This window comes from Lynx rufus, unplaced genomic scaffold (assembly GCF_022079265.1).
Source record: "Lynx rufus isolate CCGP_SWC_20201006 ecotype Redwood Valley unplaced genomic scaffold, mLynRuf1.p SCAF_14, whole genome shotgun sequence".
In the NCBI taxonomy this organism is placed as follows: domain Eukaryota; kingdom Metazoa; phylum Chordata; class Mammalia; order Carnivora; family Felidae; genus Lynx; species Lynx rufus.
Genome location: NW_025814828.1, coordinates 6298413 through 6875128, shown reverse-complemented (window position 1 = coordinate 6875128; position 576716 = coordinate 6298413). Strand labels below are relative to the sequence as shown.

At 49.1% G+C, this 576716-nt stretch overlaps 5 protein-coding genes and 1 non-coding gene across 9 annotated transcripts; 2 read left to right on the top strand and 4 right to left on the bottom strand.

Moving 5' to 3' along the window:
• The first annotated feature begins 10569 nt into the window (after positions 1–10569).
• On the top strand, positions 10570–11229 carry LOC124509612 (putative claudin-24). The gene has a single exon (XM_047076342.1). The coding sequence runs from the start codon at positions 10570–10572 to the stop codon at positions 11227–11229; it is 660 nt and encodes a 219-aa protein (XP_046932298.1).
• Positions 11230–31870: 20641 nt separating this feature from the next.
• On the bottom strand, positions 31871–32515 carry CLDN34 (claudin 34). Its single transcript, XM_047076341.1, has one exon. The coding sequence runs from the start codon at positions 32513–32515 to the stop codon at positions 31871–31873; it is 645 nt and encodes a 214-aa protein (XP_046932297.1).
• A 14769-nt stretch (positions 32516–47284) lies between these two features.
• SHROOM2 (shroom family member 2) lies at positions 47285–201479 on the bottom strand. 2 transcript variants are annotated; one of them, XM_047076353.1, is made up of 10 exons: positions 201315–201479; positions 127937–128088; positions 109049–109180; positions 101693–104150; positions 100086–100180; positions 63321–63899; positions 58294–58818; positions 57216–57387; positions 50567–50839; positions 47285–47551 (listed from the first exon to the last, which is right to left on the bottom strand). In XM_047076353.1, the coding sequence occupies exons 1-10, from the start codon at positions 201477–201479 to the stop codon at positions 47285–47287; spliced, it is 4818 nt and encodes a 1605-aa protein (XP_046932309.1). The 2 variants fall into 2 exon arrangements, with proteins under 2 accessions (XP_046932309.1, XP_046932310.1); XM_047076354.1 differs by lacking the exons at positions 100086–100180; positions 101693–104150; positions 109049–109180; positions 127937–128088; positions 201315–201479 and having other exon boundaries at positions 50567–50836; positions 63321–63412.
• A 29401-nt stretch (positions 201480–230880) lies between these two features.
• Positions 230881–278998, top strand: GPR143 (G protein-coupled receptor 143). Its single transcript, XM_047076340.1, has 9 exons — positions 230881–231187; positions 236084–236193; positions 237483–237577; positions 243980–244072; positions 247378–247487; positions 249956–250064; positions 251400–251517; positions 253418–253661; positions 278904–278998. Exons 1-9 carry the CDS (start codon positions 230920–230922, stop codon positions 278996–278998), a joined length of 1242 nt encoding a protein of 413 aa, XP_046932296.1. The 5' UTR covers positions 230881–230919.
• On the bottom strand, positions 251707–251891 carry LOC124509733 (U2 spliceosomal RNA). The gene has a single exon (XR_006961509.1). It is a non-coding gene; the product is annotated as a U2 spliceosomal RNA (small nuclear RNA).
• Positions 278999–282018: 3020 nt separating the features above from the next.
• TBL1X (transducin beta like 1 X-linked) lies at positions 282019–516548 on the bottom strand. 3 transcript variants are annotated; one of them, XM_047075875.1, is made up of 18 exons: positions 516450–516548; positions 430416–430489; positions 352680–352768; positions 351735–351840; positions 336934–337041; positions 310277–310422; positions 307253–307514; positions 305094–305226; positions 304577–304718; positions 303801–303864; positions 303589–303686; positions 299714–299774; positions 294997–295118; positions 292021–292095; positions 291512–291639; positions 289010–289175; positions 286415–286516; positions 282019–285474 (listed from the first exon to the last, which is right to left on the bottom strand). In XM_047075875.1, the coding sequence occupies exons 5-18, from the start codon at positions 336989–336991 to the stop codon at positions 285448–285450; spliced, it is 1584 nt and encodes a 527-aa protein (XP_046931831.1). In that variant the 5' UTR covers positions 336992–337041; positions 351735–351840; positions 352680–352768; positions 430416–430489; positions 516450–516548; the 3' UTR covers positions 282019–285447. The 3 variants fall into 3 exon arrangements, with proteins under 3 accessions (XP_046931831.1, XP_046931830.1, XP_046931832.1); XM_047075874.1 differs by lacking the exon at positions 351735–351840; XM_047075876.1 differs by lacking the exons at positions 351735–351840; positions 352680–352768; positions 430416–430489; positions 516450–516548 and adding an exon at positions 336437–336565 and having other exon boundaries at positions 336934–337003.
• Positions 516549–576716: the final 60168 nt, after the last annotated feature.

The window sequence follows — 576716 nt, the reverse complement described above, 5'->3', positions numbered from 1 at the left end:
GAAGATACAAAGAAATGGAAAAACATTCCATGCTCATGGATTGGAAGAATAAATATTGTTAAAATGTCAATACTACCCAAAGCTATCTACACATTCAATGCAATCCCCATCAAAATTGCACCGGCATTCTTCTCAAAGCTAGAACAAGCAATCCTAAAATTCATATGGAACCACAAAAGACCCTGAATAGCCAAAGTAATATTGAAGAAGAAAACCAAAACAGTGGCATCGCAATCCCAGACTTTAGCTTCTACTACAAAGCTGTAACATCAAGACAGCATGGTATTGGCACAAAACCAGACACATAGACCAATGGAATAGAATAGAAACCCCAGAACTAGACCCACAAAAGTATGGCCAACTAATCTTTGACAAAGCAGGAAAGAACATCCAATGGAAAAAAGACAGTCTCTTTAACAAATGGTGCTGGGAGAACTGGACAGCAACATGCAGAAGAATGAAACTAGACCACTTTCTCACACCATTCACAAAAATAAACTCAAAATGGATAAAGGACCTGAATGTGAGACAGGAAACCACCAAAACCCTAGAGGAGAAAGCAGGAAAAAACCCTCTCTGACCTCAGCCACAGCAATTTCTTACTTGACACATCCCCAAAGGCAAGGGAATTAAAAGAAAAATGAACTATTGGGACCTCATGAAGATAAAAAGCTTCTGCACAGCAAAGGAAACAACCAACAAAACTAAAAGGCAACCAACGGAATGGGAAAAGATATTTGCAAATGACATATCGGACAAAGGGCTAGTATCCAAAATCTATAAAGAGCTCACCAAACTCCACACCCGAAAAACAAATAATCCAGTGAAGAAATGGGCAGAAAACATGAATAGACACTTCTCTAAAGAAGACATCCGGATGGCCAACAGGCACGTGAAAAGATGCTCAACGACGCTCCTCATCAGGCAAATACAAATCAAAACCACACTCAGATATCACCTCCCGCTGGTCAGAGTGGCTAAAATGAACAAATCAGGAGACTACAGATGCTGGAGAGGATGTGGAGAAACGGGAACCCTCTTGCACTGTTGGTGGGAATGCAAACTGGTGCAGCTGCTCTGGAAAACAGTGTGGACGTTCCTCAAAAAATTAAAAATAGACCTACCCTATGACTTGCTAGGAATTTACCCAAGGGATACAGGAGTGCTGATGCATAGGGGCACTTGTACCCCAATGTTTCTAGCAGCACTCTCAACAATAGCCAAATTATGGAAAGAGCCTAAATGTCCATCAACTGATGAATGGATAAAGAAATTGTGGTTTATACACACAATGGAGTACTACGTGGCAATGAGAAAGAATGAAATATGGCCCTTTGTAGCAACGTGGATGGAACTGGAGAGTGTGATGCTAAGTGAAATAAGCCATACAGAGAAAGACAGATACCATATGGTTTCACTCTTAGGTGGATCCTGAGAAACTTAACAGAAACCAATGGGGGAGGGGAAGGAAAAAAAAAAAAGAGGTTAGAGTGGGAGAGAGCCAAAGCATAAGAGACTCTTAAAAACTGAGAACAAACTGAGGGTTGATGGGGGGTGGGAGGCAGGGGAGGGTGGGTGATGGGTACTGAGGAGGGCACCTTTTGGGATGAGCACTGGGTGTTGTATGGAAACCAATTTGACAATAAATTTCATATTAAAAAAAATAGAGTGGGGGTGTATAGAGCACGAGTAGAATGGCTGATTTCTTTCCCTGCTCTTTTAGGTCTCATTTTAGGTTCTCTGGCTCACTTAGATGGAGCAGAGGAAAAGTGGCCTCCTGGTGTTTGATTGGTGCCACGGATGGAGTCTGTCGCGACAGGATCCCTTCGTTCCTTCGCTGAGGCCTTGAAGGGAATCTCAGCCTGGTGTGGACTGGCCCCGGGGGACAGCTGCGACGTGTGGGGATATTTCGGGATGTCCCGACCGGAGGGTGCTACTGGCCTCTGGTTGGAAGAAGCCAGGGATGCTGTTAAACCCTGTGCCGGCGTGGGACAGCGCCCCGCGCTGCGCCCCCCTGCCCGAGAGTCATGTGGCCCCCAGTGTCACCAGCGCAGGGTCGAGCAACCCAGACTAAAGAAACGTTTCTTGGGAACCTACCTCGTGCCCGCATTAGGGGCTGGGAGTGCAGGACTGAGGGGGACGGGGTCAGGCCGTGTAGCCTCTGGAAGACAGTGTGGATTGGCAAGTGACTTCAGCCTGACAGAGGGCCACCAAGGGGAGAGACAGGCCGCCGCAGGGGCCCAGGACAGGGCCTGGAAAGGGCTCTGGGGAGGGTAGATGGGGGGAAAGGAGTAACCATTAGCCGGGGAAGGTCTCCAGGAGAGGAGAGAGAGCTGGTCGGCAGACGACGTGGGGGCGGGGACGTGGCTCCTGGGGCAGGGGGGCGGGGGGGGGGGGATGGCGGCAAAGCACATGACAGGTGGCGACAGGCCCCAAGGGAGAAGAGATTAAAGAGGCAGCAGCGGCAAGGCGTGGGGCTTGCTGGGAAATAGAGGACAAGCAAGTGTGGTGACTAAAGGGGACGCCCACGCACGTCCCTTGGGCAACACAGGCTGTCGGAGGCTATTGGCGCCACTCACGGCCGGACTTTGAAGATCTTGGCTGACAAATACACCTGAAGCCTTCTACTTCCCGGCCACTGTGGCCTCGCCGGAGTCTGGGTAGCCGGGAGCACACCATGCCCTTTAGGGGATGTGTCTCTAGACTCCAGACAAAAGCGTGGAGGAGAAATCTTGGAAAGTCGCGAGCCCCGGCTGTGAACGGGGTTCCGCTAGGACGCTGCGGGACCAGGAACGGGGAAGTTCACGGCTGCCAAGGGTATTCCCTGCAGGACTGTCGGTCGCTGAGCCAGGTGAATTTGGTAGGAATAAGTCAGGAAATGACTTAATTTTCCTCCTCCTACTACGTGGGTAGATGAACCTTGAAAGCACGATGTGAAGTGAAAGAGGCCAGATACACAAGGCCATAAATTATCTGATTTCGTTTGCATGAAATTTCCAGAGCAGGCGAGGGGGACAGAAAGGAGGCCGTGGCTGTCGGGGCCAGCGCAGGAAGGCGAGTGGCTGCTGGTTGGGGTGGGTTTTCTTTTTGTGGGGGTGGGAATGCTCTCCAACTGCCGTGATCGGTTGACTCTGTGAATACACTAAAAACCACTGACTTGCACACTTCAAATGGGTGCGTTGTACGGTATGTAGATAATAGCTCAATAAAACCTTTCTATTTATCTTCGAGATTCACACCAGGACACCATTAATTTCTGATAAACGCTCTTTGTAAACTAAGGAACAAAAGACGCTTCACTTGATGATATCTATCTTATTTTATTTTAAGTTTATTTATTTATTTTTTTTGAGAGAGTGAGCGAGAGCAGGGGAGGGGCAGAGAGAGAAAATTCCAAGCGGGCTCCGCACTGTCAGCGCAGAGCCGGGTACCAAGGCTCAAATTCATGAACCCCAAGATCAAGACCTGAGCCGAATCCAAGAGTTGGACGTTTAACCGACTGAGCCCCCCAGGCGCCCCTGATGATGCCTATTTTAAATGAACATTTAAATCTTTGGTGAAACATGGATGCAGGTTTACCCCCCTTGGGTGAGGTGGGGCTTTTCAGAATCGCCTGTGAGGCTTTTTCCAATGAGGCCTGTTCGGCCTCAGCCCCAGCAAACCACCCCCTCTGCTGTCCCTGCTGTGAATCGCTGCGTTAGACCAGTTCCCTGAAAACAAGGAACCAGACTCGAAAACTTGTCATTACCGCTGTTACGTAAGATTGTTCTGGAAGGTCTAGCCGGTCTGACATAAGTCAGGAGACAGAGAAATGAGGTATAATTATCCTAGAGGGGCACATAAGTCATTGTTCGGCTAACTTGATTCTATGCCTTCAAAAGCCCAAGAAAACGCCTGAAAAAGCTATCCCAACCCAGCGGAAACCCCAGTTAGCCGCTGGATACTAACACAAAAATCAACAGCCTGGCTGTGTACGTGCAGTAGCTGCTTGGAAATCAGAATTGAAATGAAGCCCTTTCACAGGAGCGCCTGGGTGGCTCAGTCTGTCGAGTGTCCGACTTCGGCTCAGGTCACGATCTCGCAGGTCGTGGGTCCAAGCCCCGCAGTGGACTGGCTACTTGTCAGCACGGAGCCTACTTTGGACCTTCTGCCCCCCCTCCCCCCGCTGCCTTTCTCAGCTTGTGCACTCTCTCAAAAATAAATAAATCTTAAAAAAAAAAAAGACTTTAAATAGTGAACACAATTAATCTGAATGATCGGGTCTTATTTAACAGCACTTCTTTCAATCTGCCTGATGGCTTTTGAAGAGACACAGTTAAGATTCTGTTCTCATTATTGGCACATCGCCCGCTCTCCCCACCCCTTAAAAACAACCAGTATAATAGAAGGACAGTGGCTCGGGGGGCACTTGGGTGGCTTGGCTTAGCGGTTAAGCGCCAGACTCTTGATTTCTTCTCAGATCGTGATCTCAGGGTCCGTGAGTTCGAGCCCCACGTGGAGCTCTGCACTGACAGTGCGGAGCCTGCTTGGGATTTTCTCTCTCCCTCTCTCTCTCTGCTCCTCCCCACCCCAAATAAATAAATAAACTTTTTTTTTTTTTTTTTTAAGAGCAGTTGCTTGGAAACTTGGGCCAAGACGGTCGCAGGTTATGAGTCAGTCTCACAATCTCTGCCACCTTGGAACTAGGAGGGACACAGTTTGAACTCCACAGCCAGGCTTGTCATTTGTACAGGTCTTCCGTGTGCCAGTGCCCAGTGGGGAGGGAAGGGTCCAGGAGGGTGGAAATGGCCTACAATTGAGGCCTGTGACGTGCTAGGCATTTCATAATCTTTACACATGAGGTAAATTATTGGCCAGCTGAATGTAGATCATAACAGCCCGTGATGCACATACATAGTATCAATCTCCATAAAATTTGTTGTTAATACTTCTGTGTGTCTCTGAATGTAAATATCAACCCTATCCAAAGCCCCTTGAGGGATAACGCAGCTGCTTGAGTCATCTGGCTCATGCTCGGCGAGCCAAGGAGACCGCCACCGTGGAAGGAAGGGGCCCCAACTCCAGCTTGCCGGACAAGGGCTCAGAGGGGAACAAAGCAGGAAGGCCTGGGAAGGCCCGGATGCTTGAGGCTTACACACCGAATGACCCCAGAGCCGTTTGACAAGAATAACTGCCAAGGCCTTTGCTTCCCGACCTGACCTTCGCCCATCTCTGAATCTGGATCTGCTCCAGGTTAATATCAGGACAGAAAGACCTGTGAGCTCTTGTCCCCAGGGCGGTGTCTGTGGGGCAGCGTTCCCGGCCAGAAACATCCCCATCCTGATGCAGGTACATGAAGAATCTCCGGAGGGCCTTGTAAACCCACGGCTGATATCATCCTCGATGGGGACAAACTGAGAGCTTTCCCCCTAAGGTCGGGAGTGAGACAAGGAGGTCCTCTCTCACCACTTTTATTCAACACAGTACTGGAAGTCCTAGCCACAACAGTCAGACAACAAAAAAGAAATAAAAGGCATCCGGACTGGTAATGAAGTAAAACTTTCACTATTTGCAGATGACATGATACTATATTTATAGAAAACCCTCAAGACTCCACCAAAAAACTACTTGAACTAATAAATGAATTCAGGGAGGTCACGGGATACATAATCAATGTACAGAAATCTTTTGCATTTCTATTCACCAATAGTGAAGCGGCAGAAAGAGAAATTAAGAAAATAATCCCATCTACAACTGCATCAAAGATAATAAAATACCTAGGAATAAACCTCACCAAAGAGGTGAAAGACCTGTGCTCTGCAAACTAGAAAACATTGATGAAAGAAATTGACGATGACACAAATGGAAAGATAGTCCATGTTCATGGATCGGAAGAACAAATGTTGTTAAAATGTCTACACTACCCAAAGCACTCAACACATGTAATGCAATCCCTATCAAAATACCAACAGCATTTTTCACAGAACTAGAACAAACAATCCTAAACTTTGCACGGAACCACACAAGACCCCAAATAGCGAAAGCCACCTTGAAAAAGAAAAACAAAACTGGAGGTATCACAATCCCAGACGTCAAGATATACTGCAAAGCTGTAGTCATCAACACAGCATGGTATGCGTACAAAAATAGACACATAGATCAATAGAACAGAATAAAGAGCCCAGAAATAAACCAACAATTATATCATCATTAGTCTTCAACAAAGGAGGCAATAATATCCAATGGGAAAGAGACAGTGTCTTCAATAAATGGCATCGGGAAAACTAGACAGCTATATGCCAAAGAGTGAAACTGGGCCAGTTTCTAACCATACACAAAAATAAACTCAAAATGGATTGAAGACCTAAATGTGAGACCTGTAACCATAAAAGTCCTGGAAGAGAGTACAGGCATTGGCCATAGCAACATTTTTCTAGATATGTCTCCTGAGGGAAGGGAAATAAAAGCAAAAATAAACTATTGGGACTTCATCAAAGTAAAACGCTTCTGCACAGTGATGGAAACAATCAACATAACTAAAAGGCAATGTTGAATGGGAGAAGAGATTTGCAAATGATATATCCAATAAAGGGTTAGTATCCAAAATATAGAGAGAACTGACACAACACAACACCCAAAAACCAAATAACCTGATCAAAAAATGGGCAGGAGACATGAACAGACACTTCTCCAAAGAAGCCATCCAGATGGCCAACAGACATATGAAAAGATGCTCAACATCACTCATCATCAGGGAAATGCAAATCAAAACCACAAGGAGATATCACCTCACACCTGTCAGAGTCACTAAAATCAACAACCCAAGAAACAGCAGGTGTTGGCGAGGATGTGGAGAAAGGGAAGCCCTCCTACACTGTTGGTGGGAATGCAAACTGGTGCAGCCACTGTGGAAAACAGTATGGACGTTCCTCAACATGTCACAAATAGAACTACCCTACAATGCAGGATTTATACTACTAGGTATTTACCCAAAAAATACCCAAAAAAAGTAGAATTCAAAGGGATACATGAACCCTTAAGTCTATTGCAGCATTATTTACAACAGCCAAATTGTGGAAGCAGCCCAAGTGCCCACTGATAGATGGATGGATAAAGAAGATGTGGCATATATACACAACGGAATATTATTCAGCCACAAAAAAGGACGAAATCTTGCCATTTGCAAAAACACGAATGGTGCTACAGAATATAGCACTAAGTGAAATAAGTCAGTCAGAGGAAGACATACCATATGATTTTACTCATATATGGAATTTAAGAAAACAGACAAGCAAATAAAAAGAAAATAGAGAGACAGAGAAGCCGAGAAAGAGACGCTTATCTATAGAGAACAAACTGATGGTCACCAGAGGGGAGGTGGGGGGGGATGGTGAAGGGGATAAAGACTACACTCATCATGATGAGCACTGAGCAACGTACAGAAGTGTTGAATCACTATAATCCAACACTGTATGTTAACGACACTGGAATTAAAATTAAAAAGAAACTTAATAAAAACAGACAAATGAAAAAAGATTCTAGAAATAAAAAAAGGGGACACCTGGGTGGCTCAGTCGTCTGAGCATCTGGCTCTTGATTTCAGCTCAGGTCATGATCTCAGTTTGTGGGATCAAGCCCCACGTCGGGTTCTGTTTTGGAGCCTGCTTGGGGTTTTCTCTCTCTGTCTGTCTCTCTGTCTCTCTCTCTCTGTTTCTCAAAATCAATAGATAAACATTAAAAAAAATAGAATCCCCTGGGGCAAGAGACATGGGCGCCCTGCTGGAGATGTGTAGTTATTTTACGATCTGCTCCAAGCAGTGCCCGTCCTGGGCGGGAGGCATTGTTGAGTCATCAGAGATGCAGGGACATCAGCTCGTGGATATTGTTGTCACAATATCCATCTTGGCTAGACCTGTGTTGACACAGTTTTCTCTTACATGAAGCTAATTGCTTCTCTTTAAGAGACAAACATGGGTGTGTTCGAAGGCCTTGCACCGGATCTCAAAAGTCAGGGCTTCCTTAGACTTGTCCCGTAAGAGTAAGAAAGCCTGTGTGAGACGTAGGGCTCCATAAAACCATTGACTAAAAATGTCTAAGTAGGAGATTTAAATCCGGGAATTCACCCTAACGTAATAGGCTCTGACCAGCACTGATTATGCTGACGCTAGATCCCTGTTTGGGATTCACCAGAATTAGTCTCTCCGTCCTTGGCATTGGAGTGAAGGCTCAGGGCCTCCTGGCAGATCACAGATACAGTCGTACCTCGTGTGTCCCTTTGGCTGTGGGTGTCCATTCTCTAGATGGTATCGGGGAGTTAGGAATGGGGACTGGGTGTGGGGTAATTACACCCTCCTCCTGGCGAGATGCCGCCTCCTCCCAGCAGGTCAAGACCTCTTCTTTCTTTTCTTCCTTCTACCTCTCGCAGAAAAATGTGTGTGTGTGTGTGTGTGTGTGTGTGTGTGTGTGTGTGTGTGTGATATTCCTTCACGTGCTCACTCTAGAAGCTGGAGAAACAGAAATCTGCTTGATTCTGGTTAATACTGAGTAATGGCCAAGCTGACTGTGTCTCTGTACTTTCTTAGACTTCTCATAGACCCATATCTCAAACTGGGACAGAGACAGAATTTTGGGGGTGGATTTATCTTCCACTTGCCAAACATTTACAACAGCACAAAGGAGGGTGGGGCACTCCAAGACAATATGATGTGTATGCAAGCCCCAAAGGGGGAGAATTTGGAAACCTGAGAGGTTGGGTTCGGCTTCCTGAAGAAGCCCCCCGGGGCAGGCTGAGGGATCCCAACATCATTTTGGACCTAGCAGAGAGACAATGGAAAATTCTCCTTTATCACTGATCATGATGACCCTGAGTGGGAACTGGAGTGACAGATAATAGTCTCCCTCTCTCTCTCTCTCTCTTTAGACGGACTTTAATTTTTAGAGCAGTTTCAGGGTCACAGAAAAACAATTTTTGATTTTTTAAAAAATGTTTTTATTTATTTTTGAGAAAGAGAGAGAAAGAGGGAGACACAGAATCTGAAGCAGCCTCCCGGCTCTGAGCTGTCAGCATAGAGCCCGATGCGGGGCTCAAACTCACAGACCGCGAGACCATGACCTGAGCCGAAGTCGGACGCTTAACCGAGCCAGCCAGGTACCCCAGGGTCACAGCAAAATTGAGGGGAAGGTATAGAGATTTCTCTCATACTCCCTGCTCTCATACATGCATAGCCTCCCTCGCTGTTGACATCTGCCACCAGAGCAGTACTATTTGTTATAGCTGATGAACCTACGTTGACACATTGTCATCACCCAGTCTGCACTTGACATTAAGGTCCCTTCTTGGTGGTGTACATTCTGTGGGTTTGGACAAATGTATAATGGTGAGTAGCCACCATTATAATATCATACAGAATAGTTTCACTGCCCTAAATATACCCTGTGCCCTACCTGTTCATCCCTCCCCCCACCCCCCGCCCCGACCCCATATCCTGGCAACCACTGATCTCTTTACTGTCTCCGTAGTTTTGCCAGAATTTTCCAGAATGTCATGTAGTTGGAATCGTATAGTCTGTAGCCTTTTCAGACTGGCTTCTTTTACTTAGTAATATGCATTTAAAGTTTCTCCCTTTGTTTTCATGGCTTGGTAGCTCATTTCTTTTTTTTTTTTTTTTTAATTTTTTTTTTCAACGTTTATTTATTTTTGGGACAGAGAGAGACAGAGCATGAACAGGGGAGGGGCAGAGAGAGAGGGAGACACAGAATTGGAAACAGGCTCCAGTCTCTGAGCCATCAGCCCAGAGCCTGACGCGGGGCTCGAACTCAGACCGCGAGATCGTGACCTGGCTGAAGTCGGACGCTTAACCGACTGCGCCACCCAGGCGCCCCTGGTAGCTCATTTCTTTTTGGCACTGAATAGTATCCCACGTCTGGATGGACCATTATGTGTCCATTTACCTTCTGGAGGCCATCGTGGTTGCTTCCGAGTTTTGGCAACTATGATAAAGCTGCTGTAGGTTTTCGCGTGGACATAAGTTTTCAGCTTCTTTGGGTAAATACCAAGGAGCGCGACTGCTGGACCATGAGAGTCTTTTTTAATTCGGGAAGATCCCCATCTCCTGTTTTAATGGAAGGTGTGGATAATTAGAGGCTTCCTGTGAGGATAGGTTTAGGAATGATGGAACCAGATACCAAACCCTGGAAGAGGTAATGCTAACAGAGAATTCAAAATAGTTCCAAATGATGAAAGATTCCTTGAAAAACCTTGATCAGTGATTCGAATGCTTAATAACTCCATTCCAAACTGTCTCCTTTTTGAAAATAAGACTGCTGAAATGAATACCTTTCACAACTGGGAAGAATTCTCCCAAGTGCGTATTACCTGACCCAGCCCGCCTGTCCTCCCCCTCGGCCTGGGTCGCCTGGGCTTTTCTGTCGGGCCTATTTTAATGGTAGGTGCCCGTCTGCATTCATGAAGGGTGAACAATAGCCGCCGCATTCTGATTGGTTAACCAAGGAGTGAGTCATGTTTGCAAAGCCGCCCTGCTCTTAGGTGGAGACGCAGTTTCCCCAGCGGACTCGGGCCTGGCCAGCGAGATGACGAGTGGGGTGCTCCGCCTGGTCAAGAACGCGGGGCTCTTGGGCTCCCTGGCTGGCCAGGTGTGCTCCCTGGTGACGCTCTGCATCCCTCAGTGGCTGACCCTCTCCTCGGGCTTACTGGAGAGTGAGAAGTACATGCTGGGCCTGTGGGAAACGTGTGTGACTCAAGACACGGGTGGCCGTGTGTGCCAGGCCTCTGCCAGCCTGCGGGACCTGGCCACCGAAATGCTGGTGGCCCGCATCCTCATGTGTGGCGCCTGCGTCGCTGGCTCGCTCGGGCTGGTGGCCGTCCTTTTGGGACTGACACGTGTGAGGTACGGGGGCCACCAGGGAAGCTCTTTGGAGAGAAGCACGAACGTTGCAGGGGGAGCTCTGTTCTTCCTCGCTGGACTCGCCACTTTGGTGCCCGTGTCCTACATCGCCCGGGTCACCGTGCAGAGGTTCTGGGGCCCCGAGTTCCCAACCGACGTGCCCCGGTGGGACTACGGCAATGCCATGTTCAGCGGCTGGATTGGCGGATTTTTCCTTTTGACCGGAGGCCTTCTTCTGATCGCGGCACAGCTTTGTGCCAACAGATTGGCTGAAAACCCCACCTCTTTTCCTTCAAAACTGGACTTCTCAAGAAAAGTGCCTTTTGCTAAAGTAGACTTTGTTTAAAAATGGACCACCGACCGGGGCGCCTGGGTGGCTCAGTCGGCCGGGCGTCCAGCTCCTGCTTTCAGCTCGGGTGACGATCTCGCGTTTCGTGAGTTCAAAGCCCGCATCAGGCTTTGCGCTGGCAGCGCGGAGCCTGCTTGGGGTTCGCTCTCCCTCTCCCTCTCCCTCTGCCCCTCCCCCACTCACTCTCTCCTTTAAAAAATGGACCGTTAACCTCAAGCTTTCTGAAGAATGTTTCCAACGCGGCACTGTTTTCCTTGTCTTTCAGAAATTGCACTACTATTTTTGTTTTTTTTATGAAAGTGTAGTTGACACTTTGTTTAATTAGAAGTATCAGAAATCATACTTCTTTCCCTCCTTCTCTCTTCCTCTTTGCTTTCCCACAGTGGATTGACTTCATTTTCATCTGTTGCTGCTCACGATTAAATACCAGCTGAAAAAGCCTCCTCGAATGGGTGAATTTATGCTCCATTTTCCCACTTCAAAGTCAAGTGTCACACCCTAGGAAAAGCGGGTGCCTGAAGTTCACATGCTATCGGAAAGGTGGGAGGTGAGAAGGCAACACTGGGAAAGGTGGGCAGCCTCACAACGTTAGGGAAAGGAAGGACAACACACAGTGGTGTCCTGTTTGTAGCAGTCCACACAAATTATAGCAAAGTAATCACTAAAGAGTTCGTTTTTAAATATATTAATAATTCAGGGGCACCTGGCGGCTCAGCCAGTGGAACGTGCAGCTCTTGATCACGAGGTTGTAAGTTCGCTTGGCTGTAAGTTCACGTTGGCTGTAGAGATGACTTAAATATAAAATCTTGAAAAAAATAAAATAAAATCTTAAAAAAAAACATTCTAGGGGCGCCTGGGTGGCTCAGTCAGTTGAGCGTCCAACTTCGGCTCAGGTCATGATCTCGCGGTTCACGAGTTCGAGCCCCACGTCGGGCTCTGTGCCGACAGCTCGGAGCCTGGAGCCTCTGCTTCGGATTCTGTGTCTCCCTCTCTCTCTGCTCCTTCCCCACTCGTGCTCTCTCTCTGTCTCTCAAAAATAAATCAAGGTTAAAAAAATTTTTTTTTTAATTCTAATAATTCAGCCAGGCGTTCAAAATGACTGACCTTTGGGATCCGGCTGGCAATGTTTCCCAGCGGGGGCTCTGGACTAACAGTGTCAACATTCAGTGGGGACTTGTTAGAAATGCAAATTCTTTTTTTTATAAAAAATTTTTTTTTTCAACGTTTATTTATTTTTGGGACAGAGAGAGACAGAGCATGAACGGGGGAGGGGCAGAGAGAGAGGGAGACACAGAATCGGAAACAGGCTCCAGGCTCTGAGCCATCAGCCCAGAGCCTGACGCGGGGCTCGATCTCACGGACCGCGAGATCGTGACCTGGCTGAAGTCGGACGCCCAACCGACTGCGCCACCCAGGCGCCCCAGAAATGCAAATTCTTAACTCCCAAACCAGACCTACTGAATCAGAAATGCTGAGTTGGGGGTCTAGGAAATTGTGTTTTGCACGCCTTCCAGTGAATTTTCTGATGCCCACTCACGACTGAGAAGCCCCGCTTTGCAGAGACCTGAGGCCTGGCGGGAAGCGGGAACACATCTGGTGTCTGAGGTTGCCTTCAACAAGGCTAGCAGCCAAGGGATCATCAAATGTGCAGTGAGAACTGTTGGAAACCATCTCTGCTACATCAGTCAGTTTTAGTCAGGAAAATTCTAGATATTTCCAACAGGAACGATCTAGTACAGAGAATTAGGTATTGGAAGATTAGACTGGCTGGTGGAGTGAAAGTCAGGGAAAATCACTCCCAGGTATTAGGAGACGTGGAGGCTTCTGAAATTCCAGGAAACAGCAGCTTATGTTCATAGCCACGAACATAGCCCGTGTCACCGGAGCAGGGGATCTATAGGAGGATGGACTGGAAGGTCGGGAAGAGTGGACAAGCAGAGAGGGATGACCATGGCTTAACAACAGATAGCCCCGCAGGCTGAAAGTGATGGATTCTTTGCCAGATTTCTGCCCCATCTCTCAAAACACTAGCACGGCTCACAGGAATGGCTGCCAGCAGCCATGGTAATTCATTCGTGTAGGAAACATCTATGGAGTGGCCCCCGTGTGCCACGTTTCTACCACATAGCTGGCCCCAGCTGAATCTCCTGGGAGTGGACTCTGACCCTTGCTGGACCAATCACATTCTTTCCCGAGAGACTGGCAGCTGGGGAGACAAGTCATATGTGCAACAGAGTGTGGCAAATGTCCGTGACCTCCTACTGCTCGGGATCATGGATCAGCACCGGTATATTCTTTTTCTTTTCGAGACTGATTCAATTTCTCCTTGGATCCTGCAAACTACCCCCGGGACTCTTCCGATAAGTCGTTTTGCATGCTTCCTTTTCGGTTTAGGCCAGGGCTTCTCAACTAGGCATCGTAGACATTTGGGGCGGGATAATTCTTCATGCTGGGGGGTTATCATGCACATTGTAGGTTGTTGAGCAGTATCACTCTACCTCCTAAGTTGTGCCAATGAAAAATATCTCCAGACATTGCCAGATGTCCCCTAAGGGGACAGAGTCATCCCAGTTGAGAATCACTGACTTAGACAAACTCAAGTAAATTTCTCTTATTGAATGAAATAAGAGTCTTTACATCCATCGTATGCCCCAACATCTCTGGAAGACACCATTCCCTTACTCAGGAGACTCTCAAAATTGGGTGAGCGATAACATCTACACCTGTAAAATGCCAGCAATAGTTAGATGGCTTCCGGTCTGAGGGAGACGGTCACACTAATTCCTGGCAAGATCCAAAGGGTCATGATGCTCAAGGTAGGACAAGGGCTGCTGCCCTAAAATGGGAAACCAATCCTGATATGGGGAGACTTACAGTGGCAGCTTCTGTCTATTGCCAGTAGGGTCTAGAATCAGTCTTGCAACCATGGACGTCCATGGTCTTTATCACACCTCCCTATGGTGTTGACAGGCCTTCATGCCAGGCTTCTTCCCTGGAGTTCCTTTTCTGGACTAGCTGCAGGCCTGGTTTGTAGGTGAAGAGTGACCTCATGGAACTATGTTGGCCCAACAGAAGCCACCCTTGGTGATCTCACCCATACTTTCTAGCCCTTGCTCTACCAGGGCTGGACTTTCTTCCTTCTCCCAGAGGTTCAGTCACTCAAGCCCAGAATGCCTGGCAGCCCAATCTGTCTGCAATGCCAATCTGAATCGCACTTAATGTGAGGGAAAGTAGAAAACGGATCAGCTAGATTGTTCCTAGAAAATTCATGTTGGCCATCCAAGATCGCCATCATCCTAGGAGTTCATAAACTGTATATCTACTATCACATCCTAGTATTTTTGCGGATTATTGAATTCAAGTTTATTAGTTACCAGGTTTTAGAAATTGTTTCTTTTCCTTTTGGAAAAATCAAGCAAATGCGCTCTGCCTTCAGTTGGCACTTAGATATATATTTTTTTTTAATTACAAAAAGAGGTTTTGGGTTTTTTTTATGGTTATTTGTTTTTGAGAGAGAGACAGAGCATGAGTGGGGGAGGGGCAGAGAGAGAAGGAGACACAGAATGTGAAGCCTCTCCAGGCTCTGAGCTGTCAGCCCTGATGCGGGACTAGAACTCATGAACAGTGAGATCATGACCTGAGCTAAAGCCGGACACTTAACCGACTGAGCCACCCAGGTGCCCCAAGAGGTATTTTGATCCATGCCTTGGGTCGTAACCCAGTTGGACCTATGGAATACGTCCCGTGAATTAGCAAGCTACTTATGTGTCAGCCAAGATGGGACTAAAAAGATGCTTAGGTAGTGTTGTTCATAACAGAAAACAAGTAAAAACCATCAAATACCTACCAATAGGGGACTGGGATATAAATGACAGTAACAATCAAAGCCGCAGTGGCGGCAGCAACAACTAGTATATGTTGAGTGTTTACACATGCCAAAAAATGTTGAAAAATCTACGTGGATTATTTATTTTAGTCTCACAACAATCATAGATGAGGAGAAAACAATTATTATCCCAGTTTTACAGATGGAGAAACTGAGGGACTGAGTTAAATAAGCAGCCAAGAGCAAACTGTTAGTGGCCGTTGAAGATGCCAAGCTTCACACTATTGGCTCTGTTACCCTTTCCACTTCCTGTACCTGCCGGCGGGAATCAGATCAGACCCTGGCCTGGGGTGGGTGGCAGGGCGATGCTGGTTGTCTGAGGATTTGGCAAGTCACAGAAAGACCTGTACAGTTGATACGATGATGGGTCTGATTGATACACGTCATTTATGATACGAAAATGTGATTTTCACTTTCTACCACAAACTATAAAAATGAGCCCTGAATGTTTTTTGTGGCTTCTGAAGTGGAACTTTACATGCCAGCAGCGAGCTCGGAATTTATTCACTTCCTGGGTGAATATCCCAGGAAGAAGTCCACGTTGCGCAGGTCAGGAGGAGTCTGGGAATATGAGCTCATCAAACTTGATGAAAAACTACAACAGACACTGCTGTGTCTTCGCCATAACCTACTTTTCTTTTCTCCCGGACACGTAGTGGGACTAAATTTCCCAGCCACATGCCTGGCACTAGTCGCTATTAAGTGAGCAGAAATACTGCATAGCGCTTCCAGGCCAACCTATGAAGTGCTCCATGAGCGATGCCCCATACTCCTGTCACTAGAAGCAGACAGGCCCACAGAACTTGCCATCTACCTATCGAGGACATCTGGCTACAAGAGGGAAGGATCCGGGGCCCCTGAGTCACAACTTGGAGGAAATAGGGCTATACTGAGTTCACTCACTGTTGTTTTATCTTTGTCAATGCTTCCCAAATGAACAAAAACTCTTGTGGGGTTTTGGCTGGAATTACAATACATGGATGAGAATGGCCAATTTACGACATCGGGTCATGACATTCATGAACATAGTCTACACCTCTGTTGAATAACTTGTTTTTCCTGACTTTAAATAAGATTCTTTTTTTCCCCCCCATGACAGTTTTGCACATCTTTAAATTTATTCCTTGGACCACTACTGGTTTTCTTACCATTGGAAATAGTATATATTTTTTAAAAAGTTGTCACTGGCATTTAGGAATGCCATTGGGTTTTATTTTTAAATATGTTTGTTGAGGAGCACCTGGGTGGCTCAGTGGGTTGAGCCTCTGACTTGGACTTAGGTCATGATCTCATGGTTTGTGAGTTGGTGACCCGCATTGGGCTCACTGCTGTCAGCGTGGAACTCGCTTGGGATCCTTTGTCCCCTACTCTCTGTCCCTCCTGGACTCTCACACGTGAATGCTCTCGGTCTCAAAAATAAATATTTTTTAAAAATTAAAAAAATTCTTTGTTTAGATATACTTTGTACACCATAAAATTCGTTCCTTTAAGGCACACAACTTGCAGAGTTTTAGTAAATTTATAGAATTGTAGGACCATAATCACAATTCAGGTTTAGAATATCCTTGTCTGCCTCAAATGTTTCCTAATGCCCACTTGTGGCCATTCCCCATTCCCACACCTAGCACCGGGGAACCACTGCTCTATGTCTGTGTCGAGTGCTCCTTTTCTAGAAAATTCCTATAAATGGAATCATGACTATGCAGTCTTTTCTTGGATTTTCTACATAAACATGTCGCCTCAGAAAAATTACGGCTTTGTTTTGTCCTTTCCAGTCCTTCTACTTTTTTTTCCATCCTCTATTTGTATAGTGGTTATCCTTAAAATTTTAACATATATACTCACTTAAAATCTAAAGTTGGTTGGGACACCTGGCTGGCTCGGTTGGTAGAGCGTGTGACTTTAGATCTCGGGGTCATGAGTTCAAATCCCATGTTGGACATAGAGATTACACAAACAAATAAATAAATTTTTTTAAATCTAAAGTTAATTAATGACTCAGAATAAATAGGACATTAAAAAGATTTAGCCCTAACTATTCCTCTCCTGTCTTAAAAATTTTTTTTAACTTTATTTAAGTAATCTCTACATCCAATGTGGGGTTCGAAATCACAACCCCGAGATCTAGACCTTCTTCTAACTGAGCCAGCCAGGCACCCTTTCCTCTCCTGTATTACATGCTATCTGTGAACTCCATAATATCAGCATTTAAAAATTATAATCAGGGGGCGCCTGGGTGGTTCAGTCGGTTAAGCATCCAATTCTTGATTTTGGTTCAGGTCATGATCTCGTGGTTTATGAGATCCAGCCCCATGATGGGCTGCTTTACACTGACAGTGTGGAGCCTTCTTGGGATTCTCTCTCCTCCTCTCTCCGCCCCTTCCCCGATGGCACACATGTGCGAGCGAGCTTGCTTTCTCTCTCTCTCAAAAAAAAAAAAAAAAAACCAGTAAATAAATAGGGGCGCCTAGGTGGCTCAGTTGGTTAAGCTTGCGACTTTGGCTCAGGTTAGGATCTCAAGGTCTGTGGTTTCGGGCCCCGTGTCGGGCTCGGTGCTGACAGCTCAGAGCCTGGAGCCTGCTTCGGATTCTGTGTCTCCCTCTCTCTCTGACCCTTCCTCCTTCATGCTCTGTCTCTCTGTCTCAAAAATAAATAAACATTAAAAAAACTTTTCAGATATGCCCACGTGCTTACCAATTCCTTTGTTTATCATTACTTCTGGATCCAAGTCTTTTATTCTGGGCCCAATTACTTTCTTCCCAAAGTGCCTCCTTTTGTGAAGTTCCTTTTCTGAAAATGTCTTCATTTTGTCCTTATTCTTGAGTGATAGTTAGTATGCATAGAATTACTGGTTGAGCATTACTTTCTTTCAGCACTTTGAGGATATCATTTTACTGTTTTTGCTCTTTCTTGAAGTCTGGTGTTTGTTGGTCTAATTATAGATCCTTTATCATTTAATTTCTGTTTTCTCTCTAGTCTCCTTTAAAAATTTCTCCTTATATCTGAAGTTTCTGCATTTTCACTATAATAGGTGTGAACCTATTTTTATTTGTCCTACTGAAGGACCCAATGTACTTCCTCAATTTGAGGACTCAGATCTTTCACTAGTTCTAGAAAAATTTCAACCTCATTTCAAATGTCGCCTTTTTCGGGGCGCCTGGGTGGCTCAGTCGGTTGAGTGTCCGACTTCAGCTCAGGTCGTGATCTCGTGGTTCATGAGTTTCAGTCCCACATCTGGCTCACTGCTCTCAGCACCAAAGCTGTCAGCACAGAGTCTGCTTCTGATCCTCTGTCCCTCTCTCTCTGCCCCTCCCTCGCTTGTGCTCTTGAGCTCTCTCCCCCAAAAATAAACATTAAAAAAATATATATCGCCTTTTCCGTAGTCTATTTGTATTCCAGTGAAATGCCCAGAGACATACATACATCAGGCCTTCTTCCTCTACTTTCCATGCCTCTTAAGCACTCTTTTTTTTTTTTAATGTTTATTTATTTTTGAGAGAGACAGAGAGACAGGGAACGAGCAGGGAAGGGGCAGAGAGAAAGCCACAGAATCCGAAGCAGGTTCCAGGCTTTGGGCTGTCAGCACAGAACCCGACGCGGGGCTCAAAACCATGGACCTCGAGATCATGACCTGAGCCGAAGTCGGATGCTTAGCTGACCGAGCCACCCAGGCGCCCCTTAAGTACTCTTTCATATTTCAACTTCCAGGCTGTGTTTCAGGCCATCTCTTCAGATTTATCCCCCAAGTTACCCATTTCTCTCATCAGCTGTATCTATCTGCCTACCTAACCCTACCATGGTGTTTCATATTTCAAAAATTACATTTCTTATTAATATTTTCAAATGTCCCCTTGGGGAGGGAAGCAAAATCACCCCAGGAGACCCTTGAGTTAAAGATAGTCAAAGACCAGGCAAATGGACGCTATGACATATTGAGCCAATACAGTTTTATTGGATAGTTTTCCTCAAAATCCTCTCAACACGCCATAGCGCTCATTAGCGAGGGTCGTTGGCTACCTGTAACCCAGAGGTTCTCGGTGGGGAGCACTTCTGCCCCCAGAAGACACCGGGAAATGTCTGGAGACATTTTTGGTCTCGACAGAAGGGGAGAGGAAGTACCCTTGGCACCTACTGGGTAGAGGCAACAGATGCGGATAAACATCCTACAAGGTACAGCATAGCCCCCCACCCCCAACAAACCCAGCCCCATATGTCAATAGTGCTGAGGTTGAGAAACCCTGTGCTAACTTAACCAGTTATAATGTCTTAAAGATCTCTAAGCTCTAAACGTGATTATTTTCCTGTGTGCATGTGTGAGCTTTTTTTTCCCAGAAATCTTGCATTAAATTTTTAAATTTTAAAAGTTTATTCACTTATTTTGAGAGAGAGACAGAGAGAGAGAGAGGCAGAGAAAGAGAGAGAGAGAGAGAGAATCCCAAGCAGACTCTGCCTTGCCAGCATGGAGCCCGATGTGGGGCTTGAACTCACAAACTAGGAAATCATGGCCTGAGCTGAAATCAGGAACCCGACGTTCAACTGACTGAGCCACCCAGATGCCCCAAGAAATCTTTTTTTTTTTTTAATGTTTATTTGGGGGGGGGCCGAGCGGGGGAGGGGCAGAGAGAGAGGGAGACAGAGGATCTGAAGCGGGCCCTGTGCTGACAGCAGAGAGCCCAATGTGGGGCTCAAATTCATGAACGGTGAAATCTCGACCTGAACCGAAGTCAGCCGTTGAACCAACTGTGTCAGCTTATTTATAAGCTTTGACTCGGCTTAGAGTGGGTTGTGTGCAGTGACACTTGCACCTGAGTGGTTGCAATAAACAACTATTTTTTCTTGCCTTTGTTTTTTTTGTTTTGTTTTGTTTTGTTTTGAATGTCTATTTATTTATTTATTTATTTATTTTAACGTTTTTTATTTTTATTTTTGGGACAGAGCGAGACAGAGCATGAACGGGGGAGGGTCAGAGAGAGGGAGACACAGTATCCGAAGCAGGCTCCAGGCTCCGAGCTGTCAGCACAGAGCCCAACGCGGGGCTCAAACTCACGGACCGTGAGATCATGACCTGAGCCGAAGTCGGACGCTTCACCGACGGAGCCACCCAGGCGCCCCTTGATTTTTGGTAGCGTACGCATGCAATGTGTTTGTCTACAGATTTCAGGAAGTGAAAAGCTTCAAAGGAAGGAAGACACACCCTGAAAAACCAAATACGTTTTATTTGATGTTAAATGAGTCGATGATGACAACAATATGATATGTAGGTAGGACATTTTTTCAAGAAAGCTATTGGCAGCCATTCCAAAGAATAGGTCCTTTGTCCAGACCTTTTGTTTTGGACATTTGCCCCCAGCCCTGGGTTTCACTTGACTCCACTGTTTTATGGAAAATGTTTCACAGGAGAACGTGGCGGCGCTTATTAGCTAGAAGGTGGCCGTTGTGAGTCCTAGTGCGAATGCGTAGGAGAAGCATTTCCTTATTAGCATTTCTTTTGCAGTGGGAAAGCTAAGTCATAAAAATCCACTGTGAAATTCCAGCTTGACGTATTTTACACGAAGCAGATATCTTCGAAGCAAGATCGAGATTGCTCACCGACTTATCTGGATCTTTTTCAATTGGAGTCCTCGGGAGTAGAGGCAGGGCTAATCAGAAAATGATACTCCTCAGGCTTCTGCCTCTGCCGATTAGCAGAAGGGCGTGAGGCAGGGCTTTTGCTCAGAGTGGGTAACATGAACACCTGCCCATGCAGAAGATTTTAAGGGCCTCCAAAATCCGTCTCCTGGCTATGAAGCCTGATATTCTCAACGCCGTATTCGCTGTTGCGCAATCTCCTGGGCAATGGGCTTTCTAATCGCGTGAAGGCAGCAGTCTTGGTTACATTAGCAAAACGAGTTTGGGGTTGACTGCCAGTTTGATGACCTCACTCTCCAGGAATAATACTTCCTTGCCAATGGAGGGCTGAGGGAATGGACCACGGGACCGGTGAGTTTGGGCAGCGTGCAGGAAACCAGTGGGATGGGAACATGCTTTTCCTGAAGACCAAATTTGAAAGACACCCTGTATCTTACTTTAACATTTTACCCGTGGGCCATGTGGAAGGACTCCAGTGTTCAGAGGATGAGGGAATGGCAAATATTAGAAGATCCACAGCAAGAGATGAACAGTAAAAGAGGTGTGGCCAGGCAGAGTTCGGGGCTCTGGAGAAAGTCCAACATTTGCTGCCTCTTGCCAAATATTCATCACACATAGTTTGTGTTTTGTAAAGCTCATTCCCTCTTCCAAATAGTTTATGAAGGTTAACACATTCGACCCTCATGACAGCCCAGTGATAGATGTACAATTATGACCCCCATTTTCTAGATGAGGGGACCGAGCACAGAGAGGTTAAGTAACTTACTCAAGGTCACGTAGATAGAAACGGCCGAGCCCTTGCTGTGGGCACAGTGCTTCCTGCCTCTCCTGATACCGGAGGGCATTTATTCACATCAAAAGAGAATCAAAAATTGACAACTTCTCTGTCAATTTTAACACTGGCCATCTGTGGTCTTCTCTACGTCCCACAAAAAATGAAAGTGGATAGGGGCGCCTGGGTGGCTCCGTCGGTTAAGTGTCCGACTTTGGCTCAGGTCACGATCTCACAGTTTGTCAGTTCGAGCCCCACGTCGTCGAGCTCTCGGCTGTCAGCGCAGAGCCCGCTTCAGATCCTCTGTCCCGCCCCCACCCCCACCCCGCCTCTGCCCCCCCCTTTTGTGCTCTCTTTCTCTCAACGTAAATAAATAAACATTTGAAAAGAAAAAGAGCAAAGATGTGTCCAGTTTATTGAAGGAATGACACCCTGTGGTTTGGCAACACTAACCCTGCCCTTCCTTCCTTCTTTCCTTTTTCTTTTTCTTTCTTTCTTTCTTTCTCTTTCTTTCTTTCTTTCCTTCTTTCTCTTTCTTTCCTTCTTTCTCTTTCTTTCCTTCTTTCTTTCTTTCCTTCTTTCTTTCTTTCCTTCTTTCTTTCTTTCCTTCTTTCTTTCCTTCTTTCTCTTTCTTTCCTTCTTTCTCTTTCTTTCCTTCTTTCTTTCTTTCCTTCTTTCTCTTTCTTTCCTTCTTTCTTTCTTTCCTTCTTTCTTTCCTTCTTTCTCTTTCTTTCTTTCAATTCCTTTTTAATGTTTATTTATTTTTTTTTTTTTTTATTTTTTTTTTAAAATTTTTTTTTCAACGTTTATTTATTTTTGGGACAGAGAGAGACAGAGCACGAATGGGGGAGGGGCAGAGAGAGAGGGAGACACAGAACCGGAAACAGGCTCCAGGCTCTGAGCCATCAGCCCAGAGCCCGACGCGGGGCTCAAACTCACGGACCGCGAGATCGTGACCCGGCTGAAGTCGGACGCTTAACCGACTGCGCCACCCAGGCGCCCCAATGTTTATTTATTTTTGAGAGAAAGAGAGTGTGTGAGCAGGGCAGAGAAAGAGAGAGAGGCACAGAATCTGAAGCAGGCTCCAGGCTCTGAGCTGTCAGCACCTCTATCTCTGCCATTTCTAAGTCACAACTCAGTCATTTGCTTCCCCACACGCGCACGCGGTCATGTCACTGTGGCATGGGAAGAGAGACATAATGGTGGGGATGCCATTACCCATGTTGCAAGCTACCATTCACATTCAAAGGGATAAATAGGGGCGCCTGGGTGGCTCAGTCGGTGAAGCGTCCGACTTCGGCTCAGGTCATGATCTCACGATCTGTGAGTTCGAGCCTCGCATGGGGCTCTGTGCTGACAGCTCGGAGCCTGGAGCCTGCTTTGGATTCTGTGTCTCCCTCTCTCTCTCTCTCTGCCCCTCCCCTGCTCATGCTCTGTCTCTCTCTGTCTCAAAAATAAATAAAACATTTAAAAAAATTTTTTTAAAAAGGGATAAATAAACTTAGTTAAAAAAGACAACAGTGTTGGCGCACTTGGGTGGCTCAGTCAGTTAAGCGTCCCACTTCGGCTGAGGTCATGATCTTGTGGTTCATGGTTTTGAGCCCCTCATCGGGCTCTGTGCTATCAGCACAGAGCCTGGAGCCTGCTTTGGATTCTGGGTCTCCTTCTCTCTCTGCCCCTCCCCCCACTCATGCTCTAGCTCTCTGTCTCTCAAAAATAAAGCATTAAAAAGTTATTTTTTAAAAAGCCTTTTTTTAAAGCCTTTCATAAAAAAAAAAAAGCCTTTAAAAAGGTCTCGTTAAGACCTTCTGAATTTCAGAGGGTTTTAGGTACAAAGAAAAGTGAAATGCCTTAGTTTGTTTACAGAGGAATATTTTTATCATGTTTTTGTGAGTCCTAGGTTTTTTTTAGTTTATTTATTTACTTAGAGAGAGAGAGAGTGCAAGTGGAGGAGAGACAGGAAGAGAGAGTGGGGGGGGGGCAGGGAGAGAGAATCCCAAGCAGGATCCACGCCACCAGCACAGAGCTGGACACAGGGCTCAATCCCAAGAACTTAACCATGAGACCGTGTGAATCATAGATATCTTAAGAGAAACTTCTTAATCTGGAAAAGCAAACATTAGAGTACCAATAGTATTTCTTTTATTTATTTCTTTTCTTTCTTTCTTTCTTTCTTTCTTTCTTTCTTTCTTTCTTTCTTTCTTTCTTTTTCTTTTTCTAATTTTACATCCAAATTAGTTAGCATCTAGTGCAACAATGATTTCAGGAGTAGATTCCTTAGTGCCCCTTCCCCATTCAGCCCCTCCCCCCTCCCGCACCCCCTCCTGTAACCCTCAGTTTGTTCTCCATATTTAGGAGTCTCTTCTGTTTTGTCCCCCTGCCTGTTTTTAGATTATTTTTGTTTCCCTTCCCTTACGCTCATCTGTTTTGTCTCTTAAAGTCGTCATGTGAGTGAAGTCATAGGATATTTGTCTTTCTCTGACTGACTCATTTCACTTAACATAATACCCTCCAGTTCCATCCACGTAGTTGCAAATGGCAAGATTTCATTCTTTTTGATTGCTGAGTAATACTCCATTGTATATATGTACCACATCTTCTTTATCCATTCATCCATCGATGGCCATTCGGGCTCTTTCCATACTTTGGCTATTGTCGATAGTGCTGCTAGAAACATGGGGGTGCCTGTGTCCCTTCGAAACAACACACCTGTATCCCGTGGATACATGGCTAGTAGTGCCATTGCTGGGTCGTAGGGTAGTTCTATTTTTAGTTTTTTGAGGAACCTCCATACTGCTTTCCAGAGTGGCTGCACCAGCTTGCATTCCCATGAGTACCAATAGTATTTCAAACAAGAGTCACAAAAACTATAATCTTCCTCAGTTCATTTAGTCCCACGTTCCTAATTCTTGTTTAGTTCAAATAAAACTTTTAGTTAGTTCTGGAAATTTTTACCTATTTCAGTAATCTTAAAGATGTGAAACACCTGTATTTGTCCTAAAAGTCCTTTTTATAAGTGTCCTTGAAGATGAAAGACGTTTTGTGAGAGAATAAGAACAATTAACTATAAATGGCAAAATCTCAGAAATGGACACTGTTAACAATCTGATATGAGAGTTCATCATGATGCAACTGACAAGGGAATTCATGATTTCTGTGACACCTAGCACTTTGATAACTAGAATATCAAGTGACGACCTTATCACCAAAACATATTAACACTTTAGGAATTATATATATATTTGAACTGTTATAGCATTTATCCAAGCAATACAACCTGAGGTTCACCATTATTTGTTTGAGTTTTTTTCAAGTAACGTAACATACGAAACAAACAAGCCTAATTGGTCAAAAAGACTTCATTTACAATTTAAATCTTGGGGAATCTGTTAAAACCTTAGAAAGTTATAAAGCACACGCCTAAATAGGATCACAGATCATTACAAAACTTAAAACTTAGTTATTTATTTAACCAAGGTGGCAATAAGAGATTCCAAGGCAAATATGTATGTAGGGTTATATAGTTGTTAGCAAAACTTAGCTCCTTTAACATTGAGAAGTTTTAACTAAGTAATCAAAGACTTGATAAAGACAAAACATAAGCTTGGTTTTCCCGGCAGACAAAAAAGATACTTGTTTACATTTTTGTATGAAGAGCAGATCAACAATCCAAGAAAACTTTGTCTTTTGAACAGAGAGAAAAGCAGATTTTCAGTCTCATACTAGTGTATTTGAAAAATCCATTTATTTTAGGGGCGCCTGGGTGGCTAAGTCAGCTCAGGTCATGATCTCATGGTTCGTGGGTCTGAGCCCCGTGTCGGGCTCTGTGCTGACAGCTGCGAGCCGGGAGCCTGCTTCGGATTGTTTGTCTCCCTCTCTCCCTGCCCCTCCCCTGCTCGATCTCTCAAAAATAAACAAACGTTAAAAAAAATTGAAATCCATTTATTTTAATCTTAGTCCATGCTGACCACACATAAAATTCCTTTCCAAAGATTTCCTTTCACAAACCTTCTACAACTTTCCTTCGCATTCAGATTTTGTCCCAAGCCATTTTTCTCCAAACAACCAGCGTCCTTTTGATGAAGGAGCTTGGGGCAGGCTGAGGGCATCTGAGGGATCTGTGTGACATTCCTCAGACACTCCCGGCCACCCAAGAGCAAAGGAAAGGAAAGGGGTTTAAGCGCTTGCCACGGTGATGTAGAACACTGAGGCGAACAGAAAACTAAATTCCCTTACCGCCTACAGCCCAGTGACAAGTCCTTGAAACCGGCAGAGTGACGTCCCTCTAGGAGCTCAGCTGCCTCCGCGATGACACTTTGCTGGGGGCAAAAGAGAACCTTGGCTTAACGTTGTTGTCCGTTGTCCCAACCTCGAGGATCCTGAAGTCTACTTCCTTTACGTGGACTGCCCCAGGATGCATGCTGGCAATCAGGCTCCAAGCTTGTGCCCCGTCCCCTCATATGCATCTGAAGGGTCTCAGGACCGAGCATTTATTAAACGGTAGTAAATGGTGTTTCCCTAGCAACAGCTAGCCCCTCAAGGTCCTGGAAACCTTGCTTCCAGAATTCCTTAGAGACTTACTCTATCCCTGAACCCCTCCCAACCTGAGGGTAGATAATGAGTTGCCCAGAAGGACCCCAATGCAGCTCTTTCCGCCCACGGGTCCTGTCCCCATGCTTTAATAAAATCGGCTTTTTGCACCAAAGACGTCTTCCAGAATTCTTTCTTGGCCTTCAGTTCCAGACGCCACAAGCCCCCCATGACCCCAAAACGTCATCAATTCTAGGACCAAATCACCTTCTTTTACCTTCAACAAAAATGTATCTCCATTCCTTGTATCTTCCTTACACCTCTCCTACTTTTCTACATACAGAGTCGCTTCCCTTCTTTCCATCTGTCTTCACTATGTTTAACAGAAGAATTTTAATGCTTAGAAACCTTAATCTCCAGGCAAAACTAACTAGTAACCAATCGTGAACTGTTACAGCAGAATTCAGCAGATGGCAAATTCATCAATCGATGAAGCACAAGGCATGTTTTCCAACAGACCCAAATATCCTTGGTTTCATGTGATGAGAAGTCAAAAGCTCAAACTTATGTTTAGCAGTCAATGCTTTAGCACTTTATCTCATTTCGAAAAGACCTAGATGTCTAATGAATCCAATTTCAATTTCTCATCCAAGCAAACATTTTAAAGTTTCAGGTTACCAAAGCCTTTGAAAGCTATCTTAACAATTACCCGCGAAAGCTTCGAGACCGAATTAACCATCACTTTAAGTCACCTTTTTGCTAGCAAATTGCAAGGGAGATGACATTAGCTTATCTGCCCTTTAGGAAACCTAGATAGAATAAAACGTTTTATATTTAATGCTGATAACTCTATTTTTTTTTAATTTTTTTAACGTTTATTTATTTTTGAGACAGAGAGAGACACAGCATGAACGGGGGAGGGGCAGAGAGAGAGGGAGACACAGAATCGGAAGCAGGCTCCAGGCTCTGAGCCATCAGCCCAGAGCCCGACACGGGGCTCGAACTCGCGGACCGCGAGATCGTGACCTGAGCCGAAGTCGGACGCTCAACCGACTGAGCCACCCAGGCGCCCCTGATAACTCTATTTTTAATTGGACCAACAAACTTCAATGAGTTTAAATACCGAATTATGTTTCACTTGCATCAGCTTAAAAGACAGTCGATTTGTTCCCCGTTGTCAGTGCTTACCTGAGACACTGGTGGGGAGATCCGAAGTGGGTGCTGACACGAGGGTGGGAGGAGGAGCCGATGGTGCCTCAGGCCCTCAGGACGGTAGGCAGGCCACACCCCAAGTGGTGCAGAAACAGGAGGAGGGGGCGGGAAGCGAAAGAGGTGTTGGCCCAGCAGGCGGGCTGGGGGCCGGTAAAAGTCCAGAGGACAGAGAAGGAGGTCTCCCGGTCTTAAACTCCATCAGCTCAGACAGGTGAGCTGGTGCAGGTTTTTCCCGCCAACAGGTGGAAATAGGCAGTCCTTGTCAAGCCAGAGAAGACAGGGAATTTCCCTGAAACAAAGGGGGTTTCCGCAGCTGCTTGGGAATATTCCTTAAAAGCCCTTTCCCGAAGGTAAACTAACCACAGTTGCCACCATTTATAGCCATTAACCCGAGAAATGAATGAAGGTCCTTCAGAAGGTCTTGAAACTCATTTTCCCCCCTTTTCTTCTCCTCTTCTCCCCCAGGGCAGACCCTGCCATGGTGATCCCTTGGCCTTTTGCATCTAAAGTCTTTAGGACCCATGGGCTTGCTCTCTGTTGAGCCTGGAGGCAGAAGGGGGTCACCACTAAATTTTCACCAAAGCCAATCTAGCCACTTTCCCCTGTGACCAACAGGTGGCAAATGTGCCACTGTGTTCGTGGTCACGGTATCTCTTCTGTGAGGGGGGTGGGTTGGGCAACCCTTCCTCATAAGCATGTCGTCTGCGAGCTTCCATTTTCCAAGTAACCCGTGGTTTTGATCCACTTAAATTACACAAATCCACTTTCAAAGCCCCTGTATGTAAAGTTGGCCTTAATTAGACCTATTACAGGGGGAGATTTCACTGGGGGGAATGTGATGTTTACCGAGGAACCACTTTACAAGCCATTCTTGTAGTTGCATGGAGAATACGTGGGACTCTGTCCAAGGCCAGCCCTGAAGGTCTGAATGGGACTCAGACGTGCCATCCAGCTCCTTTCAAAGACTTGGGAAGGGAGCCAGGAACTCTTTAACTAAATGCAAAAGGGTGTGATTTCCTCCCAGTTCCCAAAGCTTGAGAGCTAAGGGTGTTATGCAAATAATAGTCGGCGGAGAAAGGAGATTTCCTAAAGAATGCTATTAAAATTTTACAAAATCTCCATCAGAGAGGAGGAAGAATCTGTTGCCCACAAATCTGGCCACAAAGCCTAAAGGAAGTGTCTGTTTAACATTCTAGCGGAGCACCCAGCCCACTTGGGTCCACAGGCGATGATTTTGGAACACGTATTTAAATAGCTGATAGACTGGGATGCCCGGGTGGCTCAGTAGGTTAAGCGTCCGACTTTGGCTCAGGTCATGATCTCACGTGGCTCATGAGTTCGAGCCCCACATCGGGCTGGGACAGCTCAGAGCCTGGAGCCTGCTTCAGATTCTTCGTCCCTCTCTCGCTCTGCCCCTCCCCCACTCATGCTCGCTCTCTCTCTCTCTCTCTCTCTGAAGAATAAAGAAACATTAAAAAATTTAAGTAGCTGATAGACTTTTGTCACAGTGGGGAAATTTTTTCAAACACTATGCTCTCAAACAAATAAATGTTCTTTGAAAAGAAAGACATTCCAGGTTAGCCTTTTGATTTCTCTCTTGTGAACTCAGTATGACCCTCAGTCTGTCACTCTAGATTCAAGTGTGTCTGAGTTTTACCCATTAAGACCTTATCTTTTAGTCATTTATTTCGTTTGAGGCCATTTACGCATCTGAAGGGCTGTGAATAGCGTGAGCAATCACGCAGCACAAGTGGGAGGTGTGTGTCTTGTATACACCATATCCTCAAAGCTCTCAGTGAAATGTGTTGATGTCACCTCTCATGTGAAAGACACCCAGTGAATGTTGGGGAAAGAATTCATCAGTGAGTGAGCTCAAGGTGTTGTCTCTCTTCTAGGCTGGCCTCCAGGATGATTTCAGAATGTAATCAAATAGGGCATTAGGAGGACTTAGGAGTTACCCTGGGAGCTGACTGGACCACCTACGAAGTTGGGGAGAAAAAGGCATTCCACAGTCCACGAAGGGCATACCTAATTGCGTGGAGGTGCTGGGAGTAGTTATTTAAATTTGTATCAACAAGAGGCACCTGGGTGGCTCAGTTAGGCATCTGACTCTCGATTTCACATCAGGTCATGATCTCACGGTTCATGAGTTCGAGCCCTGTGTTGGGCTCTTTGCTGACAGTGTGGAGCCTGCTCGAAATCCTCTTTCTCTCTCTCTCAGAAATAAGTAGATAAACTTAAAAAAAAAACCAACAACCTAGATATATCTGGGCATCTGGGTGGCTCAGTTGGTTAAGCGTCCGACTTTGGCTCAGGTCATGATCTCGCGGTTCATGAGTTCAAGCCCTGCGTGGGGCTCTGCACTGAAGGTATGCAGCCTGCTTGGGATCCTCTCTCCCTCTCTCTGTCTCTGCCCCTCCCTGCTTGCATTCTCTCCGTCTCTCTCTCTCTCTCTCTCAAAATTAATAAACCACAAAAGCATGTATGAGACAATTAGGGGAATTTGAACATTGACTACACATTTGTTTCCATTAGGAAAGTATTAACTTTTTTTTGGTGTGATAATGACAGTGTGGTTATGTTATGAAAAAGGAGTCCTTATCTTTTAGAGATGTGTTTTGAAGTATTCATCAATAAAATGATACACTGCCAGGGATTTATTACAAAATGATCCAAGACTGGGGTTGGTGAGAGTCGGTGAGGATAGGGATGAAACACTATAGGGCACCTAATGAGAATTCTTGAAGCTGAGAAAATCGCTGGTCTACTTTTGAAGGCATTGGAAAATTTCCACAATAAAAACACGGAAACAGTCTCATGAGTTCAGACTCCAGAGTTGAGTTTATACTCTCATGAGAAAAAGACAAAAATGAAAACTAACAGTGAAAGCAATTTTAAAATGCCATCGGTCAACACCAAGGTAATTAAGGACTTCCTCCCCCTTATTCTAGCAATTTCACAATTAAAGGGAAAAAATGAAGCCTTTACCTTGCCTTTTGTGTCTGAGCTGAATTGTAGAGAACCCAAATAGCCACACTTGATGAGAGAAAGCCCTTCTTTACCAAAGCATTCTAGTTAATAAATCTGACAAAAATGTTCACATGAGAAAGTCACCACTCGTAATCCTTAGTGCAATCATCGATTCGCACAAGGACCATCAAAAGGTGGAAGCCGGACCATCAAAAGGTGGAAGCCGGATGAAATTTACGAGAGGGTTTGGGTTTTCCCCTTCTGGATCCACCCATCAACATTAGCATCACTAAAAAGGTAAATAACCATTTACCACCTGCTACAATGCACTCAGTCTAAGTAGGGCTTCGCCTTTGACATCCTCTTCCACAAACGGCTGACCTGGAATCTAATGAAGCCTTGAGATGTGACAGGTTTCATGGGAGGACAACAGACCCACTTTCTTAGGCAAATCAAAATTAAGAAAAGGAAAAAAAGGCAAGGGTGCCTGGCTGGTTCAGTCAGTGTAGCCTGTGACTCTGGATCTTGGGGTGTTGAGTTCGAGCCCCACGTTCCATGTACAGATTACTTGAAAATAAAATCTTACAAGAACAATAGGTGGAGTGGGCGCCGAAGGGGAAGTACTTTAGTTTGAGATTTAAGAGACAGAGTGCGCATCTTGTGTGGAAGAAATAAAATTGTAGAATTATTTTGGAGATATGTAACAATTCTGATTAAATATTTCATGATCACAAGGGATAACTGTTCAATTTTTTAAGGCACAGAATGATTATGCAAGGAGATGTCCATCTTTTAGGTAGTGTGTAGGGATGAAGGGACATGATATCTGGGGTTTGCTTTAAAATACTCTGGAGGGGGGGGCACCTGGGTGGCTCGGTCGGTTGGGCGTCCGACTTTGGCTCGGGTCATGATCTCACGGTTTGTGGGTTCGAGCCCCGCGTCGGACTCTGTGCTGACGGCTCGGAGCCTGGAGCCTGCTTCGGATTCTGTGTCTCCCTCTCTCTCTGACCCTCCCCGGTTCATCCTCTGTCTCTCTCTGTCTCAAAAATAAATAAACATTAAAAAAAAAAAAAGAAAGAAAGTAAAATACTCTGGAGGGGGGCCTGGGTGGTTCAGTCGGTTAGGCGTCCAACTCTTGATTTCGGCTCAGGTCACGATCTCCCGGTTGGTGGGTTCGAGCCCCGAGTCAGGCTCTGTGCTGACGGTGTGGAGACTGCTTGGGATTCTCTCTCTCTCCTCTCTCTCTGGCCCTCCCCTGTTCACATGCTCTCTCTCTCTCAAAATAAATTAATAAACAACAACAACAACAAAACCAACTTGAAAAAAAGGGACATGTGAGAATCACAGAAAATCTTATGTCCATACACTAGGTTTATAGTATAGATTATTCATTCGACAATAATTGAAATTCAGACTCAGTAAGACCAACCGACAGGTGGGGAAGATTTTTTTTAAGTGAAATTTTCTTTTAATGAACCCAAGACGTAGAAAATAGCAGATGGAAATAGTTGGCTACTTTCTGCCCACAACTACCCTTGGCATGGTCTAGAATCGTTGGAAATATTTGATAGGGCATCCTGCTAGAACTCGTCACAAATGCTTGGTAACCTTGAATTTGGAAAGCCAATGCAACCAAGAGTTTACATTTCTGAAGTTTGAGGCTGCACTTGGCGAGCCATGGGGCACCTGTAAAAGAGGAAAATTAATCCGCTGGACAGCATCATGATGGCACTCAGGCTTGCCACCAGAACGGCACTGCCCAGCTCCTGGGTATTGGGCTTGAAGGGGAGAGAGAGAAACGGTGGGAAGGCAATACCCTCTTCATTCATCACGGAGTGGTAATTCCAGATCACAGGGATCAAGACACAGAGGCCAGCAGCTATGTCCAGAATTCCTGAGACGAGTGGACCGAAGGTGGCATTCCTCTGAACACTTCCAACGCACACATTTTTAAGTGCAAAGATGGTGGAGACTCTCCCCATGAGACCTAGGATGCTGGCGACCAACAGGAGATTTTGACAAATACGAATATCCAAAGGGATGTCAGTATCCTCTTGGGTGTAATGGTAACACAATGTAGATTGGTTGGCGTTGGAGGCATGGTGGTAAATGCACACCTTCCACATTCCCACACAGACCACTCCGGAGTGAGAGAGAGAGGTGTTCCCTATGTGCCACACTCGCCACTCCACGAGGCCCATGGAAGTGATGGTGAGGATCCATCCTAGGGTGGCTAGGGCGAAGCCTGCCGATTGGCAGCTGTTGGCACTCTGCGGCAAGGCCATGGAAACTGCGTACTGGGCGTCTGCAAACAAATACAGAGCGTCATGAGGGTGGGGCTCCTGGGCTTGGAAGAGTGACCTCCCCACCCCCCACCGTGTGGTAAGCGGTGTTATATTTGAGACGGGAGCCCTGCTGGCGGGAGCCCAGACTGAGTGCACTTTGGGAAGGGCCGTTTGGCTTAAAATGGACAGACTTTCACACAGGCAGTTCCATTTCTAGGCATTTGCCTAAAGAAATCATTAAGACTGGGCACCGCTATTTAGCCGTATGCTATGCATAGTATTGAGAAATGGGAAACAAGTTCAGGTCTAACAATGGGGCTCAGTCAAATAATTCACGCTACATCCGTGAAATGGAGCCACGCGCCGTGAAACACATAACAGGGATCGAACAAGGTGTACTCTTTTGTGCTCGGCTCTGTTCATTTTGTAGAGTGTTTTCAAGTTTCATCCCCGTTGTAGCATGTGTGAGTAGTTTCTTTTGATTGCTGAGTCCTATTCAATTGGACAAATGTGTATTCTTCCATCGGTTTTGGAGATTCGGGTTGGCTCCAAGTTTGGGCTATTATGGGGCTGCTCTAAACATTTCTACGTAACACTTTGTACGGGCCTACTTTCCCGTTTCTCTCGTGCAGGTCCCTCGGAGTGGGACGAGTGGGGTGTACGATACGTGGATGTTGAACTTTTCAGAAAGCGCCCAACCGTTTCCCCAAGTGGCTATACCGTTTCCCCAAGTGGCTACACCATTCTGCCTTCCCACCAGCAAGGCATGAAGGCTCCAGTTCCTCCACCTCCTTTCTAACATTTCACAGGTTTAGTCTTCAAGATTACATCCGTTCTTGTTCCCGTTCAAACATAACCAAAAGGAAGATGTCGACCACGGATCGAGCCCAAACGGGAACTTACGAAAGAGTACATAGAACGTCACCGTGCATATAGACACACCTGCAAGTCTCTATATGCTAAGTCAGTAAGAGACATTTTTCACTGGGTTAGCGTTGTTAAGGCTATTTGTATTGTGAAGAATCACGTCTATACAGAAAAGCACACAAAATCGAAGTGTACAGCTCGGTGAATTGGCACGGGGCAAATAACCCCGTCGGCACCACCTGGTGGAGGACAGATAACGGAATCACTTCCTTACTTGTCTTTACAGGGCTTTCCTTCAGCATGGGCCCCCAAAAGTGTTGCTTCAATTCTGCCTGGTTTTCAAAACGGGGATCCTGCAGTAGGCGTTCCTCTGTGCCTGGCTTCTTTCCCTCAACACTGTGTTTGTGACCTTGGATTGTGACTTGTTAAATGAGGTCTGGCTGTTCAAGCTTTTTAGGTACTTCTGGCATGAGCATGATTTTTTTTTTCTTTTTAATAAAAACTATACAAAAGGCTTCATTAAGCTTGTAAAGCAATGGAGGATTAATTAATTCTGGTACATAAGTACTCTGTAATAACTCGTATTTGCACCTCACTGTCCTCCCTGGAAGGAACCCCACACACGCTCGGGGATATTAGAGTATCTTCTGTGGGACTGTCCAGAAACTTAGCTTTTGCCAGAACCCTCAGCCGTTGCAAACATCCCCAAGACCACAACAGCACCCGCAAGCAGAAGTTGACAGAGGGCTTACTGCTTGGAAGGTCTGTAGGTTCAGAGCCACACAGGGCCTCCAGAAAAGTCACCCCTGCCCACCCCAACCCCTCAGAGTCCAATTTGCAAATCAAATCGAAGACCTATACCTTATGTGTGCACTGGGTCTGAGACTAGAAGAAATTCCCTCATAATTCACATTCCTTTTCTATTCTATTGTATTTTTTGAGAGAGTAGGGTAGGGGCGGAGAGACAGAGGGAGAGAGACAGAGAATCCCAAGCAGGTTCCTCACTGTCAGCGCAGAATTCCACATGGGGCTCGAACCCATGAACTGTGAGATCACGACCTGAGCCGAAGTCGCACGCTTAACCGACTGAGCCACCCAGGCGCCTCAATAATTCACATTCCTAGACTACTGTGTCATTTCTAAATGCAAACTCTGATAGTATAAATGGAGGCCTAAAGCAAGATCAAATGTAAGCTAAAAATGCCATCGTATGTACTTAATGACAGTATTGAGTATCCAGTCATTTTTAGAAATGAAAGAATCTTGGGGCGCCAGGGTGGCTCAGTCGGTTAAGCATCTGACTCTTGAGTTCAGGTCCCGATCTCACGGCTCGTGAGTTCAAGCCCCGCGTCGGGCTCCGTGCTGACAGCTCGGAGCCTGGAGCCTGCTTCGGATTCTGTGTATCCCTCTCTCTCTGCCCCTTCCCCGCCTGCACACTGTCTCCCCCTCTCTCTGCCCCTTCCCCGCCTGCACTCTGTCTCCCCCTCTCTCAAAAATAAATATTAAAAAAATTAAAAAAAAAAAAAGAATTAAACTGTACCCAGCGCTGATGGCCTGTAGAATCAGAACTTCCTAACCGAAACCCTAGAGTCTCTGTAACTTCTGCCATGTGGTCGTGAGGAACACGACAACATTCTTTTTCTCGGGTCAATGTTATCAAGCTCCATGACCTAATGGGAAAGGTGGAGAAATTGACATGTTTGTCTTTGGCTCCAGAGGAGAGCCACTTCCAGCCATTTTTCTGGAGGTACCAGCCACAGGGACTTGATAGCCCTTCGCCATCAGGCAGCTGGCATCCTCTCTCCTAACGGGCCACGCCCGACCCACAATGTGATGAGACCCAGGGGACTCTGAAGGATGCGGTTGCGATACTCTGGATCTCATCCCATCAGAGCCCCTGGCTCGCTTACTCACCGTTTACAAACCTACACGTACACTTACCTGACATTCTAAAACCCTTCAAGAAAATTGTGGAAGAATGGGGCCATTGTGCCACGGGAGCTAAGGGAAAGTATAGCCATTTTGCCTACCGTTTGCTAAAAGGAAGGCCCACCCAAGAGAAACAGAAAAGCAATGCTGTCCTCGTTAGCAATCGCTCCCCTCTCCCCTCCCCCGGCCCCTGGTCCTCCATGTTTACAGATGCGCCTCTTCTGGATATCTCACATAAACAGAGTCCTACAATATGTGGCCTTTAGGTCTGGCTGCTTCCACTCAGCATAATGTGCTAGGGGTTCACCCACGGATGTATCAGGACTCCATTCCTTCTCACGGCCTGGTAGTATTCCACTGTATCGACATACCTGTTTGTTTAGCAGGTGATGGACAGTTGGGTTCTTCTCCCTTCTGGGCCACTACGAATGATGCTACTGTGAACATTAACGTGTGAGTCTCTGCGTGGATGTGTCTTCATTTGGCTTCGGCAGGAGGGGAATTGCTGGGTCACAAGGTAACTCTACGTCTAACACGTTGAGGGACCGCCAAATTGTTTTCTTAAGTGGCGGCACCATTTGATAATCCCACCAGCAATGTAGAAGGGCTCGAATTTCTCCACCTTCTCGTAACCCTTGTTACTGCGTGTCTGTTTGGGTTTTGATTATTGTGTACATGGAAGCACGATGTATGCTCAGTGTAAAGGAACCTTGGTGACAAGGGGCACTTTGAAAGCGAGCCTAATGGTAGTTTTCTGGCCTCGTGAAGTTTAAGACACGACTCTTCTTACCAGTCTCTGGCTCGTAACCTGAATGTGATTTCCATCCCTTGCATTTAACAGAGCTTCGTGAACTCTGAAATGCTTTCCCCAAGACGGGAAACCTTCTGGTGGAGTGTTCAAGCAGGTGCTAGCTTCCCGTGTGCAACGTACACCTTATACTTGCCTGAGTTCTGATATGTCTTTGGTTCAGATTAGAAAGTCTCCCTTTTTAAAATTTTTTATTTGAGAGAGAGAGGGCACAAGTCGGCAAGGGGCAGAGAGAGAGAGAGAGAGAGAGAGACAGAGAGACAGAGAGAGACAGAGAGAATCCCAGGAGGGGCAGAGAGAGAGAGAAAGAGAGAAAGAGATAGAGAGAGAGACAGAGAGAGAGAGACCTTATACTTGCCTGAGTTCTGATATGTCTTTGGTTCAGATTAGAAAGTCTCCCTTTTTAAAATTTTTTATTTGAGAGAGAGAGGGCACAAGTCGGCAAGGGGCAGAGAGAGAGAGAGAGAGAGACAGAGAGACAGAGAGACAGAGAGAGACAGAGAGAATCCCAGGAGGGGCAGAGAGAGAGAGAAAGAGAGAAAGAGATAGAGAGAGAGACAGAGAGAGAGAGACCTTATACTTGCCTGAGTTCTGATATGTCTTTGGTTCAGATTAGAAAGTCTCCCTTTTTTTTTAAAAATTTTTTTTTTTTACGTTTATTTATTTTTGAGACAGAGAGAGACAGAGCATGAGCGGGGGAGGGGCAGAGAGAGAGGGAGACACAGAATCGGAAGCAGGCTCCAGGCTCTGAGCCATCGGCCCAGAGCCTGACGCGGGGCTCGAACTCACAGACCGCGAGATCGTGACCTGGCTGAAGTCGGACGCTTAACCGACTGCGCCACCCAGGCGCCCCAGAAAGTCTCCCTTTTTAAAATTTTTTATTTGAGAGAGAGAGGGCACAAGTCGGCAAGGGGCAGAGAGAGAGAGAGAGAGAGACAGAGAGACAGAGAGACAGAGAGAGACAGAGAGAATCCCAGGAGGGGCAGAGAGAGAGAGAAAGAGAGAAAGAGACAGAGAGAGAGACAGAGAGAGAGAGACCTTATACTTGCCTGAGTTCTGATATGTCTTTGGTTCAGATTAGAAAGTCTCCCTTTTTAAAATTTTTTATTTGAGAGAGAGAGGGCACAAGTCGGCAAGGGGCAGAGAGAGAGAGAGAGAGAGACAGAGAGACAGAGAGAGACAGAGAGAATCCCAGGAGGGGCAGAGAGAGAGAGAAAGAGAGAAAGAGACAGAGAGAGAGACAGAGAGAGAGAGACCTTATACTTGCCTGAGTTCTGATATGTCTTTGGTTCAGATTAGAAAGTCTCCCTTTTTAAAATTTTTTAATTGAGAGAGAGAGGGCACAAGTCGGCAAGGGGCAGAGAGAGAGAGAGAGAGAGAGAGAATCCCAGGAGGGGCAGAGAGAGAGAGAAAGAGAGAGACAGAGACAGAGAGAGAGAGAGAGAGAGAGAGAGAGAGAGAGAGAAAGCAGGGCTTCTTACCTGAAGCAGGGCTTGTGCTTACCTGGTGTGGGACTCCAACTCATGAACCGTGGGATCATGACCTGAGCTGGAGTCAGATGCTTCACGACTGAGCCACCCAGCCACCCAGAAAGTCTTCATTTCCAAGGGTAGAACGGATGCCATATGGCTGCCTTTCCCCAGAGATAGGCAGGTTATTTATTTTCACCAGCCAAGGAGACTAAATTTGAGGGCTACCCATGTTGGCTAATTGGAGAATATAAACGAGAAAAGAGGAAGTAGATTGTGTGGACCCATGTAGAGAAGCGGCCTCAGGAGAGGTGGGCCTGTGGATGTGTGAGACAGACTTGAAACGGGGCGACAAAACGCCAATAAAATACATAATAACCTCAAAAACCCCCGTGAGGTTGTCTCACGATGCCATTACAACCGTGTCACAATACAGAGGCTGCAGAATGAAGAGAGCCCTGAAGAGTTCTAAGCGGGATTACGCGGCCCGAGGGAAAGGGTCTGCCCCTTCCGCCTTCCTTAGTCTTCACCCCTGAGTGACACTGATGTGGTGCCACTCGAATCCGTGTCAGAAGAGTCCAGGACCGGGCATCAAAATGGGAAAGCAACGAACAGTCAATTAATCACGGACAGTGAGCAAAACAAACACTCGTGTGGCCAAGGAGTCCAACACAGACTCGGAAAGTTAAACGTGGAATTACCCCGTGATCCAGCAATCCCCCCTCTTGCTCCCTACCCAACGAAGAGACCGCAGATACCTGCACCCCCACGTTCATGTAGTGCCCTTCACGCTAAACCCAAATGTCTGTCCATGGACACGTGGATAGAAAACACGTGGTCTTGACACACCATGGAACATTTATCAGCCTTCAAGAGGAGGGAAGTTCTGACACTTGTTCCAACATGGATGAACCGTGAAGACCTTAGGCTGAAACAAGCCAGTCCCCAAGAGACAAATACTGTGACTCTACTTATATGCAGTCCCTAGAGTGGGCACCTTCACAGAGACAGAGAGTAGGACAGCGGTTGCCAGGGGCTGGGGAAGAAAGGAATGGGGCAGTTAGCGTTTAACAGGGACAAGGCTTCAGTTTGGGAAGCCGGAAACGTCCTGGAGATGGGACAGTGGTGTTGACCTAACATTTTAAACGTCCATTGGACTGTACACTTAACGCATGGTAAGATGATCAAGGTTATGTCCTATTTCACCACAGTAAGACACACACAACAAGGAAGGCCGAACCTCCACTGTCCAGTGACGCAGTCTCCGACGCAACGGAAGTCTGGGGAGGACGACGGCTAGCTACTGGGTCAGACGCGCAGAGCACAGGCTGTTCCTCTATCCAGCACAGCGTCCTCGCTTGTCCATGGCCGGCCCCCCGGCAGGGCAGACAGGAGCACTCAGCCACCGAGCGGGCAGACAGGAGCACTCAGCCACCGAGCGGGCAGACAGGAGCACTCAGCCACCGAGCGTGACTGGAGCTCAGTCTGAAGGCCCTCTCCTCTCCTCAGCCTTAAACTGTGAGCACATTCTGTCACCCATTGTCTGCGCCTTCCAAGTTCTCGGTTGCTAGGTCCCGGACTCCACGGCAACATCCGTCTTGTAACTGATCACCGCACCTCTTTGGTTTCTTTTCTGAAACATGTATTCTCTTTGCATATCGTTTTTTGGTTTTGTTTTGTTTTAGTTTTAGGGTTTTTTTGGGGGGGGGGGAGGGCGGGTAATGTTTACTAATGGACCATCAAAGTCCACTTTTAAGATGTATCTGATTCAGACCTGTCTCCTACTCATTTGCTCTCTTGTCCCCCAGAAATGGTATCTAACCCACACCATCAGGAAGTAATGACAATTTTTTTTTTTTTTTTTAAGCTATGGCAACACCAGGGCACCTGGGTGTCTCTGTTGGTTGAGTGTCTGACTTCAGCTCAGGACATGATCTCGCCATTCACGAGTTCAAGCCCTGCATCGGGCTCTGTGCCGACAGCTCAGAGCCTGGAGCCTGCTTCTGACTCTGTGTCTCCCTCTCTCTCTGCCCCTTCCCTGCTTGTGCTCTGTCTCTCTCTCAAAAAAGCATTAAAACAAAACTTTCCATGAAAGAAAAGCTATGGCAACATATATGTGTAGGTGTTAGCAGAAGTGGTACCCACAAGGGCGAGATTCAGTTGTGAAAGACCATGGACATTTGACATATTAGGAAAGATACCCTTAATTCATGGGAAAGGACCTCCTCCTAGTTGAGGCTTGGATTACAGGCTTGTTGACACACAGTCCATGTGGGTAAAATAGCATGGAGTATGTACAATAATTCCTCATTTGTGAGAAATTGACCGAAGATTGGGAATAGCTTCAAATGGGGCTTCTGTAGACAGGAGGCTACCAAAAAAATCACATAACGTCAGCTAGCCAGCACTCAGGGTACTAGATTTTATATAGAAGCCAAAATTCCACCAGAATCGCTTAGTGTTTCTGTAAGGAATTTATCCCAAGGAAACAAGGAGAGATATGTAGAGACGTAAGTGAAACACACACCCAATGACCTTTATAACCAAGGTTACAACTGGGAACAAATAGGAAAAATCCCATTCTGAGAATATGGTTAATGAACTACTGAGTGCCTTTATAGTGGGCTATCACACTGCAATTAAACGCGATGTTAACAAATAACTAGAGGAAAATTCCCAACATTGTTAAGTAAAAAGATTATTTTATTGTTAACAATTTTTTTGATGTTTTTATTTACTTTTGAGAGACAGAAAGCACGGGGTGGGGAGGGGCAGAGAGGCAGGGAGACAGCAGCCGAAGCGGGCTGTGCACTGACAGCGGAGAGCCCGATGCGGGGCCTGAACCCAGGAGCTGTGAGATCAAGACCTGAGCCAAAGTGGGACGCTTAACCGACTGAGCCACTTGAGGTCACCCAATGTGGGACTTGAACTCTTGAGCTGTGAGATCATGACCTGAGCTGAAGTGAGCCACCCAGGCACCCTAAATAAAGACTTCAACAACATGATTAGTAGAATCCTGTTTCTCAGGAGAAAAAAAGAAAGACAGGAGAGAGAGAAGAAGGGAAGACCTGTGAATATATTACATCTCATGGCAACAGGTCTCTGACAGCGGTAACATCTTCACCTGCACTGGATGGAAAAGAACCGTTGTGGGCGTGGAATGGGGTAGAGCGTGCTATGGGCCTAGTAGACTTCCATGTCTCCTGGGAAAGTCCTAGAGCTGTTACCAGGGGTGGCTGGCATGCCAGAGAGATGTCAATAGGGAAGGTGGGGCCATAGGGATGGCAGGAATGGATGTGGGGACAGTAGGCGTGTGCCCGGAGACCTACAATCGAATGCCGGCCGGTGGGGAGAAACGTCCTACTGGTGGGGAGAAAACGCCAAATATGCACCTGGCACAGAATATTAAACATATATTGTTAGCTACGGATGTGCACACGTACGTGCGTATGTGGGTTTTTTGTGGTTGTTGTGTATTTTCCATCTTACCCAAAGCTTATGTGGATAATCTACACAAAATTGAATTTGAAGACCACGGTCTTATATGGAGACAGACAGACTTAGGTTTTCCCCCCACGTCTGGGGACAGGAGCCCCCTAGACCAAACACTCACAGTGCTCCATTACCACCAGTGGTCGCCATCCTTGTCACTGGGTCTCTCAAGATATGCTGACATTTTGACTGATTAAAAATATTAAATCGGGGGCACTTGGGTGGCTTGGTCAGTTCAGCATCTGACTCTAGATTTGGGCTCAGGTTACGGTCCCACGGTTCCCGAATTTGAGCCCCACGTCGGGCTCTGCTCTGCGCAGACAGTGCGGAGCCTGCCTGGGATTCTGTCCCTCTCCCTCTCTCTCTGCCTGTCCCCTGCTTGCTCTCTCTCAAAAATAAAATCAATCAATCAAAATATTAACTTTTTATTTTATTTTTTTTTTTTTTAAATTTTTTTTTTTTCAACGTTTATTTATTTTTGGGACAGAGAGAGACAGAGCATGAACGGGGGAGGGGCAGAGAGAGAGGGAGACACAGAATCGGAAACAGGCTCCAGGCTCTGAGCCATCAGCCCAGAGCCTGACGCGGGGCTCGAACTCACGGACCGCGAGATCGTGACCTGGCTGAAGTCGGACGCTTAACCGACTGCGCCACCCAGGCGCCCCAAAATATTAACTTTTTAAACACAGGGTGGAAGCAATCCAAGTTCAAGTACATTTGGAAACCCTGAGTGAATCTGAAAAGGAGTCTTTATTGCAGGCTTCCTTGGAAACTTCACTAGGCTCCGAGAATCTCTTCGAGAGGAATACATAACAGGGACACCCAGGCTCATGGATAGCTTTCCTCTTGGCTTTTCTCTGGAGACTATCCTGAGTGCCTTTCAGTACTTAGATCCCAGGGGCTGTTCCTGTTTGGAACCTTCAAAAGTTGGCACACCCCATCGGCTCCCACCCTGCTGACCCTGCGCTCTATGTCCTCTCTGGTCTCAGGCTTGACAGTAATAAAATCAAGGCACTCGCTTCCTGTGACCCATGCAACATCCCTCTATCTCCGGACACCGACGCAGAAGAGGCTGAAGGCAGAACCTGGGAGGGTAAAGGTAGAGGCAGCAAGATCGAGACGGTAACGCGACGAACTCAGTCCTTGTTTCCCTCTGTGCTCCATGGCCCGACCTCAAGTGCCTGGCACACAGGTGTTCCATACACGGCACCCAGGAGGAGGGAAAAAAAAGGAAATCTCTCGCTGCTCGGTGATCCATACTGTGTAACCGGTTTTATTTCTTCGCCCATTCAATACCTGTGTATAAATTAAGCGCCTACTCGTACCAGGCACCCAGCAGAGAAGCACAGACACACACAAAACCCTGCCTTGTGCTCTGAGGGCTGAGGGTTTAGTGAGCTACGACTGACAGCCCTGAATACACCTCCACGTGGTCCTCGCCGGGACGGATCATGCCATCCAGTAGGCCTCGTCTTTGAACCTGATCACCTGGTTTATCTAGCACAGCCCTGTGCTTTCGTGAAATTTGCCAAAGACATCGTCATCACGTTCTGTTAGGTCTACCGTGTCATTCCTCTCCGCCTGCCTGTGTCAGGAGGTGCCGGAATGACCACAAGCCTCGGGGGACCTGGAGGAGAACGAGGAGAGGGTGCACTATCCAGCTTGGGTTGACGGGGATGTTTATGTGGGTCACCGGGACCCAAGATGTAGCACACACGAACGAGAAACACACCGTGCATTGCTTTTCTTCTCTTAACGGGAAGGGCACAGCCCAGGCTCTCAGAATGTCTGTGCTTGTAGGTACAGACCTGCAGCAGTCCCAGCAGACAGGTCTGAAAATGGAGCGAGTGTCTGGTGTCCCCATACCCAGGCTGTCTCAGGGTACCCAACGCAGCTCATCCCGCACAAGTCTGATGGGCCCGCACCGAAGACCAAGCTGTCACCAATGTGGTTCACCAGCCCGAGCACATAAGCTCTCAGGGACGCAACCCTGCACGCTGTCATCAGTGGGTCATGGAACATGGCACACAGATCGCAGAACTGCCCAGCCTAGCACCACAGCAGCACTCTCGGACTGCATTGGAACTGCCCGCAGTTAGTAATCTCTTGACCACTCCAGAACTCAAATGAGACACGCTGAAGTCACCTGGCAGAAGCCAGAAATAAAAACAAAATGCGTGAGGGGCGCCTGGGTGGCACAGTCGGTTAAGCGTCCGACTTCAGCCAGGTCACGATCTCGCGGTCCGTGAGTTCGAGCCCCGCGTCGGGCTCTGGGCTGATGGCTCAGAGCCTGGAGCCTGTTTCGGATTCTGTGTCTCGCTCTCTCTCTGCCCCTCCCCCGTTCATGCTCTGTCTCTCTCTGTCCCAAAAATAAATAAACGTTGAAAAAAAAAATTAAAAAAAAAAAACCAAAATGTGTGGTATTCATCCACTGAAAAAAAAATCTGACTTGTGAGTTTTTCATTCTCAGTAAATATCCACTCTAATTTTGAATAATTTTTACTTATGAAATTTGTTTCTTTAATGTTTATTTTTGCGATAGAGCAGGGGATAGGCAGAGCGGGGAGGGGGGGTAGACAGAGGGTCTGAAGCAGGCTCTGAGATGTCAGCGCGGTGCCCCACGCGGGCCTCAAACTCATGAACTGCAAGATGGTGACCTGAGCCAAAGTCGGACGCTTAACCGACCGAGCCACCCAGGCGCCCGTTGAATAATTTTTATTAAAGAGACTCTCCCCGCTCCCATCCAGCCTTGACGCCTCGCAAACCTGCTCCAGACCAGAACCCTTTCTCATCCTCCCATGCAACAGAAATCCCCGTCTCCTGTGCGGCTCTGGCAGATCGTCCAGGGAAGGCCTGTCCCTCCAAGACCAGAGGGAATGACGCACACGCAAGAGTAGACGCCTCCGCAGCACTTTTTTCCAGGCCTAGTGTGGCCTCTAAGCACATGAACAACATGTGCTTGCTTGAGCTCCCCAGGCCTTCTCCAGTGACACAGGACGAAACTCGGAGAGCCCGAGTACCTTGGTCACGGCCATACGACTAGGGAGCGGCAGAGGTGGCCTCGCCCTGGGGATGTGGCTTCTGGGTCCAGGACGCTTGAGTGCTACCCCATCATAGCAGACGCCGGTGTGGGAGATGCAGCTCATCAGTGGCCCGAATTCTTCACACCTGGTGTCCACACTCTGCCACGTGACGACACGGCTCCTCCCACCGAAGAGGTGGGGCACATCCCGCCACCTCTCTGAGTTCAGCTGTGGGGCTTGCTTTGGCAATGGAAGGTTAGCGGTGTGATATAATCCGGTATGTGGAAAAACACCTTTGTGCCCGGGTCGGTTCTCTCGTGCATCCGCCACTGACTTCCCCAGGCCAGGCTGCCGGTTCCAGGAGAAACACGAGAGACACACGGAGCAGAGTACCATGATCGCCGCATGCGTGAGCTAAAGAGATACCGTACTGCACACTGAGATCTCACAGTTGCTTGTTACACAGCATAACTACGGCCACGGCTAACTGATACAACCTGTGTCCCCTGACTTTTGCCTGCCTGCAAACTGATCAGCTTTAGCTAGGCTGCCTTAAAGTTACACACATATAGAGAATCCATCCCACAATTTATCAGTGGCTTAAGAATTTGACCTATGGTGAGGACAGTTTGATTAAAAAAAAAAGAAAAAAGAAAAAAGATAGAACAAGTCAAAGACATGCTCCATTCACTCAAAGACACATTTATTCTGTTAAAAGTCAAGCAGGACGATACGATGAGAGCTAAGTGGTAAGGGTCGAGCATGAAGTACGACTGCAGGATAAAAGCCACAGGCCATACCCCTGACTGAAATCTCGCCATACAGAGCATTCCACAGCTGTGCTACGACAGAGGGGGAGGAATCAGCCGCCACCTAAGAATGCCAAGGGCACAACATTAGCACCAGATTGTTGTTGTATGCAATAACATAGCTATGTACAAAGATATGTACATCGACTCACTGGAATCTTTGGGTCCCTGCTGACTAGACGCTGAAGAGGCAAACAGGGGAAGGTACAGGACAGTGACCCCATGTGCTTCGCGGCAAGGGGGACAGAGCACTGTATATTGCTGTGTGTAAGAGAAGGTCCTCAAAAGACCTAAAAGGCTGGATAGAGACACACACCTCCTGTTACTCACATTTTACATATATATCATCAGAATGATTTACAATACTGTATTCGAGGGGAAAGGATCACAGATAAACGCTTTGTCTAAATTAAAAGCAAAACACGCTGAAATTACTGTGTTTGTCCCCCTGAGGGAGAATGACAGAGGTCCGTGGACAGCCAACTTCACCTTCTCTGAAGTGACCAGTTTTCACAGGAAGGGACTACAGCAGGAGGAAAGGAGGACACGTCATTGGCAGGATGGGGATTTTTTTTCAAGTCAGAAATCGCTTAATTCAATAGGACTGGAAACTTCTGAAAAGGCATAGAGCTTTCTGGCACGAGTGGATTGCCAAAAAGAGGGTTTATTGCGTGCGTTACCGAAGCTTGCCACTTTGGGACCCCCGTGGGGTGCAGAGGCGTCAGTGCTGTGGCTCAGGGGTCCAGCTCCCCACCTCTGGCTCATCAAGTACAGACAGCGGTCTGTTAAGACATTTGTGTGCACGTGTGTTCTGGGAAGGCAACCGTCGCCGCGGACAAAGGGACGTGTCCCCACCTGTCGGAAAACTTTCATGGGAATAGGGGAAACGAGGATCCAAATGATCCCTCGATCAACCAAATGTCCGATCATCACTTCAACATGACGTCGTCCAAGGGGCTGTCCTGCCATTTACCACGCGTTTAATCGGATGAGCATCTGTGAAGAAGCTCTACATCGGCGTAGATTAAACGGAAGTTACAACCAAGCCGATGGCGGTTGAATGTCTTTCCACGTGCTTATTTTATTGCCCGTGCACACGGCCTCTGTGCTGAAGCACCGAGTTATGTTTCTTGCCCATGTACTAACCAGCTGTTTGTTCTCTTGCTTCTGAAAGTTCTTCACACGTTCTAGATCCTTTGTCATAGACATGATCAGCACATCTTTCCTCCCAGTCTGTGACTTGTCCACTGGAAACTGACAGCATGACAGTGTCTTCTTAGTGAGCAGACTCTCTTGAGAAACTTGCGGTTTCAGCTAATAAACAGGGGACAGAATCTATAAACTGGGGCAGAAAAAGATCGGGTTTGGGAGTTGTAATACTCCATGGGGCCTCTGAAAGCGCAGAGAGGAAAGGTTCTTACAAGTAAATGGAAAGTAACCCTTACGGCACGGCAATAGATTTAAAGAGGCAAAAACAGAAACATAGCCAATTGTCACTAACAACCATACGCACACAAAGGAAGTGTTACAGGCAGAAGGTAATTTCAGAAATATGCTGTTGGTCTCATGAAACAAGTATCTAGCGAGCACATCACTCCTACTGGACACACTACTGACCGAGGACTTTCACTTTGCAGGAAAAGATCACGTGAACCGTGACGTCAGGACTGAAGCTCCTTGTGCTGTGCGCGTGTTTTAAAGCATGCACACGATTCTTTCTGTGGCGATTTCAGGATGCATGAAGCCAACACATAAGGTGTTCATTTCACAGTGGGTTTTTAACCACTGGGAAACCATTCCCCTTTCCAAAAGGTTAGTAACTTGTCATCATATCATCATGGGTTTGCTGGGAGACAATGAATGAAGGACGAGGAAGGGTCCACACCATCGGACGAATGGGGTACGACGGGGCAGTCCACGCTTCCCAGGGTAAGGAATCTCAGGGTAAGGCGGGAGCCAGGGGTTCCCCGCTCATGCGCCTTCAAGACTCACTCAGGCTGCTTCCCGGGTGGTTGGTTCAGGATGTGAAGACGGGAGGAAGGGCACACCTACCAGTGAGAAGGACCACTTGCATGCACTACACAGTCTATACTGCGGGAACCCGCCACCCTCCGGAGGCTGGGCCACGTGTGGTAACCGACAAAGCAAAATGGCTAATGGTGAGATGTTCTGCTCAGCGTTCAATGGGGAAGCTAAAACACATTAAATAGATCATCGCAAACACACACGGAAGTTATTGCTTCTCTAAAGCAGCCATCCCGCTAGGGGACGACTCGGGCTGCAGGACATAAATACCGGCTGGGGTCTCCGCGTGCATCCTCCGGAACCGAGCTCAGAGGGGCACTTTCCGGCCTCCGCCAGGGAGGGCCCTCCTATTTGCCTCTTTCGGGCTGCAGGCTGTCGAACAGACACTTGAGCTGCTCCTCGCCCAGGTGTATCTTGTCTTCCAGCTCGCGCTGCTCGATGATGAGGGCGGACTTCATCTTCACGAAGTGCTCGCAGTCGGCCAGGCTCTCCTCGCTGAGGTAGCTGGCCAGGATGTCGAACACGATCCGCTCCCGGCGGTCCAGGTTCTCCTTCAGTTCCTTGGCGTCCTCGTGCTGCTGGATGAGGACCCGCTGCTTCTCGAGCAGCGATTGCTGGGGAGAGAGAGAGACAAGCCCGTTGAGGACGAGGGCGAGAGCAGGGGCTCCGGGCGGCCGCCGCAAGATGCCGGCCACGCTGCGGGCTGCCTCGGGGGACACCCTGACGCCAGGTTAGGGACCAGGGGTCTGACGGCCTCTGCACGGAGATACTCGGGCGCGGCTGGCCCCAGCCCTTCCTCGAGAGCTCCCAGGCTCGTCCCGCCTCCCATTTCTTCCCACTGGCCTGGAACGGCTCAGAGGAACAGCCTTGATGAGAGCAGCTGTCCCCGGACAGATAAGGACAGAATTGAGAGGCTCCAAAGGTGTAAAGGACTTAGGGATCCCACGCGCGTCAGAGGACTGCCTGTGACAACACCGCGGCAAAGGCAGCAAAAGGCGCGGATTCCGGAGAACTCGCGGAGCGGGGTGTGTACACCCTTCCGCAGGAGAAGAGCCCCTGGGCGAGCTTGCAGGGCACGCGTGAGGGAGCAAGGACAGGCAGGACAGACGCAGGGAGACGGGGGAGACTCCCCGGCTCCCCGCACGGGGCCCGCTCTGGGGGACACGGACGACCCCGTTCCCAAAATGTGGCACTCACAGACGCACCGTCTCTCCGCAAAATACACACCTAACGGTCCCTGCCTTCTCTAAGTTTAACAAAAACTAAGAAAGGAAGAGATGAGTGCATTCCGTCTCCCACCGTCGGCTGGGGGAGGCCGGGGCTTCATTTCCTCCGTGTGATTTTTACTTGGACAGCAGGACAGCCGCTCTCATTCCGCCACTTTGCGACGTGGCCACGCACAGTTACCAACAGCCACCGTGAGAGTCCAGCATGCGGCGGCTCTCTGTAAAACGCCCGCACACAGAGAGAGCGCGATGAACGTGAGCGGCCACCGTCACTAAGCAGAAAGTGTCTTGGTGGGCCGGTCACTAAGCAGAAAGTGTCTTGGTGGGCGGGTCACTAAGCAGAAAGTGTCTTGGTGGGCGGGTCACTAAGCAGAAAGTGTCTTGGTGGGCGGGTCACTAAGCAGAAAGTGTCTTGGTGGGCGGGTCACTAAGCAGAAAGTGTCTTGGTGGGCGTCAGGTCCCCTGCCCACTCCCGTGCAACACCGCCCTCTTCAGGTCACGCGCACAGGGAATTCTCACGCAAAGAGGAGGCAAAGCAAATCCGTTAAACCCAAAGGGAAACAGGTGCTAACAGACCCTAGAAGTGCGCTTTGGATTATTAACATCAGTCAGGCTGGGGCGCCTGCACGGCTTTGTCAGGTAAGTGTCCGACTCTTGCATTTTGGCTCAGCTCACGATCTTGTGGGTTGTGAGTCCCAGCCCCGCATCAGGGGAGAGAGCCTTGGGATTCTCTCTCTCCCTCTCTCTCTGCCCCTCCCACGCTGGTGTGTGCAGGAACTCTCTCTCAAAATAAATTCATAAAAACTTAAAACCAGTCAGGCTGACTAGGGAGAGGAGGCTGCAGAGGCTGGGAGAGGACCTGATGGGGACATTTTCTGTCTGGAAAGATGGAGGGAGCCTCAGAAAACGTTCTGCCGTGTCTTTTAACTAGTTACTATGGTGTCTCTGAAAACCTTAGCGTCTCCAGACTTCCACTGCCTGACGCACATTTTCCTCCAACGCCAACCCTGCTGGAGATGGGGCCTCCTCACTGCCCCTGGCTGGGGGAACGCAACACTCCATTCACAGGGAGCCCCCGGGACGTGCTGAGGGCTCCAGAGCCTGGTGCTCAGGAGGACCACGTGCGTGGTCCTTAGCGTTGGCATTCCTTCATCATCCCCAAATGCTAAATAAAGTATCTGTCCGTTCCACCCACACGGAGGGAAAGATAGATTATAGAGGAGCTGAGTTGCAAAGACCACACTAGTTGTTCACTTAAATCAATACTCGAGAACATTCCAATTATGTATAAACGAATCTCTTTCTTGTTCAAGTTTTTTTTTAAGAATATTTTTATTTTTGAGAGAGACAGAGCACACTTGAGTGGGGTAGAAGCAGAGAGAGAGACTCCCAAGCAGGCTCTGTGCTGACAGCAGAGAGCTCAATACGGGGCTCCAACGCTCGAACCACAGATCATGACCTGAGCCAGTCGGACACTCAACAGGCGGAGACACCCAGGCACCCCTCGTGTTATCTTCCTCTCCTCAGATACACGTGGCAAAGACGAGGAAATCAGAAAGTGGAATCTGAACATCATCCAAAGGTCCCGGCTATTTTGTCAATGCTTATCCAGTACGTTCAAACGGCAGTCATCAATGACTAAGCTAAGCACAGAATGACAACATCTGCGAGCCGCGCTCAAGAACATTTAGGTCGCCTGAAAGCGCTCTCACCTAGAGTAAGGGAGAGGGCTAACTCTTCTGCTCCCCTTTCAGAGAAGAGCCTTATTAATAATAAAAATGATCATTTGAGGGCCTACACAGAGAAGCAAACTCCATGTTCTACTGATATTTGACCCAGGAAGTGAAGCCAACAAGGCGGCTATTACTTCCTGCATTCTGCAAACCCCCTAAGAGACACGTTCCAGGCTGCACACCTCAAGAGAGGGAGAAGAGGCAGACAAGTCCTCGGCTGCTTCCAGACTGCCGTGTGCACTCCTGTTAAAAGCAGCAAAACATCACATTCCATTCTCAGTGAGACCCACTTACACGCATGGTCAAGAAAGGCGAAAGAGACTATTTCCTAGGAAGAGACGCTGATCAGTAATGATCCGTGGGAACAGGTGAGAAGATGTGAAAAGGAGCCCACAGTTCTTCCTGAACATCACAGCAGCTCTGCAGTCCCATGACCACGCCTGTCAGGCCCTGCCCACCACACCCCCCAGCACCTGTCTCCCTCAGTTACCAGCAAAGTGAGGGAGAGCCCTGGACACCCGAAGGCGTCCTGCGCTGGGAGGTGCACAGGCCGCCGCAGGGACCGCGTGAGGCTTCAGGGCACCAACTCATGACGCCCCACGCGGAACCTTCCCGCAACCACCTCCCGCCCCGCCCCCCGCCGAGTCCAGGTCAGGCACGTTGTATCTACCCGATCACCAGGAGAAGTAGTGTCATCCAAATTATTGAGGGCGTTTTCTACCCGCGCCAGACGGCCCGACAGCGACAGCAGAAGGTTCACCACTTTGTCCAGGTCCCCAATGAACATGCGGAACTTGTCAAACTCATTGGGTTTGCACACGTCTTTGGCGATGGCGTCCACCTCGTCCCCCAGTGCGCTGTTGGCACGGATGTCCTCCAGCAGGCTCTCCCGGGCTTCCCGAAGCACTTGCAGCTTGCGACTGATGCTCTCGATGAGCTCCTGCTGTAGGGCACAGGGGGGCATGCAAACACTCGTTAGGGTGACCCGACCTGGCACCTGCAGTGGCTGCCCGGGCCCTGTGGTCTCATGTAAGTGACCCGCGTGGGGAAGAGTTGATTTCGCATCAACTTTCTAAGAGAGGCTTTCTAAGACCCGGGGAGGGAGAACAACTCCTGGTGAAGTCCCTGGCGTGACATTTAGACACGAAACTAACCTATTCTCCTCCCGTTAGTGTCCTATCACACAGCCATAGGTAGGACGTGGCCCCTCGAGATAAACCTCATTTCACCTTCACCTTGGCCGGGATTCTCGGGGCCCACGTGAGATTCTGTGCTTCATAGTCTGCAATCTTCCAGTGCAAGAACTGACACGTACACAAGTTATGGAGTCTCACGCCTGCTACTGAATGGCGTGATTTAAACGTATGCTCCACACACAACTAGCAACTTAAAGTTAAAACAAATAAAGGGATGTCAGTAAAATTAAAAGTCTTTTGAGAGTAACCTGACTTGAATGTGACCGAAATGCACATATATTACTACCTTTTTAAAAATATGGCAAGAAAGGGGCGTCTGGGTGGCTCAGTCGGTTAAGAGTCCGACTTTGGCCCAGGTAATGATCACGGTTTGTGGGTTCGAGCCCCGAGTCGGGCTCTGCTGACAGTTGAGAGCCTGGAGCCTGCTCTGGATTCTGTGCCCGCCTCTCTCTCTCTCTCTGTCCCTCTCCCACTCATGCTTTGTCCCTCTCTCTCTCAAAAACAAAAGCATTAAAAAAATATTTTAGATAAAAATAAAATAAACTGAATATGGCAAGATATATGTCTCAAAAGTTATCATTTTATGCGTTTTTAAGCGTAGCACTCTGTGGCATTAAGTACATTCACGTCGTGGGCAACCGTGACCACCGCCCATCTCCAGAACTTTCTCATGTTACCCAACTGACACTCTGACCATTAAACATGAGTTCCCCACCCCCCTTTTCCACAGGCCCTTTAAGTGATTATCTTTTAAAGGGGCAAAAATAAAAAACCAAACATATAAACTGGCCTTCCTGCTGAAGTGGCAGGATTTGAGTGGCAAAGATGGTCTGCCTCCTCTGGTAGATCCGGGGAAACGCACAGGGGTGGCTCTAAAGGAACGCAACAGGTGAGCCCAGGCTGCCAAAGCCACTGTCTTCTGAGCACGGATGTCTGCGTGCCGTCAGGCCCACCCACGGCAGAAGCGCCAGCGCGTTCACCCCCACGTGCTGAACCACACACAGCCCACGTGAACCCCCGCACGCCACAGCGCCGAGGTGCACAAACCCAAATGAAGACTGCAGAATGTGAACGCTCACGTCCAGTTAGGATGTCAGCTCAGCCTGCTGCAACAAGGGACACCACGTATAGAAAGTGGACCTATGAAGTCCCCCCACACCGTCACCGCGTGTCCTGGGCCCTTTACAGACTCCGACCCCACAGGGAGCCGGCAGAGCCGAGCGGAGAGAAGTCACCCGCCCGGAGGGAGCGACGTCTCATTAAGCTCTCCAGGACCGTGATCTTGGCTGCACAGGGGAAAGGGAGCCCGCACCTGCAGGACTGACACGAAAGCTGAACGCGAGCCTGCGTGACAATCACCAGCCTGGCGGCTTGCGGGAGGTACCCTTACTTGGCAGGTATCAGCAGTCCTGCGTGCAGGCTGAGAAGGCGCCCCGGCTTAACAGACAACAGTGGGGTAAAACCCGCCTGTCATGGGGGCGCCGGGGTGGCTCAGTCGGTTAAGTGGCCGACATCAGCTCTGGTCGTGATCTCACGGTTTGTGGGCTCGAGACGACAGCTCAGAGCCTGCAGCCTGCTTCAGACTCTGTGTCTCCCTCTCTCTTTGCCCCTTCCCTGCTCGTGCTCTGCCTCACTCTCTCTCTAAAGAATAAGGAAACGTTAACAAAAATTCAAAAACAAAAAACGCCTGTCCCGATGACAGTTTAGGTGGGCAAAGTCACATGGCGGCACGAAAGACACGCTGAACCACGAGCAAGGCAGCGTATGCTTTGCAGGAGCCGATGACGTGTCCGCTTTGTCTGCGGAGGAGACACTGACGACAATCCCCATCTGGCGTGGACGCGCGCGCACAAGTACGTATAACGATAAGTCCACGGCCTGGAAAGGCATGGGCACTGCCTGCTCGTGGTTCAACCTGCCTAGGGCTTATCGCAATGTCTGGGTATCCTGCAGATTAAGATGGCAAGCAGTTTCAGAGGAGAGCCGTCCTCGTCCTCATTGCAGATTAATCGGCATGGGTTTTCTCCTAAAACACCCAACATGGAATTTATAAACTGCTTTGGGCTTTTTCGGGTCAGGTTCTAGTTAGTCTTCCCTCACTATTTATTTATTTTACCTAGTTTGAGAGAGAGAGAGGGAGAGCAGAGGAGGGGCAGATACAGAGAGAGACACAGATTCCGAAGCAGGCTCCAGGCTCCATGCTGTCAGCATAGAGCCCGATGCGGGGCTTGAACCCACGAACTGTGAGATCACGACCTGAGCTGCATGCAGTCAGACGCTCAACCGACTGAGCCACCCAGGCGCCGCTTCCCTCACTAATGTAAAGCTGTATGCGTCTACAGTTCTCTGATATTTTCTCTCAGAATGTGGGCTGATGCTTGTGTCTCGGTGCGTCTGGTTACCTACCTATCTGGGGAGACGGTTTAAGTCAACTTCGACTCCCATGGCTAAGATGGCCTTTTTCAGATACTCATAACTTGAGGGAAGAGCACAAAATGGATTGTAGGGATGGAGAACCTTCCAAATTCTCACCTGCAGGCAACCCGTAACCCGAGTGAACACCTCAAGCAATTCAGAGGATTGTGGATGTGTGAGGACCCCTAGCCAGGGCTTCTGGTAATTTTCCTGTTTCATTCTTCTTTAGCAATGATCGTGATAAAGATTTCACACCAATGCATGATATGCGCCTTCAAAACCTGCAATAACAGCTGAGCGAACTTGAAGCTGGACGTTCTGGAAGGAGCCCAAATTCCTCTGATTCCTTTATATGTCTTGCGTAAAGTTTTATTAGAAATACCCTCCCCTTCTTCCATAAAGGGCCAGACGCTGACTTTCAGGGATCTCGGAACAAGGCCTGGCCCAGGAAGCATGCGGATCACTGGTTATCAGCACCAGCCGGGGTGCAGCAGGCCTCACCCGCCACGTCAGATGAGCCTCGCGCGAGCCCATCCGCTTGTGTTCTGCAGCACATGGCATTCAAGAGGGTCTGGGGGGAGAGCAAGTGGTGGCAGAGGCCAGCCACCACCCCGCCCCCCCCCCCCCGCCCACCCTGGGTCTCACAGCAGGTGCACTTCTGCCCCTTACCTCTGTTTCCGGTGCCCCCCGCACACCTACTTTTGTCCCCCTCTGTGGGGGGAATGAGGTCTTTTCTCTCTGGGCCTCATGCCCATGTCTAAGTTCCAGGGAAGAACCACAACCCTCAGATTCCAGATGTTGACCATGGAGTGTCTGCTTCTGCTGAAGAATCCCATATCTCAGTTGGGCCTCTTTCTGGGCAGAGTGTGCCTAAGCCGCCTCAGGTGTAAAAATGGATTTCGCCTTCCTGGGGTAACGCTTCCAACCAGCCACCACAATTCCCTCTCTGCATCCCTGTGTCCTCAGCCTTCTCCTAAAACACAGGGTCACCCGATTTGGCACTCGGGCTCTGTGAGCATGCAGTGATGCTGGGACCATGACAGCCAAGGTCCCTCTGGGCACGTGGGTCCACATGCGATTCGGGGTCAAGCCGCTCTACCGTTATGGCCCATCAGGTACATCCACACGGCACGGACCTCCTTCTCCCCACCGTGAACACTTTGTACAACCACACGACACAGCGTATTTGTGGGTTGTGGGAAGAAGGCTGAAAAGACAGGGTGCCAGTTGCCTTTGTCAAATCAAGTCGAAAAGCAGGATTACTGAGTCACTAACACCATAGAGAACTGTGATTTATAGCATTTGCCGTTTACTGTGAAATTACTCAACATTTGCATCTGGAATAAGATATGTCAGTTGGGTTAAGAATTTAATCATGCGAGGGAGCCTGGGTGGTTCAGTCGGTTGAGAGTCTGGCTTCAGCTCAGGTCATGATCTCATAGTTCGTGAGTTCGAGCCCCGCATCAGGCTCTCTGCTGACAGCTCAGAGCCTGTTTCGGATCCTCTGGCCCCCTCTCTTGCTGCTCCTCCGGCCCCCAAAATAAATAAACATTAAAAAAACCCAAGAATATAATCATGCGGAGTAGGTTGGGGGGGCGGGGAGTAGGCTGTCAGGAGCCAAGTTCACAGGGATTCATCTCAATCCCAAAGCAGTCATCTAAGGTGAGGCAGTTGCCCAGCAACTGGAGCCTCCCAAAAGCAGAAAGAGAAAAGAGCCACCCAGATGAAGGCTGGGCAGTACCAGGGCGTGCCCCACCCCAAACTCATCACAGCACGAGAAACAAGGCCATGTCGTAAAAAGAGTCTGACTTCGTTCGGCTCAGGTCATGATCTTGCGGTTCGCGGGTTCGAGCCCCACATCAGGCTCTGTGCTGACAGCTCAGAACCTGGAGGCTGCTTCACATTCTGCATGTCCCTCTCTCTCTCCCCCTCCCCGGCTCACGTTTGGTATGTCTGTCTGTCTCTCTCTCTCAAAAATAAACATTAAAAAAGAAGAAAGAAAAAAGAAAGAAATTGGATATGTGATTGGAAGCCAGATACAAGCCCAGGACTAAAATTCTTATCTTTTATTCCCTTTAATTCCCTTGAACAAAAAAGCAAATATTCCCCAAACTGAAAATAAATTTCTCTCATGCATGGGTCACAGTATTTCTTCTATTATATCTGAAATCAGCCAGTGGTGTTTTTTTTTTTTTATTTATTTATTTATTTATTTATTTATTTATTTATTTATTTATTTATTTTTTCAACGTTTATTTATTTTTGGGACAGAGAGAGACAGAGCATGAACGGGGGAGGGGCAGAGAGAGAGGGAGACACAGAATCGGAAACAGGCTCCAGGCTCTGAGCCGTCAGCCCAGAGCCCGACGCGGGGCTCGAACTCACGGACCGCGAGATCGTGACCTGGCTGAAGTCGGACGCTTAACCGACTGTGCCACCCAGGTGCCCCAGCCAGTGGTGTTTTTAAACCACCAACTATACACGCATAATCTTTTGGGAAGATTTTTGTTAAAGAAAAAAAAAAGTGTTTTTTTATGAAAGCAGTTTTCCAAAGTACTAAGCATATGGCAAATGCTCACAAAAGGCTGCTTCCCTCCTTTTCTTTCCCTGGTAGTATCTGACGGGCTCAAGGCCCTGGAATAAAGAGTACGTGCTAGCCTCCGAAACGGACTTTCTTTGGCAATCCCGTCATCCGTTTAATGCTAAGGCCTTCCTAAAAATCCAGGTGATCACCTAGATGCCACAGGTCTGGCGTGCTGACAGATCATGGAGATTTAAAGCTAATAGAGCAGTAATGACATTGACACTGACAGCAGTAATGCTGTCCCTACCATGACCTCATGGCCACTCACTATGTAGTCCCTGACCTCATTTCTGACTTTATCTCCAGTCCTACCCTCCTGGTCCACATAGCTCCAGCTAAAGCCACTGCTGCTTCTCCAATGTGTCACGAGCCTACCACCTCAGGACCTTCGCAGCGGCTGGTCCCCTTCCCCCAGTGCACCCAGATATCCACACGGCTCACCCTTCACACCACTCTAGGTCGCTGTTCAATCATCCCCTCGCCGGAGCCCTCTCTAGAATCACCTTCCTTTGTTTCACTCAATTCTTTCACTCTGTTTTAACTCTCTCACCATCCAATGTACCACATGAAACGCTGGCAAACTCTTTCCATAAAGGGGTAGACAGTAAAGATCCTCGACGTTCCAGGTGGCGTGGTCAGCTGCAACTACTCAACCCTGCTTCTGTGGAAGGAAAGCCACCAGAGAGCGTCTCTAAGTGAATAAATGTGCCTGTGTGTCAATACAACTTTGCTCACAAAACCAGGTTTGGCCCACAGGCTGCAGTGTGCCGACCCCCTACTGTGTATTTGTTTTCATGTGGGCTGAACAGAGGCTCCCCTCTGGAAAGGAAGGGCTCCGTTCTGTTTGGTCTCCTGCTGTATCCCTAAGCGCCTGGGAGTTCTAGGAGCCAAGGAATGCCGCTGCTTGGTGGACAAAGCACTTTACAAGCACTATGTGGGGACTATGATCTCCTGGCTGCAGGTATTAGAACCTGATATTCAAAGAGAACAGGTAACTTGCTGAAGGTCACAGAATGAAGTCCGCAGCATTTGAACCAGGCTGGAAGGGACAGATTACTTGGACGGAGACGTGCGGCCCCTCCTCTGCCAACGAGCACGATTTCACTGACAACGGCCTTTCCTACCTTCTTCACCGACAGGTCGTGGTCCGCGTCGCTCCCCGAATCCTCCTCGGGCTCCTGCTGCTCCTGCAGATCCTTCATCTTGATCAGCAGCTCGGCCTTGGGGACCGAAGTGCTGTAGTACGTGGAACTGGTGGCCAGGGACATGGCCGCCGGCACGCTCGGCTCCTCTCTCCTGCGTAAAAAGGTCAGAACCGCAACTGGCTGGGACCCTACGCGCACGTGCCCCCTTCCAGCTCACGGCCTCGGTCCCGACGAGCCACTGGGGCCGCTAACCAAAAGACAACAGCCGGGGGATGGGACCGCCAAAGGGGGGCGGAGGGGCAGCCCTTGTCTGCAGCCATGTCTGCTCCCTCTTGCTTTGATCCGACTCACCCCCTCTGCCCCTCTCTCGGGCATCTCACGGGCACTCCCACCTACCGCCAGTTAACGACGTGTATGGACACAACGGACATAAACAGGACAGATGTGAGCACACGCCTGTGCAGGCGGCCCACGGAATGAGACAGGACGCAAAGCACGTTCCCCCAAACCGTGGAAATGCATCCGTTCACTCCGTTCCGCAAGCGGGAACAGAAAGCCTCCGTAATAACTATGACGTTCAGGAGCCTTCGTGACTGACATCTGGGGCTGTGGGGGTGGACATCCTGTCCACCGCAGGGTGTTGGGCAGCCTCCCTGTCTCCACCCACAGGATGCCGGGAGCACCTCGCGGGGGCGACAACTAAAAACGTACCCGGACGTTGCCAAGTGTCCCCTGGAGGGAGACGACGGCCCAGCTGAGAAGCGCTGTCTTCTGAGAGGCGCCTGCGGGCATCGCAGGAGCTGCGCTATCCTCACATCTTTGCCAGGCCTCAGAGTCGTCATCCCCAGCCACGGGCCTTAGCGCTTCTTTTGGGAGGGTCCCCGGATGGCCAAAACGTGCTAAGCACTGGGCAGTACTTTCGGAAACCTGCCCCCCAGAAGCAATCATGAAAACAGACACACGGAGAAGCCACCTGCCCCCTGGAGCGAACCAGATGCTAAGAGGGAGAAGCACACCAAGTGGCCACACCACGCACCTGAAGGCGGTGCTTACTCACTTCTCGTCCGCGGTCCCAGGAGAGGGGACTTTGGGGAGCAGCTTCCTCCGCTGCTGGGCTTCTTCCAGCAGGTGCTCGTCTTTGGGGAAGATCCCCTCCATCAGGTCCATGGTGGTTCTGATCTTCACGCTGGGGTCCAGGATGTCGGCCAGAGACTTCTCCTTGCCCACGATCTCCCGGGCCAGCTCTTCTGACTTCAGGTCTTCGGCTGTCCTCTCCTTGGTCTTCATGTAGCTGAACCCGGACGGAGAGGCCCTGCTGTCCTTGGCAGTGGGCGCAGGGGCTTCGGGGGGCTGGGGCTGGGGCTCGGCGCCCTGGCGGCTGTACACGCAGAAGCGGGAGTAGAACTGCTCCGAGGTGCTGAGGGTCTTGATGTGGTCTTTCTCCAGCCCGCTGGGCAGCGTGGGCAGCTCGGTGGCGCGGGCCAGGCCCTGGCGGCTCTCCTTCTCAGGCCGGCTCTCCGAGTGCACAATCTTGATGGGCACCATCTTCACAGTGGTATTGTTGTCAATCACCCGCTCGATTCTGGAAAGAGAAGAGCCGTGTGCTGAAAACGCAAAGTGAGCCCTGCCGTCGACGCCTACCCAGGAGAGAAACCCGCTGGTCCCTCACCTGCTCTTCCGGCTGGGGAACCCAGGCTCAAAGACCTTTGGCCACTGAGCTGGAAGGAGCCTCCGTGATCACAGACCCAGGACGGGGAATGGAGATCGAGGAGGCCTGCGTTCCTGACCCTGAGCGTCTGGACACCTTTTCCACTTTCAAAATCACCCACACCCCTAGGGGAGCCGGGGGTGTATCCCTGGGCTTGCTGACTGAGAGGAGGGTGGTTTAACACGCGTTTTCATGCGGATAGTAGTGCAAACATTAACAGGCCCTGCTCGGTGACATTTTCCTTTGTCGGGGAACCTGCAACAGGCTTCCTTTCACAGTTATCATTAAAGCCTTCCCTCACTGCCTCTCAAAGCAGGGCCAGTACATACCCACGGGTGCCTGCGTGGTTCTGGGGCCGCCGGGAGACTTCTAGAAAGATTGCCTATGTTTTTTTTCTTTTAATGTTTATTTTTGAAAAAGAAAGTGCAAGTGGGGTAGGGGCAGATGGGGGAGCAGAGGATCATTTGAAGTTTAAGCAAAAAATCCCCAGACAACTGTTAAAGATTTTTTTTTTTAATTTTTTTTTCCAATGTTTATTTATTTTTGGGACAGAGAGAGACAGAGCATGAACAGGGGAGGGGCAGAGAGAGAGGGAGACACAGAATCAGAAACAGGCTCCAGGCTCTGAGCCGTCAGTCCAGAGCCCGACGCGGGGCTCGAACTCACGGACCGCGAGATCGTGACCTGGCTGAAGTCGGACGCTTAATTGACTGCGCCACCCAGGCGCCCCAGTTAAAGATTTAAAAATAAGCTACCTAGGGGCACCTGGGTGGCTCAGTCGGCTGAGCGTCCGACTTCGGCTCAGGTTATGATCTCACGGCTCGTGGGTTCGAGCCCCGTGTCGGGCTCTGTGCTGACAGCTTGGAACCTAGAGTCTGCTTCCGATTCTGTGTCTCCCCCTCTCTCTGTCCCTTTCCCACTCACACTTTTCTTTCTCTCAAAAATGAACAAATGTTGGAAAAACAAATAAGTAAAAAAGTCAGCTACCTAGTGTTAGCACACGAGTTGAAGCATTTGTTTTGGTAGGAATGCCCATTCTGAAATCCCTCAGAGGCTAGGAATGCTTCCTCTCCACTCTCCGCACTCCTGCTGGGGGCTCAGGGCCTGGCACACAGGGACGGCTCAACAGCGCATGAAGGTGGGAGCCTGCCCTGCACCCCGGCTGGCACCCCAGCAGGCAGGAGCACATGCACACTCATGGTCAAGGGGTAGCTGGAAGGAGGGAGAGGCCGGACATGGAGGGAGATGAGGTGAGCAGCTCTGCTCAAGAGATCCAAGTCAGCAGAGAGCAGGGCAATTTCTTTTACATTTTTATTTATTTCTAAAATTATTTTTGTTAACGTTTATTTATCGTTGAGAGAGACAGACAGAGCATACGTGGGGGAGGGGCAGAGACAGAGGGAGACACAGAATCGGAAGCAGGCTCCACGTTCTGAGCTGTCAGCACAGAGCCCGACGTGGGGCTCGAACTCAGGGACCGTGAGATCATGACCCGAGCTGAAGTTGGACGCTTAACTGACTGCCCCACCGAGGCACCCCTTTCTTTTAAATTTTTAAACGTTTATTCATTTTTGAGAGTGGGGGAGGGCAGAGAGAAGGGGATAGAGGATCGATCCAAGCAGGCTCCACGCCATCATGCAGAGCCCGACGTGGGGCTCGAACTCACGCACTGTGAGACGCTTAGTTGGATGCTTAACTGACTGAACCACTCAGGCGCCCCGAGAACAGTATCTCTGAGCTGAGCCCAAATGACCGGCAGCTCAGGAAGCCCTGACACAGGGGGACCCTGACCCTTCCCCTGCTGACCCATCGGTAGCTGACCGTGGATACAGAGCAGGGCCAGGACCCCTCCCCGGCTTCTTGTTCAGCCTGCAGGTCACTGGGATCGCAGGCTCTCATGCCAGGATTGACCGATGGGGCACACCGTGGGGACGGTGACTAATTCCGTGCACTGTGAGCGACTTTCTGGGTAGCAGCTCTTGGAGGTGGCACGGCCACCATGTGCCTCACTGAGCTTCCTGAGAACAAAGTGTCCACATGTGGGTCTGGGTATAGACACTGACCCGGATTCGGGCCCTCTGCGAGCACTCATACAGCAGGGGACGTGGTGCACAGGCAACCTTTTCCGACCCAAAAGACACGATGGGTGGGAACACTAAAAAATGTGGGTACCCATCACCCCCCAGTATCTTCAATAGGCACTGTCCCTGTTTACTGAAATCCCTCTCAAGCTCCTGGAAAAGACAGAATGAGAAAATCAACACTGGCTTCAGGCAAGAAAAAAATGAAACCCACTCCCTACGTCCTGAGCTGACGCAGGTCACGAGCACTGTGGGAACACATGGCTGTTTCTCTGAGGAGCCCGCGGAGCTCAGACCAGCTCCCGAGAAGCGAGCGACCTGAGGGGCCTAGGCCAGCTCGCCTGGAACAGTGTCGTACACTTGGCCCGCCACACAGACCACGTTATTGCTTCTTCTTCCCTTCAGAACGGACAACGCTGCCTCCCACTGACAGGTTATCTCAGTGGTGCCCACAGTCTGCATGACACAGAGCAGACGTGGCCCCCAGATGAAGCTGTGGTTACGAGGCCACACTTGCAGAGATACAGGATGCTATCAGTGGTGTCCTCTCTGCCGAGTTATTTTCAAGGTGGAAAGAAAAGAACAGGGGCGCCTGGGTGGCTCAGTTGGTTAAACACCTGACTCTTTAAAAAAAATTTTTTTTAATGTTTATTTATTTTTGAGAGAGAGAGAGAGAGAGAGAGAGAGAGAGAGAGAGAGAGAGATACAGTGTGAGTGGGGGAGGGGCAGAGAGAGAGAGAGGGAGACACAGAATGTGAAACAGACTCCGGGCTCTGAGCTGTCAGCACAGAGCCCGACGCGGGGCTCGAACCCACGAACCGTGAGATCATGACCTGAGCCGAAGTCGGACGCTCAACCGACTGAGCCCCCCAGGCGCCCCTTAACATCTGACTCTTGATTTCGGCTCAGGACATGATCTCTTGGGTCCGGAGTCTGAGCCCTGCGCTGGGCTCTGTGCTGAGAGCGTGGAGCCTGCTTTGGGATTGTCTCTCACTCTCTCTCTGCCCCTCCCGTGCTCATGCTCTTTCTCAAAATAAATCAATGAACTTAAAAAAAAGAGAACGGCTTGAGACTCTACAACAAAAAGGTCCAACAGAACTTTCTGGGATGATGGAAATAAATGGTGCACACGTGGTGCAGCTGACGCACAGAATTTATTTTGTTTTTCATTAACTTCCATTCCTACGGCCACATGTGACTGTGGCTACCGTATTCGACAGCACGGGACATCGGGGCCAGAGCATTCCCTGCTGCGGGGCTCACCTGTGCACCGCAGGATGCGAGGCGTCCCGGCCTCTGCCCGCTGGATGCCAGCAGCAACACTCGCTCTTCAGCTGTGACCCCCCCAAACCTCTCCAGACACAGCCAAATGCCCCCCTGGGGGCAAAGCCACCCTCCCCCAGATGGACAACCACGGCCCTAGCGAGCAAGATGAAAATTCTGCACTTCTGCCCTTTCCCAGTTTTTCAAAGGCACTCTGAGAGGACGGCAAAAGGAAACATTCAGCGTTCGGGACCGGTCGGTCCCGGCCTGACCATATTCATCAACATCTCCACGGGCACGGCAGACAAGTCCACGTCAGAAATTCTAACAGTAGCGCCATGGAGTTGAACAGGTTTTTCCTCTGCCTTCATAACATGTGTATACCAGCTTTGCTTTTCACACATGACACAGAAAGAAAATGTGTTGGGGCACCTGGGTGGCTCAGTCGGTGAAGCGTCCAACTCTTGACTTTGGCTCAGGTCTGATCTCACGGTTTGACCGTGTGAGGCCCTGCGTGAGCCCCACATGAGCCCCGCATGGGGCTCTGCGGTGACAGCGTGGAGCCCGCTTGCGATTCCATCTCCCCCTGTCTCTGTCTCTGCCCCTCCTCTGCTCACACTCTCTCTCAAAAATAGAAACATAAACCTACAAAATGTGTGGAAATACTGGACATTATGAAAAACACCGAAGTCTCCTGAAGGCGTCAGGCTTACTGCACACGGGACTCTCCAACCACACAAGTGCTCAGGGAAAGCACAGCCCTCATGGGCAGATGCCCGGAGGGAAGGCACACACCACCGCTGGGCCTGGACCACGGGGACAGAGGACAGTCCGCACCTGCGGCACATCCCCTTTGCTCCTGGAGAACAGGGCACCCCCGCCCCGACCCCAAGTTAAAAATCCACCTGACCCCTGGAGCTGTGGGTTGTCCCCCATGGGGTCCAGACACCGCCCCCACACCGCCCAGGAACGACGCCCGGGAAACCTCCCGCGGGAGCCCAGGGAAGGGCAGGCGCGGGGCCAGGGCCGTACCTGGTGGAACTCTCGTCCTGGACCAGCAGGGGAGGTCTGTCCGTGAGCTTCTGCGGGGCGAACTGGGGCGAAGGGGAGCGAGAAGTCTCCATGGCGGCCGGGCGCGGGGCCCGCAGCGAGGAAGGGAGCAGGGCTTGGCTCTCAGGCCCGGCCGGGTGCCCGTCTACATGCCGCCCCGCGCGCTCGCCGTCTTCGGGCCTTTGGCCGAGGGCCGGGCGGGGGGCGCACGCGTCCAGGGCCTCGGGGGACGGCGGGGGCCCGCTGGGGGTGCCGCCGGCCAGGCCCCCCAACTGCCCGGGCTCACGCTTGGGCGGCGGCGGCGGCGGCGGCCTCCGCGGGGCTGGCTGCTTGGGGACGGGCGCGGCGCTCAAGGGCCTGGGCTCCTGCCCGCGGGTGTGCGGGGCCGAGGGCGCGCCCTCCGAGGATCTGTAGTCTCGAGGGAGGGTCCCCGCTCGGCCGCGGGCCTCCGGGGGCACCTCCGGAGCCCCCCAGGCGGGAGACGGCTGACCGAGCTGGGCCGGCGTCCGGGAGTCCTGCTGTCCTGCCGCACCGCTTGCCGGCCGTCGGACATCTGCTTGTCTACAGGGAGAAAGTGTACAAGTGAGCGCACGATGCCAAGCCGCATCTCTCCAAACGGGACTAGATCCAGATCTCGATGACCTTCTTAACTCATTTTCGGGAATGACAGCCAGATACGTTTTCCCACACCGTCCCCGCCGCTCGTGACGCGAGGTATCCAGTCCAAGCACACACAGGAGGCTGCATGTTGCTACCTCACGTAACAGGACGGGAAATCTTAAAATGACACGCACACACTTAAGGTACAGACGTGTACTTGCACACACACGTTGCATTGTGGGGCAAGAAAATTCACACTTTAGTTATTTATAAAGGTTCAGACCTCTTAAAAAATTTTTTCAATGTTTATTTACTTTTGAGAGAGAGAGAGAGAGAGAGAGAGACAGAGAGAGAGAGAGAGACAGAGAGTGTGTTGGGGAGGGGCAGAGAGAGAGAGAGAGAGAGACAGAATCCAAAGCAGGCTCCAGGCTCCGAGCTGTCAGCACAGAGCCTGACGTGGGGCTTCAACTCGGGAACCACGAGATCACGACCTGAGCCCAAGTCAGATGCTTAACGGACTGAGCTACCCGGGAGTCCCCTTTACACATTTTTAAAAACAACACTAGTGAAAAATCTCATACGGCTATATTTAGAAATATTTATTTCTTGATGTAACAGTATTTTTATGTGGCTTATTTAGGAAAGTTGCCATTTACAAAAAGGCATAGAGCTTTCTAACATGAGCCTCAAATCAATTTATGAATAAAGCCTTTAAAATCAGTAGTATATTATTTTTTTCCTACAGTTTTAAAAAGTTTTATTTATTTTGAGAGAGACAGAGGCAGCGTGAGTAGGGAAGGGGTAGAGAGAGAGGGAGACAGAGAGAGTCCCCAGCGGGCTCCATGCTGCCTGCGTGGAGTGCGATGTGGGGCTTGAACTCACAAAGCCGTGAGATCATGACCCGACCCAAAAGGAAGCGTTGGACGCTTAACCGATGGAGCCACCCATGCACCCCAATCAGTCGTATATTATTAAAAAGGAGAAAAACATGGGGCACCTGGGTGGCTCAGTTGGTTGACCGTCCCACCCTCGATCCCTCGATTTTGGCTCAGGTCGTGATCTCAGGGTCAAAGGATCGAGCCCCACGTTGGGCTCTGTGCTGAGTGTGGAGTCTGCTTAAGAGTCTCTCTCTCTCGCTCTCTCTCTCTCTCTCTCTCGCTCTTGCTCTCTCTCCCTCTGCCCCCTCCCCCACTCATGCTCTCTCTCTCTCTCTCTCAAATAAAATTTAAAACAAGAGACAAAAACAAAGACTTTGGGCGCTGCAGTGGCTCACTCATCATTCCATACTGCTACCCGTTCCCAGCTCTACCTCCACATTCGATGCGCATACGCGTGTGCTCAGTACGCACAGACGCACACGCAGGAAGGTCTCCGCAAAACCCGGACGGAGGCACACGCTCCAAGGACGTTTCTCTGCGCTGCAAGCAGCGCTCACTCACGGGCTAAGCACTATCAACTCTGTGACAGAGCAGCCTGCCATGCCTTTGCCAGCACAGTTCCTTCCAACCTGACACAGTAATAAAAGGAGCCTCTGAAGGACCGTCCCATTCAGGGAAGAGCAATTTGGCATTGAGGAGATCACCTCAGAGGTGTTAAAGCAAACTCTAACGAGGGCAGCACGGGGGGAACCAGAAGACAGAGCACCGGTGCCCGTAAGTGACGTCCCCTTCTAACAAGCTAGGTAAGGCTTTCCCCCTCATTGCAGCACCCCCTTGGGGCCCAGGAGTGAGCCTGCCTCCTGGGATGTGATGCCCGGCCCGGGTATTATGGATGCCCCAACCCCAGCCAGGCTGCTGCACGACCAAGTCCAGTGCCCGGTGCGTGTCCCTCTGACCGTGTCCCTCGGGGAAAGGGCCCCTCCAGCTTCAGCGGATGCTCTGGAGTAGAACCCTGACCATGCCCAAGTCCCTCCCCTTCCCGTCGTCAGCCAGCTGGGGGCAGCTCCCCACCTTGTGCTGCCGTGAGCACAGCCACAAACGGCTGGACTCGGCCGCACCTAGAAGCTGGAAGCCGTCCACATCTGGGAGAGGTCGGAAGAGCTCAAGTCCCACAGGGGCCCTGGGAGAGGGCAGGTGTGGTCTCTGCTTTCAAGACGCTGAAGACACGGCCTCGGCTTCGAAGATGCACGGTGACAAAACAGCCAAGCAGAAGAGTTTAAAATATTAACCCAGCTTCAGAAAGTTAGATATTTAAGAAAAAAATACATACTAGGTACACGCTAAGAGAAACTAGAAATTTTCAAAATAACTTTTTAATAAAAAAAATTTTTTTAGATGTTTATTTTTGAGAGACAGAGAGTGAGCAGGGGACGGGCAGAGAGGGAGGGAGACACAGAATCCGAAGCAGGTTCCAGGCTCTGAGGTCAGCACAGACCCCGACGCGGGGCTCCAACTCACAAACCATGAGATCATGATTTCAGCTGAAATCAGACGCTTAACTGACTGAGCCACCAAGGCACCTCGGAGCCCTTCCTTTTTAAATGTTGAAAAATTTTTCAAGGATAGGGGCTCCTGGGTGGCTCAGTTGGTTGAGTGTCCAACTTCAGCTCATGTCATGATCTCATGGCTCATGAGTTTGAGCCGCGCATCGGGCTCTATGCTGACAGCTCAGAACCTGGAGCCTGTGTCTCCCTCTGTCTCTCTGCCCCTAACCCACTCGCATTCTCTGTCTCTCTCAAAAATAAACATTTAAAAAAATTTTTTTAAATTTTCAAGGATAAAGTCAATGGTGATAGAAAGATCCACAGAGTAAGAAAATAAGAAGTCTTAAGGATTTGCCAGCAAAGGCACCTAAGCATTTAGCTTCGAGGAATGCCTGGAACAGTGAGTCAAGCCATACAAAGGAACCTTTAAAAAGCAGCTGCATTCCAGACTCCCAGCAATTGATATGCAGCTCAGGTCACTCACTGTCATGCAGAACATGCTAATGACACGTTATCAAGGAGAAGGTTGCTCCAGGAGGAGGCTCCCAGGACACCTGCAACCTCTGGGCAGGCGGGAGCCCAGCGCCTGGGTCTGAGACAGGGCAGCAAAGCAAAACAAACCTCATCTGGATTTTCTCTCTGCCCCTCCCCTGCTGGTGTGCGCTCTCTCTCTCCTAAAATAAATAAATAGACTTTAAAATAAAAGCTGACGGGTGCCGGGGTAGCTTAGTCAAGTCAGCATCTGACTCTTGATTTCAGCTGAGTTCATGATCTCATGGTCGTGGGTTTGAGACCCAAGTCCGGCCCAGCACTGATAGCATGCAGTCTGCTTGGGATTCTCTCTCCCCCCAGCGCCTGGCTGTTTTCTCCTCTGCCTGCTGCCATGAAAGGTCCGAGGCAGGGCAGCGAAGCAAAACAAACCTCATCTGAAGAGGAACCCCCCCCGCCCCGCCCCAAGGCCACATAAATGCTGCTCAGGACCCCAGACACCCTGTGATAGGGGCAGAAATGACCAGAAGTCCAAAAGGAGAAAGACTATATACAGACACATACATACACACACACCAAATTCCCAGGGAATCCCATCAACACTGGTATTATTCAAACCTTGATTGATTTGATTCAAATTGTTGATTTGGGGATGCGGCTGGTCAGCCCCATGTCTAACTGTGCTTTCTAGATCCGAGAAGTGACAGTTTTATTTCCAGGTTCTTTCTGCTCGTGATGAGCCCTGTTGTGGCTCTGGGTTCCTCTCTCTGGGCCACAGGTTTCTGCTCCGTCTCACACAGGCCCTCTACTCCTGGTCACCCGTAGCCCAGGACTGGTCTCACTCTCCAATGCTTGCGTGGTTCACGGTCTCCACTCACCTCACTGGGCTATAAGCGCCTCCACGGAGGGCAGGAGACCAGGCTATCTTCTTGAAGCCTCACAAGCAAATATTGCATGCACCATGGCACACGGTCATCCAAACGTCAACGTACAAATGCATCTGCTGCTTTCAGTCACTGTGCACAATGGTAAGGAGCAAGGCTGTGTTGCTTTCCTTCCTCCCTTCCTCCCTCCCCTTTCTTTTATGTTTATTTTTTATTCTTGAGGGAGGGAGGGAGGGAGGGAGGGAGGGAGAGAGGGAGAGAGAGACAGAGAGAGGGAGAGAACAAGTGGGGGAGGGGCAGAAAGAGAGAGGGACAGAGAATCCAAAGCAGGCTCCAGGCTCTGAACTGTCAGCACAGAGCCGGATGTGGGGCTCGAACTCACAAACTGTGAGATCATGACATGAGCCGAAGTCGGACGCTTAACCGACTGAGCCACCCAGGTACCCCATTTCTTTTTTTTTTTAAGTTTACTTATTTACTTTGAGAGAGAGAGAGAGAGAAAGAGAGAGAGAAAGAGAAAAGAGAAAGAGAGAGAGAGAGAAAGAGAGCAAGCTGGGGAGGGACAGAGAGGGACAGAGAATCCCAAGGAGGCTTCACACTGTCAGCTCGGTGCCTGAGGCAGGGCTCGAACTCACAAACTGTGAGATCATGACCTGAGCCCAAATCAAGAGTCGGATGCTTCACGGACTGAGTCACCCAGGCGCCCTGCGAGGCTGCATTTTCTGAGACGCAGCCAGTCAGGTTCTCAGAGAAATAACTTTGCAGGTGAACATTCCCATCATAACTGAACATTTTTAGACTGCTCTGGAATCACTAATTAATTCAGCACTGCTTTGCAAGTTGGGTTAACCATCGTCTCCATCAAGGAAAAGAGAAACATTTCTAGCTCTCGGATGACTTACGTAACGCGTACCACAGGGTCCTCCTTTCCTAAGTGCTCAGAGGGACAATGAGAGGAGAGGGACACACGGTCACTTCTGACTCGGACACTCATTTCTTGCTCACGGCTCTTCCTCCTGATGCACTTCAGTGTGTGAGGCCATGTGGTGAGGCTCTGGCCCACATTTCATTTGGGGTTTCACTGGGCAGACGCTTCCCATCACAGCACCATTTACCAGCTGTGTGACATCGGCGAGAGACAGTGTGTCACCAAGCCTCATTTCCTCACCATGGGATACCGCGCGGGGGCGCCACGCGAGGCAGAGGCGGCAGAGCCCCCCGCGCGGCGGGATCCACGTGGCGGCCCCCACCAGCCACACGCTGCGGGGCCCCCAACGGGAGAGTGCCCCGTGTGGCGGAGCAGACCCGAACGCAGATCCGCGGCAGCACCGCGTACCCCCCGCCCACGCCACGCCGCGCCACGCCGCGCCACAGCGCGGCACAGCCAGGCAGGGCCGCCCAGGCCTCCACCGGGGGAAGGGCATCCCCGTGGCAGCTGCTCCGGGGCGCTTACGGGTACCGCCACAATCCCGTGGGATGGAACTGCCCAAGTGAACGACGGGGAGAGACAGAGCAACCTTCCAGTGGAAGACAGCACTCGGGTGTTTCCTCCTTTCATTTCAATATTGCGAAAAATGCTAACTCCTACCGTTCAAAGGAGCCAGCCCGCCGCTGACGTCAGCCAGGGTGGCTGGCGTACTGGAGACGGTTCAAGAGCAGTACTTGCGAGTGTATGTGGCAAAGCCAGGTCTGCACGGGACAAGATGACTCCACAGGCCAACCGGGTAGGACTCAGAAGTGCTGCCTTCCAGGCAGAGACAGGCTTCCCAGAAGCGGTGGAGGTCAACATACAGTTTTAGGCGGCACACATCCATTGCCGGTGGGTATGGAGGACGGCGATTTTGCGAAGGCTGGAACCGTTTATTAGAAATCACAGCTTCTCTCCCTGTATCTGCACGGAACACCACCAGGCAGGCTGTCTCGAGAACAACACTGCCACCGGACATTCAGACGAGCCAGGTGGCTGGAGAGACACGGGACGCTCACGCCACAAGTACAAGTCTCCGGAACGAGTCCCTGGTGTCTCCGCTGATCTTTGTGTGCCCCAGGGAACTCCCAGCACACACACATGGCCGCAGTGAAGCACACGCAGGAAGGTCTTCTGTGTACACAGCACCCCCTCAGAGCCAAACAAGGTGGGAAAAGGTGACGATGATGGGCAAGGCATGGAAGCGAAAGAGGCAATCAACCGATTCACTGATGAACGGACGGAAACGACTAGAAACGTCTCCAACAGCATGAACACCCAGGGATAATGGCACCACCCACTCTTTCCTTGGAAATGCCAGACGACCACAGGATTTCCCAGATGGTGAGCCCCTGGAGGCTAAAGGCTGTCTGGCTGTCGTATCCCAGTTTCCGAGTATGCAAACAACATCTACCAAATGCATGGACAGGTACACTAGTGATGAGGGAGAGAGCGGTTTCCATGAGTCCTGTCCCAGTTCCGTGTCTCGCAGAATCACCTTCTGGGAGGGGAGGGGCGCTGAAATCGTTTTCAATCCAGTCATCTCTTTACTGCAACGTCTCCACTAAAGTTATTCCCTCTGCGTCAGACCCAAAGAGGCTCTCTCTTCTGTGATTCTAATGCCACACGGGGAAAGCAATCACTTTAGAAAATCAGATGAATGTTACTTCTTCATTATCTTAACAGATGGATAAAAAGACTTGCTCCCTTTGGGTTTTGTTTTTTGCTTGCAGGAATTTGGGTGGTAAATAGGAATGAAGCTGAATTGAGAGGGACTGGTAAGTCGTTTGTAGTTAAGTGGAGGAGAACAGATTAATAGAGAGATTCCACACACACACAGGATCCAAATCAGAACGTACAAGCACAGATTTCTTGAAGGACTAGTGTCCAATCACAGAAAATACTTAGATTTAGAAACTGTAATCTGTGACCCCCCCTCAAGCATCCAACTCTGTGTTCAGAACACGTGTTTTGAATCTATTCCAGGCCTCTTTCATTTCTGTGGCTAGAGACACTTGTTCCTGGTTCCAAGATGTGACACTTGGAAATTTTTGTTTGTTTTAATGTGTTTATTTCATTTATTTTAGAGAGAGAGAGAGCGCGAGAGGGCGCATGAGCGGGGGGAGCACAGAGAGGGGGACAGAGGATCTGAAGCAGGCTCTATGCTGACAGCAGACAGCCCGACATGGGGCTCGAACTCACGAACCGTGAGATCATGATCTGATGATCTGAGTCAAAGTCAAACAAACACTTAACCTACTCAGCCACCGAGGCACCCCTGAAAATTGATGAATTGTTTTGTTTTGATTGAACCAAAATCCCCAAATCAGGCAAATTCTCTCTGCCAATGAAAGCTCCAGACCAGTGAGAAACAGGCACAAATGGGCTAAAGATGACATTTTCACGTGCTCGGTTAGCCAAGTTTTCTTCAGGCATTCCGTTATCAGCTTTCCTAAAAATACGTTCTGCGCAAAGTTCAAAGTGGGCAAGCCCGATCCGAACTGGAAGGTTTTAGAACTAGCCGAACTGATCAAATCAAGATTTCAGGGGGAAGTGGGGTTGGCCAATGACACTGCTCCGCTGCTGGCTACAGACTGCACTCAGTGTGGTCTGCAGGCTTTAAGTAGGTGACCCGGCAGGGCACGATTAGTCTTCTGAAACCGCAGGACACAAGAGTGTGTGCCACAAGTCACCCCACAGTCCCAGCGCACCCTGCCGTCTCTTCTGATGGGCGTTTGGATCCCCTGGTCCAGCTGCACCTGCGGCCAGCCAGGACCCCACTCTCAGCATGGGTCAGCCCACGTCCGACCAGGAAATACCTGAAGCAGGACACACGGTACAAACCACAAGAGATACAGTAAAAAGTTCTCTCTGCCTTCTGAGACCCTGGCAGCTCCTTCCGCAACTCATGGGAAGCTATTACCAGTTTGAAGCCTATCAAAGAAAACAGGGGAAACGTAATCAATATCAGAGGCTTTCGACCCTCCCAGGCATGAGGTTACCCTGTCCATATTTCTTTCCAAGATGTGTAAAAAAGCAGCTTCCTGAACCCACCTCTCCAATTCTCAAGAACATTCTGAAGGAACGTAGGGGATGATGCTACAGACATACAAATCTAAGCTCTCCTCGAACTTACTCCACGAGAAGCCAGCTCCGGGCAGAGGTAGGGGCTGATGAGGACACGTACGCCTGCGAATCTGTTATCTTAGCAAAAGCCTTCCTGGGAATCTGGATGTCAAGGCAGTGCTGAGAATCTCTGCTTTATGGGACCCTCCCCTCCCAGATTCCTTCTCTCCCCTTGTTCTAACCACTTGATCTGAGTATTACAAACTACGCCTGAAGCTTTGATCCTTGGCTTGGCATGTCCCTTCGAAACCAGACGATCATCCTCTGAAGACACAGTGAGATTAAGTACCCCTTGGTACCAGCCTTGGAGGGATAAAGCCTTGATGTTTCATTCTCCACCAAGAAAGGCTTCTCAAACCCTGGGCCCAGGGGATTTGGGCCTTGGCCTGTAGTTTGTCAAACCCTGCTCTAAAAGACAAGGCAGATAGTAATTTCTAAACAATTTTAACTCCTTTTGATAAGTACTATGAAGCGAATGCCAAGGGAGAAAAGAGGAGAGACTTTAGAGAGAGGAGGGACTGCTGAGTTCCTCTAAAGCTATGATTTTATACCTGCAATGCCTCCTTTTTAGCTATTAGTGGGAGCAATGGTCTCTTGTGAACATCCTTGGGTGAACCATGGTGAATGTTGCAACCTGTCGCTGCGAATCATTAGAAGCAGTCAGAAGGAAAAATCAGGTTAGTATCGTATTACGGCAGACACTTCATTTACCTCAATAATAGTTTTGGGAACATCTAGGCTGCGTAAGTTTTTATTAGGTATGATCTGTTCTTGATAAAAACTTAAAAGCTGCAAACATTAGGGCACAGGGAACAAGTGATACATGAATTTGGGTTTACCGTACATCTTGTGCCCTACATGTACATGCTTTTCTCCTGAGCCACTTAAGTTTTTAAAAACACGTGTTTGTATTCCTAGAAATCTAGCTATGGATCTGGGAGGTCTTGACATTATAGAACATCTCTGCCTCTATTCCTCCCCATCCCCCCACCACAATTTTATCTTTTATTTTTATTTTGGGAGAGAGAGAGACAGAGAACACACACATGCATGCAAGAGGGGGAGGGGCAAAGGGAGGGAGAGAGAGAGAGAAAGAGAAGGAAGGAGGGAGGTAGGGAGGGAGAGAGACAGAGAGAAAGAGAGAGAGAGAGAGAGAGAGAGAGAGAGAGAGAGAGAGAGAGAATCTTAAGCAGGCTCCAAGTTCAGTGCAGAGTCCGACTCAGAGCTCGATCCCATGACCACACCACAATCTTATCAAGGTATTGTTTACACACCATAAAATTCAAGCGATGGGAGGTTTGGGTAAATGTATAGAGTTGTGTATTCACCACCACAATCAAGTCAAAATACAACTGCACTGCCCCAGAAAGTTCCCTCTTGCTCTAAGGCACTTACTGCAGCCCTGACTGAAAACCCTGTAAGGTAGTGTGTTTGTCTGCAAGGACAGCCAACTTTAGGCAGACGTAGAAGATTAAAATTCCTTAAAACTACAAGTCAGGGGCGCCTGGGTAGCTCAGTCAGTTAAATATCTGACTCCTGATTTCAGCTCAGGTCATGATCTCATGGTTCATGGGTTCAAGCCCTGCATCAGGCTCTGTGCTGACGGCGTGGAGCCTGCTTGGGATTCCTTCTCTTCCGCTCTCTGTCTGTCCCTCCCCCATTTATGCTCTCTCTCTCTCTCTCTCTTTCTCTCTCAAAATAAATAAACATTTGGGAAAAAAAACACCTACAAATCAAACCCTACTGAAATGATTGGGAAATGCCCATTTCAACAAATTTGAGAGGGAATCTATTCACGACTTGCACAAACTAATGTTCTGAAAGCAAAGCCATGTTGCAGTGACCTTTCCAGACTGTGAGCAAAGTATTCCATGGGAAGGATCAGCCACCCTAGGCATTTCCACTCTTCTTCTGTCCTCCCCTTATTCCATTTTACAAACATGCATATGCTTTAGCCACCATTAGCATGGAAAGTAGATATGCCTGACCCTGTCCCCCAGAAACTTCCGGCTCCTCCTGCCACCAACACCAGATCAAGGCCAGACTGCATGCTTGATCTTGCAGACTCCCTCTCATCCCTCCCAAGCCACCTGCCACTCCTCAGGGATGCATGTTCCTGCAACATACATTTTGGCCAGAGGCCCTCCCCTGCCATTTATGCCTCGTGGTTTCCATATCTCCGCTTTGATCCACACTCTTCAGAATACGCCCCATGGACACCATTCCCATTTTCTTTAAGATCCAACCTTTTCCATGAAACGTTTCCAGGACCCGTTTTTGTTTTTGTTTTGTTTTGAGAGAGAGAGACAGACAGAACGTAAGCAAGGGAGGGGCAGAGAGGGAGACACAGAATCTGAAGCAGGCTCCAGGCTCTGAGCAGTCAGCATAGAGCCCGATGCGGGGCTCAAACTCACGAACTGCAAGATCATGACCTGAGCTGAAGTCACATGCCCAACTGAGGAGCCATCCAGGTGCCCCCATTTCCAGGACCTGTTGACAAACAAGCCTTTCTTCTGATGAACCCCCATAAGGATTTAATCTTTACCTGTTTGTCCCCAAACTATACTCAACTTATCTGTGTTATTTTCGGTGAATATCACTTCTCCTGGATACGGTGATAACACCCACTTCGTCCGTAGGCCTAACGCAGTGCCCTGGCACAAGGCAGGCTTCAGCAAAGACTCAGTGAGGTAACAGGAAGAAAGGAGGGAGGGAGTAAGGGAGGAGAGGAAGCCAAGGCCGGCAGGCTGATTTTCTTGGGCCTTCTGACTACCTGACATCACAGTATTTATTTCTGTAACCCTCCAAAATTCATATGTTAAATTCTAACTCCCTCTCACCCAGGGGGTAGTGTTAGGGGGTGGGACGTGGGGGAGGTTATTAGGGCATAAAGATGGAGCCCTCAGCAGTGGGACAGTGCCCTTGTAAAAGAGACACGAGGGGCACCTGGGTGGTTCAGTTGGCTGACTGTCTGACTTCGGCTCAGGTCATGATCTCAAGGTTCATGAGTTTGAGTCTTGCATCGGGCTCGCTGATGTCAGTACGGAGCCTGCTTCTGATCCTCTGTCCCCCCCCCCCTTCTCTCTCTAAAAAGAAAAAAAAAGAGAGAGACACAGGAAAGCGCTTGTGGCCCCTCTCTCTGCCCTCCACCACGTAAGGACACGGCAAGAACAGAGCTGTCTGCAAACCAGGAAACGGGTCTCACCAGGAACCAAGTCAGCTGCACTTCAATCTTGGATTTCCAGCCTCTGGAACTGGTGAAAAGTAAATGTCTGTTGTTCAAGCACCTAGTCTACGGTAATCTGTTATGTTATTATCTTCCCTGACAAAGAGAAGATCCTTCAAGGGAGATTCTCTCTGTACCTGATTCCATTTTGCAGGCTTCCTGGCACCTCACCACGTAAATACAGATCAGTAACCAGAAACATACCGATGTCACCCAAAGACCTGTCCACAGAGCCCGTGGTTCTGATCGAATACTAATTAAAACATAGGGGCAAATACACACACACACACACACACACACACACACACACACACACACGTGCACCCAGTATGCTGGAGCAGTGAGGTCCTGACCTGCTCTTAAATGAGAGGCAGACGGCGTCAGCTCTACTGCGCAGCCGTGTCCTGACTCAGTCCTTGCAATTTCACATCACGTTGCATGAATGCTATAGAAACCAATGCCACTCACAGAAGCAGTTAGGTCTCCTTGCCCATTAAACACAATCTGAAGCCACTCAATTTTTCAACAAAGCGATGACCATAATAAAAATATTAACTGGGGACTGAGTAGCCCTTTACTCTTTCCAGTGTGTTTGTATCTATAGTTAAATGGCTTCTATGTATTTTACTTGGACGCACTTACACCCTGAGCAATCAAATGCTTTTGGGGCGGTGGGCCACAGCAAAACACACAACAGGAACATTACAATGAACACAAAAACATCCTGATGAGGGAGAACGAAAAGGAGAAAGGCACAGGCATGGAAAAGTGCTCAAGTGAGCAGACCCTGGCAGGTATGGAAGTCTGACAGCTGTGCCTCAGACGGGCTCTGGTCAACCAGAGCAGGTGGCCGGAGGTGCTGGGGTACCGGGTAGGCGGGCACTTCTCGATTCTTCAGCACACACAGCCCTAACCCTAACGTCCGTTGGCAGAGGGCAAGCATAACTGAGAAAATCCAGTACTTCTGCCTGGCCTGTGAGGACACTGCAGCCCCAGAGCCTAAGTGACTTACTGATAACCTGAGCTAGGGTGTAGATATTCATCTGTGACTCTTTCTCTCTGTCTACAACATCACGTGAGACACTCCTCTGAAACCCCTATGTTCTTCTCTTCCTGACCAGTTTTATCTTCTTTGCAAAAACTCTGTAGAATGTTTCAGGTGGCAGTCTACAGCTCATAGGACGGTCACAGGCCCAGAGCCCCAGAGGGTTATGCTTGTGACGTCACTAATGCAAAGGCCAGTACACAACTGCCAGGGGCCAGGAGCCAGCAGGATAGAAATGGACTGTGCAAAACCGCCAGGCAGGGGCAATGGCATGATTATTAAATACTTATACACAGAAAAGGACAAAACTAAGCATAACCAACCCTAAATGTTTGAAAAGCACACAACGCACTTCAGGGATCTATCTGCAACCTAAATAACAATGATCATGAAGAGAGAGGTCCCACCCCCAACAGGAAAGTGAACACAAGATATGAACAGTAATGAACCAAAGAAAAAATACAAATGGCTAGACAAGGCACAAACTCAACTTCGCTAGTTACTGGGCAAATCCAAGTTAAAAATGAAATTGCTCTTTTCCTGTCGAATCACAGAACTTTTAAAATGTCTGATGTGGGTGCCTGGGTGGCTTAGTCAGTTAAGCATTCGACTTCAGCTCAGGTCATGAACTCACGGTTCGTGGGTTCAAGGCCCGTGTCGGGCTCTGTGCTGACAGCTCAGACCTTGGAGCCTGCTTCAGATTTTGTGTCTCCCCCTTTCTCTCTGCCCCTCCCCTGCTCACACTCTGTCTCTCTTTCTCTCAAAAATAAACATTACAATTTTTTTTTTAATTTATAGTTGGGGCACTGGGTGGCTTAGTTGGTTGAGTGTCCAACTTCAGCTCAGCTCATGATCTCAGGGTTCGTGAGTTCGAGCCCCACATTGGGCTCGTTGCTGTCAGTGCAGAGCCTGCTTCAGATCCTCTGTCCTCCTCTCTCCCTGCCCCTCCTCTGTTCTCTCTCAAAAAATAAATAAGCATAAAAATAAATAAATGAATGAACAAATAAATGTCTGATGTGGCCAGAGTTTTGAGAAAGCAGGACTTCCCTAGGCTACTAGGTGGTAGGGCACAAACAGCACGCACTTTATGGAAGGCAATTTGCGCGTATTTCCCAAAAGCCTACCTAGCAATTCCGTATCTAGAATTTGATCCTAGGGAAATCAGCATGCCAGAACATGAGTATTTCACAAGATGTTTGCTGCAGCCTCACCTATATAACTGTGAAAGTGTGGAAATAATCCTAAAAGTCTACAGGACCTCTACTGGACATTTGTATCTTACAATGCCACGCATCATACACAGAACTTCCTTATATATTTTTAAAGTTTTTCTTAAAAAATTTTTTTTTAATGTTTATTCATTTTTGAGAGACAGAGATAGACAGCGCAAGTGGGGTGGGGCAGAGAGAGATGGAGACACAGAATCTGAAGCAGGCTCCAGGCTCTGAGCTGTTAGCACAAGGCCCGACGCAGGGCTCGAACTCAGAGAGTGTGAGATCATGACCTGAGCTGAAGTCAGACGCTCAACCGACTGAGCCACCCAGGTGCCCCTAAAATTTTTCTTTTTTAAATGTTTATCTATTTTAGAGAGAGAGAGAGAGAGAGAGAGCGCACACACGCAGGGACACACGAGTTGGGGAGGGGCACAGAGGATCTGAAGAGGGCTCTGTGCTGACCAAAGAACTTCCTTATATTTTTACTTTTTTGTTTTAATGTTTATTTATATTTGAGAGAGACAGAGAGAGAACGCGAACAGGGGAGGGGCACAGAGAGAGGGAGAGAGAGAATCACAGGCAGGCTCTGTACCATCAGTGCAGAGCTTGATGTGGGGATCAAATCCATGAACCGTGAGATCGTGACCTGAACCGAAACCCAGAGTTGAACACTTAACTGACTGAGCCACCCAGGCACCTCTAGTCTCCCCATAATTTAAGAGAAAATCATTTGCGTCAGCTGTCTCTTACCACAATTGCATGTGACCCCAAATTCTCAAAATTCTATACACTGGATTGTCTAATTATTGTCACTCAGCTGAACCATATTTGGAAATGGGTTATTTACCCAACAGGCTTTAGATATATTAATTGTACATAAAAGCTTACCTTATATACTTTATTACTCTATAAAATGTCTAATATGTGAGTGTGCCTATGTTGTACACATATATACATATACGTGCATGCGCGTGGATATAAATGTTAAAACACCTTCCTAGAGTTTCTAATTATTCCATCTTTAATGGCCTCTGAGTACGTTTAAGGGCCCACTGGCTAGACTTTGCAAGAGTCATTAAATCACAAATGTTATGCAAGTTATACCCCAAAGCACTTCATCTGTTAGCAGCTGACTTTATGAGGCATCAGCACAGGACACCGGACAGGTTTGACTGTCAAGGGCACTGCTATTCCATCAACAAAGCCTGCAGGCAGGAACACCATTGGCAGACAGGAGCTCGTTTTATTTTAAATGGATCTCAAAGACATTAATGTGTGTGTGTGTGTGTGTGTGTGTGACTTATATTTATAGGTCTTCTTTTCCATGAATGTTGATGGCACTAAGACAATACAACCTGGGGGCTGGGTGTGTGACCTCAAGAGGGATTGCAGTGCCTGGCTTCTGTCCCTGCGAATGAAAAACTAGTATGGTCTCAAGGGACCTCAGAAATCAGTGATTCCAAACGCTTTATCCTTCCTTCCTTCTTCTTTTTTTTAAAGTAAGTATTTTAAAGCTTTCTCAGTCTTTTTTTTTTCAATGTTTACATATTTGAGAGACAGAGTACAAGCGGGGGAGGGGCAGAGAGAGAGGGAGCCACAGAATCTGAAGCAGGCTCAAGGCCCCGAGCTGTCGGCACAGAGCCTGATGTGGGACTCAAACCCACGAACCGTGAGATCATGACCTGAGCCGAAGTCGGTCGCTTAACTGACTGAGCTACTCACGCGCCCCTTATTATAGTTAACTTAAAAAAAAAATCTCCTAAGTCCACATGAAATTTAACTTGATAGATGGCACAAAATAAGAATATACTTTTTTCCTAATCTATTTTTTTCAACAGCATATGTGACATGATTTTTTCTTTTTTCTTTTTAATTTTTTTTAAGGTTTTATTTATTTTTGAGACAGGGAGAGACAGAGCATGAACAGGGGAGGGTCAGAGAGAGGGCGACACAGAATCCGAAACAGGCTCCAGGCTCTGAGCTGTCAGCACAGAGCCCGACGCGGGGCTCGAACTCATGGACTGCGAGATCATGACCTGAGCCGAAGTCTCAGCTCTTAACCGACTGAGCCACCCAGGCGCCCCGTGACGTGATCTTTTCTCTTCTGTTGTTTTTCATGCGTTATTAAATCTTCAATTAAAAAATAAGCTCCTTTTTGGGCTACTGATTCTCCTCTTGTATTCATTAACTTTTGTCTGTTCTTGAACCACTGCTGCACTACTTGAATTCTTGTTGCTTTATAATACATTTAAGTTCCTGTGAGGACTAGTCTTCTCCCTTATTACACTTTAAAAAATAATTTTTTGTTAAAGACTTTATTTATTTTTAATGTTTATTTATTTTTGAGAGAGACAGAGTGTGAGGAAGGGGAGGGGCAGAAAGAGAGGGAGACACAGAATCCGAAGCAGCTCCAGGCCCTGAGCTGTCAGCACAGAGCCCGACGCGGGGCTCGAACTCACGAACTGCGATCACGACCTGAGCCGAAGTCAGATGCTTAACTGACCGAGCCACCCAGGCGCCCCAAACTCCTTATCTTATGGACAAAGAAATGGAGGGTCAGAAAGGCAGCCTGCAAGTTATACCCGCGCAGCTCAGGATACACGTCCCCAGTCTCTCAGCCTGGTTAGGGATTCTTTGTACCACACGCCCCCTCGGGAGTCCACACTGAATTCCTTCCCACTGCACTATCAGCACCCTGGATCTGAGATACGAAAGGTCAGAAGAGACTAGCTTTGGCAACGAGCACCGCCATCTCCTCTCCTACTTCCCTGTAGGATCTTTCAACGTCAGAGGTGGCATGAATCCGCAGGAACCCAACAGATGAAAAACCAGCCACACTGCACGCAAGGGCTGTGTGAATCCAGCACTTAAGCCCCAGTTTGCTTACTGTAAAGTGAACATGGTATGCAATGTGCTCAGGCCCAAGATATGTGTGTGTGTGTGTGTGTGTGTGTGTGTGTGTGTGTGTGTATGAAAATGCTTGTGAACTTTAAGAATTAACACAAGAGATTCTGCAAATGTTTTTTTAAAGGCAAAAAACTAAGTAACTGTAGGATCTCATCAGACCTCCAGCTCTGTCTAGAAGCTGCCCAGAAAGGACCTAATTATCTAAGGAAAAGCCAGCTGGAAATCCCAAGTGTCCACTAACCAGGGAAAGACGGGTTGATCCAGTGGACACAAAATAGCAGCCCTGGTTTCTACCACCTTGACCTTCTTAAATTTTAATGCACATAAGAGGCAAAGAATTAAAGGCCGTGAAAGTAAAGCAAACGCATTCTAAAAACCGCATATCAGCTTCCCAACACACCTCTGAAATTCAAAGGTGGATTTGGGGGAAGCGGCCAGTCCATGTTAAACAGGGGGCAGTTAGCACATGCTTCCCAGGGCCATGTCACTCCAGCTGGGCAAGAGATGCCTCGTACAACCTGTATGGTTAACACCAACGCGTATGGTCGTTTCTAATACTTTCTAAAAAAGCGCTTCTGTGTGTGTTCTGTTCGTGCATCTATGAGGATACCCTGCAAATTTTTTAAGGGGTGTGTGTCAGCTTGAGTGTGTATGTAGGTGAGAGAGAAAGAGAGACCATGTTTCTTCCACCATGCATGACAAAAAGCAAATGTGGAGATGTACCTCTTACTACTGTCCGTGGAATACTTTTCTACAACATAATAATGAAAAATATTTATAGAATACCCCTCAAAGATTCTGCTTCGCAAGGGAAATATGCCAGCCCTTCATCTGACCTGCACCCAATTTTCAGATATTTTACGTGACATGTTTCATTCATTCATTCCGTAAGACTTCAGTGTGTAAGGCGGCAGGCCATTTTATAGGTTTCTGAAAACCTTTCTTCAAACTCCTTTTCCTTTTTACTTCTCAATAGCATGGCCACTACGTATGCATTTTAAAAGAACGCCTGCCCATGGGAGTCAGTAAATGCAGACTCAACCAGTGTATGCATGCGTGAGCATACGCACACACACGTATATGCAGCAATTTCTCTGAAAATGGCATCCTCCCTCCAGACACAAAAGCATCTGCTGATAGCAAAGGCATTTCACAAATCTTTCTTTTACAATATAGAAGGTGAAGACTCAGAGCACATGTACAGTAAAAGCTGTGAAGAAACGGCATGCCTCTAAGCTGTCACAATCACGGTGGGGAGCAAAACCTAAGACCTGCACAATACTCAGAACCACACTGATTCCATTTTCTACATTTAGGCGTTTTTCACTGCAATTAGCAGTCTACGTGTGAATCTAGCCACAGAGCATTGTTCCATGACTAAACGTGCACACCTGATTTTGCTGCCCGCCCCCCCCCCCCCCATTTCCATGTGGCCGACTCACCATTTCCTTTCACTATCCGCAGTCAGTGCCTCGGTCATGAAAATGCTAATTTCCTACTGGCACAGAAAAAGCAAAGGCGAGACGCTGTTCACACCATGCCGGCCTTCCGCCGATCTCACGCAGAGCGATGCTCCCACATCCCAGGCCACCAGTCCCACTGGCACCGTGGCTCGCAGCCCAGAATGCGGTACGGAAAGCCACCGCCTTCTCATTTCAGAGCACGTTTAGCCAACTGCCAAACCGAAAGCTGCGAAGTCTGCGTGGATCCAGAAGCACAGAAGCGGCACAGGCGCGTGTCTGCACACGTACGTGCGTGCGTGCGTGCGTGCAGAGCTGGAATCTGCACCCCAACCTGCATCATTTTTCATTTCCAGGCAGCACAATAAACAAGGAAAACATTTACAGACCTCCCCGGATCTCACCCACTGTGCCGCCTGAGCTGACAACCTGCTCGTAAAGACAGGAGAACAAAAGAGACACTCGTAACTAGGCTTGGACGCAGCGGAGGCACGAGGCGACGGGTCCCATCCCGGGCGAGCTGCCTGAGGACAAATCCGGGAGTCTCTTACCGGCTCCCCGCTGGCTGCCTGCGCGTGGTGGAGCAGCGGGAACACGGCGGGGTGCTCCCTCCAGGGACGGGGCAGCCGCACCCTGCCGCAGCCCCTGGGTCTAGCTGCCTCCGGCACAGAGGAGCCTCAAAGCCATGCTCACAGCAGCTGGCCTGTCTGTGCCTGCTGCCTCGTGATGGACAAGTTCACGCAGGCTCTGTCAACTCTAACCTCCCTGACTCAAGGCTCCCTGGTATTTCATGTTACTTCATCAACAACTCCTGACCTCAGGGGGAACATTCCCAAGGCTTCTGTGCTTAGAACCCCCACCCCCAAAGACTCGCCCTTTCAAAGCTACCAAAAGGCTCGGGTGTCTTCTCCTTACCGTTTAAAAGGAGCAAACACAGGAAAGCCTAGTGACTGTATTTTATGCAGCTTTGTCTATTTAACTATGCTAATCACATAGCATGTGCGCTACACTGTTCGACCCTAAAACCGTAATAAAATCAGACAGAACAATGAAAGAAAAAACCCCACTGAAAAGCCTATTTTATATCTATCTGCTTTCTCTTTGTACTCTTGCGTTTATTACACACTCATTAGGAACATAATCTACCAAACAACTGATAAAGTATTTCCGGAAGTTTTCCTGTGTGCAAAGCCTTCAGTGAAGAAGACAAAGAAGTCACAGGCTGACCGCGACTTGGCTGACAGTGACTTACCAGTTCATCAGTTCACAATGATCCATATTTAAAGTCCCTGCCCTCCACCTCCCTTCCTAAAGCAGCCCAAGACCTCAGTGCTGCCCCAGTACAGGAAGCACGCTCCCACCCACCACTGGCCCTAACAGCGCCCTCCCATCTGGACAGTCCCAGCCCTCCCGAGTCTTGTGCTTACCTGACTTCAAGATGGGTTTTCTCTTTCAACCTGCTTCTATCAGCCTCTTCTAAATTCATGGCAGTTAGTTCTGAGTCTTGCTCATTTAACCGAGGCACACATACTACTCTGCAGTACCTTCCATGTTACTGCTATATTCGTAAGAGTGACTTTTTCCTTTTATCCACACCTACTTATCTTCAGCACTGTGCTGATGCATTAATGTTATATCCAGGAAGCATTTAAATAAGTCTCCGAGGAAGGCTGCTGTAGGCCAGGGACCTGAAGTCATTAACTGGGGTGGCCTGATGCAATGAGAATGAGAATTTAAACCTGTGTCTTCAACCCCAAAGCTTACCTTCTTTCTAGACTTCTCATGTCCACTGATTATTTACCAAGTACATGGTCCTGTTTCTAAGACAAGGCAAAACTGGCCCCAGGCCACACCCTTAACACTCAGCGCACAGGGCACACCCACCCACGTAATACACATCCAGTAAGATGGTGGCTGATTAGATATTTCACCCCACTCACTGTTCAAAAGGTACGTTCCTAATATTTACAAACTGAGTAACTCAAAATGCATTATACGAATACCATTTTGGGGGCGGCTGGGTGGCTCAGTCAGATAAGTGGCGGACTTCGGCTCAGGTCATGATCTCATGGTTTGTGACCTTGAGCCCAGCGTCGGGCTCTGTGCTGACAGCTCTGAGCCTGGAGCCTGCTTCAGATGCTGTGTCTCCCTCTCTCTCTGCTCCTCCCCCACTCAGGCTCTCTCTTTCTCTCTCTCTCAAAAATAAACATTCAGGGGCGCCTGGGTGGCGCAGTCGGTTAAGCGTCCGACTTCAACCAGGTCACGATCTCGCGGTCCGTGAGTTCGAGCCCCGCATCAGGCTCTGGGCTGATGGCGCAGAGCCTGGAGCCTGTTTCCGATTCTGTGTCTCCCTCTCTCTCTGCCCCTCCCCCGTTCATGCTCTCTCTCTCTCTCTCTCTGTCCCAAAAATAAATAAACGTTGAAAAAAAAAAATAAACATTCAAACAAAAAGAAGAGCATTTTAGGGGGCGCTTGACTGGCTCAGTCAGGGGAACACTGTGACTCTTGACCTCAGGATTGTGAGTTTGAGCTCCATGTTGGGGTAGAGATCACTTAAAAATAAAATCTTTTGTTTCAATGTTTTATTTATTTTTGAGAGAGCGTGCATGAGCAGGGGAGGGGCAGAGAGAGAGGGGGACAGAGGATCCGCAGCAGGCTCTGTGCTGATAGCAGTGAGTCCCATGCGGGGCTCGAACTCAGGAACTGTGAGATCATGACCTGAGCCAAAGTCGGACACTCAACCGACTGAGCCACCTAGGCACCCCTCAAAAATAAAATCTTAAAAAAACAAGAATAAAAATTTACACAAACACTTCATTTTAGAATGGTTTCAGGGGTACCTGGGTGGCTCAGTCGGTTAAGCAGCCGACTTTGGCTCAGGTCATGATTTCACAGTTTGTGGGTTTGGGCCCCACATCGGGCTCTGTGCTGACAACTGGGAGCCTGGAGCCTGGTTCAGATTCTGTGTCTCCTGTCTCTACCTCTTCCTGGCTCACACTCTGTTTCTCTTTCTCAAAAATAAGCACACATTAAAAAAAATTTAGAATGGTTTTAGACTTACAGAAAAAATATGACAATAAAAGAGTTCCAATACACCCAACACCCAGTGTCCCCTACAATTAACAAGTTACATTAATGTGCTACATTTGTTATAATTGATGAGTCAGTCTGAGGACATTAATATTAACTGCAGCCCACACTCGATTTAGATTTTTTTTTAGTTGTGGTTGCTGTTTTTAAATGTTTATTTACTTTCGAGAGAGAGAGGGAGAGTTCGTGCGTGAGCAGGGGAGAGAGAAGGGCAGAGAAAGAGAGACAGAAAGAACGAGGGAGGGACAAAGGGAGAGGGAGAGAGGGGGGGGGGAGAGAGAGAGAGAGAGAGAGAGAGAGAGAGAGAGAGAGAGAATGAATCCCAAGCAGGCTCCACACTGTCAGCAGAGCCCGATGTGGGGCTCAAACCCAAGAACCGTGAGATCATGACCTGAGTGGAAGTTGGACTCTTAACCGACTGAGCCACCCAGGCGCCCCCAAATTTTTTTTTACTTAATGTCCTTTTTCTGTTCCAGGACCCTACCCAGAGTACCACATTACATTTAGCTGTGTCTCCCCAGTTTCTCCTAAGGAGAATTCTCAGAATTCTCAGAATTTCTTCGTTCTTGATGCCCTTAACAATTTTGAGGAATATCGCTCAGGCATTTTATAGAACATCTCCCAACAAGGATCCATCTGATGGTTTTGTCACGATTACGCTGCAGTTATAGGATCTGGGGTAAGATCATGAAGGTAAAGTGCCATTCTCATTACATGACACCGAGGGTCATGCTGTCAACACAATTTATCTCTGTGTATCACCTGGCAGGGGCTAGAATATATCCTTCTCTCCCTCCACCTTTCCATCCTGTACTCTCTACACAGCGCATATTTAAGGAGCCGGGAGTTGTGAGCCACCTCGAGGGCAGACAAACTACACAGATTATCTGGAACTTTTCTGCACAGACTTGCCTTTTCTCCCCGCCATTTATTCCATCATTTGTGTATATCAGTATGGACGCAAGAATATTTATTTTATACACTAGGTTATAATCCAACATTATTTTCTTGTTTTAACTATTCCAGCTCTGGTCATAGGAAGCCCTTTAAGACGGCTCCTGTGTCCTTTTGACATGTGCCTACTGTCATTGGGCTTATTTAGTTCAGTGCTTTCTTACTTTTTTGCCACTATAAGACATTCCAGGCTCATTTTGCATATTCCCTGGCCCAGCCCTAAACCCAGCCATTCTCCCAAGGAGCACCGGTTGCTTTGATTCCAGAAGGGTACTGGAGATCAAGATCTGGACGCTAGTTGTGCTTGCGGAATTTTTAAAGAACGCCCTCAATGAATTATTTCCAAAGAGAAAGCACTTTTATAATACTAAGGTTTATAATTTGGGTTTTCATATATCCAAGTCAACTATGTTTACTAGAGCAAGGCATAATTATTACGGTGTCTGGGACACACACTGGGACACTCATTGCTTGTGCTATGTTAACGGTAGCAAGACTTTACGTTATCGATATTGTTGAAATGTCGATACTATCCAAAGCAATCTACACATTCAATGCAATCCCTATCAAAATACCACCAGCATTTTTCACAGAGCTAGAACAAAGAATTCTAAAATTTGTATGCAGCCAGAAAAGATCCTGAATAGCCAAAATAATGATGAAAAAGAAACCCAAAGCTGGAGGCATCACAATTCCAGACTTTAAGCTGTATTACAAAGCTGTAATCATCAAGACAGTATGGTACTGGCACAAAAACAGACACAGAGATCACAGCAACAGAATAGAGAATCCAGAAATGGACCCACAAACGTGTGGCCAACTAATCTTTGACAAAGCAGGGAAGAATATCCAATGGAATAAAGACAGTCTCTTCAGCAAGTGGTGCTGGGAACACTGGACAGTGACATGCAGAAGAATGAACCTGGACCACTTTCTTACAGCATACACAAAAATAAACTCAAAATGGATGAAAGACCTAAATGTAAGACAAGAAACCACCAAAATCCTAGAGACAAAAACAGGCAGCAACTTCTTTAACCTCGGCTGCAGCAACTTTTTACTAGACATGGCTCCAGAAGCAAGGAGAAAAAAAGCAAAAATGAACTACTGGGACTTCATCAAGATAAAAAGCTTCTGCACAGCGAAGGAAACAATCAGCAAAACTAAAAGGCAACCAAAGGAATGGGAGAAGATATTTACAAATAATATATCAGATAAAGGGTTAGCATCCACAATCTAGAAAGAACTTACCAAACTCAACACCCAAAAAACAAATAATCCAGTGAAGAAATGGGCAGAAGACATGAATAGACACTTTTCCAAAGAAGACATCCAGATGGCAAAGAGACATGTGAAAAGATGTTCAACATCATTCATCATCAGGAAAATACAAATCCAAACCACACTGAGATACCACTTCACACCCATCAGAATGACTAAAATTAATAACTCAAGAAACAACAGAAGTTGGCAAGGATGCAGAGAAAGGGGAACCCTTTTGCACTGCTGGTGGGAATGCAAACTGGTGCAGTCACTCTGGAAAACAGGAGGTTCCTCAAAAAATTAAAAACAGATCTACCCTAGGACCCTGTAATTGCACTACTAGGTATTTATCCAAAGGATACAGGAGTGCTGATTCATAGGGGCAACATGTACCCCAATGTGTATAGCAACACTTTCAACAATAGTCAAATTATGGAAAAAGTCCAAACGTCCATCAACTGATGAATGGATGAAGAAGATGTGGTTTATATATATACACACAATGGAGTATTACTCAACGATCAAGAAGAATGAAACCTTGCCATTTGCAACAACGTGGATGGAACTAGAGGGTCTTATTCTATGTGAATTAAGTCAGAGAAAGACAAATATATGATTTCACTCATATGTGAAATTTAAGAAACACTGCAGATGAACATAGGGGAAGAGAAGGAAAAATAAGGTAAAAACAGGGAGGGATGCAAACCATATGAGACTCTTAAATACAGAGAACAAACTGAGAGTTGCTGGAGGGGAGGTGGGTGGGGGGACGGGCTAGATGGGTGATGGGCATTAAGGAGGGCACTTTTGGGATGAGCACTGGGTGTCGTATGTAAGAGATGAATCACTGGGTTCTACTCCTGAAACCATTACTACGCTACATGTTAACTAACTTAAACTTAAATAAAAAAGGGGCGCCTGGATGGCTCAGTCGGTTAAGCATCCAACACTGGCTTAGGTCATGATCTCACGGTTCGTGAGTTCGAGCCCCATGTGGGGCTCTGTGCTGACAGCTCAGAGTCTGGAGCCTGCTTCCGATTCTGTGTCTCCCTCTGTCTCTGCCTCTTCCCTGCTCACGCTCTCTCTCTCAAAAATAAACAAACATTAAAAAAAATTTTTTTTAATTACAAAAAAAGACTTTATATTATAAATACTTGTAATAAATTACATACAAGTCCTGGTCTTTAACTGACACAGAACATTTGCGCTTTTGAAGAATTCCACAAATAAAAAGGGAACAGAACAAGATAAGCACCTTAGCACTTACACTCCAGAAGAACTCTTCTCCCTCGCCTCTTGGGAAGTTTTGGTGAAGCCTTGAGCCCTTCCCGAGTTGGTCATTAGGGTCCGAGGACCCTACCCCACACCATCACTGCGAGTCAGAGCATCACAAAGGAGCCCGTGGTTCGAGCATCCCGCGCCGTCCTCTACCCCTACGCTGTGAAGGAGCCCCAGCACCCCTACTCGGTGGACCGTTCAAGCTCCAGAAGTTCGACCACCTCCCAGGAGACAAGTACGATGAAGATGACAAGAGAAATGGATCTCATGTGGCAAGAGAATCATCAAAGAAGGCTCTCTGGAATGTGTAAAGAGAGCTCCATTCATGACCTGCATTCCCAATCCTGAAAAGTACACTCCCCGACAGCCATCCCTCGGCCAAACCCCAGGGCCGGCGAACCTTTCCGCCACGTTTTTCTGGAGCACAGCCACACACTCCTGTATGTACCTGCCATCGCTGCCTCCACGCTGCAAGGCCTGAGCCATCACCACGTGAATAGTCGGATCCCCGAAGTCAAGAAAAGTCACTGTCTGACCCTTTACAAACTTTGTCGACCTCAGAGCTACAGCTGCATTTCTCAGACTTGAGTCATGTCCAGATTCATTTCATTTTTTAATTATTTTCAAGATTCTATTTTTGGGGTGCCAGGGTGGCTCAGTCAGTTAAGCATCCAACTTTGGCTCAGGTCATGATCTCACAGTTAGGGGGTTTGAGCTCCGGGTCAGGCTCTGTACTGACAGCTCAAAGCCCAGAGCCTGCTTCAGAGTCTGTGTGTCCCTCTCTCTCTGTTCCCTCACCTCTGCCCTGTTTGTGCTCTGTCTCTCTCTTAATAAATAAATAAGCATTAAAAATTTTTTTAAAAATAAATAAGATTTTAATTAATCTCTACACCACCGTGCGGCTCGAACTCACAAGCCTGAGATCAAGAGTCACATGCTCCACTGACTGAGCCAGCCAGCTTCCCCCAGACTTATTTTATTTTATTTCATTTTTTTTGAACCCTCTTACTACTTTTTCATTGAGGCCTTTGTTCAGAGTTGCTCCCCACTGACAACTGAGAGCTGCAGGATGATACTAAGGCAGGCACTTCCCCAGGAGATGTGGGACTCCTCTGAAGGGTCATTTATTTATTTTTATATATATTTTTCAATATATGAAATTTATTGTCAAATTGGTTTCCATCCAACACCCAGTGCTCATCCCAAAAGGTGCCCTCCTCAATACCCATCACCCACCCTCCCATCAACCCTCAGTTTGTTCTCAGTTTTTAACAGTCTCTTATGCTTTGGCTCTCTCCCACTCTAACCTCTTTTTTTTTTTTTCCCCTTCCCCTCCCCCATGGGTTTCTGTTACCCCCAGACTTATTTTAAATTAGCTTATTTTTTTTTCTAAATTTTTTTTTTCAACGTTTATTTATTTTTGGGACAGAGAGAGACAGAGCATGAACGGGGGAGGGGCAGAGAGAGAGGGAGACACAGAATTGGAAACAGGCTCCAGGCTCTGAGCCATCAGCCCAGAGCCCGACGCGGGGCTTGAACTCGCGGACCGCGAGATCGTGACCTGGCTGAAGTCGGACGCTTAACCGACTGCGCCACCCAGGCGCCCCTAAATTAGCTTATTTTTTGTGGAATCCCAGCGTTCACAGATTTTTAAAAATTGAGATAAAGTCCACATATCATACAATTCACCCCATGGAAGTATACAACTCAGTATTTTTTAGTATGTTCACAGAATTGTACAACTATCTATGCTATCTAATTCCAGAACATCCTCGCCACCCCCAGAAGAAACTCCATACCTACCACAGCAGCCATTCTCGTTGCCCCCCGACCCCAAATTCCTGGCAACACGAATGTACTTTGCGTCTCTATAGATTCTGCCAACATATGCGATCTCACATACGGCTTTATTTTTTACTGTACTGTGAAATATGTCTAAATATAAAACATTTCACTTTCTTTGTTTTCATAGCTCCTAGGCTATAAAACACAAAACAAATTTGCACGTTTTATGAGAGCAAGACCACAAAGCAAATGTTGAATCCGATGGTGGGGGGAGTTTTCTGGGAACAAACTGTTTCTCCCGTGGCCCCACCTGATACCTCAGCACTACTTTCCAGTTCAGCTACCGGTTTTCTGGATGTCACAGAAGGCCTCATTTCGCCCGTCGCTTTTCTTTTGACTGACAGGACAAAGAGCTCTGGGGGCCAGGCACCTTGATGTCTTTGGCCGATCTAGAAGGATAGCTTAATGGATGAATGTGGACAGGTTCTTTCCTCCCAGCCAGGGGGCAGTTATGTGAGTGCCACTGACAATGAGACACTCCCTCACGTACAAGGTGTGGTTACGCACATCACCCGGAATATTCTTTTATGAATTGAAGGATTAGTATGGAAACAATGACAGAAAAGTAAACGCACACGGAGAACATGCTTATTCCCAAGAACATGCTCCAAATGCTGTTTGAGAAAACCTGAAGTAGATCTATTTTTTTCAATAACTTTTTTGGTTTGTTTTTCAATGTTTATTTATTTTTGAGAGAGAGAGAGAGAGAGAGAGAGCGCGCGCGCACAAGCAGGGGGCAGGGGGGAGGGAGGCAGAGAGAGAGGGAGACACAGAATCCAAAGCAGGCTCCAGGCTGTGAGCTGTCAGCACAGAGCCCGATGCGGGGCTGGAACCCACGAACCGCGAGATCATGACCTGAGCCGAAGTCGGACGCTCAACCGACTGAGCCACCCAGGCGCCCCTGAAGGAGATCTATTTTTCAGGCAACCATTCTGTTACTACCCGTGCTTGTCTTCCTCCCTCGCCTTCCTTTCCTCTGAATTCTGGTGGGGGTGGCAAGGATTTCTGTATTGGGAGTGGGAGGAAAAAGGGCTACTGGGGTGGGGCTGGGGGCACAGACATAAAACACACCCCCGGCTCTGTGTGCTCTTCCGTGAAGTCCTGGGCGATGTATAGTTTTAACACATGCTTAGAAATATTGGGACGCAATCTCAATCGCTTAAGAGAAATAGGTGACTTTTCTTTAATTTCAGGTGTGTGGACCTTCAGCAAATGCAGGGGTTAAGCCGATTGGAGACTGGGTGCGAGAACCTGACAACCGAGCCTGTGGCAAGTGAGTGCCGAGAGCCGAGTCCCCATCTCACCCGCATCTGACGACAACTGTGTATTGTAAGACGTACTCTTGCCCCACATGGTGGATCACGTCAAGTTATCTCATAAGTTAAAGAAAGTAAGCCTATGTCAGGAGTGACTGCTTAGTGGGTAGGTGGTTTTCTTTTGGGGTGACAAAATGTTCTGGGATTAGATAGTGGTGATGGTTGCACAACATCAATGTAGTAAATGTCACTGAATGGCACACATTCAAATGGGAAATTTTATGTTGTCTGGATCTTACCACAAATAAATCTTTACAACCTCATTGAAGGGCAGGAGGGCAAGTAATTTGGAGTAACCTCAGAGACAAAGAACGGCCACTGAGGCCCTCTGGATAGAGACCTACAAGCCTGTGAGTCCTAAGGGGAGGAGGTGGAACTGAGAACCAGACAGCGGGCCAGTCCTCACAGTCATCCTGTGGGGAGCTCAGCGTTGGTGGGCCTGGCATTCCCCAACGGTTTTCTGCACACACAATGATTTCAAAGTTCTAATATAAAAATGCCAACAAAGGAAAAGGAGCAAAGGAGAAACCTGCCACTAGGTTGCCTTATCCTGGCCCCAAACAACGTGCCTGTATTTGGCACGTCTACTGTCCAAAGTTTCTAAAAATGAATGGCGCTGAGTGGATGGTGGTCTTGAGGTAGGCAGGTATAGAAGGAACGCATCAACTCAGCCAGGACCCTACTGGGTCATCAGGGAGGACTCTGCTGGCCCTACACCTCGCTCCTCTCTGTGGCAAGGGTGGGGCAGAGTAAAAGAGAGAGAGAGAGAGAGAGAGAGAGAGAGAACCCTAAGCAGGCTCCACATTTAGCACAGGGGTTGATCCCATGTCCCTGGGATCGTGACTTGAGCCAAGATCAAGAGCGGGACGCTCAACCCCCACTGAGCTACCCAGGAGTCCCAGGGATGTGCATATATTTCTAACCTGAGTTAATCACTCAGGTTTGATTAAGACATTTGGCTTCACCCACTAATGGCAGGAAAGCCAACTTAATATGGATCAAATAGAGTGCCACACTAGGTCCCATTAGAAGAAATAGGAACTGGGGCGCCTGGGTGGCTCAGTCGGTTGGGCAACGGACTTTGGCTCAGGTCATAACCTCACAGTTTGTGGGTTCGAGCCCTGCATCCAGCTCTGTGCTGATAGCTCAGAGCCTGGAGCCTACTTCGGATTCTGCGTCTACCTCTCTCTCTGCCCCCCTCCAACTGTGCTCTCTCTCTCTCTAAAATAAATAAATATTAAAAATAAATAAATAAATAAAAATAAGAAATAGGAACTTGGTTCTTGAGTCAAGATGGAAGGCACCTTAACTAGGCAACCAACCAGAAGACTCTACAAAAGTTAATAGGCAGCAAAGATGATCTCCAAAGGAGGAAGAGCAGACTTTGCCAATGCCTTTGTCAAAATGAACAGCGTTAACGTAAGGAGTATTTAAATGTGTACGGCTGAGTGGGTACTTTCCCAGACCATCTCAGCCCTCAGACACAGCCTAGAGAATAGAAGCAGGCTGGGAGAACTGAAAGGAGATGGGTCTTGGTATGCTTAGATGGATTTCCGGACAAAGAAAAAAAAACACTGATGAATACCTTTATGTGCAAATTCAACCAAGGTCAAGCGACAAGGGTCTGAGCTCTGAAGAGAGCGGCCAACTGGCCGGGAGAGACAAGAGGATAAAAGAGCAGGGGGTTTCTGCATCTGGGCGGCTGTGGAGGTCTCTCCATCAGGGAAGGGCACGCGGCGGCCTCCGGGCTGGTTGTAGGATTCACCAGCCAGTTCTGGCGGCCACCAGGGGGCGCGCGCCCAGCACGCAGGCTCAGCTAGAGGCGGGGGGGGGGGGGGGGGGGAGGGGGAGTCTCCCCCCCCCCCCCCGAAGAGCACCGGAAGTCATGTGACTCCCAGTTCCGGCTCCTCTCCCTGCCCGGAACTCAGAACTGCGGGCCGTCCGCTTCCCCTCCCCTCTCCTCCCCTAGGCCTCCGCCCCCGCCCCGTAGGCACGCCTCTTCTGTCCTGGCTCTGGGTCTCCCGTCTTTCCTCTCCGGCCCCAAATCCTATAACCCGCACACGCCACCCCACCATGTCCCTTTCAAATAATGTGAAGTCACCAGACGAAGCCAGCATGGAAGAAAGTCTGCAATCGCTCGCTTGTCCTCACTCTGCGTTCCCTAAAAAGCCATGTGGCTACAAATGCAGGGAGGAACTGGAGTTACAGCCCACCAGCACCCCCCCCCCGGGGGGGGGGGGGGGCTCAGGGTTTTTTCTGCCACGCCCTTTCTCCTCTCCAGGACAGAAGGCCGAGGCCAAGTGTGTAAGCACTGCAGGCACGAAGCCCACCGCCCAGGAAGGAAGCTATGCCCAGTGCCAGCTCTGCCAGATGCTGGCTCCACCCTGGAAAACGTCCAAGCTGGAGTGTCCCCTTGTTATCCCAGCGCGGGCTGCATAATTACCCAGCAGAGCAGTCCAAAATGGAAAGCTTCAATTGCCCCTTAGCTAATTGAGGGCCAGGAAAAGCAAAGGTCTTCCCTAAAGCAACAAATGAGGAATAGACTCTGGCTGGCTAATCTCTCTTACTTTGAAATCTATTTGTAAGAAGCTTGTTTAGTAAATGAAAAGTCAGGGGCGCCTGCATGGCTCAGTAAGTTAAGCTGACTCTTGATCTCAGCTCAGCTCATGAGCTCATGGTTCTGAGTTCCAGCCCCATGTTGGGCTCTGTGCTGACTGCACACAGCCTGCCTGGAATTACGTCTCTCCCTCTCTCTGCCCCTCCCCTGCTCGCTCACGTGTGCTCTTTTCTCTCTCTCAAAATAAGTAAACTTAAAAAGAAATATACATGAAAAATCAGTCTTTGCACTAACCAACCTCTGTAAGCCAAGTCACCTCTCAGGGAAAGTGTACAGGAAGGTGCCCCTCAGGTGGGTTTAGCTTGTTTGTGAATTTTATATTCAAGCACATTTTCCCTAAAGAGCTCAACTGCGTACAGATTCAATTTTACAGTTGCTGGGATTCAGAATACCTTCTCCTCCTCCTCCTTCCTCATCTGCCCCAACAAGATACAGGTCTGCAGGTCAGTGCCAGCCCATTGGCACTCGCTCCTAAAGGCGGGGGTGGAAATGGCTGGAAGGCAGCTACGTAGACAGAACCTGCCAGCACCCACAGCCGTGGTGTTCCACCCCTAGATCCCCTTTCATCACCTTTGGTCTCCAGAGCCTCCCAGAACAGAGTACTCATTGAACACTCAAATCGGAGAACAATAATCACCTACAGCATAGCTTAGCTTTCTTACAAGCTTTAAAATATGATACTGGAGGGGCGCCGGGTGGCTCAGTCAGTTAAGCATCTGACTTTGGCTCAGGTCATGATCTCAAGATCCGTGGGTTCAAGCCCCGCCTTGGGTTCTGTGCTGACAGCTCAGAGCCCAGAGCCTGCTTCGGTTTCTGTGTCTCCCTCTCTCCCCCTCCCCTGCCTGTACTCTCTCTGTCTGTCTCAAAAATAAATAAATATTTAAAAAACACGATACTGGAAAACAAGTCCACACTACCAAATTTATTTTGAGACATTTATGTCTTGATTCTCAATGTTATGCCAGGACAGAAAGACAAGTCCGTTTCACTTACGATTGTATAAACTAAAATCTTAAATGACATTTAGCATACAGAATGTACCAACACGGAATCCTTATCCACCATAATCAAGGACCGAACCAAGGGCTGTTAGGCTGGTACCTATCCATTCATCTGCCAATCCATCCTATTTATCCACCTACCTATGCATTTATCTACCCACCACCCACCCATGTCTCCGCTCATCCACCTGACAACTGGTCCGGCCATCTGTCAGTCACTGTGCTCCACAGGTCCCCTCCCCAAGCTGAGTATGAACACCCAGCTGCCATTTGCTAAGCAGATGTCCTGAGGCAGGCTTGTGGTATTCCAGGAACAGTCTCATAGTAAGCATCAAGGCCCTGCGGGAGAAACGAGCTTGGCTTGTTCAAGGGATAGGAAGGTGGCAATGAGTCCTGAGCCTGGATGGGAGAGGAGTGACGAAGGGTGCCCCCCCAAAAAGGACGGGCATAAGGGCCTTCCAGGTCACAGTCAGGAGTTTCCATTTTATTCCAAGTGCAACTAGAAGCCATTGAATGGTTTGGGCCTTGGGACAGTTGTAATCTATCTTCCAAAACCAGTGAGGAGGCAGCTGCTGTGGTCCAGGCTGGAGATGACGAAAGCTTGCACGAAGACGGGAACGTGATCCCAGAGAGCACTGTGTTGCCTGAGGAAGGTGGGCCTTGGCTTGGGCAGCAAAGTGACCAGGGGAGCTGTGGCTCAGATCCGAGCCCCGGCAAGGAGGGTACCGAGGGGCAAAAACAGGATTCTGACCTCCACCCCGTTCAAAGGCACTACTAGCCATCCAGGCAAGGAGACCAGCAGGCAGCAAGGGGGTGACTCCATGAGAACTGGGAAAGGTGGGGTGCAAACACACCCACCAAGTGAGCATCAGTTAGCACCTCAGCGGGGAATGCCTCTGTGCTGCCGTTCACTTGGAAGGGCAACTCTTCAAAGTGGGATCAGTGAACCAGAAGGTGCCTGCAGTGGTTACGGGCCACCAAAAAGCCCTCCAGAGAGGTTCTGCCAAATTCCTCTCTCTTCACCAGCCACACTCAAGGATGGCAGCCTCCCTCTTCCTTTTATTTTAAATGCTCCCGTAACGGGGCGCCCGAGTGGCTCAGTCCGTCGAACACCGGACTTTTGATTTCAGCCCTGGTCATGATCTCATGGATCGTGAGTTTGAGCTCCACATCAGGCTCAGCACTGATGGCTCGGAGCCTGCTTGGGATTCTCTCTCTCTTTTTCTGTCTCTGCCCCTCCCCTGGTCTTGCTCTCCCCCACTTCAAAAGAAAGAAAGAAAGAAATAAGCAAGTAAATAAATAAAAATTTAAAAAATTTTAAATGCTCCCCTATCAGGTGTGGCCTCAGCCGCTCAATGATGGGGTGACACTTCCTGAGAGGGCCGATGCAGCAGACAGCACTGGTTTAAGGTATAAGGCAGAAACGACATTCCTCCCAGTGTTACGGACTCACTGTATTCCCCTAAAATTTATATGCTTGCGTCCTCACCCCCAGGACCTCAGAATGTGACAATTTGGATGGAGGGTTATTGAAGAGGTCAGTAAGGTAAAATGAAGTCATCAGAGGGGACCCTGATCCAGCCTGGTGCCTTACAAGAGATCACGACACAGACACGCGGGACGGAGGGAAGACCACGTGAGGACGCGGGGAGGAGGTGGCTGTCTGCAAGTCATGAAAAAAGCCTTGGGGGAAATGAGGCTGACATCTCGAACTTGGACTTCTGGCCTCCAGAAGAGTGAGAAGACAAATTTTTTTTTTTTTTTTTTTGTGGATGCTACCCAGTCTCCGGTATTTTGTTACGATAGCCGGAATAAGCTACTGCATCCGACTTACGAGGGACCCCAAGTCAGCGGGGGAGCAGCTTTGCAGGAAGCAGACTTGTGCTGGCCAGAATGACGGGGCTTGGAGAGCTGGTACAAAGCCTCAGAGAACAGAAGCCAGGAGACTGAGGGTCGGGTGTGGGCAGGGGACGCTGCCCACCACAGGGAAAGCTGGTACTAAGTGCACGCGATTGGATTTGCTCTCATGGGAGTGGGCTGATTTCAGATCAAACCCCCCGTCTTCCCCAGGACTCATCCAGAAGTCACCCCATCCTCTTTCCTCCAAGATTCGGAAGCACCATGTAACTTTTCACCAAAATTATACTTTATGTGTCACCTCTTCAGTGGTTAAGTATGGGTGTCTGTCCTTCCCTCCTACACTGTGAGGTCCTTCGGGAGCAGAACCTTTGTCCTATTTATCTTTATATAGAACAGAACCTTGACCCTCACAAAAATGTTCTCTATGTGGTTTGCGTAAACAAGTAACTCTTATCTTGATGCCCTACTCTTGTCTCGACAGAATACAATGGAAACCATTCATTATCCTGCCCCATTATCAGATCAGTAATTTTTTTTTTAAGATTTTATTTCTAAGCAATCTCTACACCCAGTGTGGGGCTCAAACTCACAACCCCGAGATCAAAAGTACCATGCTGTACTGACTGAGCCAGCCAGGCACCCCAGTAATTCATATTTTTTATAGACACACTTATATTGTTTTAAATTCATGCAGGGCACCTGGTGGCTCAGTTGGTTGAGTGTCTGACTTCGGTTCAGGTCATGATGTCACAGTTTGTGAACCCGAGCCCCACGTTGGGCTCTGTGCTGACAGCTCAGAGCCTGGACCCTGCTTCGGATTCTGTGTCTCCCTCTCTCCCTCTGCCCTTTCCCCACTCGTGCTGTTTCTCTGTCTCTCAAAAATAAATAAAACATTTAAAAAATTTATGCAAGGGGCGCCTGGGTGGCGCAGTCGGTTAAGCGTCCGACTTCAGCCAGGTCACGATCTCGCGGTCCGTGAGTTCGAGCCCCGCGTCGGGCTCTGGGCTGATGGCTCAGAGCCTGGAGCCTGTTTCCGATTCTGTGTCTCCCTCTCTCTCTGCCCCTCCCCTGTTCATGCTCTGTCTCTCTCTGTCCCAAAAATAAATAAAAAACGTTGAAAAAAAAATTAAAAAAAATTTTATGCAAAACATTAGGTATCTTAAAGTCTTTGTATTATAGGATTTTATTTTTGGTGAGCAAAAGACAGTCCTTAACCTGAGTTTTCATTTCTTTTATTCCCAGATTTAATGTTTTAAGTACATTATTTCTTACTGATACTTCGAAAAACAAACATTCTCTGAAAAAAACTGGGAATGGCTTTTCAATGCTCCTATTCTAGAATTTCATTGAGTCCTGCCACTCTTTGAAAGTGCACACAATTCTGAAAATTGCTGGGTCTGTAGCTCAAAAGCAGAAAGCTTCTGGAACTAATTTCTTCAGGGTGGTTACACAGTCCGCTAGAAGACACAGCCATGATAAATGAAGCATATGGTCCCTCCCCCTGTTCCTCTTGACCCTTTCACTATCGATAGTGACATTTACCACACACACACACACACACACACTGTACATTAGAGCTATTCATTAGGACTCTGTTCACCGCAGGGGTGCTAACTCTAACCACCACACAAACCCTCTGCAGGATCAGTGAAATACATACATGGCAGGAGCACAGGGGTGAAACCAGAGCTCACACATGCAGGGTGCACCGAGCGCTCTCACAACTGCAACACAGCCTAGAAGTGGGCTTGGAAGAAAGAGTACAGCTGGTGCTGGGCACGTGACTTACCCAGAATGTATAGTAATAAAGCTGTGATTGTGTTTCTCAGAAACTGCTCGATTCCGTAGGTGTATTATTCAACGGCCATTCCTTCTTACCCAGGGATTCTTGGTTTTAGCCATGCAGATAATTACACAGACTTCCTACACAAAATACCACTCGTGTCCCCTCAGAGCCACGTAAAGATTGGATACTCTCCTGTGAGGCTAACAGCACTCGAGTTTAAAGCCAAATGAAATAAAACCCCAGTATAGAAGGCTCTCAAAAGCAAACATTTAAATTGGTTATTTCTGCAACAGAACCCTGAATTTTGAGGTTAAGTGTTTAAATTTGAATATCACACCAATCACCAGATATTCTCAAAGCAGTAGAAAGATCTGTATTCAGTGACCCAATTGTGTAGTTTTATTTCCACTGTTCTATCAACCCTCTTTTTTTTTTAAATGTTTTATTTTTGAGCGAGTGTGCATGGGGGAGGGGCAGAGAGAGAGGGGCAGAGGATCTGAAGCGAGCTCTGAGCTGACAGCAGCAAGCCTGATGTGGGGGTTGAACTCACGAACCGTGAGATCCTGACCTGAGCTAAAGGTGGACGCTCAACCGACTGAGCCACCCAGGTGCCCCTATCAGCCCTCTTAAAATAAGCTGATACCACAGGTCCTACAGTATTCTACGCTTCCGTCTCCCTCCCTCCTCGTGCATATCAAGGGCGAGATGACACTATTGATTCATTTACTTAATCAGTCTAAATTCTATCCTCACTACAGTTAAACAGCTACACTGGCCACATTTGAGAACTATGGCACACAACGTGCTAATAACACTGCTACCATCCACCAGTCTTTCAGATCCTCTTGAGGAGCCAACGGACTTGATTTCTATTTTCGAGCTCGAAATAAGCCCAATTTAGAAAGGCTGGCTCCATTCCTTTCTGACAATCTTCCCAGGCAACTCCAATTTGGAGACCACGCCCCGGCAGCCCAGCTGTGTACTAGATCATTAAAGCATCCTTTCAACGAGCATTCTGGATAAAGCATTTCATTCAAGCACATTACACTGGATTTCTCATTCTGTGAACATAAAGAACCGTACTGTACAGAAAACACAGCAGCCATTTTAAGAACCAAAAAAAAAAAAAAAAAAGAAGCCACGATGGCATCAGAAGACATCTTCGCCCTTGAGACGCTTCTGCTGGAGGCGGCGCAGGGCTACAGGCTCTGCTCAAACGGCACCACGTCTGCAGCGGGGACGCTGAGGTGCTGGAAACTGCATCCAGTTAGCAGCCATGCTGGGTTTGGCAGAAAAACCACCAGAGGCCCAATCACGTGAACCAAGCATTCACCCACTATCGAGAAGGCCACCTCCAAGATGTCCTCTTAGCAACCCCAAACCCAGAATTCACCCACCTCGGATTAGGGCGTCCCTCCTCGGCCCGGACGGCGGCAGAAAGTTGCCTGTGCTCACCAGCGTCCCCCACTTGCTGTGGTTCGATGGCAGCTTCCTGCCAAGAGCAGCACAGTGAAACTCCGAATCGTCAAGCTGCCTTCCTCAAGACATCTATTATTACGAACCCCCTCATTGTGGGTTTGCCCCGCAAGCCTGTGCCGCGGAGGCGAGGACGCAGCCTGCCGCCTTGTAATGACACTCAGCCACAGGGCTCACAAGCTCCGCTCTCCAAACTGTTGTTTTTTAGTGTTTATTTATTTTTGAGAGAGAGAGAGAGAGAGAGAGCGAGCTGGGGAGGGGCTGAGAGAGAGGGAGACAGGATCCGAAGTAGGCTCTGCACGGACAGCACACAGCCTGACACAGGGCTTGAACCCATGGACCGTGAGATGGTGACCTGAGCCGAAATCAAGAGACAGACGCTTGGGGCACCTGGGTGGCTCAGTCGGTTAAGCGTCTGACATTGCCCCAAGTCATGGTCTCACCGTCCTTGAGTTCGAGCCCCGTGTCAGACTGTGCTGACAGCTCGGAGCCTGGAGCCGGCTTCAGATTCTGTGTCTCTCTCTCTCTCCCCTCCCCTGCTTGCACTCTGTCTCTCAAAAATGAATAAACATGAAAAAAAAAATGCGCTCAACCGACTAAGGCAACTAGGCACCCCCTGAATATTGTGTATTGAACCTACTACTGGTTCTTTTTAAAAAAAATTTTTTTAATGTTTATTTATATTTTGAGAGAGAGAGAGAAAGAGATGACACTGGAATTTTTCTCTAAGTTTTCTAGAAAGCTTAAAGTCAACTTTCAGCATTAGGACTCTTACCTTATAGAAGCGCCTGGGTGGCTCAGTCAGTTAAAGCGTCTGACTCTTGGTTTCGGCTCGGGTCACGATCTCACAGTTTGTGAGTCTGTGCCCCGCACTGGGCTCTGTGCTGACAGCATGGAGTCTGCTTGGGATTCTCCCCCCGCCCCTCCCCTGCTCACTCAGTCGCTCTCTCTCTCAAAATAAACTTAAAAAAATTTTTAATAAAAAAAATAAAAAGAATTCTCACCTTATAAAAAGTGCAACAGTTTAATGCATTGCATGTTTAATTACATTTGTTCTGGAGGAATCTAACCATATTTGAAAAAAAATACTACAAGGAACAAATATTAAAAATTTTAAAGGCCTCAGCATTTGAAGAGTGGCTATCATGTATCATACACTGTCTTCACCCCTTTTCATTTCAGAGGAGAACTGACCATTTTCTAGGGTTCCCCCCAAATTCTTTACGTGGTGTTAAGGTTGGGGCAAGCTAATTATGAGGAAAGACAGCCGAAGCAAGTGACGATGGGGAGGCCGGGGACTCAAGACAGGCACACGGATACGGAGTTAAATTGTCATGGATGTACCTGTTTAGTCCCCAGGTACCTTTCACACAAGTTGACACGAGAAGAGCCAGTGCACACAAACGATGCCCAAACGGCGGGACACAAGCGACACTGACATTGGGCCATCGTATTTTCAGGGCATCCTATATGTGCCTTAAGACAGCAGCCCGGGGCAGCTCTTCCTTGGTTGGGGCACAAACCTTACCTGTTTGTAGGGGTCTGTGGATGGTGAGGAACGGGACCTTCCATGAACGTACTGTGGCCTCTCGTGTTGATCCAGACCTGCGTCCAAGATGTCATCCGCTGAGTGATACCGCCCAGAACTCCTGGCTTCTAGAGCGTTTCTCTGTTCCCTCCAAGAGGCTTGATACTCAGCAAAGGTTCCAAGTCTCTGAGGCGGTTCTGGTTTTCCCATGTTCGCCGTTTTTCCATGACTGCCGGGGTTCTCTCCAAGGGAGGTCGTGTGGGCCCTGTTCTGGAACCAAGGCTCTGCACCCTCGTACCCGTGGCCCGCTGTCCGCGGCCTCTCCAGCTTCTCCTTCGGGAATCCACAGAGCGCTTGCCTCTGCCCAGGTCTCTGGTGAATGGGTCTGCTGCTTTCCTCAAAAAACTTGCACCTGTCGGCGAATGTGCCCACGGTGTCCTCGGACGCACCCGGGTGCCGGTGGGGGCGATCGGGCCCTGCGAGCCCCACCTCGTTCATTTTCTCGGGTTCGGAGTACGATTTCAGCTTCTGTTGCACCGTGAACCGTTTCCGGCCCCCAATGCGGGGAACGTGCGGCAGGCCCCCTCCAGACGGGGACGGCTTGGGCAGGCCCCCCTCCCAGAAGTGGGGGGCGGCATCCAGGTGTGTGCTGTGCTCCTCAGTCCGCGGCTCTGCTGACCCCGCGGGACGATCGGCCAGGCTGGGCTCCAAGTCACGGCGCTTAAAGGACGTGGCCCTCAGGACCCGGGCTTGGGCCTCCTTCAGGTGGTCTTTATAGGTGCCCCGGAAGGAACCTTCTGGGGAGGCGCCGGGGACGCCTCCCGGCTCCGCCTGCCAGCCGCCGGCCTCCCGAGCCGCCTCGTCGGCCCCAGCCAGCGCCACCGTGCTTCTGCTCTTCTGCAGGTTGGCTCGGCGCATCTGGACCTCGTTCCTCAGGGTGGTGGCGAAGCGGTCGCTTCTCCGGGTGGCTCTGCCCACCTGGCCATCGAACGGGGGCGGCCTTTCGGCACCAGCTCCCGGGCCATCGTCGGGCGGGCGCGCCCCCTCCCGGGCCAGCGAGTGCAGCATAGGCGTCTTCCGAGGGGAGATCTTGCCGCTTTCTCCCGTGGCCCACAGGAAGCCGTCGGCGGCTTCCTTCCCCGCGGCTCCTGTCCCGTGGGCGGCTGTCTGTGGCTCCTCGCTTCCCACGGGGTGGCCCTTGGCTGCCTGGTCGCTCTCACGGGTGTCCGGGGCCTCCTCCTCATGCTGGATGTGACCCCAGGGCCCGTGGCCCATCGGGTGCTCAGTGGGGAGTTCGTGGGCTTCTGCGGCCCTGTCAGACTGCCAATATTCCTCGTGGGGCTGTCCCGCCTGGGCGCTTGCCTGCGGGCACTGTCTGCTGGTCACACAGTAGTAGCGGCTCTGCCCACCGCTGTCGCCCTTCTGCTCAGTGGCACCGGGCCACCTGAGCCGAGTGGGGCCGTCGTCCTGGACACGGTGGGCAGAAGGCTCCTGGCGGCCGCCAGGGACGGCCACACAGTGCTGCTCCCTCAGCGACGAGGCGGCCCTGGGGCCGTCGTGACAGAACGAACTCTCGTCACTGTACTGGCGCGGGTGCTGGCAGCCACAGGAGGCCTGCGGGAAACGCACGTCCGTGCTGGACAGGGAGGCCTGAAGCCGGCCGGGGGCCCCCGGGAGGCCGCCCGGCCTGTGGTCAGGGGTCGGCACCCCACCGTCCAGGGGGACGTGGGGCACAGGGCCCGAGCTCCCGACTCTCTTCCCATTGCCGGGCCGTGCCGGCCTCCACTGCTGACTGGCAGGGTCTGGTCTCCAGTCACTGCGGGGCTGGGCCCGGGGCGGGCCTGGAAAGTGCTGCACACTGGCGGTGTCTGAGAGCGGAGGGCCCTGGGCCTTCTCGTGGCTCTTGGTGGCAGCGAAGCTGTCACTGCGGAGAGGAGGAGGCGGTGGAGGAGGGGAGGAAGGTGCTTTTCTCTTATCGGGGACATACCAGACCGGTCCCAAATTTGATTTCCCAGGGGTGGCCAGCTTGGTCTCAGGACTGTCCTCTGGCCTGGGGCTTCTGCTGCCGTCACGGGGGACCCGGGGTGGGAAGTACCCGAGCCTGTCCTCCAGGCCCTGGGGGTCACTGGCAGCCTGGCCCTGCCGGCCGCCCGGCCTGGAGGCCTCCCCCAGGCCCACGTTGTAGAGGATGTTCTCCGCAGAGGACGCATCAGCCTTGGGCAAGGTGTGGTCGGGCGTGCTGGAGCTGGTGGAGAATGAGCCGTAAGCTGAGTCCCGCTTGCTCGGGCCGCCCAGGTGGTCGATGCTGCCATTGGACCTGGCGGCGGAGAGGCGTCCGGAGGGGTAGGGCTGGGAAGGGTGGTCCAGGCTGTCGACGCTCCCCAGGGAACTAAAGTGGTCAGAGGTACGCTGCAGATTCGTGTGCTCCCACGTGCCAGACAGGTCATGGGAGGAAGAACTAGGAGGAAAGAACCAGAGAGAAGAGTTTGCTTTTGAAGCGAGCAATAGTAAACGGGACAAATGAGGAGAGCAGGACCAAGAACACAGCTGGCCCCACACAGAAACGTCCAGATGCCGGGGCGCCTGGGTGGCTCAGTGGGTTAAGCGTTCAACTTCGGCTCGGGTCATGATCTCACGGCTCGTGAGTTTGAGCTGCGCGTCGGGCTCTGTGCTGACAGCTCAGAGCCTGGATGGAGCCTGCTTCGGATTCTATGTCTCCCTCTCTCTCTGTCCCTCCTCTGCTCGCATTCTGTCTGTCTGTCTGTCTCTCTCTCTCTCAAAAATAAATTAACATTAAAGACATTTTTTAAAAAAGATTATTCTGTGACCCGTGAAAATGACAGGAAATTCACATCGCAGCACTCACAGATATGCTGTGATTGGAACACAATTATGGCCATTTGTTTACACACTGTTTGTGAATGCTTCTGAGCTACAATGGCAGAGCTGGGTACCTGCAACTGACAGAGACCCATGAAGCCCAAAATATTTCCTACCTGCCCCCTCAAAGAACAAGACTGTGAACCCCGGGGTTTAGCGTATAAAAGGATTCTTGTTATGGATTACTAAAACCGAAGAAGCAATCAAATGACAGTAATTTTCCTTTTTCTTTTTAAAAATTTTTTAGGTTTATTTATTTATTTTGAGAGAGAGAGAGAGAGACAGAGCAGGGGAGGGGCAGAGAGAGAGGGAGAGAGGGAGAATCCCAAACAGGCTCTGAGCTGTCAGCGCAGAGCCCGATGTGGGGCTCGAACTCACGAACAGTGAGACCAGGACGAGTTGGATGCTTAACCGAGTGAGCCGCCCCAGTGCCCCAAATAACGATAATTTTCAAATTAAAAGGGGAAATCCAGAGATAACGTTACTTTTCCACACCCAAATATTAAAGTACCAAGAGCTCCTCTTAACTCTCAGTTAATGGAATATTTGATAAAGGACCCAAGCCACAGGCTTTCTTAGCAAAACAAACACTGTCGTGCTCAGGGGACTCATTAACTTGACAGAGTTCACTGGAGCTGTACCTGAATGCCAAAAATACTGGTTCTGAAGCAGAATGGGGCCTAAGACAGGGAAATACAAAATCAGGTTTGTTGCTACAAGCTGGGAGATATGTTTGTTAAGGAATCAGTTATTCTATGAGGTAGTGACAGTGTATATAGGAGGCTAATGGCTCTCGATGGTAAAACTACTTATCCAAGCATGTTAAAAATGCTTCCGTGGGGAGCCTGGGTGACTCAGTCAGTTGAGCATCCCACTCTTGATTTTGGCTCAGATTATGATCTTACAGTTTCTGGTTTCAAGCCCCAGGTGGGGCTCTGAGCTGGCAGTGTGGAGCCTGCTTGGGATTCTCTGTCTTCCTAGCTCTCTACCCATTGCCCTACTCTCTCTCTCTCTCTCTCTCTCTCTCTCTCTCTCTCTCTCTCTCAAAAATAAACATTTTAAAAAAGAAAAACTGGTTTCATTAAAGTTCAACAAAGCTGGAACATTCAGGCTTCAAGGTAAGAAACCAAAAAACAAGAAAAACTACCACAACCCTGGCGACTTTAGGTTTGGGGAGAACCAGGATGAAAGGGAAAACTGTGTGATTAGGGCAAGGACACAGGAGACCGAATTGGCTAAATCACTCTTAAAACAAACACAAGGGTTGGGATGAGCACTGGGTGTTGTATGGAAACCAATTTGACAATAAACTTCATATATTGAAAAAAAATAAATAAAAAAAAATAAAATTGCAACCCACTCTCCAAAAAAAACAAAAACAAAAACAAAAACAAAACACAAGGGGCCTGGGTGGCTCAGTGGGTTAAGCGTCCGACTCTTGATGTTGGCTCAGGTCATGGTCTCAGGGTTTGTGAGTTGGAGCCACAAGTCGGGCTCTGGGCTGACAGCACAGAGCCTCCCTGGGATTCTGTCTCTCCCTCTCTCTCTGCCCCTCCCCTGTTCTTGTGTGCTCACTCGCTCTCTCGCTCTCTCTCAAAAAAAACCAAACATTTAGAAAAGCACATCACTGACCATTTATAAAACAAACAAATGAACAAGAGAACCAACGAAAACACACAACAAGGGCTCCATCTACAAGCTCTGAGGATACGGCAGCTACCGGGGACAGTGACATTGTCCTGAAGGCAGGGGACCGTTGGCTTGTATACCCTTTCCTAAAAGGACAGAGCAGTGCCCTTCTCAGACAGAACTGGAGGCGGTTCTCCTGCACCCTCCCCTCAGTGCCCTGGAGGTGATTTCTCTGTAACATTTGAGGTCTGGGCAGCTATAAATAGTGCCCAGCACCGTTCCCACATGCATGTGGGCAGCAAACATGATTCTTTCATCAACAAACCACCAAATGGGCTTAATGGAAATCGTATTACTTTACGTCACTTTGATAATGAAAATAAAAGGCCCACTTTTCACTTAACTTTTACTACTCAGTTGAGAATCTGTGGTTTTTCAAAAATACCCTGGACTCCAAATACCATCATCTCCTGTCACTTTCAACAGGTCAATGCATTGAGATGTATTGCCTTCACAGGAGTACTTCAGAAGTTTGTAGCAGACCGGTGTTTACTAACGATCAAAAACTGATTTTGAGATGGTTACGTTAGCTCTACACACACAGGCACAAATGCCCTTCCATAACAGATACGCACACACACTCACATACACAAACACATACATTCAAGCACACACGCGCATGCATGCACTTACATACATGTGCACATGCCACACTTACAGATACACCTGTACATATACATACATATACATGCTCATACATGGGCTTGCACATACCCAAAGCCACCCTGCTTAAAAAATATTAAGTTTACTTATTTATTTTGGGGTGGGGGGAGAGAGGGTGAGAGGGAGACAGAGACAATCCCAAGCAGGCTCTGCACTGTCAGTGAGAAGCCCGAAGCTGGGCTTGAAGCATGAGATCGTGACCTGAGCCGAAGTTGGACGCTTAACCCACTGAGGCAGCCAGGCGCCTCCCCCCTCTCTAAAAAATTTTTTTAAGTTTATTTATTTATTTTGAGAGAGGGAGACAGAGCCATCATCCTTTTAATATGAGACTTGTGAGGACGCTGGCCACTCACCCAAGGTGGCCAGGAGAGGCCTCCTCCAGCCAACACCCCTGTGGTGTGGCCACACACCTGCCTGACACATTAGCCCTTCTGACCCTGCAATGTGGACTCCAGGTAGCCCAGAACTCCCCTTCCATCCACTGACCTACAACTCCCAGCATCTGGGTCTCCCGCTCAGTGGGAAAGCACCCCTGGGCCCCCGACGCTGGATGGCACCCTGGCATGTGGGTTGTGAAGCCCTGATTTCCTCTATAAGGAGAGCCCTGGGGGCTGGGGAGAGGGTGTTGATGCTTAAGAGAACGGCCTGGGAGCCTCGCTGCAATACACTTGCCGAACCCTTAGGCAGATCCTGTCTTCTTTTTCTTAAGTTTTTTTAACGTTTATTTATTTTTGAGAGACAGAGAAAGACAGAGTGTGAGGGGGGAGGGGCAGCGAGAGAGGGAGACACAGAATCCCAAGCAGGCTCCAGGCTCTGAGCTGTCAGCACAGAGCCTGACGAGGGGCTCAAACTCACGGACCGTGAGATTATGACCTGAGCCCAAGTCAGAGGCTCAACCAACTGAGCCACCCAGGCGCCCTGCTTCTGCCTTCTAATGTGTACGTAAAACTCTCAGAAGAAAGGTGCTTGCTGTAGGCACATGGGTGGATGGACAGCCCTCCCACTCAGCTCAGGACCACCGACCTGGCTGGCCCAAAGGGATTCAGCCCAAAAAGGTAAGTCCCCAAGCTCCTGATTTATTAAACAACATAAATGAGAAAGCACACTTGTTCATCCTTGCTCTTGGTGTTTTAGTTTTTGTTTTCTTTTTTTTTTAATGTTTATTATTATTTTTTGTTTGAGAGACACACACACACACACACACACACACACACACACACACAGAGAGACAGAGACACAAAGTGTGGGCAGGGGCAGGGGAAGAGAGAGAGGGAGACACAGAATCCAAAGCAGGTTCCAGGCTCTGAGCTGTCAGCATAGAGCCTGACATGGGGTTTGCGAACCACGAGATCATGACCTGAGCCGAAGTCAGAGGCTTAACCAACTGGGCCACCCAGGTGCCCCTAGTTTTTGTTTTCAAGGCTTGGACACCTACCTACCCAGTGAAGAATTTAGACATTTCTACTGGTAATGGTGTGTCAGCAGCTTTTCCTCATCAGAAAAAAAGCCTCTGACTGTTGATTTCGGCTCAGGTCATGATTGTACCGTTTGTGAATTAGAGACCTGCATGGGGCTCTGCGCTGACAGTGCAGAACCTGCTTGGGATTCTCTCTCTCTTCCTCTCTCTCTGCTCCTCCACCACTGGCACGGTGTCTCTCTCTCTCTCTCAAAATAAATAAATTAAAAAAAAAAGAGGGGTGCCTGGGTGGCTCAGTTGGTTAAGCATAGGACTTTGACTCAGGTCATGATCTCGCCGTTCATGAGTTCAAGCCCCAAATCGGGCTCTATAATGACTGCTCAGAGTCTGGAGCCTCCTTCAGATTCTGTGTCTCCCTCCCTCTCTCTGCCCCTCCTCTGCTCGCTCTTTGTCTCTCTGTCTCAAAGATAGATAAATATTAGAAGAGGAAAGGGAAGGGAAGGGAAGGGAAGGGAAGGGAAGGGAAGGGAAGGGAAGGGAAGGGAATCACACTGAAGTCAAGAAAGGTGCTGTTGGGCAAGGCAAGGCAAGGCAAGGCAAGAAAATCACGCTGAAGTCAAGAAAGGTGCTGTGGTGGCAGGGCTGGGAAGTCATGGATATTGGTGGAATGTCGAATACCGTCCATCCCAGTGGGAAACAGTGCCTACCTGGGGTGATGACGGCCATGCCAGGAAGGACAGGAGCTGGCAGAGGGGAACGGAGATGCTGATGTGTCGGGGTGGCTATCAGAGAACTTGGTGGCATGCCAGGAGTGAGGCCTCCAGCTCAGCTCATTCTTCCTGAAAAAAACAAAAAAACAACAACAACAAAAAAACGCAGACAACTCAGGAATTGCAAATAAAGGACAACCCTGTGCCAAGACAGGAGCGAGACACGGAAATATGTTACAGCTACTCCCGTGTGACTGATAGCATTGCTTCTGGGGCTTTCCACGGTATCTGGATATGAAAAATTGTTAACTTTTATTAATGCAGAACCCATCCTAAGGCAGAGTGAGAGTCATGAGTTCCAAAATGTGAACTAAGCCTTATTCTTCAATTTTTGCTCTAAACAGGTAAATAAATCTTGTCCTCGCCTCAGCCATCAGTAGGACCCCGGAAGGACTCTTCTGTCTTTCCTGTTTCAGCATAGCTATGCACACAGCCGTCAGCCTCCTTGAGGAGGGGAGATGCACTAGAGAGAAGTGCAGGGGGTCCCCAGCTCAGCCGGGTCACACACCGTTTAGACCACTTCCTTTTTTTTAAAGTTTATTTATTTATTTTGAGAGAGAAACAGAGAGCAGGGGAGGGGCAGAGAGAGAGAGAGAGAGAGAGAGAGAGAGAGAGAGAGAGAGAGAATCCTGAGCAGGTTCTGCACTGTGAGCACAAAGCCCATTGCGGGGCTCGAACTCCTGCACCGTGAGATCACGACCTGAGCCAAAATCAAGAGTCAGATGCTTAACCGATTGACCCCCAGGCATCCCTGGATGACTTCTATTTACTCACTTCACTAAGTAAACGCAGACATCTTGACATTAGCTGAGACTAGCAGGGGCGCATTCATTCCTCTGAGCCTCTCAGAGTGTCTGTGAAGTCAGCTAAGGGTCCCCATCGTGTGAATTCATGATGCCCTAGAACGAAGGCTCTAGTCCGTTCAGCCAGGACTTGTGAACACAGTATGCAGCGTCTTCCTGGGCTCCTGCGTCCCTGTCCGCACCCTCCCATCGGTGGCTTATTCTTTTCTTGGCTACACCGCCTGGGAACGATAAGGGAGGTTCAGTCGCAAATCCCTACAGCTGCCATGTAAATGTTCACAGAGCATCCAAGAGAACGGTGGTGTGTGAGGAGAGCCACGCATCTGCTTCTCCCAGTGTCCATTGTCTCCACGTCTCTAATTTGGGACAGAACTCGCTCACTGTGGCCAGTCTGCAGCTCAAGAGGCTCAAACTGAGCCTCTCTAGGTGCTTGACAGAGAGCAGACATTCTTCCAGGCAGGCGAAGACATTAAAGGGTATTAATGTTAAAAGCATATTAAAGAAACCAGGGGTGCTTGGGTGGCTTAGTCAGTTGAGCATCTGATTCTTGACTTCAGCTCAGGTCATGATCCCAGCGTCATGAGATTGAGCCCCACGATGGGCTCTGGGCTGGGTGTGGAGCCTGCTTGGGACTCTCTCTCCTCCTCTGCCCTTGCCCTGCTCGTGTGTTCTAACACACACACTCTCTCTCAAAACAGTAGTAAAGAGTATTAAAGAAATCTGAAAAGTATGTATAACTTAAACCTTCTGACAACTCACGGGGTGCCCAACTGGCCGAGTCACATAAGTGTCTGACTCTTGATTTCGGCGCAGGTCGTGACCTCACGGTTCCTGCGTTCCAGCCACGCTGACAGTGTGGAGCCTGCTTGGGATTCTCTCTCTCTCCCTCTCTCTCTCTGCGCCTCCCTCAAAAACAAATACATAAACGTTAAAATAAAAACGTTCTGACAACTCATACTTAAGGAGGAAAAGTAGATGGGTGGCAAAATGTGGAATGTGTTGACGTCAGGAGTTTCCCCATGAACAAGAGCAAAACAACAGACAACTTCATCACACCACAGAAGTAAGGGATTGCAATCCCAAAGTGTACCTCATCGAGTTTCTCCAAATCCTCGTGAGGAAGGTTCTGGCTACATGAGTCTCGTGTTCAGATGGCATTTTCTGTGCTATCGCATCAAGGATGTGTTTCACCTTCCTTTATACTTAATTAATGAAGGAAATAAACTAGACTGAGAGTGGAGGCAAAGGAAACAAATAAAAAAAGGAAGCCTGAAAAAGAAAATGCCTTATAATCTGTGGCAACATCTTCCAACCCAGCACGTGGCAAGACTGGGGTATGTGCTGGCTTACTTGGGGGGAGGGGGGGGCAGCAGGGCTCCAAAAGTACACGCACTCCCTCCTTTTTAAAAAGACAACACAGGGGCGCCTGGGTGGCTCAGTCGGTTAAGCGGCCGACTTCGGTTCAGGTCATGATCTCACAGTCTGTGAGTTCGAGCCCCGCGTCGGGCTCTGAGCTGACAGCTTGGAGCCTGGGAGCCTGCTTCGGATTCTGTGTCTCCCTCTCTCTCTGACCCTCCCCCGTTCATGCTCTGTCTCTCTCTGTCTCAAAAATAAACATTAAAAAAATAAAAATAAAAATAAAAAGACAATACAGGTATGCCTGGGTGGCTCGGTCTGTTAAGCATCTAACCTCAGGTCAGGTCATGGTCTCGCAGTTCACGAGTTCCAGCCTCGCATCGGGCTCTGTGCTGACAGCTTGGAGCCTGGGAGCCTGCTTCAGATTCTGTGTCTCCCTCTCTCCCTCTCTCTCTCTCTCTGCCCCTCCCCTGCTCATGTTCTGTCTCTCGCTCTCTCAAAAACAGCTCAACGTTAAAAAATAAAATAAAAAGATAACGCATATAGATGCATGTCTATTTCAAGAAGACATAGTTGACAACCACAGTGGAAATTAAGAGCTTTTAAAAAAACAAATCACCCAGTGAAAGGTTGTACCTATAAGCTACACATAAGGATATCCTGGCTATTGGGGATAGTGACGTTTTCCTAAAACATAATGGGCTTTTCATCAGGTCCTTTGAATTTCCTAGTGCATAATGCATGTATTTGGGAAGGTTCCAGCTACCTTCTGTTTCTCAGCCCCTCTGACTACCTAAAATGGCTGGATTCATGCCGATAAGAGAGGACGACGTTCTGGACCCAAAAGTGTTCATTCAATCACAATGCTGTGAGGATGCTGGTCCGGCAGGCTGTGGGGAAAGAGCTCTCTGGCGCCACCTGGTGGTCTCACACAGCCACTGTCCCTCTGGCTGCGTTCCAGTCAGACCCAGATGAACAGAAACAAGAACAGAGTTAAGGTCTTCATTTTCACAAGATCGTGGGCTTTCTTCTCGCACAAGATACACACTCAGGTGGCTTTAAGCCATTCAGCCGCCAGAAATGTGGGGGCCCTGAGGAGTGCACAGGCCACAGGATGTGCCAGGACAGGAGAGCACAAGTCCCCAGTTTGAGGGCCTGGCTGAAACCACTATGCCATACTTGGTTCTTAGTGGTATCCACCCTGGCCACCCGCAGAGCCACGGGCATTAGAAGTGAGTAAATGCGGGGTGCCGGGGTGGCTCAGGTGGTTAAGCATGCGACTCTTGTCTTCCGCTCAGGTCATGATCTCTCACGGCTCGTGAGTTCAAGCCCCACATTGGGCTCTGTGCTGACGGTGCAGAGCCTGCTTGGGATTTTCTCTCTCTCCCTCTCTCTCTGCCCCTCCCCTGCTCCCTCTGTCTCTCTCACACACAAAGTAAATAAATAAACTTAAAAAAATTTTTTTTTAAATAATAAAATATAGAGGTGCCTGGGTGGCTCACTCGGTTAAGCGTCTGACTTCAGTTCAAGTCATGATCTCAAGGTTCATGAGTTCAAGCACCGCATCCGGCTCTGTGCCGACAGCTCGGGGCCTGGAGCCTGCTTCAGATTCTGTGTCTCCCTCTCTCTCTGCCCCTCCCCTGCTCATGCTCTGTCTCTCTGTCTCAAAAATAAACATTAAATTTTTTTTAAAGTAATAATAAAATACAATGAAATCTCAACCAAAATTGTACCGACATTCTTCTCAAAGCTAGAACAAACAATCCTAAAATCTGTATGGAACCACAAAAGCCCCGAATAGCCAAAGTAATATTGAAAAAGAAAACCAAAGCAGGAAGCATCATAATCCCAGACTTTAGCCTCTATTACAAAGCTGTCATCATCAAGACGGTATGGTATTGGCACAAAAACAGACACATAGACCAATGGAATAGAATAGAGAACCCAGAATTGGACCCACAAATGTATGGCCAATTAATCTTTGACAAAGCAGGAAAGAGTATCCAATGGAAAAAAGACAGTCTCTTTAGCAAATGGTGCTGGGAGAACTGGACAGCAACATGCAGAAGGATGAAACTAGACCATTTCTTACACCATACCCAAAGTAAACTCAATATGGATGAAAGACCTAAATATGAGACAGGAAGCCATCAAAACCCTAGAGGAGGAAGCAGGCAACTACCTCTTTGACCTCAGCCCCAGCAATTTCTTGCTCAACACATCACCAAAGACAAGGAATTAAAAGCAAAAATGAACTATTGGGACCTCATCAAGATAAAAAGCTTCTGCACAGTGAAGGAAACAATCAACAAAACAAAAAGGCAACCAACAGAATGAGAGAAGATATCTGCAAAGGACATATCGGATAAAGGGCTAGTACCCAAAATCTATACAGAACTTATCAAACTCAGAACCTGAAAAACAAATAATCCACTGAAGAGATGGGTGGAAGACATGAACAGACACTTCTCCAAAGAAGACCTCCAGATGGCCAACTGACACATGAAAAGATGCTCAACGTCACTCACCATCAGGGAAATACAAATCAAAGCCACACTGATATACCACCTCACACTGGTCAGGGTGGCTAAAATGAACAAATCAGGAGATTATAGATGCTGGCGAGGATGTGGAGAAACGGGAACCCTCTTGCACTGTTGGTGGGAATGCAAACTGGTGCAGCCGCTCTGGAAAACAGTGTGGAGGCTCCCCAAAAAATTAAAAATAGAACTACTCTATGACCCATCAATAGCACCACTAGGAATTTATCCAAAGGATACAGGAGTGCTGATTCATAGGGGCACATGTACCCCCATGTTTATAGCAGCGCTATCAACAATAGCCAAATTATGGAAAGAGCCTAAATGTCCATCAACTGATGAATGGATAAAGAAGATGTGGTTTATATATACAATGGAATACTACTTGGCAATGAGAAAATGCAATCCAGCCATTTGCAGCAATGTGGAAGGAACTGGAGGGTATTATGCTGAGTGAAATAAATGAGTCAGAAAATGACAGATACCGTATGTTTTTGCTCATATGTGGATCTTGAGAAACTTAACAGAAGAGCATGGGGGAAGAGAAGGAAAAAAATAGTTACAGAGAGGGAGGGAGGCAAACCATAAGAGCCTCTTAAATGAAGAGAACAAACTGAGGGTTGATGGAGGGGGGGAGAGGGGAAAATGGGTGATGGGCATTGAGGAGGGCGCTTGTTGGGATGAGCACTGAGTGTTGTATGTAAGCGATGAACCATGGGAATCTACCCCAAAAACCAAGAGCACGCTTTACACACCGTATGTTACACAATTTGACAGTAAATTATATTACAAAGATTAAAAAAAAAAAAAGCATTCCCTCTGGAAAAAAAATAATAAATAAAAACAAAGAAGGGAGTAAATGCAAAATGGCATACAGCAAACCAGTCCCGAATCACTCCTTCCTGTGGGATGTCTGCTACGGTCGAGACAGCCCCAAGACAAATATCGAACGGGAATGAATAGGGACGCTACCGAAAGAATGCTCCCTCCTTGGCCGCAGTCAGATGTAAGCCAACTGGAGAGACCGGTAAGGAAGCCCATTATGGGAGGGAGAAACACAGAGGGTGATTTCTGGCCTCGCAAACAGCCATGAGGGGCGAATGGGGGCGCTAGAGCCACAAAGGCCTGTGCAGCCCAACCCAGAGATGCCGAAGGTCCTGCTTCTGAGCAGGTGCTGTGGGCAGGGATGTGACAGATGGACCAGCAACGCCCCACGTTGAGCCTGGGGCTGCGCAATCCCAGAGTCACTGGATAGGCAGTGGGGCTTCGTCCGTGCTCACACCAGTCCAGGGTCAGCCCAGTGTATATAGGAAAGGAACCCTGTTTGTTCAAACGGCTGTTGATGTTTGGAATCCTTAAAACACATGCTTATTGTAGAAAATATGGAATATTTAAAAATTAAAAGGCCAGAAAGACACCCAAGGAAAAGAAGCCACGATCTAAAGACAGCCCTCTGCACGACCTCCTCTCTGTCTCTAGACAATTTGGAGAAGCCTGCAGACTCCATGTCTCCATTTCACTCTGCGGCCCGCCTGGTTTTGGGAGTATTCTCTCATGCCACTGTCACTCTTCCCAAATGGCACCTCTAATCAGTGCTTACTATTCCTTTCATATAAATACAGAAAAGCCATAGTACTGGCTACGAACAATTTCTGCTCCTACAGATGAAATTATTCATCCTAATGAGGGTTGTTCCCCTGAAGCCTTTCCCACAAATTACATACCAAGATTAATAAAAATTTACTTCAATTTTTAGAAATAATTTTATAAGCGAGGTAGTCTTTGGGGGATTTTTGGAAGGACAGGGTTTACACCACAAATATGAAAAATGCTAGCATATCATTTAAAATTAAGAATGAATCCAGGGGCGCCTGCGTGGCTCAGTCGGTTAAGCGTCTGGCTTCGGCCCAGGTCATGATCTCATGGTTCGTAAGTTCGAGCCCTGCATCGGGCTCCATGATGACAGCTCAGAGCCTGGAGCCTGCTTTAGATTCTGTGTCCCCCTCTCTCTCTGCCCCCCTCCCCTGCTCGTGTGCACTCTCTCTCTTAAAAAAGGAATTATTAAAATTAATGCTTCAGTGAAATGTTTGTCATTCTCATAAAGAACAGAATCCCTTCCTTGCCTAAAAAAAAATTTCGTGAGTGCTGGGTTATTTTCATAGCCTTTTAGAATGAAGCCAACAGGCACCACCTCACAAAACAAACAGTCTGTGCTTGGTCACCACAAGCTGCGTCAGCCTGACTGTACTGGGCCCGCTGGCTGGGAGGCCGGGGAGGCCAGAGGGGGAGGCCAGGTGCCTTGGCTTTGGGTGTTCATTGTGCTGGGGGTTATGATGGGATCTGGGGCTTTTAGGCAACGCTGGGGTTGGGGAAGGCTCCTTGGCGGGTGGAAATCAATAGTGATCCGTTGGGGGCATCTTAGAGAAAAGAATCAGGGGGCCCGAGGGGGGAAGAGGCCTGGATTTCAGAGAAGGGGTGGTCTGGGCAGGACTGCAAAGGTGCCTCGGTGACCCGTGGGTGAGGAGAACACCCCTGTGTGAAGACTTTAGAATTCAAGGAAAGGAGGGGCTACAGGCCAGCAGGGGAGGTGGAAGGTGGTGGGGGGGGGAGCGTGCACTGGAGAGGGTGACTGCAAGCACCCTTTTTAGTCCTTCAAAAGGAAACACATAAAAACCAGCACTCTACAAACACAAAATGAACCTTGTTGTGACCCAGCCAAGCCTGTGGATGACTACGTCCTGACCAGCCTCTCCCTCGCTGGTCTGTCCACCTCCTGCCAGATGAGCCTCCTAGCCACGCTGCTCTAGACAGCTCTTGCTCTCACTCCGGAACCTTCAACTGCTCGCAGCTGCCACGGGAGCCCAAGCTCCCACATTCTCAGGCATCTAGCCAAGCTGTGGTCTGGAGGGTGCCCCTGGGCCAGCAGCGTGGGCATCAGCTGGAGACACATGTGGGCAGGCTGGTGGCCTTGCACTAGCCCTCCCGGCAGCTCAGAGGCAAGCTCAGGCCCAGCACCGTTCTGCCCCCAGCCACCTAGTCACCCGTCCCCCTGCAGTCCGTTTGCCTGCACCCCCTCTGCCCTTCCCTGGTATTGCCGATGTAGGACCAGATTTGCGGCTCAAACCTGGCTCAGCCTTCCAAGGGCAGGTCAGTGGCCCAGCCTCAGGTAAGACTCTGCAGCAGTCTGCTTCCCGGCCTCCTCACATCTGTTGGCTCACCACCTGTCACAGCTTTCCCAACCCAGGCCTGTGAGAGCACCCTCAGCAGGCAGCTCCTGGACGGCAGGACCTAATGGTATGCTTGCACGGAGCGCTTCTAACACGTTACACGAATGTATGAAGACACAGGGCCGAGCACTCGAGAAACGGCAAAGGGCTCCCTTCCCCTGCGGTGGTCAGACAACATACTGCTGCGGACGGTGATGTCATGCTGGACTGAATCCATATAGTCCTATGGGATGCGAGCCACAGAGTTCCTGCCTTTATACATGAGAAGAATTAAGATAAAAATTCCCAAACGGCCTAAAGAGCTGAGACTGATACAGGACATCAAAGCTGCATTTGGAACAAACGCCAGGCTGAGAGGCAGCATTCCCACAGGATGAAAGAGGCAGGGCGCCTCTCCACGGGCCCGGGGCACCCCTGGTCCTTCCCCTTCCCCCAGTAAGGGCGGGTGCATGTTTCTTCTTTCAGCCTTCGGCGCTCTTCCCGGGTGCTTCCGCAGAGAAGCCTGTGCACAAATGTCACATAACGGGGGCGTCTGGGTGGATCGGTCGGTAAAGCGCCTGACTCGTGATTTCGGGCACCGTGCTGACAGCACAGAGCTTGCTTGGGATTCTGTGTCTCCCCCTCTCACTGTCTCAAATAAACATTAAAAAGATACATATATTTTTTTAATGTCACATAATGAACGCAGGCAGAACTGGAGCAGACCAAAACGATTTGGTTTTTCTACTAACTTTTAAAATCTTCAGGTCAATAAATCTATTCATGTAAGAAAAAAGGGGAAAAAAGACCATCTCACCCACCTGTGTTCACAGTACAGCTTCTCGAGGGACTAATGCTCGAGCAAGTTCAACTGAGTGTTTCAGAAGGGCGCCAGCCCAACCTACTGGCTACATTTCAAGAGAATGGATTTTCTGGCAAAGAAACTCAGGATATTCAAATGTGCAACCATTAGTAAAACTAATTATAAATAGCTCTAAGCATTAGCAACAGTGCTGATGAGTCATATATGAAAGAAGTAAAAAAAAAAACCTTTCTCTGCATGTCTTAACATATCAGAAACCATCGATGTTTGCACGATAAACTTTATAAACATCACTTACACGCTTTGCAATGAAAAACAAAATCTTAACTTTGTTCCACTTTCTATTTGACTTAGAATATGAAATAACCTCACTTAATTGGAAATTCACCTGATTAAATTGCTCAAGCCATTCAATGAGCCTAAATTGGAATAGAAGCAACTTTTCCCAAAATAAAACAACTCTGATCAGCATGGTTTTCTTTTTTCTCCTGATTCCATTTAATAACCAAGAATGGAAAACAGCCCCAAGACAGGGTGTCTGTCCAGCGTAAGTCTCTGGGTTTCCTCTGTCTAATAAGAAAATGAGCATTTGCAAACGGCTGTAACCCCCAACATGCTCGAAATAGAAACTTTTCCCCTGAGACTCGAACAAATGATGGCAGACCCTTCGAAAGCACAGGTTTTTGCCGACACCCCCCACCAAGGCACACACCCTCCAGCAAAACACATATATGGTTTCTGGCCCAGGAAGAGCTCCTGGGAGGGAAGCGGGGAGGAACGAAGCCTGCCGACGCCCTAGCCCTGCCTGTAATCCTGCCGCATCGCCACGCATAGCTGCTTCCAAGAACATCGGTGCCAACCAATGTCAGGGCTGCGTGCAGACCCACCTGCTGCAGGACAGCTCCAAGGAGCCAGGAGCAGAGGGGCTCCCAGCACAACACAGGGGCAGTGTGGAGTTCACGCAGCTTAGTGGCATCCAGAAAACAAAGCAGGCTGCAAGAAATGTGCTCCTAGCGAGCACAGCTGTTGTCACTAGATTTGAAAGTCCCTTTCTTGAAATCTCTAACTCGGCCCGAAGTCTGGCTAACCCTTTCAGCCTCCAGCGAAGAACCTCTACCCTTGGGTGTTAATCTGCTCCTGAACGCAAGCTTAGGGGCTGTAATTAGAGACACAAAAGGATTTAGGGCCGCCGGCAAAGAGGCAGAAAATCACATGAACCAACCCTATCGATAATCCTGACCCGGCAAAACTACCTGCAACACCGGATGATGGTTTGAGAGTACCATAAACGATGAGGTGGGCAGGCATGCTTCGTTGTAACCAAAACTATCTGTTTCCATACAAAGTTGAAAGAAAAAAAAAGCCCGAGCAGTTGCAAGCTTTCCAAAGTAATGGATAGCGTGGTATTTAAAAGAAATTTTCCCGAGGATATTTGAAATTATATGTACATTTTAGAAGCTGAGGCTATGGTAATTTTGCCTCCAAAGAGAGAGAGGAGGACTGTGTCCCAGCACTCTTCATGCCATTTCAGTGCACATTCGATAGGATCAGAGCGCAGCAGCCTTAACCCCAGGTCTGAGCAAGACGCCCCCTTTCCCAACACGCTGTGCGCATCAGGCAGACCCTGAGCACATCTCCCACAACCGAGGCTGATCTACTCGGCTAGTAGGACCAGGAAAATGCCACAAGTGACCCAGTTTCTGGTGTTCACCTGTTCCGAGCCCGTCTTAGGCCATGGTGTACCCTCTGTGCCTGCCCAGGACAACAGCCGTGGCTGTCTGTGAAAACAGGGGCACAGGAGCCACTCCAGACCCGCCCGGCAGCCCTCCCAGGGCGGTGGCCTGGACACACAGGACAAAGGCGCAGATGACGACTGTCAGCGACACAGAAGAAAAGGTTACCGCATCCGCCCCGAACTTTCCCGTGAGTAGCACTTCCTTCCTCCGCCAAGCAAAGTCGGAACAACAGAGTAGCCCGGAGGGAAGATCTAGGCAGGAGCTTTCGGCTCAGCCTCTCTTCATGGCCCAACAGTTCACCTGACTCCCGGGCAGACACCCCCGCCCCCTCCCTGACCACCTGGGCATCGTGCAGGAGAACAGATGTGCACTTGGTGGGGATCACGGTTACAGGTCTCTGTTTCCAGCTGACCCCACATGGGGAGAAAGGAAGCGCTCTCTCTCTTGTGTCTGGGAAAGAAACTTCACAGGGAGAGATAAGAGCCACTCGCACCTCCTGACTCACCTTCCCTTCCCGGCTCCTAAGCGATGACAAGATAGCACTGCCCACGGCCCAGGAAACCAGACGCCACGGCTTTGTCCAAGCGGCCCCCCTCGATCCCATCCTGCCTGCTCGCTCCCCCGATCACCACACACAACGAAACAAAACAAGCCTACGGGTAAGATCTCAGATATACTAGCAGGAAGGAGTTAGCATGTGAACCGCTGTTTCTACTCATGAAACTCTGGGTACGTAGTTTGCGCGGAGGTACATTTCCCCAGAACCTCCGAGAACCACCATACCTGCACTGGCCACTCTCAGTCTTTGTCATAAATGTCAGCCCTTCTCTGGGCCTCTGAGGACGGGCTGGGAGTACAATCAAGTTAAATAAGAGTTGAGCAAGCTAATTCATCATTTGGCCATACTCTCGGGCAGGGCAACACAGGATATTGATGTGTTTGTGGTTCAGTCTATGAATAATTTACAGAGTGCCTTTTTTTTTTTTGAGAGAGAGAGAGACAGAGAGAGAAAGAGAGAAAGAGAAAGGGGGCACAAGTGAGTGAGGGGCAGAGAGAAACAGAAGCAGGGGCAGAGAGAAACAGGGCTCACCCGAAGCAGGGCTTGAGCTCACTCGATGTGGGGCTTGAACTCACAAACTGTGAGATCATGACCTAGCCTGAAGTCAGATGCTTAACCGACTGAACCACCCAGGCACCCCCAGAGTGCTTTTTTATAAACTGGTCGGGTTTTGTCTGTTTGTTTGTATTTTTAAGAGTACATGATCTACTTTGCAGCTGTACATAAAGTTCTAGAAAATGCTAACTGATCTGTGGGACAGAAGTCCGGTAAGTGGTTGCCTGGGGATGGAGAAAGAGGAGAATGGCAGGCTTTAAACAGAGATTTAAATTTAGGCAGAGAAGAATACACGTTACCAATTCCAGAGCAATTGTTTTAAAAGTACCCACTGGTGCCTCTGTAATAAGGACAATGTAAAACTCAGTTTGAAGTTTTAGTGGTCCTTCCTCTGAGCATCTTCAGGATTTTGTAGCAGTGAGTTGCCATGTGCTGGGTGACAGCAACAGACCCTAATACTAACTAATTAACCAGGTTACAGAATTTCATTCATGTTTCTGAACAAAGCACCATTTCAGACTTTTTAATTTTTTTTTTTTTTGAGAGAGAGAGAGAGAGAGAGAGAGAGAGAGCAAGCAGGGGAGAGGGGCAAAGAGACTAACAGAATCTCAACACAGAGCCAGATGTGGCTCCACCCCATGACCCTGGGATCATGACCTGAGTTGAAATCAAGAGTTGGATTCTTAACCGAGCCACCCAGGCACCCCTTAGACTTTTTTCTATTAGGCAAAAATAATATTGACATAGTGTATTAAAAATTAATACAAAGTTATTTAAAAATTTTTTGTAATACCTAAGTGTTATTAAAAGTATTTCAAATTGCACGATGGTATATGTCAAATATATATTTTTTAAAAGGATCAAAATAAAGTATGTTTTCATAAAACAGAAGTGAACGATCATTATCTTGTTCTACGTATTGCTTAAAACATTAATTCCCATCTAAACCCGAAAACTATCCTGTGCACCCCTCATTTAAAGAAAACTGGACACACAGAATGCAAAAGTGGAGTTCTACACAGTGGCTCCCATCAATCCTTTGGGGCAAAAGTCTCTTCCTTCTCCCCAAGGGTCTTTTAGATAACTCGTCACCTCCGTCAGCTAGCAGGCGCCCTGCATCTCCTCCCTGTCCCTCCACTGACCAGTTCTCTGTGGCATAGATGCTTTGCTTGGAACAGAATTTGGATCATTCTGATATCCTTAAAGATGTTCCTCTACTTTAAAAAAAAAAAAAGCTTCTAAATATAAGGGAAGACGCCCAACTTCACTCATAATGAAAAGTGCCCATTTAAATTGTTTTGAATTTTTAAAAATGTTTATTTTATTTTTGAGATAGAGTGTGCATAAGAGAGAGAAGGGGAGGGGCTGAGAGAGGGAGAGAGAATCCCAAGCAGGGTCCACGCTAACAGCGCAGATGCGAGGCTCAACCTCACAAACCGTGAGATCATGACCTGAGCCGAAATCAAGAGTCAGATGTTTAACTGACTGAGCCACCAGGTGCCCTGAAAAATGCTCATTTAACCAATGAAGCCATTTTTCACCCGTCACATTCGAAAAGAGTACAGAACTAAACTGAAAATAACCTCTGCTAGAGTGGACGTGAGCCTGAAAAGCGGCCCGAGAAATTTGGAGGTGGCTGTCGCAGTTCGTGCTCCCCAAACTTCTGATTCAAGAACCCCAGGTTGGAAATGGACTGCAACGACCTGTACGTACAGGTACAGAGACTCGGGTACAGAGACACCACATGCTGCAGTTACAGGCTTTCACCAGAAGCACCAGAAATATCTGTCTACAGAGGTTCTGTAGAACAGCGGAGGATCCAGACTGTGGAGCAGCGTGGGGTCGTTAAGAGAAATCGCGACTCAGACCTCAGCGCAGTCAACCCGGAACGATCTCCGCGGATACAGACGTTAAGTGCACAAGAACGTGTGTGATACAAAGAAGCCCAAGATCAGCAGTGAGTGCCAATGCTGCTCTCCGGAGACACACAACAGAGGTGCAAGGCCCCTGGTCCACCCAATGCCCTTCTGAGCCCGGGGAGTCGACTGCGCCCTGGTGTTACTTTAAGAACTGAATAAATGCAGAAATGCATGTTAGCCTTAGAGTATATCGTAGCCAGCACTCCAACACCCGCCTTCTTAGGGTCCTTCTTCTTGTCCCGATCACACAGCAATAAACAGACCTTCTCTGGGGCACTGCCTAGAACAGAACAGGGTGCACAGCTGACGGTTTCCTGGGGACCAACCCTCCTGCTGACTCCTACGAGCACAGGCACACTGAACCCCCAAAGCTTTTCCTCTTTAAAAATGCAATGAGCTGGGGTGCCTGGGGGGCTCAGCTGGTTAAAGTGTCCGACTCTTGGTTTCAGGCTTAGATCATGAGGTCATGGTTTCGCAAGTTCAAGCCCCGTGCTCGGCTCTGTGCTGTCAGCGCGGAGCCTGCTTGGGATTCTCTCTCTCCCTCTCTCTCTGCCCTACCCCACTCACACTGTCTCTCTCAAAATAAACTTAATTTAAAATTTTTTTAAATTAAGAAAAACATTTTAATATAAAAAATTAAAATAAAAATACAGTGAGCTTTTTTTAATGCTAGTTTTTATTGTTATAAACATAACTTGTGAGTATAATAATATAATTTATAAAGTACTATAAAAGTAATAAGTAATACGTTACTTAAATGTACATTGAAAAATGTTTAAGATGGTAAATTTTCTTTTTTTTTAATTGCTCACCATGATAAATATACTTTTATTTATTTATTTTATTTTTTATTTTTTTTAATTTTTATCCAAATTAGTTAGCATATAGTCAACAACGACTTCAGGAGTAGATTCCTTAGTGCCCCTTCCCCATTTAGCCCATCCCCCCTCCCACACCCCCTCCAGTTACCCTCAGTTTGTTCTCCATATTTAGGAGTCTCTTCTGTTTTGTCCCCCTGCCTGGTTTTGGATTATTTTTGTTTCCCTTCCTTACGTTCATCTGTTTTGTCTCTTAAAGTCCTCATGTGAGTGAAGTCATAGGATATTTGTCTTTCTGTGACTGACTCATTTCACTTAGCATAATACCCTCCAGTTCCATCCACGTAGTTGCAAATGGCAAGATTTCATTCTTTTTGATTGCTGAGTAATACTCCATTGTATATATGTACCACATCTTCTTTATCCATTCATCCATTCGATGGCCATTTGGGCTCTTTCCATACTTTGGCTATTGTCGATAGTGCTGCTATAAACATGGGGGTGCACGTGTGCCTTTGAAACAGCACACCTGTATCCCGTGGATAAATGCCTAGTAGTGCAATTGCTGGGTCGTAGGGTGATTCTATTTTTAGTTTTTTGAGGAACCTCCATACTGTTTTCCAGAGTGGCTGCACCAGCTTGCATTCCCAAGATGGTAAATTTTCTGTTATATGTATTGTACCACAGTATCTTTAAAAATTAAAACTAAGAACGGGGCATCTGGGTGGCTCTGTGGGTTAAATGTCTGACTCTTTCTAAAAAAAATTTTTTTTATGTTTATTTATTTTTGAGAGAGAGAGAGAGAGGGAGGGGGAGAGAGAGAGAGACAGAGCACAAGCGGGGGAGGAGCAGAGAGAGAGGGAAACAGAATCCAAAGCAGGCTCCAGGCTCTGAGCTGTCAGCACAGAGCCTGACACGGGGCTCAAACCCACAAGCCGTGAGATCATGACTTGAGCCAAAGTTGGACGCTTAACCGACTGAACCACCCAGGTGCCCCCTCTTTTTTTTTAATGTTTATTTTTAAGGGAGAGAGAGACAGAGTGACGGAGAGATACAGACAGAGACAGTATGAGTGGGGGAGGGGCAGAGAGGGAGGGAGACACAGAACCTGAGGCAGGCTCTAGGCTCCGGGCTGTCAGCACAGAACCTACGTGGGGCTCGAACTCACGAACCATGAGGTCATGACCTGAGCGAAGGCAGACGCTTCCGATCGAGCCACCCAGGCACCCCCTTAATCCTCTGACCTTTGATCTCAGTTCAGGTCTTGGGCTCACGCCCTATGCTGGGCTGCATGCTGGCGTGAAGCATACCTAACAAACCAACCGACCAACCTTGTGAGAATGGGACATACACAGTTCTCTTACGTGTTCCACTCACCTGGACTTCGTGGGGCGCCTTCCCATGTCAGGGAACGCTGACATCATTGGTAACAGCAGCACTTTACAGTTTGGGTGGTCTCTAATTCACTTCAGTAATTTCCCTTTGCTGAGTATCTAGGATCCCAGAAACGAAAATTGTGGGTCCGAGACCTGCCTTTTGAAACATGTCGCCAAACTACTCGCCGGAAAGTCTGTCTAACCTGTAGTCCAATCGGCATTGTATCAAATACATGCTGGTTCCCCACAATCTCACCGATGGGTCTCGCTAACTGTTAGATCTCTGCCAACAAGACAGCCAGAGCCTACCATCTCAGGGGGCGCCTCAGGGGGCGGGAGAGGGGGGCTGGCTCAGTTTGTCAGGCGTCTGACTCTTGGTTTTGGCTCAGGTCACGATCTCACAGTCCATGAATTCAAGCCCCGTGTCGGGCTCTGCGTTGGCACAGCAGAGCCTGCTTGGGATTCTCTCTCCCTCCCTCTCTCTGCCCCCCCCCCCCCCCCCCGCTTCCCAAAACAAGTAATAAATAGACATTAAAAAAAAAACTACTGTCTCATTTTCAAGTAAACCCGCAGATTCCTATGAGAGACGATAGGGGGCAACCTCAATCAGCTGGGGAGCTGGTAAGGACTCCCCGAGGCAGTTGATAACACCCAGCTCACCTCTGTGGAGCACGCTTCCCTTCGCATCATCATTACTGCACTAAGCGCCACTAAATCCTAGAACACGTATCCTGCCTTAGAAAGGTCGTTAACGTGACCACAAAGGAATAATTATACAATATGACGGAGTCTCCCCTATCTCATCCTCTCCAAAGGGCTCCCAAACTGCCCACCTAAGAGTTTATTTTTCTGATTTACAGAGAAGGTAGTCTGTACCACTTGGAAATGAAGTTGTTAATTCAGTGTGGCAATGAAATAGAGTTTTTTCTTCCTTGTTTCTGAGCCTCCTCCTTGGATATGGTTTCAGTCAAAAAAAAAAAAAGTGAGGGGCGCCTGGGTGGCTCAGTCGGTTGAGCGTCCGACTTCAGCTCAGGTCATGATCTCACGGTCTGTTGGTTCGAGCCCCGCGTCGGGCTCTGTGCTGACGGCTCGGGACCTGGAGCCTGCTTCGGATTCTGTGTCTCCCTCTCTCTCTCTGCCCCTTCCCCGCTCATGCTCTGTCTCTCTCTCTGTCAAAAATAAATAAACGTTAAAAAAAAATAAAAAATAAAAAGTGAATTCCTTTGGGAATAGGCTTTCAAGTCTACTTGTACTAAAAATGGAAGTAAATGCTTCAGTCCATTTATTTTTTTAACACACTTTTAAAAAATGTTTATTTACTTATTTCTGAGAGAGAGACAGAGAGAGAGCGAGCAAGGGAGAGAGAGAGAGAGAGAGAGAGAGACACACACAGAATCCGAAGCAAGCTCCAGGCTCCGAGCTGTCAGCACAGAGCCCGACGTGGGGCTCGAATCCACAAACCCATGAGATCATGACCTGAGCCGAAGTCGGACGCTTAACTGAGCCACTCAAGCTCCTGAGTCCATTTATTTTTTAAAATTTACACTTAAACTTGAAAGAATACACTAATTCCACTTAAAAAAAAAGAGGAGGGGCATGCAAACACTTTAGTGTGAATTAGCCAACTACAAAATGCAAGGTAGAGAATTACTTCTATTTGAAGACAAGAAATCACAAGTACGTTTATGGGGGTTCAGGGTCGCTCCTGTGCATAAAAACATCACGCCCCTCATTCCCCTTTTCTAACCACTTCAAGTCCTCCAAAGTTCTGCAATCTGATTTACAGGAACAGGCAGCGCGCTCCCCCCAGACCTCAGCACAGCGCTAGAAACTCCTGGTAGCTGACAAGTGTACAGGCAGCCCTGCACCATTTTCCTTTCAGGCGAAAACGCAGTAGCCTGCCACCTTGTGGAAACAAGAGGTAACAACACTTCATCTGAAGCGTCAGTGCAGCTTTCTAACAGAATAACCTACATATGGCTGAAGAAAAGAGAAAAGCATTCTAACAGGCACATGAAAAGATGCTCAACGTCACTCATCATCAGGGAAATACAAATCAAAACCGCAATGAGATACCACCTCACACCGGTCAGAGTGGCTAAAATTAACCACTCAGGAAACAACAGATGCTGGAGAGGATGTGGAGAATGGGGAACCCTTCTGCACCGTCGGTGGGAATGCAAACTGGTGCAGCCACTCTGGAGAACAGTATGGAGGTTCCTCAAAAAACTGAAAATAGAACTACCCTCTGACCCAGCAACTGCACTACTAGGTATTTATCCAAAGGATACAAAAATGCTGATTTGAAGGGGCATATGCACCCCAGTATTTACAGCAGTAATATCAACAATAGCCAAAGTATGGAAAGAGCCTAAATGTCCATCAACTGACAAATGGATAAAGAAGATGTGGTTTATGTATACAATCGAATATGTTCCATCGTGATGAAAAAGAATAAAATCTTGCCATTGGAGCCGTGTGGATGGAACTAGAATGTATGATGCTAAGCGAAATAACTCAGAGAAAGACAAATATTATGTGATTTCACTCATAAGTGGAATTTAAAAAACACAACAGACGAACCCAGGGAGAGGGAAGGCAAAATAAGATAAAAACAGAAAGGGAGGCAAACCGTAAGAGACTCTTAAATACAGAGAACAAACTGAGGGTTGACTGGGGTGGTGAAAATGGGTGATGGGCATTAAGAGGACACTTGTTGGGATGAGCACTGGGTGTCATATGTAAGCGATGAATCCCTGGGTTCTACTCCTGAAACCAAGACCACACTGTACGTTAACTAACTTGATTTTAAATCAAAAAAAGAAAAGAAAAAAGCATTCAAATTCACTTAATGTATCAAATAAACAATACATAGTACTAGAAGAAGGCATCTTTTAAGTTTTGGACGCTGGATTCACCTTTGGCCAAGGAGTAGAATTTTATGGTCATGCGCGCGCGCGGGCCCGCGCGCGCACACACACACGCACACACACACACACACACGCACACACACACACACCCCTTAAGTCCAAACCGGGATTTGCTTGCAGTGATACAGATCAGCAGACCTGGCTTCACCTTTTGCTATTTTACTCACTTCCGTTTGTGAAAATGGCACGAAGGGTGGGTCTTACCTTTTCACTACCAGCTTCAGGGTTTTATGAGAGCCCTTCACCAGGCAAATCGCCTCCTGTCTAAACCCTGAGAGACCAATGTCGTTGATGCCGACGATCTCGTCCCCGGCCAGTAACTTGTCCACTGCCGCAGCTTTACTTCCTTCTTCAATCTGCAACAAAGACGCACGTGCCATGAGCCTCCAAACAAGCAAAGCAAGTCCCCAGAAGTCAGCCAGGAGCAACGTGCCTGTGACGTGTGCCGCCCACAGCTCTATGACTGGCTCTGGGATCGGCCAGGACCCCATCTAGGCCCTGAGGCTGCGCGGATTCCTATTTGACGGATGAGGGACACATCTCTCACCCAGCGCTTGCCTCTGCGCGGACCTGGGCTACCTTCACCGAGGGAACAGGAAAGAGCGCATGCGCTCCGGAACACGCACGACCCAAAACGGTGGATCTAAAGATACAGGGCCCTTTTCTGGAAATCCTTTATCCAAACAATAATGATGGGTTATTTTTATTATGTACTATTTCTCATACATTAATCCCAGACCTAGATTCTTGTAACTGCTTTACTGAGAGAGAGTTCAAATACCACAAAACTCACTCACATAAATATACAAGTGAATGACTTTTTAGTATATTCACAGAACTGTGGAACCATCACGTCCTAAACCCAGAAGAAACCTGGTAGCCGTGAGCAGTCACCTCCTGATCCCCTCCAGCCCTGGCCACCACTAACCCACCTCCTGTCTCTATGCATTTGCCCTTGCTGGATAGCTCACAGAAAAAGGATCCTACAGGGGCGCCTGGGCGTTTCAGGTGGTTAAGCGTCTGACTCTTGATTTTGACTCAGGTCATGATCTCACGGTTTGTGGGATAGAGCCCTCCATTGGGGTCTGTGCTGACAATGTGGAGTCGGCTTGGAATTCTCTCTCTCCCTGTCTCTCTGCCCCTCCCCTGCACTCTCTCTCTCTCTCTCTCTCTCTCTCTCAAAATAAATGAACAATGGGGCGCCTGTGTGGTTCAGCCGGTTAAGCATCCAACTCTTGATTTTGGCTCAGGTCATGATCTCATGGTTCATGAGATCGAGCCCTGTGTCAGGCTCCACACAGGCAGCATGGAGCCTGCTTGGGCTTCTCTCTCCCTCTTTCTTTGTTCCTCCCCCACTTGTGCTCTCTCTCTTTCTTTCTCTCATAATAAATAAATTTTAAAAATTAAACATTTAAACAAATAAAAAGAATTCTGCAACATGTGGCATTTTTAAAAACGTTTATTTATTTTAAGAGAGAGAAAAAGAGAGTGCCCACTCAGGGGAGAGGCAGAGAGAGGAAGAAAGAATCCCAAGCTGGCTTTATGATGTCAGCACAGAGCTCCACTCAGGGCTCAAACTCATGAACCAAGAGATCATGACCTGAGACAAAATCAAGAGCCAGATACTTAACCAACTGAGCCACCCAGGCGCCCCTGAGAAATCTTGGTCTTTAAATACTAAACCTAGTTTTTTTCTATACAGTAATAATAATCTCAGCAGCAATTAACCCTGTCTGCTTTCTCTACTAGTGCTTGGCAAACTATGGCCCATGAGCGAAATCCAGCCAGATGCGCCCCCCCCCGCCTTTTTTGTAAATAAAATATTACTGCAATAGAACCACACCCACTTGCTTACATATGGCTACAGGACAGCAATGAGTCGCCTGGCCCACAAAGCCAAGAGTATTTACTACTTGGCTTGTTACAAAACAGTTTGCCAACCCCAGTTTTATACCAAAAAGCAATTATCTTTACAAACTGCTAGGAAAACCGGTGAACAAAGTTAACGTTTGTGAGACTATCTGTGTACGGTCTGAAAGGTCACTGCCTGACTGTTTGCCGTGGCCAACCTAACAGTTACTTACAAAGCCCTCACAAAGCAGTAGAGCAGTACATCTTTCCTCCGGGTTAAAAAACTGGGTACTAAGCAACTTACATGCCTCAGTTCTGCAAGTGAATGATAGTTGCCTCAAATCTCCGCTTAAATCTAAGGACGACGTTTGAACTCTCAGGTTAACCAAGCAATTATTCATTGTAAGTCAACACCATCAATGCAAGTAAACGGCCACTTCTTAACCGAATGGATGGCTTCGTATTTTTGTTAATAACTGGTTTCAAAAGTCTAGACAATTTTATCCCAACACAGTAACGGACACGTTGTAAATAAATTTCCACCTGCCCAAGATTACACGTTCAGCCAGGTACAGTCAAGGTGCAGGTGACATTCAGTGGAGAGCTTAGGTTTTTGACACGTCCTGTGCGAGAGGCCAAGGGGCTGTCCAGGTGGAGGGTCCGTGGGCAGCTGGCTGTGGGAGAAGAGCATCCAGGGAAAGGTGGCCCACCCATGGAGTGACCCCAAGCAGAAGATATTTAAAGATTTGAGGGGCAGGGTGCCTGGGTGGCTCAGTAGGTCAAGTGTCCAACTTCAGCTCAGGTCACGATCTTGTGGTTCATGGGTTCAAGCCCCGTGTCGGGCTCTGTACTGACTGCTCAGAGCCTGGAGCCTGCTTCCATTCTGTTTGTCTCTCTCTCTCTCTCTGCCCCTCCCTGGCTTGTGCATACACACTCACTCTCTCTCAGAAATAAATAAAACTTAAAAAAAAAACAAAACCAGGGGGCTGGGGAGACTGAAGGAGGCTGCCCGGACAGAAGACAGAGTCACGGGCAGATAACCACAGAGATGGAACCCTGGATCCCCAACAATTAGAGCGCTGGTGAAAGAGGGCACCAGGTAAACCACAGGAGATAAAGGAGAAAGGGTGAGCATCGCAGCAGAGCCTCCACCACCGAAGTTCACACTGACGAGGACGGCCGGCGACCCTGCCCGTGCGGGGAAAGCCCCCAGGGGAAGCTGACCAACGCTCCGGCTGGGGTCACTACCAGAGCCCGCAGCACTGTGGTGGCTGGGGTCAAGACCAGCACCTGTCCCCCAAAACGGGGACCCAGACGCTGCAGGCCCTCAAGGCGGCCTTCAAGGCGTGCCTGGGTCAGTTTCATCTCCTCTCTCTCTCTCCTCTTGGCGCTAAGTACACAATCTGGAGGGCAAAATCTAGAATACAGAACACATGCAGATGGTAACTTGGGTCTGTACCCAGCGAACTATTGCCTGAATTCCATTAGGTAAATGCTTTGGTGGCATGAGTGCAAAAAAAGCCATCTGCGTGCAGAGTTTGTACTTATTCTTTCAGTAAGCATCTACAGAGCAAGTACTATGCACAAAAACCGCTAGATACTGGACAGTGGGTCTTGCAAGATGTAGTTCCCGCCTCGAAGACATTTCTAGGCTTAGAGGCCAATGCTTCTCAACCTGTAATGTGCACACAAGTCTCCCGGGGTTTAAAATGCAGATCTGGGGGTGGCTGGGTGGCTCAGTCAGTTAAGCATCCAACTCCTGATTTCAGCTCATGTCGTGATCCCACAGTTTGTGAGTTTGAGCCCTGCATCAGGCTCTGCACTGGCAGTGTGGAGCCTGGTTGGGATTCTGTCTCTCTCCCTCTCTCCCCTCCCCCCCGTCTCTGCCCCTCTTCTGCTCATGCCCTCTCTCTCAAAACAGATAAATAAAACTTAAAAAAAATGTTTTTTAAATGCAGATCTGATTCAGCAGGTCCTGGGTGGGGCCTGAACTTCTGCGTCTCTAAGACCATCCTTAACAAGCTCCCAGGAGAGGAGACGGTGCTTTGAGTTGCAGTGTAGAGATACAGGGACAGATAAATGAAGTACCAGACGAGTGAGAAGTCGGCTTGCCCTCTATGGTGTGGATGGACCCTCCAGGAACATTTTCACAGAGCCCATGGCATTTGGTGCAGCCTTGAAGGATGCGCTTTTTGGAGACTCATCACAACACACAAGGGCCAGGCACCATGAGGAAGCCACAGAACATACAAGTTTTTTTAAGTTTATTTATTTATTTAAAGGAAGAGAGAGAAACCCAAGCCGGCTCTGCACTGACAGTGCAGAGCCCAACACGGGACTCAAACACGCGAACCATGAGATCATGACCTGAGCTGAAGCCAGGAGTCGTCACTTAATGGACTGAGCCACCCAGGCGCCCCTGAATCACACATTCTAAAGGGGTTAAAATGGTGAGTTTTGTGTCAGACACATTTAGCTTACTAAAAGTCACACATTCTTCTGTATCTACAAGAAAAGATCCTGACGCCATGATAAGAGTGAACATAAGCGTCCTCCCTACAGTGATTCCCTTTGAATTGCAGTGAAAGAGAACGTCTTTAGGCAAAAGCACCGTGACTAATGACCTGCAGGGTCTCAGGACAGTTGTGAAGGCAGCAGGCCCTGGAGGGGACACGTCACCGGTGTCTGGCTCAGCTACCACTTGGTGGGTTTCTCCGCGTCATCCCCACAAACCCTTCTATGGACAAGTTGTGCGAGACTCCCGTGAAGCCCCGTCATGTCCTCCGGCTTCGCCACGGAGAGGAACACCATGTTACTTCCTCTCATCCGTAAAGACTTCTCCAGTTTCCCCTCTATAAAGGAAGACTGCATTCCAAAGCCTCCTTCAGCCTCGCCCTAACGCACTCCACCTACACTTCCCAGAAAAAAAAATCGGTCTGGGTTTGGGAGATAAAGTAGCTGGGGCTTTACCCTCCCCCCTGCACCCCCGCCCTTGGCTTCCTCCCCAAGACAAAGTTTCTCTTTGATATTTATTGTGCTCTTGGGGGAAGAAGCTGGAAAAGAAAAAGCAGCTTTGAAAACCTGCATTCTATACCACCCCCCAAACATCTCACAGCAGGTGGGATTAATTAGGCTTCAACTTGGCGAAGAACAAACCTGAAGTCGGTGCTACCCGCACAGGATAAGGACTCTGCCTGCCCGCACGTGACAGTGTATCCAAACCCAACGCTGATGGGCATTCCGTCCCCAGGGCCACACGCTACAAAGGACCGTGCTTGGCACTGTTAACCAGTAGGGGCGACCACCTACGTGTACAGAGGGTGGGAGCCACCAGCAGGGCAGTTCCGGCCAAGGTCACCTGCTCCAACCCAGAAGAGTCCCCCGCACAACGGAAGGCGGGCAGAGACAAACCCTGCCGTGCCCACGATGCGGGCCCACGTGGCACGCACTTCACACGTACAGAACGGGAGTCCCGAGCGCCCGCGCCAGTCCACATATCCCACCCGAGTCACTAACTGGCATTCCGTACGGCAAACCCACGCTCACCGTCCCAATGAAGTGAGATGTCCCGTGACGTAAAGAAGGCCTTACTCTTCTTATAGGAATATGTTGTCTGGAAACAGCAGTGGGGAGAAACAGTTAACGCAAGCCTTCATTTTTTATCATTTATTTATTTTGAGAGCAAGCGGGCGAGCATCAACGGGGAAGGGTCACAGAGAGAGAGAGAGAGGCAGAGAATCCAAAGCAGGCTCTATGCTGGCAGGTCAGAGCCTGACACAGGGCTCGAACCCACAAACCGTGCAATCACGACCTGAGCCAAAGTCAGACACTGAACCGACTGAGTCACCTAAACGCCCGAGAGTCATTTTGGAACAAAGTTTTCATACTTCTTGGAACGGACGTTACAGATGATCGGGAATGAAGACCCACAGAGGCAAAAGAATCGGGTCTGGGAGTGGACCAGACATACGCTGAAAGGAATCGCGTCCAATGCAGGGGGCAGCACGAGGGGCAACGTTCACCTCCGTCTCGGGGGCGGAAATGCAGTTTCACAAATGGGAAGGGCCATGAACACAACTTGAAAGGAAGTGCATGTTTCGGGGAGGACATGCCAAAGTCGGGTCTTGACGTGAAGACAGGGGCACGGGCGGGAAGCCCAGGCGTGTCACAGGAATGTCAGCCTGGCAGGGTGTAAAGCTCTCACAAGAGGGCGTTTGAAGATAAGGGCAGAAGGGAGAAGATTAGGAACTTGACCTTGAATCAGAATCTGGGACAATATCCCGTAGGCAGTGAAGGCGCAGAGAAAGCAGGCATGGAAGTAGGGAAATGATAGTATTCACGCAAGTATTTGTGGAAGATGAACCTCGCAGGCACAACACGTGAAATGAATTTCTGCCTAAGAACAAGGTGGCGATGACGAAGATCCTCACCTCCATCTTGGCGCTGGACAGAAACGAGGGCTCAAAACGACACAGGGCAGAGAACAGGAACGTGGGCAAGGACTCTAGACGCTGTGAGGGAAGACCTCACGATGTCGTCACAGATGGACACAATGGGCCAAAGGAAAGAAGCCAGTGGTGCGGAGGTGTTGTGCTCGAGTGATCCAGAAAATCACGATGGCCAGAGATCAAAATGAAAGGAGGAAAACGACACGGAGTCTAATATCCTATTTCAAAGGCCATGAATCACACGTGCAACTTATCAGTTCTACCTCAAGAATGGTCCAGACAACAGGAACTGCATGACAAAGCAATGCCTGTTGTTAGACGGGGCAATCCCTGATGTCAGCCCCTGATGTCACCGCTTCAGGCTGCTTAATTTCAGTATTTTACTCATTCTCCCAGAACCAAAAAGCTTCGGAAAGGAAACCTGACTCATCCAGGGGAAGTATCAAGTAGTGAAACAACCTGAATGTGTATCTCTGGTAACAGACAAGCCCATTGAAAACTGGAAACTTCCACCTAAACGTGTTGGAGACTCGAACAAGCAATAATTGCCGGCCCCCTGTGACGAGAGAAGCCACACAAGCCAGGCAGCCCAGCTTCTAGAAGGCTCTTCGGCATCTCGGGACCGACCGGCACCCTCTCCACGGCCAAGATGCCCGAGAGAAAGGTCAACTCAGGTGCAGGGGCGGTGAGGGAGCCCCAGAGGAGACACGCAAGTTGTCAGCTAAAACCTGCACCAGCAAAAGTGGAAATGGAGCAAAACCTCTTCAAACAAACAAACAAAAAAAGGGCAAACAAATGGGAAAACAGGCTGAAGGGACTGACCAAGAAACTACAGATCTACCTGAGGAAACAGAGGAACGAAAGCTTCAGGAGAGCCCAGCCTCTGGAGAAGCAGAGGTGAAGGAAGCCCAGCCCAGCCTAAGATCACACGCCACGTCTTACTGGTGGGCCCTGTCTCCTTACAGAATCCAGAGGGGAGTTTCATCGCTATTTTGGAAATGTAAGCTTTTTACTAAGTCTGGGAATATTTTGAAGGAGAGAATCTCACCTCATCCGAGTTAAGTGTAACTTTTTTTTTTTTAAGAGGCAAAATCATTCGCTGGTTATGTATTTTTTAGTACAACCAGGAAAGAGCAAGATATGGAATCCCAGGAGGCTCTGGCTGTCTGGGTCAGCTTAACAGTCCACGGGTCAGGCGAGCAGTTTTTACAGCCGACAGTACAAAGCATGCTACGTGGCAATCTGGAGGCACGGTCGTGTATTTCGTGTGTCTCGAACACTGAAAGTTACCTCTCTCCCCACAATTCCTAAAGAAAACCATTCCCTGATCTCGGTGCGCTCAGTTCCTGAGCGTGCTAGCCCAGTTTCCCTAAACACGTTGGTCGTGTGCCGTGAAAAACCTGGAAGTTTGAACAAGTCGTGTTTAGGATGTTAAATTGTGAATTGTGAATGAGGTGGGGAGCACTGTGATTGAACAGATTATCGACACACAAGATACTGATACTTCTCTCTTCCTAAGGAAAATCTGCCTCCACATTTCAAGCTGTAAAGTCACCGGAATAACGGTTTACATAAGAGTGGCAGACTACATCTTTTTAGGTCTTTGGTATCTGTGTTAAAAACTGTACAAAATGAGGGGCATCTGGGTGGCTCAGTCGGTTAAGCGTCCGACTCTTGATTTCAGCTCAGGTTACGATCTCACTATTTGTGATTTCAAGCCCCATGTCCGGTTCTGTGCTGACACTGCGGAGCCTACTTGGGATGCTCTCTCTCTCTCTTTCTCAAAATAAATAAATAAACTTCAAAACAATCTAGACAAAATGAAATGTCTGTGTACGGATCACCAAACCACCAACGAAATCTCAATTGTGGAAAGAAAAAAAAACACCTCTTTTTTTCCCTCATGGTTGACAACCAAAATCAAAAAGCAAGAGAAAAGACAAAACGATGCCCCCCTAAAACTAACAAAAGAAACCACAACCCACCTCCTGGGCTTTGGTCTCCCGGTGAGCGAGTTGGTGTTTACGCTGAGGCATTTAAGAACGCGACGGCTCGCTCTGACTATTCTAACACGTTCCTTTCAGCCTCCCTAAAAGGAGAGCTGGTCACGTGAGACCCCATAAAAAGAAAGGCAAATGTGGCCTGCACAACGGGACCAAGGCAGGTTAACTAACCGCCAGACCAGACCCCGGCCGACGAGATATATAAAAGGAAGACACGCCTGGGTGACGAGCTCGTGCGCGGAGGGGGAATGTGGCCAACAAAAGCGTCACGGAAGAGGAGGACAAGATCTGGAGGCTGCACCGGACAGCCAGAGACGGAAACCGAAATGTGGAGGACGGCTCAAGCACAATCGGCAGAGGAGGGGCTCCGCATCAGGCGGTCGGGAGTACAGCGCAGAAGCCAGGCCAGCCGCGCCAGGAGCCAAAGGAGAAGCGCTCCTCCCGAGCCCGGGCCCGGCTGCCCGCCTGCGGCCGGATGAGGCCCGAGCGAGGGCCTCCTCTCTACGGGGCCAAGGTCCGGGACAGGAGGGCTCTGCAAAGTCCTCATCACCACATCGTCCCTGCGTCCCAGGAACAGAGGCCTACGCACGTAAGGGACGGCTTCCGGAAAGCCACATCCAAGGAGCATCTTCTAAACACCGTCAGGTGTCAGGGAGGGTTCAGGCCAGAAGGGGCACGAAGACTTCCGGCTCTCACGTTGCCGGTTAGCAACGTGCCGCCTCGGCTCTAGCTCTGCCCTCCGCGGCCTCCCCTGAAGATCCCGCAGAGGGGCCCTGTGCCCGCTTCTCCTTGCCGCAGGCACCAGTAAGGACCGTCAGCAGAGGGCACGGGAGGGACACCAGAAGGGGACTCCGTCACCCTTTCCACTTGCGGCCTGCCTTCCTCTATACCTGCTCCCCTGAGGCGGCAGTCACGTGGGCACGGCATCAGGTGGATGCGGCCATCACGTGGGTGCACCAGTCACGTGGGAGAGGCCGGCACGTGGGCATGGCACTCACGAGGTGCCACACTGACGTGGCCATGAAAAATCACGTGGGCACGTCGTCACGCGGACAAGGCGGAGACGTGGGCGTGGCGCCGTGATTCAGCGTGGCAGTCACGTGGACGTGGCACTCACTGGGGGCTTGGCGTCACGTGAACTAGGGTCACGTGGGCAAGGCAGTCAATGGGCGCGACCATCACACGGGAGTGGACGTCACGATGACAAGGCAGCTGATGGACACAGCAGTCACGTGGGTGTGGCAGTCAGGCGAGCACGGCAGTTAATGGGCAAGGCAGTAGCTTGGCGTGACAGCGAAGGGGTGTGGCAGTCGAGGGACACGTCAGTCACGTGGGCGTGGCAGTCACGTGAGCATGGTAGTTATGGGGGCGGCAGTCACGTGGGTGCGGCATCACGCGGACGTAGAAGCTAACAGGTGCGGCAGTCACGGGAGCATGGAAGTCATTGGAGGAGCAAAAGTCACGTGGGTGAGGCAGTTAATGGGCATGGCAGTCACGCGGGCATGGCAGTAATTTGGACTCAGCAGTTAATGGGTGTGCCAGTCACATCAGACCGACGTGACCGTTAATGAGCACAGCACTCACGTGGACAGGTCAGGCAGTCACATGAATGTGATAGTCACATGGGCTCATTAGTTCACGGGTGTGGCAGTCACAGGGACTCCACAGTTAATGGGCGCGGCAGTCAAGAGGTAAGGCAGTCATGTGGGCATGGCTTGACACATGTTAATGGACGTGGCAGTCACGTGGGCATAACAGTCATGTGGCCATTAGGCCGACCCGCCAGTCACGTGGGCATTGAGTCACGTGGGCACAGCAGTCACATGAGCACAGCAGTCACATGAGCACAGTAGCTATGGGCGTGCCAGTCACATGGGCAGGGCGTCAAAGGGACCTAACCCTTAATGGGCAAGGGAATCACATGGGCGAGGCCTTTAAGTCCACCCTCCAGTCACGTGAGTGTGACAGTCACGTGAGCATGACCGTTTGGGGGCATGGCTTTCATGTGGGTGTGGCCATTATGCCCACACGCAAGTCACATGGGCGTGGCAATCATGTGGATGGGGTCGTCACGTGCCCAGTTATGGGCGTGGCAGTCAGCGATGCGTCAGTCACGGGGTCACAGCAGTCACATGGGTGTGGCAGGTATGACCGCGCGCCAGTCATGTGGGCGTGGCAGTCACGTGAGCATGACAGCGATGGGCGTGGCAGTCACGCGAAGGCGTCAAAGGGCGCGGTGCTCACGTGAGCATGGCAGTCACGTGGCTCGCCAGTCACGTGGCATAGTAGTCACGCTGGCCACATTAATGGGCGCGGCAGTCCCCGCGCGTGGCAGTCACCTGGCGTGCCCAGCAACACGGTAGCTTCCGGGCACCTTCTGCGGATACGCTGGGGGGCGGGGGCGGCTTCTCGGCGAGTTTTAGCAGCGTCACCCCAGTGCCTTCCCCAGAGGCTTCTCCACCGGCACGCCAGCCGGCTCCGGCAGCACCCTTGCCCCGCTCCCTGCTGCTCTGCGACTCCTTGAGTTTCGCCCCTGCCGGGGGTACGCGGTCACACGCGCCCCCACAGAGGCCTGACTCCCGGCGGGAGGGGTGGGCTACCTCTAAGGTCTTCTTCCTTCGCTCACCCGCCTCAGCCCCGGGGGTGATGGCTGCGCCTCACAGCCGCGGTTCTGCATTTACAGTCCTCTTTACTTGTCAACTCGAGTAATTATCCGTTAAGAGGTAATAATTTTTTGGGGGGGGGCAAACCTTTCTGTAAAGAGCCGCACGGCGAGCAGTGTTTCAGTTTAGGCTTCGTGGGCCTCGCAGCCTACAGCCAGCGCTCGACTCTGTGCAACCGACAAGACAAAGAACGCTGTGTTGTATGTCGCCGGTCTGCCGAATCCTGCTTTATATGAAGCATTTCCTGTCCAAATTACTGAACGGTTTGTCTCCTCTCCGGACACTGACAGATATAAATTCCCCGTGGCAAGTGCAGTAACAGACACCCGCGGGGCCCAAGCAGCAAAATTATACTACGGGCCGGCTAGGGAGCAAGGAGATGATGAGCATCAGCGAAGGATTAAAAGAGGTGGGAGTGTGGGACTCTTGCTCTCAGGATTGTGAGTTCGAGCCCCACACTGGGTGTAGAGATTACTTAAAAAAATAAAACGTTTAGGGGCGCCTGGGTGGCTCAGTGGTTAAGCGTCTCACTCTTGATTTTGGCTCAGGTCATAATCTTGTGGTTTGTGAGTTTGAGACCCACATCGCGCTCCGCACTGACAGCGCAGAGCCTGCTTGGGATTCTCTCTTTCTCCCTCTGCCCTTCTCCGCTTTTCCTGCTCTCTCTCAAAAAAAAAAAAAAAAAAAAAAAAAAAAAAGCCTTGACTCCTCCATTTACTTAACTAGTCAACTTAAAGTCACTCATTTTTGTCTGTTTTGTCACCTAAAAAAATATTTTGTAAACTCTAAAGTATTACACAAGCATATTCACAAATTATTTCACTTACCATTTGTTGGTGTAACAAGTGGAACTACCTGGCTAGGCTTCAGTGACCTAATGATTCTATTCTTGATTTTTTTTTTAAGTGTTTATTTATTTATTTTGAGAGCGAGTGAGAGAAAACATGGGTGGGGGAGGAGCGGAGAGAGAGGGAGACAGAATCCCAAGCAGGCTCTGCACTGTTAGTGCAGAATCCAACGTGGGGCTTGAACCCACAAACCTTGAGATCATGACCTGAGCTGAAATCAAGAGTCCCAAGCTCAACTGACTGAGCCACCCAGGCACCCCCCATTCTTGATTTTAACACTAGGAAATAAGGCTGAAGTGGTAAGGGAGAATGCTTCATTTACAATGCTCCAAGCTATTTATTTAGGTACAATAGTTTCTAAGTCCTTTCCTGAGGCTGTTTGAAAAAGAAAAAAAAAAAAAAATCCCAAAGCTCAGTTATCCTAGATGCTATTGTTTAAACCTAACTTAAAGTTTCCTTTTTCCATTATTTAGCTATAATAGCATCACAGAAAACTTAAGTAGACAAAGCCACAGTATATAAATGATATTTTACAAAAATTTAGCCTAAGCGGATTATGTAGAAACCAGACCACAGTTCCCCCTTTTAAAAAAGCATGATTTACATGATAAATTCTCAAGATACAAATACTTGAAAATACTTGTGGCTTAAATACCACAGATTTGCAGTCAAGCAAAGGGAAAAAAAGGAACACGAATTTCCCCAGGTGGCCCTTTGAACGGATTCAATAAGTAAAAGGTGTTTCCAACTTAGGCGTCAGTAGTGGGTCCTCTTGGTTAAAATGGGAACTACATTTTCCAGAATCTCCGTCTCTGTATGGTTCTGCATTAGAATGAACCTGCCCAACTATGGGAGGCAGAAGCGATACAGCAGCACTATTCTCTACTGGTGACAAGGTCTCTACAAGGTCCCAGTCAGCAAGGGATGGCTGCAGAGGGGCCCAGGAGGCCCCAGGACGTCTTCACAGGCCACTGCTCCACACTGGGGCCGCGAGACCAGTGGCCCGCCAGGGGGATGCCTGGCCACACCGAGGGGCCTGCCTCCCTCAGTCTTCCCAAGCCGGGTGGACATGGGTTGTCAGAGGCCTTCCTGCTGCCCAACATGCCCCCTGAGGACATTCTCCCACAATTCCATGAGCTCTAGTTCCTTTAATATGTCTTCATCATCTGTGCGGCTCCCAACACCTACGTTCCCTGTCGCCCCCTAGCGCCCTCAGGCAGGAAAAGGAGGGTGTGCCCCAGGGTGCACAGTTGCTCGGTGACCTGCACAGGAGCACAGGGTGCCTGAAAGGAAAACGGGGTCACCTGCAGCTCTTCGACGGTGCTTAAACACATGCGCCACAATCTACTCTCTTAACTGTGTTTAAGGCGCGGAGCGCCTGGGTGGCTCAGCTGCTTAAGTGTTAGACTTCAGCTCAGGTCATGATCTCACGGTTGATGAGTCAAGCCCTGTGTCTGGGTGTCTGCTATCAGCATGGAGGGTGCTTCGAATCCTCTATCCTCTCTCTCTGCCCCTCCCCCACTGGTTCTCTCTCAATTAAAATTAAATTAAAAATTTAAAAAACCCTGTGTTTAAAGTGCACAGTTCAGTAGCGTTAAGTATAAACACATCGTGTATACCCCATCTCTAAAACTTCATCCTGTACAACTGACCCTATATCCGAACAATGCCCCAGTCCCCTTCTCGCCAGCCCCCAGCAATCACCATTCTTCTTTCTTTCCAGGAACCCGACTGCTCTAGACACCTTACATAAGTGGAATCATACGGTATTTGTCCTTTCGCCTGGTTATAGCTCTCAAGGTCCATCCATGCCACAGCACATCATGCATAGCAGCCTTCCCTTTTAAAGCTCAATAATATTCCCTGTACATATATGCCTTGTCTTTATTTTTTCTCAATGTTTATTTTTAAGAAAGAGAGAGACAGAGAGAGAGAGCGTGCACAAGCGGGGGAGGGGCGACGAGAGAGAGGGAGGGAAAGAGAATCCCAATCAAGCTCTGTGCAGTCAGCGGAGAGCCCAATGCGGGGCTCGAACTCACGAACCGTGAGACCATGACCTGAGCCAAAGTCGGTCGGTCGCTCAACCGACAGCCACCCAGGTGCCCCTTCTTTATTCTTTCACCTGTCAGTGGACACGTGGGCTGCTTCAATGCCTGCAAGTCCTGTAGGCTACATGGATGTGACCACGTGGGATCAATGTGACCACGTGGGAAACCACACTGCATAACCTATACCTCATCAGTGTGACTGTACATTACCCAACGGGCCCATACCACAATGTCCACACCAGCATCATCAATGACACCTAAGACCCCAGAACAACCCAGATGTCCAAAAAGTAAACTATGGGACGGCTCACGGTGGAATATCACGTCACACTTCTCTACCTCTGAGACTGGGGCTGGGTAATTCTTTGTTGTGGGGGGTCGTGCTGGGCGCAAAATGTTTACTAGCAGTATCCCTGCTCTCCACCTACTAGATGCCAGGACCATCCGTCACCCCAATTTGTAACAACTAAAAATGTCTCCAGATATTACCGAATGTCCCCTAGGGGACCCCCCAAAAAATCACCCTTAGTTCAGAGCCACTGTTCTAGAGAAAGGATTAAGTATCCGGGACAACCAGGCCAGCTCTCGTGAACATCCGCACAAAAAGCAAGACACCGCCTAAATCCCATTTTCACGCCTGCCCCGCAAACCCCATCCACCGTGGTGAGAAGCAGACAGCCTCACAGGGACAGGCTCTCTGGTCACTGGCAGCCGCGCACAAGGCCCATCGGGCCAGGTGGAGCCACCGTGTTTAATGAGGCCCATCATTACCATGCAAAGCAGGCCTTGTTGTTCTGGGCACCACGGGTCCTGTCCCAACATCACACACCCGCAACTAAGAAGCCTTTGTTCTTTGTCCCCACAGAAAATGGTCTTTCTTGTCTGCGGGCTTTGCTGGCCAGGTCCCCTCCATTCAGGCCACCGCCCCCATCATGGACATGCACGCACTGTACCTGGCTCGCTCCCGTTGGACGCCACACAAGCCTCCTCCTGCCTCCGCCGCGGGACTGGCGGCCCTCCTCCTGGCCTCTCCGACACCCGGGCCGCACCGCCAACCACTGCAATGAACCCCGTTGATGGTCCTCTGCCTCTGCTTCTAGCCCCGTGGCGGGACTAGCCCGTCTTTGAGAACAAAGCCCAGGTGGCATCTTTGCTAGTCCCTCCTATACCAATGTCTGCTGCAAGGCAGGAGGCAACACTGTGGAAGGGGCGAACAGAGGAAGGGAACCAGTGAAGATGGCCAGGTTTTTGTCTCAAGCCCTGCCTTCATCCTAAGGACCGTGGGACGAAAACCCCACTACAGTCCTTTTTTTTTTTTTTTTAACATTTATTCATTTTTGAGCCACAGAGACAGCATGAGCAGAGGAGGGGCAGAGAGAGGGAGACACAGAATCCAAAGCAGGCTCCAAGCTCCAAACTGTCGGCACAGAGCCCGACACGGGGCTCCAAATCATAGACGGCGAATCACAAGGACTCTGAAGTTGGGTGCTTAACCCAGGTGTCCCCAGTCCTGGTCTTTCAAGTCAGTCTTAGAAATCTCAAGACTGGTTGGGACAAAACCACCCCAAGCATATATGTATGTATGCATGCATGTATATTCTAATTTATTAATTTATTTAAAGTTTATTGAGAGAGCCAGAGAGAGCACAGAGGGAGGGGGCAGAGAGAGAGAGAGAGAAAGAAAGAGACAGAGAGAAAGAAAGAGACAGAGAGAGAGAGAGAAAGAGACAGAGAGAGAGAGAGAATCCCAAGCAGGCTATACAATGTCAGCACAGAGCCTGATGTGGGGCTCGAACCCATGAACTGTGAGATCATGACCTGAGCTAAAATTGAGTCGGACGAGCCATCCAGGCGCCCCTCTCTCAGAGCTTCTGGAAACAAATGGTGGGAACATTAAGTGCCGGTTAAACAGAGATGACTGGAATTACTTAGGTTTTCAGTTTTCAAAGTAGAAAAGCAATCTCCAAGAGCTGATAGGCAATCACGAAACAGGAAAAGGAACCGCTGGACATTAGAACAAAGTGTCCCTGGCTTTTCAGAACACACGGCTGTTTATTTTTAATGGACGTTCCCAGCCTACTGCCATTTCAAAGAAACAGCGCTTGTCCCTTCAGATAACGCCGCCCCTGTGCGACCCAAGAGACGCGCTGCTCAGAGGGAACGTGGCCAAAGTTACGTTCACCTTTCCTTTGGGTAAACTCAGAGCTCCCTTAAAGCCTTCGCTTTTTGTGCTGGGTAAAATATGGATGATCTCCTCCATCACAAGGGCTGTCTTTCTGCTTGAAAAACTCTTTTTTCAGTGATGTTGGCGGTGAATGAATGTTTGTGTCCTCCCCAAACTCACATGTTGAGCCCTGATGCCCGGTGGGACGCTCCCAGGCGGGATCGGGTCATGAGGGTGCAACCCTCGGGACTGGGCTTAGTGCTCTTCTACTAGACACCCCACAAGCTCCGTCACCCCTTCCCTCATGGGAGGACACCGTGGAAAGACAGCTGTCTATACAGAGGGAAGAGGGCTCTCTCCAGACACCCTATCTGCCACCACGTTGAACTTGGACTTCTGGCCTCCAGAACTGCGAGAAATAACTATTTGTTTATGAGCTGCCCAGTCTGTGGTATTGTTGTTACATTAGCCGGAAGAGACAAAGGCAGATGTCAAAGGTCCAGCCCACAGGGCCTCGCTGAGCCCTGCGGGAAGAACACGAAGCCCTGACTTGCACAGCAAGTGCTCATAAGGTCGAGAAGGGGCCACGTGTACAAAAGATGCCGCTCGTGGAAGTGAAATCAGCACTCAGTGGGAGCAGGCCTTTTTTTTTTTTTTCTTTTAATTCTCCTAAATCTGACCATCTGGATTTTTATCGATAATTTCCCTAGGACCTCAAAGGCTGGCAATCCTTGGCTTTTAAAAGGGAGGTGAGTGAGGGGCACCTGGGTGGCTCAGCCGGTTGAGCGTCCGACTTCGGTTCAGGTCATGATCACATGGTTCGTGAGTTCGAGCACCGCGTCGGGACCTGTGCTGACAGCTCAGAGCCTGGAGCCTGCTTTGGATTCTGTTTCCCTCTCTCTCTGTCCCTCCCCCACTCATGCTTTCGCTCTCAAAAAATAAAAAAATAAAACATCAAAACAAATTTTTAAATGAGGTGAGAAAAAAAATCATTATCAGAAGGTCACATACACGTAACCACACACGCACCTCTGGTCCTCCTCTGTCATATACGCCTCTTCTCCTGTGTCAGAAGCCACGGCAGCACGCGGGAACCCTACCCCCCAGGCGGTCTTCCTCATGTCCCTTCACCCAGCATTCTGCCACTATCCCTACCCGCATGTCCCCTCCTCCCCTGTCATGTGGGCTCCCTCAGCACTCTAGTCAAGCACTGAGTTCTCCAGGCCCGACTGTATCTTCCAGGGCGATACCCTCCCACCACTGGTGAGCATCAGTCTCTGGAGGCCAGAAGCCCTGCTCTCCCCACAGTAGGAATCGCCACGAGGGGACGGCCATGTTCGCCTGCAGGGAGGGTGGCTGTGCGGTGGTCCTGGCACAGGGGACGGAAGCAGGCGTCAGCTGGAGGCTGCATCAGGGTTTTTTTGTTGTTTATTTGAGAGAGAGAGAGAGAGGGACAGACCGAGAGGCGGGGAGGAGCAGAGAGAGAGGGAGAGAGAGGATCCCAAGTAGGCTGCATGCTGTCAGTGCAAAGCCTGATGTAGGGCTTGAGCTCACGAACCATGAACAGATCAGGACCCGAGCCGAAATCAGGAGTCAGGCGCTTGACCGACCGAGGCGCCCAGGCGCCCTGTGAGGCTGCACCAGAAGCAGACACATCTGGGGCCCCCGAGAAAGAGCACACGGGCCCGCAGATGCTATAGCTACCGTGCAGACAGCAGAGAGAGCCCCGAAGAGTCTCGGGGCCCAGGAGGTGGTCAGCCACGGGTGGGAGCCGGCCACGCACCAGAGCTGGGTGTTCGGGCAGCACACTCAACGGCCTAGGTCGCCCATGCTGCCGTGACGTGCCTGCGGCGAGGTCCTCAGAAAACCAGAACAATCCGGCCAGAAGACATGGGTGCCTTCAAATGAGTCAAGATTCTTTAAGTGTCCAGAGCAAGGTGGCTGGGTGGTTCAGTCAGTTAAGTTTCTGACTCTTGGTTTTGGCTCAAGTCACTATCTCATGGTTCAAGAGTTCGAGCCCCACGTTGGGCTCTGCACTGACAGTGTGGAGCCTGCTTGGGATTCTCTGTCTGTCCCTGCCCTGCAAGTATGTGATCCCTCTCAACATACTGAAATGAAATGAAATGAAATGAAATGAAATGAAATGAAATGAAATGAAATGAAATGAAATAAAATTAAATTAAATGAAATAAAATTAAATAAATAAATGTTTTAAAATGTTATTTATTTTGAGACACATAATTTATCATGTCTGAGAAACAGGCTAAGAAAACCTACATGTCTTGCTTACTGATGTTTGTATTGAAGGGGCACCTGGGTGCCTCAGTCAGGTAAGCATTCGACTTTGGCCGATAGCACGGAGCCTGCTCTGGATTCTGTCTCTCTCTCTCTGTGCAACTCCCACCCCCGCCCCAGCTTTGTTCTCTCGCTCTCAAAAATAAACATTAAACAAAATATTATATTAAAAAAAGAGTAAGACAAACTGCACATACCCTAAAGAAAAAAAAAATCCAGCAGCTATGAGGAGTCATCACATTTCTGTTTGTCTAATGCCTGTACTCTTTGATGGCAAAGACTAATGGTATAAACCACTGTAAAAAAAACCAAACAAACAAAAAACCAGAAAAACCAAAAAAAACAAAACAAAAAACCCATAAAAGAAAAAACTAAAAACCATGGATGGAAGCAGGGTTGATACGTACAAAATCTAATTGTTTAAATATAAATGAGACTACATGAAAGCAAGTTTTTATTACACTAAACACATTCCTCAGCTCATGAGTAATATTATTTATCCACAGTGAACTGAAGTTAGCATCAAACCAAAGTTAGCCAAACTATTATCTAATTTGGAACCCTTCTCAGTCATGAAAAAGAAAAACACTGGAGATTTAAGCTACTCCAGTCCTAATGAGATTGCATAGAAATCAGAAAACTCTTCGCTGACTTTTTCCAGTGGCCAACTTGTCCAGGCAAAACCTTCAACGCTTAATGTTGTTTGTTTCTCCCAAGTTCATTCATAGCTTTGGGAGCAAATATGGAAACATTCTAAAGTCTTAAGAAAAAAAAGAGACTCAAAATAAAAGAACTTAATTCTCCTGGCACAGTAGTGGCCACAGCTTCAGCCAAGACAGAGCAAATTCAGAGCTTTTTTTTTTTTTAAACCTCTTTGTTTATTTAATGTTTATGTTTGAGAGAGAGTGGGAAGGAGGGAGGGAGGGAGGAAGAGCATGAGCAGGGGGAAGGGCAGAGAGAGGGGGCATAGAGATTCCAAAGCAGGCTCCATGCTGTTGGTGCAAAGCCTGACATGGGGCTCGAACCCACGAACTGTGAGATCTGAACTGTGAGAACTGTGAGAACCTGAGCTGAAGTTGGACGCTCAACTGACTGAGCCAGCCACTCAAGGAGCCCTAAATTCAGACCTTTTGGTTGTGGTTTGGGGAGGGGGGCGTACAATCTTTTACTAGACGTTAGAATATGCTGGGGTGCCTGAGTGGCTCAATACATTAAGTGTCCAACTTGGCCTCAGGTCATGATCTCACAGTTCATGAGTTCGAGCCCGCATCGGACTCTGTGCTGACAGCTCAGAGCCTGGAGCCTGCTTTGGATTCTGTCTCTCCCTCTCTCTCTGCCTCTCCCCGACTCACGCTCTCTCAAAAACAAATAAAAACATTTAAATAAACATTAAAAAAAATATGCTTCATAGCCCACTTCCAGTTTTTCCCAAGTTAAAGATTGAATTACTCACCAGTTAACTAAAGACACTGAGTTAATTTTACACGCTTAGTTTACCATACGTAAAAGTGTGCAGAGGCAAGGCACAGAGGTAGGAGCCCCAACACACCTCCAGGTTGTGTACGTTGAGGATAGAGGGAGTCACCACCTCTTCCAGGGTCTCGGTGGCTTAACACAACATGGCAAAGCTCTCAGCAAAGTCATTTTTTAGGCTAGCTGCAGCCTGATGTCATTCTGTCTCTTGTGCTTTATCCAGTCCTTTTAGGGGAAAATTTGATGTAAAGTGTGTATTTGTCTGTTAGGACTGATGCGGGACTCCTTGGGATTTTACAATCACTGTTCAAAAGAGCAGGGAAGCAGCTATCTCCCATGACAGACTATAAAACAAATTCTACCCAAGGATCTGGAAAACAAAGTCAGCTTAGGAACAGTGACCGATTCCAAATACAGCTAAAATATTTTACACAACAGGCAGAGGTTCTTTTCACTGTATTTGACATGTAGGACATAAGACAGAAATGCCACTTTTTCTCTTTATAAAAGAGTGAACAGCCTGTGATTTGAAAAAAAAAAAATTTAAAACCTAAGTGACAAAAGTCAACAATGTTCTTGCTCTCATTTAAAGAGGGGTCCTTGGGGCGCCTGGGTGGCTCAGTGGGTTAAGCATCCAACTTCAGCATCCGACCTTCAGCTCAGGTCACGATCTCATGGATCATGAGCTCAAGTTCCCCGTCAGACCCTGTGCTGACAGTGTGGAGACTGCTTGGGGATTCTCTCTCTCCGCCTCTCTCCGCCCTCTCTCACTCTCAACTTTAAAAAACAAAAAATGGCCATCCCTCCTTGCTTAGAGTTCATTAAAAAAATTTTTTTTTAAATGTTTATTTTTCAGAGAGAGAGAGAGAGAGAGAGAGAGAGAGAGAGACAGAGTACAGGCTGGGGAGGGGCAGAAAAGGGAGACACAGAATCCGAAGCAGGCTCCAGGCTCTAAGCTATCAGCACAGAGCCCGACGTGGGGCTCGAACTCAGGAACCGTGAGTCCAAGTCGTACACTGACTGACTGAGCCACCACCCAGGTGCCCCTATATGTATTCTTTACAATAGAGTTCTTAGGAAGCCACTGTGGTCAAAACGTGTACTTGTTCAATATGAGGGTTCCCTAAGTAAAAACTAAAGATACACCTGAGACGCAAGCATCGCAGGAATTTCTTCCTAACCCCTATCATCAGAGGTTTTATTACAGTATACCCAGCCAGAAGTGTCAGCAACATACAAGAATTAAAAGCACAAACCAAACTAAAGAGCCTGGGGTAAGAGGGGAGGCTTTCCTTAAGGTGTATACCTTAAAAAAAAGGTATAAAAAAAAGGTATAAGAAAAGAAAAGAAGAGAAAAGAAAAAAGAAAAGAAAAGAAAGACAAAGACAAAGGCAAAGGCAAAGACAAAAAGACACCGGTTTCTTCCATTCCTTCATCTGGGTTACAAGTGGGGCATACTATGTGAAAGTTCATCAGTGCCTATGCTTACAATGTGAACAGTGTTCTATATGTAGATTATAACTCAAAACCAAGTTGTATCGTATTTTTAAGTTTATTTATTTATTTTGATGGGGGTAGGGGCAGAGAGAGAGGGAGAGATAGTACCACACAGGCTCCACACTGTCAGCGCAGTGCCCGACAAGGGCGTGGGGGAGGGGGAGAGGAGGGGGGGGGCTCAAACGCATAATCCAAGAGATCATGACCTGAGTGGAAATCACGGGCCAGATGCTTGACGGGCTAAGCCACCCAGGCGCCCCTCGCTCTCTTTTATGGGCTGAACTGTGTGCCCCAAAGACAGATGCCCAAGTCCTAGTTCCAGGAATTGGGGATGTGAGTTTATTTCGATTCAGGATCTTTGCAGATGGACTCGATTTAAGAGGAGATCATACTAGACGAGAGTGGGCTCTAATCCAATGGCTGACGTCCTTACGAGAGGGAAATTTGGACACAGACACCCAGGAGAGAAGACCACGCGAAGACAGAGGCTGCAACTGGAGGGATGCATCCGTAACCAAGGAAGGATTGTCCCCAGGAACCTTCAGGGCAGGACGGCCACTGACACCTTGACACCTGGCCTCCAGCTTCCAGAACTGAGAGACAATAAACCTGTTTAAGCAACCTGTTTGCATCTCTGCTGGGACAGCCCTGGGAAAGGATACATCTTCCTTTTACCAAAAGGAAAAGGGTATGACCAAGATGGGAGCAAAGACCTTCTGCCACAGCGACTTAAAGGTTCCAGAATGAGACCTGGGCTTTGCCAAGAAGCCACAGCAGCTCCTCTACTGGCCGTCTGCCGTTCGGAGTCCTGGCAGGGGAATGGGGACATCCTGACCTTCCACGGGATCATCGATCCCCGCCGCCCCCGGCCCCCCCCCCCACCAACCAAGGAAGGACTGAGGGGGCTCCTTTATGAACTGGTGGTACCAGGTTAGGGTTAGGGTTAAGGTGCCCAAGAAACACCCACATTTAAAAAAATTTTTTTAATGTTTATTTTTGAGAGAGAGACAGAGTACAAGCAAGTGAGGGGCAGGGGGGAGGGGTGACACAGGATCCAAAGCAGGCTCCAGGTTGTGAGCCATCAGCACAGAGCCTGACACTGGTCTCGAACCCATGAAACATGAGAGCATGACCTGAATGCAAAGTCAGATGCTTAACTGAGTAAACCATCCAGATGCCCTGACATCCACATATTTAAAGAAAAATGTTAATGTTTATTTATTTTGGAAGACAGAGAGCGCAAGCAGAGGAGAGGCAGAGAAGAGAGGGAGAGAGAGATCTGAAGCAGACTCTGTACTGTCAGCACAGAGCCTGAAGTGGGGCTCGAACTCACCAACTGTGAGATCATGACCTGAACTGAAATCAAGAGTCAGTCAGGTGCTTAACCAACTGAGCCACCCAGACACCCCAAGAAACAGCCATATTATAACAGGCTTTCCTTTCCTCTTAAAACAAGTAATCTGCAAAGCCCAAGAGGTACATTCTCAGAGCTTTGAAAATACTTTCTGGATTGTTTTAAATCGCATGCGGGGGGCGGGATAAGGCAGATAATAGGACTACATCATCCACTGTTGAAAACTCACAGGCTGGATGCCAGGGACTGAAGAAAGAACTTAAATTTCCAGCTTTCCCCAGAGATGCAAACACACACTCGGGTCAAACCACTGATCTTTTCTGGGCCTTTGTTTCCTTACCCATCAAAATCAGCAATTCAATCCCGACTGTACTTCAGATCTTTCAGCTTTACAATCTCAAAACTCCAATCCTACAGTCATTCTTACCCTGGGTCTAATTCAACAGTCTTGAAACCTGCAGTTCATGCTGATTTGTGCATTGGTAAGGCATGAAGTGTGTCCCAGGGGACACTGCGTGTAGCAGAAAGCAAGGCTTCAACAGACCCAGCTCAAACAAAGATTCAAGGTGTTGGCAATAAGAATTAAGCCCCAGATGTTATGAAAAGGTAGCAAGGATCGAGACAGATGCTGAGCAGGACAACTCTTACACGTGGCGTACCCCTGGGGCTGCAAAGGCAGAGAGGAGGGAGAAGGGTCCTTCTTCACCTGGGTGGCTCAGTCGGTTGAGTGGCCAACCCTTGGTTTCGGCTCAGGTCATGATCTCGCAGTTTTGTGAGTTGGAGCCCCGTGTGTGATTCTAACAGTGCAGATTCTCTCTCTCTCTCTGCCCCTGCCCTGCTCACTCAAGCTCTCTCTCAAAAAATCAACAACAACAACAAAAAGCAGAGCATGGAAAATAAGTCTAGTTAACTGAATACTGCAATGAATCATCTTTAGTGGAATGTGTTGCCGGGAGGTACTGCTGGGTTTCTGCCACACAGCCTTTTCTCGGGCACTAACCTCCCCAAGGTCTGAATGGCTCGACCACTGATGGTCACGTCCTGCACTCCAATAGATCCCTATCTTCACGAGAGACTGCCTTTAACGAGCAGGCTCTTTCTGCAGGGCCGTAACTCTTTACATGAGCAGAATGAAGCAGTGACAGGCTTCTTATCTAATAGAATGAACTCCTGTTAATTCAAAACTAGAAGCTGAAGGGATAAAACAGACTCTAGTCGCCTCGGCTCTAATCCTAGGCTACAGACAATAACAGTTTTACTACAGAAGATTTTCAACCTCTTAAGTTTTTTTTTCAAATGTTTATTTACTTTTGAGAGAGAGATACAGAGCATGAATGGGGGAGGGACAGAGAGAGAGGGAGACACAGAATCCGAAGCAGGCTCCAGGCTCTGAGCCGTCAGCACAGAGCCCAACGCGGGGCGCGAACTCACAAACCGTGAGATCATGACCTGAGCCAAAGTCGGACACTCAACTGACTGAGCCACCCAAGCACCCCTCGACTTTTATCTTTATAAAGGCAGAACAGAGGTAGCACAGAAAGCAGAAGCTGAAAGAATACAGTATTACCAAAGAGTGAGAGCCGCAGTATTCTGACAGAGTACATAGAAATTCTGTACCTTTCCACATCTCTATATGTGCATCTGAATGATGGCATCGTCTCCACACAGACCTTGTAGGAAAATGCTGGAAGAACGGGCAAGGAACTCAAACATCGGAGTGGCAAGAATTGCACTGTTGTTTAAGCTCCAGCCTGTCGGCTGACTCGTTAGCACGAGCCACGCTGATCTGACCACGTAATCCCCAGACTCTGGATCATTGAGGGCTCTGACGGGAAGGGTCTGGTTCTCAAAAGCAAAGTGAGATCTATTACAAGGATGTAGGGAATCATGGAAACCACAGCACTGGGAACTGCCCCAGAAGGTTCCAGAAAGTGAAGAGGAGGAAAGCAGGAAGTCAGGCTCAGGGCAGAAACCAGCTGGTCAAGATGCAATGAATGAATATGTATTACATATGAATGAATATGTATTATGTATATTAAGTAGCCGGGACTACTCAGCAATACAATGAACTCTCGATCCAGGAACATGGACAAATCTCTAGAGAATTATGCCCAGTGAAAACAGCCAATCCCATGTAGCTAGTATTCTTGAAATACAATTATAAAAACAGTGGCTAGGGCTTAACGTCAGGAAGGGGCTGGAGCGAAACCAGTGTGGGTCCTCATGGTGATGGGAAGGTGCTATATCTTGACTGTATCCACATCAGTATCTGGTTGGGACATCGTTATTAGAGCTTTACAAGATGCTACCACCAGGGACCCCTCTATCTTTTGACATTGGCAAATGAATCTACAGTGACTGCAAAATAAGTATTTAATTAAGAGGAAAAAGGAAAGACTGGCTGAGAGATCATGAGACTACTAGGGCTCTACCAGGGACAGGAAGCCAAGAGATTTGGTTGACCCTTAGAAGGGCATGGTGACAAGCAGGGGTTCCTCTCGACAAGACCTAAGAGTGGGGAGATTTTCGTAAGGAAATGGGGGTGCTTTGAGAAAGGGGTACGTGAGCCAGTAAAGCAAACAGCATCGACGTCTGCACACTTCTGAGGATATGGTGAGCTCTCTCTCTGTAGCCAAGGAGCAGGGGACTAACTGTATGACCTGAAGTTGCTTTTATTATTTGAGAGAGAGAGATAGAGAACGCACGCGACAGAGAATCCCAAGCAGGCTGCACACCGTCAGCACAGAGCCTTCCACAGGGCTTGAACTCATGAACTGTGAGATCATCACCTGAGGCCAAATCAAGAGTTGGACGTTTAACTGACTGAGCCACCCAGGCACTCCCAAAGCCTCTTTTAAAAATATTCCCAGGGCTCCTGGGTGGCTTAGTCGGTTCAGCACCCGACTTCAGCTCAGGTCATGATCTTGTGGTCCCTGAGTTCGAGCCCCACATCGGGTTCTGTGCTGACAGCTCAGAGCCTGGAGCCTGTTTCAGATTCTGTGTCTCCCTCTCTCTCTGCCCCTCCCCCACTCATGCTCCGTCTCTCTCTCTCTCTCTCTCTCTCTGTCAAAAATAAACATTAAAAAAAATTTTTTTTAAATATATTCCCATGGGGATGGAAACTGGTGCAGCCATTCTGGAAAACAGTATGGAGGTTCCTCAAAAAACTAAAAACAGAACTACCCTATGATGCAGCAGTTGCACTGCTAGGCATTTATCCACAGGATACAGGTGTGCTGTTTCGAAGGGACACATGAACCCCCATGTTTATAAGCAGCACTATCAACAACAGCCAAAGTAGAGAAAGAGCTCAAATGGCCATCGATGGATGAATGGATAAAGAAGATGCGGGGGCACCTGGGTGGCTCAGTTGGTTAAGCGTCCAGCTTCGGCTCAGGTCATGATCTCGAGGTCCGTGAGTTCAAGCCCCGCATCGGGCTCTGTGCTGACAGCTCAGAGCCTGGAGCCTGTTTCAGATTCTGTGTCTCCCTCTCTCTCTGACCCTCCCCCGTTCATGCTCTGTCTCTGTCTCAAAAATAAATAAATGTTAAAAGAATTAAAAAATAAATTTAAAGAAGACGTGGTCTATACATATACAATGGAGTATTACTCTGCAATCAAAAAGAATGAAATCTTGCCATTTGCAACTACGTGGATGGAACTGGAGGGTATTATGTTAAGTGAAATGAGTCAGTCAGAGAAAGACAAATATTACATGACTTCACTCACATGACGACTTTAAGAGACAAAACAGATGAGCGTAAGGGAAGGGAAACAAAAATAATATAAAAACAGGCAGGGGGACAGAAGAGACTCTTAAATATGGAGAACAAACTGAAGGTTACGGGAGGGGGTGTGGGAGGGGGGACGGGCTAAATGGGGAAGGGGCACTAAGGAATCTACTCCTGAAGTCATTGTTGCACCATATGCTAATTTGGATGAAAATTTTAAAAGATAAAAAATAAAATTAAAATAAATAAATAAAAATAAAATAAAAAATAAAAAAAATATATTCCCCAAATGACTCTACCCAAGTTCCATCGATACAGCCTGTCATTCATTGTCACAGACACTCAGGAGGCTGTTAGGCACTCAGCCATGGAAAAACTAACCGGAAGTTATGGGGATCAAAAGAATCCCAGAGCGTGATCTCTAGGACATCGCACCCATGCAGCCCCCTTTTGATCTTCTAGGCAAGCACACTATTAGGTTTTCATAGCATGGAAGGCACTCAGTTTTTATAATAAACAAGTACATTTTCCAATTTAATTGACAGCTAGACATTATATCAGTTAACACTTCACTGATATGAATTTCTTTAATTCAATGAAACACAAAGCCGTTGGAATTAGATGCATGTCCTTCTGAGCTTAATAAGAGGTCTTTTTAGTAAGAGATTTTTAACTACAGAATCGTTTGCTGATGAGCAGAGTACTCATTCCAGTACATAATTTAAAGGGCCGTTTTTAAATGAACACTCCTTTGAAACTGATAAAGCCTGTCCTGCCTTATTTTCGGTTCATTGCTAGGAAGGCTTATGAATATATGATGGTAAAACTGAAATAATGACATATTGCTGGAGTTGAGGACAATTATGAAATTGTCATTTAAATCCAAATCAGAACCAGGGCACCTGGGTGGCTCAGCCGGTCGAGTATCCAGCTTCAGCTCAGGTCGTGATCTCGGGGTTCGTGGGTTCGAGCCCCGCGTCGGGCTCTGTGCTGACGGCTTGGAACCTGGAGTCCGCTTCAGATTCTGTGTCTCCCTCTCTCTGCACCCCTCCCCCCACACTCACTCTCTGTCTCTCAAAAAATAAAACACTAAAAAAACAAAAAATTTAAATCCAAATCAGAACCAGCTCCTCCTGCTGGAAGTGTTCATGTGCTACACTCCCTACTACAGCACCTAGCTGATGGTAAGCACTCAGATACTCTCTGGACAAACAAGTGAGGGAAAATAATGTGAAACCTATAACAAGCCGTCCCTGGTCACGCCCCCTCACCTTACTCGAAAGCAAATGGGCAACACACGTGTGAAGCATTTGTTTTGAAAATCTTTTTAAATTCAAGAACCGTATGAAACATTTAAATAGGGTAGAAGAGAGAGACCGGATCCCCTCAAGCCACTGAAGGTTTGATAAAACAAGGAGACCGCAAGTCCATGAATTTTCATGTTGAATCACCTGTAGTCCTTCCTGAATAGGGGTCTGGGTTTTGTAAAGTTAGGAAGCTGCAGGGAATACTTACGAACTAAGTCCAGGGGCACCTGGGTGGCTCAGTCACTTAGGCGTCTCACTTCGGCTCAGGTCGTGATCTCATAGTTTGTGAGTTCGAGCCCCACGTGGGGCTCTGTGCTGACAGCCTGGATTCGGATTCTGCTTCGGAGCCTACTTCGGATTCTGTGTCTCCCTCTCTCTTTGCCCTGCTCATGCTCTGTCTCTCTCTCTCTCTCTCAAGAATAAACAAATAAACATTAAAAAAAATTAAAAAACCTAAGTCCAGCTGACGGCCAGTGTCTGACTTCATACTTGTCTACCATCTTCCAGCAGGAAAGTAGGAACATGCACAGTAACTTGAACCCAGAAAACAAAACTGCGTATCTTCCTGAAGTCATGACCTCTCCCTGGCACCAGTGACAGACATAAAGGGGACTGGGGTCCAGGAGGGGCGGCGGGGGGGAGTGACAAGAAAGTGATGGCTCTTAGCAAAACCCAAGTGTGGGAGACCAGAGAACGATGTGGACACTGGCGGGGACTTCAGTCTCTGCAGTGGACAGCCCCGCAGGTGCTGTGGCGTGGGGAGGGGGGGAATGAGCCAACAAGGGACGTGAGGTTACTCTGTGCTGGAGCGGGGGGTGGGCGGGGGGGGGGTGGGGGGACAGCCCAGCCCGGACCCAAGATGTCCATCCAATGAACACGTGAGGGCCTTGGGTGTATGCGACTCAAATGGCAGAATCGTTTGCTGATGAGCAGAGTGGCGTTCCCTTCAAGGGCTCCCAGCTGTGAGGGGAGGAAACCACAGACCCCAGGACCCCCACCGACCCAAAACGCTCACAGAACATACGGACCATCCGCTCCGCGTCCACCTGTTTTAAACACCAACACGCACGCTTTCATACAATGTACTGTATCCGTACCTCGTTAAACGGCATACAGCAGTCACCATTCCTTTCAACCTTGGGAAAAAGCACCCTGTCTTGTCTGTCGGCGTTCTCTCCCCTGTGTCCAAGTGCTAGCTGACAGGTTGGCCAAGTTCACTACAATGAGAGGTGTCAGGGTGATGGTCAGCCTTGCTCTGTCTTCCCATTAGCGCCTCCACTCCAGAGGAAGATACGTGGACGGGATGGGGTGAAGGAGAGGGGGACTCAGCCCCCCACTTCCGGCAGAAGGCTCTTAAATGAGGGGCCGATAAGGACACGCTCTAGGCAGCCTGTAAAACCGACAGTCACCCCAGAGGAACTGGCCCTGCAAGGCCTTGGCGGAGGGGAGACCTCCTCTACCCCACAAAACTCCAAGCGATGCCCAGGTCACGTAGGAAGGGCTGGGAGGCCACCAGTACCCCCCGCGGGAGAGCCAAAGATGTGATGCCACATCTGAGGCAGCCTCTGAAACCAAGGCCACGGGAAGCTGTGTCTCCCCGGAGCGAGTCACTGGGAGATTGGAAGAAAAGCAGAGCGTGTCGCAGAGGGGACGAGATCAACCAGAGGAAGCAGAGATGGTGAGCGCGTACCAGCCTCCACGGGGACCGCTCCTGCCAGCGGGCACCTCCAGCCTCTCCTCTGGCATGTTTGCTTAAGCACAGCGGGCACTCCCTGCTTCCTGGGCCCTCAGATGCCCGTGGCTTGCAGCACTGTCACACCAGCTGTCAAAAGCAGCTGCGCTGGGACTGTTTGGAGCTGCAGATGATTAGGGAGGCAGGGAGAGACGCCTTCACCATGCTCCCGTGCTCTGTATTTCACACACACACACACACACACACACACACACACACACACACACACACACTCTGTCTCTCTCTCTTTCTCTCTCTCTCTCTCTCACACACACACACACACACACACACACACACACACACACACCTAGCTTGTACTGCTGGGCAAATGTTCCAACCCCAGGGACATTCCCGTCTAAGTGGAAGCTCATTTGCTCTGGACTTTTAGGTGATCAAGGTACGTGAATGGAACAGAAGCTGTGTGTTCCAGGAATAACAACAAAACACCCTTCACTCAATGGCTCACTCATGCAGGACACTGGGTGGGCGCTTGGCATGCGTTGTGAAACCTTCCCACCATGTGGGACATGCACCTGACCACCCTCATCGTGGAGATAAACAGATTCATGGGGTTAAAAAGTTGGTCAAAGGGCAGTTTATTCAGCTCAGAGATATGAAGTAGCTCGTTCAAGGTCATATATCTAATTAGTGGTGAACCATTAAAACATATCGTATGGGCTCCCTCTATTTCCTCTCCCGATAACCCTGTAGCAGAAGATTTTATCTCCTAGAACTTCTCTGTCAATTTTACCTCCTAGGACGTCTCTCTCTAGACACCTGACTTAACTTCAGTAACATACCAACAGCCGCGAAGAACACACAAATTTGGGGTCTGCTGTGACCCGGCGATGGACCGCTGAATTCATAAATGTAGATTTGTACTCTACACAACAGCTTCTCCTTTCCATCCTCACATTTGCCCCAACACATATGGGGCATTAACCCCCTAATAACATAAGCTTCTCAAATCCATAAGAGATTCCTTCTTCCGCCCCTACCCTCCATTATGGGTAAGGAGAAATGCAGCTACAGATGCAAAGGTTAAAGAAAAACTATTTTAAAAGTTAATTCCAGGGGCACCTGGGTGGGTCAGTCAGTTAAGTGTCTGACTTCAGCTCAGGTCATGATCTCCCAGTCCATGAGTTTGAGCCCCGTGTCGGGCTCAGTGCTGCCAGCTCAGAGCCTGGAGCTTGCTTCGGATTCTGTGTCTCCCTCTCTGCCCCTCCCTCGCCTGTGCTGTCTGTCTCTCTCTCTCAAAAAAAAAAAAAAAAAAAAAAGTTAATTCCATTGGGACATGATTAAATCAAAGGGGAGACATCCTTAGAAGAATCAGCCACCGCTCAAGGACACCGGGGAATGCTGCGTCCAGAAGCTAACGCAGCATTTTTGCAGGACATCAGAACTCAGGCTGCAAAATCACTAGTGAGGGTAAGAACGGTGATCATAGGTCAGGACTGGCCAAGGCTTGCCACACAGACTTCTTAGGAACAGCACCCTTTATACAGCTGGATGCTGGTCGGTCACTCTCCTGAGCTACCTAATTATTCCACTAGCTACCCTCTTCCACCTTTGATCAGACTTCAGTTTCTCTGGAGGCCCCCAGAGCACTGCATCTCCTGTGTTCGTCTGTGAATATCTTAGTATGTTGATACTTTCCAGTCATCTCTGGATTCACACAGCTTTTAGGACCAAAAAATCAATCAACCAATCCTACCTCCTTTGGTGCACACTGTGTCCCAGAGCACTGTGGTCACTCACTGCAAAAGACTTGGTAAAATAGCATTTCTTTCAGAGACCAGGATGTGCCCTGCAAGTCCTTACAGTGAACATCACTCTCTCAGCGCTTTATCTTGTGCTTCAAAATGAACCCCAACCTGTGAAGGGCCTCATTCCTTGCCCTTGGATTTGAATGTTATCATCCTGGTACGCCAGGCTTACTCTACAAGGAGATTTGCCTGGATTCCCAAATACTGAGCTGAGGCCAAGACAAGCACGGAACAGTAAGTACAGTTAACTGCTTTAAGAAACCAAAAACACAGGGCACCCTGGGTGGTGGCTCAGTCAGTTAAGTGTCTGACTCTTGGCTTTGGCTCAGGTCTTGATCTCACGGTTCGTGGGTTTGAGCCGCAGGTCAGGCTCTGCACTGACAGTGCGGAGCCTGCTTGGGATCCTCTCTCTCCCTCTCTGCCCCTGCCCTGCTCATGCACGCGCTCTCTCTCTTGCTCTCTCTCTCTCAAATAAAGAAATAAACATTAAAAAAAAAAAAAGCAACCCAAAGACAAAACTCAACAGATCAAAAGCAATATTCTATCACTTGGATTACCCTTTTATAAGACGGAAGTTGATATGTCTTGGGGAGTCCAGATTCCATCTATAAAATTCCATGAAAGGAAATCAACCGCAGAAGCAGCTAGCATGCATCTGAGCACTCTACTGAAGTAGTTACAAAGTGTCTGCGAGAAAACAATAAATCTTCTGGAAGGCAGACCCCAGCCACAGAGCAGCCAGGGGTGGGCTCTGAGGCAACAGATGTCAAATCTGTGTTCAAGATGGCTCATCTCTGGGGAAGGATGAAAAGGGACCACAAGGATGTCAAAGCCACTGAGAATTTTCTAAAGTCCCCTTACACACACACACACACACACACACACACACACACACACACACACGGCCCTGTGGTTCAGCAAAGAAAATGGGCTACTATAGCTACAATCTCCTAAACAAAAGAGTGAAAAGGCTGGACACGAATATATTTATTTCGTTTACATAAAGGTCAAATAGAGGCTAATCTATGGTGTGAAAATTTAAGACACAGCATCTTCAGGGGAGAGGTTCAGTGGCACCTGTGGGGCCTAGAACATAGAAACAGGAAAGTTCGATCTCTTGATCTGGATAATGACTTACACAGCCGTGTTCACTCCAGGAAAATTCATCCAGCTGTTGTCATTTTTTACTTTTCTGAATGCAAGTTCTACTTCACTACCAAAAGATACATATTAACAAATAAAGAGCACCTACTATTTCATAATAATAAAATAAATAAAAGGAAAATAAATTTTAAAAAACAGCAGTAACACTGAGAGAACATATAGGAGCTGATCCCCAGAAGTTCTTTTCTAGATGGAATCAGCTCCTTCTTGGGGTGCAGACTGGCACCTCCATATGCCAATGTTAGGTCAGCGTACATCATTACCATCACAATGCTGGTGTCTGGGAGCTGCAGTCCAAGAACTGTATGCAATGACAGGACAGTTCGTTCCCTAGGTAAGACGCCTAGGGCCCCTGGGGTCAAGGTTATGTTGACTGATAAAAGGCATCTCAGCAAAAGCCTCAGGAAACCAGGATGCCAGCCAGCCCCCCACCCCCCGCCGTACATTTTGGCAGTTGTGGGACCGGAGACATGATGGCCAGGGGAGCTAGTGGGGGAACAGCACAGAAGAATATTCACAGAGCAGGCTACAGGGAAGTAGGAACAGGACAAAGCCAGACACCCACCACCACTGCACTGCCTTCCGGAAGGCTGGAGAAACGGACAGCTGAACACGGCAGGGCTCCCGGTTCAAACATGCACTTTCCAGCTTATGGTGAGGCATGGAGGTGAGGCATAAATTCACCTCTCGTTACTGGTTCCCTGACAGTAACCTGACAACACCAGTGAGCCCTGAAGAAACGGATGTTCGGATCACCCGTCGTTCATCCCGATGCAAGTCACTAAATGAAACGTGTTAGAGAATCCCTCTACAATTAAACCACAATAGAGCTTTAAGGGTACAGTAAGTCCAAGTTTTCTAATCTCCTGGACAAACACTGAAAACGAGAAAGTGAGGCTGGGAGAAGCCTAGAAGCTCACAGGTGAGCCCACCCTCTGCCAAGGGGTCTGCGAGGCCTACCCCTCTGTTCTGGGTTTGTGCCCAGCACAAGACAGGGCATCTATTCCCTGAAGCCCCCCTCCAGAGCTCCCTACCCACTTTACTGGCCAGAATGGAAACACATACCCACTACCAAAACAACAACAATAAACCACTGGAAAGACCAGTGGGCCCCCCCTAAACCAGTCAGGTCCATGCCCAAAGCTGGACACAGCCCAGGAAGGTGGGAACTAGGTGGGTACCTCGGGAGGGAACGGATGCCACAGGGGCAGCCAGTGTCCTCCGAGGAATCATGTATATGTGAAACAAAGCATCAGTATCAGGCACAAAGCAAAGGTCACAAAGCAAAGCTCCAGGGGCAGCTGGGTGGCTCAGTCAGTTGAGCATCCTACTTTTTTTTTTTTCTTAAGTTTATTTACTTATTTGGAGGGAGAAACGGGGGAGGGGCAGAGAGACGGGGACAGAAAGAATCGCAAGCAGGCTCCAAACTGTCAGCTCGGAGCCTGATGTGGGGCTCGAACTCACAAACTTCGAGATCATAACCTGAGCCGAAGTCAAGGGTCAGATGCTTAACTAACTGAGCCACCAGGTACCCCGAACATCCTACTCTTGAATCCGGCTCAGATCATGATCCCAGGTCATGGGCTCGAACCCTACATCAGGCTTCAAGCTGAGTGTGGAGCCTGCTTGGGATACACACTCTCTCTCACTCACTCTCTCTCTCTCTCTCTCTCCCTTTGCCCATCTCCTCCACTTGTGCACTCTCTCTCTCTAAAATAAAAATAAAATTAAATAAAATAAAAAATAAAATAAATATAAAATAAAATAAATATAAAATAAAATATAAAATAAAATAAAATAAAATAAAATAGGAAACATAAAAACAAAGCTCCAAGTGGAATCACAGGGAGAGCCTTTCTCTACTTGGACCAAATACTGAAAACTCTAGGAAGACGGTGGATTTGAGGGGGTGGGTGTTTCAGATGGGGTGAGGCACGGGACCCTTGAGAGGCAGGCAGTTCTGGGCACAGGGAACACGGGAACCGAAGTGGCAGGCAGTGGCAGGCGGGTCATAAAAGGGAACAACACAGAGGCTTTCTCAGTTGAGTCCACAGGCTCAGAGAGAGGAAAATACAGATATCCAGGCTACGGCAGGTGAATGACCTTGGCCTGTTTGCCCAGATTATTTTTAAAAGTCAGCAGTGCACGAGGGAGGAGCCACTACAGTATTTCGAGCAGGGAATGAGCACACACAGAGCTAGGCTCATAGATGTGCTGGAGGGGGAAGACCAGCATAGGAGACTACTTTAATAACCTGGAAGGGGAGCCAGCCGGGACAGGACTCGATGCATATAGGGACGTACCTGAGACGATGTCGCGAACTGGGATGGGAAGGGGATGGGTGAGTACAGAAGCAGAGGTTAGGTCACTGGGAGGGGGGATAAAAAATCGAGGCCAGCTCTGCATGGCCCAGGGACCGCAGGGAGAACAAGGCAGAACAAGTCACTGGAGGCAGCTGGATAAGGCACAGGGGCCACACGGAGTCCCTCGTCATCCCCCTTCCCTGAGGCTGGACGGCAGCTGCCAAGGATGATGTGTAACTCGCGGGGAAGGGCGTCTGCAGCAGACAGGGACTGGAGGGCAGAGAAAAGCAGAAACGAGGGTGAGGAGGGGCCAGGGAGGGCTGACGTGCAGACAAGGTTCAGCCCTGGGCTCTGAGCCCTTTCCATTCTGGAAGCTTCCACCCCCTCATCCTTCCCCACAACTAGAGACAATAAAAGCCTTTGTTTTCAAGAACGAACACACACACACACACACACACACACACACACACACACACACACACACACACACACCCATCTAGGAGGAGGGATGCTAGCTTGAGAGGACTCCCCTGCAGTTTCAAAGGCAGGATTGGGGTACATGCTCTGGAGAACAGTGAGCCAGTCTGATGGCTCAGGCTGGCCGCTGGTCAGGGTGATGGGCTGCTCTCGATCTCTCTGAGACGCTCTGTGGCAACATGGCACTTGGGAAGCAGGCCTGCAGAGGAGATGCCCGGGAAGACTTCCCAGAGAAAACATGACACTGTTACCTAGAGATGGGCCCATCTACACAAAAAAGCAACGACATGACCGCAAAAATAAACAACAGCCTCAAGAGAGAGTCATGGTTCTGTGTCCTTCCGCAACAGAGCAAGGGCTAGCCAACAGGTGCACTCAGCACCTGCCCCAGCGACCGTGTGGCCTGCCACACCACAAACCGAAAACGCCACAATCTGGCTCTTAACACAGATGGCTTGCCAATGCCTGCCGCTCTAGAGAAGGACAGTAATTTGTCAGCCCAACAGAATGAGATCTGCCTGGGGCACCTAGGTGGCTCAGTCGGTGAAGTGTCTGATTCTTGGTTTCGGCTCAGGCCATGATCTCATGGTTCGTGGGTTCGAGCCCCACATCAGGCTCGGTGCTGACAGCTCTGAGTCTGGACCCTGTTTCGGATTTTGTGTCTCCCATGCTCTCTGCCCCTCCACCGCTCACTCTCTGTCTCTCTCTCAAAAATAAATTTTAAAAAATTAAAAAAAAAAAAAAAACACAATACGATGTGCCCTGACAAAGGACAGCTTTACTGACGTGGGGAGAAGGTGCACACAACAACGTATCAATTCAAGCCATCCCAATGCTATTCTGAAACCTAACATATTTGTAGTGTACAGAACAGAACAGAATAAATAACGTATCTATAGGACATGCTGGGCAGGCTTCCTGTCCAAAACAATGACGTCTACAAACGTCCAAAGAGCACAGCAGCGGTGATCGCCAACCCCACCCCACCCCACCACATCAGTCAGCTCGGATCCTACAGATGGGGTGGCCTAAACAATAGAAATCCATCCGCTCTCCTTGGCTTGCAGACAGCTACTTTCCTCACGTGGCCTTCCTCTGTCTGCAAGAATCCTTGGTGTCTGTCTGTTCCTCCTCATGTCAGGACCCCCATCAGGTTAGATTAGAGCCTCATTTAATTTTGTCACCTCTCTAAATGCCCTATCACATTTTGAGGGGCTAGGAATTAGGGTTTCAATACATGAATTTAGAGGGGGGACAAAAATTCAGCCCAAAACTGCACCCCAGCTGGACAATTCCAATAAAAAAGTTGCTTTGCCAAAAGAGTTAAAATTTTTTTTTAAATGTTCATTCATTTTTGAGAGACAGAGACAGAGACAGAACGCAGGCAAGGGAGGGGCAAAGAGAGAGGGAGATACAGAATCCAAAGCAGGCTCCAGGCTCTGAGCGGTCAGCACCCAGCCCGACGCGGGGCTCGAACCCACAAGCAGTGTGATCATGACCCGAGCCAAAGTCAGACGCTCAACTGACTGAGCCACCCAGGCTCCCACAAAAAAGAGTTTCAGAAGGAAATTCCGTGCTTTTCCTCCCCTGGAGTTCAAAATTTCCAAAGCAGATGTGAAAAATCTTAACTTCTAAAATTAGGAAAATTGGAAAATCAAAGTAAAAAACATTATGGGTAATGAGAATGCTGCTTGACCTCTGTGATCTTCCTCCCCAAAAACCAGAACCTCAGTTTCACCGTGACAGAAATATCAGACAAATGCACTGCACTGCAATGCCCTGTAGAGCAGGGCACTCTACACAACAGCCAACCAGCCCGGCTCAAAACAAGGGAAGCCTGAGAAATGGTCACGGTCAAGAGGAGCCCAAGGCAGCAAGAGAACCGAGTATGTTGTGGCGTGTTGGATGAAATCCTGGAACGGAAAAGGCATCAGAGGAAAACTAAGGAAAGCTGAATAAAATACGAGTGGTCACATATCAATATTGGGTCACTGGAGAAAACTACCGCCATTCCCTCTACCAAGGGGAAAACTGGGCGCGTGGGGCACATGGGGGTGCTCTGTGCCACTTTCGCAACTTCTCTGTAGATCACAAACTCTTCCCCAAACACAGATTTTATTAAAAACAGCAACAATGTACTGTGTGTGGCCAGGACATGGGAAACCAGCCGCATGAGTGACCAGCACTCACTCCTGCCTGGGGACCCCAGGAGCCCCTGTGTTCCTGAGAAGTGGGGCCGGCAGGCTGCTGGTAGTAGTCAGGGCACGCTGGATTACGAGCCCCTACTAGGTGGGTGGATGGCACCTTGCATTTCTGACTGCGGCGGGACAGGGTCAGAAAAGATCACAGGAGCCCTGGGGACAGAGTCCAGCTTTGTTCCTCCCCACCCCCCACGCCCCAAGACAAGCCCACTCCACTCCCAGAAGAGGGAGCAGGGAAGGGAAAGGGGACAGAGGGAGGGACAGAGGACACCACCAAATTCCAGGCTCCTGCCCTCACTACCAGACATGGAATGTACGACAGCATTCCTGAGGCCGGGCAGTTTCATTTAACCAAACGACCGGACAGAAACCTGCTTCAGCTTCCTGTCTTCATAGGGTGGCGTCGGGGAGACCCCTCTGAAAACCCTGAACCACAGGCATTTGGGCCACCAAATTAGACACACACTTTACTTATTTGTTTAAAAAATGTTTTTTGATGTTTATCTTAGAGAGAGAGACAGAGACAGACAGAGCATGAGCAGGGCAGGAGCAGAGAGAGAAGGAGACACAGAATCCAAAGCAGGCTCCAGGCTCCACACTGACAGCACAGAACCCGACGCGGGGCTCGGGCTCACGAACCGTGAGATCGTGACCTGAGCTGAAGTCGAGCACTTAACCGACTGAACCACCCAGGCGACCCTAGGCACGCACTTTAGACTCAAGGAGGGGACCCTGTGATTCACTCTTACGAGCTCACCATGTCTGTGATTCAGGGCTGAAAGCCATCCAGCACTATGCACCACGCAGTGTGAATTCTCTCACAAGGACCCTAGGAAAGGAACCTGCCTACCGTAGTTCAAAGGAAAAATTAAGAATATTTCAGGGTGGCTCAGTCGGTTAAGTGTCTGACTTCAGCTCAAGATATGATCTCACAGCTCGTGAGTTTGAGCCCCACATCAGGAGAACTAGAGCCCTGCCTGGGGCTCTGTACTCCCAGTGCGGCGACTGTGTGGGATTCTCTCCCTCGCTCCCTCTCTCTCTCTAGCTCTCACTCACTCGTGCCCTCTCTCTCTCTCTGCGCTCTCTCTCAAAAATAAACAAATAAAAAATTTTTAAAAAGCAATATTTCAGTGAAATCCCTCCAAGTCTCACAAGGACCTTCAGAAATTTGTTTAAATAAAAAATGTATCGCAAAGTAGAACACCAGGTTAAAAGGGAAAGGGGTCCAAACTCCCTAAAACGTGACATGACTTTAACAAGAACTGAAAGCAAGAAATCCCAGGAAGTCATAAATAAGAGAAATTTCCAACACAGAATGCTCATTAAAGAAGTTGCTAGACAATTCGAGCACACGGACACACACCCCCCCCACACAGCATCAATCAGAATATTTGAACATAAGTATCCACTTCTGTGCCCCGTTAGAGAAAACCGGTAATTTTTGCACAGAACGCATTCTGAATAATTGCTGGAGGGGGTCCAGCGATGCCGGAAAGGAAGAGTCAGACAACACAGACTCAGCTGTTCCGGCCACCCAGGATAAGGTGCAGGGACTGTGGCCCAGGAGTCCTCAGGGTAAGGAACCACGCAGCCGGCATCCTGCCACCCCCTCCAGGATGTTCTCTCCTGTCCCCTCCTCTTCCTCTTCCTCGGGATTTCAGAAGGTCCAAATCGAAAACTCCACAGGGCTTTTTCACCATGCATCACGGAAGCCAGAGGGAAAAGGCATGAAACGTGTCAGAAGGCATATGCGACACCTAACAGCCTATTTTATGCATCATAAAAATCCTTGCGCACACACTGTTTTACCAGATGCGCTGCAACGGAGGATGTCATGAATTTTTAAAAAGGAAATAAATCTTTCCATCTCCAAATGACCCTAGGTGGAAAAGCCAAGTTCTGCAAAGCTGTATACAACATTCATTTGCTTTCTTAAAAATAAGCATTTAGGGGGCACCTGAGTGGCTGAGACGATGGAGCGGCCAACTCTCGATTTCAGCTCAGGCCACGATCTCACAGTTCGAGAGTCTGAACTCCACGTCAGGCTCCGCGCTGACAGCACAGAGCCTGCTTGGGATTCTCTCACTCATTTTCTCTCTGCCCCTCTCCCCACCAAATAAAATTTTTAAAATTAAAAAAAAATTTTTTTTTTTAATTTTTTTAACGTTTATTTATTTTTGAGACAGAGAGAGACAGAGCATGAACGGGGGAGGGTCAGAGAGAGAGGAAGACACAGAATCTGAAACAGGCTCCAGGCTCTGAGCTGTCAGCACAGAGCCCGATGCGGGGCTCCAACTCACGGATCACGAGATCATGACCCGAGCCGAAGTCGGACGCTTAACCGACTGAGCCACCCAGGCGCCCCTACAATTTAAAAAATTTTTTAGAAATTAGAAAAAAAAAAGTATTCAGTGCAACAGAGTTTTAAATTACACAAAAGCATAAAAAGTGTGTCTGTGGTGGGGGGAGAGGGCACTCACCTGTATTCCCTAACTAAAAAACATTTACCAATCTTGATATACTCAATTTTTCTTTCTCTGTTGCATATACGTATACAACTTCTTTTTCTTTTTAATGTTTATTTATTTATTTCAGAGGGAGACAGAGCGGGAGAGAGAGACAATCCGAAGCAGGCAACTGTTAAAATAGCAGGGACGGATTTTAATCCTGAGGTTAAATTAAAATTTTTGTAATCTAATCTATTCACAAGAATTTGGGATAGAAACCAAAGATACACAGGAGTACCATTCACAGTATCTTCTGTATAAAAGACCACCTCTAAGTGATATACATTCTTTTAATTTTTAAAAGGTTAGCACAGCAAGAGGGCTTAGAAATAAATGCACATGGACGGGAAGACGTACAAAGCTTTCGGAGAGTGGAGTTTTCTTTCCAAATTGGTATCATGCCCTGTAGTCATCTGTCACCTTCTCCTCCTGCTCCTGATAAAACCAGGGTCTCCAAGGACCTCAAATCTGGTAGAAAACAGGTCTTATCTCAAGTGGGCAAGTCAAGTCAAGGTTGAAGTGAGAGCTCCGTGGCAGATGACAAACATGCAGAAGTCAGAAAAGGCACAGAGCTGCCTGCCTCCATCAACAAGGAGAGGTATCTTCACAGACATTGTTCTCCTGTTGGCTCTCCTTACAGTTATGTCCTGAAATTTAATCTTTTTTAAAATTTATTTTGACAGAGACAGAGGCAGTGCAAGTAGGGGAAGGTCAGAGAGAGACACAGGGGAAGAGAGAATCCCAGCTAGGCTCCACATTGCCAATGCAGAACTCACGAACTGTGAGATCATGACGTGAGCCGAAGCCAAGAGCTGGACACTTAACCCACCGAGCCACCCAGGCACCCCTAGTTATGTTCTGAAAATTAGCCTCTGATGTTAAAAAAAAGAAACTCACGCATCTAATGTGCAATCTGCCAATGTGACACCGGTCAGCGCAACAGAGGGAACGGGCGAATTCAACAACACAGACGATCCCCAGAAGTGTCAATCTACATATACGTACGTGAAATGTATACGTATACGTGAAACAGATGTATACGTACGTGAAAACCTCCACTGGACCATCTGACTAAACTCTATTCTTTAAAGGCTTAAAAAAAAATTCCTCTCGAAAGACTTTGCAAGGCCTCATGGCTGGGTTCTAAGCAATTAAGAATCACATTAGGCCACCAAGAGTTTCAACTGTAGTTTCCAAAAACTCTGAAGTCGCTTGTTTTCTGGAGGGCTGGGGGTGTGGAGAAGCTCTTGAACTTCAGGACCAGCCAGATTAACAAGCAAGGTTTCCCTCCAGACTGGGTAAGGCTACGTGGGAGATAAGAGAAGGCCACCAATCACTCAAACATGCCCCATCGAAAGCACAGGTGACCAACGGAAAGCCTCCTCCCTCCCCGTGCCACCCTGTCGATACAGAAACCCGGCACCCGTGGGCACAGACGACACGCAGCACACACACAGGTCGGTGGGACCCAGTAGAGCAGTCAGGAAGTGACAAATAATATTCGATGTAAGCAGACACGGCTCAATGATGGCTATCAACACCAAGAGCCACCTGGTGAAATTTCAGTCAAGAAAGGGATGCCACTGTTTCAGTGGATCCCGCCCTGTTGCTTGGTTTCTGATGGCTTCCATAGAAGCCTAATCGTGAGCCCCTTAGCGGAGCATTGCTGTGGCCCCTGAGTGACAAGGGAGAAAAGCTGGCTGTGGACAAAGTGCCTGCCCTCTTTTTTTTTTTTTTTCAACGTTTATTTATTTTTGGGACAGAGAGAGACAGAGCATGAGCGGGGGAGGGGCAGAGAGAGAGGGAGACACAGAATCGGAAACAGGCTCCAGGCTCTGAGCCATCAGCCCAGAGCCCGACGCGGGGCTCGAACTCACGGACCGCAAGATCGTGACCCGGCCGAAGTCGGACGCTTAACCGACTGCGCCACCCAGGCGCCCCATGCCTGCCCTCTTTGATCAGTGTATGCAAATGTTTTCCAAAAGAAGCTGGGCCATCAAGAAGAGGTTAGCTCCAACTTCTCTTGAGGTGTTTTGGTGTTTTGTTTCCTTCTGTCTCATTTAGCTCTGGAGGGCTTAGGGTCACACTGCAAGTGTGAGAACAAACAAAGGCTCTACCATGATGCACAGCTTACTATCCTAGATGCTTTGGTGCAAACTACTCCACCTGCCTCAACAGTCAAGACTCGATCTGTGCTGTGGGGCGGGAGGCTCCCGTGGAGGCGGCAACAAGATCCACACCTGCCTCACGGGGGTCCGCAGGAGGCCAAGTGCAGCCAAATCCCGTACTGAAACCCTGCCCCTGCTCGACACCCCACCCCCCAAGGAGCACCTCCCCACCGTCCTTGGGACCGCTGAGCCCAGTGGAAGACACCTCCCGGGCCCTGCCACATCCGGGAAGGAGCTGGGGTCTCCGGGGGCTCAGGGCAGCAAGCGTCCGAGCGCCTCGTGCCAGCGCCACGCCACGGAGAAAGCAGAGCAACGGGGTGCAGGCCACTATCACGGACAGCTGAGGCTCGCCTCTGCCCAGACTGAGCCTCCCTTCCCAGGTTCCTTCCGCATCCCACCCTCTCAGGAGGGCAAGACGAGACATGTGCACACCGCACCACACATTTTCAGAGAAAGCTCCCTAGACAGTATGCCTCCCGAACCGCTCTCCGTTTAGCTGTCAGTGCGACAAAGCTGGGGATTTTTCTCCACATTACAAGAATTCAGAGTTACTTCCTGAGGTCAGAGAGAAACGCCACGAGACACATTGTTCAAATAGTTGGCTTATTAGATTTTCTAACAGTCCTACGATATATTAAGAGGAAACCCCCCATCCCTGCTCACGAGTGATGGAATGGATATCGCGAGGACTTAAGTGACCACAGAGCCCGGCCACCTCCCGAGAGCACCTGTAAGACGTGGAGGACCGCCCGCGTGGAGAGCTCAGCGTGTCCATCAGCTGGTGAACGGACAAATGTGATGTGATGCCCAGGGAAACAGCGCTCGGCGAGGAAAAGGGAAGAAATGCCGGTATGCGCTCCAGTGTGGATGAACCTGGAAAGGTCCCATCGAGCGAATGAAGCCAGACGCAGAGGCCAGAGGAGTGCAGGACTCCCGTCTGTGGGAAATGTCCAGAATAGGCCAACCTGTTCGAGACAGAAGATTCGAGGTTGCCTGGGGCTGAGGCGGGAACACGGAGGTACAAAGGCTGCAAAGGATCTTCTGGGGTGATGGAAATGGCCCCAAACACTGGGCAGCGGTGATGGGCGCACAGCTCTGAGGGGACTGGGTCCCTGACGTGCACACTTAATACGGGTGAATTTTATTCTATTTTCAATTATTTTTAAATGTTTATTTTTGAGAGAGAAAGAGAGAGTGTGACTGGGGGAGGGGCAGAGAGAAAGGGAGACAGAGAATCTGACACAGGTGCCAGGCTCTGAGCTGCCAGCACAGAGCCCGACGCGGGGCTTGAACCCACAAACCGCAAGATCACGAGCGGAGCGGAAGTCAGACGCTTCACCGACTGAGCCACCCAGGCGCCCCAATGTGGGTGAATTAGGAAATGCTATGCCTGCATAAAGGTGTCTAAGAAAGCAGGAGGCAGGGCGTGGGACCAGGGAGGAACAAAGGAACCGGCACACAGAGGGAGAACAGCGAGGGGTGGCAGGCACACGTGAGTATCAGATGTGTTTTTTGTTTTTTAACACTTACTCATTTTTGAGAGCAAGCATGAGCAGGGGAGGGACAGAGAGAGACGGGGACAGAGGATCCAGAGTGGGCCCTGCACTGAAGGCAGTGAACTCAACGCAGGGCTTGAACTCACGAACCATGAGATCACGACGTGAGCTGAAGTCAGACATTCAACCAACTGAGCCACCCAGGCGACGCGAGCATCCGATGTTCTTAGTCAGCTCTAGCCCTGCTCTGCTGGGCACCATCTGACTTTCAGGCAACACACAAGACCCTCCACATTCTGGAATAAGTGCTGTAAGGTAGGGTTTTCCAAATCCTTTTACAGACGAGGAAACAGGCAGGCAAGGGTTGGATTTTACCTGAACTCACCAGCCAAGAAATAGAGACATGGGGCAGAAGAAGCGGGACCCGAGAAGGAAGGAAAGGGGGAGGGGAGGAGAAGGGGACACAGGACTCCCAGAAACCACAGGCTACACACACACGTACACACACACACACACACACACGTGCACATATATACCAACCCGCCCCTTGTTCCTATGGGCTTCTGGTCCCTCTCCTCCATGCGACCAACCACAAAGCACAAGGTACAGGTCAAGCAAAAAAAAAGTGGCAGTTCAAGTCAAATTTCCTGACTCCCATCTCTAAAACAAAAATATTAGGTCACCCTATTTACAGTAAATATTGCTATTGTGTTTCTCCCCATCAGCAAGCCGTTTCCAGGGTAAGCAGGCTAAAATCTACTTTCCAGAGCAGAGACGACCTTGACTGGCCAACGAGGACACACGAGCAGCAAGCTTAATACAGCCGCCTGGTTCTTCATGCCGGCACCAGGCTGCGGGGCAGAAACCCACGGACGGGTTTGCTGTGTGTCTGCTCATGGGATGCAGGTGTCTGGGATTTGTGCTCACGCGCAGTGAGAAAACCCCAGCATACCGTCTCTGCCCCCTTCGGGACCCCTTTTCTTCCCAGAAGATGCCTATCCTAACCCCTCCCATGGTGGCTCCGGGAGGCAGTTCCAGGCAAACCTGGATATTTGCAGGGGCGGGGAAATCACAGGGAAGGCGAGATAGGAAGCGTCCCACCAGCACACAGAGTAGATGCTCCTTTGGGACATGTCCACACACAGGTTAGACCACAGTCCACCCTTGGTGTGGGCTTCCCCCTCCCTAGCTGTTGTCTTCCTCCCTCGCCACGTCCCTTCCCTCTCTCTGCTGTCCTTGGGCCACCTTCCCCAATCCAGAGCCTTGAAGCACAATTTACCACCACCGTGGACCTCCAGCCTGTGCCCTCCCCCCCAGCCCAACACCTCCCGAGCGGGCATTTCCAGCTAAGCCCCGAACACCTTCCACAAAGAAAACAGAAACAGATTTCACAGGCGGTGTGGTCTACCAGATGTACGAATGCAAAGCATTTAACCACAGCTAGGTCCACCCACCGCCCCCACGCCACGGCATGGTGTGTGGGTAGGAAGCAAAAGGAAGCTGCAGAATAGGTGGAGCTGGAGGGCAGGAGTGCCTGGCAGGTGCCTAGAAACCAGACAGGGCTGAATGCACAGAAGAGAAGGTTCCAGGGGACAGAACGTAAAGACAGAGAACAACAGCGGAAGATCACAGAGAGGGGGTGGAGGACAAGGTTCCGCACAACAGAGCTGACCGTTGTCCTCTAAGACAAGGGGCAATTTTGAAGTGCCTGGTGGCACAGTCGGTTAAACATCCGACTTTGGCTCAGGTGACGAAATCACGGTTCGTGAGTTCGAGCCCCTCGTCGGGCTCTCTCAGCGAGGCGCCTGCTTGGGGTTCTCTCTGTCTCCCCAACTCACACTCTACCTCACTTGCTCTCTCACAATAAATAAACAAATATTAAAAAATGAAACCCAGGGGCGCCTGGGTGGCGCAGTCGGTTAAGCGTCCGACTTCAGCCAGGTCACGATCTCGCGGTCCGTGAGTTCGAGCCCCGCGTCGGGCTCTGGGCTGATGGCTCAGAGCCTGGAGCCTGTTTCCGGTTCTGTGTCTCCCTCTCTCTCTGCCCCTCCCCCATTCGTGCTCTGTCTCTCTCTGTCCCAAAAATAAAATAAACGTTGAAAAAAAAAATTAAAAAAATGAAACCCAGATGGATTGATGACTGACAAACACGTTAGCAGGCATTGATGAACACCCACCGGAACTACTCTGGAGAACAGACACACGGCACCCCCAGGGCCCACACCTAGTGTCTAACTCGCAACGGCTCCTTGTCGGCCAGTGTTCATTGTCCTGAGGAAACCATCTCTCCACTACTGGCTTCCACATCGCTTTCCCTTTTCTTCTGCCCTACTCCCAACAACCGGGTCATACCACCCTACCCTGGGCTAGGGACCACAGTCCCTGGAGAAAGGGAGGGTTCCAGGCCACAGTTCTCCATGCAGCAGCACTGACACGTTGGGACAGATGGTTCTCGGTGGGGAGGGGGTGGCATCCTGTTTACTGTAGGGGGCTGAGCAGTGCCCCCGGTCTTCACCCGAGACGCCAACAGCCACCTTCCCCTCAAGCTAGCGCAACCAAAATGCCTCCAGCATTTGCATCCCGATGCGGGGCTCGAACTCACGAGCCACAAGATCATGACCTGAGCCAAAGTTGGATGCTTAACCAATTGAGCCACCCAGGTGCCCCAGAATCTGGTAGAGAATGAAGCCAGCAGGAATGACACGGTCATATGGACAGGCCTCCCGGCATGTGTACGAGCCCCACGTCTCCTATTATGGCAGACACACCTGGGACCCCCCAGGTGGGTGAGCCCACACGGTCCCTTTTTCCACAGAGGCTGCTGTCCATTCAATCAGAACAGCCCTGGCTCTCTCCAGTTCTCGGCTCCGATAACCACACACAGATGAGCACGAGGGGCTCTGCAATGCGAGGAACCCTTGGTATTCAAGGTCTCGGTAACCAAGCACTCACTTGGGAGGTTCCTAATGAGGTCCCGGGAGACGGGTGGGGGGGACATGACTAAAAAGAAACAGAGGTTCACAGCAAAGTCTGAAGCAAAAATCTGCAGATCAAATATCACTGAATATTTTGAACCATGTTCTCAGTCATCACCTAGGAGAGGGGAATTTCGGAAAGGTTGGGAAAACGGGGAATGGAACTGGCAGGCTTGCAGAGGAGAAGCCAACTCATGATCTTAAGGGGAGAGCCAGCGAGAAAGGATTTAGTTCCCCAGGGGCGACGGGAAGCGGCCGGCGGGAGCACCCACACTCCCCGGAGAGGCCGGTCTCTGCCCCAGCCGGGGAACTGGCTGCCCCTGCGACGGTCAGCTCAGCCCTCCTCTAAGGCTGCAGCTGTCAGACGTGCCCTGCCCTAGCACACGGAGGCTGAGCAGTGCCCGAAGGTTTCCTCTGCCAGAACAATACCAGAAAACATTTGTTATCAGGAGAAAGAAAACGGTCGGGTCTGGGTGATACTGACAACGCCCTCCTCTCTTCTCCTCTCCTCTGCAAATGCTCGGTCCGTGAAAGCCCTTGCATCTGGCCACCTGCTGCCCGGAAACCAGAACAAATAAGTCCTCACCCTCCCTCTGACCCCTTACGAGGTGGGCTTTTGCTAAGGCCTAGACACGAAACGGGAGACATCAAGTATTTGATGTCTTGACCTTGGCCAGGGGAACACCTGATAAATCAGCCAGCCAGGGTGAAGCTGGGGCTCGTAGCGGGTGCCTCCGCCCCACAGCGCTACACGCCCTTTAGTGTTGGACAGGCAGTGGGGCCGGTGATTCATGGCCCCGCCACACACTAATCCCCACGGTTTATGGCCTCACATCTGCTCCACAGGCGTGCTCCTGCTGGTTCTTCCAGCTCACTAAGGAGCTCCCCGTGCTGAATACACGGCTCCCTAACTGCAGAGCCTGCCTCCATCACCAGCTCTGATGGCTGGCACACGGAATCTCACACTCTGGTTAAAGGTGAACAGCAGAGTCCCAAAAGACTCCTCAAAGACATGTATGCTGGCACACTACTCCTTTTTTATTTTTTAGCAGAGACAGAGAGAGAGTACAAGTGAGCAAGGGCAGTGAGAGGGAGGGAGAGCGACAGAGAGAGGGAAGTGGGGCTGACCCGAAGCAGGGCTGAGGCTCACCCGATGTGGGGCTCGAACTCACAAGCCAGGAGATCATGACCTGAGCCGAGTCGGATGCTTAACGATGGAGCCACCCAGGCGCCCTGGCACGGCATTCCTCATCCCAGGATGTGAGGGTCTCTTTCCATCTTCCACCAACCCAATCACACTCACTTGACATAGTGTAAATAGTGTGTACGTTGCCTCTTGTACATCCAAACCCTCGGAAGCACCCTGACATGCTGCTGGAAAAACACCTGCTTATTTTCTGAAGACATCAACTACTGACCTTCAAGAACACTGGGCTGCAGTGTTCTCCCAGCTGAACGTGACACCAGAATCATGCTGCATTAGGTCTCAGGCTTTGGTTTTCTCATCACGAAAGCACTCGCCGTAACTAACCCACCCCGATCAGAATGTCGTCATACGCATATTCAGGTAACTGCTGGAGCAGATAGGTGCGTACTCTTTCCAACCTGAATCATACTTTCTATCTTAAGTGCTAACTTCAGAAAATGCCTTTATGATTCATCTGCAGCCAACAGCAAATTCTCAACCCTGAGACTCTGGGTCCTGGTTTCCATGTATGAAAAAAGTTTCTGGAACTAGGACTGGCTCCCAGTCTTCTAGTTCTAGAACCCTCCATGTGCTCTTGTTGTCCCCCTGAGGACTGAAGGGAAGCAAAGAGTGTGTGGCTACCTGCTGTCCGGACAAACGGTGGTTCGGTTAACCCGTCGCGGAGACAGGGCATCCCTGGGATTCCACAGCCAACGCGTGGCCCTGGCCATTGCCGCCATCAACCTGCAGCATCAGCCCTCGGCCCGACAAACCAAGGGCGCCTGCTGGAAGGACATGCTGAGGCGGGGATCTGACTAGTGTTGCCTGTAATACCATCAGCAGCATACACGTGTGCCCAAAACGTGCATAAAACCCTCTAGCCCACTATTCAAACCTCCCTGGTATGTCCCCAACTTTCACACGGGAAAACTGCTCAGAGACTTTCAGTGACTCTCCCAGGTCAGTGCACAAGGAGGGGTTAGCATCCGGTTTCCTAACTCCCACATGATTCTACAGGCTTGACACCTTGCTGAGGTTTTTTTGCTTGCCTGTTCAAATGGAAGTAAGTATTGCTTTGCCGTCTGTAAAGATGTGTCTGTGTTTAAGTATACACATACACAGGATTTTAAGAAAAACCCAAGCCACGAAGTCACTCATAAGGTGGAAAGCAACCCTCCACAAGGTCCAGATAAGCACTCTTTAAAAAGCTAAACATCGGTGTGAATCACTGACTGCTAATCATACACTTACATACCTTATATTTCATTTCATCTTGTCAACGCTGGAAGTACATGCATGAAAGTGAACTTGGATTCAGGGGCTTTCAAAGGAGCAGCCCCAAGTCCCAGAGCCCCACCTCCAGGGCCGTAGGGCACCGAGCCGAGCCCAGTTCACAGCTCTGCCATCCACCAACTTTGCAACTCTGGACGTCTATCCCCAAACATCTGTTCCAATAGCTATCACACGTAAAAAAGCATATAAAACTGGGTTCCCGGGGCACCCGGGTGGCTCAGTCAGGCAAGCGTCCTACCCTTGACTTCCCCCAAGGTCACGATCTCTGTTTAAGCCGCACATCGGGCTCTGCGCGGAGTGCGGAGTCTGCCTGGGGTTCTCCCCCTCTTTCTCTGTCTCTCTCTCAAAAATGAATAAATAAAAAAGAATAAAAAAATCAGCCTACAATCAGGATGCCATGGAGGAGCCTAAAAAACATCTCGCTGGGCCCCAAACACAGATTCTGACGCTGCCAGTCCAGGGTCTGGGACAGGGCTTGTTAGTCTGCATTCTGACAAGCTCCGGGAGCAGGCGGATGCCGCGAATTCAGGGAATCGGCACTTAGAGAATCCTTGCAACAAAGCATTTAGCCCAGCACCTGGCAGGTCGGCAACTGGGAGCCAGCACCCCATCAAATACAGCTCATCATCCCGATCTTTTTCTGCTTTGAAATCCCTCAGCCCCAGCCTCGGCACAGAGGCTGCCCTCTTACCCGTCTGGTGATCCCCGAGGCCACCAGAGCTCGGCCACAGCTGGACCCTGCTCCCCTGCCCTGGCCCAAAGGGAACCAAAGGGATTTCCTGAAGCTCGGAAAACACACCTGCTCAGGGCACCCAGGGAGCCCTCTGGCCAGGTGGACTACATTGTGTTCTTGAGCTCTGCAGAGAACTCTTGGTACCCGGCTGTGCACCTACCAGCATGAGTTAGGGCGAAAACGTAAGGCTGTGATGCTCTACCTTGACTGCACCTTTGAATCTCCTGCTAAGCTTTAAAATCATCGATACCTGGGTTCATGCCGTGATCCTGACTTAATTGATCTGAGGGTGTATATCCTACTGGGCATCAATAGCTCTCCAAGCTCCCCAGGTGATCCCAATGCACAGCCCAGATTTCAGTCCACTGTGTTCGAAGAGACTCGAAGTCATCCCCCTACCTCTCTCGGCCCCAAACCGGCAGTAAGTTTCCAGGGATCAGGTTTTACCGGAGTTTTAAGGCCCAACAGAAGCCCTAAGGCTCAGCATGCTTCCCGACCGTCCACCCTTCAGAAGCGTTTGAGCCTTGGGGGTGCCTGGGTGGCTCAGTCAGTTAGGCATCGGATTCTTGATTTCAGCAGAGGTCACGATCTCACAGTTTGTGGGACTGAGTCCCTCATCAGGCTCTGCGCTGACAGTATGGAGCCTGCTTGGGATTCTCTCTCCGCCTGCCCCTTCTCCACGTGTGCGTGTGTGCACTCTCTCTCAAAATAAATACATAAACTAAAAAGGAAAAAAAAAAAAAAAGGCAGTTGAGCCTTTAGGTAAGGCTCCCTGAATCCTGCTCATCCTGTGCAAGGTGAGAATGTATATAGTGATTTTTGTTGTTGTTGATGATACTGTTTTTACGTAATCAGTCAATAAGAGCTGAAGATAAAGTTATTCTTAGAAACAGATTTTGGAATATCACTTACATGTTACAATAAACTTATATTATTCAAAAGTCTATTTCGTCTGGGTCACCCAAGTTCAGCAGTGATGCATCAGGTTGGGTGACTCACGAAAGACATGGCTTTGCAACCCTAGACTTATATCCCCGAATATAAGTACAGAAAGATGCAACATGCAAAAAGAAAAAGAACGCACCCTTGAACTTGAGAACCCATTCGCTGAGTGCCCATTAGGTGTCAGGCGCTGGGCAGTGCGGTGGGGATGCTGACCCCAGGGGAACCGGGCTCCCGTTGTCAAGCCTGGGAGTTGCTAGTTGGGGAAGCTTGAGCTAAAGGGACCAGTGCGGCTGTAGGAGGCCAAGGGTCAAGGTGGAATCACCCGGGGAACTTAAAATACACCCAGGGGTTCTGATGGATGGAGCCCGAGCACCCCCTTTCCGGGGTCTCCGATGGGTGGCGGCACAAGGTGGAGCAGCAAAGACTGAGGGAGGCGGCTCCTGACGGTTTCTCACCGTAACACACACACTCCCTGCTGACGGTACCTGGAACCCAGCTGGAGCACTCAGCGACTAGAGGAAAAGAAACCTTGCAGAAGGTTTCCCAAGGGCTGTGCCCACTGTCCTTTCACCCAAGGTCCTAAAGAATGAGCTAGGCCAGGTAGAATTTTGATCAGTGTGGATACAAACACAGGAAGAGTACTGGAAGTTAACGAGCGGAACTTTCTCTAAAAAGACAGCTCGTTAATTTTCTTATCTCCAGTTGGCTTTATGGGAACAGAACGCTGGAAGATTCTCACCAGTTTGTGAGACCTAAAACGCTTTAACAGTTAAATTAAAATTTCATGCTGTCATGGGATTATCTGCACAAATACATTTTCTGGAAGTGAGGATTAATTATAGGATGAACATGGTCTCTACTAAGGACAAAGAGCCACAGGACAAATTAGCCCAGTGCACAAAGTGGACTTAAAATACATTCCGGGGCACCTGGGGGGCTCAGTTGGTTAAGCGTCCGACTTCGGCTCAGGTCATGATCTCACTGTTCATGAGTTCAAGCCCCTGGTTGGTGTCCCAGCTGACAGCTCAGAGCCTGGAGCCCGCTTTGGATTCTGTGTCTCCCTCTCTCTCTCTGCTCCTCCCTTCCTTGCGCGCTCTCTCTCAAAAATAAATAAACATTTAAAAATTTTAAAAAATACATTCCTCAGGATTCCTTTTGTTTTCTTTAACACAGAGCAAAGAGATTTTTTTTTTTAATTTGGAATTTTCTAGATAGAGTCCTTTAAAGTTATTCCACAACCAATGTATTTTGACATTTAGGACTTCTTTTTCCAAAGCTCCCAATGTGACAATAGTGAACTTTCCTGCCATTACTCCATCACATCTGAAAAAGACATACTACACTATAAGAAGCAAAACACTCCTGTCCTGAAAGCAATCCTGAGAATTCCGGAAGGTGGCGGCCCCGGTGAGTGGCTGCCCATGCCCTGCCCCACAGGACACTCCTGGGAACATTTGCCTTGGAATGTCTCTGCCCACACTTCCCAGGTTCTGAGCCGCTCTGCAAGCTCGCTCCCAATCAGGGAAATCAGCCTCACTGACCGACCTAGCCCAGTAAGACCCCGCACAGTTCAAAAGGGCAGAATTCTTGTGTGCTGGGATCACAGAAGCACAGCAGGGCTATTGACCCACTGGCTGGCATTCCAATACCCAGAATGTTCCTCCAGCTTTCCATCATTGTTCCCCTGCTCGTGCTCTGAATTCCCGCAGCTAGCTAGGAAAGGGCTCACGCAATCACTTTTGTCCAAATGCACGATTCCTGGGGGATGGGCCAATCAATGGAAGATTTCCGGCCTTATGTATCCCGACTTAGATGTTCCCTCTCTTACTAGAAATCAATGACCCTTCCATGTTTAAACAGCTGAACAACAACAAAAAAGATTGGAGGGAAGACCCAGAATGTAACTACCTCCTTTACCTAAAACCTAAATGTTGTTTCTACCTTGAAATCTGAAACATGATTTCAAAAGCGGTCATTACGTAATCAATAATGCGTGTGTGTGTGTGTGTGTGTGTGTGTATTTTTAAGCTGTGGAACCAGATCTTACTAGGAAACAGAGTCAAGGATCAGCAGTGGTGGTCCATATCCTTTCCAACTGGCTCATTACAAATTTCACTTCCCCCGTGTCCTACGGATGCTGCCGCTTTTTTTTGTTTTGTTTTTAAATTTTTATTTTTCAGAAAGAGAGAGACAGAGCACAGTGGGGGAGGGGTAGAGAGAGAGGGAGACCCAGAATCCAAAGCAGACTCCAGGCTCTGAGCTGTCAGCACAGAGCCCGATGCGGGGCTTGAACTCATGAACTGTGTGTGACATCATGACCTGAGCTAAAGTCAGGCGCTCAACCGACTGAGCCACCCAGGTGCCCTGGTCCTGTCTTTCTAAGAAAACTAATACCTGACGAAGCTGTCACAGCATTCTACACACATGAACTGAACCCATAACTACAAACATAAAATCTCATTACTTAATGACAATTCAAGTACAATCTTGATGATTAAGAGTTAACAACACATTTTTTAGAACAAGACACGGAGAAGATTCATTCACTCACACAACCTATTTTTACCCTAGAGTACAATTAATTTGGCAATAGTCACACAACCAGAATGGTTATTAATCTGTGCAAAATTAAATGACTCATCTGATGAGTTACAGTTTCACTGGGGATTAATACTATTTACTAATAGTACAGCTTGGGGCTGAATTACAAGGGCAGGTCTGGCTTTAAATGCTACTACTGAAATTGGGTCCCCAAAGTTCAGACAGCTCAGCCCAGAGCTGTTTGATATTCACTAGGTCTCCCAATGAGACTGAACTTTTTTAAAAAAGATTTTTTTTAATATTTATTTTTGAGAGAGACCGAGAGAGAGCAGGGGAAGGGCAGAGAGAGGGAGACACAGAATCTGAAGCAGGCTCCAGGCTCTGAGCTGTCAGCACAGAACCCGATGCGGGGCTGGAACCCACAAACCACGATATCACGACCTGAGAGGAAGTCAGACGCTTAACCGACTCAGCCACCGGGCACCCCTACAATTCTTATTCTTAAAAGGGAATTTTTCCAACCAGCTGCTCCTTTCCTCTATAAGCAGTTAGGACAGAGCATGGAAAACGCACTTAGGGGCAAAGCAAGGCAAATGTTTGTGGGGAAATGGAGAGGGACAGAAGCCCATGGGCAGATGCCTGAGCCAGTGTGTTGAGACAGCACCTGCTCATTGCCCCAGTCACACCTGGGCAAAGAGAAGGGCCAAGTCCACCCTGCACACACCTGTCCCGTCAGAGCTTTCTGGAGGCCCCGCACTTCCAGAAGCCAGGACTGTCATCGCCCCAGAGCCCCAGCCCCAAGCGGGTGGGGTGGGGAGAGGGGAGCATCACCTGTACCCACAGTTAGCACTCAGGTGCTACCACCAGCATCTATGCTCCCAGCACCAGTGTCGGGTGCCCTGCCCCCCACCGTGCCTTGGGGGTACCGCTCAGATTCCAGGATTTTCCCCTATCTCCACCACTGGCAGCCAGAGGCTTCTCAATTCCTCCCCACATCCCTGAACCCACCTGCCCTTCTGCTGCCAGAGTGACCCCTGCCACCACCAGCTGCTTTAATACCTTCTATGGCTCCCAGTGTCCTTGGAGAACAGCCTGGGCTCCCGCCTGCCTCGCCCCCTGTGGCCTCTCCCGCTTCCTCCGACCTACAGGAACAGAGGCTCCCCCTGCCCAGGGACCTCCCAGCTGTCAGGGGTGACTCTCCCTGAAGAACACTGACTCTCTCCCCAGGCTTCCTGCCTGTTGGCCTGACCCAGTACGCACAGAGGAATCCTGTGACAGGCATGATGCGGGGCCGGATGCAGGCCCCTAACGTGCTGCCCAGAGGGTGGGACTGGCCCAGAAGGCATCCTGGCAGTTAAGTCTTTGCAGCTCAAGAAAGAGCCCGAATGCCTCATCCCATTTCCTTTTATTCAAGGACAGCTTTACGGAGCTCTAACTCACATTCCATAAAGTCCACCTTTGTAAAGTATACAAATGAGTGGTTTTTAGTACACTCAGTGTTACAACTATGACCACTCCAGAATTCTAAGACATTTTTATCACTCCCCAAAAGAAATGCCGAGCCCATCCGCAGTCACCCCCCCCCCCACGCCCCCTCCTGACACCTGCCCCGTCTGCTGTCTGTATGCGTTTGCCTGGGCTGGACACTTATATCGAGGGAATCAATATGCTCTCAACTTTTTCACCGCAAACACTAAACACGCATCTGCAAATGTGGTGGGCTGTGTGTCAACTATGAACAGAAGGCCTGCATCTGAATTCCAGGAACGCTGGGCTTTAGGGTGCATGAGGTATCAGAAGTGAATCCACATTCTGGGCCCACGTTCTGTCCCCTGGCATCTCCCGCATCCCCTCTGCCTGTGCAGAGAAGTGCTATTTTAGACGTTCCGTCTCGCTTCAGGGCACAGCGGACCGCCTGGGCCCCGTGTTAAAACGCACATTTCTGGAGCAGCGTCAGCAGACTTGTAGTTGCTTCTCATGCCCACGGCAGTGGGCCACAGCTCTTCAAAACAGCAGTGCTCAGGCTTCAGCCAGCACCAGGGCGACCCGTGTGATTCCCGGCTGACCCCCCCAGTTTGGGGTTCAGGAGGTCCAGAGCGAGGGCCAAAACTGCATTTTTAACAGGTTTCCGGGTGACACTGATGCAGCCGGTCTGGGGGCCACACTTTGAAAACGATCCCTTGCTGGGGGCGGCAATCCCTCCACCACCGTGCCAGATCCCAGGCACCACCTGCTTTTGTAAATAAAGGTTTTATTGACACACAGCCCTTTCGTTTATGTATTGTCTATGGCTGTTTTCATGCTGTAACTGCAGAGACCAGCAGTTTGAGCCACAAAACCAAAAATATTTACTCTGGTCCTGTGTGTTTGCTGTCCTCTGGTTTATAGAAGAAGATCTAAATATAGAAATCTCATGAAGAGATCTATTGTCAAGTTGAGACAGTACTTTATATAGGTTTCAGAGAATGGGCCTCATATAATCTTATAAAATCCCGAGAATTCTTACACTTCAAAAATGAATCTCAAAAAAGATTTTTTAAAAAAAAAAAAAGTCACTCAGGGGCAGCTGGGTGGCTCAGTCGGTTAAGCATCCAACTTTGGCTCAGGTCATGATCTTGTTCGTGAGTCTGGGCCCTGCATCAGGCTCTGTGCTGACGCGTCAGAGCCCGGAGCCTGCTTCCGGTTCTGTGTCTCCTCTCTCTGCCCCTCCTCTGCTCACACTGTCTCTCAAAAATGAATAAACATTAAGAAAACAAAAAACAAAAACCAAAAAACCTCACACAGAAAACACAGCTATTCACTTTCGTGCTCCAAGGCCCAGGCGGGAGTCCTAGTCCTGACCACCTAATGGGCTGGACAGCAGGACCGTGGGGGTCTTGGGTTCTCACCTGTGAACACATACAGCCCTGGTCAAACCTCCTAGCAGCTTGTTACAAGTCAAGGGTCAAAAGAAAAATAAAATATTCTAAAGACAGAAAACTTTCCAAACCCTACAATGCTATATGAAGATAGTATCAATGTCCCCAACCCTGAAAAGGTTAAGTTTATTGAAGACATAGAGATTTTAAGTTATTTGAGAGAGACAGAGAGAGAGAGAGAGAAGGAGAGAGAAAGGCAGAGAGATGAGAGAGAGAATCCGAAACAGGCTCCGTGCAGAGCCCCCAATTTGGGGCTCGAACTCACAAACCACGAGACGATGACCCGAGCCGAAGTCCAGAGTCAGAAGCTTAACCGACTGAGCCACCCAGATGCTCCAAGACAAGGGGCTTTCATTTCTGTTTGAAGCCGGAAAGAGGAGAGAGCAGGGGAGAGGTGGGGACAGGAGCTCATCTCCCACAGGGGCGATGCCTCACTGGTCTGTTACTGCCCTTGGCCCCGGAGGGACGCCGGGGGTGTTTACGCCCCAGAATCACCCGGCACTGAGACACAGGGCATCCTCCAAGGATGGCAACAGAAGAACGGAGGTGGACAGGGCACCGTGGAGGAGGGACGATGTTCTCCCGCGGGGAAGGCGTGTCTGCATCTGCCAAGCACTTCGCACGCAGTCCCTGCTTCTGGCAGACCTCTACCCCCGTCCACCAAATGGGGGAAACAACAATGCCCACTTCACAGGGTCATTAGAGATTCTGCTCGCTCATGCTCAGAGAGCAAACAGCAGCCGACAGAAAGGCTTCGGAAAGTGTTAGCTGCCGTCCTCAGGACAAGAGAGGACGCAGGGGACCAAGGCACATTGTGTGTAGAACGTTCTGAGAGCCCAGGTGAGAGCGGGTTTGTCACAGCAGGGGTCCACATGCCATCTCATGCCACTGAGACAAAAGCCCATGAGCTTCCAAAACTGTTCATTTGAAGATTTAAAAAAAAAACAATTTTTTGTTTACTTATTAAAAAGGTTTTTTTTTAATTTTTTTTTAACATTTATTTATTACTGAGAGACAGAGACACAGAGCGTGAGCAGGGGAGGGGTAGAGAGAGAGGGGGAGACATAGAATCTGAAGCAGGCTCCAGGTTCCGACCTGTCGGCACAGAGCCTGACGCAGGGCTCGAACTCACAAACCGCGAGATCATGACCTGAGCCGAAGGCGGTCGCCTCACCAACCGAGCCATCCAGGCACCCCAAAAGGTTTTTTTTGATATTTACTTATTTGATGTTTATTTATGTTTGAAGGAGAGAGAGAGACAGAGCGTGAGCAGGGAATGGGCAGAGAGAGAGGGAGACACAGAATCCAAAGCAGGATCCAGTCTCTGAGCTGTCAGCACACAGCCCGACACGGGGTTCTGACCCCACAAACTGCGAGTTCATACCTGAGATGAAGTTGGACACTTAACCAACTAAGCCACCCAGGAGCCCCTTAATGTTTATTTTTTGAGACAAAGGGAAAGACAGAGTGGGAGCGGGAAAGGAGCAGAGACAGAGGGAGACACAGAATCCAAACAGGCTCCAGGTTCCGAGCTGTCACCACAGAGCCCAACATGGGCTCGACCCCATGAACCGTGAGATCATGGCCTGAACTGAGGTCAGATGCTTAACCAGTTGAGCCACCCAAGCACCCCTGGAGATTTTTAAAAATTTTAAGGTGAGGGCACCTGGGTGGCTCAGTCATTTAAGCGTGCAACTCCTGATTTCAGCTCAGGTCACGATCTCACAGTTTGTGGCTTTGAGCCCCAAGTTGGGCTCTGTGCTGGCAGTGCAGAGCCTGTTTGGTATTCTCTCTCTTCTTCTCTCTCTGCCCCTCCCCTGCACTCTTCCATTCATAAATGAATAAAATAAACTTAATTAACAAAAAAAAGCATTAAAAATTTTTTAAGATTTAAAAAAGTGTTACTTTTAATTTTGTTTGAGCAACCTCCAAGCCAGAAAGACCAACCCTATCCTTTGAATTTATCAGAGGTACGATGCCCCTGTGTTCTAGAAACACAAGTACCACTCCTGGGTGTGTGTGTGACCAGCCCGCAATGCAAGGAAAATGCCCCAGAGAACTGAAAACGGAGGTCTACACAAAGGCAGCTGTGTGAACACCCACAGCCGCGTTATTCACAAGAGCCAAAAAGTGAAAACAACCAGCTGTCCATTCACAGTTAAAGATAAACAAAATGTGTTCCATCCACACAGTGGAACAGCATTCAGCCCTAAAAAGGGAGGCAACGCGGACATGTGCGACAACGTGGATGGGCCTGGAAAACACGCTCAGCTCAGCGCAGGAGGCCAGACGCAAAAGGCTGCGTACTATATGACCCGCTCATACCAAGTATCCACAACAGGCAACTCCATAGCAACAGGCCGTAGATGAGTGGCTGTCAGGGGCTGGGGGCAGGGAGGGAGCAGCGAGTGACAGCTAATGGATGTGGCATTTCTCTTGGGGTGATAAAAATGTTCTGGAATTATAGACAGTGTTGCCTGTACAATTAAGTAAATGTACTAAAATACACTGAATTGTTCCATGTAAAAGGGTGAATCTGAGAGTATGGGAGTTACATCTCAGTTTTTAAACATTTTTTTTTTAATTTTTTTTTCAACGTTTTTATTTATTTTTGGGACAGAGAGAGACAGAGCATGAATTGGGGAGGGGCAGAGAGAGAGGGAGACACAGAATCGGAAACAGGCTCCAGGCTCTGAGCCATCAGCCCAGAGCCTGACGCGGGGCTCGAACTCACGGACCGCGAGATCGTGACCTGGCTGAAGTCGGACGCTTAACCGACTGCGCCACCCAGGCGCCCCTTAAACATTTTTAAAAACTCGAGGCGCCTGGGTGGCTCAGTCAGTTGGGCATCCTCCCTCTCAGAGTGTGTGTCTCTCTCTCTCTCAAAAATAAATACACACAAAAAATGTAAAAACTCCAGGGAAAAGAAACACAGGCTGGCCCCCCAGCCTCTACAACCCCCCCCAGTACACGCATCGGGCTTCCTCGGGCACCGCACAGTCCGCCTTTAATCTGAGAACACACGAGATACCAGATTTACTTGAAGGAAGTCTCAAAGACCAAGAGATAAGGCGCCCTCCGGGCAGCGAGGACTGGAAGGAAGTCAGCGTGAGGCCACCATGTGAAGCCACAGGACAACCCTTCCCGTGGCATCAGGCCTGGGCTTGTTGGGGTCAAGCACCCGGGTACATGCCCCGGTATGCCTGTGCCCACGCTGGCCACGAGCCAGGCCCCTGCCTCCTGGACACTTGAGGGCCACCCCCTCACCTCCTGGTGACAGGGAAGTCTGGTCACAAAGGGACTCAGACACAGTTACCACAGGGAAATGCCGCCCAGGAGGGCAGGGGAAGGAAACTCTGGGCAGGGCTTCCTTTAAACGTGGGGGCATGCCTTCTAGGACAGGGCAGCAGCCACCGTGTCACAAGCAACCCGCAAGCCAGGAAATAGTAAGTCAGTGTCAGCTCCGGGTTCTAATGCAACCGCTGTGATTTGCCTGCTTTTCCTGCTTTTGCTAGGCCACGGGGCACGTCCTTTCCAGTCTAGACCGGCACCCAGGCGGTTCTGTATTCCGGCTCTCCTTCCCCTGCCTACTCCAGGCTCGGGCTTCTGCTGTGTTGCCACGAGGCCTAGAAAGCATCATTCCTTCTTCTTCTTTTTAAATGCTTATTTACTGTGAGGGGGAGAAGGGGCAGAGAGAAAGAGAGGGAAAGAGAGACAATCCCAAGCAGGTTCCGCACTGTCAGCGAGGAGCCGACACGGGGCTCGATCTCACGAACCGGGAGATGATGACCTGAGCTGAAATCTAGAGTTGGACGCTCAGCCGACTTGAGCCGCCCAGGCGCCCCGAGGCCTAGAAAGCATCACTCCGTAGCGCCTTTCCAACACGCACGGTCTTGTTCTTTAGAAACGCTGAAGGTCCCTCCATTACAGTCGCCCCAGACTCGCGGCCTCCCCGCGGGCCCCGTGGCCCTGGCTCATGAAAGTGCCGCTGCGCGTGACTTTTGTGGTCCTGGAGGTACTATGACCTTCACCCCCAAGTCCCACACCAGAAACAAAGCAGCAGCAGGACGCTGGCACTGTGACAGGTGTCAATTCTTGACCAGTGCCCTTTTGACCACCTGTTAGGCAATGCACTGGGGCATCAGGGGCAAGGGATGGCCAGTTTCCAACCTCAGGGATGTCCCAGTCCATCGGGCTCAAGGATGCTGCAGGGTCCTCGATTAGACAGGCCCACGAAGGCCACTGTGGGCATACTGTGGCTGGTGGGGAGGAAGGGCCAGGGGCCGCTTTGCCTGGGAGGTGGAAAAGGAGCACAGCCTTCCATGCGGCCACGAGTGTCTCGGAGACAAAGCAGGACAAAAACCCTTGCAAAGCCTCAAACACCACAGGATGTTGGGGACCAGCAAACAGCTCTCCAAAGCAGCACTTGGCAATCTGGACCATGCCTCTGAGTCAGCTGTAGACCTTTGGGGTTTTCTGTTTGTTTGTTTTGTTAAGTTTGTTTATTCTTGAGACAGAGCACAAGCAGGGGAAGGGCAGGGAGAGAGAGGGAGACGGAGAATCCAAAGCAGGCTCCAGGCTCTGAGCTGTCAGCACAGAGCCTGACGTGGGGCTTGAACTCGTGAACACGTGATGACGGCCCCAAGTGCACACCTTGTTAAAATGCAAATTGTGGTTCAGCAGGTTTGGGGTGCAGCTTGAGGGTCTGCGTTTCTCACGAGCTTGTAGGACCATACTTTGCCTAACAAGGGCATAAAGCACAGCCGTCCAATAGAAACACAGTTAAGAGCCACACCTAGAACTTCCGATTTTGCAGGAACTGCATTTAAGAAAGCAAAAAAGTATATATGAAGTTAATTTTAGAATATATTTATCTCACCCAATGGAGCCAAAATATGATCATTTCAACAAGTATACAATATAAAGGAATTAGTAATGAGCTACTTTGTCTTTTTTTTTTTTTTCCACACTAAGTCTAAAATCCAGTGTTTTTAAACTTACAGTCCATCTCAATTTGGCCTAGCCACTTTTCAAGTGCTCAGCGGCCACATATGATGAGCGGCTACCACATGGGACAGTGCTGGACTAAAGGGTCAGGGCAGGAGGGAGGAAAGCAGCAGATGAGGCTGGGAAACGGACAGATGCTAAAAACCAAAAGAACCTTCTAGACCCAGCTGAGGTGTAATGCGAGGGGCTCCTGAGGCCTTTCCAGGAAGAGCCTGAGGAACCACTTAGCGTGCTGGCATATCCACTGCCGGAGTTCTAGAACAGTCTGACACACGGGCCACAGGCAGTGTGCAAGAGACCGTCCAGGCACATGACACTGGAGGCCGGGACACTGGGAGTGAAGAAGGAGCAGCAAACACAAGACATTTAGGCTCCAAAGGACTTGGTGATCGGCTGGCTGTGGAAGGAGGGCAAGCCACCACGAGTGACGCTGAGATCTGGGGATGAAGCGTCGACAGGACTGGAAATCCAGGAGAGACGGAGAAAGAAGGTAAAGGTAAAGGAAGCAGAGACATCTCCGCCTGGATCACAGGGGGTGTGCAGGGCCACTGCCCAAGTCGAAGTGCACCCGGAGGCGGAAGGGGCACGTGCACACGTGCCCTTTCAAGGAAGCACTTGATGGTACCTAGATGCCAGAGAGGAGAGACAAACAAAGGAGGAACCTTCCGGAGAAACCAACACTATAGTACATGGTGAGGGAAAGAGCCGGTCAAGGCTGTTTGTACGACGGTCACAAAGAAAGGAGGCAGTAAGTCTTCTTGTGAGTAGACGTCTTCTTCAGACGGCAAGTGCAGCCACGGCGAGTCTGAGAACCGAGCTCTGGAAAACCGGACGTCTCTAGGGCACAGGGAGGGCATCCTGAGTATGCACCTGTGTGGACAATGCACCTGTGTGGTATCAGGTGGTGATTATCGTCTCCTGCACACCAGTCACTGAGGATGCACGAGAGGGACGGAAACGGCCCCCCGACCCAACCCCAGCAGCAGCAGCTGTGAGCTCCTTGTGGCTAAATGGACACAAAACAAATACGATTCAAGCGGCAACAGGCCTATCTTTCCGAGTCCAGATGTTTCCTTCCCAAACTTTCACTCGAGGCCCAGGACGTGGAAACATGAAGAGAAATTAAAAGAAAAGCTGCACATACCCAAAAAGCACACAGTTGTGTGGGTTTTGTTTTTGTTTTTTTTTTTAATGCTTATTTATTTTTGAGAGACAGACAGACAGGGCATGAACAGGGCAGAGAGAGGGAGACACAAATCCAAAGCAGGCTCCAGGCTCTGAGCTGTCGGCACAGAGCCCGACGCGGGGCTCAAGCTCACAAACCGTGAGATCATGACCTGAGCTGAAGTCAGACGCTTAACCGACTGAGCCACCCAGGCGCCCCTGCAGAGTTGTTTTAAAGAATGATATATTTTTACCAATATAGCCAGTTTTCCAGAAGTTAGGGCTTTTGAAGATCTATGTCTGTCTAAAAAAAGCTGAAGAATAAAACTCAATATATTTCACAATAAAACATGTCAATTTTACTTACTTTTATAGCTTATTTTGAGAGAGACAGAGACAGCACTAGTGGGGGAGGGGAAGAGAGAGAGGGAGAGAGAGAGAATCCCAAGCAGGCTCTGCACTGTCAGCACGGAGCCCAGTGCAGGGTTTGAACCCACAAAGCCATTATATCATGACCTGAGCCAAAACCAAGATTGGGACGCTCAACCCAGGTGCCCCTAAAACATGTCATTTTAAAATTTCCAAGGGGCATACACAGAGCTAAGCTTCATCTGATTCCAAAGATTGTTGATGATACAATGTTAGGAGAGTTACCTTCAAGCAATGAATAATTCTAAAAATTTTTTTTAACGTTAACTTATTTTTGAGAAAGTGAGAGAGAGTCAGTGAGCGGGCAGGGGCAGAGAGAGAGGGAGACACAGAATCCAAAGCAGGAGGACCCGGGGCTCAAACTCACAAACCGGGAGTGCACGACCTGGGCCAAAGCCTCAGATGCTTACCTGATTGAGCCACTCGGGCGTCTCCAAGCAATGAATAATTAGACGTATGTGGTGTAAAGGGAAGAATTTCAGAGACAGGGAAAATGAATCAATATAGCTGTACCACCAGAAATAAGATGATTATGTTTTGGGCTACTGATCAATCATTTCCTTTATTTTCAATTTTTTCAAGATGGTTTTAATGTTGCTGCCCCAAGAAGAACAATCACTATGCTTAAAAACGTATAAGCATATGTACAATTAGCACAGATAAGGATCTCCGTTCTTACGAATGTACGAACATACGCACAATTAACATAAACAGATGCAGAATTTCATCAGCTTTGGCATCTGCAAGCCAGAGGCAAGGAAGCACCTTCACCTCGTTGGCAAGTCAGGGAGGGTTGGTTACCAGTGCGGTAACCCTGTCCTCCCTCGCCCGCACCCTCTCCGGGCTCCCCAGCACCTGACACAGAAGAGACCCTCCTCTCCTGTGGCTCACATCCCCACACCGACTCCACCGACTCCACCTTCCTCCGGAGACCACTCTGACTCTGCACTTATCTTTATCTCTGTTTGATGGCCTAACTCATCTAAATCCTGTTCCCCAGAGGGGAGAAATAGTCCGCCACACAGGATTATAATTAATTAATCTGATAACAGCAGCCCTGCTAATGAAGATTTAACGTGTTACCCTCCCAGGCAACATCTTCTGCACTTTAACGAAGGCAGTTAAGGAAAGGACCATTCGACTAGGAGGAAGGTCCAATCCCTGACATCATCCAGCACTTGGCCACCCACCCTCCCCTCCGGCCAGTCCCGCCTGGGTGCTAATTACCTGGACTGGGGACGCTCCCTGCCTCTGCCCTGTCCCTCCGCAGCTTCCAGACCATCATCTGCAGGGAGGGGAAGCAAACCAAGACAGGGTGAACATTAAATTATCATCTGGGAGAAAAGCTAAAGTGGAAGGAAGCCAAAACGATGGCACACAGGTCTCATTTTCTACAATAAGAGTTTGGGGAATGAGCTACATGTTAATTGGACACCCAGAGTGACTCCTTCTACAAGTAAATAATCATTCCCTCCTGCATGCGGGTAAACGAAGTGCTATATATCCTGTCTCTTAAAGCCGGGTATATCGGTTAAAGGGAAAAGTTTGATTTCTCCCTGGATTTCACTTGTTAGAAGGGTCTCTTATAGGGGCGCCTGGGTGGCTCTGTCGGTCAAGCGACCGACTCTTGATTTCGGCTCAGGTCACCATCTCACGATTCGTGACTTCGAGCCTCGAGTGGGGGGCTCTCTGCGGTCAGCGCAGAGCCTGCTTCGGATCCTGTCTTCCTCTCTCTCTGCCACTCCCCCGCTCTCTCAAAAAGAAACAAACATTTAAAAAGAAAAGAAAAGAAAAGAAAAGAAAAGGTTAAGAACAGAGTGCTAGATCCAGCCTGGAACACAGGCAATGCCACTTAACAGTCGGGAAGACCTTCCCAACAAACTGGAACCCCTGTGGCCACACGATGGAGAAGTGACCGCTTCCAGCTCGCTGAGCAAAGCAGGCATCCTCTGAACTGGTAGCCCTCACAGCACCTTTCAAATCTGCCGGACACCAGAAACTTATTTTCAGTAGAGGGGAGAATGACCGTGTGACAAGGACAGGATCAGCCCAAAACAACCAGCTGAAGCGATGGCCTTAAAGGAGTCTCCACGGAAGAAGCCTCGCATATCACTCAGCCGCACGCAGAGCTTTCAAATAACGCTTTGGTCACCTTTTGTGTGTGTGTGTGTGTGTGTGTGTGTTTACTTATTTTGTATTTATTTTGAGAGAGAGAGAGAGAGAGAGAGAGAGAGGCAGAGAGAGAATCCCAAGCAGGCTCCACACTGGCAGCGCAGAGCCCCGATGAGGGTTTAATCTCACAAACCGTGAGATCGTGACCTGAGTCAAAATCAGGAGTCGGACATCTAACTCACTGAGCCACCCAGGCGCCCCAGTCACTCAAATACCTGCAGATAGGAGGATCACGGAACATTTGCAGAGAGCATTTAACAGGGAAAAGAGAAGCCAACACAAACAAAAATGCAGCACAGCTCAGAAACTCAAGCAATGCAGAAAGAAATCTTAAAAAAAAAAAAAAAATCTGCCTAATAGCCTCAAAGATATGAAAGAAAAAACATGAAGCAAAATCAGTAGGGGATTAAAAAGAAAAATGAAAGGAACATTCAAGAGCAACACTAAAAACTTTCTGTAATCAGAAAAAAAGGAGAGCGCAATAGTAAAACTCAATGTAAGGACTGGAAGATAAGGTTGTGGAAACTTCCCAAGAAGAACAAAAACACAAAGATATGAAAGAAAGAGAAATGAGAGGCGCCTCGGTGGCTCAGTCGGTTAAGCATCCGACTCTCGGTTTCAGCTCAGGTCATGATCTCACGGTCTGTGGGTTCGAGCCCCGCGTTGGGCTCTGTGCTGGCAGTGCATAAGCCTGCTTTGGATTCTCTCTCTCCCTCAAAATAAATAAATAAACTTACAAAAAAAAAAAATTTTTCAGGCAGAGAAGGTCTTCAAAGACCTGTGTCTTTAAACATATTAAAAATGTGTGTGGCAGGGAGGCCTGGGTGGCTCAGTCGGTTAAGCGTCCGACTTCAGCTCAGGTTTGTGAGTTCGAGCCCCGTGTCGGCCTCTGTGCTGACAGCTCAGAGCCTGGAGCCTGCTTCAGAATCTGTGTCTCCCTCTCTCTCTGCCCCTCTCCCATTCACACACCGTCTGTCTGTCTGTCTCTCTCTCTCTCTCTCTCAAAAACACATAAACATTTTTAAAAAATTATTAAGATTATTTTTCTCACAATTGGGGATGATCTGGAGGATGAATCAATGGTAACTGTATAGGAAATCAAGCAAAGAAACAAAACTACCATTAACCTCACTGAGTATGAAAACTTGCATAGGAAAAGTAATCATAGTTTGTACATAGTGATAGCACTGGCCGTCAAAATATGCAAGCACTGACTCCTGTCAACTCGGGGCAAAAGTTAAAGGGGGTGATTTTGCCCCCCCAAGGGACATCTGGCAATGTCTGGGGACACATGTGGTTGTCACAGCCGGAGTGAGGATAATAATGGCATCTAGCGGGTAGAGGCCAGGGAAGCTACTCATCTTACAACGTATAGGACAGTCCCCCCAACCCCAGCAAAGAATTACGCCTGACCCTTGAACAACAAGGGGGTGAGGGGTGCTGACCACCCCCCACATGCAGTCGAAAGTAAGTGTATAACTTCTGACTCCCCCAAATCTTAACTACTAATAGCCTACTGTTGGCTGGAGGCCTGACATAAACTTTATATGTTGCACATACTTTGTATATTGTATGTTATTATATACTATATACTGTATCCTTACAACCAAAAAAAACGTGATTAAGAAAATCCTAAGGAAGGGCTCCGGGCTGGCTCAGTTGGTGGAGCATGCGACTCTTGACCTTGGGGTTGGTAGTTCAAGTCCCATGTTGGGTGTAGAGATTACTTGAAACTAAAATCTTTTTAAAAAATAAAGAAAATCAGAATAAAACATATTTACAGTACTGTATTGTAGTAAAAAAAAAAAATCCATGTGTAAGTGAATCTGCACAGTTCAAACCCACATTGTTCCAGGGCAACCTGTATGGGACCCTCCATGTCTACAGTGCGAAAGCTGAAAAACCCTCTTCTAACCAGAATGATGAAGTCATCAGATTGGGAGTGTGGCATGCATGGTGGGAAGAAATGGGTCTGGATGGGTGGTGCGAAGGAGGTGTGCAGAAAAAAGGCTAACTCCCAATTTTCGATATAGCTGGAAGTCAACAGGAACAAATACAAGTAGCAGCAACAGAGAATATAAGCAAATGTCAAAAGACATCAGCCAGAAAAGTTTCAGTTGTTGTCTGCAGGGAAGGGGAAAGGGCAGCAGGGAGAGCTCCGGGAACGATGACAGGCCCCAAAGAACTTTGATTATTTAAACTGTGCAAGAGCCACTTTGATGAAAATGAAAACAAAACTCAAAAAGATACACTAACGTTTCATCCCTTTCCTTCCATGAGTAAGTAAAAATGTTGCCTTTAAAGCACACAGAATCTGCAGGGCCTGGGATTTAATAATAATAATTAACAATGATAATAGAAAACCCAGGTAAAGAAAATGTTACTTCTCTGTTACAATACAGAACATCCTGCCTTTTCAGAGCCACTTTATTTGTCTGAACCTAAAATAAGGTGAGTCCAATTATTATTATTTTTTTTGATGATACCCTATTGTCCTTCTACCAAGATACATTACCCAAAGCGAAGCCTTAATATTCACACCAGCAAACAGAAGACGCTTGATGTACTACAAGACAATGCAAATATCTGATCTAACGAGGTAACGGGAAAACAATTCTTCCAGAACATATCAGTGTTAGACACTGGCAACGTTTTAAAAAGACCAAAGAGAGCAATGTAGAACCCTCAGCTCTTTCAAAAGTCCTTCCTGTGGATGAAAGTTTTTAGCCTGGAAGGGCGGCGGCTTGCAGAATTTCTCCTCCAAGGGTCCCCCCGCCCCTGACCACAGTGTTTGAAAGAAGTGAGACCTGAATAAAAAGTCTATTCGTCTTTTCAATCCTGAAATTATCTTGTCGAATGTTTACAGTGTTCCCAGTGTACAAGAAGAAAAGCTCCACAGAGGCCCTAAGAAATGCACAACTCCAGGTTTATTTGCATGCTGACACAAAACAACTTTGGCAAGACCGCAAGTCCAAAACGCTCTCCAAACAGAAAAGCCAGCCCTTCCCAAGCAGGGCGCCCAGCTTCTGTGGCCAGGGAACAGGAAGGGAAGTTAAGAAATCCCAGCTCCTGGGGACAAGGTGAAAACGACTACTTTTAGGAGTGTTTCATTACCATGCTCGGGCAAACTAGTTTTCTTTTTTTCAAAAGACCAATGTCTGGACACATTAAGAACGACTTACAACTGAACCGGGAAGCCCAAATCCAACATGGTGTGGAGGTGTGCACAACTCAAGTGCACAGCTTTTCACAGCACGGAAGCCTCCGGATTTCTAGACCTGAGGTCAGCACAATTCCCGTCTAAGGAAGAAGTCTGCACCGGCTGAAGCTGACAGCCAGCAGACCTTGGGACAGGCCATCGGACTCCCTGACTTCCTGCTCCCGCACCCAACACACCTCGGGAGGACTAAGGACGAGGAGCAGGTCAAGTGTGTGAGGCGGGGACCGGGCCAGGGTAATAGAGACACACGGGATATGCCAGCTGGCAAGCGGGTCTACCAGCTGAGAGCGGCTTTCAGCTCACGAAAGAAGACTCACTTCTTTTTTTTTCTTGTAACCACACCAATGACGCTTAAATACAAACGAGTCTTCGGAATCCCACTCCTCCTAACAACTCAGAGAAGGGTGGCTGGCCTTGGAAAGTGGCTGGGGTGGCACGATGGAGGAACAGCCAGCACGGCACCCCGGCCCTGCGTCCCCGGAGTCGGCGCAGCCCAGCCACGGGCCATTGAATGCTGTCCAGTGCCACGAAGCAGCCGCACACACTGATGCCGACGGGCCTTCACGCAGAAATCCAGAGCAAAATCCAGAAGAGCTGACGTTTGTCAGTCCCCGATCCCCTCCCATCATCAGCTCCCTCTTTCCTGAAACCTTTACTGATATCTGACAAAGAACTTGGCTGGGGTGGGGGGCAAACACAGACACGTGAGGCCGACGACTCGTCCTGACCAAGGCGGCCACCATCCAACCTTTCCCGTCACCAATGACGGTGACTCAGCCGGGTCCCCTAACATGGCACCTCTTTTCAAACCACTAAGGACGGGACATCAGGCGGTCGGCACCTCCCACACCCACCCACCACTGACGGCCGGTCTTTGCCGGGAGCCTCCTGCTATCAGGAGCTCTAACAGTTTACATAGGACTTCTGCCACCTGGCTGTGTGACCTCCATGCAAAATAAGTGCCCCGATTCCCTTCCATCCTACCCTCACTATGCAAACTACAAAGGACATCTAAGGACTCTGTCTCATATCCAGACAAACGTCTTAATGGCCTGAAGCCCCCCTCCCGCCCTGCTCTAGGGTGGCTGTGTCCCCCAAAGGCAACCTCAAAGTCGGCGGCTTCCCAAACGAGCCAGCCTTGGGACCACAGCAGGCCCCAATTCATGCCTTCTTTGGTGCTTCTGGCTAGGGTGAGGGCCTTCTTCAGGGAGGGACCGGAGCCTCAATCCTCCCCGCTTAGCAAACATTCCTGCCGCTGCAGGAGGCCTACTGACACCCAGCTCCTGCCGAGTGCTCCCTGACGAGTCCCCATCCGCCCATTTGAAATTCTAGGCCCTCTAGTGACTTTTTAGAAATCAGGCCCCTCCCCTACCCTCACTGATGTTTTACATTTGCTGAATCCATGGAGAAAGGAAACAGGGGACCACGTTACCTGGGTCCCCAGATAAGCCACATCAAAATGTGGCCTCGGAAATACTAACAAGTCAAAATCTTTGTGGTTTCTTAGGACACAGACATCGTTCCTGCTCCCTCTCGGCCAGGAGCATGTAAAAATAGCAGCACTGTAATTTTCTAGCCGTCGTGAAAAGTCAAGTTACAAGCAGGGGGAAAGGTCCTGCGTGGATACAAATGTGGCTCCCACCTTCCAGCGGAGGTCTGGTGGGACTTCACACATGCACTTCAAATTCCAAGAATGTCACTCCCGGGAAGTTAAGTATCCCTTTGACTTCAAACTAGACCCAAAGAAAAGACTGTCTTTACCCAGTAGCCCCAATGAAGAACGCCCAGAAACAGCACCCAGTTCCAGCTTCATTTCCTTTCTCCAGCTACAAAAGTGCAGATGAAGCAAGTATTTGTTTGACTTTTACTATGTAAATAAAGTCTATTATCAGGGCCAGCACTTGGGAAGAAAACAGCCCCTCACAAAACCACCCAAAAGGCCAGTGTCTTCACAGAGAAGAACGAAGCATGAGCTTTGAAAGCTAAAATCTTTTTTAAAACAAAGGCGACCACACTGTTAATCTAACGAGGGCAATTCTGCCCGCAGAGGACAGACATCTGACAGTGTCTGGAGACTTTTGTTGGCTGTCACACCTGAGGGGGGGTGTACCAGTGGCATCACGTCGAGTGGAGACCAGGGATGCTTCCGAACATCCTACCAAGTGCAGAACAGCCCCCACCACAGAGAAGGACACAGACCAGAGTATCGGTGGAAAGACCCTCATTTAATGGATGGGATGAAGTCATTTAATAATAGCGCTGCAAGTGTTTCCAGGACAGAACAGGTGGAACGGAGGAGAAATGGAGACATTTGGGGTCAAGAGCTGGCCCTTGGGGGCCTTCTCAGGACTTGCCAGTTTTGTTATCTCAGGGCACACCGTTTAACTTCCCTTTGCCTTAGCTGTTGCATCTATAAAATAGGTTGACAGGGGTGCCTGGGTCACTAATCAGTTAGTTAAGCATCCGCCTCGGTTTCACCTCAGGTCATGATCTCAGGATTCGTGAGATACAGCCCTGATGGGCTCTGCTGACAGGTCAGGATTCGCTCTCTGCTCCTCCCCTACTCATCCCTGCTCTCTCTCTCTCTCTCTCTCAAAATAAAATTTAAAAAGTAAAGTAAAATAGGCTGACAAAACTTGATCCGAAGATCACGGGCTGAACCAGCCCCGTTCTTAGCATTTCTTCCAGGGCTAAGACATGCACTCTGATGAGGCTTTCAAATCAGACCCCCATTATCATAAAAAGAGCACGTTACCTTACACCTGATCAAGCTACCCCCACGTCAGACTCTGTTACATAGAAAATGAGTCGTATGATATCCCTAGGATCTTATCTGTAAAATATTTGATTATGAGGGTTTTTTTTAATCCAAAAAAACCCCCACCCCTATTAGAACAATTATTATTTATTTGGGCCCCCAATAACAATTGTTATGATGAGCCCCCAAGATTTTTCAGTAGCTACTGAGAGGAAGATTCACAACTTGGATTCATCCAAATTCTATAAGCGGAACAATCTTCCGCAGTCTCTCTCACAACAGCCAATTCCCACTCTAAGTGGTTCTAAATGGACACACTTTCCTTCATCCTTTTCTAATCATGCAACAGTTCATTACCAGCTGTTGCAGGGTAAGCAAGCATCATTGATGACTTAATCCAACGGAAAGGACAGGCATGTGAAATACTGCCAATACCATGCAACACAACAGGTAGTTAAAAATATATAATACACGCATGTGTGAGCACATACCTCTACAAGTGTATCCAAGTGTACATGGGAACTTAGTACAGAAGTCCCAAACTCTCCCGAATCCTCTCCACCCTAAGAAACCACCAATTTACAGTCACACTGGAGCAGCTACACAAACTAAGCAGCAGTTTAAGGGGGAGACGGATGAGCATCTCAGATGAGAATCACAAACATTTTTAGCCCTGCAAAATCCGGAAACACAATCTGGAAAGGACGAGCACACAGTGCTAGTGGCCTAGTCACAAAAACTTTCAAAACGAAAAGGAACAACGCCTTAGCAAGTAGCGTGAAAGCTAACCGGCAGGCCAAATCACGAACAAACGGCCTCACATGCCCCAAAAAGGCCCTGGTGCGTATTTACGGAGTTTTACTGCCCACCTCTTTCGGTCTAGAATGGGGTCCTCTGGACAGGAGGCCAGGAAGAACACACCAGGGTTTTTAGGAAGGAGGGCGTGCTCAAGAATCCCCTTCTCCAGCTTCTGATAAAACAACTGAATTTCAGAGTTTTTAAGTTTATTTATTTATTTATTTATTTATTTTGAGAGAGAAAGAGAGCATGCAGGCGTAGGAGCGTGAGACAGAGCGAGAGAAGCCCAAGCAGGCTCTGCACAGCACAGAGCCCGATGATGCAGGGCTTGAACCCACGAACCCCTGAGGCGAAACCGAGTCTGACGCTTAATCGACTGAGCCATCCAGGCCTCCGGAATTTCAGTTTACAGTGACTTCCAAGTTTCTTATACTGTGTATGCTTAAAAGGCAAGATTCCACCTTAACTAACGTGTTACAATTTATTCCACCTACTTATAATGACAAGTCTAAGATACATTGAATTGTGTATATCTTTTTTTTTTTGAACACATGAGATGCTAAAGACCTAATTATCTTCTTAACCTTTACCATCAGAAATGCCCTGTAAAACCTTTATTAAAAAGGCACAACTTAACATTCTTTAATATGCATTTATGCAGGAAAGTGCCCTTGCGGGGCAAAGTGTGTACCATCTTTGCAAAGAACTGAATCCGTTAATGGGTTACACATTAGTCCAATTTATAGCAATGATAGCCTCTTTTCCCAGTTGAACATAAATTCAGCGCACATCTAAACAAGCCTCCTCTCAGACTCTCTGGTTCTGTAAATCTAAAAACAGGAGAAAATGTAGAACAGAAAAGTTTGGGGTCTCATTTGCTATATGCACAACAAAGCCACACCACTGCTCAAATTCATTACCGGTGGGGTGGGTTAGGAGTGACCTTATACCTTCCTGCTGCAGGGAAGCAGGAAAGCAGAAAAAGAAAAACAAAACAAAACAAAACAACCCAGCAACTCACCTTCAAACTCTGGTAATAGCCAAGAATTTTTACATTTTAAAGGGAACTCTGTCCCTAGGAATGGCCTGATCCAACCCTGCCCAGAGACACTGACACTTTTAACCAGAAGAAAACAGGATGATGGGTTTGTTGTTTGTGTGTCTTCACAGATCAATACAAGTCCAGCTGGTAAATTTCAAGTTCGATTTCTGTTCTGAGACAAGAGAATTCACAGCGCTAAAGCAGCCTCCTTCCCCCACCACACACACCCGCGAACCACATTCCTGATTAGACATATTAGAAACTTGTTATTGGAGCTCAAGTCCCGCTTTTAAAAAGGACGCTGAAAGTTTCGGTACGTTTCTGCAGGTATCCAGAACGCCGTGGATCTAGGGCTGGAAGCCGAAAGTCAGTAAATATTGATGGGCTGATGGGAATCGAGAAGCTGGGATGGCGACAGCTGCTAGTCTGGCTTTCCCAGCGATAAGGGGTACAGGTTCAAGGGGTGCAGAACCAAGGGCCTACAGTGGCAAACACAGATCGGGACAGTTCAGGCCACCCCCTGGCACGTGGAGTGGGCCCTCTCCAACCTCTGGGCAGCCCCACAGGTGCAGGCCGCCGCTGGAGAAGCCGGGAGTGACAGGGGGCCCAGCCAGGTCCCTTCTTGAAGGGGGAGGGGAGGGGACCCGGAACAGGAGCCATTTAAACTCTGCGCCGCGCTTAGAGTGAGCAGGGCTGGGAGCCGCCGCCGAGCGGCCGGGGTGGCGCCGGGACCACGCACCTATGCGTGTCCCGGTGCTCCGGTCCCCGCAGGTGACCCAGGCGGACCCGCGCCCCGGCGCTGGGGGCGCGATCCGCCCGCCCCTCCGGCGCCCCCACCCCCGGCGAGTCCGCCGCCCCAAGGCCACCTTTGGGTTGTCACCGTAAGGGTCCCGCAGCCGCCTCACCTTGGTGATGACCAGCGGTTCGCCGTGCTCGCGGCCGCCCTTCAGGGTGAAGCCCCATGGGGCGCCGCCGCTCAGCTGCACCTCCACCAAGCGCCCGCCGTCGGCCGCCCGCGCGTCGGCCTCGGCCAGGCGCTCGGGCCGCGCGCGGGGCTCGGCGCCCTCCATGGCGCGGGGCGCGGAGGCGGCGCGGCCGCTCAGCCCCCAGGGCCCGTCCGGCCCGCGCCCATGCAGTCGGGGGAGCCCCGGCCGGCCGAGGGCGAGGGAAGGTCCGTGCGCTCCTGCCGCCGCCGGCCAGTGGCGAACTTGCGCGGCAACTTGGGAGGAAAGTGCCGGCCGGGGCCAGGGAGGGAGCCGGGAGCGGGCGGCGCGGCGCACGGAGGAGGGCGGGCCGGGCAGGGGGCGGGGCCGGCGCGCTCCAGGGCTCGGGCCGCTCGGCGGGCAGGGGGCGGGGCGCGCGCGGGGCTCCCGGGAGCTGCCCGGAGGGTGGGAGGGACCGGAGGGGGCGCGCGCCCCGGGACCCGTGCGGCCGCTGAGGGACGGAGGGGCCAGGGGCGCTCGGGGCGGGGGCGCCCTGGACTGGTCCCAAGGGGGCGAGGGCCGGCGCGCACACGGTGCCGGTGTCGCCGGCCAGGGATGCGAGTGCGCGCTCGGGGCTCCCCCAGATTACCCAGAGGGTGGAAGGGGGGCGAGGGCCGGCGCGCGCACGGAACCTGTGCCGCCTGCGGTTGCGGGAGCGCGCCCCGACTCGCCCCCCTCCAAAGTTGCCCGGAGGGTGGGAGGGGGCGGAGCGCGCACTCCGGACCTCGCGCTGCTCCGTGGGGCCGAGGGGCGGCCGGGGACCGCGACGCGAACTCCGGTCCTTCCTCCCGCGCGAGCGCAGGGCGGCCCTTGGAGGCTCCGGGCGCGCCAGCCCTCCGCCCGGGAGGCCGAGCGGCGGCAGGTGAGGCGGCGGAAGCGCCCGCGCGGGGCGGGGCGGGCGGGCGGGCGGCGGTCCGAGTCCCCGGCGCCCTCCATCTTGGAGCGCGCGGCCGGCCCGCCGCCCCCGCCTTTGTTCGCGCCGACCGCGGGCTGCCGGCGGCCGCCCAGGTGAGGCCGGAAGCGCGGCGGGCGGCCCCCGGGCGGCCCCGCGCCGGTCCGCGAGCCACCAGCCTGCTCCCGCACGCGCGTGCTTTGTCCCCGGGCGCGGACTTGGGGCCCGCGGGTCCCGGGAGTCCTCCCTGAGAGCCTCCCCCCGCCGCGCAGCCTGGGCCAAACGCTGGCCTTAGGAGGGTCCTTTTAAAGTCCGGGCAGAAGAGAAGGGCGTCTGGACTCTTCCCGGGTGGAGCTGCCTACCCTCCCACAAGGTCCCTGCTGCAGCGCCCGGCCCACATAAGGAATGTTCTTGGCTCTTCCCAGCCCTTGTAGGTACGGTCCGGGAAGTCTTTGCATTCGGACCCTGTCCACACTCTCGTAGGGCAGTGCCACGAGGTCTTAATGTCCCACTTCTGCATTGCCTACAAAGGAGAGGTGGTCTGAAGTTACTGAAAGGGTGTGCCTCCTACCTCGATCCCTTTTCAATTTACGTAAAAGTCCGGTATGAAGAAATACCTGTGTTAGTACACGTTTGCATGCTTTGCAAAAAAAAAAAAAAAACAAAACACAATCTTTTTATTTTATTTGTAGTTACGTCACTGGACGCTGGTGCTCGCTTGTCTCTTCAAAGCAGCTCTATCCAGGTACTTGCAGCAGGTGGGGATGGAGTAGACCTCAAGGACAAGCTCGGAGACCACTGGACAGAAAGAGTGAGGGGTCTCTGTCACTGTGGAGCAGAGACCAGGAACCTCACCTGTGGTCTCAGTTTCTTCAGTGGTCAAGTGAGGGATTTCCGTTCTGTGACTGATGGTTTGGGGTATCATCCAGGCAACTGAAGTAAGAGTGCAAACTTCACTCCGCACTTCTGGCTCTGGGCACTGATCACTGCCCCATAAGTAACGTCCAGAATGTCTCCAGTTAGAGGAATGGGGAGTTTTTCTTTGTGAAGGGAGATGTAAGGAGTGTGTGCCTGTTAGAATCCGTCTCAAGCGTACCTTGACTGCGGTGGTCATGCAAACCTGCCCAAAATGATGACATTGCACACAACTAAATAGACACAGGAGTGCACCAACGCTGAGGAAATGTAACCAAGCTTGGCAGATTGTATCAATGTTAATGTTCTGACTGAGGTGCAGGTTGCAATCGATGTCCCTGTACTGTTTTTTACAACTAAATGTGAATCTGTAATTATATTCAGCTAAGACGTTTGATTTAAAAAGTGGCTGGATCGGGACACCAAAAGACAAAGGGCCATATAGACGCACGTAGAGTTTTTGGAAGTTCCCTAGTCTCAAAACGCACCGCCCTGCCCTGTGATATGTTAACTTAAATCTCAGTTAACTAGGGCTGAAATTCAGGCCACTAGATTCACTAAGCAGAGACCAAGATTTCATTGTCCCGTAAGTCACAGCCAAAGTCATCTTTAACGTTTTATGTTGATCATGTAATCAGATGACGTATCCACCGCTTGAACGGGTTATACTGTTCATTCTCAAACTTAGGTGGAGGTCGATGTTTATCCTTAGTAAATTTAATTTTACTGAGTTTTTTCTTAATCTTCACATTAGGCATTCCTCCCAGCTTAGCATTATTTGAATAGGTCTAAGACTGCTCTATCTATAGACATTAATAAATACAGCAGAAGGGACTGGATCAAGTCTGTGTGGCCTGCTTTGAGATAGATGCCCTCTTCCCAGACCCTCATAAATCCTTTCGTTGGCGGTCTTGGGTTTATATAGGTGGGCAAATCTACCATCACACCTAGACTTCTGTATCATGTCCGTTGTATCGTTATAAGACAGTATAATGTATCTTGGAAACCATCAGTGTCTTGTGACTGAAAGGCATTGCCCCAATTTATTAGCCTCGCACCCTTTTTGGAAGAGTTTGGTATGACACTGAACCAGTGTGGACTTATAATGGTAATGGTTTTCTTTTCTAAGAACTCATAACTCAGCCAGATTTTCTAAGGACAGAATATATTTGTTAGCATCTAGCTTTTCTGTTAGAAAGCTAGGGACAAATAGGCTTTATGAGCCTATGTTCTTCTGGACCTGTAGACATGACCCTGTGACCCATCAACATCTAAGCATTCAATAGCCCTGGGTATATGCCACTTTTTCAAACCTGAGGCTTCCTTTAATAGAGAAGAGACAGGTGAAACTTGAGGTTGTTCTTTTGGTGTCTGGCCGGCTCAGTCCATACAGCATGTGACTCTTAAATCTCGGGGTTGTGAGTTCCAGCCCCGTGTTGGGTGTGGAGATTACTGACAAATAAAAGTTCTTTTACTTTATTGACAGTGAATGAATCAATCAATGAATAGAAGACCAGTTGAGGGAGCCAACTTTCAGAGATTTCATCAATAGCTAATCCTTTTTATGAAATAGAGTTCAAATTATTTTAGGGTTTTTTGGTTCTAAAAAGACACGAGGATTTGTAATTATAAAATGTAGTGGAGGATAGAGTACCAAAACTTTACCTTTCAAAGTAGTAGGTTAGTACCGTCAAGTTTTGCAGAACACCTGTGGCAATTTTTAGAGGGCAGTATTAGCCATTTTCTACTTAACCCACTGTGTACCTGAGTTAGGGTCCCTATGAATTCAGATGGTGGAGAGTCAGTCCAGGTAAGAGAGCAGCCACAGGAAAAGAGTGACGCGGTGACTTTGCCCCTCACCACCATTTGTCATCTTCTCGATTTCTACCAGCTATTATTACAAACATTGGAATTTAACTTAGTTGTAGATCTTGGCCCAGAGACAAAAGCTGAATGCTGCATCTGCATAACTGCACCCCCACTTCTCCCCCTCTCACCTCAGAAGGATTTTACCCTGGGTCTTGTTAGTTGGAGCATCTACAGATCTCTAGAGGAGAGATTTCCTCTTCTGTGGGGGGGGTCTCTACCTGTGCCTGGCATCATTATCCCATTCATGTAATCCACATTGGGAGTTGGCTTCTAGCACCCAGCACCTTTGTTTGAGGAAGCAAGCAGCCACAGCAACTAAGACATAGTAGCCACGATCCACAGGGAACCTGCTTTGTACCAAGCACATTACATAGATGGACTCAAGTCCAAAGTTTCTGGGAGCATGTATCACCCCAATTTACAGAGGAAGAAACTTGAGCCCCAGAGGGGCTTAATAACTCTGCTTGAGGTTGCTGAGCCCCGTCCCAAGGGGGACTCACACACTCAGGCTCTTCTATGCACAGGGACCAGTGCTGGGTTGGGTATTGGACGGCAGTTTGCACTGAGCTAGGGAGCTGGCTCTTCTCTGTAAGACCTTTAGACACTGAGCCACCTTTTGAGGTTCCCTTGATCTCCAAACAAGAAAAAGGCTGAAGCATCCTATGTGCAAACTTTGCCTAATAAAACTGGGTATTAATTTATATTTGCTTGAGTTCCAATCCTGTTACCTTGGAGACGTGTTCTTTAATTTTGTTTATTTGTTCATTTTTGAGAGACAGAGACCGAGCGCTACTGGGGGAGGGGCAGAGAGAGAGGGAGACACAGAATCTGAAGCAGGCTCCAGGCTCCAAGCTATCAGCACCGAGCCCGACGCGGGGCTCAAACCCATGAACTGTGAGATCATGACCTGAGCCCAAGTCAGACACTTAATCCACTGAGCCACCCAGGCACCCTTGAGATACGTCCTTTCAAATGTTATGTGTAAATGGTTACATTTCTGGCTGGTGGTTAAATACACACACACACACACACACACACACACACACACTTTTATCAGTGAATGAATTAATGAATAAAAGGCAAATTGAACCAAATGTTAGAGATTTAATTAATAGCTAATCTTTAAGAAATATGTACAGTAAAACCTTGCATTGTAAATAACTTGTTCTACAAGTGTTCCACAAGACGAGCAACTGTTTCTAATAAGTTTTAACTTGACAAACAAGCAATGTCTTATGAGTAGTACATGACTCCAAATATCACACAATCACAACTGAATCAATGGTTCTCTCTCTCTCTCTCTCTCTCTCTCTCTTTCTTTCTCTCTGCAGGATTGAAGGTGATTGTCTCCCATGCTCAGATGCTCAGTCTCAGGCCACGGTGTTTGGCAGAAATCAGTGATTTTTCAGAACGTTGGAAGGTGCCCAAAACTGGCATTGGTGTATTCTTTGTCACTTCAAGCACCTAAGTCCTTTGCTTTTCCATACAAAAATGAGCTTAGGAATCCTTTACTTCTTTGTAGGTCAGGCTGTCTGCAGATAGAGACCCTTTCCTCTGCTGCCTTATTGCCAGTTACATTAAATACAGTACATGACAAGAGTTTATTAGTATTGTACTGTAACCAATGTCTGTTACTAATGGTGAAAGTCTCCCAGTAACCCTCCTCTCTCTTGTCTCCTTCACATGGCCATGAAGGTTTTCAAAAGTAATTTGTTTTTCTTTATATTTTGTATTTTCTTTATTATTTTGTATTATATTACAGTATTGTAATCATTTTTGTATGAATATTTTTGGGCTGTGGAACGAATCATCTGAGCTTCCATTATTGCTTATGGGAAAACTCACTTTGATATACAAGTGCTTTAGACTACAAGCATGTTTCCAAAACGAATTATGCTTGCAAACCAAGATTTTTATTATATATATAAAACAATGCTTTTCAAATTGGGAGTATTCAAAAAGAGCTACTATTTTTAAAGTGTTTTTTTTTTTATTTTTTAAGTTTATTTAAGAGCAAGCACAGGGGAAGGGCAAAGAGAGACGGAGAGAAAGAATCCCAAGCAGGCTCTGCACTGTCACAGTGTGGAGCTCCATGCCTGGCCCGAACTCCCCAATCGTGTCCTGAGCTGAAATCAAGAGTGGGTCACTGACCCAGCTGAGCCACCCAGGTGCCCCTAAAAGTGTTCATTTTTAAAATGCAGTTTTAGGGGCGCCTGGGTGGCTCCCGTCTGGTGAATGTCCATCTTTGGCTCAGGTCATGATGTCCCTGCTTGTGGGTTGGAGTCCCGCATCAGGCTCTGTGCTGACGGCTCAGAGTCTGGAGCCTGCGTCAGATTGTGTCTCCCTCTCTCTCTGCCCCTCCCCTGCTCGCACTCTGTCTCTCTCTGTCTCTCTTTCTGAAAATTAAACATAAAAATTTTTTTTAATTTTTTTTTTAAGTGTATTCATTTTTGAGGGAGAGACAGAGTGGGAGCAGGGGAGGGGCAGAGAGAAAGAGAGAGACAGAATCCGAAGCAGGCTCCAGGCTCTGAGCTGTCAGCACAGAGCCCGATGCGGGGCTTGAACTCACAAACCGTGAGAGCATGACCTGAGCTGAAGTCAGACGCTTAACCGACTGAGCCACCCAGGCGCCCCTTAAAAAAATTCTTTTTTAAATGCAGTTGTAGAAAGCCATTGGCTGTTTTTTACTTTTTATTTTTATTTTATTTTATTTTATTTTATTTATTTATTTATTTATTTTTTAATTTTTTTTTTAACGTTTATTTATTTTTTTTGAGACAGAGAGAGACAGAGCATGAGCGGGGGAGGGGCAGAGAGAGAGGGAGACACAGAATCGGAAGCAGGCTCCAGGCTCTGAGCCATCAGCCCAGAGCCCGACGCGGGGCTCAAACTCACCGACCATGAGGTCGTGACCTGAGCTGAAGTCGGATGCTTAACCGACTGAGCCACCCAGGCGCCCCTCACTTTTTATTTTTTTATAAAGTAGCCAACAAGAACTTCTTGAGCACTTTTAACTTGCCCAGTACTGGGGAGAGGTCACTAAGGAATGGAAAGGATGCAGAAAATAGGAAGCATTAACTCTGGCCAATGAAGAAAATACGATAGAAAAAAGAAATTAGTGCACCATTATGCGCAAAATGACTCTTAATTGCAGAAGTTCTAGCAGGAGAGAAACCAAAGTAGAGAAGAAAAACAAGGAATTAATACAACTCCTAGATGAAGAGTTGTATTCCTTTGCTCCTGTGAGCAGAGGAATGTTCTTTACAGGGAAGCTAAACGCGTTAGGACTGAATGCTGAAACGCTGTGGACGAGTGCAGAAGCTTCCCAGTCTTGCTCCTTTTGAATGTGTCCCGAGACTCCACTCCCCATCCCAGGGGTGTGCGTACAGGTAGGGTGAGTGAGGAAGTATAAATAGCTCTGGGCTTCTGGCCAAAATAACCGAGTCTGGTGGCTGGAGAACAGGTGAGGGTAGGCGGTAAGGAGTTTCCTTTGGGCAGGTTGAAATTTGAAATCCCTTTGGGATGCCGTGTATGTTTTCTAAGGCTATTGTAGTAAGTTACCATAAACTGCTTAAGACCATGTTTTTTTTCCTTCCTGGAAGCCAGAAATCTGAAATCTAGGTGTCAGCAGGGCCACACCCCCTCTGGAGGCTCTAGGAGAGAATCTGTTCCCTGGTCCCTTCAAGTGTCTGGTGGCTGCTGGCATTCTGGGCTGAATGACTGGATCAGGCCAACTTTTGCCTTTGTGGTCACCCAGCCTCCTCCTCTGCCTACGTCCTGTCTCCCTCTGTCGCTCTCTTAGAAGGTCACCATGATTGCCTTTAGGGCCCACCTGGAGAATGGAGGCTGCTGTCTGCCTCTCAGAATCCTTAATCTAATCTCGTGTGAAAAGACCTTTTTTCCAAATAAGGTAACAAATGTTTGAGGGATTTGAACCCATTATCTTTGGAGAGCAATAGTCATCTCAACTACAGATATCTGAGTGGAAATCACGGGGTGTTCTTGAGGTAGGGTCCCTTCCCTAAGCAATGTGGAAGAAACAAAACCTTCAAAATAAAGGAAGGCAACCTGGCTGTAGGTGGACATGAAATCCCTCACGGCCCCATAACAGGAGACCACCTAATGAGACCATATGTTTCTGTGTTACCATATATGGGAGGCAAAGAGGTAGAAAATGTATAAAAAACTATGCCACATGGCATTTGGTGCTCATTTCTTCGGGTACGAACCCAATTGAGCGGTGCTGGCAGGAATAAAGTTGCTTTCTGGAAAGAAAAGCCTCAGTGTCACAACTCTGTGCGAGAATCCTGCTACATTACATGGGGGCTCATGTCCGGGATTCAGAGACGGTGCATATCCACCTCCTTTGCCGCCAGGGTACAAACCTCTGAGTGCCAGGAGACGTGGCCTTGCCTGGCGCTAAAGGACTGCTTGATCTTTAGGAGATGAGCCCTCCCGGTGTGCCGGGGCGAGGACCCCATGTGCAGCTACAGAACCCGTGTGCACCAACGGAACCCGTGAGGCCCAGGAACCAGCTTAAGGAGAGCCGCCCATCAGACTGGTAAGAACTGGGTTCATTTTGGCAGACCTGCCCCTAAGAGGCAGAAGGGGAGCCTGGTCACCTCCCAGAGTTGCCCTAGTTCCACAGCGACGAGGAACCAAGCCACAACTCTAACGCGCTGAATGTAGGGTGGTGGGTGGGAGTCGATGTGTGAATGAGACGGACAACAGAAAGGTTCTGACCTGACCAAGGGTCAGCGTTGAGTCTTGATCCGCGATTCCTTGGTGACCTCATATGGCTTAAGGCGGCATCAGACTTCCTCGGGAGCGTGATCCATATCACGGATTGAAACTGAACCCGCCAATGCTAAGAGGCTCCTGAAATATCTCTGAGAGGAGAATGGCCGGAAATGGACAAAGCGAGTGTGTGTCCTCTCCAAACTGGTCCCCTGCCTTCCTCTTTTTTCCCCCTTGTATGCATGAAAGTCATCTGTTAGGGGGAGGAAATGGGTGGAAAGCAGGGTAAACCAACTCCCCTAGAGTGTATGTTGAGGAATTTCAAAGAGGGATATTCAGGAAATTATGGTGTGAAATTAACTCCTGGAAAGCTCTGGACATTCTGTGAAATTGATTGGCTGTCATTTGGGGCAGGCTGGCTCTCTGAGGGCTCACTTGATAAGGAACTAGTTGGCTGAGTGTTGAGGGTCATTGCGGGGGACCCAGGCCACCCAGACCAATTTCCTTACATTGACTGTTGGCAAGACCTGGTCCTGTCCCGGCCACCTTGGCTGAAACTCTGTATTGAAAAGAGCTTTAAAGTTAGGATGGCTCATGTCACAGCTTCCTCCAAATACCGGCCAGAAATTAAAAAGCCCATACTGTCGGGAGAACCTGAAGAAACCCCACCACCATATGTCCCACTGGACATCTCACTGCCACCTGTGCCTTCAGCCACTCTAGCTGCCGAAACCCCATCAGAGTCTGCCCTTAGTCTCGAGACCTCACCACCCCTAGCTCCACTGGCCTCCCCGAATGTGACTGACTCACCCAGACCACCAGTCTTAAAACCACATATGCCTCCTGGAAGGTGACTAGAGAATCAGACCAGCAGAGGCAGTCCCTCCCTGTAGCCACAGCAGGGAGCCCTGCTGATGCCACTGAGGGAAACCAGGAAGGCCAGATCCAAGGAGGCCAGCGTGTTTTTGTGTACCAACCCTTTACCACTACGGACCTCCTAAATTGGAAGCACCATACCCTCCTATACGGAGAAACCCCAGGCTATGATTGAGCTAATGCGGTCCATAATTCAAACCCACAAACCTACCTGGGTGACTACCACCAACTTCTGACCCTCTTCGATACGGAGGAGTGTCGCTGGATTACCCAGGCAGCCCTAAAATGGTTAGAGGAGAATGCCCCAGCCAGGACACTAGATCCCCAGGCCTGTGCTCGGGCTCACTTCCCTGAGGAGGACCCCAAATGGGACCCAAATGACTCAAGTATAGATGGAGGGTTTGCAAGGACTGAATGGTATCCAGAAGCCCTTGGAAAGCATGGGGAAAGGCCATACATGTGAGTAAAACATCAGAAGTGCTCCAGGGGGCCCGAGGAAAGCCTGAGACCGTTTATGAGAGACTGCGTGTGGCATTTCGTCTCTATACTCGCCTGATCCAGAAGTGCCCACTCACCAGCGGATGGTTCATGCGGCTTTCGTAGGTCGGGACCAGGGGGACATTTGGTGCGAGCTGCAAAAACTGGGAAGTTTCACCGGCGTGAATGCCAGTCAGTTGCTAGAAGTAGCAACCCAGGTGTTGGTGAACTGTCACCAGGCAGCACAGAGAAAGAACGCAGAAAGATGCGAAACAGGCAGGCTCGTTAGCTGCCGCCTCGGTGGAGTGGTCAGAATGCTCCCGGAAAGGTGCCCCGCAGGGAAAGGGTCAAAGCCAGAAAGGGGACCGGCGGGGGAAGGCCTCCTGCCAGACCAAAATTAGGGTGGAATCCGTGTACTTATTGCCGTCGGGAGGGCCACTGGAAAACTGAGTGTCCCCAGAGACCAGACCATTCTCACCAAAGCCCCCAAGCAGAAAGAAAGAGGCCATGTGGTCCAGGGCTGGTACCAACGGGCCCCAAGGCCTCATGGGGCCCCCCAAAGACGACTTTGTGGTGCTAGCCACCGAGGAGGACTAGGACAGACTGGGCTCTGTTTTGTTAGTCCCCCAGGAGTCCATGGTCTGAATGAATGGGGGGCGGGGGGCAACCCATTGACTTTATGGTGGATACTGGAGCAGAACACTCAGTAGTGACCCAACCTGTGGACCCCTCTCACAGAGACAAGCCACCATTGTGGGGGCCACAGGCAGTCGGACGCACTGTCCCTTCCTGCTGCCTCAACGATGCAGTTTAGTTGGCCATGAAGTCATCCATGAATTCCTGTACCTCCCCGACTGCCCTGTGGCTCTAATGGGCCGTGACCTGTTGGGAAGGCTGCAGTCCCAGATAACTTTCCACTGTCGGGGACAGGCTGCTCTGACCCTACGGAAACCGGAAGCAAAGATTGTGACTCTCACGACTCCTCAAGGGGAAGAGTGGCGTCTCTGCAGTCTCACAACCGGTGCCTGAGCTTCCCTCTAAGATCCCAGGAGTGTGGGCTGAAGGCAACCCACGAGGCCTGGCCTGAAACATACCACCTGTGGTTGTGGAACTGAAGTCGAGGCAGAGCTCACCCAACAGAGACCATACTTTATCCCTCGCGAGGCACGGATCGGGATCCAAAAACAGCTGGAGAGACTTTTAAAGTATGGGATCCTCCGGCCGTGCCAGTCACCTTGGAACACGCCCCTCTTGCCTGTCCAAAATCCAGGCACAGATGACTCCCGGCTGGTTCAGCACCTGCAGGCAGTCAACCAGGTAACCGTCACCATGCACCCAGTGGTCCCAAGCCCCTCTACACTTCCGGGGCTCATTCCTGCTGAAGCCACCTTCTTGTCCTGTTTGGACCTCAAGGATGCCTTTTTCTGCATCCACCTGGCCCCCCAGAGCCAGCTGGTCTTTGCCTTCCGATGGGAGGATCCTGAAAATGGTGACACGGGCCAATTAACTTCGACCAGGTTGCCTCAGGGTTTCAAAAACTCCCCAACCGTTTCCGGCACTGCATTTGCCTCTCACTTGGAAGCCTTCCCCGCAGACCAGCATGACTGTCCCGCTTCAGTACGCGGATGACGTGCTGGCTGGGAGGTCCCGGGAGGGCTGCATGGAAGGGACTCAGCAGCTCCTTCCCTCCTATGGAAAACCAGTTACAAGGTCTCAAGGCAAAAGGCCCAAGTCTGTCAGGAAAAGGTGAAATATCTTGGCTTCCACCTGTCCCGGGGGCAGTGCCAGCTCGGCCCAGAGAGGAAGCAGGCCATCTGCTCGATCCCGGCCCCGAACCCTGGTGCCAGGTCCGGGAGTTTCTCAGGCTGCACGTTTCTGAAGGATCGGGATAACTAACTTTTCAGTCCTGGCAAAACCCCTCTGTGAGGGGGGAAGAGAGGGAGCCCCTGATGTGGGAATCAGGACAGCAGAAGGCCTTCGAGGAAATAAAGCGAGCCCTTACTAATGCACCTGGTTTAGGGCTCCCAGACATGACCAAGCCTTTCCTTCTGTGTGTCTGTATTGGCTGGTATTGCAGGGGGAGTCCTAACTCAGTTGTTGGGGTCATGGCATCGCCCAGTGGCATATCTCTCCAAGCAACTTGACTCGCCCAAGGCTGGCCCCGCTCCCCTCCCCGGCCTACGGGCACCGGAAGCCATGGCCCTCCTGGTATCTGAAGGCTGACAAGTTAACTATGAGACAGGAATTGACAGTCTGAGTGCCACATTCAGTATTGACGTTAGTGCAGTAAAAGGGACAATACTGGCTAACCAACGCCGGGATGGTCATATATCAGGGAATGCTATGTGAGAAGCCACACGTTCACCCAGAAGTAGTGTGAACCCTGAACCCCACAACCCTACTGCCTGTCGGGCCGGGCCAGCCAGACCTTGACTGCATTGCAGTCATGGATGAGGTGTTCTCCACTTGAGGGAGACTTGAGGGATCAGCCCCTCAAAGACGCCGACACTGAATATTTCACTGATGATAGCAGTTTTGTAAAGAGGGGAGAGTGTCTTGCAAGTTATTCTGTGGTGACCCTGAATTCTGTCATTGAAGCAGAACCCCTGCCAAAGGGGACTTGGGTGCAAAAGGCAGAGCTAATTGCGCTAACCCGTGCCCTCCCACTGGCGGCAGGGATATGTGTTAATATATACACAGACTCTAAATATGCCTTCACCACCCTCCATGTCCATAGGGCCTTAGATAAAGAGAAGGGTCTAGTAAACTCAGGACGGAAGGACATAAAATATGGTTAGAAAATCCTTGAATTCTTAGATTCTATGTGGGCCCCTAAAAGTGTGGCAGTCATGCATTGCCAGGGACATTAATGGGGAGACACCACGGCTGCACGGGGAAACTGTAAGGCAGACCGAGAGGCGAAGCTAGCAGCTTCCAAAGGAGCAGTGGAATCAACGGCTTTAACCACTGCACTGTTGCTTAACCCGTTGGCGGAATGGGACCCTAATTACTCACACCATGAAAGTATGTGGTTTAAGACTGAAAATGGAAGTTACCTCCCAGGTGGATGGTGGAAATTTGAGACGGGCAAATAGCAATTCCTGAGACCCTGGTTCCAGCCTTTGTCAAGCGGTTCCATCAGGAAACTCACATTGGCCGGACGGCCCTTGAGACAATGTGGAGCCAATATTTCTACCTCCCTCGACTCCTCCATCATAGCCCGGGCGGTATATGAGCAATGTGAAACGTGTGCCCGGAATAATCCACGTCAGGGACCCAAGGCCACTCCCGAGGTGCAGAGTGTCGGGGGGAGCCCAAGTTGAAAATGTGATGGTGGACTTCACGGAGCTCCCCCGGGCTCGGAGCCGTAAATATCTGTTGGTCTTTGTGTGCACTTTCTCACGCTGGGGTGGAAGCCTTCCCTACTCGCACAGAAAAGGCACATGAAGTGGGAAGTAGCCCGACTTCTTCTAAAGGAAATTATCCCACGGTTTGAGGTCCCTTTCACTATGGGATCAGATAAGGGGCCAGCACCCGTGGCTGAGGAGGTGCAGCTGGTGGCAGGAGGGCTAAAGATCACGTGGAGGTCACACGCGGCATACTGACCCCAGAGCTCCGGGAAGGTGGAACAAACGAACCGAACCCTGAAGCTGCAATTAAGTAAACTGTGCCAGGAAACCCACGTGCACCGGGACCGGGTGTTGCCAGAAGTCTTGTTAAGAATCAGGGGGAGAGGGGCGCCTGGGTGGCGCAGTCGGTTAAGCGTCCGACTTCAGCCAGGTCACGATCTCACGGTCCGTGAGTTCGAGCCCCGCGTCAGGCTCTGTGCTGACGGCTCAGAGCCTGGAGCCTGTTTCCGATTCTGTGTCTCCCTCTCTCTCTGCCCCTCCCCCGTTCATGCTCTGTCTCTCTCTGTCCCAAAAATAAATAAACGTTGAAAAAAAAAATTAAAAAAAAAAAAAAAAAAGAATCAGGGGGAGCCCCAGTAAGCAAACGGGCTTTCCCCTTATGAAATCCTTTATGGGCGCCCTCCCCCAACTGTCAAGGGCGTAAGGGGGATTTCAGTGAGATAGGCAGTCTAACCCTGAGGCAGCAGATGCAGCAGACGTTTTGTGGAAAAACAGCCTATACAGTACTTCCTTCAGGCTGGTCAGGGTCATGTGCTGGGGACTATCCGTCCCATCTTTCTTCCTGCTCCCACTTGCCAGCGGGGAACATCTGGGAGTTCAAATGTACAGAGATAGGGAGACTCAAAGGAAGGGGTGTGCCCTGCAGATTGGCAAATGGAAAGATGATGAATGGCCTTCCGTGCATCTAATCCAATATTATGGCCCTGCCACCTGGGCAGAGGACGGGTCCTGGGGCTGCTGCACTCCGACGTACATGCTAAACCGCATAATCAGACTGCAAGCAGTTGTAGAATGTATAACCAATGAAACTGCCAGGGCTCTTAGCTCACTAGCCAAGCAGCAAACCAAAATGTGCAGTGCTATCAAAATTGCTTCGCCTTGGATCACCTGCTTGCTTCTGACGGAGAAGTTTGCGAAAAGTTTAACCTGAGCAACTGCTGCCCACAGATAGATGATGAGAGAAAAGTCATAGAGGAGATCACAAATCAAATGAAAAGGATTGCTCATGTCCCAGTCCAGACCTGGGATGGTTGGAACCCCGGGGAGGTATTGGATGGTTTTCAACTCTCGGGGGATTCCAAACTCTCATGGGAATTACCCTAATTTGGGGAAGGTGCTTAATCTTATCTTGCTTACCTGCCCTGGTTGCACGGTTTGTCTCCAGACTCATTGAGGCCATGGGTGAAAGAAAGACGGCCACCCATATAATGATGTTATGGAAATAGAAATCTCTAAATCAAAATTATGTTCTTTGACCCAAAATAGAGGGGTCTGAGCATCAAAGTGGGGAATGTGGTAGGGTCCCTTCCCTAAGGAATGTGGAAGAAAAAACTGCCAAGATAATGGAAGGCAACCTGGCCATATGCATGTGTGACATCCCTCACCACCCTATAACAGGAGACCACTCATCAGACCACATGTTTGCGTATTAACATACATAGGAGACAAAGAAGTGGAAAATGTACAAAAAACTATGCCACGTGGCATTCGGGGCTCAGTTCTTTGGGCTCAGCAACTGAGCAGTGCTGGCGGGAATAAAGTTGCTCTCTGGAAAGGAAAGCCTCGTTGTCGTGACTCTGTGCGAGAATCCTGCTACATTCTAAGACACAAGATGGGACTTTTCTCCTGGTTTGGAAGCATCATGGCTAACGCCCCACTGTTTGTGCTGATAGTTCCAAGTGCTCACAGGAGAGGCAGAATCCGCTGGTTATCTGCCTGCCCCCCGGGTGGTGGTTGGGGAAAGCTTGTCGCACCCTCAAGCCAAATGAGAGCTCCCTCAGAAAGACGTCTGGAAGTGTAGGCCACTGCTGATGAGCAACTTTTGTGGACATGAGCAGAAGGCGTCAGAGGGGAGGAGGGCTCAGCAGTGAGTGAGTGAGCTCTCCAAGTATGCCTGAGAATGCCACTACATAGCCAATTATCACGAAATTTACCAGCTTAAAACCGCAAACTCAGGCCTGACCCAGGACTACTACTGAGGCTAACAGAGCCAAGCAAGGATTCTGAATGCTAGTGACTTCCTGGCAAGAGACAAAACAGTTTTACCTGGGGAATGAGTAGTGGGGGATGTAAATTATCTTTTATCCTTGTAGTTTTTGAGATGTAATCAAGGTCTAGATCTGGTCATGCAAATGTGTAGGCGGCCAAGTCTAGAATTCTTTCTCCCTGGGGTCCCTGTATGATGTGGGGCATTATGCTTTAAGTAAAAGCCAGGGATTTCTGGGAGGGCAGAGACCAATAGGGTAACTCCGGTTACCTATTCAAAATTAGGGGGGCTTGATGAGAGGAGGAAAAGAGGGTAAAAAGGCAGCCACATGCATGGGCCATGTCTGCGTTCTCCAAGTGATCCTCAGCTGAGGTCAAAGGCATAGACCTTGTGGTCACAGATCAGAACTTAGTCAATGCAGGGCTTGGGGTACCCAAGAGGATGGGAGGGTTTTTTTGTTTTTGTTTTTTAATTTTTTTAAATTTATTTTCAGAAAGAGACAGAGGCACATGCAGCGGAGGGGGAGAGAGAGGGGAGACACAGAATCCAAAACAGGCTCCAGACTCTGAGCTGTCAGTACAGATCCTGACACGGGGCTTAAACCCATGAACTATGAGATCATGACCTGACCCAAACTCAGATGCTTAACCGACTGAGCCACCCAGGTGCTCCAAGGATAGGAGTTTTGACACCAGCCTGGCCACCTTACCTTGATTTACAACGTTGTATCTGGGGAAGATTTTTTTTTTTCCAATCTCAAACACGTTCTGCGACCCATCCTGCTTGTAATTTGCCAACTAACTCACAGTATAAAAACATGATACCTGAGTCCCCAATACCGTCTAGGTGGTTCTAGTGAGAGCCAACACAAGCGATTTCCAAGCTGCAAAAAATAATTCTGTACATGAGATTTCAGTGAGACATCCTTGAACATACTGCCCTTCCCAAATGTAGCATGAATCTTCTGTTCCTTCCCTATGATAGCATTCGTGTGACTGTGGAATACCTTTTTACTTTGTACTCCACATTTTGAGAGAAGAAAACCCAGAGATGCTTCTGTGAGGCTCTCCAGGAAGGCACGGGGAACTTGCATTTGTGACCAGCTCCTAAACCACACTCAGGCTGCCCTTCGGAGAGCACATCTGGAGAACCACAGAATCAAATGACATTGCCAGGAGAGTCTGCATACTGCTGGAGCTCAATAAATGTTATTCCATTCCCTCCCTCTCAGCCCCCAACACAACCACAACCACACACACACACACACACACACACACACACACACACACACAGAAAGGAGCCATCTGTACTTCCTTAGAGCCGAAATAATTCGGGTGCCGTGTGGGAAGGAGGGGCCCTGGAAAGCTGGAGGAACTGTTGATTCGGATGCGGGAAATTCCTTTGCTGGCCACTGGCCAAAATACTTGTTTCAATTGACTCTTTTCTTCTGAACTTCAAGGAATGTAGAAGTATTTGGCCAGTCGTAGAAATAACAGGAAGTAACCGAGGACGGCCGTCTGAAGGGTGGTAGAATTTTTACTACAATGGACCGATTTCTTCCAGGCAGGGATAGGAAGTCTCTAAAAAATTAATTGGTTGCGATCTTTCCTTACTTTTGCATAATTATACGTGTGGAAGGGCCACAGGAAATATTGTGTGAGATTAACTTCTTTAAAAATTAATTCTTCTGTTGGAGGGGTGCCTGGTGGCTCAGTCGGTGAACTGTCTGACTTTGGCTCAGGTCGTGATCTCGCAGTTCGTGGGTTCAAGCCCTGCGTCGGGGTCTGTGCTGACAGCGCAGAGCCTGGAGCCTGCTTTGGATTCTGTGTGTGTGTTTCTCTCTCTGCCCTTCCCCAGCTCATGCTTGCACTCATTCTCAAAAATAAATAAACATTAAAAGTTTTTTAAAAATAATAAATTCATCTGTTGGAACCATTTTGGATTTACAGAGGACTTGCAAAGATAACATAGGAAGGACTTGTATACCCTCACCTAGTACATTCCTCGTCATGAACTTCTAGTTGGATTTCCCCAGTCTGTACCCTAGTGTCTTTCTGTCCCCGGGACCCAACACTGCGTGTTGTCGTCTCTTTGGTCTCGCGTCCTTTGTTTTGATGACCTGGAGAATTTTCTTTTTTGAAGTTTATTTGAGAGACAGCATAAGTGCCAGGGAGAGCAGGGGAAGGACAGAGAGAGGGAGAGAGAATCTCAAGCAGGCTCTGCACTGTCAGTGGAGAGCCCGACATAGGGCTCGAACCCATGAACCGTAAGATCATGACCTGAGCTGAAACCAAGAGTCAGACGCTTAACTGACTGAGCCACCCAGGCACCCCATGAGGAGGACTGGTCAGGTGTTTTGTAGAATGTCCCCCAATTTAGGCTTGTCTGACGTTTTCTAAAGACTAGGTTATGGATTTGGGGGAAAACACACACATTGATGTTGTGGCCATCTCGGCACACCACATCAGGGAATACTTGACATCTCCATGGCTTGTCACTTGTGACTGTCACCTTAATAGGTGGATAAGGAGGTGGCCATCAGGTTTCTCACTGTAAAGTTATAGGGAAAGTTTCCCTTTCTGATTAGCTCGTTTAACAACTTAGGTTTTACAGTGCAAAGGTGTTCTGTGGGAAATCACATTGGTTCCATGGTCGCCACCAAGTTTGTAACTGGACAGGCTATCCTTAAGACCAAATTAAGATGCCTGAATCACACCATTGATTAAGTCAACTTAAGCACATTGAGAGAAACAGTAATTGAGAGAAACGAGTAGCTTGCAAAGGCAAAAATACATACTGTTTGGCCCCTTAAGAGTACATTTTGTGACACCCGTGACAGACTAAAGAAATGTCACAAGTTTAAGAAACTCAGGTTATACACATGGCTTACTCTGAAGGTTCAACCAAGGGCAGTGCACTGAGACCCGGAAAACTTGGCGGGAGTGGGAGAGGGGAAGAGCCATTGCATTTATATTATCAGACTCCCTCAGAGGAACGATTACCCACGTTTTCTTTTTTTAATTTTTTTTTCTTAACGTTTATTCATTTTTGAGAGACAGAGACACACTGTGAGTGGGGGAGGGGAAGAGAGAGGGAGGCACAGAATCCAAAGCAGGCTCCAGGCTCTGTTCTAACAGCTCAGAGCCTGACGTGGGGCTCGAACCCACAAACCGTGAGATCATGACCTGAGCTGAAGTTGGATGCTCAACCGACCGAGCCACCCAGGCACCCCCACATTTTCTATAGTGATGCCTTTCAATCCTGATATTGAGATGTATGCTCTAGCCCGTGTGTCAGACAAATGTTTCTGCAGTGTGTACAACCATGTTGACCTAAGGTTGTATTATCTCCCAACACGCTGTGTTTCTAACCGCAAGCCAAACCACTGGGGTTAATGTGGGTTTCCTATTCCCTGCTCAGGGCCACTTGAGTACCAGCGAAGCAGTCATTTCAAAATTAGCGAAAGTCTGAGCCTACTTTGTCCCCTTTGTTAGATATATGAGGTTTGACAGTCACGTGGGTGAAAACTGCAGGGTGTTTAATCCTCCCAGAAATCATAGTCCTCTCATCTCAGTATATTAGTGTGATGTGCTATAAAAGAAACATAAAATCTGAACGAAGTTTGAAATCTGTAACATGTATATATACAGGAGCGTCCTAACCCCCCACCTCCCCGTCCCCCCATATACTTCCTTGAAAGTGCAGTTATGGTCACGTGACTTCAGATTTGGCCACCTGCGACCCCCCTCCAACTTCTCAAAAGCGGGCTCCTTGTTGTTTCAAGGTGATATATTGTGAAGGTGCATTTCTATGGTCCGACCCGTTCGGCGACATCCATGGTGACAGGAAATGAATCTCTGGGTCCCCTCTGGAGGAAGTGTTTATGGTGTAATCTGCCTGGGTTTGATCCTCCCCTCCACCACCTCCGTGACCTTCACAAGTTGCCCCAGCTCTTCTGCTGCCTCATACATAGAAACTAGAGATAAAAAGGTGAGCCACGAGGGTGCGATGAGAGTTAAGCAAGATGTTGAGTACTTAACCGCTGCCCGCTCATGGAAGGTGGTCAGACAATATTATTAATGTTATTTTACTTTCTTCCTCTTCTCAGAACACAAATTCCACCCCTCTCCCTTCCACGGCACCGTCTGGTCTCACCTCTTCTCAGGCTGATGCTACTTTCCTTACAGACTCATTATCTGCCTGTTGCAGAACTGAAGTTGTACTCTCACACACAATTTCTCAGTCTGAATTGCTGTGGTTTTCTCAGGGGAAAGGCAAGTTTCTTTCAGAAGCCAAGACTCCTGTTTTGTCAAGCGAGGTCAATACCCAACCCAACAACCACCACAAATCAGGCTCTTTGAGCTCTGAGCCTAGGTTCAAAACCCATTCGTTGTGTGGAATTTTGCAGAGCTACTGAATTCCCCAGCGGGGCGGAGAAAGGGGGTCAGCATCAAGAGATAAGCCCCGGCAGCTCTTTTTACTCTCTTAAAGCCTTGAGCCAACCCTGAGCATTTCTGTCCGTCCCACAGGGTCAAACCAAGCAAGTTTAATTTGGGATGGAGAGGGTGGTTATCCTTCTATTCCCTTAACATATTCCTGGAGCTTGCACCTCCCTGCAGGAGGATGCCCTCAGGTGGCAGGAACTCACTCTGCCAATGCTCTTAGGGACCCCGGGATTTGAAGTGCCCTCCCGAGGGGCAGCCCTTCCTGGGTGACTGACAAGAGTTGGATGCTCCCGCGTTCTTGCACCATCAGACAACCCTGAGAGGTAGCTGTGGTGGACAGACATGAACATGGCCTCGCCAGGGCGCCTGGTGGCTCAGTCGGTTAAGCGTCCGGCTTCGGCTCAGGTCATGATCTCATGGTTTGTGAGTTCGAGCTCTGTGTCGGGCTCTCTGCTGTCAGCGCAGACCCTGCTACAGATTGTCTGTCCCCATTTCTCTCTGCCCGTCCCTCCTTCTCTCGCTCTCAAAAATAAACATTTAAAGAAAAAGATGGCCTCCCCGGTACACCCAACCAGCTGGTGTTCATACTCTGTGTGTTCCTTCCATTGGGTGTGAACAGGACCCGTGACTAACCTCTAACCGACAGAATCCAGCAAAGGTGATGGGATGTCAGTTCTGTGATTCTGTTACAAAAGCTTGTGACTTTGGTGAGTCATTCTTGGTGGCTTTGACGAGTCAAGGAGCCTTATTGGAAGCCTGCCTTGTGGAGAGAGCCATGTGCCAGGGAACTGAAGGTGACCTCTGGCCAACAGCCCATGAAGAAGGAAAACTTGTCATTAAACACGTAAGCAAATGCTTGGAAGCAAATATTGCCCCACTCAAGCCTTCAGGTGAGACCAGCCCGGTCAGCACCTGAACTGCAGCCATTGACAGACCCCAAAATGGAAGACCCAGCTGAGCAGGGCTTGGCCTCTTAAGCTATAGAAGCTGTGAGCAAATAAATGTGTGTTGCTGATTCCTAGTCTGGCATGTTAGGAACTTAGTGGTCATCACCTCATCCTAACACACAAAAAGCTGAACAAGCTGAAAGATCAACAACTCTTCTTAGATTTCTCAGAGAAGTAAGGTCACAGGGCGACCTGCTGCCCCCGAAATTGAAAAGATGGGCTGATGCAGAGAACCCACAACCCACCGGAGCCGAAACCCATTAGCAGAAACTTCCACAGGAGTCAGCGCCAGGATAGGAAAACCTGAACTGTAAGTGACACATGGCTGGAGGCTCAGTGTAGAAGAGTCTGTGAGTCAAAACTGTAGGGGCGGGGGGGGGGGGGGGGAGGGGGGGAGCGGTGTGCCTGGTGGCTCAGTTTGTTAATTGTCCAACTCTTGATTTTGGCTCAGGTCGTGATCTTGCAGTTCGTGAGTTCAAGCCCCACATTGGGCTACGTGCTGACCACGCAGAGCCTGCTTGGGATTCTCTCTCTCTTTTTCTCAAAATAAACAAATAAATAAAAGCTGCAGGGATCCCTATGCTTCCGTGAGTTTTACCTCTTGGAGCTCTACCAGGTTCTCACTGTGAAAACTGGAGAAAAATTGCTTGTGCTTTCTGCGGAGAGAAGGGGAGGAACGCAGCCATTTTTAAATATGCCAGAGCATTCTGTTCTGAACGAGCCCTGCCCTCAAGAGACATTTGACACCCAATTGATTGGGGTTACCAGAGCCTAACTACCACGGGGGGAATGAAATACTGAACTCCAACCTCCTCCAGACAACCTTTCTTTCCCACCTAAGGCTGGGGGGAGGGAGGGAACCCACGCCTGAGAGGCATTTGTGAAGTTCACAGCCAAGGGGTATGGCTCACCACTACGAGACAGACCTAATGATAAACTGTAGAATGCATCTCCTCCTGCCTCCCCCCCAACCCCCACAACTAACAGCCTATTTACCCCGATTCTTTGCACTGAGGACATCATGCCCAGCTCTAAACAAAACACTGTGAGGTACACTAAAAGACCATGAACAGGGGCACCTGGGTGGCTCAGTCGGTTAAGCGTCCGACTTCAGCTCAGGTCATGATCTCGCGGTCCGTGAGTTTGAGCCCCGCGTCGGGCTCTGTGGTGACAGCTCAGAGCCTGGAGCCTGTGTCAGATTCTGTGTCTCCCTCTCTCTCTGACCCTACCCCGTTCATGCTCTGTCTCTCTCTCTCTCAAAAATAAATAAACGTTAAAAAAAAAATTTTTTTTTTAAAGACCATGAACACAGTCTGAAAAGAAAAAGCAAGCCTGTGATCTGTGCTCAGGGAGGTTGGAATAAATGGGTGTTGCTTTAGGCTGCTAAGTTTGAGAAATTTGTTATGTAGCGTAGATTACCACAGTGGCCTGCACCCTCACTACAAGTCCTGTGGGATGGAACCCAAGCCACCATTCATGGGACTTTATTTGACTTGCAAATCTATGCTTGGTCTCCCTTTCATGATCACATGGTTCCAGCGCTTCCTGCCTTTCCCTGGAAACTCGTCCACATAAACCTTTCTGCACGCGACCTCACCTCACGGTCAGCACGGGAGGGTCTCAGCTGGTCACGCCGTGTCATGCTGCTGTCTGTGTGTGCGCGGCGTGATTTCAAACCTTTCTTTGCATCTCCTATCTTTAGTCACTAAGACTGCACATTTAACCTCAGGAACTGTCCCTCCTGGTTTCTACTAACCAGCTAGGCCTTCTTTCCTGTCACTTCTTTCTTTTTTTAAGATTTTATTTTTATTTATTTTTAAAATGTTTATTTTTGACAGAGAGACAGAGACAGAGTGTGACAGGGGAAGGGGCAGAGAGAGAGGGAGACACAGCATCCAAAGCAGGCTCCAGGCTCCGAGCTGTCAGCCTGGAGCCCTATGTGGGACTTGAACCCCCAAGCCACAAGATCATGACCTGAGCCGAGGTCTAGATGCTTAACCCACTGAGCCACCCAGGCACCCCTTTAAGATTTTATTTTTAAGTAATCTCTACACCCAGTGTGTGACTCAAACTTACAACCTGAGGTCATGAGTCATGTGCTCCACCAACTGAGCCAGCCAGGTGCCCCTCCAGTCATTTCTAACAGTGATCAACATGCCTGTTCCTTTTAGCTCCTCAGAAAGAGAAATGCTTCTTTGTCCTGCCTGTCACCTCTTTTCCCACCAAGAACTTTTAATGGTATCGATGTGTTTTTTTTTTTTTTTTACTTTAGTAGGAGATAAGACATTCAAGAACATGTGTACATTCAGGACATAGTTTCAAGTTGGAATGGATTTACCTTTTTTTTTTTATTTAAAAAAAAATTTTTTTTTTTAACATTTATTTATTTTTGAGACAGAGAGAGACAGAGAATGAACAGGGGAGGGGCAGAGAGAGAGGGAGACACAGAATCTGAAACAGGCTCCAGGCTCTGAGCCGTCAGCACAGAGCCCGACGCGGGGCTCGAACTCACGGACCGTGAGATCATGACCTGAGCTGAAGTCGGACGCTTAACCAACCAAGCCACCCAGGTGCCCCGGATTTACCTTTTTAAAAATATTTATTTTGAGAGAGAGAGTGAGAGACAGCATGTGTGCACAGGCCAGGGACAGAGAGAGAGGGAGAGAGGGAGAGGGAGAGAGAATCCCAATCAGGCTCCGTGTGTGGCTTGAACCTGTGAACCACGAGAACATGACCAGATGCTTTACTGACTGAGCCATCCAGGTCCCTGGACTTACTAACTTTTGATTGAATAAATCATTTCCATCATTCATGATTTTAAAAGCACATATAAAACTGTTTTGAAGTCCAATTTGGTTGCCAATCAAGTGTGTACAATGCTTCCACAATTCTATTAAGAGATAATTTTGTGTGTACATTTAATGTGTGTGTGTGTGTGTGTGTGTGTGCACTTTGAAAGCCATTCCAAAGGCAGCAGATTTATGTAAAAGAATTTGCCTTTAATTGTCCATGAGTGTGTGTTACTTGACCTCGAATACACAGCTGAGCATTGGGTCTCAAAATCATTACATTCCTTTTTGGGCATTAGAAATATTCATTAAAAACAAAAACTCTTGGGGTGCCTGGATGGCTCAGTTGGTTGAGCGACCGACGGGCTCAGGTCATGATCTCGCAGTTTGTGAGTTTGAGCCCCACATCAGGATCTGTGGTGACAGCTCAGAGCCTGGAGCCTGCTTCAGATTCTGGGTCTCCCCCTCTCTCTCTCCCTCCCCTGCTCACGCTCTGTGTCTCTCTGTCAATAATAAATAAATGTTAAAAAAAAAACCCTCTTTTTCTTTTCGAGCTGAAAGCTCCAAATGTCAGCATACAGAATAAGGAGATTGAACTGAAAAGCTGGCATTATAGAGAGATGTCTTCAGACATGTAAATGTAAGAATAATTGTTTCTTACCATGAAGGATTGTAGAGTTACTTCAGCTTGACTGCACATCCTGAAAAAGCACAAAAATGTGATTTTAGATGTAAAACACTGCCCTTGACATAACTGACCACTGAACTATTCTTAATAGTTCGTGCCTGCCCATTTATTTGTGGCTCCATTCCCTCAGTTACTAAACATTTTAACATAATAGCGTTAGCTACTCGCATCGTAATCATCTTTGAATGTATCTTTGTTTTCTTTTTCCTTGGCGTTTATTCCGTCGTTGATGTCAGTTGCAACTTTCTATACTATTACTTTTGGCACATTTACTGCATCGGACTGTTAACAGTGGTTTTTCTCTATGGAATGACTGTGTTCCAACAAATTTAGCTGTGAATTGAAAATCAAATCTCTGTGAAGCAAATCCTGTTTTGCTTTCCATTTGAGATTTATTTAACAGCTGGCTCGTTGGCTTTCAGGGAGAAAGCATTTTAAATGATGTATAAGGAGGTGGGGTCGTTTGGGATTAGATAGGTCCCTCTCAGGGCACTGAGCCACTCACCTACACCAAAAGAGCTTCTGTTAGGACTTTGTCATAGCCCAGGCCTCTTCTTTTTTCTAGACCAGGGTGAACAGTTTTCCAGTTTCTACCTGAGAACACCGTCAGGTCATTCTCCCTTCCTCAACACAAGTCACTTTTGTTTGTCCCCCCCCCCCCCCCCGCCCCGTCCTCCTCGGTCTTCTTCCTCTCCCATTTGCTCCCCTCTCCTCCCGGTTTCCTGACTTCCATCCCCGGTTAGCCCCAAACAGTTTTCTCCCCCTGGGGCTTTCAGAACCATCAGGAAGGATGTTGTTCATCACTGCTAACCTCATGCCATCCCTGCTTCGTCACTGGCATTCAGAATGAAGTAGGGCCTGGCTGTTCCTTTCCTTTTCAGGTTGAGATACAAGCTCCAGGACCTGGCTGCTCCAAGTGGGAGCCATTGACCAGCAGCATCCACATCTCTGGAAGCTTGCCAGAAATGCATGGCCTCACCCAGACATCCCGATAAGCGGAATGAGAATCTGCTTTTCAGTAGCATCTGCAACGCAATGCACGTGAAACTTGATTAATTTTATTCTCAGGTCTGATATTTAAATGTCTTTCTACTGAAGGACAATTTAATTTAAAAAAATTGTTTAATGTTGATTTTTTAGAGAGAGAGCGAGAGAGAGACAGAGCATGACCGGGGGAGGTCACAGAGAGAGAGGGAAACAAAGACTCCAAAGCAGGGTCCAGTCTCTGAGCTGTCAGCCCAGAACCTGACGCGGGGCTCGAACTCACAAACCTGGGGATCATGACCTGAGACGAAGTCGGACACGCAACCGACTGAACCACCCAGGCACCACAAGTACAATTTAATTTTAAACTCTACTCAGTCCCTATCTCTTCCCACCCTCTTCTACCGTGTGTCTATGACTAGTTGGTTTATTTGACTCTGACAGTGCCTTTGACCGTTACGTATTCTTCTTTATTAAGGCCTAGTAAACACACCCATATTTATTGGACACAGCCTGTCTCTTTATCTGCTCAGTTTGCACATGGTACTCAATACATTTCTGTTGAAATGAAAGGAATTGAAAGGCAGAGGTGCTGCTGGTCATCAGATGGGCCCCAAGCAGGGCAGGGGCTACAGCACCTGAAATCCTTTATGAGGAAGGCAGCTTCTTAACCTGGGTTCCTTAGAGAGCAGAGCCTGAGGCAAATGGTGTGCCGAAGTTTTGTGGGCAAACACCATGGAATCCCTGGGCACAAGGGAAGTAAAAGTAGGGAAGGAGGAAGAGCAAATTAAAGGTGGCACAATTATGAATAGACTACAGATTCCTAAGAAACACAGCTGGTTGCTCAGGACCCTATACAACCTCTCCTCAGAAACTTCATAGGGCGGGAGGAAGGAGGAGCAATTTCTCTGCCAGCAACTTCTTGTGTCCCATTCCTCACTGGCCTGTTTGCCTGCCCCACTAGCTGTTAGCCTCCCTATTATTTTGGACTTAGCCACCCGGCCTTCTGGGGGTACTGCTGGTTAAGCCAGAGTCTCTGTGGGTAGACCTATAGGAGCCAAAATGGCTAGGTTGCCACCAGTTTTGTAAATGAAGTTTTACTGGAACTTAGCCATGCCCACTAATGTACATACTGTCCTCATCAGTTGAAGAGTAAAACCCACCCGAAAGGCTCCTGCTGTAGATTCAATGAGACAATGAATGTAAAACACAGAGCATTGTGCCTGCCTACTGATGCACTCTGAAAACAGTAGGTTTTTGTGAGTCGCTCTGTCCTCACTTCTCCTGCTGCTACCAGTGTATTTCAGCAGACCATCCATCCGCCCTCCACTATCTCCTCCGCTGGATTCTGTGGCCTACCTGAGGTTCTCCCCGTGAACTCCGTCCTTTCCATTAAGACCTGTGGGTGTCAGGGGACTCACCGTGAGAAGAGTTGTCTGTGAGAGAAACCCCCTGAGCCGCTTCCAGAGGTTAGCGTAGCGGATCAAGCGGGATGGCGGGCAAGTCGTGAATGGCAGAGCAAAGGTAAAGCCAAGACAACCTTCTGTGGGCAGCCCAGGCTGAAAGTGCAAGGTGGAATCCAGATGGTAAGCTGGGAGGGAGGGAGAAAAGGAGGGAGCGTGGATGCAAAAATGAACTTCACATACGTAAAGGCCCTGATTGTTACCGCACAGATACATCGGTGTTCAGGCTCAGCTGACTGTGGCTTGGCGGGATCATCTTTGCAGGTCGCACATCTGCAGTACTTCCAGATGTTTCTGGAAGCGTAAGGCAAGCTGACAGCCCCCCCCCCCAGGTGGGATATGTGTGCACTCCTGGCTGCCCAAGAACAAAGGAAAGGGGAAAAACAAATGGTGAACTGATAGAGATCACTCTCCGTAGTAACGTGGGGAACAAAGGCAGACGGAAATGGCAGATAGAACTAAATTTCCTTAGAACCTGTAGCCCATTGACAAATACTTGAGGCCAGCAGAGTAAAACGTTTCTCCGGGAACTCCTTACTGTCTTAATGCTAATGCTTTGCTAGAGGGAAAAACAACCCTAGCTTGACAATAGCTAGGCCTCCAAAATCCTGTGAGTCTCCTTTAGCATATAAAAATCTCACTGGAAACTTCCCCTGGACTTTACCTCCCGCAGCCCCATAGTATATAACTAGTCTCTCAAGGCCCCGGGGCAGCTCTTCCTGCCCAAGGGTCCTGTCCCCGTGCTTTAACAAGATCACCATTTTGCACCAAAGGGCAGCTCTTCCTGCCCAAGGGTCCTGTCCCCGTGCTTTAACAAGATCACCATTTTGCACCAAAGACGTTTTCAAGAATTCTTTCCTGGCCGTCGGCTCTGGACCCCACGAGCCCCACTATCTCCCCTAAAAGCCCCATCATTCCCACATCTTGCACACAGTTTGTTACGTCAGTTGCATTTCTTATACTAATTTCAAGTTATTTCGGACCGTCAAAAAAACGTAGTCTCCTGTCCGTCCTTCTGCAAGTTTGCTCTGAGGCCCCCATCTGGCCTAGGAATCTTCATTTATAACAATTTTCTCCCCCGAGGTAACTTTACCACTGACCCTCCTGGGAGCCTCACCCGTGACTACTTGGTGCCCGAATCATCAGAGCCTGCAGGTTTGCACGTGGGAAGCAGAGAGGTGGGGTATGTGCAGTTCCGGCCCAAGGCAAAAACGGAAATGCACTGGTACTTTTGCATGGACGGGCCATGCAAACCCTCAAACCCTCAGCATCAGAGCAAGCATACAAAGGCTCTGTTGTCATTTGTATCTTTTAAAGCACACTCCCGCACGCTGTCCTCCAGAAGCAGCCTCTGCTTTCCAAGAGGAAACGAAGGAGGAGATCAATGGCCCAAGAGAGCAGGATTCATGCTTTCTAAAGGGCTGACAAATGGATGTTTGGGGAGTATTTCTCTGATGTTTTCTGCTGTTTTTACAAGCGAGTGTGCAATACCCGAGAGCAGTGCAGGTTTTGACAGCGTTGGTGGTTCCAGAATTCTATCAAAGCAGCTGCCCCTGCTAATAGACTGCCAGGTCAGATCCTTTTGAAGTGCTGGCGTTTGCAGCCCTTTGTTAAAGGCTCTGTTTCCCATCTGGCAACGCAGCCGCCTGTCTGCCTACCGTGGATTCCAACAGAGAAGTCCTAGGGCCTTCGGGGAAGAAGGCCTAGGAGCTGAGCCCAAACTTTGCCTTTAAAATAGCAAAGCTCCTGGTGGAAAGGCAGATGAGCAGCTGGGTGGGAGGGCATGTGTTTGCATTTAAGTGTTTAATAAGTGGGGGAGGGACGAATGGGCTGCATTCCCTTCGGGTGACCGGAAAAAAACCTTAGAGAGGGGCCCATTTGTCGAGGGGAGAGATAAAGGGTGGCCGCTTGGGGTTTGCCAATGGGCCTATTAATTTATTAGATGATAAATCTGGTAAGGGTTTTTTGGTTTGTTTTAAAGGTTTGGTTAGTAAAAGCCATAACCTGTAGGAGAGCTCTTTTATTGTCAGCCTTCTCGAGTTTGTTTTTAAACTTTACCCAGTATGTTGATGGTTATCATTAGTGCTGACACAATTTTGGAACTTTTAAGCACATAGAATAAAGCTTGATTTTCAATGTATAACGAAAAAAAAGTTATGAAATCTGAATGAACTTGGGTAATTAAAAAAAAAAAACCAAACAATTACTTTTGAAAGCTAATTTAGAATGCCCAAACCTATATTGAAGCTGAGTAAACACGGAACACTGAACTGTAAGGTGCAAAATACGCGTGTGTAAACATGTCTCGTTAGGCTAAGCGCTTCCGTCTTTAAGATTTGACTTGCAAGGAAACTCCTGCCGCTGGGATTGTGTCCGTTAACACCAATCGCATCAGTCACGTTGATGATGAACGTGTTCTGGCGCCTGTAACGCATCAAAATTAGGGACGTCAGGTCCCAAATAGGAAAGAGCTGGCAAATGAGGCAGGTTTGTCTGGTAAGGTCAGTTAAGACGAGGAGGCGGCTTGGGGGAAGGCTGGGTTGCAGGGAAGAAAGCCGACCTCCCTCCCGGGCCCCGGGCGCGCCTCCTTCCCCCACCTCCGGCTCGGGCCCCAGCCTCACCCTCGTGAGACCTCGTGGCGTCCGCCGAGGGCGCGCAGCCCCCACCCCGGTCGGCGCCTTCTCCGCCAGCGCGGGCGCCGGGGCGGGGGCGGGGGGAGGCGCGGCCCCGGGCACATGATCCCCCCCCCCCCTCGCTGCCGGCCGGGCACCTGACCCAGCGGCCCGGCGGGGTCCCGGCACACCCGAGCCGCGTCCCCGAGCACGGCCCATGGCCTCCCCACGCCTGGGGACCTTCTGCTGCCCCACGCGGGACGCCGCCACGCAGCTGGTGCTGGGCTTCCAGCCCCGGGCCTTCCACGCGCTGTGTCTGGGCGGCGGCGCGTGCCGCCTGGCGCTGGGCCTCCTGCAACTGCTGCCGGGGCGACGGCCCGCGGGCCCGGGGGCCACGTCCACGTCCCCGCCGGCCTCGGCGCGCGCCCCGGCCTCCGTCCGCATCCTGCGCGCCGCCGCCGCCTGCGACCTGCTCGGCTGCCTGGGTAAGGGGCGCGGACCTGCTCGACGCCCGGGGTGGGGGAGCCCGGCCCGCGGGTTGGGGCCTGCTCGGTGCCTGGGTGAGGCGCGCGGCCCGCGGGTTGGGACCTTCTGGGCTGCTTCAGTAAGGTGCGCCGCCCGCGGGTCCGGAGCTGCTCGGTGCCCGGGTGAGCGTGCGCGGCCCGCGAGGTTGGGCAGGGTGTGTCCTCGGAGCACATAGGCGGCTCCCTAGGGACCGGACAGGACGACCGAGGGACTCAGCGAAACAAGACAGGCAGTAAAAATTATGCCCAGGGGACATTTGTTTAAAGAGAAGAAACAGTTTACAGTGTTCGTTATTGCAAGCTTACTGGGGGAAACTTCAGACGGTTGCCATTAAACAAAAACCCCAGAAAATACAACGGTTCCCTAATAACTTCTGCGAGTGAGAGACTGACAATGTTCTGTGCATCCACAACCGTTTCCCGAACGGTTTGGCAGAATCGGGAAGAAAACTTGATGTGTCTACCTCTAACGCGTATAAGTACATAATTTTTTTCAGGTTTGGGTTTTCTACCACAGGCGGCCAAACCGCAGACCCCACACTAAATCCCACCTGTTGCCTCTTTTCTGTGGCCCGAAAGGTTTTTAACAATCAAAAGAAAAATACTTCGTGAAATGTTTTTGATAAATATTCCATGAAATTTAAATGTCCGTGTCCTTCAGTAGTTTTGTGGGAACACAGCCGTGCCCTGCCCTTGTGCATTGTCTAGTGCTATCTTTGCCCTGCAAGGACAGAGGTGGATGATGGCAGAGAAATTGTGGCCCGTAAAGCCTAAACTCTTTTCCAAAGCCATTTGTTTGCATTTTTACTTGGGGAAAATTTCTAACTTAAATCACACAGACTGTATAAGGAACCGCCTTCGGACCTATGCTCACACTTCATCTATACCCCGTCCTGGTATCACCCACCACTGGATTAATTCACAACGACGCGGGGTGGAACTAGAGTGTATTGTGCTGATTGAACTAAGGTGGAGACAGACAAGAACCACATGAACTCACTCATATGTGGAATGAAAGAAACACAAGAGATGAACGTAGGGGATGGGAAGGAAAAATAAAAATGGAGGCAAACTGTAAGAGACTCTTAAATACAGAAAAGCGAGGGTTGCTGGAGGGGAGGTGGGTGGGGGGATGGGCTAGACGGGTGATGGGCATTAAGGAGGGCGCTTGCTGGGATGAGCACTGGGTGTCGTATGTGAGAGGTGAATCACTGGGTTCTCCTGAAACCGATACTATGCTACGTGTTAGGTAACTTGAATTTAAGTAAGTAAATTAAAAATTAAATATACACACTACGCTAGTATTGTCGCCGGAGAATAATAATGAAAGTCAATTCTTTTTAAAAAAAAATTTTTTTAACGTTTATTTATTTTGGAGACAGAGAGAGACAGAGCATGAACGGGGGAGGGGCAGAGAGAGAGGGAGACGCAGAATCGGAAACAGGCTCCAGGCTCCGAGCCGTCAGCCCAGAGCCCGACGCGGGGCTCGAACTCACGGACCGTGAGATCGTGACCTGAGCGGAAGTCGGCCGCGTAACCGACTGCGCCACCCAGGCGCCCCGAAAGCCAGTTCTTTAACATCCCTGGTGTATGTCCAGTTGTCTCATAAATGCTATCTTATAGTTGGTTCGTTCGAATCAGGATCCAGATGCTGCCCACATTTGGCAACTGGCTGACAGGCGCTGACCGTTTTGGACATGTACTTTTGCATAATTTTACTCGTGAAGCTGAAGGCTGTCGATGGTATTGAAACATCCCTGAGGGGGTGGCAGCAGCTTTCACCCCGCCTTGAGCTGATATCAACGCAGGTGGCTGTCTCAGCGTGCCGTTCTCCAGTTCTGTGCCCTTGTGGTCAGAGACCCTCAAGGAACTTGACTTCCAGTACATACTGTATAACCTCCAGTCACTTTCTCAGACTCCAGGAGTCAGACAGGAAGCAGTACTTCCTTTCTCTTAGGGATAAAACCATCTTGGTGCAGGCAAAATAAATCAGACATTGGTTTTCTTCCTGATTCTGCTGAAACATTTTGGAAAAGCATCTTTTTTATTTTTATTTTTTAAGTTTATTTACTGGGGCACCTGCATGGCTCAGTCGATTAAATGCCTGACTCTTGATTTCAGCTCAGGTTATGATCTCACAGTTTGTGAATTCAAGCCGAGCCCCTCATTGGGGTCTGCACTGAAAACGTGGATCCTGCTTGGGATTCTCTCCCTTCTTCCCTCTGCCCCTCAAAACCATGCATGAGTGCACACTTGCATATTCTCCCTGTCTCTCTCTCTCTCTCTCTCTCTCTCAATAAATAAATAAATACTAAAAAAATAATTTCTATACCCCATATGGACTTGTACCCATGACCCTGAGATAGAGTCACACACTCTCCTGACTGAGCCAGCCTGGTGCCTCTGGAAAAGCATCTTAACAGCAATTTAGTTTCTATAACTTGGATATCTAAAAATAAAGATGCACCCAGATATCTTTTGAGGATCTGTGAAATAATATTTGCATATATGCTTGTTTTTGGAAGGGAGTTGCGTGATATTGACAAATGAGCAGAAGCAGAATTCAGGGCAAGGCTTGGTGACTGACACATCACTGAAAAATACTTATGATGCCTATCTCATAGGGCAGAGTTTTTTTTTTCCGGTTTTATTGAGATACAGTTGACATAGAGCACTGTAAGAGTTTAAGATAGCAGAATGACTTGACATACTCATATTGTGAAATGTTTATCACAATAAGTTGACATTCATCAGCTCATATCGCTACAAAAATACATTGGGCATTTATTGAGCTCGAAGGAATGCTATGTGCCGTAAATGGTAAGCATTCTATGGAAGAAAAGCATTATTTTTGTGAGCAGTGCTTGATAACGAGAAGGTATATCTTAAATGTCTCAGTGTGCATAGTTCCTCTTTAGTGATGTATTACATGGTGTTCGTGTAGTAGTGTGTTATGTAACACAAATTTCATATCGCATATAATGTACGTTTGGTAGGGTATCACTATATTTAGATTGTATACGATTTAAATACACAGATTGTATTTGGTGACGTATTCAGCATATAGTTGGTAGTATAGTATGCAACGTAAGTCTGGCAGTGTATTACGTAGAATAGATTTAGTATGTTACGTATTGTATACTTAGTCGTCTATTACATACTATATTAGTGTACATGAGCACATAGCACAAAACTTCGTACTGTTTACAATTACTTTTTAGCATTGTATTCCATAGTATATTATTATTTTTTAAGTTTATTTATTTTGAGCGAGAGATGGAACAGGGGAGGGCAGAGAGAGAGAGGGAGAGGGAAAGAATCCCAAACAGGGTCTGCACTGGGAGTGCAGAGCCTGACGCAGGGATCAAACCCATGACCTGTGAGATCATGACCTGAGCCGAAATCAAGAGTCGGACCCTTAACCAGCTAAGCCACCCAGGAACCCCTACGGAGTATGTTATTAGAGCATATCACGTTTCTTAACAAAAAACCTTAATATATACCTTAAAGCGTGTATACTATTTTGAGGAGAATTAGGTATTTGGGTTTAATAGCAAGGAAAACTTACAAATAATAAACGTCAAGAGCAAATTATTGAGGAGAGCTAATTTGTGAGAATCTTAATTGCATTATTTACTTATATAATTTTTTAAATGTTTATTTCTTTTGATGGAAAGACAGAATCCCAAGCGGGCTCCGTGCATCAGCACAGAGCCCGATGCAGGGCTCCGTCCCCCAAACCATGAGATCATGACCCAGGCCAGTACCAAGAGTCAGATGCTCAACCAGCTGTGTCACCCAGGCGCCCCTGTTTTTTATTTTTATTTTTTAAATGTTTATTTTTGAGAGAAGTGCTCGTGGAGGAGGAGCAGAGAGAGAGGGGGACAGAGGGTCTGCAGCAGGCTGGGCACTGACAGCAGAGAGCCCAATGCGGGGCTCAAACTCACAAACCTCAAGATCATGACCTGAGCTCAAGTCAGAGGCTTGACTGACTGAGCCACCCACGCCCTAAATACATTTTTTAAAGAATGAAAGAATGATCTTTTTACATTTCAGAATGGTGCTGTTTCGGTCATTTCTTTAAATGTCAGGAATGGTTCATACGTGGGTATTAAAAATATAGCCAAGAAATACCGGTTGTTGTTCACACAATTGCTTCTTCATACCAAGTAAGCAAACAACTACGTTAGGCATATGATTGTGGCTAATGGTGGTTCAAGTTGAAATCAAAATTCCTGGGATTGCTCTGTGACCGAAATAATTATTCCTAGATCTTATTCTCTGTCTCTGTACACACACCGATGTGTGTGTTTCTTTCCTCCCTCGTTTCTCTCTCCCTCTCTCTCTCTCTCTCTCTCTATTTTTCCATCCACCATCTACTTACTCTTAACAGAGCAGCAAGTTGGCTTTAGATCCGAATTAGGACCATTACAAAGGACAGTAGCTCACCCTTAGCCACAGTTTTCCTTTCCGCGGTTCTGGTTCCCCGCGGTCCGTTCTGGTCCGGAAGCGGTTGGTCATCTGCCCTGTCAGAAGGTCCGTATAGCCCAACACCACATCACGGTGCCTGCATGCTTCACCTTGCTACATCTCACGTCCTAACGAGAAGAAGAGTGAGTACAGTAAGGTGTTTAGAGACCACGTTCACATGACTTCCATTACAGCGTATTATCGTTGTTTACTAGTTGTTAGTCTCTAACTGTGCCTAATTTATAAAGCAGGCCGTATCGTAGGAATGTACGTAAAGGACAAAACGTGGTCCACCTAGGATTCGGTACAATGTGCAGTTTCGGCATCAAATGCGGGGCCTGGAATGCATCTCCCGTGGGATGACTGTGTCCTCTTACTCGGTTTTAGGGATCGTCTTCCGGTCTGCGGTGTGGTTGGGATTTCCCGATTTCGTCAAGGACATCTCAGACGTGAATGGGACGGACCTTTGGCCTGCTGCGTACTGCGTGGGGACTGCAGTAAGTCCACCTGCTTGTGTTGATAACCCTTTCTTCCCACTGTGCTCCTGTGACACTCTGTTCCTCCAAGTGTGGTCTCAGCCCACTGGAGTTTGTTCGAAATGCAAGTTCTCAAGAGCGCCTGGGTCATTTAAGCATCCAACTTGGGCTCAGGGCATGATCTCGCGGTTCGTGGGTTCGAGCCCTGCATAGGGCTCTGTGCTGACAGCTCGGAGCCTGGAGCCTGCTTTGGATTATGTCTTCCTCTCTCTGGCCCTCCCTCTCCTGCTCGTGCTTTGTCTCTCTCTCAAATAAATAAACATTAAAAAAAAAAAAAAGAAATGCAAATTCTCAGAACCTTGGTGTGGGGTCTGTTGTGATGTTACACCCCCTGCAGGGACTTCTGACTGACAGTTAAATTTGAGGACCACTGCGCTAGTATGGCTCCCCCCTGCCCCCCACCGTATGTGAGCCCACATATACAGTCCTTACCTAAGTGGAGCTGCACTTAAAACCAGCTGGCCAAAAAGGGAAAAGAAAGGACAATGAAAGTTGTTGATTTATGGGATATATATTGTGCTTAATGAAATACATATTTGTGCCTTCACTTTTTAAGTTTATTTATTGAGAGAGCGGGGGAGGAGCAGAGAGAGGCAGACAGAGAACCCAAGGAGGCTCCGCACTGTCAGCGCAGAGCCCAACACGGGACTTGAACTCCGGAACCATGAGGAATCAAGAGTCGGCCGCTTAACCCACTGAGCCACCAGGCGCCCCGGAATATATTATTTCAATCTGTGTATCTCTGTTGCTCTGTGCACCGAGCTGTAGCAGAATCGTCAGCCTGTCTCCTTGTGCCCGTCGGTGCTTCCCGGCTGCAGAGGGGAGCGCGGTGTCCGCCCGCGCCAGAGGCTGGTCAATGTCCCGCTGCCTCTAGCAGACCGGCCCCTTCCTTCCCCTCTGCTCAGAAGACCTTTCCTGCCCACACTCCTTCATTCTCGTTCAGAGGCACTGTCAGCCCTCACGCCGGGGAAGGCTGCGCATCTGAGGCCTTTACGTCCCGTGCCGACAAGTGTACCCGGCCAGCGGGCTTGCTAGTCCGGCGCCGCTGGGCGGACAGAGCACGGAGGCACACGCCGCCCTGGGCCACGCCCCAGCCTTGGTTTCCCAGACTGTCCACGTGTGTCCGGAGGGCTTTCATGTGCTGCTTCCTGACGTCAGAGGAAACCGGCATCTGCCCGCTCCTTTCACGGATGGGGACAGTCCGGGGCCTGTTTCCAGGAGCTTTGATGCCAGGCTCTTCCTGATTACAGATGTGGATCCAGCTGTTGTACGGTGCCTGCTTCTGGTGGCTGTTTTGCTACGCGGTCGACGCCTTTCTGGTGATCCGGAGATCAGCAGGACAGAGGTATGCACGAGGAACTAGAGCTTTCTGCCCAATTTCTGTTGTACGAAGAGGGGTCGGGGGTACCTTTGAGGGCTGCAGAGTAGTTTTCGGTATGGCGGACCCAATCAGAATGTCAGCCGGCCCCTTGAGGATTGTGTCTGGCAGCTATTTCTTAAGTTTCTTTAGAGAGCGCAAGAGCGAGCAGGGGAGGGGCACAGAGAGGGGGGAGAGAGCATCCCGAGCAGGCCCTGTGCTGTCGGTGCAGAGCCCCACACAGGGCTTGATCTCCCGAGCCGTGAGATCACGATCGGAGCCAAAATCAAGCTTAACCGACTGAGCCCCCCAGGCGCCCCTCCGGCAGCTGTTTTTATAAAAAGCTGAAGGCAGATTCCAAATGAGTTTAAACCATGACAGCAGGTAATCTATAAATTAAATATTTGCAACTGGACACATACTAACAGAATTGGCATGAATATAAACAGTTTTTGACTGTGTTTAGAGATTGGAGAAGATTCTGGGAAGTGTGTGTTCACACTTTACGCCAAATACGGAAGCCGAACATTGGAGCTCCCGGTGGCTACCCGGTGAGCGTCCACGGTGGGTCCCATCTGTATAGGGGTCACTCACCGTGGCACCGTTGGCAAGTTTCTTAACGTGTCTGACTTCTGTTTTCCCAGATGTAGGATAGTAGCAACCGCATCAGGTCACAGGAGAGTCCATCGATGCTCTGTGAATGGTTGAGGAAAGTGCCTGGCACATAGTAGGCTGTCGGGCGCTGTGCCTGTGACGGCAGCTGGGATGACCATGTGTGTTGGGGGAACAGAGCACCTGAGTGACAAGGGGAAGCTGGATGGCAGCATGGGACGAGTGCTCGGGTCTTCTGACGCTTCATCCAGGAAGCATGTGCCCCCCTACTTTTGTTTTTTTTTTTTTTGAACTTTATTGAAGTAATCTCTGCACCTAAGGTGAGGCTTGAACGCACAACCCTGAGATCAGGAACCACATGCTCTTCTGATTGAGCCAGCCAGGTGCCCCATGCTCTTTTTTTGTTTCGTTTTGTTTTAAACAGTTTTATAAAGTTCATCCATTTAAGTGTATAAAATCCAAAATCCATTGTTTTTTTAGTATATTCACAGAATCATGCAACCATCGTACCAACTAGTTTTAGGACATTTTAATCCTCACCTCCCCCCAATCTCTTTACCAGTGATTAATCCCCACCCCCCTTCCTGCCCCCACCAGGCCCCTGTCTCTAGGTTTGCCTGTTCTGGGTATTGCTTGTAAGCACATTCATTCCATATGTGACATTTTGTGTCTGGCTTCTTTGTGTTTTTTAATATATGTTTATTTTTGAGAGGGAGACAGAGAATCTGAAGCAGACTCCATGTTATCAGTGCAAAGCCTGACATGGGACTTGAACCCACAACCCGTGAGATCATGATGTGAGCCGAAGTCGGAAGCTCAACCGACTGAGCCACCCAGGGTGCCCCTTGTGTCTGGCTTCTTAAACTTAGCGAGACGTTGTCAAGCTTTACCCATGGCGCAGTGGTGTTAGCATTTTATTCCTGTTCCTTGCTGAATAGTATTCGGCTTAGCGGATGTGCTACATTTTATCCATTTATCGGTTGATGGACGTGTGGGTTGTTTGCATCATTTTGGCTATAAGGAATACTCCAACGACCGCTGGTATGCAGATGTTTGTGTGGACGTGCTATTTCATCATGTACTCAGGGGCTTTATACCCTGGGTCACATCGTAATTCTCTAACCTTGTTAAGAAACTGCTAAAATGCTTTCCAACCTGGCTGGTTGCACCATTTTATATTGTCGGCAGCAATGTATAATGGTTCCAGTTTCTCACATCCTTGCTAATACTTGTTCTTTTCCATGTATTACTTTGGTTTTAAAATTTAGCCATGTTAGTGTGTGTGTGAATGGTATCTTCCCTGGTGGCTGGTGATGTTGAGCATCTTGTCACATGTTTAGTTGCCATTTGTATGCTTTTTTTTGGAGAAATATCTGTTCAGTTCCTTCACCCATTTAATTGGTCTTTGTTATTGAGTTGTAAGAGTTCTTCATATAGATTATAGATACAAGTACCTTATTAGGTACAGGATTTACAAATATCTTCTGTTCATTGGGTTGTCTTTTACTTGATGGCATTTTTTTAAATTTTTAAAAAATGTTTGTTTATTTTTGAGAGAGAGTGAGAGAGACAGTGTGAGCAGGGGAGAGGCAGAGAAAGAGGGAGACACAGAATCCAAAACAGGCTGCAGGCTCTGAGCTGTCAGCACAGAGCCCTATGCGGGGCTCGAACCCACGAACCGTGAGATCATGACCTGAGCCGAAGTTGGGTACTCAACCGACCGAGCCGCCCAGGCGCCCCAAGATTACTGTAATTTCTGAGGTGCCCTTTTCCAAAAGGTATTTGAAACCTGTCCCCCCAAAATATCTAAAGAGTGATCTCTGTGATTGGTTGCACACAGTTGTTAACCGCAAAGAGAGTTACGAATTAACTAGATTAACCAGAAGGAGGAGGATCCTTTATCTGGAATATTTTGTATGAGTTTGTGCATCAAACTTGGGAACCAAAAAAGAGTTTTATGGTTTGAACACTTCAGTTTAGGTCTCATCCATTTTATTTTATTTTTTTAAGGTTTATTTATTTTGAGAGGGGGCGGGGCAGAGAATGCAAAGCAGGCTCCATGCTGTCAGCACAGGAGCCCAACATGGGGCTCCGACTCTCAAATTGTGCAATCGTGACCTGAGCTGAAATCAAGAGACACTTACCTGACTGAGCCACCCAGGTGCCCAGGTCTCTGATCCATTTTCAAGATTCGAGATTTAATCTCTACACCCAACATGGGGCTTAAACTCACAACCCCAAGGTCAACAGTTGCTTGCTGCACTGACTGAGCCAGCCAGGGGCCCCTGAATAAATTCACTTTAGAAGCCAAAATTAGTAAACAGAAATCACATTCAGGCTGTAGAACACACTGGGAAACTTAAGTAGATTCTTGCTCTAAAATTGTTGATATTCCTTATGTATCATCATCAGTAACTTTGGTATCTCTGGCCTGAAGTTTAGTGTTTATCTGTGTGCTTGTTCCTTCTACCTTTTTACCTTCAGTCCTAGGCTTTTATACATGTGTACAGAACCTAGATATTCTTGGTTTTGAAAATTCTCTAGGGAAGAGAGTTAAGGTCAAGGGCAGCCAACCAGGTATATCAATGAGGATTAGTTTTGGCTACATAGAACACATAAAATAACTTTAAAGTAAGTTTTCTTTCATGCCAAAGGAGGCCAGAGGTAGGCAATCCCGGGCCCTTATAACGGACCTCAGGGTCTTCTATCTTTTGCTGCATCGTCCTGTTGTGTGACTTTCATCTTCAAGGCGTCATGGCCCAATATAGCTCCTGGAGCTCCAGCCATCACATCTGCATTCCAGGCCACAGGAAAGAGGAAGGGGCAATGCATAAGGGGCCTGTTTTCTCCTGAGCTATTTCCCTTTAAGCAGCCTCCCTGGGGATTTTACACAACTATTCCATTTTTGGAATGGACAGAATTTAGTTTCATGGTCACAGCTGCAAGAGGAGGTTGGATTGGAAACATAGTCTGTTAGGCAAGCATGCTGCTATTTGGCATGCCATCAAGGTTATTTTACCAAGGAAAAAGGGGAAATGGCTTTGGGTAGGCAACTAGCAGCAATGAGAAGTGTTTGACCCGGAGGCCAGTGCAAATAAGTGTGTGTTCCTGTGTGACACCTTTCTCACTCAGTTTTGGAAGGATTGGAGTTAGGGCACAACAAGAGGTGTCACAGCCAGCCAGCTGTGGAGATAAGACGAGCCTTGGAGCACCTCCAGGAAGCTGGTTCTGTCGCAGGAGGAGGCATTGCTTCACCCCCACCCCCACCCACGGATGACTGCGGTCCGACAGGGCAGCCTGAGAGCTCTCTGGAGCGAGAAGACAGGCAGAGCCCTGAGAAACCAGGACAGGCCGTCAGGAAGCCCTCCTCATAGCCAGCAGTGTTTGCAACTCATTTTGGAGCACAGCGTGAGAACAGGCAGGATGCGGGTGGTGGGGGGGGTTCCACACTTCAGAGGATGCTGGCAGGGCCTAGCGTCCGAGGACCGGCCGGTCGTGCGGGAGGCAAACAGCCAAAGATGTGAAACATTCGGATGCAAGGACAGGGGCAAGCGCAGGGGCCCGGGACTAGGAAGACTGTTGAGAGTGAAGCGGCTCTGCCATCAAAGAGGAGCAGCGATCACAGCAGAGCAGTAAGACAGGCGCTCTGTAGGCACGGAGACCCAGCCCCTGCCTCGTCATGGCAGAAGCCCTGCTTCCTGGTGTGAGGGCTCCAAGGGGCCAGAGCTGCGCGTGTGGCTCCTCCGTTAAGAGCCAGCTTGCTTCCAGAGCCCAGGGTGCGGTCGATACCGCGGTTAAGACACTGCAGCCTCCCAGGAGGGTCCCGAGGAATTCCAGGGCAGGGGGCCAGGCTTTGCAGGTATGGCTGGATTAAAGTCTGTATTCCCTTCTAGGTCCTTCCAGTCCTTAGCTATTTTCTTTGGCACAGGAGAATCTTTTTTTTTTTTAATCCTCATCCTAAGAAATGTCATGAAGACAGATTTAGAGTTAAAATGTAACCTCCTGCGGCTCCAGCTGTGGGATGTACAGGTTTTAAACAACAGCAGAAGTTGCTTGAGATCGTGGGGAAAGCCCTAAATCGAAGTCCCGACTTGCTCTGTGAATAGGAGTGTGGGGGAAAGGGGGTCCGGGGAGGGCCCTCGCGTGGCTGCACATAAAAACGGTCTAGCGGTCAGATAAAGAGACGAGCGTGTTCAGCCACCGGCTGCTCTTGATTGTGGATGCGTTGCACTTGAGACTCATCACCTGGTGTGGGTTCGGGGTCACAGCGGTTATTAAAGTGGCTGCTGCCCGAGAAGCCGGGCCCAGTCTGGCTCCCTCCCTGCTTGGCCATCTGGGGCCAGAGCGCCGCTGAGTAGTCTGTGCCCGCCGCCCCCCCCCCAGGCCTGCACTCGCCTGGCCTGCTCCCTCCCACCTCTGCGGACAACACCCCTGGACAACACCCCTGGCTCCCTCGGCCCAAGGTTAGGTTCTGGAATGCGGAGCTCCTGCTCTATGCAACAACCCAGGCCTTTGCAGAAAGCTGCTCCTTTCATTTCTTTCTTTGATGCAGAGCCTCTGACTTCTGGACGGGACACACCCCATCAGCTCCCAAACCCAGAGAGGTAGGGGCAGGGCTGCTCCAGAACCGGTTCTAACGCTGCGAGAGGCACAGCATGCTGGGGTCCTTTCCTTGTGGCCTTCCGGAGAACTGGCTGCGAAAAGTTGCTTCTTCCTGCAGCTCATTGCTGTGTGCCGTCCCTTGTCTGCTTGTGGAAGGGCACCCTTGCACTCGGATCCCTGACCGTTCCCTTGCCTACACAGCTGGTTTTCAGAGTTAAAATCCCAGTGGGTTGGGGGTGGCACTGTTTGCCGGGAGCCTGGTACAGTCACGGGTGACGGTGAGCGCATTCGACGGAGCCGTGGGCCCCCGTCCCGTGGCACAGAAGAGGCCGGTTAAATGCTCTTTAACAGATGGCTGTGCACCCCTCTCCCAGACCCCATCTGCAGGGCTGACTGAGTCCCTGGGGGAAAGGGAGGGGCGTGTGGGAGGACAAAGACAGAGGGTAGAGATGGTCCAGGAATGTTAAGCATGCAGGGAATGGTGGGGTGTGGGGGTGGGAGGCGAGAAAGGAGAGCTCCCCGCTGTCCCGGAACATGGAACGAACCCACATTTCTTCAGAGACCTTGGTTTGCACTTAGCACTAAGACCCGTGAATTCTAGGTACAGATGCACCTTTGGGGATGTGTGGGGATAGGAACTCCTTGCTTATTGGGTGAGCTGGGTCCTTAGGAGGACTGATGAGGTGCCTTGTTCTTGTCAAGCTTGAAAGACTCCTGTTAAGTGAAAGAAGCCAGACACAGAGGGCCACGTGTTGTGTGCCACCATTTACACGGATTGTGCAGAGTGGGAGAAGCCAAAGACACACACAGGAGGCGGGTGGTTGCTGGGGCTGGGGGCGGGAGGAATGGGGACTGCCTGCGGGCACGTCCCTCTGGGGCCGTAGCTGTTTCAGAACTGGGGAGAGGAGGCCGTTGCATAATGTGAAGTTGCCCAAGGCGACAGAGCGGCTCTGCTTGAACGTGGTTACTTTTATGTTCCGTGCATTTCATCTCAATTACAAAAGGAAAACTCAGAGGTAGAATGGGGCAGGTCTTTACCAAGGGTTTGCTCAGTGTAACTTTTCCTGATGGCTGGCCCCCCCCCCCCCCCAGTTGGTCTGGTACTTTGTGTGGCTGGGCGTCTCCGTAGCTCGTCTCAGGCCAGGCCCCGCCCCCCTGGTTTTGCTTCTCTTCTAGCACCATCCTGCTTTACCACATCATGGCCTGGGGCCTGGCCGTCCTGCTGTGCGTGGAGGGAGTGGTCATGCTCTACTACCCGTCTGTGTCCAGGTAAGCGGGGACTCCCTGCTCCCTGACTCATTGTTCTCTGGCGACAAATACACAGGCCCTGACGCGGAGTGGGCACCTTGCAGGTCAGGCCATTGTTCACGGACCTGCCCAGACCCACGCTGGGGCGCTCGCTACGGTACTTGTACCCTGGAGTTCGTTTCCCCGCCTCAGCCCCTCACGTTTCTGTAGGTGCCTGTGGATGCAAGTATGTGCACCCAGCTTGAGGTGCGTCCTCGTGTCAGGGTGTGCACCCAGCGTTAGGTGTGTTCCTCTCCATATCGATGGGGCTTCCTCATGCACACCCTTTAGTTGTTACGCTTCAGGCCAGCTTCATCTGGATGAGCAGGGCAGTTTAACATCCTAAGGATGAATTCGAAATGGCTTGGAGAAACCCAAAGATTGCTCTTAGAAGAGCTGGATCTAAGCGTCAGCTTGCTTCACTTTGCCGCTTCTCTTCCAGCTGTATTCCCGCTATCCTGAACACACAGATCCGGGGAAACAGATAATCTGAAATTGTCTTAGGTGTTTCTTCTACGTCCTCAAGAATCTCCTCAGTGCAGTCAGTCCTCTGCAAGGGCTCACGGTCCCTCCCAGGATGTGTGCTCTAGCTTCCAATGGAAAACTGCAACAGGTGGGGACATGGTCTCTGTCTGGGATCTTAGGGCAGTGTAGACAAGGATCACAGCCCAGCCCGAGGACAAATCTGGTCCTCTGCTGGTTTTTATAAATAAAGTTTTATTGGAACACAGTCATGCCCTTTGTTTACGCACGGTCTATGGCTGCTTTCCCACTGCAGTGCCAGAGGAGTTTTGACAGAGAATGGGTGGCCCGTGGAGCATGAAATACTTACGGTAAAAGTTCCCTTACAGAAAACGTTTGCTGACTCGTGGTTGGACAATTTCTCCCCCTTTTTTGACTTCTTGTAGCTACTCGGATGTCTCCAAATTGGTGTTGCCTTCTCGGTGGCGGATACTCCCAAAGTCTGTGTAGACGCATCCATACAGCTGCTCTGAGGAACTTTACGAGGACAAGTACGGTGTCCGTGGCTGTTGTAGTGGGGTGCGCTTAATGGTTAATAGTGGAAAGGGAGCTTTCATCACTCCGCTTCACCCGTGGGCTCCTGGAGCCTCCTGGGAAGGTTGCACCTGAGCATGAGGGAGCCATCGCTGCGGGGCTCACTCCCAGGTGCCCCCTTGGTCCTTAGGAGGCTGCTCCCGGGCCTGTGCAAACTGCTGTCCCCACTCACTCAATCATCGCTTACTTTTGTCTTTTGGTCAGAGTCATGGCTTTTCTTTTTTTCTTTTTTTTTTCTTTAGCAGTTTATTTTTATTTATTTTTTTTTAAATTTTTTTTTTCAACGTTTATTTATTCTTGGGACAGAGAGAGACAGAGCATGAACGGGGGAGGGGCAGAGAGAGAGGGAGACACAGAATCGGAAACAGGCTCCAGGCTCCAAGCCATCAGCCCAGAGCCCGACGCGGGGCTCGAACTCACGGACCGCGAGATCGTGACCTGGCTGAAGTCGGACGCTTAACCGACTGCGCCACCCAGGCGCCCCTTATTTTATTTTTTGAGAGACAGAGCATGACCAGGGCAGAGAGAGGGAGACACAGAATCCAAAGCACGCTCCAGGCTCCGAGCTGCCAGCACAGAGCCTGACGCGGGGCTGGAACCCACAACAGTGAGATCATAACCTGAGCTGAAGTCAGATGCTCAACCGAGTGAGCCACCCAGGCGCCCCGAGTCATGGCTTTTCTGCTGCTTGATCCTCTTTGTCCCCTCAAGCCTTTCCAGACCACATCTGAACCTGCACAGCTGAAAACGAAAACTTCCATTAAAAGGAAGGTAGCCTTGTGAGATGGTGTTGTGTTCCTTCTCATGGCGAGAAAAGGTGGCCGTGCGTTTTTCCCACCCAAGTTGTTTTGCATTCAGTCATTTTCCCCTTCTGGGCTGGACCGCTCCAGGCCTGTGAGAACAAGAGTGCGTGTGTGCATTTTTATCGTTCTGCCTTCTGTGGCCACAGAGGCTGCTCCCTCATCTGCTTTTGCACCTCCTACCTGGGTTGGGCCTGAGCAGTCCTCTCTCCCCTTTGCCTTTGATTCTCTCTTCCTCGTTGCTCTCTGACGTTATGCGTTTCTTCGCTCCTGGCTCCCACGTGGGTAAGCCGTGCCTGTGTGGCACTCTGCTACCCCACCTGCTGACTGACAATTCCCATGATCCTTCAGTAGAAGTTCTGGTCCTTCCCCTGAAAAGCACCTCTGCTCTGATTGTTCTACACAACCATGGCAACACATTGCCCTTGGAATATGAGGGCTGGGTATTTTGAGGCGCTAAAGGGGAGAGACTGGATCTTATTCACAGGACGGGCCTTTTTTTTTTATTGACTTATCACTTACATATCACACCCAGTGCTCATCCTAACAAGTGCCCTCCTTAATGCCCATCACCCATTTTCCCCACCCCCATCAACCCTCCGTTTGTTCTCTGTATTTAAGAGTCTTATGGTTTGCCTCCCTCTCTGTTATCTTATTTTTCCTTCCGTTCTCAATGTTCATCTGTTGAGTTTCTCAGATTCCACATACGAGTGAAAACATGTGATATCTTTTTCTGACTTATTTTGCTTAGCATAATACACTCTAGTTCCACGCACTTTGTTGCAAAAGGCGAGATTTCATTCTTTTTCATTGCCGAGTAGTATTCCATTGTATGTATATCACATCTTCTTTACCCATTCAACAGTTGATGGACATTTGGGCTCTTTACATAATTTGGGTATTGTGGATAGCAGCACTATAAACATTGGGGTGCACGTGCCCCTTCGAATCAGCACTTATGTATCCTTTGGATAAATTCCTAGTAGTGCAATTTCTGGGTCGTAGGGTAGCTCGGTTTTTAATTTTTTGAGGAACCTCCATAGTGTTTTCCACAGTGGCTGCACCAGTTTGCATTCCCATTTGTGTCTTTTTCTCCTTGAAGAGACCCAGTGGGGGGACTCCCCTTTTCGAGTGTCCTTTCCTATCTTTCCTTTTGTTAGCAGTGACCTTTAAAATCTCTCCCCCGTGGAATGCCCTAGAGGGCCTCACATTTACAGGACAAATAGAAACATGATTGGTCTCTCCTGTTCTTCAGTGATTGATTGCTCCTTTGCAGACATAAGATGTGAGTCACATTTCCTTCTGGCAGAGTCAGAAGTAGATTTACGCATTTGCCTTTTCTCTCTCACCCTCTGATCTCACCTTCCAGGTAAGTGTGTATATTTTAGGCAAAGCCTTGTTTTCAAGAATGGCTTGGTCCTCCTCCCTCAGGTGTGAACGGGATCCGGAGCTCGCCATCCCGCACTATGTCACCACATACTTGCCGCTGCTGCTCGTCCTGGGGGCCAACCCCATCCTATTCTGGAAGACCGTGACCGCAGGTGAGCAGCAGGGAAGCTGTCTGGGTGCGTGACCAGGGCTATGGCCCCGTGCCTTGGGCTCAGATAATGGCATGCGTTGTGCTCCTCGAATCATCTAGGACGCTAGACCTCATTTGTCATCCTCTAGAGACATAAGTACAATACACTTGGAGAAAATGAGCAGGTTTAATAAGTGAAAGCGAGCAAGCCAATCTGGTCATGGGCTACACAAGTTCTTTGCCAATTTTTAATAGCTCAAGGCCAGGGCCAGTGGACTTTTCACTTCCGTCTAGGCTCATCCTGGGTCTGCCCTCGGGGTGCCTTGGAGGCCCCAGGAGTGCCCGTGGAAAACTGTGGAGGTCAGATAGGAGCGGAAGGAGAGGAGTGGGGAGCCGGGGGGAAGGGATGGGGTGTGGCCTGAAGAGTGAGCCTGGTTACTCCCGTGGGGCGCTTGGCCTTGTGTCTTTACTCAGTTGGGCAGGAAACAGGAAGTAGAGTGCAGGAAAGGAGTCGGGTGCAAATGGTAAGAACTGAGTAAGAAGGATGTTATGAGCCAGCAGGATGCCCTGGAAAGAACTCTGAGCTGAGGCTGGGGACTTGGCATTCTGGTTCCACCCCATCCTCACGGAGGCGTGACCTGGGGCAAACCTCCAACCTGCTCAAGCTGCATGGATCTCTCCTGTGCAGAATGAGAATGAACAAATGCACCTTGGGGCACCTGGGCGGCTCAGTCGGTGAAGCATCCGATTTCGGCTCAGCTCATGATCTCACGGTTCATGGGTTCGAGCCCCGTGTCGGGCTCTGTGCTGACAGCTCAGAGCCTGGAGCCTGCTTCCGATTCTGTGTCTCCCTCCCTCTCTGCCTCTGCCCTGCTCATGCTCTGTCTCTTTTTCTCTCAAAAATAAACATTTAAAAAAATTAAAAGAAAAAATAAATAAAAAGAAGTGCCCCTTAATGGAAAGGTCGATTGATTGTAGAACTTCAAAACATTTCAAGTGCTCTGCCACTAAGAGTAGGAAATCATGTGGCTCTTTGGATCAGTTTTTTTCCTCCACGTTGCGTTTAAAAACAGTGTATTGGGGCGTCTGGGTGGTTCAGTTGGTTGAGTATCTAACTCTTGATTTTGGTTCCAGTCATGATGCCAGGGTCATGGGATTGAGTGCTCTCTGCTGAGTGTGGAGCCTGCTTAAGATTCTCTCTCTTCTTCTGCCCCCTCCCCTGCGTGTGCACTCTCTCCCTCTCTCTAAAATAAAAAAATAAAATTAAAATAAAAACAGTATGTTAAGTACAGCAACTTTTTATACAGATTTGCATAAAAGTACTGAGTCAATTATATCAAACAAAAATCATGTCTAGGTAAAGGACTGATAAGAATGACAGTAAGATGCTAACAGTGCTTGTCTCAGGATAGACAATAGCTCGTTGATTTTCCTCTAACCTTTTTTAATGTTTTCCAACTTGTTGAGGCACCGCCTGGGTGGCTCAGTTGGTTACGCATCTGACTTCGGCTCAGGTCATGATCTCGCGGTTTGTGAGTTTGAGCCCCACGTCGGGCTCTGCCTGACAGCTGGGAGTCTGCTTCGGATCCTGTGTCTCCCTCTTTCTACCCCTCCCCTGCTCTCACTCTGACTCTCTCAAAAATAAATAAACATTAAAAAGTAAAGTATTTTCCAACTTGTCTATAATGAGAAATTTTTAATCTTTCAATGTTTCAAAACTGTGCATTATTTTTGTAATAGAAAATATAAACCTTTAAAAATATAGTTTTGTTTTTTAATGTTTGAGAGAGAGAAGGCAGGGGAAGGGCAGAGAGAGAGGGAGAAAGAGGATTTGAAGCTGACAGAGCCCCATAGGGGACTCGAACTCATGATCTGTGAGATCATGAACTGAGCCAAAGTTGGACGCTTAACCGACTGAAACACCCAGATGCCCCTAAATATATAGATTTTTTTTAACGTTTATTTTTGAGAGAGAGAGGCAAGAGAGAGAATTTGAAGCAGCCTCCATGCTGACAGCAGAGACCCTGACATGGTGCTCAAACTCACAAACTGTGAGATCGTGACCTGAGCCACCCAGGTACCCCTAAAAATACAGTTTTCGAATCGGTAAAATCCAAATAAAATTTGGAGCTTAATTAATAGTAACGGACCATTGCTAATTTCTCCCCAGTGACGAATGTGACCCTCGGTGTGTAAGATGTTAATGTTGAACGAGTCTGGGTATAGGTATGCAGAAAGTCTCTGTACTGTCTTTGCAACTCTTCTGGAAGTCTACAGTTCTTGGGAGGTTGAACGTTTTGAAGACCCCGTGTCCCTTTGAGTCTGCGAGGACCCCAGCTTGGAGTGTGGGGGAAGGAACGGCCGTATCTTGGGCTGTCTCCTGCTCTTCTGCCTTTGCTTTCGGGCTTACGTCCATGTTGACTCTCTTCCCTGTCGCTCAGGAGATGCAAATAATGACTGTGACATGCAGTTCCCCTCTGTTTTTCACAGTGGCCTCTTTACTAAAAGGAAGAAAAGGCATTTACACAGAGAACGAGAGACGGATGGGAGCCGTGATCAAGATCCGATTTTTCAAAATAATGCTGGTTCTAATTATTTGGTAACCTTTCTTCTATTTTTTATTTTTTAATTGCCGCTGGGAAGGGATACGTAAACAACTTGCCATTTTGCTTTTCTAAATGTGACCCGAAAGTTGCAAAGCAGAGAGTCTTTGGAAAGGAGATCTTTGAAACTGCACTAGGTGCCCTTTGAGGAAATACACGCGAGACAGGAAGGCAGGCCCACGATCTGTGAACTCCTGGAAAGATACTCACATCTCCTCAGATTATATATAAAGCCCTCAGAACAAACAACTCCTGAGTTTAGTTTCCAGTTACCGTGAACGTGCATCTGGTGTTTCGGCCCACTGCCAGGGCTAACTCTGAAATAAAACGCTGGACCACACTTTTAAAATGTACCTGTTTGTATCATTCTTGACCCCAGGATTCCTGGATCTGCGAAGATATAGGACAAGGGCAGATTTTTTGGCGGGATGATTCATGGTTCCATCAAGACATATAGAGAGAGCCATTTTTCTCTAAACCTCAGTTGGCCCCACAGTTGGCATTCTGCCCAGTTTCAGGTGCATGCTTTGAAAATAGATCTGTAACCCATGCAAAACAGATGGGAACCAGAAAACCTTTTGCTGGGGTAAATCAATACTTTGCAAAACAGGGCGTGCCTTCGTGGTGTTAATAATTGATGTGATAGGAGGAGGTTTGTTTGGACGTGGTCCTAGGCGAGATGGAAATGATCTCCCTCTCAAAATACACTCAGCTCCTCATTTTATTTTATTTTTAATTTTTTTTAACGTTTATTTATTTTTGAGACAGAGACAGAGCATGAATGGGGGAGGGTCAGAGAGAGGGAGACACAGAATCTGAAACAGGCTCCAGGCTCTGAGCTGTCAGCACAGAGCCCGACGCGGGGCTCGAACTCACGGACCGCGAGATCGTGACCTGAGCTGAAGCCGGTGCTCAACCGACTGAGCCACCCAGGCGCCCCAACAGCTCCTCATTTTAAATGTCGTTGGCCTACCGACAATAACATCAAATGGTTCACACGTGAAAGAGCAAGATTGGTGCAGCTCTCCCTCAAAACGTTACATTACTCTTCAAGTGAAAATTGAATTTTGAGTTATTAGCTATAACGTTAGAGCCTTACACCCGATGTGGTGTTGCATGTTACCCTTGGGAGAAGCCGCTGATCTCCGCTTTACAGAAAGAGTTAGGTCTCCTAAATTAAATCCTGGATGTGCTGGTTCCTCCATGTGCCCAAGTGGATTCCCCTCCAGGACTTGGTGGTCTCGGAGGACAGGTTTCCTGACCGCCGCCGGCATTTAAAGATGAGTTGGGTTACATGTTCTCTTTACCCAGGGTTCTTTTCTTTCTGACAGCTGGTTGCCAAACATCATCAACGAAAGCCTTTTATTCTATCTTGAAATGCAACCAGATATCAACGGGAGCTTTTTGAGACCTGTGAGAAATGCGGCCAAGACCACGTGGTTTATAATGGTAGGTCAACCTTGATTTAAAATTTTTTTCTTGAAAAGTAAAGTTCAGAGAGAAAAAAAAACCACTCCAAAGTATGATGTGTCGTTGGTTAAATATGTAACGGTATGTACCTGTATCTGGCTTTGATGTACCAGCTAGCTAGTCTCATTCATTGTTGGGGCCGTTATTAAATGGGGACAACTCTGGTAAATCAGTTTGGCCCAGTTTTTCACACCTTTCAAGCAGACCCAAAATATCAGAGAATTTCACTTGAAGAAATATTTGAAACTATGAAAAAGCCATAGGGATGAAGGTGTTCCTTGTAACATCCACGACTATTAAACTGATACGAACAGATACCACACTTGATCTTAGCCAAAAGGCCAAGAAGCGATCCCATCATCCGTGACTATAAAGTGTTATAGGCAACCCAAATGAAACAAATACAAGGAAATGGCTAAGTAAATTACAATTTTTCATCCTGGTGGAGTGTTATGTAGATGTTAAACGTGACAATTATGAAATCTCTAGTATTTTGAAAATATATTTAAAAAAATTCTTTAAATGTTTATTTTTGAGACAGGTAGAGATAGAGTGCTAGCAGGGGAGGGGCAGAGGGAGAGGGAGATACAGAATCTGAAGCAGGCTCCAGGCTCTGAGCTGTCTGCATAATCCGACTCAGGACTTGAACTCAACAAACTTCGAGATCATCACCTGAGCTGAGTTTGGACGCTCAACGGACTGAGCCACCTGGGTGCCCCTGAAATCTGTAGTTTTAAGTGAAAAACGCAGGACATAAAAATTACACTAGTTACAACTACATAATAACACGTGTGAAAAAAAATATCGTATACAAATACACAGAACGGTGAAGCAGCTGGGTGGCTCAGTCAGTTGAGCGTCCGACTTTGGCTCAGGTCATGGTCTCAATGGTTCATGGGTTCGAGTCCCACATCCGGCTGTCTGCTGTCAGCGTGGGGCCCGCTTCAGATCCTCTGTCCACCTCTCTCTCTGCCCCTCCCCCACTTGCTCTGTTTCTCTCAAAAATAAACATTAAAAAAATACATAAAATCGGGGCGCCTGGGTGGCTCAGTCGGTTGGGCGTCCGACTTCGGCTCAGGTCATGATCTCGCGGTCCGTGGGTTCGGGCTCTGCGTCAGACTCTGTGCTGACAGCTCAGAGCCTGGAGCCTGCTTCGGATACCTTGTCTCCCTCTCTCTCTGCTCCTCCCCTGTTCATGCTCTGTCTCTGTCTCAAACATAAGTAAAAACATTAAAAAAAATACACAAAATGGAAATAAGGTGGAAACACCATGAGTAGATTCCTCCCAGTGTTTTCGCTGTGTTGCATTTGTAATGAAAAAACAAAACTGTTAGCGGAGAGGTAGACGTTGTCTTGTACGGAATTGGTGTTTCTGCTGCTTCCGAGCTGGGGAGAATCTGACCCATGAGAACTTTATAATAAGACGAGCATTCACTGCCTCCACCTCTTTGCTTTGGTTTGGAGTTTCTCTTGGTTCCTTTGGTTCACTTCATGGGTCCTTAGCACACGGAAATAGAGGAACGTCCCCTAGACTCGTTTTTAGCCTCAGGTACCTTTGTTAAATCACATTCTGACTCAGAAGCACAAGATGGAGAGCATCTCTGTGTAGGAGAGCCTAGCTGCCTGGCAGGGGTGAAAATAGGATCGGTTCGATTGCCCTGTGTCGCATGCATCCCCTCCCCCCACCCCCTCCAGCTCTCCCCTCCCCGCCTCCTCGTGAAGGTACAGCACCTAAAGCCAATCTTGGTCTTGCCCTGAAGCAGCCAGCCGGGTCACTTCCAAGTGAGGCAGCCCAGTGAGCGAGCATCCGAGTGGAGTTAATGCTCAAATTCCCAGTACACAGACTGGCCGACTCGTGTCTTTTTGTCCTTCCTCCTAGGCGATACTGAACCCAGCCCAGGGATTTCTCTTGTCTTTGGCCTTCTACGGCTGGACAGGATGCAGCCTGGAGTTTCAGTCTCCCAGGAAGGAGATTCAGTGGGAATCCATGGCAACCTCTGCCGCGGAGCAGCCCTGCCTGTCCCCAGATGGCTCCAGCGCACCCGGTGAGAGCCTCACTCCCAGGAAGGTGCTGCGACTTGGCGGGCACGTGTCCGACGAGGCCCTGAGCCTGTTGTCTGAAGGTGAGCCTTGTCTGCCAATGCAGGTAAATTGCGGAGCCCCGGGGCCACCCGGAAGTCCTTTATCAAACCAGGAAGTGATGTGTTGTGGGAGAGGTGTCCGCGACACCTGTAATACCCTCGAGGGTGTGAGGGGAAAGTTACAATAGCAGCAATGATGCTCCTCTTGTATTCTGTTACCCACTTGTCTTTTTAATATTTTAATGGCACTTATTAAGCACTGCAGACCTGTGTAATTTTTTAAAATGTTTATTTTTGAGAGAGAGAGACAGAGCGTGAGCAGGGGAGGGGCAGAGAGAGAGAAAGGGAGACAAAGAATCGGAGGCAGGCTCCAGGCTCTGAGCTGTCAGCACAGAGCCTGACGTGGGGCTTGAACCCACAAACTGCGAGATCATGACCTGAGCCTGAGTCGGACGCTTAACTGACTGAGCCGCCCAGGCGCCCCAAGACTTATGTAATTATAAGCGGTTCCCCCCGCTTGGCTGGATGGCTTTATCAGTGTGAGATAGTCACTCCAGACCCATCACATACGCCTGCTGTGCTGTAAGGCCGTGAATGGTGTGACCGGACCTCTGTGGCTCCTGGTACGCTTCGGTGCGCCCAGCTCACGTGGGACGTTTCAGATGAAGGCCCAGTCTGCCAGCGCTGGCTCTTCCCATCTGTCCTTTTCACTGAAAGACTTGAGTGCTGGGGTCTGCAGACCTCTCTGTGGTCATCAGACTGCGTTCTGTGGAATCCTAGTGTGGACGTTTAGGCATCTAGGAAATGATTCACTTCCAGAATTGGCACGAAATCCTGTGGGGAGAACTGCGCATACTGAAATGCGTTGGTAACCAAATACTAACCCATCCAGGCCCACAGCCCATTAATCTGTCCTCCCGGGTTAGCTCAGAGAAACATTTGCCCGCCCTCTTGGTTTCAGTGAAAACTGGCCTCACGTGGGAAGAAGTGCTCCCTGAAACCATCACGTTTTCAGCTCCGTCGCTGTGTGGAACTGAATTTCCAGGTTACGGTGCTATTTATTTATCAGATCAAAAATAGAAAAAGTTAGATGTTCGAGTGTGATGGAGACTGTCTTGGAGATGTCAGTTTTTCGTCTCAGAGTTTTTTGTGTTGACTAAAGCGGCCTCATGGATCTAATTGATTATATCTGGGTTTTTTTTTTTTTTTTTTTACAATCCAGACTGTATCTTATGAAATAACTTCTTGCTAATAGACTACTCTCCTCCCTGTTGAGGTTCCTAATAAAGTTTTGTTTTAGCCAAAATGTTGGTGAGGAGAGGTTTGAAAATCCCCACTCTGACATCCCCAAAGTTGTAACTCGCCTGATGGTTTGTAATGTACAAGCCAATTGATCCTTTAGGTTTTTGGTAGCTATAATTTTATGGTTGCCCATGGGTTGTCTAAAAAGGAGCACGAGAGAGATGCCTGGGGTGGCTCAGTTGGTTGAGTGTCTGATTGTTGATTGCAACTCAGGTCATGATCCGGGGTCATAGGACCGAGCCCCATGAGTGTAGAGGCACTGAGCGTAGAGCCTACCTAAGATTTTCTCTCTGTCCCTCAGCCTCTCTCCCTGGATCATGCTCTCTCTCTCTTTAAAATAACAAATACATATTTTATTTCATTTTATGTTTTTTAAAGTTTATTTTGAGAGAGCGAGCGAGCGAGCGTGCACACAAGTGGGGGAGAGGCAGAGAATCCCAAGTAGGGTCCACACTGTCAGCACAGAGCCTGATGCGGGGCCCGAACCCACAAACTGAGATCGTGGCCTAAGCCAAAGTCGGATGCCCAACCGATTGAGCAACCCAGGTGCCCCCAAGACACACATATGTATTATAAAAATATAGCAAGAGAGAAGCTAAGAGAGAATGTTTAAGAATATTGGCTGAAGGGTGCCTGGGTGGCTCAGTCGGTTGAGCATGTGACTCTTGGTTTTGCTCAGGTCATGATCTCAAGGTTGTGACACAGAGCCTGACTTGGGAGTCGGGCTCCATGCTGAGTATGCTTTCAGTGTGTCCCCCACGCATGCGCATGTGTGCTCTCCCTCCCTCCAAAAAGAATAAAAAAGAAAAAGAAATTAAGGGCAACTGAGCATGCTCTGGGACGTGGGGACTGCTTTGCGTTCCGTCAGCGGGCACCGGGGCCGGCGGGGTGGGCCGCCGCCTCTGTTCAGCCCACGTCCCGTCTGTGTGTCTGTCTCCAGAGCAGCCTCCTCAGCACTGTTGGCATTTGGGGCTGGGGGATGCCTTGTTCCGAGGGCCGACTCGGACACCGTGGGATGTGGCACGTCTGTGCCCACTCCATGCCCGTCGCGCCCTCCTGATTGTGGCAACCGAGACCTCAACAACTACCCCTTGGGGGCACAGTGACCCCAGTTCAGAACCAACGTCTTAGAGTAATTAGGCTTTCAGAAAGCTTAGATCCGTACATTTGCTTTCCCCAATGTGTTGTCTGAGTGAACTGCGCGCGCGCACACACACACGCATATGCATGCACACGCGTGTGTGAAAGCAAAGGCAAACACACCAACCAGACGGCTTTGTACAGAAATAATGTTGACATTTGAGAGTGAAGAAAATACGCAGATACGCAGGAGGTTGTTTGGAAGTGACTTTAGAGGGTTTGTTTTGTTTTGTTTTGTTTTGCATTCCTGCAATTCAGATACATTGAAGGAAGGTTTGTTTTCAGGTGGCAAGCTTGGTTTATTTTCAGGGCCAAAAAACGTAGTGCTAAATTGATAGATGGCTTCCCGGAGACGGGTATCGTCTGGTTGTAATTACAAACCTCGAAGGAAAACGGTAGTTCTGGCTAAAGCTGCAAGATAGAGGCTGTGTGTTCATTGACTTTTATTTAGTGCGAATGATTCATCAAGGCTTAAAGAACCACCGGGGTGGGGGGGGGCGGCGGGAGAAGGGAGGGGAAATTGCTGTTAGCATAGTCCCACCTGGGGAATGACCCAGAAATTTTTATCTTGATACATTCAGTTTTGTTTGATTTCCGTCCTGGTGTTTTAAGTTTGTTTTTCTATTTTGAGGGAGAGATAGCGAGCAAAAGAGCAAAAGGAGAGGCAGAGAGAGAGAGGGAGAGAGAGAGAGAATCCCAAGCAGGCTCCACATGCTCAGTGCAGAGCCCGACGCAGGGGCTTGATCTCACAACCCGAGTCGAAATCAAGAGTCAGACGTTTAACTGACTGAGCCACGCAGGCACCCGCCCCCCCCCCCCCCGCCTGATGTTTTAAAGTGGTTGAGCCCATCTCTGGAAGTCAAGTCAAACATTAGAAATAATAATAAAAATAGTCCCAGTCTGCCCAAGCCCAGTCACCAGCAAGGAACAGGGCCAGTCAGTAATGTTGCTCTCGTTCTGTCAGCGAGCTGTCGAGCGGGCCTGCCCCTCTGAGGTCGGGAATATGCACACAGAGCTTTTAGAGGAAGCAGACAGATCCAGTAGAGAGGTGAGCAAATGGGGCATCGATTCCTTGCGGACACTCTTAAGGCTTCCTTCCTTCCTTCCCTTCCCCCCTCCCTAGCCAAAGCCCTCAGCGAGGCTGACGTCATGGGGTGACTCACAGCCAGGAAGGAAGAAGAGTTTGTCTTTGAAATTTGAACTCCGTTTGGGCGATCAGTTTATTTTTGGGAAAATAGTAGGATAAGGAAATGTCTTAAAAGTCTTTGCATTTGGGGGCACCTGGGTGGCTCCGTCGGTTGAGACGTCGACTCAGTTCGTGATCTTGCGGTTTGTGGGTTCCAGCCCCGCATCGGGCTCTCTGCTGTCAGCCTGTTGGCACACAGCCCTCTTTGGATCCTCTGTCCACCCCCCCCCCCGACCCCGCTTGTGCTCGTTCAAAAAAATAAACATTAAAAAGCACTTTGAATTTGGAGAGTTATACAAGCACCAAAGTTGCTGTTCCCTGGTGGGGTTGCCTCAAACTTGTAGCTGCAGAGAAGACTGGTCTCAGTCACATGTAGCTTTTGCCTCTGTCCTCTGCTTTTTGTTTTAAAATTGAGATAAAGGGGCGCCTGGGCAGATGTCAGTTAAACATCCAACTCTTGATTTCGGCTGAGGTCATGACCTCATGGTTCATGAGTTCAAGCCCCGAGTCGGGTTCAGCGCTGAGAGCACAGAACCTGCTTGGGATTCTCTCTCCCTCTCTCTCACTGCCCCTTTCCCGCTTATGTGTGTGCTTGCTCTGTGTCTCTCAAGATGTATAAACTTAAAAGAATTTGAGGTCTAATTCACATACCATGAATTCATCTTTTTAACATTAAACTTCAGTCGGTTTTAGTATAGTCACAAAGTTGTGCAACTATCTAATTCCAGAACATTTTCGTCACTCCAAGAAGAAACCCTGTACCCATTTTCAACCCCTTCCCATTCTCCGCCCCCCCCCCCCCCGCAACTGCTAATCTACTTTCTCTCTGTATGGATTTACCTCTTCTGGGCATTTCTTCTAAATGGACACCTGCTTGTCCTTTTCTCTGTGGCTTCTTTCACTTAGCATCATGTTTTCAGGGTTTACCCACATTGTAGCTGGAGTCTGAACTTCGTTGTTTTTATGGCTAAATAATAAATACTCCACTGTGTGGATGGAGAGGCACTTGCTTCTGGTAGTGGTGACCCATGACTGCCCACGTTGCCACCAAGCCCTGTCCTGGGAGCTTTGTGGGGTGCGGGGAACAGAGACTGCAATCCTGGCCCTCAAGGATCTCACAGTCTATGGTACACATTAGAAAAGCTGGGAATAGAATAAGCAATGGAAATGCCAGTTTGAGAAAAATTTGGAGGAAAAAGAAAGCCTATAAGGAATGCCTTTTGAGAAAAGCAAGGAATGCATCAGTGGTGTTTTTGTTTTGTTTTGTTTTGTTTTTGAGAGAAAGAATGACCAGGGGAGGGGCTGAGGGACAGAGAGAGAGAGAATCCCAAGCCGGCTCCACACTTGAAGCAGGGCTCAGTCTTATGAGATTGTGACCTGACCCAAAATCAGGAGTTGGATAGTCAACCAACGGAACCATCCAGGCGCCCCTGTCGTCGGTGTTTTTGATTATGGAAAGAACATACAAAAAGAGCGGCTATGAGTTCAGAACTATAGTGACATGTTGTTAATTAACGTCTGTTGAGTCAGGCTTTTCGAGGAATTTCTGAAGCACAGAGTTAAGTTTGTAAAGTTAACCACTGACATTTGCAAAAGTGTATGGTAGAGATGTAACGGAAGTGGCAGTGAGGGTTTTTGGTTCGTATCTGGTCACCCTTGGATCTTTTAACATTGCTCCTGAGATCCAGCCTCGTATTTTGAATGGTCATCCTGTGCAGGACTTTGCATAGGTTACAGTGAAAACAACAGCAGTGTCATTCAGAAATTAAATCGTTTAAAGGTCTTGCTGCCTAGGATGCTTCAGCACATTCATGAAGAGGTCTACATCAGACTGTTGGCTGTCCTTACCATTGACCCCTGGGGACAAGTTCAGGATCCCCTCTAACTCTTCCCTGGTCGGTGTGCCTCTGGGGCCGCTTGGCTGCCACCAGAGAAGTCATTTCACTTCTCCCTCAGTGGTAGAGGAACCTCAAAGGCCATTCACGTATTCTCTCTAGAGGCTTCTCCAACGTGCAGTATGTGGGCACAGGCTAACAGGTGGAAAGCTGGCCGGCAGGATCCCAGGGATGATGTCCTCCTCACCTGTTGTCCCCTCTCCTACCCACCCCACCCCTCACTAAACACGGCTGTGTTTGAGTAAGTTACATGTGCACATGATACCAGCTCTGTGCATAAAGTCCGGGAAAAGCCTTTGCAAGAACTGTTTTCGTATTGATAGAGCTTGAGCACTGGGACCTAAGCAGGTGTAGAGAAAACTCGGTACACATACAAGAACAGGAACGGTGACTCTTTTTTTCTTTTTTAATTTTTTAATTACATCCAAGTTAGCATATAGTGCAACAATGATATCAGGCCTTGATTCCTTAATGCTCCCCTTACCCATTTAGCCCATGCCCCCTCCCACAGCCCCTCTAGCAACCCCAACCCCTCTGTTCTCTGTATTTAAGATTCTCTTCTGTTTTGTCCCCCCTCCCTGTTTTTATTTTACTTTTGCTTCCCTTCCGTTATGCTCATCTGTTCTGTATCTTAAACTCCTCACATGAGTGAATTCATATGATATTTGTCTTTCTCTGACTAATTTTGTTTAGCATAAGACCCTCCAGTTCCATCCAGGTAGTTGCAAATGGCAAGATTTCATTCTTTTTGATTGCTGAGTAATACTCCATTGTGTGTGTGTGTGTGTGTGTGTGTGTGTGTGTATATGTATATGTATATATGTATATATATATATATATATACACACACATATATATGTATATAGACACATATATGTATATACATATACACACATACGTGCCACATCTTTTTATCCATTCCTCCATCGATGGACATTTGGGCTCTTTCCATACTTTGGTTGTTGTCAATAGTGCTGCTCTAAACATTGCGGTGCATGTGCCCCTTCAAATCCGCATTTTTGTATCCTTTGGATAAATACCTAGTAGTACAATTGCTGGGTCATAGGGTAGTTCTGTTTTTAGTTTTTTGAGGAACCTCCATACTGTTTTCAGAGTGGCTGTACCAGTTTGCATTCCCACCAACAGTGCAAAAGAGATCCTCTTTCTCCGCAGCCTTGCCAACGTCGGCTGTTGCCCGAGTTGTTCATTTTAGCCCTTCTGACAGGCGTGAGGTGGTATCTTACCGTGGTTTTGATTTCCCTGATGATGAGTGATGTTCAGCATTTTTTCATGTGTCGGCCATCTGGATGTCTTCTTTGGAAGAGTCTATGTAGGTCTTTTGCCCGTTTCTTCACAGGATTATTTGTTTTTTGGGTATTAAGTTTGAGAAGTTCTTTATAGATTTTGGATACTAACCCTTTATCTGCTATGTCGTTTGCAAATATCTTCTCCCATTCTGTCGGTTGCCTTGTAGTTTTGCTGATTGTTTCCTTAGCTGGAAAGAAGCTTTTTATCTTGATGAGGTCCCATAGTTCATCTTTGCTTTTGTTTCCCTTGCCTCCAGAGACGGGTTGAGTAAGAAGTTGCTGTGGCTGAGGTCAGTGAGGTTTTTGCCTGCTTTCTCCTCAAGGGTTTTGATGGCTTTCTGTCTTACCTTTAGGTCTTTCATCCATTTTGAGTTTACTTTTGTGTATGGGGTAAGAAAGTGGTCCAGGTTCATTTTTCTACATGTCGCTATCCAGTTTTCCCAGCACCGTTTGCTGAAGAGACTGTCTTTATTCCATTGGATATTCTTTCCTGCTTGGTCAGAGATGAGTTGGCCATACATTTGTGGGTCCTTTTCTGGGTTCTCTATTCTGTTCCACTGATCTGAGTGTCTGTTCTTGTGCCAGTACCACACTGTCTTGATGATTACAGCTTTGTAGTGTAGCCTGAAGTCTGGAATTGTGATGCCTCCTGCTTTGGGTTTCTTTTTCATCATTATTTTGGCTATTCAGGATCTTTTCTGGCTGCATACAAATTTTAGGATTGTTTGTTCTAGCTCTGTGAAGAATGCTGGTGGTATTTTGATAGGGATTGCATTGACTGTGTAGATTGCTTCAGGTAGTATCAACGAGCGTCTTTTCATGTGTTGGTTGGCCATCTGCACGTCTTCTTTGGAGAAATGTCTGTTTATGTCTCCTGCCTGTTTTTTAAAAATGTTTATTCTTGACAGAGTGATGAGACAGAGCATGAGCGGGGCAGGCACAGACAGAGAGGGGGACACAGAGTTCGAAGCAGGCTCTAGGCTCTGAGCTGTCAGCACAGAGCCTGACACGGGGCTCGAACCCACAAATTGTGAGATCATGACCTGAGCTGAAGTCAGACGCTCAACCAACTGGGCCACCCAGGCACCCATAGTCTGCCCATTTTTTTAACTGGGTTATTTGCGTTTTTGGTGTTGTTGTATAAGTTCTTTATATATTTTGGAAACTAACCCCTTACTGGATATGTCATTTGCAAATATCTTCTTTCATTCAGTACGTTGTCTTTCAGATGTGTTAATTATTTCCTTTGCAGTGCAGAAGAAGCCTTTTATTTTGATGAGGTCCCAATAGTTTATTTTTGCATTTGTTTCCCTTTCTTCTGGAGACCTATCTAGGAAAATGTTGCTATTGACTATGTCAGAGAAATTAATTCCTGTGCTCTCTTTGAGGATTTTTATGGTTTCAGGTCTCACATTTAGGTCTTTAATCCACTTTGAGTTTATTTTTGTGTATGCTGTAAAAAAGTGATCAAGTTTCATTCTTCTGCATGTAGCTGTCCAAATTTCCCAGCACCACTTGTTGAAGAGACTGTCTCTTGCTCATTGTATATTCTTGCCTCCTTTGCTGGAGATTAATTGACCATATAGTTATGGGTTTCTTTCTGGGCTCTCAATTCTGTTCTATTGCTCTATGTGTCTATTTTCATCAGTACCACACTGTTTTGATTGTTACAGCTTTGTAATATATCTTGGCATCTGGGATTGTGATACCTCCAGTTGTGTTCCTCTTTTTCAAGATTGCTTGACTATTTGGGGTCTTTTGTGGGTCCACACAAATTTTAGAATTAGTCTAGTTCTGTGAAAAAAGCTGTTGGTATTTTGATGGGGATTGCATTTAATCTATAGATTGTTTTGGGTAGAGTGGACGTCTTAATATTCTCCCAATCCATGAAAATGGAATATCTTTCCATTTGTTTATGTCACTTTAATTTCTTTCATCATTGTTTTATAGTTTTCACGATACAGGTCTTTTACCTCTTTGGTATTTTATTATTTTGGGTGCAATTGTAAATGGGATAATTTTCTTCTTAATTTTTTTAAGTGTTTATTTTTGAGAGAAGAGAGCACGAGTGGGGGAGGGGCAGAGAGAGAGAGAGACACACACAGAATCCGAAGCAGGCTCCAGGCTCCTAGCTGTCAGCACAGAGCCTGATGTGGGGCTTGAACCCATGAACTGCAAGATCATGACCTCAGGTGAAGTCGGATGCTCAACTGACTGAGTCACTCAGGAGCCCCAAATGGGATCATTTTCTTGATTTCTTTCTGCTGCTTCATTATTAGTGTATAGAAATGCAGTGGATTTCTGTATATTGATATTGTAGCCGCATTCATTGATCAGTTCAAGTAGTTTTATGGTGGAGTCTTTAGGGTTTTCTGTATATAGTATGTCATCTGCAAATCGTGGTAGTTTTACTTTTTCTTTGCCTTTCATTTCTTATCTGATTGCTATAGCTAAGATTTCCAGTACTATGTTGAATAAAATCGGTGAGAGTGGAAATCTTGTCTTGTTCTTGGTCTTAGGGAAAAGCTCTCAATTTGTCACCATGGAATATGATGTTAGCTATGGGTTTTTTTTATTATGTTGAGGTATATTCCCTCTAAACTTACTTTGTTGAGAGCTTTTATCATGAATGAATGTTATAGGGGCACCTGGGTGGCTCAGTCAGTTAACTGGCTGACTTGGACTCAGGTCATGAGCTCACAGTTCGGGAGTTCGAGCCCCACGTCAGGCTCTGTGCTGATAGCTCGGAGCCTGGAGCCTGCTTCGGATTCTGTGTCTCCCTCTCTCCCTGTTCCTCCCTGCTCACACTCTGTCTCTCTCTCAAAAATTAACATTAAAAAAAATGGATGTTGTACTTTGTCAGATGGTTTTTCTGTATATATTAAGGTGATCATATGTGTTGTGTGATGTATCACATTGATTTGCAGATCCTGGACAACTCTGGTGTCTGAGAATAAATCCCACTCGGAGTAAATGATTTTTCTAATATATTGTTGGATTCTGTTTGCCAGTACTTTTTGAGGATTTTTGAATCTATGTTAACCAGAGATACTGGTTTCTCATTCTCTTTTTTTGTAGTATCTTTATCTGGTTTTGGTACCAGGGTAATGCTGGCCTCAGAATGAATTTGGAAGCTATCCTTTCTCTTCTATGTTGTCTTTGAGAATAGGTATTAACTCTTCTTTAAAGGTTTCATAGAATTTACTTGTGAAGCTATCTCATGTTGGATTTTTGCTTATTGGGAGTTTTAATGATTTTTTTTAAAGCATTGCTTTTTAAAAATTTTATTTAAGATTTTTTTTTATTTACTTATTTTGAGAGAGAGCATGAGAGGGGTAGGGTCAGAGAGAGGGAGAGAGAATTCCAAGCAGATTCTGTGCTGTCAGTACAGAGCCCAATGTGGAGCTCGAACCAATGAAGCATGAGATCATGACCTGAGCCAAAATAAAGAGTTGGACACTTAACATACTAAGCCACCTGGGCGCCCATGGGAGGTAATGTTTCTAAGAATTTGTCCATTGCTTCTAGGTTGTCCAGTTTGTTGGCATGTAGTTTTTTATAATATTCTCTTCTGTTTTGTACTCAGTGTTGTTATTTCACCTCTTTCATTTCTGATTTTGTTTGAGTCCTTTTTTTTTCTTTTTTCTTTTTTTTTTTTTTTTTGAATGAGTCAGGCTAAAGGTTTATCAATTTGTTGATCTTTTCTAGGGATCATCCCCTGGTTTCATTGATGTATTCTTTTTTTTTTTTTTTTGTCGTTGTTTCTGCCCTAATCTTTATTATTTCCTTCCTTCTACTGACCTTGGGCTTTGCTTGTTCTTTTTTTTAGCTTCTCTAGCTATAAGGTTAATTTTTTTTTTGTTTTGTTTTGTTTTGTTTTGTTTTGTTTTGTTTTTTTGTCAGGGAGTTTTCTTCTTGAGGTAGGCATGTATTGCTATAAACTTGCCTCTTAGGATAACTTTTGCTGCATCCCAAAGATTTGGGACTGTGTTTTCATTTTCACATGTTTCCATGTGTTTGTGATTTCCTCTATGATTTCTTAGTTGACCCATTCGTTATTTACCAGATTATCCAACCTCCATGTATCTGTACTCTTTCCAGGTTTTTTCTTGTGGTTGATTTCTAGTTTCCTTGTGTTGTGGTTGCAAAAGATGCATGGTATGACCTCATTGTTTTTAAATTTGTCGAGACATGTTTTGTGGTCTGACGTGATCTCTTCTGGAGAATGTCCCATGTGCGCTTGAAAAGAGTATTCTGCTGTGTTAGGATGGAATGTTCTGAATGTATCTGTTAGATCATCTAATCCAGTGTGTCATTCAAAACCACTGTTTCTTTATTGATTCTGTTTGGGTTATTTGTGAGTCTTCGCTTTGTAAAAGTTGACTTTTTATCACAGTGTTTTGGCTGTTTAGCGCTCTGTTCTTATGAAGTTTTCTCCTCGTACCATCAACCTATCTTATCAATGTATACATCTTCTTTCCTTATGTTTCCCTTTTTAAACTCCTATTCTTATTTGGGGTTATGTCCACTAACCCAACTGATAAGGAGGAAGAAAGTACCAATTAAGGCTCAAATAATTGTTTCTCTAAAGATTGCCATTTACAAAACCTATCACATAAATTTTATAATTATATATATTCACATATATCTATTAATAAGTACATCATATGTTTTTCATTAAACTATTACAACCTGATAATTTATCATTTGTTCTATATTCTGAATTTACTATTACAATAAGCTCACTTATATTCTAATCAAGATGAGTCATGAGTAATGTCCGTTACTATTGTTACGGTAACATTGATTTTATCCTCCCTCCTATACTTAGATTTTAACCCCTCAGAAGATTCTTCTTGACTAAATATGTTGCTGTTAGCATTGAGTAACAAGATAGAAAATTCTTACAAGGAGAGACCACATGTTTGGAGCACTTTCTTCTTCGGATCAGTGGGTTGATTCTCACAAATGCTCTTCGGGGAGGAGGCCACCTCACCTCTCCTCTTTCCACTGAGACCCTGAAGCTCCTTCCACTTCCCACTGTGTTACTTTGAGATTGTTTGAAAGCACGTTGAACTAATGCATGTTCACTACCAGTATCGCGATGCATTCCATTCTCCGTCTTGCATTCATACCCAAAGCTTGACCCTTCCATATGATAAGTGCTCAGTGGTTGCTTGTAATGATGATGTTAAATTACAGATTTTTGATGCAAAATATGTAGGTCATGCAGGTCATGGCTAACTGAAGGCCTAACTGAAAAATAAGAGTCATTAGGTAAAAGATTGAAAGAATTCTTAATAATGTAAGTGTTGGGGTACTATGTCAATGACATCTCAGTAGAGCTGGGGAAAAAGAGTTGAGATCTTGAACATTTTGGGTGCTAAGAATGCGTAAGGAGTTAAGTTCTCTGTCCTTGAATAATAGCAACGTTTATTAAGCTTATCAGAAGCTAGGTGACATATGAGGGAAGTATAAGGAATGGACTTGCCAGGCAAGACCTGTCATGGTAGCTTCAAGGAAGGGTTAGTGGCATCTGGGTACAGGACTGTTCACTCGGCCCCGTCCAGGTGAGCTGACAAGAAGCCCTGCTGGCAAACCTCACTTAGGATTTGTTTACCTCTAACAGGGTGCTGACAATGGTAATTTTTCATAAGATCAAATAGATCGTATGCTGTGTTCAGTGGTGCTGACATTCAGTAACTCTAACTCTAGTGGTAAATAATCTTACGTACTCATAGTTTGAGGGGAAAATGGGGCAAATGTTGGTAAGGACTGGAATTCAGAAGCAAAACAGAGTGCAAATTTCTAGGCTGCATCTAAACTACCAAGGCAGTTCAGTCTGGGCTAAAGAGGTGTTGGCACATGTAGGGTAACAGCCCAGGCAGAGTGGTTCCCCCACAACCGACTCTGGGTATTCTACCCTGGGCCACGTGCTGCTTGCTGTAAGCGGCAGCCATGTCTTCTAAAGAGGCCATCTTAGGGTTGAGATCCGGCTTAGTCTTGGGCATCTCCTTCCTCCTTTTCTCCAACTGCTTTAATAAAGGTTTCTTCAGTAACAGGGAACCATGTGTAATGCAGAAAATATTGTTACGTGTGTGAGAAAAGGCCCAGATATGTAATTCAAAGCAGTAAACACAGGTCTCTCCATTTGTACTGTTGTGATGAATGGACTTATTTGTCCTGCTCTGAAGCATCTACAACTTTGAAGTTCGCTCTAAGGCCAATAGGCTCACCTTGAACCTCCATTAGTACATATCTGACGTGGTGTCAGGTGCTTACTAGGCACTTAATGTAAGTTAATTTGATCTTCAACAAACGGGTTTTGAGCATCTGCTGTATGGTCAACACCGTTTTGGTCAAGGAGGGTGAGTGTTCTTGAGAAGTATCATGTATGAAACTTAGAAGTAAGACAGTGCTATTATTTTATTATTATTTGTTTAGATTTTAAGTAATCTCTTCCCCCAACATGGGGCTTCAACTTAACACCCCGAGATCAAAAGTTGCATGATCTACTGACTGAGCCAGCCAGGTGCCCCCACAGTGCTATTTTTTGTTGTGAAAAATGTGAGGTGTTAAACGCAGAAAATGCAGCTATGTATGCTGGTTTGGGGCGCATGGGTGAGAGTTTCTGGAGATGTTCAGACGTGGTGTTGCACAGGAGACCTGAATGGGAGAGGAGAAAGGCCAGAGACACAGAGCAGAATGTTTACATGTGGTTTGGGGTGGCCTCAGCACGACATGGTGTCATGGGTTTTCCGGATCCGGAGAGGCAGCCTGGGAACAGATGATGAAGGACTTTTGTAGATTCTGCTAAAGAGCTTGCATTTTATCTGTGTCCCCAAAGGCCTACATAAGGCTTTTAAGTACAGACTGTAGGTTTGCTTAGAGGACTACCTGGTGTGGGAGAATTGATTGGATGATCATGTTTTGTGACTGTAGCAAGTTTCCATTGAGGGGATCTGTGTGTAATTTCTTACGACAGTGTCATGTAAAATATCTTCACAAGGAATTGAAATTTGCCTTGGGACTAAAAGTTAAAAATGGGACTTCTCACAAACCTAAACTTGGTTGGTTTCTGTCTTAGGAACCCCAGAAAATTTTTAAATGCGGTTATTCGTTCTTTCCATACGCATTAAGCCATCCATTACTTCTCCCACAACCCCTTGCTTCTCCCACAGTTCATTGCTTCTTGCCATCTTGGCCTTTCCCACAGTCCCTTGCTTCTCTGAGTCTACTGCTTCACCACCATTACCAACTTCTCCCACAATTCTTTGATTCTCCCCAAGTCCCTTGCTTCTCCGCCATTACTGACCCTTCCCGTAATCCGTTGCTTTTTCCACAGTTCATTGCCTAGCCGCCTTTAACGGACTTTACCAGAATCCTTTGCTTCTCTGCCATCTTGGCCATTCCCACAATCCATTGCTTCTGTGCCATCTTAACTTCTCCCACAGCCCATTGTTTCTCCCACCCGTTCATTGCTTCTCTGCCATCTTGGCCCTTCCCACAATCCATTGCTTCTCCCACAGTTCATTGCCTAGCTGCCGTTAACGGACTCTACCAGAACCCTTGGCTTCTCCCATGATCCTTTGCTTCTCCACCATCTTGGCTTCTCCCACAACCCATCGCTTCTCCCACAGTCCATTACTTCTCCGCCATCTTGGGCCTTCCCAGAATACATTGCTTGTCCCACAGTGCTTTGCTTAACTGCCGTTAAGACTTTACCAAATCCTTTGCTTCTCTGCTAGCTTGACTTCTCCCACGGTTCATTGCTTCTCTGCCATCTTGGCTACTCCCACAATCCATTGCTACTCCCACAGTCCATTGCTTCTTTGCCATGTTGGCTCTTCACAGAATACATTGCGTTTCCCAAAGTGCTTTGCTGAAACGCCGTTACCGGACGCTCCGACAATCCTTTGTTTCTCCACCATCTTGGCCCTTCCCACAATACATTGCTTTTCCCACAGTGCTTTGCTTCTCTGCCATCTTGACTTTTCCCACAACCCATTGCTTCTCCCACAGTCCATTGCTTCTCCGCCATCTAGACTTCTCCCACAATCCACTGCTTTTCCCACAGTTCGTTGCCTAACTGCCGTTAACGGACTCTACCAGAATCCTTTGCTTCTCTGCCACCTAGGCTTCTCCCACAGTCCATCGCTTCTCCGCCATCTTGGCCCTTCCCACAATACATTGCTTTTCCGCCATCTTGGCCCTTCCCACAATACATTGCCTTTCCCACAGTGCTTTGCTTCTCTGCCATCTTCTCCCACAACCCATTGCTTCTCCCACAGTTCATTGCTTTTCTGCCATGTTGACCCTTCCCAGAATACATTGTTTTTCCCACAGTGCTTTGCTGAACTGCCGTTAACACTCTCCCACAATCCTTTGCTTCTCTGCCATTGGCCCTTCCCACAATCCATTGCTTCTCCCACAGTTCATTACTTCTCCACCATCTTGGCCCTTCCCACAATACATTGCTTTTCCCACAGTGCTTTGCTTCTCCACCATCTTGACTTCTCCCACAACCCATTGCTTCTCCCACAGTTCATGGCTTTTCTGCCATGTTGGCCCTTCCCACAATACATTGTTTTTCCCACAGTGCTTTGCTGAACAGCTGTTAACACTCTCCCACAATCCTTTGCTTCTCCGCCATTGGCCCTTCCCACAATCCATTGCTTCTCCCACAGTTCATTGCTTCTCCGCCATCTTGACTTCTCCCACAATCCACTGCTTTTCCCACAGTTCATTGCCTAGCTGCCGTTAACGGACCAGAATCCTTTGCTTCTCCGCCGTCTTGGCTTCTCCCACAGTCCATTGCTTCTCCGCCATCTTGGCCCTTCCCACAATACATTGCTTTTCCCACAGTGCTTTGCTGAACCGCCATTGGCCGTTCCCACAATCCATTGCTTTTCCCACAAGGCTTTGCTGAACCGCCATTAACGGGGTGTCCCACAGTCCTTTGCTTCTTCACCATTGGCCTTCCCACAATCCATTGCTTTTCTGCCATCTTGGCCCTTCCCACAATACATTGCTTTTCCCACAGTGCTTTGCTGAACCGCCATTAACGGGTGTCCAACAGTCCTTTGCTTCTCCGCCATAGGCCCTTCCCACAATCCATTGCTTCTCCCACAGTTCATTGCTTCTCCGCCATCTTGACTTCTCCCACAATCCATTGCCTTCCCACAGTCCATTGCTTCTCCGCCATCTTAGCCCTTCCCACAATACATTGCTTTTCCCACAGTGCTTTGCTGAACCGCCGTTAACGGAGTGTCCCACAGTCCTTTGCTTCTCCGCCATTGGCCCTTCCCACAATCCATTGCTTCTCCCACAGTTCATTGCTTCTCCGCCATCTTGACTTCTCCCACAATCCATTGCTTTTCCCACAGTCCATTGCTTCTCCGCCATCTTGGCCCTTCCCACAATACATTGCTCTTCCCACAGTGCTTTGCTGAACCGCCATTAACGGGTGGCCCACAGTCCTTTGCTTCTTCACCATTGGCCTTCCCACAATCCATTGCTTTTCCGCCATCTTGGCCCTTCCCACAATACATTGCTCTTCCCACAGTGCTTTGCTGAACCGCCATTAACGGGTGGCCCACAGTCCTTTGCTTCTTCACCATTGGCCTTCCCACAATCCATTGCTTTTCCGCCATCTTGGCCCTTCCCACAATACATTGCTTTTCCCACAGTGCTTTGCTGAACTGCCGTTAACGGAGTGTCCCACAGTCCTTTGCTTCTCCGCCATCTTGGCCCTTCCCACAATACATTGCTCTTCCCACAGTGCTTTGCTGAACCGCCATTAACGGGTGGCCCACAGTCCTTTGCTTCTTCACCATTGGCCTTCCCACAATCCATTGCTTTTCCGCCATCTTGGCCCTTCCCACAATACATTGCTTTTCCCACTGTGCTTTGCTGAACAGCTGTTAACACTCTCCCACAATCCTTTGCTTCTCCGCCATTGGCCCTTCCCACAATCCATTGCTTTTCCCACAGTGCTTTGCTGAACTGCCGTTAACGGAGTGTCCCACAGTCCTTTGCTTCTTCACCATTGGCCTTCCCACAATCCATTGCTTTTCCCACAGTGTTTTGCTTCTCTGCCATCTTGACTTCTCCCACAACCCATTGCTTCTCCCACAGTTCATGGCTTTTCTGCCATGTTGGCCCTTCCCAGAATACATTGTTTTTCCCACAGTGCTTTGCTGAACAGCCGTTAACGGAGTGTCCCACAGTCCTTTGCTTCTCCGCCATTGGCCGTTCCCACAATCCATTGCTTTTCCGCCATCTTGGCCCTTCCCACAATACATTGCCTTTCCCACAGTGCTTTGCTGAATGCCGTTAACAGACTTTTCCACAGTCCTTTGCTTCTCCGCCATTGGCCGTTCCCACAATCCATTGCTTCTCCCATAGTTCATTGCTTCTCCACCATCTTGATTTCTCCCACAACCCATTGCTTCTCCCACAGTTCATTGCTTCTCCGCCATCTTGACTTCTCCCACAATCCACTGCTTTTCCCACAGTTCATTTCCTAGCTGCCGTTAACAGACTCTACCAGAATCCTTTGCTTCTCTGCTGTCTTGGCTTCTCCCACAGTCCATTACTTCTCCGCCATCTTGGCCCTTCCCACAATACATTGCTTTTCCCACAGTGCTTTGCTGAACCGCCATTAACGGAGTGTCCCACAGTCCTTTGCTTCTCCGCCATTGGCCGTTCCCACAATCCATTGCTTTTCCGCCATCTTGGCCCTTCCCACAATACATTGCCCTTCCCACAGTGCTTTGCTGAATGCCGTTAAGACTTTCCCACAGTCCTTTGCTTCTTCACCATTGGCCTTCCCACAATCCATTGCTTCTCCCATAGTTCATTGCTTCTCCACCATCTTGACATCTCCCACAATCCATTGCTTCTCCCACAGTCCATTGCTTCTCTGCCATCTTGGCCCTTCCCAGAATACATTGCTTTTCCCCACAGTGCTTTGCTGAGCCGCCATCAACAGACTCTCCCACAATCCTTTGCTTCGCTGCCATGTTGGCCCTTCCCAGAATACATTGCTGTTCCCACAGTGCTTTGCTGCACCGTTAACAGACCCTCCCACAGTCTTTTGCTTTTCCACCATCTTGGCCCCTTCCTCAATCCATTGCTTCTCCCACAGTTCATTGCTTCTCCGCCATCTTGGTTTCTCCCACAATCCTTTGCTTCTCTGTCATCTTGGCCCTTCCCACAATCCATTCCTTCTCCCACAGTTCATTGCTTCTCCGCCATCTTGGCCCTTCATACAATCCATTGCTTTTCCCACAGTTCATTGCCTAGCTGCTAACGGACTCTACCAGAATCCTTTGCTTCTCCAACATATTGGCTTCTCTCACAATCCTTTGTTTCTCCGCCATCTTGGTCTCTGCCACAACCCAGTATTCATTGCCTAGCCACCGTTAACAGACTGTACCAGAATCTTTTGCTTCTCTGCCATATTGGCCCCTCCTACAATCCTTTGCTTCTCCGCATCTTGGACCTTCCCAGAATACATTGCTTTTCCCACAGTGCCTTGCTTAACCACCGTTAACGAACTCTACACAATCCTTTCCCATCTTGGCTTCTCCCACAATCCATTGCTCCTCTCCCATTCTTGGCCTGTCTCATAATCCGTTGCTTCTCCCCCACTCTGTGCCCTGTTCCTTCTGACCTCTAGTCCTCACCTCCCTGAGAACCCATTGCTTTCCTTATAATCCAGTTATAATCCTTATAATTTCTGCAACGGTTCCCCACTTCTAGTACAGCCAGTTCCTTCTCCCACCATTCCCTAGCTCCCCTGCAATCCAGTCCTTTTCCCACAGCTCTCTATCCTCCCACAACTTTTCCCAGTTTCTTTTTTTCTCTAACAATTCCTGTGATCCTTGTCATTCCCACACAAATCACATTCTGCCCTTCTCGATTGGCTCAACAGTTCTCTATTCTTCATAGTTTCATTGGTAGCAAAGTTGTGTATTCCACATTTTTCCATTCTCTCGCACAATGCTTTATTTTCCTAATTCCTTTCCCTACGATATTTTGTCACACAATTTCGTGTTTCTCCTATAATTCCTTGTTCTCATAACTGTCTCCCCAAATTTCCTTCTCTCCCCCATGAGCCTATGTTTTTCTCACAATTCCCTGTCTCTCCCACAATACCCTTTTTTTCCCTCAAAATTCCTTCTTTTCTTTCACAATCCTGGTGTCTTTTTTGTTTGGCACAAATCTCCATTTTCCTTGGTGATTGTTTTATATCGTGTTGCCTTTTGTTTCCTTGTTAATTTATTTGATCTCACAATTGCTATAATCCGTTGTCCCTCCACATTCCTAATCTCTCCCACAAAACAGTTTTCCTAGAGTTTGTTTTACAGTCTCCCACAGTTGCCCTTTCTCTTCCATGAGAAGGGCTGTCATTCCCACAATACTTTATTGCTCTCACAAGTCCTTCTTTCCTTCCGTTGCCCACAATTTTCTCCCACAATTCGGAAATCTGTTGGCACTCAGAAGTCTGTATTTTTCTCAATACTTGTGATTTTGACCACTTTTCATCTTTCTTGCAATCCTGTTTTTCCCACATTCTGTTCCTCTTTTCTCACATTAACTGTGTCTCCCATAATTCTCCCCCATAATCTCATTTTCCCACTATTCCCATCTGTCTCATAATACTGTTTTTCCCACAGTTCCGTATTTTGTCCCCCAGTTCTTTGTCTCACATAAGCCCTCTTGTTCCTACAGTTCCCCTTTCTTCTAAAACTCTGCATTATTACTGCAATTCCATGTTCACCCGGAGTTCTCTGTCCCAGAATTCCCTTTTCCCGAAAACTCCCCTTTGATGCCCGTGATCCCTGGTCTTTCCCATGATGCCCTCTCCCAAGATTCTCTGCTTTAACCCCATATTCCAGCAATTCCTTTTCTTTTTTTGAGAGTATGTGGGGGTGGGGCAGAGGGAGAGGAAGAGAGAGAATCCCAAGCAGACTCCATGCTCAGCTTGGAGCCCAACATGGGGCTTGATCTCACAACCATGACATCACGACCTGAGCCAAAATTAAGAGTTGGGGTGCCTGGGTGCCTCAGTAGGTACATATGCAACTCTTGATTTGGGCTTGGGCCATGATCTCACCGTCTGGGGGCTCAAGCCCCACGTCAGGCTCTGCACTGACTGTGCGGAGCCTCCTTGGGATTCTCTCTGTCCCTTCCCCAGTTGCACGCCCACGGGAGCGCACGCGCTGTCGCTCTCTCAAAATAAGTAAAAGAAGTTTTCTTTTTTTATAGTCAGAGGCTTAACCAACTGAGCCACCCAGGCACCCACCCTCCCCCTCCCCCCCGCAATGCCATTTCTTAATGAAAATCGTTTCTTTCCAGTAATCCCTTGTCTTACGCACAGTGCCCTGTCTCCGCTTCTGTCCCACAGCTCTCTTCTCGCTCCATTTCTTGTCATTCTTGCACTGCTTGGCCTCCCACGGTTCTTCGTTGATTCGCGCGACTCCCCTTTTCTCACACGGGTCTTGCTCTCCCATAACCCTTTGTCTTTTCACACTTTATTGTTCTCACCCAGAGTTTGCTGTTTTGTTTTTGGTTGTTGATTTAATACTTCTATTATTTTTAAATTCCAATATAGTTACAGTGTCAGTTTAAGGTGTACAGCATAGCAATCCAGCAATTCTGTACCTCAGTGCTCATCACCAGAAGTGTCCTCTTAATCTCCTTCACCTGTCACCCCTCCCCCGACCCACCTCCCCTCTGGTTCCGTCAGTTCTCTATATTTAAGAGTCTGATGTTTTTGTTTTTTCTCCCCGTTTGTTTTGTTTTTTAAATTCTATGATGAGTGAAATCATATGGTATTTTTTCTGACTTTTTCCACTTAGCGTTATACCGTCTAGCTCCATCCATTTTGTTACAAATGGCAAGATTTCATTCTTTTAATGAAATTAAATATTTTACCTTATGTATATACCATCCCTTTATTCATCTGTTGATGGATACTTGAGTCGCTTCCCTAATTTAGTCATTGCAAATAATGCTGCAATAAACATCGAGTGCATCTTTGAAAATTCGTGGTGTTTAACTTTGTGTTTTTCGGTATGGAGTTTCCTTAAAAGTTAAAAAGAGAACTACCTTATGATCCATCAATCACACTACTAGGTATTTACTCAAAGAATACAAAAATACTAACTCAAAGGGGTATACACACCCTGATGTTTATTGCAGTATTGTCTACAATAGCCACGTTATGGGAACAGCCCAAGTGTCCACTGAAACTTTGCCATTTGCAACATCAAACACGGAGCTAGAGAAGTATTATGCTGAGCGAAAGAAATGAGTCAGAGAAAGACCAATTCCCAAAAAAGCAGGGGGTGGGGTGCCAACCAGGAAACAGGGTGTTAACCATAGAGCACAAACGGATGGTCACCAGAGGGGAGGTGATGGGTGGGTGGGTAAAATACGTGAGTGCACCTGTTGTGAGGAGGACGGAGTGTTGTATGGACGTGTTGAATCACGATATCGTACACCCGAAACTAGTATTATAGTTATGTTAACTAACTGGAATTTAAATAAAAACTTTAAAAAATATCAGTGGACAACCAAAAAAAAAAAAAAAAACAACAAAAACATACTGCCCGTCTACCTTGCAATTTATCATCCCCTAAGATTGTTCTTTCCCACTATTTCCTGTCTCTGCCATAATACATTTCTTCTACAGTTTCCCTCGTTCTTCCCAATACCCTTTCTCTCATAACCGTTTGTTGTTCCCACAGTTCCCCTTTCACTGCCCTGCTCTCGTCTTTCGCACGGTGCCCTATTTTTCTCACCATTCCCTTTTTCCCACAATGCCTGTCTTTTCCACAATTCCCCTTTCTCTATAATCCCTTTGTTCACATAATTGTTTTTTTAAGAGAGAGAGAGTGCGAATGGGGGGAGGGGCAGAGGGAGGAGAGAGAGAATCATAAGCAGGCTCCACACTCAGCAAGGAGCCTAATGCAGGAGTCGATCCCACGACCCTGGCTGGGATCGTGACCTGAACCAAAACCAAGAGTCAGACGTTCAACCGACTGAGCCACCCAGGCGCCCCTCTCGTAATTCTGTTTCTGTCCCACAATTCGACTTCCTTTCCCATAATTCCTTGTCTCACTCACATTCCCTGGCCTCCTGCAATTCCTTCTCTCCCGCGATTCTTTTCCATAATCCCTTTTGTCCTACAATGCCTTGTCTGTCCCACAGTTCTCTGTATTCTCCATAGCCTAGTTCTCTCCCAGTTCTCTTTCCCACAGTGTCCCCACTTTCTTCCACAGTTCTGGGTTCTTCCTGGTCTCTCTCAAGTCTGTTTTCTTCTACAGTGCTGTTTTCTTCCACATCCTGTCTCTTGTAAAATTTTGTTTCTGCTAAATACTCTGTTCTTCCCCATAATTCCTTCTCACAATTGCCTGTTTCCCACAATTCTGTTTCTCCCCCAATTCTCTCTCCCTTAATTTCTTATCGTCCCTGACAACTCCGTCTCTCCCCGGGTCCCACCTCTCCCCCATAGTTCCTCATTCTCTCCAGAATTCCCGTTCTTTCCCATAGTTCTGTTCCCTCCTGTATTCCCTTGTGTCATCCACAGTTCTCGCTCCCACAGTTCCTTGTCTTACCCTTGGTTCCCTGTTGTCACTTGCTCTTCTCCTGAATGTAACACCAGGTGGCCCTGTGGACGGCACTTGCTAGGGAAGTGTGGAAGAGAGTGTGCCCGGGGCTCTGACTCTTGTGCTCCCTGGATCCAATTCAACACTTCAAGGAGATCCAGGGCCTGGTGCCCTGTGTTCTCTATGGCTCATGGGTGCCCACTGATGGGGCTTTCTGATCGAGGGCTGCGGGCTTTCAGGGTATCCGGGAGCAACAGGTGAGGTGCCTTCCCGAGTCTCAGGTCTCCATGGGGCCCCGACGTTCCCAAGCACCTGTCTGGGGCTTGCAAGGGTCATTCGAGAGTCACTAGGAAGGGGGCTGGCCCTTGGGCGCCACGAGCTTGTGGGCATCTGCCTTTCCTGCAGGGACACTCGTCAGGTACTTGCCCTTTGCACCAATGGAATTCGTCCCAATCCCCCAACAGCCTCATTGGATTATCTTCTCAGAGACTTGCTCACTCGGCCAGCGTGTTCTCTCTGGAGACCTTCATGAGCAGAAGAGAGGATCCATGGAGGTCTAGGCCTGCTGGACCCACTCAAGTCCGCGCGGGCAGGGCTGGACTCGGGGGCCGTGGCTTCAGCAGCACTGGCATCTGAGAAAGTTGTCGTGGTACAAATGGATTTCCTCTGCGGGGCCTCTGGGGGAGGATGAAAGAACCCGGAACTCTGAAGAAGCCCCAGGACCCAGAGCAAGCCCCAAAGTGTGAGGTCACGGGGAAACGTCTAAAGCCCGGACCTTGATCACAAGCCACCGTGCGATATTCCCCTGCAGTCTCTGTAAGGACCGCAGAAGTCACACGGACGAGTTCCCATGAGCTCAGGGTGTCCTCATAAACAGCGGGTGACCTTGTGAAAAGGCGGTCTTTTTGAAGTGCCACCAGCTTCTCCGGCAGGAATGCGGTGCTGGAAGTGTCTCTTCCCAGCTGTGCCTGGTTTCCTGGAACCGCAGGCTCACTGCTGCAAGCAGCGGGTCTCCCACCATCCTTGCCGGCACCCCAGACTCTCCTCAGGGTCCGCCTGCGGCCTCCATGGCCGGCGTGGGTCCTCCCACTGCCCGCTAAATTCACCTCTCTTCATGGGGCTCATCGAACTTGGTCTGACTTACCCAGACCCGTGTTCTCCCAGATTTCCTGTTCGCCCGGCACCGGGAGGAGGGTCGGAGTGCGGTGGGGGGAGGGCACTGCAGCACCTTGCTGGGTTTTTCTCGGTCACGTTGGCATGTCCTCCCGTAACCCAGGCCTTCCGAGGCGTTTCCGCAGACAGCTCTCCTGTTGCCTTGTCTTTTCCAGAGAACGCTAATGTTCTTTTCTTCCTTACGCGTTCCCCACAGCTGTACACGTGTCTCTCTTTTTTTTTTTTTCAACGTTTATTTATTTTTGGGACAGAGAGAGACAGAGCATGAACAGGGGAGGGGCAGAGAGAGAGGGAGACACAGAATCGGAAACAGGCTCCAGGCTCTGAGCCATCAGCCCAGAGCCTGACGTGGGGCTCGAACTCACGGACCACGAGATCGTGACCTGGCTGAAGTCGGACGCTTAACCGACTGCGCCACCCAGGCGCCCCACGTGTCTCTTTTTTAAGTTGTGCTGGTTCCCGCCGTTCTTCTTACTCATCAGTCCCAATTCCGCGGGACACTGGTGCTGCACCCTGCTGATGGCACGGCACTTGCTGCCCTGTGCTTATCCATTCAGTACTTGTGTATTGAGCACATTCCATGTGCCAGGTGCTGTTTCAGGCACTACCACGGTGAGTACGACAGATCCCTCATCTAACGGGACTTTCCACTGTAGCAGCAGAGACAGAATGAAAAATACGATTATATCATCTTTCGGGTAGTGAAATACCATGGAGAAAAACAGAGCCATACGGGGCAGCGGAGTGATTTCAGGTCGGGTGTCCTGGATTTCTCCCTGAGGATGAGGTTCTCCCAGGGCCATTTGAATTAAGATCTGAGTGAAGTGTAGAAGGGAGCCATGAGAAAATCTGGAAAAGAGCTTTACAGGCAGAAGAGATTGTGCCAAGGCCCTGTGGCAGGACTGAGTTGGGAGCGTGAGAGAGGCCAGTGTGCCTGAGCGTTGGGAGGGAACAGAGAGGGACGTGAGTGGAGACTACACTGACCGGCAAGGCCCACTGGTGGAAGCAGTTTGGGATTTGGAGGTTTTTGTGAAGGTTACTCACTTGCCCCACGCGCAGTTGAGAAGGCCACCCTTCTTTCTGTCTTCATCTCAACTGCCCACATCCAACCTGGAACCTGGCATGTAGGAGGCACGCCTGGCTACTTGCAGAATGAAAAAAGAGTTCTGAGGTCTGTTGCAAAGGACGACCCCAGGTTCTGAAGGAAGGTGTGTTACCAGAACGATTGAACACATCTTCAAGATTCCTCTTCTGGGAGGAATAATTCTGCTGTCCTTCACCCACCTTTTCTTCCTGGAACCACGTGACAGCAAGCATGAAAAGACCACTTGGAGGTGTTTTCGTGTGACAGAGGCTGGCGGTCTCCTCCGTGTGGGCCCCGTGGGGCCCTGGTGACCTTTGCACCCCACCCCCCACCCCCGTGGCAGCTGTCCTGATGGTCACCCAAGCGCGCCGTGATCCCGTGCTCCCCGGTCCGACAGCACAGGGCCCCGAAGCCCCCGTGTCGGCCCACAGTTGGTTTCCGTTTGGTCTGTGGCATCCATGCGGTTCTGCTGAGACGCACACGTGGCTGCCCAGGGCAGACGCTTGGGAAAAGGGGCAGAAAATGGCCGCAAGGTCCTGCATCAGTTGCTGACAAGAGACCCTCTTCTCCTCCCCAGGTTCCGACGCCAGCACGGTTGAAATCCATGTCACAAGCGGGTCCCGCAACGAAAATGAGGTGGAATCTGTTCCCGAACCCCAGGGAGACCTCTGAGAGGGACGTGACAGGGGTCCGGTCCCCACATCCTCAGGTTCTGCGTTTCTCACTCTTTAGAACTGCATTCTCCCCACAAACCTTCCTGTCCTCACCGCGTTGTAACGGTTCCTTCCCGAGGAGTAGCCATGGTAAGAGACGTGATCCGTGAGCACGAGCTTGGGAACAGAGAGAGAATTCCTTCCAGACCAGACATAGCAGCTGCTCTCCCCTCTTCTGAGGTTGCCTATAATGTAAATGCCAGACCCAGGTCCTTAGAAAAGTGAATAAAGTTGTTGTAACTGAGCTCCAGGCCTGGCTCGCATGCTGTCTGAACAACATCTCTAGCAAATGCTCTTGAGCAAGGTCTTGATGACGTAGCCCCTGGTCCCCATGCTGTGCTGAGCAGTGACCTGGTCTAAGGACTCCTTGGCCCTGACTGACACCATTTCCCAGGTTAGAATCTTTGCATCAGTTGAAATATAGGTCTATCCAGGTGGATCTATAGGTATATATTTGAAATTTTTAAATGTATTTATGGGCAAAATATTGTCGCATGCATTGGAGTTACAGGCCACATGGGAAGATCCATAGAAAAAGCAAGGCGGTGTTTTCCCGGGACACCACAGACCGCCCGGCCACGGGACACCTCCCTTCTGGTCAAGGACGCCCTTTTGCTCTAGAAAAGCCGTCCAGGAAGCTTCTGGACTTGTACTGTTAAGAGAGTCGCCTGGCTGCAGCAGCATTCGGGGCACACCTGCACTGTGGCCACGGTGCCCTGGGCATGCGCATTCCTGAGGATGGGCCCAAGCTACGTCACTCCCGCCCTTGATCCAAAGTGTCAGGGGCGTGCGAAGGAAGCTTAGCTTTTCGGAGCGGTATGTGCCTTCTTTATCTGCCTCCGCGTGGACTCCTCAGTCCCCAGCAGCACCAGAAGCCCCTCTTCTGCTTGAGGAACCCCCTCAACAGCATGAGGCCAGCCCTCCCCCCCACCTCCACCTGTAGGCACGGGTACTAGCTTTCACACCTCCCTGGCCGAGCCAGTCTAGTTAGCAGCTAGCGCTCGAGGGAAAGGGCCGCAGAGAAGCAGGTCTGGAGAGGGGCCGAGGGGCCACTCCGGTGTCGTGTCCACACGTGGGCAGTGCCGGGGCTGTGTCTGTGCGCACCTCCCCTGCATGGGCCTGGTCCTCCAGGATCCCTCAGAGGGCCCGGTATCCTCGTTTGTTCTTTTTGCCTTACACCAGTGAGTCAGGTTCAGAGACTTGCAAGGAAGAGCCCTTTCTGATCTGATGATCCAATGACAGCTCCTCCGAGATGGGGTGGCCAAGTCCCCAGCTGGCGCAGCGGTTATGCCCGAGGGAGTTGGGTGGGGGGGGACTGAAAGCCAGAAGATGCATGAATATCCCCACGCCTACTTGCCGGGCAGCGAGTGGGCCCGTGCGGTGGAGAACTTGCAAATGAACATCACCGACGGGCACCGAGTCCATCTAGTGAAGAGGAGGGACAATGGAGCAAACCCGGGGATAAGCCAGAAAATGACGGGCCGCTCGGTTGTAAGCAGTCTCCGTCAGGCTGGTTGCTGCGGGGGCATCTGATTACCGTTTTGTAGATGGTGGGTGCAAAAGCAATGATCCAGTGGAGAGAAAGCAACACTGATGGGAGAGAAGTTTTCAAAAAGGTGAGGAGACCGGGCCCCAGCAGTCTGGGCTGGGACACGACAGACGGGTGGCCGGGAGCGTAGTTTGGGTGGAAAAGAGGAGGCTGTGCCCATCGGGTAGCTTTCATAGGACTTCGGTTTATCAGGCGGTCGGCTTATCACAGCAGGAAAACCCTCGTGAGGACTCCACTCACTCCCCGCTCCCAAAATGCCCTCGCGCTCCTTTCCCACCATGCAGTTTGAGGACGTACCCCACCCGGCTGCTTTCCTGTGGTTTCTCCCGGTGACGTGTGCTCAAGGAACACTGCTCCCAGTCAGAGCCCCTGTCCTCCGAGTGCGGACGCCGTGCATGGGTCCTCGCGCTCCCCCCGTGGTGCCCCACGCCCTGTCCACCCCCTTGCACGGCTTACCTTGTCATGGAGGAGACAAGATGTGGACGATGAAAGGTTCTCTGCTGAGTGACTGGAAGCTTGAGAGGCCCCAAATTATGTAAGTTTCCTTTATAGTAGGAAGAATCCCCCTGAGAGCTATAGGTGACCCAGCATTGTTGCTGAAGCCACCAAAGCCACACATCACATGTGCCTTTATCCTGGGGACTCCCATCTTTCCAGGACCTTCCTGCGGCTTGAGTGTGCTTCACCCCATTTCCCGAAACATGGGAACATGCTTGGTCAACTTGGCAGGTGTTAGAAAAGGCAGCAGGCTGAGCCCCCAGACAACACGGGGACCGCAGCCCTCCGCTTTGTTGTAGCGCAGGGTCGGGCTGGACTTGGAGGGAACGATACCATGACCTTGTCTGTGACTCCTACGGCAAAAGTACCCGTACAGCACTCCCTGCCTCTCCTTGTCAACTGCCCCCTCCCTAATCCTGGGACGGCAGTGCCCAGTCATTATGTAGCCCCCCCACCCCCCACCAACTGGTTAAAGGGACAGGAAGCACCTGCCAGATGTGCTACATTCGAGACACTGGTAGACGTCTGAAGGGTAGCCTGTGTCCTAAACTCACCCGTGTCCTAGGACTCGGGTTCTCCAAGTTAAAGCTAATCCTTGAACGCAAAGCCCCAGCAAAGCAAGCTGCTGATAGGAGAACACTCACTTGCTTTGAGTTTTGACCACAACCAGCCTGGAAGAAAGTAATGAAGAAACACACGAACACACGCTTCGTTTATACAACACGTTACGGTAACTGGGGGCCGCCGCTCCTCCCACATCGTGCTGTTCCGTTCCCTTGGCCCTACTTCAGCCCAGCAATCCTGCCAAGAGGCCCTCAAGTTACGGTCTTCCTGAGCAAATGCACAGTTTGCTCTTCATTCATCCATGTCCCCGCGGGCCCAACCAAGAGTTAACTGAGCGAGACCCAAGAAAGCACAGCCACCAAGTTCTCTAATATCAAAATAGAGCAATTTATTCAAGACACTGAGTATGATCTGTTGATTTTCTCTTGAAACAAATGAGCTACGACACACAAAGTGATTCTTCTTCTCAGAGAGCGTGAAGGTGAGTGGGGGTGGAGGACGACGAAACGAGGGGTGATGTGAACGGAACCGAATCTAGAAAATGCAGACAGAGGACTACATCTGGCTGTACGTCTGACACAGACAATAAAAACTGCAGAAGCCAGAATTCAAAACTTCAGTGAGTGGCGGAAGGAACATTTCTGCATTTGACAAGAAACAGGATAAAAGAAAGAAAAAACAAGATGGAACAGAAGGTTAAAAAATAGAGTAAAGTAACAAGGAATAAAGCAGACCCTTACATTTGACAAAGTGCACTTCACTGGGCTCCGTGATCTAGTTTTAGAAAGACAAGACGGAGGTCAAGTCCCGGGTGTCGTGTGGGGTCAGAGGGTTTAGACCCTGTGGTGCAGGACATGCTCTTGGTCACTTCAGACCCCAGGACACGCTCTTGGTCATTTCAAGCCCGAGCGAAGATTCCAGGAAGGATGACTGTGTTACTCTGCTTTCAGAATCAAGGTTCAATTTGGTCACTAAGACTTCAGCGTTTACCCACCATTGTTTAAGAGCCATAAACAATGGCAAACAGGAACTTCCCACGAGGGCCACCCCTCGGTGAAGGGGAACCTCCCGGCTCGCTGGAAGTCGCCGACGTGAGAGGCTCAGCGGACAGCTGTCGTGCCGAGGGTGGGGGTGGGCCGGAGGCCTGCCCTGCGTGCTCAGGCTCCGTCCCTCTTCAGGCCCGGGTGCTCCTCTCCTGCGGCGGGTGGGGGGGGGGGGGGGGAGGCAGGGTTGGGGACCATCTGCCTCTGTCACCCCAGCTCCATTCTGTGCCTTGCAGCCCGTGGCTCCCAGCTGATCATTCCCACGTGATTCAGACTTATGAATCACGAGGCTAAAGCCCACAGCTCCACAGGACCCCGGCCACTGACGTCCACGGGAAGCTTATCCAGTGAACCCGACAGGACATCCCACCATGACCGCCCGACGTCGACTGGCTTGTAAGACACGCGCCACATGCTGACCGTGGCCCAGCCCTCAACAACTTCTCTGCAGAGGTGACATTTTTACTTGGGGTAGGGGTCAAGACGGTGTTGGTCTGGATCCCCAGCAAACAGCGTCCCAAACCTAATGACTTCTTAGGGCAGGCGGTGGTCGTCTGCGACCTTCAAAAACGGGAATGTGACGCCACAGAACTCGGACCTTCCGGGCTAAACACTTAGGGAACGCAGCCTGAATCAAATACCCAGCTTGTACACAGAGCCCTTTTTGGTCTTCTACAGACGGGGCTTGCATAACTCGGGTATCCAGGCGGAGGGCAATGAACGATCTAGAAGGAAGAACACACCCTGGCTGTTGCCGCCGGTCCCCGCACATTCCACGTTCGGCGGGAGGCCGCTGTCCTGCCGGCTGGATTTTGGCTTCACGGACGGACGCCACCCTCCAAACGACACCCTGTCTCACTGCTGGGACGCGCACCCAGCCGGAGCCTGCCCCCGACCGGCACCCCTGCCCCCGGGCCTGACCAGCTTCCTCGCCCCTTCGTATGCCCGCTGGGAAACAGAGGAGAGAAGAGGCCCAATCTTTCGCTCCTTCCCCGATGCTAATGTAAAAAACAGGTCAGTGTCGGGTTAGGACGAGAGTACAAAGGGCACCTGATCCAATGAAAGGAAACTCCTCTAGGAACACAAAGCCATGTTTAATTTTTTAAAAACAGTAAAAAGATTCATTATTTAAAAAAAAAAATCTTTCTCCTGGTCTCTTGTGAGAGAAAGAAATGAAGACGGCAGAAATTATTAGTGATGTTCTACCTACGTAATTCACCTTCAGGACTGAGAGTCTCCCTTTCCCGTTCGTTTCTGTCACTATCACACCGGGTGAGATCTCGGAGGCTTTTAGGTGAGCCGTGCAAGGACCGGTCAACCGCTCTCGGTGAAGCGACCGTGGGTACTCAGAGCGCCGTGAACGAGAGGTCGCTAACAGGTGACAGGGAGCCCAGCTGTCAGTGTGGATGGCTTCTTCAATTCCATTTGGTTTGGGAAATACTTCCTGGGGTCAGAGGGCTCTGTTCTTGACTCCTCTCGTGCCGGCTACGAGGGTGAACACCCCCGAAACGATGCGACACTCTTCTTTGAACCAAAAAGCGCCGGGATTTGCGTCTCTCGCTGCAGAAGCATCCCCCCGCCGACCCCCAGGACCCACCCAGACTTTTCCACCCAGATTCCTAACCGCCTTTCACGATGCTGCAGGGAACGGAAAGGCCACCTCAGACCCTGCCTGTGTCCTCCTAAGATTTGCTTAAAATATGAATCACACAAAGCTCTCTGTGTCTGATGGCCATTTTAGGATTTTAAAATTGTTTTAACATAAAAATATTTTTTTTTTCCAAAAATACTCCGGGCTCTTTCTCTTATAAGTATTTTTTTTTTCTCCTGTAAAAAGTCCCCGTGCCCTGCCTTCTTACATAAAGCACTTATTATGCGCCGAAAGTGCCCTTGAGACCGAAGATCCGAAGCAACTATGAGAAAGGGACAGCGAGTGAGGGAGAGGGAGGAAGGGCGGAGGGGAGGACGAAGGGACGGGAAAGCCGACCGTCAGAGATTCCGGCATGGTGTCCACGAGGCTGCGTCTACGGAAGGTGTAGTCAAACCAACACCACACCGCACGAAGGAGAGGTGGAGGGGGCACACAGTGGGAAGGAAGCAACAAACCAAAACCAGTTTCCATCTCAGACCGAAGGCCCCCGGACGACAGGATTCCAGCCAATAGAAAAACCACCGGACAAAGAAGATTCTAGAAAATAGAAAGTGTTGGGATTACAAAGTTGCGCATTTCATCGGTACAAACTGGTCTTTGAACATCCTTTGTGAGAGCAAGTGCAGTGTCCAAATTGTTAGGGGGAAAAAACGAACCCACCACGTGGAGGAGAGTCCCCTCCCCCACTTTTGGTTTTATCACAGCATTTTTCTTTTTTCTTTTCCTTTTTTTTTTTTTTGGCACAGCTTTTTTTCTTTTTTCTCCTCTTCGTCTTTTCTCCTCTCAACTATCAGAGCCTGTTCTGGATGGAAAGCAAACCGTGCCCCGCCTAGCCGGTGGCTCCATGCTTCCCAGGCTGAATGTTCTGGGTGGAAACCATTCCTTCCCCCTTTGATATGACTGTGTATGTTTCTGGTTTAAACTTCTTGATGAAGATTACGAGAAAGTAGAGACTCCTGTGGCCAGGATGAACTGATTTCCAAGTACACGCTAATGCAAGTCAAGTTCGTACAGTTTTGGAGCGGAAAGAACGGTGTCTGAGCATTGCTGCTTCACACATTCACTGCTGGTCCGTTAGAACTCTCTTCTAGAATAGTTTCTGTTTACTTTCGGAGATCTAAAACACACACCTGGAAGGAAACAGAAGGTGCCTCTTATGTTCACAGATGACAGCAAGATGCCTTTTGAGCCCCTGGACCAACTCCGGCCCGCCACCCATGTTCTGTAAATAAAGTTTTATTGGCAGCTTTAATCAAAGGCTAGTGTGTGAGCATGTGACCCAGCAACGCCAAGCAAACAGCACTACGTGGAAGCTCCAGGTCGAGGGCAATGCCAGGAACCAGTGGGGGAGGGGCGGGCTACGTGATGGAGAGGACGACTCCAGCCCGAGCACGCAGACGATGGGAACGTTTGCAGCCCTCGCTGACAGTCACCGAGCCAGCCCCACTGCTGCCCCCTGCCTTGGGGCTCATGGCAAGCCCAAGTGCGGGAACGAACCAAGAGGCTAGACATCTCACGGGAGCAGAATAAGACCAGGAGGTCATGCCTTTATCACAAGAGGTCAGGGTCACAAACACGGAACTAAGCTAGGAGCAAGTTTCTCAGCCTCGGCACCGGTGACACCCAGAGCCAGATCCTTCCCCGCTCCGGGGGCCATTGTGCGCATTGTGGGAGGACTGGCGGCCTCCCTGCCCTCCACGCACCAGATGCCAGTAGCGCCCCTGTCAAAGTAGTGACAGCCCAGAGTGCCTCCTGACATTGTGACAGGGCAGGATCACCCCTGTGGCATCCTCACGGGGCAGAATGTCCCTAAGAAAATGCTGGCTAGAATGACAACCTGGAAGGGAGGAAGAGGTGGCCATTCACAGATGGTGCCAACCCAGGGGGTCAGCCCAGAAGTTTCCTTCACCAGAAGCACGTCTGTTCAGCGCCTGCGTGCAAAGCGGTCAGAGACCAGGGCCTGTCACACCCCCTGCAGTTGCACTCGGGTATCCGCTGCCCGACGTTTCGTCTTTGTGCCCCGCCCCGCCCCACCCCGCCCCTCCCCAGCAAACCACAGGTGCTGCTTACAGAGCCATCGGACGCGCTGGCACCCACTTTGTCCCCTCGGGCATTCCAGCACACCTCGAAGATGCCGCCAGTGCCTCGGTAGCTGTGGACAAGACTTCCACTCTGCAAAGCAAAGCAGTCATCACTTACGACGCAAAAGGACACTCAAAACACGGACACGGTAGCCGGGGCGCCTGGGCAGCTCTGTCAGTTAAGCGTCCGACTCCTGGTTTTGGCTCAAGTCATGATCTCGCGGTCGTGAGATGCGGCTCTGCGCTAGGCAGGGAGCCTGCTTGAGATGTTGTCTCTCTCTCTCTCTGTCTCACCCTTTGCCTCTCCCTAACTCACGCACCTGCCTCGATCTCACGCTCTCAAAGCAATTACACACGAAACAAAACATGGATGTGGTGCAATGGGCACTCCTGTGGACGTTATCCTGCAATGTCATCACAGATACATCATCTCAGGTATTTTTGACACCTAGAAATGAAAACGACTTGCAATAAGGTCTCCAGCGGCTGTAGACACAGGCCTCTCAGACTTCCTACGAGATGGGAACAGGGGAAGGAGCAAGCCAACAACGTCACGTACGTTTTTTTTTACATTCACACAGTACCCTCCCTGAGGATTAAAGTGAGCTTTCAAATGTCTCAAAGAGGGGCGCCAGGGTGGCTCTGTCTGTCCAGTGTCGGACTCTTGGCTTTGGCTCAGGTCATCATCTCATGGTTCATGGGTTTGAGCCCCGGGTCAGGTTCCGCATGGACGGTGCAGAGCCTGCTTGGGATTCTCTCTCTCCTTCTCTGTCTCACAAATAAACAAACGTTAACAAAATAATAACACAACAAATAAAACGTCTCAAAGAGGGGGCACCTGGCTGGCCTGGTTGAGCTTGCGACTCTTGATCGTGGATGGGGTTGTAAGTTCGAGCCCCACATTGGGTGGAGAGTTTACTTAAAGTCTTTAAAAACATAAATAGGGGGTGCCTGGATGGCTCATTGGTTAAGTATCTGACTTCGGCTCAGGTCATGATCTCACGGTAGTGAGTTCGAGCCCCGCGTCAGGCTCTGTGCCGACAGCTCGGAGCCTGGACCGTGCTTCCGATTCTGTGTCTCCCTCTCTGCCCCTCCCCCGCTCGCTCTCTATCTCTCAAAAATACATAAAAATGTTAAAAAAAAAAAGCAAATAAAATGTCTCTGAGTTTTGTGATTTCTAAAACGGGGGTGGCAGGGTTTGACGACTTTTTGACAGCAGGCAGCACTTAACGAATGAGGTCATGTTGCAGACCCGCCCATCACGATTTCTAGTGTTTCACCGAAAGCCTCTGTCACGTTGTTCCTGGCGTGGGGCTGGGGGGTTTCTGGGAGGCCTGTCTGGGGCCGCGCACCTCGCCTTGGTGTCGGGCTGCCTGCACGCAGGGCCCACCATCGCCTCTCCTTCTGCGAGAGAACTGGTTTACGTACGGCACTCCCCGGGGAGCCTGAGGTCTCCGCGGACGCCCGCACCCCCATGCCAGTGAACTTGGCTCACTACCCCCTTTCCCTGCCACAAGAGGCCATGGGCTGGAGAATGCAAATCCATCTGAAGGTCAACCCAGCCAAAGGGGATCAAGAAGGTGGGTCAGATTAAAAGCACAGAAGCGGGGCACGTAATCCACCCTGAGATCCAACAAAACGGGTCACGGGCTGTTTTCAACACCTCCTACCGTAACAGCATTTGTCTTCCGTCAGGAGAGCCGAGAGCTGACTGCCCGATACAATACTCTGTACTGGGGGTGCCTGGTGGCTCAGGTCAGTGTCTGACTCCCGATTATGGCTCAGGTCACGATCGCAGGGCTCGGGAGTTCGAGCCTCACCTCGGGCTCTGCGCTGACAACGCGAAGCCCGCTTCGGATTCTCGGTTTCCCTCTCTCTCCGCCTCTTTCAAAAATCACTTAAAAAATCTTCTGTACTATACCAGTTCCTGTCTTTCTACTCTCTATATTCAGAATGCTATTTACCCTCAGTTATGGCTATGGGTACTTACAGTGGCTACACTGAACCAAACATTCTCTTTTAGTTCTGATAACACGACGACCCATCATTGACCTATCCTTTGCTACCCGAACACCGTTTCAGTCAAAAACCATCAAATGGCATGAGCACAGCAAACACACTCCTTTGTGCCCCTTGGTTTGCTGCACGGAGAAGGTACTGGTGTTGGCGGGGAGCGCAGAAGGTCAGGGCCGGCCTGGCACCCCTGCCCGGTAAGCTCGGACGGAAGGACGCCTCCCCCCCTCGAACCCTTGTGACCGACAGCGGCATCTCTGGAAAGGGCTGGGCGACACTTTGCTGAGATGATCGCAGGTCATCTGCAGGTGGAAGGTTCCATGCCAGGGGCTTAGAGAAAGTCGAAGATGGGGAGATCCCTTGATGAGGGGGCGGGGGGGGAAGGCCCACAGCCCCGCAGTGCTGAGCCCGAGGTCCGCCTGGGCAAGGCAGGGTTTGCTTCCAGGCTCTGTGTGAGGCCGCTCGTTCCTAAGCACAGGCTTCCCAGTCGCCGCTCCTGGCCTGGGTCCCCACAAACGCTGTTTGGGCATTACTTCTGGAAAGGATTCGGTCGCGGCAATCGGGGGATTACCTGAGTATTCCAGATATGCACGCACTTATCGAAGGAGCCACTGGCCAAATATTTCCCGTCAGGGCTAAAAGCTACGCTGTAGACAGGCTCCTGATGCTTAGTTAGCGTGTGGACGCAGACGCCTCGCTCCACATCCCACAGTCGGACCGTAGAATCGAACGAAGCGCTAGAAAGACGGGAGAGAAAACATCATCAGAGAAACACGCTGGTTTCTTTCTACTTCCCTAAGACGTTCAACGGATCTCATGTGCTGTTTGTCCTTCCTGGCCCTGAGGTTTCGAGAGACAGTAACTGGGCATATGCCTTTTCTAAAATGTGACTTGGGCGTATTGAAAAAAAGCCCATAGTTAGAAAACGAATCTTTTCTTCCGGGGCTGTCATTAAGGAAACAAGGTGACATCCACATTCATTGCTTTCTGCATGTTCTACGGAGATGAATGATATATGCTCTTGTATAATATTTACTCGATTTCTAAAATGCTCCCTACAGTTTGGGGTGCCTGGGTGGCTCAGTCGGTTAAGCCCCCAACTTCGGCTCAGGTCGTGATCTTGAGTTCGTGAGTTCGAGCCCCACGTTAGGCTTTGTGCTGACAGCTCAGAGCCTGGGGCCTGCTTCGGATTCTGTGTCTCCCTCTCTCTGCCCCTCTCCCACTCACGCTCTCTCTCAAAAAATAAACATTATGGGGCGCCTGGGTGGCGTAGTCGGTTAAGCATCCGACTTCAGCCAGGTCACGATCTCGCGGTCCGTGAGTTTGAGCCCCACGTCGGGCTCTGGGCTGATGGCTCAGAGCCTGAAGCCTGTTTCCGATTCTGTGTCTCCCTCTCTCTCTGCCCCTCCCCCGTTCATGCTCTGTCTCTCTCTGTCCCAAAAATAAATAAACGTTGAAAAAAAAAATAAAAAAAAAAAATAAAAAAATAAAAAAAAAATAAACATTAAAAAAAAAAAGCTAAAAAATAAATACTCCTGCAATTTAAAACATCTATTGGGGCGCCTGGGTGGCTCATCAGTTGAGCGTCTGACTTCGGCTCAGGTCATGATCTCACAGTCTGTGAGTTCGAGCCCCGCGTCGGGCTCTGCGCTGACAGCTCGGAGCCTGGAGCCTGCTTCGGATTCTGTGTCTCCCTCTCTCTCTGCCCCTCCCCCATTCATGCTCTGTCTCGGTCTCAAAAATAAAAACATTTAAAAAAAACCAAAAACCAACATCTATTGTTAGCAACTAAGATGATACCAACAGTCTGGAAAAAGAGCAACCTGAGTGATTAAGACTCTTAATCCAACAGGAATTAAAATACAATCACATCCAAATATGCAACCACACTGTCTCGAGCCCGAATTGCACTTATTTTCAAGTTGAAAAGAACAGCACGTATCACAGAGCGGTTATCTGCTGTGCTCTCACCAGGGACTCAGGCACTGCTATGTTCCCTTTATACCCGTTCGCCGAAAGGATAATTTATGCTCGTGACACAAGAGTACCTTTCGGGCTATCAAAAACCGATTCTCAGTGTGTTCTCGTAGTAATTTAAGTGGATTTTAGGAGAATTGCTTGAAATAAGACAATTATGGTCTCCACGTTCTTCTGGTTTCAGTCTCTCAGCAGGTGTAGGAATGCCTTCCAGTACTTTCTAAGAGACAGCCTGTGGTCGAGTACTCACGGCAACAAGAGTCCTTGCTGCTCGGCGAGGCCGCCACCCCCCATCCCGCTCCGTTGCAAAGATGGAGCGTTCTTCCTGATCGACACCTGTCACCTGTCCCCGCATATCCGTTCTGTGCAAGTGCGAGAGCCAGCCCCTGGTTGTTCCTGGTAACGAAACATCCTGCCCAAGTCTCATCCCTTCCCGGTGAAGCAAACACACCCACGTGGCTTTGGACTGTGGCTCCCAGATCCCTAGGTCTCCTGGCTCAGTCTCAGAGTCTTTTTGGTTTGTTTTCTGAATGTTCTTTTTAAAACACAATACCCAGAGTAGAACATTACGTCCCGAAAGGGGTCCAACGAGCATCGCGACCAACCAGTTCCGCGGACAGCGGCCTAAAGTGATGTGGCTCCGGGGAGGCCACCTCTGCATCACTTATAACCACTCTGGCCAACTGTGGCCTGACTGGTCATTCCTCTCCACCCGATGCTGGTGTCACAACAGAAATGGTCGGGTCGGTTCCGGTGTCCCAACTGAATTCCGTTTCCTTTCTGTGTCTTCACAAAAACCTTCACCAAAGCAAGGGCTCAAAGCCCGGCCCCACGACCAGCCCCTCCCACCAACCTCATGGTTCAAATGACCCTCACCCTCCAGTTACGAGTCACCGGAGAGTCTCGAGGTGCATTCAAAGTGGGCTAGCCACCTCGTTTCCTTTGGAAGGGCGTGAGCAAACTCGCAACACCCCTCAGCAAAACTTCCTGTTCTGTTTGGATACAAAAAACTCTTACTGGCCATGTGGCGAGCTGAGACAGCGAGCAAGGCTGCTTTCATGAACCGTGCCTGGGCTGTGGGCCGTGTGCCCTTTACCTGGCTAGCATGATGTTGGAATTTGGGTTGCTGGTGGCTGGCCCGGTGGGACTCCACTTTATGGTGTAGATCTCTTTGCTGTGGGCCTGAAGGTCATGGACACACGTATCCTGCTTCATACTCCAGATCTAGAGAACACAGCGGGAACAATGTGAGCAGACGCCGTCTCTGCAGCCAGGAATGGTTCAACATGACCTATTCCGTGAACCTAAGTCACGTGTCTGGCTCCCGGGAAGCTCGCTGCCCGGTCGGCAGGTGGCCGGCCACGCAGTGCCCAGAACAGGGGCGGACAGAGGGCTAGGGCGCCACGGGGAAGGGAAGGACTCTCAGCAGGATCTGTGACGGACACACGGACACACGGGAGTTAAGTGGGTGACAGTGACATCTAGTTAGCGATGGGGACAAAGTGCAGAGGCAGGAAGAGTGTGAGGAACAGTGAGTGGAAGCTCCGCACAGAGTACGCGGGTTGTGGCTGGGAGGAGGCAGCACGTCCTTGCAGACAGCCGTACCTTTAATGTCATGTCATCAGAGCAGGACGCTAGCAGCATTCCAGAAGGATCCCATTTGATGGCGTTCACCTCGTTCTGAAAGAGCAAAGGGTTTCAGAAAGAACGGCTTGCGAGCAGATACCACAACCCGCCACCAGGTGGCAGCAGCGCTCTGTCGTCTCCACCAGGAGCCTATTTGCCTCTCGCCCGGATGGCAAAGACGGAGAAGCCGTGGCATTTCCTCTCATTTCCCTCTTTTCCTTACTCCGCCTTTCACATTTGCATAAAAGCACAACCATGTGCCACACGGAACCAGCCGCCTCATCTGCATTTGTCTAAGGAAAAACACAGTCTCAACTAGGAAGGGAGCCAAGTGAATTTACTCATGATTCAGGGCAGCACATAAAACCAGGAAGACCACGGTTGTTTACAAACTGACTCTGAAAATCGTTTTCCTAAGTCCTTTCACTACGGCTGCTTTCCATCTAGATCCGTACCAGAAACTTCTCTTCTGGGGGAGGGGGCGGGGGCGGGGGCGGGGGCGGGAGGGGTGGGAGGAGATTTAAGACAGGGCTTTAACGCAGGTTGAAGGCCACGTGACCTAAACGCACCAGCAGACGAACGCGGCCGTACAAGTGGTAACTGTTAGAGATACACCCACAGACAAAATCCTCGAGGAGGGCAAAGAGCTCAAAATCCAGAGCAAACAGCCCGGAGGCAAAATGCCGCAACACAGCACAGGTGCAAAGTTGTAGCAGGCGGCCGCAGTGTGCCGTGGGGGCAGAAAGGAGTGTGGCTGCAGACGGCCTTCTGGATGGGCCGGGAGGCGGGATGACCCTGAGGCCCAACCCCGAGGCGGAATCCTGGAGGATGCAGGCGGACGCAGCCCCGAGGGACACCTGACCCTGGGCTGGGGAGGGGGCGCTGGGCCTGGCGAGCTGGGGAGCAAGCCTTCCCAGCAGGATGACTAGAGCCCCATTTGCCCAGGAGAGTCCCACCCATGCCTGCCGTCCCGGCCTGACAACTGATTTCAAACTAACAATTAACTTTCCAATCAATCTCACACTCCTACGCGCTCTGGTTTGGGTGATAAATTTTATGGTCACGCTACTTGTAAAGGACACTGAGTTTTGAAGGGTGTGAGGCGGAGACGTGACAAGGCCACATCTGTGTTCCGCGCACTATCGAGATAGCCTGGACAAAAAGGGAGGAAGGAAGCTTGGGAGTCCCAGGGGCAGGCCACTGGCTGGGCGAAGGGAGGACAGAGGGGCCGGGCCGCAGACGGTGTTCGTGCGTGTGCACGTGTACTCGAGAAAGCGGGTCCGGATGCCAGCAGGACCTGGTGCCCAGTGACAGGTGCTGCTCCAGGGACAGACAGCAGCACAGGGCAGCTAGGCCGGCTTGATCTACCCTACGGGCAGATGGCTCAGGGCCCAGGAGCGTGGAGCCGGACCCACGGACTACCCCCAGCGAGGGCCATCTGTAAATCCTCTAGGGTATAGCAAACCCCTTCCCCGGAGTGGAGTTTTCTCTCCCTACCTCCGCAACCCAAGTCATAATCACCAGCAGGCAACCAGGGTTGGCTCAGAGTCTCGGGAAGAAACAGGCTCGACTACATTTGAAAACGTGTGATGGTGACAGAGCTCGAAGCGGGACAGCGGGAAGTCGCAAAAACTTCTATTAAAAGCTGGGGGGGGGGGGTCTGGGATTAGAGGAGAGACAGAAGAGATGAGCAAAATAAAGAGCAGGGTCAGTTGACTGACACAATGAGATGTTAACAGCACAGTCGATGCCTCTGCTTTTAGAAGCAAGGACCTGTAGGGACAGAGGCTGGCAAGGGTGAGGAACGTGGAAATGATCCAGTGCTGGGGACAACGGCATCTGTGACCCTGGCAGGTCTTCCAACAGGGCTGAAGTGAACGGGGTTGGGAGGCCATAGAGATTCATCTGGAAAGGCTACGAAAAGCCTCGTGTGCCCCACTAAGGAATCTGATCACACATCAGCTGGCAGTGGAGCTTCCTGGATCAAACGTTCCTTATTTTCCACCAACTTGAGGAAAATGTTGGCCATTACCGTCTCCAACATTTTTCCTGTTCCGTTCTCTTTTTATCTCTCTCTCTCCATGTCACAAATATGCTAGAGTACTTCATATTGTTCATAGGTCATTAAGCCTCTGTTGAAGTTTGTTCGAGGCGTCCGAGTTCGGCTCAGGTATGATCTCGTGGTCCGTGGGTTCGAGCCCCGTGTCAGACTCTGTGCTGACAGCTCAGAGCCTGGAGCCTGCTTCGGGTTCTGCCCCTCCCCCACTTGTGCTCTGTCTCTCAAAAATAAATAAATGTTAAAAAAAAAAAAGTTTGTTCGATCTTTTATCACTTCTTTAAATTGGCTTATTTCTACAATGTCACTTGAGGCTCACTAACCTTTCTGAAAACTCCCATCTCCTGGTTGAACCGCACCCCCCCCCCCCCGCCCCGCATTAAGATTTCCATTTCAGGGGCCAATGGGTGGCTCAGTTGGTTAAGTGTCCAACTTCAGCTCAGGTCATGATCTCTCTGTTCCTCCCCCACTCTCACTCTGTCTCTCTCTCAAAAATAAAGAATAAAAAAAAAATTTCCATTTCAGACGTTATACCAGTCAGTTCTCAGATTTCCACTGGTCTATTTTTTTTAGAATACAGTTTTCCTTCCCGTGCCGATATTTCCCATCTATTCTTTCATTACAAGCATCCTGTCCTTTATGTCTTTGCACATTTTTATAACTACTTTAAAGTCTTTCCTGCAGAATCTGATGTCTGACTCCTCTGACAGCCAGTCTTTTCTCCACTGCCTGCCCCCAACTGGGTTAAATCCAACCACCAGAGATGCTACAAGAGCCCAAGCAGCAAAGGGCTGCAGGAGAACGGACCGAGTATCTCTCTCCGTATCTTTCAATCCCAGGCACTGAGGAGACGCTCACCACCTCCCAGCACGTTCTCCGGAACCAGAGCCCGTACTTACCGTGTGTCCTTGGAAGGTTTTGACGGGGCGGTCGCAGCCGAGTCTGCAGACGTGAATACACATGTCTGTGCTACAGGAGGCAAAGGTAGTGTTGTTCTGCCAGTCTACGTCGAGAGCGGGGGCTGGACAGCAGGGGACAGCGGGAGGACATTGACATTTACCAGTTGGGCACAGAGCTCAGTTGATTTAAAACAATTAGAAGCAGAGTCTCAAGAAGCCTGATCTAGTAACACAGTAAAAAAAAAACCCTTCCCAGTGTGAACACAGCCTCTTTCCCTCATAGACCTTAAAGACACCCCCGCCTCCCCCCCCACCCCACCCCGCCCTGCACATCTGTGGAGCAGACACTCTGGAGAGACCCCCGTGATGGTTCACGTGCCCCGTGGCACGAGAGTCCAGCTCCCCTGACACAGTGAGAAAGCGGAGGGGAGAATCTGCACCTTGCTGCTTCCAGGGACATCACTGGTGCATGGGCTGACGTGTCGTATTTTAGAGAGGAAAAAGAGGAAAGGAGACGGAGAAGATTTCCTATCCTACGTTCAAGATAGCTCGATTTTTAAAAATGTCCCGCAACACATCAATGCACCCCCAACTGCAGGGTACTGATCCCTTTGGGGGACACAACTGGACGCTGGCTCAGGACTTGTGATGAACGCCCCTTCTGACTCCTGGGCATTTCCCAGGGGCTCCGAGAGCCCTGTGGAGGGTTTGGGGGATGGTGATGGCCTTCCCTACACCTCACAGCTCTCTCCCTGCACCAGACCTCTCCATCGCACTACTCGGCATCCCTGCTGTCTCCTGACGCCTCCTTCTTTCTAGGAGAAAGCGGGTTAGCTTCCTCCAAACCTCTGATCACAAAGTTTTCATCAACTGATCAATACCATAACCGTGTCTCGTGTTTCTTTTAAAGGCAAGTTAGCAGCGGGTCGGGAGAAGAATGCAGAGGACTCAGGCTAGGCTGACAACCGGACTGCCCCTTCTCTTCTTCAGTGTTTAAGTGAGACAGGCAGGCCTCTGCAGGGGTCCACGTTCCACAGTGGGTAGCCACACGAGGCAGCCCAGCAGCCTCTGCGTGCGGCTCCGTCCCGGAGTGGCTGTTGTGGCTGTGTACTTGGTCGAGAGCGAGCACGGGCTTCTTCAAAAGCCAAGACCGTCCCTTTTGGTCACATCCCCGGCAGTGTTTCAGGATAGCCCCGCGGTCCCTGGGGCGCATTTCCCACGTGTACAACACAGAACGAAGGAACCGATCCCACGTGGTCGGAGTGACGCTCCCGTGAGCCTGAGAGGCAAGACCCCAGCTGCTCTCGCCTACAACACCGCCCCAGCTACATCCCGAATTCCCGGGCCACCCTCTGCACTGTGCGGGCCACGTGGTTCATATACCTGGAAATAGGACGCTCAGGCGGGCACTTCAGGGACGCTGTCTACCACCTGCTCATAAAAATTAACATCCGCCAGCCCTTGCCGTCCAAAGAGGGGACCCTCTGTACTTAGGTGGCTGGCCCCACCGTGAGTCGGCCGCTGTCCAGGACCCTCAGAAGCCCCAGTGTGATCTCACCATTCAGTGCGGGTGAGCGACAGGTACCAAGGCCCAGACATTGTGGGTGTCTGCACGGCCTCCCTGCCCACGGAGGGGCCGGCGAGGTTCAACGATCAGCATTCGAGGCTCAGCCTGGCTTTCTCTGCTGTTTGTTTGTTTTTTTAAGTGTAATTTTGAAATATTACTGTGCCTCCAGGCTCCCCAGTGGTTGTGTTTTACAGCCCTACAGGATCAAGACCAGAAAGATGATGGTACGTGTGTGTCGGCCCAAGCCATTCATCACACAGGCGGCTCTGTGCGACTGCCCCCCGCGGTCAAGATACAGAGCCCTCCCTGCGGCATCCCAAAGCTCTGCCTCCACTGATCTGTTCTCCAATCTAAACTCTCATCCTCTCGGGGCACCTGGGGGGCTCGAGTCGGTTAAGCGCCCGACTTCCACTCATGTCATGATCACACGGTCTGTGAGATCCAGCCCCGCGTCGGGCTCTGTGCCGACAGCTCAGAGCCTGGAGCCTGCTTTGGATTCTGTGCGTCTCCTGCTCCCCACCCCCCCTTGTTCTCTGTCTCTGTCTCAAAAATAAATAAGCGTTAAAAACAAATAGAATTTCACCGTCTCAAGAATGTTCTATGTAATGGAATCATACAGCAGGTGACCTTTGCTGATCGCTTTTTTCCCCTCCACAGAACACCGTGGAGATCTAGAAGCTGTTACACGTTACCAACAGTTTCTAAATCATTTGTTCCTTCTAACTGCTGAGTGGTGTTCCCCAGTTAGGCTCTGAGCTGTCGCTTCTGGCTGATGCTGCTGGAGGGAGGCCCTACCACCAGGTGTTCATGGGGAAAACCTAGGAAGGCAGAGCAAGTTCTCAGATCCGCCCGTTAAGGAGTCTGTGAATGCTGAAGGAGGCAACTCCCTGTAAGCTCGCACTGGCTGCGTTTTGCCCTGGAAAAAACCACATTCCTTTCCTTCCATCTTTCCATCTTGGAAGTCTCTACACTCCGCTTGACTGTAATAAAGGGCAAATAACACCTAGAACTTCCAGAACCAGCAAGGGGCTACGGGTCTACCTCACGGGCAGCAAAATTATGGGTGAGAAGATCTCTCAATATGTAACGCGTGGTCTGTGGTCTTCTTGGGCCTGTGGGATGGGAAACCTTTCCGTAAAGTTGTAGACATGCTTTGGGGACTATTATATTCTGCTGAAAACCTTCGTAAACGAATTCTCCGAAGCGTGAGAGGAACTTTATGGATGTTTCTCTTGGCCATCTTTTCCTCTGAAAAGTAGAACCCAGAGCTTTGTGTGTCACAGACGTTCTCTCCCATCGCGTGGGTGAGCACACCGGGTGTTCTAAGGCTCTGAACCTGTTACTGGATCTTCTCCCACGACAGAGGTCAGGACACGTTGGGCATTTACGACAGACGACACCACGGAAAACTAGCCCGATACTCTCACTTGCCATTTACTCCACTATGTGGTCTGGAGCACAGGGTAGCACGCGTATGGGAACACGCACAGATCCACGGACACTAGGTTGCCAGGGTCTCGGGTAAGGAGAGGAACTTTTTTCTTTTTAAGTTTACTTATTTTGAGAGAGTGAGCGATGGAGCGCAGGGGAGATGCGGAGAGAGCGGGAGAGAGAGAATCCCAAGCAGGCTCCATGCTGTCAGCTCAGAGCCAGTATGGGGCTCGAACTCACGAACCCTGAGATCATGACCTGAGCTGAAGTCGACGCTCAGCTGACTGAGCCACGCGGGCGCCCCAAGGGGAGGGACTTCTTAATGGAGAAGGGATTTCCTTTTGGGGGCGGCGGTGGAAATATTCCGGAACTAGATAGTGGCAATGGCTGCCCACGACGTGCACGCGTAGTAGTTCGTCCTCACGGCAAATATCACCTTGTGTGCACCCCTCCCCCGCCCCACTCGATACAGGATGGAACAGAGAGCCGCCTGCATGTGCAGCTGGGCCTCCTTCCCGGTGAGAAATCACTTTCTGTAATCCGTTTGGCAATTTCCACATCATCGGTGGTGTTAGATGAAAGCAACATTAACAACAAAATTCACCGGCACCCCAAGCGGTGTATCCGCTGAGGGCCCCAAGCTCCGAGGGCGGCCACAGGAGAGACGTGCTACATCTCCAAAGCAGCAGCACATAAGCTGCGACATCCGGGCTCTCCCTCGCTCCTAGCTGCCCTGATCAGGAGGAATCACTGCTGAAGTACCCCCTGCAGTACTGCCCATCTGAACACAGTCCTAAGTCGCCTGGGTGGCTCGGTCGGTTAAGCCTCTGACTTCAGCTCAGGTCACGGTCTCGCAGTTCGCGGGTCCGAGCCCACGTCGGGCTCTGTGCCGACAGCTCGGAGCCTGGAGCCTGCTTCGGATTCTGTGTCTCCCTCTCTCTCTGCCCCTCCCTTGCTCACGCGTGTGCGCTCTCTCAAAAGTAAACATTTAAAAAAATAATGAAGATTAAAAATTATAAACCTCAGGCATCGAAGGGCACCTGGACGGCTCAGTTGGTTGAGCGTCTGACTCTTGATTTCGGCTCAGGTTATCATCCCAGGGTCATGGGATCAAGCCCTGTGTTGGGCTCTGTGCTGAGTGTGGAGCCTGCTTGGGATTCTCCCCCCACGCCCACTTCTCCCTCTCCCCTCTACAACCCCGTCCCTCTCCCCTGCTCATGCACTCTAAAATAAAAAAAAAAATAACAATAATAAATAAAGACCTCGGGTACTGAGACTTAATGAGTTTTCTTGACAGACGGCTGTTCGCACGTGTTATCACACTGGTTTTGGGGGGGGCATGTCAGACGCGCCGTGTGATTCTGCTGGGAGAGGACCCTTGGAAGAGTCTGGATTTCACTTCGTTCGCCTTCTGATTTTGCTTTGAATCTCTTCGCTGTAATACATCTGACCCTGAGGACATCTACCTGCTGAGTCCGGGGAGTTCTCCCAGGGAACTTTGGAGTCTGGGCGTGGTCTCAGGGAAGCCCAACACAGCGTCGCCCTGGGGACAGCAGGGCAAAGACGCCCACACCAGTTCTGCGGTCGGTGACATGCATTCCCCTGCTACCAGCTAGATTTCGTGGCCTCCTTCCTGCAGTCCTTCGTGATTACTTTAAGGGACATTAAGCTTCCGTGGATTGCCATTTCTGAATTCCAAAAAACAAAAAGCAAACTCACCGGAATGAAACGGAAACTGTTGTTTGGCTTCTCCTGTGTGGGCATCCCAAATAATTGTTGTCTGTGCTCCGCAAAACAAAAAGAAAAAGTTAGCAACTCTTCTTCACCAAAAGATTTCTCTAGAAAAACGTAACACACAACCAAAGACCGAGAACACCCCTTCCTTCTAAACTGGCACGGTCTGAAAGACACAGAATGTGAGTCACACAGGTCATTTTTAATTATCTGGGAACTACATTTAAAAAAAAATAGAAAAAGAAATGAGTAAAATTAATTTTAGCAATATATTTTATTTCACTCCAATGTGGCCAAAATATTATTGTTTCAACATGCAATCAACAGAGAAACATCAAGGAGATAATTTGGCATTCTGTCTTTCGTCTAGATTTTTGGGATCCAGCGTGTGTGTTTTAAGCTGAACGGTCTGGATAGCGACATTGTGTGAACTCGGCGGCCCCATGTGCTGGTGACAGACACAGCAGCCGGTCCTGAGACTCTGCCCCGATCGGGGGGCACGCTCCCTCACCCCCCGACAGGGAGACGGGTTGAAAAGTGTGCAATTAAGCACCTTTCTGGCACTTTTCCAAACAAAGAGCTACAGACGCTGCCAGTCCTGACACTTCCACGACCATCACCCCAAGAATCGGGGATCCTCGATACAGCCGAGTAGTCATGACCCTGGGATCAGGCCCCAGTTCACGGGTCGAGAAACAGGGAGACAAAATGATCTCCCTCCACCCCTTGGAAAGCAAAGTAAATCCTGGATTCTTAGGAACTTACTGATCTTGGGAAGATACGCAGGGAAGGAACCAGAGGCCGCTCAATGAACACCACCAAAATTAAGTCTTAATCAACTGGAACTTTCACCTTAACTGAAACCTTTCCACCTCCCTGTCCATGGCACTTAAGAAAGATTTTGCTTTGGGGCGCCCGCGTGGCTCAGTTGATTAAGCATCTGACTTCGGCTCAGGTCACGATCTCGTGGTCTGTGAGTTCAAGCCCCGTGTCAGACTCTGTGCTGACAGCTCAGAGCCTGGAGCCTGCTTCGGATTCTGTGTCTCCTTCTTTCTGCCCCTCCCCCACTCGCACTCTCTCTCAAAAACAGACATTAAAAAAAAGATTTAAAATAAAAACATAATAAAAAGAAATATTTTGTTTTAAGGGGCACTTGGGTGGCTGACTTGGTTAAGTGTCTGACTTTAGCTCAGGTTGTGACCTAGCGGTTCATGGGTTCGAGCCCCGCGTCGGGCTCTGTGCTGACAGCTCAGAGTCTGGAGCCTGCCTCAGATTCTGTGTCTCCTTCTCTCTCTGTCCCTCCCTCTCTCCTGCTCTGTTTCTCTCTCTCTCTCTCTCTCTCTCTCTCTCAAAAATAAACATTTCAAAATTTTTTTTAAAAAATGAAAGATTTTAAGAAGAACTGCTTATATTTTCTATCAGCTGCAGAAATTTCCAGAGGAAACAGAGCAGTAAGTATCTTTGAAACTCGGTTCTCTAAGTTCGGGGCCAGCTCTCGACCAATTAACTTTTCTTTTTAAGATTTTCTTTTTAAGTAGTCTCTACACCCAAGGTAGGGCTCGAACTCAAAACCTGGAGATCAGGAGTCATATCCTCCCCTGACTGAGTCAGCCAGGCACCCTTAGACCGATAAACGTTTTTTGTTTGTTGTTTGGTGGAATACAGCTCTTTTCCTAACGTAGCCACTCACAAACAAGCGAGTGTAGGACCCGAAGACTAACTGAATTCATAATGTGAATTTTCATTGGCCATACAGCTCATCACCTCCTACAGTCACAACTTCAAGTAAGGTCGAAAACCAGAAATGAATATAAAGGGGAGTCCCCGAGCAGGGATGCAAGTAAGGACGCAAAAAACTTGAAAAAAATTTTTTTAATGTTTATTTTTTGATAGATACAGAGTGCGAGCCGGGGAGGGGCAGAGAGAAAGGGAGACACAGAATCCAAAGCAGGCTCCAGGTTCCGAGCTGTCAGCACAGAGCCCGACGCGGGGCTTTAACTCATGCCCATGAACCGTGAGATCATGACCTGAGCCAAAGTCGACCTTAACCGACTAAGCCACCCGGGCGCCCCTGAAAAAACTTTTTAGAAGCGTGTGTAGGTTGAAGGGCAGAAGTTACTGGCAATTCAGGGCCCGTACCCTGTACCGGTGGGTCCCTAGGCAAGTCAGTGCGGGTCTCTGTGACACAGGGTGATGCCACAGTGCCCGCCTCCTACCCTGGGAGCACTGAATTGGCCAACACACGTAATAGTTAACGTGCTTGTCAAAGGTGAGCGGTCATTTGTGCAAGTCATTTTCACAATCCAATCAGCAGTACGGATGACCAGCCACGTCCCAAAGTTCCGTGTGTGTATGTGTGTGTGTGCACGTCTGTAATATGTGAATTAGAACACCTCGGAGAAAACGTGATGTAGTTCCAGGAGAATGTTTAGTGAGTCAACCATAGCACTCAGCTTGTTCAACATTAGCTACTGGGCTGCTGGGTCCGAATGAGGGGTCTACTGCCTTAGAGAGAGAGAGACTAACCCAGAGCGTCACATTCCAGTGTGGGGGTCAGCACACATTTTCCGTCAAGGGTCACATAGTAAATATTTTTGACCAACACCACGGCAGGGTTTGTAAGTCATGGCCATTATTTTATATTAATTCTAGAACCTGAATGAACATGAAGCAGTAACTTAACAAGGTTCTCAAATCATCCTGACGTCAGTATGAACGTGTAAAGAAAGCCTGGTAGAGGGGCGCCTGGGTGGCTCAGTCGGTTAAGCGTCTGACTTCAGCTCAAGTCATGATCTCATGGTTCATGGGGTGAGCCCCGCGTTGGGCTCTGTGCTGACAGCTCAGAGCCTGGAGCCTGCTTCGGATTCTGTGTCTCCCTCTCTCTCTGCCCCTCTCCTGCTTTCGGTCTCTCAAAAATAAAGAAATGTTAAAAAAAAAAAAAAAAAAAAAAGCAAGCAAGCAAGCCCGCCCTCTGGAAAGCAAACCAAAGTAGAGTATTCACACCCAGTTTACAGGTGTACAAACACAAAATGCCGTGAGGACATGCTTTTCTTCCCCTTCTGTTTCCATTTCTTGATAATATTTCCCCACAGCAAGGACTTCAAATTCCCGCCAAGTCTTAGGAATGACGTGACCATCCAATCCCTGTTTTTTGGGGGTCATGATTCCTGGCTGTTGGCGACTGAGGACACAAATCCAGAGGACGGGTTCAGACTCAGAGCCAGATGGCACCTACACCGCCTCATTCCTTGCCCACCCATGGCTTCTAGATGCACTTGGGTGCTGGCGGCCACCCGGCCTTGACCCCATCACATCCACCGGCAGCCCTGTCCAGGGGCTCCGTGGCCGTCAAGGGCGCGCCCGCTCGTGCGCGGCTCTCTCTACTCCCGTGCTCGGAGAGGCCCGCAGCCCTTCCACAGGAAGTAACGATGTATCGAGTCAGGGAAACAGAAGCCTGGCCTCTCGAGAGAAGATAGTCCGTGTTTCCAAAATGGCCCAGTGGTGAAGGGTTTCCGTCCAGTGCGTCCCACACCCCTTTGCTTGTTCAAGCGTTGCATAAATGCAATTTGGGGACTTCCTGTGTCACTGAATAATGCACCTCAAAAACATGGGGGGAGGTTTGGCACAAAGGTCTGTGGAACGGTAGACTATATTGAGAGCATACGTATTACAAATGAACAGTAAGATCAAACCCACAAAAACAAAACCGAATAAACCTCTTCTGCTATCTTAAGGAGAAGCAGAAATTCTCAGCATTAAAAAACCAAAAAACAAACAAATAAAACCCAGGATGTGATCCAGAGATTAAAAATAAATAAGCATCTGCAGACAAGAGACACCGACGTCAAGCTAATACTCACTTTGTCTACACCAGCACTCAAAATGTAATTCCCCTTTTTGTTCCATTTCAAGGCAAAGATGGGGCCTTTGTGTTGCCCTAAGGTGCTGGCCAGGTTGCCTGTTACGTAGGGAAATAACAAAGAGGTTGACTTCAAAGCCATGGTCGGCTCACTGGGTGATTCCACACTGGGGCACGCCTGCTCCCACCCCACACGAGGCAGGCCGGGCTCACCATCTTCCGTCCATATTCTCGCAAAACCATCATAGGAGCCTGTGGCCAACAGCGTCCCGTCGCTCTGCGGGCCAGAAAGAAACAGACAGCACCGCCAACAGCTCAGTGGGGGGCAGCGTCGAAAACAGCCAAGACGGCCTGTCAGCTGATCCCAGGGCGAGGCTACTCTCCCAGCAGGAGCTGGCTCCCAGGGAAGGGACAGATCGACCCCGTGCGCCTCCTGGAGCCCACACTGCTCCGAACCCACAACGTGAGGCACTGTGAGGACAAGCGCAGGAACGGGGGAAATACCGCCACCGCTCACCCCGGTGGCACGGTTACAACCACCGTATGAGACATGACGGTAGTGAGGCTTAAGGAAGCTTTGAAAACCGTGCCTGCACATACGGAAGCGAAAGTGTAAAGAAGTCACGAAGGACCGCGGGCTTCCCACGTCCAAATGCACGTGACGCCTGCTGTCGAGACAGCGAGGGGACACGTCCCCTTCCCCGGGTCGCGCCTCATATCCCGCCAGCGGAACGGGCCCCCCCCCAGGAAAACCACCGGGCTCATCTTGCTTAATGATGGGAAGACGAGCCTCTGAACCCCCAGCCAGGGGTCTGCCCGACACGGCCTTGTGAGAAGCTCTCAGGAAGAGACAGCACCCGTACCACCGGCCCCCGGGCTAGGGGTGCTCGCCAACAGGACCGCCCGCTCCCCTGTGTTTGCAGGGGCGCCCCCCGTGGCGCTGGAGGGTCTCCGGGGGCTTAAGCGTCTGGGTGGCGGCAGGGGCTTACGTTCCAGTCCAGGGAGGTCACGTCTTTATTACTGGGGACGTCATGGCCCCCTTCTCGTATACAGTGCCTCAACACGAGCTGCGTGGAGCCCCCGTTGCTGTTTTCGTTAAGGTTCCATATCCTTGCCGTTGAGTCTCCGGATCTGCAGAATGAACACGCACATGCACTCAGCGTCCGGGTCCAGTGGAAACAAAGCCCATCAGACTTCCGGGCGGCCTATGTCAGCTATCTCTGGCCCACGGCCTGTGTCTTCTTAATCACGCTCACTGGCCGTGTTTTCCTGCTCGCCATTTTTGCTGCTCTTAGTAATTTAACGTGTCTTTGCGCTGCTCTCCATCCCACTGAGAACACAGCGTGGAACCAGGACTCCCTCACAACCCGGGGAAGAGAGCGGCACAGAGAGCCCCAGGCCTTGCTCCGCACACAAAAGAGGGGAGCACTTACTCCATGAGGCACAGTTCCGGAAAGCATCTCGGACCCCACGGGCCCTGCAGCACCCACCACCTGGCATCCTTACCCTGAAGCTAGGAGATCGCTGACAGGGTTCCAGGCACAAATGAACACCTCGGACTCGTGGCCCCGAAGGACTGTGGCTTTGTTGGGTGGAATCTCAACGTCCCCGTCTATTTCCATTGGTTTCGAATGATTATCTGTCACAAGAAATAGGAAAAGACATGTGGCGACCAGTATAAAAGCAGCGCATTCTTGGGGGCACTTGAGTCTTAGAAACACCTTCTTTTCGTGTACTTAGTTCTATTACCTCTGACGACGGTAACTGAATCCTGCTTTTGTGTAATGTAGTAAATGTATTGCGTTTTCTTAGTTCAACACTCTCCAAATTTGATAGAGAAATACAAATTTATTTATTCTTCCTAATTAGGGCCAGGGTCTAACCACCACCACGACACTGGGGAACAATGACGACAGCCAGCTAGAGCTCTTTTCCAGATGGGGTGACACGTGTTATCTGTGAGCACCTTTTGGAGGGATCACCTTTTTTTTTTTTAAAGTTTATTTATTTTGAGGGAGAAAGCAAGCACAAGTTGGGGGTAAGGGGGCAGAGACAAAGGAAAGAGTGAGAACTCTAAGCAGGCTCTGCACTATCAGCACGTAGCCCAATGCAGGGCTTGAACCCATGAACCGTGAGCTCGTGACCTGGGACAAAGTTGGACGCTTAACCGACTGAGCCCTGCAGGCGCTCCTGAGTATCACGTCTTTGTCTGAGAAGCTCCTACCGGGAGACGCCACCATTGTTGCAGAATGCCCGCCACCCCGCACCCCTGCCTGCAAACACCCTTGTATTCGTGGGGGTCCAGTGCCGTGAGCATCCTGAAATCACCTTTGTGTCGGAGTTCTCGAGCTGAGCAGAACCGCCATGCTTTCTAAGCGGACAGGCCTGCCCTGGATGAACCACGGGATCCGGTTCTGAATGCCCAAGGAAGCCTGGTGACCGTGGACACTGGCCGTGCTAAATGCCACCTGGAAACCATCCCGGAGGGCGGCTGTTTTCCTCCCAAGCGGCAGGAGAGGAAAGATTCTTGAAGGTCAGTATAAGATACAACGTCAGACACCACGGTCTGGTTTCAACCTGCGCTGCAGCACGATGACACAAACTGCAGGTGGCAGCAGGCCTCAGGGAATAAAGGGAACGCGGAAGGCGGAGGACAACGTGGCAGGGAGGAGGTGGCCGCGAGCTGTCAGGGATGCTCCCCGGAACGAGCAAGTCAACCCAGAGGCACCCCTGGATCGAAGGCTCTGTGTGTGTGTGTGGCCAGCGTGCTTTAAGAAGCGTGCGTGTCTCCACGCAGCCATGCTCCATTACGTTTTCTTAAGATTTAAAAGGAATTCTGTGGCGCCCGGGGGGTTTCGATCAGTTAAGCATCTCACTTCGGCTCAGGTCGCGATCTCAAAGCTCCTGAGTTCAAGCCCCGCGTCAGGCTCTGTGCTGACAGCTCGGAGCCCGGAGCCTGCTTCGGATTCTGCGTCTCCCTCTCTCTCTGCCCCTCCCCCACTTGTGTCTGTCTCTCCCCCAAAAATAAATAAAATGTGAAAATCAATCAATAAATAAACATAAAAAAATGAAAATAAATAAAAGAAATCCGTGCAATTTACAAGTTGGGAAAATTTCTGTCTTGGCAGACGTACGGATTTCTTAAAGTTCACCAATTCCAAATTGCTTCCCTTGACGGAAGATTAAGAAACACACACACAAAAGCACACTTCGAACTTAGACCCTGAAGCAGTCTTTGAGTCCATAAGCCGCAGATCAGAGCGGAGTCAGGTTCTCTGGATAGGACCTCGGGCCGATCTGTGAGCTGAACTGTTCCAGTGGATCTCGGCCAAACCCGCTCAGCACGGGAGGCTGAATGACAGGACCCGTGGCCTCCACAAATGAAACCCTTTAATGTCGAACGGTAGTCACACGGTGCTTCTCGCTGCCGTACGAAAGGAGCTCTCACAGGAGCCCGGTGCCCCAAAATCAGGGCTATGTGCGTCCAGACCGTCGCATCCAAGGACCTCCCGAAAACGGTGTGAAGCCCTCGCGGGCAAACAGCACGCGGACAGCACAACGCCTGAGAACGTACGGCGGGCAGATCGCGAAGAGTCTAGCCGACTCACACAGACGGAGCAGAGAAACCGCCAGAAGCTCGCCCACCCCCAGAGCCCCGCACGTACTTATCGCGTGGGCTCCGTTCTCCTCCCCGTTCACCGTGGCCTCTCCGTTCTTTGGTGGATGTTGCTGAGCAACGGCTGTCGGGGCCGCTGTGGCCGTCGTGGCCGCCGCGGCTGCAGCCGCCGCGGCTGCGGCCGCCGCACTGGCCTGCTGCTGAGCGAGCTTCTCCCGGAAGGCCTGCTGCCGCGTCTGCACCACGTCAGGCATCACCGCGTCGATCAGGGACAGGGACTCTATGGGGCGGCCGTCGAACACCGTGCCATCCTGGGGAGAGAGCACGGGGATGGCCGTCGGTGCCCGGAGGGGAGCCAGCGGGGACTGGGAGTCCACAGCAACACCCGTGGGGTCCGCAGTGGGTTGGGGACAGGTGGGCATAGTGGGGTGTAGGGGACGGCTGGGGGGGGGGGGTTGGGCACAGTGGGGTGTGGGGGACGGCTGGGAGGGGCGGGTGGGCACAGTGGGGTGTGGGGGACGGCTGGGAGGGGCGGGTGGGCACAGTGGGGTGTGGGGGACGGCTGGGAGGGGCCGGTGGGCACAGTGGGGTGTGGGGGACGGCTGGGAGGGGCCGGTGGGCACAGTGGGGTGTGGGGGACGGCTGGGAGGGGCCGGTGGGCACAGTGGGGTGTGGGGGACGGCTGGGAGGGGCCGGTGGGCACAGTGGGTGTGGAGGACGGCCGGGAGGGGCGGGTGGGCACAGTGGGGTGTGGCGGGGTCAGCTGGGAGGGGCAGGGGGGCACAGTGGGATGTTGCAGGGGGGGCACGGCCTGGGGCACACATCAAGATTCTGGTGTCACGACCGACTCTGTATTGGGTAAATACCAGACTGAATTGGGGCATTAGTGCCATGTGAACCTTGCTATTTCACGACAAAAAGTGCTATGCTGGATGCAGGGGTTCCCAGCGGGGAGCGACTCTTCCCTCTGAGGGGACATCCGGCAATGTCCGAAGACACCGTGGGCTGTCCCCACTAGACAGAGGTAACTGGCATCTAGTGGGTGCAGGCCAGGGACACTGCTCAACGCGCTGGACCGTGTACAGGCTGCCCCAGCACAGTCACCTGCCCCCACGAGGCGGCAGTGCTGAGGCTGACAAGCTGTGTGCAGACTGCTACGGCTGGTGAGCAGATCCGTGACCAACTACCCTCTTACACGGAAGAGGCAGCTCTTCAGAAACCCAAGGCCAATTTAGAGATACTAGCACAGTTCAGGATTCGATTCCTTGTGCACCCGTCTGTCCGAATTAATACCGTACACACCTGCTGCCATTTGAAATGACGTTTTGGGTTCAGGGTGTGGACTAAATCTAGCCATGATATACGGACGACAGCACTGTTCAATTCCTACTCATTTGAATTTAATTCCTTTTCTTCCCACATCTTTTGATTCGCTGGCTTCTATTTGCAGTGAAAAAGTTTCCATGCACACTTTTAAAAACACAGAAGAATGTTCTTTCCTTACAAATCACTCCAGGAGCGCCTGGGTGGCTCAGTCGGTGAAGCGTCCAACTTCAGCTCAGGTCATGATCTCTTGGTTCGTGAGTTCACGCCCCAGGTCAGGCTCTGCGCTGACAGCTCAGAGCCTGGAGCTGCCTTAGACTGTGTGTCTCCCTCTGTCTCTGCTCCAAATATTAGTCATACAAAACTCAGTGCTTCTGGGTTGTGTCTGCTTAATGTGCAAACACGTTTCTGTACGTTCCGACCTTGAATTACCTCAGAAATTAGGAAGACCGGAAAGACGTGAGTTTCAGCTGGACATGAGCTAAACGAAACGTGACACCAGCTGAGTTCTGGTCACGATACTATATCCAAAAACAAGCAAACGATACAAAACCCTACAAAACGTGTGAACAAGTAGCTGGTCACCTCGTCAACCATGTTCACCCTTCGGTTCCCACCACGGCGTGCCCACTGTTGGCCAACTGGTCAGCATGCGTCCGTATCACCTGCCTTCTTCACATATTCACACCTCAAGGGGATGACTACTCGGCCAGAAGTATCACGTGCCCAGAGTAATGAAAACACCTCCTAGTTTAAACTCTAAACGCACGTGGTTCCCCTATTTAATGACCGCAAGCCTAAGTCACCAATGAGACGACCTCTACGTTCTCCTGTACACACGTTGGAGCCGGCACTGCTGAGGAAGAGAAGCAGCCGTGAACCGTGACGTCGTGACCTGAGCCATCCAGGCACCCCAATTCAGGTCTTCTGCCTCTGGGGTCATGCGCCCCTATCCCCACAGTTCACTGTTACGCAGGAAAAGAGACTAGATGGGACCTCGCGGGGCTGGTGGAAAACCGCCTCGGGCATCCAATCTAAGACGACAGAGGAGGGGGGCCTGGGTGGCTCAGTCCATGAAGCATCCGACTGTAGCTCACGTCATGATCTCATAGTCCATGAGTTCAAGCCCCACATCCGGCTCTCTGCTGTCAGTGCAGAGTCTGTTTCGGATCCTCTATCTCCCTTTCTCGCTCTCTGCCCCTCCCCCACTCGTGCGGTCTCTCCCTCCTTCTCAAAAAAAAATTAAAAAAAAAAATGAGGCAAGAGGAGATGACCACTGCCGGCAGAATGCACACAGGACAGGCAGAAATTTGGGTGTTTTCAAAGATGGGGTTTTTGCAAAATGGTGGGGGAACGGAAACGACAGAATACGGGATAGATTACTTCTGTACTTTTTTTAGATCTCTTTTTCATTCTGTTGTTTCAAGTTTGTTTGTTTCTTTTGAGAAAGAGTGAGCCCGAGCAGGGGAGGGGCAGAGAGAGAGAGAGAGAGGATCCCATGCAGGCTCTGCACTGTCAGCGCAGAGCCCGAAGCGGGGCTCGAACTCACAAACCACGAGATCACGACCTGAGATGAAACCAAGAGTCGGACGCGTCACCCACTGAGTCGCTCAGGTGCCCCTCAAAGAGCTTTACAAAAGCTAGAGAGAAAGCTGAATCCAACAGGCTTGTGAGGATGAAGTCAGTTCAAAGCGAGAGACGGGACGGAGGCGATCCCGGCAGGATCCCGGGAGACGGGGAGGGCACCCACCTCGTTGATGCTGATCTCGGCCTCCACATACTGAAGTCCCTTCTGCAGGATGGAGATGAGGGCAGCTGGCGGCACTAGCGTCCCATTGATGTTGGACTGGCTGATGTGGCTCTCAATACCGAACGTGAACGCCGAGTGGGAAAAACCTGCCGCGACAGAGAGGGAAGCCGGGGTTTCGCGAGGCCCGAAGGCGGCACCACCACCGAAGTCGAACGTGCCTCGTTAGCGGGGCACACGTGGCCGTGGGACGCCCAGCTTCGGGTCTGGGGAGAAGCGGAGGGACGGGAAGGGCGGAAGGGATACAGCAGGGTCAGACCTGCTTGCAGGGGACGGAGACACAGCTTGAGAGGTAGAGCCATTTCGGCGTTAAGAGCCAAACAGAGCCCAGCGTGCCCTGGCTAAACGTCGTGCCAGTGCACCTCTGGGCTTCCTCTCCGCCTTCCATCAGTCCCTCCGGAGCTCCCCGTCCCCGAGTGCCCCCCGACCCCGCTGCAGTGCACACAGGGCACCTGTCTTCAGCCGGGCTCCGAGCGCTCAAGGTGGCTGGGGGTAAAGGAACCACACGAGCAAACATCCGAAGAAAAGGAGGCTGTTCTGGACCCGCTGGGGTGGCTTGAGCTGTTTCACCTGATAACTGGTCGTTATTAGAGATGCCAGCTCCCCCCACCCTTCCCTCAACACTCGTCGGTCAGGGTGGTGGTTCCGGAACGCAGCAGACAACTCCGGTTCCAGGAGGGGCGGCAACAACGCAGGGCAGGGGGCAGGAGCACTCATGACCCACGTGGGTCCTAGGGCGATGGGGAACCCACAGTGGCCCTTCCTCAAGGACAGTAAGGGGGCATCTTACTGCCGGAGTCCGCGGCTGATGCAGCCCTTCTCCACGAGGGGGCAGCCCAGTCTGCTGGGGGTACCGCGTTCACCTTGCTCGGTGTGGGGAGGCCGGGGGTGCCGGGGAGCTGGGAATCCTTATGGGGTGGAGGCTGTGTGATTAACAGGGACCCCTATGCTCGGCTCCCAGGCTGGGGGTGCGGTGGGGCCAAAGGCACTTGTGACTCTGAACTCTCTCACCATTTATACCGTGGGAAGAGAAGGGAGCAGTTCTGGGGTGAAGCGTCTACCTGCCGGCCGCCCTGCCCACCGTTCACACACGGCAATGCTGGAGTGCCCCCGGCGTCTGCGTGTCCCATAAGGCTGGACCCTTCGGACCTGTCTCAGAGTTACCCCCTTGGTGTGGCTTCTCCTGGGCTGGGCCAGCCCCCCCGCCCCCTGCTTGTGGGGGTCCTGCAAACCCTGCTCTCAGGGGGGTGTCCCCAGGCAGCACGACCCATCCCCGCTGGCTCGTCCTACGTGCGGCCCTCCAGCACGGGACTCCTCGGGGTCCCTGCCGCCCTCCCTCCCTCCCTCCCTCCCGTGGCTAGAACGCCACCTTCACCTGCCACACCGACGGCAGTGGCAGTGAGCAGGCCCGGCCTCCGTCGGATTCCACACCCGAACAGCCGAGGCAATAACCACAGTGCTCGGCAGATGGGAATGTTCCTCCGTGAAAGGAGGCTTCCTGTGTGTGCGGCCCCCTCTCCTTTCTCTACTCTCCACTCCTCCTCCACCCAGGCCTGTCGGCTCCCCAGTGCCTGATTATAAAGAATATATAAAACGTGGACTTTATTTCACAGAGTCGTATGGTAGCCGCTGTTGGTTTTACAATCCGCTGCACAGAGGCTGTGAACTGCCTCGCACAACTGTAAGCACCTAACTGAGGCCGCGCGGGACGGCCCCTCCGAGGCCCTCCCCGCGGGCTGCCCCCCAGCCTGCACTTCTCCCTCCTCCTATGTGTCCCCCACCCCTGTGGCCATAACACAACCCCCACCCCTCCCCCTCCCCCCGCGGCCATAACACAACCCCCACCCCTCCCCCACCCCACCCCTGTGGCCATAACACAACCCCCACCTCCTCCCCCACCCCCGTGGCCATAACACAACCCCCACCCCTCCCCCTCCCCCGCGGCCATAACACAACCCCCACCCCTCCCCCTCCCCCGCGGCCATAACACAACCCCCACCCCTCCCCCACCCCACCCCTGTGGCCATAACACAACCCCCACTCCCTCCCCCTCCCCCGCGGCCATAACACAACCCCCACCCCTCCCCCTCCCCCGCAGCCATAACACAACCCCCACCCCTCCCCCACCCCACCCCTGTGGCCATAACACATCCCCCACCCCCTCCCCCACCCCTGTGGCCATAACACAACCCCCACCCTCTCCCCCACCCCTGTGGCCATAACACAACCCCCACCCCCTCCCCCACCCCTGTGGCCATAACACAACCCCACCCCCTCCAGTGTTAACCAGTGACTATATCCTGAGTCTCGGCCCTGCTCTCGGCCCTGCTAGAAATCTTATCTCCAAGCTTTCATCTGTCAGGTTGCCAGCGGTGTAGATGGAAAACCCCAGGTGAGTGGATAGAGCAGGGGCAAGTAGATTCCTGGCCTGACTCGCTCTTGCCTGGGGTCTTCACCATATACCCCGGGCCACAGTGATCTGTCCGTCTTACAAACTCCTGACTCTCCCTGCCTGCTGACCCCACCCACCCGGCTCCTGCCTTCTCCTCCTGCGGTCTCGACCAGCTAAGGGCACGGGACACTGGATTTCGAGGGCCATTTCTTATTCTCCTGGTTGGTATCTTTAAAGGGCCTTGTGCAAGGAATTGCACGAATAATAAAAATGATAGGCAGGCCTCGTGTGGTGCGTCCTCTCCACCAGGCACCGCTCCAACAACTCGCCACGACTTCCCTTAAAGCCTCTTGGTAACGCTCTGCCTCGCTTCCCCAGGTGCAACTTTCCCTTTTACAGGCCAGGTCTTGAGATCCCTCCAGGAACCCACAGGCCCCAGACACTTGGCTGGGGCTGAGATCCAAACCCGGGCAGTGGGAAACCACTCTTAGCTTCCTTGGTGACTCGACCTAAAAACATCTACTGATGCCATAATCAGAGCACAGTGCGGAGAGCAGACAAGGTTCCTAAGAAGAGGTCAGTCTCAATGACTAAGGGGCAACACTAGAAGAGAGGTCAAGCTTCTGGTGTATGTCTTAGTTCCTACAGTCGGCAGCTGTAACAAAATCCCACAGACTGAGGGGCTTACAAACAACAGACACTTATTCCTCACGCTTCTGGAGGCTGGGAAGTCCAAGATCAAGGTGCCAGACAGACCTGGTGTCTGGTGAGGGCTGCTTTCCGGTTCACAGACGGCCGTCTTTCCCGTGTCCTCACATGGCAGAAGGGGTGCGCTAGCTCTGGGTGGGGGTCTCCTTTAAAAGGACACGAATCCCATGCGTGAGGATTCCGTCCTCACAACCTAACCACCTCCCAAAGGCCCCACCCGCTAACACCATTGACAGCGGGGGTCAGGATTTCAACATAGGAATTCGGGAGGGGACGCAAAATGCAGAGTATTTCCTTCCTCTGTCCCTTCTTTCTTCATCTTCCAGACACCAGCCACAGAACTGCCACTTAAGGCACACAAAATCGCAGGTTCCAACCGCATTACTTCCTTTAACCAAACCTGGGCACTCTGTGCCCACTATCTCTACAGGACAGCTGCTCAGTTGTCGTGGTTATTGCCTTACACACGAGGAGAGTAAATATTGGAGAAATCAGGTAAGTGGCTCAAGGCTCACGCACACAATGCAGTAAATGTCACCTCCAGACTGTATGACTCCAGGATTCGCCGTTTCACCCGCCCCCCTCCGCCACCCCCCGTGACACCCACAAGCGCAGGAACCAGAATTCTCAGCTCCTCTGGGTGGATGCCACCTCTGTTCCCAGGCGGGACACGCTGGCGGTTCCCGGTGCCGTACGGGCAACGTGCGAAGGACGAGGTGCAAGCTCACGTCTAACTCAACGCCCGTCCTTGATGTCCTTCTGCATCCGGGGGCTTAAATGCTGCCACTGAGGTTTCGTTGCCCGAGTTTCTGATCTCTCTCCGTGATAATGCCTTGCAACATATATCGCACTTCTAGAAGGTGGCGAGGACGACGTTCAGTGAAGACGTGTTGCAAGACAGGGACGAAGCAGTGAAGATTAACCCAAGCGGCGGGAATCTAAGACTGCAAAGAGCGTGGGCGAGGAATCGTGACAATGAACTTCCCCTGCTGAAGCAAAGTGACTGAGCAGATAAAGGTATACGGGAGTGCCATGACCTTGAACACGTGTCATTGAAACTTGTGTCCCCTACTAGAGGGCACAGGAAATCATGACTGGAAACCAGAGATCTTCAGAAACACATGCGGTATTGTTCCACGTCACTGCTGACACGAGTCCCTCCTATTTGCTTAGATTTACATTAGCTGCCGGGACGCCTGGATGGCTCCCTCGGTAGAACACGCAACTCGTGATCTCAGGGTACTGAGTTCAAGCCCCACGTTGGGCATGGAGACTACTTAAAAATAAATAAATACGTAAGTAAATAAATAAATAAAATCACCTTAGCTTCATTTCTTTGGGCAAATCTCTGCATGACCTCTCAATGTTTTTGGTTTCTTTTTGGTTTGGGTTTTGTTTTGTTTTTTTCTTTAATCCATTTGTTTTTAAGACTTCCTTCTTGCAGGAGGGCCAGGTGGAGAAAATGTCAGCAACAGGAGGACCACTGGGTCTGCCCTCGATCCCCCAGGAGCGCCTGGGCCAGGTCACTTCATTTGGCTGGGCCTCTGTTTCCTGTTCTTCGGTATGGGGTTAGCAAGGACCTCAAGGAGCTGATGAGAGAAGCAGCTGTGACAGTGACACGGCCGACACACGGTTTTGAATCCAGAGAAGACCACGAACCCGCAGACGCGTTCTTTCTCCACCTCTCCTCATTTGTGCAGTGAGGACACTGGACGAAGCAGTCACTCGCACACTTTGCAGTCCTGATGCTCTTTCGTGGTGGAACAGAGAGATGTTCACAGACTACGCAAACAAGGCCTGCTTGAGCACCTGGTCTCAGGCCACGGCCGCCCAGGTGCTGTGAGAGGCGCCATCTTGGAAGACTGGCGTCTCCAGATTGGATGCCTCTCCCCCGGGGGGGGGGGGGGCCCACACTCTACGGTGCCAGCGCTGCTCTCTCCCCAACTGGGCTGCAAGGCTAATGAGCGCATTCACCTCCAGTCTGCCTGAGACGTAGGACTTCTGGGCTTTCTGCCTCTTCGGCTTTCCTGCAGCTTTTGATGTACGTCTTCTTCCACCCAAGGGGACGTGCATACCAACAAAGCAGTGGTATCAATGACAGAGACAGAAACACTCAGGACTGGCTCAATGGCAGGTGTGGAAGTTGTTACAAACAACTTCCGAAGAATAGGAAACAGAGGCCCAGCCACATGAAGGGGAATAGAGAGCTTGGTGGCACCTCGATGGAAGAGCTGCGTGAGGGCAAAGCATTAGTGCCCCCCTGCCTAACCCTCGGCCGGCCTGGAGTCGTTACTGAAGCCAGCAGGCCTGCTGCCTAGGAAGAGGCATCCCCACTACCTCTCTCGACAGCAGGACTTCTCAGCCGTGGCGTGACTGACATCGGAGCCACATCATTCCTTGTCATGGGGACCGCTGTCCTGTGCCCCGCAGGGTGTTGAGTAGCACCCCTGGGCTCCCCCCACCGGATGCCAGTGGCACCCCCCTCCCAGTCTTGACAGCCCACAGTGTCTCCAGGTACTGCCTGGTTGACCCTGCCATGCTTGAAAACCAGTGACCTGAGGAAGTAACCCTCAAGAGACACTATCTGTGGTCCACTCCCATTTCCGCTCGATTTCGAAACCCAACAGGTACAGAGCTGCCGGTGAAAATCAAGCCACCCTCTCTCTCTATGCGATGGGGTCACAGAATTCAGATAACACACAACGATGCGGACCAGCCACTGAGCTGAAAATATTTCCAAGGAGCAAAAAAGGGCGTGATCATGATAAACTGGGAAAGCTTTAAAATAAGCGCTACGTTTTAGATGAAGCACACGAGACCTTCAAGAGTAAAGTCCTTTCCATCTTCCTCGTGAGAGAGGGAAACAGCGTGAGCATGAATTGGTCTCGCCCAACTAGGCAATAAAACGAGATTTAAAACAAACCGAGAGCACGTTTTCTGTTTCTTGCCCTCCCCACACCGCTAAACCATACCTCTCTCACAAATGGCTTCCCACACCACTTGAGTTAGCTGTACAGTGAACCATTCTGCCTGCTTAACGTCGGCCTGACGCATCAGCAAAGCCTGCTGGATTATCACTCGCTGGCCCTTAAAAATCCTGATTTGGCAGGGAGACGCAGACACAAACACCAGGCAGATGTGGGGTTGGTTTTCCGTCTTTAGCTGAAACAGAGACCAAGGGCCCCAATCTGAGGCATCTTTGAAAGCAGAGTCTTTATTAAATACTTAACGAGCCTAGGGGTGCCTGGGTGGCGCAGTCGGTTGGGTGTCCGACTTCAGCCAGGTCACGATCTCGCGGTCCGTGAGTTCGAGCCCCGCGTCGGGCTCTGGGCTGATGGCTCGGAGCCTGGAGCCTGTTTCTGATTCTGTGTCTCCCTCTCTCTCTGCCCCTCCCCCGTTCATGCTCTGTCTCTCTCTGTCCCAAAAATAAATAAACGTTGAAAAAAAAAATTAAAAATAAATAAATAAATAAATAAATAAATACTTAACGAGCCTGGAACACAGACATCCACCCGAAGCCCACGCACGGCATGTTTATTTCGAACTGTCTCGATCGGGGGAAGGCCAAGCCTGGCCCACTGCTTGTATCTGCAGATAAAGTTTTATCGGAATAAGGCCACGCCCACGAGCTGATACACTGTGTGTCACTGCTTGCGTGTGCGCAACGACGGCAGAGCCAGCCGAGTATCTGCAACGGACAGGCTGGCCCACGAGGCTGAACATAGTTACAACCTGCAGCTTTATGGGAAAAGGAAGCCAACTTGATCCTGTGTGTGCATGTGCGCACGTGCACGTGCGGAAAAAGAAACGTCACGACCTCCTAGATGTTTTTCATTCCTTCCTGCTGTGGACTCAATGTCTGTCTCCCCTCAATCCCTACGTTGAAACCCACTCCGTGAGGCAATGGTGTTAGGAGGCGGGGCCTCTGGGTGGCGATTAGGTGATGAGGGTGAAGTCTTCATGAAAGGGATTAGTGCCCTTCTATCAAAGAGGCCCCCAGAGCTCCTGTGCCAGCTTCCCATCCGTGTGGGGTCCGTGTGGGATCCGGTCATCCCACGGAGACCATCCGCGAAGCAGGTGGCGGGCCCTCAGCAGACACACCTGCCGGTCCGCCGGTGTAGGACGTCCCGTCTACGAACTGTGAGAAAGCAGCCTCTGTGTAGAAGCCACTCGGTCCGCGGGATTCTGCGACCGCAGCCCAAAGGCACGGGGACCCGCTTCCACTGTGCCTGACTGCGTGGAGGTCGACAGCAGCAGACGGGGCCTCCTTCTCGCTGGGCAGTGGCAGACAAAACTGTCACCCTAACGGCACCCATTCGCCACGGGGACTCCGGCTTTCCTGCTCGAAGCAGCTAGAGCCCGCAGGCTGGGCAAGCCCCGTGCCTCAGCAGGCGCCTCGAAGCCCCTCAGACGGTGCTGCGGGGCCGGGGCCATGTCTCCGAGCTTCCCCTGGAAGGCACAGACAGGAAGCGGAGGGGGCGCCTGGGCCGGAAACACGTGGCTGCTCGGCTAGACGATGACCCTGCTTATTCCGGTCTCTTGGTCCAGAATACTGGTTTGTGGGTCTCGAGTGAGGGCGATCTGTCCCCCAGAGGAAGACCTTGGCAATGTCTGCAGATACGTTCGGTTGTCACAGGCGTGCGTGTGGGGCGGGGAGGGTGCTGCTGGCATCTGGCAGGTAGAGACTAGGGACGCTCAGCATCACACAAGGCACAGGACGGCTCCCATGACAGAGTGACGGGGGCCAAATTTCAACAGCCGGAGGTTGAGAAACCCTGCTCTCGAGTACCCCCTGTTCACCGCTCCTGACACCTGCTTATTAGTCACCACGGCTGTGGCCAGGCGTCCTTGCTGCCCAGAGGCCTATGTCGTCCCCTCAGGAGGAAACGACTGCGGTCTCTCCTGAGATGCCGCGGCCCCTGCACAAAGCACTCTCTGCGTTCGTGCATCTCCCAGCTACCAAGAAGACGCTTCCTGCCTCCAGGAAGCCCATCTGGATTCCCTCCATCACGCACAGAGCAGCCTCCTCGGGGACAGCCCCCGCGGCTCACGGCGGGTTTGTGTCAAGGAAGCTGAAGGAAAGCTAAAAGAAACCACTGGGGCGGATGTAGACGAAGGGTGGTAAGAAACTGAACAAAACGGAGTCCTTGCTATTTGCAGAGTGGAGCTTGACGGAGAAGGACAAGAATTAAGGGCGTAGGTACAACAGCAAAACAGAAGGAAAACGGGTTTTAAAGATGACGGTGCCATACGAGGGGCAGTTCAAACAGCCACCAAAGAGCACTGCTAGGCATACGCACACCTGAAGTGAAAAACTATGACGTTATTTGAGAACGAGAATAAAGGTAACGATATTCGGTGCTTATTACGTGGATTGGCCCTCTCCAAGAATTAGCTCAGAGAACTGGCAGCAGCCTATGAGTTCGTCATATTGACTCCGTGTAAGCGATGGGGGAAACTGAGTCACAGAGCAGGTAAGCGATTCCCCCAAGGGCACGCAGCCAGCAAGTGGCCATCTGACCGACTCCACGCTCTTCACTCACAACACCACACACTCCCGAAACCTCGAAATGATTCAGACAGACTTTAGAAAAGAGGAAGAAGGTCGTCTAGTTCAACGATACGATTTCTAGTACATCTTTTAGCCAAGTAAGTTGCAAACAAGTTCTATGTTGCAAAAAGTAGGCTGAATGCTTTCTGTATTACAAAAAGCAAACAAGGATGAATTGTATCTTTCAGACACACTCCCCTGATGAGAGCTGCCTTTGGAATAAGAGTGACGGCAAACAACCAAAATCAGACGCAGCGAGGGAGGAACGTGGTACTGTTTCTTTGTGCGTGTGAAGTCGGCACTCTTCAGCAGGTGCTACAAGGCCTGGGTCTGCCCTCCGCGGCTCTCTGGCTTCCTTTTCTGACAGCCAAACAGGTACAATCAAATGATCTCCAAGGTCTCTTTCAAACCTAAGATTCTGGGTAGAGGGGAAAAAGGGACCTCGCCGTCCCATCAAACCCACAGGGCTTTAATTTAAAGAGGTGACTGAGCGGCCACCCAGAGGGGTTCAGGCCATGGAAAGAATGGATCACTTACAAGTCCCGAAAGAAGGGGTCTCACCACACCACACGGGGCCACGTGCAGGGACCGGGAAGCCGCAGAAGACAGAGGACAGGACATTCCTGGGACTACACTTTCACCAGTATAACGGAGAGGCAGTAGCGAGGTGGGGATGTCCCCAGGGGACGGGAAAACAGGCAGTTGAGAGTCTGTGGTTGGGAGGTTTGTAAAACGACTCAAGTGTGCCTGCGAAGGCCGTCCTGTGAGGGACGGGTGAACGGCCTTGGCCGCTGGGAGGGCCCTGTGATTCGGGGGTGCCCGACGGCCACCGGCTAAAGCACGGATCCACTCTCCACGGCTCCGGGGCAGGGATTTTGCAAGACTCATTCTGAAAACAGAACCAGGGACCGCTCATTTATCATGGAGCACTTCCTTTCCTTTCTTCGAATATCGACATTCCTGTAACATCCCTATCCACGGGGGAATCAGTATTTCCTGGATCGTAAAAGTTTGTGCAACACGACGGCAGCTGTCTGGCAAGCGGCTGTCTTCCTCTCGGGGTGGGGACGGGGGTGACTTAAGGTGGTGGGGGCGGGGCGGGAGCGGACAAAAACAGATGGAAGGGAGGCCAAGGGTCGTGACACGCTAGCTGGGTCACATAAATCAGACACACAAACACACAGACACACACACGGAGCGAGAAGCTGTCAACACGAAAGGTGACAGAATAAGAAAACACGCACCCTCACATCTTTGGAAGCTAATTTGCGGCCGGTTCACTTCTCCTGTTTGGGAGTGATGGATTCGTCTCGCCAGACGGTTACATCTGCGGCCCAAGGAGCAATTCTCACCCAACGAAAACCCTACTTTTACCCGTGGTAAAAAGCACAAAACTATGTGCAGAATTCTTTTGGACTGTGTCTTAATCGCCGCATGTGCTCCTATCAGCTTTACCTTCAACCTCTTTATATATGCATGCGAATGTAACACCACATGTGTGTGTGTATATATGTGTCTATATAAAATCCTCAAGACCGAGCCCTCACCTTCTCTCCCAATTCTCTGACATTCTGCCACAGAAAACTTGAGTGCAGCGAGAACGTTTTTATGGGCTGCAGACCTGTTCTAGACAACCCGCACGACATGGAATTTGGTGTAAAATGGACCGTCTTGGATGGCGCCCAAAAGAAATACCAGAAGGACCTCGTTAAAATAGGGTTTCACTTATAACATCTGGCCCGGACCCCAAGGGTGGCGGCTGAGTCCAGCGCGGGCCTCTGACCAGTGCAGACCGTGAGGCCTGCCAAGATTTTAATATCCTCTCAACATGGGAAACATCCAGGAGGGGAAAGCATTAGTCAGGTTATAAACGAAGGTTGTTACTTCCTCCCAACAACTGGTTGGGGCAGAGGCGGCCCCGAGAGCGGCTCACAGAGCCGCCTGCGCTCAGCCTTCCGGAGTGTCGCGGGACCTCCAGGCGCAAACATACCGCCTGCTGGCAACCCCAGCCCCGAGTCTGAACCCTCATGGATTTGTTATTTGGAAATTGGGAAACAGACGAGCACAGAAGCCAAGCCAGAGATTTGTAATGGAGAGCGTCATTAAAAATTACAAAAAAAAAACGAAAAAACTTATGGGGGCACCTGGGTGGCTCAGTCGGTTGAGCGTCCGACTTCAGCTCAGGTCATGATCTCGCGGTCCACGAGTTCAAGCCCGGCATCGGGATCGATGCCGTCTCTCTCTGTCCCTCCCCACACGCTCCCTCTCTCTCAAAAATAAATAGACATTTTTAAAAATTTTTTTAATTTTTTAAAAAATTATGACGTGGGGAAAACACAGAGAAAGCAATCTGGAAGACAGAGGAAATAACTCACATAACTACACTTGAATAACTAAACCTGATACAACCAGTGTTCTCATGTAGGAGAATTTCTTCCAGCCCCCTTTGTCCCTGCAAATTAGTCTGTGTGTTAATTCTTACGATCGCAGAATTCCGTGTTGCTACTTCTTTACCTAACGCAATGTAAGCACGTCCCCTGGTCGCTAAGTGGACTTGACGGCCACCATTTGGACAGATTCTCCATGTTCCCTCGTCCTTTGCTCCCACAACCTCCAGATTTACTGTCAAAGACGAATCCATGGCTTCCCCACGGACAGGGCTCCAGCCTTCAGCCGCCTGGCGCTCAGCTGCTGAACCACCTTCCCAGTCCTTTCTGGTCCTTCCTCTCATTCTGCATCCTTTGTCGCCCCCGGCAAGGGGGTCCTCCTCCCCGAACCCTCAGGGCCTTCTTCAAGCCAGCCTCTTGACTGTGCTCAACGCGTCCTCCTTGGCTTGCTCGCAGAACTGTAGCTCAGGTCGCAGCTCCAATGCCACCTTCTCTCCGTGTGCTTTCCTGGGGTCCTGGGGTCCCTTCGCGTGCACCTCCGGTGTTAACATTTATCAGCCTCTGACAGGCGACCGTTAACCAAAACAAGCCTCTGTCCTCATCTGTGCGTCCACACTCGGACATAGGTAGGGCAGTACCGCTAACAAAGGACAGGCCCTCGGGAGGAGGAACCGAAAATCATGCCAACTGCTCTATTCCAGGACATCAAGGCCTCCCTGATGGCATCCAGACCTCTGATGTTATCCCAAATTCACTCGCATAGCACAGGGGTGAACACTTTCAAATCTAAGTTCTTTTTAAAATTTTTTTTTTTTAATTTTTTTCGTTTATTTATTTTTGGGACAGAGAGAGACAGAGCATGAACGGGGGAGGGGCAGAGAGAGAGGGAGACACAGAATCGGAAACAGGCTCCAGGCTCCGAGCCATCAGCCCAGAGCCTGACGCGGGGCTCGAACTCACGGACCGCGAGATCATGACCTGGCTGAAGTCGGACGCTTAACCGACTGCGCCACCCAGGCGCCCCTTTAAAATTTTTTTTAATGTTTATTTATTTTTCAGAGAGACAGAGCTTGAGCGGGGGAGGGGCAGAGAGAGAGGGAGACACAGAATCCGAAGCAGGCTCCGGGTTCTGAGCTGTCAGCACAGAGCCCGACGCGGGGCTCGAACCCATGAGATCATGACCTGAGCCAAAGCTGGACATTGAAGTGACTGAGCCACCTGGGTGCCCCGTAAAATCTAACTTATTTATTTTAACGTGTATCACGCAAATGCGACTATAGGCACATCTCAGGAACGGTTTCACCTTAAGGAAAATATTAATAAATGTTAATAAAGCGTGGCAAAAATGAGGCGCAGACAGCTGAGGCTGGGAAATATGCACGTCGATGTGGGAGGGCGCAAAGGTCTGCAGAGGGACAGAGACATACGGAACGTGCACCACACGCACGGGGGGCTGCAGGGGAGAGGCGGAAGGAGTGCCCGCGTTCTCTGCGGGGTCTTGTATAGAAGCCAGCACACGACATCCTGGCGGCCAGGTCTGGCCCCTCACCTGCTTCTGTACAGAAAGGTGCCCTGGACCACAGCTGCTGTCACGTGCGTATCTGCAATGTCTGCTTGGGTGCCAGAAAGACATGAGCAGCTGGGCCAGAGACTAAGCTCCAGAGAACGTTCTCTCCGCCCTGATCTAGGGGAGAGACCTGGATGAGAGGGCAGGGCCGAGAAGGGCCGAAGAAAGCGAGCCTGGATCCCACAACTTGTTTTCTGAGGCCGGCAAAGCCCGAGACCCAAACCTGACGAGGACCCTGGGCAAGGACCTTCACACCCCAGCCCCTCTCCCTCGGGTAACCGCGAATATACCAGACCCAGCATTAACACACCAGATTCGGCAATACGGAGAAAGGACGACATGTCCGGGCCAGGCGGGGCCCATGCCGGGAATGCAGGCTTTCACGTCAGCAAGCGAATCGGTGAATTCCCCACAGTAACAGAGTCAAGAAAAATCATTCAAGAGAGGAAGATTCAGGAGCCAGATGGCCCGCTCCGAGTGCTGCCTCTGTGACTTCCCAGTGAGGGGCCTGGGGCCAGGGGCTGCCTCCTTGGGGCACTGGTTTTCTCACCCGTACACAGAAACGAAGCTGCACCTGCTTGCTGGGGGTTAAAGGTTTTCTCAGTCAAGGGCTTAGAATCCCGCCTGACACAGTGACTGTGCCCAGGAACGTCGGCTCAGTTGCTACAATGGAGCCGTGACGACGGGGACAGGAGCACCGCCGGCAAGAAACGCGGAGTGGCCGGCTGGCAGACAAGCGGGTGACAGAACAGACAACGGAGGCAGGAGAGAAGATACGAGGGGAAGCTGGCAGACAATCCCTGGAGGGGAGGTCCGTGGTCAGGATGCGGCAATGGCGGTCGGCGGGATGGCATCAGGACGTGCCTGGCAGCGTGCAGCCGAAACGCCAGCGCGGAAGGCAAGAGAGGCTGGGGTGCCCCATGCAGAGCTTGGGGTGCACGCCAGGACTTGGGGAGAAAGCAGCGGGCTGACTTCAGACACAGATGCGGGAGGGAAGGGAAAGGACGTCACCTTGGGGTCAGTGGCATCTACGAAGCAAGACAGCAGCGGCGGCCCCGGTAAAGTGACATTCAGTAACTCGGGAGAGAAGGGACAGTGTCGCGGCCGACACTGCGTACGACCCGCTCGTCTGTGTGGAAGGAAGGACGGGAACGGCAGGAAGTTGGCGGCAAATAAAATACATGAAGGCTGGACACGTTTCAGGTCCCATCGGAGCTTCGGAGGGGGCAGGCGTTAAATGTAATGGTGTCTCAACTCTGAAGACAGGCACCTTGCTAAGTGGCTGTTACGTCTCCGCGAAAAAAGGGAACTTGAACCATCCCAGACTTCTTCACGAAGTCACAGCACACACCTCATGGGCACCTTCAAAAGAATCAAAGGGTGGTGGTTTTGGGTTTTTTTTTTTAATGTTTGTTTTATTTTTGAGAGAAAGAGACACAGAGCATGAGCAGGGGAGGGGCAGAGAGAGAGGGAGACACACAGTCTGAAGCAGGCTCCGGGCTCCGAGCTGTCAGCCCAGAGCCGGACATGGGGCTCGAACCCACGAACCGTGAGATCGTGACCTCAGCCGAAGTCGGACGCTTAACCGACTGAGCCACCCGGGCGCCCCAAGACAATTTACGTTGTTCTTTTTTTTTTTTTTTAATTTTTAATGTTTATTTATTTTTGAGAGAGACAGAGCGCGAGCAGGGGAGGGGCAGAGAGAGAGGGAGACACAGAACCCAAAGCAGGGCCCAGGCTCCGAGCTGTCAGCACAGAGCCCGACACAGGGCTCGAACCCACACGCCGCGAGATCATGACCTGAGCCCAAGTCGGACGCTTAACTGACTGAGCCACCCAGGCGTCCCCTAAAGGGCTTTTCTGATGTTAATACCAATGGAAATTGTTTGGCAATATTGAGCAAGATACACATTTAAACAAGTGTAACTTACTTAAAAAAATTTTTTTAATGTTTGTTTATTTTTGAGAGAGAAAGAGAGAGACAGAGAGACAGAGAGGAACAGGCAGAGAGAAGGGGAGACACAGAATCTGAAGTAGGCTCCAGGCTGTCAGCACAGAGCCCGACGCGGGACTCAAACCCACAAACCGCAAGATCATGACCTGAGCTGACATCAGGTTCTCAACTGACTGAGCCACCCAGGCGCCCCTAAACAGTTATAGCTTATAAACAATCAAGCAATTTTCATTCTTTTTAAAGTGATTTTCATTCTAATTAGGCTTTTCCCCCTCTAACAAATCTATGAGCACAAGAATGGCAAATTTTGAATCTTAGCTTCTATGCACAAATTAGAACAGTAAACTCAGCAAGGACGACACAACTCAAATTGCACGGGAACCGGGGTGGTCGTGATGTGATTATGAACGTCTGGGACACAGGAAAGACCAAGTTCACAATTCCACTTTGTCACTCTGAGTGGCCTTTTGACCAAACCAAAAGAACAGTCTCACAAAACAAATACACTTGTTGAACGAAGAGAAACTCCTTTGCAGCTATCAGCATTCCAAGAGGTTTGTAATACAACAATTCACACGCACGGGGGTGTTAGGCAGAGGCCCTCCAGACTGTATCGTGCAAAGGGAACACGGAGGTGCTTTACGTGGTGGAGGAGTGTGAATTACGGATGCCCCAAAGCTGGCTAGGGGAACGTTTTATTCTTTTCTATGGAAAAGGCGTGGGTATCACATTCTCCAGCTACTTACCCGCCCCTACGTTTTCCAGTTGGTTGTTAATCAAAGTACGACATACACGCCGATACAGAAATGACAGATATGGGTCCACAACCCAGCTTTAAACTCCGGGACGGTGGCGGGATGAACAGCCACCTATCTGCCAAGGTTTCCTTCTGTCCCTCTCAGCAGGTGCTGCCGGCTCACAGGATGGCTGCCCAATGAAAACCCTGCACGCCCAAGCTCGTGTGCTCAGGACACTTCACAGGTGTCATTGCACATGCCAGGAGAGTTAAGTGCCACTGAGCACATCCATGGGGACAGCACATCTGTACGTGTGAGCTTACCTTATGCTGGGCCACACCACACGCACTCTTCCCTTCTTTTTTTTTTTTTTTTTTTTTAATGTTTGTTTTTGAGAGAAAGAGAGAGACAGAGAGCAGGAGCAGGGGAGGGGCAGAGAGAGAGGGAGACACAGAGTCCGAAGCAGCTCCAGGCTCGGAGCTGTCAGCCCACAGCCTGATGTAGGGCTTGAACTCTCGAAATGCAAGATCATGACCTGAGCTGAAGTTGGACACTTAACTGACTGAGCCACCTAGGTGCCCCTTCCCTTTTCTGATGCCAATCTGTTTCTTTCTCCCCTCAGCTTTACGGAGATATAAGGGACATGTGACATCCTGTCAGTTCAAGGCGTACAATATGATGACCTGATACACACAGACACTGTGAAACGATTACCACAATCGGGTTGGTTAGGACCTCCATCACGTCATAGGGTTACGTTGATCTGGTGTGAGGAGAACGTTTACGGATTTAGTCTCTTAGTAACTTCCAAATATAACAATACACTACTGTGAACCATAGTCACCGTGCTGTACATTATGACCTATGTCTTTTTGCTCCAATGAACTGCGAGCATAACTATTACGAAGCCCTGTGAACCCTCTTAGCGAATCGCAGTCTGAGGGTGGTCGTGGGACCCCCAGAGCACCAACACAAAAGCACTGCTCACGTCCACGGCGAATAGCAAGCAGGAGCTGTTACCGTTTCGCAGGACTTCAAAAGTCCTTTTGCCCGCTAGTGATATGGACAGATTATTCAGGTCTTCTTTATTTACTATGTGATGAAACTAACAGTTGCCTTTATTATTTCTAAAGCAAAGGCTACCATTCCCTCAAAGAAACACTTGCCTTTACTGTTTCAGAAAGATCCTCTTTTTAAACAGGGACACACATTAGCAATGTAAAAGAGCCACTGCAGTCAAAATATATTTTTAGAGACTCAGCTGAACAATAAGCCCTGAACTTTTGTTTAAATTAAGATAGCTGAACCATTTTCAAATGATTTCCCGAATCTGTGCAAACGTGTCTTGCATAAGAAGGCATTCCACGGTTCTAAGACACAGTGGAGCCCAGCGGATAATTTGTCAGCTGCCAGGATTACAGTGGGCAAAGCGGCTTAATCATTTCTGTAGACAGAATTATTCACAAATATTAAGAGTAGCACCCTTTTCCTGGTTATGTAACCTCTTCAAGGGGAGACAAAAAAAAAACTTAAAAAAAAAATCGGGTGGAAAGGCAGCTACTCCCAACTATTTTATTATCTGCTAGAGAATGCTTTGGCAGACTTTTGCCTTCCTCGAGGGCAAAAATACCCTGGAAAACTTTAATAAAAGCAAGGACTGCATTTTGCTCATTGTTAAAGTCTATTTGAGTTCTAAAGCAGAAGGAATCAAAATACAGCCCAAGAAGATCAAGTGTGAAGAAATGAGAATTCCATTTACACTCCATTTACTAATAAAAGCAGTCGGGGTGGGGGTGGGGCGCCTGGGTGGCTCAGTCGGTTAAGCATCCGACTTTGGCTCAGGTCATGATCTCACAGTTTGTGGGTTCGAGCTCCACATTGGACTCTGGGCCGATAGCTCGGAGCCTGGAGCCTGCTTCGGATTCTGTGTCTCCCTCCCTCTGCCCCTCCCCTGCATATGCTCTGTCTCTCTCTCTCTCTTTGGCTGTGACAACAGAGGGGTGGGGAGAGTTGTTGGCACCTAGTGAGTGGAGGCCAGGGAGGTGCCGGGTCCGATGCCAAACGGCCTCTCGTGACAATTACCCAGGACGAGCCAGCCAGGGAGGCAAGTCATACAGTGCCCACCCAAGTTTGCTGATTCCCAAGGATGCAACAATTTGAGCTGTGTAAGAGACAACTACTCTTCCCCTTCAGATGACTTTTCAGGATTCTGTTCCCAGAAGACTCGGAAGGTTTGTGTGGCCATCCAGTTTCAAACGACGATGGCCATTATCCGAATCCGTCATACGAAAGAACGTCCCCGTCAAAGCCTGGGTCCACGGCGTGGCCAAATGACCTGCGCGATTTAATTAACACGTCTTCGCTGTCTCTCGGTCATTGACCTCTCTCTCTCTCTCTCTCTCTCTCTCTCTCTCTCTCTCTCTCTCACACACACACACACACACACACACACACACACACACACACACAACCGCAGATAATGGGAAGGGCAAAATGATGTTTTTGGTTTATTTTGGATGTTGATAGTTTGGAAATACCGTGGAGTCAGGAAAAGCTGCAAAAATGGTCGAATCCCGTGTTCCGTGTCACCCTGCCTCTCCCCAGTGGTGACGTCTTATCTTGCTGTGCTACAATCTCAAAACCAACACGACTTCTTGTTGCCTGGTCACTAGACTGCAAACCTGACCTCCACACGTGTGTCCACATGCACGATCACCGCCACGGTCGAGACACAGAGCTTCTCCATCAGCACAAGAGAACTCCCCCAAACTACCCTTTTTGCTACGTCTACAGACTTGTCATTTTAAGTTCGGTACGTAGAACCATCCAGAATACGGCGTTCCGATACTGGCTTGCATGAGCCAGCACATCTCCCTGGTGAGGCATCCGGGCTGTGGCACGTACCCACAGCACATCCCTCCTCATTGCCGAGAGAGCCCCCAAGGTGGGCAGCTGCATACAGTCTGCTTAGCCAGACGCCCGCCAGGGCACATCTGGGACGTTCCAGGATACCGCTATTATGAATTCAGCTGCTATTTTCTGTTTTTTAACGAACTGGGTTTTGTCAGACAGCAATCTAGCTTACAAATGACACTGTGTGCGCCAAGGACCCGTTCCAAACTCCTAGAGTTCTGTTAAAAAGCCCTTCGGGGGTGCCTGGGTGGCTCGGTCGGTTAAGCATCTGACTCCCGGTTTGGGCTCAGGTCATGATCGCATAGTGAGTTCAAGCCCTGCGTTGGGCTCTGCGCTGGCGACGTGGAGCCTGCTTGGGATTCTCTATCTCCTTCTATCCCTGCCCCTCCCCCACTCATGCTGTCTCTCTCGCTCTCCAATAATAAATAAACCTAAAAAGTCTTTAAAAGGCCCTTAAATGTGGTATCGTCAGTGTGGAATTCAAGTGGCTTCCTCACTTTCTGTTGAGATTCCAAACTCTGAAACAATCTATACATGAAACTTCTCACCTATAACATGGTGACTTGTTACAAAATTGTGGTAAGATACACGTAACACAGAGTGTATACTGATTTTGCCATTTCTGAGTGCACAGGTCAGTGGCATTAAGTACTCTCACACTGCTTGCAAACACCCCGAGCGCACAACTCCAGAACCCTGTCATCTTCCCAGACTGTCCGCATGGGACACTAAGTCCCCACTCTGCCCTCCTGGCCCCCCGTAACCTGTGTCCTACCTTCCGTCTCTATGACTTTGACGGTTCAGATACCTCACGTTAGCAGACCATTAGCACAGTTATCGGTCTTGTGTCTGGCTTATGTCACTCACCATCATGGCCTCAAAGTCCGTCCACTCTGTAGTAGGTGTCAGAACGACCCCCCTTTGGTCAGGCTGAGTCACATTCTATAGTGTGCACACAGCACATTCTGTTTATCTGTTCACCCCGTCCATGGACACGGGGGTTGCTTCCACAGTGATTTTCTACAAGAGCATTCTGGGGCGCCTGGGTGGCTCAGCTGGTTGAACCCCAGACTCTTGCTTTCAGCTCAGACCATGATCTCACAGTTTGTGAGTTTGAGCCCCGCATTGGGCTTTGCGTTGATGGCACAAAACTGGCTTGGGATTCTCTCCCTCCCACCCTCTCTCTCAAAAATAAACAAACATTAAAAAAAGAGAACATACTACTGCACCCCTAAAGGGAGGAGCTCATCTCTACAGGAAGATAGCACATCTTCCCAGGACATTCTCCAACACCCCTCCTGCTATAAGCTCATAAACCTGAGATGCTGAGTGGGGACAGAAATGACACTCAATATGAACTGCTCACTATCTTTAACCAAACAAGATTCTAATAAAATTGGAATCCTGGCGCTCTCTCTTATCCAAACAGGCTTCTTTCCTGACCTGATCCCGGGAAGCGGCTGTGTGCACACGTATGATTTTTAAACGGCTCCATAATCTTTCTGGAAAGTAAAAGCTTTTCTGTGTGTTTAGGACAGAACCACCTTTAGCTTTGTGCCGGGGCTCACGGTTGAGAGAAAACGCCACCTAAGCAATACTCACTCTCCTCTTATGTCCTAACCACACTGACATCATAGACGGGCAGCGGGGACACAAAAGGGTGCCTGCCACCTGGCCAGGGAATCTTTATCATCGGTCTTGGCCTAGAAGCTCCATGAAATGAGTGAGAAATGGCATCTGAGTTCTACTGTCAACCTTGAAAGTCTGAGTACATAATAGTTCCCTATCCTTCTTGGCTGACACACACCCTAAACTATGTCAGGACGATACGCAAATAGAGAACCATGCGTATGTTAGGTAAGTCAGAGGAAACACGCCTAATTCTATGTAGCTAGTCAACACGTGTGCAGATATGGCTGTTGAGGAAAACAGAACCCGTCTAAGATGCAGTCTTTCATGGCAGGAAACCGTCAACGTTCCCGTCTGCATGGATTGTGACGTTAACGGAGACGAGAAACACGTATAATAAACCAGCCTCTCGATGACAAATCCTGACGAATCAGGAAAGAAGTTCCGTGTATAAGGAGTCTTCAATCCTATCTGAAACGCTTCAGAATGAAGAACGAAGTTCATCTTCCTGGTGATTTGGGATATCTATCCATTTTTACCACCTACCGTAACGATAAGTTCCTTTTATTGCCTGAAACGTTTACAAGGACAGCCCTTGGGGCCGCACGGCCTGCTAACGTAGCCGCAGGGACAAAACGCTGTGTCACCTGCATTTCTCTTCCAGCAGCAGAACCGCCACCGCGGTCGGCGACTGGTTTTGTGAAGCGTCTGCCCGTTCTCTGTGGCCCGTTCTCTGACGACGGTCACAAAACTCGAGGTGGGGAAATACCTGAATCCACACCCGGAGCGTTTCAGCGCCTGCCCTGCCCAGGGCCCCATCTGCAGGAACGCCGCTCTCTGCCCGGAGGCACGCACAGATGGACACACGCCCAGCCCAGACGCCTAGTCGTACCCACCGGCCGGCTGGCCAGGCTGCAGACTTTTCTATCTTTATGCGTGAAGTTACGATGCTGAAGGAGGAGAAGGTTGTGCACTGTGATGCTCTCTCACTCAGCAGTTCTGGGTGAAAGTCACTGGCTAAAACCGTGACCCCGTGCAGGTTCAAGAAGGCTACTTTAAACCCAAAGAGGAAGCTTCACCTGTGTCCCGCACATATGTCTGCCGGGGCTAATGTCCGCTTACCGAGTTCCCAGGTAGCCCTGCAGCCCTAATCAAATCTGTAAAACGACCGACGTTTCTCAAGTGCTTTGCTGCCCGGCGAGACGGAAAAGGACGCAGCAGCAGCTCCTGATCCCCTTCAGCCTCCACTTAGCAAGGGGTCTGCAATCCCACGCCCGGATTCTCACCCCAGAGAGACGAAAACCTACGTTCACACGAAAACACTGTATGCAGATGTCTCCGGTTGTTTCAGCCGTGATCGGGAAAAGCTGGCGACGACTCAAATGTTCTTCAACGAGAGACGGACGAGCCAACCGCTACGCGGTCTTAAAACGGAACACTACTCACCACAGAGAACCACCGACCAGGGCATCCGACAGCGTGACCGAATCTCCCTTGTGTTACGCGGACTCTGAAGGCTACACCCCCTACCATTTCATCGACACGACGTTCTCACGAAGGCAAAACTACGTGCACAGGAAACAGAGCGCTGGTCGCCAGGGGCTGTGGTGGGGACACGGCTGGGTTACCGAGGGGCCCGGGGGACTTTTTGGGGGTGATGGACTTTTCTCCGATCTCAATTGTACTGCTGTTTACGTGACCAGAAACGTTTGGCAAAAGGTGCAAACCTGTACTTTAGAAAGGGTGAATTTTAGCGCATGAAAACTATACCTCCGTTAAGAAAATAAAACAGGGGCGTCCGGGTGGCTCAGTCAGTCGAGTGGCTCAGTCGGTTTCATCTCGGAGAAAATATTTTCTTTACAATTTGGACTTTGGAATGAAGCAAAAGAGGAAACACTTATGCTTACAAGGACTCACTGAATTCTCCCACTTTCCACACGGAGCCGGAACACATGCCAGCCTCCCACACTGGGTTCAGAAAAAAGCAGGGGCAAACAAGCCCAGATTCATCCAGGATCTGGAGACGCTGCTCACAGAAGCCCGGGCAGCCTGAGACCCGCGCAGGGCTCGCTCCCTGCCTCTATCTGGCTCAGAGCGTGAAGCGGGCCTAGGGCTGGGTGGGACGGCGCCCCGCCATCGTCTGTGTCTCTAACCATGGCCCAGACAGCAAGAGTGACCGCACGATTAACCCCCACGAGGCAGAGGCCGGCGGAGTCTCACCCCTCGAAGCGGGACTGCCGTAACTCGGGCAAAAGCTACCTCGGCCACTTGGGTGCTGTGGCTGACAATTCACGTTTCTCACTGCTTAACTTAAAAGCCCTCCTGCCTGAGGAGGTACGCTTCACTTGGTGAAACGCTTCACTTGGTGAAGCGTCTCGGTCTTGCTTTTGGCTCACGTCACGATCTCGCGGTTCACAGGTTCAAGCCCCGAGTCGGGCTCTGCACTCACAGCCCACTGACAGCAAGGAGCCTATTGGGGATTCTCGGTCTCCTTCTCTCTGCCCCTCCCCTGCTCACATTCTCTCTCTCTTCCAGAAATAAACATTTAAAAAGAAAAATTAAAAATAAATAAGTAAATAAATAAATAAAAGCCTTGCTTACCAACCAGCACTTCCGTCCTTCAGGGAGCCCGGAAGCCACTACCGTGAGATGTCACAAACCAAGAGTATCTATGGAGTCCTTTCCTGGGCAAGGCCCCTGCCTCAGACAACTAACGACGGTAACAAGGCCTCTCCGTGTGCCTTGACGGTCGTGGGATATTCCTCTGGGCCTGGAATCTACCTCCTCACTTCCAGGTGAGGGCCAGGGAAGATCTAAGAGGATCTCAATTCTGCCGCTCGTGGGCAGACAAATGAGGTAAAGCCCATTCTGGGGACTCTTTCCCAAGTCTGAAGTCACGTGACCTGGATTCTCACAACAAGGAAGGGATCATCTTCAATACACTGCCTTCCTGCCATCGGGGAGACAAATATTCCTTTGGGGATTCACAGCATCCTCACCGATACAGAGGATCCGGGACAGAAGCTGCTGGAGACAGGAGGGCCAGGAACGCTGTCCACTGGCTCGACACCGAGAAGGCGGGCTCTCCCCTGTGGCTCAGGTGGCCGGGACTAGGAGCAACCGTGGTTCTGGGAACTTGTCCCTCACTGCACCCATGAAGGTGGGCTGGAACCTGGTGGGTCTGTCCCCGTGCAGTGAGGCTAAGAGCACACAGACCAGAGAACTGGCTGTCTATCTCACTGTAAAGCCATCCCCTGACCACCTCCTCCCTCCCTCCCCTGCACCCGCCTTCTTCCACACAAGGCCTAAGGATGGGACCCTGCTGCACGAGAGGGGTTGAGAGGGGTTCTCGGAAACAGAGAACCTCCTGGAGTGTTCTGGCAGGGAAAGCTGGATGGGTAGGTGTGGAGGAATGAGTCACCTATGTTCACACAGGACTTATTTTTGAGTTGCTGGAGGTACGTGGGGGAGAGCAGAGATGCCTGAAGGAGACGTATGCTCAAGGGGTGTGTTTTCTCCCCAACCCCCCCCCCCGTTTTAATGTTTATTTATTTTTGAGAAAGAAAGAACATGAGCAGGGGAGGGGCAGAGAGAGAAGGAGACAGAGAATCTGAAGCAGGCTCTACGCTGCCAGCACAGAGCCCGACGTGGGGCTTAAACCCACAAACCATGAGATCGTGACCTGAGCCGAAGTCGGATGCTCGACCGGCTGAACCACCAGGCACCCCCAACGCCCCAACCCCGATTCTGCAGCTAGAAAGGAGACACTGGAAGGTTGAGAAGGTGCTCTCTGCACTTGATGGGCCCTCAATCAATACGTGCTTCATCAAATCTTTAGGATTTGAAATGAACATATAGAATGACCCCAAAAGGAACACTTGAATGTGGCATTTCTTCTCTCCCTGCTTTTGAACTTGTCCTTATGGGAGGACTCGGGTCAAGTCCAGGCCTTGTGGTCACGAAGCTCAAGCATGGCTTTCTTAAATACCCACGCGACATGTGGGACGGTCGGTAAGGATTGTGACGGAGAGGACGGGCGTTCACAGTTGTGACATAAAACCCACCCCCGTGATATCCTATCCATCCCGTCCCCCAACTCCCTTCCTCAGTTGCCTGGTTACGGAAGCTTTAGCCACAAACAGGAGCCGTGTGTAAACACACACACGAAAAGGAAGTGTGGCCTTTCTGGGGCAGGGATGGTTTCTGTGTTTATGCAAAGAGGCCAGGAGCTCTCTTGCTGGAGTGCCTCGGGCCCCAGGGACCAGCCAACCCAGAACCCTCGCTCCGGGCCACACTTAGGTATCTCTCCCACACTGTTTATTCATCCTGAAGTTCAGCTCGAGGTTTTACCACATATTCTGACTGTATCTTCGTGCAGAGGGGTTTTAAAAGAAAGACATCTTGGGGGCGCCTGGGTGGCTCAGTCGGTTGAGCATCCGACTTCGGCTCAGGTCATGATCTCGCAGTCCATGAGTTCGAGCCCCACGTTGGGCTCTGTGCTGACAGCTCAGAGCCTGGAGTCTGCTTCGGATTCTGTGTCTCCTTTTCTCTGCCCCTCCCCTTCTCGTGCTCTGTCTCTCTCTCAAAAAGAAATATACATTAAAAATTAAAAAAAAAAAAAACAAAGAAAGGCATCTCGAATTCAGAATTCAATGCTGGAAGTCGACAGGAAAGCACGTGGCTCTGAGAGTGTATCTGCTGTGTCACAGGAGAGCACCTGTGCTCAGGTGAGCAATGCCCCACAATAAGGTAGGAGATCGGTGCTAGTGACTTCCCCAATCCCCGGGGCTGAGGTCATACACGTTTTATCAATTTCTGTCACACTATGCCTGGGACCAGCTACTCCAAGTGACCCAATCTACATGGAGAAAGAGTGTGCACCTTCCATGGAAAGTGCTAGTTGGGGGCCCGAGGCACAGATATCCAGGCTTGGACGGGGAGAGGGGTTTGTTCTATGATGCCACGTGTCCAGTGAACTCCAGTACTATGGCCCAGGTTAACCACTTTTGCACGGGAAGGGGACGCTCGTGGGGGTAAATAACTTGTTCAAGGCTCAGAGCCTGAGCCACGTGGTCTGGATGCCACACCTTGCAGGCCGACTGAGGAAGAGCCAGGACCCAGGGGCTCACGTGCCGCTTGCCCCTCACTCTTGTCCGTGTGTCTTTGGAAGGTGAAGGCTCGGGAACTGGTTTCCGTCTTGAAAGACCAAGTTCGGAACATAAACGATAGGATATCAAGAGTAAAAGGCTCAAACACGTGCGAAACCAAGAGTTAGGGGCTGAATTGATCCCGCCCCAAATTCCTAAGTTAGTCCTAAGCCCTGGTCCACCTCAGAAAGTGACCTTATCCGGAAACACGGTCGCTGCAGATGTTATGCTAAGATGGGTTCTTATTGCACTACAGGGAGGCCCTAATCCAGGACGGCTGTTTCCAAAAGGAGAGAATCTCGGAAGGAAGATTTACAGAAAGGAGAAATCTGACCAATTTGGACAGGGGTGGAGGCACACAGGGAGAGGCCGTGTGACGACAAAGGCAAAGACGGCCAGCAAACCACCGGAAGCTGGGAGACAGGCATGAAGAGACTCCCTCGGCGGCTTCAGAAGGAACCAAGGCTGCCCACACCCTGATTTTGGACTTTGGTTCCCCAGAAACGTGAGACAACGTATTTCTGTTCAAGCCGCCCCGGTCCGTGGTACTTTGTTACAGCAGCCGGGGCAAACTAATACATCTGTACGCCCACTGCTTAGGAAGCCATCGCAGACACAGCAAATGCAAAAACCAGGAGGGGCAGTTACCACTGAAGAGAGAGAGGGGACGACAGAGGAGGGTCGCACACAGGTGCCAACTCGCGTACCGGAAGGGGTAGGATGTCCTCCACGAACGTCGTCGTGTACGTCTCGAATGAAGTATTTTAAAGTTCGGAAGACAATATTCATTTTTAGAAATTCATTAAAAACCGAATAACGTGAATTTAAAAAGAATTCAGACTCTTGAGAATTCAAAAAAGCACCCACAAGCAACCCACGACACTGTGGTGAGGCTCCGCTGTGTGGGGCATCTGCGACATCGAGGAATGGGAGGGATCCACGCTCTGAGGCATCAGAGGGCTCCTCAGAGGACTGTGGCTGGCCTGTGACAAAGCCCGGCCAGACCCCGGCCCTCGGGTGCTTGTCAGCCCCTCCCCCACTCCCGGAGGATAGCAGACGCTACTCACAAGGTCCACTGTGTCCGCGGGGAACACGTATCTGCCCCGGTCTTTGCTTACCGCCGAGTAACATCTTGGTCCTAATCAGAAGTGCTGGAAGAAACCGGAACTACTCCCACGTTTTGGGAAACTGACAACGGTCCATTTGGGGGAGTGGTTCAGGGGCTCAACAGATCACTGGTTCCAACTCTGAGAGGTTCAGAGACAGACACATCGTGACGACAGACTAGTCCACAAACGCCCTCACCGTGCAGGAAGCCAAGAGCCGCTGCTCCCTCCGCTACCCCACTCTCGACGTCCATCCCAACTGCTCTTGACCTTAACTCCAATCTGATCTCATCCGGACAGAAATATCAAGGGAAGAAAAGAACGCGCTCCCCACCCCATCCCGGGAACGGGGCGGCCCCGGAGCCTTCTCTTTTTCAACTCTCTTAATAAGAACGTTGTTTGTTTGCTCTTCTTTTCCTACGGCCTGGTTTTCCGGCCCAACGGTTGGTAGACGTGCACGTGGCATGTTGAAGAGGACTCCCCTGCCGACAGACACCCAAGCCTCTTACCTGACTCCTGGAGGTAGCGATACACCAGGAAGTTCACCTCGTCGCTGGTTATGCTCATCTTAGCCTCACCTCGCGGAGACGAGGTCTTTACGATGCGGGAGCCGCCCTCTGTTAGACGACAGGAGAAAGTGGAGAGAGAGTGTTGAAACACTGCCTGTATTTGTGTCACTGCATCTCGCTGAGACAACTAAAGAAATAACACCTGTGATGTGACGTTATAACCATGAAGGTAATTATAACTTTGTAATAATATACGTCAATATACACGCATCCAGGACGAATGTTTCAAAAAATTAAAAAAACGAAAGAAGTGTTGGTGTATTTTACAAGGCTGGGAGGGTCAGGCACAAACCACACTGATGGGGACAAATTCAGGGGCAACAGATAATGGAAACAAAATCTGACTTTTTTTTTTTTAATTTTTTTTTTTTAACATTTATTTATTTTTGAGACAGAGAGAGAGCATGAACAGGGGAGGGGCAGAGAGAGGGAGACACAGAATCCAAAACAGGCTCCAGGCTCTGAGCGGTCAGCACAGGGCCCGACGCGGGGCTCAAACTCACGACTGTGAGATCATGACCTGAGCCAAAGTTGGACGCTTAACCGACCAAGCCACCCAGGCGCCCCCCGACTTATTTTTTTAATGCTTATTTATTTTGAGAGAGTGAGAGAGACAGGAAGAGAGAGAGCGCGTGCACACAGGAAGGGGCAGAGACTGAGAGCGAGCGAGCGAGCGAGCGAGCAGCCCAAGCAGATTCCGTGCTGCCAGCACAGAGCCCGACTTGGGGCTCAGTGTCACAACGGACTGTGAGGTCATGACCTGAGCTGAAACCAGGAGTCAGACCCACTGAGCCCCCCAGGCGCCCCACGAAGCCCAACTTTTTATTCACTAAAAATCACGTGTGTGCTGCGTACATGACAACGTACTTGGTAATGAGCATGACTGTGTTCCTGAGGTGCATTCTGATGGACGTGGTCAGATAGAACGCTACACGCTTTTCCAGAGACACAGAAGATGCCTGAGCAGACTAGAAGTCATGTCAACACCCCTAGGGCAGGTAACCACATTGACTGGATCATACCTGTTGTTCTAGAAAAACGATTCATCAAAATACCCTTCACTTGCCGAGTTTAAGCGATAAGCTGATAGTCGCTCTGCGTACGGGCCCGTCCCTAGCACGGAGAAGTAAACCAATCGTGAATGAGGAGTAAAGGGTGCACGTCTACTTGACGTCATTTCTATGAAGAAGCCACATCTCGGGACACTGGCGCATGGACAAAGAGGAACTCCAACTTTTGTATGTTGTCACAGAGCTCACCGCATTGGTCTGGCAGAGACCTCCGGACAGCTGGAAGGCAGGTGGAAACTTGGGGGCGGGATGGAGGGACGGGCAAGCTCCAAACGCAGATGCAGCCCAGCCACCACGTTGTCCCCAATCCTGTGAGACCCTGAGCAGAGGACCCAGCAAAGGCGTGCCTAGACTCGGGATAAGCAATGTGTTGTTTCTGGCCGTTGCACCCGTGGCAACAGGCAGCAGAAGATAAACAACATGACTGCCTCTTGGGTTATTCCAATTCTCACTGTAGTTACCAGAATTTTGCCACTCAAAAAATGCTTATGTTGGGGCGCGTGGGTGGCTTAGTCGGCTGAGCGTCCAACTTCGGCTCAGCTTGTGATCCCGTGGTTCACGAGTTCGAGTCCGGCGTCGGGCTCTGTGCTGATAGCTCAGAGCCCAGAGCCTGCTCAGATTCTCGATCTCCTCTCTCTGCCCACCCCCACCTTGCACTCTGTCTCTCTCAAAAATGAATAAAAAAGTTGATTTTTAAAAATGCTTATGTTTAGTTAATTTGGTGATATTCTGTGCTTCTGTATATACTGAAGAGAAAATCTGACAGCCGAAATACAGATCTGTCCTGAGATTTGTTTGAATTCTGGGAAATTCACTCGTAAGACAGCATTAGGAAAATATGAGAGGCTAAATAAAAAAACTACGAGATCGGAGCATAACCAAATGAAACAAAAAACATTACTGAGGGGAGACAACGTAAACAATAACAAAATCGTGCGCCACACAAGGCTAACACTGAACGGACTTTTGCTGATGCTGAGCTGACGTTGAGCGGGGCAGTAATGAGTCAGTTACAATGATGAATTCACTATGTGCTCAAAGGTGGGGCCACTGGCAGGTGATTAGGTCATGAGGGTGGGGCCCTCATGAATGGGATTAGCGCCCTTATATGTTAGAGACCCCCAGAGAGCTCTCATCCTTCAGCCAAGTGAGGACACAATGAGCAGACGTCATGGAGGAAACAGGAAGTGGGTCCTCACCCGATCCCAAATCTGCCAGTGCCTGGATCTCAGACTTCTAGCTCCCAGAGCTGCGAGCAATAAACGTGACGTTTAAGCTGCCCCATCTGTTGTATGTTGCCACAGCAGCGTGAAATGACTCAGACACCACCCCGAGTCACGTCGTTGTTTATTCTGTCACGTTGGGTGCTTAGAAATAAGTAAACTCTGGGGCGCCTGGGTGGCTCGGTTAGTTGAGCGCCCAAGCCTCAATTGTGGCTCAGGTCGCCGTCCCGCAGGCGTGAGGTCTTGAGCCCTGCATCGGGGATCCCCACCCAGCGTGGAGGCTGCTTAACGTTCTTTCTCTCTCTGTTGCTCTCTTTCCCTCTCTCTCTCTGCCCTTCCCCCCCCCCCCAAAAAAAAGAAAGAAGCAACATCTAATCATCAGGCTCTCAATGTCAGCATTTTAGATATGCAGAGCCAGAGGATTCTGTTATGGGGCTGTGCTGTGCACCGGAGGCTGCTGAGTGTCCTCTCTGGCCTCCACCCGCTAGATGCCAGCACCAGCTCCCACCCGCCACCGTTCTGACGATCAAAAACGTCTCCAGACTTGGCCAAATGGTCCGAACTGCAAAAGCGCTGCTGGTCGAGAACACGCCTGGAGAAGAAAACCCAGCACGTTGTGTTTGCAATGAAAATGAAAACGCACGGACAGAGTCGTACGCGGTGTGCCGCTAGCTCACAGGTGTCGCTTGAGGACGCGGCCAAGCCCCCGCAAGAGATCGCCGAAAACGCAGCCTAAGAGCTGGGCTTTTTCTAACAGGCTGCGTCCAATCTTCCCACAAGATCACCGGTATGTTCATCAGAAAGCGAAACGCGGAGTTCTTCCTTCAGCAGTCGGATCTCTTTTGGTTTCTACAGAGAAAGTGTTTCGAGATGATGCACCTTCAAGAAGCTGCTTCTCATTCCCCAGCCCCAAGTGTCTGCTAAACACACGTGTCTGCACATGTGACCGCACAGGACCGCGGAGCAGGGGACACGACATCCGTAAGACACCAGGGACCGGGGGCAATTTTTGTCAGTCCGCTCCTCTTTCTCTTTACGCACCATCCTCAGACTTCCTATCATGGACCAATTTTTCTAAGTTTATAAGTTAGGATAAGGCTTTCCCAACACAGTGTTAACTTTTTAAAGGCTTTTGGACTTGCAAGCAGCAGAGAAAAGAAAACAGAAACCAGCCGTGGCCTGCAAGAGAACCAGGTGAAATGTCACTTGGTCAACGAGACTTGCCCTGTGTCCCCCCAACTGCTCTACCTGAGCTATATAGTTTAATTAAAAAAAACAAAAAACAAAAAACAACCCCCAAAACCCTAGTAATTGGGGGCGGCTGGGTGGCTCAGTTAGTTAAGCATCCAACTCTTGATTTCGGCCTAGGTTATGGTCTCATAAGGTTGCGGGACTGAGCCTTATGTCGGGGTCTGCGCTGAATGTGGGGCCTGCTCAAGATTCTCTCTCCCTCGGCCCCTCTCCCGTTCTCTCTCTAAAAAAAGCAAAACAAAAGAAAAACAAATCCTAGTAGCTGGATCAATTACCCTACACACAACTGAACACCCAACTAGCTTTTAAATGATTGTTTCTTCGGGGCGCCTGCCTGGGTGGCTCCATCAGCTGGGCAGCCGACTGTTGGTTTCGGCTCAGGTCACGATCGCACGGTTTGTGAGTTCGAGCCCTGTGGTGGGCTCTGTGCTGATGGTGTGGAGCCTGCTTGGGATTCCCTCTGTCCCTCCCTTGCTCACACAGGCCCTCTTTCTTTCTCTCTCCCTCTCTCTCTCTCTCTCTCTCTCTATATATATATATATATATATACACACACACACACACACATAAATGTATAAAAATTAAATTAATGTTTATTTTTGAGAAAGAGAGACAGAGTGCAAATGCGGGAGGGGCAGAGAGAGAGAGAGAGAGAGGGAGACACAGAATCTGAAGCAGGCTCTGAGCTGTCGGCACAGAGCCTGATGCAGGGCTCAAACTCGGGAACAGCGAGATCATGACCTAGGCCGAAGTCAGACACTTAACCAAGTGAGCCACCCAGGTGCCCCTATTAAATGTTTCTTTTAAAACCTAATGAAAAAAAAAAAAAGAATTTACAGTAACCAGTAAAACGTACATATATATTCTTAGACTATCCAATACAAACATGAGAACACTCTCCGAACTGACCATAAACCTAGCAGCAATATTCGGTCCACTTCAACTCATCAATGGGTCTGATTACACTGAAATCAAGAGAAACCAACAATTAACTGGGTGCTTAGTTTGCCACCCCTCCAAGCAATGAATGTCAAGGCAGTGGGGGTTGTTTTGAAGGGTTCACTTCACTTTTTTTGACTCCACGGGGCAAATGGCTGAGACTCATTGGCCAAGTTACTGTTTTAGACCAACCTCACCAACTTCCACTCATAAGGGTGGGAAAGAACTTACCTATCCTCTGTTCTCCAAGACAAGATCTAAATCTCACAGACGGATGTTAGAATAAAATGATGGATCTCCCCCCGCTCCCCGAGTTCTGCTGTATAATTTCATATAACAAAGTGCTCAGGTACTAGAGGTATTCAAGTTCACCGGCTCGGAACACAAGGATGCATTCCCAACACAACGTTTCTTCCTTTTTTTCTATTTTTTAAAAATGTTTATTTATTTTTGAGAGAGAAAGAGAGACACAGTGTGAGTGGGGGAGGAGCAGAGAGAGAGGGAGACACAGAATCCGAAGCAGGCTCCAGGCCCCGAGCTGTCAGCACAGAGCCTAATGCGGGGCTCGAACCCGTGAACCGCGACAACATGACCTGAGCCGAAGTCGGACGCTCAACCAACTGGGTCACCCAGGTGCCCCTGCCAACACAACACTTCTGATTTCAGTGTCAGCAAGGACATTCTGCCTCTCCTGTCACCCGCCTTCCCAGGTGCCATTTTCTGAGGCCATCCATGAGCGAAGATGGAAGGAAGGAGCCCTTGTCCTGTTCTTTACGAAACCCAGTCATAAGCAATGGCTTAGGCAGTAGGAGTTTCAATGGTAGTGATACCATTTCTCAAGTCCCCCATTCCTGCCTTCGCTTAAACGTGAAATGGCTCTTGCGGATGGAAAAGATTGGTAAGGCAAGGCTGTGAACTCCTTAGCATGAGCTGCTCTACATTTCCACAATTTCTACTCAAGGACAGGACGGCCTGAGTTCTCTGTATCAGACGACAGAGGTTCAATTTACACGAATGGTTCAGCTCTATTTCTTGCTCTTCTGTTTTTAATGTGGTAAAATATACATCACATATAATTTACTATCATAACCTTCCGATGTACAATTCACTGTCACTGAGTACATTCACGCTGTTGAGCAACCATCCCCACCATCCATCTCCAGAACTTTCTCATCTTCCCACACCGGAACTCTGTCCCCACTGAACACTCACTCCACATTTCCCCCTCCCCCTGGTCCCTGGCACCCACTCTTCTGTCCACTGTTTGTCTTTGTGAGCTGGACTCCTCCAGCTTTTTAACGTATATGCTTCAAGGTCACGAAAGTGGAACCGTCTGAAACCACCAGTTTGATTTTAAGGGGAAGAAAAAGCACACCGGGGCCACAGGTCATTTCTCGTGGGTCCTCGTGACCCCGTCGCATCCACTTTCCAGAAGGACAGATACACGTGGATGCTCATGCCCCTCAGAGGAGGCTGTGGGCTCCACACTCACCGGGCCAATTCAGCGTGGCCCACGTGTGCCAGTTTTCAAGGCCTTTCCCGCCACTCGTACTTCTGCCGAAATAACAATCCCACAATGAACGAACCCCCCGACTTCACCTCGCCCTGGCTCCCTCCATCAAACACTCAGATATCTGAAGCGAGAACACAGGTAAAGGCACATTTCACACGGGGGTGGGGTGGGGCTGAACGGTCTCCGGAGGCCTTGTGACATCGCGAATCACATCTCAGCCCTAACGCTTGCTGTGCACTTTATTCAACTGTCAGCACCGTGTGTTGTTTCCTACGTGCTCCTCCTGGGAAAGAAAGGTCTGCGAAGAGGCCGGGAAGCCTTCACACTGCAAAGCAGCAGCTCACGTCACCCAAGCATGACTGGATCCTATACCGGAACTTACCGAAATCCCGCTGCAAATAACAACGCACACAAATGGTCTGCCAGGCATTTTCTGTGTGTAAGGGGATGGTGTAAGAGGGGGTGATAGATCAAAGTTCTGGGTGTCTACCATATTCAAGGTATGGTGTTTAGAAATACTAGGGATTAAACAAATTCACACACAACCTGTCTTTAAGCTATTTAGTAAGACATCTACGCAAACAACGAAGGGCTCCAATAGTTAAGCCCCCGAAACTATTATGGACGGCCTCCAACTTCTGAGAAGGGAAGGTCTGGCAGAGGGGAAACGCAATTCCTGTTGATGAAGACGAGGTCGGGGGAGAAACATAGGAATAGGAAAAGAAAAGCTGCACAGGAGTCGTATATGTGTGTGTGTGTGTATGTGTGTGTGTGTGTGTGTGTGTGTGTGTATGTGTGTGTGTATGTGTGTGTGCATGTGTATGCATGCACGCACGCATGCCTGAGGGGGCTGCTATACGAGAACGATTTTGACCTTTTATGATATACCAGATGCTCCCCTAGACCCAGCGTGGGAAGACCACCATCTGTGATGAGCTGGTGTCTAGGAAACGCCATCGGTGTCTATTATGTCGGGTAGAAGCCGGCCTATGTCCTCTCTCCACTCTGGAAGAACACTTTTATTTTTAAATTTTTTTTTTTCAACGTTTATTTATTTTTGGGACAGAGAGAGACAGAGCATGAACGGGGGAGGGGCAGAGAGAGAGGGAGACACAGAGTCGGAAACAGGCTCCAGGCTCTGAGCCATCAGCCCAGAGCCCGACGCGGGGCTCGAACTCACGGACCGCGAGATCGTGACCTGGATGAAGTCGGACGCTTAACCGACTACGCCACCCAGGCGCCCCACGGAAGAACACTTTTAGCGGGCGCATGAGGTCTGTGCTGGCTGCAATAAAGTCAGGGTCAAAGCATGGGATTCATGCAGGATTCAGGGCGCCCGGTGGCTAAGAGCCAGAAACTCCGATTTCTAATCATAATGCCATCGCTTTCTAGCTCCAGGTTGGCGGCCAGGTCACAGGACTCCGTTTCTCATCTCCAAACTGAGGATAGCAATAGCCCCTATGCCTGGAAGAGGCTGCGAGGGTTAAACGCTTTTCTGCAAATTCTCAGAGCAGGGCCTCCTGCACAGTAGAGACCCAGGATGTGGCAGCTCGTCCTCCCATCCAGCTGACTGTGCGCATCCCCAAAGAGCGACCAAAACGGGCCTTCTGGAGGGATCGGCAGGACACCCCACTCTCACTAAATGGACTCAGAGCTGCTCTCCTGGGAACAGTTAATCGGTGATCTCCAAACCCACAAGTGGAACTTCTAAAACCCGTCGAAGAAAGCACGATGCACAGAGGCCTCACGGTGTGTATTCCTTTCCTAACATGGATGCGTTGGAGATACAAGATGACTGTTTTTCTTTCTTTTCCTTCCTCCCTTCCTCCCTCCCTCCTTTTTCTTCCTTCCTTTTCTTCCTTTTCTTCCTTCCTTCCTTCCTTCCTTCCTTCCTTCCTTCCTTCCTTCTTTTCTTTTCTTTCTTTCTTTCTCTCTCTTTCTTTCTTTCTCTCTTTCTTTTTTCTTTCTTTCTTAATATTTTTCATGTTTTTATTTATTTTTGAGAAAGAGTGTAAGCAGGGGAGGGGCAGAGAGAGGAGGAGACACAGAACCAGAAGCAGCCTCCAGGCTCTGAGCTGTCAGCACAGAGCCCGACGCGGGGCTTGAACTCACAAACAGTGAGATCATGACCTGAGCCGAAGACGGATGCTTAACCGACTGAACCACCCAAGCGCCCCAACACAAGGCAACTTTCAACACCTCACCGGTTCGGGAACAGCATCTGTTTCCAGCCCCAGTTCTGAGAACTCCCATGGATGCTCTCCGACCGCTCCAGTTCTAGAATAAAAGAAAGCTTTGGGGGCCCTGGGACAGCTCCTTGGCCTCAAACACGTGGAAAAACAAAGCAAAAAATAACCCCCCAACCAGAGGGGTTCTTAATTAGGGCAGTTGTGTTTACTTTCTTGCCTGACCCAGTTGTGACATGAGGCCCCGTAACTGGCTGATCTGAGCTGTTCAGTGCACGGGGAAGGCCCCAGCACTCCCTGGTTGAGCTGCTCCCAGACCAGAGCGGTGGAGGCGGGGTGGTGGAGACCCAAGAGTGTGGCCCATGGCGTGTCTGTGGCGCCTGCGAAGGGAAGGCGCCAGCACATGCAGCGATCTGGGCAGAAGAGCCTTCGAGAAACCGAAGGCGAGTTTCTTCATTTTGCGATTTGACTGCAAGGTGGCAGAAACTCCTATTCACCACGGCTCCCTTCCCAAATTAGTTCAAAGCTCAGCCGCAAGAGAAATATCGTTTAAGGGTTTCGTTTTATTTAGCAAGGAGAGGGCTGCCCCAAACATCAAGTTGGAACTGCCACTTGATTACCTTGAAGATATGACCACAAGGGACCTATATGGGAGCTGGCCTTGTCCCCAGATACAGAGCAAAGCACACAGGCATTAAAGGAGGAGATTAGGTCCTAATCTGATACCATTACAGGGGAAAGTTTCTCTGTTAACAATCTGCCCCATTATGAAATAGTCTCTTAAAATCTTTCAAAGCAGCCCTTTTTCTCCAGGGATGGAAGAAAAGTTTGTCTCATTTCTCGTTCCCTATTAGCCTGTTGGCATGGACGCTGGAAGAATCCATTGGGTTCAAGTAATCTGGAAAAGACTCAGGTCTCTGGGACCTGTCTCTCTGCAGCCCGAGGACCAAGAGCCAGAGCCACCAGAAAATCTGTTGGCAATGACCTCATCATCCAAAAGGCACTTTCTCTCTTTCTTCGTGGACATTCTGGCTTCAACGCAGTGGGTCTTAACTTGCTGACTGCTTCCCCCAGGACGTCTTCCTCCCTTCAAACGGGAACTGGGTTTACTTTTATTTTACAATCAGTGGTCAGTTTAAGAGGAAATTTTTTTTTAGTTAAAATTTTTTTTTTTCACGTTTGTTTATTTTTCAGGGAGAGAGACAGAGCACGAGCAGGAGAGGCGCAGAGAGAGGGAGACGCACAATCGGAACCAGGCTCCAGGCTCCGAGCTGTCAGCACCGAGCCTGACATGGGGCTCGAACTGACGGACCATGAAATCATGACCTGAGCCAAAGTCGGATGCTTCAGGGACAGACCCACCACCCACGTGCCCCAAATTTTTAATGCACGTATTAACATTTACATACAATCCTTTTCTAAAACCTGCTTGGGGACCAGCTTATTTTGGAGATGAAACAGACTGATCTTATCACTTTACATTACTTCTTTCTCCCACGTGACTGTAATTAAGCCAACATGTAGCTGTTGAAATACTTCGCTGTTCAATGACAAGAGGGTTCAATGAATTACGGCATTTACGGTTTGACCCCAATTATAGGCAAATACACACATGGAAAATGTTGGGGGGGGGAGTACATGAAAACATGAACAGTGGTTTCATCTTGACCGCTTTCTTTCTAGACTTACCATCGTTTACCAGTGAGTATATGTATATATTATTTCATAGTAATAAAAGATACCTAAAGAAAAGATTTTCCACTCATCTCACAGTTATTTACTTATTTGCACTCAGATGGCCCAAACCTATACATCAGATCAAACAACTATTATTTTATTACCAGAGTTACAACCAACAATACTACCATTTAAATACGGGAATAAACCAGGGGAATGAGGTGAAGTCCGAAAAAGAATACTTCATGACTGGGGAAAACATCCATGATGCAGAGTTAGATACAAAAAAAGCAGGTTTCAAATGCACACGATGATAAATTTTGTTTTGTATACACACGTGCGCACGCACGCGCCCACACACACAAATGGAAGAGAACCCTCCAAAAGAGTCTCACATCTAGTCCTGGGGGTGGAATTTTGCTAGATTTATCTCCCTATGTGCGCTTTTTGTATTTTCCAAATTTTCTCCTATGCACATGAACTGTTTTCACATTCATTAAAATGTAATTAAAACCTGGCACAGAGTCTCCAGAAATAATCTGCATGAGAAAGACTCCGCGCTTCTAAGAAGGAAATGAGGCTTCAGGGTGGGGAGGACAGAGAGGAGGGGCTCTCTTCGTAGAAACATAATGCTGCTCTTCACAGAATAAAAAACATCCCCGGGTGAGGCATTCAGAAAGGGTCCTTTCTGTGCTTAGCCGCCCTTCTGGGTTAATTAATGGCTTGCCGGGGCCTTCAAGTGCACGTCAAAGGCAGATGCTGACGTGACAGGAAAGGCGTCCAGTCCTTGGTCCTTGGGGTTACCTCCAAAACCATCTGTGTGCCTCCCAAGTGGCCACGGAGTCCTCTCTCAAACTCTGTGCACTTGCCACTGTATTTGCTTACACATCTCTCTCTGCCTGTCCAGGAGGAAGTCTTCCTAAAAGTGCCCAATCTAGTAACAGCAAACCACTGCTGCTTCTCGCTGTGACGGTGTGTGTCCCAAGACCAGACAATGTACAATCTCCCTTTTCTATTCTTCCCCCCACTCTCTAGACTAAAATGCAAGTTCATGCACCCAAGATTTCCAAGCAGACTGCCTTGGAGACATAACAGTACTCTTTTTCTAATGACTTTGGTTTAAGCCAACACTTCCAATTAATCTGTACATTGATTTACAAATTTAATTATCTTCAAGACTGAGAAGTTGGAAACAGCTTCTCTACAACGTACACTAGGCCCTCCAACAGATTTTAGGAAGACATACAGGCTGGCTACACGATCTCTAACACACGCTGATTTTCACCCACTTACACAGGATTTATTTTGGCCTTTAGAGCTCCCTTTCCTGTGTTAGGGAGTCATGGGCTCATATAACATGGCCTCTGGAGTTTTGAAAAATAAACCCCGTGGCTTTCTCTATAAATATAAAAGCAGGCAATGCCTCACCCATTCACGTGGTGTAGAACTCCTAAGTCGTCATATAACAGCATCTTTTCACGTTTCAGTTTAAATGAAGAACAAAAATATAATAAAATAAAAAAAACACTTAAAATATTATGACTCTAAGCATTAGATGAGAATGCGATGATCCTCCTATTTATGTCGGCAAATGTAGAACTGAATTTTTATCATCAAATGCTCTGCAACTTACATTTTCACAGCCACAAGGCTGGTAAAATTTAGGGGCACCTGTGTGGCTCAGTCAGTTAAGCGTCTGACTTCGGCTCAGGTCATGATCTCGTGGTTTGTGGGTTTGAGCCCCGTGTCGGGCTCTGTGCTGACAGCTCGGAGCCTGGAGCCTGCTTCGGATTCTGTGTCTCCCTCTCTCTCTGCCCCTCCCCTGCTCATGCTCGGTCTCTGTCTCAAAATTAATAAAAACATTTAAAAAATAAATAAATAAAAAAGAAAAGTTTTAGGGGTGCCTGGGTGGCTCAGTTGGTTAAGCATCCAACTTTGGCTCATGATCTCACGGTTCGTGAGTTCGAGCCCTGTGTCGCGCTCTGTGCTGACAGCTCGGAGCCTGGAGCCTGCCTCGGATTCTGTGTCTCCCTCTCTCTCTGCCTCTCCCCTGCTCGTGCTCTCTCTCGCTCTCTTTCTCTCTCAAAAATAAATAAATAAACATTAAAAAAAAACAGGCTGGTAAGATTTAAAATTCAAAATAAAGCACTGACAGGAATAGTGAGTGGGTGTGGCAAATCTCGGTACTACTGACATTTGGGACCAACTAAGTCTCTCTGGTGGGGGCTCTCCTGAGCACCGTCGGAGGCCCAGCAGCATCCCTGGCCTCTGCCCACTAGATGCCAGTAGCGCCCTCCCCCTGAAAAATGTGTCCACGTGTGGCCAAGTGTCCCCCCCCCCGCCCCCGCTCCCTACCGCCCCGGGGAGGGGTGAGGAGCTGCCTCTGACTGAGAACCTTCCAGTTAGGGCCACTTCTCATTACATGGCGGGAAGGCCCCCAAATTCCTAAAAGTCTTCGCTCCCTGAACACGGGCAGCGCCTCTGCTAAGTGACCACAGCTTGGCGTCTGTCTGAACCCGGTCATGGGCCCTCCAGAACCGCACTTCCAGATTACTCCAGTTCCAAAAGCACAAGTCAGAAGAGGGAGAAATAAAACAGGTGCGTTCCTCCAGGCGCCAGTCAGCCGACTGCGGCCCGCAGGCCACGCCCCACCTGCTGCTTCCCCTCGTGGGGCCTGCGAGCTGCGAAGAGGTTTTACGTTTCTAAATGGTTGAAAAGGAAATCAAAAGAATCATATTTTATGACCCATGAAATTGAGAGGACATTCAAATTCCAGGGTCCATAAATAAAGTTTTATTGGCACTCAGCCACGTTCACTCATTTACGGGTGATCGATAGCTCCTTTTACACAAGAGCACAGCTGAGTGGCTGTGACAGAGACTGGCCGGCCCTCAAAGCCTAAACTATTTACTCTCGTCCCTGACAGAAAATGCTGCCCCTGCTCCCCGTTTCCCTGCTCCAACGAAGACGACAACCGCCTTGTCTGTTCCCAGCTTGAAAGCTACCTGTCTGCTAAGCGGAGGTGATGCCCCCAACTTGATGCCCCCAACTGTGGATGCTCTCATGAACAAACCAACCGCTTTCAAAGTGAGAGCAGGTGGGGCACCTGGGTGGCTCCTTCCCTTAAGCGTCCAGAGCCTGGAGCCTGCTTCGGATTCTGTGTCTCCCTTTCTGTCTGCCCCCAGCCCCCCCCTCAAAAATAAAAAAGTTTAAAAAATTAAAATATTAAAAGTAAGAGCAGGAAACACCATTGCCACGGTCAGCTGTGAATGGCTTTCAAAGGAGCACACGTGTAGAAATTAGGTAAACCTAAGGGAGCTTATGATTAGTTGTCACTTTCTGACACACAGCACCCAACACACAGAAAGGGGATGTGATTCACAGATGATTCCCAATCTTACTCATGCACGATAGGTACTGTGGTCAGTACTCAACAGAGTGCCTTTCCTTGCAATCATCCCAAATGACCATGCGCATCTTACAAACTTCCCAATGAATTATCACAGGCTACCAAAAAAAAACACACAAAACACACCAAAACAAAAAACCCAAAACCCAAAGTCATCTATAAAGCTCAAAACCAGTGCATCATACACAGTAGGAATTCAATGTATGCTCCATTCAATGGAACCTTGTGTTCCCTAAGGACGGAGTTAAATCCCAGTCAAAACACTGATGACCAGCAGACCTCTCCCAGCTTCTCTCTGACATTTAGAAGATGATTCAACTACATTTCAAAAAATACTCATGGAAAAGCCTGGCAGTTCACCACAATTCTAAACACAGTTACCATACAACCTAGCAATTCTCCTCTCTGATATATACCCAAGAGAAATGGAGACAGACGTCTGCACAAAAACTTGTACCCAAACGTTCAGAGCAGCATTATTCGTAACTGAAAGGGAAATGCAACTCAAATGTCCACCAACTGATGGATCAACAAAGACGTGGGATAACCCTACGATGGAATATTCTTCGGCCATAAGAAAGACTCATGCTGCAACATGGATGGACCCTGAAAACATATTAGGTTAAAGCCAATCACAAGCTCAACTTAATTAACATTTTACAAATTTTTGTTTATTTTGAGAGAGCACGCGCACATACAAGTGGGAGAAGGACAGAGAGAGGGAGAGAGAATCCCAAGCAGGCTCCACACTGTCAGTGCAGAGCCTCATATGGGGCTCAAACTCATGAACCGTGAGATCATGACCTGAGCTGAAACCAAGCGTCAGACACTTAACTGACTGGGCCATCCAGGTGCCCCTACAAATTTACGTTCTCATTAGCAAACAATAATTTTCAAATATTTGAGTAAAATATCAAGATTCTTATACATTTAGGGACTCCTGGGTGGCTCAGGTGGTTAAACGTCCTACTTTGGCTCACGTCATGATCCCATGGATGGTGAGTTCAAGCCCCACGTCGGGCTATGTGCTGAATGAAAGCACAGGGCCCACTTCAGATCCTCTGTCCCCATCTCTCTCTGCCCCTCCCCTATTCGTGTGTACATGTGCTCCCTCTCTCTCAAAAATAAACATTTAAAAAAGTATATTAAAAATTTTTTTAAAGATTCTTACATGTTTACTTTGTTAAACAGTTTTGCATTACTTGGTTTTAAACCAAAAAAATACCCCAATAAAATTCTTCAGTTAAATCTAGGACTATCACTTTAGTTCCAATTGAGTTTTTTTTTAAAGCAATAAGCAAAAGTCTTGCCCCAATTTCCATCTTTATGTATTTAAGATTGTAAAGGTTCTGTGGGTTTTATTATTTTTACGAAGAATAATTACAGAAAGACAAAATTGTAAATATAAAAAGTAAATAATACAGGAAACACCAAAAAGTAAATAATAAAATCAAACCCTAAAATCCCACCTACCAAACAATGACAACTTTTGTAGAACTGGCCATCAGGTTTAGTTTGGCACATGGGCTTCAACTCTTGGCGTCTGTTTGATTTGCTCTTCTAGAAATTTTATCTTCTCCTAGATATATAAGTAATAACCCCATGTTGTTCTAATAAGTTCCAAGGTTAACCAGCTAGTCAATTTGCAGATGCAAACAAATTACATTAAGAAACTAATAACGTCCAGGGGCGCTTGGCTGGCTCAGTCAGTAGAACACGGGACTCTCGATCTCAGGACTGTAAATGTGAGCCCCATGTTGGGTAGAGAAATTCCTTAAAAAAAATAAAATTAGGGGCGCCTGGGTGGCTCAGTCAGTTAAGTGTCTGACTTCGGCTCAGGTCATGACCTCAAGGTTAACGTGTTCGAGCCCCTCGCTGGGCTCTGTGCTGACAGCTCAGAGCCTGCAGCCTGCTTTGGATCCTGTATCCCCCTTTCTCTCTGCCCCCCCCCAAAAATAAATAAAAATTAAAATATTTTTAATAAATAAAAATAAAAATAAAAAATCTTAACAAAAATAAACCAATAAAGCACAAAATTAAGATACAGGAGACAAAAACGTATATCCGTGTGCCTGATTATAATGCATCTTTTGGCTTAATTTTAATTCACAATGCTGACACTGGTCTTAGAAGGTGTCATGCTCTCCTGGTAAGACCCAGAAAAGTTTAGAAGAGCTGGTTCAGTATCCAAAATTCATTGAAAGCAATAAAAGGCGAATTCATCATTTAGAATTAACCATATAGCCTGTAACGATTTCATGGTGTTCCATCTACTGCCTTCAAAGTCAGCAAGGAGGAGCCCCTGCAACTTGAAAACCTGCCACTTTAAAACAGACAGTGTCCAGTTCTGACACCTTCCACTTCTCCAAGGGGCTTCAGGTGAAAGGACAAAGACCCAACAGCATGTGGGTTGCTCACCTTTATGGTGACTTCATGTGTAGACCTCGGGACCAGTGAGCTCCCCAGCATCCGATCAGATAAACTGCCACCTGGCCGCCGGGACCTGCCTGGGGAGAAACGAGAAGATTTGAAGAAAAAAGTTAAAATTCTTTGGGAATGATTCACCTCTGGCCTCTCCTACTTCTTCTTTGTTTTCTTTTTCAAATCGGTGACATTGTTTTCCTTTTAAATCTCAGCTCAAACGAAACACATTTTATGACGTTATAATCTCCATCTTCCACTTTAACACAGACTATGCAGTTTTACCTGCAAAGTGAAAGAGGGGAAGGAGAATGGCCAGTCGGTACTGAACTCGTAGAAATCCTGGAAGGAAAGTCTCTAAGGAAATAATCCATTTTGGTTCAGACAGTGCTACTGCTCTCCTTTAATGATAATCAATGCCTATCTGAAATACCTTTGTTTTAGGAACTGTGTCATATGCAACCAGGAAACTAAACCGTACACACCTCTAAGAGAAGAAAACACGATTTAAGGACACTTTATAGACATTGTTCACACTGACGTTTGTAACGGTCTTGCACGCATGTCCATGGGGTACACCCTCGGGTATACCGTGCTCATCAACACACAGGAGTAACGTTACAATCTCTTTTTTCCCTGGGGTGCCTTGGTGGCTCAGTCGGTTAAGCATCTGACTTTGGCTTGGGTCATGATCTTGTGGTTCGTGGGTTCGAGCTCCGCGTCAGGCTCTGTTCGGACGGCTCAGAGCCCGAAGCCTGCTTTCTCGGTCTCCTCCTCTCTCTGTCCCTCACCCGCTCATGCTCACTCGTGCGCTCACTAACTCTCTCTCTCTCTCTCTCTCTCTCTCTCTCTCTCTCTCTCTCTCTCTCTCTCGTGAACATTAAAAAAATTAAAAAAACAAAAAAAGAATCTTTTTTTCCCTTTGGCTTCCCTAAAGTAAAGCAAACGAAAAGCATATGGATTCAAAGCGTCTCGATGTATCCATTACTGTTTCCATACATTTCGATTCCACCCGAATGCCACCATTCGCGATTCTCAAGAAGCCAGATGTACAGCTCATAAGGGGACTTCGTATCAAAATCTTGTTTGTACTTTTCAGTCAATATAAACACTACACAGTCAACCAGAATTTACGGAACAGTATTTACCTTCTTCCTCATGAAATTTCTTTGGTTGTGAATGGATCCAGCTTCCTACGTTTAAATTACCTACTACAGTCTATAAGCTCAAAATCTAAGGAAATTAGCTGCCCACTATTTTCTCTAAATTCCTGTTCAATCACCTTAAGTGATAATAAAAAGGTGCCAGGGTTAAATATAATTCAATTCCACAAGTGAAGCTATGAGTAATGGTGTTTCTTATTAGTGAATGCAGAGCCTTGTAAAATGTTTTAAGGAAATTCAAGTAAATTAGTCCCACTGAGTCATGTTTATAGCTATGCTGTTCAAAGAAAGGAGGCTAAAACGATTTTATAGGTAGGTTCACAGGCCGTTAAGTTTCATTACAGTACATTTAAAAAAAGTCATAAGGATATGTTAAGATAAAAGTAATAATGAGGGCAATTTTAAAAAACCTACCACAGGGGGCGCCTGGGTGGCTCAGTCGGTTGAGCATCCAACTCTTGATTTCGTCTCCGGTCATGATCTCATGGCAGGGAGATCAAACCCTGCGTCAGACTGCACTGAGTGTGGACCCTACTTAAGATTCTCTCTCTCCCTCTCCCCCTGCCCCTCCCCTGCTCACACACTCCCCCTCTCAAAAACAAAACTAAACAAAAAACCTACCGCTGAAGAAGAGAGATTCAAAAAAAATCCCCTTACAACTCTCTGAATAGGAATTATTCACCAGAGTGAAGCAGGCATAAAGGGATATTGATTCTGCTTATAAGATACAAGTACATTTCGTTCTGAAAACACTTCTGTAGTAGAAATAAAACAGGACAATACTCCTTATAGTACCTGAAGCAGAAACCAAATTATTAGTTTAGGGATTGAGTTGAAAATTACCACAGGGGGAAAAAAATAGCCTTATGATGAAATTGCTAAATACCACAAAGTATCAAAATAGGAGCAGATGTCACCACAATAAGCCCCAAATTGCTCGGGAATTAAAACGCTAAAATCCGTAATAATTCAATAAGTAATTAATATATAAACAGCTCTTATTACAAGCTGTTCAGAAAAACCTTTAGAATCAAATTCTTATTCTTTGGTCCAAAACAGATGGTAACTCACAAATTAGTGTCTTGGAATTGAAGATTATCTTTTATATATGTTGTTAGACTCAGTAAGTGTAATTAACATCATCTGTGTGTTACAAACACACAAAAAAGGGAAAATATGACTGGTTGATAACATTCTTCTGCTTATGCAACATGTCAAAATTAATTAGTTTATTGACAGAAACAACAAATTAAGATGATAAAGCCGATCTTCTAATACCTAATCATAACTGATTTTCCCATTCTTGTTACCCAAACGGAACCATTACCAATAATCACCAATGGCAAAAAAGGTTCACGTCCTGCAAAGCCTGTGTGTGAAATGCCAATCATTTTAACCAATGCAACACACAAGGTAACAATAAACGCGAAAAGGACTGCACGATTTTCTGGTTGCTCCTCGGCTCTTGGCAAGGCATGGGGTAGACACATCCTGGCAGTCCGTCCACGTAGGAGGTACAGAGCCTCGAGACATTCACAGTGTTGCACAAACATCCACTCTGTCAAGTCCCAAAACATTTCCGTGGCTCCAAAAGGAAACCTTGTACTCATTTAGCAGTCCTTCTTCTCCTCACTCCCTCTCCCGGCTCTGGCAACCTCCAGCCCAGCCTCTGTCTCTCTGGCTTTGCCTATTCTGAGCATTTCACATAAATGGAAGAAACAATACCTTCTGTGTCGGGCATCTTTCACTCAGCATCGTGTTTTCAAGGTTCGGCCATGATGCAGCCTGCCCTGGGACCTCATTCCTTTCTGTGGCTGAACAGAATTCTACTGTATGGATGAACTTCATCTTGTTCATCCGTCCATCAGTTCAAGGGCATTTTGGCTTCTGTGAACGGTGTCGCTATGCACATTCGCGCACCAAGTGTTTGAGGCCCTGTTTTCTATCCCTTCGGATGTATACCGGGGAGGGGAATTGCCCTATAGCATTTTGCCTTCTTCCTCCTTTGTTGGAGCCGCATCCTCTCTAGGACTGACAGATGCCAACAGGACGGGCAGAGGGAAGGAGCTCAGCGAGCAGGGGCCTGGGGACGGGAGCCGACCGCTAGCCGGGGACAGGCAGGGAGGTCTGCACGGGGAGCAGGGTGCAGGAGGGAGCCCGGGCCCCTGCCAGCACGGCAGCTACAGCTGGTAAATGGCTCTGCGCGGCAAACACCGCGACAAAGAGTAAGTCACTATTTCTCTGCTCGGAGCAAAGCACATTACTCTCCTGTTCAGGATCTTCGAGAAGTGCCAGGCATCAGAGAAACCGGATTTGTTTTGTTTTGCCGCCGCCCCTCCCCCACTCCCCCCCCCCCCCCCCCAGCTTTAGCATCCAAGTTCTGACTTCAGACCTGCTCACATTCCTGGGCAGATCCATCAAGGGCCACTTGGGTTGACAATGGTTGCCCAGGTGACTTCGCAGATTTATTACTGAGACTTTGTATGGACCCAGGCACGTAATACTGAATAAAAGCATGCAATTATTACAGCGTATCCGTACTTTAACACAGTGGTTCTGCCTGGGGCGACTGTGTCTTCCACCCCTGGATATGTTAGGCACGGTCTGCAGACGTTGTCGGCTGTCACAACCTGAGGAGGAGGAGGTCCAATGACCACTACTGGGGAGAGACCAGGGATGCCGCTGGACATCCTACAACTCACAGGACAGCCTACCCGCAAGAAAGTCTGACTCGCGGCAAGATGTCAATAATGCCAAGGTGGAGAAACTTGAACAAAACAGATTTGAGACTCACCGAGTTCTTCTCTTCGTGACTCCTAATTTCTACTGTGAAATACTAGAAGGTGAGTAACACTTTCAGGCAGGTCTTAGATTCAGAAAGAAGTGTCTAGGGGAAGCTTCCATAGACCATCATAATGCCTCCTTCCTGGTTGCCCGAGTTATAAAACAAAGCCAATAGCCCACATGGATCACTAAGGCAAAGGGACAAAGCATATGTTCTTACTGATCATAAATTAAATGCTTGATTCTATCTCTTGGTAGAATCGAATTCAATTTGCACAATAAAGGGTGTTTTTTGTCTAATTATTTATTTTAAGAGACAGAGCAAGTGGGGGAGGGGTAGAGAGAGAGGGAGAGAGAATCCCAGGTAGCCTCCGCACTGTCAGGGCGACGCCCGATGTGGGGCTTGAACTCACAAACGGTGAGATCACGATCTGAGCCGAAAGCAAGAGCTGAACATTTAACCCACTGAGTCACCCAGGCGCCCCTTCAACGTGTGTTTATTTTTGAGAGACAGAGCATGAACGGGGAGGGGCGGGGTGGGACAGAGGACCCGAAGCAGACTGTGCGCTGACGGCAGTGAACCCCACATGGGGCTTGAACTCATGAACCGTGAGATCGTCACCTGAGCCAAAGTCGGACGCCTAACTGACTAAGCCACCCAGGCGCCCTGTCGATGCGGCTGTTTTTTAAACTGCCCATGGAGCAGGACAGAGGCCTCCTACCGAGAGCCAGCACCACCTGCCAGCCACGTGAGGAAGGCACCACGGAAGCAGGTAACCCAGCCCTGGTGAAACCCTCAGAAAACCGCAGCCCCAGGGTGGCCTCTTCAGTGCAACGTCATAGGGGCCCGAGCCAGGCCCACCCTGCTGAGTCACACTGGCATTCCTCAGCCTCGGGACCCAACTCATGGTGAAGGGCAGGTGAGACACCTGACCGGGGCCAGGCGCCCTTCAGCAAGTGCATGTGATCATTATCCACAGGCTGGGGACGGTCACGGGCAGGGCTGCGCCACGGAAGCCTAAAACCAAATGAGCTGGGGAGCCCGACAACTAGAGGTCTGAATGCACCAAAGCGACAGAACGATGTTTTCCGGGCTGTCAGTGTACGTTTGGTCTGCGTCAGCTGAGAAACGGTTCCACGATCCAATCGGATGGGACACACTGGGTTTCGTAAAGTTATTAACAAACAAGAATAGTGGTTCACGCGGAAGTGCACCTATCGTCTGCCCAGCTCTGTTCCAAGTGCTACAAACTCATTTGATCCTTTATTAAATAACGGAAGAAGCCCACCTACCAGAATCACACCGTGTTTTCAGTGCTGCACCCCAGGTCCCGCCAACAAGCACATCACACCAGGTGACCCCACACAAGAAATATCATTCTGCTGTCACGGTTCCCTCACGGCTCGGACCTGCAGGCAGCAGGAACTCTGGGAAGCCCCTTCTTCCGCGAGCTTCACTTCTAGCTGCTCCTCCCTGTATCCCTGTATGCCCCCCAACCCGGGTGACGACACCCCACGGCCAATACGCTGTGGTCTGCCACGCTCCCAAAGCCCTCTCCGAACGGCTTGCCAGCAATATGCTGAAATTCAGAAGACAGAGCTCTGATGGACTCTGAACACGTCAGTCACTAGACCTTCCAAAAAACTGAGGTTTTCCTGTTGGAAGACTGGGTGTTCTCCAACAGAAATATGAAAACACACTTTTCAGACTTTGGACGTATGAAATCTAAAGACGACGGTACTTGACTAAAACGAAGACAAGTGTGCCCAGATGGTAATGACTGATAAAAATAAATGTTACTTTTGATATTATAATAGTATCAAGAAATAGGGCAGTTCTAGATAAGCCTTCTCCGTCGGGAATTAATCAGGCCATCATTCCCATTTCTCTTCTGACTCACTGAACTAGGAAAACGGGTACCGCGAAGTGAAAAGTCACAATGCATGGATGATTTCTTTCTATCTTATCTCTCTCTCTCTTTTTTTTTAAAGCTCACTTTTGGAAAACCCTTAATTCGGGTGGATTAAGTGTTGCCACTGTAAGTAAAGGTTTACCTTTCTGTTAATGCATAATCCCTAAGTGAGACCCCAAAGGGACGCCTTCCCTTTTAAAGTTATGCTTATGACCTAGAAAAACTTTCTTGTATTGTTAGTGATAAAGGCTAGTAATTTTGTACATAAATTCCAAGGGGCTAACCTCTGATGTCCTTCAAAAATCAGCTTATATGTCATAAACACATAAGGTAAAAACAAGGACCACCTTAAAATATTTTTCTTTTTAAATTTTTTTTAATGTTTATTTATTTTTGAACAAGAAAGAGAGTGTGAGCAGGGGAGGAGCAGAGACAGAGAGAGACACAGAACCCGAAGCAGGTTCCAGACTCGGCGGTCATCACAGAGCCCGACACAGGGCTCAAACTCTTGAGCTGTGAGATCACCACCTGGGCTGAAGTCAGACGCTTAACCGACTGAGCCATCCAGATGACCCAATGTTTGTTTATATCATTTTTAGAGAGTGTGAGAGAGAGAGAGAGAGAGAGAGAGAGAGAGAGAAACAGACAGAGGCAGAGGGTAAGCAGAGGAGGGGCAGAGAGAGAGAGGGAGACGCAGAATCCGAAGCAGGTTCCAGACTCGGCGGTCATCACAGAGCCCGACACAGGGCTCAAACTCTTGAGCTGTGAGATCATCACCTGGGCTGAAGTCAGACGCTTAACCGACTGAGCCATCCAGATGACCCAATGTTTGTTTATATCATTTTTAGAGAGTGTGTGAGAGAGAGAGAGAGAGAGAGAGAGAAACAGACAGAGGCAGAGGGTAAGCAGAGGAGGGGCAGAGAGAGAGAGGGAGACGCAGAATCCGAAGCAGGATCCAGGCTCTGAGCTGTCAGCACAGAGCCCGACGTGGGGCTCAAACTCATTAGCTGTGAGATCGCGACCTGGCCTGAAGTTGGACGCTTAACCAACAAAGCCACTCGGGCGCCCCAAAACGTTTTTCTTTTAAAAATAGTCTGCAGGGGCACCTGGGTGGGTCAGTGGGCTAAGGGTCTGACTTTGGCTCAGGTCATGATCTCGCAGTTTGTGGGTCTGAGCCCTGGGCTGGGTGTCGGGCTCTGCGCTGACAGTGTGGAGCCTGCTTGGGATTGTCTCCCTGTCTGTCTCTCCCTCTGCCCCTCCCCTGCTTGCCTGCACTCTCTCTCTTTCTCTCAAAACAAACTTAATAAAATAAAATAAAGGTAAAATAAGTAAACTTAATAAAATAAAAGTAAAAACAGTCTGTACGGTTAAATGACAATATTTGTCGTCCAGTGTCTATAGGAAATATTTAGTCTGAACGTTTTTGGAATTAACACTTTAGTCTGGTTATCTGTAGGCGGTAACCCTGGCTGTGCCATCAATTTTCCTGTGGCGTGCATTAACCGGCCAAGGGATCATTACGGCACAGGTGTGAGAAGTCTGGTAAGATCTCTGACCCATATTTGAGATGGGAAAAGCGGTCATTGTGGAAGTGTGCCCGTAAAGCTGGCGGCCAGCCCGCCACTTACGGCTGATGCCCCTCTCACGAGTAACAATGTCGGTATACTGTGCACATGGACCAGAGACGTGTCCAGGGTTTTGTGCAGAACCCTATTCTCTACCGCCCAAGCAGACAGGAGAGAGTTACCAACAGGCAAAACTAACGACCAGCGACTTTCAGGTTGCCCCAACCTGGGGGAGGGTTCGTTCTAGTGTTTGTTCAGAAGGCACAAGTTCTTAGATGTGACAATGTGTTTCTACAGAAAAGCTTCCAAGATCGAGTAAGTCTGGGGAAATGTAGGTTAAAAAAAGGTAAAACAGATCCATAAAGTGGAACAAACACCAAGCGGGATAAACTCCAGAGAAAACCCTAACAAGAGGCGATCTCCTGAAAATCTGCAGTCAAAAGAAATTCTTAAAAGCAGACAGAGAAAAATACACAGATTACAGCCAGAGGGAAAGATAAAACTCACGGACTTCTTGTCAAAAACCATGCAACCCAGGAAACAATGGAATGAAATCTTCAGAGGGCCGAAACAATGTGTCAACTGAAAATTCTACTCTCAGACAAAACAGCTCTGAAATATGAAGAAAAAGACTCTTCCAGGCAAACAAATGCACAGACAGTTCATGGCCAATAGGCCTGTCCTGTAAGAAAAATTAATGAAAAATTAACGGACGTGCTTCAAGGGGAAGGCTAAAGAGCTCAGACTGACACCTGGACATCTGGATTTGTGCAAAGGAATGATGAGTGACAGAAATGATAAACATAAAAACATTTTCTTCTGGGGCACCTGGGTGGCTCAGTCGGTTGAGCATTTGACTCTTGATTTCGGCTCAGGTCATGATCTCTGGGTTTCTGGGTTTGAGCCCCGCCCACACGGTCAGCGTGGAGCCTGTCTGGGATTCTCTCTTTCCCTCTCTCTCTGCCCCTCCCCTGCTCGTGCTCTCTCTCTCAAAATAAGTACAACTTGAATTAAAAAAAAAAAACAAACCACACATTACCTTCTCATTTTAAAATTTACAGGGGCATCTGAATGGCACAGTCAGTTAACCATCCAACTTTGGCCCAGGTCATGATCTCACAGTTTATGGGTTCAAGCCCCACGTTGGGCTCCGTGCTGACAGCTCGGAGCCTGGGGCCCGCTTCAGATTCTGTGTCTCCCTCTCTCTCTCTGCTCGTGCTCCCTCTCTTTCAAAAATAAACATTAAAAATATATATAAAATTTCTTTTACATATAATTGATTGCTTAATGCAAAATTAATAACTGTATCGTAGGGTTTTTTTTTTAATGTTTTTATTTATTTTTGAGAGAGAGAAAGAGAACACAAGTGGGGTAGGGGCAGGGAGAGAGAATAAGACACAGAATCAGAAGGGGCTCCAGGATCTGAGCTGTCAGCACAGAGCCCGACGTGGGGCTCGAACTCATGAACGTGGGGCTTGCGAGATCATGACTGAGCCGAAGTCAGATGCTTAACTGACTGAGCCACCCAGGCGCCCCTGTATTGTGCTTTTTAAAACATATGAAAGGAAAACGTACGACAACAGTAGAAGAAGTCGGGGATGGAAGAGGAATGGAAGTAACTGTTGTTAGGTCCACATCCGTGATGTGGTACGATGTGCAAACGCAGACTGCGCGAAATTAGTGTTAATGTGCCGCCGAAGAGAGCACCAGACTGTGCCAAATTCAAGACGGATACTGCAAGCATTAGAACATTACTCTAAAAATTAAAACTGAAGTATAGCTAATGAGCTCATAGCAGAATCATGCAAAAAAATTCTCAATTTATGCAAACATATGCAGGAACAGAGGAAAACAGAAACACAGAATGGCACAAACAGAAAACAAAAAGCCAGTGGTAAATGGTATAACCATTCTGATTAAAGGCTGATTGTTGGACTGGATACAAAATCAAGATCAAGCCACGCTGTCGTAACAAAACCGGTTTGGAGAAGTATACGTTCTGTCTATGAATATATGTATGCATGTATATATATACATTATAGCTGGCCATATATTATCGACATATATTATCTTTTGTTTTTAATGTTTATTTTTGAGACAGAGAGAGAGAGAGAGACGGGGAGAGAGAGGGAGGAGGAGGGAAAGAGAGAGAGAGAAAGAGCATGCGAACGTGAGCAGGGGAGGAGCAGAGAAAGGGAGACACAGAATTCGAAGCAGGTTCCAGGCTCTGAGCCGTCAGCACAGAGCCCGACAGGGAGCTTGAACTTACGAACCGCGAGATCATGACCTGAGTTGAAGTCCGACGCTTAACCGACCGAGCCACCCAGGCATGCAGCCATATACTGTCTTTGAATGTATGTATTCTGTTCAGTTGAGCATTCTCCTTTGTGATTTCTCCCACCTCTTAACTGCTTCCTGAGTCTGAGGAGGACATGCTAGGGTGAAGAAAACATGTTATATGGATGATTCCTGGACACCAAGATCACTCTGCTTTAAGAAAGCAATTCACGAAGGAAGGTAACAACACAGTGACCCCGGTCTGTTGGAGTCTGACTGTAGAGAGCCCAGACCACCAGACTCCGTAAGAAGCCTGAGCGTCAACACGCTGAGGGCACATTCAGCTGTTCAATGAAGACACACACCCCAAAAGGATTAAGGAATGTAATAGTGAGAAATCACAACCTCTGCTCTTGAAGACACGCCCAAGCTGAAGAAACACTTTGATCAGGGCGGCCAACTTGGGGCAATGGGGCAGACAGGTGCCTGGGAGCTTCCACACGGGACTGGTCCTGTTCCCCTCTCTCCAACAGGTGTTGATACGTGACCCCAGCAAATTTATCTAATAGTCTGTTTCCTGAGAACAACCTTCTTAAAACAATAGCTGCAATGGCACGTGGTTACAATATCTCACACACAACTGGCCTGTCCTGGGGCACCCGGGTGGCTCAGTTGGTTGAGCGTCCGACTCCGGCTCGGGTCACAATCTCGCGGTTCGTGGGTTCGGGTCCCGCGTCGGGTTCTGTGCCGACAGCTCGGCGCCCGGAGCCTGCTTCCGATTCTGTGTCTCCCTCTCTCTCTCTGCCCTCTCCCCTGCTCGTGCTCTGCCTCTCTCAAAAATAAATAAATAAACATCAAAAAAAAAAAAAAAGTGCCCTGTCCCATCAAGTGACTGTATCATGAATGCTACTAACGCTTCGTTTTTAGCATGTTACTAAAATCAGAGAATTTTATGTTTAAAATAATAGCATGTTTAAAATTAGAGAAAACAATGTTTTGTATCTTTGATGAAAAAGTGCACACGCCAGGCATTTCAATAAGTATCCACTGGTATATATTAGCTAAATGTTACATGTAGAGAAACACACAGTAACTCCCCAGAGTACTTACGATGAAATGTTCTTGACGTCCTCTATCATTTTCGTACTTGAGGCTTCTCTATTTACTACCCTCCCCTTTTCTGAACCTGAGCTTAAACGTTGGGAGACCTATCTAGACATGGCCACAGGCGGGAAATTCCAGGGCCACAGAGCGGAGGCGAGCCCACCTTTTCTGTAAACGGCCAAACAGTAAGTGACTTGAGGCCTAGCCATACTCTTGTTGTCACTACTGCGCTGGATCCTGACACTCCGAAGCAGGAGTTGACAAAGTACAAAGACACAGGTGTGGGGCTGTTTGGGTCGGCCTACGGGCGGTGGCTTGCCCACCCCGGCCTCGGCACACAACCACGCCGGGTTTAGTAAGCTGTGCACTCATAACTCTTCACTGCACTGAAACAGACAACCCACTCGTCTGGTCAGGGTGACCAGACAGCACGCAGAGAAAGAAGTTCTTTATTCCAGAAGCAAAGCAGGTCTGTGCTTTGTGACAGAGAACGACCACAGGGAAGGGGAAAGAGCAGGAGTGTGCTGTGGACGGGAGCACGAGTCTCCGGTCCCCAGGGGCCATTCACACAGCTGCCACCAGGGATCGTTGGGACAGCCGAGCAAATGTCACATCACATCGACGTGCAGATTTCAGGACCCGAGTGCCGAAAGTTTCAAACTTCCCAATTCTTTCACGGATCACAGAAGTGGGCAATTAAACAGAACAATCTAATCAGTTTGGGAATACCATCTTTATTTTGCCTTTAAAAATGATTGCATTTAGGGGCGTCTGGGTGGTTCAGTCGGTTGAGCGTCCAACTTCAGCTCAGGTCGTGATCTCACAGTTGGGGAGTTCGAGCCCCGCGTCGGGCTCTGTGCTGACAGCTGGGAGCCTGGGGCCTGCTTCGGATTCTGTGTCTCCGCCCCTCCCCCGCTCATGCTCTCTCACTCTCAAAATTAAACATTTAAAAAAATAATAAAAAATGAAATAAGAAAATATTATATTTAAATACACTTCTGTTTTTAGAGTAGTTTTATGTTCAGAGCAAAACTGAGCAGAAGGTACAGAGATTTCTCAAATACCCCCTGCCCTCACTCCCCCACTGCCAACACCCCCCACCAGAGGGGACATTAGTTACCATGGATGAACCTACGCGGACACGTCATTGTCACCCAGAGCGCACAGTTTACGTCAGGGCTCACTCTTGCTGCGGTGTGTTCTGTGGACTGACGCACACGTACAATGACACGTGTCCATCATCACAGCATCCCTAAACAGTCCTCTGTGCTCTGCCCTTCCCTTCTTCCTCCTCCAACCCCTGGCAACCGCTGGTATTTTTGCTGTTTCCTTTTCCAGAAGGTCACAGAATTGGGAGTCCTACAGCACATAGCCTTTTCTGATGGGCTTCTTTCGCTTTGTGATGGGCATTTAAGGTGCTTCCCTATCTTTTCACGGCCTGACAGCTCGTTTCTCCTCAGCACCGAATAGAATTCCACCGTCTGGATGGACCACGGCTTATGTATCCATCCACCTACCGAAGGCCATCTCGTCTTGGTTGCTTCCAAACTTCCGAGTTTTGGCAACGATGAATAAAGCTGCCATAAATATCGTGTGCGGGCTTCGGTATGGATAGAAGTTTTCAACTCCACTGGGTAAATTTTATGGTTTTAAATGCCATTAAAATTATACAAGTAGTGCATGCTCACGGGAGAGATTTTAAGAGGTTTTCAATGGTAGGCAATTCTGCACCCGCCCCCCCTCCCCAGGGGCAATGTCCAGAATCTGCCCCAGGGGCAATGTCCAGAAATATTACTGGTTGTCGCAATGTCACAAGTGGGGTGTGTGTGTGGGGGGGGGTATTCCTAGCATTTAATCGGTAGAGATCAGGGATACTGCTCAACACCTACAACACAAAAGACCTCTCCCCCACAAGAAAAGACTTTCCAGTCACAAACGTCAACAGAGCCAAGGTTGAGCAATCTTGATACAAAGGTAAAAGGTCAAAAGACTTCTAAGTCACTCTGAGTTCCTGGCTTTCAGTGTATAGTAAGCTTCTTCTGTGTGTTCTGGCTTTTTTTTTTTTTTTTAATGTTGTATTTATTTATATTGAGAGAGAGAGAGAGAGAGAGAATCCCAAGCTGGCTCCGCACTGTCAGCGCAGGGCCCGATGCGAGGCTTGAACTCACAAACTGCGAGATCATACCCTGAGCAGAAATCAAGAGTCGGATGCTCAACCGACGGAGCCACCCAGGTGTCCCGTGTGTGTTCCGATGTTTAACATAAATATAGTTTTCAAAGTAGAATCTTTCAATTTAGTGATGAAGGCACATGTCAGCGGTGTCCATCATTAAAATTCCTTTTTTATAATGTTTATTTATTTTGAGAGAGAAGGAGAGACAGAGAAAGGGAGGGGCAGAGGGACAGGGAGCGAGAGAATCCCAAGCAGGCTTCATGCCGTCAGCACAGAGCCTGACACGGGTCTCAAACTCATGAACCGTGAGATCATGTCCTGAGCAGAAATCAAGAGTCAGACACTTAACCGACTAAGCCACCCAGGCGCCCCATCACTTACAATGATTTGGATGGAAGGGAGGTAGGAATTTATTTTGCACAATGAAAATAAATAGGAATTTGCAATTGATAACACCATTTATTGAAGGGATGTCTTCCGGACTCGCCGAATCATCAATTTGCTTATACGCAAGGCGCTCATTACATGCGGTTCATTCGGCTAATCTTTAATACTCTGAGTTGGTCAGAAACAGATTTCATCATTTACACCGTACCTACAAGCAACTGTGCTCAACTCGTTTTGGGATTTCCTAGATGTTATTTTTTTTCCAACCGACTCCCATCAGACTCTCCCACCGTCAGTCTCTATCAGGTGACTAGAACGTGGTGGCTGGGACAAGAGTGAGCCGTTGGCGGGCCCTGCGTTTTGCTCACATGTGCATCTCGTTATGCAAAATCCAGACTGACCCGAGTGTTCCATCAACACTGAATATCTTATTTAGAGAGATCATTCATTTAGGGATGAGAGGTCATTCCTCTGACCAAGAAAGCGGCAGAGTGTGTGGTCAGCTGGCAGCAGGGAAAAAGAATTTCCCTTCCGATGCATGGAGTCTCATTCTTCAGCAGCAGAAGCCATGCCGTTGCTGCATCCCCTAATTCCTGTTAAAGTTCTTACTCTGTTGGTCAGTCTGTCTTTAAGAGGTAATGCTCCCCTTATCCCATCACTGGTACTGAATACTGGCAAGGTCAGAGGCAGCCATAATCATTATTATAAATGATTGTACAAGCAAGTGAAACAGGTACAATGCAGGGTGCCTGGGTGGCTCAGTCGGTTAAGCATCCGACTTCAGCTCAGATCACGATCTCCCGGTTTGTGAGTTCAAGCCCCGCATCAGGCTCCGCGTTGACAGTGCAGAGGCTGCTTGGGATTCCCTCTCACTCCCTCTCTCTCTGCCCTGCCCCCCCCAATAAAATAAAATTTAAAAAATATATACATACGTACAATGCACCTTAAAAGTATGCATTCTTCCATCAAGCCCAATTTCATGTCTACAGCCACTGAATATGACTATTTTCCCATTCATAAGATGAATGCCGCAACCTCTGTTGGAATTGCAACCCCTCAATCTACTTTGGGACATTTCCTTTCCGACTGACGCCGCTCACCTAATCACACTGCAGGTGTGGGCGCCACTCCATCAGTCCCGGAAGACTGGGACCTAAAAGGACATACAGCTTGGCTCTCTTGGACGTGAGGACTAAAGCCATTACATCCTCTTCCCTGATGTCATGTGGCTGGATCGCGACGACACCCGTCTAGTCCTGTGTGTGATGCCTACAAATGACAGCTTGTAGCACACCATCATATGGAGAAACACTTCAGGCACTTTGCCTAAAGTGTGACCAAGAACCTTACCATCTAATGACATCCACTTTCCCCATGATGCCGCACTCTGACCTAAGTCGTGTGGGGCAGGCAGGCAGTACTGACCTCTGCCAGTGAACGACACAGGACACTGAAGGAGACCAGACCTCAGGGCCACAGGAGGGCCAGGCATCACATCTGTCAAGTAGAGTCGTGTTTTCCGGGGCATTTGGCTGGCTCAGTTGTAGAACATGCAAATCTTGATCTTGGGGTCCTGAGTTTGAGCCCGACGTTGGGCACAGAGATTAAAATAAAAAGAAGGGGCACCTGGGTGGCTCAGTCAGTTAAGTTTCTGACTTCGGCTCAGGTCATGATCTCACGGTTTGTGAGTTCGAGCCCCGTGTCAGGCTCTGTGCCGACAGCTCGGAGCCTGGAGCCTGCTTTGGATTCTGTGTCTCCCTCTCTCTCTGCCTCTCCCCTGGTCATACTCTGTCTTTCTCTCAAAAATAAACATTAAAAAAAATTGTTTTAATTAAAAGACAAAAGGAGGGGTTGTGCCTGGGTGGCTCAGTCAATTAAGCGTCTGACTTCGGCTCAGGTCATGACCTCATTGCTCGTGAGTTGGAGCCAGGCTCCATGCTGACGGCTCAGGGCCTGGAACTTGTTTGCATTCTCTGTCTCCCTCTGGCTCTCTGTCCCTCCCCAACTCATGCACGCACACTGCCTCTCTCTCCTCCCCTCTCTCAAAACAAACATAAAATTTTTTAGATAAATAAAAATAAAAATAGATTAAAAAAAAAAGATGAGTCGTGTTTTCCCACAGTTTGAAAGGGTGACTAAGGGTGCCTGGCTGGTTCAGTCAGTAGCGCACAATCCCCTCGATCACGGTGGTCATGGGTATGAGCCCCATGTTGAGTGTAGAGATTACTTAAACATTAAAACCTTAAAAAAAATATATGAAATAAATAGAAGGGCAACCAGGGGTGCCTGGATGGCTCAGTCAGTTGAGCATCCGACTTCAGCTCAGGTCATGATCTCACGGTTCACGAGTTCGAGCCCCACACCGGGCCTGTTGCTGTCAGCCTGTCGGGGCAGAGCCCTCTTCAGATCCTCTGCCCCCCGTCTGCCCCTTCCCCGCTTGCACTCTCTCAAAACCAAATAAAGATTAAAAACAAATAAATAAAAGGGCGACTGAATCTTGAGACAGAAAAAAGAACAAACGATTTCGGAACTTCTAAACTTTCTGTGAGTCAAAGAGCTCAGGTGTCGGGCAATCAGAATCCCCAGGTTCCCGAGGGCTTCTGATGGTCCCACTGATGGTCTAAGCTGGGAGGCGGACGTCACATCCCACAGAGGCACCTCATGCTGCCCAATGAGGAACACGCAGGCCAAAGAGTCCGTGTGCGGTCTGAAGGGAAACACACGGCATTTGGGTGAAGCATCCAGGGTGATGAGTTCAGCGTTCAGCATGGTGCTGTCCCCCACGCTGTCACCATCTCCCAGTATTTCAGAGACTTTGTAAATGCACTGCCAGGAAGGGGAGAACCAGGCCATTTGGCCCTAAACCCTAACGCCCTCCCCTTCCCCCACAAGTCTGTCTCCAGCGGGCACTTTTAAGGGATTCTTTTTTTTTTTCTTTAATGTTTATTTACTTTTGAGAAAGAGAGACAGAGTTCAAGTGGCGGGGAGAGGCAGAGAGAGAGGGAGACACAGAATCCGAAGCCGGCTCCAGGCTCCGAGCTGTCGGCACAGAGCCCGATGCAGGACTCGAACCCATGGACCACGGGGGCATGACCTGAGCTAAAGTCTGAGGCTTACCGACTGAGCCGCCCAGGCGCCCCTAAGGGATTCTTAAAAATAAAAGATACAGAGCCCAGCAGTTCTTGTATCAGTCTGCATTTTCCTTGAAGGTCAAACTCTTCCCTAAATTATGCTTGCCCATCTCTGTCGCGCTGTACTTATACACTTAGGGCCGGCCTGAGCTGGCTTTCTCTTTTCTGAATTGCAGTGTGGCCTTTTCCCAGAAGTCACACTCAGTGCTGGGAAAGGGTAGCGTCTCCTTCACCAGACAATCTGGCACTCTGGGAGAAGCATCATGGCCCTGGAGTGAGGCCGACTGTGGCTAAATCCCAGAAGCCCCCACCGAAGCTGGTGAATAACTCAATCTCCCCGCCCCCCCAAAATGAGCACAGCACACAACAGTCAGACGGCACAGGTACACGTATTCGAACACACGTAAAGCCAGACGCGGAAGGCGTATCGCAAACGAAGTTATGATTATAACCACGGAACAGCAATAGATCCAAACCCTGGCCACTGGGATGCTGCTATGTTCCTTTTGTTCTGTTGCTCATTTTCTCAGGCTTTTAAAGAAAAAGATATATATAAGAACCTAAAAATAATAATGAAAATAAAACAAGACGAACCTTATGTGTATTTTGCCACAATTAGAACATTTTTTAAATAAATAAAAAATAAAAAGTTAAGATGAACCTATAAACATTTATCCCCCTCCCTGCTCCAAAGGAATAAATTTCGAGAAGCTTCTTAACAGGGACTAAAATAGTCATGCAAATAAAAGTGTGAGTGAATCAAGTTTTCATTTCAACTGGGACATAATCCCATTTATCTGTCGTTTTCTTATTTTTTAATTTTTTTTAATGTTTATTTATTTTTGAGAGAGAGAGAGAGAGAGAGTAAGCGAGGGAGGGGTAGAGAGAGAGAGAGGGAGACACAGAATCTGAAACAGGCTCCAGGCTCCAAGGTGTGAGCACAGAGCCCAATGTGGGGCTCAAACCCACAAGCGGCAAGATCATGACCTGAGCCGAAGCTGGACACTTAACTGACTAAGTAACCCGGGCTCCCCTATCTGTGGTTTTCTTAAAAGGAAACTTATTACTTTGTTCTCAAGTAACTGAACTTTAAAAACTGAACTTTATTTATTTATTTGGAGAGAGACAGAGAAAGCACGAGCAGGGGGAGAAGGACAGAGAGAGAGGGAGCACAGGCAGCACAGAGCCTAATGTGGGGCCTGAACTCACAAGCTGAGATCATGACCTGAGCCGAAATCGAGGGTCGGACGCTTAACTCACTGAGCCACCCAGACGCCCCTCAAATAACGGTGTTTTTAAGTGAGCAAGTGTGTTTGAGAAAGGAAGTGAGAATAGAGTCAGATAAGAATAAAAACTGGATCAGAGTGAGTGTAGATAGTAAAATTCCGGAATAGCCTATTTAGTATCTTCATGCTACAGTCACCGAATGATTTCATCTGCCTACCCTCTCTCTTTTATGGATACATTTTACCAGTCCAGTGGGCAAGACTTTTCTTCGTGCAAATATAATTTCAAACACAATTTCAGAAAGAGAAAATGCCAACACCCCCATTTCCTATAAAAACTAAATATAGGAAAAACAGAATTTCAGTGTATTTTCCAGTTTAAGCTTTGCCTGATTTCCTTTGAGCCTGTTCAAATTTCTCTCAGGTCCTAAGATCACGTTCATGGAGTACAAAAAATAATATGTGGATGGACAACAGGGCATTATGCTAAGTGAAGTCAGACAGAGAAAGAAAATCCCATGTGATTTCACTTAACGTGGAATCTAATGAAACAACACAAACAAACAAGAAAAAAGCAAAACCAGACCCAGAAACACAGAGAACAAAGTGATGGCTGCCAGCAGCCGGAGGGGGGGGAGGGGTGGTCAAAATGGGGGACAGATACGTTAAATACACAAGTATAAAGGTACCTGTGGTATGGCAGGTCGTGTCCCTTAGGAAGGTCTGGGGGTGACATTTCTAACAATCAGCTAAACTCTGAACAAAGGGCTGCCCTCAAATGGTACTCCGAAGGTTTCATTAAATGAACAAAGACGTTCACGGCGAAAACCAATGCTGCTGCTGATTTCCGGTTGTGTGAATACAACTTTTCACAACGCCGTACGCAGCCCGCGCTGTAGAGAAACGCTCTTTGCAAAAAATGTTGAAAACGCCCTACAGCTCCAACTATGACATTTACATGGTTTTATTGAAATATCACAGATTAAAAATAGAAGACTGCCTTTTAGTAGGGTGCAGACCTTGTCCAAAAAAGCGTAGGAAAAAAGTAAGTGCGTTTTGAGAAATCCTCCTCAATGTGGTTCCTCCATTACTCAGAGATTTATCTCTTCTTCACTGGGAAGAAAGAATTCCTTAAAAGACAGGCCCAAGAAGCAACTTTTGGAACGGGGAATGGAAAAGGAAATGTATCCGAAAGGGGCGAGTCTCAATACTCGGTTGGGGTTGGGGTTGGGGCGCCTGGCTGACTCAGTCAGTACAGCATGTGATGCTGTGAGTTCAGGGTTGTGAGTTCAAGCCCCACATTGGGTGTACAGATTACTTAAAAATAAAATACTAAAAAAACAAAAAAACCGGGGTGGGGTTTTACAGTCTGCAGGTCCGTGGGGCTTTGGCAATAAGCATTGGATGTTCGCGTGTAAAAAGGAGACAGAAATGAGGTTTAGAACAGTGTGATTAATAAGGTGGACAGCATGACGTTCCTATAACGACCAGTGGAAAACCCCGCGCTACACTGGCACAGTCAACAGATGTAAATGTGCTTGTCTGACTTACGATTCTTTTTTTTTTTTTAAGTTTATGTTTATTATAAGAGGGAGGGAGAGAGCACGTACAAGCCGGGAGAGGGGCAGAGAGAGAGTGGGGAGAGAACATACCAAGGAGGCTGCGTGCTGTCAGCAAAAAACCCAACATGGGGCTCGGTCCCACCAACTGCGAGATCAAGATCTGAGCAGAATTCAAGAGTTGAACGCTCAACTGACTGAGCCCCCCAGGCACCATTGGCTTCTTACAATTCTAACCCGTTAGAGCAGAGGTTGGCAAACTTGTTCCCAAAGGGTCAAAGAGTAAATATTTTCAGCTTCGTGGGCCATATGGTCTCTGTTACAGTCACTCCACTCTACCTCTGTAGGGAGAAACAGTCAGGGACAAGACGCGAGTCAATGGGTGTAGCTGTGTTCCAACGAAACTTTAATTATGTACAGTAACACCTGAATTTCATAGAATTTTCATGTATCAGGACATTCTTCTTCTTTTGATATTTAAAAATGCAAAAGCCACCCTTAGCTTGTTGACTGTACCGCAGTAGGCACTGGGCTAAATTTAGCCTGTGGGTGTTCGCTAGCTCTTATGTTAGATAACATGAGTCATGGTTGGATGCCACTTCTATCGCATCTCGCAAAGATTACTTCAAAATGAACCTTCAGGAAAACAGTATGATAGCTCCCCCCAAAAAACTAAATATAGCATTACCATATGATCCAGCAATCCCACTTCTAGGTATATAAGACAACTGAAAGAAGGAAGTCGAACGGATATTTGGACCCTAACGTTCATATAGCAGCAACATTATTCACAACGGCCAACAGCCAGAAACAAGCCACATGTCCACCGATGAACGAATGAATCAACAAAACATGTATGTGTTATATATACACGCACACATATACACAAGAGTATTACTCAGCTTTTGAAAAGAATGAAATTCTGATACGTGCTACCCTGTGGGTGAACCCTGAGGACGTTACGTTAAGTGAAATCAGCTGGTCACGAAAGGATAAAGACTGCAGGATCCTACTCATGTGAAACACCTACTTAGAGTAGTTCAAGACAGACAGAAAGTAGAACTGGGCAGCCTGGAGCTGGGGGATGGGCAGAAGGGAAAGGAATTATTGTCCCAAAAGGCAGAGAGTTTTAATTTGGGAGCACCCTGGTGGCTCAGCTGAGTAAACATTCGACTCCCGATTTTGGCTCAGGTCATGATCTTGAGGTTCATGGGATCGAGCCCCGAGTCAGGCTCTGCACTGACAGCCTAGAGCCTGCTTGGAATTTTCTCTCTCCCTCTCTCTCTGCCCCTCCCCTGCTCTTGTACAAGTGTACAAGCTCTCTCTCTCTCTCTCTCAAAATAAACATTTGAAAAATTAATTTAGGTAGATGAAAAAGCTCTGGCAACGGATGGTGAATATGCTTAATGCCATTAAACTATATACTTAAACATGGCCAATATGGTAAGGTTTTAAAAATGTTTATTTTTGAGAGAGAGACACAGACAGAGCAGGAGCAGAGGAGAGGTGGAGAGAGAATCCCAAGCAGGCTCTGCCCTGTCAGCCCAGAGCCTGATGTGGGGCTCGAACTCATGAACTGTGAGATCATGACCTGAGCCGAAACCAAGAGCTGGACGCTTGACCGACTGAACCACCCAGGCGCCCCCAAACGGTAAATTTTATATTATGTATATTTAGACCACGTAAAACAAAACAAAACAAAAACTCAAAGAAAATGAATCTTTAGTGCAAATGTATTTCTCCCCAACACCCTACTTGTTGATTACAAAGCAACTGACATCAAAATGGTGATGAGGGTTAAAATGGACAACGGCCAATATATCTGGAAGCTAGCAACTGAGGAATAAGTAACCACTTTCTTTTCCCGAGCCACTTTCAAACCCTTCACCATGAAATACAAAATGGACTCAGTCATATTCAGATTCGCAGGAGACACGTTCAGATACTTTCTGGTGGGGCAGAGCCACTGTCTAGAAGCAACCTCAGAATCGTGGTCCCTTCCGAAATCTCTGAACATTAGTCAAACCTGGAAATTCTTAGGCCAGCTTCTGTCCTCAGAGAATTTAGCTACACGGTAACAGAATGACACATTTTGGTTAGTGAAATTCATATTAATCTTTGTGGCCAGGAAATGGGATGGAAGTTGTCGTTAAATCGAGATCATAAAAGCCATTCGAGGGGCGCCCGGGTGGCTCAGTCGGTGAAGCGTCCGACTTCAGCTCAGGTCATGATCTCACAGTTTGTGGGTTCGAGCCCCACGTCGGGCTCTGTGCTGACAACTCGGAGCCTGGAGCCTGCTTCGGATTCTGCGTCTCCCTTTCTCTCTGCCCTTCCCCCACTCACGCTCTGCCCCTCTGTCTCTCTCAAAAACAAACATTAAAAAAAAAAGATCATAAAAGCCATTCAAAAAAAAAAAATTAACACACTGTGCCGTTATGTGATGTTCACCACCGTACTTGTGGTTGTCAGCAAAACCTCACAGAAGCCTAAGAAAAATAACAGGTATTCAGATTTAATCTCGGTCACAACCTTTCTCCCCACCTCAGATGAAAACTACAAGGTCAGAATAAAAAGGACAAAAAGGAAATTTAGGCATAATTCTTAGTGGAAGCTGTTCCCCTTTAAAACAAAAAAGGAGTTAAGAAGAAGATGGCATTCACAAATTTCTCTCAGAACGTTTCTAGATGGCGGGTTCACCCAATTCTGATCTCCTATGAGCCTGCGTACGTCTTTATGAAAACACAAGGGGTTATCAAATGACTTTGGCACCTTAAGTTTCCGAAAGGGTCTTGCTGCCCTTGGGCCCCTCCCACGGACCGGGCAGGCCCGCGCTGCCATTCTCCTGCCCCAGGGGTCACCCCCCACCCCCGCCCCCACTCGAGACCCCACATGCATTTCTGGTCCTGGCCGTGCCCGAGCCACGCCCATCCCCCATGACCTGTCTACTTGGAGGGCACCCCGAACACGGCCTGTTCCCCTGCAACCCTCCACCCTCCCTCCCACTCAGGGAGGCGTCACTCCTGCAGCCTGCCGTCTCAATGAATGACACCACCCTCCCACTCAGGGAACGACACCAGGCCCCACCCCTCCGGCCAGGACGTCCGCTGAAGTGTCCCAAACCTGCGCCTTCCTTCCCGGCTTGACTGAGCTCTGCGAGTGGAAAGCAAGACTGTCTTCTGCCTGGGACCCACCTGGAGCCACACTACAGTCCCTTGCCCACCCAGCTGCCAGCCACCTGCAGGGGGCGTGCGGAGGCAGAGCAGGGCTTCAGGTCCAAAGCTGTCACCATTACTGTGTCCCATAAGGAGCCGATGGCTGTTCCCTGTCCACGGCTCTGACCCCATCTCCCTGTCGGATGCTTGCTGCTATCACATCACGCTAGTCCGGCTGCCTTTTCGCCTCTCACGTTCCCGGAGCTCGCTCCCGCTGCCTGGCCTCTGCACGTGCTGTTCCCGAACCCTCCTCTGGCTCCCCCACCCTCTATCCCCCAGACTCCAACTCAACGGTTTCCTCTTTAAGACGCCTTCTTACCTCTAACATGGGACCCCTTTCCTCCAAGTCCCTCGGTCACATAACCCTGCTGATGCGCTTTGTGGCATGTGTTATCAACTATCTTGTTTGTTTCTGCTTCTTGCCTGTCTAGGTCCACCAGGGCATCCACGACACTGAGCTCAAGGGGGGTCTAACTCAACATCTGTATCCACAAAGCTTAGCTGTGTCCCTGACACACCAAGAAACCGTTGGATAGCTTAGGACGTAACGATGAAAACAAAACAAAACAAAACAAAACAAAACAAAACAAAACCCTTCAGAATACAGGAAGATGTATTTAACACCCAAGCTCCACCGAAGGTTGCATTTTCCGTCTGGGTGACTCACGCACCATTTTCGGGACCTGCAGGGCTTTGTAATAAACATTAATGATAACCAGAAAGTAGGGGTAGAAATAGAACTGGTGTGATATCATATCCGTCTAAATGTATACAGTTCGGAGCAGATGGCACTACATCCCCATGTTGCCTACATATGAATTTAACATCGTTACCGCATCCAACTTACAACCAAGTTAGTCCAACACATACGTCATTACTAGACTTCGCTCTTCGCTGCAAGGTCTAGCAATTAACAGATAAACGGCCCAGTTCTCGTGAAGGAGTCCCCTACTCCCAGCCGCTCTTGACTGAGCCTTCTCACTGCCCAGCAGGCACGGATTTACACGTGCACAACTAGTTATTTACGGAAACGAAGTTGAACCCTCTATAGAACGGCTAAGTGGGAGTCTTTTCCACAAATGTCACAGGATTAGGTGCGGGCGGGGCAGCCAAGACGACGGACGGTGGCGATGTGGAGAGATGCCCACAACAGAATGCAATGTGCATGTGTGGCTAGGAGCTAGAAAGCCAGCAAAATGCACCGAGCGCTCTGGCTGGAATCTTCTGGGGGGCAAGTCCTGGCTGTGAATCCTCCTCACAGCAAGGGGAGGCCCACCCTCGAGGTACTGGGTACCTACAGATGACTGGTATTCACACGCTTTAGGTTAAAACAACCAAAGACGTCAGATGTGTATGCCTCATTTTTTAGGTTGCTCAGCTGATACTGACTTTTTGAATTAACATGACAATGCTCAGGTCAGATTTGGGGGGCAGGGGGCCGACACACAACTTCTGTCTTTTCACATAAAACTGTCCACGTTCTGAGTGATAAATATCCATTTATAATGTGCGTAAATCAAACAAGTTCTTTGTGCTGACGCCATGAAGTTCTAACGAGCTAACAGTGACGGCTCAGTTTTTGGAGTCCAGGGTAGACCCCAGGTTAAATGGCCGTAACATTGTGATGTGAAATTAATGCGGTAAAATCACAAATATTCCAGACATCCGTCCCCATCCTCTAAAGCCCTTTACAAAATGACGTATCTAAGTGCCTAATATATAACACGGGTAAATTAAGACTATTTTCACTAAAACTAGTTTTTTAGTATTAGAAAAGAATCCAATTTGAAATATGCAAATTCATATTGAAATAAGTAAATGTTCAGGGCGCCTGGGTGGCTCAGTCGTTAAGCGTCCAACTTCAGCTCAGGTCACGATGTCACAGCGGGAGTTTGAGACCCGCATGGGGCTCTGTGCTGACAGCTCAGAGCCTGGAGCCTGCTTCAGATACTGTGTCTCCCTCTCTCTCTGCCCCTCCCCTGCTCTGGCTCTGTCTCTCTCTCTCAAAAATAAATAAACTTTAAGCAAAATAAAAATAAATAAAAGAAGTAAGTAAACTTTCCACTTTGTTGAGTATGTTAGCTTATAAAAATTCACTTCGTGGAAGTTTTTTCCCTAAATGCAGCTATCTGCAGAGTAAAATATGTACCTGTGACATATGGTAAACTAAAAAGAACACCTAATGCTGACCTTTGATCTAGTCCCTCAGCCTCTGCCCACCCCCCCCCCACCTTCAAAGAGCGACTCAAACCTCATTTCCTCCAAAGATGGTGAGGTCTAGCCTTCTTGACCCCAATAGGAATGGTTTGCTCAGTGCGTCCTTGGGCTCCGAGGGCACGAAACAACCTACTTCCATGTGCTCTGACGGGTTCGTTACATTCTGATGCGTCCTCCCGATGCCAGACCTAAGATCCATACACCTGTTTGCATTTCCCTATCTATTCCAGCGGCTCTCAACAGGGGGTGATGTTGTCCTCCCCTCCCCACCCCCCCCCACCCCCACCGGGAACACTGGGCGGTATCTGGTGACATTTTTGGTTGTTGTAACTGTTGTGGGGAGCGTTAGTGGCCCCTGGTGGGTGCAGACCAAGAATGCTGCTCACCATCCCACAATCCCCCAGCACCAAGAACTACCCATCCCCAAAAGTCCATAATGCCCAGACTCAGAAACCCATTGTATCTCCTTATGTGAATGTATCTGTTGTTCCTGCGGCCAGTTTTCATGTTCTGTAACACGTGTGACCTTTTTTCTTGTTCCTATGTTGTCTGCAAGGCACCTTCACTCTATGGGTGGGAACTCAATCTTGTTTGTATTTTTCCAGCATTCAAATCTTCACATGGTTACGGGCATCACTGCAGGAAGGCCAGCAGCCCAGAGAGTCTTCATCTTTCTATCTTCTAAAGCTATGGTCCTTAAAAGATCACCTTCAATGTATTTGTTTGAAACGAACAACTTTAACCGAGGACCACACTTACCATATGCCACTCAAGTTTTATTAAGTAGTGGGTCACACAATACCACTAACAACATACAGCAATTACTACAATAGATTTATATTTAGAGCATCTTCTTCACCAAGATGAAAACAGAACAAAACGAAACAAACAACCCAAGGATGGTCTGAGTCACGGAGATCTGTAAACCTGAACTTGCATTCCACCTAGAAGGCACTTTGCACGTGGACCCGCAGCATTCTGCTACTGGAGACCAGTGTCCTCGATCAGAGCAGGCTTACTGGAGAGATTGAGAAAAATCAGACCAAAATGATCAGGTTCACATGAGCAGTCTCAGGATTTACGAGGCATCTATTTAAAATGCAGAAAACTGGGGCGCCCGGGTGGCTCAGTCGGTTGAGCATCCGACTTCGGCTCAGGTCACACTCTTGTGGTCCGTGAGTCCGAGCCCCGCGTCGGGCTCTGTGCTGACAGCTCAGAGCCTGGAGCCTGCTTCCGATTCTGTGTCTCCCTCTCTCTCTGCCCCTCCCCTGCTCATGTCTCTCAAAAGTGAATAAACATTAAAAATTTTTGAAAAAACAAAATGCAGAAGACCAGTCATTATTAACATGCCTGCCTCAAAAAGCAGTACCTGCCAGACTGCAAAAAACGAACCAATTTAGCCAAAAACGATTGGTCAAACTGAAACCAAATTTAAAATCTAATAGCTGCACCTCTGTATCCCCCACCGCAGCATTCCTACTGCATTTTAATGGCTCAATTACTCAAAACAGTGTCATGTGGACAAAGTCCACATTTAAGTACTTGTCATCAACGTTCCTACCGCTACGTGCACATCAGGGTGTAAAAGTCGCCATAAATGTGAGGAAGTAATTCATCACCCACCGCAGCCTGGAGCGGCTGGGTCTAACTGCATTAATCTCTTCTTAATTTCTATGGGGCATAAACCTCAATTTAACCATACGATTTTCCCCGAATGGAAATTCAGCATGGCAGGTCAGGAGGGGCATTTAGAACCAATACACTGGGTAAAAATAATTATGATGATTTACAAAGCTCCCCAGAAAGCAAAAATACTATGAAAGGCTTAGAAATAATAAGTGTTCCATTTGCATACATTTAACAGCGCTGCCACTGTAAGAAAACATAGTCTGAACTTTCCTTACTGGGTCAGAACATGCTATTAAAACAAAATCAGGGACTTATTAATCAGTTCACCTCATTCAACCTGCCATGATTACAAACCTCTCAGCAGTTTAAACGAGATCATGGTCAGGGAAAAGCATTATGTTGGCTAATTTCTACAGAAACCCCAGGAGAAATCAATTTCGCTTTACAATTTTTCTAATTGGCCAAGGTACATTAAAAAGTGTGTGCGTGCACGCGCTTTTTTTAACCAAGTACTGTTATATAACAGAAAATGGTGTTTTATGTATTCTCTGAAACAAACAAGAATTTAAAAGAACGTCAGTTTCTAATCACATGGCTGAGAACTATGAACAAGTAACTCAAGTACACTATAATAACATTTAAAAATAATACAAAGTTCAATACTTTTACTGTACTCTTCTTTGGTGACAGAGATATAATTGTTAGTATCTAACCTATCTAATTTTTGAAAATTACAAAATGCGATATAAGTATGATTTCATAGGCTCTCATTTTTAGCATCCTATCCGATGTGTCACACATAGCACATATATATATATTTTTTTAAGTTTATTTTACTTACTTGGAGAGAGACAGAGAGAGAGACAGAGAGAGAGCGAACACAAGCAGGGAAGGAAGGGGCAGAGAGTGGGGGTGACAGAGCATCCAAAGCGGGTTCTGTGCTGATGGCAGAGAGCCCAACGTAGGGCTCAAACTCACAAACTTCAAGATCACGACCCGAGCCGAAGTCGGACACTCAACTGACAGAGCCACCCAGGCACCGCAGCATATATTTTTTACCCACTATAACGGAAGACTTTTTGTCTGCTCTTTTCACTACTATCTAACATAGTTCCTGATATACACAGTAGATGCTCAGTAAATACACACTGGTTAGTTGAATGTTTTACACCGAGATGAAGTGAACGGAAATGACGGAAGAAAAGAAGTGTTCATCAAGAGCTTAATGTGTCCACATATTATGCAATATGCTATGTGGCGGGTGTGGGGGGAAGATTATAAAGACAGGAGACAAAGTCCTTTCCTGTGCAAGAAGCTCGTGTATACACAACACGCACTCAGGTGGAAACGGAACTCCCAACACTGCATTAGGTTATCTCTGACCCAGGACAGGAAAGGTAACAGGAACTCTTTGCCTTTCCTCTGGGGCACTCCATTTACTCCTTATAACACGAGCTAGATCATATTCCCATTTCGTGGACAAAGAAAGAGGTCTCTGGTCACCTGGCTAAAACTCAAGAGTTAGTAGTGGGCAAGAGAGAGAGTACGTACAACTGGGCTTCAAACGATGGGAGAGAGATGTCCTTTGTAGAGGTCTTTCTGTAAACTACCTATGGCTTGGTGTCCTGTGGTCTAGAATTCCGCATGTAACGTGTGGTTGTTTTAGTAATGCCACCTTCACTAGAGCGGGCAGGGACTAGAGTGGGGTCAGCTCATCTATCGTTATCTGTTTCTGTTCATGCTTTGAGAACAGGACACCCGACTTTAGGTGGGCACATGGCCACACCCTCCCCCCAAAAGGATATGCTTTCCATGCGAATGGGTTTTGGCCAAAGGCTACGTAAGAAGTCAAACAGGAAGCTTCATGAATGCGTTCTTAAAATCACAGTGGCCAGGGGCGCCTGGGTGGCTCAATGAGTTAAGTGTCTGACTTCGGCAGGCTGTGATCTCATAGTTCGTGGGTTCGAGCCCCCAAGTTGGGCTCTGTGCTGACAGCTCAGAGCCTGGAGCCTGCTTCAGATTCTGTGTCTCCCTGTCTCTCTGCCTCTCTCCTGCTTGTGCTCTCTCTCTCTCTCTCAAAAATATACAAACGTTAAAAGAAATTTAACATTTTCAGTGCCTCAAGAAACAAATACGACGTGCTACCCCACGTTGTCTTTTTTAATTTTTCCTGGATTTGGCACCTAATCTTAATTCCTTAGAGGGTATCACACCATGTAAACAAAGCTTGAAAAAAGCGCCTTCATCGGAAGCAGCACGCCTGGGCTTAATCCCGGACTCTGAACTGGTACCACTTTCCATCCTCGTGGCCGATCATGCAGCGTGTTTGACACTCTTTCTGTTACGTGTGCGATGGGAAAGCCCACGTTCATCTCACAGGGGTGCCGCGCGGTAAGAAAAGCGATGTGGGCGGAGGACCTGGCTCGCTCTCGGCCTTGCCTTCTCGTGGCCAACGGGGACGTGGGCAGAGGGACGGTGAGGAGGCCACGCTTGGAAATGGCCCAACACTGAGCCCAACAAATCATCGAGTTGACTCACTCCGAGAGTACGGAAAGCTTTTCAAAGCACAAGGTCTGGGATTTGATCGTGAACCGACAGCCTCCCATTTCAAGAACTACTTTCTCCGCTTGTTACGGGAGAACTCTGGATCCAGACCTGAACCGGCCAAGAGAAATAGAAGGTGAGCTTACGTCTAACTTTTTTTAATTTAATTCTTTTAAATGTTTATTTTCGAGAGCCAGAGAGCGAGAGAGAGGACACGCACGCGCAAGCAGGGGAGGGACAGAGAGAGAGGGAGACACAGAATCCGAAGCAGGCTCCGGGCTCTGAGCTGTCAGCACAGAGCCCGATGCGGGGCTCGAACCCACGAACCGTGAGATCATGACCTGAGCCCGAGTCGGACGCTCAACCGACTGAGCCACCCAGGAGTCCCTACAGTACACCTAACTTTAAGAGTTAAACATGCAAAGAGAGACCTGTAAAGTTAATTTTCATCACTATTTAAATTTCACCCAAAATGTATCCCAAATAGCACCATTTCAACATGTGCTCCTTATCAAAAATTACTGAGATCTCCCATGTCCCTTTCTCCAACTACATCTCCAAAATCCTCAGCCACCGGGTATTTTCTACTTATGGCGCATCTCAACTAGGAAACTAAATGGTTCCCAACATATTTCAAAGTTTTCCAATAACTAAATCAAGTATCGCTGTTTAAACTTACGTCAATTAAAAGGAAATAAAACGTTAAAGTCTGTCCTCAGTGACACTGACCACGCTTCAGGTACTCTGTAACTCCACGTGGCTAGGGGCCACCTTATCGGACAGAGCAGGTCAGCATGGCTAGTAAGAAGCCCGGGGCAGCTAGCCAGGCTAATCAAATCCTTTGATTATGATCTGTAGGATCGAGGGAGATGGGGAGTTTCTAGGCCACACGATTCCTCTCTAATTGGTCCACATGCAGCGTTTTAAATCATAGGCCCACAATTTTTGTCTCTGCCAATTCCAAATAGATTAATAAAGTATCAAAGTTTAAAACTATCTCCTCCTAAAAATAGTCTAAGTTTCTTCTTGAAAATTCCTTTTCATATTACAAACTAATTTTCATAACTTTAGATAGACCCTGGAGCTTAGAGTCTCACACTGGACTCTCCTATATATGAGGCCACATTTACGGCATGTGCCGTAAATCCAAATTACGTGCTGAACTTCACAGATGAGACGGTACAAAAAAAAGACAAGACGTAAAATATCTTGGGGGTCATTTTTTTATATGGATCACTTGTTGAAATGGATATAGAGTCAAATGGAATGTACTACTGCCTTATTACATATTAAATTATAGATTGCAATATTAAGATATGTTGCAATACTAATTTCACTGGTTTCTTTTTACTTTGTGTTGTGGCTACTAGAAAGTGATATTTGTGGCTCACATTCTATTTCTACTGCACAGCACCAATTTCGATGGCTTCTAGGGTGCCTGCAGGCTCTAACACGTTGACCGTCATTGCAAGATGAAAGCAGTCTTTTTAGGTCACATGATTCCTGTTTCAATTGTGACCACTGCCAATTTTTATTCCTTGACATCTTTTTTATTCCTTGACCAATTCGAAACACATTAATAATCACAAATTGGGGGTGCCTGGGTGGCTCAGTCAGTTGAGCGTCCAGCTCTCGATCTCCGCTCAAGTCACGATCTCACGGTTCATGAGTCTGAGAGCCCCGAGTCAGGCTCTGTGCTGACAGCGTGGAGCCCGCTTGGGATTCTCTCTCTCTCCCTCTCTCTGCTCCTACCCCTCTCGTTCTCTCTCTCACATAATAAATAAATAAATAAAATTTTAAAAAAACACACAAATTGTTCTAATTAAAGACTTGCATTCCCTTGGAAAAAAGCAATTTTCCATCTGAAGCTATTTTTAATATAGCGAATTATTAGAATTTCCATCAGACACGTGAGCAAAGTGTTGGTGAAAGCCTGTGGGTCCGAGAACGCCAAGGTCGACAGCGGGCCAAGCATGTGGTGAGCGAACAGCCCAATGCTCACATCTGTGCACTTTATCCATTTTGATTTTGGACCTACCTCGCCTAGCAGGTGGCACAGTGGGCTGTCTACTTCCAGGTCTCAGTTCCAGGTAAGGACCCAGCCTGGCTGCAGTTCCGTCATCTACAAAATGGGGATGAGACCACAGTACGGGCGTCCCACCCCCTGGCACGTGGTCACAGGAGCACAAAGGCAGTGAAGCTACTAATGGGCTTTGTGTGCCAGCCAACAGTATAGCTCAAATCCCAGCGGGTCGCTGATCAGGAGTGGGTGACCCTGAACAAAACATCTCAGCCAGGACTACTGTTAGTTACTCTTGCTATTACTGTTACACTGAATCTCCTTTTAGGTCTGACATTCTGCCCCTTAACTGTCAGCAGTCACTTGAAGATTTAATTCATCCCCGCCCATCACGGGCAGTGGAGAATCAACAGCTACACATCTCAAGCACCTAGCACTGAGGTAACTGCACGTATCTCATCCACGAAGGCCAACTGGGCGCCTGGTGGCTCAGTCGGTTAAGCGTCCGACTTGGGCTCAGGTCACGATCTCACGGTTCGTGGGTTCGAGCCCCGCATCGGGCTCCGTGCTGACAGCTCAGAGCCCGGAGCCTGCTTCGGATTCTGTGTCTCCCTCTCTCTCTGCCCCTCCCTGCTCACACTCTGTCTCTCTCTCAAAAATAAACAAACATGAAAAAAAATTTTTTTAAGTCACTGACCTTGAGCCACATGTTGCAATAGAAGGTAGGACAGGGCTACTGCCCCTGTTCCTGATTTCCTGAGTCCTACACACTGTAGAACAAAGAAAACTCCTACTCTGGGTAGTAAACCACACAGAGGAAATGGAATCTTGAGTCCCAAGGAAATGCCCAATATTAGAGAAATACAGCCATTTCTCCATGGATTATCTCATGTACTGCAACTCGGCAGGAAATGACTCATTGAAGCCCTGGCTGGCCTCTTACCTACTCAATGTACTTTTCAGCAAAAATATACAAACGCCACTAAGAAGCTACATCTGTTACGTTGCAAAAGGGCAGCTATCCCGCCCTGATGTTATCACAGCACTCCTTTGAATAAGGAACTTCAGAGTGATTTAGAAAACAATTTCTTCCTCATCCTGAGCATATTATAAAACAGCTCAGGGCTTCAAAGGCAGCACAGAGCCTGTCACAAAATAGATACTCAATTAATTCATTTGCATAATAAGACATATGTCACACAAGTACACACACATGCACGCATATACACACATCCCTGAGAAACACTGAACTTTGGCTAATGATAACTGGAAACAAATTGGCAAGTTTGCCAAAGTGTAATTATATTTCAACATTCTTTTATTGGCTAACATAAGAATGTCTGCTTTTCCTACAGCTGTCATTCTACAAAAATACCGTCTTTTGATAAACACACTGGGAAATATGAGCTGAATTCACTTCTTTGTGATATTCAAACACATGGACTCGCATTAACGGGGGGTCGTAACTGTGGCACTCGTGAACACCTTTAAGGAAAGGGATCAGAGAGCTAACAAGAGAAGCGCACCTGAACGTATGGTACCAGTGAATTAATTTGCTAACTTCCTTCTTGCTTTCTGGATGTAGACCCTGTGTAACATGCAGCCACAGTATGTTAATTCAGTTTGGCTCAAGACACTAATGTACCAGCCAATATCAGAAATGACCCATTTAGGGGCGTCTGGGTGGCTCCGTCGGTTGAGCCTCCGACTTCGGCTCAGGTCATGATCTCGTGGCTTGCGGGTTCCAGCTCCGCGTCGGGCTCTGTGCTGACACCTCAGAGCCTGGAGCCTGCTTCGGATTCTGTGTCTGCCTCTCTCTCTGCCCTTCCCCTGCTTGTGCTCCGTCTCTCTCCCTCAAAAGTAAATAAACATTTTTGAAAAAATGACCCATTTAGCTGAAACTCTGACAATCCCTAAAACAATGGCATTCAAGTGAAACCCAGAAAGCGTGATGTTCAAAAAAAGAACCCGGGATATGCCTTTTAAAATGGCTTTTGTCGGGGCGCCTGGGTGGCTCAGTAGGTTAAGCGTCTGACTTCGGCTCAGGTCATGAAGTCACAGTCTGTGAGTTCAAGCCCCGCATCGGGCTCTGTGCTGACAGCTCAGAGCCTGGAGCCTGCTTCCGATTCTGTGTCTCCCTCTCTCTCTGCCCCACCCCTGCTTCCACTCTGTGTCTCCCTGTCTCTCAAAAATAAACGTTAAAAGCAACGTATTTAAAAAATAAAAAATAAAATGGCTTTTGTCCAACTCATAAAAAAATGCAAATGGCTGACAAACAAGATAAAATATCCCACCTCATTAGTAATCAAAGAAATGCAAAAATATACATATATAGAGAAAGATGCCGTGCATTCCCAGGTCGGTTGACCGCAATCATGCAAGCTGTTTGCGAGGGCTGTCCCCCACCCCCTTCCCAATACTATACAATTGGAACAACGTTTCAGGACAGCAAGTTGGTAATCGATCCCAAGAGCCCCACAACTCTATTTCCAGCAATCTATCCTAAAGCCAAAACTGGAAGCAATCTAAATCTCCCAACTACATGTGTTAAATAGATTACGGTGCATGAACTTGACGGGATAGATGCAGAAAAATATTTTCATTACATGTTGGTAGATGACCAAATGCTCACTCTGTAAGGTTAAGCGGAAGACAAACATTAGGAAGCTGACTCTACGGGGTGTTACACACACACGTTTACAAACATTTGGAAAGAAATATACCAAAACACTGACGGGGAGGGAACTTCCGTGGGTGAGTTTAGAGGCGTTCATTTTCTTTCCATGCTATTTTTTTTTTCAACTTGCACGTCATTTTTAAAATCACCAAAGTTACCGAAAACCCTGGCAACAAAGAATTACTAGTTCCACATGTGGTGAGTATCAATAACATAACTAAGATAGCTGATGACCTATTTCTTTCTTTCCTAAGAACATCAATACGCTTTTCCTTCTATAGCGCGATGTGTTGGGGAAATGCTTTTCTTCTCTAGGCATACACGCACCAACCTCCTGGGAGTCACCTTTTTGAGGTTTCATGATGCTCGAGTCTATAAATACAACATTAAATATTTATGATTGATATTTGCCGCTTCTAAAAATACAAAGAGGAGAAGGTCTCTTAACAAGGCCTCCAATTTCATTTTCTCGCTGCATGAACCAGGACCGTGCACTCTGCCCGCAGGCCCTGGGGCTCCGGGGGCCTCCTCCCTTTCCGCCGGCCCAGGGTCCCCCTGCCCGAAAGGGTACCCGTCCACTTCGTAAAAGCCCAGCGTCGGCTGGTGCCCGAGCCCGCTTATGCCGGTGGGACCTGCTACTGCCTTCGTGAACAGTAACCGAGTATCGTGTGAACTTCAACTGGGAGCGCAAAAATTTCTTTTCTCCCAAAACGACTTTGGATGCTGTGCTATGAGACCGAACCGAGAGAGGCCACCAAACAAAAATGTGTCGTCGGAGTGGCCGAAGCACAGACAATGGTGAGGAGGCGGGAAGAGGCAACAGATCCGTGGGCGATTCTGCGTGGAGAGGCTTTCACTCCACTTTAGAGAAGCCCACGCTGGAAAGGGCAGAGGGTCCATCACGGGTGTGGCTCATGAGAACGGTGGACCCAGACCCGCAGCGCAAGAGAAAGCTCTGTCCACGGCCATCAACAGGTTGGCACTGGTTACATTAACTTAAGACAAAACAGTCGCCAGGAGGTCAGGTTTACTGCATTAGTGATATGGCCATGTGGACGGCACATACCCTTGACAGGACGTGGCCCGAGGGCACTTGACCTGTGGTCTTTGTCCCCCAAACTCCTAACCCCAGTCTAATCATGTGAAAAACAGCAGCCAAATCCAAACTGAAGAACGTTCTACAGAATGCATGACCCAGCATTCCTTAAAATGACCACGGTCATGAAAAACAGGAATGTCTGAGACTGTCACAGCCCAGAGAAAATAAGGAGACAAACTCAACATGGTGCCCTGGTAGGGATCCTGGGACAGAAAAAGCGCATTCGTGAAGAAAAGGGGTGAAACCTACACAAGTCTGAAATGCAATTAATAGACGTATTTCAAATAATGTATATACGAGTATCGTTTCTTTAGATTCCCTGAGTTACCCAATGCTCTCCGGTGACCTGGTCAGCTATGGGCCTCAGTCCTCCAGGTAAGAAGGCTCATCCGTGCCTGAGGGAAACCAGCGCAGAATGGGTCCACACCTGGGAAGCATGCCGTGGCTTACTCCCCTGGGGAGAGGCCCTGCACGCGCACACCAACAAACGAGCCCAATCTGGGTCAACAGCTGTCCCTGGGCTTTGCCACCAATAACTCCTTCAGGGTTACAAGTCTGCCTCACTGCAAATCTTCAACACGTCAAAGATCATCAGCCTTGGCAACCGTGGTGGAAACACCTACCCAATCTTATCAGGTTACGACATTTATAGAGGTCTGTCGCTTCCACCGCTCGAAATGCCGTTATCTTTATTATTCCATTATTCTCGGCTTCCTACTCCCCCCCCCACCCCCCACCTTAACCCTTTCGGTTATTTCCGTCAGTCGGACTTGAAAAGCAGGGATGAAAATCCACCAAGGAGAACTTTAAAGCAAAAAGAGAAGAAATGCCCTCCAAGAGCTGGGCTTCAGGGTCAGGGCCACTAGCTGCAAAGATGGAAACAGTGGGCAGCACCAAGCTTCGTGCCCAAGCAAGCGGCCACGTTTAGGGCAACAGAAGGGTTTCCAATCCACACCAGAACTTGGAAGAGCAGGGGAATAAATCCCCTGAAAGCGTCTGATCTTCTAGACGCTGACAGAGACCATCTGACCACGCTCCTGCTAAGGACTCTCTGGGGGTCAGGTCACTGGGTTCTCAGCTCTCCAGTCAGGAAAAGCACTCCCCTCTCTGGCCCGCGGCTAACTTGCCCAGAAAACACAAGAGAATCTTAAAGCTTCCTTGTCAACTCGAAAATTTTAGAAGCCTATGAAATGTTCATTAATTCATCCTGAGTGTCCCGAATTCGTAGAATGGAATTCCTACTTACCAGGCTCATTTCTTTGTATCTGACGTGCCTCAAGCTACTGTTTAAAGATGTTGGCCTTTATTACTCTATTCTGCCTTTACAGCCTCTCCAGGGCCTCACCTAACGTCTGGGACGCATAAGTTTTCAGTAAGTATTTGCTGAATGAATGAATGAATGAATGATTTTAGTGCTATATGAGCAAAGAGCAGTAAAGATGCTATCATCTTTGAAATCATGAGTAGGACATAAAATTTTGTAGAGTATGGTACTGGCACAAAAATAATCACATACATCAATGGAACAGAACAGAAAGCCCAGAAATAAGCCCACACTCATACGGTCAAATCCTCTATGACAAAAGAGGCAAGAATACACAATGGGAAAAAGACAGCCTCTTCAATTAATGGCGTTGGGAAAACCAACGTGCAAAAGAATGAAACTGGCCCACTTTCTCACACCATACACAAAAATAAACTCCAAGTAGATTAGAGACCTCAATGTGAGACCTGAAATCATAAAACTCATAAAAGAACACACAGGCAGTAATCTCTTGGACATCAACCTTAGCAAGGGAAACAAAAGCAAAAATAAACAACTGGGACTACATCAAACTAAAAAGCTTTCGTAGAGCAAAGGAAACCATCAACAAAACGAAAAGGCAACCTCCTGAAAGGCAGACAGTATTTGCAAGGGATATATCTGAAACAGGGTTAATATCCAAGGCGCCGGGATGGCTCAGCCCGTTGAGCCTCCGACTTCAGCTCAGGTCATGATCTCGCGATCCGTGAGTTCGAGGCCCACGTTGGGTTCTGTGCTGACAGCTCAGAGCCTGGAGCCTGCTTTAGATTCTGTGTCTCCCTCTCTCTGCCCCTCCCCCACTCAAGCTCTGTCTCTCTCAAAAATGAAAAAATGTTAAAAAAAAAAAAGGGATTAATACCCAATATACATAAAGAACTCAACACCAAAAAACGAAAAACAAAAACAATAATAATCAAATAATCTGCCAAATAATCTGATTAAAAATAGGCCGAAGACCTGAATAGACACTTTTCCAAAGAAGACATAAAAATGGCCAACAGACACATGAAATGATGCTCAGCATTTACTAATCATCAAGGAAACGCAAATCAAAACCACAATGACATATTACCTGACACCAGTTTAATGGCTGGTTTCAGAAAGACAAGAAATAACAAGTGTTGGTGAGGATGTGGAGAAAAGGGAACCCCTGTGCACTGTGGGTGCACATGGAAATTGGTATGACCACTGGGGAAAACAGTATGGAGGTTCCTCAAAAAGAAAAAAAAAAAGAAAAAGAAGAAATACCATATGATCCAGTAATTCTACTCTGGGTATATACCTGAAGAAAACAAAAACAGTAATTCAAAAAGATATCTGCACCCCTGTGCTTACTGCAGAGTTATTTACAACAGCCAAGATACAGAAGCAACCTGAGTGTCTACCGACAAATAAAGAAGACGTGATGTACACAAAAGGAATATTACTCAGCCATAAAAGAGTGAAATCTTGACATTCATAACAACATGGATGGAGCTAGAGGGTATAATGTTAAGGGAAATACATCAGTCAGAAAAAGAAATACCATATGATTTCACTTACACGTGCAATCTACAAAACAAAACAAATGAACAAAGAAACAACAATAAAAACAAAAAACAGACTCATACATACAGAGAACTAAAGGTTGCCAGAGAGGGAAGGGGCTGGGGAGGGGGGACAAAATAGGTAAAGGGGAATAAGAGGTACTTGCATGTTATAAAATAAATAAGTAATGGGATGAAAAGTCCAGCACAGGGAATACAGTCAATAATACCGTTATAACTTTGTATGATGACAGACTATAATGACACATAGCATAGCGAGCATTTCGTGATGTATGTAATCGCCAAATCTCTATGTAGTACACCTGGAACTCATATAAGCTATGTCAACTACACTTGAATTAGAAATACATTTTTTTTTAAATTTTTCAAAAGAGATAGAATTCTGTAAACTTTGGGAACATTGGCGGGGAGGAATCTCACTCACTTTTCTTTCGTTGACTCTGCATAGGAGACAGTAAAAGAAGGTAATTCAATTTCACTATTGTGAAAGGGAAAGGTCAACATTTCCTAAATGTCTTGGGGCAGAAGGTGTGTGTGGAGGTGCAGAAGCGCGTCGGACAGCAACTGGAAGATTAACAGGTATACGCGGTGGACACAGGCACTGTCGAGGCTCATCCATCAGGGGCTCAACTGATGTTTTCATGTGATAGGAGGGAGAACTATTTTTGTGTGCAAGAATACAATTAAGAGCACAAAATAGGTACACATGATCGTTGTTATTTAACTCACTGCTCTGTAGTAAAGGGAGAGTCTCTACATGAAGGTTCTACTGGCTCCAGAGGTTATGCCATGGACACGGCTAAAGAATTTCTCCAGCATTTCCTGACAATTGGTAACGCAGTCAAAGGAGCACTTCTCTAACCAAGACGCAAATTTATGGGTATGGAAGACAGAGCACTGTGGTGGGCAGTCTCTTAGATGGCACCCAGTGAGCCCACCTCCTGGTATGCGAACCCTCGCATAGCCCCAACAAACATTTACCGGGATTGGTCTGTGCGAGCAAAAGAATATGGCAGAATCGAGGACGCGTCACTTTTGCAATTAATTAGGTTACGAAAGCGCTATGGTTTCCGGCACTTTCTTTCTCTGTCTCCTTCTCCCCCCACTTCCTCTTCCCCTTTGTCCGTTTTCCTCATAGGGATCACTCACTCTGGGGGAAGTCAGGCCACGAGCAGCCCTACAGAGGGGCCCATAAGGTGAGGAACTAAAGCTTCCCTCCAACTTCCACATACGGGAATGAGCTTGGAACGGATCCTCCAGCTGGGACAACGTTCAAAGACTGCAGCCTGGGCCAACAACGTGACTGCGGCTCTCGGAGACAACCCTGAACCAGACCATCCAACTAGTCTGTACTTGGATTCTCCTGAGTCTCAGAACCAGTGTGAGAGAATAAGTGCTTATAGCCTTCAGCGGTCGAGTGTTGGCATCATTTGTTACACAGCCATGGATAACCAATGCAGGGGCTGACAGCGCAGTGTGCTAGTGGGAAGAAAGGAACCTAAAGTAGAAACCAACCCCATTCATCTGCTCCCTGTCCACTCCCCCCAAGTCCATAATTACCACTTCATTCCATTTATTTGCCTTCAAGCCAGCATGCAAAGGCCCCAACTAAACGGATCTATCTTGCCACCGTGAAGCAGTTCTCTTTTAAGAGTGGAACCTGAATCTACTGGGCAAGTCGTTTACCTCCCAAGAATCATGCAGCCTTAGAAATCAGACTGATAATGGGCGCCCAGGTGGCTCAGTCGGTTGGGTGTCCGACTTCAGCCCAGGGCATGATCTCGCAGTTCGTGGGTTCAAGCCCCGTGTCGGGCTCTGTGCTGGCAGCTCGCAGCCTGGAGCCTGCTTTGGATTCTGTGTCTCCCTCTCTCTACCCTTCCCCCACTCACGCTCTGTCTCTGTCTCTCAAAAATGAATAAACGTTAAAAAAAAAAGTAGAAAAAAAAAGAAATCAGACTGGTATTTCCCCCCCTAAATCCCCAGCAAATAACTTGCTCCCCCCTAAGCTACGCATTTCCATGTGCAAAAGGTACAAATGGTACTTTTTATCAGATTAGAAGAAAAGTTCCAGCTTAAAGTTCTTGGTTTCCTATGAGATAACTCCTACTAAACTCGCCCGATATATTCTAGCAAATTCAGGACATAAAAACGCAAGACGTGTTTTGTACCACCACAGAATAGATTTACCTGAAAGAAAGAGTCCCTTTGAGGCTTTAGACTACGTACGTTATCTCACGTAAAAGAATTTAGATTTTTTACCTCCAAAGCAAAATTCTAGTTTCTGGTTCACTGCCCTTCTCATGAGTCTGACATTAATGCCCAGAATGGACAGAGCTGATGAGCGTGTACGTGCTCTAATTGGGACTCCAATTATGAAGTTGGATCTCGTTTGGGGAATGTCATTATGATGCGAAACCATATTCCCTGTTGTCAAAGCCGCTACTGGAAGCCGATCCTCCAGGGCCCCGAGTCCGTCTCCAAGGGGTGGAATGCGGTGACAGAGGACACCCAGGTCACCCCGTTTACTACCTGAAGCCACCACCGCTGCCGAGAGAGGAATTCCAAGGTCAGGGTCTCTCCTTCCACGCTCTGAGACTTGCAGATACAGAGCATTTTTGAACAGATGTGCTGTTGAACACACTTCCCTCAAAAGAGCCAGAGAGTCTAGAAAGATGTCCAACTTAGCATCACAGACTCACCCACAGTATGATTTCTTTCAGAGACACTGGACAAGACTCCTCAGACAGGTCCTTGGAGGCCAGGCACCAAAACGCAAAGGGCACACAGCTGCTCCTGTCCCCACCCACCTACGGCTCCAACAGGACGGGGGGCTACGCTCAGAACCACCAGGCCTGGGGTCTCTCCTGGCAGCCGGGGGCCAGGAAAAGTCTGTGCCGTGTGGCCGGTTCACGGAGTATTCCGGGGGACAAGGCGGGTGGGCCCACAGACGACATGGTCACCAGAACCCCGGCTCCTTCCTCCCGTTCCGTCGTGTGGAAAAGCCTCGTTGGGCCACGTGACAGAGAGCGGGTCTCCGAGATGTAACTCAGAACCGGTGCACAAAGCCACGGAGTCCACGCCTGCACCTCTGTGAAACGCAGCACACAGAGCCATCATCCCCCGGGGGACAGACGGTTGGAGCCTGCAGACCGTTGGCAGCAAACATGAAAGAGAAAGCCCCGCGAGTCAGTTCCAGCCTCTGCTTTCGACCTCACTGCTTGAATGCGCTCCCCTGCAGGCAGTGCCGTGACACCGACCTGTCGCGGAGCGCTGCGCTCGGAGCGCCGCTGTATCCGCGTGCTGATTTTATTAAAGACGAGGAGTTTGTCACTGCGCTTCTTCGGCCACGCTGCACAAACGTCTAACGGCCACGGGCGTGCGTCACGCACGGCTGGGTGGCCACCTGGGAGTACAGCAGGGGGCCCGGGGGAACAGGGGTGAGGCGGGATGAGACGGTGTGGGCCACAGCCACAATCGTGGAGTCAACTGCGCCTTCTTCTGCAAAAAGATCAGTTGTGGCCCTAACCCCCGCGCTGCACAACGAGGTCTTATTTGGACACGGGGTCACCGCGGATGGAATTCATCAAGACGAGGTCCCACTGGAGTCAGGTGGGCCCCTTATCCACACGACTGGTGTCCTTGTAGTTGTGTGAAAACAGAGGCACGTGGACAAGGCAGAGATGGACCCGCGTGTCTCCGAGTCCGGGAATGTCAGGAGTCCCTGGCGAGCACTGGAAGTGAGTCGGAGACAGAAAAGAAAGGATCCTCCCCCTTCTAGAGCCTTCAGAGGGTGGGTGGCCCTGGTGACACCTGGACTTCACGTTTCTGCCTCTGAACTCCAGAAGAGAAACGGAGACAGAATAAATGTCCGCCGTTTTCAGTCCCCCGGTCCGTGGTTCATGGTTACGGTGGTCCCAGGACACGGACGTGACCGCTGACGGTAAGTGGCAATCGTACTGTTCCAGCAAGTCCGCTGGGAGGGAAAGGCCCCTCTGACTGGCTTTGGTCCTGGGTTTGACTTAGCCGTTCCCCACTCAGACGGCTGGCCGAGCTGAACAGCACTTACACGTACCTCCTCCACCCTTCCCTTCGCGTCCCGGAGACACCTGGGGTTCAGGTGGGACCGGGGAGAAGATGCACAGTTCTCAGACTACACATTGGATCTTTTAGGGATTGTAAAACGCTGTCCACACATGTACACCCATAAGCATCTTGTTTTATACGACTGATACCCAAATACGTGTCCACATATGCCACTTTACGTTTCTTAAAGCAGTGCAACTTTTACCATATTTAAAACCACCAGATAATTATCCTAAAAACAAAAGTGGTGCCGTGTGGTGGGTTTCAGATGGATAAGAGAGACACTGGAACGACAGCTTAGCCTGGCCCCCAGGGTCCATGACATCAAGCCACACAACGGATGAGACACCATTACCGTAATGAGCTCTTTCTCCAGTCCCAGTAATGAGTCCGCTTGAAGAATTAATTAGAAATTCTGAAACGACTTCCCTGAAAGGAGAAAGACTGGTTTGCCTAGAAGAACAGCGAGCAGAGCAAATCTGGATGCCGCTTCCTCACCTGCTTTTACTTTCCCCGTTTAGCATGTCTGAAAAGCAAAGGAATCTTCCTTTACTCTGAGATCTCTCCAGTGGACGGCTCGGCAATTTAGGCAGTGAGGCTTCTCGATGACAACAACTGGCGGGCATGTCAACACCACGTGGGTAACGACAAACATTCTAACATTTAATCAAGATGGAAGTCTGCCTTTAGAACCTCTGTTCCACATGCAGCCAACCAATTATTAGAAAATGTAAGACACTAGGGGCAGCTGGCTGACTGGCCGGTGGACCACGTGCCTCTTGATCTCAGGGTCTTGGACCCCTATCTATCCACCTCTGCAATCCAGGGAATGAAGAAAAAAGAAAAAACGCATGTGTACCCTGCCCATGAAGGACATTCCTCCCAGGAGATACCAACCCTCACTCATCAACCTCCAGAGAGACCACATGTGGCCACGAATCCTAGCCCTCCTTGACCCAGAGGTCCACGTGGGCCCACATCACATTTGCATTAGCTGGATGCAAATGGTGGATGTAGGGGTGTCGTCCTCCAGGCCCTGAATACCCCCCTGCATTTCCCCTACCGCCTACTGCTGATGTGCTCACCCCAGAGACTCGAACTCTGGCACCACCAGAGGGAAGGCCCCAGAACACTGATTTATGACCTCACTGTCTACTGAACAAAACCTCCAGTGACCCCCCCCCCCCCACCACCACGCACACGTAATCAAGTCCACAGGCCCCCGGCTGGCTTGTTCCCTCCACCCAGAGGAACCTTCATTTTCTCCTCTGGATAAACTTCCACTCTGTAGAGGTCCAGCTGAAACATCACTGCTGTCCGTAAGCCTCGTCTTTCTCCAGGGCAGAAATCAGACCCTCCGCTCTGTTCCCACAATAGTAACACGGTCTGGCCACATTCAGGCCTGTCCTATCCATCCAATCCAATCCCAGAAAAAATTAAGTTTCATTTATTGGTATAACTTTCCACGCACGATACACAGAGGAGATACTCGGCCAGTGTTGCCTGCACTGAATTAAAATCAGGTGTAACACGGGGCGCGTGGGTGGCTCAGTCAGTCAAGTGGCCGATTCTTGGTTTCAGCTCAGGTTCTGATCTCACGGCTCATGAATTCAAGGCCTGTGTCAGCTCTTCCGTGGCAGCACAAACCCTGCCTGGGACACACTCTCTCTCTTCCTCTCTCTCTCTCAAAATAAACAAACTTAAAAAAAATCAGGTGTAATTTATAATAACGCTACAGCAAAAAGCATGGCTCTCCACGTATGTAAGGCCAACGCCGACAGGCTTCTGGGCGTCTTTGGTTTTATGAGTCACTATCTGTCAACAAGGATTTCCAAAGGGGGTCAGAAATGGTCTTCAACATCACCCAGGTGGAGAGGTGAGCATCGTTCTGCTGTCACGGACTAATGCCATTCTCTGTGGTATTTTTTCCCAAGCTGTTACGTCCTGGTAGATTTCCATCAGGGGTGGTTAAAAGCAAATGAAAACCTAGCGAGCTTTACCAATCCAACTGAAAGAGGTACAGTAGCTCCAGACATTGAGATGCGGGCTTCATACGTCCATCGACAGCAGACAGTCACAGGTTGGACAGGGGGACCTCCCTCTCCCCGGTGCTCCTATGGGGTATGTATCTGATCAACGGTCCCAGAGACAGGAGCACCTCTGCATTTTAGGGATTCTCCCCCAAAAGGAAGTTTCAGGAGTACCCCCGAGAAGGCCAGTGCTCATGATCTCTCCTTAAAGGAGACCGTTCAGCACAGCTACTCCCACACTCTGTTTCCAAAGCGGCGCTGACGACCTTGCATCGTGCTCCGAGGTGGTGCGGGACAGCCGGCCGGCCACCATCTCCTAATTCTTCACCCGCGTCAACACAAGGTCACGTCTCAGCCACTAGAGGCTGGGAGGAAAGCACACAGTTGGTTTCTTATTAACACCTACTGCTCTCCCATGAACCCAAGAGGGCTGATCACACCCCCGCCCGCCAGGCAGCCCCGGCGGGAAAAGGGAAAAACTCAGTTCCGAGTCTCATGGGCGTTTTCTACAGGAAGACCGCCTGGCAGGAAAGTGCAGTCTCTTGGAGACTCACGTCCAGCTCTGGCCAAATAAAACCGTGGCTGTTTGTCCACATGTCTTCCCCCTCTAATGTCTGTGAGGGCACGCACACCATCCTCCTTGTGATGGAGACCGTTCTCCTCCCTCCCAGCGTGATGCACTCGGCCGTGGCACTGACAGGTCTCGCTTCACTCTGGATCTGCTCGGAAAGGCTGGCCACCCAGTACCAGCTTGGGGTGATTGCTACGTCTAAAACGATGAACATTAAGAGAACAAAAGAACTCCTTTCCTTGTATTCCAATAAAGGATATATTTTAGTTTCTAATTAAGACTGTCAATCACATATCCTTGTTTTTTAATGTTTTATTTTTTGAGCGAGTGTGAATGGGGGAGGGGTGGGGGGGGAACAGAGGATCTGAAGCAGGCTCTGTGGTGACAGCACAGAGCCTGATGTGGGGCTTGAACTCACGAACCGTGAGACCATGACTTAAGTCAAAGTCGTAACAGGCTCAACCGAATGAGCCACCCAGGTTCCCCTCAGTCACATATTCTTATCTGCGGGCAGAATTTGTAACATATTCATGGGTAGCCTTTTTTTTTTTCCTAAGCCTTGGGGAGACTTACAAGCGAGATAAACTCTGAATTACAAACAAGTCATTGAGTCAACTGCACTGGCATTGGTAATATGGCCGGAGCCACACAAGGAAACGGAGAAAAAAATACAGACCAGAGCAGAGATTTCGAGAGAAAGCTTCTGAAGACAGTGAAGTCTGAAAACTCAAAGATACAGGGCTCACGACCTCTGACAAGGGAATCCCTCTGCTGTCGTGCCCCTGGGACCCTCTCTGTTCATTGCCGGGACCGTGCTGCACTGGGAAAGACCCTCCCCCGCCAATTCCAGCCAGGGAGTTCTGTCAAACCTGGCAGCACCGTGCAGGACAGAAAACAGAACCTTCTAACACGCGGGGTTACAGGTGGAATCATGTCCCCCCAAAAAGATATGGTGAGGCGCCATCCCCCACTACCTCAGAACGCATCCTTATTTGGAAATCGGGTCTCTGCAGAAGGAACCAAGTGAATAGGAATATTCCTTTTGGTCTGCCCTGCTGGAAACCGAGGACGTGCCATCCGAACCCTGGGCACCCTCCATGGACCGCGATCCGCGCAGAGGCCGGGACCGTGTATTAGCTTCCCAGGGGGACCTTAACAAGGAAACGCAAGCTGGGAGGCTTAACAGAAGGCACATCCGCTCACGTTGTGGAGTCTGGAAGTTGGAGATCAAGCTGCCAACGGGGTTCTCTCCGTGAGAGGGCGAGGGACAGGGAATCTGCTGCAGGCCCCCCTTCTTCGCTCGTGGGTAGCTGTCTCCATGCGTACGTGCACCTATATCCAAATTTCCTCTTTTTATAAGGACTGGTCAGACTGGATGAGGGCCCACCCCAATTACCTCACTGACTTGATGACTTCTGTAAGACCCTATTCTCTCTTTGGTTTTTTTTTTTTTTTTTTTAAGTTTACTTATTTATTTTCACAGAGGGGGACAGAGAGATACCCAAGCAGGCCCTGCGCTCTCAGCACAGAGCCTGACGCAGGGCTCGATCTCACAAACCGTGAGATCACGACCTGAGCTGAAACCAAGAGTCGGGCGCTTAATGGACTGAGCCACCCAGGCGTCCTGACCCTATTTCCAAATAAGGTCATATTCCGAGGTGCTGGGAGTTGGGACTCCAACGTATCTTTTCTTGGAGTGTGGAGGGAGACGCACTTCAATCCATACCAAACAGTGACAAAGACTATTTGATTTATAAAGCCCTAATAGCGGTGATAATTAACAACATATGCCCAGAAGGAGAACACTGTTCAGAGACGGGATTAAGTCTGCCTCCTAAATCCTTCCATGGGCTCGCTCTTCAGGAAAACCTCTGCGCCTTTCCTACCACACAACTCCTAAAGGACACATTTGACTGGAGGACTGCTAGATCGAAACATTTTCCATAAATTTTGGGCATATCATGCATTTCTTTCTTTAAAAAAAAAAAAACGCATTCTGTCGGGGTCTGTGGGTTGTGGCATTTGGAATATATTGTGGCCGGTGGGTAGCCGAGTATGTGTGTGGGCTGGAGGACCGTGGGAGAGTGGGCATTCACCGTTGTTCCCAATTAATATCTCCGGGAGGCAAAATGCCCACAGAATTTCATAAAGAGAATGAAAGGCAAAGAATTCTGTAGGGTCATTGAGAACTTCACTGCTAGAGGCCCTCGGTCCTGTGAAACAGGTAATGCAACTCACATTAAAATAAAGCAGCAGGCCGCTTTCAGTCCAAGTCTGTTAAAGGACATTGCTTCCTTTTCTACGGGCACTGAATCTGCATTTCTAACTTTTTTCCCCTGACTCTCCTTGCCACGTAGGTCTCCGCTCCCTTCCATAACAATTAGTCTCGTGTGACTTTTTCCTTATGAATATTTGAGAACCAATGTCAAAAATTTATAGCCACCACCCAATTATTTATAACTGGATACTGCGGCCCCACGGTTAGTGTTACAGGAAACCACGGGCCACGGGGCTTCAGGGGCGTCCAGCTTACTCCTGAGTCTTTCCCAAAGGGGTTGGGAGAGGGGTCTCTCTACCTGGGTGGACACCTGCGTCCCAGGTTGCTTTCAGTGAGAGAAAACACGGTCACAGGACAACGTGGGGCACAGTACGGATTACTACATACGCCTCCCAGGTAACCATCTGTACCTGGATTTACGTGGCAAAGTTCCACGCTGGGAAGTTTTTTTGAGGAGTCTTCATTCTTTCACACCCCTCGTGCACCTGTAATTCACATTTCCACAGCCTCCATGAACGAGTTCAAAGCGACATCTAAAATACTACAGGGGCGCCTGGGTGGCTCAGTCAGTTAAGCATCTGACTCTTGGTCTCAGCTCAGGTTATGACCTCATGGTTCGGGGGTTCAAGCTCCGCACCGGGCTCTGCACTGACAATGAGGGGCCTGCTTGGGATTCTCTCTCTCCCTCTCTCTAGATAAACAAACTTAAAAAAATTTAAATAATGCAAAACTTATACGACCCAGACACCTCCTGGCCGCCACCGTGCGCATTTCCAGAGACCACGACGGAACTCGGGCTGGGTCAGCGGGCGGCACCGCAGGTAAGGAAGGACTGAGAAGCTCCGGGTCCCGCCTCTGCCCCTGCCACTTCCTAGGAGGCACCTGACTTGCCTGAACTCAAGTGGCCACGGACAGAGGGAAGGGCATTCAATGGCACGCAGGGCAATCATGCCACCAGAGGATGTTCGGCGATGCCTGGAAACATCCTGGGTGGTCACAAGCAGAGGGGGGAGGGTGCTCCTGGCATATATGGGGTGGACAACTGTTTGCGGTGACAGTTGGGATGCTGAATTGCCCCTGCTGAGGAACGACAGTCCAGGCAAATGGCTGATTTCCTTGACTCCTTGTTTTCTCTGGATACTCAGATTTAGAGGGCTGGCTTGTGTAACAATTAATTATAAAAAATTTCTTGGGGTGCCTGGGTGGCTCAGTTGGCTGACCGTCCGACTTCAGCTCAGGTCATGATCTCTCCGTTTGTGGGTTTGAGCCCCACGACGGACTCTGTGCTGACAGCTCGGAGCCTGGAGCCTACTTTGGATTTGGTGTCTCTCTCTCTCTGTCTCTCTCTCTGTCCTTCCCCCACTTGTGCTCTATCAAAAGTAAATAAATAAACATTAAAAAAAAATTCCTTGGGGCATGGGTGCCTCAGTCGGTTAAGCGTCCGACTTCAGCTCAGGTCATGATCTCTCCGTTTGTGGGTTTGAGCCCCACGACGGACTCTGTGCTGACAGCTCGGAGCCTGGAGCCTGCTTCAGATTCTGTGTCTCCCCCTCTTTCTCTCCCCCTCTACCACTCGTGCTCTATCTCTCTCTCTCTCTCAAAAATAAATAAACATTAAAAAAATTTTTTCATCTTCCCTACTAGCTGTAAAAAATTTGGGAGAAGGAGCCACATCGAGACCATCTCTGGTCCAATGTTTCCAAGGAACTTTTTTTTGAAGATTTCACATCTATTATTCAGTGAGAGGCCACACATTTGCCTGCAATATCCCTCGCATTAGCTAACGCAAGTCTGTCCCCTTCCGTATGCTACACGGTCCCCTCATGATTTCGCTTACAAAATAATTTATTTTGCTGGGCCCAGGTGGATGGGGAAATGTCACAGAGTCTGGACAGGAAAAATACCCCACATGTGCAGGGTTTCTGCGGATCTGATTTTCAGCTCTCCTTAAGTTTAAGAGAATGGCTCTTTGTAAACAAAATTACCGCCAACCTCAGGGATCACGTCTCCGACACAATACTGCGTGACCTCTTGATGTCCTCTTCCAAATGTGGCACCGTGTGCCCCCAGCTGTGTACCCACCATTCGCAAGCACAGGACACCGAGGCCAAATCCGGGCCGTAAAAAACCCAGCGCTGCTGGAAACGTGTGCTGGTGACCAGCCCGCTGGGGTGCTGGCACGCTTATTAGGAAGAGTGACCTCAACTTCGAACTGTGTTCTGTGCACGGAGGGCTTTCAATTCTTAAAATGCCCTAGGGATTCAAGCCATGCTTAAGAATTCCCTTTCATCTTCAATCCCCGTTCCTGAAAAGCCAGCAAGACAGTGAACGGAAGGACACCTCCTCGTCCTCGTCATGAGGAGCGAGGCAATCAGTGACTCTATTAAGGGAATTATTTATTATATGAACCCTCTAAATTGAAAAACTGAAACAACGTTAACATCTGGGCGAAAAGGTATTTACATTTCAAACACGAAGTAATGAGTTCCCTGTTATCAGCAGGGCTGTCAGCCACCATGCTGTCACCAAATGGAACCAGCGCGTAATACGCCGAGTTCCCCTTGTTCCTGGCCAACAAACCGTCACCATTCGAGCTGCCGGACCACTTCCCGGGCCAACACGGCGTTGGGCGAGCCCCACGTGTGACGGTGACAGGCGGGGATGGAAATCGGTGCGCCTTCCCCAGGGTCGCGGGGCGAGCCCAGCTGGCGCTCTGGCGACCCTGCCCGAGGCGAAGCCCCCTGGCCACTCCGGGGGCGCCCACGGCCACCCGGATTCTTGCTCCACAGCACAACGCCCGTGGCCCCATGGACAGAAGGGCACAGCCCCGCGGACGGCGCTCAGAAGACAACCCAGAGGGGAGGCACTGCGTGGCCCGCGGATGTGTTTGGTTTTGCCGTGGATACATCATCTCACAGTCCCCGAACTCATCTGATGTGCTGGTGCTTGGGAAAGCTGCGAAGCCATGACCCTTCCGTTCTGGAAGCCGACGCTACGGTCAGAAAACAGCGCAAGCTTTGAAACCTGTCGCATCACTCCTTAAAGGGTTCACTCTCAGACGGATTCAGTGTAAATCAGGGCACTGGGAAATCAGGGATGGGGCAAGCCTGGAAGCCTGCTGCTTTATGCTAATAATTCAACACAGGAAACGAAAACCACCCCAGCAAGCGCAACTTAGTGGTTCTGAGGAAAGATCTTTTCCGTCCTAAATCAGGATGAGGGCTGATGAAAATGTTTAAAATCACAATTCAGTAGACTAGCACCCTAACTCCCTGAAAGTACCGGGCTCTAAAACAAAACAATCCATCTTGCTGGAAGCAAGGATCCCTCGAGGCTAAACTCTATTTCTCAGGGGTTCTTTTTTGTTGTTGTTGTTTTTAAACATGTTATTTTTTGAGAGACAAAGAGGGAGACAGAGCACGAGCAGGGGAGGGGCAGAGACAGAGGGAGACTCAGAATCCGAAGCAGGCTCCAGGCTCTGAGGCGACGAGCCTGACGTGGGGCTCGAACCGACAAACCTGACCTGAGCTGAAGTCGGCCACTTAATCGACTGAGGCACCCAGGCGTCCCTCTCATGGGTTCTTAAGATGTCAGTTTCCAAAACCATCTCCCCTTATCTACAGACGCACCACAGAGATGGCTAAGGATAAACTCCTATAAATTCCAGCAAGAGTACATCAGGAGCACAGGCAGCATCAGTAGGGAATATTTTTCTAGAGGAATTTCCCTAAGACTAAGTATTATTAATACCAACACCATCAAATCAGTGCCTCTTTATCCTCCTAGGAATCCCACATACTCTTCTCTGCCACAAAGTGCGTCTGCACACCATCATGTTCCTTTTCAAATAAAGACACCTTGGGCTAGTGATGACAATCTCGTGCACGGACATAAACAACTGTGGAAGGTGTTTTCGTGGACGCTCATCCAAGCTCCTGCTGGGAGAGAGCCCTGTTTCACAAACGTGATTTAATTCACTCGGCTGCTTTCATGCCCCTTATCGGGGACGCACAGTAAGGACACCTTTCAAGCCATATCCTGAGAAATACCCTTCCTCGAGTACCTACGCACCGTTGGCTCCTCTGAATCCTGTTTTAAAACCACCTCCTTTAAAGAAATTGTGGTTTATATACACAATGGAATACTACTTGGCAATGAGAAAGAATGAAATATGGCCCTTTGTAGCAACGTGGATGGAACTGGAGAGTGTGATGCTAAGTGAAATAAGCCAGACAGAGAAAGACAGATACCATATGGTTTCACTCTTATGTGGACCCTGAGAAACTTAACAGAAACCCATGGGGGAGGGGAAGGAAAAAAAAGAGGTTAGAGTGGAAGAGAGACAAAGCATAAGAGACTCTTAAAAACTGAGAACAAACTGAGGGTTGATGGGGGGTGGGAGGGAAGGGAGGGTGGGTGATGGGTATTGAGGAGGGCACCTTTTGGGATGAGCGCTGGGGGTTGTATGGAAACCAATTTGACAATAAATTTCAAAAAATAAAAAAATAAATAAAACCACTTCCTTGCTGATCCCAGCCCAGTAATGTCCCAACTTGGGAGCACTTTCTGCATCATGAGGCATGGCCAGCCCAGGAGGTGATGGGAAATTCCTGGGAGGAAGCCAAAGTGAGGGAACCTGTGTCCTCCTTGGGCTGGGGAGGGTGGTGAGGGGGGTGGGTGCAGTGGGCTCCGGGTATGAGCTCTAGGTGGTGTGTGGGCTTGGGAGAAGGGGAAGCATGGATGGGAGGCGGGTGGCTGGGGCATGAGGGAGGGGAGAGAGGGGAGGGAGGTGGCTGTGAGGTGGGGAGTAGCCACTGGCAGGGGAGGACAGGTCAGGGGAGAAAATAAGAGAGGCCTCTAACCCTGGATGCCCAGGACTCGCCCTTAGACCAGACTGGGGCAAGCCTTTCCTGTGGCCCCCCACGTGGTCTTAGACCTCACCACACTAGATCTCAAGATCTCAATGGCAGGTCAAGGTGGCGGCTACCTGGGGTAACAGGTGGCTCCAATCTGCTAAATGAACTTCACCTTCTTCCGTTGCAGAACGTGAACATTAGTAGCCAATACCCTTTCCATCCATTCTTCCAATGGGCTGGCTATTTTGTAAGCAGAGCACATGTGAACGCGCCGCTTGGTGATGGAGAGGGTTTCAATGCATTCGGGGGAGGAAACCAACCTAAGCCGTGAGCGTCCACTCCCCTCCCCATGGAGAGGTCCACAGGCTTCACACAGGTGTGTGGCTTGGGAGCCAGTCACCAGGACCCAGGACTGTGCCAAGACAGGAAAAGGCACCGGTTCTCCCTAGGTCAGTAGCTGAACCTTCATTTGTCATTGTGTTTCCTTGTTCTTTACCACTTAAAGTGTGAAAATATGCCCACGTTCTCTACAATGCCAAGCACAGAACCATCACAGTCTGCTCCTTCCATCACCACCTTCGTGCCCATGTGCCCTAATTTTCTGGTGATCCATAAACACCAAGACGGGGTGGCTGCAACCCCCTAAGCCAAAAAGACGCCCTTCTACTTCTCACCACAGACATATGCATTTATTTCCCCTCACGGAGAGATTTATGTTGATTGCATTACAATTTCCTGAGAACCAGAAAAATCCTACTCGGAAATCAGTTACAAATGGTGGCAATGAATCACTCTTAAATTAATCTTTCTACGTGGCGGGGGCTGTTCTCATGCAGAAGAGAAACACGGGTTTAAAAGGTACTGGATAAGACACATAGACACATTATGAAACGCCTTTACCTGAAATTAAAAAGTGTGAATTGCGGGGCGCCTGGGTGGCGCAGTCGGTTAAGCGTCCGACTTCAGCTCAGGTCACGATCTCGCGGTCCGTGAGTTCGAGCCCCGCGTCAGGCTCTGGGCTGACGGCTCGGAGCCTGGAGCCTGCTTCCGATTCTGTGTCTCCCTCTCTCTCTGCCCCTCCCCCGTTCATGCTCTGTCTCTCTCTGTCCCCAAAATAAAAAAAAAAAAAAAAAAGTGTGAATTGCTTGAGAAGACAAGACAATGACAGATACAGAGAACAGGATGTAGCTAAGGACACTCTGAAGCTAGCTACAAACTGCCACCAGCAGACGGTGTCGGGACAGTCAGTTAAGCCACGTCCAAGGCCCGCCGCAATGCCTGACTTGTAGTGCAAGTTCAGTGAAGGTCCGGTGAATGAATGAATGAATGAATGAATGAATAAATGAACGAGTACTTGGTTTCACTCAGCCAGACAATATCAATTCTATTACCAGAGCTTTAAAGAGAGAAAGTACCACATCCCCACGGCGACCTGTTCAGAAAACAGGCAACACACATGGAAACTTCGAGAGGAAACGTCTTTCCCATGAAGCACATGATGTGACACGTAAGACAGACCCATGAGCGCTGGGGCCTCCCCAAGCCCAATGTGGGCAGCGTACCTACTGCTCTCCTATACATTTTTTTAAGTTATTTTTATTTTGTGAGAGACAGAGAGCATGAGCAGGAGAGGGGCAGAGAGACAGGGACAGAGAATCGCACGGATTCTCACGACCCAGGAGATGATAACCTGAGCCGAAATCAAGAGCTGGACGACTAACCAACTGAGCCACCCAGGCACCCCACCCGGCACTCTTCTAGATGGCCGTACGGCCATAAGGTGGGATCTGAGCTATAACAGGGAGTGGAATTCTCACACAAGCTGTAACACGGACGGATCTTGAAAACATTATGCTCAGGGAAACACGAGACACAGAAGGAACAGATATTGTAAGATTTCACTTACACGAGGAACCTAAAATACACAAGTTCACGGACACAGAAAAGACAGGTTATGAGGGCTGTGGGGACGGAGACAGTGGAAGATGGAGCTGTCATCATGGGTACAGTTTTCTAGGGAGGATGACGGAATAGTTTCGGGTATAGACGGCTGCAGAACACAATGAATGGACCCGAATGCCACTGAACTATATACACTTATGGATGACTAAAATGCTACCAGGGGCACCTTGCACGGCTCAGTCCGTGAAGCACCTGACTCTCGATTCCGGCTCAGGTCACAATCTCACAGTTCCCGAGTTCAAGCCCCACATCAGGTTCACGGCTGTCAGCACAGAGCCTGCTTCAGATCCTCTGTCCGCTCCCCACCTTTCTCAAAAATAAATAAACATTAAAAAGAATGTTAGGCATATTTTACCACAATACAAAATAGGATGTGGCCGGACATGAACTTTTTTTTACAATTATTGACTAGCCTCTTTGATCTGCTATAGAAATAATGAATGACCCACAGGTTAAGATCTCTATCAGCAACCAAGGGAGGTGACACGTCCCAAGTACAAAAAGCCACAGTTACATGACGGGACATGTGACGTGACATCGCTTCTTTAAATGCCACTTAGTAAGTGCTGGGTAAAAAGGTCAACGACTCGGGCAGTAAACAAAGTGGACACGAGGAAAGAAATGAAGGAAGGATGAAGGCACAGACCAGTCGGTAATAATAAACATCAAGAAGTCGAAGATTATTAAGTAAAAAGCAGAAATAAAAGCCAGAAACAGGACTCGGCAATAAGGCAAAAAAACAGCATCGATAGATAGAAACTTTAAAGGGAATAAAGAATTAAGAAACACATTTGTCTCGTGGAACATTTATTTTATATTCCTATTCAAAATAGTTTCGATTTCCAAAATGAAATCAAAGCTGTTCCTCAGGGGACCAAGTGGCTTTGATTTTCTCATGAGTAAATGAGCTGACAGGTTCCCAGTCCCTGCTCCATGCCAGCCCCTGACCCCAGGACAGTTTCCCTTGTCTAACCTGTACCAAAGGACCCATTTCCCAGACACGCTGTAGGAGGTCGCGCTGTCCTCTTAGCAAAAGATGCCTTCCTCTGGATTCCAGAAACGTCCTCTTCATCACTCAGGGACTGGCTCAGCTGTCCCCCCTCCGACCTCCAGCAGGCAGGTGCAGCCCCACATATCCATCATCACGGAGCAGAACGATGCTCAGCCAGGGGTCCTCCCTCCACATCACTCTATGTTCTAGAAGATGTCCGATGCTCCACACCTCCCCAACCACTTGATTGCAAGCACTGAGTAAATCATCCTTGAATGTGTAGATACATACGTACTTTTCAGAATAACAAAGATTTACTTTTAAAATATTTAAACATATCAGGGCCCCTGGGTGGCTCCGTCGGTTAAGCATCTAACTTCGGCTCAGGTCATGATCTCATGGTCCGTGGGTACAAACTCTGTGTCAGGCTCTGGGCTGACAGCTCAAAGCTGGGAGCACTGCTTCGGATTCTGTGTCTCCCCCTCTCTCTCTCTCTCAAAAATAAATAAACATTAATTTTTTTTTTAATATTTAAACATATCGAGACTAAAAACCAGCTTAAATCAGCTGGGATGAGAGAAAGCAGTAAATGGGACACAGAGCACTGCATACGGGGAAAGAAAGGCAGATAGCAGACGGTGCGATTCAACGACCTCTTGTGCATTATCAAATGATGACAGGGCACCTCAGTGGCTCAGTTGGTTGAGCATCTGACTTCGGCTCAGGTCGTGATCTCAGGGCCCATGGGTTCAAACCCCGTGTTGGGCTCTGGGCTGACAGCTCAGAGCCTGGAGCCTGCTTCCGATTCTCCCTCTCTCCACCCCTCCCCGCTCATGCTGTTTGTGTCTCTCTCTAAATAAAACATTATAAAACTAAAATAAAATTATGACAGAAGATAGCATCACCGGGTTGGCCCCATGTTTGCAGAAGGGTCAGGAACCACGCTAAGCGCCTTCCCTGGAGAACTGCATTTAATCCTGCTATGGAGGGGAAAGATACCATTCTGTGACAGAGCCCAGAAATGAGGCTTAAAACTTGGGAGCGTCTGCTCAAGGGCATGTGGAGCGAGCAGTCCCAGCTGGGAGGCAGACCCCAAGGCTGAATCCACTGCGGGCTCCGCCACCTGTCCTGGGTCTTCCGTGTAGGGTCGCTGCTGGCCCCAACCCCCACCTTTTCCACCACCCCTCTCCCCTCAGCAACCCCCCAGAGCATGCACGAACATACACGCGCGCGCACGCACACACACACACACACACACACACACTCTCTTTCTCTCTCTCTCTCTCCATCATGACTTGGGGTTGCCCCTGAGTCTCTGAAGGAAGGCACGGCCCCACGGGACATCCTCTGCCCTGTGGGATATGCCAGCAATGCTCAAACCACGCCACCTTCTCACGCTTCCTTCTAGATTTCTACGAATGGGAAAGAGGGGCCCTTCCAGTGAGGTAGAAGACGAGACTACAGATCACACACAAGGGTGCACAGCAGTGATTTAAAACCTAGATTCAGGGGCGCCTGGGGGGCTCAGTCAGTTAAGCATCTGACTTCAGCTCAGATCATGATCTCATGGTTCCTGAGTTCGAGCCCCGCATCAGGCACTGTGCTGCCAGCTCAGAGTCTGGAGCCTGCTTCGGATTCTGTGTCTCCCTCTCTCTCTCTCTGCCCCTCTCCCTGCTCACGCTCTGTCTCTCTCTTTCAAAAATGAATAAACATTAAAACAAAGAAAATTTTTAAACCTAGAGTCAGAATACCCCCAAAATAGCCCTACTCATAAAAAGCAAAGCAAAAAAAAAAAAAAAAAGAGAGAGAGAAAAAAGAAAAATCTTTTAAAATTCTAATGTGTTTAACAGATGCTGTGTTTTGAACGCGAGTGGCCTTTCTTCTAAGGAGAGGAACACTACACAATGAGTTTCCTTAAAAACGAGTACATGTTCAGAATTACAATGCAAAACTAGTCTACCTCCTCCACGGCATTTTTGTTGAAACTAAATAAGGTCTCAGTTCCTATTTTCACAAAAGATAATGTTTGGATGCACATTCTCTATCAAGAAACAGAACTGCAAAAAGTTATGGTGATGCCAACCAAAACATTAGTTTTATAAAAATATACCTAAAATGATTCTTGAAAACAAAAAACTCTTCATTTTGAAGTCAGTTTAGATTTACAGAGAGTCGCAGAAATAGTACAGACTTCCCATATACCCTTCCCCCGGCTTCTCCTTGGTGTTACCATGTGACATAAACACAGCCATGATTAAAACAGAATCGGGGCACCTGGGTGGTCAGTCAGTGAAGCGTCTGACTCTTGATTTCTGCTCCGGTCATGATCTCCCGGTTCATGAGTTCGAACCCCACACGGGACTCTGCACTGACAGTGTGGAGCCTGCTTGGAGTTGTCGGTCTCCCTCGCTCAACTCTCTATCTCTCTGCCCCTCCCCCACTGTCTCTCTCGCTCACTCTCCCCCATGAATACATACATACACACACAGAATCAAGATGCGTACAATACAATTAACTATAGACCTGCACATGTCCTGTCCAAGATCCCATCCAGGACCCCTAAACACCCTACATCCTTCATATAGACTCTGCTCTGTTGCCTTTCTTTCCTTGTCAGAAAGATCCAGGCACCTTGGACGAGTGCAAGTTACTTTGTAGAATGTAACTCAGTTAGGGCTTGCCCAACTCTTCTCTTGATGAGATGCGTTTCTGGCAGGAATACGAGAGAAGTGATACTGTGTGTCCTCTTAGGGCATCACATGGTGTCACTGGGCCTTATTCCTGGCAAGGTTAACCCTCGTCACTCGGCTCGGCTGGCGCTATCTGCTGGGTTTCTTCCCCATAAATCACTGTCGTTGTCCCTTTAGTAATTGGTAAATCTCTTGGGGTGGGAGGGGGATTCTTTAAGCCCACACGAATGCTGCCTAGTGATTCTTAAATGTTATGGATACAAAAATTAACATATGGCTCACAGTGTGGAGTTCAAATGGCTAGATCAATTTGTATCCTTTTCAGAAGGAAAACTTCCAAGAATTATTTTAAAATGTTATTTTAAAAACCGGCTCTTGAAGTCAATCACGGATGAGTAAAGCAAGAGCACACAGAACACTTAAAAATGCCGACGGATGTGTGTGTGATCAAGAGTCCAGGCGGCTCACGGGGAAGAAAGGGAATCCCAAGGACACATCCTGAGCGGAAGGGTTCGGTGCACTCGGCAACCTGCTGATAACCCAAAGGATGCGCCTAATCGTGGCTTGATTGTGCGTAGTGTTTATCCTGACTGTGACAAAAGTTCTATTTCAAAATGATACTGTAAGGTACGTAAGTTGATGGCTAAGTTCGCTGCCAATAAACGCATCCATTAAAAAGAAAACTGAGGGGCGCCTGGGTGGTTCTGCCGGTGAAGCGTCCGACTCTTGATCCCAGCCCAGGTCTTCAGGGTCGTGAGTTCAAGCCCCGCACTGGGCTTCGCACTGGGTGCGGAGCCTACTTAAAAAAAACAGATGATTTCTGTAAACCGAAAACTGCTTTAAAAAAAGTACATTAGTTTTTTTTTAAGTTGTAATGAAAAATAAAGAAAAAATCCACATGACCTGAAGTTATGAACAAACACATTGTAGATGCACCATCGTTAAGACCTCACAGCACTACCCCAGCAGACAGGTTATCTGCAAGCACCAGTCTGCAATCTTGATGGCAGAAAAATAAGGGGAAGCCATGGAAAGCCCCTTGCAGATGTCCTCGCGGGGCGGTGTATACATGAGAAGAATGGCTGGGTTTAGCACGTTTAAACAAAGAAATACGCTAAAGACATCCTTAAAGCCTTTTCTTTTTTTAATGTTTATTTATTTTTGAGAGTGAGCATTTAGCGGGGGAGGGGCAGAGGAAGAGGAAGACAGATAATACGAAGAAGGCTCCGCACCGTCAGCAGAGGAGAGCCCGACGCAGGGCTCAGACCCACGAACCACCAGATCACGACCTGAGCCGAAGGCAGACGCTCGAGCAAGTGGGCCACCCAGGTGCCCTTAAAGTCTAAAAATGTATGTAAAGCCTTAATTAAAAAATAGTGTTGGGGCACCTGGGTGGCTCAGTCAGTAGAGCATCCAACTCTTTGTTTCAGCTCAGGTCCTGATCTCATGGTTTGTGAGCTCAAGCCCCAATTCGGGCTCTGCTCTGACAGCACAGAGCCTGCTTGGCATTCTCTCTCTCTCTGCCTCTCCCTGGCTTCCACTTGCACATCCTCTCTCTTTCAAAATAAATAAAGTTTAAAACAGTGCACAGTAGCCCCGTCCCCCCCGCCCCCCCCGCCCCCCCCCCCGCCTTATCTGCGAAGAATACATTCTGAGATCCCCCAAGGGGGTGCCAGAAACCGCTGGTGGTGTGGACCCCTGGAGAGACAACATGCTTTGTCCTCTGCCTGCATACCTATGCGAAGTTTAATCTGCAAATCAGGCACAGTAGGACAGGAACAACACCAACGGAAAAAGGGACAACTGTAACAATACACTGCAATAAAAGTTATGGGAGTGTGGTCTCGGCACTCTGTCTCTCAGAAGACCTTACTGTATTGCATTCATCCTTTCTCGTGATGACGGGAGGTGACAACATACTCATGATGAGATGAGTCAGGTGAATGATACAGCATCCGGCTATCACTGACCTTTGACCTACTGTCAACACAGTTGGCCGTGGGTAACGGACAGGTGCAAAGCAAAATTGCAGACTGGGGTCAGGCAGTGGAGGGCAGGGGTGGTACTGTATTTTTTAAGCACCAACAATTACTTATCTGTTGATTGAAAGAAGCTTTTTTAAAGGTTTATTTATTTTTGAGAGAAAGAGAACGCGTGCACACGCAAGAGGAACAGAGAGAGAGGGAAACGGAGAATTGAAGTAGGATCTGTGTTCTCAGCACGGAGCCCAACAAGGGGCTCAAACTCACAATCCACAAGATCATGACATGAGCCAACGTCACACGCTTCACCGACCGAGCCACCCAGGTGCCCCTGAGCACCAACAACTTTTTAAAATAAATATAAAGGAGCGTATGCACAGCCTTACAGAAACACAAAATCATCCAATATATAGTTTATGTTCTAAAGATTCAAGCAAGCATTTCTCACCAGCCCGTGTGGTCAACCGTGGTCCGTTTCCTTGGCTCGATCTGCAGCCAGACACGGGTTCTTACCTGTCCCGCTGCTCACAAGCGCTGTGACCCTGAGAAAATACACTCGCTTCCCTCCCAGGGATGGGATGGTGGGTCCAAGCACCTCGCAAAGGTAACCGTTCGTGTGATGCACCTACCATGCCCCAGCAAAGATTTCTGGGAGCCAATGTGCTAACTAAGGAAGAACAATTCAGTGCAGGTAGATCGGGGCAGGAAGCACACAATCACCACAGTGGGTTGAACTGTGTCCCCTGAAAACTCACGGTAAGGTTTTAACCTCCAAGACTTGCGAATGTGACCTTACATGGAAATCACGTCTTTTGCACGTGGAATCACATTAAGTGGAGATCATCCTGGATTAGGGTGGGCCTGCAATCCAACGACTGGGATCTTCTAACAGAAAGGAGAGATTCGGGGACAGACACACAGAAGGCGGCCACATGGAGCCAGAAGCAGAGACCGGATGATGTGGCTCTGAGCCAAGAACACCTGAAGACCAGAAGTGGAGAGAGAAGCATGGAATAGATTCCTCCTGAGAGCCTCCAGAAGGAACCAATCTTTCCAACACCTGGATTTCAGACTTCTGAACTCCTGAGGTGTGACAGAATGAATTCTGTTGTTTTAAGTCATCCAGTTTGTGGTAATTGGCTATGGTGGCCAGAGAAATACATATATGTATTATATACATGTATGTGTGTGTGTGTGTGTGTGTATATATATGTATTTTACATATATATATGTATTATATATATGTATTATATACGTGTGTGTATATATATATATGTGTGTTATATATATACATACATATATATGTATGTGTATATACATACGTATATGCATATATATATATATATACATATACATATATATATATATCCCTTCTATGTTAAAGGTATACTCTAAAATACTTATGGGTGAAATGACACAGTGTTTTGAGATTTGCCTTAAGTTGCCCTGATTAAAAAAAAAAAAAAAGTGAGGGACAGATGCCGACAGTGGCTGAAACTGTGTGAAGGGCACGTGGGAGTATATGATATATTGTATACGCTTTGAGTATGTTTTTGATGATTTCCGTATTAACAGGCTAAGAGTGCATACGTAATCTGCACATATAGTTTTAAGTTTATTTATTTGAGAGAGAGAGAGAGATCACAAATGGGGAGGGGCAGAGGGGGAGAGAGAGAAAGAGAGAGAGAGAGAGAGATACAGAGAGAGATCATGAACAGGGGAGGGGGAGAGGGAGAGAGATCACAAACGGGAGGGGCAGAGGGAGAGGGAGAGAGAGAGATCACGAACTGGGGAGGGTCAGAGGGAGAGGGAGAGAGAGAGAGAGAGAGAGAGAGAGAGAGATCATGAACAGGGGAGGGGCAGAGGGAGAGGGAGAGAGAGAGATCACGAACAGGGGAGGGGCAGAGGGAGAGGGAGAGAGAGAGATCACGAACAGGGGAGGGGCAGAGGGAGAGGGAGACAGAGAGAACCCCTAGCAGGCTCTGTGCTGTCAGTGCAGAGCTTGATGCAGCGCTCGAACTCACAAACCATGAGATCGGGACCTGAGCTGAAATCAAGAGTCAGGCTTAACCGACTGAGCCACCCAGGCATCCGACGTTAATATCCATTTTACTCACTACCCTTTTCGAAAGAGAAACGACAAAAAACACCGGAACCCCATTTATTAAAGCTGCTATCGCATGCTGACCTACGGTGAGCCATCACCCGACCAAGTTTCTTGGAAGGAATCCTCAATTCAGGAAGCTCGCGTCCCTGTGTGCTTCTTCAGATGCATCCCGTCACAAGGATAAACGACACGCACACCTGTGTATATAAACCAGGGATCCTTTCGTACGTGCCCTCCACCAGCAGCACCGGAACAGAGACAATGGAATCAACACGCTGAAAATACCGCCCTCTGCTAAGGTTACACCCCTTCAGGAATTAGGTTCCCAATGGCAAGCATCAGCACACTGCCTCCAAAGACGTGATGGGCTTACAGACCAAATTCCTCTGATGTAGGCCAAGGCCAACTATCGGACCCTAACAAGGGGGGATCACACTTAAAAAGCCACTAGGAAAACACTCTGGAAACATTAGCTTGCAGTTCTGTAGCAATAATGAGGGATGTGACCACACTGGCGGCCAACCTTACAACACTGAACCTGCACAACGGAAGCCACCGCACAGCCTCCAGGCGCGACGGCCCTGTGGGCACCGGTTAGCCGCATTCTGGGACAGACGGTGAAGTTTCCTGATACGTCTATTTGGCGAAGGCCGGGCCTGATTCTCATAATCCCTCCTCAGGGAACATTCTCCTGCAGCTTCACCTGAATTGCACTGGGAAGAAATGAGATCGGAGGGGCAGCCTGGAGCCAGCAGCCCTCAGGAGAAGCCCGGGCAGCATCTAAATGAAGAACCGAAAGAGAAAACAGGACTTGGCTGGGCTGGGCGGTCCGCCTCCAGCAGCTCTCAGGGGGTCTCTGATTTGCTCCGCATGCACTAGGTTTCCTTGGATGTGACCCTGACATCTCCAATTTCCTTTCAGAATCCGGGTACCTTGGGGCGCCTGGGTGGCGCAGTCGGTTAAGCGTCCGACTTCAGCCAGGTCACGATCTCGCGGTCCGTGAGTTCGAGCCCCGCGTCGGGCTCTGGGCTGATGGCTCAGAGCCTGGAGCCTGTTTCCGATTCTGTGTCTCCCTCTCTCTCTGCCCCTCCCCCGTTCATGCTCTGTCTCTCTCTGTCCCAAGAAAAATAAATAAACGTTGAAAAAAAAAAAATTAAAAAAAGAATCCGGGTACCTGAACATCTGCACAGCACAGGGACTTCATCCTCTCCCAACAACACAAGGTGCTGGCAGCCAAGCCTTCCTGGAGCACGGAGCAAAAGAAAGTTCTGCAGAGCACGGTCTGTCAGCTTTGCACTCCCGCCGTGTGGGGCCGGATCGCCCTCTGGGCTGGGGCGTCCTGAGCAATGTAAGGCCTTGGCCAACATCCAGGGTCCGCGCCCACTGGATGCCAGGAGCACATCCCCATCGAGCCAACCAAAAATATCCTCAGACACGACCAAGCGTTGTCCAGAGGCGGGGGGCAAAAATCCTCCTTCAGTGAAAACCAGAGTCCTAAAAAATCCTCACCGAACAGCCCAATCCCTGGAACGTTCTGGGGCAAAGTATGAACTCTGCCTTTTTTTTTTTTCCTAATTTTTTTTTTTAATGTTTACTTATTTTTGAGAGACACACAGAGTGTGAGTGGGGGAGGGGCAGACAGAGAGGGAGACACAGAATCTGAAGCAGGCTCCAGGCTCTAAACCGTCAGCCCAGAGCCCGACATGGGGCTCGAACCTGTGAACCGTGAGATCGTGACCTGAGCTAAAGTCGGACGCTCAACAGACTAAGCCACCCAGGCGCCCCACAAGCATGCAACTTTCATCGGATTCACTCAGATGGCCTTTCGGGAAGATTAAAAAAAAAATCTTTTTGAATAATTACAACGTCAGGCCTCACAGAACAGAGGTCTTTAAAATTTTAACTTGAGTATGTTGCAATCTCTAGGCAGTCAAGACGGATGGTGCAATCATTCTCCAACAGCAAGGACAGGCGTCCCACCAGTAACAGTGACAGCGGTTCGAGGATGTATCTGATTTTAACTCACATCAAAGCCGGTTCCCAGCATGGCTCCCTTCATTTTCATGAACCCAGTTACAGCCTCCCTCAGCTCTCTGGCTTCCCTCGCTCTGCGCTCCTGGTCTGCCCTCCTCCCAGGGGAGGGAGAGAGCGGGGGTAACGCGCTGCAGCGGAGAGAAGGCCGAGTTGTAGAACAGCATCCGCCCCCCGCCCGCCCACCTCTCTTCCACATCAGCGTCCACTTCTGCGTCCCACGGGGCTTGCTGAGAGCAAAGAATTTTCCCTACGAGTGGCCACACGGGGATCCCCACATCTAAGCCGCTGGACCCAGAATCCCCAAACGTGCGCGGGACAGCCTGGGCGGCGTGAAGGAACATGACAACCGCATCTGAGCGATTCTCTTTGCCGTCACTTCCTCCCGCAGCCTCGCAAGAGGGCATCTTCGCGCATCCGTCCTCGGCTCACGCGTGGGACGGGAGAGCCAACGTAACTGCTCTCGTTCCACCTGCCGATTCTATTCAGTGAGCGTCCAGGCACGAAAGGTGGAGGCCGGTCCGTCAAAGAGGTACAATCGACGTCCCGGAAACAGTACAGGTGCCGCCCCACAGCAAGGGACAGGAAGCTCCCATCGCATCGAATTTCAGATCAGCGCGGGCGAGGATGCCGTGGACGGGGCTTCCCGGCGCACTGAGGGCGGACAGGAACGTGGCACGTTTCAGATCCGTCACAGCCTCTCGCATCACGCTGTGGTCGGGACGAATTCTGTTAGAACGAGATGCTCCAATTCTCTGCTGAAAAGGAATTTATCCGACACCTCCCTCCCCCTGTCTGTGGTTTTACTTCCCATGGTTAGCACACACAGTAATTCACACATTTCACAAATATTTAGGCGGGGGGGGGGGGGGGGCCGGACACAATAAACTGCCTGGAACCATAACATAATGCCTGCTAGTCTTTGCTTCAAGGAATTTTACATTAAATAAGATCCAAAATCCCCCTGGGGCTTTGGGTTTGCCAGAGAGCTTATTTTTCTGAATGATTTCCATTTAACTCCTTTGACAACTGTCTTATTAAGTTGCTGACACATCTGTCCTACTTACATCTCTGGTTTTTGCAAATAGGATAAAAATCATTTCCATGGGATACAAGCATCGTGGCTTCATTTTGTAAAAACAGCATCAATATTATCTGTTTGGCAAGCCATCCGAGCTTCCTCAGGACTATCTGCAGTATCCTGAAAAGAAACGGCCAATTCAAGTCCATTCTGCCGGGCACGGTCGGGCTGCCAAAGCCGCCCCCGCATCCTATCACAGGCGACCCATTTGTCCTCAGGCACAGGGCACTGCTTGTTTTATTGCAGCATCTCATCCCACGTCGTACGGCCAACACAGCCCCATTTCAGCCCCCCGTCTCTGGGGGTTCCTTCTCTCCCTGCTCCAAGCTTGGCAGAATCGAATTTTCAGTTTCAATGCTTAAACATGTACGTGTTACTAATTACGACGCTGACCACTCGTGTTTCTCAGCATGAGAAGGGCTGGTTAGGGCTACTCTAACCACGGCCCCTTGGTTTGGGGGGGGGGCAGGAAGTGGGGGACCACCTCCAACTGCTATGTGTGTTGGGGACAGGTTTACCAGTTAGCGCTCTTACAAATTCTACCGCACCACTTAACAGGAAGTTCGAGTTCCCTTGCAATTATCCAATGAATCGTTTCTGTTCCTGCCAAAGGTTGCCAAGACTGGCTTGCAAAAGAGGACCTTTTCAAATGCTTTCTACATCTTTTGGGAGAGGCGAGTGAGCCAACTTGCTTTGGGCACTGCAGCTATCTCTCATTATGCTGGTGAACGTGCAGAGTTAAGGGTCACATTTCCCTAAATTCAATTTGAGAGAAAACCACGCAAAGGCAGGGAGTTTTGTTTTACCAGGCACTGCGGGAGGCTGAACAGAGTCCCTGGTCTCCACGCACTTGGTGCCACCAGCACCCTCCTCTGAGTTATGACAATCCAAAATGCCCCCCAGACCGCTGCCAGATGTCCAGGGAAGGGGTGGGGGCGACGACTGCAAAACTACGCACTGGAGAGTCCCTGTTCTGAAGGGGTCGGGTGCCACCTTGGTTTCCAGGTATCCACCAAAATAAAGACCTAGTTTGTACGGCGTTTCTCCAAACACGTCCCCGTCTCAAACCACCACCATGAGCCTCACTGCACTCCAGCACCAGATAAAGCTCCCAAACCATCCTCCCTGTTCAAGCAGGGCGGCCCCTGGCCACATGCGCCTATTTAATCTTGGGTGAATTAAAACTAAACAAAACCCGTAACTCAGTTCCTGGGGTGCATGAGGCTCGTTTCAAATGCTCTAGGGTCCCAGGTGGCTAGTGGGTACTGCACTGAACACGCGGATGTGAATGGTTCCATCTCGGCGCAGACAATTCGGCTGGAGGCGACCCTTCGTTATCGGAGAAGTTCTTCACTGACCTAACACCGGTGCAAGCTTCTGGACGACCTCGGGAAAACAACTGGCGGGCACCTTCAAACTAACACCACACACAGTTGGGGCTTGACACTTGGGAAAATAAGAAAAACTCTCTTTGTGCCGAGGTCACGCTATTCAAAGAAATCTGGAATTTCTACAAACTGACCACTTGATCTTCACCTCGTAATTTTACACACTGCGTTTTTGGGGCACTTGGGTGTTTCAATTAGTTAAGCACCCAACTCCTTGTTTCAGCTCAGGTCATAATCTCACAGCTTCGTGAGTTTGAGCCCCGCGTCAGGTTCTGTGCTGACAGCATGGAGCCTGCTTGGGATTCTCTGTCTCCCTCTCTCTGCGCTCCCCGACGCGTGCTGTCTCTGTCTCAATATAAATAAATAAACTTACAAAAAAGAATTGCGTGTATGTATCTATATTTTTTATTGAAGTATGACATAGGATGTTCTATCAGTTTCAGGTGTACAATATATTCAAGGAAAAAAACATTTACTCTAAATTTACATGAAAAAAGTATAAAGTTGGAAATATTTAGATTGGCTTAAAATTGCAAATTTGGGCAAAAGCAAAAGGGTGGACACCTACTTCAATTACTCATCTAAGCAAGATCTGTGGACCCGTGTAAATGACCTGCCTCATTTCACTGTGTAATCCCGTCGTCTCCGACCGACCTGGCCCCAGTTTTGGTCTTCTGGAACTGTCCGCCATCTAGAAACCTGTTCTAGACACTGCACCCCCTCTCACAGCACTGGCATCTGCTCAAATATGGAGCCACACAGACCCACACAGAGCACTTTCACACCCACGGGTTCAACCCAACCCAGTGAAGGACACATGGGCTACTAAATATGCAACAGCTTTGTTATGCTATGCTTTGAGAGGAGTTGGGGGCAAAAAGATCAAAACACAAAAGTACACTTATCTCTTGGGGCGCATGGATGGCTCAATCGGTTAAGTGTCTGACTTTGGCTCAGGTCATGATGTCACGGTTCGCGGGTTTGAGCCCCGCGTCGTGCTCTGGGCTGACAGCTCAGAGCCTGGAGCCTGCTTCGGATTCGGTGTGTCCCTCTCTCTCTGCCCCTCCCCTGCTTGTACTCTGTCTCGCTTTGTCTGTCTCTCAACAATAAACGTTAAAAAAAAATTTTTTTTTCTAAAGTACAGTTATCTCACATAGAACTTAAAATCCTAAAAGTAACTTTTTTTTTCTTAAGAGGGAGAAAGAGCGTGCGTGTGAGCAGGGGAGAGGGGCAGAGGGAGACAGAATCTTACCCACACTGCACACTCAGCGTGGAGCCCGATGCAGGGCTCTGTCCCATGACCCTGGAATCTGAAATCCAGAGTTGGACGCTCCACCGACTAAGCCACCCAGGCACCCCAGTAATCAAAATAATTTTTAAAATGTAAAGCTGCATCTTAAAAACCTTCCTATATCATTCTGATAGCCAACAGTTCATTGGGTCGTCTTGATCCTAGCTTGCATACATCCCCACAAAAACTTCCACCGGAATGTTCAGGGGAGCATTATTCATGTGGTCAAACGGTGGAAACCACCCAAGTGCCCGTCAACTGATGAACAGACAGACACAACGGGGTCAATCCATACGACGGAGTGGCAAAAGGAATGAATCACTGACACGCGCTACAACGTGGATGAGCCTTGAAAACATTATGCAAAGTAAAAGAAGTCACGAAAGGCCACACAGAGTATGATTCCCTTTCTACAAAATGTCCCAAACTGGTCAATCCTGAGGGTCACAGGCTAGCAGCTGCCAGGAGCCACGGAGGAAGAAATGGGCAGCCACTGTTAAGGGGCATGGGGTTTCTTCCGAGGGGCGTTGAAAATACGCTAAAATTAACATCTTGGTGAAGGATGTACAACTCTGTGAATACACCAAACACCATCAAATCAGATACTTTAAATGAATGAATGTGACAGTATGTGAATTATGTGTCAATAAAGCTGTTGAAAAAACTGCCTCTGGCTAACGTTGTTCTGGCCCACCTAGCACAGGGGTGCGTGATGAACACACTAATGAAGCTCACTTAATCTTTAGACAGTTAATACAGCCCAGCACAGGGCATTTCCACTCCGATGAAGTGACGAGGTGCTGGTGGCCGGGGGACACTCACTCGCTTGTATCAACAGAGAGGTAACGTTTTCAGAACCGTTTCTGCACTTTCTAGACAGGACACGTCTTTCTGGCTGGGGACTCTGAGACAGACGGGGCAATGGGTCCTACCCGTTCACCTGAGGCCCCTGTCCTCCGTAATTCTACATAACGTGCGTCCCAGCCCAGGCGCGGGAGGCAAGTCGCCAAGCAGACCTTCTTGCGTCTAAGCATCATCTTGTGGTGTGCTCGGGGCATCAGCTGAAGTCAAAGCAACGGTCCCCAAACTCGATCACTTCACTGCCATTTTCAAATCCCAACGTGGCCCCGTATCCCCCATCATGATCTGCAGGTGCTTCTGTCCTCTCGATGAGGTCTCACTGAAGGCGACAGGCTGCGTGTCCTAAGATGCCTGGGAGTGTCCCCTTGATGCTGGCCCTCTCCTGCACCTGTACCCGGCCGACACACGGCCCCCCTCAACCACGAAAGAAATACACCTGACCACTTGTTTTTGCCTCTGGGGACGCGGAGTAACTCTGCCCGCATCCCAGGAGACTCCTGTGAAGGACACCGCTGAGAACTCATTCTTGGCCCACAGGAAGGCCGGACCGCAGCAGGACAGCATTAACCCCAAACCAGAGAAGACGTGCCACGAGAAATCTATCCCTAACAGGGCGATGGATTCAGCACCAATCGGGTCACGCCAGCCCTTGCTAGCCATGGTCCAGAATTTCTTTATTCATAGCTTAACAACTCCCCACAGCTGCAGAGTTTAGAGGTTTCAAGAGCCATAAATCCATCTGTTCTCTCCTTATCTGAATTTCATACGAGATTAATATTCTACCTACATCCGCTGACAAAGACAAATAGCTCCCGAGCACGGAATGACGGTATTCTATGTAAGTAAACACTGGGAAGGGAACTCGGTGCAAACGTGGTATTTGCAACTGAAATCTGGAGTCTGAAGGAATACGTACCTTGTGAGCCAAACACTGTGTGGTCACACAGAAAACTGTCTTTAAAACGGGTGGAAAAATTACTAAAGGTCATACACCCTGCCCTCTACTGCTATCAAATGCGGTGAGCTCCGTGAAATCACGAAAGCACCCAATAATGTAATTAATTTGATAAAGAAACCAAAAATTAAATTTTAAGTCATACTGAAAATGAATCAGCAATGTAACATAAACAAGAAATGCAGCCCACGGTCTTAGCCAGAAAGCCCTCCTGCTAGGAGGACTTGCCTCACAAAGGAAGCTTTTCTTTAGGTTTACGAAACGGCAAGTGGATAACCGTCTAATTCCATCAGTTCGAAATAAAAAAGTGGACGTGCATTTTGAAGAACTCAGAAACGCCACCAAAGCACTTTGTTTTGTAAGGCAAACCGCTACAGATACTATATCTGTAGTATAGTGTGTGAAAACCTGTGTGACAGGTTTTCAACTATTTCACGGAGCTCCGTGCTCGCCCGCTACGTTTTCCACCCCCAACCAAAAACGAAATCGAATCTTTGGTGTGCAGCCATAGGAACCGTCCTGCTCCAACCCTGGCACCCAGGGCTCAGAAGGCACTCATTATCTGCAGAACAAACGAACAGATAAATCGGCAGCAATTCTGCCGCCCTACTTTGCACCACAACGTCAAAAGAAACTCATTCTGATTGCTGCATGTAAATAAAGTTATAAACTCATCACAGGTGAACGATACTCCTGTTAAATAAAGAGCAGGTGGTTTAGGATTAAGTACTGCGATAATATGCGGGGACAGAGTCAGATCCCAAAGTCAGAACGCCAGTTTTCACAGATGATGCTTCAACTACAGACACCACACGGCAGAATAACCAAAAATCTTTTCACGTAAAGACTTCAACGTGCTGATTGCAAAGGGCCTCAGAAGTTGACGCGCACAGAGCCAAAGTTTATACTTTTGCAGAGAAGTGAGGTCCCAGGAGGTGGGAAGAAGAAATGCCATTCAGGGACTGTTGGCGGACGGTTACTTGTCAAAGAGAGTTGTGGCCAGAGGCACGCGAGGGGAGGGAGGGAGGGAGGAAAGAGATCTCATTTCAAGAGAGCATGGCGGGAAGTCGAAGGGTGTGGGTACCTCTCTGGACACTTCTACTGTGTGAAATACTTCTTTCACTCACTGCTCTCTCCTTTGGAAGCTAAGGGAATAAAGAAACACATGGGACAAATGTATGAAGTCATCTCAGAAGAGGGCAGCTGACCCTTGAGCAATTCAGGGGGTAGGGACACCCACCCCTCACAGCTGAAAATCTGTGTAAACCTTCTGACTGCCCCAAATGAACAGCCTACTGTTAACCAGGAGCCTTATCCATTAACATCAACACTCGATTTATACATATTTTGTATGTGATACACATTGCATACTGTATTCTTTTTTTTTTTTTTAAAAAGAAAAGTTTATTTTGAGACAGCGTGAGCAGGGGAGGGGCAGAGAGAGAAAGAGACAGGGAATCCCAAGCAGGGTCCACCCTGTCAGCTCGGAGTCTGACGAGGGGCTTGATCTCACAAACCGAACCATGAGAACATGACCTGACCAAAATCAAGAGTTGGAAGCTTAACCAACGGAGCCACCCAGGTGCCAACATACTGTGGGGTTTTTTTTTATTTAAAAAAAATTTTAATGTTTATTCACTTAGAGAAAGATAGAACAGAAGAGGAGACAGAAAGAGATAGCGTGAGTGAGCACACAAGTAGGGAAGGGCACAGAGAAGGAGACACAGAATCCCAAGCAGGTGGGGCATCTGGGTGGCTCAGGTGGTTGAGCATCCGACTTTGGCTCAGGTCGTGATCTTGCCACGCGTGAGTTTGAGCCCCGTGTCAGGCTCTATGCTGACAGCTCAGAGCCTGGAGCCTGCTTCAGATTCTGTGCTTCCCTCTTTCTCCATCCCTCCCGTGCTTGTGCTCTGTCTCTCTTAAAATTAAGTAAACATTAAAAAAAAAAATTAACAACAACAACAAAAGAATCCCAAGCAGGCTCCACACCATCAGAGCAGAGCCTCATGTGGGGCCTGAACTCACAAACCGTGAGATCATAACCCAACCCGAGACCAAGAGTCAGGACACTTGACTGACCATGCCACCCAGGCACCCACCCCCAACATACTATATCCTTAAAGTAAGGTGGTGAAAAGAAAATATAAGAAAATCACATGGAAAAGAAAATAGATTTACAAGACGGCACCGTATTTATCGAAAAATCCGCGTCTAAGTGGACGGCGCAGTTCAGACCTGTGTATTCAAGGGTCAACTGCAGTTCCCAAAATAGTAGAATGTTGTCTTAACTGCACCTGAGGACGTGCATGAGGGAAGCTGTGGCATTTTCTGTGTGGGTACAACACGCTTTCAGCACACCCAACCAGAATCATTTGCTATGTCTACTTTTTTTTGTTTTTCTTAAGAGAGAAAGTGAGAGAGAGCCAGTGCAAGCAGGGGAGAGGGGCAGGCTGGGTAGGGAAAGAGAGAGAGAAAGAGAGGAAGGAAGGAGAGAGTTGGAGAGAGGGAGGGAGAGAGAGAGAGAAACAGAGAGAGAGAGAAAGGGGGGGAGAGAGAGAGAGAAAAAGAGGGAAAGAAAAGAAAAGAAAAGAAAGAAAAGCAAGAAAGAAAGAAAGAAAGAAAACAAAACCAAACCCTAAACAGGCTCCAAGCCCAACAAAGGGCTGGATCCCACAACCCTGGGATCATGACCTGAGCTGAATTCAAGAGTCGAATGCTCAATGGACTGACCCACCCAGGTGTCCCCATTTACTAGGTCTAAAAAACAGTGATGGTCCAGACATAATGGATTCAACTTCAAAATATTTCTTTGTAAACCACTCAACCGCCCAACGATGGATGAACAGATAAACAAAATGTGGTCTCTATACACAAAGGAATATCATTCAGCCTTGAAAAGGAAGGAGATTCCGACACCTGCCAGAACATGGATGAACCTGGGAGATATTATACTGACTGAAATAAACCAGACACGAAAAGACAAATACTGTCTGATTCCTCTTATAGAGGTACCTAGAACAGGCAAATCTGTAGACACACAAAGTGGAATGGTGGGTGAGGGGCTACAGCGAGGAACTGGGATTCAGGGTTTAATGGCTCAGAGTTTTGGTTTGGGAAGATGACAAAAGTTACACAACAATGTGAACTTAATAACATTGAGATGAAACTCAAAAATGGTTAAGACAGGGGCGCCTGGGTGGCTCACTGGGTTAAAAGTCCCGCTCTTTTTTTTTTTTTTTTTTTTAATGTTTCTTTTTGAGAGAGAGAGAGGAGTGTAAGCAGGGGAGGGGCAGAGAGAGGAGGAGACACAGAATCCAAAGCAGGCTCCAGGCTCTGAGCCGTCAGCACAGAGCCTGATGTGGGGCTCAAACTCATGGACCTCAAGATCATGACCTAAGCTCAAGTCCTATGCTTAACCAACTGAACCACCCAGGCGCCCCTAAACATTCAACTCCTGATTTGGGCTCAGGTCATGATCTCACGGTTTGTGATTTTGAGCCCTGAGACGGCTCTGCACTGACAGTGTGGAGACTGTTTGGGATTCTGTCTCTCCCTCTCTCTCTCTCTGCCCCTCCCCTGTTCGTGTGCTCCCTCTCAAAAATGACGAATAACCTTTTGAAAAAAAAAAAAAAGATCCTTTCTCTCACTCTCTGACTTCCCTTCACTCACACAAGCTCTCTCTTTCAAAAAAAAAAAAAAGGTTAAGATAGTAAATTATACGTCATGCGTATTTCATCACAATAAAAAAGAATCCTTTGTAAATCTGACTTAAATAGGTATTAAGCAAAGCATGACCTTTCCATTATAGTCTTTTTGTAGGGGAGTATTTTCATGTTGAAAATAAAATAAAAATCTGCTAAAATAAAAATCCATTAAAAATCTGCTAACTGTGCATACAGAGGTCTTATAAAGGTGGGGAATTTGAAAAATTACATAATTATTCTAAGTAATAAATTCAGAATTCCTCCTGACCATAAAGAAATCACAAATTACACAAATTATTTTCCTTGATAGATTATAAGTTAAATGAAGTTAAACAGATTTGATGCCTATGAATTATACATAAGATCATGTTGTCATAACTGTGTTTCTTAATGCAAAGAGAAACATTATTTAGGAATCGCAGTTGTGGCTATAACCTTATTCTTTTCCAAATTTGTAGTTATATTGAGTGTTGGAGTCACGGCAGGAGAGCTAAAAGTGTAACTCCTCACCACGATGCTTCACACCCATGAGCACACTTATAGTCGTACTATGAAGAAGACAGAGGGTGACAATTTACATATGCACAGTTTTGGGTCATATCCCACACCAGCCAATCTCCATACTATCGATATCTGAGCCAGACAACTCTTTGGTGTGGGAGGGTGGGAGGGAGGCCGTCCCGTGCGCTGGAGGACGTTAACAGCATCCGAGTCCTACTCTCTAGAGGTCAATATCCCCACCCACGCACACCCCAGTCCCGAAAAATATGTCTCCAGACTTTGTCAAGTGTCCCCTGGGGGGCGGGGAGCACTCTAGTTGACAAGCAGTGTCCTAAACGGAGAGACACTTGGGAACATTACGGGTTATAATGGAACCATTAAGAAAAACAACATACTTTGATTTATTACAAGAGACAGAAGAGTAGAGTTTTGTCAGAAACGAAAGAATTCTTTCATCATTTTGAGGACCTTTCCTAGCCATGTTACACCCAGAATCTAAATCCAAGTTCAAGAGTTTATTCTTTTTTTTTTTTTCAATGTTTATTTATTTTTGGGACAGAGAGAGACAGAGCATGAACGGGGGAGGGGCAGAGAGAGAGGGAGACACAGAATCGGAAGCAGGCTCCAGGCTCTGAGCCATCAGCCCAGAGCCCCACGCGGGGCTCGAACCCACGGACCGCGAGATCGTGACCTGGCTGAAGTCGGACGCTTAACCGACTGCGCCGCCCAGGCGCCCCAAGAGTTTATTCTTGAGTTTAACTCATCAAGAACTTAATGAACGTCCATGTGAGTCAAAATTCCACTATGAAGAAACTCACTAGACTTTCAATCCCTTAGTTGGGAAGACGGCACACTTTTCCCAGTCTGCTTGGGCTTAAGACGAAAGGAATACCCAGCTTCTCACAAGAGAGCAGCTTTCCTGATAACCTGGAGGCAGCGTCTACGTGGCTCTGCGTGTGCGTTCTGGGCATTTGAGAAAGCAGGTGAAGACAAACGCGGTTTGAAAGGAAAGAACACTGAGTAAATCTGAACGGCAGATGGAAAGGCAGAACGGAAAGCTGAATCGTGCTATCCAACAGCACCCCACCGAGGACTCTTGATCAGCTGGAGACCACACAAGGCAACTGTCCTGCCCAGTTATCCACACGGAACTGATACCTTTAAATCAAGAAGCTATGGTTCCCAGGGCACCTGTGAAGCTTTACTGCTTTTGATACAATGGATCAGCAACACCCCACTCTACCCCAGCGCCCCCTAAACCCGCGGAAAGACCCCTCAGGGGCACCACCTTCACCGAGTTGAGTGTGAAAACCCCCATAGGTGGGTTAGTCTGCAACATGGTGCACGGCCCAGGTGACACACACCACAGGCCCTATCTTGTCCCTACTTCAATGTCCACTTCTAATCTATGCGAACAGGTAACCACCCCTTCAGGCTCCACGGCACCATTTCTCCGAGCCATGGCGCTCTTTGATTACAACTACCTGGGCCACTACGCTCTCCTTAGATTGTCTGAATAAAAAGGAACTGGTGGGAATTGGTCGCCCATCCCATGACTTAGACCTCAAAAAAGGACAGCAATCCGAGAAAAAGGAGAAAGCCCAAGGCAAGCGTTTGAGTAAGCCCAACACACACACACACACACACACACACACACACACACACACACACACACTCTCCAGTGGGCAAACAGAATACAGCCCAAAAGCAAACAGTGAGTACTTCGGGGTCCTCGATCACTTCCAGGCTCTGGACAGGGAGGGCGAGTGAGGGAAGGAGAGGGGGAGGCAGGAATGCCCACGGAGGGGCAACCGGGTGGCTCAGACGGTTAAGCGTACGACTTCAGCTCAGGTCATGATCTCACCGTCCGTGGGTTCAAGCCCCACATTGGGCTCTGTACTGACAGATTGGAGCCTGCTTCCGATTCTGTGTGTGTGTGTGTGTGTGTGTGTGTGTGTGTGTGTGTGTGTGTGTGTCTCTCTCTCTCTCTCTCTCTCTCTGCCCCTCCCCGGCTCATGCTCTCTCAAAATCAAACACTAAAAAAACTTTTTCAAAGGCACGAGCTGTTGACACCCACAACTCGATTGCATTGTCCAGGGCCTGAGGCGGAGTGAACGAAGGCAGTCTCCCAAGGCCAGATGCCGTGTATGTAACACTCTCGACGTGACAGAATTGTACACATGGAGAACCCAGCGGCTGCCAGGCGCTGGAGAGGGTGACATAAAGGAGTATCACGAGGAGCGTTCCCGGCGATGGAACGGTTCCGCGTCTGTGTCAGACTCACCAGCGGCTGCACGCACAGGTGTGAGAACATTCCGTACGCGGTCCACGCAAGCACGCACACGCACACAAACGCACAAGCGCACGTGACGACTGGTGAGGTCCACGGACGGCGTGCATCTGAGTCAACAGTGCCAACCCCCATTTCCTCCTGTGAGAGCTCAGGAAGATGCAAGACGGAAGGTGGGGAGAATACTCTGGAACTCACCGTACTGTTTCTCGCAACTTCTTGCCAAGTTGAACGTTAATTCAGAATAGAAGCTTTCAAGATAACTGTCTGATGGATGAACGGATAAACAAAATGTGGTCTATTCATACAACGGAATAGTACTTGGCTATAAAACGGCATGAAGGACAGACACGTGTGACAACACAGGTGAGTGTCGAAAACGGTCTGCTGGGGCGCCTGGGTGGCTCAGTCGGTTGAGCGTCTGACTTCGGCCCAGGTCATGCTCTCTCAGGTTTGTGGGTTCGAGCCCCGCGTCGGGCTGTGTGCTGACAGCTCAGAGCCTGGAGCCTGCTTCGGATGCTGTGTCTCCCTCTCTGTGTGACCCTCCCCCGCTCGCGCTCACTCTCTCTCTCTCTCTCAAAAATAAATAAAACATTAAAAAAATTTTTTTAAAGAAAAAGAAAACAGGGGCGCCTGGGTGGCGCAGTCGGTTAAGCGTCCGACTTCAGCCAGGTCACGATCTCGCGGTCCGTGAGTTCGAGCCCCGCGTCGGGCTCTGGGCTGATGGCTCAGAGCCTGGAGCCTGTTTCCAATTCTGTGTCTCCCTCTCTCTCTGCCCCTCCCCCGTTCATGCTCTGTCTCTCTCTGTCCCAAAAATAAATAAACGTTGAAAAAAAAAAAAAAAATTAAAGAAAAAGAAAACAGTCCGCTGAGTCAGGAGTCAGACACAAAGAACACACCCCACAGGGCTCTCTTCACACCCAGGAACGCGTGAATGCACCGACACAGGAAGTAGCCGGCTGCCTGCCAGGGACACGGGGAGGCGGCAACAGCGAGCGACACTGCGACAACAGTCCATGCAAGCCTCCAGCTACAGGCTGTGGTGCTGGGCGCACAACCCCGGGTATACACCGGAAAACTGCGGAACTGCACGCTTTCGGTGAGTCAACGGTCACCTGTGTGGATTCTCTCGATAAAGGGGTTACCAAGAACCGGCACCATCTGGCACCCAGTAGGTGCTTTTTGAGGTATTTCGTCACAATTTACTGTTCCTTCCTCCCCGTGGGGGGTCACCCCTGGTGTCCTTTCAGGCCACAGGGTGTCCCTCTGATACCGATGGGGTCGCGTTCCACACGTGTGTCCAGGTAGGTACGAGACGGGAGTTCTAGCACTAGAGCAAGTCTCCTCGGAATATTCTGTACGCAGGGGTACGTGCAAAGTTCACGCCCTTTCTGTTCCTCCACCACCCCCTCGATTCCACCAGCCTGATCTATCAACTTTCTCCAATGAAAAGAAATAAGAAAAGAAAGCTTTCCTGTTCCTGGCTCCTCACCTCTGCCCACAGACTTGGTCCCCCATCCAGAACATACTTCTTCAGTCTGCGTCCAAACTCCACCCGTCACCAAGCCCACCTGGAGTCTCCCCTCCAGGAGGAAGGTCCAGCCTTCCTCGGTGCTCTGGCACATGCCGGTACAATTCCTCAGAATTCGCTCAGCAGGGACTGTCTACACCATCCCAGGGCCACCCGTCCACACCATGCCTTTGGGTCGCATCCCCCACTTCATGCACCTGTAATGCTTACCCCCCAGAACAAGACCCATCTCACACCTCTGTGTAGACTCCGCAATACTCCAGAAGGAACAGATCCCAAGCACGGTTCTCCCGGAGGTGAAAGATTTTCCATACAAAGTGCGCTGGAAAGGACCGTCTTGACTCAAGCGGGAATTAGGCCTTCTTGTGAACTGGATGCATTACAGGGGCCAAGATGACAGTTCCAGACCCCACAAGGCCCCGTTCTAAGTGACCGGGGATTCTCTCTGCTCTAACGACAGTCCAGGCAGGGCTCAGAATGAAGGAAATCAGCCCCGCGGGGGCCTACGTCACAGGCCAGGCTGCCTCAGAGTGGTGCCCAAGCAAGGATTTTATGGAAAATGCTGGCTGGTCCTCAAGTAGCCCGTCGGTAGCCCGTCATCTTCCAGACACTTTCTGAGAAGAACAAATAAGACTAGGGAGCGTGTGGCAGACAGAGAGTCAAAAGCCACTGTTTGTTGTAAATCAGCCTTCTAAGGACAAATTAAGTACCTCAAAAGTGTATGCTAGAGAACAGCAGAAACGAGGCTTCTCGCAAAAGCGCACACATTTTAATAACGACCTCCATTTCTGTTTCCTAAAATTTCTGACTTCCAGAAGCTAAACAAAAAAAAAGAAGTGTTATGCAGACATATTTTTTCTGTGCTAGCAAAATCACCTGTTACAAGAAATCCTGAGACATCACCGTTTTCCAATACTCAGAGCCAGTGCAGTACCGTTTCATTTTTAAGCACAGAAAATATGGAGAGGTCGACAGGATATTTATTACATAATAAGCAATCCATTTTACAATTTCACTTACTCAGAGCCAAATGTAGGCAAATCCCTTCTTCCTTCGAGGGTTTATTTTGAGGCCCGCTTTCTGTCTTCGGTTACCTGTTAATGAGAAATACGCAAAGTAAGGCAAAAGCGTCCACGCAGAGACCGCTCGAGGCCAGCAGGTATGTGAATCGGGGCTATTGCAAAACCGGAATACTAACTGTGTCCAATGCCACACAAGAGCCAAGGGTGAATCTTAGGCTCCCTCCCCTCTTTAAAGCACACGATGACACTGTTCACACGGATCCGTTCAAAACGTTCATTATTGCAGAACCAATTACGATCACATCACCAGGGAATTTCAGTAACTGAAAAATCGACTCGGCTCTTACCAGACACGTTCTTCTCTACCCTCCAAAAACAAGCTAAGTGAAAACGCAGGTGTTACTAGGTTTAGCCCAAGTCAGAAAGTTTCTCCTGACAACAACTGCCGTTCGGCCTTGTGGAAGATGGAAACAGCGCTCGGTGCCACTCCGAGGGTCTTAGAGACACATGGGTCTTGTGGGGTGTCCCCAACCTGGCAGTGGAAAGGGGGGAATGTGAGGATGGAACAGCAGGGACAATAAACAAAGCAAATAGACGGCAAGATCATTTCGGATGACAGAACTACGGAAACCCCAGCTGGTGGCGGGACAGAGTCACCAGAGTTCGGGTGGGGCCTGGGGCAGCATTCTTGGAGGAGGGAGCACGTGAGCGCGGGTGAGGGAGGCCAGGCTGCAGACACAGCAAGTGCAAATGTCCCGTGGTGAGAATGATCTCCAAGAGGGAGGAAGTCTGGCAGGCTGGGCACCAGAGGTTAAGTAATAACAGGTCCCAAGTCCCAGAGGGCTCTGCAGCCCATGGAAAGGAAACTGATCTGGGGCGCCTGGGTGGTTCAGTTGATTAAGCATCCAAGGCTCGGTTTCAGCTCAGTTCATGATCTCCTGGTTCGTGAGATCGAGCCCTGCATCAGGCTCTGCACGGGTAGTGTAAAGTCCGCTTAGGATTCTCTGCCTTTCTCTCTGCCCCTCCCTCACTCGTTCTCTCTCTCAAAATAAGACACGTTAAAAAAAAGAAAGAAATTGATCCTACACAAGCTCCACTACGCCTTATTCTTCAGCCAGCACCAGGCTTCATGAGAAAAGAAAATCTGACCCTCCTGCTATTTAAAAAACTCTCCGGGGGCTCCTGTCGCGCCTAGAACGAACTCCAGAGAAGCTCCTGATCAGCAGAGCCGCTCGTGGCCGGCACCGTGCTGGCAGGAAAGATGATCGTGAAACGGAGAGAGTGTGTCGGGTTCGAAGACATTCTGACCTAGAGGACGCGCGAGGGGGAGGGGGGGAAGCATGCATGATGGGGACTGGGGACGGGACAAAAGAACCCAGCATGACTTCCGGGTTCAGGGTTTGGGCCACAACTTGGAAGGCGGTACCACTTCCTGGGACGCAGGACCGAGGAGAGGAAAATGGAGACTTTCTGTGTGTGACGCGGTGAAATGCTATTCCGTCTCTCAGTGGACTGTGAACGAGGTAGTTAAGCACACCCCCCCCCCCCCCCCCCCCGAGCAAGCAGGAGACATCACAGTTGCAGAGTTAAGTCTGGAACTCATCCCACGACCATGACCTTCAAAACCTATGGGCCTGAATGGGAGTGCCCCAAACAGGGTTTCTCGCCCCGGGCACCGCGGTCATTGTGGGTCAGGTCACTGTTGTTGGGGCTGCTCTGTGCCCTGAGCCGCACGCCTGGGCTCCCCGCGTCCGATGCAGGTGGCAATCCACACGCCCCGCCCCCTCTGCTGTGCTAACCCAAGCTGACCCTGGCTGTTACCAGGCGTCCCCCCGGAGGGCACAAGTGCCCTGCTGAGAACCACTGGTCTACAGACCGCACGGTGTGGATGGAACCCTGACAGAAGGAGCTGTCAGTGAGAGACGAGAGTGCAGAGAACTAGGAGGAAATCTTGGGCGGTGTGGGGTCCCTGGCGTCTAGGGACAGACCGCTCTCAAAAATCATGGAGGGACTAACAAATAACTGCCACTGAGCTGGAGTCCGCTAGGAGGACTGCAGAGGACGGGATGACAAGCAACCACACTGTCTTGTCTGCCCACGCTCGCCCCATGGAAGAAATCCGGAGAGGCTTCCTGGAGGCAGCAAAATCCCTGTTGGCCCAAGAGGCCCGGCGAGGAGGAAAAGAAAAGGGTTGCAGCTTGAGTGGTGCTGGAGGCAACAGCTGCAGGCCAGAGGGCCGTGGGATCACACGCACTCTCGGGGTGCTGGGAAAGCGGATGTGTGTAGCAAGGTGCCAGGACGCCAGAATGGGGCCACCCTGTCCCGCATGGGGAAGAGGGGGCCACTGGGGTAAGGTGGCTCCGCGGATGGCACACTCCCGGGGGCGGGGGGGGGTGACTCCAAAATTCCACGAGCCACACAGTTCTGCCCAAGCAGGAGCCAGGGGCACCCTGGACGAGCCAACCACTTCTCTTTTCCGTTTTCTCCAAGCTTACAAGCGCTCGGGCCCCCGGTGCACGGCGCTCAGAGCCCTTGACTGTGTGAAAATTGCTAACACAACTTGCCAGATGCCTGATCCGTTTTCCTACCCTGTTCTGTCTTCATCCCACAGTATTACTGTGCGCACACATTGTACTGAAAGAGGGAGAAGGGGAGTGGGGAAGGAAAGTTGGGGGGGGGGGAAGAAGGGCAGATTTACAGGTCTCACTTTGCTCCTAATTAATTATAAGCAACTCTCCCTGGACCACAGATTCCTCGGCTGTGAAATGAGGGCATTAAATTATTTATGAGGTTTTATCCACATCAAAAAATCTGAGGAACCATTTTCCTGTTGACTTCCTTTGTAAATTCTCAGGGAAAACACTTGCAAAGAACTGAACCAAGAGCGTTGCACAGGGATGCTGGAGGAGGGGGGGGGGATGCACAGGGGGGAAGAATGTGTGTGTCTGTCTATCCCGCAGCCAACTGACCACAGAAATACATCCAAAGGCTGCCATATTGTCCCAAAGTTGCCATAATGATTAACATTTGCACCCCAGAGAAATTCAAGTTGTGCCATCGGGAAAACAATGCAAAAAATGTCAACTATGTTTTCAGAGGCCACTGAGCATGACAAAGAAGCTGCCATTTCCTCCTGAGCCCTTTCTTTTTTTAGTGAGCCCTGAGTTAACCGGGCCGAGAGCCAGGGGCTAAGCCGGGCGCTGGCAGGAGGAACCAGAGAATTGCGAACACTTCATTTGCTACGGGGTTCAAGTTCTGTGTAACGAAGCTGTTGTTTCCTGAATTACTGATACCGAATAGCATTTTTATGTATTGCCACAAATTCATTCAGTAACAGTTTTTAAATCCTTTAAAGCAGTGGTTCTCAAACGGGGCTGTCTCCCACGGGACACTGGGCATTTCTAGCTGTTGAGACCGGAGGAAGAATGTTAGTACCATCTAGTAAAGCACTCGGGATAGCCCTTCTTAGCAAAGAATTATCTGGCTGAAATATCAATCCTGCCAAGGCTGACCACACTAAGATTTCTCTAATTTTATAGCAGATACATCCTATATACTTCCATGTTCCAAAGCATTTTTATCCCTTTCAAAATAATGCATGTACACTATTTTATGTTTTTTTTATAACAACCCTCATAATCCACTCCAAATTGGCCTGTTTAAAAAAAATTTCTTTATTTTGAGGGGGGAAGAGGGGCAGAGAGAGAGAGAGGAGAGACAGAATCTGCTGCCAACGCAGAGCCCAATACGGGGCTCAAACTCACGAGAATATGACCTGAGCCTAGATCAAGAATCACATGCCTACCCGACCAAGCCACCCAGGTGCCCCGACATGTACATTGTTTTAAAAAATAAAATACAGGTGAGGCAAAAGGCTCCTCTCTTTACTTCCAAGTTTTTTATAGTGCCATCTATCCCCAATTCTACTTCCCAAAGCAACCACTTTCAAATCTTGAACTGTTGGAATTACTGGCAGTGATCCTTAGTATGACTTCCCTGTTTCTAAAAGACATGCTTATAATATTTCCTATCAGCTTCAGATAATATTTATTTGATTTTCTGAAATACACATAAGGATTTTGGTTTTTTTAAATCCCCACCCTCAATTCTCTGCTTACCTGCCCACATTTTCCCAATAGTGTCATAGTTTTTGGTTAAATGTGTATTTGACAGATATTACTTTGACAATGGAATGGGCACTCCCAAACAAGCAGTATGGTATGATTACAATTCCTTTCTTATGCAAACCTTTTGTTTTCCTGGAGTTACTAATTGTGTTTGTTTTTATTTTCTTAGTTTCCTTTCTTTTTTTTTTTTTTTCTTTGTATCCTTTGGTAATTCTTCCAGTACTGTCCACAGTCTTTTGATTGTTTTTCACATGATCAAAATTCTTAGATAATCTGTCACCTCTATGTGTTTCCTCCTCAATCATCCCTATATCTCCCAAATACACATCAGACCTTCTGAAATGTCTTGCCTCTGCTCCAGTCTGTAATTGTCAGCATCAGGCCTGCTATATAGACTTCATGCCTTGAAACCATAACAACATCTTGAGAATACACTGTATCTCTTTCTGTTTCTAGGATCCCAACTCTGTCCAGTTTTAGGTTTACTCTCTCATTTTGGCCGGACACATTCTCTAGATTTCAGGGAAATGACGTGTAAAAACTAAATGTTACCTATATCCTGAATATGTATAAATATCTTTATTCTACCCTTAATTAACAGCTCGTGAAGAGAGGACTTCAAAATTCTTTAAAAAAATTTTTTAATGTTTATTTATTTTTTTGAGAGAGAGAGAGAAGAGGACAGAGTGCAAGCAGGAGAGGAGCAGAGAGAAAGGGAAACACAGAATCCAAAGCAGGCTCCAGGCTCCAAGCTGTCATGACAGCACAGAGTCCGACATGGGGGCTCGAACCCACAGACCACGAGATCATGACCTGGGACCAAGTCGGGCACTTAACGGACTGAGCCACCCAGGCATCCCATGACTTCAAAATTTGAGTGAACATTATCTGCACAGAATTCTATGCTCAGGCTCTTTTCTTTCCTCTTTTTTTTAATGTTTATTTATTTTTGACAGAGACAGTGAGAGTACGAGTCGGGGAGGAGCCAAGAGACAGGGAGACAGAGGATCCCAAGCAGGTTCTGCCCTGACAGCAGAGAGCCCAATGTAGGGCTGGAGCTCACAAACCGTGAGATCATGACCTGAGCTCAAGTCGGACATCTAACCAACTGAGCCACCCAGGTGCCCTGCTCAGTCTCTTTTCTATCTTCCAGTGTTGTCATTAAGAAATCTGATATCATTTTGATTCTAGATCCTTCACATGACTTTTAAATCCAGGATACTGCTTAGATACTGCCTTTACCTCTAATATTCCAAGATGACATGACAATTAGCTTTCATGTAATAATTTTTTTTATGTGCTTAATTTTTAAATTCAAAAAAAAATTTTTTTTTAATGTTTGCTTATTTTTGAGGCAGAGAGAAACAGAGCATGAACAGGGGAGGGTCAGAAAGAGAGGGACACAGAATCTGAAGCAGGCTCCAGGATCTGAGCTGTCAGCACAGAGCCTGACATGGGGCTCGAACTCACAGACCGTGAGATCATGACCCGAGCTGAAGTTGGAAGCTCAACAGACTGAGCCACCGAGGCGCCCCTCTATGTGCTTAATTTTGATTCTCTTTTCTAGTAACCTGGTGTGAAATCGTATTTTTTTTTCCACACTCTCTTCCTTGGAATACCTTTAGGCAAAAATCTGAATAACCATCTCTCGTCTCTGTAATAGAACTTTCCGCGCCCTGGCTTCACTGACCAATAAGGTATTCATTAGCTGCATGTAGATACTAAGCACTTGAAATGTTTGGCTAGTGTGTCTGAGGAACTGACATTTAAATTTTATTAATTTTGGGACACCTGCGTGGGATGCCTGGGGTGGCTCAGTTGGTTAAGCATCCGACTTTGGCTCAGGTCATGATCTCACGGTTCATGGGTTCGAGCCCCTCATCGGGCTCTGTGCTGACAGCTGGAAGCCTGGAGACTGTTCCAATTCTCTGTCTCCCTCTCTCTCTGCCCCTCCCCCCACTCGCATTCTGACTCTCTCTCTCACAAATAAACATTTAAAAGTTTTTTTTAAAAGTTAAGTTTTTTTAAATTTTTAATTAAAGTACAAATAGTCACATGTGGCCAGTGGTTACCATATTAACACAAATCTAAAGACTGTGACAAATGGGGAGATGGGGGGATGACAAAGGAGAAGCAGTCAGTGCCTTCAGCACCAACTCTAAGATGATATTAACCATGAGTTCAGAAGAAGGAACTGAGGGGAGCCGAGGTGGCTCAGCTGGTGAAGCATCCGACTCCTGACTTTGGCTTGAGTCATGAACTCCTGATTCGTGAGTTCGAGCCCTACCTCAGGCTCCACACTGACCGTGCGGAGCCTGCTTGGGATTCTCTCCCCTCCTGTCTCTGCCCACTCCCCCCTCAAAATAAGTAAATAAACTTAAAATAGGAGGAGGTGGAGGAGGAGAAATCGGGTATAATTTCTACATCCTCGCCATTACTATTTTCACTATGAAGTTCCTCATGGTCTCCTTCTTCATGAGAACACAAGCACCCTACACTACTTCTGTACAGGAGGGGGTCTAGGGGACAGAACTAAAGAAGCATACCAGAACATTCTCTGGGCTCTCATTCATTCATTTACTCATTCAACAAATACCACAAACATCACAAACTGTTATCCAGACATTCTATTAACAATGACCATGAGGGGTGCCTGGTTGGCTCAGTTGGATAAACGTCCGACTTCAGCTCAGGTCATGATCTCACGGTTCGTGGGTTCAAGCCTCACGTCAGGCTCTGTGCTGACAGCTCAGAGACTGGAGCCTGCTTGGGATTCTGTGTCTCCCCCTCTCTCTGCCCCTCCCCCCTGATGCTCTGTCTCTCAAAAATGAATAAACGTTAAAAAACATTTAAAAACAACAACACAATGACCACGACAGAAAACAGAACCGCAAAAACCAAAACGAAACCCAAACTGCAAAAGTCCCGAGCACCCAAGACAAACCCAATGAAGCCGTTGTTTCATCTCCATCACTGGGACCCATTTTCTTTACAGCTCAGAGCCCACAATACAGCAGGCCTGTAACAGGTGTGCACTGGAAACGAATTAAGAGTAGGATCCAAACCAAAAGAAAGTCGTTATGGTTTTTCTCAACTCTCAGGAAAAGCGTGTTAGCACTGTGGGGATCGGGAAATAAATGTTCAGGGAAAATCATTCCTTTTTTATTTAGGGATCAATAGGGAAACACATTTTTTTCCATCTATTCTTTAAATTTTTTTTTTCAACGTTTATTTATTTTTGGGACAGAGAGAGACAGAGCATGAACGGGGGAGGGGCAGAGAGAGAGGAGACACAGAATCGGAAACAGGCTCCAGGCTCCGAGCCGTCAGCCCAGAGCCCGACGCGGGGCTCGAACTCACGGACCGCGAGATCGTGACCTGGCTGAAGTCGGACGCTTAACCGACTGCGCCACCCAGGCGCCCCTCCATCTATTCTTTAGTAAGTCATTTAATATCCCTTTGTTCCTGCAAAACATGACTTTTTATTATGTTGGTAGGGTTTAGAAGTTCAGCGTGAAAGTACCAACTGTTCAAAAAGGAGAAAAACAGACACCAAACTTGATTTCTGTGATTTTCCTTTTCCTTTTTAATCTACTATGATGTTAATAACAAGCCTTTCAGGCTTGTACAACCAACAGAGTCAATGCTTCTCACTCACACTGATGTATCTGGATGCATACGGATAGGCACATGTATCATTCACCCACCACCCCACCCCAACAGAGGCAACCATATGCCGCTCACAACAAACGAAAGGCTCTTTCCTGACTCACACTATGATATACCAAGCAGATTTCATACAGAAAGACCCAAATATGGCTTGTCACGTGAAAATCTGATACAAGGTAATGGCATGACTTGACTGGGCTTATAATTATATAATCTATCTAGAATCTAGAGCCAATAGCAATAGAAAAAAACAAACCCACAGCAAATTTTAATAAGCTATCAGTCGTACAATATTTGCTTCTAAGCAATTATTATTTAAATTAGAACGAGTGATTAAATTTCATTTAGTGGCATGAAACTGATCTGATCTTCAGTGAGAGAAAAATAACCACAACATTTAAAGAAGACATATTAAAGTATTAGGAGAACATGATCTTTCTTACTTAGCAAACTGTCAGTCAACAGCCATCTGAATCCCTCCCCACAGATACAATACTAAACTGTATGAAGACAATCTTCAGGTGACTCTATTCAGTTTTTTGTTTATAGAGGGCATCGTGCATCATGAGGTAGGAAAGAATCCACTGAACCTCTTCCTCATCTCCCAAAGTACTGTCTCCACATTTTGCAGTGAGCACTGAGCATAATTTTAAATGTAATTGTCAGGCGCGTTATCTGTTCACTGAAATTATGATTAAAAGTTTCCGAACATCATACGGCCCTAGTGATCACATTTCAGTTTCTATCATTTGCAAACACCTGCTATCTCCCACTCACCTGGAAAGGTCAACCGTACTGTCTTCAATTTCAGTTAACAATGCTGCAAGCAAATCCTTTTTGTAAAACAATTACGTTCAATTATTTGCTTACATACATACTCCAAAATCTGGGACACCAGTGTCCATGATCTGCTCATTTAAGAACTAAGTATTAAAACACACACACATCCACACATCTGTTTCTGGTCACCAAGCATCGTCCTTTAAGTGTTACCTCCATACTCAGGAGATCAGAAAGATGCCCTACATAAAAATTCACATCAAATCAAGACTAAAAAACCCCAACACTCTTACACAAACATACTGGAGTTTCACTATAATGAAAGAAGGTGGGGGCACCTGGGTGGCTCAGTTGGTTAAGCTTCTGACTCTTGAACTCAGCTCAGGTCATGATCTCACGGTTCGTGAATCGTGGGATCACACGGGGCCTGCTTAGGATTCTTGTTCTTTCTTTCTGACCCTCCCCCACACTCACATGCACACACTCTCTCTCAAAAGAAATAAATGAACGTTTAAGGAAAAAGAAGAAAAAAGCTGAACAACTCTTGTAAAGGTAAACCCCCAAATACCCAACTTTCTAATCCCCATAGAAATCCCCAACTTTCTATGCCCCTTTGGAAACAGACGCCTTCAAAATGATTTTTAAGCCCGAGACTTTTCCAAAAATTGATTTTTTTTAAGTTTTTATTTATTTGAGGAATCTCTACACCCAACACGGGGCTCAGACTCATGATCCTGAGATGGAGAGTCACATGCTAGCCAGGCGGCCAGCCGGACGGCCCTGGAATTTTTAAGTGTCAAATTCAACAGCTGGGAGGAGAGGCCGTTGGGAATTCTGTTGTGGTTTACACTGTGGGTCACTCCTGCCCCCAGCATTTAGACCAGAGGTTTTCTATTGGGGGTGATTATGCCCTCCCCCAAGAGACACTGGCGATGGGCAGAGACATTTTAGGTTGCTGCAACGGGGGAAGAAGGGTTCCTGGCACGTAGTAGGTAGAGACCAGGGGCGCTATTACACATCCTACAACGTACAGGTCAGTCCCTACGACAACCACCTCAAAAAGAACACCACGCCCCCAGCTTCTGCCCGGGCTATGTGCAAGCCCTCCTAACTGGTTTCACACTCCCCAGCTTTGCACCCTTTGAAAGAACCATACATCCAAGTCCAAGTACTGCATCACGGCTAACGTCTCTGCGTCACTCGTGCATGTTACCCTCTCGGCAAGCTCTCCCTGGAACCCAAGCCTGGTCCTCAGACGTGTGTCCTCCAGGCGCATTCCTGTGCTTCCACACCGACAAGTGAGCCAGGCGATTACCAGCACGGACACTGGGGCCAGAGGGCTCCGCGAGAACCGCCCGGCTCCCCGTGCCAGCTGCGTGCAGATCCTGGGGTCGGGAATCCTCGCACCCCAGGTCCTCTTCTGCGCGAGGTGTGTAAGTGAACCCTCATGACGACGTCAGGGGTACACGCCGCGCTTCATACACAAGGAGAGCAGAGAACCCTCCCTGGTACACAGCGGAAACTAGGCAAGTGTTGGCCAAAACTGCCCTTGTCATCGTAGTCCATGCATGATGCAATCAGCTCATAGCCTTGTCACGAAGCAGACGTGTGGCCGCAGATGACGACCCGGGAGTCACGCTAAGATACACGGCATGGCCCCCTGACCTGTGGGAGACTGTCGGCACTAGGGGTGACTAACGGAGGGCAGCCGAGGCACTGAGCTGATCCCAACAAGTTATTCCCAAGCTTTCCTTCTCGTAAATCGAGAAACACCAATTCTCTCTGTGCTAATTCTTAAATTTTTTTTAAATGTTTTATTTATTTCTGAGAGAGAGACAGAGACAGAGCATGAGCAGGGGAGGGGCAGAGAGAGAGGGAGACACAGAATCGGAAGCAGGCTCCCGGCTCCGAGCCGCCAGCACAGAGCCCAATGCGGGGCTCGAACTCACAGACCGCAAGATCATGACCTGAGCCGAAGTCGGACGCTCAACCGACTGAGCCACCCAGGCGCCCCCGTGCTAATTCTTTATACCTGTTTAGTGGCAGACATTGAAGAACTTTTACTTCCATAACCTCATTTTCACTTCCTGCTTTTCGACAAAAGTTATGGAGCACATCCGGGGCCCCAAGGTCCTGTTTTCAATGGAGTTTAGAGGAAACCGCGCACCTTGCTGCCAGAGATAGAAAAAGAATTTCCGCTCCATTCGAGGTAACTTCAAGCCGGAGAATTTGTTTTTTTAAATGGTGTGAGTTTTTTCCCAGGACGATCAAGTGATTCCAGAGTGCTAATTGTTACGAATCTTTCTTTCATAAAGTGATTTTACACAAGTTTAATTTTCAGACTTGAAAGACCTAGAAAGCTTGACCTCGGGTCCGCTGGCCAGCTGCTTTTGACCGAGCCTCCCTCACACTAAATTTAGAAATATGCTCTGCCCGATGCATTTCAGCGGGAAGCAGCCAGATTAAAATAAGATGCTACTAACACATGAGAATTCAAAAGCTGTCGTGAGCCAACAACCTCCAAGAAACCACACTGCTCTCATTCATTGAAATACTTAGTAATTCTCCACCCGGAGAAAGAAAAACACTTGAAGTGGGTTCCAAATACGCACAATGGCAAAACTAAAATAATTAACTGGGGGAAATCAGGGCAAACGGAAGGTAATGGCGTGAAGAATGAGCTAGAGCTGACAGATGAGGACGTAGGCAAAGCCTACCAGCAGACACAAGTTTACATCGGTTGCACGGAGCTAAAATCGGTTTCTGGAGTTTCCCAGACATCTATTCAAAGAAACAAGTATGAGTAGATATTTGTATCCCAAAAACGAAGCATGTGCACAATTTCTCCCATGGGCCCCCGAGAGGAAGGAACGCGTGCACTCCGTACAACTCTATTCTCAGTCAGTGGGGTCCAGGAGACGTTTCATCGGGCTGCTTCTTAAAATAATTCTCAATGGGATCTAATCGCACGACACCGAAGCACAGGGAGATAAATAAATCAAGTCTGAGGGGGTACAAACAACATGGCGGTGGTGTGCACGTCTCAGCGCGGCCCGCACGACTCCAAGGACACGTTTTAGACGCGCTCCAAGTCCCAACTGGGCTGCAGGTCCCCTGAGGTCACAGCAACGCACTACGGTATATAGTGAACACATTTCAATGCCAAAAAATATGCCATTTGTATCGTATTGTGATTTTGTTGTTGTAGTTTTAGAGAGAGAGTGCAAACGGGGGATGGGAGGGAGGGAGGGATGGAGGGAGGGAGGGAGAGAGAGAGAGAGATAGAGAGAGAGAGAGGAGAAAGCAGGCTCCACGCTCAGTGCAGAGCCCCACGCAGGGCTCTATCCCACAACCTGGGATCACCTACGACCTGAGCCGAAATCAAGAGTCGTACGCTCAACTGCCTGCACCACCAGGTGCCCCTGTATGATAACATCATTTTTAACACTTGCTTGGTAACCCCCTGTATAGACAAATGTTTTCTCCGCTGCATTCAACTTGTTATTTTAAGCAATGCCTAATAAAATAAGTAATTTTTAAGCGTGAAAAAATTTCGAGGGCCAACTTGGGGACAAGAGAAAGCTATGCTCTCATTACCTAATGTTCAGGGAAGAAACACCCAACGGGAAGACTGCATCGTGGCAGCATGTGGGTGACACCCTGAGATGGCGTGCCCTCCCGGCCATCACGGTAGGGCCTGTAGGAATGTGCAGAACACAGCGCACACGAGAAAACTGACAACAGCCTGGAAACCGTGCCTGAATGAGTGTGTATGAACGCACTTCCAGGCTTGCTGGGAAACAATTACAAACCATCTGGCATTAAAACTTTCCCCGGGGGGGGGAGGGGGCCGGGTGGCTCAGCCGGTTAAGCGTCCAACCCTTGGGTGGCTCAGGTCATGATCTCACGGTTCATGAGATCAAGCCCCTGGGTCGGACTCTGTGCTGACAACGTCGCCCACTAGGGATTCTCTCTCTCTCCCTCTCTCTGCCCCTCCCCCCATCACACTCTCTCTCAAAATAAACCTTTTTTTAAAAAAAAAACACCTTTTTCACAAATTTGAGTTGAGAATTTCAGGACAAACTTAATGTGCTAACTATGACTCATTTCAAGACATCAACATATCCACTTGTCTTTTGGCTTGAGAGGATTCTGGCTGATGCCTGTTGTTCAAGGTCATTAAGAACAGTGCTGCCTTTTCGCTCTCAAAAGTGTCCCGATGGGGACAAGAAATTATGTGACGACTCTAGATATTAGGGACAAGTCAGCAACTGAGATTGCCTAGGATCTGGAATGACAAACTAGGAATGTCAAGGTCCTAGACACAAGTTTCTGTAGAAAGAAGCAGGGAGTCTTTAAACCTGGAGCTTCTGGGGCGCCTGGGTGGCTCCGTCGGTTAAGCGTCCAACTTCGGCTCAGGTCGTGATCTCTCACGGTTTGTGGGTTTGAACCCCACAAGGGGCTCCATGCTGACAGCTCGGAGCCTAGAGCCTGCTTCAGATTGTGTCTCCCTCTCGCTCTCTGCCCCTCCCCCACTCATGTTCTTTCTTCTCTCTCAAAAATAAACAAACATTAAAAAAAAAAAAACCTGGAGGTTCTAACATGGCGAAGTGTGTAGGAAGGGCCCTTGCTTAGAACGTGAATCGTCAAAGGAAGTTTCCTCCATCTGCTATCTTGACATAATAACGCCAACAAACATAATGACATTTCATCCTCCCCGCTCCTCGGGGACATCTGGCACTACTGTTCGCCTGTCACCAGCTACTATTACGGCCACACACCCAGGTGAGTGGGTCCAGAACAACTGAGCTGGACCGTAAACTCTACCGAGGGCAGGAACCGCATCTGTCTTTATTTCTTCAGGACCTGGCAAACAAGAGTCGCTCGATAAATACGTGCCGAATGAGTCGACCTCTTTCTGTTTCATAACTCCTCTCTCTCAGACTGTTTCTCTGGTTCATCACCTCATCCGTGAAACACTTTCCCAGCGCTCTGTTCTTGAATCTTTTTCCTCTAGCTTTGCTCCCCTATAACACCATCTCCCGACGGTGGCCCTCTTTGTAGGTAATCCTGAAGCTCTATTTCAAGGCAGTATTTCCTCCGCCTGCCTCCTATCTCCACGTGGGTCCCTGTCCAGCACCTGAAGGTCACTATTTCAAATGCAATCTTCACTTTCTTCCCAGACTCGCATTACTATGTCTTTTTATACACCAAATGTTACCCTGCACCCCCAGGCCCAAACTCTGCTGCTCCCATCTTGGCCCCATTCCTTTCTCTCTGCCACCCCCTCCCCACATTCCCTCAATCAGATGCCAAGGCCTATCATTTCGACCCCATGAGCCTCTAACATTGCATCTCTCCATGTTCACTGCCACTCCCTTACATGGTACCTGGCTTCTGAAGGATTGCATACAGCTTCCCTTCTCCTGATCTTTCCCCCTGCAAATCCAGAAAACTGCAGGAATCTTCCTAAAGCAGAGATCTGGTGGACCTCATTACCAGGTCCAGAGTACTGTGCTCCAGAAAACAAACCCAAGGTCATTATATGGCCTGCCGGAAGTGCTCGTTCCTACACAGTGAGAAAAGCAGGGGGCAGGGCTGATAATACCATCAGGAATAAATTATCACAATACTGTAAGCAGACAACCTGTGCTGAGCAGAGTAACACCCCTCCCCACCCAAGCTGTGCACATCCTCCTGTCTACTCCCTGTGAACATATCCGGTTGCACAACGTGGGCGAATAAACGTGACGGATGGAATTCGGGTTACTAATCTGACCTTAAAAAAGAAGTGACAAACACACCCAAAGTAATCAGGGGACCCCTTTAAATGGGGCTGCAAAACAACCCGTGTCAGAGTGATGCAACGTGAGAAAACTTCAGCTATTTGCTGACTTGGAAGACGAAGGAAGGAGTCATGAGCCAAGGACTGCAGGCAGCCTCGAGAAGTGGGGAAGGCAATTACAAAACAAAGCAAAACAAAGATTTTCCTCTAGAAGCTGCAGAAAACAAAGCGGCCCTGTGGATTTCTCCATTTTTGTCCAGTGAGACCCACTTTGGACTTGTGACCTCCAGAACTACAATACATTATATAATACATATAATACTATAAAACAATAATACATATAATACTATATGATGCATAATACAACAATATATAATACAATATAATACTTGTGACCTCCAGAACTATAATACAAATGACCATAAGCCACCGAGCTTGTGGTCACCTGTCGCAGCAGCGATCAGAAACTCACACACCCTTTTTCTTGCCGTTGAGTTCCCACCGTGCTCCAGTCATACCATCTTACGGCCCTCAGCACCCTGTTTTACAAACAGTAGACTATATTCCCTGTAATCACCGCAAGGGATAGTTTGAGGTCTGCGGGTTTCCATTACAAGCAAGCACGGTCTCTACAGCGCCTCCCACAGGACGCTGCAGAGCCAACCAACCGCGGTGCTGTCGTCCTCCCTCCGTTAGAGCTTCCTGGCTGAAAACCTGCCTTCGTGCCAAACTTCAGCCTGTCCCTGAACTACCCAAGCGACTCTTCCAGGGCATCCTAATCTCTAGAAGCTGTGAACACATTAGGTTACGTGACATGGGCAAATGAAGGCTGCCGATGGAATTTGGAAGCACAGAACAAGGGTTAATGACCCAGAAACGAGCTTCACTACATCTGGGGACTTACCTCCCCGGACAAGTGGCACAAAACCAGGACTCACTCAGCACTCATCCTTCGGGTCCAAGCCCTGTCTCCGCAGTCCCTGGGCAAGCAGAGCCCCACAATCCTTTTTGTGTTGGAAATCACTCGTTAATCCCTTTTTGTCTCATCCATGCAGACCAACCTTTAGGACAGACTTAATACAATGCACAGGTGCATATGTCCGGCCCAACTGGTTTTTTTTAAATTATTTTTTTTAATTAAAAAAAATTATTTTTAACGTTCATTTATTTTGGAGAGAGACAGACAGAGCCTGAGCAGGGGAGGGGCAGAGAGAGAGGGAGACACAGAATCAATCAGAAGCAGGCTCCAGGCTCTGAGCTGTCAGCACAGAGCCAGACATGGGGCTTGAACTTACGAACCGTGAGATCATGACCTGAGCCCAAGTCGGATGCTCAATCCACTGAGCCACCCAGGCGCCCCTTAGCTTCTTTCTTTAAGGGGTTTGTGGACTCTAAGGCAGGTAATGAAAATCCCTAATTTCCTAAGTACTCAACAGGTGACACTTGTGGGCATTATATCAGAGGTTCAGAAATTTCTTTGCAAAATGGTAACAAGTGTTGGTGAGGATACGGAGAAACTGGAATGCTCATCCATCATGGGTGGGAATGTAAAACAGTGCAGCCCCTCTGGAAAACCATCTGGCACTTCCTTGAAAAGTGAAACACAGAACTCACATGGCCAAGCAATTCCACTCTTAGGAATATGCCCAAGAAAAGTGAAAACATAGGTGCATACAAAAGCCTGTATACAAATCTTCAAGGCAGCTTATTTTTAATAGTCAAAAAGGGGAAAGAGCCCACATGTCCATCAAATGACAAGCAAAATGTGGTCCATGCCTAATAAAAGAGTATCTTCAACAATCAAAAAAAGCACAATACTGACTCATGCTACACCAGAGATGAACTCTGAAAAGCATCATACTAAACAAAAGGAATCAGACACAAAATACACATACTGTACGACTCCATTTATTTGAAATGTCCAAAAGAGACAAATCCATAGATACACAAAGATAAGGGGTGCTAGGTCCTGGCAGGGAGGGGAAGACGGACTGTTGGTGGACACGGGATGTCTTTTGGGGCCGATAAATGTTCTGAAACTGCACTGTGATAATACCTGCGTGACTGTGAATTTACTAAAAATCACTGAATTGTACATCTCTAGCAGGTGAATGTTGTAAACGATGCCTCAGTAAAGCTGTTTTTCTAAAAAAAAAAAAAAAAAAAAAAAAAAAACCTTAAGATCCTTGAAGCAAAGATTACCTATGATTGTGTGTATAAACACTAAACAAAATGTACTGTTACGCTGTTACTGTATGATCAAAAAACTAGAGAAATTTCCAATTTAAAAAAAAAACGGAAACTTCATTTGCTCTGATAAAAAGGATTTTATACTTTAAATAAGTACATTTCCTCTAGCGTCAAAAGCATAATTGCACAATCTAACTTGGTAAGAGGCATATAGAAGGCCTTTCTAATTCAAATTACGCCTGAACAATAAATTTTATCGAATCGAGTCACATTTATACATAACATAATTTTCAGCTGCTTTGCGATGAAAATCGAAATACATAAAACACTTCTTGTGGCAGTCACAACAGAACCCAGAAGATGAAACTCACTAGAATATCTGCTTATTAGGAGTCAAGAATACTAACACCTGAAACCCTAGTTTAAGTGGATTTTAAATTCAATATAAGTGGATTTTAAATTCAATAAGTGGATTACAAAATTCAATTTTCTGTTGTGACACATGACGAAGCTTCAAGAATGACAGTGAAATATATTTTTAAAACTGCCCAGTAGCTAATGAACCTGTTGTAGAGCTTTTCTTCCAGACAAGCGTGAACTTCAGCATTGTTAAAAAGATGTCTGTAACTCACCCACTTTAATTTCAGCTTTTTCTGTGGAGTATACTCTTCTTTTTCAGGCTGAACCCTCACTATAAAATCAGAATTTTGTACGATTATTGTTTGCCCAGGTTCTTGAAAAGAACCTGTCCAGGGGCACCTGGGTGGTTCGGTCGATTGAGTGTCCAACTCTTGGTATCGGCTCAGGTCACGATCTCATGGTTCGTGGGATCGAGCCCCGCGCCGAGCTCTGCACAGAGAGCAGAGCCTGCTTGAGATTCTCTCTCTCCTTCTCTCTGTTCCTCCCACGCTCGGGCGAGCCCTCTCTTTCTCTCAAAACAAACAAACAAACAAACAAATAAATAAATAAAAGAACATGTTCAGATGTGGTCCGTCGTGGTAGGGTCAATGAGAAGGACAATAAACAGGTGACCCATCTCACTGCCAGGCTGTGTTCTCACTGAAAGAGGAGGAAGAGGCCATCGAGCAGAAGTCCTGGACCCTGATCTTTTGTCCATTTCTTACATGGACCCCCTGGTCCCAGTACACCCAACTCTGGACTGTTAACACCTCTGGTTTATGCATAGTGTTGGTTTCCTATGGCTGTTGTAACAAATTAGCATCAACTTAGCTGCTTCAAGCTACCCAGATTTGTTCTCTGGGTTCTGGAGGCCAGATGTCTGGAGCAGGTCAGAGGGGCAGAGCCTCCTTCTGAGGCTCCAGGGCAGAGTCCGTTTCCTCAGCGTGTCCAGCGTCTGGAGGCCGCCGGCATCCCGTGGCCCGTGGGCCCCCATGCCTCCGCCCTCTGCTCCAGCGCACACCCTCCTCCCTCGGATTCTGACCCTCCTGCTTCTCTCCTCCTCCACGTGGAGGCGTCTCAGTGGCGACCGTGGCCCACACAACCAGAAAACCTCCCCATCTCAAGATCCTGGAGACACGCTCACAGGTTCCAGGACTAGGACTGGACTGGACACCTTCCGAGGGCCACTGCTCTGCCTGCCACCACGATCGAGGGCCACCTTGAGAAATGGGAAGAGCACCCAGAGTCGCCGCAGCATGAGAGGAGCACGTGGTGATGGCAGGGGAAAGAGAGGCTGGAGACGGGAGTGCTATTTTTAGGACTCTGACCAGTAGTGAGAACCGCTCTTTGGTAGGGCACTGTGGTCGAGGGGGTGGGCACGTGTGAGCTCTGCCTGGCACACTTCACAGTTTAGGCTGGCCTGATATCAGGAACCAGAGGTGGGTGCAAACCCGGCCAGCTCCAACTCCCACGAGCTTGACCTCAGAAGGCACCAAACACTTACTGACACCTTATTCGTTTATTCCCCACACGCACTGCTCTCCCCCAGTCACGGATACATGGACTGGGGCCGGATGGTTTTCCCAAGACCGCAGACCCACCCAGCAGGAAGGCTGGCACCTCAATTCTAGACCGCTCCCTCTTCAGTGAACGCCACGGCCATTTTCCTCAAAGCTCAGCTCAGTCCCCAAACACCTCCCGCCCCCTTTGCCCTAAAACACCCAAACCAGAAATGTCCTATCTCGAAGGCAGGATAAATGCGACCACGACATTTACAGACCCAGACGGAGGCCTATCTGAGGACCCCTGGACAAGCAAGGCCAAGGTACGCACCACGTGGGCAGGGGCCCCGCCTCGTCCCGGACACCACACACCTCATCTCCTCCCTCATCTAAGGGCCCGGCACCCACATGTCCAGCAGGTCCTTACCCAGTGCCCAGTGACGTCCACACCTTCCCTGCAGCTCTGATCCCTGCAATGGAGCCTCTGGTACTTATCTGCCCCTCCAACCAGATCTGAGGGTCTCACCCGCCCCTCCGACCGGATCTGAGGGTCTCACCCGCCCCTCCGACCGGATCTGAGGGTCTCACCCGCCCCTCCGACCGGATCTGAGGGTCTCACCCGCCCCTCCGACCGGATCTGAGGGTCTCACCCGCCCCTCCGACCGGATCTGAGGGTCTCACCCGCCCCTCCGACCGGATCTGAGGGTCTCACCCGCCCCTCCGACCGGATCTGAGGGTCTCACCCGCCCCTCCGACCGGATCTGAGGGTCTCACCCGCCCCTCCGGCCGGATCTGAGGGTCTCACCTGCCCCTCCAACCAGATGTGAGGGTCTCATCTGCACCTCCGACCGGATCTGAAGGTCTCACCTGCCCCTCCAACCGGATCTGAGAACCTCACCTGCCCCTCCGACCAGATCTGAGGGTCTCACCCGCCCCTCCGACCGGATCTGAGGGTCTCACGTGCCTCTCCGACCAGATGTAAGGGTCTCAAGGGGGAAAACCAGGCTCCACAACTCCAGTGCCTGCTGAGCGCCTGGCCTACTGTGCTCGCGAAGTGTCTGTGCCGTGAATCCGTCGTTCTCTGCTCTGTGACCTCCATATGCAACGCTAAACATGGAGAGAGATCCTATACATTCTCCACAAACATCCCGGAAAACACGTGTTTCCCAAAACGACCATGCGCCCACACAATTCTTCCTCCACGTTGATAGGGGGCTGTGTGTCCGCATCAGACTCCTTTACCACCGCACCCATCTCGGCTTTGGTACCGGGAAGCTCAGGTCGTGAAGCTGTAAAGGGAATACTCACAACATAATCTACTGACATGCGCAAAAGAAAACCGTTGAGATGCGCCACCCTAAAAATCAGAACATTGTAAACTACATCTTGAAAATACGAAATCCACTCTACTTTGCACCCTTGAGCAGGACGGAAGACGCCCTCGGGTCTTCACGTCACTGTCACCGACATCACCAACATATACGTGCCAATGCCCAGGAGGTTACAATACCCTGGGCAGGTGTTGGGGATCAATCTTAAAGCCGGATTCCAGGGCACACGTCCCACGGCCTACGTCGTGTGTACAGCTAGCAGCGTTCTGTGTGTGCACGCACACGTGTATGTATATGTGTGTCTACACACACACATATTATGTACTATCTTACATTTAAAAACTCACAAGATGAGACTCTAAGACATTCATTAGCCCAGAATGCTTACACTTTGACACTACGTACATTTGCGGCCAGGCCATTCTTTGTGGTGCGGGCTATCCTGTGTCCTATAGGACGGCGGCAACATCCCTGGTCACACCCCGCTACATGCCAGGAACATTCCCCTCCCCCCCCTTCGAGCTATGACAACCAAAACTATCCCCAGACAATGCCACATGCTCCCTGGGGGACACAGCTGCCGCGGGCTGAGAATCGCCAGTCTAAACCACCAAAACGTCCCCAGACAGAACGTGGCCTGACATTATTTAAGGCATACGGTCCTTGGAACAAGAGCAGTGTGCTTTCCCAGATTATGATGACTCACAGCCAGAATCATCCGCTCTGAGAGGTCTTACGAACACGATACATTCTGCATCACGCTTTTCCGACCTACATTCCATCAAAATGACCAAATGATAAGCTCTCACAAAAAACAATCTGTGTTTTTCCAAGCAAAAAAAAAAAAAGAAGAAAGAAAAAAGTCCGTATTTTACCAAGGGGATTTTGAAGAGTCTAACAAAAACCGAAATTGCTTCCTTTCATTAGCTTTCCACCGAAGCCCGCAATCAGGGAGAGCGCTCGGGAGGTGGTCCTGCATTAACCCAGATTCCATCTTCCCCGCACTTGACCGACATTCTTCTAGGTTACATAAACATTGCCTCTAAATTACTGTTTATTTTCGTTCGGCTTGTGGACAAAGAATCAAATGGAGTGCTGGAAACAGAGTCTACATCAAAGCTCTCATTTTCTCCCTTTCACGGCGACTCCAAAAAGGATTTTCACGCTCGCGTCCGTCTGCCTCTTTCTCCCTCCAGCGATGGCCCAGAACCCGGGGGCAGGGCCCTGGACAACGATTTCTGGGAGCCCAGAGCCGCAGCCCCTTTGACAGGGACTGAGATCAGAAGGGATGGGTCGCTCAGTGACTGCTGGGACGGCCACACCAGGCTGGGCACGGCGAGGGAAGGGGCCGTGGCCGTCCCCTGTGCCCTGCCTTCCGAGAAGGCCGTCTGATCTGTGTGTGCAATCGTCCCAGCCGCTCTGCTCCACGCGGAAGCTCGAAGGAAATGAAAGCGTCCTTCATGCTGCTTTTAGGACCTTAGTGGGGGGTGGGGGGGGGCGGCGCAGTGCTCTTTTTCTCCAAGATTCCACAGCGAACTAGCTGCTGCACGTTGTTCCCAAGTCCAAACAGGGAGGTGTGCAGGTCCTACAGGTGACGGGATCGCAAGAACAGGTCTGTGCAGGGAGCACAGGGACAGCGGAACTCTAGGTCCCCAGGGAGCCCGCCTGGTACAGGAGGGAGCGAACAACTCCCCTTGCTTTTACTTGCGAAATGCAAGCATTTGAGTGGTTTTTAGATCCTCGGTGGGCTTGGGACCCATGATCTCTGACATCTGTTTCAAAGGTCTCATTTGATGGAGCTGGAGTTGGCGGACTCTTTCTGAAAAAGCTACATTGATGCTTTTTCCCCAACCAATTAAAAATGTGAGAACCAGGGGCGCCTGGGTGGCTCTGTCGGTTGAGAGTCCAACCTGAGACTTCGCCTCAGGTCATGGTCTCAAGTCCATGGGTTCGAGCCCTGCGTCGGGCTCTGTGCTGACAGCTCAGAGCCTGGAGCCTGCTTCGGACTGTGTGTCTCCCTCTCTCTCTGCCCCTCCCCGGCTCGTGCTCTGTCTCTGTCTCCCAAAAAATAAAATGAAACATTAAAAAAAAAACCATGAGAACCATCGTCAGCGTGAAGTGTGCACAAAAGCAGGCAGCGAGCCAGGTTTGGCCGGGGGCGGGGGCGCTGCTGTTCGAGACCCAGCCCTGGAGGAGCAGAGGCAGGCAGCCGTCACCTCCTGGTGGTACAGCCCGCGGCCCACCTCTGGGCCCGGAGAGAAGACATGATGCTGCCCAGGACGCCATGACACAAGGCAAGAGAAGAAGGAAGGAAAATCTACACTTGCACATCCAGGAGAAAGAGGTCTTTCTGAGCCTAGAATGCGCTCTTTGTGTCGTCTGTGCTAAGAAACTCAGGCCAGGGGATAACCGGTACCTTCAAGCATGACAAAGGCATGGTATTTTGTATAAAACGGATACTGCTTAGCCTTAAGCTTTGTGTCTTATTTTTTAAGAATTTTTTAAAGTTTATGTATTTATTTTGAAAGACAGAGAGACAACATGAGCAGGGGAGAAGCGGGGGAGGGGGGGAGAGATGGGGGGGGGGGGAGGGAGGGAGGGTCCCAAGCAGACTCCACACTGTCAGCACAGGGCCTGATGTGGGGCTCGATCCCATGAACCAAGAGATCATGACCTGAGCCAAAATCAAGAGTTGGACGCTTAACCGACTGAGTCACGCAGGCGCCCATGCCTTTCTTTTTTATTCCTTACTTTGCATGAATATAAATCAACATTAGTGAGTGTTGTTTCCTTAGGATATTCCTCATATCACACACACGTAAGTGTATATATATCAAGTGATCACAAGTGGTCTCAATTGGACCTCTTTTCATCACGTCTTTGGAGAAACCCTTGTAATTCTCCAGAAGAGCACCAAAAATCCTACACACCAAGCTTAATAAATAGTGAAATACTTAATACTAAAATAGCATAGATAGGATGCTTTGCTAACCATCAGTCACAAAACCTACTTAAGAAGTTGACATTTTCTTTGTATAAATGTAAGCATTACCAACAGATCTTCGGTGGGGGAAGCGGGGGGGGGGGGACCTTTAAGAACAGTAAACAAATGTAGCGAGGAGCCCAGAAATGCAGCAGAAAATAAAATGGATTAGGAGGCGAGTTGGAATGTGACTTTAGAGAACACCTATTCATAGAGTTTGGACTTGGGGATCATGGAAATGTTTTTATATTCAAAAATAGCCTTACTCTCCAAAGATTGGGGGCAGGGAACCACAAGAGGGTAAAAAAAAAAAAAAAAAGAAAGACAAAAACCACCACGCAATAGAGATAAAGCCAATTTGGCAGAATGCTAACAACAGATGAACATAGTCATAGTTTCCTGTGTGCCGAAAATGTCTTACCATATAAAGCCGAGAATAAAAAGTGCATAAACCTTGGCCAGGTCCACTGGGCCACTATTTGTCTCCAACAAAATACCAAGTGAAGTCTGTCTTAATACTGAAATGGTAGTTCAAACGTATCTTGTTACAACAAAAGGCACTGAGTTTGTGTCTGTGTCGAGCTCGACACTGACGGTTAAGCACACGCTCCCACGAGTTGTGTCTGAATCCTCCCCGTCGAGGGCTGCACAGGTGTGACCGCCCCCCTCCCCCCTGCAGACCCAGGAAGGCCGGACACTGTACAGTCGATCTCCAGAGAGTCAGAGTGAAAAACACGGGGCCAGAATTTCCGTGGACACGAGACCATCCCAAAGCTGTGCAGCCAGGCCACCTCTCCAGAAGGCTTCACGGATCCCATGGGACAGCAACGGCCGTATTTCCTGGGCTCTCAACTGAGCAAGTACCTTATGATTAGCAGGAGTTTGGACCATTTAAAAATAACTCACAACAGAGATGCCTAGGTAGCTCAGTCGGTGAGGCGTCTGACCCTAGATTTCACCTCAGGTCATGATCTCATGGTTCGTGAGTTCGACCCCCACTTCAAGCTCCAGGCTGACAGCATGGAACCTGCTTGAGACTTTGATACTCTCTCTCCCCCTCTCCCAAAATAAATAACTTAAAATAAAAATAACTCACAACAGACTTTACATGCATTTCTTCTGCTCGGTGGTAGTAATGGCTTGAGTAACATGGTGAACACTTTTCTCAGTCCTTCTCAGGCTCTAAGCCCAGGGGTGGGGGAGAAGGCTGGTTTGGGATTTTGTTGTTGTCTTTAAGAATAGGAGATTACAGGGGCGCCTGGGTGGCGCAGTCGGTTAAGCGTCCGAGTTCAGCCAGGTCACGATCTCGCGGTCTGTGAGTTCGAGCCCCGCGTCGGGCTCTGGGCTGATGGCTCAGAGCCTGGAGCCTGTTTCCGATTCTGTGTCTCCCTCTCTCTCTGCCCCTCCCCCGTTCATGCTCTGTCTCTCTCTGTCCCAAAAATAAATAAACGTTGAAAAAAAAATTTTTTTTTTAAATTAAAAAAAAAAAAAGAATAGGAGATTACAGGCGTGCCTAGGTGGCTCACTCGATGAAGCGTCTGGCTTCAGCTCAGGTCACGATCTCAAGGTTCGTGAGTTTGAGCCCCACATCAGGCTCTGTGCTGACAGCTCGGAGCCTGGAGCCTGCTTCAGATTCTGTGTCTCCCTTTCTCTCTGCCCCTCCCTCGCTCATGCTCTCTCTCTAAAAAATTAACAAACATTGAAAAAAAATTTTTTTTTAGAAGAATAAGAGATTACAGAGCACCTGGGTGGCTGAGTGAGTTAAACGTCAACTTCAGCTCAGGTCGTGATCTCACAGCTCCGTGAGTTCGCCTGGAGCCTGCTTCTGATTCTGTGTCTCCCTCTCTCTCTGCTCCTCTCCAGCTCTCACTCTCTAAATAGATAGATAGATAGGTGGACACATACATACATACATACATACATAAATGTTTAAAGAAAAATAGGAAAAAATACAGAGGTGCACAGGCAGTTCTTTTACTCACAAACGTCACATTTTCCCCAGAATGTGATATTTGCAGTGTCTGCTAGCTCCAAAGGAGCTTATAGCTCATTGCTTTGGGCCCTTCAAAACCTGTAAACAAACAGCCAGTAAACAAACAGCAAACGCCTGGTGATGGCAATTCCTAGTGGGAGGACTGCCGTACCGCGGGGACCGAAGCCCTGCTGTCCTTGGTGTCCGGTCTGGCCCAGAGGTGGGCACATGACTGCAGTTCAACCAGCTGGATACGCACGCCTAGCGCATGAGCGCGTGCGCACACACACTTTGCATCTTGACGTAGTGACACCGGAACACTGACGTATGGGAAGCTTCCTCCACGGTCTTGGTCACACCAGTTTGACGGGATCCAGGCACTCCTGCCCCAGGGAACGCTGCTGTGTTACCTGCTTCCTGCTTCTCAGTCCTGTACAGCTCCCTGGTTTCCTCCTGCTCCCTCACGTCATCAGTTCCGACAGACCCTGTCAGCTCGCCTTGGCCAGGAGCGGTCTCTGTCGTTTGAAACCAAGAGCCCGAACGGACCGTCACGCGCCCCACAAGGGGACGTACGTGTCTCCCCGAGCCCCAACATGTCCGAGATGCGTCTGTATGCCGCTTTACCGACAGCTTGGTTTTGATTTAGAACCAAGCTGTTGACAACGTACGTACGTGCACACACACCCATACGTGCCTATGACTACGTGTAAAACAGCCGGAAAAAACGCACGACTGTCAACAGCGGTTAACCTGTAAGTGGGGTTAAGGGGGAGAAAGAGGTTTTTACCTCTTCCTCATACCATTCGGTACCCTCTCTAAAAGTTTTACAATTTTAACTAAACGGCATGTACCGTAATAAAAATAAATGCGTACAAACCTAAAAGGAAGGCCAAACCCAGAGAATAAATTCTCACCCGTGAGAGATGCTTAATCTCCTTTTGAATCTTTCTCCCTTCTTCTAAGACAATGCCCTCTGACAATATTCCCCTTAAGCCCACCTCCATCTGCGGGCTGAACTCACTGCCACCTTCAAAGAGCAAGGCAGAAATCTTGTTCTCTCACCAGAGAAAAAGAACGGAATTGCCAAACCTAGTCCTGGTAACTCAAGCCCGACACACTGACTTTCCCACATCAGGTGCCTGACACTTCAAGGATCAAACAATTTACGAACGGATCGGTTGCACCGTAATGGCCTTACGATCATTTGTTTCCACAATATTGAATTAGCACAGTTAATTATAGATAAATTCCACCCAACCCATTTTTGCTTTTTTGTTTGGTTTTGCTTTGTTCTTACGTTGCCCGATTCCCAAGCTCCGTGATGCTGGTGAGGGAGGTTCACTTTGTCACGTACACTTTACAGCAAAAAAGCACATTCTGCCTTTATTTCTGACTAGAAAGAAAAGCAAAATTAGGAACTGGGAAAAGACTAAGGCCACACTCACACTTAATTAAATTGGTAGAAAAAGCATTTTGGGGGACGCCTGGGTGGCTCAGTCCGTCAAGCATCTGACTGTGGCTCGGGTCAGGATCTCACGGTTTGTGAGTTTGGGCCCCGCGTCGGGCTCTGTGCTGACAGCTCGGAGCCTGGAGCCTGCCTCGGCTTCTGTGTCTCCCTGTCTCTCTGCCCCTCCCCTGCTCCTACTCTGTCTCTCTCTCAAAAAAAAAAAAAAAAAAAAAAAAAGAATATTAGAAAAGAAAGAGCATTTTTACATCCTTTAAACGATGAGAAGGATACGCAAAAATATTTAACAGCAACATTCCCTGGGGCTGGCCACTAAAGGAGAGGCTTTTCCAAAGAACACCCCACGTGGGAGTGAATGAACGACCATCTTCTCTCCCGACTTCATCCCAAGTAAAAACTCATGGGACACAACCAGCCCGCCCAGCCCCCACTGCATGAGACTTGCTTGTGATTAGCTCAGCCTGCTGTCAACTTCTAAAACATGGGGCAGCTTCTAAATCAGCACATATTTGAGGTGAACACAAATCACCCTTGGTGTCCCCTGCCTCAGCGGCTCCCACCTTCTCGGCATGCGTCCAGTTCAACCGCCACGGGGAGGAGGTGAGTTCTATAAGGAGGAGAGCACGGCAGAGAGGCTTCGACCTCAGGAAGGAGCCACGGCCTCCTGGCTTTCTCTCTGGCTTGCCTAGGTGTGGCCAGCACAAAGAACACGTTCCATCACGGCCCGAGGGCCTCAGGAAGCCCGGCTCCCACCGTGATCGCGGATGGTGTCCCCGGACGTGCCGACCAGGGTCCAGCACGCCTGACTCCCAGGACTCAGTTACCCCCCAGGGTACTATTTCTGGTAGCTTGCAGGCCAGGCCTGATTCTTTGTCTGGGTCACACAGCTAGTGCGTGACGCCCTCGAGACCCCGCCCCCTCCCAGGCACGTAGGAGGCGCTCAGCAAGTATCTGCCTCGACAGCGGAGGGTGACGATGATGATGGGCTCCCAGGATCTCTGCCCACAGCGTGGAAAATCCCAAGACTTCTCGTCGGATACCCTTCCTGGGCCGAGTTCCTGACCTGTAAATACCAGCTGCGGTCCATGTACAAACCCTGTGGACATTCTGTTCCGCTGGCAGCCAGGGATGTCTTCTAAGACCCTAGCCAGAGCCAGACCCTGTCCCCTGGCACCCTCCTCGGCCCACTGCGTTGGCCCAGTTGTGTCCTCTCAGCCCGTGGTCTGCAAGGATTACTGGAATTAACAGGGCCATGCCCTTCCCACGATCTGGAGAAACAAGGGGAGGGACAGGAGATTCACCAGCCTGGTCTTCCCCACTTGCCTGAACACATGCCGCATGCCTGGATGACATGATGTGACACGGCCCCGCGGCCACCACCACACAACGGACAGCTTGGGGGGCGGGGTATCTAAACAACACAGAAGCGCTGTAACAAACCGCTTTTGGAGTATTACAAGAGACGGACGAAGCAGAGCCATGAGGGTGGGAGACGGAAGCTTCCGGGGACGGGGAAGGTGATACCTGAGCCAAGTTTTAAAGGATAAGCAGAAGTTAGTTACAAAGAGAAAAGGGAGCAGGGCCCATCACGTGTCTAAAGACGCTAACTGGGGCGCCGGGGTGGCTCCATCAGCTGAGCGTCCGACTTCAGCTCAGATCGTGATCTCACAGTTCCTAGGTTCGAGCCCCACATCAGCGCAGAGTCGGCTTCGGATTCTCTGTCTCCCTCTCTACCCCTCCCCAACTCGCGCCTGCGCTCTCAAAAACAAACATAAAAACAAAATAGTAAAGAAATTAACCTTGGGTAGCCCAGGTGGCTCAGTCAGTTAAGCAGCTGACTTCGGCTCAGGTAATGATCTCAGCTTGTGGGTTTGAGCCCCGCATCGGGCTCTGTGCGGACAGCTCAGAGCCTGGAGCCTGCCTCCGATTCTGTGTCTCCCTCTCTGCCCCTCCCTGGCTTGCGTGCTGCTGCCTGCCCCCCCCCAAAAAAATAAATTAGAAAATAAAAATAAAATAAAAAAAGAAACTAACCTTTACCAAGCGCTCACGCGCCAAAATCTCCACCTATGTCACCTCACTGAATTCATACACCAGCCTCATAAAGTAAATGCTGTCCAACACCCCCTCCTGATTTGGAAACCAAGGTTAAGCTGATAAATGGCACGGCTACGCCATGGAGGGGTCTCCTTCCTCCCTGACCCCAGTCACTCTCAGACCAACGCCATCCCCGTTATACCCGCGACCTTCACGGATCCGCCATATTGCCGTGAAGGTCACAAGGAGGTCCCCGTGCATGTGAGCAAACACACACGTGTCCAGACGTTCCTCTTCATCCCCAAACACAACCTACCCTTGTCCTCGCTGCGGCCACTGAAAGCCATACCGCGGGAGAGAAATCAAGATGGTCATTTGACTCTCAGACTCTCTCATCCCCGTGAGCCTCACCTGCCGGTCCTCGAGCCTCCTGGTCTCTGAGCACCGGGTTCCCCTGCAGCTTCTGCACAAACAGACATCCATCCTCTCCACCGTCCCGGCCCTCCCCCCGGGCCAAGGGGAGGTGCCGCGGCCCTGCTTCTCCGCAGCAGGTGCACACACGGCTTGCACCCCACCAGGCAACTTTCCCCCGCCATCTCTACCTGCTACGGGCCAATCACACAGACCTCAGCTCCACTGGCGGATCACGAAGACACTCTGGGCTCCGGACACGCCACACCCTTCCAACAAGAACAAATACAAAATCAAATGCCATCCCGGAAACTGATACGTAAGACAGAACTGGAGCCTCAAGCCACAACCCTTTGCCACAAGAAGAGAAGGCTCAAGCAGGCTGAAATGATCCCAACTGGGAGAGCAGCAGGAATGCCATGCCGACCTCTGAGGGAGCGAGACACAGGAAACCAGACAGATTCAATCTCGTTTCCAGGCTCCATAAATCATTATGTTTCAACTATCAACGGAACCTCCAGACATCAAGCACAGCACAAATAGCCCAAGCCTGACAAACTCCTGGAGTCAGCGTCCTGTCCCCTTCATGCCAAGGACCCTGAACTCAGATGCACTCTGACCCCCTCACGGCCTGCCCGCGGTCACAGAGAAGCCCTTTCCTTCCAAAGCCGTCAAGGCCGAAAAGTGCCACCAGGCCACCCGCTTCTCCCACGACAGGCCTCACAAACCCCCACGTGCCTTTGCAGAGTCCCATCAACTAGAAGTAAGTACACACCCAGGTTCACACGGCCTATTCAGAGTGGCCAAAAGGTGGAAACCGTCCAAGCGTCTATCGATGGATGAACGGACAAACGGCATACATCCGCATGGAATGTCACTTACCCTTAACGAGGAAAGAAATTCTGATACGTGCTCCAACACAGAATGACCCTCGAGGACCTTATGCCAAGTGAGATAAGCACATCACAGAAAGACAAACACCGGAGGATCCCACTCATTTGAGGTACCCACAGGAGTCAGATTCAGAGACAGACAGCACAGGTTGTAGGGCTGGGGGAGGGGAGGACGCAGACCACTTCCAGTTGGGGAAGACGAAAAAGTCCTGGAGACGGATGGTGCTAATGGTCGCACAACAGTGGGAATGTACTTAAAGTCACTGAACTCTACATTTTAAAATGGTTCCGAAGGTAAACATTAGGTTATATATATTTTACCACAATAAAAAAAGTAAAATTTAAAATTCAGTTGTTCCATCCCACAAGCCCACCCATTTCAAGTGTTTACTGGCCACACCTGAATGGCCACCATATTGGACAGCACAGAATGTTTCTATCCCTGCAGAAAGTTCTACTGGGCGGCATTGGTCTGGTAGCTGTTCGCTGAGTTCCCCTTGGTGAACGAACTGGGCCAGAGGTACAACTGGAAGGTGCCTTCCCTATCTTTAACTGGACTATTCTGCTATCTAGCCCTCGTTCATCCAGCAAGTATTACCAAACGTCACTCCTCTTTGTGCTAGCCACTTGCTTCAACTGCTCCTGAATAAAAATTAGCAAGACATTCTTAGTAGCTGAACGCACCACAGGATGGTGGAGGAGTCCACGCTTTAAAAGGTAAATCACAGCAGGGGCACCTGGGAAGCTCAGTCAGTTAAGCCTCCTACTTCAGCTCAGGTCATGATCTCGTGGTTTGTGAGTTGGAGCCCCACATCGGGCTCTGCGCTGACAGCTCAGAGCCCGGGGCCTGCTTTGCATTCTGTGTCTCCCCCTCTCTCGGCCCCTCCCCTGCTCGCACCCTGTCTCTCTGCCTCAAAATTAAATTAAACGTTAAAAAAAGTTAAATAAAAGATAAATCACTACATAACGTAACACATGGCATTTTTACCCCACAGAAACCAAATGCTAATGGTCTTTGCATTTCATTCTTCACAGCACCCATTCTAGAATGTTCTACCCTGCTCAAGGGTTGACCCCCAAGCCTGGTGCAGATCCCTTGTAAAGAGTCTCCACTTTCCTCTTCCCCACCCACTAGCTAATTTTCTACACCCATTTTCCTTCCCAATTCTTTTCTCCTCAAAGAAACAATCAGCCTTTTTACCTTCCCAAATGTGAATGGACATTCTGTCCTCGATCCCACCCTCTCTCCAGCCTGTTCCGGGCCCTACTTCACCTGCCCCATCTTCATGTCTGGTCTCTCCTTACCCAGAATTCCAAAAGGGTCCTCATTCTGCCAACACGCTCAACTTCCTCTTACTGTGGGGAGAAAAGGGGTTCTGTAAGGTTGTCTTCTCCTTTCCAATCCACTGGGGCTTAGGAAACTACTTCAAGTGAAGGGCCACATAATGAATATCGTAGGCTTTGCAAATCACACCAGTCTGTATCCCGTGTTGCCCTTTGTCTATCTTTCACAACTCTTTAAAAATGTAAAAACCACTCTTAGCTTGCGGAGGGTGGGTGTCACACAAAAACACCACAGGCTTGATCTCACAGTGTGGCAGCCCTGATCTACGTGTTACTCTCAGACCATTCTTTCTTCCGTACAATTTCTGATGTGGTCTGCCCCATCCAAAAACAAAAACAGAAAAAGCTTAGTGGTCTCCCCTCTTTTCACTGAACGGGTTCCATCCTCCAAGGGCGGGCCTCCAAGACCTCAACTCACCCACGCACATCCCAACTGTCCGTTCGCCTTCAAACATTTCCGCGCACCACCCGAAACAGCCTACTGTGTGCTGTCTGTGCTGCCGCGTGCGTGCCTACGCATCACGTGGGAAAGCTCTTGGCCCGCACACGACGGCTCCAAGCATGCAGGCCACCTCCCTCGTTGACCACCGCCTTCCCAAAATTCTTCATCTCTAGTTAAAGCGACCTTTCTGTGCTCCAAGCTTCCCTCACACACCGCGTGATCTCCCAGGACACCGGCGACTAGTTATTCCTGATACGCCATAGATTCACAAGCAAAATTTAAGACGTCCTCTCACCTTGATCACCACTAGCCACCACCTCATCAGGTTTGCACAAACCCACGGCTGACTGGGGAATCTGAGAACCGGTGTCATGTATCGCGTCAACTGGGACTGTCTCTCAGGAAGCACCATGCCTGACAGGTCATTGTCAAACTCATTGTTTTTGTTTTTGTTTTTTTTGTATCATCACCGCTGTGGCCCGAATGCTTGTGCCCCCCTAAATCCATACGGTGAAACCTAATGCCGAGCGTAATGGTATTCGGGAATGCTCGCGGGAGGTGATTAGTTAATGAGGGTACAAGCCTCATGACGGGATCAGCCTTTACAAAAGAGACCCCAGAGAGCTCCCTCTCCCCTTCCACCACGTGAGGACACAACGAGAGGGTGGTGGTCTGTGAACCAGGAAGCAGGCTCTCCGGAGACCCCGAATCGGCCTACACTGGACTGCCAGCCTTCAGAAATGTTAGAAATTCACTTCTGTTGTTCGTAAGCCCCCCGGTTTCTGGTACTTTGTCACAGCAGTCCAAGCAGACGAAGCAACCACCCTCGAAGAGAATCAAAACTCTGAGGTGTCTGGGTGATCGCCGTCATAAACAGCATCAGTTAACAAAAGATCAGGGATTAATGACCCTCCACGCAGCAGAAGCATTTTATGATGCAATACGGATCACGGTCAGGTCAAGTCCCCCTTCCACGCACTCCGCAGGTAGTTATAAAGCACCTACTATGTGCCAACACAGTGCTAGGGAGCGAAAGGCAGGAAGACGTGAATCTACTTGTAACACCAAATTCTTCAATATGCCCGAACAAGGACGCCAAGACATTTCTGTGGCTGACGTACGTAGATTACTCAAGATACTAGAGGTCTCAAGGGTAAGGACCAAGATTCCTTCAGCTCCCCACCACCGCCCCCCCTCCATGTTTGTGCCCTGCTCAAAGTAAGAACTGGATAAATATTAGCTACTTGGAATCAAGTTCTAAATGATTACACGAAAGGTCTCCGGTAACTCTGGAAGGAATTAGTGGACTGACCTTTCAGTAATTGCTTCAAGACCGAAAAAGAAAGAACAGTAACTCAGAGTCTCAAAAGCATTCTAGGAGTCCAAATACGAGCCAGTGTTTAGTGAACAGACTTTGAACTTCACTTTCTGTTCATGGGAGATAAATGGCTCTTGTCCCACCACCAGAAGAGAAATTAAAGTCACCGCTTCAATCCAGTAGCTGTAACGTGGCATCTTTATCACCGAGATTCAATTAAGAGTCTTTGACCTCCACGTCATTTCGCTCTCTTATTCCGTTCCCTTTCTGATGAGGCTGACTGCACCACAGTGGTGGGGAGGAGTCCCACTTGGAAGATGGGCCCTCGCCTTATTAGGATTAGCTGTGCTTGGATCTTAGCGCTAAGCTACGGAGGCTGCTGGGTCAACATTTATACTCGCATTCCATGGACATTATTTTGTAATTACTACCTGTGTACAGCAAACGGAACTTATTTAACTTTACAGGCCACTCCCAATGCGGCACTGACACCACATGATTAAACTGCTCCGTTCTGACGCCCGGCCAAACAACAGCCATCCCGTAAACTTACAACTTGATAGCTTTATGTAATGGCCACATAATCACGGCTGTAACACGTGCTTATAAGGTACCTTAAAAACAGAACCAGGGGCTGCCCGGGGGGGCTCAACCAGTTAAGCACCCAACTCTGGTTTTAGCTCAGGTCACGATCTCACGGTTCATGGGTTTGAGCCATGGCACTGGCAGTGCAGAGCCTGCTTGGGATTCTCTCTCTCACCTCTCTCTGCCCCTCCCCCGCTTGCACCGTCTCTCTCCTCTCTCAAAATAAATAAATAAACTTAAAAAACAAATGGTGCGTGCTCGAGTCATCACAGAGTAGAAGAATGCCTCACCTCGTGCCCTCACTAAGAGCGCCCATGATGGCGAATTCAGGCTGATCAATTTCAAGCCATTCTAACGTAAGGAGCCAATGACTCAGAAGTGCTCAGGCCGGGGTGGGGGGGGGGGGGGCAATGCCTGGTGGCTCAGTCAGTTGAGCATCTGACTCTTGGGTTCAGGTCATGATCTCACGACTTTGTGAGTTCGAGTCCCTCATCGGGCTCTGTGCTGGCAGGGCAGAGCCTGCTTGGGATTCTCTCTCTCCCTCTCTCCCTCCCTCTCTCTCTCTCTCTCTGCCCCTCCCCCACTCATGCTGTCTGTCTCTCTGAAGATAAACTTTAAGAAAAAAAAAAAGTGTTCAGGGAACACGACACGTGACCTTAAACATTCACACTTCCTTCTGTACTTTCCCTAATGTCTGTCACCAGTACTCTCTTGCTGGTGTATTCAATGTGGCTCCAAGCACATCGCTACGATCATCCTATGCCCAAGACCCCGCTCTCTACGTGTTCTTTCATGGTGACACTGCACAGAGGCACTCCTGGATACTGAATTTTACAGACAAGTCTATTTACAGCCAAACAAACAGAATATAAAGCTTATAAAGAATACAAAGTTCTTCGATACAAAGTGCTGAACACTAAACATGAGAGACGGACACACATCTAAACACGTAATACACAAAATCCTCTACTATTAATTTCGACAAGAAATCAGAGCCAAGTCCCCTTACGAGGGCATAATTAAAGAGTGCACGGTTATTTTCACAAAACCAGAAATCTCTCCCCGTAAGAACTCCTCATCGTATCTTTCTGGGTCCGTGTGGCTCCCGTGCGAGAGATCTGCTGGCTTAAACACCCAAGAGCGTACTGCCACCAGGGGGGCGGGCCAGCCCTCAGTGGGCTTGCGTGCTTTCCAGTTACGATCTGGACGCAAACGTGTATGTTTCTGAGCACTTTCCCAAGAGCGCAGCGGTGGACACCCTCCACCCCGTTTCCTTCGTTCTAGGAACAGAACAGAGCCACATCTGTGTGGGCTGACCTTGCTTCCTCACAGGGGACCGGAAGGTTCCTCCACCTCCTGAATAGTAACAAACACAGCATGGCTCACACGCACACAGCACACAGAGCCAAGCCCTTTCACGAGTGGTGGCCCCGATCCACCAGAGACCACGAGGCTTCTGGAACTTCTGCGGCAGGAGAAGGGGGACGGATTCACGTGGGATGCCTTCCCGAGGCAGGTCCGCAGAAATACCAAGCCGCAAAAACACAGAAACTCCTGCGTCCTGCCTCTTAAAAAGGGAGTCATAAAAATAGGTTAACAATGACTGAGGGCTAGCCAAGCACCAGGCCCTCTTGTAAGCGGTCTAAGGGAAGTGGCTTTAAAATGTCCCAGCAAGTCCTACTGAGGACGTACCAGTGACCCCGGGTGGCGATGGCAGCAGGAGTCAAACGGGGACACGGAATCCAGTTATCCCAACTATTTAAGCAACAAAAGGAAGTACTCAACGCTGTGTTGTTTAAACAAATAATAATAAGACATCAAAAAGCACTGAGTCATACGCTTCAAATGAATAAACTGTATGGTATGCGACTTACATCTCAATAAAGCGGTTTCTTTAAAAAGCCAAGAATAGCCAAGAATGAGTGAGTGTCTCACTGTATGTAAATCATCCAACAGTGTAACCTGGATCAAAACAAATATTATCTTGGGGGCGTCTGGGTGGCTCAGTCGGTTAAGCATCCGACTTTGGCTTGGGTCATGATCTCACAGTTCAAGGGTTCAAGCCCCGCATCGGGCTCTGTGCTGATGGCTCGGAGCCTGGAGCCTGCTTCGGGTTCTGTGTCTCCCCCTCTCTCTGCCCCTTCCCTGCTCGTGCTCTGTCTCTCTCTCAAAAAATAAAACATTAAAAAACATTTTTTTAAATATTATTTTGTACAGAGACAGCAGGTAAACAGAACGAGATGATAGTATGTGGCCAATAAGTAAAAACTGTATGCTGATACTTGAAAAAATAAAAAATGATTTTTTTGAGTCGATAATTTTAAATTTCAGGAGCATCAGCAAACGAAATCTGTACTCATGTCTCATACTTAAACTCATGACAATGACTTAACTGATTTTGGCTCTGCTGTGAAAAAGTCACTCTAAACGCAGGCAGACAGAATAAAACTGGTCAGCCGCCATTTCTGCCTCAGCGTCTCTCAGGCTTGTCTTTATAGTGCCATGAGATCACCAAACGGAAAACACAATTTGATAAAACAGCGATTTGGGCCCTCAGGTCTCCGCACATTGCCTTGTAGTTCACTGCCATCACCCACAGCAGCCCGCTGGCCCCATCAACAGAGTCCCTCCACGTCCCCAGCATGGAGCACACGGGCACCAAAGTGGCACTGATGTGAAGTAAAGTCATCCGTAGCCGGGGACAGTCTGCGGGACGCTTCTCCTGTCAAAGCAGCTCGAGTAGGACAAACCAGAAGCAGAGCCAGTGTCCTGGTATGAATTTCTGATTCATACCCTGATTATTCTAGCCTGCTAATTTAGCATCCCTGACCCTCATGTTTCCAAAACACTACGTAAATACCACACGGCCACTTGTCTTTACCTTGGGTCTTCTGTGCTCAAGACCTTCAAAACTGTCCTGACCTTGGGGCACCTAGGTGGCTCAGTCAGTTGAGCGTCCAACTTTGGCTCAGGTCACGATCTCGTGGCTCATGGGTTCAAGCCCCCCATCAGGCTCTGTGCTGACAACTCAAGAGCCTGGAGCCTGCTTCGGATTCTGTGTCTCCCTCTCTCTCTGCCCCTCCCCCATGTGTGCTCTTTCAAAAATAAATAAATGTTAAAAAAAAAAATTAAACTCTTTAAAAAAAAGTTAAGTTTAAAAAAGAATTAAATAAATAAAAATTGTCCTGACCTTAAGTTCCCCCTCAACTAAGCAGCCGAAACATCCACGGAGGATTCCAGAGCAATCTGAGGATTGTCTTTGCGGTCAGAACTTGAAAACTGCATTTTCTCAACATCTGAAAAAGGGAAGCGTATCTTTTCATTGAAGATTTTCCCTCAGAAGGAATCGAAAAGTTCCAAAAGTTGCCTTCCTAATGTATCTTCCTGACATAAAAATACTTCTCTGAACCGTAACATTTCTGTTTACGGAATTTTTTTTTTTTTAACGTTTAATTTTGAAAGAGAGAGAAAGCGCAAGCAGGGGAGGGGCAGAGAGAGAGGCAGACACAGAAACCAGAGCAGGCTCCAGGCTCTGAGCCGTCAGCACAGAGCCCGACACGGGGCTCGAACCCACAAATCGTGAGATCATGACCTGAGCCGAAGTCAGATGCTTAACAGACTGAGCCACCCAGGTGTCCCAAACATTATCATTTTTAAAACTGGGAGGAACCCAGGTGCCAGGCAACACTCCACGCCAATTAAACCTGCCTCTGTGGAGGTGGGACTTAAGCACCAGAAAATCTATAAAACTCCTAAGAAATCCCGGCAGGCAGCCTGGTTGAGAAGTGAGACCCAGGGAGCGGTGTCTTCTCTGAGGCGGCAGAGATCAGGTTCTGTGGAAACCGCCAGTAGGAGACAGGTGGGCTTGCTGGAGAAATGAACAGAGACAGAACAGAAAGGTCAAGTTCGGGAACCCCACCGGGACCCAAAGGCTTCTACCTTGAGCCTCCTGACACGCCCTTGTGAACGTTAGTAACAGAGGCTGCGGCCCTGGCAGTCTGGCCGGGGACAGGAGGGGAGGAAACAGAGTGACCCCTTGGGTGCACTGAGCCCCTAAGACACCTCAGGGGAGAGGTCTGGGGACAGCAGGTGACATGGCCCCGGGCCCAGCAGGAAGACAAAGACTCTGGGACAAGGACACGTCACATCCACACTCAGGGCAGGGTGCCAGCCAGGACACGGGAATCCACAGAGCTGACATCCGAAAGTAGGGGAGACCGGGCAAAAGGGACACCTGGCCACGTCATCGGGCTCTTGACCACCCCCCCCCCGTGGCTCTCCTGCATCCAGCTGGCCATCACATTGGGCCAAGTTCTTCCGTCCACACACCCGTGCCTGCTCCAGGATCACCTGACGACCTGCAATCACTTTCCAAATGGCCCCGAGAAAATGCTTTCACAGGGAGTGTTTAGATCCTCACATGGGAGACTCCAATCTTTGAGAGGAGAGGTGTTTTTTTTTCACTGTTTATTCATTTTTGAGAGAGAATGTGTGTGTGAATGCATGAGTGGGGGAGGGGGGCAGAGAGACAGAGGATCTGAAGCAGGTTCCACACTGACAGCAGTGAGCCCGACGCAGGGCTTGAACTCAGGAACCATGAGATCATGACCTGAGCTGAAGTCGGATGCTCAACTGAGGGAGCCACCCAGAGGCCCCGAGAGGAGAACTATCTCTAACTGAACGCACCTAGAAACGTAGTGGAAAGAGTGGGGACTAAAGCAAAAGGTAAAAACGGGTCATTCAAAAATATATGTACTTTGCAGAAAAAAAAAATCTGGAAATGTCTTCCTCTTAGTACATTTTGAGATTTGATGGGTTCAAGTCAATCCAGATAAATGACGATGAGATGGAAAGACAAGTATTATTCTTTTTTTTTTTTTAATGTTTATTTATATTTGAGAGAGACAGCATGAGCAGGGAAGGGGAAGAGAGCGAGGGAGACACAGAACCCGAAGCAGGCTCCAGGCTGTGAGCTGTCAGCACAGAGCCCGACGCGGGGCTGGAACCCATAAACCACGAGATCATGACCTGAGCCGAAGCTAGACGCCTAACTGACTGAGCCACCCACGCACTCTCGACAAGTATAATTCTTTAAAGCTGACAGGCCAAAGGGGTTTTCTCACCTTATTTTGAAAAAGCAATGTAAATACTTTTGAAGGAGTAAGAAAACGAAAAAAAAAGAAACAGTACTTTTTTAAGAGAGCCTTGTTTTATAGCTTTAAAGCCGTGGATAATTTAAGAACATAAAAATGTGTGATGTGGTCTGTTCATTAAAGTGTAGGATTTAGTATAAATTAAATTTTAAACTATAATTTACCCAGACAATCACTTCAAATGTAATAACTGAATTTGCTCTAATTGCTCTTAAATTGCGCTGGCAAAAATTTAAGGAAACTCTTAATTTTTGCCAATATGCTACAAGTAGGCAAACTTGAACACAGAAGAAAAACCCCAAACCAAGTTTTCTGGGCTTTGGTGTCCTCCACGATGTCAGGAAGACCCAGAAGCTACTTACTTCAACAAAAAGAAAAGGAGAAAGAGGACAGAAGAACGCTGCACTCCATTAAAATAACGTCTGGCTTATAAACACACGTTCACTTTGAAAAAGGCCCACTACACACAGGATCCTTCTCGGGTGCAGCATTTGTTTGTTTACTTACTTGGTGGAGAGAGAGAAAGAGAAGGGCGACCACACGAGTGAGGGGGCAGACAGAGAGGGAGAGAAAGAAAATCTTAAGCAGGCTCCAGGCTCAGTATGGAGCCCGACGTGGGCTCAAACCCACCAACCGTGAGATCGTGACCTGAGCCGAAGTCAAGAATGGGATGCTCACCTGACTGAGCCACCCAGGTAGGTGCCCCTCGCCTGACGTTTTTAAAATAGCCTTTTTAATCCCAAAATGAGGAATCCATGGGGAACCTGGGTGGCTCAGTCGGTTAAGCATCTGACTCTTGACTTTGGCTCAGGTCGTGATCTCACGGTTCGTGAGTTCGAGCCCCGTGTCGGCTCTGTGCTGACAGCTCAGAGCCTGGAGCCCGCTTCGGATTCTGTGTCGCCCTCTCTCTCTGCCCCTCCCCTACTCACGTTCTGTTTTCTCTCTCAAAAATAAACATTTAAAAAATTTTAATTCAAAAAAATGAGGAATTCATACATGCTTTGCCCACATTCACGAGGTTTTCTGTTCCGTCCTGGGTTGCTGTCATTCCTCAACATGTCGTGTTGAGACACGTATCCGTTCTTCCGGCTTTTGAGGAGGGAAAGAACCTGGAATGCAGATTCTCTACAACTTCTGACACCCTGAGTCCCAAATCCCCCTGCTTGCTACTTCCCAATTCCATCGGAGAGAAGGGGCGCCCCTCTACAGGTGGCCTGCGGCCGCCATCTAAACCACAAGGCTCTGGCTGTGTCGCCATGCGGCCCTGCACGCTGGACCCCTGCACGCTCTGCTCTGCCATCATCAGACACAGCGTCTGGGACCTTCCTTCAGTGAACCTGAGACTCAGCATTGCAGGCAAACGACTGACTTTTGGATCTAAGAAGACTGCGGCTTCCACCGAGAGCAGAGGCAGCAAATGAGCCAGATAATAAACACCTTCGACTCTGTGGGGCCGTACAATCCACTGCTGCCCGGCTCGGCCCTAAGGGACCAACGCATACAGGTCCACACAGACAACAGTGGGTGTGGCTGCGTCCCAGGAACACTTGACTTTCAAAACGGACCACAGGAGCGCTTTACCCAGACTCAGAGCACTATCAAATCTCGCTTCAGGCACTTCCCCTGTGATTTAATTTTAGCAAGCCGCACATGAGCTTTTAAATAGTTTTCCAAAAGAAATAAACAAAGAGATGAAAACAATCAGGAAACTTTTGACTCCGTGTTTCCATGCCAATTTCCCAAGGAATGGCCGGCAACATATTTGATCAGGGGAATGGATGCTGTAATGTGCCTGCCAAGACACCCTTTCTGGGCATCCTCTCCCCCCTCCCCCAGCCGCCCCAGAACTGTGCCCCCTGAAGCCACACCCCAATGGGGGAGGGGGTTAGAAAGGGCCCCTTGATGGGCACCTGGGTGGCCCAGTGCTGACAGCTCAGAGCCTAGATTCTGTGTCTCCCTCGCTCTCTGCCCCTCCCCCACTTGTGCCCCGTGTCTCTCTCAAAAATAAATAAAAACATTTAAAAAAATTTAAAGAACAGCCCCCTTGGGACACCTGGGTGACTCAGTCTGTTAAGCGTCCAACTCTTGATCTCGGCTCAGGTCCGATCTTAATCCGTCAACTAGGAACATTCCTGGCAAACTATTCTGAACTAAGATGACTTAAATAATCAAAGAAAACTTACTTTACATACATATCCGTGGCTCCTCTGGCCACACAATGTCTACATACCATTTGGTCCAAAAAGACCACAACCTGGACCTTTCCACAAAAGTCTGCTGGCCCAGGTGATGGGGCACGTGACTCCTGATCTCAGGGTCATGAGTTCAAGCCCTACACGGGCATGGAGTCTACTTAAAAAAAAAAGAAAAAAAAAAGTTTGCCAGCCCTGACAAAAATGAACCAAAATATCCAAAATTTTTTAAAATTTTTTAACATTTTATTTATGTTGAGAAAGAGACAGCATGAGAAGGGGAGGGGCAGAGAGAGAGAGGGAGAGAGAGAATCCCAAGCAGGCTCCACACTGTCAGTGCAGAGCCTGATGCAGGACTCCAACTCACAACTGTGAGATCATGACCTGAGCCAAAATCAAGAGTCACAACTGACTGAGCCACCCAGGCACCTCCAAAATTTTTTTTCAGTGCACGTTTAGGGTCAGTGACTAAATACAGGCTAAAGTGTCTGTGGTCCTTCTTCCTAAATAATCCCTCTCTTGGGGGGGCCTGGGTGGCTCAGTCGGTTAGGCGTCCGACTTTGGCTCAGGTCTTGGTCTCACAGTTTGTGAGTCTGAGCCCCGCATCGGGCTCTGTGCTGACAGCTCGGAGCCTGCAGCCTGCTTTGGATTCTCTGTCTCCCTCTCTCTCTCTGCCCCTCCCCCACTTGTGCACACTCTCTCTCTCTCTCTTAAAAATAAAAATGTAAAAAAAAATTTAATTTAAATAATCCTTCTCTCACATTAAAAATAAATGATGGTATCTGAGGAAATGGACCACTTCTCCAGAGGTGGAGTTGAACTGGGTATGCTTCAAACACCTGACATCTGGCAAACTTCCAACTCCACTGAATCACGGACAAAGGCTGGGGTGGGGGTGCATGGACCCCACCTCTTTCTCAGTTAGGGCTCGCCGCCCAGGATGGCTTGCCCAGTCCTGGCCCACGATGCCACCCCCAACCTCCAGGTCTCACCTTCTCTGGTTCCATCTGGTGGGAGGGCCCTTCTCAAGGTCACAGCAAGGCCGCTCCCCCATCACCAGAGAACTGCCCCTTCGGGCACCTACCCCTCCTCCTGTGTCAACCGCACAAGGACAGGAAGCAACTCGTTTGCCCAGATGTTACTACCACCGTACCACGCCGGGCACTGCACAGACGAAGCCACCAACAGGTATTCGCGGAGTCGATGAATGAAACGACCCATGGATTAAGAGAACACAGAATTCCACGGAAATGAAACCATTTCCTCCCAGAGCATGAGTAAAAACAAATCCATCACCTTCAGACAAGGTCAGGGAATCCAACGCCTGTCGAGAAAACACAGAGTGCTCTGACAAATACACAGGATACACGCCAACTATTAAGAGCCCAATTCTATACGGTCCACACGCTGTGGGTCAGAGGTCACCAAATCCAGCCCACGGCCTGTCCCACGAAGCCCACAGGCTAAGGATGGTTTCTTGCTTTGTTTTAAATGGTGAGGGGGGGAAAAAATCAAGAGGGCTAATCTTTCAGGAGACAGGAAATTTATAGGAAATTCAAAGCCCAGTGGCCTCAGCGGCCTTAAGTGGGCTTTTCCTGGGACCCTGCCACACTCATTCGGTGATAAAACGTCTAGAGCTGTTTAGCACAAGGCATGGTTCCACAGAGGACCTGTGACAGTGTCCTGCCATCTGAAGCTAACACGTCAACTCTCTGGCCTCCACAGAGAAAGGCTGCCCACCCTGTGTAGACAAGCGAGCCCAGGACTCAGAACCTCGAAATTCCATCGCAGCCTGTGCCGTGCCTCCAGTGATACCAGCAGGTCCCTAACTTCCCGCCTCAACGAAAGGAAAAGACCAGACCCCGAGGGTCACCCGCATCTCCCCCAACTTAATCCTCAGGGTCCTTCTGAAGCCTGTCTGCCTCGGCTCGGGCAGGATGGAGACCCAGAAGAGGAAAAACGGAGACTGCATCTCTAACAGACACATGATTTATCCCGCTAGTGCTGTTTGCTTATTTTGAACCCCGGTCCCCCTCCCGCCCCCAAAATGAGTAGATGAAGTTCACTAAAACTCAGGAGCCGGACTCCTGGCAGGGGAGTCACTGGGTTTGACAAAGAGACAGTGTTCTCGTTCTCTCTCTCTCTCTCTCTCATACACACACACACACACACACACACACACACACTCTCACACACTCCTTCATTCTGAACTGAGTGGCTCCAGCTGCACTCATTAGTCCTGTCCTTATACAGGAAATGGGACTAGAAGGGAAAACAAGGCAGGAATGTTCCCGGGTGCGCGCACATCACTAAATGCTTAAGCTTTCAATCCTCCCAGGCAGAAGGAGGAAAAATAAATCTAAGACGTCGCACACTTCATACCATATGAGGGCTTCTTTCTACCCAAAACCTCTCTGGGAAAAATTATTTTCTCCCTGCAAAAACAAATCGTGAAAAACACAGAGAGCAATGCGCACATCAAAAGATTTGATTTACATAACAATTTAAATGCCCGCCAAGTTGGTATTGTCTTCTGTGTCGCATATGCTTTAAAAACCAAACGTACATTTTTGTTACAGACAAAATGGGTTATTTTCTCCTGCTCACAACCAGCTCTTAAACAGGACAGAACCAAAGGCAAAACAACACTCAGGAGGGTCTACAATTTTTCCATTAAAATCCAGGTAATTTCTTTTTAAAAGGCAAAAGTCTATCACGGAAACCTCAACCGGCGCCTTATTAAACAATGACACACTATCTGCAGACTCTAGGGAAGGTCTAGTAACAGGAATGTGCCGTCGGTCGTGAGGGTCCCTACAGTACCTGCTGTTACAACACATCGTTACATTTCTAGTTATTGAGAAATTTGTTCACACTTTCTAGTTATTGAGAAATTTGTTCACGTGCCTAAGAATGCAGGATACATATAACACACACACACACACACACACACACACTCACCTCAGCAATGAGGTATAATGTTTTTAGATATTCAAAGCACGTAAATTCAGTCTCTGACCTCCAGTCTAATATAGATCTAGAAAGAGTATAAAAATAACTACACTTTAAGGCAGGAACATAAATCTGTTCGAATGGCACAGAGCGTTCCGGGTTTCAATGGAAGGAGAGAAGGAGGGAAGGGAGGGATCTTAAAATTCACAGGCATCAGAAGATCCAGGGCGCCTGGGGGGTGCTCCGTCGGTTAAGCCTCTGACTGACTCTTGATTTCGGCTCAGGTCTTGATCTCACGGTGGTGGGATCGGGCCCTGCATCGGGCTCTGCATGGAGCCTGCTTAGGATTCTCCCTCTCTCCTCTCTGCCCCTGCCCCTCTCTTCTTTCTCTCTCAAAATAAATAAACTTAAAAAGAAACCCAATAAATGTCCAAGTTTTGTTTGCAGTAAATGCCCTCCTCTCCACGCCCCTGGTCCTAGAAACTACACCTCTAGAATATTCCAGGAGGCTCCGACAGTCAACTCACTTCCCTTATGGACTCCCTCCGAGTCACTGACCACAGAGCAGCCAAATCCCATCACAACGTACAGATCGGGTCATTCCTCTCCACGGATGCCGCCCGATACTCAGGACGAGCGCTGACTTCTTAACACAGACCACAGAGTCCACAGAGTCATGGCAAAGGCTCCTGGCCGATCGTTCTCTTTCTCTCTCCCTCTCCTCATCTGCTCTGGACCTCTGCAAATGCTTGTTCCTTGGCCAGGCAGCCCCTTCTCTTCACCCCTCAGGTTCCATCTTAAATGCCCCCTCCCACGACTAAGCAAGATGCCCCGACCACATGCTCTCACAGCCGATGATCTCCCATCAGGGTTGCCACCCAAAAACCTTTGTGTGCACGTGCTGGCCTCTCTTTCCCACCCACTCTGGCCGGGGTATGCGCACCGTGGCCACACAATCTGTTTGGTTCACTGCCACACCCCGGGTACCCAGGGCAGCACCGGTTACACAGGACCGACCACACGTTTGTTGAACGAATAAGTAAATGAGCAGGGGAGGACGAAGAAGCCTCCAGCTAAGCGAGCATTTTCCATGGGTGGGATTTTAGTTGAAGGCGCACGCACAGAGGCAGAAGGTTCCACATCTATCCAGAGAAAGTCGGTCTCCCCACTTGGCTGGAATGCACATGCAAGCCAGTTCAGGGGCCTCAGGGAACGTGCATGGCAGGGACAGGGGGGCAACAACTTTGTTTCCACTAGCCTTTACCGAATTCCGTCAGAAACGCAGGTAACAAACCTTTGTGGAATTAGCAGACCCCTGAGGTTTTCAGCAACAGAAACCGGAGACCTTTCTCCTATCATGTTACAGAGGTCTCAGACACTTGCAAATACTGCTGACACCGAATACCACTTGGAAATGCTGGTAGCAGTTAAAGTCATTGCTATGTGGTGTTATTTAAAATATCTGAAAAGAACTGGGGCACCTGGGTGGCTCCATCGTTGAGCGTCTGACTTTGGCTCAGGTCATGATCTCCTAGTGAGTTCGAGCCCTGCGTTGGGATCTGTGCTGAGTGTGGAGCCTGCTTGAGATTCTCAATCTCTCTCTCTCTCTCTCTCTCTCTCTCTCTCTCTCTCTCTCCCCCCCCCCTCCCTCCCTCACCCCTCCCCCACCCCTGCTTTCTCTCTCAAAATAAATAAAACTTAAAAAAAAAAAAACCTTTAAAATGTTTACGACCATAATGAAGAACAGAAAGCAGGTCTTGAAGAGACGTTTATACACCCAGGCTCACACAGCAGCACGACTCACAGTCGTGAAGGTGTAAGCAACTCAAGAGTCTCCCGACGGATGAATGGACCACCAAAATGTGGTCTGTACACACATGGACCTGTTATGCCACGGGCGAGCCTGGAGAACACTGCGCTCAGTGAAGTAACCCAATCACCAAAAAACAAACACTGTGTGATTCGGAGGCACAGAGAGGAGAGACAGAACGTAGAACAGCGGGTGCCAGGGGCTGGGGGCGAGGAGGACGAGGACTTTAACAGGGACGGTTTCAGCTGGAGACGATGCAAAGTCGTGGAGACGGACGGTAGGGATGACAGCACGACAACGTGAACACACTTTCGCTGAACTCGACACTTTAAAAAGGTCGGGATGGTAAACGTTAAAAAAATGTTCACTTACTTATTTTGAGCAAGAGTAAGCACGCAGGAGAAGGGGAGAGAGAATCCCACGCAGGCTCCGCACTGTCAGCACAGAGCCCGACACGGGGCTCAAACCCACAAACCGTGGAATCATGACCTGAGCTGAAATCGAGAGCTGGATGCTTAAGTGACTGAGCCACCCAGGCACTCCAAGATGGTAAAATTTTCTTAAATGTTTATTTTCTGAGAAAGAGAGTGTGTCAGCGAGCAGGGGAGGAGCAGAGAGGGCGACACAGAATCCCATGAAGACTGTGCACTGTCAGCATAGAGCCCAGTGTAGGGCTCAAACTCACAAACGGTGAGATCATGACCTGAGCCAAAATCAAGACTCGGATGCTTAACCGACTGAGCTACCCAGGCACCCCAAAATGATAAGTTTTATATTATTTATGTTTTACCACAACAAAAGGAAAAGGAAAAAAAAACACATATTCCTACTATTCAATGAATTTTATTATTTCTTTAAAGTTTATTTGACAGAGAGCAAGGGAGCAAACAGGGGAGGCGCAGAGAGAGAGGGAGAAAGAAGGAATCCCAAGCAGGCTCCGTAAGTCAGCACAGAGCCTGATGCAGGGTTCAATCTCATGAACCGTGAGATTATGATCCGAGCCGAAATCAAGAGTCAGACGCTCAACCCACCGAGCCACCCAGGCGGCCCAAATTCTGTTTTTAATATTGTAATGACAATAATTTTAATCGCGTCCTTTGCAAGCCTGTTTTTCTTATTTTTTAAATGTTTATTTATTTTTGAGATAAAGAACATGAGTTGGGGAGGGGCAGAGAGAGAGAGAGGGAGACACAGAATCCAAAGCAGACTCCAGGCTCTGAGCTGTCAGCACAGAGCCCTACACGGGGCTCGAACTCACAAACCCTGAGGGAATGACCTGAGCCAAAGTCGGAGACTCAACTAAGTGAGCTACCCAAGGCACCCGACTATTTTTCTTTTTTTTTTTGGAATGCATTTGAAAATTTTATTCTGACAAGCCTCCTAGGCTTTGATGGACAGCTAAAGCAGGTCCAAACATAAAAACGAAGGTTCAGGACCGTTGTCTACAAGAGGTGGGCAAATAAGGAAGCCAGACTGTTGAGAGCCTTGGGCACAAGGAGTCCAAACTCAGCATCACCTCGTGGGGACTCTGAAGTACTTGGCCCCAAACAGGGTGCCCAGCCCTGGTGCTCTGGAGGGTCTGTCAGCAGCAGGATGAAGGGAGAGGGGAGTGGGGAAGGCAGGGGGGTGGCAGGTAGGGGCAGAAGGGCTGGAAGAGCTGGGGTGTCCACGATCTGAAGTTCACGGGCAACGAGGAAGGCATGCTTCTTCCAAGTGGGGGCAGACCACATCGCACGGCATCAGGGCGTGCGGGGCGCGAGAGCATCAGACGGCGTGAAGGCAGAGCGTGTGCAACTTTTCTCCGAAGACAGGTGATGAGCAGGAGGAAAATCGGAAATAGGGCAATCAGCGAACAGATCTAACAAAGGGTTCTGTTGATTTTTTTTTTCTGGCATGGTTTGCTTGTGTTTCCAGTGCGAAAAGCAAGTAAACAGTCTGTAGAACTCAGGTGAGAGGTGGTCTTTCCTCACAGAACCTACGGTTTTTAATAAATCCCGAACCACATGAATTCCTGCTACGCTCACAAAATTAAGCCCACGTTTTCAACATGTTCAGAAAACGTTGCTCACAGATGGAAACTCTGAGCTGATCTTTTCCTTTCTCAAGGCTAAACGTCAACAGAGATGACCAAGGGCTTGATAAGAGTCGCTATTCGAAGACGCAGCTGGGGAGGGAAGAGAATTCAGCGGAGGGGGTGTTTCTGCCTGGAGTTCTCCTGCCCCCTCCCTAAACCCGAGGCGGTCAACCTCATCTCCGCACAGCGGTCCGTTAGAGACGACCTTAGACCGTGACTCACGATTGACGGTGAAGGTGCAGACCAGCCCCTCTGGCTCGGCCCAAGGACAAAATCACAGCCCCACACTTCCTGTACCTGACGTAATTAACAGTAAGAAACAGAAGCAGTGAAACATAGGGAGCCCAGCTTTGGTTCATGGGGGCCACGACCACCTGGAGCTTCTCTCCTCACACCAGTTCTCTGCCCTCACCTGGCCGTGGTCATGTTCAGCCTCACCGCAGCCACGCGTCCAGAGGCTCTGCTGACAGACTATCCTTCTCAGACACCGCATAAGCCCTCATCTTACCTTGTCATCAGAAGCCCAAACAATTCATAGGCACGTGTAGCTAGTATCTCCCATGTGAGACTATCCTCTTAGTGTGGAGACCATCCACTAGGTACGGAGACTATCCATTAGTGCAGAGACTAACCACGAGGTATGGACGCTATCCACTAGTGCAGAAACTGTCACTAGGTATGAAGACGATCCCCACTAGGCATGGAAACTATCCACTAGTGTGGAGATGATCCACTAGGTACGGAAACTATCCAGTAGTATGGAAACTACCCATTATTATGGAGACTATCCACTAGCGCGGAAACGATCCACGAGTATGGAGATGATTCACGAGGTATGGAGACAATCCATGAGTGTTGAGACGATCCACTATGCAGACATGGAACATGTGCATCATGGAAGAACGTTCTACTAGACAGCTGCTGGGGGTTAGCCCATCTCCACGTAGTCCTGCTTTGCCTTGGTATATGCCCCAGTCCACTGGTTTTTAGGAAACAAACTGAGCATGATTCAAATAACCTCTTAAACAGAAAGCCTCATCTGAAGCGGATTAAATGAGGGTGACTCAGATTCTAAACAATGGTGGTGATCAGGGAGGGTAAGAACCAGGAGGAAAAGAAGTGGCCGCTGGCTACCAAGTCCCCAGGCACACACCCTTTGTTCCCCAGTACAGTCTGAAAGCCTAGTTGGTCTGGGGCATCAGAAGATCCCACCCCGCCTGGCTTCCTTTGAGTCAGGACGCCCCTGCTCTCCCAGAAAACCTTAACCTTCATATGTTAGGTTATCTCCTGGTACAGCTTTTCAGAGGTCTCGTCCTCTCTGCTTCTAAATATTTTACATGTTCACTGCCTTCTCATCTGTCCCCAAAAAGAAATGTCCCTAATACCCCTAGTCTCCCAAAACTAAAACCCTGCACAGTTTTCCTCCTGCAAGAAATACAGTCCATTGGAGCACCTGGGTGGTTCAGTCGGTTAAGCGCCCAACTTCGGCTCAGGTCATGATGTCACAGTTCATGGGTTTGAGCCCTGCCTCGGGCTCTGTGCTGAAAGCTGAGCCTGGAGCCTGCTTCAGTTTCTGTGTTTCCCCCTCTCCCTGGCCCCCCCACTTGCGCTCTTGTCTCTCCGTGTCTCTCTCTCTCTCTCTCTCAAAACTAAATAAACATTATAAAAAAAAGAAGAAATACAGTCCATCCCCCAATCCTGTATCTTATCTCTTGAACATCTCCCTGTCTGCTTCCACTCAAGCACCAAGTCTCCCTTTCCCTAAGCCCTCCTTCACCCACACTAGTTTCCCAGGCAAAGGCTACCCACTTCCGGCCTCACCTTCAGGGCTGTGGCTCTCCAAGGAGAGGTGTACCTCCACTGCCCCGCGTGTACCCTGTTTCCCATCCGCTGTAGACCCACCGCTCCTACCCTGAAAAACACAAGTCGGATTCCCCAGAATCACCGCCAACCGTCCCACCCCTGCACCTCTGAGGGCTCTTGCCTCCTCTGGGCTCTCCTCCTCTCCTCGCTCCTGCAGACATGCTCCTCGCGGGAAGGCGCCTCCTGGGCCTCACCTCCTGCCCCAGGCCACCTCATCGGCTCCCAACCCCTTTCAAACTCCTCTGCGCAGAGCACACGGGCACTTGGGACACCTCTACTATCCGTGAAATCGAATCCTGCCCTGTCCTGTCCACCTCAACCGCAGACCCCCTGGGGGTCAAAGCGGTGTTCTACGTATTCTGCAACGGGAGGCCCCTCAGTAAATCGCTAACAAATCCAGTCCGGCGGTTCTTGGCATCCAAGAGTGATGCGTCTTGTTTGGGTTTCCGCACACATATCCCAGTTTGTAGTTGCATAAACCCCAGGCGTAGGGAGAGCGTATTCGGAGAAGCTTAAGAAATGGAAACCAGGGACAGATCAAATAGCCTGATGGTGAAGGACGATTCCAGTAATTGGCCTCATCCATCAACTGCAACCACCCGAAGGCCCATTAAAAAACACCAAGTTCCTTCCAGCCTCTGCTCCTACCAAGAAATATCCCAGGCCACAGAGATCAAAGGGCCACGTGCCCATCTCCTCACGGAGTTATTTTTAGGTCTCGTCAGAGCAGGACGGGAGAAAGCAGAGATTTTCCATTCTACGATGGTGCTGGCAGCACTGAAAGTAGGTTAGGATGAAAAATTATCTGCGCTGTCAGTGCGGCTTTTAGATTCGAGCTAATTTTTAATCCCTTCTCTCCCCAACCCCCCCAACCCGCTCCCCGGCCAGAAGAGGTAGCAGCCTCCAGCGTATTTTAATAATGCTTCGAGAAGCGAAGCAAGAAGTAGAACGCGAGGAAGCCACTTAGCGAGGACGCCACGGCTAACGGAATACTCCGCCTTGCTACTGTGTGCGTCACGACGGGACAAGTTTAAAGAAGGAAGCTTGAAGTCGAAGCAGCCTCCGAATTACAAATGGGACAGGGTCCAAATCTTCACTGGTTCCTCACTCAGAACTGTTTTTCTCCCCAAAACAACGCTATAAAAATATGGTCAACTTCCCAGCGAGTCTAGAATGGCCCCAGAAAGCCTGCAAACGTAACCGAACTTGGCACACAAGTCCTACAGGCAGGACACCATAACGTGGCAAGGGTCCACCGTGGCATCGTTATTCTCAAATACACATGACGACGGGTCCGTGTGTGGCACGCCAGGTACCACGGATGAGACGGACCGACCGACATCTCCCTCCCGAGTTCTCACCCTTGTCCGAGCCTTGAAGCAACCATCAAAACCAGCGGACAAAAAGGCAAGAAACGGGTGGTCACCCCTGCACTGTGAGGCCAGCATCGCACACAAGGTGCCGGAATGCAGGTAAGCCCCTGGGAACTGAAGACCATCTGTGTCCGATTCCGACTCGACCACTTTCTACCTGTGGGCCCCACCTTACGACTCCACGGGGACCAGTCACGTCAGGAGCCTAGCACCCTCTTCTTGGGGGGGGGGAAGGCAGGGAGGGGGGTGGTAATCTTCAGGTGACGCGGTTCTCCAAAGCCGACAGCTCCCGCAGGGGAGCTGAGCCACGCACTTCGCCCACCAACACTCCCAGCCTCTGGGTGACTGAGGGAAAGTGACAAAGGTCACTTCTAATGACCGAATCTCCCATCTTGTGCCACACAGGGACACCCCATACCCCCTCCTCTTATACATCAGCCCTGCTCTGTTCCAACAATGCCAGCACCAACCCTTTCCACTCCCAAGGCATAAATGGTAAGGTTTAACATGTTACCTCTTTCAGGGCTATAGACATTTTAACTGAGACAGACTTTCACATCCAACAAGTGACTCTCTAACTGTGCAATACCAGGCTCCGGCAAGCAAGGTGAAATGGGAACAAAGTGCAAATGAGGAAGAGATGGGGAGGGGGGCGGAATGAAAGTACAGCAGGTACAGGGACAGGCCTCGAGGCAGGCAGGGATTGCAACCCTTGTTCTGTGAAGGGCCGGAGAGTAAATACTTCAGGCTTCCCTGGGCCAGGGGGGTCTGTGTTGCAACACCGTCTATTGCTCAGAGGAGACAGACGTGAATGGGTGTGACTGTGTTCCAATAAAACTGTGTCGGACTGACACGTAACTTTTATATCAAAATATTATTCTTTTCTCGGCCATTTAAAAATCTAAACCATTCTTAGCTCGCGGGCTGCACAAAAACAGGTAGCAGGCCAAATGCAGCCCCTGCCTTAGAGCAGGCCGGTCTCAGGCTTTGGCTCAGAGATGTTTCTGGAATCAGACGCCGTCATTTTCTCAGGGTTCCCATGCACACAGCCGCAGCCTCTAGCCACACACTCCTGGGGGTCCTGCGAATTGTCCCACTGGAAATTGGCAGGAATCGAGGGGAAACCCTCTAGGGCTCAGAAGCGCAGCATTGCCTCGCAGACAACAGGGACTTGAAAGTCGCGATGACCCAGCCTGCCACCAGCCCGCTCTGAGCTCCGCAGGTGGGAGTTGTACAGCAGGTACTGCACTGCCCTGGCCTCAGTTTCCCCACCTGTAAAGCTGGAAGAGTCTTTCCAATGATGTGGACTTGTTGTAGAGGCTCAAAAGGAACTGCATAGGTCCCCCGAGCACCGCCTGGTGGAAGGCAGACACACAAAGACGAACTGGCTGTGCTAATTGTTTTGTTATTTTGAGAGAGAGACAGAAAAGAGAGAGAGAGAGAGAGTTCAGGTGAGCAGGATAGGGGCAAAGACAGGAGGAGAGAAGCCCGAGCAGGCTCTGTACAGTCATCGCAGAGCCAGGCACGGGGATCGATCTCATGAGCCAGGAGATCTTGACCGGAGCCAAAACCAGGAGTCGGATGCTCAGCCGACGGAGCCACCCAGGCACCCCTGGTGCTAATCGTCTTTACCGTCACATCCCATCGAGACTCGGGTACATTCCTATTCCTGCCCCAAACTCTGACCTCGGATGTCAATCCAGGGATGTGACCCCGGGTCTCACAGTGAAGGGGGACACGTGAACTAAGCCACACTGCAGACAGCAGAGGTCAAAGGCGGGACAGGCCACTCGGGTTTCAACACAGGAAGTCACAGAGAAATCCCGCCCCGCAGATTAAACACAGACACACAAGGGGAGGCTGATTTCACCGGGCCGGGGGGGGGGGGGGGGGGGGAGGTCCTTCCTCCCCAGCGTCCTGGGCCTCTTCCTGGAACACTGCACCACAGCCACCATCCCTGTCCCCCGGTCTGTGACCTCGGCTCTCTCCCTCGCAACCGTGTACTACTCACAGCACAGATGTGTGACCGCGCGTGGTAACGAAAGAGCAGAGGCTGGCTGTGTAGACAACATTTCTTCAGGACACTAAACCCTGATGGCTTTTATTTAACGGGATGTGCGATTTCAGTCATTCTCTTCTAAGCATAAGCAATGAGCCAATGCTACATGGCTCATGGCGAGATTGCTGAGCGTTAGAGGACATAGTAAGTGACCATCTGGATATCGGAAGCTTTTTTTCTTGTTGTTTTTTTTCTTTAATGTTTATTCCTTTTTGAGAGAGAGACAGAACACGAGCAGGGGAGGGACAGAGAGAAGAAAACCGAGAATCTGAAATAGGCTCCAGGCTCTGAGCTGTCAGCACGAGCCAACACAAGGCTCGAACCCACGAACCGTGAGATCAGCACCTGAGCCGAAGTCAGGTGCTTAACTAACCGAGCCACCCAGGCGCCCCTCGGAAGCTTTGTGAAGGAACATTTTTTTCACTCCAAGTGTGTTTTTTGTTTAGCCAAGTGTGTGAATGGAGAAACAGGCCATGGTGCTTCCAATTATGCGCACGATAGTGCTTTGTGATAATTTCGGAGCAAGACGCATTGGGGAGGAATCGGGAGACCGATTATCAATGTGCAGGCGGGTACCTTGTGAATTTCCCTTACATTCTCCCTATTCTCCCTACACCCCCTCTATCAGTTTCATGGGTCACAGTAAGGGTGATCTGGGGTACCAGATCTTTCGGACTTTTTCCCAACTCTGACCAGGCAGATCAAAGCTTTCCTGAGTCTGCCCTCTGCCGTGTCTATCTTGACGCTGGCCGTGGAGAAAGCCTGGGTGGCTGTACTTGTGCTTTATCTTCCCCCCTGTATGTGTCCTGTCCTCAAAAGCCCGGAGCGTATTCAGCTGTGCCACTGGGTTCTTGCTGTTTCTTGTTGGTTAGTTAGTTCGTGGGAGGGGGAGGGGCGGAGGAGGAGACAGGGAAAGGAGAAAACACGAAGAGGACGGTGCTACACTTCCTGTGACAGCAGCCACGTTTTCACCGCTCACCGTGGATGGCTGCTTCCTAATTGTGGCGGCATAGAGATGACAGATGGGGACACGTTTTCGGGAACTGGTCACTGAAAAAACCGTTCTCTCCACGCTGAAAGTTACACCGCATCTGTGCACAAACAGGAGCTCCAACCACACAAGATCACAGCAGGTATCAGAAAAGCACTCTTGAAACTACGAAGTACAAAAACCCCCCTTTACGCAGTTTTGATGCAGGGCGCCCGGGGGGCTCAGTCAGCTGAGCGTCCGACCTCGGCTCAGGTCATGATCTGGTGGTTCGTGGCTTCAAGCTCCGCACTGGGCTCGGTGCTGAAGGTGAGGAGCCTGCTTGGGATTCTCTCTCCCCCTCTCTCTGCCCCTCCCCTGCTCACACTGTTTCTCTCTCAAAAATAATTAAAACGTTAAAAAAAAAAGTGAACAGTTTTGTTGAGCTAGGAATCACACACCATACAATTCACTCACTGGCAGTATATGATTCAACTGCTCTTAGTATATTCCCAGAGCTGTGCAACCACCATCAGCAAATAACCTTGGAACACGTTCACTGTCCCGAGAAGAAGCCCTCCACTCCCACCTTAGCAGACGCTAACCCAGGCCCCGTCCCCAAGCCCCCCGTGCTAGGTAAGTGCTAACCTCCTTTCTGTTTCAGTAGATACGAGACCATTGCGCCTTTTTTTAGTCCGTCCCGAGCCTCTACAGATGCTTCACAGGCGCCTTGGCATGGACCCCATTCACAACGACCATCCCTGTCTGATCATACCCGACGGGTGTGAGCCCGTAAATGAGCCTGGCTCCGGTTTCCACGAGTCACAGAAGCTTGTGCAACCTCGCTCCACGCCTCACTCACAAGAGCTTCTCAATGCTCACACAGGAATCTACTGCACTCCATTCTTGACCAGCTTGTGTCCAAACCCCAGCGTGGGGGACACACCATTATGTGGCTCTTGGAGGTACAGTGCACCTCGTCCCCCACGTGGAGAGTTACTCAAGAGCACTTTGCTGCTCTCAGTGACCATTACCAATCCTGTTACCCTCACAGCAAGAGAGGCAGGAAAGAAAAACCATCCATCCCGCCACATTCCGTGTGATGGGAGACTGGGGTCCGTGTCAACTATCACTTTACGTTTCCACTCTCCCAGCAGGACAAGTGGCAAACCGCCCAAGCAGAGGAAAAGAAAGGCCCTCCAGGGGCGCCTGGGTGTCCCAATCGGTTAAGCGTCCAACTCTTGATTTCAGCTCAGGTCATGATCTCACGGTTTGGGAGTTTGAGCCCCGCGTCGGGCTCTGTGCTGACAGTGGGGAACCTGCTTGGGACTCTTCTCTCCCCCCCACCCCCATCCTTCCCCCACTCTCAAAAGAAACAAATTAACGCTAAAAGAAAGAGGAAGGGAATTCCGAAGTGAGGTCCTAATGGAGTAGGTAACACCCAACACAAGACTACGTCCACTGAAGTGGGGGGGGTGGGGTGGGGAATGGGGACTGTTTCATCCATTACAAAGTAAAGAACATGTGAAGAAGTGAATCCAGGGCCAAGGATTTCGGGTTGTGTAACACTGGGTTTCTGCCTTCCCCATTATAATCGCTTCCTGTAACTAGCAAGAAAAAGGTCTTCTACTATCCCAAAATTTAATGTTCTACATGAGTCTGCCTGGAGGTTAAGGGAAAATGGTCTCACTACAGCAGTGAAAACAAAACACAGTGTGCATGGGCAGCACAGATATCTGGTTTTTAACCACCAAAAGCATCTCCTGTCTTCCTGGCCTGCTGTCACCTGTCCCGTGCACACTGGCTGCCAAAGAAGTCAAGGCGACCGCGACCGCGTGCTTCTTTCTAACCCCAACTCCTTCCATCCCCTTCTGCTATTGCTTATGCCTATCCTTCAAATGTAACTCCCAAGTGAATCCGTGCAGAAACCAGTGATCTCCCAGTGAGGGCTGAGGGCTGGTGAACTGTACTGTGCCATGTGGATTTCCCGGTTTTGATATTACACCAAGGTTATGTAAGATGCCACCATTGGAGGAAGCTGGGGGACGGCACACAGAACGCTATTTCTGCAACTTCTTGTGGGTCTATAATTAACCAAAATAAATCACTTAAAATAAAAAAATTAAATAAATTTCTGAAAACCTGACACAGTCTCTGTTACTGAGGCACCCTCCTGGTACTTTGGAGAACTAAAAATAACAAATCCAAGGGACGTAAACGAACCCTATAAAGGTCTTCCTACTCAATAAAAACTAATTGCAATAAACACAGGCAGTGAACCAGAAAAACTCTTCCTGTAACTAGAAGAAAAAAGGGTCCTCTATTGCATTAAAATGTAATATTCTGCAAGTACTAGAAACGAACAACCTAAAAATGAAATTAAGAAAACAGCGCTCGCGAGAGCACCAAAAAGAATGCATCTGATGCTCTAAAATATGAACCATAAAGTGCCATCACTGGGGCCCCTCCCTGGATGGCCCAATCAGAGGAGTATCCGACTCTTGATTTCGGCTCAGGTCGTGATCCCAGGGTTGTGGGATCCGGCCCCACGGGAGCCCGCTTGGGACCCTCTCTTGCTCACACATGCGTGCAACTCTCTCTCAAAATAAATAAATAGGCTTTACTTAAAAGAAAAAAAAAAAAAACGAAACTTCAAGATGACAGCAGGGCCAAACCCAGCAGCTACGACGCAGGATTTTAGCAACGAGTGATCATTAAGAAGTCTTTTTAAGACAATTCTTTTATTTGGATGTTTCTGATGTTTAAGCACACGCACCCATCAGACACCCATTCAATCAATCACCCATCCATGTACCAATCAAGTATGTATTAACTGAAAGAGGAGAAGCAGCTAGGCTGTGGCATTCTCCAGACACAACACAAACAATTTCAGAGACAACCAGCATCGGACAAGGTTCCGATTCCTTAAACCCTGCCCCAAATCACTGAACGCAAGGCCCAATCTTTTCAGCGCCTCCTAGCACCCTCTTTTGGAGATGCCCACGGTCCCCTCGAGGCAGTAAGTCAACAAGCTCAACTTTGTCCAACCACAGATGTGCACGATCTGGTGGTTACTGCCTCAAGGACACAGACTATACCTGTAAGCCCAGGTAAGGCCAAACGTCGTTCTAAGAATGAGCCTCAGAATTTATGCCACCTGAAATTGAAACGATCCGAGAGCTTACAGAACTTATCTGTACGAACTGCAGATAAGAAAAAAGCACTTTCAATTTTTTAAAACGGACTTTATCACCATCAGAAACCAACCCATCCTTTATCAGTTGGATATTTTCCATGAAATGAACATTTACTTGGTTTTAAGTCCAACGTGAGCGTTTTACTTTATACACTGGCAGTTACATGTTCAACCAAATTATATTTAATATCGCCATCGTTTCAGAACGGGTAATCATAACTGTGTTGTTTGTCCTTATAACATTTGCTCGATAACGGTAGTTTTTTATTTTCTTTATTTTATATATAAAGAGAGAGCGTGAGTGGGGGATAGAGGCAGGGGGGAAAGAGAGAGAATCTGAAGCAGGCTCCAGGCTCCACGCAGAGCCCGACAAGAGGGCTCGATCCCACAACCCACAACCCCGGATCAGGACCTGACACGAAATCAAGACTTCAGTGTTCAGTACCCACAAAACCTGAGGAAAAGGAAGGAGCTGTCCAGAAAAAGCTCCTTTTCCCAGACTAAGGCCACCTTAAATATATACACACCAACACCTACTCATAAACGCCATTCTTTTTTTAATACCTTGGCTCCCTTTCAATCACAATCTGGGGGAAGGAACCATCCTGATAAAACCAACCAACCAAGAATCATCAGGAGGCCCTGCTGCCACTGACTGGCTTCCAATGTGGATCAAATCACATTTCAACTGAGGTCTAGTCGACTTCCCCAACAAGCCAGTAAGACATCAGGGTGACCCTTGTTTCAAACAATATCATTACACCTTAGAAAGATTCTACTGGGGGGTGGGGGGCGCCTGGGTGGCTCAGTCGGTTGAGCATCTTGATTTCAGTTCAGACTCTTGATTTCAGTTCAGATCATCATCTTACGGTTTCATGAGTTAGAGCCCCGTGTCGGGCTCTGTGCTGGCCACACGGAGACTGCGTGGGATTCTCTCTCTGCCCCTCCCCTCCTCACTCTGTCTCTCTCAAAATAAATAAACGTTAAAAAAAAAAAAAAAAGATTCTGTTGGGTTAACCCATCAGACACTTCCAGTACCGGACAACTTCTGATCAAAAACAACCACCTAATATGGGTGCAAAATGCTTTATATATAAACCTGTAACTGAAGGTTCGGTTTACAACTGTGGGAGTAACTGTGCAAATGCAACTCTTAAACTACGGAAACGCAAAGCTCCTTATCTCCTTTCAAGAAAGAATTTCCCAATCCACCCTGGCTTTCCTCTTCCCGGCAGCCTCGTGACTGAGCAAGGCCATCTCTCTCTTGCTCCGGGGCTATCTGGCTGGCCCACACTTCAGGAGGCGGGCTTTGAGGTCGCTAGGCTTTCTACCCGACCCTGCCTCCCACGTACCCTCTGCGTGCCTCCCGAGACGCTCTTGCAACACCTGCAGCTCCAACCCATCTCCGTGGGGCCCTGCGGACACAACTGTTGGAACGCTGATTGCTTTCAGGCTGGTAAAGTCGCTCTCAAATTAGACATAGGTTTATGTGTCTCTGACGCACAGGGATAAACACCGTGTGTATCTCTGAATCGGCCTATCTGCTACAATTTATCTGTCGCCCTGCGATCGATACCCACGTGCTCCATGGTCACGCCAGGACACTGGAGCGGGGAAGTTGAGTCACCAGGGGCACGTGTTTCCAGCTGAGGCTGAACAAGGCTGAACTCTACCTTCTCGTTTCAGCTCCCAGACTGGAAACCAGTGTCCTTCACGGGGTCTCTGCCATGCCAAAGTCTTTCCCGTTTGCCTGCTCTCTGTTGGTGAGGACCGTTGAGAACAGCCCCAAGCCCGGGGCTTTAGTGCTGGCCGGTGTTGCCAAGGGCAAGAAGGCAGGACGTGCCTTACGGAGAAAACCCACCTGTTAGACGAGCTTTCCTAGGGCAAAAGTTACACTGCTGTTGGCTGGGAGTTTCAGTGTAAAGGAATCAACGATATATATTCAATAAGGGGTCTTTCTACAGAAAAATAAGCTCATGTACTGACGTCAAGCAGAGGCTCACGGGAAGCTACCCCTGTGTTTCCCCTAAGAGCAAAGCTTCTGTGAAGTTTCAGTGACTTTACAGGACATTAACTACTGTGAATACCGAGAATCCCCCAGACACACTAACCACATAAACATGTACCCATCAGCGTCCTTTCCACTCAATCTAAAAAAGACCGCAAACCATCCTACAATATTTTCACATTCCACAGACAGCCATCTGTGACACACTGGTGTCACATCCCTTGCTCCCATCCCCATTCCTTCCTCATTCTTTTTTTTTTTTAATTTTTTTTAATGTTTACTTATTTTTGAGACACAGAGACACAGACGAAGTGTGAGCAGGGGAGGGCAGAGAGAGAGGGAGACAGAGAATCCAAAGCAGGCTCCAGGCTCCGAGCTGTCAGCACAGAGCCTGACGCGGGGCTCGAACCTGCAAACTGTGGGATCATGACCTGAGCCGAAGTCAGATGCCCAACCGACTGAGCCACCCAGGCGCCCCAATTCTTGCCTCTTCACACCTGACAGCTAGCTAAGCGAGCTCGCCCACGGCCCTCCTGCACAGGTGAAGTGTGGTTCAAATGAACCGGAAGGGCAGCTATGAAAGGAAAAAGCCAGAACGAGAGAGAATGAAATGACAGAGGACGGGGCTGGGAGATGAATCCTGTCCCTCTGCTGGCTGATGTCTCTGGAGCCCATCTGTCACAGCAGGTGCCCCGGCAGGCGGTCTCCTTCAATTTCCATGACTCAGCAGCCCTCGGGAGCAGCTCTGGAATGTGCCTCCATGTATAAAGTGGGAAATGGATGGCAAAAATGCAGTATTCAGGGCAAGAAGCAAATGTCGGTTACGAAACACAGCCTGTTGTTAACGCTTTCTTCCTGTTTTACGACTCCCCCAAGGCCAGATGCGGAAATGTTTCCAAGACAGCAAGTGAGCAAAAGGAAGAGATGAAGGTGGAAATTTCTTTTGTGATCGGAGCAATGCTAACAGTAAAACCACAGCTGAACCCCTCTCCTTTCCTGGAGAACCGTCCTAAGTTGTAAAAGGACCAAGCATATCAAGCAGGAAAGAATCTTCCTAAAAAGTACCAAAGCCTACTTAAATTTGCAAAAAGATTACCAATTTTCAATAAAGACTCTCAAGCAAAATATTTTAATACAAAAAAGCTAGCTATTTGTTTTGTTTTGCTGTTTTTTCTTTTAAAGTTGAATGGTCTCAGAGTGCCTGGGTGGCTCAGTTAAGCGTCTGACTCTCGATTTCAGCTCAGGTCATGATCTCAAGGATCCTGAGTTCAAGCCCCACATCGGGCTCCAAGCTAGCAGTGCGTAGCCTGCTTGGGATGCTCTCTCCTCTCTCTCTCTGCCCCTCCCCCACTCGCACACACATGCACCAGGGCTCTCTCTCTCAAAATAAACATTCAAAAAAATAATAATAAAGTTGACCCCCCCCCAAGGACTTTTCAGGGAAAAAAGTCCCTCCATATGTGATGCCTGACACCACGGGACAGGCTTCTATGTCCTCCAAAGAAAACTAAAATAATGTGATAAAGGTAACCATATTCCTTAGTTCTGCTTAGACTACGTGTCGGAATTTGATTTTCTCAGATAGAGTCCCAATTAGCCTTTAATTCTGTCACATCCACTTAGCTAGATAATCCAGAAGTTCTCTCAGACAGTTCTACCAAAATGGAATTTGTTGAAGGGCGCCTGGGTGGCTCAGTCGGTTAAGCGCCTGACTTCGGCTCAGGTCACGATCTTGTTGTTCCCAAGTTCGAGCCCCGCATCGGGCTCTGTGCTGACAGCTCAGAGCCTGGAGCCTGTTTCAGATTCTCTGTCTCCCTCTCTCTCTGCTCCTCCCCTCCTTGCGCTCTGTCTCTGTTTCTCAAAAATAAACATTACAAAAATGGAATTTGTTGGAAGGGAGGCCTTTCCTGACTCCTGTTCAAGGCAGTTCAGTCCCTAGAAGTTCCAAGGAACACAATTATTATGGAGCACTCCTTTTCAGGTGACAAGATGATCCTGAAGACGGCTTTCCAGTCACCGGGTTCCACCATATGCAATTTTTACCACCATGAGTGGCAGCATAACTGCCCATAATTCCACAAATTCAAACAAGGGGCTGCGAAAGGTCTTGAAATCAATCAAGTTGTGTCCCAGAGTGATATCGGGGAGCATGTGGCCCGAGCCCTCAGCTGGCAGGAGAAATGCGACACTACCTTTACTCTCTTGAGGACAGTATCACTTGGGTGCTTACTGACCACGTTAGGACTAAAATTCAGTCATTCTGTTCCCATTTGAGGGCTCTTTCCAAGAAAACATCACTCTGTAGACTTGATGAAAAAACTGACCAGCCACAAGGGTCTTCTTGGATTTGATGTGGTAAAATCACAGATGAAGGCAGGATCTGATTTACACTGGTTCCCGCAACCCCAACCTCCAAACAGGAGAATCAATCTATGTCCAGGAGTTCCGTTTCCCGTTGTCTGCGGCACGCAGGTTTGCCACGAGGACAAGCGTGCTGCGAGAAGTCACAGCACAAAAATCACAGGCATCTCACGGCTGATACAGGACAGAATCATCAAAAGGACCTGGAGACGGTTCAGCCGATAATATCACTTCCTGGGTCCTTAAAACACAGTGAAGCAAGTGGAAAAGTATCACCTCTGTGGGGCATGAAGAGTTCCTCTAGAGCGCTGTGGGAAGGCAGACCTGAGGCAGTGCCCTGTGGCCCTGGTAACGAGCAGGATGCGGCTACGGGACCACTGGAGCCTCTCTGGCAGTCACAGGGTCTGTCTGGGTCACAGGTCAGGAACCCAGACTACTGCCAAAATGTTATCGTCGGCCCTCGAGTGCGTATCTTCGAATACATTCCCTAAACTCCAAATGGCTTTGTCACTGTTCCTTTCTCCCCTTCATACACACACACACACACACACACACACACACAACCCCCCCCCATCTCAGCCACACTCAATTCTCCATGCCTGATGAGAACATGAAGCCTCTTCTGCTGCGCGACAGGAATTAATACTCAAAACGTCTTGATACAGGCATGCAGAACGGAAAATGGTGTTTCCTCCTGCACTGCTTTCCAGCTAAACTCTTTCAGCACGAGTGACACTCCCAGTGCCTCTAAAAGGGTCTGATCTGGGGCGCCTGGGTGGCGCGGTCGGTTAAGCGTCCGACTTCAGCCAGGTCATGATCTCGCGGTCCGTGAGTTCGAGCCCCGCGTCGGGCTCTGGGCTGATGGCTCAGAGCCTGGAGCCTGTTTCCGATTCTGTGTCTCCCTCTCTCTCTGCCCCTCCCCCCTTCATGCTCTGTCTCTCTCTGTCCCAAAAATAAATAAACATTGAAAAAAAAAAATTTTTAAAGGGTCTGATCTGCCGCGTGGGGGTTCCTTTCCCAAATACAAGCAGCACTACTTTTTTTTTTTAAACGTTTGTTTTTTTTTTTAACGTTTTTATTTTTGAGAGAGAGAGAGACAGAGCATGAATGGAGGAGGGGCAGACAGAGTGGGAGACACAGAATCGGAAGCAGGCTCCAGGCTCTGAGCCGTCAGCACAGAGCCCGACGCGGGGCTCGAACTCACGGATGGCGAGATCGTGACCTGAGCTGAAGTCGGACGCTTAACCGACTGAGCCACCCAGGCGCCCCTTAAACGTTTGGTTTAAACACGAGCCTGGGAGAGGCTGAGAGAGGCTGACACAGAATCCGAAGTGGGCTCTGTGCTGACACCAGAGAGCCCAACGCGGGGCTCAAACTCAGGAACCATGAGATCATGACCTCAGTGAAAATCAAGAGTCTGATGCTCAACCGACTGAGTCACGCAGGTGCCCCACGCATCTCTCTCTTGATCTCAGCTCAGGTCTTGATCTCAGGGTCGTGAGTTCAAGCCCTGTACTGGGCATAAAGCCTACAATCAATCAATCAATCAGGGAAAGGGAAAGGGAAGAAAAGGAAAAAAGAGAACAACTGAAGGGTGGAACAGCCTTAATGAGCCCTGACCTCTCTGCATCCCATGAAGTCAACAAATGTCTTTTCAAAACCACTGCACCATAGATACACACAAGGAGAACCACTTCAATTATTCCCGTAACTTGCTGGTAGCCCCAACGGACAATACTTGGTTCATCTGATCATAGCAAATTCTAGGAGATACAGCATCGCCACAGCAAATGCTTCCCCAACTGGCTTTTTAAAAGAAAATACAGATTTGCTTGCTGCGCACAACAGAGGGGAGGGCCGGAGAAGCTTTAACTCGCTGTATTGTACGTTGGTACCTGCCTGCAAGCAATTCCTGACTTTTTTTCATACTTGAAACATTTCGACCACCAAAATAAAAGAACATGAGTGTGGGAGGAAGAATGAGGCGGCCTGCCTCTCAATAACACGGCTGCCTTCCTTTAATGAGGTCAAAGCTTTCTTTTTGCCACACAGCAACCAAGCGTCAGCCTACTAACCATCGGCCCCTGAAGACTGAAGATGGGATTTATAGCAAGGTATAAAAGGCTGGTCTGTGCAAACTGGATAGATGGCCCTTAACCCCACTGTGCAACTTGCATCGCAATGGATACCGATGGCAACTGACCAATAATTACTATACATGCTCATTACTGCGTAGAAAAAAAAACGAAATTTAAGGCACAGATCTTTGCTATCAAGAACTTGGCAGTGTTGCTGGTGAGGAAAGAAAATACATAACAGAAATAGTTGACAAAGGGCCACCTGGAGAAAGAAAACACTAAGCTCACAATGAAAATCTAATAAAAAACAGATTTTTCAACACCAAATAAATAGTCCGTTTATTAGCTTGAGCAACGGTAAAGAAATTAATACAACTTAAAAGACTGATACAGTACAAAATAAATGATAGAAAGTCACAGATATCGGGGTACCCGGGTGGCTCAGTGGGTTGAGCATCCGACTTTGGCTCAAGTCGTAATCTCACAATTCATGGGTTCAAGACCCAAGTCAGCTCTTTGCTGACAGCAGGGAGCCTGGAGTCTGCTTCAGATTAGGTGTCCTCTTCTCTCTCTCTATCTGCCCCTCCCCCGCTCACTCTCTGTCTCTGTCTCTCTCTCTCTCTCAAAAATAAACATTAAAAAATTTTTAATAAAAAAACAATAAAAAAAAAGGTCACAGATTGCAGAGAGACCCTGCCAAGACCCAGAAGTTTTAACCTGCTTCTACACAGCCCATCTGCGACATTTTCAACAACTCACTTCCCCTCCTCAGCAGGCCTCTGTGTGGAAAGGATCACCAATTCTCCCTCACAGTTGGGGCAGTCCTGCAAGACGAGGTTCTCCAACTTGAAGGTGCACGAGAATCAGCTGGGAAGTACCTGTTTTATGCAGGGCTCGTCGGCCACTGAACACCCAGGCCCAGGCCACACCGTTCCTCGCGGAGGGCTGTCTCGTGCGTTACCAGCCCGTCAGCATCCTTGGCATCCACCCACTAGATGCCAGGAGCACCCTCTCCGCCAGTCGGTTCTGACAGCCAAGGATATCTCCAGACATTGCCACGTGTTCCCTGGGGACACGAGTGGACCCCCCCCCCATCCAGGGGACTCCAAGATGCAGCCAAAGAAGCTGCACGTCGAGCGAGCACCCCTGCCTCCAACACCCGTGGAGCAGACTCTCCTGGACACAACCGGCTGCAGCCGGCGTCATCCACTGGGGTCACCCACCCCTCCCACACACAAACCCCGCTTCTGCCCTCCCTCCCCTCCTCCCCGGAATACAAATACACATTCGCTCCCTCTGCCCTGTGACTCCGCAGGACCTCCGCACTAGAACGGACCTCCCCCTCCCCAGATGCTGGATCGGGCCTGGTCCCCTGGTGCGGTGGGGTATCAGTGGGTGTGACAGGCAGCGGTTTGGCACCGCAGAATTCCACCTCACAGCTTCTCCAATCAGGTGGAAGCACAACCACGTGCCCCAGAGGTCCACTGGCCTCAAAAATGAGATGCTTATTAGTTCAGTCCCGAACCCAGTCCAAAGCCTGACCCGGCCTTCCTGGTCCCACCCGGTTGAGCCCAGGAGAGCCACGGGTGACCCACAGACTGGGACGCAAGAAATAAATGCTTGTTTCTGTAAGCCTCTGATTTCGGGAGTGGCTTGTTATGCAGTATCAGCACAGCAGAAAGCTGACTGATACAAATACCTCCCAAACTATTTCTGAGCAGAAACGGTCCAGTGACTCTCTTCTATCCCTACCCTCCATCTTCCTCCACCATTTTTGTGGAGCCAGAAGCCCAGAGCACACGGATTCAGAAGATCCTATAAAGGCACACGTGGTATCTTAGAAATCCTGGGGGCTGGGCCTCGCCTACTGGCTCTGCTCATGTCACGGTGGTCCTGTTGGGTTCCGACAGCTGACTCAGACTCTGAGACCCTAAGTCCAGGAACTGGTCCTGCCGAGACCCCCCGTGTGACCCCCCAAATGGAGTGTGGAAGGGCCACCCAGCAAGTGTGGGGTTCTTGGGAAGAAGAGAGGACAACAGTGTGTCCCCAAGCTGCACCAGCAATCCTGGTTCTGTCCAAGATGGAAAACAGCTCCCGGTTGTGCTTACTTGTAAATTAAGACTCAGCGAGTGGGCTATGATCATCAGCAAAAGGTGGGCATACGAGCCAGGTTGCGGGACTCCCTCATTTCCTATTTTTTTTTTCCCCATGACCCGATATCTACTTTATTCAACAAACAGCAAACATTAAATAAAAGTATGAACCTTGCAGGCTTCAAAGGAAAAAAACTTAAGAGACAGAAACAAAGGATGTCAGTGTGGTGGGGAGAATAATGGCCCCCGGGACTCCCATGCCCTAACCTGGGGCCTGGGAAACATTTTTCATGGAAGAGACTCGCAGGTGTGGCAAAGTGAAGGATCTTGAGATAGGGACATGACCCCGGATTATCCAGGTGGGCCCAGTGTCATCACATATGGAGAATCTTTCCACGCTGTGGTCACAGGGGATGGAATCACAGAAGAACGGTCTGACAGCCGCTACACTGCTCGGTGGCTTTGAAGATGGAGGGAGGGAACCACAAGCCAGGGAATGCAGTGGGGCCTCCAGAAGCAGGAAAGACAGGAAAACAGATTCCCCTAAGGACCTCTGGGAAAGAATGCAGTCCTGGTGACATCTTGATTTTAGCACAGTGAGAGCCACCTCTAGACTTCTCACCTCTACGTGGCATGATAAATTTGTGTCATTCAAGCCAATACGCCGGGGCTATCTGTCACCGCAACGATAACAAACCAACACAGTGCGTTAAAAGGAGATAAACCAGCAGGACACGCATGACCTTAGCAAGAAGCAATCTGCTGTAGGCGTGGACAAGCCAGAGAGCTCCGGCCCGTGGACGGGCTGAGAAAAATCAGCCTCCGTACGCTTCCACTCAACGCCAGAATGGTAATTGCAGTCCGACACCGACAAAGGGTTTGTAAATTCAGGAAAGTACACAATTCTATGACTCCGCTATGGCGTAAGTCGGGGCTGTGGCTTCGGGGAGGCCCTAGAAAGAAGCCGAAGTCTAGCTGGATGGAATGCCATGACCTCAGAGCTGGAAGGAACTTCACACCACACCCTTGGAAAACTCAAGCTTCCTATGCCTCATCCCAAGAACGGACTTGCTAAAACCCCACCCCAAAACCTCGGCGGAAGAGAGGGGTCAGCAGGTGCAGCTCTCATTGACCAGAACTGTTGTCTATGCTGATCTTCCAGGGAAAAGATGGAAGAAGGGCAGAGAAAAGGAAGGAAGAAGGCTACAGTTTATGCCAAGCTGGAAGCCAAAACGAAACAGACAACGTTCCCTTTGTGAACCATTTTCCACTTTAAACGCGATCAAAGAGAGGGGGAGCCTCTCTGGTTCTCTCATCCCCTAACATTCTTCCAGCTGGATTCCCACCCCTCACTCCAGGCTTCCTGGACTACCCAGCGTTTCCACAAAACGGGTACCAAGAAACTGCAACAACACAAGCCCTAGCATGGAAGCACCCTGAAAACACTAAGTGAAAGAAGCCAGACACAAAAGACCACATGTGGCATGACTCCATTTGTAGGAAAGATCCAGGACACTTAAGTCCAGAGACAGAGACAGTGAGTGAGTGGTTGCCAGGGGCTGGGGTGGGGAGACATGGGGTGTGATGGCTTACCCGGTATGGAGTTGCTTTCTGGGGTGATGAAAATGTAACAGAATTAGACAACAGTGGTGGCTGTACAGCTCTGCATATCCCAGGAAAGCCCTGAATTAACACGCTTTAAACGGGTGAGTTGCATGGAATGAGAATTTCATCTCAGTAAAGCTGTCACGTTAAAAAAAGAAGAAGAAGAAACTAAGACGTTAGCTCATGATTACGAGTCACTGCAAATTTTTAAAACTGTAACCATCCCAATGAGATGAGCTTACTTAACCAGTCTGGAATCCTGCACAACAATCCACTCCACAGCATCTCTTGAGTCAAGATTCTCAGACAATGAGCTGAGGTCAGCAGCCCGAAGAAGGGAAGGTGTGACTGGAGGCAATACGGAACGGACCACAGATTCAGGGGCAAAAAGACAGAAGACATGAGGTTCGTGTCCAAGTGCACAAAGACACTTTTACAAAAAAAAGAATAGTTTGCAATAATTTAAAAATTGCTCTCTAAAATAAAAGAAGTTCTCTTCCTCCCACACCAAAAAAAAAAAAAAAATTTTTTTTTTAAATAGAACACATGTACTGGCTATGAGAGTAAACACCTACTGATAACATCTAGGGGCTCCAAATTAGTGAATTCAGATTAGACTCTCGAAAAGGAAATTAAAAATAAAATACAGAGTGAAAATAAGATAGGGGTATTGGCTTGGGGCTGGTTGTGTTAAGTGAGACGGCGCGGGATGCAAAACGGATAGACTGTTTCCCTGTGAGAGAAAAGACAGGTGAGTGGCTACACGTCACCCTGAGGCTGCAGGGGGGACGCAGCAGCACCAGGGGCCTCCGGGCACAAGGCCTGGGTCCAAGCCACCCCATGCGGCTGGGTGCTGACCACAGTGCTGGGCCAGCTGCTCAGAAGGTAAGAAGGCATCGCTCAGGTCCCCAAAGGGTCCAGTTGGGCCAGCCCCCTGTGGACGGGGGTATCGTGGCTGGCTTCTGGGGAACATCAGCAGCCCAACCCAGCAACCCGGAGTTTTTCTTCCTTTTAGTCCTTTGGACATAAGGAAGTAAAACCCAAAAGCCCAAAGGAAAACAGTGATACCAACAACCACACGAAAATGGGAAGCCTGATGATTAAAACCACAACCCTGCAAGACAAGGAACCGTGGAGTGAGAAATATCTGGAACAAGAAATAAAGCAGTAACAGCCATGGGTTATAAAGATCCACCTGTAAGGCCGTGGCTCTCGGAGTGTGTGCGGTCTAAGACGGGTGGCTGAGAACTTGTTAGAAATGCCCAGTCGCGGGCCCCAGCCCAGATTGACCGAATCAGAATTCTGGGGATGGGGCCCGGCAGTCTGTGTTTCAACAAGCTCTCCAGGGGGGTTCTGGCAAAGGGTGAAGCTGGAGAACCCCTAGTATGACCACAAAAGTATTTATAGCAGCATTATTCTAATCACAGCCAAAAAAAAAATGGAACCGACCCCAAAGTCCAACAACTGGCAAATGGATAAACCAACTGGTGTATCCATATCCCAAACAAGCCTCCCCGGCTATAAAAAGGATGAATTCACGGGGCGCCTGGGTGGCTCAGCTGGTTAAGCGTCCGACTCGATTTCGGCTCAAGTCATGATCTCACGGTTGGGATTCACTCTCTCTCCCTCTCTCTCTGCCCCTCCCCTGGGGCATGTTCGCATGTTCTCTCTCTCTCTCAAAATAAGTAAAGAAGGGGCGCCTGGGTGGCGCGGTCGGTTAAGCGTCCGACTTCAGCCAGGTCACGATCTCGCGGTCCGTGAGTTCGAGCCCCGCGTCAGGCTCTGGGCTGATGGCTCGGAGCCTGGAGCCTGCTTCTGATTCTGTGTCTCCCTCTCTCTCTGCCCCTCCCCCGTTCATGCTCTGTCTCGCTCTGTCCCAAAAATAAATAAACGTTGAAAAAAAAAAATTAAAAAAAAAATAAGAAACATTAAAAAAAAAAAAAAAAGGAATGAATTCATGACACAAGCCACGATATGGATGAAGCCCCAAATCATTACGCTGAGTGAAAAAGGCCAAGCAAAACAATGACTGCATATGGTCTAATTTCATGGATATAAAATTCTAGAAAATGCAAACTAACCAATCCAGTAATGGAAAGCCAATCAATGTTCATCCTGAAGGCAGGAGTGGAGGGAGGCGGAGATCACAGAAAGGCACAAGGAAATCTGAAAGCAATGGAAATATTATATTGATACATATAAACAGGCAGATGGGTAACGTAGCTACATTACACGTAGATGTTTGTGAAACCACCACAATCAAGATAATGAGAAAACTGATTAAAGACATAATTTATATATGCCTAGTTTCCTCTACTTCAATTATACTTTAATACAGTTGTAAAAACAAAGAAAACAGATGGGAACCAAGTATAGTATGATTCCACTTAGATAAAAGCACAAGACTACATATTTGCACGCGGACAGCTGAACACACTAGAGGCAGATCTATTCTGTCGCACTCGATAGACTGTTAATATTGATTATTCTGGAAGAAGAGGAGGAGGACGATAGAACTCCACACCGCTTGCATTCATGGAAATTAGCACATCGTGTATTCCCTTGGGAAAAAGCCTGAGCTTAGAACGGGCAAACGAAACAAACAAAAGAATCAGAAAAGGGATGTTAGGAGGAGATCTTGCACTTTGGAAGGGCTAAGGAAGGCAGGTTGGGGGCAGGCGGGAGGAAGAGCACCGCCCCCCCCCCCCCAGGGGTAGAAACCAGAGCTGCAGGAAAGGGGAAGGTCTGGCAGCAAAGTACAACACAGGGAACAGGAGGCAGGTGGACAGGCTGGGTCCCGGGCAGGGGACCCCAAGGCAGATGAGCCCAAGGAAACTAAACACAGACAGTAAAGTGGAGAATGCTGCTGGAGGGCCGGTGGTCATCACGGTGGACATTTCAGGGGAACCACGGAAAATCCTAGAGAAACCAGCAGAAAGCACACAGCCCACAGCAGAGGCCCCAAAGTGTTAGGGGTGCAGAAGTCACCCCCCTGGCCAGTCCAGAAACACGTCCCATGACAAGGTGCCTGCTGAGAGCGGCCCTTTTCCAGGTACAGACATGATTCTCAGAGTCGTTATGCAGGATCAGGCTCTTTCTCCCGGTCTTCTCAGTTCTTAGGGAAACAGATAAAGAAATGTGATTCCCAGATCAAAGTCAAGGGGTGGCCCCAGCTGTCTGTCAATGTTGCAATTTCATTATTTGTAAATGAATACTTCTAAAGGGATTGAAATTTTTCCCCTGTAAAGTTAACTCCAAAAATCTTGTTTGTTCTTTGCTTTTAAAAAATCTCCATTTCCAGGACGCCTGGGTGGATCAGCCGGTTGAGTGTAAAACTCTCGACTTTGGCTCCTGCAGTTCGTGGGTTCGAGCCCCGCGTCAGGCTCTCCATCTGCCCCTCCCCCATTTGCACTGTCTTTCTCTCTCTTGCTCTCTCACTCAAAATAATTAAAATTTTTTTAAAAACTTACAAAAAAAATCCCTACTTCCCTGGAATGTCCAAAGAATGAAAGATGCCTGTACCTCTTTCATAAACTCGATGGTATTTTCACTCCTTCATTGTCACAGTCTTTTTAATTTTTTTTAACGTTTATTTATTTTTGAGAGAGAGGGGGACAGACAGAGAGCATGAGTGTAGCATGGGCAGAGAGAGAGAGGGAGACACAGAATCCGAAGGAGGCCCCAGGTTGTCAGCACGGAGACCGACGTGGGGCTTGAACTCACGAGCAGTGAGATTATGACCTGAGCCGAAGTCGGACGCTCAACCGAGTGAGCCACCCAAGAGCCCCACAAAGTCTTTATTGAAGATCTAAGTACCTCGTTTAAAACTACCCCCGGATTCAGGGGCTCCTGGGTGGCTCAGTCAGTTGAGCGTCCGACTCCTGCTTTCGGCTCAGGTCATGATCTCAGTTTGCGGGATGGAGTCCCACGTTGGGCTCCACGCGGGCGGCACAGAGCTTCCTTGGGATTCTCTCTCTCACTCTCTGTCGCGGCCCTTCTCTCACTCTCTCTCAAAAATAAATAAGTCAGTAAACATTAAAACATTAAAAAAAAAAACTACCCCCCGATTCAAAGCTACCACGGCAGAGGTCTTGGCCTCCACACTCCTGACCTCTCGGGCTGGGGAAGTGTTTGCTGGCACAGGGGGCCCGCCCTCTGGCACTGGAGGGTGTTTGAGAGCATCTCTGGTCTCAGCCCACGAGATGCCTGGGGACCTCTTCCCCATTTGTAACAACCAGAAACGTCTCCAGATGTCGTCCAGAGTTCCCTGGGAGGAAAACTGCCCCGGCGGAGGGACAGTGAGCTGAGGTCCATCCCAGGCCCAGCTCAAACTTCCCTCCAAGCCTAATCAACAGTCAACACCATGAAACGATCAAGAAGATGAATGGAGGGGAAATGGGCACATGTCCTGGGTCGTGTCATGGGTTCACTCGTCGGCCGAGTCCGGGAACTGAGTCCTTCACTGTCGAGGGAACTCCTTTCTCAGTTCCTACCTGTCCCAGGGGCCCTTTATGCAGGGTCCCCCGAGGCCGAACACGACTCTATGCGATGAGCTCCTCCAGATCCTGAGCTAATTACTTCCCACATGTTCTGCACTGAGAGCCTGCCAAAACTCCATGACTACCCTGATTTTTCAGAAGGGGGAACTGAGGCACGAAGCCTATAATCGCTGCCTTCTCCCTCTCCTGTGGAAGGGCGGGTAAGGTTCACTAAGTCCAGCCTCACCACCTACCTACCACCTGGCAAGCTCAACCAAGCACGCGAGTACTTGTTCTGAGGAAAGGGAAATCTGCAAAGACAGAAAGGAGATTAATGGCTGCCCGTGGCTGGGAGGTAGGAGCTGCGATTGATGGCAAATGGACACGAATGACCGTATTGAGGAATGAAAATCGATTATGACGATGGCTACACAACTCCATAAATTTACTAAAAATCATTGAGTCGTACGCTTAAAGTGGGTGATTTTTATGGTATGTAATTTATACCTCAATATCGTGGTTTCAGAAAATCAACTAGATGTAAGTCACATTTAAAGTTCTACATTAAACACCACGGCAAGCGGGCGTCCACAGTAAGCAATCCAAAGGCACAGCAAACATCTACGGCAAACCCAAACAGAACACCGTAACTTCCGCACAGATTGCGGGGAGGGAAGGACAGCCCAACCTGAATCTACAATGCGTCCGAATCAATTCTCAGGACTAAATATGGCCCAACACTACCAGCTGCCCAACCCAGTGCTGTGGACAGAGACATTCCACTGGGCCGAACATCTGGGCCATCAGAAACGCACACCAAAAAATATTCTTGTTGTCCGTGGGGCGCCTGGGTGGCTCAGTCAGTTAAGCATCCGACTTGAGCTCAGGTCGTGATCTCGTGGTCTATGGGTTCAAGCCCTGTGTCAGGCTCTGTGCTGACAGCTCAGAGCCTGGAGCCTGCTTCGGATTCTATGTCTCCCTCTCTCTCTGCCCCTCCCCTGCTCGCGCTCTATCTCTCTCTCAAAAAATAAACATCAAAAAAAAATTTTTTTTAATAATTCCTTGTTGTCCAAATAGAGAACATCCAACGGAAAAGCAAACACAAGGGGAAATAGAGGAGGTTGAATGTTTAGTGTTAGATACTCAGTGGCACCCAAACTTCCCTTAGGACAAATGTCCTGCAAAATAACGAGACCCCTAGCTTATCCCTTGCAGCCACAGAACACAGAAGCCACTAAGAAAATCAAAATTCACCAAGGAAACCTCATTCTGTTGCCATTTTATATTTAAACGTGGCTGGGAAATAAAAACATACAGTCTCATTTCAAGTTCACTTTGAAAATACGTCCGGGATAATAAAAGAACAAAAATACAAAATGAAACAAGCAACTACTGAATACATGTGTACTGTACTGACGGAGATAAAAATGAAGTATTTCCATGAGCTAATCTTACTCTATATTTAGTTTTAGTATACGAATGTAATTAACCAAGGTTATATAATTTTGCTAACATCAAACTTCCAATTATAAAGCTTCACACACAATTTTTTGAACGACAATTGTTTTTTTTTTTATTTCGGTGGAAAAATGAAGACAGCTAATTTTAATAACCCAATTTTCCCAAGGAAAAGTAACTGCCTTCCCTGATATAAATTATGTAAACGGTACTCCGACAAAACTATAAACTAATTTGTTTTTATATTCTCTTCCGAAGGTTGGTGTGCTCATACGTTTAATGTTCTGGTGGCTTTTAGCATTTGCCCTTACTGTCTCCCTGCACCCCTGCTTCACACACCCAGGCCTCACGTTCTCAAAAACTATACGCAGATTTCCGCACCTCACTAGTGTCTGAGCTACACGTTTAGGGAACAGAAGCAACTTGTGTGCGTGCCTCTAAAAACAGTCTCCCTTTACAGCCATCTTCTGAGACACAGCTCGGAAATATTCTGCAGGGTAATTTGGCAGGCAAATCATCAAATGAATAATTACTAGTGTGTCACCCAAAAACAAAGAAGAGGACTCGGGATCAGAGCTGAAGTGATTCACTGGTGTCTGGTTGACCTACTTACAACACAAAGTCAAGACGTGGAAAGACGTGGACACAGCTCAAGGAGTCTGGCTGAGAGCAAAATACTTTAACTTCTCTTTCCTCTCCAAAGAGCAAGGTGCAGGGGCAGATAAAAGATAAAGCACATTCCCAGAGACACTAATTGTAACTAATCTACTATTGGCATTTGCACGTATCGATCTCCGGAGAAGAGAGACAAAGGTTTATAACATGGGAGAGACAAAGGTTTAGAAGAACACGACAGGAAAAAAAATTCTACTTCCTGTTTCTCCTCTTTACAGTAGGTGCCTTCTGACTATTGCCATAAAGAGAAGCAATTTTTTTTTAAGGAGATAAGTATTTCAGTTTACCCAAAGACAAATGAACGTCTATGCAGATCCGTTAACGACACGTGGCATACCTGTCACGTGGCACGTAGAAATGAACAAGAAGCGTTAACCTGTAGGCTTTTGAATTCACTCGCAAGTCTCCCAGTTTCGTTTTACGTACAGACCTATACTGCAAATTCAGTATTCACAAAGGGAAACATTGATGCGAACACCAAAAACTACACAGAAAAACCAAAGCTAACCTATCAACCATTTCAAGTTAAACAAACAAAAAGGCTGATGTGGAAACCCTGCAACGACCTGCGGTTGACATTTAGTCTCATGAAAACCAAACCTTCAGCCTCCACAGCAAATGAGCTCAGACAAAAGACTTCAAGTGTGAGGAGGCGAGTCTTGGTTGTCACCTCCATAGCTCACAGTGTGGTCTGAATCGTGAACTTAATTTTTTTAATGTTTATTTATTTATTTTGAGAGAGTGTGCATGTGCTCAAGTGGAGGAGGGGCAGAGAGAGGGAGAGGGAGGGAGAGAGAATCTCAAGCAGACTCTGCACTGTCAGCACAGAGCCAGACATGGAGCTTTATGCCACAAACGACACCGTGACCTGATCGGAAATCAAGAGCTGGGTGCTCAACCGACTGAGCCATCCGAGGGCCCCGTGAATTTTTACCTTTACTCTCTGTAACACCAGCAGTACAGCGTCAACTAAAGGGAGTTTTGTCTTTAAAACAAACAAAAAAACGACCTCTATCATGAAATATTTCTGAAAATGTGTTAAATAACAACCGTGATCAATGAAACTTGTCTCTGGAAAAAGACCCAACAAGGCAACAGGCAGACCGAAGGTACCTAAGCACTTTCATCACAATCCTGTTCCTGCACCATCTCACGTTGGTTGTCTTCTAAGGTCTGAATCTCTTCAACAAGCCTGTTTCTCAGGAGCCCTGAGGGCAACCATCAATGAGTGCAGCTGATTTATAAACAGAATTAAGTGATTATGAAAACACTGCAGAGTCATGAAATGCGTAAAAAGCACAGCACGCACCTGCAGCGGAGATTCTGTCATCTGGTTCTAAAGCATGAATATTTTTTCAGCTTTTAAAACACACAAAATCTGATAGATCCAAGCATGCACATATACACACACACTCTGGCAGCTAAAGCCAGAGGGGGGAATACATCTGTGTCCGGGGACCCATTCAGCAATGTCTCAATGTTCTTTCATTGCACACCCTAATCAGCGAAAAAGTTTCTAACGTGTGCCCCCAACTCACGTAATTTATTTGTTAACTATACACAGCACTCAACCAATTATTACATGCATTTTTCACAGACCACAAAAACAGACATCTTCTAAGTATCAAGACACAGAGAACGTGGACATTTTCAGTTTCTTCCTACGCCCTAATAAATCTCGCTGTGCACCTGCCCAGAGAACATGAAGTCGACTTGGGGAGGGCACTTTGGGAATTAAAACCTAACACTGCCCCCAACAAAATGTGGAGATTACTGGTTTCAAGGAAATGTACTCGGAAGCCCATGAAATTTATCAGAGACTCGCATGAAATTTATAAGGCAACTCTAATCTCCAAAGGCCTCTCACCTTGTTCTCATCTGGTCTACAATCATTTCTGTCATGCACTAGACACGTAAGATCATTAATTCTTATTTTCATCAACTTCAGAGCTGGGTGTACCTCCAATGTTGTTTCTCTTGGCGAGGGCTTTTCGAAAGCATTTTGCTACAAATCCCTGGAAATGGTTGAAATTGGCACAGAATCACCCCTGCGTCTTAGAAACAAACCGAATGGGTATTTTCTCATAACCAAGTTAAAAGTTAAACCAAATCATGTCTCCCAGACTGATCCGTGACTGTCAGGAGCTGGCCATCACTGTTGGCAAGTCAGTAACTGTGAATGCTTGAGTCTTTACCAACACGAGTTGGCATTAAAGCTGTGTGGGTCTCAAGTGCCTGATAAGATTCTGCTGGAAAAAGAACCTAAGGCAGGGACCCAAGTTTAATCCATTCCCCACACGAACCAAATGGTAGAGACATCAATTCTCAACTCAACTGCTTTTATCAAATACAACGTACCACTCTGCAACCACCTGGAACCCTACTTTTTTACAACCGCCTGGAACTTTATCAGTGCTGGGAATTAGGTTTGCATACTGATGCAACAGCCTTCTGCACGGCATGACTTCGGTGACAGACTTCCTGTCCACGGTCTCGTTTCTCCTCTTCAAATGGATGTCAAGATTACAAGACAACTGGAGGAACAGCGCTGACCCGGTTAAGACTAAGTACTCCCTGCAACGCACCAGAACAGAGATCACTGCTCAGGGGTGCTGAGTTTTTCTCCACTTCTTTTTTTTTTTTTTTTTTAATTTTTTTTTTTCAACGTTTATTTATTTTTGGGACAGAGAGAGACAGAGCATGAATGGGGAGGGGCAGAGAGAGAGGGAGACACAGAATCGGAAACAGGCTCCAGGCTCTGAGCCATCAGCCCAGAGCCTGACGCAGGGCTCGAACTCACGGACCGCGAGATCGTGACCTGGCTGAAGTCGGCTGAAGTTGGACGCTTAACCGACTGCGCCACCCAGGCGCCCCTTTCTCCACTTCTTATGACCATTGATACGGTCTTACAGTATTAAAGCTTTTGTTATTTGTGATTTAATAAAATAGCATCGCATATAGTAAGCTTCTTTTTGTCCACATTTCCACCTACTGGGATATTCAAACAAGCGGAAATGTTTGCAGAACAGAACAATACCAGAACTGAACCATACCAGATATTTGCACAGACTCTTGATCATAGGAAGAAATGTAGCGCTGTGAGAAATGAAGTGTCCCCTTAAACTCACTCCAACTTGGGTGATGCTGGTTACCTAGTTCTCAGTAGACTTCAGGAAAGTTTTCAATTTCTTAGAAAGTGGGAAGGTAATCAGGCTTGGGGGGGGGTGGGGGGCCCTCAACACCTCCCTCTGCATCTGCACTCCCGTGGAGGTTGATGGGAAAGTGCTCCACAATGGCTATCTAGGGTCATATTCTGGGTTCCAGGGAAGCAACGAAGAAAACACACTTTCTTCAGAGCCTTCTGGCTGCATCCACCAGAGGGGGGAAGGGGGAATCACAAGAATTCAAAGCAGACAAAGTTTTCAAGGAATAAACACTGTGAATTTTACCATAAGCATTGTTTGTGCTTTACAATGTCTCTTGAGATTGGGAAACTACAAAACCCACACAAATTATTCAGAGTCACCCAACAGCCCAAAGGATTTTCTGATTTGATGTGTACTGTGTTAAGCAAAATATATAACTAAGTCATCAACGTTAAGTCAAAATCACCTATTTCGCTAGTGGATAGAGTGACAGTCAAAGCAGGGGACATAAATAAACACCAGTTTACTTATACTTTTTAACATAATCCTTAACCATTCTTTTAAAAAAAAAAATGGGGTAGGGGCGCCTGGGTGGCTCAGTCGGTTGGGCGTCTGCCTTCGGCTCAGGTCATGATCTCGTGGTTTGTGAGTTTGAGCCCGAGTCAGGCTCCATGGATCCTACTTGGGATTCTTCTCTCTCTCCCTCTCTCTCTACCCCTCCCCTGCTCACGTGTGCACATGCTCTCGCTCTCTCTCAAAATAAACACTTTTTTTAAGTTTTAAGAAGATAGCTGCCCCAACACAGGAGTAATATCCGTTTTCCAAATTAAAATCTCCCCACAAGATAGAAGTCTCAAGATCAGCTCACCTGCGCTCTGACTCCACCTCTAGAGGTGAGGATGCGCACAGGTTTTAAACGATGTCACGCAAGCAGGCGGACCACCCAGGGCAGGATCTGGCCAAAGCCAAACACCAAGCCCATTCCTCTAGAAAACATGCCATCTCCTATTAGACCAAAAAACTGAAATTACAGCCTAAAGCACAGGTCAACAACTACAGAGACGCACAGACATAGGAATTCATTTTATTTCTACAACAAAGTGACGCAAATACAACTATATTTTTAGCTTGTTTTCTTTTCCAATTACTACCCCCATTGGCAAAAAACGCAACAACTCCACGCATGGGTCTTGTTTTTTGAAACCGAAGACAGGACTTTATAACTCACTGATACAGTTCACATACCAAGCGTGTTTGGGGGGTGAGGCAGAAATAGTCAGGAAACGTTTTTCTGAAAGTGCACCAGAAAACATCCCATTTCTACTCATCTGGCGGCGAGGACTAACCAGTACAGGAAAAGAGCAGAAGATCTTTGGCTGCCCCAACAAGATACCTGGTATCCTTACTCCATGGCTTCCTACAAATGTTTTTTTTTAATTTTTTTTTTTAACGTTGATTTATTTTGGGGACAGAGAGAGACAGAGCATGAACAGGGGAGGGGCAGAGAGAGAGAGGGAGACACAGAATCGGAAGCAGGCTCCAGGCTCCGAGCCATCAGCCCAGAGCCCGACGCGGGGCTCAAACTCACGAACCGCGAGATCGTGACCTGAGCCGAAGTCGGACGCTCAACCGACTGAGCCACCCAGGCGCCCCCAAATATTAAGAAGCAGTAAGGGTTTCTTCTCCCTGCTTTCGATAATACCCACAGCGCAAACCCTGCTGTTCTGAGGCAAACACACAGGCCCATGTGTGCAAAAGTGTGAAGTTCATGTGCCATCAAAGAGAAACACAAAGGAAGGTGCTGGGAGAGTGGAAGCGTTTTCCATAAGGCATCTGATCCAGAGTTGAAACGCAATTACCAAGACCCAGTGGGCAGAGCTGTTGGCTGAGCACTTCAGTTAGTGGTGGGGGGCCGGGTGACTATGGAGGGAAGCACCACAGGTGCCTTTGGGGTGATAGACTTGTACCATATCCATCTTTTGGTGTTGGTTACACAAAGCTACGCGTGTAGCGAAATTCACAAAACTGTACACAGGAAGAGAGGATAATCAATCTTATAGAATGATATGAGAAATTAAATATAAAGACATACATATAAGCAGCAGTGCAATTTAACTTAAGGTGGGGAGGGGGTGGGGAGGAAGAGATAAGGAAGAGGAAGCAAGCGCTGGAGACCATCATAACTAATAAAGATGCATCTGCACACCCAATTCCCAACCTCGGAGTGGAGGAAGGTATCGGCAGGCGGGGCTCCAGGCAGGGTAATAATCCGATCTCCTTTAATGCCACGAGCCTGAGAAATAGATCCTATTTTCTCTCTCTCTAAATGAGAAAACTAATGCTAGAGAAAGAAACTGATCTGCCCAAAGAGGCGGGCAGCGCAAGGCAAGCTGTCCACAGACGAAGCTCCCCCCACAGCTGCGTCACCTGCCCCACGGCCACCAAGGGCCCAGAAGACACCCGTGCAGGCCAGGCCTGGTGCTCCTCTGGGGTCACTGGCGGGCCCAGGATGACCAGACACGCAGCAGGACCGGACTCTAGACACTAACAGGGCACCTCTTCCGGGGGATCCTTGGAAAATGTAGATCCGTGTCTGGCTGCCCCGGTTTGTGAAGTTCGAGAGTCAGAGAAGGGACGGACACAGAGGCAGCACCGAGTCCCGAGAGCGGCCGAAACTTCACTCACTCGCCCCCACGCTCACGAGCTCCTGCACAGCCTGTAGTACCGGGGTAACTTCAACTCCAGGGTGACCCCCATGTCACCGCATAAACACGAGACAGGTGCCATTTTTTCCACAATAAGTAGCGTCAGTACACAGAAGCTGACCCGAAGCAAGACCTAGCAAACGCACGACATCCATAGAACCAAGAGGAAAAAGTCCAGAAACACGCCTTCAAGAAACACCTGCATCTGGGGTCTCTGAACTCCTGGTGTTGAGGCGGAGCTTGGGCAACGACACGACACGACACGACACCACACCACACACACACACACACACACACACACACACACACACACACACACACGGCCCTCTTGGTCTTTTCATTCCGTCTTCGAAGGGCCCTCAGCCTGTCTCCTCTTCCCCTGTGAGCACTGCAAACTTCTTGTCTCAATGTGCGAGAGGATGTAATTCACTTCCTAACAGATTCCCAAAACGGACAGGTGTGCCTTGAGAACACAGAACGTGACGGGCGCCTGGGCGGCTCAGTCGGTTAAGCATCCGACTCTTCGCTTCGGCTCAGATCGTGATCTCATACGGGGTTCATGGGTTCGAGCCCCACACAGGCCTCTGTGCTGGCAGTGCAGAGCCTGCTTGGGATTCCCTCTCTCTGCCCTCCCCAGCTTGCACTCTCTCAAAATAAAAACCTAAAAACAAACAAAGAAAAAAAGGGAACACAGAACTTGATACACAGGTTTTTCTTGGTACCCGCCTTCCCCCCGCCCCCCACCCCCTACTCTTTCCCCAACAGGATTGTATGCTGTTTAATTCAGGGTTGGTGTCCCCACCTGGGCACCACTGGCATTTGGGTGCCCATCATTCCTCATGGTGGGGACTGTCCTGTGCAATGTAGGCTATTCGACAGCATCCACAGACCGCCCCCCTCCCCGCCCCCTGCAGATGCCAGGAGCACCACCATGCCCCTCCCCCAAGCTGTGACAACTGAAAACGTTTCTAGACATTGCCAAACACCTTTGAAAGTAGGAGGCTGAAATGCCCTGAGAACCGTGAGTTCATTCAAGATCCTAGAGCTCAGGGCTCCAAGCATCCCCTGCCTTCACCTCAGAAGACGTTCCTTTCTTTTGCACCTGTGTATCATCCCATCTCCACCTCTGCTCCCGTCTGCCAAGAACAAACATAAGCAAAAGAAATGGCACCCGGCTTCCTCTGCGAAATTAAAAAACATCTTTGCCAGTGTATTAACTTTAAATTTGCCCCGATTTTGTCTTTTTTTTACTGGGTTCCAGGACACTCTGCAGTCTTCACTCACAGCAGGTTCTCAATAAGCATTTAACAGCAGCGATATGGGGACAAACCTGTCCACTCAAGTGAACACAAGCATGTATTTCTTTTAATGTTTATTTATTTTTGTGAGAGAGAGTGCGAGCAGGGAAGGGGCAGACAGAGAGGGGGACAGAGGACCCCAAGTGGGTTCTGTGCTGACAACAGCGAGCCCAATGTGGGGCTGGAACCCCTGAACCACAAAATCACGACCTGAGCCAGATGCTCAACCGACTGAGCCACCCAGGGGCCCCAAGTGAACACGACCGTCTTTAGTCAAGTTCCCTGCACCCTGGTCACAAAGCCACCCGGGGAAGCGAATTCCTTGATGGCTGCGTTTTTCCCCTGAGGTTTTGAACTCATTTTCTCAGATGAGGCTCTCTTTGCCTACATAAACATGTTGACTTCGCCAGTCCCTTCCCACATCCAGTTTTTATTTTGGCTTTGTTGCGTCTCATCTGGCCGATCTGGCCAGCGTAGTTTGGTCAAACCCCAGGGAAAGGATGTGGGGGGTTGGGGAAGGCCAAGGAGGGCAAGACCCGAGGGGGAAACTCACATCCAGTCTCCCACTCAAGAGGTCAGTTACTTCCTTCAATACTAAAAATAGTTGGGGGGTGGTAGTTTATCTCCAAGTTACCAAAAAAAGTGTTTACAAAATGACTTTAGCCTTGCTTCCCAATTGAAACTATATTTTAAAAGTCTCTAGGGGCAGGGCGCCTGGGTGGCTCAGTCAGTTGAGAGTCAGACTTCAGTTCAGGTCCTGATCTCCTGGTTCATGAGTTAGAGCCTGACAGCGAGGAGCCTGCTTGGGATTTCTTCTCTATCTCTGTCTCTCATTCTCTCCCTGCCCCTCTCCACTTGTGAATAAGTGCTTCCTCTAGGGGGGGGAAAAAAAAAACTTTAAAAAATAAAAGTCTTTTTTTTTTTAATTATTTTTTAACTTTTACTTTTGAAAGAGCGCTAGCGGGGGTGGGGGGCAGGGAGAGAGGGAGACACAGAATCTGAAACAGGCTCCAGGCTCCGAGTTGTCAGCACAGAGCCCGACTCGCAGCTCGAACTCAGGGCTCAAACTCATGAACCGCGAGATGACCTGAGCTGAAGTCAGATTCTCAACCGACTGAGCCACCCAGGTACCCCTATAAACAAAAGTCTTCAGGGGTGAAAGGCCAACAACTTATTCTATGTTCCACGTTACTTTTTTTTTTTAAGAGGGGAAGAGAGGGCAAATGCCAGGATTAGGAAACCACCACTGAGACAGCGTCCTGTCGCACCAAAGAGCCATCGGGGCTGCGGTCTAGGCTAGATGGGCCTGCCAGTGCCTCGTGCGCAGACCCCAGGAATCCGGACCCCCCAGCGGGAAGTAGGCAGGGGGCAGCCCCAGGTGAGCTGAGCTGAGCTGCTCACCGGCCCACCAGGTAACTGAGAATCAGAAGGCTTCTGTGGGCCTGGCCTCCTCCTGCGAAGACCCTTCTCCCACCTCTGGAAGACAATCAGGGACATCCTAGGTATTTGTAAGTACTTTCTGCCAAAAGCTGACAGGTCACGCCAGAGCCCTGAAGAAACAAAAATAAGTGAGTACAAATGGCGGAAAGGTGATCTGGGAAGTCACCTCTCTCGCTGGCAGACACAAAATTGGTTTTCCCCCCACCCTCATTTACAAATAAAATTTCTAGCCAATTACTATAAAAAATACAAAGAGCTGTGCAAAGATCACAGCAACTAATAAAAATAACATCCTGACTCAGGGACCTGGTGTACAGGAAACAGCTAGTACTCAGCCATTAAAAAAAAAAAATACTCTGACGATTGTGAAATCTCACTCTGTTGGAAGGATTCCTTATCTGCCTTTTTAATACGGAAGATTTTGACCTCAAGAGACTGAACCTCAAAACTAAGACTTATCAGGTCGGGGGTGGGGGGCTGAAAGCCTGTGGTATCCACAGCAAACAGAGGCTAAAACACATCACACATGGCCGCACCTTCAATCACCCACACAGGGCCTCACCGATGCTGACAAGTTGGGCTCCACCATCCCAAGGACAGTCCCCACCATCCGCTTAGGCAGGCATCTTGGGGCCTGGCTAATGGCTATACCTTTCTTCAGGTGGGAAAAAGGACGCACAGAGATGAGAGGCTACCGGCCTCACCCAAGGTTAAACACTCAGTGGGAGACTCGGGCTTGCGGTTCCGGTTTTCTAACTCAGAACTGGTCCAAAGCACCTCAATCCAAAATTGCTGTCAATTTCAGATCAAGATTCCATTCACTGGGGGTGCCTGGCTGGCTCAGTTGGTAGAGCGTTCGACTCTTGATCCCAGGGGGTGAATTCAAGCCCCACATTGGGCATGAAGCCTACTTTAAAAAAAAAAAGAAATAACAATCCATTCACTGAAATCACTTTCCTGGGTAAATCATAGCTGAAATGGGTCTTTCATTTTTTTTTAAAGGTTTATCTGTGAATTATTTCAAATTTTAACAACCTCTCCCCTCCCCCTACAAAAAGTACACCAACTTTTATCAATATTTCCTTGCAGTAACTATAGAGTAGCACCCTCTAAGAAAACTTTCCGCATGTCCTGTGCTGTCTCATATAGTGGCCACTGGCATCTACCGAGCATGTGAGTTATCGCTACAGGAACTCAACAGAATTGTTTATTTTATTTAGTTTTAATTAATTTGAATCTAAATATTCACATGTGGCTAGTGCTTACTATACCGGACAGTGAAACCATAGAAAGCAGTCCCTCCGCTGTGGTCGATGTTTCTTGACTCACTGGAGCCCCTGGGCCTGTATCTCTGAACAGATTTCAATGTACGTTCTCGTTCGTGAATGCGTGCATGTCATTTAAGGAACTTTAGGTCTCCAAATGTGAAAATTCGTGCTAGGTAAACAGGAAAACAGGAACTCCAAGCATAAGAGCTGGGCTTCAAGAATCAGACAATCCTTCCTCCCCTAAATGTTAGCAACTCAGTGTCCCCTACAGCAGGATGGCAAGAAGTACCACACACAGGGCATCAAGTGCCCGTAAAATCCTCAGTGCATGGCCTTCAAGTAACGCGTAGACAATTATTCGATTTGCACAACAGGAACAACTAAAATTTACAGGCAACTTTATAGTTTCCAGAAAACATACACACACACGTTCTTTCTTTCTCTCCCTCCCAGCACTCAATGAGCACCAGGATTTCAAGTCTCAGTTCTGCACACATAGAAAGGACACGCGGAAAAGTTGCAGACCTTCAAGGTCAGCAGCAGAGTGTTAAGAGGGTGGACCCTTTCGCTACTTCAAGCCAAATGGGGACATAGGCTGGTTTCTAGCCAAGCAAGATGTCCTGACAGAGCTGGGTCCAAGGGCTCTGTCCACCTCTCTGCAGGCTCTGGAGTCCACTGAACCCCTCCTAACGGCCCATTCAGGCAAACATCACACAGAGGAGGGAGCCCGAAGTTCCCACAGGTAGGGATGAGATTCAACACTAACCTCGACAGCACCTGCGTACCATCCTTCCCCAACCCCCTAACACATGCAAACATTCAGGAGCACTGAGGTTTGGGAAATTTAAATGGGGGTGTTGATAACTACTGGACCGACCAAGCTGTGGATAAAAGCAGAAAGAAAAGCCAGTCCCAGAAGATCCACTGACACTGGCCCCACAGGGCACGCCACCAAACAAAATACCCAAAATCTCCCATTTTTGTCCCACAGGTGCACATTTCATTTAAGAGCTGCAATCTCCTTAAGGGCCATTTTAACAACTGGGTCAAATGATGAACTTCAACTTTTATCCCTGGATTAGTTATCCAGCTGGGTGGTTTTCCAGGACGATCTGCAGCACATTTGAAACGTTAACATCCTTTAAAACTAAAGTGTCATCTCGACGTCTTAATTATGCCAAACTCAACATTCTTGCCTACGCGCCCCCCCCCCATCATGTCTTTTCCAGGAATGACTAGTTGTAAACTTTTCATAAAATCGTCAAGAGCCATTTGCTACCCGGAAACCAACGCTCGGGACCTGAGGAGGGCTCTCCCCGTCCCAGTTAGAGTCCCGCCCCTCCCCTTCCAGGTTAAACTAGGGACTCAGGCGGCACTTCGGGAGAAAAACAGCCAGAAGTCGGGTAAAGCCACATGTGACAATGCAAACCAGGAACAGTCGAGGATGCGATAGCAAGCGAGTTTTTGTTTCTTTCTGGGTTCTGCTCCACAAAATTACCGACTAAGAGGAGGAAAACACACACACACACACACACACACACACACCACCGACTCTAACTTTGTGGAATTTCCAAGGCAGTTGGCTCGGAGAATGCCAGGCCGTGCAGCGAGTCCGGGCCGAGGCCTGACCGCGCGCGCAGGCGACGCACGTGAAGTCCAGGCCCTACCCGAGCGCGGGCGGGCCTCTAGCGACCCCAAATTGTCATATACCAGACGGTCACCGACACCCGAAGGCACACCCCCACGCCGTTCCGAGCACCGCCGCCCCATAGGGAGAGTCCCCATGGAGTGCACAGCTCAACACACCCAAGGGGGGCCACCCCTCCCCCCTCCACCCCCATCCCCCTCCCCCCCCCGCCCCGCCGAGCCCGGGAGCAACAGGTCTGCACCCTCTCCAGGCCGCACTCGGCAGACCCCGCCTGACCAAGGGCGCCCCCCGCCCTCCACCCACCGATGTCGCCCCTAGCCAGGTCCCCTCGCTCGGGCCGGGGAGCTCCCGACTTCCTTGACAGTTTCTGCCTCTCGGAAACTGAGCGGCCGCCGGGCCCGCGCCGCCGCCTCGCCCGCCACTCGCTCCACCGCGCGCCGCCGCGCTTCCAGCCGGTCCCGGGCGGGCTGGCCGGCGCCCGGGGATGAATGGGGCGCCCCTCCCCCACGGGGGGATCCCGCGGCGGCGCAGGTTCGCCCCGCCAGCCCCAGAAGACACAGACAAAGGGGCGCCGGGGGACAGCCCGAGCGCTTCCCCAAACTTACCGGCCGCCTCCCCTCCCCAAACAGAGCCCCCCCCACCCCCCCGCGCGCCAGCCTCCGCCCGCCCCCGACGCGCCGGCACTTTGGGGAGCGGCCACATCGGGGTATTGTTCAGCCTGCAGGGAGCGCGCCGCACCCCTGCCCGAGCCCCGGGGACAGTTGGGGACCTGCCCCTCCAGAGCCCCGGCGGCGGGCGGACGTGCGGGCGCCCCGAGCCGCCCGCCAGCACCCCCCCCACCCCCACCGGAGAAGTTTGCGCCCCCTGCCCCGCGCCCGGCCGGCCGAGCCCCGCGCACTCACCTCGCCGCCGGCAGCGCAACTTGTGGCGGCGCCGCCGCGCTCCGAGCCTCCCTGCCGCCGGCCGTCGCCGAGTCCGGGCCGTGCCGCGGCCGAGGAGGGCCCGGCGCCCCGGAGCAGCCTCGCGCCGCCCCCGGGCCGCCCCCGCCCCGCCGCCGCGAGTCCCCGAGAGGCGCGGGCGCTGGAAAGTTTCGGGTGCCGAATGGCGGCCGAGGGCGCTGCGGCGGCGGCGGGGCGGGGGCGCTGGCGGCTCCTCGCTCCCGAGAGCGGAGAGTGGGGGGGGCTGGGGCGGGAGCGGCGGCGGCGGCGGCGGCGAGAGAGGGCGGGACGGCGGGAGGGACCGGCACGGGCAGTGACCTCCGCCGGGGCGGGGGAACGGCCGCCAGCGCGCCGACCCCGGCCGGGAGGACTGCCAGGGGGGCCGCCTCCGCCGCCCCGGCCGGCCCCTCCCCCCAAGGCCAGGGCCCCGGGGGGGGGTGGAAGGGGAGCGCGCCCCAACCCCCCCCCAGCCCGTCCCCTCCCCCACGGGCGGGGGAGGGGAACCCGCGTCCATTCGGCCCCGCCCCTGAGCCCTGGGGGGGGCCCAGTCCCAAACCTGCCCCTCCCCCACGGCCGGGGGAGGGGCCTCCAGGGCCGCCCCTCCCCCCACGCTGAAGGGGGTGAGAGTCCGCGCCCCCACGCGGCTTCTAGAGAGGCCGGGCGTCCTAATCCGGCCCCTCCCTCACGATGGGGGAACCTGCGACCCTATACCGCCCTCAAGTCTAAACTCTGCCCTCGCCCCCACGCCTAGGGTGGGTGAGGGGAACCCGGGCCTCTCCCTTTCCCAGTGGCCTCCCTGGGAGATGAAGGGAACACGGGCCTACCCCCACGCAGTCCTATTCCCAAACCCAGCCTTTCCCCCACTACCCAGAGGGTACAGGAATCCGGGCCACCACCCCCGCGGTTTCCAGAGGGGAGGGGAACCCAAGCCACTGCTAGTGTGTTACCCTCCCCCACCTCAAAGCAGCAGCTACTCAGCTACCCTAACAGCCCCCTGCAACCTGCCCGAGGGTGCATCTCTCTCAAAACCGGCGGCTTAGAGGACACCCCAAAAGCCTCTTCCCCCTCCCAAAAAAGTGGGGGCTCAGGCGGAGCCTCGACCTTTGCAAAACACCTCCCGGGAAGATCCAGAAATGCTCGTGGAGAAAGAAACTCAGACACACGAAGGTGGAGGCCAGGACCTCGGGTGTGGGGGCCTCTGGAGTTGGGGGTACCTGGGCCCTGGGGCCTTCTCACTCCCGACCCCCACCCCACCCCACCCATAGGCTTTGCAAAGGGTTTTATGTTGCTGAGGCTTACTTGGCCCAGCCCCAGTGCATTAAAGTCCCCAGAGCTCCTTCCTCTCCTCCAGTTTGGAGACCCCTGACCACCACTCGCGTCCCTTAATTCAATTAATCGCATAACCGCGCCCACCACCCAGTACTTCGGGGTCTGCTTTGTTGAATATTTTAAGATAAGTTTGCCCCTCCCTTTGGGGTATAATGAGCTTTGCGCTAAGAGCTCAGTACATTCAGCATTTTAAACCGTAACCTCACTTGCTCCTTTCTGGGACACTGGACCATTTGTTGTTCAGGTTGTAGGCGCGGGGGGACTGGGGGGAGGGGGCGCCGGAGGTGAGTTTTTAAGGGGCTGGACCTCCATCAAAAAGGCTGACCTAAAAATCACCCGGCCAAATATTGCTGTAAAACGTCAATGATGTAAAACGACTGTTGCAACACCATTATCAGAGCACATCAATAAAAAATACACACTTACACAGTCTCCATAATTGTGAATCAGCAGAATAGATTGTGTCTTATTATGTATCAGTTGCCAATCAAGGCCCCCCAAAAGGACGTGGTGGGGCCTTCCCTTGAGCCTGCCCTTCGTTGCTCCCCGGCTCCCTGGGCTTGTGCGGACTGATGCTGAGGTATTACATGCAATCGAAAAACCAAGGGTGCAATTGAAAGCCCGAGCAAGCTCATGATGCAACCCTGCCCGGGTTACACGTGCTTCCCTTCCCCCACCGCCTGCTGGTGGGAGCGCTGCGTTTTTTCCGCCTGTAGGGTCACATTGTGGTTGATTGATTCTCCTTTCGCCTTGCTCAGTCATTCAGATTTGGAAAGTAAATAACAAGTTGACATCATTACAGCTCTCGGCTTTACGGGGACGCGGCCCTCGGCTACCGCACACTCTCGAGTAGCCGCGCAGCCAAACGAGCCCTCTGGCTTGCTGGGCCTGCCTGTCGTTAGTTGCTTGGAAATTCCGAACTAAACCTGGTGAAAAGTCCTCTTTGTATGTTTTGATTAGTTGGCAGGTGCCAATCATTTAAAGTACAGGAAAGTGGTGGAAATCCTCCAAACTATGACCGGTGTTAACCAATTTTCACAGCTGGTCTTCGGTAACTAACAAAGCAAGCGAGCTCAGAATCCATCTTGTCTCTTTGGTAACATCCCAAAGGTCTTCTGGTAAGTTAGGAGCCTAGCTTATTTTAGGACCCCTAAGGGACTTTGTAAGACCTCAGACAGGAAAATAGACCGCCTACGTTTATCATGATAAACTGATATTCCCCTTTCTGAAATACCAGAGGGGTGGTAGGTAGGTGGCAAATTAGACTATTTTATTTAATGTGTTGCAGTTTTTTTCAAATGTGCGTCCTATATGGTGGGAGGAAACAAGGAAAGCAGGAAATAAACTAGAGCGGGAGAGGAGCTATTGCCTTGTGATAAAAGTGAAGGTATATTGGGGGGAGGGAGGGGGGCTGTGAGCAGCAGTGATTCCAGTAGGTATCCAGGGCACAAGATCTATATTCCAAACAATTATTTTTGGTTGCTGACTGGAGGTTGCTGACAAGAGTCTGCTTGCACCAAATGCTATCAGTATTCCCCCCCCAAAACAGCAGACAAAATTTTCATTAAAAGGCAGGAGAAGCCAACCCAGATAGGCTGAACTAATTTGGCAAAGGAGCAAAGGCATTTTAATGGAGAAAGAATATCCTTTTTAACAAATGGTTCTAGAAAATTGGACATCCATATGCAAAAAAATAGTAATAATAATCTAGCCAGAGACCTTATGCTTTTCACAAAAACTGACTCAAAATGAATCATACGTCTAAATGTAAAAAGCAAAACTATAAAACTTCTAGGAGATAACATAGGAGAAAATCGACGTGACCTTGAGATTAGCAATGAGTTTTTTGTTTTTATTTTAATTTTTTAATGTTTATTTTTGAGAGAGAGAGAGCATGAATGAGAGAGAGGGGAAGAGAGAGAGGGAGACACAGAATCCAAAGCAGGCTCCAGGCTGTCAGCACAGAGCCCAATGTGGGGCTTGAGCTCACGAACTGGGAGATCATGACCTGAGCCTAAGTCAGATGCTCAACTGACTGAGCCACCCAGGCACCCCAAGGAATGAGTTTTTAGATACAACATCCAAAACATGACCCATGAAAGAAAAAAATTGGTAAGCCGAACTTCATCAAAATTTAAAACATCTGCTCTACAAATCCACTGTTAAGAGAATGAAAAGACAAGTGATAGACTGGGAGAAAATATTTGCAAAATCCATATCTAATAAAGGATTGTGTCCAAGATATACAAAGAACTCTCAGAGCTCAACAACAAGAAAACAACCTAATTTAAAAATGGCAACATCGGGGCGCCTGGGTGGCGCAGTCGGTTAAACGTCCGACTTCAGCCAGGTCACGATCTCGCGGTCCGTGCGTTCGAGCCCCGCGTCAGGCTCTGGGCTGATGGCTCGGAGCCTGGAGCCTGTTTCCGATTCTGTGTCTCCCTCTCTCTCTGCCCCTCCCCATTCATGCTCTGTCTCTCTCTGTCCCAAAAATAAATAAACGTTGAAAAAAAAATGGCAACATATCTGGAAATCTCTCACCAAAGAGATAATACAAATGGAAAATAAGCATATGAAAAGATGCTGACATATATCACTAGGAAATTGCACATTAAAAAAAATACCCTCATACACCTATTAAAGTCACCCCCTCGACCCAAAAAATGACAACACCAAATGCTAACAGGTTGAGAAACAACAGGAACTTTTATGCATTGAGGGTGGAATGCAAAATGGTAAGGCCACCTTGGAAGGCAATTTAGTGTTTTCCAAATGCTAGACATAGTCTTACCGTATAATCCAACAATTGTGCTCCTAAGCATTTACCCAACTACGCAGAAAACTTATGTCTACACAAAAGGGCACCATACACCATGGGAACTCATAATCTGCAAACACTGAAAGCAGCCAGGATGCCCTTCCGTTGCTGAATGGATAAGATGAACTGTGGAACAGCCTTACAACGGAATATTCTTCAGCAATAAAAAGAAATGAGCTCTCAAGCCTTGAAAAGACATGGAGGGACTTCATGAACATATTATTACGTGCAAGAAGCCGATCTGAAAAGGCTTCATGCTACCTGATTCCAACTCAGTAACACTCCGGAAAAGGCGAAACTGAAAAGATCTGTGGATGCCAGGCGTTCTGGGGATGAATGGGGAGGGGCAGACAGGTGCAGCACAGGGCATTTTGGGGGCAGTAAAACTACTCCATATTGTAACAGAGGATCCACAGTATTTTACGTTTGTCCAAACACTGAGAACTACACGACACAGAGCGAACTCTAATGCCTGCTTCGGGTTCTGTGTCTCCCTCTGTCTCTGCCCCTCCCCTGCTCGTGCTCTATTTCTGTCTCTCAAAAATAAATAAACATTAAAAAAAAAACTTAATGAATAAACGTTAACCATTTTTTTTTAAATAAATGAATAAAGAGAAGGAAGAAGTATGAAACTTCTCTTCAGACTTCCTGTCCGGTTTTCATTGACTCCAGTGTCCAATTTCCCCCAGGCTCATCTGACTTTGAAAGATTCCTAACGCGTAGGCAATATTTGTCTCCACGAGCGGCCTGCTCAGAAAGTCCTGAGATTCCAGGACTGACATGCTAAATGTTGCCACGATCCTTCGTTGACATTCCTAGAGCATGTCTTAGCTTCGAGTAAACTATGAAAGCAGCTAAGTTGGAGCACGTGCTGGTGGTGGCACATGAGGTGTTACTTGGAGAGGTAAACAGGAACACAGAGGACAAAGGGGTCCATCACTCGCCATGGATGTGGGATGATGTTTGTTTATTTCAGCATTTATTTATTTTTGAGAGAGACGGAGAGAGAGAGAGCAGGGGAGGGGCAGAGAGAGAGAGAGGGTGACACAGAATCCAAAGCAGGCTGCAGGCTCCAGGCTCCGAGCCATCAGCACAGAGCCAGACAGAGGGCTCGAACTCACAAGCTGTGAGATCCTGACCTGAGCTGAAGTCGGAGGCTTAACCAATTGAACCATACAGGTTCCTTTTTTTAATGTGTTGCTATGGGATGAATTGTGTCCCCCTCCAAAAAAAATTCATATGTAGAAGCCCTTGGCCCCAGTCACACCTTAGAATTGACCCTATTTGGAGATACAGCCTTTAAGTGGTAAATACGTTAAACGAAGTCATAAGGGTGGGCCCTTATCCAATGTGCCCGGGGTCCCTATAAGAAAAGTTGATTAGGACACAGACACACACAGAGGGAAGACAGCATGAGGACACTGAGGGAAGTCAGCCATCTACACACCCAGGAGAGAGGCCCCAGGAGGAGCTAATGCCGCTCACACCTTGATCTTGAACTTCCAGCATCCAGGTTTGGGAGAAAATAAACTTCTGTTTAAAGCACCCAGTGTGTGGTGCTGTGTTAGGCCAGCTCCAACAGACCAATGCGTGTGAGTTGCTGGGTTTTCTGTTGCTGCTCTTGTGTTATTGCTGCTGTTGTTTTTCCATCTGGAACGTCGCGTTCAGTTCACATCATTTCGATGCTGAGAACACCTTGCAGTTGGTGTGGGGGTCCATGCGGGATATTGGATTTTTTTTAATCTAATCTGCTGTGGCGTTAGCTAACACACAGTGTATACGGTGTGCTCTTGGCTTTGGGAATAGATTCCCATGATTCGTCGCTTCCATACAAACCCCAGTGCTCATCCCAACAGGTGCCCTCCTCAATGCCCATCACCCATGTCCCTCTCTCCCCTCCCCCCATCCACCCTCAGCTTGTTCTCTATATTTAAGAGTCTCTTATGGTTTGCCTCCCTCTCTGTTCGAAACTATTTGTTCCCCTTCCGGAGGGCAGGGATTTTGATCACCAATATTCAGAGGAGAAGCCTAGACCTAAGATAGTAAAGGACAAGTGAGGACATCTGCAACCATCTCTATGCCTCAGACCTTCTTTAGCAGCTCAGTGAATATTGTTTCTAAATGCTTAATGATGCACAAAGCACACAAAATAATACATAGGATTGCAAAGTAACCCGATTCTGTTAAAATATAGTTATCAAAAATTTTTTTAGAAATCTCATATGGTCACACACGTGCTGCTTTCTCATTACTTCCAGTCGTAAGCCGTAGAGGTGGCGCCAAGAACTGCTGTCATTTCAAAACAGTGATGAGACCAAATCGGCTTCAACTGTAACCTGCTCTAAAAATAGATCAGACTTCTCTTGGTGACAAATTGGTAACAAATTAAAGACACCGTTAAAGCTGCTGTCATTCATCGGAGAAGAATATAGACATTCAGAGTCGTCTGAAATGCTGAATTTCAGCTAGTTAGCGGTTAGCGATCCTCAAACGGCGGATCTTTCTCCCCTTGTAAGTTCACAGACCCCCTGAAATCTGTCCCTGGGATCTTCCCGCCTAGGGAGACAGTGGAATCTTTGTTCCTCTGTTGCCCTTCCGCCTACCCGGATTCATTCATGCCCCACCACGGACTCCTCCCGTGGGAAATGGACCATGACATTAAGGGGAGGTGAGTTTAAGGGCACACCAAAAACATACTCAAGATAAATAATATCATAATGCCACATTTAAAAAATCAAAATTAATGCAAAAAAAAAAAAAGCAACAAACTTCCATGACGAGCAAAATATCAAAATGTAAAATAAAGATGGGATCCGACACTGCCCGGCATACCGTGTCAGTCACTGGAAAGGAACACCTACCCAGAAAGGTGAAACTCCCTGTTTCTGATCTAGAGCATCTGTTCTAGAACAGGACTTAGCAGACCACAGCTCCTACACCTGCGTTCCTATAGCCCACAAGCTAATGTATCCACAATGATACACTTGGAAAAGATCGAGGGGAAAAAGAATAGCGTGATACCTTGTGACATGTGAAAATTCTATGAAACCTGAATCCCGGTTCCCATGAATGAAGTTCCACAGCAACACAAAAACACCCAATCTTTTACTGCTTACAGCCCAGTAAGGGCACAGTTAACTGACTGATATATACCTGATGGCCCACAAAACATAAATAAACATTGACTGTCTGGAGGGTTCCAGAAAGTTTGCGGACCCTTCTTTCTGAGAGACTGAGTGATTCAAGGCTCCTCATGTAACTTGTTAACTTCTTCCTACAAAATTGTTTGTTTTTATTATAGTGTGTTTTCAAAAAATCTTTCAGAAGAAGTTAAATTAAGAAAACACCTTTTTTTTCATGTTTAAGAAAAAGGAGAGCAATGATGATGGAAAAGAAGCCCAGATTGTCTTTGGAAACCAAGCTCTTCCTGTCTGGGGACAGTGGTTGGTTCCAGAAGAGCAGACATGCCTGAAGCTTGGGCACAGCCACCCACTTGGGAAGAGGAAAGGTCATCAGAAGTGAGTGAAATGAGTGAAATGAGATGTAACCTTTTTTTTCTCAAATTTTTTAATGTTTACTTATTTTTGAGAGAGAGACAGAGAGAGCGTGAGCAGGGGAGGGGCAGAGAGAGAGGGAGACACAGAATCTAAAGCAGCCTCCAGGCTCTGAGCAGGGCTTGAACCCTTGAACCCCTGAGCTGAGAGATCATGACCTGAGCCGAAGTTGGACGCTTAACCGACTGAGCCGCCCAGGTGCCCCTTTTAATATTTTTTAGTGTTTATTTGTGAGAGAGAGAAAGAGGGAGGGCAGAGGGAGAGGGAGACACAGAATCTGAAGCAGGCTCCGGGCTCCAAGCTGTCATCACAGAGCCCGACACGGGGCTCGAAACCATGAACCATGAGATCATGACCTGATCTGAAGTCAGAGGCTTAACTGACTGAGCCATACAGGCACCCCTAGATGTATCCTGATAGCGTGCACACTGGTGAGCAGAGGAAGAGCTGAGATGTTACGAGCACTCTGCTTTTTGTGTCTAACAGAGTTGTCTTACGGTTTTCCCAACACTTTCTTTTTTATTTTTTTTTTTAATTTTTTTTTTCAAAGTTTATTTATTTTTGGGACAGAGAGAGACAGAGCATGAACGGGGGAGGAGCAGAGAGAGGGAGACACAGAATCGGAAACAGGCTCCAGGCTCTGAGCCATCAGCCCAGAGCCTGACGCGGGACTCGAACTCACGGACCGCGAGATCGTGACCTGGCCGAAGTCGGACGCTTAACCGACTGCGCCACCCAGGCGCCCCTTCCCAACACTTTCAAGATGACCTCACTGATCAATCATCATAGCAGCCCATGGACTGGTTACAAGCATATCCATTTTACAGAGGCAGCAATTTGAGTCTCGGTTAATGGCTGTATCACTTTCCTATCGCTGCTGCAACAAATCACCACATGCCTAGTGGCTTAAAGTCAACCCCTCATCTGACCATTCTGGAGCTCAGAAGTCCTGAGTGCGTACCACCGTGTGAATATCAGGGCTTTGGTCCTTCCGGATGCCCAGGGGGAGATTCTGTGTCCTTGCCTTTCCCAGTGTCCAGAGCCCGCATTCGGTGGCCCAGGACCTCCTGCAGCTCTTGTCCTCACATGACATCATTCCCACCTGCTGTTCCTTCACTTTTCCCTTTCCGGTTCCAAAGATCTTGCCGATTACATTGGGCCAACCTGTATCAGCCATCACAATCTCTCCATGCCAAGGTTGTTCATTTAGTCACATCTGCAAAGTCCCTTCTGGCATGGGATGGGGCATCTTTGCCAGTTCTAGGACGTTAGGTAGTGGGCAGCTATCCGGGCATGGGCTACCTTCTGTCTTCTGCAGAAGACTTGCAGAAGGTCTTAGGCTAAAAGGGAGGCAGAGCGAACTCAAACCCAGCAACTCTCATTCCCACACTCATGGTCTTTCTAACACGAACCTCATTGCCTCTCAATCAGCGTATGATTTCACAGCCCACCCGTCCCCACACCCAAAGCAAGGACAGAAAACCCTGCCCAGGCTTACTCAAAAGTGCACAGGACAGGAAAGAGTTTCAGTTCTCCCCCAAATAACACACAGCTGTCATAGGTACAAAATAACAGGAGATTATAACTTTCAAAAGACTGTTCCTCCCCCTACCTCCCTTTTGGTAACCATATTTTGTTAGAAGAAGTTACGTGCTTTTTTTCCTCTCTTTGTTTCCACTTCTGCCTTGAGTGTTTAAAACTGGCTATAGAGAACAAGCATGGAGGGAGGCTGGTTTTATAAATAGTCGCTGCACAAACTCGTCTCCCACATAGTGAAGCAGGACACCACACTGACAAAATCCAGCAGTTTCAAGAAAGGCACAGGTGAAACCAGATGGAGGTGGAATATTTGCATTTTCCTGCACTGCCTTTGTCATCAAATCTTTTTGATGTTGTTGTTTCTACAACATGAACAGCCACCTGATAAGATCAGACGTATGTCAGTGAGTATACGCACCCCACAATTCCCCTCCTAATTATAAACCCAAGAGAAGTGAAAACTTAGGTTCATACAGAAATCTGCACACAAACAGCTTTATTCATAGTTGCCAGAACCTGAAACCACCCAAATGTCCTTCAACAGAACCTGGATAAATGAACTATGTAGACCTGTACGATGGAGCACTAATGAGCCCTAACAAGGAGCAAGCTTGAGGCCCGTGATGCATCTCAAATGTAAATCGCTAAGTAGAAGAAGCCAGTCTCAAAGGCCAACATTCTCCATGATTCCATTTTACCTTTCAGGAAAAGGTAAAATAGTGAGATCATTATTTTCTGGGGTTAGGCATGAGGAAAGATATTGACTATGGAGGGCCATGGAGGAATTTGGTGGGGGGGGGGTGACCAAGCTGTTCTGTATCTTGATTAGGGTGCTGGTTACATCACTGTAAATGTTGGTCAAAACTCATAGGTAAATGTTGGTCAAAACTCATAGGACCGTATTCTGAAAGGGTGGACTTTATGGAGCACCTGCGTGGCTCAGTGGGTTAAGTGTCCGATTTCGGATTAAGTCCTGATCTCACGGTTCGTGAGTTCAAGCCCCATGGCAGGCTCTGTGCTGACAGCTCAGAGCCTGGACCCTGCTTGGGATTCTGTGTCTCCCTCTCTCTCTGCCCCTCCCCCACTCACACTCTGTCTCTCTCTCAAAAACAAATAAACATTTTAAAAAATAATAAAAATAAAAGGGTGGACTTTACAATGTGTAAATTACATCTCAAGAAGATTGAATTAGTCTGGGTGGCTCAGTTGATTAAGTGTCCAACTCTTGGTTTGGACTCAGGTCATGATCTCACGGTTCGGGATTTCCAGCCCCACAACAGCTCTGCACTGACAGTGTATAGCCTGTTTGGGATTCTCTCTCTCCTCTACTCTCTCTCCCTCTCCTGTGCACACTCTCTCTCTCACTCTCAAAATAAATAAACTAAAAAAAAAAAGAAAGAAAGAAAAGAAAATTGACTTAAAAGACAAAAAAAAAAAGGGGGGAACTCAGAAGATTCGAGGAATATACCATAAAACTCAATGAAACTAGACCACGGGGCTTTTCTGCAGTACCTATGTAAGGACGTCTTTCTTTATGTTGTTATTTTAGTTAGATCACAGCCATTTGATAAGATCAGAAATATGTCATGTAAAATTCTTAAAATGTCCCTAAGGGAGTGGGGAAGGAAAAGATCATTTTAATGTACTTCTGAGATAATAAAGAGAATGAGTCACCTTTCTATAAGTGACTATTTCAGATAAAACTCTCCCCCCCCCACCTACCCACGGAAGCCCACACCAGCGCATAGCCATCAATCACTCAGGTGTGGGGCTGACCTGAGCAGACACAGGCTTTCCGGGGAATTGTCTGAGCGGTGGGTAAGAGCGCAGAAGGAAGGAATGCTTTTTAGAACGGGGAATCAAGAAGTATGCTCCCCAAAGGGTACTTTGCCTTTGCATAGATCCCCTTGGATGACTAAAATAGCTTTTTCAAATGAGTGGATAATTCCAAGGTGGTTTGAATTTTTAGATGTTAATGTTCTACCCAGAAAAAAAGAAGAAAAGAAGAAGAAAAAGAAGAAGAAGATGGGAAAGATTCCTAGATGAGACGAGAATATATTGCTGGTGGTCAGCAATCTGTTCCTGATCTTACAGCTGTCTCATTCCACCCTCCACCTCTTCACATGGACTTCTTCCTCGTGTGTGTGTGTGTGTGTGTGTGTGTGTGCACCAATCTCTCTTTCCCCTAAACGAACACCAGTCATTGGATTTGAGACCTACCCTAACCCAGTATGGCCTCGCCTTAGCTGAATTCCACCTACAAAGACCTTATTTCCAATGAAGGTCATTTTCACAGGTACCAGGGGTTAGGATTTTTTGGAGGGGATACATTTTAGCCCATTACAAACACAAATCTAAATGATGCCGCAGATGGATTTCATAGATGTGAGGAAGGTCCATAATCAACGACTGAAAGCAGGGGAGATTATCCTGGATAATCCGCCTGGGCCTCACGCAATCAGGTAAAAGGTCTTCAGAGCAGGGCTGAGGTTACCCCGAGAAAGAAGAAATTGTTCCTGGGGACAGCGGCTTCTGTCAGTTTCTGAGAGAATTCCAGTCTGCCTTTATTGCATGCCCTACAGATTTCAGGCGTGCCTAACCAGCCCCTACAAGGGCATAGGCCAATTCCTTGCAATAACTCTCTTAGCTTGTGTCCTCTATTAGTTCTGTTTCTCGGGAGGAACGCTGACTGCTCTATGAACGTGGAAGAATTGTCTGAATCTATCAGATTTATACACACAGGATCACAGAGCCTATTGGCAGCCACAAACCAAGAAACACAAATTCTTTATCTGCAGCAGTAAATTGCATGAAAATGCTTGTGACGTGCCTTCACTATAATCCAAAATATTGTGGGTGAAGATATCAAGGCATTTATAAAGACAACTAGAAATAAATCATCCTCACAGCTAAAAAATGAAAGTGGTAGTGAATGCGTTCGCAAATGCTGTAACTTGTATTTCTGAGTCACTAGGTTCAGATCACGCGGAACCTTACGTCTTAAAAGTCAACTCGGCATCTTGGTTCTGCCTCAACACTAGGTAGGGTTTTCCCTGCAGCTTTCCCCTGAATATGAGTGTCTGTTGGGATGCGTTGGCAGAAGAGGCAGGACCCAGAGCTTTTCCTAAGAGGAGAGTGGATGATGAGACCCCAAGAGAGGGAGAAAGGAGGGGAGCGGGGGGCGGGATGCAGGAGATGTGGCCAGTGGGCAGAAGGTGAGGGAAGACCAGACTGAGAAGCCACATGCTGGACGCTACCTTTTTTTTTTTTTTTTTTTTTTGGTGCAAAAAAGGTGGTTTTATTAAAGCACAGGGACAGGACCCGTGAGCTGCCCGGACGATTCTATTTATACGGCTGGGGTTGCTGGAAGAAAGCACTACAGACCGGGCGGCTTAAACTACAGACATGGATTTTCTCACAGTTATGGAGGCTGGAATTCAAGTTCAAGGTGTCAGCAAGGCTGGTCCCTCCTGAGGTCTCTCTCCTTGCCGTGTAGACACCACCTCCTCCCTGTGTCCTCACGTGGTCGCCCCTCTGTGTGTGCATCTGTGTGCTAATCTCTTCTTACAAGGACACCAGCCCTATGGGATCAGGGCCCATCCTACTGACCTCATTTTTACCTTAATCACCTCTTTAAAGACCTTACGCACAAATTCGGTTACATTCTGAGGTGCTAAGAATTAGGGTTTCCATGTATGACCCTTGTGTGTGTGTGGGGGGGGGGGCACAATCCAGCCTGTAACATATGGAATGTCCAGAACAGGCAAATCCTTAGCGACAGAAAGCAGATTAGTGGTTGCCAGGGGCCGGGGGAGGAGGCAATGTGGCGGGACTGCTAATGGGCACCGCGTTTCTTTTTGAAGTGAGAAAAATGTGCTGGAACCAGATAATGGTCACACATCCCTGCAAATGTACAAAACCTACTGAACTGTACACGTTGAAAGGATGAACGTATGTAATGTGTGTGTGAATTACACACCCATAAAGCTGTTAAAAACTGCCCTGACCCCAGACAAACAAAATACGTGAGGGGGCAGAGGTACAAGAAGGGAGGGAGGGAGCGAGGCATCAGGTGTTAAGGATCCGGGGAGAACAGAAAAGTTTCCCTTGCGTGACTTGTTCTTATTAAGGTTTTGGAGGAAGACGCCCCCCACCCCAGGATCCCGTGACAGACACTTACGCGGGCCCCTTGACCTCACTGTGAATACTCGGGACGTGAGCTCTTTCCATGTCAGCCCGCTTACCACGTGGAGTCCTTCTTCACTGGGGTGCGCCCTGTGCCCTGGAGGGAGCTGAGCAGCGTGCCAGGCTTCTGGCCACTCCACGCCAACGGCACCCCCTCTCCCCAACCGGCCTCCGTTCATTGACAAGGGTCCCGAGGGGTGGCGGACAAAATTGCGCTGGGTGGGAGCCCTGAGTCCCCCCAAAAAACATTTAAAAATGAAGAAGGCACGGCTTTGACTTGGACAGGGGTTTCGTGTCCTGCACACCACTGTCGTCTAGGGCGGGATCATGTTTTGGGGGCGTGGAGCCATCCTGTGCATGGTAGGGGGTCTAGCGGCATTCTCTACTCGCTGGATGCCAGGAGGACATCCCTCCGCCCAGTCGCAAGATCAAAGCCGTGTGTAGGCATGGCTAGGTGTCCCCTGGGGCACCACTGCCCCTGGTAAGATCCGCGGCCCTGCACCGGTGGTGGCCGAGGGAACTTCCTTGTTGTGTTCACAGGGATGAGGCTGACCATATGTTCTCAGTTCCTACCACCCCGTGCCCGCCAGAGACAAGACACAGCCGGTAGACCTGAGTGCGAGTGTGTGTGTGTGTGTGTGTGTCCCCAGGCAGTGTCCCATGGGCTCCTCATTCCTTGTCCTTGCCCACCAGGGAAACCGTCTGTCTTTGCTTTTGCGGATTCTAATGGCTACTCTGTCACATACATTATATATATATTTGACCTTCACTTGAGACCAAGCTGCCAAAGATGTATCATTGCGCTCCCTGAGCTGGACGCTGCAGAGCTCAGGAGTCTTGTGGCCACAGGGTTGGGCCTGTCTGTGCCCCCAGCCCCCAGCCCCCAGCTGCACTGCTGCTCACAGGCGGCTAGTGGTATCACGAGTGGTTTCAATTTCCCTTCTTTAAGCAGCCTGACAGATGGGTGTGTGTGTGTGTGTGTGTGTGTGTGTGCGTGTCGCAGACTGTGGGCCACTGACCATCCTCGGAGACCACACTTCTGGGTACATTGCGGTCCAACTGTATCTTGGCAAGAATGACCCACGGATGAGATGCCTGTCTTTTCAATGAAAACACCCACCAGCTGACGATGCTATCAAAACCGAGGCCGGGGATCTTGAAGTTGCAGGCCCGTAGCACACTTGCAAGTTCAATTACCCCTCAGCTACGATCTCCCCCTCCTGTGTGCTTTCAGCATTGTTTGCAAATTAAACAAACCAAGCAAGCCTGCGGGAACCGGGGTGCCCGGGTGGCTCGGTTGGTTCGGCATCGGCTTTGGCTCAGGTCACGGTCTTGTGGTTTGTGAGTTCGAGCCCCACACGGGGCTCTGTGCTGACAGCTCGGAGCCTGGAACCCGCTTCAGATTCTGTGTCTCCCCCTTCATTTCTGTCCTTCCTCTGCTCGCGCTCTTTCTCTCGCTGTCAAAAATAAGCGGTTTTAAAAACCGAAAAAGAAATGATGTGCCATTTGGCTGCCAGCACGCCCAAGTTGTCCACAGGCTAGCTGAGCAAAGGCTGTGATAAGACCCGGCTCCCGTGAGACTCTCTTCTGGAACAAAGTTGAGTCTCCATGCGGTACTTGCCACAGATAGACGACCTCTCGAAAACTTGGCGGTGGCCCTGATCTTCTCTGAGTGGACACAGTTCGCCATGGAGACTAGGTCCCCGTTCCCACAGGGAGACTGACATAGAGCACCGTGTCCTGGGAATCTCCCTCCCTCCTATGAGGCCACCTCGTGTGACCTCAAAAGGACTTCCAGTTTTCCTCATGACACCCTCTGCGTCCCTCAGGGCAGACCCAACGTGGGTTCTATGACATGGCATCACACGGGTTCTTGGTGGTGCCGTGAGTAGGAGCCTGAGACGTAAACACAGACAGGTCCCGGCAATGTTCCTCAGAGTCCCGTAGCCTTTGGCAACTCACCTCCTCCGAGTCCGACCAGGTCACGGTAGTGTCTGTCACAGGGGTGCTCCATCAAAGTCCCGGCGACCCAGGTGTTGGTGAAGCCGTGCGCCCGAGCTCTTCCCCGGAAGGCAGGAGACGGGAACGTGGGGAGTCAGGCTGGCCCCCGAGAGCCTGCTGGGGGAAGCAGACCCTTCCCACGGCCGCACACGGGCAGGGTGAGGGCAATGACCCCTGGGGACCCTGAGGAGTACACAACGCAGACTTGTGTTTGGTCCAGTGAGCGTGTCTGCGTCTGCCACTTCCACAGAGCCCGGCCCGATCACACAGTCCGGGAGCAACACGGAGCCTGGCGAGGCTCCTGCGGACTGACCCCCCAGGCGCGCCCTCCCAGCAGGCCGGTCCTTTCCCACGGGATCAGGGCCCCCGGTTAAGGAAAGCGTTTATTCAACCGTGACTGGTATTCACTGCTGTCCTCACACCCGTTACAAGTCAGCTGGGTGGCACTTTCCCAGCAAGGATGCCCTGCAGCCCGCTGACTCAGGGAACGGAGTGCAGAGTAAAAGAGGGAGCAGTAGGCCGGTGCTCCAGGGACCCCAGGTCCCTGCCCTTGCCAGCCTCCGCCTGGTGTTGGCTCCGATCCATGCTGCGCGAGGTGGTGAGGTTCCGGGAGCATGGGGCAGGCTGGCAGGCGCCTGGTTCAGTTGGGCCAGTGTCACCTGATTTGGGCCTGATTTTACCCAGAGCCAATTTAATGATTTACAGGGAGGAGACCTGTCGCCAGGCGTCTGCTAGGCCTGCTATTCGGGAGGACGGGTCAACAGCCCTCTTCCCCTGGTGCGTGGAGGAAAATTCCAGGCGGTGCACACGCAGACTCTGGGTGGGGTACGGGCCAGGACAGGGTCTCGCTGAGCTGTGCTGGGTGGATGAGCTGAGGGACACCCCTCAGGGGTTGAGGGCTGAGATGACAGCTCAGGTGACTTCCAAGCCTCACTCCCCTTGCGTCTCTCTCTTCCTTTCTCTACCTCTCTCTCCCTCTGGCAAGACTCCATTAAGGCCTATTTCGCTTGTAACTCTTTTGCATCTAACGTGCGCAGTTCCACAGACATCCCGGACCGCCTAGAAGTTCATTCCCAAGCCAGGATGTGTCTAGGGTCCCCCGGGGGGCGGCCACCACAGGCGCAGAGGACCCCGCAGGCAGGTCCTGGAGCGAGCGCAAGTGCTCCCCCGCCCCCAGCTGGGGCTGGCCGCAGGGGGCTCCCACAGGCCACCCCGTGCAGGCACCTGGGCACCACGGGGACACAACATCGAGGAGCCTGACGGCATGGCTGCAGGCTCAGGCTTGGGTCCTGGGCACGCTGGTGCGGGGACATCAGCAACCCGACCCTGCGTGGGGGTGGTTCACGAGCTTTCTCCAAGAAGCTGGAGAAATACATTTAGGCAGGAAACAGTGCTGCAGGTGGGGGAGGGACCCTCTGCATGGGGAGCGGCCAGCTCTGGCAGGGGTGAGTGCACCTGCCCCCCAGGGAATGGGCCTCTGCCATCCTCAGGGACCGGGGCGGGGCTGAGGGCACCTGCTCACCAGGAGGGGATGAGCTGTCTAGAGCACTCAAGTCTGTCCTTCCCTCCTCACCCCTTCCCCCTGCTGCGTGTGTCCCCTATCCCAGTGGAAGTCAGGCAGACAGCAAGGACCCCTCTCCTGGCCCACTGCTCCCTCCTCCGCCGTCCTGCTAGGGGGCCTCAGCGGAGGGATGGGGAGCAGGTGGCGAACAAAGCCAAGTTGGCCACCCAGCCCCAGCAAAACACCACACTTGGGGGATCAGACACTACGGGTTCAAAAGCAGGAGCTGAGACTCAGTTGACAGGAACAAATACTAAAGCTGAAATGGCTCACGGAGAGGGTTCTCTCTCCCAGGCCGTCTCTCTCCCGCTCAGGGAGGAGGAGACACAGGATTTGCACAGAAAGAGGGAAAAGGGGCCAAGGAACATTCCAAGGCAGCGGCCTGAGCGATGCGTGCGGCCAGTTCAGGCGGGAGCGCCTACCTCACTCCCGTCCTACCACTGGGAAAAGTCCAGTGCGCCCAGCGTCTGGCCTTCGTGACCCACGACACGTCTGGCCAGGCAGGCCCTGAACTTCAACACCTCCCACTGTGCCAGGGAGCCACAGCGAGGTCTTGCCAACCAGCAAGGCGAGTGTTCCATCGGACCGAGCCGGCTTCCAGGCTCCTGTTGGCACCCAGTTCTCCTGAGCTAGTTTGACTCGGGCACACGGCGTCCAGCATCCCTGGGCTGTGCGGGATCCGGGTTTAATGTTTTACCCCCGCCCACAGACCCTGCAGCCAGGTACGTGTCTTTGCTACTGCAGAGCGGGGCAGGCGGGCGAAGCGGGTCCTGTAATCCCCCCTGAGCTCCAAGTTCTGTGCTCCCTTTGAGAACGGGGCAGAGGTAATGATAACAGTAGCCTTGGGCACTGGACTTCTGGGAATGCCGCCTCAGACAGGAGGGGCAGAATTAACGGAGCTCAAAAACGCGCAGGTGCTGGGACGCCTGGCTGGCTCAGTCGGGAGGCCACGGGACTCGTGATCCCGGGTCGTCGAGTTCAAGGGTGTGAAGCCTGCTTTAAAAAACGCGAAAAAACGTCCATGTGCTGACTTAGACTTTCCCTGTCGATTAGATATTTGTGACAGAGTCTGCCAGTGGACGGCTTAAGGATTTTTTTCTTCTTCAGCGGATGTGCGGGCTACACCCTTGGAAAGTCATTCAGATTTCAACACTTGAAATTCTTTGAACTGTCAGTTCGGTTGGTCTGATACAAACCTCTTCCCCAGACCTCGCACAAACTTCGCAAGTGGCTATGAAACAAACTACAGAAACGGAGTTATAGGCATGAAGCTGCATGTTTTATCTGCGCTGCAAATACTTTAGAAAGGAAATACCTGTTGGATCAAATACATTTAAAAAGCAGGGAAAATTTTTGTCAAGGTATGTTTATACTAAAGTCGTTGAAAACCGAAACGTGTATGAAAAAGAAGGCCCATTTTCCCTTTCTTTGTAAAAAAAAAATTTTTTTTTAACATTTATTTATTTTTGAGAGGCAGAGAGAGACAGAGCATGAGCGGGGAAGGGGCAGAGAGAGGGAGACACAGAATCCGAAGCAGGCTCCAGGCTCTGAGCTGTCAGCACAGAGCCTGCCATGGGGCTTGAACCCACGAACCGTGAGATCATGACCTGAGCCGAAGTTGGACACCCAACCAACTGAGCCACTCAGGCGCCCCTGGATAAAATACATTTAAAAAGCAGGGAAAATTTTTGTCAAGGTATGTTTATGCTAAAGTCATTGAAAACCGAAACGTGTATGAAAAAGAAGGCCTATTTTTCCTTTCTTTGTAAAAAAAATTTTTTTTAACATTTATTCATTTTTCAGGGACAGAGAGACGCAGAACTCAAGTGGAGGAGGGCAGAGAGGGAGACACAGAATCGGAAGCAGGCTCCAGGTTCCGAACTGTCAGCACAGAACCCGACGCGGGGCTTGAAGCCACGAACCGTGAGATCACGACCTGAGCTGAAGTCGGACACTTAACCGACTGAGCCCACCCAGGTGCCTCAACATCTTTTCAAATTTCATTTCCTTACTGGATGTAGATGCTTTAAGAATTCACTTAAGGGGCGCCTGGGTGGCGCAGTCGGTTAAGCGTCCGACTTCAGCCAGGTCGCGATCTCGCGGTCCGTGAGTTCGAGCGCCGCGTCGGGCTCTGGGCTGATGGCTCAGAGCCTGGAGCCTGCTTCCATTCTGTGTCTCCCTCTCTCTCTGCCCCTCCCCCGTTCATGCTCTGTCTCTCTCTGTCCCAAAAATAAATAAATGTTGAAAAAAAAAAAAAAAAAAGAATTCACTTAATACAATTGTAAACTTCTAAGCAATGGGCCATTCCTAAAATAGCATTTCAGTTGATCCTTTGGCAAAAATAAATAAACTTCTGGAGCACCTGGGTGGCTCAGTGGGTTAAGCATCCGACTTCAGCTCAGGTCATGGTCTCCCCGTCAGTGAGTTCAAGCCCCGCATTGGGCTCTGTGCTGACAGCTCAGAGCCTGGAGCCTGCTTTAGATTCTGTGTCTCCCTCTCTCTGCTCCTCTCCCACTCATGCTCTATCTCTGTTTCTCAAAAATGAATAAACAAAAAAAAATAAGAAAAATAAATAAACTTTTTTTAATGTTTATTTTTGAGAGAGAGGAGAGAACACAAGTGGGGGAGGGGCAGAGAGAGAGGGAGACCCAGAATCCCAAGCAGGCTCCAGGCTCTGAGCTGTCAGTGCAGAGCCTGACGTGGAGCTCGAACTCACCGACCGTGAGATCATGACCTGAACTGAAGGACACTTAACTGACAGAGCAACCATGGCGCCCCCCAAAAATAAATAAACTTTAAACAAAAACTCTTAGTAATATAAGTTTAATTCTGTTCAAACAAACAATAATTGAGTTCATTTTACGGATCTACAGGAGAAAACACAAAACAGTAACACACACCCCTACCTTCTAGAAGCTTATGCTCTAGTAGAAGACAAACTTACCTCTAATAAAAGTTGTGAGCGATAAATGGTAGAAACGAGAGAGTGTATGTGTGGGAAGTGTGACTGTCTCATAAGAATTCATCTATTTTTCTAATTTTGGACTCTCCCTAGTGGGTGTTCTAAAAGCTCACAGTTCTGTATTCCTTACTTTTGCAAATTGTCCTACTTATAATTTCATTCAATGAAATGCAGAAAAACTAAAATTTTTTTTAAAAATCTAGTTTTTAAAGACATGTCTTCTGGGGCGCCTGGGTGGCGCAGTCGGTTAAGCGTCCGACTTCAGCCAGGTCACGATCTCGCGGTCCGTGAGTTCGAGCCCCGCGTCAGGCTCTGGGCTGATGGCTCGGAGCCTGGAGCCTGTTTCCGATTCTGTGTCTCCCTCTCTCTCTGCCCCTCCCCCGTTCATGCTCTGTATCTCTCTGTCCCAAAAATAAATAAACGTTGAAAAAAAAAATTAAAAAAAAAATAAATAAATAAAAAAAAAAAATAAAGACATGTCTTCCGTGACTTTATGACCTTCACCGTCTCAGACGATTGAGAAAATTATGCGCATGGAAACATTGAGCTGGCAAATGAGACAATTCCTAATGCAATGCTGGCCTGAAAACAAATATCAAAGTAGCACAAATCCGTGGCACCACATGAAACCTGTCTGTCCATTGTTCCCACGCCTTCACCTGGCTTTCTGGGAGGTTCAGGGGTAGTTTGGTTTCTGTTCACCATCTCCAGTAATGGCCCACACTCCACCTTTTCCCAAGAGTAAAAACAGTGAAGACATCCTTCCTGGCTGTGGCGTTGGAGAGGGTGAGCAGGCCATGGATTTCAGCACCCACATTTTTTGGGAAATGTTTCTTGATCTTTGAGTGTGTAAACACGAGAGGGGGGGAGGGGCAGAGGGTGAAGGAGAGAGAGAGAGAGAGAGAGAGAGAGACAATCCCAAGCAGGCTCCGCGTGAAGCCTGATGCTGGGCTTGATCTCACAAACGGTAAGATCGAGACCTGAGCTGAAATCAAGAGTCAGAGGCTTGACCCGCCGAGCCAGCCAGGTGCCCTAGCACCCACATCTTTGTGCTTTGTAGCTGGAGGAGGAAGAGGACCCCCTGACATGCTAGGGACCCTCCTGAGAAGCCCGGCAGGTCCGCCAACGGGACTGTTGCTTCGCTGAGCTGCGGAGACAAGAGCCGGAGGGAAGACACCGTTTGTGTGGCGGGAGCGGGCCGGCGGAGGCTGATGCATCATTTCACCTCTTCCCGGAAACTTGTTACATCTGGGGGTGTGTTGTCACTCACAGACGGTAGTCTCTGGGGGCACCAGGAGCCACGCGGTCCATAAACAAATGTGACAGCTGTCATACTTCGTGCCTCGCAAATGGCCACCATGCTCGTGTGTGTCACAGAGCTGGCATCTTACCCGGCAGCAAAGGAGGGAGGCTCGAGGGGCCTGGGGCTGCACCCGTCCACACCGAGTAGCGATCTGGCCCAAACGATGCCATGTGCCCAGCAAGGAAACGCTGTCCCCGTTTCCGAATCTCCCGTTTCTGTCGGACGACCATCTTCCGGTTACGCAAACTCCATCCCTGTAACCACCTGCCGCTGCTTCTTCCCGCCGATCCCCGGCCAATGTAACTCAGCCGCCGATTCTCTGCTTCTGCCTTTGCAGGCGGTCTGCCGCGTGCCCTTTGACGTCAGCAGCCCCCCACCCAGGACCTCATTACCCACAACTGACCCCGGTGTGTGAGTCATAATCACCTGTGCCCACGGTCTGCTCTGCCTTTCATCGCAGCGTGTCTCTGTTGTGCGATGGCTTGGGCCTGACCTCCCCGCGTTCCCCAGCGACTCCACTTCCTGACCGCCCGGAACATTGCGCTCAGCCATTTGCACCTTCTCCGACTCCCCGGAACACTGAGGGGCTCCACCGATCTACCGGCCGTACTGTGCCTCGTTTGCCAATCGCGATTTTCATCTTGCATCTTTTTTCTCCGGCTCGGTTGCAAGGTCCGTGGGGCTCTAGCGTGACGTGCAATGCCTGTAGCTGGGCAAGGGGGACGTGTTCCATTTGGAGGAACCGTTTGTCCCAACAGTGAGATGTCCTTGGTGGGAACGCACAAGGAAGGAGCTATTCTGTTTGCGACTTGGAGAGATGGGTCTGGAAGGATGGGCAAGAGCTTGCCATGGGGGTGAAGGAAGAGAAGACATGTAGTAGGGCGCCCTCCCTAAGGAAAGAAAAAGAAGAAGAAAACCCTCAAGGCAAGCTGCTTATACGCGTGTGTGACCACATCCCTCACGACCTTGTAACATGAGACCGCTTCATCAGACTGCATGTTTGTGTGTTCCCACATATGGGAGACAAAGAAGTGGAAAATATGTAAACAACTGTGCCACATGGCGTTTGGGGCTCAGTTCTTCGGGGACGAGCCCAACTGAGCCAGGGCCGGCACGAATCAGGTTGCTTCCTGGAAGGAAAAGCCTCGGAGTCATGACTCTCTGTATTCATGACTCTCTGTATGAGACACCTGCTACACTATGGGAGAGAGGCATGATGGGAGATTCCTTTGGAGTCATAGCAGAAGCCAGAGGGTGCTTCATCGGCTGCAGGAACACCCTGTGGCTCTGTCCTGCGGTCACTCCCACCTGGGCTTCCGCAGGCTGGAGACGGCACGCTGTCTGTGGGAAGCTGAAGCAGGAAAACTGAGGGGGTTCCTTCTCTTTTGCTTCCCTCTCACCTGGTCCCAGTCTGCTCGTTTGCAAATAAGGATTTGACTCTGAACAAGATGGCTTCTGCCTTGTCTTGTCTTCTTGCAGCCAAGTCCTGGCTCAGATCTTCCCTTCGGCCACGAGGTCATCTCGCTGAGTTCTCCAAGCCTCACTTTCTACCCAGCCTGTTTCTGCAAGGGCTGCTTCGCGTCAGATGGCCCCGCAGGACCCTTCGCGGGCGTCAGCCTTCCGGGCGACCCCACCTGGACACGGCCAGCTTGTCTGACTTGTTTCTACAGCTCCTGTTTTCCCATTTCATCTTCGTGTCTTCTGTCCCCTGCGGGCACGTAGGCCTTCTGAGGGATGTCTCTTCGCCATGATGGTCACAGGGCTCTGCCTTCTGTTTATTGGCATATCATGAGTCGAAGGGACAATTCTAAAGTGGCTTCTGTGGTTTCAGGGGAAATGGACGTTGCTTTGGAGAAAGGTGTGGGGCAGGGGGAAATAACTTCCCCAAAGATGACAGTCTTTGAGTCCCAAGAGTTGGGCTACCTTGGGGACACACCTAGAATAGTTTCACGTGAGAGACGGTGGCATGGGTGGGGACACACTCATCTACTTTCGTCCTTCAGCGGCCAGTGCAGGCTGATTGCAGGGATCGCATCAATTTCCACAGCACACTGGCTGTAACACGGCGCTTTAGTGCACACAGTAGGTGCTCAATGAATAAACCCTCACCGTGTGTTTATAACGATCGTTTTGGGGGCGCCCGGGTGGCTCAGTCAGTTAAGTGTCCGACTCAGGTCATGATCTCGCAGTTGGTGAGTTTGAGACAGCTCAGAGCCTGGAGCCTGCTTCGTTTTCTGTGTCTCCCACTCTCTCTGCCCCTCCCCTGATTGCTCTCTGTCTCTCTCTGTGTCTCAAAAATACTAATGAAAAAAATAAAATAAAATGATTGTTTTTAATTTAAAAGTGTTTTCATCTAAAAATAAATTTAATGAATTACCGACACAGGCTACAATGTGGATAAGCCTCAAAAACACGCTGAGTGAAAGAAACCAGAGACAGAAGGTCACATATCGCATGATTTCATTTCTACGAAATGTCCAGAATAGGTAAATCATTAGAGACAGAAAGCAGATTAATGGTTGCTTGGGGCTGGAGCAAAGGGGGAATGGAATGAGGAGTGGCTGTTTAATGGCTACGAGGTTTCCTTTGGGAATGATGAACACGTCCTGCATCAACATAGAGGAGAAGGTTGCACAACTCTATATATGTACACGGAATTGCTTGCTTAAAAAAAACTTATTTTATGTTATGTGACTTTCATCTTAACTTCCCCCAAAAGTAAGGAAAAGGTCTCATTAAAGTTTCTAAAATATAAAACTTTCTTTTTGCAAAATAAAATTTACTTAGTATTTGAAAAGGTAGCCAAACATCCCCCCCCAAAGGAAACTGGGGAAGAAATACACAAGGCTCTCCCACTTGATACTTGGCTTCAGTTTAATTTCAGACATAGCAACACAGCAAAGAGAAACAAACTCGCCATCAGACCCACTGCAGATATACATCCTACTGTGTGTGCCTTCAGATCCCACCACACATTTGCCAGAACCGTCCTCAGAGCCACACAGCGTGAAACCCCAATACTGACTGCTCGAGCTTCTTGGGGCGAAGAGCCATTATTATCATTTTTTCCTCAATAGAAGCAGTAAATACAATCAACTAATAGAATAACCATAAACAATGCTGGATATTGTTTGTAGCAAACTGAAAGCTGCATGAACCTATGGGGTTTAGTGTTCCCGGAAATACAGGTGAGCTGTTGACAAGGAGCCTGCTAGACAAAACCAAGGAGAAGAGATACAAAATGTATCTATAGTGAGGGATGGAATTAGAAAACATTCAAGAGGGAAATATGAGTACTCTGATACTCAACTCTTAAAACGCTACATCTTTCTGCCAGAAGCTGCTTGAAAAAGAACAAAGTAAAGTGCAACAAAAATAACTATTGTAGGGGACAAGGGTGGAGGGGGCAGAGAAGGGAGGGACACTGAATAAACAGCTCAGATTAGGGAGGTGAAATTTTTGTTGACTGTTAGTTGCTAGTTTTACATTCTATGCAGGTGTGAACTACCCCAGGCTTGGGTTAGGTTGGATTTTTGTCTTTAAATTCTGAGGTGTAACTTACATACAGTTAGTGCAATAACACCCAGTGTATTTTATCCAAGTACGCACCTGCATCAGCCACATGAAGACATGGTCTTTTCTAGAAAGGGCCTTCACTCCCCATCTTAGTCAATTCTCCCATGGAAGTTTGCTAACACTCCTGATTTCTCTCACCTGTTCCTTACTTTTATCTGCACTCATTCAGGTTTTAATGAAGGCTTTTGATTTCCAATGACTCTATGGCAAAATGTTTATTCTAAGTATGGCTGGAAGAATAACAAATGCATTCTCTTCTAGAGTCTCAGGAATCACTTTGCTGTCTTCCAGACACATCTTTTTCCATTAGACCCCTTTGAAAATGTACGCCTCATGAGTGTGAAATGAGCAGATGTAAAAGAACCCGTAGCCCAGCAGACAGGAGGTAGGAGAGGCGGGTGGAATGTGTAGGTGTATTTTTCCCTCTGCTGCATTTATGTTTCTCCCCGCCTCTCTGCTTAAACAGCTCCAGATCAATAGGAAAAAAAAAAAAAAACCCAAATGATGTGCACCCTACGAGGGTGGTTTTTCCTCTCTTACAGAACGTTTTCTAGTTATGTAAAAACATCAGCTCTGAAAAGCATAATGCATTCATTCCCACCAAAAATAGTGCATTAGGGTTTATTAGCATTTGGGAACTTCAAGTAATGGAAAATTGAGCCACATAAAAAGAGACACATGATTAGTACATCTGCATTTAGCACCGTTTTATTAAGCAGCTGCCACTGTCGGTTGACAAGTCAGCCAGACAAGTTGACCCGATTCACCTTCCCTAAAAGCTCCCATGAAAACAAAAAGTTCTCTAAGCGGATCAAAATAGCTATGAAAATAAATACGATATCTCGCTACAGGTTCAATGGGCTCTAAAAAGGCTTCAGAAGATATTAAATGTTTTAAACAGAAAGGAGGTTAAAAATAGAGAGGAAATGTAAATAAAGCAGGTTTTTTTTCTTTTCAAGTTATTTTGGGGCTGAAATTTGCAGGTGGAGGAAGATGAGTCAGTAATGCTTAAAACCAATCTTTCCTTCCATTTCGTTTCATTACAGTCTTAATCAAAGGCTGTTGGAAAACCGTCACTGCCCCATGATGTTGGGGTAAAAGGTTTGACTATATACTCTCAGGGTCGGTGACTGAATTCAGGCCAGCCGAGGAAGAGCAAATGGGGGCTCTCCACAGCTCTTTCTCCCCTCATTCTCGCACCCTGAAAGTGTGTTGGATCGACTATAGGGGGGCCCCCATGATGCCCACCCCCCGCTGTTTATGTTTATATTTTATTGTATTTGTACAGAACCTAATGTCACTCGCCATCGACAATTCCATTTCTCCCTATCCACCCTCTGTCCCCACACCTATCATTGTCCTCCTGGTTCAAAAAGTAAGATAATACAGAGATAAAAGAATATTGCATGATTCTACTCCTATGACATATGTAGAATAAGTAAACTCATCGACACAGAAAGTAGGAGAGTAGTTACCGGGGCCTGGGGGAGTTAGGGGCACAGACTTATTGCTTAATGAGAGGAGAGATTCTTTTGGGAATGATGACAAAGTTCTGGAAGGGGTACAGTGGCGATAAATACACTGAATACCACAAAAGCGTGCACTTCACGACGGTTAAAATTGGGGCACGTGAGTGGCTCAGTGGGTTAAGCGTCCGACTCTTTTTTTTTTTTTTAATTTTTAAGTTTATTTATTTATTTTTGAAAGAGAGACAGAGGGAGGGAGCAGGGAAGAGGCAGAAGGAGAGGGGGAGAGAGAATCCCAAGCAGGCTCCACCCTGTCAGCACACGGGGCTTGAGCCCACAAACCATGAGACCATGACCTGAGCTAAAACCAAACGTCAGACGCTTAACCGACTGAACCGCTCAGGCACCCCCAGCATCCGACCCTTGATTTCAGCTCAGGTCTTGATCTCAGCATTTATGAGATTGAGTCCCGCATCGGGCTGACAGTGCGGAGCCTGCTTGGGGTTCTCTGTCTCCTTTTCTCTGCCCCTCCCAAGCATTCTCTCTCTGTCTGTCTGTCTGTCTCTCTCTCTCTCTCTCAAAATAAGTAAACTAAAAAAGAATAAATAAAATGATTTAAAATGGCAAACTTTGTGTTATATATATTTTCACATACTAACAGATGCAAACAAATATGATAATGATTTGTAGATCTACTTCTCTCTTGTATTAGGAGACCCAAACATGGAAATGCTGTAAAGGCCCCGGAGGAATCAGTCGATCGCGGAGATGACAGCCTCAGAGGAGGAAGAAAGATCAGGGCAGGGGACTCAGTCCGCCGACTCTCAATTTTCATGGTGCTCGGGCACTAGGTGACAAGTCCCATTGGCGGATGGCCAAGAGGACCAGGTGGCGGGAGTGGGGCGCGGCCAGTGTTTGCGTGGGGCTTTGCTTAGGGACCCTGAAATATAACCGTGCTGCCACATCCACGTCGGAGATGGCGGGTGGGAACCAGAGGTGGAAGGGAAGGGTCGGGGGAAGCCCCTGGGAAAGGGATTGGGGGGCTGTAGGGGGCCGAGATGGCTTGAAGCCTGGGGTGCTGGCTGCAGCAGGCAGCCTGGAGGAGAGGAGAAAGGCCGAGGGGCTCTCACAGGGGCCGGATCCACACCTCCAAGGAAGCCGGTCACGGTGTCCTCTGTTCCCTGAACACGTGCGGCTTCTCCCGGAACAAAGAGCTTCCCACGGAGGCTGGTGGGACAAAGGCGTTGCGCGTTCCACGATGCCACAGGCAGGGACTGGCTGCACACCGTGGTGTCCCCACCTCCACGGTCATGCTCGTCCTTAGCCCCAGCAGGACGCTTTCTGGGGCACACGATTTGGATGCAGTAAACGGTGCGTTTTAAAAGTTGGGGTCCAGGATCCTGAGGCTACTGAGTCTGGGGTTGCAAGCAGTGATTTTTAAAATTTATTTAAAAATTTTTTTAATGTTCATGTATTCTAGAGAGAGAGAGAGAGAGAGAGAGAGACAGAGTGTGAGCCGGGGAGGGGCAGAGACAGGGAGACACAGAATCCGAAGCAGGCTCCAGGCTCTGAGCTGTCAGCATAGAGCCTGATGCGGGGCTTGACCCCAAGAACTGTGAGATCACAACTGAGCTGAAGTCAGATGCTTAACTGAGCCGCCCGAGCCGTGATTTTAAAGCAGGACACCCTGGCTCTGAATTTCGAGTCCAGCCCGACCGGCTGTGGCAATGTGCTGTACGAGTGACTGCACACGGCTGCACTCCAGATTCTGCCTCTGACAAGCGGGGTCACCTCGGCCTCTTCTCCTGGGGCAGGTTTGAGAGGAAGATAATCCGCGTTCAGCACTATGCTGAGTGCTTGGTACCCAGTAACTTCTCAACAAATTGAAGGTATGATGATTCCACTGAAATACAGATCTCAGATGATTACAAGGAATGTGAGCACGATATTGATGATATGACTTTGAGGACTTTTGTGCAAAATCCAAAATAAAACAGCTACAGAAACATTGAGAGAAAGGGACCATTCTGGGAATGATTAAGGGGCTGATTCCCTGAAAATATGAACCCTTAGGCCAGGGAGGAGATTCTCCAACTTGAAAGCAAGGAGAACCACGGGGAGAACTTGTCACCCCCACATGGCTGGGCCCCAACCCTTGAGTTTGTGACTCAGCAGCTGAGACCCACGACTTATTTTCTACAGGTTCCCAGGAGATGCTGACTCTGGTCTGAGGAACACACTTTGAGACCGGCTACCCTGCGGAAAGTCAGTATCGGAATGCTATTAATAGCTCAAGCATTTAGCCGACATTTGGGGGATTGTGAGGGCACATTTGGCACAGTGCTGAGGAACACCAGAAGCATTGGAGACGTGATTTCTGCTGAAAGACCAGGGAGCCCAAGAGCACATAAGCCAACCCCACACTGGAGTGAGTGCTCTACCAGGGGCCTGCGGACAGGGCTGGGGCTGGGTCCTGGCCAGGGTCCCTGCCCTTCCTGGGGAGGACAGGGGACCTGCTAGAAGCATGAGGTTGAGATTCAGGTAAGTGAAGGGCTTAGGATGGGTGTTGTCAGTGTTAGAATGTAACAGCCCCCGGGGCGCCTGGGTGGCTCAGCCAGCTAAACGTCCGACTTCAGCTCAGGTCAGGATCTCATAGTTCCTGAGTTCGAGCCCCGCGTTGGGCTCTGTGCTGTCAGCTCAGAGCCTGGAGTCTGCTTCCGATTCTGTGTCTCCTTCTCTCTCTCTGCCCCTCCCTGACTCGTGCTCTGTCTCTCCCTCTCTAAGACAAAAAAATTTTTTTTTAATAAAAAAACCCGCCCCCTAATTGTGCTAGAAAGTGATTGTAAAAGGGCTTCTGCAGGGAATCCGTCTGATTTCTCTCCTACCTACCCCTCCCTCTTCACTGAAGCTGCATGAGTAAACTACAAAGGGAATGCAACTCCTCTATTCTTTTCATCCTAGCATTAAAAAGAAGATATAAAGTAGTGCAACACTGAGGATATATGTTCCCTGGTGAATTGTTTTTCCACTTAACTCCACATTTAGAGGCTTCAAACAACACGCATGTACTATCTCATGATTTCCTGGGCCAGGAGTCTGGGCAAGGCATAACTGCATCCTCTGGTCAAGGACTTACCAGCCTGGAGTCAAGCTGAGGGCCTGACCGAGGCTGTCAACTCCTAGAGAATTGTCTTTTTCATAGGCAGCTCACAAGCAGCTGTTTGCTTTGCCTTTGAGTTCAGCAGGAGAGTTTCCCCACTTTTATAAGGTCATCTGATTACATCAGGCTCACTCTTTTATAAAGATCACCTGACCAGGTCAGGCCCACCAAGGACGTCTCCCTTTTGATTGACCCGGAGTCAACTGTACAGTTACCTAATCACAGGAGTTACATCTCATCTCATCCAGAGCTCACATACACAATCAAGGGAAGAAGATCTTGTGCATTTAAAGTTCCATGTAGATATGGTATTCACCACATCTGCTCTCATTCCGTTGGCCAAAGCGAGTCAGTGAATGAAGCCCAAGGCCCAAGGGGCAGGAAGTACGCTCCACAAGCAGAGGCATAAGACGTGGGCTGGGAGGAACCGTCAACTGAGAGACAACAGTGCCATTTCCCACACCCAGCTCCCTTACATCCAGCTTCCTCCTGGATTCCCTTGACCCCACCCACCTCTCCCTACATGGCCCCTTCATTGAACTCTCTTCTTTAACCCTTCCTTTGTGCATGCCTTCTGTTTCCTGTAAGGACGCTGGTTGATACACCAGACCTGAACCCCACCTAAGTGCCTGAGTGCACACTAGAATCTGTCTCCCATCTTTTGACTTTTTTTTTTTTTTAATTTTAGAGAGAGAGCAAGCGTGAGGGAGTGGGGGAGAAGGGCACAGGGAGAGAGAGAGAATCTTAAGGACACTTATGCTCAGTGCAGAGTCAGATGACCTAAGGTCCCGTGACCTGAGCCGAAATCAAGAGTCGAACGCTCAACTGACTGAGCCACCCAGATGCATCTTGACTCTTATTTCCAAGGTTCTACTCAAAGCTCATAATTTATTATAAACACACCTCCGTGTTACTACAGTAAAGAACAGCCATCAGAGCAAGCACACAGAGAAATAGTTCTTTTACAGCAGAGAACTCTTATTTCTTCTAGAAGCGTACTTAGATCTTTAGTGTTGAGACTGGGTGTTCAGTTATAACCTTTATGTCAATTTCCAGCTCAGTTCCTGATGCAGTTTAATAACTTAGTTCTCTTAATACCAAAGAAGAGAGAAACATTACAGATGGGAATTTATGTTATTAACAAATTAGAACAATGAGAAATTCTCATAAGTTATCCATAGTCAAAAATTAAGAAAAGTGTTTTTTAATGTTTATTTGTTTTTGAGAGAAACAGAGAGAGACAGACAGACAGAGCACGAGTGGGGGAGGGGCAGAGGCAGACACAGAATCCGAATCAGGCTCCAGGCTCTTGAGGGGTCAGCACAGAGCCCCACGCGGGGCTCAATCTCACAATGGTGAGAACATGACCTGAGCTGAAATCGAGAGTCAGATGCTCAATGCACTGAGCCACGTGGGCACCCCTGGTTGGTCTTTTAAATTTTAGCAACCCACGTTTTAAGATCACACACCGCTTCTTAACAACTGGGTGACTTTAGACAAGTCTGTTAGCCACTTGGAGCCTCACTCAGATTGTCTTTAGATGAGGAAACTGAGGTTTTTCTGGGGTGTCTGGGTGGCTCAGTTGGTTAGGGGTCAACTTCATCAGGTCATGATGTCATGGTTCGTGCCTCTGTCCCCCACCTCTCTCTGCCCCTCCCCCGCTCACGCTCTCTGTCTCTCAAAAATAAACATTTTTTTAAAAAAAATGAGGTTTTTCTGTTTCCTGCAAAAGTCACTGGGTTACCAGAGGAAATATTATTTTTATTTCTCTTTATGTTAATATCAGGGTTACTGGTAAGCCATATGACCATGCACTGAAATGTTATCTCCCACACAATGCCACACACGGGGGAACTTCATTTCCCTTTTAAGGCAAACAGGAGGCTTTGCTAAGTGCTCTCCTCAGTGTGAAAGAGAGAGCATGAGAAGCCTAGAGTGTTCCAGCCCGCCCCTGGGGAGGCTGAATGTGTGCGGACAACCCCTGCTCATCGGGTGGGCCCATTACCTTCTTATTTATGGAGCTTTGCAAGAACATTGCTCTGTTTCACACTCACCTCCGGGGACGATTCCACGCCTCCCTTAACAAGACTTTCAGAAGTTGTGCTAAATATAAATGTGAAAATTACAGAACCACTTGGCCCAACAAGGGATCTTGCCCGGCCGGCGGGGCCCACGCTCATTTCGCGGGGCATCGGATCGCCTGCTCCCTGCTTTCTCAGCTCGCTGGACGTGGCTTCCTGCCGGCCCTTGAGAACCTGGCTCTTCTTCTTCCTTTCTGCCCCGCAAAATCCCCGGGAAGCTTCACAGAGTGGACATGACGTGTGCTCTTCTAGAATTTCCACCCTCAAGAGCAGAGGGTGGAGCCTGACGTTACGCTAATCCCCAGAATATCATTGCTTCCACTTAGTTGTGATAAAATCCAGGAACCAGGTCACGGCCCTCGTGACAGCATTGAGCTGAGCGGCGGTGGGGCATTAGGAGGACGTCCACTGTGGCGATCAAAAGCTGATCCGAGCTGTTAACTCAGTTGCCCGACGTCACACAGCTAAAGGGAAGGCTGGCCTTCAAACTCAGCCTTCTTTCTTTCCTTATTCCTTCCTTCCTTTCCCTCCCTCCTTTCATTCATTCATTCATTCTTCCTTTCTTCTTTCCTTCCTTCCCTCCTTCCTTCTTTCCTCCTTTCCTTTCTTTCCCTCCCTCCCTCCATTCATTCATTCATTCTTCCTTCCTTCCTTTCCTTCCTTCATTCCTTCCTTCCTTCCTTTCCCATCTCCCTTTCTTTCTTCCATTCATTCTTTCTTCTTTCCTTCCTTCCCTCCTTCCTTCCTTCTTTTCTTTCCCTCTTCTCTTTTTCTTTCTTTCTCTTTTCTTTTTTAATTCTTTTTTTTCCCTCTAGGATGTTTTGAGTATCAACAATGCCTATTTAGGCTGACAGCTCACGGTGGTTTCCCCTTGAGGAGGTTGGGAAAGAGGCTACTTAGGTCTGGCAATGTCCTCCTTTTTTCCTTTTTAAAATTTTGTTTAGTGTTTATTTTTGAGAGAGAGGGAGAGACAGAGTGTAAACAAAGGAGGGGCAGAGTCACAGGCAAACACAGAATCTGAAACAGGCTCCAGGTCCCAGGCTCTGAACTGTCAAACACACAGCCCAGCGTGGAGCTTGAACTCACAAACCGTGAGATCACGACCTGAGCCGAAGTCAGAGGCTTAACCAGCTGAGCCACCCAGGCGCCCCTAAAGTCTTCTTTCTTACCACGAATGTGGGTTACACAAGTGCGTTCAGTTTAAGAAAATGCATTGAGCTGCATACTTAACGTTTTTGTATTTTTCGGTATGTATTCTTCCATAACAAGTTTAAAAACTAGTGCTCATAATAAACTGTAAACAAGGCGTAAAGGGAGCTAGAAACTTTCCCTCTGATATGCTCCCCTGTTGCACAAATATAACTTGTGAACTGGCCTTTGTACTACCAATTTTGTCACTTGGCAGTCTAAAGAGATACTTCTATGATGGCCAGCAATCCCACTTAGAAAGAATTGGACAGTAGGGTCTTGAAGAGATATTTACACACCCACATTCATAGCAGAATCGGTCACAACAGCGAAAACGTGGAAGCCGCCCAAATGCCTACGGATGGATGAACAGAATGTGGTCCGTACATAGGATGGAATATTATGTAGCCTGAAAATGTAAGGAAATTCCACCATCACAGTGTGGACGAAGCTTGAGAACATTATGCCAAGTGACATAACCAGTCACGAAAAGGCCACTACTATATGGCTCTGCGTCTGTAAGGCATCTAAAGTACTCAAAGGAGGGGCGCCTGGGTGGCGCAGTGGGTTGAGCGTCCGACTCTTGACTTCAGCTCGGGTCATGACCTCACGGATCGTGAGTTCAGGCCCCACACCGGGCTCTGCACCGACACTGCTTGGGATTCTCTTCTGTCTCTCTGCCCCTCCCCCGCTCATTCTTTCTGTCTCTCTCTCAAAAATAAACAAATAAACTTAAAAAAAAAGTACTCAAAGACATAAAAGCAGCAAGTAGAATGGTGGTTGCCAGGGGCTGTGGGAGCGAGGAAGAGGGAGTGGCTTCTTCGTATCAAGCCGGTTTTGCAAGATGAAACACTTCTGGGCACCCGCCTCACGGCAGTGTGAACATCCTTCACACTACTGAACCCTACGCTTAAAGATGGTACATTTTATGTTATGAGGTTTGTTTCTTTACCACAATTAAAACATGGGGCGCCTGGGTGGCTCAGTCGGTTGAGCGTCCGACTTCGGCTCAGGTCACCATCTCGCGGTCCGTGAGTTCGAGCCCCGCGTCGGGCTCTGGGCTGATGGCTCAGAGCCTGGAGCCTGCTTCCGATTCTGTGTCTCCCTCTCTCTCTGCCCCTCCCCCGTTCGTGCTCTGTCTCTGTCTCTGTCTCAAAAATAAATAAACGTTAAAAAAAAAATTTACCACAATTAAAACAGAGATAACTGTGAAAACATCCCAGTCCTATTGATTTTTCTCGATCTGTATCTCTTAAACACATAAAATTGCTTTCCAGTTAATTGTCCGTTATGGCAAGGAAAGAAAAGAGCACGAGGCACGTAATTGGTGGTCGTGTCTCGTGCGCGACGTGCTTGGATGTATCTACACCTCTCTTTCCTCTCGGACGTTCCTTTGGAAAACGTGCTGCCCGGAGAGGGGCCTTCTTAAATGGCTGCGTAATGAGCTGTGGATTCCTCACCTGCACTCTACATCCGGCCACACGCTGATCGGGTTTGGGGGGACAATACTGCCAGTCAGTTCAAGGCCCACTGTGACGCTCGGAGACCACGGTTCCTCAAACGGTGTTGTCACCTGAGCAGCAAATCGCCTGTGTCCCTCTGGGTTCTCTTGTTCCGCTAAGGTCATCATAAAGAGCGGGGGATCAGGGCGCCTGCGTGGCTCAGTCGGTTGAGCGTCCAGCTTCGGCTCAGGTCACCATCTCACGGTTGGTGGGTTCAAGCCCCGTGTCGGGCTCTGTGCCGATAGCTCAGAGTCTGGAGCCTGCTTTGGATTCTGTGTCTCCCTCTCTCTCTGTCCCTGCCCCGCTCATGCTCTGTCTCTGAAGAATAAAATAAACGTTAAAAAAAAAATAAAGACCAGGGGATCCACAGAGGCCTTTCCTCATGTCGGTTTGCAGGTGCTGATGAAGGGTGTGTGCCCCCCTGTCCAGGCAACACTAAAGGTGGGGCTCTCGGCTGACCACTCCTGTTCAGTGTGTTCGTTACCTATTAAGGGCCACCTTCGAGGGACTCTCAAGGATGTTACCCACTCTTGCCTCTCCTCTCTGTGGCTGGTGAAGACGTCCCCCCTCATACTTCTCATGTTTCTTCTTCAGCGGGTTCCCTTCCTCCTCACAGGCCCCCGGTAAGCACTCAGCTATGTTTTCCTATCAGAAGAGTGCTGGTGACTCAGTCAGTTGAGCGTCCGACTCTTGATCTCGGCTCAGGTCGTGATCTCACAGTTTGTGAGTTCGAGCCCCTCATCAGGCTCTGCGCTGGCAGTGTGGAGACTGCTTAGGATTCTCTGTCTTCCTCTCTCTCTGCCCCTCTCCTCAACGACTGTCTATCTTTCTCTCTCTCAAAATAAATCAATTAAAAAACATCAAAAAACAAAGAGTCAGTGCTGTGCACACTCACTGGGATGGCTGTAATCAAATAAACTAAGAAACAGGTGCCTGGGTGTGGCTCAGTCTGTTGAGCATCCAACTCTTTTGTTTTTAGTTCTTATTTATTTATTTTGAAAGAGAGAAGTTCGAGCGAGGGAGGGGCAGAGAGAGAGGGAGGGAGCGAGAATCCCAAGCAAGCTCTGCACTGTCAGCACAGAGCCCAACATGAGGCTCAAACTCACAAAATGGGAGATCATGACCTGAGCGAAAGACGGACACTTAACCGACTGAGCTCCCCAGGCGCCCCAGCGTCGAACCCTTGATATTGGCTCATGATCTCGTGGTGGTGAGATCCAGCTTCTCTGCTTGGGATTCTCTCTCTCCCTCTGTCTTCCCCTGCCCCCCCCCATCTCAAAATAAATAAATAAATAAATAAGCATAGAAAACAAACAAACAAAATAACAAGCGTTGGCGAGGGCATGGAGAGGCTCTCTCTAGCACGTTGCCGGTGCGAGTGGAAAACGGTGTGGTGGCTCCTCACAAAATTAAACATAGCGTTCCTTCGAGGCAATAATTCAACTTCTAGGCCTCTGCCGGAAAGAAGTGAAAGCAGGAACCCAGACAGATACTTGCGCAGCAATGTTCTTGCAGCAAGTTTTGCCATGGCCAAGAGCTAGATTCAGATCCAGCGGCCAAACCCAGCCGACGAACGGAGAAACAACTGCGGACCACCCGCACGATGGACAACTCTTCACCCTGAACAAGGAAGGAGTGGAGGTCTGATACATGCTACCACTCGGCTGGACCGCGAAACTACTGCACGGGGTGAGATCAGCCGGGCACACGAGGGCAGGTGTTGTAGGACTCCACTCGGACGGACTGTGTACAATGCGCAAGTTCAGACACAGACAATGGATTCGCGGTCACCAGGGGGGAGGAGGGAATGGGGACTTGCTGTGTCTTTGCTGACGCTGGGAAGATGCAGACATCCTGGAGACGCATGTTGCTGATGTTTGCACAACGGTGTGAAAGTCCTTATTGAGCTGTGCTTAAAAATAGTCCAAATGGCACGTTTTAGATTATGTAAATTTGACCACAATAAAAGACAGTTTTAAAAAAGAGTGGGTGATGAGAACAGTGACAGGTCCAGGGGACAGTGGCAAAAGCCACCAGGAGAGGAGAGGGTGCAAGGGCAGGCCTGGGGGAGGAGAGTGGCGTCCACTCCTCCCATGATCCTTTGCATTCTCTGCCTTGGGAGGGAATGGGAGGGGACAGAAGGCGGTGGGAGGGGGATCCCCTCCTCCTGGGCGTTCCCTCCCTCCCCCATCTCCCACCGTCCGAGCTGATCCCTGAACCTCACCGCGCTGGTCTCCTGTGGCTACTGTAAGCAATCCTAGGCAGGGTGGCTTGAAACAACCCCGTTTGATTCTCTCACAGTTCCGGAGCTCAGAAGTCTACAAGGGGTCAGTAGGGCTGGTTCCTTCTTGAGACTCTTGGGAACAATCCACTGTCTTGCCTCTTCCAGCTTCTAGAGGCGCCCGCATTGCTGGGCTCCTGGCCACTCCATCCGTGCTCCCAGCCAGTGGGACGCCATCCGTGAACTTCTGACTCTGTCCACTGCTTCCTCATGCCTCCCTCTCTTCCTCTGAACTTCTGGGTCCTAATAAAACCCCTAGAGATGACCCTGAGCTTCCCCACATTATCCAGCATCACCCCCCATCTCAAGATCTGTAACTGAGACCTGCAAGGTCCCTTTTGCCATGTAAGGTCACAGACTCAAGAGTTCTCAGGATTAGGACGTGGACCTCTTTGGGAGTGTTTACTCTGCCCACCACACTCTCCTGTCCCTCCACTCCAGCCCGTCTTTCTCCCATGGGTCCTGTCTCCCAAGCTAACGCATCGTGCAAAGTCCCCGTCCCAGTTCGTAATCTCCAGACCTCTGAACCCCCATTCTGGCTGCGCACGCCTTATCTGGAACCCCGGTGTTAAGAGAGTGAAGCAACTGTTGTCTACTGAAGGGGTCTCTCTCCCTTCGCCTCCGTCTCTCCCCGTATGGACTCGTGGCGCGTGGAGATCCGGAATCCCAAACTGGCTCACCCACCAAAGACATTTCTCCAGACACGCCCTGAGACAGGGGGACGAAGTTCCAAACTATTGCCAAGCCTTCAGGGACAGTGTGGGAGGAAGGGGCTTTCGTTGTGTGGCCTGGACATTAATTTCACGGGAAAGTATGTCTTGTGATCCAGGCGAATCACTTACCAAGTAACAGTGTCAGAAGCCAGCCTGGCTGTGCCAGGATGCTCAGCTGACGCCTAGTGTCATACATCCAAACATCTGAGGCCAATACATAAAATAACTAAGCAAACATAAAACGCACCAAGAAGGCTGGGGCAAGGTAAAGTGAGCGGGCCGCAGAAGCCTGACATCCATTTGGAGAAGCTGTTCACGCAGTCAAAACAAACAAAACATTCAGAACTGCAAATTATTTAATGAACCAAACATTTCCTCTGACTTGCCTGGTCCTGTCTTCTAGCAGACATCACCTGAGAGGCGGAGCTTTCCAGAGTCAACCAGAGGTCACTTTTCTCATGGCGGCTCACCCATAATCGAGGCCTACGCTGACCAGTACAGTTCTGAGGAACAAAAATTCATTAGAAAAAAAATTTTTTAATTTTAGTTTTGAGAGAGACAGAGACAGAGACAGAGAGACAGAGCACAAGCAGGGGAGGGGCAGAGAGAGGAGGAGACGCAGAATCCCAGCCCTGTGGAGAAAGTGCCTTCACTCCGACGGTGTCGGGGAGCAGGAGGGAGGCCAGGAGAAGCAGCGTGTGTGCACCAAAGGGCCCGGGGATGGCGTGCAGGTGCTGGCGGTGGATTTACTCATATATCCATGCAGCCAACCTTGACCGAGGAACTTGTGTCCTGGGTGCCGGGCAGCTCCAGCGATAGGAGATGAGCGAGATGGGTCTGAGCCCAAGGGTCTTACCCTCTGGGTAGGGGGAGAGGGGCCAGACGGCCACGGCTTTGCTGCTTAATTTGTCCGCGCCTCGCCTAACTGTGGGACACCAGGGTGCTGAAGTCTTCGCATCCAGGTGGGGTGTAGTTAGCAACCGCAAATAGAAGTTTTCATCTCTTGCTGGGACCTGCTCATTCCATGCACTTTGTGGTTACATAGGGGACGGCTCCCGCCTGTCTGTGCTCATTTAAAAGGATGGGTCAGGGGGTGCCTGGGGGGCTCAGTCGGTTAAGTGCCCGACTTCGGCTCAGGTCATGATCTCGTGGTTCGTGAGTTCGAGCCCCATGTTGGGGTCCCGGCTGACAGCGTGGAGCCTGGAGCCTGGAGCCCGCTTCGGATTCTGTGTCTCCCTCTCTCTCTGCCCCACCCCTGCTCATACTCGGTCCGTCTCTCCCTAAAAAATAAATAAACATTAAAAACTAATAAATAAATAAATAAATAAATAAATAAAACGGATGGGTCAGGAGTAAGGGTGAAATGACAATGAGTCAGAATACTGGGAAGGTTGCGATGAGTTCACAGAAAAAAAATCTGGATTTAAAATATTTTAAAACAATTACACTTTTATTATAGTGAAGAACGTAGAATAACCTGGTTTAGGTTAATAAATTGTCATTTCCAAGATGTCCTTTGAGGGCTTGCTTTAATGAACAAATGAGAATAATTAATAATTAGTGTGGCACTTTTGGGGGAGCTTCGGGGGAAAAGAACCCAGTGAAATTGGATGCTAATTATCATGCTAGAATCCAGGAATATGCCTGGAATACCCAATGTCACATTTTTTGGATGCAGGCTAAAAATATCAGCACCACAATAAAGGAAAACTCAATTTTGAGCTATCTAATATTTATTAAATGCATGAAAAATAATTTATTAGTTTTGTTAAAAGGAGAATTCAGAAGAAACTGTGCCAATTAATTTAACAGGGCTATATTTTAATAGACTTTTAAAAACACTTGTCCTGAATTAATTATTCCTAGACGGTTATTGAAAAATCAAATTAAACCTCAAAAGCTACCTTCCTGTATTCATTCACCCCCTGACAATTAATTCCAAGGTAATTTCAGCATTGCCGGCATGCGGACTCCTCATGTACAAAGCTACAAGTTTTCAGTTCTCTTTGTCAGACTAGAATATATGCCCCTAGCCCTTCACCGTCTCCAGAACCTGGAGGATTTATCTCCAAAATCTCCAAGTTTGGAATATTTCTTTATCCCATCAATGTCATCGTTAGGAAATTCACAGCAAGTTTCTGCTCCTTGATTCAGAAAACCTGTCCCCTCCTTCACCAATCTCTCCAAGTAGGATCATAAAGAATCCAGCATCTCAGAACTTAAATGTAAGATGCATGGAATTGGAGGCAATGAGAATGCATTTACCCATTCTCAGGTCAGACTCAGGAGGCAGGGCAAACCCAAATGCAACAACAAAGCGGAAAATACATACGTACGTACATACATACATACATACAAATAAGTAAAATAAGAGGGCACTTGTATTACCCAAGGATGTGGAAAACTGACAGCACTAAAAACCAAAGATCCGATATCATTCCATGTATGAAATAGCACGCATCCAACAGCATGTGCTATATTTATGTATGTAAATAATTGTCACAGCTCCATGATCTGAAAAATATATTTATCTAGTCCCTACGATGCTTTCACCATGAAATGATTAGCCAGCCTTTTCTTCACGGACTGAGGTTTGCTCCCGCCCAGCTGCTGTCAAAACCATCATGGAATGCAAATTAGTGCCGTCCAAACTCATTAGATCCTTATTAATTATGGGCTTGCTGGTTCCTAGCAAGACACATCTGAGGGATTTGAAACTCACCAACATGTTGTAAACTCTGGAAGCAGGAAAGTTGAATTAGGGCAGAGAGGAAAAAGCAGAACACGTGTTCACCGTTGAAAATCGGTATGGACAAAAATTGAGCTGGAATGGAATTAAGTGGGAGTTTCACAAGCAAAGGTATTACTAGACTTTTGGCTGGGTCTACTGGACGTCAGCTGGCTTTTTTGGCAGCTGGGGTCCTGGCAGAGTGAGGGGGGTGGGGGCGAGTGAACTATACACAGGAGACCTAGGGAGATGTCGCGGCTTTGGTATTGGTCAAGATGGAAGCCCCGGGAGCATTTAGAACTGAGAACTTGTTCTGAGCTCAGGCTTGGTCTGGATTTAAACCTGCTCTGCAGAGGCGCCTGGTCGGTTCAGTGGGTTAAGCACCCAACTCTTGATTTCGGCTCAGGTCATGATCTCCCAGTTTGGGAGTTCAAGCCCCACATCTGGCTCTGTGCTGACAGCATGAAGCCTGCTTGGGATTCTCTCTCTCTCTCTCTCTCTCTCTCTCTGTCTCTCTCCTCTTTCTCTGCCCCTCCACCATGCGGGCTCGTTCTCTCTCTCTCAAAATAAGTAAACAAAAAAAATGTAAGGGTTAAAAAATATTGAAAATAAATACATAAATAAATCAATCAACCCGCTCTGCGGAATAGACCATTCCATGGTAAGACACCCAAACCTTTCTTGTTCCCCCTTCAAATTGTGCAGGCACTTCAGGGACACAGGGAGCCCCCACCAATGGCTGAGATCATGGAGTCCGGAGCCACTGCCTGGGGACAGACTGCGGTATACCCTGGCCTTCCCTGGCCTCAGTGCTCCCATCTGTAAAATGGAGGTAGAAAAGGTGCCTCCTTCAGAGGTTGTTAGGATTAAATGAGTTCATATTTGCAGAAGGATTTAGAACAGTGGCGGCTGAGAGTAAACGCTATGTAAATGTTTGACAAGCAAATTAGGAGGCATGCTCTGGTCTGTTGTTTTAAGATGACAGATACAGGTGAGGAATCTTACCACCGAAAGGAGCACAAGGGGATTATGTTATTTAAGCACGGTGGAGACATGTGGACCTTGTCTGCCATGGGGACTTGGGGAGAGGCAGGGTCAAGGGAGAGGGAGTGGGAGGGGGAGAGGGGAGAGGCGGGGAGAGGAAGAGAGTGGAAGGGAAGGAGGGCAGGAGCAGGGGCCAGCCTGGAGTCCTTGGTGTCCCAACCACAAGGGAAGGAGATGAGATCCGTCCTGCTTTCCTTTCTCCTTGTCCCCTGTCCGCCCCTCCCTCTCCCAGCCTGAGATCATGTGGGTAGGGGTCTTGCCCTCTGCTGGCTGTACTCCGAGATTCCTTTGCGCCTGTTACCCGGTAAGGCTAAAGTCACTCCTTCCAGGAATTGCTGGTTCTTTCACAGGAAATGTTGAAAACCTTCCACAGAGTCCTCGAGGATTCCGAGAACACATTTCAAATCACAGGCCATGCAGGAGGGCCAGGAGAAATCCTGAAGCACCATGTGATGGTGGCCACCCACCAGAAGGGCGGGCCAGTTCCATATGTGCAAAGACTATCTTCTCCACCCAAATACTTGGGCACCGGGGCTCTCGAATGTTTAGGAGTGACTAGGCATGTAAGGATCCAGAACCACCGTGACATTAAACAACTAGGGGGCTGACCAGTGGGATGTACGGTGGTGGAGAAGGACTCCAGCAATGATGGAGTGTGAGGCAGGACTCCAGAAGGCTTCCGGAGGCACATGGAGCAGAGCCCAGAGAACAGAGCAAGAAGGCAAGCGGGGAGTGGAAAACGTAGATGTAGTCAAGCTAAAACAGCTCATCGATCATTTTCATATTGATTATGGGGTGATAACGATTACATTTTGTAAATGTTGGATTAAATAAAATATATTCTTTTTAAAAAATGTTTTCTTTATTCATATTGAGAGAGAGAGAGGCAGAGAGAGGATCCCAAGCAGACTCCACGCTGTCAGCACGGAGCCTGACGCGGGGCTTGATCTCAGGAACCCTGAGATCATGACTTGAGCCGAGATCAAGAGTCGGACGATTAACTGACTGAGCTACCCAGGCCCCCCAAAATAAAATCTATTCTTAAAATTCACTCCACTTTTTGCCTTTTACATTTATTTATTTTTGAGAGACAGAGAGAGACAGAGTGTGAGTAGGGCAGGGGCAGAGAGAGAGGGAGACACAGAATCTGAAGCAGGGTTCAGGCTCCGAGCTGTCTGCACAGAGCCCGACGCGGGGCTCATACCCACAAACCGTGAGATCGTGACCGGAGGTGAAGTCAGACGCTTAACCGACTGAGCCACCCAGGCGCCCCAGCCACTTTTTGCCTTTTAAATGGTGGCTATCAGAGTATCAACTTTGGAGCTCATGACCTCTTTCTAGTGGGCAGTGCTGAGCTGAAAGTTTCTGCAGAGCCAAACAGGTCACAGCCCAAGAGCCGGAGTCCAAAGGCAGGCCATTCCTCCGGGGGCAGAACCAGAGAGATCGTGCAGAGAAGAGGACATTCTGAGAAAGTGTGCAGCTCTCGCTCAGGTAGAACAAAGAAGGCGGAAGGAGCAAATGATTCAGCACGTGGGGATGAAAAATGTATTCCTCCTGTACCTTGCAAGCACGCTTTCCTGGGAAGCCACTGGAGAACGTGTTGCAGATCCACAAAGTAGCAAAGCAGGAAGAGACAAGATCCGTCTCATGAGAGAGGTGGGGTGTTCCAGGATTATAGCTGTGTGCGGGGGTTTCAAGATCGAAAGCAGTGCGTCAGAGCAGGACAGCGCATGGCTCACAGGGGCGTTCTCTGGGTGGGGAGAAGTGGACAGCCAGGTGCCTCCCTGTGCCTGAGCCTTTGGGAGAAACATCAATAGACACTGGAACACATTTGGAAAAAAATCGGCATACATCTATAGAAAACCAAGCAATGGCATGAGACAGGTATTAATTCCAGAACGTTCAGAGTTGCACAAGAAAGGAAATGCAGCCATAGCTTGCCCCTTGGATCAGCACAGAACTTATGAAGCCATAAAGACTATAAAGACTATCTAAACAAAAATCGGCATATCTAGATGGAGGGGCGGGGGAGGAGTTTAACTGGGGTAGTTAGCAAAATCCTCCGAATTCGAAGCAGGCTCCAGGCTCCCAGCTGTCTGCGCAGAGCCCGACACAGGGCTGGAACCCACGAACTGTGAGATCCTGACCTGCACCGAGGTCGGACACTTAACCGACTGAACCACCGAGGCTCCTGCATTGATAATAATTTTTGACTTAACTATGCGCCTGCTTTAGTTCGATCTGATTCCTATTTTTAAGTACATGGAGCTTCCTCGCCAGGTGAGCTACCTTGTAGGAAATGAAATTCTGCCAGGATTTGGGTCTTTATCATCTGTTTTTCCGTGTACAACATGAAGCAAGTTTCAAAATATGCTGCCCTTGCCAACTAATTTCCCAGGTCAGTGGGTTCAGGGCATTGTGTGTGGGTCACCTTAGCCCTCTATGGGCTCCTGTTTGGAGGCTGACATGAAGCGCCCGTCCCTCACCACCGAGGCAGCAGGCCTCATCTCCCCCTCAGATCCTCTTGTGACTAATTCTTCCTGGAATCCATCCTCCTCTTGGTGGTCCCCAGCTATTTAGGTCACCATGGGTGATTTTAGAGGTGGATGGTAAGACGCTAATGTGCACTTGGGATAGCGTTTGTTAAAAATAAAATTCTTGGGGCACCTGGGTGGCTCAGTCGGTTGAGCGTCTGACTTCGGCTCAGGTCACGATCTCGTGGTCCGTGAGTTCGAGTCCCGCGTCGGGCTCTGGGCTGCCGGCTCAGAGCCTGGAGCCTGTTTCAGATTCTGTGTCTCCCTCTCTCTGCCCCTCCCCCGTTCATGCTCTGTCTCTCTCTGTCTCAAAAATAAATAAACGTTAAAAAAAATTAAAAAAAAATAAAATTCTGGCATGCATACTTTAAAAGGAATCATTTTGGCTCCGAAAATACACATAGAGATGGGGACAGCACACCACGGGACCTCTTTTCTCTTTCTACTATTTCATCAACTCCGGGAATCTTGTTTCTCGAGGCAGCTACCTCTCTACGTTGTGGAATCATTTTTTCCCCAGCTACATTTTCAGAGAAAGTGTTCTCACGTCTTGGATTACACAACTGACCGTATTTGCCATGTATTCACTAGGAAAAAAAAATACATCTTTTCCGTAGAGATGTGAGCACATGAAAAAAAAATTCTGACAGTCTGATAGATTTTTTAGTATCACCATTTTTTGATGGCTAAAATCAAGGTCTCCTATTTATAGTCTCTCTGTCTCTGTCTCTCTCCTTTTTTTTTTTTTAAGTGTTTGTTTATTTCTGAGAGAGAGAGACAGAGCTTGAGTGGGGGAGGAGCAGAGAGAGAGGGAGACACAGAATCCGAAGCAGGCTCCAGGCTCTGAGCTGTCAGCACAGAGCCCGACGTGGGGCTCAACCCCAGGAACTGTGAGATCATGACCTTAGCTGAAGTCGGCCGCTTAACGGACCGAGCCACCCAGGTGCTCCTGTCTCTCTCTCTTTTCCTCATTCGCAGACTCAAGCAGCCTTGTACAATAAAATCCAACCCTGGAGACGGTCATTGCCGAAGCGAAGGTACCCAAGGAAATGAATGGCACGAGAATTGGAACACTGTGAGAACATATGGTAATGGAATCATGGATGCCATTTTGGAAAAGTGGGGTGTTTGGTGGCTATTCCTCTGGGAGGAATTGTTTAATGACTGTAATCTTGGGGGGCCCGGGTGACTCAGTTAAGTGTTTGACTCTTGGTTTTAGCTTAGGTCTTGATCTAAGCTAATGCCCTGTGTTGGGGCTCTGCACTGACAACATGGAGCCTCTTGGGATCGCTCTCCTCTTGTCTCTCTCTCTCTGCCTCTCCCCTGCTCATGGCATAGTTTAAAAATTTTTTTAAACTTAAAAAAAAAAAAGAAATGGAACAAAGTCTTGTTTCGCAAATGTTGGTCTGGAGTGAGCCAATGATTTAACTCATTTGAAAATGTGTTAGAAGCATTTCTGGGGCATCTGGGTGGCTCAGTCAAATGTCTGACTTTGGCTCAGGTCACTATCTTGTGGTTCATGGGTTCGAGCCCTGCGTCGGGCTCTGTGCTGACAGCCCAGAGCCTGGATCCTGCTACACATTCTGTGTTTCCCTCTCTTTCTGCCCCTCCCCAACTCTCGCTCTGCTTCTGTCTCTCTCAAAAATAAATAAAGATTAAAAAAAATTTTTTTAAAAAGGAACACATTCTGCAAATATTTGTGGAACACCTGCTCCATCACAGGAATTTTCTTCTTGGTCAGGTGGCAACAGTAAACCTCTTTTTCTCTGCATTTGTGGGAAAGAATGGGAGAGCACCTGTTCAGTGCTTAGCACAGGGCTCTCGGTATGTTTCCGCCTGTGTGGCGGGGAAATGGAGAGTGTGCTGTTCTGTTTCTGACCTGCCCTGTCTGCACGAGCCTTGCCAGACTTCTCACCGGGGCGTACATGCCTACAGCGATTATCCAAGGCCAGGCTTGCGTCCTTCCTGCCTCAAGGAGTGTGGAACACAGTATCTCCTGCTGGTGAAAAACAAGCAATTGAACACTTGGTTTCTTACTCAGCACTGTTTTCCCCTGAAGCATGAAAATCGTCGCTAGATTTCTACCGTGGGCAATGAAAGCCAACAACACAATCAAAACATAGTGTAGACTTATTCTTGTAGGGTAGGGTCGTACCCGCATGTAAAAAAAAAAAAAAAAATTGTTTGGGATGCCTGGGAGGCTCAGTCGGTTAAACGTTCGACTTAGGCTCAGGTCATGATGTCACAGTTCGTTGGTTTCAGAGAGAGATTAAGCAGGGGAGGAATAGAGAGACAGGGAGATACAGAATCCGAAGCAGGCTCCAGGCTCTGAGCTCTGAGCTCCGAGCTGTTAGCACAGAGCCTGACGTGGGGCTTGAACTCATGGACTGTGAGATCATTACCTGAGCCAAAGTCAGACGCTTAGCCAACTGAGTCACCCAGGTGCCCCCCACCATACCTGCATTTTTTTTCACCTACTCATCATGAAAGAGTTGGTTCAAAACCACCCATGCTGAATGACAACAGGCATGGGAGAGGGGCTTTGGGGGCTGGGAGGCCTGCTCTTTGGCCAGTCTCAACAGAGGTCATGTCCCAAGCTGAGGGTCTCAGTTCTTGGTCCAAGATGAAAGAATTGGAAAGGAAACAGTGCTGCCTATACAAACGTTGACTTCCTTTAACGATGCTTAGCCACCCACGCCACACGTTATCCACATCTATGTAAGGGTTCCCGTTCACATGAGCCGAGCTGAATGAAAGATGACTCTGTTTTCTAGTCTTTTTTGGCCCTTGACAAATACCTCTTGGAAGTCCTCTATTTTCCTTTTGCTTTTCTTAAAGCTAGATTTGGAAACAACCACGTATTTCCAGAGAAAGTTTGCTTTCTGCCCCCCTTCCTGAGGCATAGGAAAAGCTTCTCTCTCTCTCTCTCTCTTTTTAATGTTTATTTATTTATTTCTGAGAGAGAGCAGGGGAGAGGCAGAGAGAGTAAGAGAGAGAATCTCAAGCAGGTTCCCCACTGTCAGTGCAGAGCCCAATGAGGGGCTTGAACTCACCAAGAGATCACGACCTGAGCCGAAATCAAGAGTCGGAGGCTTAACCAACTGAGCCACGCAGACGCCCCAGGAAAAGCTTATTTCTAATGTAGGCTTCTTGCAGAAACTAAAGAGGTTGAATAATGCTCAATCACTGAAGCCAGGGTGTTCCATGACTTTTGGGGCTCACAGTGGAGCTCGTGAGGAACTTGAATAGCTGGCATGGGCAGTGGTTTTCTTTGGAACTGGAATGTGGGGACAAACACAAAGCCATTGAAAGGTTGTTGGATACCCTCTGGAAATCTGGAAAATAGCAACCACTCCTGGGCATTGATTATGGAGAAATGAAAACTTAGATTCACACCGACCCCTGCCCACAGCTGCTAACTTTGTAGGAGCCAAAACCCACCATCAGTCCGGATGTCCTTCAGTGGGCGAGTGGCTGCACATTTGAAGCACAAATTACAACTCAGCAGTGAAAAGGAACACAGTATTTATTGATGCACGCTGCAATTTGCATGAATCTGCAGGAAATTATGCTGAGTGTAAAAAGCCAATCTCAGAAAGTCCCATACTGTATGACCCACAATAACACAATGGGGACCAGATCACTAGCTGCCGGGGGGTTGGGGGAGGAGGGGGTGGATGTCACTATAAAGGGGTGACTACACGGACTCCTTCCCTTGTGGTGATGTCTGTGTCTTCTACAAAAAAACCTTTTTTTTAATGTTTATTTATTTTTGAGAGAGAGAGAGAGAGACAGAGCATGAGCGGGAGAGTGGCAGAGAGAGGGAAACACAGAATCGGAAGCAGGCTCCAGGCTCTGAGCTGTCAGCACAGAGCCCAAAGCGGGGCTTGAACTCACAAACCACGAGATCATGACCTGAACTGAAGTCAGACGCTTAACTGACTGAGCCCCCCAGGTGCCCAGATGTCTGTGTCTTGACAGGGGTGGGTCATAGGAATCCACACAAACGGCACAATTGCATAGGATTCTGCACATTTCATGAATGCATTAAAAAGCGTGAGATCCAAGCTGGAATTGTAGACGAATTCATTGTATTACACTATGTTGATTTCCTGATTTTGATAATGGGTTCTAGAAGATGCCAATGTCGGTGGAAAATGGGAGGTAGGAATAAGAGACTTCTCTGCACTATTTTCACAACTTCCTGTGAATCTATGATTACTTGAAGACCCAAAGCTAGAAAATGTTTGGTGGAAAAATATTGGCTCCTAGGAAAATCATCTGTGAAAGCTGTTGGATTGGTTCATCCCTATGCCTGGTAAAAAGTTCACCCTGGGATGGATCTCATGTTCTGCCCCTTTCCTCTTCTTATCAGGCAAGGGCTGAGCAGCCAATATTAAGAGAGCCAAGTGCCTAAAGTACCTTTGTCTAAAAATTACATTTTCTCTAAGGATCTGCTATTACAGAAAAAAGAAAAGGCAAACACAGGATGTTTTGTGATCACTCCGTCCTGGTCTGTTAACAGGCAGGGACATTTACGTGAAGGTCGTACGTACATTTTATGTCGACGTCCCTTTTGTAGTGAAGCCCTCCGTTCACTTTAGGGGTGCCTGTGCCCTACTCCCCCTGCACGCAGTAGGCTCTCTGGCTCATCAACTTCTGGCATCACAAAGCTCACACCCCTGCTTTATTGCATCTGACTTCGGAAGTGGCAGCCTGGCCTGCTTTTTCCTCTGTGTGGCCAGCGATGTGTCTTGGGAACGCTCATTGAATAATTAATTTTTAGTTTTAAATAATTCACTAGTCCTGGCCTGCGTAATTGCTGGGGACCAAAGAATTAATTAGTTGGATGGTTTTCCTTTCTTCTCCTTTGCTTGGAGGGAAGGAAGGCTAGGCATTGCTGAGTGAAACATAACTGAGCAGCCTCTAATTAGGCCATTATCTCGGCGATATCTGAGACCATAATGGCAAAAGGACAGTAATGATCATGATCCCGCAAAGGCGTCAAGCAGGGATTGGGCTTCAACTCTCCCAGTTTTGTCTTCAGTAGCCCACTCAACCCTTGTGGGTAGTTTTGGCAGTGAGGACCAGTCCGATTATAGACAAATGAAATCAAAACATGATCTCAAACCCTCAGTTTATTTTAATTTTTTTTTAATTTTTTTTTTTCAACGTTTATTTATTTTTGGGACAGAGAGAGACAGAGCATGAACGGGGGAGGGGCAGAGAGAGAGGGAGACACAGAATCGGAAACAGGCTCCAGGCTCTGAGCCGTCAGCCCAGAGCCTGACGCGGGGCTCGAACTCCCGGACCGCGAGATCGTGACCTGGCTGAAGTCGGACGCTTAACCGACTGCGCCACCCAGGCGCCCCCAAACCCTCAGTTTAAAACATGGGTCTGGCAAACTACGGCCCACGAGCCAAATCTGGCCCAGTGTCTGATTTTGTAAATAAAGTTTTATTGGCACATGCCCGTGCCCGTTCATGAACATACTGTCAATGGCCACTTTCAGCTACGATGGCAGAGTTGAATAGTTGTGACGGGGACCGTAAGGACAGCAAAGCCTAACATATTTATTCTCTCACCCTTATAGAAAACGTTTGCTGGCCGACCTCTGGTTTAGAATGCCATTTAAGCCATCGGTGTCTTGTTGGTTTAAAGCAGGTTTGCTAGGCCGTCAACACTGTGGAAACTCATGGCTGAACAGGGCCCCAGGTAATCCATAACTGGGCTCTGGGACTTTGAATATTTAGGATCAGAGCCTCATTGAGCAGAAACCAGCTCCTCCAATTCCATCAAATTTAACCTGTCTTCTACTTAGGAGAGCAAGGAGATGATGAGCTTTGGAGTCAGAAGTAAGTTCAAGTCCCCATCCCCTCTTAGGCTGTGTTATGTCTGAACTTCTCTGTTTCGTCATCTGGTAAGAGGTCATAGTCTCCCTTTTCCCCTGGGCTCTGGGGGCAGGAGGTCATATACACTCACTGACAGAAAGCACTTACCACGGTGCCTGGCGTGTCGTGAATAGTACGTTCTGGTTGATTTTTATCATTATAACGGCTGTTTCCCCAAGATACATTTTATCTTCAGGTGATCAGTTTATCAGATAAACTGCACAGCGCTCTGTGTTTAGAGTTTGAAACAGAAATTACAATCCCAAACATTTGTAGAGCTGGAAAAGCTCATTTGGGGCCAGTGTGGTCCTAGAACTGGACGGGAGACCCAAAGCAGAGCTTAACTTTTTGGACTGGTGGCTCGCTGTTTCTCCACAGGGACTTGGGTCCTATCTCCACCAGCAGAATGCCAAGTGCTCGGGCATAAACAGAGCTATGTATGAAATGGAAATTCTGACAATGCATAATCTATACCGCTCTGGAGGGAGCCACGCGCTTGCAGGTCTAAACAGGGAGAGGGTACACGTGAAAAGAGCAAAATCCTTTCTGAAATCGTGTTGCCCCGATGACCTTGTGGCTCAAACGAGGGATCTGTGCTTCCTCCTGGACTTGTTGACATTCCTGGTCCCTGAAGGCTAGGTCACCAAGCTCTTACTTTCTCTATCCATGATCTTCTTCCCACCACCCACTCCTACTCCATCAATTTTCTCCTGAATTACGTGGTCTTTCCTGGTCTCTCTGACTCCAGTCTTGCTCTTCCAATTCACAGTCATACCCATCTTCCTAAGACAGATCCCGTGGCTTCACGCTCCCTTTCAAAACGCTTGTGGTGGGGGCGCCCCAGGTGGTCCCCTCAGGTGAGCGCCCAACTCTTGATTTCAGCCTAGGTCATGGGGGATGAAGCCCAATGTTGGGCTCCGCAGTGAGCATGGAGCTTGCTTGGGATTCTCTCTCTCCCTCTACCATTTGCGCTCTTTCTCTAAAACAAACAAAACAAAACAAACAAACAAAAAAATTAAAATGAAACAAAACCCACCAAAAAAAAAAAAAACAAAACCAAAAACAAAAGAAAACAAAACCCAAACCACACCACCACCACCACCACCACCACCACAACAAACCAGTTGTGGTAAAACACACACAGCATAAAACTGACTGCTAGTGACCCTTCGGTATATTCACAAGGTTGTGCAACCGTCACCTATGTATTTCCCGAGCGTTTCCGTCACGCCCAAAAGAAACCCCATCCCCAGGAAGTGGTCTCTCCTCATTCGCTGCTCTGCCCAGCCCCTGGCAACCACCGACTGCCCTCTGTCTCTATGGATTTGCCTGTAACAGCACTTTATTCTTTTTTATGCCAGAATGATGTTCCATTATGATGCCACATTTTATCTATCCGCTCATCCTTTGATGGACATTAGGGTTGTTTCCAATCTGGGGCCATCGTAAATAGTCGCTGCTGTGAGCATTTGTGTGCACATCTTTGTTCGAGTACGTGTGTTCAGCTCTTTGGGGTACACACCCAGGAGAAGGACTGCTGGGTCGTAAGGTAATTCTATTCCTTCATAAATCCAGAAAGCGGCTTCCCCTCGGCCTCTGCGTAACATCCACATTTTGGACATGGCTGGCGAGATCCTCAAGATCTGGTGCCCGTGGACCTCTCCCAGTGTGGACATGCTTAGCTCCGTATGCTCTCTCATTTGCCTCATGTCCCGGCCATCCTGCGTCTTATGATGGCATACTTAGAAGCCATGTTGCGCTGGTTTGATAAGTTCCACTAATTTGGAACATAACTACGTAAAAATCTGATGTCGTTAGATGGGTCCTTGTGTTAAGAACTAGATTCCTATCGCTTCTGATTTATTCTTAAAAAAAATTTTTTTAATGGTTATTTATTTTTTAGAGAGGGAGAGACAGTATGAGCAGGGGACAGGCAGAGAGACAGGGAGACACAGAATCCAAAGCAGGCTCCGGGTTCCAAGTTGTCAGCACAGAGCCCGATGTGGGGCTTGAACTCACGAACCGTAAAATCATGACCTCAGCTGAAGTCGGACGCTCAACCAACTGAGCCCCCAAGGCGCCCCACTTGTGATTTATTGTTTTCCAAAATGTTGACCTGGCCGCCTCCATAGTGACAGTTACTCCAAATCATTATTGTTTAGTGAAATACCTCTTGTTCAACGCTTGCATGCAAAGAAACCCTGCAAAAGGAAGTGATGTAGGCTACAATGAAATACCACTCTACGTGCACTAGAGCAGCTGATATTATGATGTGATGACCACATTCAAGGAGGGCAAGGATAACCAGAATGCTCAGAAAGTGCTGGTTGGTGGGCATTTAAAGTAGTGCCACCTCTGTGCACCTGGCTGGCTCACTTGGTAGAACGTTTGACTCTTGAACTTGGGATTGTGAGTTTGAGCCCCACCTTGGGTAGAGGGTTTACTTTAAAAAAAAAAAAAATAGTGCCACTGCTTTGGAAAAGCACTTGGTGGTTGGTTTACTTAAAAAAAAAATAGTGCCACCAGTTGGGAAAACAATTTGGTCGTCTGTTAAGAAGTTTAGCACATATCTATCTGGTGCCCAGCAACCTCACCCCTAGGTCATTGCCTAAGAGAAAGTAAACTCTGTGGCTGTGAAAGCCTAGTGCAAGAAGCCATCTACGTACCATCACCAAAACCTGGAAATGGTCCAGGTGTCTACGCACAGGAGACAGGCTAAGAGAGCAGTGGCATAGCCGTAGAATGGAATACTACTCAGGAATCAAAAGGAATGAACTATTAACACACACGACAGTATACAAAAACGAGTGTGCAAAACCTCACGCAGAGTGCAAGAAGACAATCACAGAAGAGTATGCACTATGGGTTGTAGGGAGTTCTAAGAAAGACAAATCTAATTCACGGTGACAGAAGCAGATCCATGGTTGCTTCTAGGCAGACAAGGATTAACTAGGGAGAAGAACCAGGGAGTGGCCTGGACGACGGACAAGTTCTATGTTCTCCTGCTTTACGTGTGTGTGCGTCAACCAAACCAACACAAGTGTCCACGTAGACCTACACATTTCGCTGTTTGTAAACTAAACTTCAATTTTAAAATGATAACATAAAAGTAATCCTGCTGCTTCTAAACAAGAAGGTGATTGACATAAAAACCTGGTTTCTTATGGTTACATCTATGCAATAATTGAATCCCATGAGGCCTCGGACCACATTTTAGATGGTGATATTTGTTAGTCTTCCTTGCTTTCTATTCTTAGGATCACTTAATTTTTATTTATTTATTTTAATGTTTTTTTTTTTTTAATTTTTTTTTTCAACGTTTATTTATTTTGGGACAGAGAGAGACAGAGCATGAATGGGGGAGGGGCAGAGAGAGAGGGAGACACAGAATCGGAAACAGGCTCCAGGCTCCGAGCCATCAGCCCAGAGCCTGACGCGGGGCTCGAACTCACGGACCGCGAGATCGTGACCTGGCTGAAGTCGGACGCTTAACCGGCTGCGCCACCCAGGCGCCCCTTTAATGTTTATTTTTGAGACAGAGACAGAGCATGAGCAGGGGAGGGGCGGAGAGAGAGGGAGACACAGAATCTGAAGCATCTCCAGGCTCTGAGCTGTCAGCACAGAGCCTCATGTGGGACTCAAACCCACACCCACAAACTGTGAGACAATGACCTGAGCTAAAGTCAGATGCTTAACAGACTGAGCCACCCAGAAGTCCTTCTATATTTAACTTTTTAAAAAATATTTTTTAATGTTTATTTTTGAGAGAGAGAGAGAGAGAGACAAAGTGCAAGCAGGGGAGGGGCAGAGAGAGAGGGAGACACAGAATCCGAAGCATCTCCAGGCTCTGAGCTGTCAGCACAGAGCCCGATGCAGGGCTCAAACCCACGATCTGTGAATTCATGACCTGAGCCAAAGTCGGACACTTAACCGACTGAGCCATCCGGGCTCAGTCTGTTTTTTCATCATTGAAAATGTTGCTGTTTTTGAGTAGTTGGAGAATAATTTTCAGATCACCACTCTTGTATGTTCATTAGAGTGAAAAAGATTTAAAAAAATGTGAATTACTTGTATCAGTCGACTTTTGCTATTGTATTTATTTATTTAAAAAAAAATTTTAATGTTTATTTTTGAGAGAGACAGAGAGACAGAGACTGAATGGGGGAGGGGCAGAGAGAGTGGGAGACACAGAATCTGAAGCAGGCTCCAGGCTCTGAGCTCTTAGCACAGAGCCTGACACAGGGCTCGAGCCCACGAACCGTGAGATCATGACCTGAGCTGAAGTCAGATGCTGAGTGAGCCCCCCAGGCCCTCGGCTTTTGCTATTTTGACGAATGGTTCCAAAATGTAATGACTGAAAAGCAACCACCGTTCATTTAGCTCATGGCTCACGGGCCAGCGATTTGGGTCAGGCTCGGACAAGGGATTCTTCTGGTCCAGGCTGGGCTCCGTTGCACATAAGCAGTTACTCCTTGTACACACACTGAGTTACCCGAGCAAGTCGTTTGCAGCAGCCGTAATGCCCGATGAGAGGCCACGGCTGTGGGTCTGTTGTTTTCCAGAGCCATGCAGATTCTCATAGGATCTCAAGTTGGTCTGGCTGGAAGGCAGAGGCCGAGAAGCTAATTTCCCTGTTGTACCCAGCCCCCACCCCTACTTTTGGTCTTGAAAAGGAATATCTTCTCAATGTGTCTTCTTCTGTGAAGTAGGACTGGAAATTCTCCTGATAGTAAAATTTAGCTGCTTTGTCCTCCTTGGCACCCGCGAGTAGCAGAAAAGCATGCTTGATATCTTTCTGCAAATACCTTACAAAATCCCTGGGAAATTCACGCCTGGAGCTACCGCTGTTACAGGAAGCACACCAGCCCCAACTCACATAGAAAGATCCCCGTGTATTTTTAGTATGAATGTGAATTCAGGTGTGATCAGCACTGAACAAAAAAGATTAGGCTGATACAAATGGTGAAATGAACGCCCATTGCTTATGTCAAATTGTAAGCAGTGATACCAAGAAATTGTTTTGCTTCCTTGTTAAAACTGGAAATTATCCACCTGAACGCCCAGAAGAAAAGGCTGATGAAGAGCAGATTTTTGAAGTATCTTTCTGAGTCTCGTCGTTTTTTTTTTTTAATCATTGATCTATTACATGTAATACTGACTTTCCCATCTGTTACAATAGAAGCAAATCGTGGTTAAAAAAAAAATCTTCGACTGTGAGAGAGAGTCAAAGAGTCATTTCCAGCTTGTGCTCATGCATTAAGTTTTAATGCTAATAGCTAATAGTCCTGACATTCCATTTTCACTGGCACTTACCTAAAGTTATATTTTCTCTGTTGGGGGGGGCACCATAACTATTTCAGTGACAATTACAGCCAGTGATGGTTCTTCCAAAAATCGTCTAACCTGTAAAAGGCGGGAGATCGTCATAGACGCGGAGGGGGACTTCCCAGATGCCACAGGGAGGGGTGGATGTGCAGATGTAGGGAACAGGGGTAGGGAAATAAGGATCCTTCTCTCCTTGCCCCCGCTGGGGATCAATATTTAATCTTTTCTGCCTGAGAACTCTGATCCACTTAGTCAAGTAATGAGCCTGGGACGTGCTACCCCACACATTCCGTTCTCTTGCGGTTCTTTTTGCCGCAAAGATTTTATTTTCTGATGGGTCAGGTTTCTGTTTTGTACAGCAATTGATTTTGCTGTCACACAACGCATTTATGAACGAAACACACACACACGCACACGAAAACATAATTATATTTAATGTGGTACCTGCATCTGACCGTCTGGAGTCTGTGCTAGACCCTGTGTTTAGACCATGAGTGACAACTGTCTGTTCACGTCCACAGCCTCGAGCTGGGAAGTCCTTGCTCTGCCTTGCTGCATGGCCATTATTTTAAAATATTAATTGATCCAAGGGGCACCTGGGTGGATCACTCGGTTGAGCCTCTGACTCTTGATTTCGGCTCGGGTCGTGATCCCAGGGTCCTGGCGTTGGGCTGGTGTCAGACTCTGTGCTGAGCGTGGAGCCTGCTTGAGATTCTCTCTCTCCTACTGCCCTTCTCTCCTGCTTGCGCGCGCTCTCTCTCTCAAATCAATTTTGCTTTAAATGTAAAAAATATATTAATTGATCCAAACTGTCTTCATGCCTAGAGATGGGCTTTAAGTTAGAAAACTGTTCAGAGTTAGGTCCCCCCCACCCCCAAGCAGAGCCTGAGACAGGGATGAAGTGCAAGCCATTGATGTGTGAGCAAATCCTGGAAGACGACGGCTGAGGAAGGGAGCGCCCACCAGTCTCTGAGCATGATGGGTGGCTGGAGCCCAGGTGTGGGGGCCTCAGAGACCATAGAACACGCCTCAGAGGCATCCTGCCCAAACACTGAGCACTCCGGGGCACTTGTCCAGTGACTCCCGAGAGTATTTGCTGAGCCCTGCCTCCAGAAGCCCCAACTCTTCTGCGCTGTGGCCTGTCTGGCACATGGGCTGGCGTGTTCCTTTGTGTGTCAAGATGTGCAGTGAGGAAACAGGATCCAACAGCAGGAAGACGGCCATCCGCAGACCAGGCAGCAGGCCCTCTCCAGCACTGGCTCCCCCCGCACCCTGATGCTGGACTTCCCAGCCTCTGGGAGTGTGAGCAAGAAATGTGTGTTGTTCAAGTCGATTTCGCGCGTGGTGCTTTGTTATAGCAGCCTGTGCTGACAGGGACGGAGCGCAAGCGGTTCCTCAAGGCTGCGCACACCATTTCTGTCCATAACCCCACGGCTAGAGCTTGGTCACACGGCCTCACTGTGCTGCAAACGAGGCTGGAGAATATCATTCTTATTCTTGGGTGGCCAGGGACTCCGTGAAAAACAGCCCGTCTTGTTCTGAGGGGCAAGGCTCCTCAGCCCCCGCATGATGGACATTTTGGTCAAGGTGATTCCCTGCGGTGGGAGGCTGTCCTGTGTGTTGCCGGGTGGTTAGCGTCCCTGGCCTACACCCACCAGATGCCAGTGACATCCTCCTCCCAGTGATGACAAATAAAATTTTCCCCAGATATTGCCCCATGTCCTCTGCGGGTAAAGTGGCCTCAAGTCGAGAGTGGCTGTGAACGGGACGGAAGAATCGGATATTAAGAGACACATGTCAACACCCCCCCTTGCCTGGAAGATGGGTCTCTATCCTGTATCTAGGCAAAGCCTCCTCCCTCACGGAAGGTCAAGCTGTGGTGTTATTTCCACATTTGTCACCAGGCTGGGCTTTGCTGGAGCTGTTTCGTGACGTTTTGGCTCCGTGGCCGACCTTGTCAGCCCCAAGTCTGATGCGCCCTCTCGAGATTCTGTGAGCGACTTATCATTCCTTAATAAATTCATTTTCTGTTTAGATGAGCCAGAGTTAAGTCCTACTGTTTACAACTAAGAATCCGGGCAGATACAATTGGCCTCATTAAGATTCCCCCACGATCCTCCTTTAAGACCTCGGTCTTTTGTTCCTGGGGTTAAGAAGCCAGGCAAATATTCTAGGAATAACTCACAGAGGCAAATTCTCATGCCCGAGACCCATGGGAACATGCTAGTTTCCACATGAGTTTATAGGTTAAATTCTGCCTCCATTATCTGTTGTTTTTTTTCCCCCTTCTTTTAGGACTAGTTGAGAAACTTTGTAGGAATCAAAATTCCCTCTGGATCTCGATACATTTATTTATGCTTCCTCATCCTTGTCCTTCCCAGCCCAACTCATATATAATTCTCTCCTCCCGTTGTTTTTTCATTCCTTTCCACGGCAGTGATTCTCTTCCCCACTTAATCTTATCTACGTTTACTCTTGCTGTATCTTTTTTCTTTTCCCTCCTCGTCACGGGCTTCAACTTCTTCAACCTCTGATGTGTTTCATTTTCTGTGTGGCAGGAAAGCTCTCTCTGAAAAGGGAGTGAGTTCATTCTCGAATAGGTAGGAAAGTGGGAGGAATAGTGGGGGAGGCAAGTTGGCTGGAGTTCCCTGTCATTCCTACGCAGTCATGAGGAGGGCTGGGGGAGGGGTGACGACCAGCACTGGGGCTGGGGAACGAGATCTAGACGGGGGTTGCTCCTGGAGGGGTGAGGCCAGCTTCACAATACGGGTGTGCAGATGTCTGCGAGTTCAGCTCAAACACCCAAGGGTGCATCAGCTCCGTCTCAGCAAGCCTGGTCCAGTGCCATGGGGGTGGGAAGTCGGGCACGGTCAGGCCTCTGCACAGGGCCGAGGTAGGCGGAGCCTGTAATGACCAAACGGAGCTAGGGAACAGCTACCTCTCACAGTGATTCGAAAACTTGAGTGTGCATCAGAATCATCTGGGAGTCTCTTTTAGTGATTACTTTTAAAAAAAAAATTTTTTTTTAACGTTTATTTATTTTTGAGACAGAGAGAGACAGAGCATGAACGGGGGAGGGACAGAGGGAGGGAGACACAGAATCCGAAACAGACTCCAGGCTCTGAGCTGTCAGCCCAGAGCCCGACGCGGGGCTCGAACTCACGGACTGTGAGATCATGACCTGAGCCGAAGTCGGCCGCTTAACTGACTGAGCCACCCAGGCGCCCCTAGTGATTACTTTTTAATAGTTTATTTATTTTGAGAGAGAGAGAAAAGACGTCAATGGAGGAGGGGCAGAGAGAGAGGGAGAGAGAGCGCATCCGAAGCAGGCCCCACGCCATCAGCACACGGAGCCTAAGGCAGGACTTGATCTCATGAACCGTGAGATCATGACCTGAACCGAAATCAAGAGTCTGATGCTCAACCGACTGAGGCACCCAGGGTCCCCTCCTGGGAGTCTATTTAAAGCATAGATTGTGGGGCTCCATGGTCACAGCTTCTGATTCAGCAGATCTGGGATGGGGCCCACGAGTCGGAATTTTCTAACAGGTTCCTGGGTGAGGCTACTGGCTCGGGGCCACGCTCCGAGAACCACTGGCTTATGCCTTTTCTTAAACAAGGTTTCTGGACCCTGGCTGTATATTGGAACCTGGTGGAGGGGATTAAAAATCTCCCAGCGACTTTTGCTGCTGGTGAGGGATGGATCACTGCTTCTATTGCAACAGCGAGAACGAAATGGACCAATGACACAGAAATCACATTTCTGGAAGCACCAGAGAGGTGTGGAAACAGAGAAGGGGGAATAGAACTAAAATTCCAGAGAGGGAAGAGGCCGTCTTGGGTGAGATGGGAGCTTTTCTAGCAACCACAGCTGCCCCACATCAGACGAATGAAAACAGACACAGGAAGAGTGGCGTCCAGCATGAGCATCGGTGTTTTGTAAGGATCCCCCCGGCTATCCCAGGGAACAGCCGGGGCTGAAAGACATGCCCTTCTACGCAGCACTGGCCATAGGTCCCAAACCAGATTGGTTTGAGAGGGGCTCTGACTACCCCAGCACACGACCATTGACAGGGAGGGGCGAAGGGTGCAGGGCCTCCCCGGCACAGCTGTCAGAGGAAAGCACGCCGGGTGGGGTTCAGGGGCGCCGGTGCCAATTCCGGCTTTGGGGACGAGCACAGGGCTCGTGACGCTGACTGTCTCAAGCTCACGGACTCCCCCTCGTCCCCCACGGGGTACGGGAGAGAAGGCACACCACGTGACTGCTCCTTAGCTACAGGTCTTCCTCCCTGACTCATCCCTGCGATCCCGAGCCCCAGCACGGTGCCCGGCAAATGGGAGACGCTCGGGAAGTGTTTGCTGATTGAATACAAGTACCTCGGTCCGACTCTTTGCCTCCGGCTCCGCGGTTCTCACCTGGAGGAGAGCTGGCACCCAGGGGACGTTCGGCGATATCTGTAGACATTTTTGGTTGTCACTACTGGGGTTGGGCATCTGGTGGGTGGGGGGCGGGGACGCCACTCCACAACCTACAGTGCAGAGGACAGTCCCCTCCACAGAGAAGGAGCCAGGCCCAAATGTGTGTACTGCCGAGGTCAGGAAAAGCTGCTGTGGCCGGCCGGCCTGCGGGGCCCGCCTCCCGCGTCCCACCTCCGCTGTGCGCTCCGGCTGGGGGGCCGGACGCCCTGGACCCGAGGCCGGGGCAGTGGTCCTCCTGGCCTCCCGCTCCCCTCCCAACGTTTGCAGTGTCAGCTAATGTTGTCGGCCACGGGCACCTGCATGCGCGGCTGGGGACTGCCGGCCCTGAGCATCGGGGGAGGGCTCGGCAGGCGGAGGCACGGGAGCTGTGTGTCCCGGGGCCCAGGCTGCCTCGGAGCCCCGCCGGCCTCAGAGCGACCGTGCTCACGGTTCGGCAGCCCTCCTCCGCCTCCCGGCCTGACGCAGCCTGCCCGTCCCCGCGTCCTTCGCCCGGGTTGTTCACCGTGACTCATTTCTCCCGGGGAGACAAAGGAAGCCCTTGAGTCCAAGAATGTTTAAAACCAACAGAAATCGCCAAGCGCGGATTCCCAGGAAGGTGGGAGGAGGCCAGGTGGGTAGAGGATTTTCCCACCATTGTACTGGGGTGTGTTAATTAGTCCGATGTGCTGCTTACCACCTGGAAAGGTGTGGCAGGGTGGGAGGGGATGAGGCAGAGTTCAGTGGCAGGCAGGACAGCCTGGGACGAGGTGAAATGCACGCACCAGGGAAAGAGGGCCGGCGGTCGGGGCGGAGGGGCCCCCAGCATGCCGAGAGGTAGGCTGAAGGCTCCCTGAGTCAGCCCTAGCAGCAGGCGATGTTAGAAGCCCTTTACAGAGATCATCTGGTGCAATCCTCATGACCCTATGTGACAGGTTCCACGCAGCCGCCTGTATCAGTTAGCTATCGCCTCAGCAATACCGTGTAACAAACATTCCCACAAGTTTCTGGGGCTTAACACACCAATCGCTTCAT

What these genes read in the sequence shown, in the direction of transcription:
- LOC124509612 (XM_047076342.1), top strand. Translation starts at nt 10,570, where the DNA reads ATGACGAGTGGGGTGCTCCGCCTGGTCAAGAACGCGGGGCTCTTGGGC.
- CLDN34 (XM_047076341.1), bottom strand. Translation starts at nt 32,515, where the DNA reads ATGGCCTTGCCGCAGAGTGCCAACAGCTGCCAATCGGCAGGCTTCGCC.
- SHROOM2 (XM_047076353.1), bottom strand. Translation starts at nt 201,479, where the DNA reads ATGGAGGGCGCCGAGCCCCGCGCGCGGCCCGAGCGCCTGGCCGAGGCC. An exon ending in GAGGGACGCCCTAATCCGAG is followed by an intron (nt 63,900 to 100,085) that starts GTGGGTGAATTC and finishes TTCTCCCTGTAG; the next exon opens with ACAAGCAGATGTCCGACGGC. An exon ending in CTACTTCTCCTGGTGATCGG is followed by an intron (nt 47,552 to 50,566) that starts GTAGATACAACG and finishes CTCTCTCCCCAG; the next exon opens with CAATCGCTGCTCGAGAAGCA.
- GPR143 (XM_047076340.1), top strand. Translation starts at nt 230,920, where the DNA reads ATGGCCTCCCCACGCCTGGGGACCTTCTGCTGCCCCACGCGGGACGCC. An exon ending in CGGAGATCAGCAGGACAGAG is followed by an intron (nt 237,578 to 243,979) that starts GTATGCACGAGG and finishes CTTCTCTTCTAG; the next exon opens with CACCATCCTGCTTTACCACA. An exon ending in ATGCTGGTTCTAATTATTTG is followed by an intron (nt 250,065 to 251,399) that starts GTAACCTTTCTT and finishes TCTTTCTGACAG; the next exon opens with CTGGTTGCCAAACATCATCA.
- TBL1X (XM_047075875.1), bottom strand. Translation starts at nt 336,991, where the DNA reads ATGAGCATAACCAGCGACGAGGTGAACTTCCTGGTGTATCGCTACCTC. An exon ending in GAGAATATGGACGGAAGATG is followed by an intron (nt 303,687 to 303,800) that starts GTGAGCCCGGCC and finishes CCTACGTAACAG; the next exon opens with GCAACCTGGCCAGCACCTTA. An exon ending in CTGATGACATGACATTAAAG is followed by an intron (nt 291,640 to 292,020) that starts GTACGGCTGTCT and finishes TGTGTTCTCTAG; the next exon opens with ATCTGGAGTATGAAGCAGGA.